Source organism: Taudactylus pleione, unplaced genomic scaffold (assembly GCF_031769625.1).
Source record: "Taudactylus pleione unplaced genomic scaffold, aTauple2 ptg000282l, whole genome shotgun sequence".
Classification (NCBI taxonomy): domain Eukaryota; kingdom Metazoa; phylum Chordata; class Amphibia; order Anura; family Myobatrachidae; genus Taudactylus; species Taudactylus pleione.
This window is the reverse complement of record NW_028284684.1, coordinates 6,059,234-6,635,949: the sequence shown is the minus strand read 5'-3', so window position 1 is coordinate 6,635,949 and position 576,716 is coordinate 6,059,234. Positions and strand designations below refer to the sequence as shown.

The following is a 576,716-nucleotide window of genomic DNA, read 5'->3' as shown; positions in this document are numbered from 1 at the left end:
GTGGGAGGCCTGACAGGTGGCGGGACCAGAGGCAAGGGGGGTTATAGGGTGGGATTCGGCTGTAAAAATGTCCCTGGGCACCTGCTAGATAAATTACAGGTAAGGGTTATGTACGGTCGAAGTGGAAAGAAACTGCTGATCACACGAAGGGTGTAGCACCTGCGGTACATAATGGCCCAGAGCATGGGGCAATTGAGGGTTAATAAATTGCTGGGAAAAGACAGGAAGGGCAGGCGGAAGTGTCCGCTGGCTAAAACCCTGACCAAAATATGCAGCGGGCGGCGCAATACCTATTGAAATTCATGGTGGGCCAAACCACTGATGGGAACGCTGGTAACAGGTGGTAAAGGGGCTAAACCTGGGTATGAGAACTGCTGAATTAACGGGGTATTGCGGTTTGAATCACCATGATGGCTGTCCACGGCAATGTGGCTCATTGGTGAATAGTTCAACCCAGCTGTGCTGGCAAGTAGCTGACCCCTGGAAAGGGGGTGCCCATTGTCAGGTGTCAGCAGCAAAAACCCTCCCCGCTCCTGGAGCAGTGGAGGGTGACATTTGAGTGCTATGGGGGCTCAGGCCATCTAAAATGGCACCCGCTACTTGTGGGGGTGGGGCTTAGTGCAGTGTCTGAGGACACCGCGCTGCTCGGCCTCATGGAAGCGGCTGGTGAGCGGGGGGGGGGCCCGATGCAGCACCCGCTCGCCCCAGCCATGCCTCCAGGCTGGATGGGGAAGGAGCGGGTGCACTAACAAACGTTCCGGGCGCGGCGGGTGTCACCGGCCCGGAGGCGACGTGCGGGTGCAGTGCACGCGCCCGCGGGGACATACTGGCTATGGGGGCTCAGGGCACCTAAAATGGCGCCCGCTACTTGTGGGGGCGGGGCTTAGCGCAGTGTCTGAGGACACCGCGCTGCCCGGCCTCATGAAAGCGGCTGGTGAGCGGGGGGGGGCGATGCAGCACCCGCTCGCACCAGCCATGCCTGCAGGCTGGATGGGGGAGGAGCGGGTGCACTAGCCAACGCTCCGGGCGCGGCGGGTGTCGCCGGCCCGGAGGTCACGCGCGCGGGTGCAGTGCACGCGCCCCGCGGTGACATTTGTGTCTATGGGGGCTGAGGCACCTAAAATGGTGCCCGCTACTTGTGGGGGCGGGGCTTAGCGCAATGTCTGAGGACACCGCGCTGCCCGGCCTCATTGAAGCGGTTGGTGAGCGGGGGGGGGTCCCGATGCAGCACCCGCTCGCACCAGCCATGCCTGCCGGCTGGATGGGGGGGAGCGGGTGCACTAACAAACGCTCCGGGCGCGGCGGGGGCCGCCGGCCCGGAGGACACGCGCGGGTGCAGTGCACGCGCCCCGCGCGTGTGAGGAGAGATGGCCGCCAAAGCTAGAGGCCAGACCGCCTACAGCAATCGACGGAGAGGGGGGCATCTCAGCGGAGATGGGGCATGGCAGCAGAATGAATGTGCCCAGTGGGGAGAAGCAGAATGGAGGGGGGGTTGAATAAAATGGGGCTGCACACAAAAAAGGACAGTGGGAAGAGAGGAGGGGGGACTGTAAAAGAGCAGGGGGGGAATGTAAAATAGAGAAAAGAGGGGAGGGGGAAAATTAATAAATATATGAGGATGGGATGAAAAGACAGAGTAAAAGGGATATACTGCTGAATAAGCAAGGAAATATGATAGGAAGACAAAATATATGGCTTCAGTGACACTGAGGTACTTATCCAGACGATCACAACTGGAAAAGAGGAAGCTGACTCCTCCCAGTGCACTGATAACTCTAAACAGAGCCCGCCTAAACAGGTCCCTGATAGGCTGTCAAACTCTGATTGACTCAATACAAATACCAATAACATGACTGCGACCAAAAACCCAGTTCTAACCAGTACTGCTACAATAAAAAGCAGGGTGCTTATCTCCTCTCATGCTTATGCTAGCATTCGCGTGCTTCAATATTGATATCCCTATAAATACAAAGCAACACAATTTGTCCTGTGCTAAAATATATCCTATACTAGACATACATGCATTACAGAAAATATTAGTTTTAGACATTATGAATTTGTTACAAAACTAGAATTTTAGAAACAAACCCCCAATTAATATAATAATAAATGAAAACCAAAGTTGTAAATTGTACCCTTTAATAAATAATTCAAATAAATAAGCTTTGATCAGTTTGATCCAATTTAAAATCTTTACAGCAACTGTTTGATAGTTACTGACTATAGCAAATGTGTTTAGTCAATAAATGTGGTTATGTGTGTGTTCCACTAACATTAGAAGTACATCTTTGGGTCCATGCACGATGTGGACCATGATGGGGGCTTCTTGAGGTTCTTACACATCCCTCAGGCAGCAATCTCATTTTACTGGCACAGACCCTGACAGCCATGTCCCTAAAGTGTATTCATCAAAGAGAGACTGATCCTAGGAGCAGTTTGATGCCATGGGCAACCCTAATAAGAACATGAATTAAACAAAAAACATATTAAATGGGATGACCCAGGTGGCATCCAGCTGTTCCCCTGCAGAGGAGACCACAAAGTTTTCCTTACAAGACTCAGATAATTAATCTCAAACTTGCTACAATTTTCTTAACATCACTTATCGCTACAGCAAAACAATGAATCAGTACTATGGTTGAAATCTAAGCACATGCTAAAGCAGGAGTCTTAAATTACATTGGACTAAATGAAGAGATCTAATGTCCCAAAGTCTGTTTCTGAAATAAGAATGGATGATGCCATTATGGTTTGGACACATATGAAATAAATTTAGCGATACAAAGAAATGAAGCCTGGAAGTTTTTTTTCTCTGTAAAACACTGCTTAACAATGTAGACACTATATAATAGGGGTGTGCACCGGCCACTTTTCGTGTTTTGGTTTTGGATCTGGATCTTTATTCGTGTTTTGGATCTGGATTGGTTTTGCCAAAACCACCCTTCCGTGTTTTGGTTTCTGGGTTTTGTGTTTTGGATCTGTATTTTTTTTTAAAAAGCATAAAAACAGCTAAAATCACAGAATGTGTTGGTTTTTCTGCTCCTATGCTATTATTAACCTCAATAACCTTAATTTCCACTCATTTCGAGTCTATTCTCAACACCTCACACCTCACAATATTGTTTTTAGTCCAAAAGGTTGCACCGATGTAGCTGGATGACTATGCTAAGCGACACGAGTGGGCGGCACAAACACGTGGCCCATCTAGGAGTGACACTGCAGTGGCAGACAGGATGGCAGTTTGAAAACGTCATCATCCCGCCTTCCGAGTCTCGCGGGTTTTGGATCCTATATAAGGTACCCACGTCGGCGCCATTTTCTCACTCGGCTGTGGACAGTGAAGAGGGAGGGTGGGAGTTAGGGCTGTGTAGTGTAGTGCTGCTGTTGTCCACTACTTCAAAGTCCATAGGGGCTGGCTGTGTTGTGCTGTGCTGCTGTTGTTAATAGGGGCTGTGTCCACTACTTCAAAGTCCATAGGGGCTGGCTGGACTGTGTTCTGCAGTCAGTTCTCCATAGGGGCTGTGTCCACTCCAAAGTCCTGTGCAGTGTCCCAGTCCTAAAGGAGTGCTGCAGTGTTGTCCAGGGGGTGCTCTGTCCATCAGGGGTGCTCCCCCCAAGTGCTAAAAAAATAATATATTTTCTGTGTTTGTGAATTGTGTGCGCAGTAGCCGCACGTGCATCAACAAAGTAGTGCCAAGCGTGCGCCTGTGTCATAAGTAAAGGGCCGGCTGGCTTGACCGTTAAGGGTGCTGTAACCCCCGAAAGTACACTCCAGTCCAAACCAAAAAAAAAATTATTTTCTGTGTTTGTGAATTGTGTGCGCAGTAGCCGCACGTGCATCAACAAAGTAGTGCCAAGCGTGCGCCTGTGTCATAAGTAAAGGGCCGGCTGGCTTGACCGTTAAGGGTGCTGTAACCCCCGAAAGTACACTCCAGTCCAAACCAAAAAAAAAATTATTTTCTGTGTTTGTGAATTGTGTGCGCAGTAGCCGCACGTGCATCAACAAAGTAGTGCCAAGCGTGCGCCTGTGTCATAAGTAAAGGGCCGGCTGGCTTGACCGTTAAGGGTGCTGTAACCCCCGAAAGTACACTCCAGTCCAAACCAAAAAAAAAATTATTTTCTGTGTTTGTGAATTGTGTGCGCAGTAGCCGCACGTGCATCAACAAAGTAGTGCCAAGCGTGCGCCTGTGTCATAAGTAAAGGGCCGGCTGGCTTGACCGTTAAGGGTGCTGTAACCCCCGAAAGTACACTCCAGTCCAAATCAAAAAAAAAATTATTTTCTGTGTTTGTGAATTGTGTGCGCAGTAGCCGCACGTGCATCAACAAAGTAGTGCCAAGCGTGCGCCTGTGTCATAAGTAAAGGGCCGGCTGGCTTGACCGTTAAGGGTGCTGTAACCCCCGAAAGTACACTCCAGTCCAAACCAAAAAAAAAATTATTTTCTGTGTTTGTGAATTGTGTGCGCAGTAGCCGCACGTGCATCAACAAAGTAGTGCCAAGCGTGCGCCTGTGTCATAAGTAAAGAGCCGGCTGGCTTGACCGTTAAGGGTGCTGTAACCCCCGAAAGTACACTCCAGTCCAAACCAAAAAAAAAATTATTTTCTGTGTTTGTGAATTGTGTGCGCAGTAGCCGCACGTGCATCAACAAAGTAGTGCCAAGCGTGCGCCTGTGTCATAAGTAAAGGGCCGGCTGGCTTGACCGTTAAGGGTGCTGTAACCCCCGAAAGTACACTCCAGTCCAAACCAAAAAAAAAATTATTTTCTGTGTTTGTGAATTGTGTGCGCAGTAGCCGCACGTGCATCAACAAAGTAGTGCCAAGCGTGCGCCTGTGTCATAAGTAAAGGGCCAGCTGGCTTGACCGTTAAGGGTGCTGTAACCCCCGAAAGTACACTCCAGTCCAAACCAAAAAAAAAATTATTTTCTGTGTTTGTGAATTGTGTGCGCAGTAGCCGCACGTGCATCAACAAAGTAGTGCCAAGCGTGCGCCTGTGTCATAAGTAAAGGGCCGGCTGGCTTGACCGTTAAGGGTGCTGTAACCCCCGAAAGTACACTCCAGTCCAAACCAAAAAAAAAATTATTTTCTGTGTTTGTGAATTGTGTGCGCAGTAGCCGCACGTGCATCAACAAAGTAGTGCCAAGCGTGCGCCTGTGTCATAAGTAAAGGGCCGGCTGGCTTGACCGTTAAGGGTGCTGTAACCCCCGAAAGTACACTCCAGTCCAAACCAAAAAAAAAATTATTTTCTGTGTTTGTGAATTGTGTGCACTGTGGCTGCACGTGCATCAACAAAGGAGCAGCGCCAAGCGTGCGCCTGTGTCCCATAAGTAAAGAGCCGGCTGGCTCATTTCTTAAAGGGTGGTGTAACCCACAAAGTGTACTACTCTCCAGCAAAAATAAAATAATATTTTCTGTGTTTGTGTGCGCTTTAGCCGCACGTATATATATCAATATAACATAAATGGAGGACCAAACTTTCTCCGATAAAAATAAAATAGGGAAAGATCAAGAACCACTTCCTCCTAGTGCTGTTGCTGCTGCTGGGAGTTGTTCATCATCCCAGAGAGGAAGTAGGAACATCACTACTTTTACTAAACAATTGACCCTCCAACAGTCCCTAGCGATGAGGATGAAGTACGACAGCAGTCATCCTGAAGCAAAACGTATAACTGAGGCCTTGACTGCTATGTTGGTGTTAGACGTGCGTCCGGTATCCGACATTAGTGCAGTGGGATTTAGACAATTGATGGAGGTAGTGTGTCCTCGGTTCCAAATCCCGTCTAGATTCCACCTGCATCCTCAAAGCAGCAGCGACAAGCGTGCGTCTGTCTGTTAAAGGGTGGTGACACCCTCAAAGTGTGCTAGACAAACAATTAAAATATTGTTCTTTTTTTTTGGTCTTTGTGAAATGTGTGGGCTGTAGCCGCACCTGCATCCTTAAAGCAGCAGCGACAAGCGTGCGTCTGTCTGTTAAAGGGTGGTGACACCCTCAAAGTGTGCTACACAAACAATTAAAATATTGTTCTTTTTTTTTCTGTCTTTGTGAATTGTGTGGGCTGTAGCCGCACCTGCATCCTTAAAGCAGCAGCGACAAGCGTGCGTCTGTCTGTTAAAGGGTGGTGACACCCTCAAAGTGTGCTACACAAACAATTACAATATTGTTCTTTTTTTTTTGGTCTTTGTGAAATGTGTGGGCTGTAGCCGCACCTGCATCCTTAAAGCAGCAGCGACAAGCATGCGTCTGTCTGTTAAAGGGTGGTGACACCCTCAAAGTGTGCTACACAAACAATTAAAATATTGTTCTTTTTTTTTTGGTCTTTGTGAAATGTGTGGGCTGTAGCCGCACCTGCATCCTTAAAGCAGCAGCGACAAGCGTGCGTCTGTCTGTTAAAGGGTGGTGACACCCTCAAAGTGTTCTACACAAACAATTAAAATATTGTTCTTTTTTTTTCGGTCTTTGTGAAATGTGTGGGCTGTAGCCGCACCTGCATCCTTAAAGCAGCAGCGACAAGCGTGCGTCTGTCTGTTAAAGGGTGGTGACACCCTCAAAGTGTTCTACACAAACAATTAAAATATTGTTCTTTTTTTTTCGGTCTTTGTGAAATGTGTGGGCTGTAGCCGCACCTGCATCCTTAAAGCAGCAGCGACAAGCGTGCGTCTGTCTGTTAAAGGGTGGTGTAACTCTCAAAGTGCTCCAAAAAATAAAAAACTATTTTTTTAATGTGTTTGTGACTTGTGTGCGATGTAGCCGCACCTGCATCCTTAAAGCAGCAGCGACAAGCGTGCGTCTGTCTGTTAAAGGGTGGTGACACCCTCAAAGTGTGCTACACAAACAATAAAAATATTCTTCTTTTTTCTGTCTATGTGAATTGTGTGGGGTGTAGCCGCACCTGCATCCTTAAAGCAGCAGCAACAAGCGTGCGTCTGTCTGTTAAAGGGTGGTGACACCCTCAAAGTGTTCTACACAAACAATTAAAATATTGTTCTTTTTTTTTCGGTCTTTGTGAATTGTGTGGGCTGTAGCCGCACCTGCATCCTTAAAGCAGCAGCAACAAGCGTGCGTCTGTCTGTTAAAGGGTGGTGTAACTCACAAAGTGTTCCAAAAAATAAAAAACTATTTTTTTAATGTGTTTGTGACTTGTGTGCGATGTAGCCACACTTGCATCCTCAAAGCAGCAGCGACAAGCGTGCGTCTGTCTGTTAAAGGGTGGTGACACCCTCAAAGTGTGCTACACAAACAATTAAAATATTGTTCTTTTTTTTTCTGTCTATGTGAATTGTGTGGGCTGTAGCCGCACCTGCATCCTTAAAGCAGCAGCGACAAGCGTGCGTCTGTCTGTTAAACGGTGGTGACACCTCAAAGTGTTCTACACAAACAATTACAATATTGTTCTTTTTTTTTTGGTCTTTGTGAAATGTGTGGGCTGTAGCCGCACCTGCATCCTTAAAGCAGCAGCGACAAGCGTGCGTCTGTCTGTTAAAGGGTGGTGACACCTCAAAGTGTTCTACACAAACAATTAAAATATTCTTCTTTTTTCTGTCTTTGTGAATTGTGTGGGCTGTAGCCGCACTTGCATCCTCAAAGCAGCAGCGACAAGCGTGCGTCTGTCTGTTAAAGGGTGGTGTAACCCTCAAAGTGTGCTCCACAAACAATAAAAATATTCTTTTTTTTTCTGTCTTTGTGAATTGTGTGGGCTGTAGCCGCACTTGAATCCTCAAAGCAGCAGCGACAAGCGTGCGTCTGTCTGTTAAAGGATTACATCGGTGACAGCATCCAAGTAGGCATGTCAGACAGTCCGTACCTGTACTGGCAGGAAAAAGAAGCAATTTGGAGGTCCCTGTACAAACTGGCTCTATTTTACCTGAGTTGCCCCCCCTCCAGTGTGTACTCCGAAAGAGTGTTTAGTGCAGCCGGGAACCTTGTCAGCGAAAGGCGTAGGAGGTTGCTTCCACAAAATGTGGAGAAGATGATGTTCATAAAATGAATTATCAACTCTTCCAGGGAGACCAGCCTCCAGAACGTACAGAGGGACCTGTGGTTCCAGCAGGGACGAATTAATACTCTGTGAGGATGAGGATGTACACACTGAAGAGGGTGAGGAATCGGTGGATGAGGAGGATGAGGATGACATCTTGCCTCCGTAGAGCCAGTTTGTGCAGGGACAGATAAATTGCCAGCTTGTTTTGTGGGGGCCCAAACGAACCAATCATTTCAGCCACAGTTGTGTGGCAGACCCTGGCGCTGAAATGATTGGTTTGTTAAAGTGTGCATGTCCTGTTTATACAACATAAGGGTGGGTGGGAGGGCCCAAGGACAATTCCATCTTGCACCTCTTTTTTTTCTTTGCATTATGTACAGTTTGGGGCCTAGTTTTTCAATGCCATCCTGTCTGCCACTGCAGTTTCACGCCTAGATGGGTCACGTGTTTGTGTCGCTTAGCATAGTCATCCAGCTACCTCGGTGCAACCTTTTGGACATAAAAACACTATTGTGAGGTGTGAGGTATTCAGAATAGACTGGAAATGAGTGGAAATTAAGGTTATTGAGGTTAATAATAGCATAGGAGCAGAAAAACCTACAAATTCTGTGATTTTAGCTGTTTTTATGCTTTTTTTCAAAAAAATACAGATCCAAAACACAAAACCCAGAACCCAAAACACGCAAGGGTGGTTTTGGCAAAACCAATCCAGATCCAAAACACGAAGAAAGATCCAGATCCAAAACCAAAACACAAAACACGAAAAGTGGCCGGTGCACACCCCTACTAGAAACTTGATATTTTAAGGTATCAATATCTAGTGTCAAACTAAGGCATTGTGCCTATAAGGGGGATGCAATGGTCGGGGTCTGCTGGAGGGGCATAACCAGGGCCGTTTCTAGGGGCAGGCGACCCATGCAATCGCACGGGGCGCGCCGCCTCCGACCTCTGCAGCAGAAACAAAATATTAACTGCCGGGCGCCCGCTGAGATTCAGTTACCAGCGGGCGCCCGGCAGAGCAGAGCAGCCGGAGAGACGGAGGCTCCGGCTCCCGGCTCCCCCAGTGTGCACTATGGGAGGACGTCATGGCGTCTTTCCCATAGTGCAGAGGAGCAGCCGAGCGGAGCGGACGCCGGAGCGGGGCTGAAGGTAAGTGTTACTGTTTTTTTTTTTTATGTGCAGGCAGCCTGGGGACATTACTCTGGGGGCACTTCCGCGGGGGGAGACACCACTACTGGGGGCACCCGGGCACTACTACTAGGGACATTACTCGGGGGGCACTTCTACTGGGGGCATTGCTTAGGAGGTACCACTACTGGGGGCATTACTCAGGGCCCAGGGGCACTACTACTTGGGGCTTTACTACTTTGGGCACTAGTACAAAGGGAGCATTACTATTGGGGGGGACTAATACAGGGGCATTAATACTGGGGACACTATTACAGGGGGCATTACTATTTCGGGCAATACAACTGGGGACACTACTACTGGGGCACTACAGCAGGGACCATTACTATTGGGGGCATTACTGATGGGGGCATGACTACAGGGGGCACTACTAATGGTGGCATGGCATAGGGGGCACCACTCCTGGGGGCACTACTACTGGGTGCACTGTATAAAGGGCACCACTACTGTGGGCTCTGCATAAGTTGCACTACCACTGTGGGCACTGCATAAGGGGCATAAATACAGGGGAAACAGCATATGGGGACAACTACAGGGGGCACTGCATAATGGGCACTTTTGCCTGAGAGCCAGTGGGGGGGAAGCCTAAGACCTGTCGGGATGGAATGGCAAGGGAGGGGGCTGGAATGAAGTGTATTATGTGAATCTTGTTTTTTCAATGTGTTTTATGTGGTTCTGGATTTAATAATGTATTTGAGGTGGATGTGGTTTTAAAACGTAGTTTATGTGCCTCTGGCTTTTCCAATATATTTTATGTGGAAGTGGTTTGTTGCAGTGTATTTTATGTGGATCTGGCTTTTATTTTCAATGTGCTGAGTTCGCTCCCAACGCGACTAAAAACGGGTGTGATGCAAGGTCATACTTCTGCAAATGTCACACCAAAGGCATGCACACAGAAATGCGGCATGGGGCTTGTGACAGCTAGGCCACACCCCATTTTTTGAGCGCGCGCCTTAGGCGCGCGCATGCTGTCTGTCTCTTATTTTAACTGCATATATTTTTCATCGCTTTGCCCCTGACAGGTTAGCCAACCCAGTACTCAGTAGTCACGGTGGCTGTCATTCTGTGGTCTTTCGAGATCACACTCCCTTACTGTGATATCACACCCGCTCACGATGAGGCCACGCCCACTCCACAGTATTACTGCTTCGAGGGGGGGGCGCATTGGGAGCCTCAAACCCTAGAAACTGCCCTGGGCATAACCATCCACTTTGTGGGTGTGGTCATCCACTTGACGGGCCTGGCCATCTCACACAAGACACGCCATATATTTTGCAGTCTCATATGCAGACACTGAAGTAATATGCACTGGTGGTCTGTGTACTCAAGACCCACTGCACCACACAGCATGAAACACAAACCAAGATAAACACACAGTACAAACAGTAGACACAGAAGATATCATATTCTGAAGCTTATCTGTGATTATGGTGTAAGAAATATGTAATACATATGGCATATTCTATTGGCAGAGTTTGACAGTAGTGCATGTTGGAGGTCAGACCTCTGGGGAGAGAGCCGCTGGGTCCTAGTGCCCAGAGGGTGCAGGACTGAGGACATAGGATCTCATTCAGACCTGCTCGCAAGTGCTGAGCGCTCACAAGCAGGTCGATGATTAGGCCCTGCACATGTGCAGCGGCCGCACTGCACGTGCGCAAGCCCCAGAGCGAGAGAGAAATTCTCTCGCTCCGGAGCTCACTACAAAAGGGGCGGCTGTCGATGGTGATCGACAGCTCGCCCCGTTTTGTAGGCGTGGAACGCTTGCCATTTTGTGGGCGGCCGCACTGACATCAGCAGTGATGTCAGTGTGGAGCTTCCTGCTTGATCAGAGCAGGAAGCTCCCTGGGGCTTGCGGTTGCCGAGACCCAACCTTAGGGTCTCGTCGCAAGCCCCGATGGTCGCACTTTGCGAGCGCCTCTGAATGAGGGCCTTAGTCTGCGCAGAGCGATCCTCTATAACATATTTAACTAGTTACTTATGGCAGCCGGTTTGCAATGATATCTAAACATTTATCATGCTTTATTGCGTAACTGAAAAATATAATTATTCATAGATATATTTACCAGTATCAGTGGTCTAGAATTATCCTTTCTGTAATACCCCTTTCACATCGCCAAAATAACCTGGGTTATTCCCGGGTTGTTGCCGGGTCGACCCATTTAAAATGCACCAAAATGAACAACCCGGGTCGACCGACCCGGTATTTCAACCCGGGTTAAAAGAAGGGTTAAACACGGTCGGACCCGGGTTATTTGGCTCTTAAATGGTACAGACCCGGGATATTCGACCCGGGTCTGAGAAAATAGTGCTGATTGGCTTTTTCCAGTCAGCTGACCAGCCTGCACACAGAGGGGGTCATTCAGACCCGCTCGCGAGCGCAGGACCCTTGCAAGCGGGTCGATGTTGCCCTACTGCGCATGCGCACGACGGAGGGAGCTCCGTCGTGCGCATGCGCGAGACCCGGCGAGCGACGGGCTCTCCGTCGCTCCGGGTCACGCACCAAAGGGGACGTGCTGTCGATGTTGAGTGACAGCACGCCCCCTTTGGTGGGCGTGCCGGGGGCGTGGCTGCCAGATGGAGACGTTCCCATGGGAACACCTACCGTCTGAAGCCGGCCCCACTGACATCACTAGTGATGTCAGTGGGAGTGATTTTGGCTCTGATAGAGCCAAAATCACTCCAGGGCTTGCGGCAGCGAGACCCTACCGCAGGGTCTCCATAGCAAGCCCGATGGTCGCGATGGTCAAGACCATCGCGACCATCATCATGGACGCTCGCTATAGCTGTGGGTGGTAACCCACAGCTATGCGAGCATCCATAAGGCCGCTCCATTTTCATGTAGGAGGGCCCTGATTCAGAGCGAGCGCTCTGGTCAGAGCGTCCGGCTCTGAATCAGGCCCTTAGCACATGTCTCTGTATTTACATTACTGTCCTGCACTGCACACTTTGGGCCTGATTCAGACCCGGTCGCAAGGGCGAGCGCAGGACCCTTGCAAGCGGGTCGATGTTGCCCTACTGCGCATGCGCGAGACCCGGCGAGCGACAGGCTCTCCGTCGCTCCGGGTCACGCACCAAAGGGGGCGTGCTGTCGATGTTGAGTGACAGCACGCCTCCTTTGGTGGGCGTGCCGGGGGCGTGGCTGCCAGATGGAGACGTTCCCATGGGAACACCTACCGTCTGAAGCCGGCCCCACTGACATCACTAGTGATGTCAGTGGGAGTGATTTTGGCTCTGATAGAGCCAAAATCACTCCAGGGCTTGCGGCAGCGAGACCCTACCGCAGGGTCTCCGTCGCAAGCCCGATGGTCGCGATGGTAACCCACAGCTATGCGAGCGTCCATAAGGCCGCTCCATTTTCATGTAGGAGGGCCCTGATTCAGAGCGAGCGCTCTGGTCAGAGCGTCCGGCTCTGAATCAGGCCCAGAGCACATGTCTCTGTATTTACATTACTGTCCTGCACTGCACACTTTGGGCCTGATTCAGACCCGGTCGCAAGCGCTGAGCGCTCACAACCGGGTCAATGTTTGCCCACTGGGCATGCGCATGACGGAGCCGGCTCCATCGTGCGCATGCGTGAGACCTGGCTAGCGACGGGTCTCGCACCAAAGGGGGCGAGCTGTCGATGGTGATTGACAGCTCGCCCCGTTTGGTAGGCGGGCAGAGGGGGTGGCTGGCCAAACGGAGGCATTCCCGAAGGAATGCCTGCCATTTGGGGTCGGCCCCACTGACATCACTATTGATGTCAGTGGTGAGCTTCCGGCTCTATTTAGAGCCGGAAGCTCACTGGGGCTTGCGGCCAACGAGACCCTACCGCAAGGGTCTCGTCGCAAGCCCGATGGTCACGATGGTCTTGACCATCGCGACCATCAACCTGGCCACTCGCAATAGCTGTGGGTGGTCACCCACAGCTATGCGAGCGGCCAGGAGGCCGAACAAAAAAAAAAATGCCCTGATTCAGAGCGAGAGCTCGTTCAGAGCATCTGTCTCTGAATCGGGTTCCTTTGCACACTTTGCATCTGTGACATGTGCTCTGTCGGCCATGATTGCTGCACTGCAAGCATTCCCCAGCCCCTCCTTTTTCTTTACTGAAAACGTCATCATAATTGTGAGCTAATAAAATCCTTTAAAAATTACATCACACTGTTTTAACATGGGCAACCCGGGTTAAGTTAAAAGGCACCAAATCTGCAATAACCCGGGAATAACCCGGGTTATTATGGCGATGTGAAAGGCCCTGACCCGGATCTGACCCGGGTTGGACCCTGGTTCAAAACCTGGGTCCGAACCGGGTTTGCGATGTGAAAGGTGTAAAGATCTACAGTAAAAAGGTAGACAATTTTCTAGATAGACACCAGATGTTAGACAGTCAATAGGTCGAAAGGGACAAAAGTTCGACAGGGACAAAAGGTTGACAGGGACAAAAGGTTGACATGCAAGAAGGTCGACAGGTACAAATGGTCGACATGGTCAAAAGGTCGACATGAAAAAGGTATACACAAAAATGGTCGACACATTTTTTTTTGTTTTTTTTAGGGTTAGGGATAGGTTTAGGGTTAGGTTTAGAGTTAGGCACTTACCAGGGGGTTAGGTTTAGGCACTTACCCTGACGGTTAGGGTTAGGCACCAGGAGGGAGGGTTAGTGTTAGGCACTTACCGGAGGGTTAGGATTAGGCACTAGAAGGGATGGTTAGGTTCAGGCACCTACCCCGACCGTTAGGGACCAGAAGGGAGGGTTAGGGTTAGGCACCTAGTGGAGGGTTAGGGTTAAGATTAGGGTTAGAAAAACAAAACAAAACATGTGTCGACCATTTTTTGTCTACCTTTTTCATGTCAACATTTTGACCCTGTCGACCATTTGTACCTGACGACCTTCTTACATGTTGACCTTTAGTGTGTCAACCTTTTGTCCCTGTCGACCTTTTGTCCCTGTCGACCTATTGACTGTCTAACATTTGGTGTCTATCTAGACATTGTCTACCATTTTACTGTAGTTCTTTCAATCCACACCCCCAAGGCCTGATTTGTAGCAGTAACAGGATCTCTTATGATAATTGATCCTCAGCCACTTTTTTTGAGTGGAGTTTTAGGTGTTGTGAGCACTCTGGCTGGAAAGAGCACAAACACCTGCATACTTGCAAGGTAGAGTGGACTTTATTTTTCTTACAGCAGTTTATAACAGACAAGTTGTTGGTATCTTCATATACACCGCTGCTACAGGTCCTGTTGTTCACCCTGCTTGGCAGGGCCCCCTAACGCTAGCTTTCTCACACTATCGCCTGGCCACTTGTTGGTGTCAGGAGCACTGGTTACAATACCTACTCCAACTAAATAGGGAAGTCACTTCCTGGAACAGCTGAGGCAAAGTCCATCCCAGCTCCCAAGAAAATCCGGTCTCCGGACTAAAACCCAGGTTGTAAGCCTGAAACAGGTCTCCCAGGTCCCGGAGCACCTTTTATCTGCTTGAACCTGTGGCACCTGTGTCTCTCTGCCACAGTGTATATCTACTAAGATCGACTGTAGTACATTTTTGATAGATTTTATAAATCATTCATTTAATAACAGATGATTTTTTTACATCGTTTAAAAATAAGATTAAAAAAATCATGTCAGTAAATGTATGATTTAGACCCTGAAACACAAAATCAACCAAAAATCGACCCAACATTGACCAAAAATCTACCAAAATCGACTTTTAGTAAATATACCCCCAAAAACCTAAAAACCTTTTCATGCAGTGGCCCACACTTCAATTTAGCGGCTCTACTCAGTTGTCTGCATCACAGACCTGTGACTATAACTGCGATTTGCAGACTAGAGGGTCCTGAGTGTTTTACTGACCAAAATTGGGTCATAAAAGGGAATTATACACACTTAGTGGCAATTGGACCTTATTACCCTTTGAACCACAGATCAGTAAAGTTTGCAGTTTGGGGCAGTAAACCACTGGCAATGTGTTGTAATTTTCAAACGAAAATATAATGTATCTCCTAGTACATTTTTCCACCCTGTATCATAGGGGTGGCCAACCAGTCAGAGGCAAAGAGCTAAAAAATATCTGTAGTCAAATGAAAGAGCTGATAGAATGCACGTGCCTTAGGCGAGTGCGCAAAAAAATGGGGCGTGGCCTACCTGTCACAAGTTCAATCCCCATTTTTGTGCGCACGCCTTTGGTATGACATTTTTAGGAGTGTGTCACACACCCTTTTTTAGTCACACTGGGGGCGAGCCCAGCACATTGAAAATACACATTTTACGTAATCTTCCCAATATAAATTTTTCACCATTGAAGTGAAAGAAAAAGCCAGAGCAATATAGAAAACATTGAAATAGCCACGTTCACATAAAATACACAGAAAAAAAACAGATCCACATAAAATACATTTAAAATACACATCCACATAAAATACATATTGAAATCCAGAACCACATAAAATACATCAGTAACGCCCCCTGTAGCTGTGCTCATTATGCAATGCCCCCAGTAGTTATGCCCCTTCTGCAAAGCCCCCTGTAGTTGTGCCCATTAAGCAATGCTCCATTAGTTGTGGCCCTTATGCAATGTCCCCTGTAGCTGTGCCCATTATGCAATGCCCCCTGTAGCTTTACCCATTATGCAATGCCCTCTGTAGTTGTGCCCCTTCTGCAATGCCCCCTGTAGCTGTGCCCATTAAGCAATGACTCCAGTAGTTGTGGCCATTATGCAATGCCCCTATAGCTGTGCCCATTATGCAATGCCCTCTTTAGTTGTGCCCCTTCTGCAATGCCCCTTGTAGCTGTGCCCATTAAGCAATGCCCCCATTAGTTGTGGCCCTTATGCAATGCCCCCTGTAGCTCTGCCCATTATGCAATGCCCCCCAGTAGTTGTCTCCCTTCTGCAATGCCCCTGTAGCTGTGCCCATTAAGCAATGACCCCAGTAGTTGTGCCCCTTCTGCAATGCTCCCTGTAGTCGTGCCCCCTAAGGTAGTGCCCCCAGTACTAGTGCACCCTCCCCACCCACACCCCTATGAAGAAACTTACCTTCATACTGGCACCGCTCCATTCCATCAGGGCTCCCGAGTCCCGCCATCGCTGCTGCTGCTTCTGCCACCTGCTGGATCTAACTGGATCCAGCAGGCGCACGGGCTCCTCACATCGCGGGTGACGTCATGACATCACCCGCGCATTGCATTACTGGGAACGCTGGCCAGAGTTCTCAGTACTAATAGGGGTCTGCCGAGCCGGGATCAGCATTAGAAACTCAAAAGAGCCTCAAGCGGCTCGAGAACCGCGGGTTGGCCAACACTGCTGTATCATATCAGTTAAATAATTGTTTCTGAAAGCTCCTATCAATTATGTATGTTATTTATTACTTTCTTACCATCATAGGGGTAAAGGGGTTGGACAATTTCATAAAGTTACAGATATAACAAATGATCCCTTTCTGTTGCTTAGCTTCTCTGGGCCTGTTACTGAGTTGAATGTATGCTGTTTGCAAAGCATTCCTTGCGTGTTTTTGCACTGTGCGCGCTCTGAAACTGAGCATGTACAAGTATGAGTGATGCTGAGTCATACGCATTGCAAGAGCACACAATAATGTAACAGGACATTCTCATAAGGCAAAGGTCAGAGTGTTGGGTGGGGAGCACTCTGCGCTGCCTCAGATCTATAAAGCAGCAGACAAGGCGGTCTCTAGGACCGTCACGGCTCAGCAGGAGGCTACTGTGCATGCGCTCCTTGTTGGCACGTCTTTCCTCTTCAGCGTTTCAAGCAACTGGATGTGCCCTCTGAGACTCCCAGCCATAAGAGCCACATAGAAGCCTACAGAGCACCGCAATTACCCTATACTCTATACCAACTCCATTATTACTAAGGAGCAGGGTGCCGCTAACCACAAGGGCACACAATATCCTGTGGCATAGTGCACTACAATGCCCAGCAATTCCATTACATTTCAGGCTGTACCAGCATTGTTGTTATACGTGTACATGCCTGTGTCTCTATGCCACCTTGTTGTTCTACCTGGTTAAATGAACATGAAGCCTGGTTAAACTGTACCACATGTGGACTAACTACCACCAGCACCTTTGTTGCGAACCTCACTTATTCTGTACACCCAGAACCCAGTGTACTGTCTGTTTTACATAACACCATCTATCAAGTTACGGACCCCAGTGTCCTACCCTGGTAATCTGCCAATAGTTCACATGCCCAGGCACACTCCCCTATACTCTGCTAATCCAGAGAGAGTTTGTTGATGGAACTTCTGACTATGCAAAGTTGGGCAGAAGCATAAATATCTCTGTTTACAAATTTGCCCTGATAATGATGGCTACAGATAGAAGATGGGAGCACCGCCAATATGTGTACGACTCTGGATGAGATCAAATATATACATTTAGTTCTGGGCAGTGTGGGAGCAATTATGGCTGAACTGATTCAACTCTGCATCAGGTCATCTGTGTCAAAATCCATGGAACAGAAAAGGGCTAACATTGCTTTTGTTTCTTAAACCTGTTACTGGCTTTGCTAACCCTTAAACCTTTCAGTTGTCAGAAAGTACAGTATATAGAAGCTACTCTGCCTTCAGTAAAAAGCTGCAACAAATGTTCAGTATCAGTACAAGTTACCTTGGCATACTGTGAGGAAATGTCAACATAACTACTTTGAGATAACAAGTAAAGGTCAAAATTGTAACAGGCAAATGGACAAAAAGATAACAACACTTAAAGCAAAATAACAGACCCTGATAGATGGTAATTAATAATAGCCATTATTGTTGAAATGTAAGGGTGCATACACACCTGTACGATATCGGCCCGATTTGGCCGATTTAGCCAAATCGGAATGACAAATCGGGCATATCGTGCAGTGTGTATGCCCAAGTTGCGCTTACCTGCAGTCGCATGCAATATCGTGCGATTGACTGTGCTGCACAGTCAATCATACCATATCGCATGTGAGCCTGTACAAGTTAATGAAGGACGGAACAGTGATTGTTCTGTCTTTCATTACATCTTTCAAGTGTGTACCGGAAATCATACAATGTCCAGGGTGAAGACAAATCACCCTGAACATCGGCACGATTGCCGGTCGTTTAGGTGTGTGCCCAGCCTAACAATTACCTATTTAAAATTAGGGGTTATCACCCTTTCAATACTATAGTGCAGTTGTTACTATCAATTAACATTTTCTTATGCAATCATACATATAAGATAACTACTGTATATCATATTTGTTTTTTGCTGTTTATTTTTATTTACTTTTTAAAACAATTTGTATCCTCCTTTTCCTGCTTGTCTTTTGGTGAAACCTGCTTAGTCATTGCTTGAAATCGCATTGGCTGAAATGGTAATTCTTCCATTTGTTAGAAGGGGTGTACGCTTTGCACTCTCTTACACACTGCGAGTCTGTGCCTAGATGGAGGTGCGCTGACATCACAATATGACCTCTGACCCAAGTGCGCTTCTGCTTTTATCAGAATATGTGCTTACCTGTATTGACCCAATGTTAGCCTGCATACTGTTGTCTGCCAGTTAATACACCAATAAGCCTGGTTAAGCACTATACCATGTGGTGTGACCTCCATCACACACCACTGATACCTATCAACACCATAGGTTCTGCCAATAGGTTATGGGCCCAGCATGTGAAGAATACCAACACCAGAATACCTATTAGAAAACAGTTGCAGGAACATGGAATAGAAGGATCTGTGTGAGTAACATAAAAAAAGTCCTCTATTCAAGGATGAAAAAGTACAGTGCAAGTGCTAGTATGGGCTTCACCAAGTTAACAGGCTCAGAGAACTATGACACTTTGCCATGCAGATTCAGTTAAAATGGGATAAATTATGGAAGGTCACCAGTGAGCACCCCAACCAAAATTATGTAGATAAGGCCATGGCAACCGTAGATCTAGCTGTAGCCCAGCAGGTGTTCTATTATTCACGGGAAGGTGACAGCACACAAAATGTGGATGGCTTTCCAGACATCTAATGAAGATAAAGGATTAATGACAAGAATCAACCAGAGGCTCGCTCTGTATGGCACTGAGCTAAGTGCGTGCAAGATTAGGAAACAATATATATAAAGTATGCTGTCTATCTCTCAGCAATTTACATCAGTAGGCGTTCAAGTAAATAGTGAGGAGGTTGCATTGGCAATGCTGCAAAACCTTATGCCAGAGTATGATTCCCTAGTAGTATCCTTGGAGTCATGTGCTGCTGAACTATCAGAGATTTTATGGACCAAGCTACTGCAGTTTCAAGCGTGCATATCTGTTGAGACCAATGCTAAGAATTCAATTGTGCTATCAAAGAGCATAAAACCCAAGAAGCCCAAGTACAAGTGCTTCAAGTGTCACAAGATAGGATATAAATAGGACATAAGGCATATGGCCTAAGCATGTAGAGGCAAGTGAACCAAGTGATATTTTATCATGCTAGCTTGATATAAAGAATGAGTCAGCATTAATGAAGCTGACAGTCACCACAAAGATTGCTGGTACATGGATTTAGGAGGCACGAGGCACTTCAGCTGTAATGAAGGTTGGTTCAAGTCACTAAAGTCATATGATCCTGTAAATGTCAGGGGAAACAGAGATAAGGTCCTAAATTCCACGAAAGAAAGGACAATTGCTGTGTGTTTCAGGATCAGGGGCAAAACAGTTTTTAAATTGGTAAGTGTGCAAATCAACAAAGGACTCTGGAGAGCTGCAGAAGTATGCATTTACTATCTGCAGTCATGCTGAACAATGGCTGCAGAGGCACTTCCTGAATAAAAAGTGGATGGTAGTGATTGCCATCCACATTACAGCAACACAGCATATTTCTAAATCCCCTTTTAAAATATAAAGAAATAATAAACACGTGTCTGGGTGTAAGACCTGGTCACAAAGACAGGTGCTAGTGGTGTGATCGATGTCTGAATGGGTTTACTATTGAGCAAAGGCATAGGATTGCCCTACACCACAATAAGTGCTTCTTCAGGGGACACATTGTTGATGATTATGGGTGTTCTGACACCCTCAATCGGTTTCAGGTGAGGTACAGGTACGTAAAGCATTGCAGGATGCATAGGTAGATACTATCTGCTCAATGTCAGCAGCCATATAGTGTAAAAACAGGACATCCTTAGCTCACTATATGGTGGCCTCATGCCCAGGGTGCCCCTGGTGGGCCCGCTGAGCATGGAAATCTTGAGAAGCAAAAACACTGACTACACAGGAGGATGCCATATGAGTGGCTCTATTCATTACAGAAGGCAAAGAAAGACTTGAAGTCACAAGACAGTTCCCTGTAGTAAGAAGGCCAGCCATGCAGGACAACATGAGACAACCGTTGACATGAGTGTGGCATCACGTATCTCCTCACTGCCCCTGGAGGAGAGGACATCAAACTCCATGACATTCTGGTCATAATCAGCATCAGGGACACCTGAGTGTGGGAGGAGAGCACATCATAAGGCATCAGCAATATAGAGGTCCTTGCCACATTTGTACACCACATCCCAATGGAACTTGAGCATGAAACACTGAATTTGTGCTGAGACAGTATTCAGTGGTTTGCAGAGAATTATAATCAGGGATTGGTGGTCTGTATCAACCAGCACTGAACATCCATATATGAACATGTGAAACTTTTGACAAGTAAATAACTAGACAGTTACTTTTTAATTTGAGCGTAATACAATTCAGTCCAGAAGGGCCCTGGAAACAAAATAATGGAGCACAGGGCTGGAAGTGAGCATAGCCTTGATGCAACAAATAGCAGCAGCATGGCAGTCCAACCAATACCATTCAACATCATTTTGCCAAAGTTTGAAAAGTAGTTGGTCATATCCAAAAAGCACTGCAGACTCCACTTGTCTGTGGGGGTAACCAGTGTCTTAACAGGACCTGGCTTAACACCCTATGAAGAAGATGGGATTTAACTGCATGTTGATTAAATGCAGTGGCTCCCAAACTGGGTGCCGTGGCACTTGCAGGGGTGCCTCAGGGCACTTGCAGGGGTGCCTCGGGATGGTGATCCAGCACCAAATAAAATTACTTTTAGTCAGTGTGACTGGCAGTCATTAGCACTGACTTTGCCTATCAAAAAATAGGTGGACAAAAAGAAGCACCGCCCTGTCAACCACCACATAACTGAAGCTAAGTATGACATACTTATAAGCACAATTTGTTTCATTTCATTTTTGCTGAATTTCTCAATAAGAAACTTTTGGCCCAAGGGTGCCATGGAAAAAATGCTGATACTCTAGGGTGCCATCATTCAAAAAAGTTTGTGAACCGCAGATTTAATGGATTCTTTCAACGAGCTTGCGTAGGCACATGTTGTGTTCTTCCATGGTGCAGCCCCAAACAAAGATGTCATCCACAATTATCTCACTACGGTATCCCTCGAAAAGCTGCTCCATGCAACATTGGAATACTTCACTGCCAGTGCATATTTCATAGGGCATTCAGAAGAAGGAATACCTGGCCACAAGTCTGATGAACTTGGTGAACATGGATGATTCCTTGTCCAATATGATTTTTTTATTATTATCCTTTATTTCTATGGTGCCTCAAGGGTTCTGCAGCGCTGAAAAAAGTACATAAACAATTGAGCAGAACAAAAAAACAGCGACTTACAGTACTAGACAATGCAGGAAAAGTAAATGGTATATAAACATTGCTGCAACAGCAGTCATAACCTCAAATAACTAGTACGGTGGCCGAAGTTAAGGGTAAGCCAAAAGTAATAGTAAGGGAAGGAAAAGCACATGGGGGAAAAGGGTCCTGCTTGTGAGAGCTTATATTCTAAAGATTAAGGGTAGACAGACATGGGTTACACAGATGGCGTACAGTAGATAGTGGCATGGGACAGAGTGTTAAGATGAGAGATGGAAGGTTTTGATTGATAAAGAAGTGGGTCTTGAGAGCTCATTTGAAGTTTTTCAGAGAGGTGGAAAGTCTGACAGGGAGAGGTAGAGAATTCCAGAGGTAGGCAGCAGCACATGCAAAATCTTGGAGGTAGTCATGGGAAGAAGTAATCAGTTGGCAGGAGAGGCTGCATTAATTAGCGGAGTGATTTACAGTTAGATTTACAGTGTGAGGACTGTCAATAGCTTTTTAGGGTTTGTGCGTAGGAGACAGTTCAACTAAAATCAAGCTGGATATTACAATACCACAAAAATGTGTGATGCTAGATATGCCAATAACTGGAAGCATGTCTGAAACTCAAACCACAGATACACAGAGCAGGAGCTCTATGAAGACCAACAACGATATACCTCCTAGGAGAGTGAACATTGCTGCTGTGAACCTCAAACTATTCAAGAAACAAAGTTAAGCAGCAACTGGAAAAAATAGAAATCAACAATAGACAAAGAGCTTACAGCCTTAACTGACAATGACACATGGACCATTGTAGATATGCCAAGCAACCGCAAAACAGTTCAAAACAAGTGGTTTTTTGGCAAGACACTAACCACCTATGGAAATCTTGCTCGCTGCAAAGCCCGACTTGTTGCCAAGGGTTACACCCAGAACTCCAGCATTGACTATGAAGAGACCTGCTTGCCTTTTTGTCAGTACATTACATATGGTCATTGCTATATCTGCTATGCTTGATTTACTGCTGTATAAACTGTTCATTGAATCAGTCGTATTAAATGATGAGCTAGTGGAAGAGATTTACATGGAGCCACTGGAATATTACAATTTTAACGTATAGTATTATAAAATAGTGGCTGCTCAGATCAACCTAACGGTCTTTTTTAATGTATTTTTACTGTGTCTTCTAAAGAAATCATTGTACAGGCCGAAATAAGTGGCCATTGCTGGTATATCAAGCTTGAGAATGTACTGCTGGAAATTTACTTTGTATGTTCTAAAACTGATTACTGTTTGTACTACAATTGTAACCCCTGTAATGCTAGGGGTTAGGTGTATTAAACAGCAATAGCTACTTATATACTATATATTATTATAGGGAAAATGGTTAATTAACAATAGAGATAATGTAGGTGGTATTGTGATTAAATATTTGTTATGATATATTATTGTACCACAAATATGTATAAATATATTTACTTATACATAATTGGTGGTGTGGGCCAGAATCTGCACACTGAGAGGAAAAGTGACAGTTAGAGTGAGGTATCTCATAGTAAGCGCGCGAGAGAGAGGGACTGAGCCCGTGCTCTCCAAGGAGGAGGTCAGTAAGGTACCTGAAATGAGCGGTACCTTAGAGTGGAGAAATGGAAGGAGCTGTTATCTGTGAGTAGGTCCCATAGAGGAAAGGACGGAGCTGCCAGGAGCTGCAGGGTGGAGAGAGAGACCCTGTGCCCAATTGTTAGAGGAGATGGGGGAGTGGCTAGAGCTATCCAAGGCTGAGGTACTGACTGAGGGTTTCCAATAGAGCTCACAACCATGACTAAAACTATAATTTATCCACAAGGCAAATAACCAGACCATAAATGTATAAATTACATATTAACTATCCGATTCCACATTTACACTATTGGTGGAAATCTAATAATCCTCAGCCTCTTCTCCGCTGACAATCAATTAGTCGGCTGTCTATCTGAGCAGTACTGTAATGGTCTTTATGAGACTATACTACTCTGGGACTAGTGCAAGTGATTATTTACATGCAGCAGGACAAATAGCCCTTGTAACTACATTGGAGTTCACACAGGGCCTGATTCAGAGTTGGGAATAGAGTAATGCCGCATACAGATTTGCCGATATTTTGAACGATTGAACAATAACAATATCGTTATCGTTCAGTCGTTCACACTATCGACCAGTGTGTATGCGATAAATGACCAACGATGCGTGTTTCCGCTTGTCATTTTCAATATCCCCAGTCAACTGTACATGCAGCCCAATCTGGGGATAATGTGGGCGATGCCATGCTGCTGAATGCTGAATTGGACTTATGTAAAATGAATACTCATTGGATATAAAGTTAGATCTTTCATGTATAGATTTAAGTGCTGACTCCTGTATAGTATTGGGAACAACTCATTAATGTTCCTACTTTGGCAGGAATAGTTATTTAAGAGATAGCGAGAACGCAATTTCACCTATAGGAGCCAAATACACTAGTTAGTGTGTAAGAGCATAGTAGTTATTTGCAGCAGTAAGTGTAGTAGCATAATGTTAGTGTTGTTACTTAACTTTTGATGACTTTGTAAAAAAGGTATCTTTTATTAACTTGTGTATGGTAATGTAACTGCTATTGTTATTGCTTGAACTTCTATTACAATAACTTCCTTTCAGGAGTTATCAATAAGTATTCCAGTGTAATAAAATATGTATTTCTGCATTCTGTAACACATTGTCAGTGTATGTTCAGCTTTGAGTATTTAAAAGGGTGTAGTAGGTATTACCGCCAGCCGCATTCAAATCCCGACAGCGGCAGCCCGGCAAGGGTGAAGATCCCGATCGTCCCTAAGGTAAGTATCGCTAACCTAATTCTACCCCCTAACCCTAACCTTCCCTTAGGGATACATAACCCTAACCTTCGCACCAAGTGCCTAACCCTAATTACATCTCTAAGAGCCTAAACCTAACCCCCCCCCCTTCCCCACTGCCTAGACCTAACCCTCCCGGGGGGGTGCCTAACCCTAAATCCCCCCGGGAGTCCTAAACCTAACCATCCCCCCCGCTGTTGTCGTGCCCGGCGCCTGGCTTACCTTTGTTCAGTATCCCGGGCGTCGGTCTTACGGCATATGGTTAATGACAGACGTTGAGTTTTCAACGTCTGTCATTAGTACCACGCCGGGATTAGAGAGTCTGGAAGTCGGCAGTCGGCATTTAGACCGTCGGCTTCCCAACTACATCCCCTTTAAAGGTATTGTCTTTCTCTAAAGAACTTTCACCAGAGTTTGGGATTTTCCCATGCCAGCCCCTGGTGGAAGGTTAATACAGGCTTGGGTGGAGACACTTCTGCAGAAACTGTTGCATCTGGCTACTACCCGAAAAGAAGATAATATCGTTCTGGTAAAGGTGAACCACGGTTACATAAGTGGAAGAAGAAATGCCTATTCATCATAGTTGTGTATGTAGATTATCTATTCCTTGCAGGCCAAGAAAGCCAGATAGCAGAGGTAAAATTGTTGCTGAGTGACAGATTCAGACTCAAAGACGTTGGGCCAGCACCCCAACTGCTAGGTCTGAGGATCATACAAAATTCAATTGCTGGGACTGTTACTACAGACCAACAAGGATAAACCTGTCCGCACACCAACTGACAAAAATAACAAAAGCTATGTGTCCAACAACACAGAGGCAGAGATCACAGAAATTAGAGGAGTTCCTTATCAAAGTGCCATTGGAACTTTAATGTATGTAAGTGTTGGCACACGTCCAGACATAATGCATACAGTCAGTTATGTGAGACAATTTGCAATTAATCCAGGAAGAGAGCATTGTATTGCTGTTTAAATCGTGTTTATTTTTGGAAGTTTTACAAATTTACACCCAACATAACAGAATACACTTGAGACAAAACAAACATGCAGTTTCAGGATAAACAGTACAAAAGGACTGGCATAAATTAAGGGAGCAATAAAAGAGGGAACATTAAATATGCAATATCAGATACAGTACAAAAAACAATCTATAAAATTTAGCATATTCAGTGGCCTAGTATGCAACAGGATAGATAGAGAATGTATCAAAGGAAACAAAATGATAAAGGAGAGTCCAAGGTCAAAATCGAGCAGGTAATAACTTTATAATTTGCTGTTCAGGTAGTCCACAGTACAAAAAAACCCTAATAGGATAATAGCAAAAAGCCTGAAGGTGCCATTCAGGCTCCCACAACAAAATATAAATAATAGTAGAGGTAAGTACCAACAAAGTGTAGAAAGATTCCAGCCTATAGAGAGGATCAATATAGCTCTTTATGAAAAAATAATAATAATCTAAATAGGAAAGACCTCAGTACCCAATACTATACCAGGTCACACAGACTTGCCTCAAATAAACATTTGTAGAGAAAAAAGTACCAGACCAATAAGAAGAAAACAAAATTAATTAAAACACACACATCAGCCAATGCCTCTACAGCTTGGACAACAACTTTAAGAACACCCACCCCCCATTTCCCTCCACCCTATATGGCCAAACCTTCAACTTATGCCATATCTGGATCCCCAAACTAACCCCTCCCCAACTACCATCTACACTTAGCATTGAATTGCCGTTTAACATATCCTGAGATACCGGAAGCATAACGGTGGGTTTCGTTCTGATCTAAATGAATAGTTACACACACGTGACCATTTGAGTGGGTACAAATGAACACACTTTATTTACAAGTAACAAACAAACAATTAACATACAAAGTATGCAGTATACTCAACTTTGGTCTGTGTATTCAGATGACACCAGTAATTTATCCTCTTCAGCATAAGATGTTCTTCATCTTCATCTTGGGAGCCCTCATTTCAATAATTCCCAGGTAGTTCAATATACATTGCAGGCACCCTACTGCAGTCTCAGGTCCATGCACGAGCCAAAAAGCTTTTGTCTATGTCCTTGATTTTTATACCATAGTATGGGTGGTGGCTTTCCGGATATTAAGCCCATATTAGTTACAAACTGGGTACCAAGCACTGATTGGTACAACATAGCATGGACTATTCTTATGTCTTGCACATGCTCTGTAAGCACTAACATATACTACCAGACAAAGAAATACAGTAATGACGTGTCCTAATGTCTGAAGATAAACTCTGTTTCAAAGCCCCTTTGTCTAGAGCAGGGGTGGGGAACCTTTTTTCTGCAGAGGGCCATTTTGATATATATAACATTATTCGGGAGCCCAATGCAGGCCATGCCCACTCCGTGTGATGACACACAGGGACGGGGGCCACAATCACCAGTGATTACAGCAATGCCTGGAGCATCCTTAGGACTCTTCAGACAGTCACACTGCTGCCCTGTTAGGGCAGCAGTGTGACTGAAGAATCCTAAGGATGCCCCAGGCGGCACTGCTGCATAGATTCTGGCTGCAGGGTGCCATTATAGGCACCCTGCTATGCAGATGAGGCTAGCAGAAAAAAGCTCAGAGGGCCAGACCAAATTATTCCGGGGGCCTTATAATGCCCCCGGGCCTGAGATTCCCCATCCCTGGTCTAGAGAAAATGGGCATCACTGTCAGCCCATAATGCTTAGCGTGTCTACACACAATGGTCACCCCACTGGAATGTGGCTAACTGTCTACTGATAACACCATATAAGCTATGGATGGCTCATTATACATCTCTAATAACGACAGGTACAAGTTGGCCCCTCAATTTATGCCTTGTTTGACCTCAAAAGGTTATCTGACCAGTATGTGAATAGACTGGTTGAATACAATCTCTTTTCAAGCCTCAATGGGGCCTAGCACAGGTTGCGTGTTACAACTTATATGCTTATGTAGAAATTAATTATTTAACCCACTGGTTACACCTGAGGAGTACAAGTTCCTTAAAACTACATTTTACAAAAAATTGAAGTTTGGAATTATGTCTTCTGTGATTCCGATTGGGGATTAGTTGTGGACGACAGACTTTCCTACACCAGATACCTATTCACTGTGATGGTCACAGTCAGCTGGGCTAGCATGCAACAGCCTACTGTTGCCTTATACGCTAGGTGGAGTATATTGCACTCATGGAAACAGCGAAAAAGGCTTTGTGTCTGATGGAGACTTTGGGGTATATACAGTATAATAGGCTGCAGACTGCAGGCACCGGCGAGTCTCACACAAGACTGCCTGATATTTACAGTAGCAGTCAAATTAAAAGGTAAAACCAGGTTGATTTTACCTTTTAAATTACTGCTACTTTAAAACACCAGGCAGTCCACAGGTTATTACATATACCCCTTTGTGTGAATTGAGTCTTTCACAGCCCAAAAAACATTGGGCCTGATTCAGAGATGGATGTAAAGGCCATCACAGCTGCAATCTCTCACAGATCACAATTGTGAAAATATGCTAAAGATTCACTCAACATCCAGTGCTTAGAGACGCCCACTGAAAGCATCTCACCTCCGCCACTCACACACAAAACCGGAAACATCAAACTCAGATCAGGCAGCCATCAGCCGCCTGAGTAAGTCTAAGCTGTCGCAGACACTTCGGGTCTCCAGACACACAGAGAGCTCTCCTGGTGCGAGCAAGGATGCAGTGGCTAATTTATGCACGCCCAGAAAACAGTGTTTAAATGGACTGACACCCCTGCATTTTTCTAACCACCCCCTTTATCTCTCCCAAACGCTGACTACCTGTCACTCACTTTGCAAGTGACTGTACTCACAATTCGATGGCTGCGCGTGCACAGTGTGGCTTACACGCATGCGCAATGGCTAATAATCGCTCAATCTGCATAAGTATCGGCATTGTGCCCATCTCTGAATCAGGCTCATTATCAACACTGCATGTGACGAGAAAGGTGCAATGGATTTGTCTTCCAGCTCAAAACATCATGGTCGGTCTAAGCACCTTGCATCATGGTCGGTCTAAGCACCTTGCATCATGGTCGGTCTAAGCACATTGCATCATGGTCGGTCTAAGCACCTTGCATCATGGTCGGTCTAAGCACATTGCATCATGGTCGGTCTAAGCACATAGCATCATGGTCGGTCTAAGCACATTGCATCATGGTCGGTCTAAGCACCTTGCATCATGGTCGGTCTAAGCACATTGCATCATGGTCGGTCTAAGAACATTGCATCATGGTCGGTCTAAGCACATTGGGCTCTATTTATTAACATTATTTTTACTAAAATAAAGTGAAAAAGGGTGTTTTCACACCCTTTTCACATTATTTTAGTTTCACCTGTAGTTACTATAGGGCAATTGGAGTAGAATTAGTAAAATTCTACTCCAACCCCTAGTATCACTTATTTTTAGTAAAGCAGATCGCATTTCCCATAATTGTAATGGGAAATGTGATCCGACCATAGTTACTAAAAATAAATTGTAAAAAAATACTGGGGGAAGCCCTGTGATAATAACGCCCCCGGGTTACCGGGCTCCCACTCTGCTCTAACGGGGAGAGCAGAGCCGGTACCAGTACTCAGCTATGTGGTCTAAATAGACCGCAAGCTGATTGCTGTAAAAAAAGAAAAAAAAAATGAAACATTTTTTTTTTACTTACCTGAATCCAGGGACCGGTGATCGGGCCTCCGGTGATGGCTCCTCTCCGGTCAGCTGGTCTCCCATAGTGCCCTGCTGCCCGGTCATCAGTTGATCGGGTCCCAGTGCAGTATGGGAGATCACCTGATCGGGAAGCCCGGAGAAGATCACCGGAGGCCAGGAGGATGCAGGTAAGTGTAATGAAGGGAGGGGGGGTCGCGGGGGTCCGCAATCACGGAGGCGGGGCTTAGCACCGGGGGCAGGGCTTAGCGCCGTGGGGGGGTAGCAGCGACGGTGGGTTGGCGCATGCGCGGGTTCTTAGTCGCGGTATTTTTTCCGAAAATACCGCTACTAGAGTGCGGATGGGATCCGCAGGGACAGAGCTTTATCGCAAGCTCTGTCCCTGCAAGGGATTTATAGTAAATCCCTGTGATATTGCCTGAATTCGCAATGCGAATTCACTCGGTAATATCACACTACAATCCGCATTCAATATGCGGATTGTAGTAAATAGAGCCCATAGCCATTTTAGAAGAGAGCTGGTAGATTGTAAATTGGTTAGTATTAAATATGTAACAAGTGAAGTGTTCCTCTGCAGAAATGTGTATTAGAATACAATTGAAATGTTGATTCGGTTACAGATTAGACATCCTACATGTAGAATGTTGTCTTACAGAGTGTAACCGGAGGCAGCCTTGAGCAGTGAGGGGTGTTAGGAAGGTAGTGTGCTCTGCGTTGTCTCTCCCTCACTGCCAGGCCCGGGACTCCATGCCTAGACAGAGGTGCGCTGCCATCATGGCGCAACCTCTGACCCAAGTGCAATACTGTGCATGTGTGGCCAATTCATGTGTCTTCTCTCTCTGTCCTCCAGTAAAACAAAACATGCCCCTGAGTCTCGCTGCACCGGAGACTGGTTTTCACAGTGGAGGCCCTACAGATAAGACTGATCCAACACCGCCCACAGTAAAAGTAGACAAACTATTTGGATAAAGAAATAAATAGCAGACACACTATCATCCACCTTTGCTGGATCAGTAGGATGAAATCACCTTGTGTACAGGTTCAGTCACTGGTGTAAGCCATATACAGAGATTATTCCTCACATCTTTATATATGTACTTAAGTCCATATTGCAGTAAATATAATGTAAATATGCAAGGGGGCCAGATTGAAGGTTGTGACAAGATGAAAACAGGTCTGCGTATCTGTAAAGAATACAATAAAGACCAATGAAGGATATATATGTATGAGCACTCACATAAAAGTACTTTCCTTCATTCATCCAATTAAAGTGATTTCCATTTGAATAATATAGTCCTATGATTTGTTTTGCTTAGGTCAGTGGTTCCCAAACTGTGCACCGCGGCACCCTGGGGTGACTCGGGACACTTGCAGGGCACTCAACCTGAGGCACTCAGGTTGTTGGTCCAGCACCAAATCAAATTCTTTATGGTCAATGTAATGTAAATATGTACATAAACAGAAGCACAAACCTGTCCACCACTATATAACCAAACCTAAGGATGACAGGCCAGCACAACTTACTTCACTCTACTACATTTTTTTCTGAATTTCTCAATAACAAACTTTTGACTTAGGGGTGCCGTGAAAACAATGCCGATACACTAGAGTGCCGTGATTCAAAAAAGTTTGGGAACCACTGGCTTAGGTATTCAAAATATTGTAATAACATTGTTATCTACTTTTAAATCTATTATACACATTTTAAACTGAAAAGTTAAATATTATGCAAAAAATATAGGTAAACTTTTCTGCTATTGTATTTCTCATAGACTTTGTGGGTTAGAAACAACACTGTATTTGACAATTATAGCCATAGTACACCACCATGGTGATCTTACTGGTGATGTAAGTGCCTTTTTTCTGTATGTGTTCTGCTGGGATAAAATAAGGTAGATCACTACATTGGTGTTCAGCAGCTGTATTATGTTTCTGGTGCTTTGAAGCTTTTAGGTGCTCTCAGAACTGAATAAAGATCCCACGGGGCCATAGGCTAGATACCGGTTTGGGGCTTCCCTCCGCTAATCAATTCATACCTAACTATTTACATATCTGGAATATATTAGTAAAGTGTTATACACACAAAAATCAGCAGATGCAAACACCAAATGATACAGTATACATGCAGGGTACAAGGGATTCTGCATCTCTTATAAACTAAAGAGAAAAGAGGAGAATAGTATGCGGGCAGCATGTCAACAGTTACTAGGATCACAACGCGGGAGTAATGCTATCTAGAGAATTGTACCGTGCAGGTACTATAATTTTAAACTTACCGATAAGTTTGGTTTAGGTATGCAACCACCGACAAAGGTCTATGGACGATGGCAAGGGTTTTTTAAGTTTTTTCTATCGATAGTGCAGCACTGATAGTACGCCATTAATGGTGGTGCCCACAGTCTGATGGTCGAGAACAGCTATCGATGACTATACCATCTATGGTTTTCTACCAATAGTTTAAAACCATCAATGGTAAAGCTGTATGGCCATAACTACTCTGGATCCTGGTGTTAACATTGTGATGTTGACATACTGCAGGTGCTGATTCAGAAGTGGACGCTATCGCACAGCCGCTGCTGTGCGAAATTCTGGTACAGCAGAAGCATTTTATGTGGTGTCCGCAGGTCAGCTTATGAGAGCATGCCCGAACCCCTGGCTGCTTCTTTGCAAGCGCACAATATAACCATAGTATGGTTATGATCAGCCACGGCTTCTACCCTCTTGGATGAGTGGGGCTGCCACTTGCAAAGGAGAGAAGAAGACAGTCCCAGCCGGCCAGGTCCAGGTGCCTGCATAATGTATCTGGCAGGCGCAGTGACCAGAGCATGCACACAAGCGGCAGTGGCATCGCACATGCGCAAAACGACTACATATATGGAAGGCATCAACTGTAGCACCTACAAGCTGGGTAGGGATGCTTGAAAGGCAGAGGAGCAGCTTCCCACTGGAAGCATGCTCTCTGCTAATTGCAGAGACTGGGACTGCTTGTCCTCTTTGTGACTGGCAGGTAAGACTTCAAATGGGAAGTCACTGCAAGTCATATTGTAGCCGATGCAGCCACGGACTGCAACTTGCTCCCGGAAGTTTTTAATTTTACTTTGGGCGGGCTGCAGCCCTTAATCCGCCACTGGTTTATGATGCACTATCACATTGCATGTTTTGATGTTGTATGCCCGGCAACCATTCATTGTTGGGTTTTTGATGTCCATTCCTTTTCTGAATGTTGCAGACCCAGTCCCTGCTCAGGACAGAGAAGCATGTGCTAGACTCCACCAATCAAGGATGGAGCACACACTCCTCTGACCCACGGTGGGGTCTCACAACCATAGGGCAGCAGGAAGGAACTGCTGTAATTACCTCTTTCCTAATGTGGTTCTCCCAAAATCGGGGGGCACCACATGCCCCAGGAGACTTGGCTAATGGAAATGGAATAGGAGACTCGTTTAATGGAAAACAAAATCTCAAAAAAATAATAATGGGCAGGTGTAGCTGGGCCCCGAGCATCCGCCAGCACCGTTTTATGGATAATCCATCCCTGGTTTTGCTTCATCTGAAATTATCACCTGATTATGCACCATAATTTACTAAGATATTGATCTCTGTTTTATATATAAAATAAATAATAAGAGTTGTCTTTAACAAGTTAATATAACAAAAATCCTTAAAATGGCAAAATATGGCAAATGATGACAATGGACAACTCATTTTGTGCCTGTTTAGAAGTCACCTGCTGCTTGTTTTTAATATATCCATTCATAGAGGTAAATTTGTGAAGATTCGTTTTGGTCCCGATTTGTCCCATTTTTCAACTCAGGAGGTGGTGCATTTGACATTTCTATTGACTCCCCGACTTGACCGTAAAACAGGCGAATATAGCAAAACGAATAATGGAAAATTCCCGATTTAGGCAGAAATTAATGAAAAGTACTTCTGATTTGAGCCGATGGTGAATTCATTTCTATTGCAAAAAAACAGCCGAATTTGCGGCATTAACTCACCCGATTTCAATCCCAAAAGATGAACAAATTATCCGACTTTAATGATAGTAAATTCCCGATTAGTACATATGTAACCAAAATGTGTACATATACAATATGTCCGAATGTACATTACACTTATGACTCCTAGTGGTTAAAGAAGGGAAGGGACAAATACAATAAGGGAATGTTCATGTAATTGTGAGCAAGCTAGACCTGTACACATATACCTGCCACGAAGCTTACATGAAAGGAATACAATGATACTATTGGCAGCACTAGCTAGTCGCTTCACATTGCTGACTGCATCTTAACCCTTCACACCCATAGTACGTAATTAATTAGTGTGGCTGCTATATTATATGAAGTTGCAGGTGTCTAGTCACATTACTTATTTGATATTTCCATTTGGACTGCAGCAGGAAAGAAGATTCTGTTTGATGTTTAAAGAGGCAAACAATAAATGTTTGTATTTAATAAAATCTGTGCTTGTATTCAATTAGATTTTATATGATAAATGCAACTTCCACATTTATTAATAACACTGATAAGACACTTTTCTTCCTTGTGTGTGTGACACTTCATGAAATTATTATATTGTCTGCAAATAGGGTAATGCGATATTCTTATTATCTCTATGCTACATATTGTGGTGCGTTAGTATACACTCTTGTTACTCCTGATGTAAGCAGAGCGCATATACTGGTTCTGTATACAGTAGATGGATGCATTTTGAGATACATCCAATTGACCCTGGGTATGTAAATGTTATTTCTTGCTCACGTTCAGGGTACAATATATGACAGCAACAGTGATAAACTTACAAATTATTTTCAGAGTAATTAGACCACTATTACAAATAAAAAACATAATATTAATTAATACGTATATTTAATCGCCAACGATTTGGCCCTGATTTTATTCATATATTTAAAACGCTGTATCAAGATCCGAAAGTCTTTTTTACAATAAATTCTTTAAAGACCCGATCATTTTGTTTAGCTCGAGGCACGAGACAGGGTTGCCCGCTGTCACCCCTGCTTTTTGATTTAGCCTTAGGTCCCCTATTACGCCATTTTGAAAAAGCAAGGGGATGGTGGGGCATTTTCTTGGCAAAGCACGAGATACAATTTTCAATCTTTGCTGATGACCTCTTATTATATTTCGCTAACCCCAAGGAAGCTATACCACTCCTTCTGCAAATCCTCCAAGTATTTGAGGAGATAGCGGGCTTTAAAATTAATTATGCTAAAACAGAGGTCTTGGCCTTTTTGGGGAGTTCAAGGCAGCATGGGGAAACTCCTTTCCATTTAAGTGGGCAGATAGGTACTTCACTAACTTAGGTGACAATATTCCTCCACACCCTTCTCAATTATATACCGTTAGCTACACTCCACTGTTGTAAAACATACACTGATTTAAAAATTTTAAATAAATGGGCCCATCTTCCGCTGTCTTACATACTGTAGGCAGATGCCACCTTTATAAAATGATTAGCTTCCCCAGATTTCTTTATATTCTCCAAATGTTACCAATTACACCAGTTAAGAGAGGCCTTAGACTTCTTAATCAAGCCCTGCATAAATTCATATGGGCAGCAAAAGAATTTCACTGTTTAAGTTGCAACAGCAGACATATTTGGGTGGTGTAAACCTACCATGCCTCAGGCAATATGCCCTGGCAGCTAATTATCGAATAGCCATGGATTGGAATGGGGGTCATAACAATTATACCACTCTGTGGAGCAGGCTTTTACTTCTCACTATAACTTGGTGTTTCTCCTACACACCACCCTCTTTCTCTACCTCCCACAGCAGGGGCAAATGCAAGATTTTTACACGGGGCTTTCCACACACACACACACATATATACTGTATATATATATATATTTTACATACACACACAAACATACACATGTCACATATAATTACACACACACTTACCTTGCAGCAGCTGCAGGTTATAGACCTGATAAGGATGGGACCTGGCAGGCTGGCACAATGTCATTAGGCCCCTCGCCCTAGTGACAAAAAGCAGCGATTCACGGGTCACTCGTGAGGGTGCAGAGCCAAACGATGCGATTCTAATGGAATCACCTCATATTGGCTCAGCCTCCTCCCGGTTGACCCACGAATCGCACCATTTTGCCATGAGGGGGCAGGGCTTAAGAAGATGGTGTATGCTCTCCAGTCTGTCAGGGGGGGTTCTGGGTACTCAGAAACCCCTCCTGCGTGCGCTAGTGCATTATTGGTGATACACCTAATACCAACTGTTATAAATGCTCAGCTCCCTATGCAGAGCCGGATTTAGACCTCGTGGGGCCCTAGGCAAGATACTAGTTTGGGGCCCCCTCCCTCAAACAATCCATAGCACTATATGTGAGTTCCTGATTCATGCCCTTACATAATTTTTTTGTTTTTCCTCCTTATAGTCAACTTTTTAAAGCTTTAAACATTACGGACATTAAAACATTAAAATTGAAAATGAAAACACAGTGCAAAAATAATGTGCATATATAATACAAAATAATTTATTTAAACTTTTAATGCCTGATGTCATAGATAGTGCAAACAATGTAGTACAAAATAATTTATATTAACTTTGATTACCTGATATCAGAGAAAATGCAAACAGTGGGGGGAATTCAATTCAGTGCGATGTTGAATAGCGACGGGAGGGAGCTCCCGAAGCTATTCAATACACAGCACTGTTTGGGCGGGAAAAGGATTTCATCTTGCACCCCCCTGGGGATACGAGGAGAAATCCGACAAAAGTGACGGGCGCGCTGCTGTTTTACTGCTTAGCCTGGCGCTAATAAAAACGCGCTCGGCACTTTAGTCAGAGAATGCTGGCTCTTGCGCCTTAACACCCTTGTTAAGTTGCAAGAACTGGGATTCTCCGGCATATCAGCGCACTGAATTGAATAGCTCCTGGAGCTCCCTCCTGGCGCTATTCAATTTGCGTTGAATTGAATTCCCCCCAGTGTTTATAATACAAAATAATGTATTATTAACGTTTAGCGCCTACTCGAAAAAATCAAGGTTATACCAAATAAATAAATTTTTTAACTCCTTATATAAAAAAAAGTGCAAATGGCTTTCAATGCCTTATATCAGAAAGTGCAAACAATGTTAACCAAATCTTTTTTTTTACTTTTAACACTTGACATAAAACACTCTTCAAACAATCTTTTGACAATTTAGTTATATTACCTTTTAATACCTGATATCAAAGTGCAAACAATGTAACTAAAAAAAAAAAATCCCTGATCACTATACAGTTATACTTTCTTTTCGCAAATTTAGTATCACTTTAACTTTACAAATATTGCTACAGTTTTACTCTGCGTGTTGTTTTTTTTTGCAAAAGCATCCACTTGGTCATTGAAGTCCAGTTGTTTAATAAGACCTGATTCCACCGCCATCAAAGATAGTGCTGATAGACGATCTTGGCCCATGGTGATTCTTCTTTCATTTTTAATTCGTTTTAGACAGGAAAATGACCTCTCTCCACTGGCATTAGCAATAGGCATACATAAAAATATACGTAACATGGTTTCTGTATTGGGAAATGTATTCTGGAGATCATGGTCAATTATATACTGCCTCATTGCCAATGGGTTATCCTCCTGAGGTAACATTGAAGAAAATTGGATAAATTCTTCAGTAAAACTTTCTTCAAGATCATCTGGGTAACTGCTTTGCAGATTATCTGCCACACTGCGCAGCTCATTTATGGGTATTCCAGCTGATGGTTTAAGAATCGCAAATCGCCTATTGATGTTTTTGTAGGACTTGTTTCGTTTCTTCAGCTCCACAAGAAGACGATCTATTATTATATTGATGGTATCGAAAATGAATTTTTCTCTTGCTGAAATATGCGGTTCATCATCATTCTTTTCCTCATCATGAAAAGGTTTCCGTTTTTTTGAGCGCTTTCCTTCACCTGGATAAGAATGGTTGGGTGTCATTTCTTTAGCTTCAATTTCAAAACTGTCAAAAGAATCTCAAATTTTTTGAACATATTCCTCCAGTGAACTGTAGAGATTCACAACTTCGTCGATACAAACATTTATTTTTTGCAAAGTTGCATCCAACCTTTCAAGAATGTTTCCCCATACAACAAGCAAGATAGCTGTTTCAAAAGCATGAAGTTGCTTTTCCAGAGCTTTTGCTTCTCCTCGAGCATTCGCAGGTTGTTGTTCTGAGTCCTTCAATTCATTGAGTGCATCACCAACATACTTGTAGCCTCTTCTTAATGCTTTTGTAGCATCAGCACGAGCTGACCATCTTGTGCTTGACAATCTTTTAGGGAAAGGTGTCCAGATGCTTTGCTGAGATGTTTAGTGAGTATTTCCCATCGATGAGTTGATGAAGAAAAAAAGGTATAAAGGCACTCCAAAAGATACAGCTGTTACACAAGAATCAGCAGCACATGCTCCCACTAGATTGAGTGAGTGAGCAGAACAAGGTACATACAGTGCTAAAGGATTGATTGCACAGATTCTTGCTTGCAATCCATTGTATTTGCCAGACATATTGCTGGCATTGTCATAGCTTTGTCCTCGACAGTTGCAAATGTCAATATTTTTATCAGAAAGCACTGATAGTAAAGTGCTTTCAAGGTGCTCTCCAGTATGGGAATGTATTGCCACAAATCCTAAAAATCGTTCTACTGGTCCATCTTTTTCACATATCTCACAACTATTGCTAGTTGATCAACATGACTAAGATCCGGAGTGGAGTCCACAATAACAGAATAATATTTGGCCCTTTTGAGCTCTTTGACTATTGTATCCAAAACTTTAGCTCCCATAAGGTCAATAAATTCCTCCACTGTGGTTGAGGACATGTAATTACTTACTCCACTTCCTGCTCCTCCATATTGCTTGATATGATTTTCAAGAAACGGATCAAATTGGGCAATCAGTTCTAGGCACCCAAGAAAACATCCATTCTGTGGAGAACCAAATAACTCATCATTCCCACGAAAGGGTAAACCACGTTCACCTAGGAACTTGATAACGGCAACAGCTCTCTTTAAAACTTCTCTCCAGTAGTTCTGTACTTTATCCATTTGTAAAGCAAGGGCTTGGTCTATCCGGCAACTATGTTTGGCTCTTTGTGTGAACTTCATTACACAATTGCGATGATCACTTGATGTTTCATGCTCCTTAAAGCGTGATCCAGCATTTTTCCAATCATTAAATCCAGCTGTTGCAAGGGCATGTGATGTACTGCTGTACAGTTTACAAGGGATGCAAAATACAGTGCCTTTTGATTCGGAGTATATAAGCCAATCGCGGTGAACACTTTCACCATTAATCTTTTTTCTCCAAAAAAGATCTGGATTCAGAAGTCGTGTACCATCAGAATAGTTTCTCCTGGATGCTGAAAAATCTGACAAAGTATCTTTTAATGGGTTGCGGGTAAAATATTCTCTCATGGGTTCTGTAATGTTATTACCCAGTCCCCAGTCGGCGGGATCATGAGAATAACTTACAATTATATCATCCGCCGTAGATTTTTTGGTTGTATCTTGTGATCCTGACAAGGTGGTAGATGATTTCTGAATGCTCACGGTCTGAACATCTGTAATTTCTTCAATGAAAGCAAAAGAGGTCTGTTGTACATCTGCTGCTTCTATGTCATGGGATGTTCCAGACTGAAGGCTTGTGGTATTGGAGGTTTCCTCTGAGTAGGGAGAGCAAACATCCTGCTGCACACCTGCATCCATGTCTGCAGTGATACTGCACTGAGAAGTTCCTGGTGCATCAAGTTCAGGTTCAAGTTCAGGATCCTTAGAAGAGACTGTAGGAATCTTCGGACTTATGAAACACTGCATAAATTTTTGTTGTTTCAGTGCTTCCTTCTCCACCTCTTTCTTCTTCTTTCGTTTAGCAGATTCAGATGCATGCTTATACATCCTGACTTGATGGAGAAATCAAAGCAATATTTCAATAGGAAAGGGTAATAGCAATCAAATTACACATTCCATTTCCCTACTGAAAATGCCATCATGATGGATTAATCAAAATTCAAACAGAACATGAAAGTTACTAATCCTGCACAATATATAATGTACATTTACCTCTCACATTGTACCCAGCTCAATAAATTGCCATTGTTACAGCCATTCATAAATAAAGAAGAAATTACATACTGATGGTTCCTGGACAACACTGATCAACTCTGCTAAATATTTTACAATACAGGCTCTCAAACTCGGTCCTCAGGAAACCAAACAATTTATGTTTTCCGGCTTTCCTCACAGGATCACAAGTGAAATAATTAGCTCCACCTATGGCTCTTTTAAAATAAGTCTATGAGTAATGACTACACCTGTGCACCTGCTAGGTGACCTGGAAAGTGTGACTTGTTTTGGGTCCTGAAGACTGAGTTTGATAACCACTGTCTTACAATTTCCAAACAGAGTACAGCACTTTCCCTACCAGGAAAAGCTGTTGTCTAATGGTGCGTACACATGGGACGAACAGTCGGCGATTACATTATAGCTGACTGATCTCCATGCCTTCCTGGTGTGCTGGATGATTGATATCGCTCATCCAGCACACCATCAACGACGGCCCAGCGACCCGCTCCCTATGTAACCTGGATGATATCGTCCAGGTTGGCCTGCATGCATGGCCGATGGACAATATTGTTATCGTCCATACGTGCCCGCACATCACTGCTTGTTTGAGGGTTGGAAGGTACAAAAAAATTAACAATCTGAACGATAACAATATGAACTATATCGTTATCATTCATATTGTTCATTAAAATCGGACCGTGTGTACACACCATAACTACAAGCCCCTGCAAAGTCAAACACCATGTATAAACATAAATACATTTTTGTTCTTTCACATAAAGAATTCTCTACACATACAGAAATACATATAACAGTAACAGACTATGGGGTCTATGTACTAATAATCACGGTACTTCTGTGATTATTATGTACCCAACTCACAAGGGATTTTTTATATTTTAATGAAAATATACCCACTATGTACAAAGAACACGCAGGGACAGTGGTTGCGGTAACCGCTGTCCCTGCGAGTTATATACCCGGCAAATTGCAGAAGTTTTTCACAGAAGTGACAAGTGCAGTGCCAACTTCCGGGACCGGCTGGGGACTGCGGGGGAGAGATCTAAAGATCTCCCTCCTGCCCCTCGTGCCTCCATAGGCTTACAGTAGTTTACACCATCTGAAGTTAGTGTAAACTACTGGGGCTAAACACCAAAAAGCTTAGCTATTTGGAGTTTAGTACATAGGGGTCAGATCGTAGTTCCCATTGATAATAATGGGGACTGCCATCTGCAGCGCTAATTAGCACTTTGCCAGATATTAATGTGAAATCTCCTGCATTGTGCTTTTATTACATAGGTACTTTACATAAAATTATGCAGAAATTGCCATTTCTGTATAATTTTATATAACAGAATGATACATAGGCCCCATGTGTTTTGTGCTTCAGTTAGGTATGTTAAGATGCATCTGGGACAGGATAAGATGTAAGCTCTCAAAAGCAGGGCCCTGTTCCCTCATGTGCTTTTCCTTCATTTACTTATACTATCATATACGCCACACCCCCTTGGTCTCTGCTACCCTGATGCAGGTACATTTATAAAGTTTTTCCTTGTCCTGCTACAGTATGTGTTCTTGTAAGGGTGCTGCAGAACCCTTGTGGCACCACACAAATAAATAAAGGTATATATATATATATATATATATATATATAATCCAATGACCAGCGGCACTCTCCTGACCAGGCCAGCGGCACTCTACTCACACATAAATAATTACCGATGCCCTCCGTAGGCATATATATATATATCACAGTTAAGGAAATGAGGCGACACTCCTGCGGTTAATATCCAAAATACTTGTATTTAAGTGTGCAAATCCTTCAAAGACATGGATATTAACCCCAGGAGTGCCGCCTCATTTCCTTAACTGTGTGGGGCTGTTATGCTTTTGCTATAGGAATCTGCTGTATGTTTACATGTAGGAGGGCACCTTATCTTTTCCCCTTCACCCTGAGTGCCGAACAATTGTGTGTATATATGTATATATGTATATATATATATATATATATATATATATATAGTGTGTGAGAATATATCTCAATTATGTGAATGATCCATTTCCTGTGTGTGTGTATATATATATATATATATATATATATAATTATGTACTGTATATGTATGTATGTATGTATTGTATATATATATACACCCACACACACACACATATAAAGTGTATATATTTGTGTGTGTGTTTATATATATATAATATATATATATACACACACACGTAAATACAGCATATATATATATTTATATATACTGTATTTCTATGTGTGTATGTATATATATATATATATATATATACACATATATATATATACACACATATATACTGTATTTCTATGTGTGTATGTATATATATATATATATATATATACATATATATATGCACACACACACACATATATATAGTTTATATATATATATATATATGTGTGTGATGTGTATATATATATATATATATATATATATATACACAGATACACAATATATATATAGAGAGCTATATATATATATATATATATCTATATCTATACTGTTTATGTGTGTATATATATATATATATATATAGTGTGTATCTGGGCATGGATGGACCATGGTAATTAATTCAGGTACTGCTACTTGTTGTTGCTGTCTGCTGATGGGCGGTGGCCGCGGAGGGCTTTGAAAATTAAGGTTGGAGTTGGCAGTGAGTGACACTGTCAGTATGGAATGGCTGCTGGCTGGCTGGGGTGGGTCGCGGCAGGGCTTGCTGGCCTGCCCTGGATGATCATGGATCAGCTGCCTGGGACAGTGGGACTGGGACGAACAGAGCGGCGGTGAGTTAAACACTTACTTACTTGAGACGGAGTCTGGTAACTTGTCCGCAGTCAGTGTATGTGCCGCGCGCAGGCTGACACGCCGGGCCGCATACACAGTCTCTCTCAGCCGCGGGACTCTGTGGGATTTGGAGGCGGGAACGCGTGACGTCATGACGTCACGCGGTACTCGCGCAGTGCTCATCTGGGAGCACTGTGAAGTTGTAGAAGCCGGGTGGTAGTGATTACTTCGGGTAAAGGGGCCCGTCCACAGGCCCCTTGGGTCCCGCCGGGCCCTAGGCGACCGCCTAGAATGCCTAGCGGGAAATCCGGCCCTGTCCCTATGCAGATACTGTGCATTGCCTGTGGGATTGTCCAAGTGTACTTAATAGCTGTATTGAAGAGGTTCTAAAAATTCCTTTTGTAAAAAATTCCTTTTGTAATCTATAAAGATTGGGCTTTCTGGAACATATATATGCAAATGCACACTCACCGGGGGTTGACGAAGGGAAATAGGCTAATTCTGACCAAACTGGCTGCAGCCGCAAAAAAAAACATTCTCTCACAATGGATTGACTCTAACCCACCTACTCTTACATTACTACATCCTAGAATTACATTTCTGTTTGTAATGGACTGGACATAGACGTCCTCAAATAAGGAAGACCTTACTGAAAAGTTTTTTGGCACCTGGTTGCCTTATATTCATACTTTATCCCCATCACGTAAAGATTCTCTACGGAGATGCTTCCAACTTACTTCATGGTTCAATTTGGAAGTTCTCGATAATGGCCCTCCCTTTTGACCCCCACTCTAACTGTAGCCAGCCCACTAACTGTATATGTAACTATATATGTGATTGATTTTTGTGTGTACAATTGCAATCTAAGGGCCCGATTCAGAGCCGCTAGCAAGCGCAGAGCGCTCGCACGTGGCTCGATGTTATAGCCCTGCGCATGCGCCGCTTCCGGCGTGCGCATGCGTGAGCCCTGCAGAGCGACTGAAGTTCAGTCGCTCCGGGGCTCACAACAAGACGGGGTGGCTGTCGATGTTGATTGACAGCTCGCCCCATTTTGTGGGCCGGAGAAACGCAGGCATTCCCATAGGAACGCCTGGCGTTTGTAGGACGGCTATAGTAGATATATAGTAGTGGACATATATAGTAGTGGACTTCCTGCTCTATTAGAGCAGGATGTCCACTCAGGCTTGCGGCAGCTAGACCCTGCCCCAGGGTCTCGTCGCAAGCCCAATGGTCGCAATAATCGCAACGGTCTCCAGCCCGCTCGCACAAGCTGTGGGTGATCACCCACAGCTTTGCGAGCGACCTGGAGACAAAAAAAAAAATGCCCGCAGACCCAGCGAGCGGGTCTGAATCAGGGCCTATATGTAGATTTATTTACTGCAAAAAATATATGAATATCTTGTTATATGTATTACACTATGCTGTTTTCCTAACAATAAAATATATATTTAAAAAAAAAACATATTACAGGTTAAATCCTCTTTAAAATATTTGATGAAGTACAAGATCCTCTTGGTTGCGTCTTCCTCAATAACATTTGAGATTAGGATTGAAACGTGAAATCAATAAAAAAAATTGTGGAAGTATAAACTTTGGTAAATATACTTACTGTTATACATTAGAATGTGATTCAAATTTTTGCAAGAAATTATACCATTTGATAGTTGTATTGCATCGAATTGTGAAATAGAAAAACATTTTTCTGGGCTCAGAATGCTCCTTTGTAGATTAAGTACAGAGAGTGCATATAGTTAGTGCTGCAGTGATGTTTGCTCAGCGAGATTCATATTATTTTTACCATAACTGTGACCAGCAAGAATACTTTATCGTTTGGCTAAATTACCAGGGTGCAGCTGGCAGCGTCACAACCATATTGTTTGTGCTTGCTGATCTGAAGCATGTGAGGATAAAAGAGGTTAAGTTCACATTATACATTAATTATATGAAAATGAAAGACATACATGGGAATATAAGAAAACTACCAACAGAAAGTTTTCAAATGACTGCACATTTATTTCTGTGATATCTTAACTTAAAAACCTAAAAAAAACATTTCCTCTTGTTACAGCTGAAAGGTCTCTCATTATGGCTGATGAAGACAGATTCTCTCTTCCTCTTATTAATAACTAACATGGGTTCTCTTCTCTGCTGTGTTACAGACATATTTTAGAAAGACCAGTTAGTGACAAATCACTTCCAGCTTCAGTGGGACCTGTTAATGTACTGAGAATATGACATAGAAGCCAATAGCAGTAATTTTCAGACCACATTTTTCAACATCCCCGTTGACAATTTTATTGATATTGATAAAACACTGGTCACAATAGTACTTTTGTAGCCACACGTGCACCAGTGTCAGGCTAATTGCATGAAATAGGCTACAATAAGAGTGACATTGTACAGTGCTTACCAACTAATGCACGATATAGTATATATATATATATATATATATATATATATATATATGTATATATATACAAACAATAAATGACCTCAGCGCCAGAACCAGTAATATACCTACTGCCAAGACGCAACAAACCACGTTGTGTATAAAGCACCCCCAAAAAAACAACAACAGTGTCAGCTCAATGCAAAATAAATAAAGCAGTGGAAAATCGGCTCTATCCAATCAGAGTATAACAGAGGAGTTGGATCAGAGCACCTAATGGTGACAAATAATGATTTATTTCATGTGCTTTGATGTGTAAACTGCATATAGTGAGTGTAATCATATGTCGTTTACCATAAATTTATCAAGCAGAGTGGAAAAAATTAATACAGGTATTTATTACAATATTAGACACAGACAAAGAGTAAGAATACATTGAAAAAAATTGGTAAAATCGATATTTAAAACAGAAATAAAGAATGAAGTAGATATAAGAGTATAACATTTAAAAAATCCTTTAAAAATCAAATTTATTCTTATCTCATTCTGAGTAAAAGAGGTCCTTGGTATAACAGAGAGGTGAAGGCTACCAACGCATTTCATTTAGCTCAGAGTTCTTCAAGAGCATATATTCCAAGTGGGGTATCACAATATTTATAACCCACTGATAGGGACAATTGGCCGCAGCTTGAGTCAATTGTGATGTCATTTCCTTGATAGCACTTGTAACAAGTTTCTCCACAAAGTCCTGTCTAAACATTGGCTTTAATATATTGGAGCACGCCTGTCACAGTGTGCCAGACACTGGCAGTCACTTACCGGGTCCGGCAACATTGGAGTCCCATGCTGCTGCGGACAGGAAGTCCCCGGTCCCCACTTCTGGAGTTCCTGCTTCCGGCTTCATCCCGGGCTGTGCTGTAGCTGCAGAGTGCGGGTACCCTTGAGGAGCACAAGCCGACCTGCAGAAGAATTTAATGAGATAGGTGCACCAAACATGACATCACGTTTGGTACGAGATTCGAACTCCTCCCTATAAGAGGGAGTCTCTGGACACTAATAAGTGCCGGAGTATAGGCTCCCAAACCATACTGCAGCATCCCAGTAAATTCTGCTGCTTGTTCTTGACCTTGGCTTAGTTTGTAACCTGATTCCGTCTCCTCCCTGGTACTGCAATTGGTATTCCAGTTTCGACCATTGGCTTTCTTCCGTGACCTGTTTTACGTCTGCTCCCTGGTACCGTTTTTTCCGTTCGGTTCTGACCTGGCTTGTCGCTTGTCGCCTACATGGTACACCTGCATTGTACTCTTTGCTAATCCAGAGAACACCAGCACCTGTAATAGGGAACCAAGTCTGAGGGGCCGTGACCTGCATGTCAGAAACCTCCTTGCAGGGGTCCCTGGTGATTACTGCCAGCTTGTTAGACCATGCATCAGTATTAGGTCTTGCCAATCCCAAAGTACGGGGTAGCATTCATTATGCATCTGTGAGTTTTGACAGAATACTCTGGCCCTCAAAACATGGATGCTGCTGGTAATCTTTCACCTCGATATCTGCTGGAGAACCCCCTAGCCAGAGTCGGGAAACAAGAACAAGTCCCAGGTCCAAATTATTGAGTACCTACAGACACTTATGCAAGAAGTTGGTGTAGCTCAGCCACCTCCAGTACAACTAGCACCACCTCCTGTGGCATGTGTTCAAGCTACAGCACAGGTGTGTCCACATCATTACCGATTCTGAATCCCTCGAAGTATGATGGGGATCCCAAAGGCTGTCGAGGGTTTCTGAATCAGAGCTTATTTCAGTTTAAGATCCAGACAGCGAATTTTCTTTCCAAGAGGCTTATGTTATCTTGCTGTTGTCCGAACAGGCATTGGCATGGGCTTCTCCGTTCTGAGCGAGGAATGACCCTCTAGTCAATAGCAGTGCTGATTTCCTAGCAACCTTCTGGAAGATCTTTGATGAGCCCGGGTGAATAGCCTCCACAGGGTCGGCTATTCTGCAGTTGAAGCAAGGCAACCAATCTGCTAGGCAATATGTTAGGCAATTCTGAACCCTTGCCTCCGAGTTAGGGTGGAACAATAAAGTCTTCATTGCCGCATGTATGCAAGGTCTGTCGGAGCAAATCAAGGATGTACTGGTGTCCATAGAATTGGCAGCATCCCTGGATGATCTGAAATCTTTGTGCATCCAGGTGGATCTTCGCCACAGAAAGAGGTCACAAGAGAAGGAACCGTCTTGGCGCTTCAGCTTCAAGCTCGCCTTGCATTTCACAGCTCAGTTGGGTCTCCAGAAGAGCCCATGTTGTGGAAAGGGAGAGGAGATTCAATAATAAGCTATGTCTATACAATGGTGAACTGGATCACCTCCTTGCCAGCTGTTCCAAGGAACCAGGAAGGCCTAAATCAATGGACTCCAACCTGTAGCTCGCGAGCTACCGGTAGCCCGCGGTCTTAATTTTGGTAGCTCGCCTAGCTGTAGTACTGCCGAGTCAACTAGGAGGAAGTGACCTCTGATGTGTGCTCCCCCGTGGCGTCAACGCCATGGATGGAGCCACAGCGAAGCACATCAGGTGATTGCGGCAGCTTCTACAGCAATCACCTGACATGTTTCCTCGTGGTTCCACCCACAGCATCTACACCACAGCGGAATAAGTGACTCCATTCCAGCCCTGCCAGAAAATCACACAGCAGCCTTGCCTATATCTTTTGCTCCTCTACTGCACCTACCTCCTTGGAACCAGTAAGTAACAGTGAAATGTGCCTGTGCTTAAATTTTATTTACAAACTACAACAATATCACTGTAATAATTAAATGCATTGTTATTTTCTATTAAACATTTTTTCATTTTCATCAAATGACCTTCAATTGTTCGGTAGCCAGATTTTTTTTTCTACAATTTTAGTAGCTCACACCTCAATTAAGGTTGGCGACCACAGGCCTAAATGATCGAGGGGTGGTCAGGTTAGGTGCATTTAATCACACCCCAAAAGATGGCAGATTTTCCCAGTTTTCAATTGATGTGACCCTGTTATTAGAAATGACCCTGGAGATTCTCAAGGCCTTCTTGGACTCCAGTGCTGAAGGCAACTTCATTACAGCGAAGAAGGTTCAGGAGTTAGGAATTCCTAGTGTGCTACTACAGATGCCACTCTGTATCATTGAAGTAGACGGGAACAAACTTCCCACAGCTACAATCCACTCCCGGACGACAGAAGTTACCATGCAAATGGGCGCTCTCCATTGAGAGTCAATATCCTTTTACAGTACATACTCCCATCAGCTGAAAGTCCTATCATCCCATCCATGGCAATGCAAGCATGCTCCCACATTAGATTGAAATAAGCCCCAACTCCTGTTGTGGGGAGTTCAGTGTTGTCAGATGTGCTTGCCAACTATTAGGCGGGGAGCGCACACAATCTGGAAAGCAATATTTTATAGTCGTGTTTCCACTTGAACATACATTAAAATGATGAAAATTACAACACAATTAAATAAATGATAAATATATAACCATTATTTATTAACCATATATTGTCATAAAATAATTAAATAAATCCAGCGTCGCTGGATGGTGTATTGGTGCAGGTATGCGGGCTTGAATATTATCCGTTGTGCTGCCGCAATGGTTTGACCGTGGTTCATGGGAATAAATGTTAGCTCCTGACAGCGACGCTGTACCAACACGCTGTGAAGCTCATTCATTTACTGGTGAGAGGTTTACGACTATATCTGAGAATATCCTCACCAATTACTGCTTTACGATTGGAAATCTGTGGACGACGCAGGTATGTCTAACAGGGAACCGGCATGCTAAGGTGCAGACAGTGCCGTAGGTTTTAAACACACCTAGGTCCTTATTCGGTTGCTGCAGAAATTCTACTTTACTTAATACACACCTGCTTCTAAACTAAATAATCAAACATCAATATCGATAACATTTTGGTGCATTTAGCACAATATAATAACTACACGGTAGTTACAAAGATCCATTGGACATACTACTATGGAGTTTGAACAAAGGTCATATGGACCACGTTTGCCACGATTGAAAAGAACATTTTTACCTTTGTTTTTGAACTACCCTATTGAGAGACACCTATTTATATTTTAATATTCCTCCTTGCTTTTTTTCATATAAGCTTATATGGTTGACCGTTTTTAGTGTTATCAGGGGATTGTGTTTTATATCTCGTATTTATTTAATTATTTTATGACAATATATGGTTAATAAATAATGGTTATATATTATCATTTATTTAATTGTGTTGTAATTTTCATCATTTTAATGTACGTTCAAGTGGAAACACGACTATAAAATATTGCTTTCTAGCTTGTGTGCGCTCCCCGCCTTGTTTTCTTATTTTACTATACACTCCATAGAGGGACTGACTACCCCTCATGAGGGAGCAGCATCAAGCTATGAACATATATGCAGAGTGGTTGGTGCCCATTTTTATATTTTTTTCTTCTTGCCAACTATTAGATCTCCACATTGTGTCATCCAGAGTTCACCAATCTACCCAAAGGACCCTCTACCAGCTCCATACAAGTCCTTCCGGGATGTATTCAGAAAGAAGGCCGCTGAAACACTCCCAGCTCATTGGGAGTGGGACTGCTGTATAGAGTTACTGCCTGGGAAAATGTGTTTTCTCTCTCGCTTTCTGAGGTCCAAGCAGTATCTGAATACATCAAGGAGAACATTGAGCATGGGTTCATCAGGGAGTCTAAATCACCAGAAGAGCTGGACTATTTTTTGTTAGGAAGAAATATGGAAGGGCGAGACCATGTATTGATTATCGGAGTCTGACCGCCATCACCGTCAAGGATCGGTATCCACTTCCACTAATCTCGGAACTCTTTGTCCATATAAATGGGGTGAAGGTTTTTTCCAAATTAGATCTCTGTGGGGCTTATGACCTAATTAGGATCCGAAAAGGGGATGAATGGAAGACAGACACGCAAAATGGTCATTACGAGTACTTGGCTATGCCGTTTGGTTTAAGCAATGCACCTGCTGTTTTCCAAAAGTAAATGAATAACATCTTTCGAGACCTGTTATACAAGTCAAGTATGTAGTTGTGTATCTGGATGGCATTTTGATCTTCTCCGAGGACATAGCAAGTCATTGTAAGCACGTATACGAAGTGCTGTGCGAAGTGCTGTCGTGACTTCAGGATAACCAGCTCTTCTGCAAGTTGGAGAAGTGCTCTTTTGAACAAAAGTAGCTGGCATTCTTGGGGTACATCATTTTGGGCTCTAGTTTCCAAATGGATCCTGAGAAGCTTTCTGCCATTGTCAACTGGCCCCATCCGGTGGGCTTAAAAGTGATATGTTTCCTGGGCTTCTGTAACTTTTACCGGAAGTTTATAAGGAACTATTTGTCTGTTACAGCTTCATCACCACTCTCACCAAGAAGGGCCAAGAAACCTGGGTGTGGTCTACTGATGCAGATGAGGTATTTGACTGCTTAAAGCAGTGTTTCACGTCAGCTCCCATCCTGAGGTAACCCGATTGTGGCCAACCTTTTTTTCTAGAGGTGGACGGCTCTTCAGTTGGGGCTGGGGCGGTGCTTTTGCAGAAGGTCAAGGAGGGAAAGTGGTCCTCTTGGGGTTTCTATTCCAGCAAGTTTTCAGCTCAAGAGAAAAACTACTCTTTTGGGGTTAAAGAATTATTAACCATCAAGCTGGCCCTGCAGGAATGGCAACTTCTGTTGGAGGGGGCAAAATTCCCTGTGACAGTTTACACTGACCACAAGAACCTTACATCAAAAGTACTGTCTTGTCCGTTTGGTTCTGACCCGGCTTGTCGTCTACATGGTACACCTGCATTGTACTCTGTGCTGATCCAGGGAACACCAGCACCTGTACAAGGTAACCAAGTTTAAGGGCCGTGACCTGCGTATCTGAAGCAGCTAATCCAAATCATCTTGCGGGGGTCCCTAGTGAATACCACCAGCACGATAGACTCTGCGCCTCAGTACTAGGTCTCGGCAATCCCGTAGTACGGGCTACCATCCATTATCCATCCGTGAGTCAAAAGTGTACTTAAAGTTGTAAAGTGTTCTTAAGGGTTTCACACCCACACATGTAGACATTAAACAAACACATGATTTATCTGTCTTTACCCAAATCATTTATTGCTGACATTGAGATATTTTAATCTCTAAGTTTATTTTCGCTGTTCTGTACCTTTTCCTGAGTGTGTTTTAATCCATATGATTTAATTTTAGTTTTTGTGTAATTTAAAAAAGTAGAAAATGAAAGAATCCTAGAGTCATGCTCTGCATTATTATGTGGCGATGAGCACCAATTGGTGTAAATATGGTACCAAAGAAGGAATGAGCAACATATGATGGCACGGATGCAGCCTGGAACACAAGTCTGCGTGAATTGTTCCAGCATTGTGTGCATGGAACAAAATACATATGCAGAGTTGTACACATCTCTGCATGTAAAGCGCCCCTATCCGTATGCTACACATCGTCATCATGAGTGAGCACTTACACCAGCTTTATCCCTGGCACAAACGATACATCATCTAGCCAACTCTGCATAGCCTGTAATTCCATCAACATGGCCTCACTGCACATTGCCTATGTGAGAACGCCTCGTTATAGCAAATTACACCCCTTCAGTACAAGTAGAGATATGTAAATTGTGCAGACCTCTGCATCACCTGTATTTACGCACAATTAATTCCAGAGCAAGCACTGTTCTAATACACACAAGATAGGCTCTGCAAACGCGTTCAACCCTACATCAGCCCCAATGGGAGAACAAAAACAGAATAGTGCATAATCTATGGAATGCACAATATGCCCACAAAATATGTTAAGAAATGAATGGCTGGGATCAGAGAATGTACATTTTGCAGACCACATTCAGCAGGGGCATGCAGTACATCTGACACCATAAATAATTATCACCAATCAGATACTGAGATGTGTAACAAGATAAGGGTCCATCAGCCTGTTATTAAGCCCTGAATCTCATTTCATCCAGTGTAGGGACACAGACAATGTACTTCCCTGCTCCTCTGAATATAAGTGCTCAGAGAAGGAACTGCACAACAAGTGAATGTTTTTATAACTTGTAGAGTTAAAGACTGGAGATATTGCAATGTCAATTGTAATATTGTGTAATGATGTTACAAGGTTTGCTACTGGGTATTGCCTGCTATTATGTCAGGGTAGTTTCTTTTGTTCCTTATATTGTGACTGCATGATTTTAAAATGCAGGACATGGAGTCTCTCCTTGTCACCTAACTTCCTCCAAAACCCAACCTTTACAAGTCCCCACAACTGGTTGTAACTAAAAGCCCAGTGGTGTGGCTTCAATTTGACTTGAAAAGTACATTTTGTGCTCAGTAATGACATCACCAGACTTGAGGGCGCCTTACCCTCACGTGGGGGATGACTGTACATTTGACCTATCCAATGACCATACTGGAAGCTTGTAGTGACTCCCACTGGGAGGAGGGGAGAGACCCAGGACATGAGCTAGAACTTGAAGTTATGGCTTCTGCCAGGTGCAGTGGGGTCTTATGGCATTTATGTACGAGAATAAAATGGACCAGAGCTGCATAGCGGTAACCTGCTACTATTCCATGGCAGACCATCGGCTACATGTAAAATAGCTTACTCCATCAGCAGACTTGGTAGAGTGAGTGTAGCCCATGGATGGGGGGCTGACTGACAACTGGGTCTCTACCACGGTGTTAAAGGACAAGCAGGCTAAGCAGCAAGGACCATCAAAATTGTGCGAAAAACCAGCAGCACTCATGCAATGCAAATGAAGCGAGAGATCTCAAAGCGGGACATCGCTCAGTGGGACAACTATCACTGACTTCTCCTTCAGCAGTAATTTCCATGCAAATGTGGATAAGCAAGAGACTGTCACATGCTTAATTCCATGCCAACGGCTAAACTGTTAGGGGGTGAACGGCAGTCTGGGTTAAACGAAACTCGATAGTATCTCATTGTATAGTGTTTGTAAATATTGTTTATAGTTAAAGTTACTGTTTTTACTTTGTTACATTGCATGCTGTGTAAAATAAAGATATCACTTTACCTTTTCTATAGTCCCTTTCCCCTAGGCTGCTGGGGTACAGTGCTTCTATAAACATTCTGTCTTTTTTAAAACTTGTCTAACCTCACAGCAGACAAAGGGCCTGATTCAGCATGGATCACAATTGCAACAGCGTACTCAGATCAGACGATTGCTGTGTACTGTGCATGCGATTATGGACGCACTGTGGAATCCATCGCAGAGTGAGTGACAGGACGTGAGCGTATGGGGGTGGTGACGGGGTAGTGGTTGCAGAAATGCAGTCGTGCCTGTCCATTTGAACGTCGTTGCATGGGCGAGCATAACTTAGTCACTGTGATTGCCTATGCAGATTGAGTACTCACTGCGTGTAACAAGACTTGCAAATTCTGAGACAGGGCAGACTTGCTGTAAATGTGCGTGAGGGGCTTATGTTCTCCGATGGTACCGATGTATACGCAGGTCTGCGAGGTATTACGGATATGAGAAGACAGTAGTGGGCATCTCTATGCTGGCTAAGCGGTGGCAGACATTAGCATATTTTCGCAGTTACAATCCGTGCTGAATCAGACCCAAAGAGCAGATATAAACCTGGTAATCCTTACAATCAGTATTTGGCCATTACTTTTATTTGGATGGGTTTTATATAATAAATGTGCAGTTTGTTAGAGGAATCACATTAATACGTGATACAATTTTTATAGTTTTACACATTTCAGGAGACATTGTGGGCGGGATGTATCAAGCCTTGGACAGATATAAAGTGGAGTAGTTGCCCAAAACAACCAATCAGCTTCTATATGTCATTTTAAAGCCTGTGCTAGATAAATGACAGAAGCTGATTGGCTGCTACTTCTCTCTCCAAGGCTTGATACATCTGCCCAGTTGTACGCATCAACATGACATGGGCCACACCCACATGCCACTGGCCACACCCACACAGTACGGACACAGATCCCCCACTTCTCGCAATTGGCCCTTGATGATTTTAAACCTGAGTCTTAGCCATAGAACTTTTTTGCCCTGTGGTAAATATGCTGTATGTCCTGCATATTCAGGCCTTCAGTCTGTCACTCCTTTCTCTGTTTATAAGGGATTCTTGGGGGCATGCTCAATTGTGTGAAAGAATTGCAAAAAACCCAGGTTTTTCCTGCAGGTGCGGGTTTTTTGCTATTCTATTAGGTGAGTGGTTTTTTAACAAACACGCAACGGGAGTTTTTTTTTCACGCACCTCATGAGCAAGCTTGATTTTTCCTAAAATCGATGGTTTTAGGAAAAATCACCGGGACTTGCTCCGACACCCCCGCGGCAGTGTGTGCATGAGTCTGTGACCCCCCCCGGTGCAGTGTGTGTGGCCCCCCCGGAATGGGCGCTGGGAGAACTACATCTTGCTCCTTGCTCCTCCCATCAGCGCCCGGGACTCCCAGCAGCCCCCTCTCCAGTAAGAAGAGAGAGGGGAAGCCACTGGGAGCCTCGGAGGCCCCCTTGCCATGTAGGTGTTTTTTCTTTTTTTTTTTTCTTTTTACGCGGTGCAGGGTATTCAGAGCTGAAAACCCAGCGACCACTATTTTTTTGTGTGAATACCACGGGTAGCGGGAGCGTGCATACCCACGGTATTCTGGAATTGGGCGCGAAGTGCGCAAGGTTTTTAACTCGCTAAACCCCGCGCCCAATTGTATATGCCCCTTAATGTATATATTTACATAAAACTTTGTTTTGGCACAAGATCACATTGTATAAAGTAGCAGTTAATCAAATTTGAATATACAGTCTATATAAACAGCAAATAGAGAAAATATGGTAATACATGCTGATACAGGTAATACATATATTTTACAATCTGTATCATGCTACTTAAGCATGTTGTAGTAATTATCATTAAAAAAAATGTACCAGTTAATACTGCCTGTATGCAGAAATTGGACAGTTTAATAAAGGCATCAGGAAATGATTCACAATTATTATAGACACATTACATGTTACATATATGAGATCTGACAAGTATATTATTACACATGTGAAATGATAAATGAATGCAATGCTGCTTATTGCTACATTTTGTTTTAAGGGCAAACAGAATGTTTATATTTTGCAGTCAAAAAGGAGAAACATTACTTATTCTAAACAAATTAATTGCAAACTGTGGAGAAACTGTTATGAAATGGCTCAGTATTGCCATGCAATTGCCAATGTACAGAGCCAAGCACCTGCACATAGGCATCTCTACAGGACTGCGAAGATAAATAAAGAACTTTTCAGACCTTTTACAGCACAGGCTGTGCTTTATCCTGATTTAAGAATCCCCCCTGCTGGTCTGTGAACAAACTGTCTTTATATCCGTATGATTCCCTTTTTAAACTCAGTGAGCAGCACAGAACCACAGCCCTCAAAGCATGCTCCAGACAGAAAGCTGGGAATGAGGAAAAAAACAGAAATCAGCTAAATGAAGCTCATTCCCATACAGACTCAGCTATCAAGTCTCATCTTACAAGTTTTCAAAGAATAAACCAAACTACAGTATAATATTAGCACAACAATAGACTTATACAACGATGTTCTAAAATAGTTTCTCAAAAGTTGATGCGTACGTGTAATTACACAGATGAAAGATGACAAATATTTAGCTGATATACACGAACACGCTGTGCGTCCTCACAACAGATAACAACACAGTCTACATTACTTTATGAAAAACACATTGGGAGTGATTCAACAGAGGAAGGAATAGCAAAGCGGCACACAAGCAGCTTTGCAATTCTGTCATTGCTAAAATGCAAATGTAGCAGGAGGTGTCTGTCTACGAACCCAGCTCTGCGACCAAAGTCGCAGACTGGGATCACCATCATGGATGGCGCCGGCCAGCTGAGTAAGCCTCAGCTTATACAGGCTGGCAGGGCCGGTTTATAGGCAGGGCGAACGGGGCGGTCGTCCAGGGGCCCCCACACACTGAGGGCCCCCACACACTGCCCCATCCCGGCCCACTCTGCCATCTCCCTTGCCCGTCCGGCTTCCTCAAGCACAGCTGACTCGCACATTGCAAAGTCAAACCCTTCCCCTACTCACCTTCCAGTCCGGGATCCAGTTCGGCTTTCCCTCAGGCGGAGTGGATGTGCTTCTTGGCACTGGGCTCGCTTGCCTGGCTCCCCGCTCTACCAGCCCAGGCTGCTTACTGCTCCTCTGTGAAAGCTGGGCCAGTGACAGCACCTCCATCAGAAGGAAGATGGCAGCCGATGGAGCGATGCGCACCACTCGCGGTCACTGTGGTCCTGACAGCTAACTCACCTGTTCCTGGCCCCCTCCTTGTATGTGTGTGTGTGCGTTCTGCCCTCCACTGTCCATTGTGGCTGTGATGGGGGGCTCCAGCCGGCAACCTTGCATTGCAAGTTAGCACCTAGCTGCCCAGAGACCACCCTCCCTGCCAGCTCTACTGCCCCCAAATCTCCTTACAAATGCCACCTGCCATGTGTCGTACTATCATAGGAGTGGCAACAGGCGATTAGCATCAATTTGATTGGTTGGGGCCCCCACAACTTAGTAGCCCCAGGGGCCCCACAAGTCTTAATCCGGCCCTGCAGGCTGGCCAGCATGCGAGGTCAGGAACCTGCGTCCATGGATGTAGTTCCTAGCCTTGTCACTCCCGGAAAAGGGGGGCGGCATGTTCCATAAACGCCTTAGTCAGACACAGGTATACTGGGGCACATGCGCAGAAGGAGTCCTGCACGTGCTCGCAAATTCCCGGTAATCAAGAATCTGTGATCAGCAGTGCACGCAAGGTCTATTGTAAACAGTGCAAACCAATACAATATGATTTTAGAACAACCTAGACCAGTTGTTGAAAACTTGATTAACATTTTGACTCAGGGGAGCACCACCAACTCATAATTATTGTCCCTCACAATTTGTGTATTAATATTTTTATAAGTTGGTTTCTATTACCTTCATTCTACAGTCCCATTCATAATAGGGACCATGTACTATACTTGATTTTATCCTGTGCGGGCCCCAAATAGATTGTATTCTACTTTAACATTTTGTTTGCCAGAATGATGTTCCAACTTTGAAGGCAACAATCAAAGGCAGTATACACATTAAATTAAATTGTATATGATAACCTTACTTTTAGAACATATTCATGTTATCGTTATAGTGCCACAACTACCCACTTCATTACTGTCCTTCTTAAAAATGATTGGTAGCAACTGTGTGGTTCTTTCCTCTTAACCTTCTTCCCCAGTAGCCCTATGCTGTCAGTAAATCAATATTGGGGAGGGGTGTCATGCAAATGCAATGCCTGTACTTCTTCATGTAACCCAAAGTAAACCGTAATTCCGGTTCTTGGAAAAAAATTATTTCAGTAAAAGCTAACAATTTTTAAAAGTGAAAATATCAAATATGTTTTTCTTATATTCCAAGTACCTCTCACTTGATCTGGCATGGCTTCAACAGTTCTAACTTTCTTGTCAAATGTATCTACTGGCTGTTTCAAGCAACCAGAGAAGGTGTCAATACCACTCCCCAAGAAATGTCTGCAGCAGAACAAAGGGAGGTTCACATTGAAAGGGATTGACAAAGCTATTAGGGACCATGATGACCATATGAGCATGCAGGGAAGGCAAACACGATTATAATTTTGGCCATTTTATCTCCTCTAACTTCACTCAATACTGAAAATATCCATTAAATTAATCTCTAATTAAAGTTTCTACTATAAAACAAATGGTATTCTATGGAGAAATTCTGCTGTTTTAGAAACACATGAATTTATACAGAGTGTGATATACATTAGAGATGAACGGTTCGGTTTTGCAGAAAGCCGAACACATCCGATCTTTGGGGTTTCGAGTCGAAGAGAGTCCCGGCTCGGATCACTTTAGGGTTACGAGTAGAACTGGGTCATGACTCGGGTCTTCTTGCCACGTTCGGAACTCAGATCAAAAACAGGATCTTGCGTGTTTTGGATTGCCTTTAAGTCCCTCCCTCAGGTGCTGTGAGGTTGTCAAAATTAACTGGAAATTACTGGAAATTATGTTACTGATATTAATAATACTGTAGGAACATAAACAGGTCCAAGTTACATGATTTTAGCTGTTTTTATCAAGTCTTAAACCAATTCCAAAACCAATACCAAAATCAAACCTGAACCAATACACGTAATAGTGGTTTTGCCAAAACCAAAACATGACAATGATTGGAACCAAAACCAGAATAAAAACACTGGGGTCTGCGCACATCTTTAATATACATACAATTCACATGTTTAGTATACATATGGTATGTAAAAAAGCACCCTAAGTATCTAGATTTCATGGCACAAATGCAAAATCATTAGAAGTCGTTTACTTAGAAATAAAAAATTACAGACACTGGATGAAAAAACCAAAATGGATTCAGAAATAAATAAAATATGTGCATCCATAAGAAAGCCTTTTATTCCTATGGGAAAACTCTTTAAATATGTCTTTTTAGAACGGTCAAAATTCACAAGCTGCTATAAATTATTCTATTTCATTACTGCTGGGTGAAGTTGGCTGTTTGGCGTAATGGTTGAAACAGATTATGTTTAAATTTTACTATACCCCACTGCTGTGATCTTTTTAAAGTAATAATACTGAAATATCAAAAGAGAAACTAAACTCTTATGTAAAGTGTAAAAGCGTGTAATATGATAAGACAGGTAAGATGACTTTCATAATAAATCTGTGTTACAGGTGTATGACTGTATCATTTATATACATATTCCATATTTATAGAGATGTTTGTAATATAAGTTTTAATATGCTGAGGTTTTAAATCAGACTATGACATTTGTACTTATTACAATAGGATGTTTGACTAGAGCCGGAAAACTTTTATCAGTCTTTATCTCACGCTTGTCTGAGGACAGGGGGAGAACAATCTTTTGCCAATCACATGCAGTAGAATGGGCAATGCAGCAGAGATCATAGCAAGTGTCAGAGAGGGGATGTTGAACACCACAATGTACTTAACAGAAAAATCTTGGTGTTCCAACATGATGATACACCCAAGCATATCATGAAAGCGAAAGGAAAGTGCTGTACACATCACACAAAATGAATTTCTGAATTGGACTCAAAACCTTCGGAAGATGTTTTTGAGCAAAAGCAGTCAGCTGAGTAGATTTGTTCTGTAACTGTTAGGTATCCTCCTAGTATCAGCCAAATCTCCTTCTACAGTCAGCAGTTCAATTGGCATATTTATCAAGCTCCTTTCTCATAAAATTATGCATAACTATTCATTGCTATGCAACAATAGCCTAATGCAGATTTCACAGAAATCTCCTGCAAAAGGCTAAGACCACTGCAGCCAGGGGCGTATTAAGAGAGGAGGAGGCATGTGTGCATTCCCCTCCGGGGCCCCCTCCTCACTCCCTATGGCCACAAGCAGACTGAAGGCTAACCGTCGGCAGCTGCAGCATCAGTAGGCTCTGGGCACTAGTCTGTGCCCAGAGTCTACTGCGCATGTACAGGACGCCAGGGAAATGGTGCAGCCGCCATTTTATCAGCGATTTCCTCACAGCGCATGCGGGAAACACCAGTCATTTTAAGCCGGGCTGAGTCACCTGATACAACTCAGGAATTTACCAAGATTCGAGATTACAATCTTGGGTGTAATTGTAGCAAACTCGCAGCTAAATTGAAGTTTCAAATAGACGACCTCCTGAGCTGCAAGTTTTGGCAGAAACATACACAGATCAGTGTTGTTTGTGTTTGTTTCTGCATGTAAGCACTATCTATAGGGTTAATATATTTAAAAAAATTACTTAGGGTCCCTCCCCAAAAAGCATAACCAGCCAATAAACCTAAAAATATGGGGAAAAAACAAGTAGGGTTACCCCGTATTTTAGGAACCAGCACTGGGCTGCTGAGCCTATCCTGGTTTTAAAAATAAAGGGAAAAAAATACGTAGGGGTCCCCCTATTTTTAAAACCAGCACCGGACTCAAAGCCGGCCGGTGTAATGCCACAGCAAGGGGACCCGGGTCACCCCAGCCCAAGCATTATCAGAAGCCAGAGCCGCCAGCCATGTGGCGGCCGCTCTACAGTTAGCGGCAATTGATTGGCTGACTTCTTCGGCTCCTGACAGTTCACGTGGGGGTCTCCAGTCACTAGCCAGTTAGCGGTGCATGTGTTCACACATGCATCACTACAGTCCATTTGTTATTTTGCCAAGAACCGGGGATGCTATGGAGACCAGTGCAAGGTACACCCATTAGATTACTACTTGGAGAAGGGGACCGACCAGCTGGCAGCAGGTAAGTATGTGTGGGGTGGTGGATGTGTAATAAAACTGTGCTTACTATGGTGTGTGTGCCTTGTGTTTTTTCACAGTTTTTTTTACAGCCGGGGTATGGGTGCCAAATGCCTGCTGGCACTTGTAGTGCCACAAGTGCCAAAGGGCAGGCATGCTGGCACCTGTAGTTCCACTGTAAAAAACAATAGTTACTATCTATTACCACCACTATTACCCCTGTACCCACAGCCCAGGAGTGTGCGGGGAACATTGGATCTCACCCATCCCCATCAACCTGTTACTATTATTCTACACACTGGCTCACACAAGCTCTGATCATTCACACTGATCAAGTTAGTGCATGTGCATATTTTCAGTCCATCAACGTTTGAGCACGCATCATGTGCAGGTTTTCCAGTTGTTCTATGGTTTAGCATTTTTTACATACCAATAAATGTTTTCTTTACCTTTACTTCTGTTTATGTTTTAGTACAATTCACACATGGTTACCATTGGCAATTATCATTTGGTACAAGGTTTTCTGTTTGCTATATTTTACTATTTTTTATGTTATATTTTGTTATATCTACCATTTAGATCCCATTTGTAGACCACCTTTTCCTTCCCCCCAGGTGTATTCTTAATCATGCAATACTCACACCATTTGTAATTAATTTATCTGGTCTTAAACGGTACACATATCAGCGGAGTGCAGTATAATTTATTCCTTTGTTGCATTTCATGCAGCATCACTGGGCACGCACACACATATATTTTTTCACTCTCTTTGTCCTCTTTTGAACTAAACACAGCGGTTCAGCACATACAGAGAGTGAGTTTTAACCGCAGACCTTCTGCATATGTTTAAGTGTGCGGGGAAGAGTCCTGCTTCATCCTAAGCCTGGGGTGCTTGGGAGAGGGGGGAACTCTTTATTTGAGGTTCCCCACATCGAAAGATCCCCGGCTTGGGCTGACCGGCTTGGGGTGATAATGCTTTGTCTGACCCTGTGAAAGGGTCCCCCGGCTGTGACATTACACCCCGGCAGGATTTGAGTCCGGTTCTGTTTTTAAAAATATGGGGACCCCTATGCATTTCCGCTGCATATTTTTAAAACCAGGACAAGCTCAGCAGCCCAGTTCTGGTTCCTAAAATACGGAGTAACCCTAGTCATTTTTTCCCCCCTATTTTAAGGTACCAGGACTTGCTGAGCAGTCCAGGGATGGTTATGTTGTTTGGGGGCAGGGGAACCTACGTCATTATTTTTAATGTTAACCCTTTTTTACAGGTAGAACACACAAGTAGCCTTCACATATCTCAAAAGAAAACAAACTCGATCAGACGCGATTCTTAGTAAATTTACCCCTAAGTGAGGTTCTTAGCACTTTTGCCAAACATGTGATCCACTATGTGATCAGATGGGTCCTTAAACCAGCTAATGCTAACATATTATCAGGGAGATTTAAGGTGCGTACACACAGACAGATATATCATTACGATATGAACAATAATGATATCATTCAACGATATATCGTTCATATTGTTCATTTTTATTCAGTGAACAACCAATGATGCACGTTCCCGCATGAACGATAACGATATCTATGATCGTCCGTACATGCAGGCCAATCTGGATGATATCATCAACTTTGTATGTTCAGAGATGTGGCAGGATGACTCTGACAGAGATCATTGAAAGATATCTTTCATGTCGTCAGTGGTACAGATCGTCCCGTGTGTATGCACCTTTATTTACTAAAGCTTCTAAACAGACAGGTGGAGGTATTGTCCATAGCAACCAATCAGATTCTGTCTATTATTTTCTAGAATGCAGTAGAGAAATGATAGCCATAATCTGATTGGTTGCTACTATGGGCAACACCTTAACACTTTTCCTTTTTAACAGCTTTAGTAAATCTACCCCCAGATCATTTTATCAAGGACTTACCATAATAATGCCCCCTAATCTGTAGACAGCATTGATTAAAATTGATTGATTCTGTGCTGATTAAAATCACCTAAGGGCAGATGGGTGGGGTGCTAGTGTAATATCCTGCACTAAGTGTCTCTGGGGGCGAGGTATGAAGGGACTATAAGGAGGAAAACGGTTACTGCGCACGTTAAGTGCTGCAGTTACAGCTTACCTGCATGTACTAATGCAGGGAAGCGAGTAAAATGACAGGGGTGCTATACTGAACAGCACTGTACCTGGCTGTCAGTTCCGACAGCCAGGGATTGCATATACAAAAGAAACAACGGATGCCGCTGAGAGTTTATGACTGGCGCATGCCCGGCTCACTGTAAGCGCCGGTCAGTAGCTGAAAGATGGATAGTCCAAATCACCAGCCAGGTGATTTGGCGCTCTCCCTCTTCGGCAAAAGAGAAGATTATACATGCGGGATGTGTCTGGACCTGCTTCACCGCACAAAATAGGTGAAGCAAGTCCAGGCATTTAACAATCGTTAGCCGCCACATCATACTTCTCCCCCTCTATACCTTATTAGAAATATATCCCCCTTTTGTTTGTCAAATACATGAAAGAAAATGTATTTTTATTATAGCATTACTTTGTGCACATAGGGCCTGATTCAGAGCCGGACGCTCTGAACGAGCGCCCGCTCTGAATCAGGGCGTGTTTTTTTTTTTTTGCGAGGCGGCCTCTTGGACGCTCGCATAGCTGTGGGTGACCACCCACAGCTTATGCGAGCATCCATGATGATGGTCGCGATGGTCAAGACCATCACGACCATCGGGCTTGCGACGAGACCCTTGCGGTAGGGTCTCGTTGCCGCAAGCCCTGGAGTGATTTTGGCTCTATCAGAGCCAAAATCACTCCCACTGACATCAGTGGGGCCGGACCCAGACGGTAGGCGTTCCCATGGGAATGCCTCCGTCTGGGCAGCCATGCCCCTAGCACGGCCACCAAAGGGGGCGTGCTGTCAATAACCAAAACTTGCTACTCGGGGGAGACATCTCGATCTTCTTCACCATTGGCCAACTCACTCTCAGCTAAACTCACTTCTTTGTAAATTTGTGAGTTTCAGGAGCCTCAAAACACCCGGGTTTCGACGATGCTAATTGAGTTTAACAAAAAAAAAAACTCGATCAGAATCGAAACTTAGTAAATTTACCCCCAGGTTTCCATCCAATATTTAAATTTCTTAGTAGTCACCAGTCACATAAGGTCACCAAGGGCATAGCTATAAGGGGTGCAGGGTAAACGGTGGACATGGGCCCACACCGCATACCCTGCACCCATATATACTCATACAGACCTCTCCACAGTTTCTAGAGAGCTACTTTGCAGTGCTGGGTTGGCGCTGCAAAAATCACAGGGAAAATGGCAGCACAGTATAGATTTCCCAGGGAATAAGGCACAGGCGCCATTTTCTTGGAGAACCGCGCATGCGTACTAGGGCCCTGATTCAGACCCACATCCGCAATTGGGCGTACGTACGTTCGGCGTACGTAAAAAAATATTTAAATTCAAGCACTCGCTCGTATTTTCGTACGCAGCTAAAAATCCGCCCCAAACTCAGCCGACCCCTCCTCTAACTAACGAGCGTGCCAAATAGCGAGCGTACATCCCCGAAATGGCTTGAAGGGAACGCACGCACAAGTACAAACCGGAAGTGGGACTGTCAGATTCCGATTACCTGCTCGTTTTTTCTGCCTACCTCCCTCAATCGTATCATGCCAATCAATGTATCAATTAGCTTAATTGGGGTTTTTTTTCAACACAATGCAATAAACTTTAATCTTGTCCGTGTTTGTGTTTACTCGCAGAATACGTACGGCTGAAACCTTTGCTTTTATTGTTCAAAAGACATGTTAGCCCCAATTAAACAATTGTTCTATTTGTTTGTATCCCCACAAATTTTCTGTGGTTCATTTCTGTATTTAAATTTGCTTACGCATGTCACTGCATCAAGCCTATCATAACTCTCAAGAGATTTGTGGCCCTGTCGAATACATGACTCATACACTAACCAATAGAATTTGTCCTGTTAATTTCCCAAATACATTAGCCAATCAAATTTTTTTTGGGTGCTTTATTAAAAATATTTTTCCAAAAAAACACCATTGCCATCATGAGATCCGCCGCATTCACCAGGCGCGAACTGCTGGTGCTGACGGAGGTGATGGACAGGCGGATCACCAGTCAGCCTCCACCCATCTCAAATAGCCGAAAGCGTTCCGCATATGCGGAGGTACGTCGCCGCCTGCGCTCCTTCGGCTCACGCCGACATATTGGCCAGCTGGAGCGCAGGTGGTCGGACCTGCACCGGCGTACGCCCCGCTTGCTGGCATGCTTTCGCATGCAGATCGCGGAAAGTAAGTTTTATGGACTGTGGTTTTCAAGTTTATCTTGTGGGCCCTAACTGCCTGTGCATGTTTTCATTTCTGTCCTATTGAGTCATTGTAGTCATATCTGCATGTGCATGTTTTCATGTCTGTCCTATTGAGTCATTGTAGTCATATCTGCATGTGCATGTTTTCATGACTGTCCTATTGAGTCATTGTAGTCATATCTGCATGTGCATGTTTTCATGTCTGTCCTATTTAGTCATTGTACATTTTTTATTTTTTATTTTTTTTATTTTGGATTCCTGTTGAAACTAACCACAATATTTTTTTCATTTTTTAGGGGCACAGCAAAGACTACGGCGTCATCGCCAGACAAGACGCCGGTCCCGGCCCCTCTCTCCAACCCCCAATTCCTCAATTACCCCCTCCTCCCCAGACCCTGTGGCCGAGATTTCAGGTCTACTTCCCCTCCAGCCCAATTCCCCCTCTCCTCCATCCGTCCCTCCTCCAAATACCCCCTCCCAGGATTCTTCAAACACCCTGCCCCTAGGTTTGGGGAATGTAGCCACCTCCGAGGTGGTCCAGGTAGTGGCTTCTGGCTCTGGCGTTTTGGCGAACGGTATGTTTCTTAATTTTATTTTGGGCACCACAAACTGTTTGTATGTAATCATGTGTCGTCCCCATTTTTGTTGGCTTTCTGTCGCCTTAGGGTATTTTTGGGGGTTGTCTTTACCTGTTCCTGCTGATTTCACCATACACATATCACACCTGTGTGCATTTTTTTAGGGCCCTTGTATTTTTGGCCTAGGACATTTTGGGGTGCTGGGTTTTATCCGTGTAATGTTTTTTTTGGCCACAAGCTTTTAAGTTTTGGTTTGCTTGTTTTGTGTTTTTTTAGAATGTTGCTTCATTATAGATTTATTAATCCCCAAACTTTTGTCACCCACAGAGGAACAGAGGCGTCGGGCAGAAATCTGTCATTGTGTGGCACGTATGCGGGAGCAGGTCACCGGGCTTCTGCAGGGCCTTGACCATCTGTTGGTCCTCCTTAGGAATTAGGTTTTTTTTGTTTTTTTTTTCTAATTGTTTCCTAATAAATCAGTTTTAATTCAAGCTCTGTCTCATGCGTTTTTAGTAAATCCAAGATTCTTTACACTGACATAAGTAGACTCTTCAAGCAAGGATTGCCACAGAATCTCACTACAGATTGTGTGTTGTATTTTGAATGCAAACAGGCACAAGAAACACCTCCCAGTACCAATGTCATTTTCCTTTTTTGGGGTGGCCAACATGATAGTTTACAACATTTTTCAGGTTCCTATTTGGTGGCCAATCTGCTTAGGACAATCTTACGAAGGCAACTGATTGTACAGGATTCCTTGGTGTGTTGGTTAGTACCCCGAAAACATATTACATTTTAACTCCATTTGCTTCATTACTGGGTTACCCCTTAGGTAAAATTAACATTTGGGAGTTTGTTTACACTTGCTTCTAACGTGCCCAAAAAGGAAACAAATTACACTCTCCAAATATTTATTCACAACAGAAATCAAAATACAAAGTGGTCACTCACAAACAAAACACACAGTGATAATCAGAAATACACCACATACCAAAAACAGGAAACAAACACACAACAAATCAAGAACTGGTTGACGAAGGTCCATGCCCACATGATTTCAAAAATATGGCGTTGCAATATGGGTGTCATAATATATTCCAGAAGTTTCCACATAAAGGTTTTTGTAGGGTAGCAGGAAGTAGTCATCGTGGGAGTGCCAAAGATTATGCAAACAAACAGAAGATAGTGCAAGAATTAATATCAAAAAAGATGAATGCCAAAAAACCGTAACACATTGGGTATACACACTGTTGTTTGGTCAATAATTACCTAAAATATCGGGCCACCACATCATCGCGTATGGCCCCCCCACATACTGACCTCCGACCAACCTCGGGGGGGCCATCCTCAGGCAAGGCATCCTCTGGCTGCATTGGAACACCACTCCTTATGGCAATGTTGTGAAAGATCCCACACAGAACCACAATTTTCGAAACCATATCCGGCAAATACATGAGCTCGCCACCAGAGCGGTGGAGGCATCTGAATCGGCCTTTTAAAAGGCCGAAACAGCACTCCACCACTTGCCTGGTGGCTGTAAGTGCGGTATTAAGCTCACTTTGTGGACCTGGTGTGGGAGCCAAATAAGGAGTGAGCAGCCAGGGCATGCAAGGGTATCCACTGTCTCCTGTGAAAAAGAATAGACAACATCAGGATCACTGTGTATCAAGCTTAACATTGTTATGTACTAAAGGTCTCCACTTACCCAGAAGCCACGCATCACCAGCTTGTAGGTTGTTTAATTTGTGCCATATCCCTGATTGCCGGATGACGAAGGAGTCATGTGCACTTCCTGGTAATTTTGCATTCAGGGACAGGATCTGGAGGGAGGCATCACATACCACCATTACATTCAGGGAGTGATAGTGTTTACGGTTGCGAAATATTGCCTCCAGCCGTGCTGGAGGCTGAAGTGGTATGTGAGTACCATCCACAACCCCTATGATGTGTGGGAAGCCAGCTATTTGGTAAAAATTGGCCTTGGCCACACTAAGGGCACCCATATCCAAAGGCATTTTAATAAAATGATGGAGGTGCTTGAAAAGTGCCTCCATCACTGCCCTCAGGATCCTGGAAAAGGAGGATTGTGAGATGCCCGCCACTATTCCCACCGTTGTTTGAAACGATCCTGAGGCACAGAAATGTAACACCGCCATAAATTGCGTAAGTGGTGGTATTGCTGTTGGACTGTCAATTTGCCGCTCAAGATCACTCTCTATTAATGAGAGAGTGTCTATGATGATTTTGGGAGGAAGACGGTAGCGTCTTAAAACCTCATCATCGGGCATTCCAAAAAGTGTGACACGTGTTCTAAATATCTGGGGCCTACGATGCCTACGCCTGGGACGAGATTGAGGTTGGTCGGCTTCCGGGAGCATGGCCAGAACAATCCGCCCAAGATCAACCTGAAATGGCAAGACTTGAATGTAAGGCTTTGGACCCACCCCAGAAGAAAATTAAGAACAACTTAGCTTGATGATACCATCCATTGCTGCTTACATGCCGGGGTATTGTCATGATACGTCCAAACTGGAAATAATCCCAAAATTAATTTGTAAAAGTTTAGTCTGTGCATTTATGTTTCTAAATTTTGTGCTAGACAAAACATAAAATAGGCGAAACACACATTTGGCCAAAGAGCAAAACGACATTGCACACAGTACATCAAAATGGGTTGAAATGTAAGCCAAAAAAGCGAAAGGGCAACCACAAACAATTTTACAGGATTAATAAGCATTTAAAAATGCGCTAATTAGTTCGCAAATACAAGTCACTATACAAACAGAGAAAAATGCGCTAATTATTTCGCCAATACAAGTCACTATACAAACAGAGAAAAATGCGCTAATTAGTTCGTCAATACAAGTCACTATACAAACAGAGAAAAATGCGCTAATTAGTTCGCCAATACAAGTCACTATACAAACAGAGAAAAATGCGCTAATTAGTTCGCCAATACAAGTCAAAAAACAAACAGAGAAAAATGCGCAAATTTTTTCGCCAATACAAGTCAAAAAACAAACAGAGAAAAATGCGCTAATTAGTTCGCAAATACAAGTTAAAAAATGGACTTACCAAGAGCAAATATATAAGATTCCAAATCAAAAGGTCTTTGGGTCCGAAATAAAAAAAAACCTAAAAGAGATGAAATTATGGAACAAAAAATTAAAAACAAGAACAAACACAATGAGACACCAATTGAACCAAAGTTAGACTTCACAAAACTTACCAAATCAAGAAACGAGGCCAAAAAAAAAAAAAAAAGCGAACGGAAAATAAAAACGCAAATCTAGCAAACAAAAAAAACTCCAAACGCCAATTCCTTAATCCGCAAACAAGAAACTCCAACCAAGGTAACCTCCAACAATCCAAAAACGCCACCTCGACTCGAGACACACCAAGCCATAAATAGTGTTTCGTTTCCCGCACAAATTAAGGAGGGATCATAGGAACGCACAATCAATGATGCGGCCGCAAAATAAGGACGCATGTATAAATACGTCACGAAAACACATTTAAATTCTGGTGTATTTCTTGTTTGGACCTCAGACATGGCTACAGACCAGGGAAACAATGGACAAGAGTCAGGCGGTAAGTCTTTCATGCATTTTGTCTCAATGATTAATTTGAAACATAAGATTGGGCAAGTTGTGAATTTGAGAAATCTGAATATTTACACAAATAGGTGAGGAGGATGACATGGAAGAGGCTGCTGGGCCCAGTATTCCGGCCAAAGCCGCCAAAAAAAAAAGGCAGCCACATTTCACAAGAAAGGAGATGGAGGTTTTGATTCAGAAGTGTGTGGACATCCTGCCACAGGCAGACAGGAATATGAGTACAAGCCAGAAGTGGAGAATGTGGGAAGAGGTAGCCGTTGCTGTCAATAGGGTGGGTGATTATGTCCGTCTAGCCCGGGATGTCAAACGGCGGTAAGTAAACACTTGCCCCCCCTAAAAACAAACCCCATTTTAAACAAAGGATAATGGTTTCCATTTTATCCCACAGATGGGCCGACTTCAAATATTGCCTAAAGCAAAAACTCGCGGACAGGGCTAGGCATGCAAGGGGGACAGGTGGGGGTCCCACCCCTGTGTCATTGGAGTTGACGGATTTAGAAGAGCTGGCACAGGGGTGTGTGCAGCCTGTGGAGGTGTTTGGCGTGTCCAACATGGATACGGACATGCCAGACTTTGCGGCTCCTCATGTTGTCCCAGGTAAATCTTGTGATGTCACCAACTCTGAAATGTTAGTGGGCCAATATGTAGATTCTAATGTGAGTCTTTTCTCATTTTTCCAAACAGAGACACAGGCAGATGAGTCTGCTCCAGAGGGGAGCCTTGGCCGCCGAATTTCTGCTGGCTCTGCAGGGGAGGAACCAGTACATCCGGCTGAGGACCCTGCAGAAGCCAGTCCAGGGCAATCCCCCTCGCAGGCAGTGGCCCTCCTCACAGAACTCAATTTCAAATCGGATTTCCATACGGAGATTCTGCAGAGGATGGACGCCAGTCTGCTACGGGTGGCTGAGGCCCTGGAGCAAAATGCTGCGGCCAATGTGACCATTGGTCAGGCCCTGGCGGAAAATACCAGGGCCAACATCCGCATCGCCAATGCCCTGGAGCAGGTCGTTCGCCAGCACATGGTGGAGCCGACCTCCCTTCCTGCCGGAACATCAGGATCCTCCACCTCTGGCACAACATCAGCCAATCCTCCAAATGTGCCTAGCCCTGTGCCTAGTCCAGAGGCCACAACATCTGCCTCTGGACAGGCAAGCCCGATGACATCCCGGACCCGGTCTGGCGCCCTCCCTCCCCCAGCCAAACGGGTGAAAAAACGGTGAAAGCAATGGTGACTTTTCCCACACTCCTTCTGTGCTTGGCTCATATTCCTTTCTGGTCAAAACTTCCCTCTCCTTTCTTGTGAATTGTTTTTAATTTTGTGTTCTACATTTCAAAAATCTTTTATGTTGGCCCAATTATTGTAACTTTGGAAATGAACCCTGCAAAAAAACTTTGCCCAAAATTGATTTTTTTGTGATTTTTTGTTTGAGCAATAAAAAAAAAAAGAAAAACTGACATTGTATTCTCACATTATTGTCAAAATGGATTACATTTAATCCTGGGCCAAAAGGCACAAACTGGCAAGAACCACATTTTACATGCCCCCCCAAAAAAGGGCTCTTTAAGGAACGTTTCAAATTTAACATAACGAGGCAAATTCAACAGGCCAAAAGAAAAAGGTAAAAACCAAAAAAACATGCTGACATTATTGTTACAATAGGCCCTAACCAACAAATTGAGCCCCAAAGAAACTACCACAAATGTACGTAAATTGATTGTGTAATCATCACATTAGCAGCTATGATTTCCACCTGCGTACGCTTTTGTGCTAACACAAAAAACTACTTTCAAAACACATACCAAGCCGGTTTTCAATCCACCACTAATTGCTGTTCAGACCACCCGCGATTAATCGCAGCAACATCGAGGAGTGCCGGGATGGGCGAGAAGGCCATCGCCAATGTGGTAGAGTAAGCCAGACAGTAAGCTGTGCGAGCATTTTGAAGGGAAAGAGGATCAACCTGTGACGTATGAGTCGGTCCGTACACATTTTACGCTCGCATCTGCTAATGTATGTACGCCCCAAAAACGCCTCGCCACGCCTGCGTTTTTCCATCTCCACCCCCGTCAACACCCAAAAACGCCCTGTTCTGTCAATCACATTTGACATGTCACTTCCTGTACGCTATTTGATGAACGAGACCAAAAAAACTCGCAATCTGCCGTACGCACATGCGCAGTGTTACACCGACGCAGACGCGGTTAGTCAACATCGGAACGCAACGAGCGTACTGCTGTTTGCGAGTGGCTCTGAATGAGGGCCTAGATTCTGGCACTAAGCCAGAATCTACTGCACTGCTAAAGTGGAGGGAGCCCGCACTGAGTTTGCACATGGGCCCTCTCCTCTCTTAAACCACCCTTGCTCACAGCACAGAGACCCTCTCGCCACCTCACAGCACAGATCCCCTCTCCCCACCACGCCAATTCCAGCAAACTTACGTGCCGGGGATGTTGGTGTTATTGTGCCATGGACCTGCCAACGGCTCTTGAAGTGGCTCCACCTCCCAATCAGGGAAGTGATGTCATGAAGTCACATCCCCCTTACGTGGCTCTGGGAAGCAGAGCGGTGTCAAGGCTCCTGTGAATCCGGGGGGCGAAGTGAGTGACAGTGATTTACATTCACTGACGATGATGGTGCATTCCTCAGTGCGGCACTCTATGCATCAGCGTACCATCCTGGCCAAAGGGTAGATATGCCCCTGCCACAGGGTTTACACAAGGCATACATCACATATAGCTTCAAATACTGCATTGCAGCTTCAAATACTGTCATATTGTACTAATATACAGTATATTAATAAGAGTCTAGACAATTTGGCCCTAATCGGAGGCCCAAATCTTTTTCCAGTCTGAAATATGATTTGAGACTGTCTGCGACTAGAGGGTTGAGACTGGGACTGGAATGGACATAGAGCTATAGGAAGCGGATGTACATTCACAGGAGTAGACTTGCAGTCACAGTGAGAGCACACTAAGAACTGGATTCAGAGATGGACGCAATGCTGATATTTACGCAGAACGAGCAATTGTTTGCTAATGCGCAAACGCAGCTCTGTGCACTTGCGGTTGTTTTACGATTACGTTCATATAGAGAAACCATTTGCAAAGTGAGTGACGGGCAGTTAGCATTTGGGGGTGGTAACGTGGTGGTGGTTAGAAGAATGCAGGGATATTTATTTATTTTATTTATTAACAGTTTCTTATATAGCGCAGCATATTCCGTTGCGCTTTACAATTGGAAACATTGATAGAACAAAACAGGGTAATAACAGACAGACATAGAGGTAAGAGAGCCCTGCTTGCAAGCTTACAATCTATAGGATATCTAATCGTTTAAACGCCATTACATGGGCGTGCATAAATTAGTAATTGTGATCTCTTGCGCAGCATGAGAGCCCTCTGCTTGCCAGGAGAGCTGCAGTGTTTGTGTCAGACTTGCGCACATGCAGCATGGCTGCCCGATGTGCGAAGATGGTACCAATGTTTATGCTGTTGCACATCGTCATATGGATATAAGAAGGTAGCAGTGGGCGTCCCTTTGCTCGGCTATGCTTTGGAAGGCATTAGCAAATTTTAGCAACTGCGATCTGTGAGAGAATGCAGTTGTGATTGCATTACCATCCATCTCTGAATCAGGCCCTAAGGGCGTGATAGGGAGTGTCTTCAAAGAGTGCGATAAAAATGACTTCCAAAAAGTCTAAAATGCAGCCTAGGAGGGGTCTGAGTTGTGTGTGTTCTAACTCGGGATAAGTGTGAAGTTTATAATGAAACTGTGTGTGATTGGACAAAACAGTGTAAACACACCCACTTATGCAAAACCTGTAAAACTGATCCAACCAGTAGCAGCTCCAGAGGTGGGGCTGCAGTGCAGACCAAAATTTAAATAGGGGAGTCACACCAACTGCCAGTGAGTTTCGGCCGGCGATGTCTGGCAGTGTTTGGAAGGGCAGTTGGTGTGGCTTCCCTATTTGAATTTTGGACTGCTCTGCAGCCCCACCTCTGGAGCCGTCACTGGACCCAACAGTGTTTTAAAAGTGATTTCGCAATTCACTTCATACTCGTTTTACACAAAAAAAGACTATATTTGCCTATTTTTTTCATCTCCTCTCCGGGAGAAGCCCGGAGAGGAGATGCAGATGGCTAAAACATGGGGCAGGGCCGATTTTCATGACATTTTAGCCCCGCCCCCTCCATACGTTCTGTGATTCCCGTTTTTATCTACCCCATTCCAACCACTTCACAATGAATTTGGCGGGATGCTGGAGATACGGCAACTCTTCCAGTGTTTCCAGGGACTACCTGAAAAATGTGATGCCTCCTGCAACTTCCGGGAGCGTAGGTACTAGGTAAGTATGATAAAGACTGATTCAAACTCATTTGGCGATAGAGAAGAATGCACATTGGTTCTTATTATCTGCTCTATGCGACCATTATTACCTATGGTTGATATGTGCATTATACCTTACAGACTTAACACAACTAAATATAAATACTTATCTAAAATAAACATACGGACAACAGAAGTTGGATTTAAAATTAAAGGTCAAAATTATTTGACATCAGATTATTAATAATGAATTAATAATTAATAAAAATATTGAATTTGGGCTATCGAATTAGATAATTAGATGTTGCCCATTGAAATTGATTGTGAGCTTAAAGTTAGTATGGTGGCGGACAACAAAGAACAGACATTCCCACAAAACACACGCAGACCAAACACATCACCGTTGGTGTTCAACTCTCCAGCAAAAAGCACGCCCGGATGGGCTGTGTCATTCCCTGTAGGGACTTTTCTGGCCTATCATTGAACAAGGAGAGTGCACCCATCTAATTTGTATAACTAAAAGCACACTACCGTTCTTTCCGCCAAAGCAAGGCGACTCAAGCCGCAGCCCGCCACCAAACAAACTCAACCAACTCCACCATCACCTTAAACAACGCCTCCACAAACAGAAGCAAAACTACCTCCGACAAATGGTCCCTGTCAGACCTAAACAAATGCACGTCTTTGATCCTGAGTGCACGATGAACCACAACTCCGCCATCATCTCCTTCCAAGTGCACAATCAACACCTTAGGCCAACCAAACATTCACACCGTAGACATCAGACCCTCTTCAATTTATGCCACAGCATTCCTCTAAAACTCAACCACCTAAACCATTAAATCATGTGCAGCGACCAGACTTAGCGGCCCAAAAAATGAATGAATGGCCAATAATCCAGACTGGCCTGTCATCGTGCAATCCAGTAAGAAAATAATGTAATTTATTTAAGAAAGGTATCGAAGAAAACATTACATTCAAAACACACCATGCACACCTGCAATCCGCAAACATGGTAACATAAAACAACAATAACGATGTTAGTGACAAACACAAGCATGCCAACCAGGATGGAGGTAAAAACAAAAATCTACTAGGATCTTTTTTACTTATATGGGGAAACTATTTGTTGCCTCTATAGGAAAAAATAAAAATCCCTCCAAACCCCTGAAAGCGAGTAGTCTAAACCCGTGGTAACCATACCAAATAAGCACTAGCAAGCACCCTGACCGGACGCACATAACGACGGAATGCTCCGGATTTCCACCAACCCAGAGCCTGAATCTCTGACAGCGATAAACCGGAAGTGGCAACAGACGTGGCAGCCCCAATTCGGGACGAATGAGTGCCATATTCGTGCGAAGGGAGACCGAGAGCTACAATACACCGCTGAAAAAACTGACCAAATTGGTATTTACTAACTGGAACCCCATTCTAATGCACCAACCACGCTTCCACACACTCTGGACGCTGCCGCAAATATTCATGCTCCAAAAAACACCGGGCAGATCCCGGTGTCCTGACACTTCTGTAAAGCTAGCCAGCGACCCCGCCCAATTTGGTCAGTTTTAGAGCGACGCATCTTGCGCAACAGAGAATCCTCGCCACACAATACGTCCCGACGAAGCATCACAGACACCGAAGCGCGCGCTTGCACCACCAACTCACTAACCCGAAATGCGGCGTGAAACGCCATTGCAAATGTCGATTTGAGCAAATGAACTTCAAACTGCGATAAGAACACACCTACGACTGCCATCAATAGATGTGGCAATAGATCAAGCATGCAAATCCCTGGGGGCCATGGAGGGAGTCCTACTCCCTCTCACCTGCCCAGTGCCCTGTAAGCCAGAGAAGCAGCGTGCATAAGCCCCGCCCCCCAACTGGAACACGGCTGACTCTGGGCCTGATTCAGAGCCGAACGCTCTGACCAGAGCGCTCGCTCTGAATCAGGGCCCTCCTCCATGAAAATGGAGCGTCCTCCTGGACGCTCGCATAGCTGTGGGTGACCACCCACAGCTTATGCGAGCGTCCATGATGATGGTCGCGATGGTCAAGACCATCGCGACCATCGGGTTTGCGATGGAGACCCTGCGGTAGGGTCTCGCTGCCGCAAGCCCTGGAGTGGTTTTGGCTCTATCAGAGCCAAAATCTCTCCCACTGACATCACTAGAACCCTCCATCTGGGAACGCCTTCGTCTGGCAGCCACGCCCCCGGCATGCCCACCAAAGGGGGCGTGCTGTCAATCAACATCGACAGCACGCCCCCTTTGGTGCAAGACCCGGAGCGACGGAGAGCCCGTCGCTATCCGGGTCTCGCGCATGCGCACGACGGAGTTCCCTCAATCGTGCGCATGCGCAGTGGGGCAACATCGACCCACTTGCGAGCGTCCTGCGCTCGTGAACGGGTCTGAATGACCCCCTCTGTCCAGAGCCAGCAGCGACCAGGGGCCTATCCAACATTCCCGCACCAGCAGTGGGGGGAAGCAGAGGCACCGCTGACCCTGCCGCCGCCGTGCCAGGTGAGGCCCCCAGAGACGCGCCCCCAGCAGGCGGGCGGGCCGCGTCTCTCAGAATTATGCGCTGCAACGGAGCCCGTCGATGGTGTAAACAGCCGCCGAGAGACAGGGCTGTTGCAGCAGGCTCCAACTCAGGCGTTGTCGGCACCGGCGATGACCTGCGCCACGTGCCACGTGACCGCCAGTCCCCGTCTGGCCCCGGTTTGGCAACAGAAGCCGACCGGGCAGACCTTTTGATCGGGCGGTGGGGCATGGCAGCAATCAAATAAGGTAACTAAAGAAGAAAGGAGCAGTCAGGCCAAAAGAAAAAGAGGGGGGGCAAAGAAAAAGGGGGTTGGGGGAAAGATCAGAGCAAGGAATAAGTCAGGACACTAAGGAAGAATAAAGGAAAAGATGACGAGACAAAAGGGGGAGAAAGAAAAAAAAATGACAAAAGCTTGAAGAGAATATAAAGTGTAAGAAAATAAAGAGTAGGAGAAGACAGCAAGACTCCTTTTGCTGGAAATTTCCAAAAACAAAGAGGCTGAGTCTTTGGATAACAAGCCTAATATACCAACAAGGCCAAACCCCCAAGGAACCCTATAGGCTAACACTAATGATTGACACCAATATCAAAGTTCTTAAAGGTATACTGCTACCACAACTACAGGGTTAAACTTGGCTCAGTCAGATTGCATCTGACTTAAGCTGTCCTTATTTTGTGTGCTATTTTCAATATTTGCTGAAACACTCCTCCAGTCGCAATCCAGTCTCATCTCACCCAGGTACGATAGGCAAGGGGAATGAGTCACAGCTTGGGATTTGCTTATGCGACTAACTATGAATAAGGTACTGTATATACAGTACACAAAATACTGAAATTTGGATTTAAAAAAGAAGTTAATCTAATAGCCTACCTTCAAATTAGGAGATTACTCTAATTGACTCTGTGGGATAAATTTATTCGTGTTGGTCCGAGAATGCAATCTCGGGTGAAAATATCACTTTTTTGCTTATCAGGAATTTACTTTTATTAAACTCGGGTGATTTTTCATCTTTTGGGGGCAAAATTGGTTGTGTTAATGCCTCAAATTTGGCAGTTTTTATCACTAGAAATGAATACACCATCAGCTCAAATTGGAAGTACTTTTCATTCACTTCAGCATAAATCAGGAATTTACCATTATTCGTTTAGTTACAAATGCACCACCTCCTGAGCTGCAAGTTTCCATCAAACATACACAAATCCATGTGATTTGTGTATGTTTAATAATGAAAAGTGTGTTTTAAGGGTTAATTTATAAAAAAAAATGATGTGGGGTCCCCCCTCAAAAGATATAACCAGCCCCGGACTGGTCACCCAGTCCTGGTTCCTAAAATTACTGGGAACAAAATGTGTAGGGTTCTCCCGTAATTTAGGAATCAGCACATGGCTGCAGGGACAGTCCTGGTTTTAAATATAGGGGGAAAAAATGCGTAGGGGTCCCCCTATATTTAAAACCAGTACCAGACCCAAACCGACCGAGGTGTAATGCCACAGCCAGGAGACCCTATCACCGGCTCTCCATAGCCAAAGCATTGCACCCCAATCCAGTCAGCCCAAGCCGGGGATCTCAGGGGAGGTGGGGACCCCCCGAAGAAGGGGTGTCCCCCCTCTCTCGAAACCCCAGGCTTAGTCTGAAGCCCAGGGCTCTTCCCCGCACCCCTGAAGCGGTGGGTACGAGGGTAATAATGTGTTAAATAGTTCCAAACTATTGTATTTTACAGTGGAACTACAGGTGCCAGCATGCCTGCCTTTTGGCACTTGTGGAGCTACAAGTGCCAGCAGGCGGCTAGCACCTGTACCCCCAATGTAAAATAAATAGTTAAAAAAAGACAGAATAGAGACATCTTAAATAGTACAGCTTTATTACATACCTACCTATCCCATTCACGCATACTGTACTTACCTACTGCCAGCTGGCCTGTCCCCTTGTCCCATGTAGAATCCAATGGGTGTACCTGAAAAAAATATCTGTTACCTCCATCCTCGCGCTGCTCTCCGTAGCATCCCCATACTTGGCAACATAACAAACCGAGTAAGCATACCCATACAGACAAGTATTGGTATGTGTTACAAGTGGGTGCCGGCCAATGAGCGGCCGCTATATGTAAAGCAGTCTCTGATTGGCTCGTGGGATTTCACAAAGAGGCCCGTCAGCTGTCATTCGCGAAGTATTGGTATGTGTGACAACACATACCAATACTTGTCCGTATGGTTTTGGTTACTCTGTTTGTTGAACTTGGGATGAACTTACACCACTGCATCCACCGTTTCAAGGTTCTCTATGGATGGTACTTTGTGAATGACGCTCCAGCTGCGACATTTCCTTTGGAAATACATTGGCCGAACGTTAATTGGCTGATAGAGGTGATCCTCCGCCTCTCTGCCAATGAGAGGTTCCCCCATTGACTTCGATGGTGGGAATGCACTTTAGAAACCTGCGGTTCCCGCCACTGAAGTCAATGGGGGGAACCGCTGAGAGGCGGAAGCTCACCTCTATCAGCCAATGAACATTCAGCCAATGCATTTCTATGGGAAATGCAGCAGCTGGGGTGTCATTCGTAAAGTACCGTCCTTAGATGGTCCGAGATTTTAATTTTTTTATTTTCAGAAGATCGTGGATGCCTACAGGAACGAAGACGACCGGGACCAAGGGTAGGTGAGTATGGTAATTGTTTTACAGGTACTGATGTGGATTCTACTGGAGAAGGGGACAGACCAGTGCTAGGGACAAGGTAAGTATGTAGTGTGAGTGCAGGTGAGTGCTAGTGAGTGTGTGAACGAGTGAGTGTATGTGTAATAAAATATTACAACTTTCAGTGTATGAGCCTTGTCTTTTTTAATGTTTCATTTGCAGGTGAACTAGAGGTACTAGCGGGCCCTTAATGCTCCTCATGCTGGTACTTGTGGTTCTCCAAGTACCAGCATCCAGGGGAGCATTGCAGGGTCCTCTAGTTCTCCTGTAAAGGACAATATTAGAGGTCCTATGTAGTTCTTCTGTTTGGACGGGTTTGTACTTCTAATTGCTGACGGTTTTGAACTGACAGATCAAAACAGACGGCATTTAGAGCAGCAAAAATGTCTGACATCGCTGTCAGGTTTCAAATGAAGCTGATACCCAACAGTTCGTACATTTATATTTTTTTAGACATCAAAACAACACTGATGTCCGTTGATTTTGGTCGCTTTTGGCTTGGAAACAAAACCGACCTATAGTATATTTACCCCACAATGTAACTGATAGAGCAGTTGCCACTGCCACACAATAGAAGCATATATTCTGTGGACTGAACAATACTAATAATAAGAATGCAGATTATTAAAACTGACATTTTATATAAAAAAAAGTGGAGAAGGGAAGTAAAAAGTTATTTAGATGACTGAATGTCAACAAGTTGGTGATAAGCTGTGTTGTAGCTGCTCATATCACCTCAAGTGCAGCGGCATCAGCCTGCGGCCCTGCCGCTCATATCCCTTTAGTGCAGCGACTATAACCTGCGGCCCTGCTGCTCATATCACTTCAGTGCACTGACATCAGCCTGCAGCCTTGCCGCTCATTGTATTTAGGTGCTGCACCATCAGCTCGCGGCTGTGCCGCTCATATCCCTTTAGTGCAGCGACTATAGCATGCGGCCCTGCCGCTCATATCCCTTTAGTGCAGCGACATCAGCCTGTGGCCTTGCCGCTCATTGTATTTAGGTGCTGCACCATCAGCTCGCGGCTCTGCCACGCAGACTACCTAAGCGTAGCAGTCCTGCCTGCTACTCCAGCCAAAGTTGCCCAGTCACTCCTATAAGCACCAGAGTTCACTGTCTCTGCCCTAGTCATAAGCCTCTACTGTACCGAGCATAAGACCAGGCGGCAACCTAAGTATCAGTGAGCGTGTTTAGCACTAAGGGAACAACGGGGGGTTGTTATTGGCTTGAGGACCTTGCAAGTGTGACTCTATAGATTTTACACAAAGTAGTTCAGGTGATCATGACAGTACCTAACTTAGTTTGTTTACAAAGTGTCAGGTTGTAAAACCTGGTGCTTTTGATCATGTTTATTATGCCCTCTATTTAAAAGGGCAATGTTTTTACAAGCAAGACATGGCTAGTAAAAGCATTTCCCTTTTAAATATCAGGTATACACATAATTATAAAGATGCAGATAGGAAACAAATTATTCTTTTGGTGACAGTAACTGTTATGTTTTACTATATGATGTCGATAACTGGTTCACTGTAACCTGTATCAGCACTGTAATACTGCCAGTAGCGCAAAGTGAAATACTGTATATACTGTACAATATGATCTTTGCATTTTTATTTTAAAAGACATGGATAAAGTCAATATACATTTTCTTATAAAGCTATAAGGTGCTTAGAATTTTTTTTTTTTATGAAAATATTTATTTTTATGGATGTGTCATAAAGTCACAAGCAACATCTCAACATACATGTGGGTTTTGTCTACTGCAGTTTAATAAGCTACTATTAATAAGCATAAAAAAGCATTGTATGTCTCATTCATCTATAAAAACCAATCCAGAAAATGTTTCTCTGATTAGAATAATATCTACAGTGTGAGTGGGAAAATGATTTGTTTTACTTTTCACTTTAGCTAAACAAGCAACTCAAAAATACAAATCTATTAATCTTTTATTATGCTAAAGGGATGAAAAGGAATCACTTATAGTATCATTCTTTCGTTGCACCACAAGCCAGCATGCCCCCTACTAACTTCAAAAGCATTGAAGAGAAGTTGATTAACTTTCCTGGCAGCGAACCAAAAGAGGTTTACTTAAGTTCTGTAATGTATTCAAAACTACGTTATGAGCATCAAATTGCACCACAACAGGCACAGTGCCTTGGATATATTACTGTAAACATGGCATATTGGCAATCTGTGATTGTGGGCCTGATTTAGAGGTGGACGCAGTGCCGATGTTTGTGCGGTTGTCTGATGGTTTTTGTACTGCACATGGGTCCGAGTCGCACTGTGCATGTGTTCCGATGGTTACTGCTGGGAGACACAGAGCTTATTTCGATGTGCGTTCCTAGGAGGTAACAGTGGGGTGGCTAGTCAGATGCAGGCGAGTAGTGGCCATGAATTAGCACTGGCGGCCATGATCTGATGGACATTCTGAGCCACCATAGGCAGTGCCAGATTAATGTCCACATGGGCCTGGAGCTGAAGTTCATGAAGGGCCTATTGTGTGCCGCTGCAGGGAGTGTGATGAGTGCTGTGGGGGCATGACCACTATTGTGTGGGTGTGATCTATGTAGGGGTGTGTCCTGTGCCTATCTCCATGGAGGGCATAGCTAGTGCCTACCTTCATCCCTTTATATTGGAGCTATAGGTCTGATTCAGAGTTGTAAGCAATACTGATATTTTTGCAGTCTAAGTCGCACTGCACACAGTATATTACCGTAGTGGCTTGCAGTGACTTTTTACTCACAGTGTGATTGACAGTCGAGGAGTATTTGGGGGAGGTAACAGAGAATGGAGGCAAATAACACAGGAGTGAGGCAACCATTTCAGGGGTATGTCACATCCTGCACCTGCGATCCCTTACACAAGAAATGTGTCTCTTGCTTCTAAGTTCCCACATCCATTCTGCGTGACCAAAACTCCAGCACATGTACTATGTGCAATTCTAATATTTGTCACAGCATGTAGTGGTGCAAGTAAGGTGGTATGGCGTGCCATTAATAAGCAGTCGGTATACGGTACACCCTACAACATTACTGCCGGCGCCATCAGCTGCACTGCTGAGTCATAGCACTCTGCGGTGAAGTGGACCCCAGACAGTCAGTGACAAGGAGCAGCCCACCAGCTCCAGGAGAGCTGGACATGCTCCCAGAGTGACTAGAAAAAGGGGCATATCGTGCAGATACAGCCATGTTTTGAGTGACCACATCCCTCATGATGTGTGGCCAAGACGCACACACAGAGTACAATAAATTGAAACTACTTGAACATCTATCTTTCCAAAAGTTCTGCACTCTCATCTCAGTTCAGGGACTAACGCTGGGGTGCACCTCCAAGGTGTATTCAAAGACAACCCATACATATAGTAATAGTTCCAAGATGAGGATGGAAAGCCCTCACCAGGCCTGAAATAAATCAGTGTATCAGGATTTATTATAACCAATCCATACCATCTCTGGTCATAGACATTTTGGGTCCTTCAAAAACCTTTGTCAAGAATCTATGGGCTCTATTTATTAACATTATTTTTACTAAAATAATGTGAAAAATTGTGTTTTCACACCCTTTTCACATTATTTTAGTATCACCTACAGTTACTAAAGGCAACCCCTAAGTATCACTTATTTTTAGTAAGCAGATCGCATTTCCCATAATTGTAATGGGAAATGTGATCTGACCAAAGTTACTAAAAATACAATGTGAAAAAATACAGGGGAAAGCCCTGTGATAATAACGCCACCTGGAAGTGGCGTTATCTAGGGTCTTCCCCGGTTACCGGACTCCTGCTCCGCTATAACGGGAAGAGCAGAGCCCGGAGCAGTTGTGTGGTGTAAACAGACCACACGCTGATTCCCTTTAAAAAAAAAGTAAAAAAAAAAGTAAAAAAGAAACAAACTTACCTGACTCCAGGGACTGGTGATCGGGGCTCTGGTGATGTCCTCTCTCCGGTCAGCTGGTTTCCTATGATGCACTGCGGCCTGGTCATCACCTGACAGGGTCCCAGTGCAGTATGGGATGTTAGCTGACCGGAGAACATGGAGGACATCACCGGAGCCTGGATCATGCAGGTAAGTGTAATTAAGGGAGAGGGGGGGTCGTGGGGGGGAGGAGGGGGGGTCGTGGGGGTCCGTGATCGCGGGGGCAGGACTTGGTGACAGGGACGGGGTTTAGCGCCGGGGGTGTAGCAGCGGCTGCCGGTTGGCGCATGTGCGGGGCACTTGTCATGGTATTTTTTTGCGAAAATACCGTGACTAGTGTGCTGAGGGGATTCACAGGGACAGAGCATTCTCGAAAGCTCTGTCCCTGCAAGGGATTTGTAGTAAATCCCTGTGATATTGCCTGAATTTGCTAAGCGACTTCACTCGGTAATATCACACTACAATCTGCGTTACCAATGCGGATTGTAGTAAATAGAGCCCTATAGGTGCAGTATGACAACAAATAAACAGAGATTACATCACTGTCTCCCTGGGCCCCATATTTATATCCATGATGATGTATTAAAAAATAGCACCTATCGCACACATCCTCGCAGCGGCAAAATCCCTTATAGCTCTAAATTGGGAAAAAAACTCCCCACCATTCCTTTCTGTACTTAGGGACCAGATTTGGTATGTTGCGACCATGGAGGAGATAACTTATTACCTCCATGATCGAGGACATGTTTTTTCTCAAGTTTGGGCTCCTTGGTTGACTGCTGAGTACAGTCCCCCTCTTTCTTCCGCACACTCTGTACGGGGACCCATGGGCAACGACTGATGGTTACCATCAAGAAGATGTTTGATATGTACTGGCTCTTTGGAAGATGTGTCGTCTTCTCTCTCCACCCCCCTACTTCCTCCTCTCTTACCCACTGTTTACCCCTCTCTTTTCTACCAAGTATTTTGAGTAGCTTTTATCTTTCTTTGTTTCTTTAGTATTGTTTATAAAATTTGGTCTGTATTGGGTCTTTCTGACCCTTTTTTTTGTATACTAAATTGTATTTTGATTGGTCATCTAAAATAAAGAATTATAAAAAAAAAATAGCACCTATCAAGTTGTGTTGCATCGTGGTACGCATACCAGAAATTACGTCACAACCTCCGTTTTATTCATATAAAGTCTGCATATAAGCTATCAAATATGGCAGTGTGTTAACATGTGAATGTATGCATAACACCATTAGATACTAAAGGTGTGCGCATGCCCGATCTGCATTTCACTGTGGGATGCAATGACGGGTGCATGCGTGGTAACCATCTTGGATTGAGCTTTGTCTAGTGCACGTACTTGGAGTGAGCAAGCCCAGCCTTGCATTACAAGCTGGAATGCAAGGGTCTGCGCAGGTGCAGCCATTTGTGTACGTTTTGTCAATTGTGGCTTGATGTTTGGTCTATAGTGACCTTTAGTGGTATTATGTATACATTGAAATGTTAACACACTGCCATGTTTGATAGCCTATTTGCAGACTTTATACAAATAAAATGGAGGAATGAAACCTGGTATGCATTCTATGCTGGAACGCACTTTGGCGCTATGTTTTGAATACTTATTTTCAAATATTTTTTCTATGGGGACCGGTGGGAGTTGTATATGAAATTCCGACACAGAAGCCCGATATATGATATAGTATATATATATATATATATATATATATATATATATACACACACATACACTCTATATATACATTATACATTTTCTATCATCAGTCTCCCTTCCAACCCTTTGCTTTTTTCCCCCACCTTTCCTGTTCCTCCACTCTCAACCACCTCCCTCCCTCCCTCCATGGCCTTGTTACCCCACCACTATGCCCACGTGGTTATGCCTGTCACCTCCAGGGCTGCCAAGAGAAATTCTGGGCCTGGGTATTGCAACATCCTGTGGGACCACAGCATGTAGGGCATGGCTGCACCCATTTGTGGGTGGGTCTAGTATGTGAGATGCACCCACTCACAGGAGCATGGCATAGCACCCGGCAGCTGGGACTATTCACTACTGTATCAGGATGGCGGGACAGTCCCATAATAGCTGCATTTTTATCAGGATGTATTTAGATGCTAAACTGTAACACAATAATTAAAGCGCTACTACTTTATTTTGTACATCTCTCATGTAAATAACACATAATTAAAATCTATTTTCTGTCATAGAGATAGATGAATGAAGGACTTAATTTTGACATAACATCAGGTCAGTGGCGGGCTGTGTCACTGTGACACAGACTGCACCGCGTGTGTAGCGCTGACCAGACAGACTCTCATCGGCTGCTGCTCCCACTGCCAGAGCCGGACATCTTCTGGCTCCCGCAGTGGGTAATGGGAGTGATGCGTCACTCCCATGACGCGTCACTCCCATAATGCAAAGCGGTGTACGGAGGAGCTGATCTCGGCGGCGGGACCAGGAGCAGGAGCGGGTGTCAGGTAAGTGGTTTTTTTTTTTTTTATATTATGTGTGTCTACTGCGGGGGGCCTGGCACTATAAGGAGGAGACCACTACTGGGGGCACTACAAAGGGGGGGACTACTACTACTGGGGGCGCTACAAGGGGGGGGAACTACCACTACTGGGGGCACTACAAGGGGGGGGACTACTACTACTGGGGGCACTACGAGGGGGGTACTACTACTACAGGGGGCACTACAAGGGGGGGGACTACTACTGGGGCACTACAAGGGGGGGACTACTACTACTGGGGGCACTACAAGGGGGGGACTACTACTACTGGGGGCACTACAAGGGGGGGACTACTACTACTGGGGCACTACAAGGGGGGGACTACTACTAGGGGCACTACAAGGGGGGTACTACTACTGGGGGGGACTACTACTAGGGGCACTACAAGGGGACTACTACTAGGGGCATTTCATAGGGGGGAGGGGACTACCACTGGGGGCACTGCATCGAGGGACCACTGCTGGGGGCTCTATATAAAGGGCAATAGTGGGGGTACTGCATAGGGGGAAGACTACAACTGGGGCCACTATTTAAGGGGCACTGCATAAGGGTTACCACTACTGGGGGCACTATATAAGGGGCTTACTACTGGGGGCACAAGGGGCACTGCATAGGGGGGATCACTACTGGGGGCACTACTCAAGGCCTGCATAAGGGTGTCCTCTCCTGAGGGAGTGGGGTGCCGTAGCACGCACGTTCTTTCAGGCACCCTGGCTACACGCTACTCCTCTGCCAGGGCCGCCTGCATGCATTTGCCCCCCAGGCTAAAAGTTGCCAGCCAGCCCCTGCATCAGGTCATCTTATACACACACATTCCGCAGCACATATCCTAACACACTGCTCCATGCTCCTTCCTCACTATCTACCCCATCTGTGTCGCCCCTGTCTGTCTGCCCCTCCCCTTTAGAATGTAAGCTCTCACGAGCAGGGCCCTCATCCCTCATGTGCTTCTCCTCCACCTACTTATAGTGCAATTTACTTATAACTCCCCACAACGGCACCTAACACATGGTTGCTCATGTCCTACTGCTTGTGTTATGCAGCTATGTTTATAAACCATGTCCTTGTCCTGTATTGTTTTGTATTACTTTTAACTGTTTCTCTTGTGTGCTCATTTATGTACTGCGTAAGGCGCTGCGGAACCTTTGTGGCGCCATATAAATAAAGGATAATAATAATAATAATAACCACATTAGCGCACAAGATCCAGCGACTCCAGTCGTGTTCAATACAAAAAAAAAAAACAATACACGTGTCTTATATAGTTATATTTTTTTCTTCTGTGTGTGCATGGGTGTTAGGCTAAACCACATTAGTGCACAAGATCCAGCAACTCCAGTCGTGTTCTATCAAAAAAAAAAATAAGTGTCTTATATAGTTATATTTTTTTCTTCTGTGTGTGCGTGGGTGTTAGGCTGAACCGCAGTAGCGCACAAGATCCAGCGGCTCCAGTCGCTATCAATCAAAAAAAATAAAATAAAAGTGACATATTTTATTCTTCTGTGTGCCTGGGTGTTAGGCTTAACCGCAGTAGCGCACAAGAGCCAGCCAGCAACGCAAGTTGCAACCTTGTGCTGCCCGACTACAGTCATGCCAAGTTCTTCTGGAGCTGACAAAAAATAAAAATCATCATTTGTCTTTTTTCTAATATTTTTGTGTGTGCGCACGACTGCACGTGTGTGAATTTTGTAACCACACTTTGGCTACACTATTGGTGATTGTGACACTGCTTCTAGACTGCAGAAAAAATATGGAGGGCTGTCACATGACATCAGCGTAAGGCCAAGAACCACATGTTGTAGCTGCCGCCAGCAGTGCAAAGCCGTCAACTTCCTCGACCTCTAGGAAGGCCCATGCCCCAGGGCTTAAGTCACGCCATCGATATGGTAAAGCAAGTTTTACTGAAATTAAGTTAAAAAAAAATGTAAAGGATATTTGCCTTTAGATAAACAAAAAATTGGCAATATGCCATTCACTACAAGTGGAAAGGAAAGGATAAGGCCTTTCTTTATGAAGACTGCTGATAGCCCTTCTGCTTGTAGTAGTAGTGGTGGTGGTGGTGGTCCAATTAAAAATTTGAAAGTTGTTAAGACAGCTCTGGAAAAACCAACTGTGTGCCCTGAGAAATCAAAATCACAAATCCCAGAGGAGAGTGCAAGTGTGTCCGTGGTTGCCATGTGTGAGCCCGACCTAAATACTAGTGTACTGGAGGATCCTCCAAGTTCCAACATTTGTGTGCCCTCTGTAAATGTGGGGAAGGGCAGTCAACATCTTGCACACATAGTCATTGAGGATGCTTCTGTGGAATTGCACATGGAGGAGGAGGATATTTTGGTAGTTGAAGGCGCTAAGGATGATGAGGATGTTGATGATGAAGATGTTGGTGATGAGGATGTTGATGCCGAGGATGTCCTTTGTGTAAGTAAGGCAACAGCTGTTGCCCACGGTTTGAAAAAGCCAAAGCCCAATGTTGTCATGCTGGGACAAAAGACAAAAAAAATCTACTTCTCACGTGTAGAATTATTTCCATCCCAATCCGGACAACAGTTGTCAAGCCATATGCGCCCGTTGCCATGCAAGAGTGAGTAGAAGGAGGGACCTAAACCACTTAGGAACCTCCTCCTTGTTACATCACTTGGAGCGCATTCATCAAATATCAAAGTGTACATCGCCAAGTTCCAAAACTCAAAACATAACATGTCAAGTGTCACCTACCTGATCCCTCTCTGTGAGATCCAAGCGCCTTCGATCTCCAACACCAATATCTGCATCATTAACATCCTCATTTGTCATCGGAAGTAGTCCTGCTGCATCAAATGTTGGTATTCAAAGTATGATTGACCTCTCCTATCCATGATTCCTCAGAAGGTTCCTTGATGACTACGCCTGTTGCTGCTGCTTTTGCTGTCAGCGGATCTTCATCCCAGAAGGGGACCAGGAAGAAGACTACTGGTAGCGTATCCTCCAAAAAACAATTAACTGTCAAATAATCGTTTGCAAGCTCAAACAAGTATGACAGCAATCACCCATTTGCACAGCAGATTACTGACGTCATAACAGCTATGCTGGTATTAGATGTGCGTCCAGTATCCGCCATTACTGCAGTGGGTTTTCAACAGTTAATTAAGGTCCTGTGTCCTCGCTACCAGATCCCTTCTAGATTCCACTTCGCTAGAACAGCAATTCCAAGTCTGTACAAGGACATTAAAAAAAAACATTATTGTCCTCAGAAATGCTGTTTTACCCACTGTTCACTTGACCACTGATATGTGGACAAGTGGGACAGGACAAACTAAGGATTACATGACTGTGACAGCCCACTGGGTAGGTGTATTGCTTACAACAGCAACAGCAACATCTCCCAAAAGACAGCTGATAAAGAGGCAGGCAAATCTTTGTTTAACTGGTTTCACTAAGAGGCATACCGCTGAGAACATCTTAGTTATATACTGTAGTGCAACTTTGGTTCATTTTTGGGGCGTGGTCCTCCCTGGATTACTTTGGTTGATCTGTTTCAGGGCACCGCCTTATAACACATTTTTCTTTTATAACACATTTTAACCCTTCACTGTTTGTTATACATGTACTTCACTTTTTTTATTTTCATTCTTTATATGCAGCTGTGACTGCTCTTAACTATCTCTTTCATACTGAATTTTTCTTACTATGGCGGTGTCCTGGGGTGACTTAGCTGGGCCAGTTTGGGAGTGTCCTGCGCTCTGGATTTGAATCCTAGTATGTTAGGGACCTACCCTAAAGAGGTTACCTGGATATGGTGGATAGGCCCATAACCTTGGCCAAGATTATGCCTAAAACATCTATTGATTGCAAAATTTTTTTGCATTTATATATTATCAATAATTTGGAGTTGTGCACCTGAGATTTGTCTGTATTTGTGCCTGCAATTAGTCTCATCAGGTAGCACCTCCCATTATATATATAGTCAGGGTGTGCAGTCCAGGAATCTTTCCCATATACAACATCTTAGAAAAACTCAGGGAAATCATTGCTAAATGGCTTACCCCACTTGGACTCTCCTCTGGATTTGTGATTTTGGACAATGCCACCAATATTGTTAGAGCGTTACATGTGGGTGAATTCCAACACGTCCCATGTTTTGCTCACACAATTTGGTGGTGCAACGTTTTTTAAAAAGTGACGCGGTCGTGCAGGAGATGCTCTCGGTGGCCCGCAAAATATCCGGACATTTTAGACATTCAGCGACCACTTGTCGAAGTTTGCATGACCAGCAGGTACAGTAAAATGTGCCCTTCCATCAGCAGAAACAAGAGGTAGTAACTCTGTGGAATTCTACCCTCTATATGCTTCAGCGGATGGAGGAACAGCAAAAGGCCATCCAGGCCTATACAATGGACTATGACATAGGCCGTGGAGGGTGAATGCACACTACTCAAGAGCAGTGGAGAATAATTTCCGTGTTGTGCAAGGTTCGCAAGCCCTTTGAACTTGCCACACGTGAAGTTGGTTCAGACACTGCCAGCTTGAGTCAGGTCATTCACGTCATCAGACTTTTGCAAAAACAGCTGGAGAAACTGAAGGAGGAGCTGAAACGGAGAGATTGCGCAAAGTATGTCAGACTGGTGGATCAATCCCTTGATTCACTTCACCAGGATCCAAGAGTCATCAATCTATTGAAACCTGAAAAATATAGTTTGGCCACCATTCTGGATCCTAGGTTTAAGTCCTACCTTGTGAGTTTTTTTCCAACAGACCAAAATCTAAAACTATGCAAAGAGTTGTTGGTTAAAAATTTGTCAGCTGCAGCTGCATGTGAAACGCCATCATCTCCTCATTCAGTTTCAACAGCTGCCAGGAAAAAACTCAATTTTCCTTACAGAATACCTGCTGGTCATGCAGATTGTTCACCAAAAAATGACATCTGGTCGGGCCTGAGAGAACTGCCTACTAGTGACATATCTTCTACCGTGACTATGTGTTATATGGTTTCCATTCACAGAATGGTGGAGGACTATTTCAGAGATAGCATCCTAATAGTCATGTCAGACAGTCCCTTTCAGTACTGGCAGGAAAAAGAGGAAATTTGGAGTCCCATACACAAACTGACTTTGCATTACTTAAGTTGCCCACCCTCCAGTGTGTACTCTGAAAGAGTTTTCAGTGCAGCTGGCAACCTTGTCAGTGACCGGTGAAGGAGGTTACTTCCTCAAAATGTGGAAAATATGATGTTCATTAAAATGAATTACTAATTCCACGAGGAAGACCTCTACCAACAATTACATCAAAAAATTATAGAGGCGCCTATGGTGGATTCCAGTGGGGACAAATTAATATTGTGTGAAGGAGAGGATGTACACACTGATGGAGGTGACAAGGACGAGGACAACTTGTAATGTAAAGCCAGTTTGAGTATGGGATCAGCTTGTTTTATGGGGGGTCCAAACAAAACAATAATTTCAGCCACAATTGGCAGTCCTTGTCGCTGAAATGATTGGTTTGTTAAACTGTCCTGTTTTGTATACAACATAAGGGTGGGAGGGACTATTCCATCTTGCACCTTTTCCTTTCCATTATGTGCTGGTTGGGGCATTGCTGCCTGACATTTTAAATTAATGTTATGGTTGGTTTAGGAACCAATGATTTATTTTTAAATTAATTTATGATCAATTTAACAGCCAGGGGTTGCACCCAATGACTTGTTTTTTAATTAATTTATTATCAATTTTACACCTGGCTATCACTGTCACTGTCACTAACTAACTATATATATTTTTTTAAGTCCCTCTACAGGTTGGGAAATGCCTTTATAGAAGATTTGCAAAGCATTATTTAAGTTAATTGTTTATTTATTTTTGGAAAGCATGCTTCCTGGTCCCCTTGTGAGCTGTGAGGTGGTCAAAGTTGACTGGAAACGAGTGGAAATAAATGTTATTGAGGTTATTAATACTGTAGGAACAAAAAAATCCAGATCCAAAACCAAAACATGAAAACAAAACACAGAGGTGAGGTTTTGGCAAAACCAATCCAGATCCAAAACCAGGGGAGATCCAGATCCAAAACCAAAACACGAGGGTCGGCACACATCTCTAGTGTTAAGTCTTATTAATGAATACCAAAAAAACAGTAATTAAGGAAAATGTCTTTAAAATTATTAGTTTGGTGTTGATGAATAGGCCCCTGAATCTTACTCTATTCCCAAAGCTGAATCAGGCCCTATCACGCATCAGAACCTATCAGGAGGTTTTTCTCTCAAGGTACATGACCCTTACTGCAAAATATGTACGATCATCAGCTGCTTTTGATTGACTGAAGCCACAACTCTCTTTTCACATTACCTAATTGAAATCTGCTTTTGCTCCATAGTGGTTAATATTCTCATCTTTAAATGGGAAGAAAAAACTTGTTAATTTTTAATTGAATTTAATTTACACTTTTTCTTTGTATTTCATTTTATTTTACATGGTAAATACAGGGCCGGTGCAAGGTATCACAACACCTTAGGCAGGGCTTCAGCCCCCACCCCCTACCTCCGACCATACCTTTTCCTAAGCCATCCCGGGGTGCTGCGGATGTCAGTGGTCCTGCAACTCTGGCTCTGTGGATCAAGCTCCCTCCATTCTTCCAGTGGTGATGGTAAAGGAAGGGAATGGGGAGAGGGGGTGATCAGCTGTTGTACATTTGCGCTATGGCCGTGTGGGTCCCCAGCAGCCGTAAGCAGTACACGGCTTATACACGGCGCTTGGAGCACAAGCTACAGTTGCTCCGCCCTCCCTACACCCCTGCTCTAGGTTGGCTGGTCACAACTCACAACAGCACTGACTCATATATACAGTCAGGTCCATAAATATTGGGACATTGACAGAATTTTCAGATTTTGGCCTCTATTCACCACCACAATGGTTTTGAAATGAAACAAACAAGATGTGCTTTAACTGCAGACTTTCAGATTTAATTTGAGGGTAATTACATCCAAATCGGGTGAACGGTGTAGGAATTACAACAGTTTCAATATGTGCCTCCCACTTTTTAAGGGGCCAAAAGTAATGGGACTATCAACTCAAAAGCTATTTCATGGACAGGTGTGGGCTATTCCCTCGTTATTTCATTATCAATTAAGCAGGTAAAAGGTCTGGAGTTGATTCTAGGTGTGACATTTGCATTTGGAATCAGTTGCTGTCGACTCTCAATATGAGATCCAAAGAGCTATCACCATCAGTGAAGCAAGCCATCATTAGGCTGAAAAATCAAAACAAACCCATCAGAGAGATAACAAAAACATTAGGTGTGGCCAAATCAACTGTTTGGAACAGTCTTAAAAAGAAAGAATGCACCGGAGAGCTCAGCAACACCAAAAGACCCGGAAGACCACGAAAAACAACTGTGGTGGATCACAAAAGAATTATTTCCCTGGTGAAGAAAAACCCCTTCACAACAGTTGGCCAAATCAAGAACACTCTCCAGGAGGTAGATGTATACGTGTCAAAGTCAACAATCAAGAGAAGACTTCACAAGAGTGAATATAGAGGGTTCACCACAAGATGCAAACCATTGGTGAGCCACAAAAACAGGAAGGCCAGATTAGAGTTTGCCAAACAACATCTAAAAAAGCCATTACAGTTCTGGAACAACATCCTATTGACAGATGAGACAAAGATCAACTTGTACCAGAGTGATGGGAAGAGAAGAGAAGGAAAGGAACTGCTCATGATCCAAAACATACCACCTCATCAGTGAAGCATGGTGGTGCCAATGGAACTGGTTCCCTTGTATTTATTGATGATGTGACTGCTGACAAAAACAGCAGAATGATTTCTGAAGTGTTTCAGGCAATATTATATGCTCATATTCAGTCAAATGCTTCAGAACTCATTGGACAGCGCTTCACAGTGCAGATGGACAATGACCCAAAGCATACTGCAAAAGCAACCAAAGAGTTTTTTAAGGCTAAAAAGTGGAATGTTATGCAATGGCCAAGTCAATCCCCTGACCTGAATCTGATTGAGCATGCATTTCACTTGATGAAGACAAAACTGAAGGGAAAATGCCCCAAGAACAAGCAGGAACTGAAGACATTTGCAGTAGAGGCCTGGCAGAGCATCACCAGGGATAAAACCCAGCGTCTGGTGATGTCTATGCGTTCCAGACTTCAGGCTGTAATTGCCTGCAAAGGATTTGCAACAAAGTATTAAAAAGTGAAAGTTAGATTTAGGATTGTTTAGTTTGTCCCATTACTTTTGGCCCCTTAAAAAGTGGGAGGCACATATAGAAACCATTGTAATTCCTACACCGTTCACCTGATTTGGATGTAATTACCCTCAAATAAATCTGAAACTCTGCAGTTAAATCACATCTTGTTTGTTTCATTTCAAAGCCATTGTGGTGGTGAATAGAGGACAAAATATGAATATTCTGTCAATGTCCCAATATTTATGGACCTGACTGTTTATATATATATATATATATATATATATATTTACACAGAGCAGAGGTACAGTATATCAACATTTCAGTGTTTTATCACTATCGTCACTATCATCAGGGTGACGACAGTGATGATAGTGGTAAAACACTGAAATGTTGATATACTGATTGGACTTGTGAATTCTTTATTGCTGAGTGCAGCACCTCTGCTCCATTTGTTTATGTTTTTGTGAGGGCACCTGCGTCAGTAAGATTAAAAAAAGTACATTATAATTAAAATGAGTATAAGACATGTTGTGTCAATGATATCACACGTGCAGCAAAGTAGAGCACGCCAAATATATTTTAAAATGTTACATGGTGCAGAGGTGGGCAGTTACAGGGTGCAGGGGTGGAAGATACAGTGTTCAGAGGTGGAAGGTGCATATTGCAGAGGTGGGCAGTTACAGGGTGCAGGGGTGGAAGATATAGGCATCAGAGGTGGAAGGTGCATATTGCAGGGGTGGGCAGTTACAAGATGCAGGAGTAGAAGATATAGGGATCAGAGGTGGAAGGTACATATTGCAGGGGTGGGCAGTTACAGGGGGGATGTAGTTATGAGACCGGCGGCCAGTCTCAATCCCGACAGCGGAATCCCGGCAAGTATTTAACATAGGCGTCAAAATACCAATGCCTATGTTAATCCCAATGCCAGAATACCGAGGATGCCACCCAAAACGAAGGAAAGTCTGGGGTGCCCTTAGCTTTAATCATGAGGGGGGGGAAGGTTAGGATTAGGCACTCTAGCAGGGTTAGGGTTAGGTTTTTTTGGGGGGAGATTAGGGTTAGGCACCCCTAGGGGGGAGGGTTAGGGTTTGGCACCACCGGGGAGAGGTTAGGTTCAGGCACCCCCCCCGGGAGGGTTAGGTTTAGGGTGCAGGTAGGGGGGGTTATGTTTAGGCACCCCAGGGGGGGTTAGGGTTAGGCACTAGGGGGGAGGTTAGGGATAGGCACCACTAAAGGAGGGTTAGGGTTAGGGGGGGGACAGGGGAGGGTTACTTAGCTGCCCCAGTCGGGATCTCCTCCTGTCGGGCATCCGCTTACCCCAAACAGTGCATGTTTTCCAGGTCTCCTCACAGAATCTCAAGTGAGATAATTATCTCCACCTGTGGATCTTTTAAAATGTGTCAGTGAGTAATGAAAGCACCTGTGCACCGGCTGGTTGACCAGGAAAATGTGACTTGTGTGGGGTCTTAAGTACCGAGTTTGAGAACCACTGTACTTGGGAATAGGGATTCCCTTTCACAGTCAGTAGCTTCCTGTTACTGTCTTCTCTCTCTGAGTCGTGGATAGGCATATCGCTACCAGGGCTTTAAGCAGGGCCGGCCCGGTACACTGATATCAATGGGGCCCCCCCTCCCACGGCCCTTGGATTTACCGATACATGAATCACCAAATATAAGACACTTATTTATACACACACACATAATACATATATAAATGTATATTTTTATATATATATATATATATATATATATATATATATATAGTGCATCCAGAAAGTATTCACAATGCTTCACATATTCCACAGTTAGTTATGTTACAGCCTTATTCCAAAATAGAATAAATTAATTTTTGTCCTCAAAATTCTACACACAATACCCCATAATGACAATGTGTACAAAGGCCCTGATTTAGAGCCGGAAGCTCTGACCAGAGCGCTCTTTCTGAATCTGGGCCCTCCTCCATTAATATGGAGCATCCTCCTGGACGCTCGTATAGCTGTGGGTGACCACCCACAGCATATACGAGCGTCCAACAAGATGGTCGCGATGGTCTTGACCATCGCGACCATCGGACTTGCGAGTGAAACCCTGTGGTCGGGTTTCTCAACCACAAGCCCAGGAGTGATTTTGGCTCTATCAGAGCCAAAATCAGTCCCACTGACATCACTAGTGATGTCAGTGGGGCCGGCTTCAGACGGTAGGCGTTCCCATGGGAACACCTCCGTCTGGCAGGCACGCCCACCAAAGGGGGCGTGCTGTCAATCAACATCGACAGCACGCCCCCTTTGGTGCGAGACCCAGAGCGATGGAAAGTCCTTCGCTCGCCGGGTCTCGCGCATGCGCACGACGGAGCTCCTTCCGTCGTGCGCATGCGCAGTGGGGACCATCGACCCACTTGCGAGCGTACTGCAGCTCGTGAGTGGGTCTGAATGACCCCCAAAGTCTTTTTGCGATTTTTGCTAATTTAATTTAAAAAAAAAACTAAGAAATCACATGTACATAAGTATTCACAACCTTTACTCAATACTTTGTTGATGCACCTTTGGCAGCAATTACAGCCTCAAGTCTTTTTGAATATGATGCCACAAGCTTGGCACACCTATCTTTGGCCAGTTTCGCCCATTCCTCTTTGCAGCACCTCTCAAGCTCCATCAGGTTGGATGGGAAGCGTCGGTGCACAGCCATTTTCAGATCTCTCCAGAGATGTTCAATCGGATTCAAGTCTGGGCTCTGGCTAGGCCACTCAAGGACATTCACAGAGTTGTCCTGAAGCCACTCCTTTGATATGTTGGCTGTGTGCTTAGGGTCATTGTCCTGCTGAAAGATGAACCGTCACCCCAGTCTGAGGTCAAGAGCGCTCTGGAGCAGGTTTTTATCCAGGATGTCTCTGTACATTACTGCACTCATCTTTCCCTCTATCCTGACTAGTCTCTCAGTTCCTGCCGCTGAAAAAACATCCCCACATGCTGCCACCACCATGCTTCACTGTAGGGATGGTATTGGCCTGGTGATGAGCGGTGCCTGGTTTCCTCCAAATATAACGTCTGGCATTCACACCAAAGAGTTCAATCTATGTCTCATCATGATCTGAGAGTCCTTCAGGTGCATTTTGGCAAACTCCAGATGGGCTGCCATGTGCTTTTTACTAAGGACTGGCTTCCGTCTGGCCACTCTACCATGCAGGCCTGATTGGTGGATTGCTGCAGAGATGATTGTCCTTCTGGAAGGTTCTCCTCTCTCCACAGAGGAATGCTGTAGCTCTGAAAGAGTGACTATAGGGTTCTTGGTCACCTCCCCGACTAGGGACTTTCTCCCCCGATCGCTCAGTTTAGATGGCCGGCCAACTCTAGGAAAAGTCCTGGTGGTTCCGAACTTCTTCCATTTACGGATGATGGAGGCCACTGTGCTCATTGGGACCTTCAAAGCAGCAGATATTTTTCTGTACCCTTCCCCAGATTTGTGCCTCGAGACAATCCTGTCTCGGGGGTCTACACACAATTCCTTGGACTTCATGCTTGGTTTGTGCTCTGACATGTACTGTCAAGTGTGGGACCTTTATATAGACAGGTGTATGCCTTTCAAAATCATGTCCAATCAACTGAATTTACTACAGATGGACTGAAATTAAGCTGTAGGAACATCTCAAGGATGATCAGTGGAAACAGGATGCACCTGAGCTCAATTTTGAGCTTCATGGCAAAGGCCGTGAATACTTATCTACATGTGATTTCTTAGTGGGTTTTTTTTTATTAATTTTCAAAAATCTCAAAAAACTTTTTACACGTTGTCATTATGGGGTATTGTGTGTAGAATTTTGAGGACAAAAATGAATTTATTCCATTTTGGAATAAGGCTGTAACATAACAAAATGTGGAAAAGGAGAAACGTTGTGATGCACTGTATACACATATACCCATTAACAAAATTAAATAAAGTAAAAATAGGCTGTCACTTGACTTACCACACAGTCTGCTGTGCAGGCTCAGGCGGGAAGCAATCGGTAAGCCGACTGCCTAAATACAGGCAGCCGGCTTTCCGACTGTCATATCCCGGCAAGGGTGAAATGCCGGGCGTCTAGATGTAGACGCCCGCATTTCCCCGATGCCGGGAGACTGGCGCCCGGCATCCTGATCGTAGTGAGGCCGGGCGCCGGGAGCGGACAGCCGCTGGGTGGGGTTAGGTTTAGGGCTCCCGGGGGGGACTTAGGGTTAGGCCCCCCTCCGGGAGGGTTAGGGTTAGGCTAGGGGGAGGGAGGGTTAGGCACCCCCGGGGGGGACTTAGGGTTAGGCACCCCCCCGGGGGACTTAGGTTTAGGCAGCGGGGAAGGGGGTGGTTAGGGTTAGGCACTTAGAGGGGGGATTAGGGTTAGGCACTTGGGGGGGAAGTTAGGGTTAGGCATCCCTAAGGAGGGATAGGGTTAGGGGGGTAGGTTAGGTTAGTAGATACTCACCTATCCACGATCGGGATTTCCAGCGCTGTCGGCCTTCCACTGCTCGGAACTCTGCTGATGTCGGGCTGCCACTGACGGGAATCGAACCGCCATACCCATTCCGGCTCAGGCTGCTACACTGCCCAGTCAGTGTCAGACAGTCACTCTGGGCTGGCTCAAGGGTGAGACTGCCAGCCAGGGAGGATGTCTGTAGAGGGACTCGGGGTGCTAAAGTTGATGTTGTTGTGCTGTGCGGTCACTGTTCTCGGCGGGCGGAATTACTACCTGCTCGCCTGCAGTGCCACTGCTTCTCATAAGCATCCTGGACCACTGCGACAGAGAGGGGCCGACAACAGCATCATGCATAATGGCATTGTGTGTTGAGGTGTCATCATTATCCACATCAGGGCCGGACTGGCCATCTGGCAATTGTGGCAAATGCCAGAAGGGCCGATGGCCAGATGGGCCAGTCCAGCCAGCAGTGGAGTAACAAGGGCAGGCCAAGGGAGCACGTGTGCACCGGAACAGAGCGGCCACCTGAGCCGGGTGCAGAGCCATATTAAGAGCCCCCCGGATGCAGGTATGTATTTCCTAGCGGCTCTACACTGTGCTGCCTGCGCTTCCCCTTCTCTGCAATTGAAGAAAAGTTGCCCAGAGCACCTTTCTGCAGGCCACTCTGGACCGAGGCCAGCATGGATTTGTGTGTCACACTCACGCGGGATTCGGCTCATGATTAACTGCTCTGCATGTCCCCACCTCCCCCTCTTCCTGCAATGCAGCCGGACACGTAGCTGTGAAAAGAATCACAGGTCTTTTGACACGGTTCAGTGACAGGGGCTGCTTTTGCTTGTGCAGGAGTGTGTAAGAAGTGTCTGTGTGCTGTGTTATGGCAGGACGCAGTCCTGCTCTCATGAAACTGAGGAACGGTGAGCCCATGGCTGTATCTTGACTAGATCCTGTGTAAAATAATTATATTTTTTAAAGTGAAGTGCATGCCTAAAATTTTTTTGTGCTCCCCTGCAATGTACATGATGCCTGTGGGCCTAATTCAGAGCCGCTCGTAAGCGGCCGCACGTAAGCGGCCGCTCGTTCGTTCCGAGCGATGTTTGCCCAACTGCGCATGCGTACGGATCGTAATACGCATGCGCGAACCAGTCAGTGCGGCCGAAAATCGTTTGTTCGCTAAATAGCGAATGCCTGCTATTTTGAGTGACAGGAGGAGGCGTATGTGGGTGGTAACAGGGGAAGGTGCTTGAAAACGGGGAGTGGATATCCGAACGCAGGCGTGCTTAAAGGTCAAAATGGGTGTTTTATGGGTGTGCATAATTAAAACAGCAGCGTCATTGACCACGTCAGTGGGTTATTTTATAGTCAGAACTGCTCGCAAGATTGCAGTAGGAAAAACCAACCACAAGAATAGCGAGCAGTTCATACCCTGGTCGATGTACTCGATTAATCTAATAAATAGCGGACATGACGTAGGATGCAAGCGACCAGGGGGCGTAGTTTTCAAAAAAACGACCGCAAGTTTTTGCTCGTTCAGACCTAGAGGCGTGAACAGACCGCAAAAAGCGAACGGTTCATTTGAATAGCCACCCCTTTTTACTGAACGAGCGAGCGCAAATAGCGTCCGGCTCTGAATGAGGTCCAGTATCTTGTCTATCTGGATCATTTCTCCTGTCACATTCCTGCAGCCTCCATTGGATATAATGGGGCTGTGCAGGAACGGCAGTTATGTAGATAAGAAATGTAACACCATCTCTAGAGATGGTGTTAAGGGGCCTATCCACTACGCGGCATGAAAGTCTGAACGGCCAGCGTTCAGACCTTCATGTCGCCGAGGTGCGAGCACCGCACTGAACTGCGTTCACTGAACGTCATTCAGTGAAGGAGCCTGACCTCCTATCTCAGAACATGCCGAACCTGATGAGCGTCTTCAGGTTGACTGGCATGTTCCGTAGATAGTTGGGGTCGGCAACGACCCAGCGTGCACGCACATCGCTGGTCCTTGCCGGCTATCCATTAGCCGACTTTGTGAACAATGCGACCAAAACCTCCTGGTTTTGGTCGCATCATGCAGAAAGTCTGCTAATGGATAGACCCCTTTACAGATGTGTCCTTGCTCATCGAGCCTCAATACGCCATGCAGCGCAATATGCCTGGCGTGAGTGAGCTGTCAGGTCACGTGCAACTGTGCTAGTGTTGGGCATCTTTTTTGCTAAAAATGTGTCTAAAGGTGCGTATCCACTACAAGACGGAGAAATGAGAGCACGATTACAACATTGTAATCGTGCTGTCGTTTCTCCGTCTGTGATGTGCCTAAATTGAACGTTCAGTGTAGGCACATCCATCATCCCCGTACATGCTGAACCTGACGTGATCGTCAGGTTGACCAGCATGTACTGGCGATGATAGATGTCAGAAACGACCAGCGGGCCGTTTCCGACCTAAATGTGCCCAATACATGGGTTGTCGTTATGATACAATCGCCTGCACTCATTGCTAAATGGATACACACCTTAATTCGCAATGCGGTATGACTAGGACATACCAGGAGACTGTGCTGATTAATATGATATGTGACACTTGTATATCTGTGTGAGTCTGACACTGTACATGGAACCTTGCGTGGAAGAAAACTTTGGCCGCTGCATTGTAGCACTTCGCATGCTGATTTAGAGACACACACATATATAAAGGTCACATATCAATTTAATCAGCACAGTTTTAGACACACTTTCGTCAACAATGACCTAATAAAGACGCCCGGCGCTAGCACAGGACCAGGTGCGCCAAGAGAGGCTGTTTGAAGCAACTGCAGCAAAGCCTAGTGAGGACACATTTGTTTGTGCTTTCTTACCTGCACAAACGAAGAAAATCAGGGAAGAGGCGTTCTCTTCCTCCTTTCCTTTGTCGTCTCTGCTTCCCGCTACACTGGCTGGCTTCCTCTTTTCTGCTCCCCACAGGCATTTTTCTGATCAGCGCCGGTCTGATGTTATCGACGTTGATCGGCACATTTGTACACTATGCAAACAGCTTTTACAAATTCAAAAAATGTTTGAAATCTCCTGGCTAGCACAGCCCGTTACCGCAAGGGCTGGGTCGGCTGTAAAAAATATAAATAAATCTGAAAATGTAAAAGCGATAAGCAGCGATTATTTTTTACCACTTTTCACTTAGTTTCTAAAATAGATCCCATTGTCACTTAAGCTAGTTTGCACCAGTTGGTCATATGGATGATGACTACATGGTTATAAAGTTTTACTTACATAATTTGCTAGTTACTAATTCTTGACTCTGGCTTTTAACAGCCTTATAAATATGTCTAGACATACTGTATATTTACTTTTTACAATATTAGGTGCAGTTATGGGGACCAGAAGAGAAGTTTGCCTTTATTTATAATTAAATCACTTGGTGCTGCCTTTAGGATTGTGGCAACATGGATTCTGTGATATTCATACACTCTTGCATGGGACTTGTGCAAAAATGCACCATCGTCTCAAAGAATGTTGGTCAAAGTCCTATTGGTTGGCTATGCTGCAGCCTTACCTATCATAAGGACCTCTATTTTATCAGGCTTCAGTCGCAGCCAACTGGCATCATCCACTTTACTTTCTTGTTCGGGTGCCGTCTGTCTTACTGGTCATGTGCGGTCATCAGACCATGCTAGCGCATAGGATCCCTCTCCTGGTAGCTTTTGCAGCAAATAGCTCATAGGCTACAATGGCTAATGCTATCTAAAGATGGCATTAGCTACTGTGCCAAGCTCTGGAATGCTTCATATTCCAGAACTTGGTAAATCTCAGAAATAGCAGCTCCGATTTAAACCTATGGGGGCTGCTATTGCTATAGAAAATGGGGAGTCACAGCAGATATCTCCAGCAAAATTTGTTTGGTAAATAGGCCCCTTAATGATGCATCACAGCCAAAATTTTACCCTTCGAAATTAACTTGCCCTCCTCAGTGGTTTTTCACCCTTCCCAAATAAATCCTACAGTGAACACTACATTAGTATATTTCAGTGGTGCACAACCTGGGAGATATTTGTTGCCCAAGACCACCTTATATGTGGCCCACGCAAGGTATCTGCCCATATAGCAAAATGTGTTATAAGGGGCATTACTGTGTGTGGCATAATGTGTTATAAGGGGCACTGCTACTCTGTGGCATAATGTGTTATAAGTGGCACTGCTACTCTGTGGCATTATAAGGATAAGGAGTACATCTGTGTGGCATAACATGAATGGGCTCTGTGTGGAATAACGTGAATGGGCTCTGGGCTCTGTGTGGCATAACGTGAATGGGCTCTGGGTGGCATAATGTGAATGGGCTATGGGCTCTGTGTGGCATAATGTGAATGGGCTCTGTGTGGCATAACGTGAATGGGCTCTGTGTGGCATAATGTGAATGGGCTCGGGGATCTGTGTGGCATAACGTGAATAGGCTCGGGGATCTGTGCGGCATAACGTGAATGGGCTCTGGGCTCTGTGTGGCATAACGTGAATGGGCTCTGTGTGGCATAACGTGAATAGGCTCTGGGCTCTGTGTAGCATAACTTGAATGGGCTCAGGGATCTGTGTGGCATAACGTGAATGGGCTCTGTGTGGTATAACTTGAATGGGCTCTGGGATCTGTGTGGCATAATGTGAATGGGCTCTACTGTGTGTTGTAGATGGAGTAAAGGGCACTTCTGTGTGGTTTAATATTACTAAGGGACACTACTGTGAGGCATAATTTGCTCTTCCTGCTTCACTTGTGGATGATGGCACCAATGCTCTTTATGTACATAGGGCACCAAAATGTGTAGTAACGGCTCAGCTTTGGGTGCACAAATGTGTCATCCTCTGAGTTCAGCACCGCTGAACACAGAGGATGATAAAAATTGCTACAGTGAGCACTATCCAATCCTTTACAACTGCTGAGCTACGGCTTGGTCATTTGGAAAATGCCTTGTCTTTTCTTTGTGTGTTACCTACACCAATGTAGTGCCAGCTTTACCTAACAGAACCAACCAAATACCAAATGTCTGACTATGGCACATGTATGAATCCCCTGCAATATGTGTGTTTTGTGTATTTTAATACAGAGAATGATGTATAACTTGTACGTTGTTCTAATATTAATTAGATTTGTAAGAACATTTACTAAAAAGTGGGAGGAGTCATGGACAGTAAGGGGAGGTGTCTATGCCAAGAGCTAGATACGAGGTGGGCCTGTGTGCTTTAAATGCCAGGGCCTATTTTTAGTCCCAGTCCGGCCCTGATCCACATTATGCACAGTACGGACCAAGGGGAATAACCGGGGGGTGTTGGGACTACGACATCATTTTTATTTTGCATACTTGCGCTGGACAGGCAGTGGGCCTGGACCACTCAGTTTATAAATTACTATTAGGCGCCATGGCCCACTTTTATGCCCCTGAACCTCGGGGTTCCTCCGAACCTCGTGGCCCAGGACAGGGGTACCCTTTGTACCCCCCTGTCACCGGGCCTGGCTGTAAGGAGGGCGGTGCGGTCATAGCTGTCTCACAGGGGGCATAGCCCTGTGGGCGGCACCTTCACAACCCCTCAGCCTATGTTTCTGTATAACAGGATGCCTGCAATGGCACCCTGCAACCAGTATCGGTACTGCAGTGCCAGCTGAAGTGTCCTTCAGACGCTCAGGCCACGCACCCTGCAGCCTGTACAGCTGGACGCAGCATCCTCAGGACCCTCCAGCTAGTTAGGTGGTGCTCCGCCGGCCCACTCACCCCCTAGGGTGCAGCCTTATGATGGCATGCACTCAGGGGGTGGAGAGGCAGCACACAGGATGCTCTGAAGCCCTGTTATGAGGCTAATTGTTACCACCACCAGGCTGTACTTGGAACTGTTTGTTCCAAGAGGATATACTGGCACATGTAAATGCTTCTCCCAGGCTCCTACTACTGGCACCTGAAACCACTTACTTCTTTAACACCTCGTGGTTGTCAGCTAATGCCCACTGCCCCATTGGCATATCTATGAGTGCAGGCCCTGCGCCCAGATGGGCCCACACCACACATCCTGCACCCATATAATTATACATACCTCTCCGGAATCTCACGAAGGCTGGTGTTACAGACAGAAATCACTGGGAAATCAGAATGATTTGCACATGTGCAGTAGAGAAGTCTCCAGGGACATAGCGCAGATGCCATGTTCCTGGAGACCTGCAATGAGTATGCGCAGTAGACTGTGTCACAAATCCAGAGTCTACTGCGCTGCTGGAGAGGAGGGGGCCTGCATGTAGGCTGCACATGGGCCCTCTCCACTTTTAGACTGCCCCTGCAATGCCCACTTACTATGGACCCGCAGTATGCTTTGGCAGCAGGCAGAGGTCAGAGCTTGGAGACACTGGGTTGAACTGCACAACAGCTGAAGAAAGAATGGAGTAGCATTTTGCGATATTCTGGTGGTCACAGGCAAGGCCGTTGAGACAGCCTTGGGGACCAGGTACTAAAGAGGGCGTGGCATAATCTGGAAGGCATAGCCATGCCCCCTCTGAAAAAAACAACTATGGAAAATATCATGCGCTGCACCAAGAAGGGGCGCTGCATGCTGCAAAGGACATTTGTCACTCTCAGCAGCTGGCCCAGACTACTCCGACAGGGCCAGTTCCGGATAATTAGTACCCACTCCCGAGGTCATTTCAGTGTAGCTGCTAAATGAGTGAACCACCCCATAGGAGGCGCAGTGGTACCACCGCCAGACCCTAGACCAATGAAGACCAGCTACACCGCCAGTGCTAACTTCAAGCCTGTGCAGACCTGGGCCAATCCGACATCATAGACCTATGGCGACACGGCAGCGTGACATCATAAGGAGCTCCTTATGTGACTAACAGGTGAGGTCAGACTTCTATGGGGCGGTGGGGGGGCTGTGTTTGATTTTTTTGCCTGTACTTTTTACCTGTACTGGCCAATGTGTTTTATTTTTATTTTTTTCCTATATTGGCTAATGTTTTTTTTCTGTGGGTTACAATTAAAGATGAGCGGTTCCAGTTCTCAGAGGACTGAACCCACCCGAACTTGCAGATCCGAGGCGAGATCCGAGTCCAGCTTGGGTTTTCCCATCTGACTCGGATCTCAAAGTGAGTCAAAACATTATCATCCCACTGTGTTGGATTCTCGCGGGTTTTGGATTGTATAAAAGTCCCTCCCCCACTGAGATCGGCGCCATTTGCTTTCTGAGTCCTGGGCTGTCAGGGCAGTGCTTCATCCAAGAGGGGCTGCTGTGTCCATCCAGGGGTTGCTGTGTCCAGGGGTTGCCGTGTCTGTCTAGGGTCTGCTGTGTCCATCTCTGCTGTGTCCATCCAGGGGCAGTGGCTGCTGTGTCCATCCAGAGGTTGCTGTTGCTGAGTCTATCCAGGGGCAGTGGCTGCTGTGTAGATCCAGGGGTTGCTGTGTCCATCCAGGGGCAGTGGCTGCTGTGTCCATCCAGGAGTTTCTGACTGTGTCCATCCAGGGGCAGGGGCTGCAGGGGTGTATTCATAAAAAATATTGACACTGTTAGTGGAAAGTAAACGCAATGTATTCATAAAAAATATTGTCACATTATAAGTGGAAAAAGCAGTGTATTCAATTAAAATATTGTCACACTGTAAGTTGAAAACGCAGTGTATTCGTAAAAAATATTGACACTGTTAGTGGAAACGCAGTGTATTCATAAAAAAATTGTCACACCGTAAGTGGAAAAAACTGTGTATTCTTAAAAAATATTGTCACACTGTAAGTGGAAAAGGCAGTGTATTTGTAAAAAATATTGACACTTAGTGAAAACGCAGTGTATTCATTAAAAAATTGCCACACTGTAAGTGGAAAAGGCAATGTATTCGTAAAAAACATTGTCACACTGTAAGTGGAAAAAGCAGTGTATTCATTAAAAATATTGACACTGTTAGTGGAAATGCAGTGTATTCATAAAAAAAATTGTCACACTGTAAGTGGAAAAGGCAGTGTATTCATAAAAAATATTGTCACACTGTAAGTGGAAAAAGCAGTGTGTTCTTACAAAATATTGTCACACTGTAAGTGGAAAAGGCAGTGTATTTGTAAAAAATATTGACACTGTTAGTGGAAACGCAGTGTACTCATTAAAAAATTGTCACACTGTAAGTGGAAAAGGCAATGTATTTGTAAAAAATATTGTCACACTGTAAGTGGAAAAAGCAGTGTATTCATTAAAAATATTGACACTGTTAGTGGAAACGCAGTGTATTCATTAAAAAAATTGTCACACTGTAAGTGGAAAAAGCAGTGTGTTCTTACAAAATATTGTCACACTGTAAGTGGAAAAGGCAGTGTATTTGTAAAAAATATTGACACTGTTAGTGGAAACGCAGTGTATTCATTAAAAAATTGTCACACCGTAAGTGGAAAAGGCAATGTATTCGTAAAAAATATTGTCACACTGTAAGTGGAAAAAGCAGTGTATTCATAAAAAAATTGTCACACCGTAAGTGGAAAAAACTGTGTATTTTTAAAAAATATTGTCAGACTGTAAGTGGAAAAGGCAGTGTATTTGTAAAAAATATTGACACTGTTAGTGGAAACGCAGTGTATTCATTAAAAAATTGTCACACCGTAAGTGGAAAAAACAGTGTATTCGTAAAAAATATTGTCACTGTTAGTGGAAACGCAGTGTATTCATTAAAAAATTGTCACACCGTAAGTGGAAAAGGCAATGTATTCGTAAAAAATATTGTCACACTGTAAGTGGAAAAAGCAGTGTGTTCTTACAAAATATTGTCACACTGTAAGTGGAAAAGGCAGTGTATTTGTAAAAAATATTGTCACACTGTAAGTTGAAAACGCAGTGTATTCATTAAAAATATTGACAGTTAGTGGAAACGCAGTGTATTCATAAAAAAAATTGTCACACTGTAAGTGGAAAAGGCAGTGTATTTGTAAAAAATATTGACAGTTAGTGGAAACGCAGTGTATTGGTAATAAATATTGTCACACTGTAAGTGGAAAAGGCAATGTATTCGTAAAAAATATTGTCACACTGTAAGTGGAAAACGCAGTGTATTCATAAAAATATTATGACACTAAGTGGAAACGCAGTGTATTTGTAAAAAATATTGTCACACTGTAAGTGGAAAAGGCAGTGTATTTGTAAAAAATATTGTCACACTGTAAGTGGAAAAGGCAGTGTATTCGTAAAAAATATTCTCACACTGTAAGTGGAAAAGGCAGTGTATTCGTAAAAAATATTGTCACACGGTAAGTGGAAAAGGCAGTGTATTCGTAAAAAATATTGTCACACTGTAAGTGGAAAATGCAGAGTATTCGTAAAAAATATTGACACTGTTAGTGGAAACACAGTGTATTCGTAAAAAATATTGTCACACTGTAGGTCATTGATACCACAGTGTAATATTTAAAATTTATACAAATTGACGTGTGTGCTGTACCCCACTTCATTCGCGTTTGTTATAGAGAATGATCAGTTGACACTGCAGTAACCACATACTAGTGGTGGAGCTGCTGTTAGTGCCACCAGTCATGACGATACTAGTCCATCTACATCATCTACTAAAGTCGATGCCCAAGGGCAAACAGGGATTAAGTTAAGGCATCTAAAATCAAGCAAGCAATGTTTTACAGTGTTAAAGAAAACATAATTGAAAGCAAAGTTAGCTGCAGAGAAAGAAAAAATTGGCAATATGCCATTTACTACATGAAGTGGCAAGAAAAGGATAAGGTCTTGACCTTTATTTATGACTGGTGGTTCTGCATCTTATGATGATGTAAGCCCTTCTCCCTGTAGAAGTGTCAAAAAATTTAAAATCACTAAGGCACATGAAAAAACTGTGTGTTCAGAAAAGTCACAGATCTCCGAGGAGAATCCAAGTGTGTCCGCAGTTGCCATGTGTGAGCCTGACCTTTCTAATACTGTACTTGAAAAGGATCCTCCTTCCACCATTTGTGTGCCCTCTGCAAATGTGGGGATGAACAGCACAAGTCAACATGCTGACGTAGAAATCGAGGAAGCTTCTGTGGATTGCACCAAGAGGATGAGGAGGATATTTCTGTAGTTGGCGTTAACAAGAATGATGAGGATGTCATCTGTAACCATTGCCAAGTAACAGTGAATAGAGGTAAGTATCTTAACCATCTAGAAACCTCCTCCCTGTTACATCACTTGCATCGCATTCATCAAATTGAAAATGGTTTTTCAAATTCAGAAACTTTGGCAAAAGAAAAACGTAACAACCATCTGTCCAGTGTCACCTAGCTGCTCCCATCTCTCTGGATCCAAGCACCCGCAATCTCCACCACCAATACCTGCATCATCATCAACATCCTCAGTCGTGATCAGTAGTAGTCCTGCATCCAATTTCATAAGAATGACTGACTCCTCTCCTATCCGTGGTCCTCAGAAGGATCCTTGAGAGCTATGCCTGTTGCTGCTGCTACTGCTGCTGCTGTGAGTGGATCTTCATCCCAGAAGGGAACCAGGAAGAAGACTACTTTTAGTTTAACCAAACAAATGTCTGTCAAACAATCCTTTGCAATGGGGAACAAGTATGTCAGCAGTCACCCAGTTGCACAGCGGATTACTGGCGCCATAACAGCTATGCCGGTATTAGGTGTGCATTCAGTATCCGCCATTAATGCAGTGGGATTTAGACAGTTAATTGAGGTCCTGTGTCCCCGCTACCATGTCCCTTCTAGATTCCACTTCTCTAGAATAGCAATTCTCAATCTGTACAAGGACATTAAAAAAACATATTAATGTCCTCCGAAAAGCCGTTGTGCCCACTGTCCACTTAACCACAGATATGTGGACAAGTGGGACAAGGCAAACTAAAGATTACATGACTGTGACAGCCCACTGGGTAGGTGTATTGCCTCCAACAGTGCAAACAGCAGCAGCATCTAACAAATGCCAGCTCATTCAGAGGCAGGCTACTCTGTGTATCACCCATTTCACTAATACCCCGTTCAGATATACAACCCGGGAAATTTCCTGCTCAGACCCGGGAATTTCTCCTGTGCAAATTCCCAGATATTTGGTTGAGACCGCCCTTTCACACTACAGTGTCTACCCGGGAAATTCCCAGGTAGACCCCTTTCAGACAAGAGCAGGGTTTTTCTGCTTACCTGCCTCTTCTCTGCTGTCTGCTCCTCCTAGCCTATCCCCTCTCTGGCTGATGATGATGTCATCATTCAACTGCCGGAAGCCGGCCAATCATAATGCAGATTTTTTTTTTTATTATTATTATTTTTTCATTTCTTTTAATTCCCTGATGGTCCAGCGAGAGTACGGGTGGCCCGCTATGGCTGGGACCAGTCGGCGGTCTCCAGCGCGGGTGTCCATGGCGTCTGGCTGGGGTCCTGTGTCGCTGACACAGCGACCGGTGTGGCAGGTGGCCCGCTGTGGCAGAGACCCGCCGGCGGGTGTCCACACCGTCTGGCTGGGGTTCTCTGTACACAACCAGCCAACGCTGGGGGTGGTGAGCAGCAGCCAACTCAAAGCAGCAGCGCTGAGCATCCTATAGGATGCTCTGCGCTGTCAACTCAAAGCAGCAGCGCTGAGCATCCTATAGGACGCTCTGCGCTGTCAACTCCATGTCAAAGCTGCTTGGTGCTGCCCGGGAGTAGTAAATTCCCGAGTAGCACCATTCATACAGAATGAGGGTAATTTCCCAGGACTTAAGTCCCAGGAAAAACCCTGGTCGATTGAAGGGGTGGCTACCCGGGAACATGTTCCCGAGTAGATACCTTTCAGACAGACACGGCTACCCGGGAATTTGGCTGATGCAGGCCAAATTCCCAGGAATTTCGAGATGTCTGAAAGGGGTAAAAGAGGCATACCGCTGAGAACCTCTTAGAAAAACTCAGGGAAATCATTGCAAAATGGCTTACCCCACTTGGACTCTCCTCGGGATTTGTGATTTCTGACAATGCCAGCAATATTGTGCGAGCATTACATGTGGGCGTATTCGAACACATCCCATGTTTTGCTCACACAATTAATTTGGTGGAGCAACATTTTTTTTAAATGACAGGGGTGTGCAGGAAATGCTCTCGGTGGCCCGAAAAATTTCGGGACATTTTCGACATTCAGCAACTGCATGTCGAAGATTGCAGAACCAGAAAGTACTTTTGAATTTGCCCTGCCATCAGCTGAAGCAAGAGGTAGTAACTAGGTTAAATTCTATCCTCTATATGCTTCAGCGGATGGAGGAGCAGCAAAAGGCCATCCAAGGCTACACTACAGCCTATGACATATGGACAGGAGCAGGAATGCACCTTAGTCAAGCGGAGTGGAGAATAATTTCCATGTTATGCAAGGTTCTCAAACCCTTTGAACTTTCCACATGTGAAGTTAGTTCAGACACTGCCAGATTGAGCCAGGTCATTCCCCTAATCAGACTTTTGCAAAAGCAGCTGGAGAAACTGAAGGAGGAGCTGAAACAGAGTGATTCCACTAAGTATGTTGGACTTGTAGATCAAGCCCTTCATTCGCTTCACCAGGATCCAAGGGTCGTCAATCTCTTGAAATTAGATAGCTATATTTTGGCGACCATACTTGATCCTAGGTTTAAGTCATACCTCGTGTCGCTCTTTCCGACGGACATAAATCTGAAAAGATGCAAAGAGCTGGTGGTGAAAAAATTGTCAGCTCAAGCAGAACATGACACGGCAGCATCTCCTCCCTCAGTTACTGCGGCTGCAGTAAAAACCAAAATTTTCCTAAGAGACCCACTGCTGGTTATGATGCAGATCAGTCAGCAAAACCTAATAACATCTGGTTGGGTCTGAAAGAGCTGCCTACAATGAGTGACATGTCTACTGTGACTTTGTCTGATACGGTCACCATTCAGAGAATGGTGGATGAGTATTTTAGGGATAGCATCCAAATAGGCATGTCACACAGTCCATTTCACTGCTGGCAGGAAAATGAGGCAATTTAGAGTCCCTTACACAAACTGGCTTTGCTTTACTTAAGTTGCCCACCCTCCAGTGTGTACTCTAAAAGAGTTTTCAGCGCAGCGGGAACCTTGTCAGTGATTGGCGTAGTAGGTTACTTCCCCAAAATGTGGAAAAGATGATGTTCAACAAAATGAATTACAAATTCCACAATAAAGACCTTTACAAGCAATTAAGTAATAGTTAATTGCTTTCCAATCTAATTGTGGTTCCAAAGCACAAAAAGTTATATTATTCAATGAACAGTATAACGCACTGTGATCTAGACAATTAGCGCATAAAGCAAGTAAATACAAAGGTACAAGCCGATACATATGGTCCAGTACGCAGTATTTCAATCCTGAATCTGTGGTCACCGTCACCCAAGGATATGGAGAAATGACTGACTACTACCCCAGCTCACAAGCCTATATTCGGTACAGGTTTCAGAGACAACAAAGGCACAGAATAACAGATGCTCATTGGTTCTTGCTTCAGGTCATTCTGGTACTATGCAGGTCATAGGTCAGTTCATACACTGTCGCGAGGGGTATGTCCCAGCTCCTCAGGACTTTCTTTGTGTGGTTTTCCCACCAAAGAACTTGTTTAAACTAGCCAAATGACACTACATACAGAGGTATACATTCTAATCCCTAATTCCCTATAATTCATAACTTGCAAACGCATGATGCGATCTCCTTGCCGATAGAACCGGAGATCTGCGAATAAACAGGGATTTAGAATGGTACCAAACATGATTTGTCTACTAGTTTCTGCACCTTAAATATTATATACACATTGCATTTCACAACATAAGCATTTGCTAATAAAACCTGTAATATGAAGCTTAATATGAAGGAACCTTTTTATAAGTGCGTGCATGTGTGAGTGTGAGAATATTGTGTACTTTCGCTAGTATGCTTTGTGTGTCTTGTATATTTTATATGTATTATCTAATGTGCGTATAGGTTTTGATTGGACTTTCAACAGTAGTTAAGCAGACACACGACGCTAATAACCAAGTATAGCATCATACCCGATGGTATTGTGCTGATGACGCAAAATGGCATAGGCAGAGGCGATGCAAAATGGCGTCACCAGACATTAGTTTAAAAGATTTGGTATCAGCCAATCATCCGGCTACGACAGTCCACCCTTTGATAGCAACCAAAGCGTTATCACACTCTAAAGCTGGCCACACACTAGACCAACTTACATCCAACCAGCCAACTTGTTGATTGGTTGGAATGAAAATCTGGTAACAGATGGGAGTAACTGATGATCAGCAATTTGCTCCTAAATGCAAGAAAACAGATGAAAATGGTCATTCAGACAAGTTTGTTAAATGTTTGATCTAAACTATTTGTTCAAACAACATGTTTCGTCCATTTTACGGCGTTTGGGAGCAAATTGCTGATTGTCATTTGCTTTCATTCCTTACCAGATTTTCATTCCAACCAATCAACTAGTTGGCTGGTTGGACAGATAATCTTTAGATGTGTGGCCAGCTTAAGTCTTAATCTATTCAGTCATACACTATAAAATATTATTATATGTTATCTTATGGGATGGCACAATTCGGTCATTAAACCATCAGTAATGCGCCCCTGGGAGGGACATAAAACTACCCTTATACGCATACCGCGGATCTCTGAAGATCATGGGAAAGATGTGGGGATGCACCAAACCTATAAAAGAAGTCTTGAAGGGGATAGGGACTTCATTTTTTAAGATGTGTAAAGTAACATTTTAATAATACATTTCATGCATGGCTAAATCTATCCACCTTTCATCATCTGATGGTACATTCTAGTTCAGGATTGTAATGCAGGTCTTCATTTACCTTGGTATCCATACTATTACTACTAACCACCATAATAATTTAATTCTCCCAGTTTACCTTAGCATTACATTTTCCACACTTCAACACAGCAGGAACACATCTGACACATAAGCCAATTACTAAGATGACAACCAATGTGAGGAGCAGGAGTTTACCTACACTAGCAACCATTTCCTGGACCCACTCTCCTAGGCCGGAGAACCATTTTACAGGGTTCAACCACGAGAACCACTCTTCTACCTTTTTCTCCACCTCAGTCAATGAGGCATATGGTTCTTTCGAATTTCCCATTTCAGCTGCAGAATCTCATCCATCTTCCGGTCTATCACCTCCTTGGGATCACTAGTATTATTTATGATGTAAGTGCAACACTTGACACCAATTTGGGTGGCCAGAGTCACACAGTATCCACCAGTTACAGCTGTTAAATAATTTAACACTAGTCTATGTTGCACAAGTTCTTTCTTATAGGCCTGTAGCTCTTTACCTGTGTACCTGAGCATGTCATCATACATCTCGGTGATATTATCTATTAATTTAGCAAGGTCTGGGATGTATCTAAAATGTAAAGTACCCCAAGTGATCCTGGTGGGATCTAATGCTACCAAAATTTGGAAGTCTGTTGTTTTGCTAATCAACTGTGTGGCTGTATGTACTTCACCAGGTATCATGTTTCTTTTGTCTCTGTGTTCATACTGTGTATTGAAGATATGGTGATGGTGTGTTTTTATGAATACCCAGCATTTCACCATGTGTAAGGGTCATAACCTCTGGAAGTACCCTTCCCAGATAACATAAACCTTCAGAACTCAGAGTGAGCCACTTGTACGCTTTCCTTCCACATATAAAATACACATCGTCTGGGAGTACATAAGGAATAGAATGCATCATTACCATTAAACACATTTCCCTGACAAAGGATCCTATCCCAGGTTCTCCCATTTGACTGATACATGTCTCCGGTTGTATAATATCTGCACGGTACACTTCTGGTACTCTGCCAACCATTTCCTTGATGGGACTACGCGTATACCTATATTGGAAATGTCTCCCACTGGTAGTAATGTTGCGTACAAGTTTACCATCTAGTGGTTCATTATCAGCTCTGTATGAGAAGGTCATTGTCTGATTGCTCCCGGTCACCTCCCAATTCCTGGTTTATTGAAATTGATGATGTTTTCCCTGAGGCACATGAGTGCAAACCAAACATTCAGTCTGGTTTAAGACCTTACTCACTAAGGAATGGTAATCCTCTACAGGATGCTCGCCCAAATACAGATTACTATTGGACTGGCACCGTTGGATGCACTTTTCATCAATTAGAGATCCAGAGGTCGCACACATACAGTATTCCTCAGACAATAGCCCTTCACACTGACTCTGAGGGCCTGATTCAGAGCCGGACACTCTGACAGAGCGCTCGCTCTGAATCAGGGCCGGGGTATTTTTTTTATTAACGGCCTCCTGCCCGCTCGCATAGCTGTGGGTGACCACCCACAGCTATAGCGAGCGGGCATGAAGATGGTCGCGATGGTCAAGACCATCGCGACCATCGGGCTTGCGACGAGACCCTTGTGGTAGGGTCTCGATGCCGCAAGCCCTAGAGTGCTTTCGGCTCAAACAGAGCCGAAAGCACTCCCACTGACATCACTTGTGATGTCAGTGGGGCCGGCCCCAGACGGTAGGCGTTCCCATGGGAACGCCTCCATCTAGGCAACCACGCCCCCGGCACGCCCACCAAAGGGGGCGTGCTGTCACTCACCATCGACGGCACGCCTCCTTCGGTTCGAGACCCGGAGCAACGGCTTGCCCGTCGCTATCCGGGTCTTGCTGATGCGCACGACAGAGCCGGCTCCTTCGTGCACATGCACACTGGGCCACCATCGACCCGCTTGCTAGCGCTCGCGAGCGGGTCTGAATCAGGCCCTGAGTTTCTAGGATAACAGATCTCTTAACAAACACTGTACTGAGTTTTGCCATATACCGCCCTGATTGTTTTATCACTCCTTCTCCTGACCCCACTCCATCGATATCACCATCAATCTCCCTTTCCGTCATCTGTCCTCTGTCACAGAAACAGAAAATCCTGAAACAAATGAGTATGATGAGAACCCTGGAAGGAAACACAAACACAACCCCAGCCCACCACTCCATTGCTGGAATAGTGGTCTGCAAATTTCCCTAGCTCAGGTATTCCACTCCAATCTCTAACTCTCTCAGAACAGGCTCGCAATCGACAGGTCCATGTTATCTGTCTTGACTCCACCTTGTATCTCCTCCGGGTGATTGACCTTTCTGCAGTGAGTGGAATGGACCCAAGTATCTTTCTCTGCTACTTTCAACGATGTCGTACTTGTCAGTAACACTAGATATGGACCTTCCCACCGATCTGTCAAACAACCTGAACGTAAGAAATTTCGGATCATAACATATTCTCCAGGTTCAACATCATGACAGTTTGTTTCAGGCATATCTGGTAACAACATTTTTAATTTCTGTTGCTGCTGTTTCAACTGTTTACTGATTGTTATAAGATATTTTACAGTAACCTCATTATTGCTCTTCAAATCATCCTGTGGACTTATAATCAAGTGAGGTTGTCTCCCAAACAGTATCTCAAAGCGGGACAGATTAAGAGGAGGTCTAGGAGTGATCCTGATGCTATGGAGGACTAACGGTAAGGCTTCTGGCCTTCCTAATCCAGTTTCAGCCATGATCTTGCTCAGTTTGTTCTTAATAGTACCGTTCACTCTCTCCACCTTCGTGCTGGCTTGCGGTCGGTAGGGGGTGTGAAGTCTACTATTAATACCCATTAACTTACACATGTTCTGGAAAACATCTCCAGTGAAATGAGTACCCCTATCACTTTCTGTGATTCTAGGGATACCATATCTGCATACAAATTCCTGAACAATCTTCTTAGCAGTAAAAACAACAGTATTAGTGGCAGCTGGATATGCCTCAACCCAATTAGTAAACACATCGGTACAAACTAATACATACTTGAGATTCCTGCAGGGTGGTAATTGGATGAAATCAATTTGTATTACCTGAAAAGGTCCGTCTGTCGGAGGGATATGGGATGGCTCTGTAGGGATCGTCTTCACGACATTTTTCCTCAACCAAGTCAAACAGGACATAGCCCTCTTTTCAGCTTGAGAAGAAAATCCAGGTGCACACCAGTATGCTCTGACTAACTTGCACATACCTCCTTTTCCTAGGTGAGTCAAACCATGCGCTGCCTCAGCCAGGGTTCGGTAATATGCCTTGGGAGCAACCGGCCTACCTTGTCCATCTCTCCAGAGTCCAGAGGTCTCCTGACCACATCCATTTGATCTCCAGACTGCCTTTTCCTGTATGGAACACAAAATTTTGCATCTCAATTAATTTCTGGGTGTCAATCATTTGAAAAATCATCATTTTATCAATTTGCATGTTTACTTTTAACCCTGCTGCCCATTTGGCAGCTTCATCTGCTCTGTTATTGCCCAGTGACACCAGGTCTTCTCCACATGAATGGGCTTTACATTTGATGACAGCTACTGCCTTTGGTAGCTGGATCGCTGTCAAGAGCCCTTTTATGTGGTGTGAGTGTGCAACTGGTGTGCCTGCTGCTGTCATAAAATTTCTCAGACACCAAAGAGCCCCAAAATCGTGTACTACCCCGAAGGTATACCTAGAGTCAGTGTAGATATTAGCTGACTTACCTTCTGCCAGCTCACACGCTCTCCTTAATGCCACCAGTTCAGCCACCTGTGCTGAGTGAGGTGTACAAGTGGTTCGGCTTCTACAACATCCTCGTCATCTACAACAGCATAACCTGTGCATAATTCTCCTGTGTCCGTTTGTCTATGACAACTCCCATCCATGTAAAACGTCACATCTACATTTTCTAATGGTGTTTCGCGTACGTCAGGTCTTGCAGTAAAAATCTGATTCAAATACTCCATACAATCATGTGTATCAGTATACCTGCAAAACTCACCTTCAACGAGCGACTCACCTCTCTCCACCCTTTGTGCATCCTGAGGCACATATGGTAAATACATTGCTGGGTTTAACGTACTGCACCGTTTAATGGTGATATTTGCAGGTGCCATTAGAGCTAGTTCCCATTTTGTGAAACTAACTGAGGAAACATGTCTGGTTTGGGCAGAATTCAGCAAAGCAGATACAGCATGTGGTGCATAAACAATCATATCATGACATAATACTACATCCTTACTGACCAGAAGAACGGTTGCTGCTACACTTCTTAAACACATTGGGAGTGATCTTGCCACAGTGTCCAATTGTGCACTGTAGTATGCTACAGGTCTAATAGCGTCACCATGTTTTTGTGTGAGGACACCTGCCACGCAGCCATCAGCCTCCGTACAATATAAATCAAAAGGTTTTTCATAATCTGGTATTCCCATGCAGGTGCTCTTGTCAGACTGTCCTTAAGGTTAAGGAAAGCCTGCTCTGTTTCCTCAGTGTGTGTGACACAGGTTTTGAGGATGACACCAATTCCTGCAAAGGTAATGCCAAAATAGAAAATCCTGGGATCCACGTCCTGCAGTATCCACACATGCCCAAGAAAGTACAGAATTGCTGCTGGTTTTGTGGCAGTGTCATGGTCTGTATGGCCTGTATCCTGTCAGTTGTCAAGTGTCGTAGCCCCTGGGTTAGACAGTGTCCCAAGTGTTTAATTTTAGTCTGGCATGGCTGTAATTTGTGCTTTTCGACCTTGTGCCCTGTCAGTGGGAGATGAAGCAACAATTAATATAATTTAAACATGACATAAATGAATTAGAGCACAACACATATTCAGCAAACCTTCAAATCATACTCAGTTATAACTGCAATATTATACATGGCTTACATGCAATCTAATACACAGACAATACAGTATAATACACCGCATGTTACCCTACTCAGAAGTGAATTCCTTAACTGCTGTATTGCAAAGATTTTTCAGAAGTACATACAAATGAGCACATACAAAACTCCACAGAGAAAATTCTCATATGCAGCATGTACAAACTATACATATAGAACTTTCATATTTGGGTTTGCTGTGATTAATTATGAATTCTCCAGTACTTTTACAACATGCACTGTACATGTACCTTAATGCATAAGTTTCACTGCAGATAATGGATCTGTTGTCTAGACTTCCAAGTAGTTCAAAGAAAAATTAACATATACAGTAGCTATTCTGACCTCAGTTCTCAAACTCAATATTTACTGTAAACAAGGACACCTGATTTTTTTTTCACACTGTACAATGACTAAAACTTGCACAGACTTACAATTTCTAGAGGTGTAATTCCTAAAGGTGAATTAAACACTTTTTTTTTTTTAGTTATGTTTTTCCTAGAGGTGAATTAAACAGGGTATTAGGTTACATGTTACGATTTTTATCATTTTTGGTATTGGCTGTACCATCACCTTCAACCGCATAAGGAGGTGACAGTGCGCATGCGCGATCCCCTTTACCTTTGGAATCGCTACCTTGCGTCGCGTGCGCGCTCTTTTGCGTCGCATGCGCAATGCTATTTTGCGCTGTGTGCACATCACGCAACCACGTGTTCCCCTCGTGCTGCCATAATTTCAAACAATCATTATACTTTACTCGTTTCTTTAGAGATTTCACCACACAGATGCTATCTCTAACATTATTCAACACCCTCCACATCAAAACTGCCAATTTTAGGAACAGGTTTCACACATCTCCCGGTCATCTTAACCCATATATCACAATACGCAGTTGCATACGCACCATACTTTGCATACATTATATGTCTTGCCGAACCTGTCGGTCCTCTCACAAGCAACGCATCGTCAACCATTCCCAGCATCTGCTTAGTACCCATTGGTTTCACAACACTAGATGGTACAGGTTTTGAACACAGTGCGTTCTTTCCTGCATATGGTGCCTTATTCCATGCTTTGTTGAGAAATCGAGATCCGTACGCTATCGTGAGAATCTTGGTAGCGTGACCTCCAAAACTACGAGCCCCCAACTATTGATACACCTTAATCGCTATACCTAAATGTCACTATTAAGCGCTACAAGTCGCATAAGAAATAATTACTTTCCAATCTAATTGTGGTTCCAAAGCACAAAAAGTTATATTATTCAATGAAAAGTATAACACGCTGTGATCTAGACAATTAGCGCAAAAAGCAAGTAAATACAAAAGGTACAAGCTGATACATACACGTGCACACTGGTCCAGTATGCAGTATTTCAATCCTGAATCTGCGGTCACCGTCACCCAAGGATATGGAGAAATGACTGACTACTGCCCCAGCTCACAAGCCTATATTCGATACAGGTTTCAGAGACAACAAAGGCACAGAATAACAGATGCTCATTGGTTCTTGCTTCAGGTCATTCTGGTATTATGCAGGTCATAGGTCAGTTCATACAGTGTCACTAGGGGTTTGTCCCAGCTCCTCAGAAGTTTCTTTGTGTGGTTTTCCCACCGAATAACTTGTTTAAACTAGCCAAAAGACACTACATACAGAGGTATACATTCTAATCCCTAATTCCCTATAATTCATAACTTGCGGACACATGATGTGATCTCCTTGCCGATAGAACCGGAGATCTGCGAATAAACAGGGATTTAGAATGGTACCAAACATGATTTGTCTACTAGTTTCTGCACCTTAAATATCATATACATTACATTTCACAACATAAGCATTTGTTAATAAAACCTCTAATATTAAGCTTAATATGAAGGAACCTTTTTATAAGTGCGTGCATGTGTGAGTGTGAGAAAATTGTGTACTTTCGCTAGTATTCGTTGTGCATCTTGTATATTTTATATGTATTATCTAATGTCCGTATAGGTTTTGATTGAACTGTCATCAATGTGTAGTAGTTAAGCAGATGCACGACGCTAATAACCAAGTATAGCATCGTACCTGATGGTATTGTGCTGACGGTGTAAAAAACCATCGCGACCATCGGGGCATGCGACGAGACCCTTGTGGTAGGGTCTCGTGGCCACAAGCCCCAGAGAGCTTCTGGCTCTAATAGAGCCGGAAGCTCTCCCACTGACATCGCTTGGGAACGCCTCCGTCTGTGAAGCCACCCCCCGCCACGCCTACAAAACGGGGCGAGCTGTCGATTAACATTGACAGCCGCCCCTTTTGTAGTGAGCCACGGAGCGAGAGAATTTCTCTCTCACTCCGGGGCTTTGGCATGCGCAGTGCGGCCGGCGGTAATTATTAGTGCATCCCGCCCCAGAACTTTTGTTACCGTGACTGTTTTCCACCATCTCATGACCATTACATAGGTAAAGTTTTTTCTAGCTTCAACTCTAGTCCCTGCGATGTGTTATGCTGGGCATACACTATGCAATTATCGGGGCGATCCACCCAATACCAGCAGATTGTCCTGATAATTGCACTGTATGTGCCCGTGATCGAGGGTAAAATATCGATTGGTCGGACATGGGCCCCTGTCATTATCGCTGCAGCTATCGCTATCGACAGCTGCAGCCTAGCGATGCCCTAATCCTATAGCAGGGACAGCGCTGTCCTTGCTGCAGGGGCTGCCGGCTCCAGGGCTGCACCCGGTATCTCGCGATGCTTGTGGGATCACGCCATGCTCAGTGGAGCCGGCCGGGACTGAGACACAACGCATCATCGCTAGGCTGATGTGGTGTGGTCTCTAGGGCTTTCTGCTTCACCTTGGTAAAGAGATGAAGCAGGAAGCGTTATAGCAACACGATAAGTGCCGCTATAATACATCTCCCCACCATTCTGTACCAGAGACACGCTCCATACGTTGCATAGACCAACCAATTATACTTGAAAGTAGACAAGATTTAGCAGTCCTTTAATATTTAATAATATTTATTAACATAAACAAAAGGAAAGACAAACCGTTACCAAAAAAAGAGACCATATTATGAAGGAAATTAAAAGATTAAATTAATTGCATGGCCTGCAGGGAATACATATCAGGTAAGTCACCCTCTGCAGCACAGTTACAGAGGGAACAGAACACTTAATGGCTGCATATGTTGTGCTGGGAACCTGCACACAGAGGGCCTGATTCAGAGCCGCTCGTAAGCGGCCGCTCGTTCGCTCCGAGCGATGTTCGCACAACTGCGCATACGTATAGGTCGTAATGCGCATGCACCAACCAGTCAGTGCGATTGGAAATCGAACGCTCGCCAAATAGCGAGTGCCTGCTAATTTGAGTGACAGGATGAGGCGTTTGTGGGTGGTAACGGGGGAAGGTGCTTGAAAACGGGGAGTGGAGATCTGAACGCAGGCGTGCCAAACAGTCAAAACGGGCGTTTTAAGGGTGTGCATAATTAACAAAGCAGCGTCATCGACCACCTCACTTGGTTGTCTCTTAGCCTGAACTGTTCGCATGATTGCAGTAGGAAAATCCTACCACAAGCACTGCGAGCAGTTCAGACGCCTTTCGATGTACTCGATTAATCAAATAAATAGCGGAGATGATGTAGGATGCGAGCGGCCAGGGGGCGTCTTTACAAAATAGCGAGCGCATGTTTCGTTCGCTCGCTCAGACATAGAGGCGTCAACAGACCGTAAAGAGCGAGCGCTCAATTTAAATAGCCGGCCTCTTTTTCTGGACGAGCGAGCGCAAATAGCGTCCGGCTCTGAATCAGGCCCAGAGGCCCTGATTCAGAGCCGGACGCTCTGACAGAGCAATCGCTCTGAATCAGGGCCGGCCCTGCTCCTTTTTGGAGCGGCCTCTTGGCCGCTCGCATAGCTGTGGGTGACCACCCACAGCTATAGCGAGCGGCCAAAATGATGGTCGCGATGGTCAAGACGATCGCGACCATCGGGCTTGCGACGAGACCCTGCGGTAGGGTCTCGCTTCCGCAAGCCCAGGAATGCTTTTGGCTCTATCAGAGCCAAAAGCACTCCCACTGACATCACTAGTGATGTCAGTGGGGCTAGACCCAGACGGTAGGCGTTCCCATGGGAACACCTCCGTCTGGGCAGCTACGCCCCCGGAACGCCCTCCAAAGGGGGCATGCTGTCAATCACCATCGACAGCACGCCCCCTTTGGTGCGAGACCCATAATGACGGCTTGGCCGTCGTTATTGGGGTCTCGCGCATGCGCACGACGGAGCCGCCTCAATCGTGCGCATGCGCCCTTGGGCACCATCGACCCGCTCGCGAGCTGGTCTGAATCAGGCCCAGAGGACACTATATACAAATGCTGTGCTGGGAACCCACTACACACACCACTGAAACCTGCCTAGGGAGAGGCTATGCCAGGCCTCACCTGCCCAGTTATGTTCACCCTCTGCACGGCTATGAGAACCCTGAGCGCCGTCATTGTGGACAGCAAGCTTCACCTTTCCCCCTGCACTGTGGGGGCGTGGTATAATGACAAGCAGCCAATGGCGCTGCGCAGAACACTGCTGACCACAGCTGGGCTGGCCTGGCACCTTGGGTGCAGGAGGCGGCCCAGGCCCCATAGCAGCCGCACCCCTGCAACCTACGGTAGTTACGCCGGTGATCATAGCCAAATCAAACTTTTCCACAGGACGAAGGCAGATGGTCCATAGGGATGGGTGTACTAAAAAAAAGTCCATTATTGTTCAGCCTTCAGTGGACCCTTAACTAATGTGTGATTACCTCCTCTCATACACAAGGTATGATAAAAATGCACGATATGAACCACAACGATATCGATCATATCGTTATCATTCATATCGTGCATTTTTTGGCCCCTTCCAACCCCGTAACGACCTACAATGCGTGGGCACGTGTGGACGATAGCAATATCGACCATCGCCGTGCATGCAGGCCAACCTGGTCAATATCGACCAGGTTACATAGGGACCTGCGAGTCAAAAAGACCCATGACCCACCTACCCCTAAAGCCAATTTATATAGCCATGTCAATTAGTGTGACACCTCCCACATCACAAACCAGGAAGTGTATCGGTATATGAGAGGGGATGCCTATGGTCCCTGCACAATGGTGCAGACTACAACAGTAGATTAAATTTACTAGTGTCACCAATAATCAATCTCCCCAAAGGGAATTAAAGAGACAAGCCTATAGCAAAATAGAGGGGTTGAAAACCTCAGCTCCGCCACCTGGAAGTGCCATGTATTACCGCCGAAAGTGGCAAGGCAGACCTAGCTAAGAAAACAAAGTAGGACATTGCCATGGCAACAGGCTAGCGACACAGCGCTAGAGCCAGGGACGCCCGACAACTGCTGTAATACTGCACAACCTCAGCAGAGACGCCGGAAGTCACTGTTGCTAGGCAAGGCAACCAATGCAACAGAGAATTATATACATAACTCTGGAGCCTATCATATCAACAATAGGATAGACAATATAAAGAATATATGTAACACAAAGGCCCATCATCCACCATAGGCCCGTATTCAATTTAAAGCGAAAACCCGGAATCTGCAAAAAAAAAAAGTTAAAAACTAGCGAACTAGACTGCAGGGGCGTCCATAAGTATGCCCCAGGTGTTTTTTTTCATTGCAGGGGCTTGCGGCAGGTGGATTTTTCACAATTTTTTAAACTTTAATTTAGCAACTTTAAATATGCTGGCCCCCATTTTCAAATACCCCAAATTTGCTGGGATAAGTTATTTTATGCAAATACTATTCTTCACCACTTATATAAAAACGCAATTTAGCAGCTATTGAGCCCGTTTAAAAACACCAAATACCTTCAGCAAGCCAAATCGGGGGGTACCATAGTGAACCCCCATGTCAGAGCATCTTTTGGGGGGGTCTCATGCTGATTTCCCCAAATCAGACATGACTTTCCACTTGTTTCAGTTTCGCCGGGTCCCGTTTTCGCGTACTTTCAAATTGTATACGGGGATATGCGGGGACGCGCGCAATACTTTTCCACTTGCAAAACAGGCGAAGTAGGCAAAAAGTCTGGGAGGCGGAAAAGTATCGCGGGTCCGCTCAAATTGAATACGGCTCATAATGGGAACCAAATCGCAATTCACACAGTTGCAACATTAAAAATAGGTGTCTAACCATTACAAATTATGATAAAAAGGCTAATCAAATCGGCTCAAAGTAAAGGGACACACCCACCGTAATACCATATGTAGAAGCCATTATTTATACAAAAACACATATAGATAAAAAATAAACAAATAAAGAAACTATATATTACTAATAACAAATTGTGGAAAAATAAACAAAATGACAATAAGAAAATCTAATAGAAAAAATGAAAAACAACATCAAAAGATGAATCAAATGTATACAAATTAAATATATATATATATATGTATATAGATAATATAATCCCTAAATTTGTGCCAACATTGTTATTGTTACTGCAAAAAATATTATACGGATGGTACTCATTCAGGCCCCTTGGGGCCACTGTGTCCAACTTAAAAATGGGCCTGAATGAGTACCATCCTTATAATATACGCACACACACATTATATATATATATATATATATACAGACACATGTATACAGTTATATATACATACATATATAGCGTTCCCGCTAGGCTGTTTCAGCGGGGCGCCATGCGCCCCTCCCTATTTCTAAAGGGCAGAAAGCACCATGCCCTCCGGCACGGTGCCCCTCTGAAACAGCCTGCGGGTTTTGTCCCCACCCGTGGGTAGGGAAAATGGTGGTGCAGAGGTACACACACATATATATATATATACATAAATACACATACACACACACATACATACATATACACACACATATATATATATATATATATGTATATATATATATATATATATACATATGCATATATATATATATATATATATACATATGCATACAATACATATATACATATATATGTACCGTATATACATATATATATATATATTTATACAAAACTGAGCAGTGCAAGAGGGTTCTTACCTGCAGGTTGGTGCTCCTGTGATCGTGGGAGAGGCACTCACGGAGAGAGGGACTGTTGTGATCCCGGGAGGGGGGGATACCCGCGGAGGGAGGAAGCTGTTGTGATCACGGGAGGGGGGGCACCCGCGGGGGGAGGGGCTGTTGTGATCGGAGGGGGAGGTGGCACCTGCGGGGGAGAGACTGTTGGGACTGAGAGAGGGGGGGCACCCGTGGGGGGAGGGGCTGTTGTGACCGTGGGAGGGGGGTACCCACCGGTTGAGGGGATAGTGTGATCACGGGAGGATGGGGGCATGGGCTGTTGTGATCGTGGGAGGGGAGATATTGGTGCTCTTGTGACCCCTAGGGGGTGGATGCACCAGTGATGAGCAGCAATAGCTCTGTCTCCAGCCGGGCAGTCACTAGAGCCCACCTCTGTCTCTGGCGGCCATTTTGGGAGGGATTATTCTATGTTATTTTTTTCACTTGAGCAGGGAGATATGCGACGGCCGGGCATCTCAGCAGCCGGACTGGCCCATCCTGGCATCAGCCCTTCTGGCATTTGCCAGAACTGCCAGATGGCCAGTCCGGCCCTGATGTACACTGCCCCCAGTAGTAGTCCCTGCTATGTGCAGTGCCCCCAGTAGTAGTCCCCCCTATGTGCAGTGCCCCCAGTAGTAGTCCACCTATAGAACAAACACACAAAAAAAACCCCAAAAAAAACCACTTACCTGAATCCCCGCTCCTGCGCCCGCCGCTGTCTGCTCCTCTGTCCTCCCGACCCGCTCTCGCTCTGCACTATGGAAGAGACGTCATGACGCCTATCCCATCACCCACTGCGGGAGCCGGAAGGCTGAGCTCATGAGTGAGCTTCAGCCCGGCTCCCTCCGTGGACACAGTAGCCAATGAGAGTCTGTCTGACTCTCATTGGCTGCCAAAACAAACACACCGCTGCCGGGTAGTACGAGTGTACTACCCGGGGGACGGCGGTGGTGTTTGTTGTGTAGTACAGACCGCACTCACTGCGGTCTGCACTACACTGTGGGGCCCGGGGGACACTGGCGGCGGGTGCAGCGGCACTGTTGGCTGCAGCGGCTATGGGCCCCTGCACCACCGGCTGCACCGTCGCTAGTTCCACTACTGTGTCCGTGAATTCCTTACATTTCTACTTCCGCCACTAGCATTAACAACATATGACCTGGAGCCAATTGACATAAAGCAAATCAAATGTACAACAGTGCATAAAGCAAGAAGTTGCCTATCATTACTGTAGAAAATGTTACATAATTAGTGACTGATAATGAAGCACTTGAAGACTATTAAACAAATTAGAAGTCACTCAGAATTAGGTATTAAAGTTGCATTGTTAATAGTTCTAACTTTCAACCAGAAAACCGTAATGCTAGATTCATGTGCAAATCATATAGCCAAAACAGAATCTCCACTATAATTAGGCTTACCATACTATCCCTTTAAACAGGACACATAAATTACACAGGTTCTGTACCTGATTAATACCAGATGAAAAGCAGGCTTGAAGTGAGCCAGCCACAGAACCTGTGTAATTCATGAGTGTCCCGGTTTAAAGGAATAGTATGGTAAGCCTAACTATAATGATATATTTTAAATATAACAAAACACAATTTTTTTTACCATAGTGTCTATTAAGAAAATTTATTGTACAGAGGATTGGAAAAATTCTTTCAACTTCATAAAATCATGTGGCAACTGCTGATGCCACCTCTGTGAGTCTCCGCTGGACATCTGATATTATGCTACAGAAAGGACTTCTCTTTAATCAGCTGAAACACATTGCGAACAAAAACTCATATTTAAAAGTTAAACTTTACTTTCATCAATTTATAATCAGAGTTCCTCTGGTATGTTTGATTCCTAACAAACAAGGATAAAAGTCTTGTGCCCCCATTGCTAATGAGATGATAAAACAGCAGGGATCAAGTTTTTAATTACTACAGGCTATGCACTAGAGAGGTACCAGTGGTATTTTCCATTGCATGTCTAAGTTGTAACTTCAGGCTTATGACAGTCATGCTGTGTAGCTCTTCCTTTGATGATCTCTCATCTTTGTCTCCTGAGAACATAAGAAAATTTTGGAGTTGGTTTCCTTGGGGCTCAAGCAATTATTGTTGCAACCTGGCGCAGGTTCTGCAGTAAAATTACCACTTGTTGAGAGATGAGTGTTGTTATAGAAGGCATTGTGTTGAATTAGGACAAAAATGTGCACTAAACAGCTGTTATGAAACAGTGCAGCTACTATAAATGATTAATTTAACATTAGTCATTATGGGGATGATGCTCAGTTGAAAATATGCCTGTTTGTGGTACGTACAGTATCTTGCGTGTTTTCACACTGCCCATGCTATGGCATTATGGGGCATACACACTAAACGATGTGCTGAAAGATATTGGTGAAAGATATTGGATGTACACACCGAACGATATCGCTAATGATATCGTTCAGTGACGTCACTGAAAAAACACAACTTGCAAGGAAAAAGAGGGCCAAAACATCATGGCATCTGAACCCAGGTATCTGTTACTACTGGACCCTCCACAGAGAGATATGTCTAAAGAAAAGGAAAGCCCCACCACCCTTCCAGCAAAGGGGAGAATGTCTCAATAAAATCTCACCCAATAAGCAAAAGAGACATTCCAAGCAGTAGGGCATCTAAAAATTATCTAAAATATATCCTGAAAATGTATTTACTGGGCCACTGCAGTGGCTGAATTGTGGGGATGACCTACTGTCCCCCTTCCATAGGAGAGGCAATGTTGTTAAAGAATGTGCTAGGGAAGCGTGGTGGACAACTACCCAGATGACATGGATAAGTTCTCCTCTTGTACTGAACATTGCTATAGCATGCTGAGAAGGCCCCCAACAAGTACGTTGAGGTAACACTGGTCACGCCTCATCTGTGGCCATTAGGTTCCCTGTGGGTATTGGATTCACACCTGCATATAAAGAAGGTAAATTCACAATGAAAGACAGACCCTGACATAAGACACTGCATCACCTGTAAAAAAAAACCTCTGTAATGGACAGAACTCTAACCAAAACGAATGGCTATACCCTCACTAAGTAGGAATAGCACAGGCCCAGCTTAAGCTGGGTACACACTGTACAATTATCTGTAAGATAATTTTATGATGACAAAGGATTATATACTAATGTTTACGTACGTACAATCTCCCATTTATTCCAGATAAATTGGTCTGATCGCTTGACTGCATTTTCTATGATGCTCTTTAGAGAGGCAGGACTTTGTGTCACACCTGTATACACTAATAAGATCACTAGTCATTTCTTTCACGCTACTGTACATGTGCAGCAATTGGTTTGCAATTACGCTCGCACATAGGATTCACTCGCAAAGTGAGTGACAGGTAGACAGCGTTTGGAGGAAGTAAAGGGTGGTGGTTAAGGAAACGCAGGTATGTTTGACCATTTAAACGCTATTTCATGGGCATGCATAAATTAGCCATTGCAATCTCCTTTGCAGCATAAAAGCTATCGGTGTGTCAGGAGAGGCGCAGTGTTGAGACAGGTCAGACTTCACTCAGAAACTGCGTGGCTGCCCGATGTGCGTCAATGTTCTCAATGTTTATGCCGTTGTACGTCGTTGGACGTATATTAGAAGGCAGCAGTGGACGTCCCTATGTTTGGGTAAGCTTTGGATGACATTAGCATATTTTCGCTATTGCGGTCGCTTGGATTAGTGTAAATCTCTGAATCAGGACCTAGGTTCGCTTGTGTGCAGACGGTGTACAGAGTCATACTAAAGGTGCAAAGAAATAAACGACACCAGACTACGTAGGATGACCATAAAATATTTATCTGTCAGGAGTGAGACCAGACTCTAGTGTTTGATTACCTATACGATTTATAGAAACCTATAATATACAGTCAGGTGCATAAATATTGGGACATTGACAGAATTTTCATACTTTGGCCTGTATTCACCACCACAATGGCTTTGAAATGAAACAAACAAGATGTGCTTTAACTGCAGACTTTCAGATTTAATTTGAGGGTAATTACATCCAAATTAGGTGAACGGTGTAGGAATTACAACGGTTTCTATATGTGCCTTCCACTTTTTAAGGGGCCAAAAGTAATGGGACAAACGAAACAATCCTAAATCTAACTTTCACTTTTTAATACTTTGTTGCAAATCCTTTGCAGCAATTACAGCCTGAAGTCTGGAACGCATAGACATCACCAGACGCTGGGTTTGAGCCCTGGTGATGCTCTGCCAGGCCTCTACTGCAAATGTCTTCAGTTCCTGCTTGTTCTTGGGGCATTTTCCCTTCAGTTTCGTCTTCATCAAGTGAAATGCATGCTCAATCAGATTCAGGTCAGGGGATTGACTTGGCCATTGCATAACATTCCACTTTTTAGCCTTAAAAAACTGCTTTTGCAGTATGCTACCGGTCATTGTCCATCTGCACTGTGAAGCGCCGTCCAATGAGTTCTGAAGCATTTGACTGAATATGAGCATATAATATTGCCCGAAACACTTCAGAATTCATTCTGCTGCTTTTGTCAGCAGTCACATCATCAATAAATGCAAGGGAACCATACATGCCCACGCCATGACACTACCACCACCATGCTTCACTGATGAGGTGGTATGTTTTGGATCATGAGCAATTCCTTCTCCATACTCTTCTCTTCCCATCACTCTGGTACAAGTTGATCTTTGTCTCATCTGTCCATAGGATGTTGTTCCAGAACTGTAATGGCTTTTTTAGATGTTGTTTGGCAAACTCTAACCTGGTCTTCCTCACCAATGGTTTACATCTTGTGGTGAACCCTCTATATTCACTCTTGTGAAGTCTTCTCTTGATAGTTGACTTTGACACATATACACCTACCTCCTGCAGAGTATTCTTGATTTGGCCAACTGTTGTGAAGGGGTTTTTCTTCACCAGGGAAATAATTCTTCTGTCATGCACCACAGTTGTTTTCCGTGGTCTTCCGGGTCTTTTGGTGTTGATGAGCTCTCCGGTGCTTTCTTTCTTTTCAAGAATGTTCCAAACAGTTGATTTAGCCACACCTAATGTTTTTGCTATCTCTCTGATGGGTTTGTTTTGATTTTTCAGCCTAATGATGGCTTGCTTCACTGATAGTGACAGCTCTTTGGATCTTTTTCTATGGGGTCCAAAAAGTTCTAGTTACACCCCTGGGAGAGAGCTTGCATTTTAACTCCACCTCCTCCTCCCTTGATCTGGTAGGAGCAGGGCTCTGGACATGCTGCTGCTGTGTCTCCTCTCGCCGGCCGGTGCCAGCAGCAGCAGCATGTCTAGAGCCCTGCTCCTATAAGGTGGAAGGAGGAGGAGGTGGTGTTTCAGGACAGGGCCAGTGAACGTAGGATAAGCAAGCTTCCGATCACTTCAGAGCCAGCGTTCCCAGTGATGCACTGTGCGGTTGACGTCACCCGCGACGTGAGGAGCCTGAGCGGCCGCGCCTGCTGACTCAGTATGGCAGTGGGAGTGTCAGCCCAGATGACGGCCGCGTGGAGTCAGGTAAGTAGGGGGCCGGGGGTGGGGGATTACTACTACAGGGGCACTACTTTAAAGGGCACAACTGCAGGGGCACTACTACTACAGGGGCACTACTTTTAAGGGGCACTGCATATGGGCACCACTACGGGGGGCACTGCATATTGGCACAACTACAGGGGGCAATGCATATGGGCTCAACTACAGGGGGCACTGCATAATGGCACAACTACAGGGGGCATTACATAAGGGGCACTGCTACAGGGGGCCCTGCATAATGGGCATTGCAACAGGAGGCATTACATAATGGGCACTGCTACAGGGGGCCCTGCTTAATGTGCACTGCTACAGGGGGCATTGCATAAGGGGCGCTGCCTAATGGGCACTGCTACAGGGGGCATTGCATAAGGGTCACTGCTACAGGGGGCATTGCATAATGAGCAGTACTACAGGGGGCTTTGCATAATTGGCAGTGCTACAGGGGGCATTGCATAAGAGGCCCTGCATAATGGGCACTACTATAGGGGGCATTGCATAAGGGGCACTGCTACAGGGGGCACTGCATAAGGGGCACTGCAACAGGGGGCTTTGCATAAGGGGCCCTGCATAATGGGCACTGCTACAGGGGGCATTGCATAAGGGGCACTAGTACAGGGGGCACTGCATGAGGGGAAGGGGATCTATGCTGAGACGGGAGAGGGGTCAGTGAAAGAGCGGGGAGGATGGGGGTTCTGTGCTGAGAGGGGTCAGTGATGTGAGGAAAGAGGGGGTCTGTGCTGTGAGGGGAGGGGGGTTCTGTGCTGAGAGGGGTTAGGGCTAGGCTGCTGCTGGTGGAAGGTTAGGGGTAGGCTGGAAGGGTTAGGTTTAGGCTGCGGGGAGGGAGTGTTAGGTTCAGGGGTAGGGTTAGGATACTTACCAGCAGGTATTGGTATCCTAACCTTGTCAGGATGCCGGCGTCTGGATTCTGAGTGCCAGCATCCCGTACCCAACCCATACATACAGTACATAGCCGACGTTTCAAGGCCGCAGCAGACCTTTTCTTAAGGGTGCTGTACAGGGGAATGAATCAGAAATTAAAATATAGTGCTATGGAATGTTTGAGGGAGGAGGGCCCCAAAACATGTATGTTGCCTAGGGCCCCATGATGTCTAAATCCAGCTCTGCCCAGTCCCCCCTCTCCCTCCAGCCCAGTGCTTCCCCCATCTCATTGACCTTCCCCATCTGTCTCCCACCAGACTCAGAGAGCAGCACATGTGTACCTCACTAAAAAGAAAAGGAAATGTTAATAAATCAAAGATAAAAGTAAACTAACCTAACCGTGCTGCAACAGCAATCGCAGGAAAATAAGCCAGAAGTTGCAAAGGGGAGGAGCTTCTGACTTAAAGCTATAGTTTGTATTAAGTGCCAGCCCCTTCGGTCCCCTCAAGCAATCCATGTTAAGCAGCGTCTCCCAGATTTGATCAATGAGAAATAAAATTTTTCATAGTCATATCTCAAGGGGAAGATCTAAATTTCCAATAATTCTTATAGAATATATAGATTTTCTGCCTAAAATGAAAAGAACCTTTCTGGTATATTTGCCCTTCACTGCAATGTGGAAATGCAATATCTGTTTTTTTTTCTTTTTTCATTTCACTTACCATTGTTATTCCAATATATCACCAGCCAATATTTACAAAAAATCAATATTAATGTCATGTGTTTAAAAAAAATAATATCTAACATTGCGTTGGATAAGTCTTAAATAGATGTTCTAGACCTAATTCAATCATAAAAAAAAATATTTTTTGAAAAAAAATATTATCCAGTTACTGTAAGTGGTTAAGCCCTTCTTTGTGAAAGTCAGTGCATGTTCACTGAACACTTATCTTTTAATTTCACAATTCTTTGTAGTTTTAAGATAGATAATACCTAACTCATGACATAAAAATAATAAATAGAATATTTGGGCATTTATTTCTCCCTCCCAGTCTGAACACTCCCTCATAAGTCCTTCATTTACTCTTTAGCTTCTTTATGAAAGGCTCACTCCTACCTCCCCATCTCATTTGTGTTTCAAATGGATGTTTTATACATGTTGATTGGTTTTGGTATGGGGCATCAGTGGATGCGAGTCCAGCACTCAGCTTGAGGCCTGCAGATTATTCATCAACAATACCAGGCAAGGGAGATTATATAACTCCGATATTGAATAAAGAAGTATTCAGCAGGGTTCCCCCACATTTCACTTTCCTTTCTCACAAAGTATTTTTATGAACGGAATACATGATTACTTATAACTTTGGATCACATTGAAATAATGGCAAATTTCTCATAAATATTACCTGCTGCCATATAAAACCAGAATATGACTTTATAAATCGGGCCCCTGGCCCATCTACACAAAGGTGTAAACTTACCACTGCAATGAAAATCAATGGATCAAGTGTCCAGAAATGTACTAAATATTTATACTACCAAATAGGGAAAGAAGCAACATACACAGAATATTGGCAGCAAGAAAAATGGATTTCAGACAACCACACTGAAGTTGGACGGTAGACTGTAAACTCTAGCCAGGGGAGCCGAGAGGGGGGGGGGGGGTACAAAGTACCCGGGCCTGGGCTTGTTGGAGGGGCCCGGCGGCGGTCCGGGTCCGGCACCGCTCCCCCCCTCTTACATCACAGCTGCACTGGGAGACTGCTCGCGGCTGCTAAGAAGCAGCCACAGCAGTCTCCTATGCCTGTGGGGGGAGCGAACCAACTGGTTATGCGCCGGGCTGAGGGGGCTCACTGCGCCCTCCTTTTTTACCAGCCCGGCGCAGCTCTTGACGGGCCTGACTCTAGCATGTGTGGCTCTCTTGCATTCTGTCTCACTGTTAGGGGTATATTTATCAAACTTCGATTTTACTTTCATTTTGAAGTTCTATTTAGCACGAATCAAATCGAAAGTACAAATCAGTCTTCAAATCCCTCATTTACTAAAATTAGATTTTAGAAGCATTTTCTAAATCAAATTTGATTTGGTTCGGTTTTGAAGGGTCCGGTGCTGGTTCTGATAAATACAGGGGGACCCTACGCATTTTTTCCCCCTGTATTTCCAGAACCAGGGCCGGCTCAGAGCCCAATGCTGGTTGCACTGAATACAGGAGACCCCTACATCATTTGACCCCCGTATTTTGGCAACCAGTACTGGTTCTGAAAAGTCTGGTGCTGGTTGTGCTTAATACGGGGGACCCCTACGTCATTTGTCTTCTGTATTTATCACAGCCAGTACTGGATCTCTAAAGCCCGGTACTGGTTGTTTTTTTGAGGGGCGGGGTCACGCCTTTTTTTTTTTTTAAATTAAACACAGAAGCAGGTATCACAGATCTTCCAGATCCGAGCCTGCATTTGTGTGCTGCTACCTCCCCCGGGTCTTAATGCCTGCCCCACCGCCAACCACACTGTCGCCCGCACTGCTGCCGCTAAGGCCCGCTTCCGTCCCCGGGTTCTGGCAGCATCTATTGCCTGCTACCCCCCACGCCTTTCCCCCAGGTCCCGCTGCAGCTAATGGCCGCTTCTTTCCCCCGAGCCCACCACCACTAAAGCCCGCAAATTACGGCCATCTTTGTGCACCAAAGTGAAGCCACAGTGAGTGGTGAAGGCTCCTACTGCGGCTGCACAACAAGTTGAAATTTCCTATCTATTCAATGGCGCATTCTTGAGGTAATAGTTTAAAAACTGTAACTTTCTTAATTACATGAACCCCAAAAGGCCCTACCCTGGCACAATAGCTACCTAATAAAATAAACCCCAAGTCTAAATTCGCCCCCTACCCTGAGTTATGCCTTCCCAAAAAAAACCCCATAGAGAACAGCAGAAAAGTGGTCCTAATTGAGAATGTCAGAAAAAGTGACAGTTGGAATTTTAAATTAATCCCAAATCCTCCTTCTTTATGTTTATGACTTGAAATTTGGCATGCAGCATTGAGTGACAGTTCTAACCGTCCGTGCCAAATTTCAGCTCAGTACCTCCAATAGCTTTTGAGGTGTAGCCCCTTAAACACCATTACCCCCCCCCGGAAATTCTCTATGGGAGAATTGCAGTTTTTTAGATGCAACCGTAATATAAGAGCACAACTGTGCCCTTATAAAATATATATATATATATATATATATATATATATATATATATGCATACCACTGTTACACCTGTGACATCCCTGTGTCTTATGCTACTAGTTTTTCTACCTGATTCAATAAATCTAAGAACTGCTTACACTGTGCCATGTGTTGACTAACCAACACCAGCAACAACTGCATTGCATATTCAACACCACTTGTACCTTGGTCAAGTATATTGTAACCTATCATAGCAATTTGTTTGGCGGACTACTGTACCCAGCATGTCTGCTGACAAGTCAGTGCTCAGATCTCCAGCAACATTGTTAATTCTATTGTCTGAGTCATATTGTATGACCAGGGGCGTTTCTAGAGAGGAGGAGGCCCGTGTGCAGTCTCCAACACGGGCCACCCTCCTCTCCTCTCCGAGCTGTGAGCGGCCAGCGCCGGAGTTATAGACTCTGGGCACTAGAGTGTGCCCAGAGTCTATTTTGAATGCACGGGTCACCGGGAAAATGGCAGCGGCGGCCATTTTCCCTGTACTTTTTACAGTACTTTTTACACCCCCTCGCCGACGTGGGACTCCGGAGAGGTAAGTAATATTATGGGTGCAGGATGTGTACTAGCAATATAAAATGATGGTATCTACTCCACCCAATATGTGTATTACTTTATTACCTGGTGGTCCCGTTTCCTTCTTGTGCCCAGGCTTATTACATCGGCTGGTAGTGAACCACTTATGATATGCTATTACCTGTGAACCATCCAGGGTCATTATCAAAAAGTAATTGTTCGAGTGTGATTTTTCAAGACATCTGAGTTGTTCACCTCGCTAATCGATGAAGAAGTAATACGCCATTGGGTTAAGGAACAATAAGTAGTAGTAATTTTTTCCTGAAAGGTGACATTTAGTTTACATTCGAGTAGTGCCTTGGAAAGGACTTACCATATATTATTATATGTGTTTCATTGTGGGTGCTTGGTGATACCCTGGTTAAAGTCCCATCCGGGCTGCTGTGCACAGGTCATTCAGATATACATCTATTATTCCATTGCATGCCTCCAATGGTGTTTTGTCTTTAACTGCCACTGTACTGTAGATGCTTGATTCTTGAGGTACACTGCAGTATCACTGCAGATTCTGCCCAGAATCTCTTGTCCAAGCTGCATCACTAAGCATAGTCTTTTAATGATTATTCTGTTTGCCCTTTCACTCACGCCATTTTGTTCAGGTCTATAAGCAATCATTAGTTGATGTACAATTTTCCTCTTTAGAAATATAGAAAGATCACTGTTTTCATATATTCCATCCACCATTATCAGACCTCAGCACTCTTATTTTCAGGGCTAGTTGAATTTCCACTAGATTCTTGTATTTTGCAATCTTACTTGTTACTTCACTTTTGGCTTTAAAAGAAGTATACCAGCGTCATCCTTGTAGCATGATCTATGAGGGTCATAAAGTAGCGGCTCCCACTCATTGACTCCACCTACAATTGGTCCACATACATCTGCATGCACTATCTCCAATGGTGCTCTCGCAGTCTCCTATGCCATATTCCATAGACTGCTTGTAATCCGAAGCTGCCATCGCACAACACTCCTCAGTGTCTAGGATATACAGTTGTTGGTATCGGGTTCCTGTTGCTATTACAGTCCATCTTTATTGTACACAATACACTGTCCCTCTATGTATTGGACCATGCATCACTTCTTTTCATGTACAGTGAAGGCCATCAGATTAGTTCCTAGATCAAACAATACTTTCTTCTCTGTCTGTGACAACTGTTTCGCCCTTGATCCTCACAATATTTGTCCCAACTTTTGTGGTATTTAGGACTGTATCTTTGAATTTTGCTAACATTTACAGGATCACGTGACTTTAGTGAATTGAACCAACTTTCATTACAGCTGAAGTGCCTTGTGGCTCCTGTGCCCATGTACCAGCAATCTTTGCAGTTACTGTCAGCTACTGTACATGTAATGCTGACTCGTTCTTTCCATCATACTTGCATCATTTGCCCTGAATTCTGTAGGATTATATCCCATTTTGTGGCACTTGAGGCACATGTATTTGGGCTTTTTGTGTTTTGTGCCCTTGGACAGTAGAAAATAGAAAGAGCATTAGTCTCGACATGTATGCACTTAAAAAACTGCAGTGGCTTGGCCTCTACAAACTCTGTTGATAGCTTGGCAGCGCATGATTCCAAAGATACTACTAGAAAGTTACAATCGGGTGTAAGGTTTTGCAGCATCACCATATCTATATATTCACTCATATTCTTGCACATATTCAGCATAGTGCCATACAGAATGCTACTCAGGTTAATTCTTCACATTTGTCATCATAAGACATCTGTAATGCTACCCTCATTTCATGTGCTGACACCTTCGCATGATTAATGAATACACATGCTGCTCTACAGTTAAGCCTTTGATTCCCATGGCTCTATCTACATTGTCAGGGCTGGGGTTGTCAACAGAATCACTTCTGACTCCACCATGTTTCCCTCTTTAACTGCATCTGCATGGCAGATATCCATGTAGTATATTTCTATAAAGTTGTTAGCTAGGCTAATTCCATACTTACACTGTGCGTTTTCACCCATGGTATGAATGAAGGTCTATTCTGTACTCAGATCCTTTTATTCTGTGTTGTTACAGCTGGGTCCTTGGTATCATTATTCTGCACTTGCTGGTGGCCTGAGCCCATAAACTATTGGCAGAATGTATGTAGATAAATGCCAGTAGTGTGTGATGTAGGTTAGTCCACACAATGAAACCAGGGATTGGTTTATTAACCAGGTAGAACAGCAAAATGTGAGACAACACAAGTTTAATGCACCACAATGCATTAAGACAGATTCAGCCAGGAGTGGATTAATGAAGGTGGCATACAGTGGGATGGAGCACAAATCTGCAGATGCATGTAGTGGTGGTAGTGCTTCACACTGGGTGGTAAGCGGTGGTGATACATTGGCTTCTGGTGTACCCAGCGGTGTCTATGAGGATGGTAGAGGAAGATGCGTGTTAATGGCCTGCATGCACAGAAGGCAAATTGGGTCGGAGGTTGCGCACACCAACTACATGCGCAATAACAATGATTGATTGATTGACAGGGGACAAGGAGACCTGCCGCTCCTAACACCCACCCACTTGTTTAATAAAGGTTTTGTTGTGCACCGCTGGAAGAGAGAAGAAGGAGCCTCCTTCAATGAGGTAAGTCATGAGCAGGGTTGGATTTATAATGGGCCTCTAGGTCCAGGGGGGCCCACACCGCACACCCTACACCCATATTTTTTAATGCTTACCATTCTGAAGTCCCGTGATGGCTGTAGCGCTGCACTAAACACCTGGAATATGCCCATCCTTATTTTCCCGGCGTTTTGCACATGCGCAGTAGAAAAATCGACGGGAAAATGACTGCCGTGACCTGTGCATGGGCATTAGAATCTGGGCACAGACTAGTTCCTAGAGTTCACTGCTGCGGTGAAGCGGCCGGCCACCGGGGAGGGGGCCCCGGACACGGAATGCACATGGGCCCCCTCCTCTCTTAATATGCCTCTGGTCATGAAACTTGCAGGCTTGCAGCAGCAGCCAGCATGTTATGCGGATGCAGGGAGTGGGGACTGCCTGGCTAGGGCTGGATAGGGAGAGTATAGAGGGACACGAGTTGGATAGAGCTGGGCCAGCTGTATTACTTATATATGCACAGCCAGGCACACGGTGAGAGAAAGTGGGTAAATAATAGAGAAAGGGAGAGAAAGCTAGGGGGAGCTTGGGGGCCCTGCCTATTTTGGCAGCCCTCATCGCGCATGCCTTGTAGCGCACCTCTGTTACTATGGGGACGCAAGATCTACCAGGAGACAGCGCAGAGTGCTCTCTGAAATAAAATGTTCTGTCAAAATGAATAACCATGCAGTTACCATGCAACTGTTGACCTAAAAACACAATGATACTTTTCAGAAAATGCATGTAGCCATAGGGATCATTGGCCTTCATTCAGAGGCGGCCGTACGGTCTACGACCGCACGGCCGCCTCGATGTTTGTCTAGTGCGCATGCGCACGAGGGAGCCGGCTCCTTCGTGCGCATGCGTGAGACCCACTACGACCAACAGCGCCGGTCGTAGCGGGTCTCTTTCCAAAGGGGGCGAGCTGTCGATGTTGATTGACAGCTCGCCCCGTTTGGAAGGCGGGCCGGGGGGTGGCAGCCCAAACGGAGGCGTTCCCATGGGAGGCCCCACTGACATCACTAGTGATGTCAGTGGAGAGCTTCCGGGGCTTATGACAAGTGAGACCCTACCCTAGGGTCTTGTCGTAAGCCCCGATGGTCGCGATGGTCAATGACCATCGCGACCATCACCCTAGCGGTCGTTAGAGCTGTGGGTGTTAACCCACAGCCTAACAACCGAAACAGAGGCGGGCGGTCAGGATGCAAGCGGCCGCCCAGTTTCTGAGCGACCGCTTGCATCCTCCGACCGCCTCTGAATGAGGCCCATTGTGCCTGATTCAGTACGGATTGCAACTGTGATAGTGGTCTCACTGCGATGATATGCTAATCCACTGCGACCACTCTGTAATCGCAGCACAACATAAGGACGCCCACTTAACCTTACACACATCCGTAATACTTACCAAAACTGCGAAATTGGTAACATCGAGTACCATTGCAGCCTCACGCACACTTGCACAAGGTCAGACCTTACTCAGAAATTGCTAACCTTCCGGTACGCAGTGAGAGCTCAATCTGCATATGGCATCGTAGTGGCTAATTTATGCACGCCCCTGTAACGGCGTTCAAACGCCCTGGTATGCCTGCGTTTTGCTGACAACCGCCCGCCACCACCCCCAAATGGTACTTCATGTCAATCACTCTGCGATGGGTCTGCGTAGTCACTGCGATCACAGTCCCGATCGCAGTGGCTGCTTCACACACGTGCACTGTGGAGCATGCGCAGAACACAACAATCAGCCTATTGCGTGCATAATCGCAGTTGCGATCTTTGCTGAATCAGGCCCATTGTGCCTTATAACCAATTCAGGGAAATTATACTAATGATCACATCTAAATGTATATATCTCTGTTTTTTTATTATTTAACAGCTTCATAATAGGATAAAGTACAATCAGGTAGATTGGCAGACTCTGCAGGGAGTCAGGGAGATTGTCAGGGAGACTCCCTGAAATAGAAGCAATCAGGGAGAGTTGGCAAGTATGGTCCAGAAGTGTCTGATTCCTTATAACCCCACTTGCTGACTTCGGTCTGCAGATGGAGGACTATTAGCAGTACTTAGAATCTCACATAATTAATTTGGGGGTACAGTTTTTAGTTTTGCAGCTCAAACTCTATGGAATTTGCTTCCTCACACAGGGCCTTATTCAGCGTTGGATGGAGAAACAGTAGTAGCTGTGGCTTTTATCGCAACCGCTACTGCAGATGAATGTTATTGAATACTGAGATGCCCATTGGCTGTGGATCTAATCTGCTGCGATTCGGTGAAAGCCGCACCATCGAGTAGCATCGGCTGCACCATCTGACATTAGAGCAAGCCTATGGTTGTTAGAATGTCCAAACGGTACATGGTCTTTCCACTCAGTCCCTAACACCAGATGATTTGGACAATAGAGGTCGCAGAAACAACCTTCGTATTCGTGGCCTCCCAGAAGATATTCCTCCTTCGAGTCTTATGGATGTCCTTAATAAAATTTTCGGGGAGATTCTGGCTCTGGAACCAAATGACTCTATTGAATTTGACCGAGCTCATAGAGCCCTATGTCCAAAGGGCTCGGTGTCTGCCTGCCCACATGATGTGATCAGCCGCGTCCACTACTTCTCGCAAAAGGAAGATATTCTCCGCAAGGTCCTCAATTTGGAGGGTGTGGACTTTAACGGCACCCGTTTACAGATTTTCCAGGACCTTTCGTGGCATACGCTACAGCAGCGAAGGATGTTGAAACCCCTCACGGAAGCTCTCCATAAGAAGGAAATCAAATATAGATGGGGGTTTCCACTGTCCCTCCAGGTTTCGTATGAAGGCAGATCCCTTACTCTCTTAGCTCCCACAGATCTCCCTGATTTTTTCTCAACCTTAGGTCTGGACGCTATATTCATTCCTGATTGGCAGGCTCTCTCTCCCAAACACATTACCTCCTAGCCCCCCGAGAAGACCCCGCTGGGAACACGTCCAGAACTCCAAGAAGAAATCTAGAGGAGACGATTCCCCTCGTGGGGCTGACCCTCCATTACTTCCACATGATCTTTCTAAGAGCTTCATTCTCTGACTCCATTATATATATGTGAATGTATACTTATACATATATGTCTTCCTTATTGTATTTTACTTTTTTGTGAGTTCACTATCTGGTCTAGTTAATTGGTTAGTACCTTGTTTCCCATATTGACCTTTGTCAGAAGGTGGTCCCCCTTTTTGTCCAGATGCGGATTTTTTCACACTTTTCTTGCCATTTTGCATTTTTCAAATTGTGTATTTTATTTGTTCTGTGTGTTGTTGCTTTTTTTTTCCTTTTTTGTTTTGTTTTATGTGTTTTATTCACTTTTTTTTGTTTTTCTTTAATTCAGCGCTGGTGTTTTGAAGATTTTTTTTGCTCTCCTTCCTTACCTATGGCTGCCTCTCTTAGAATTATGTCTATCAATGCTAGAGGGCTTAATGTCCCCGAGAAGACAGTTACGGCACTCCGTTCCTTTCATGCTGAGGAAGCCGATATCGTTCTAGTACAGGAAACCCACTTCCGGCACCCTGATTCCTCTCCTTGTTTTGGTAATCGATTCTACCCCACGGTTTATTATTGTAATTACACTCATTCTAAATCTAGAGAGTGGCAATTTTGTTTGCCAAGCATTTACCTATATCCAATGTGGTGGTTCATAGGTTGGAGGAGGGGAGGTACCTACTTATTAACTGTACTATATTTACCCAAGTCTTCACCATTGTTAATATTTATGTCACGAATCAGGGTCAACCAATTTTCCTCGAAAAGGTGTTTGATAAGATTGCCTCTCTTTAGGAAGGGATCTTAGTGGTTGGAGGAGATCTGAATTGGGCTCTAGATCACCAGCTAGACGTGCCTTCTGGTTCCTCTTCCATTCCTGAATGTACATCTCGCAAGGTAAGGCGTCTCCTCCACAATCATCAGCTGTCCGAAGTATGGCACATTCTTCATCCTACGATAGAGATTTTACTAATTTCTCAAACCCACATCAGTCCTAATCCAGAATAGACTATATATTGTTAGGCCATAGACATTTACATTTGGTGCGTACTGCATCTATTGGCCTGACGACCTGGTCAGACCTTGCCCCAGTCGTAGGTATACAAGATAATATTCAAAACCAATGGCGCTGCACTTGGAGCAGCAAAGGTCGCAAAATAATAAGTCACCAAACTTATGACAGATAAATGTAAACAAGAAACAAAACAACCTCACTTGCGCTCCAAAATTATTCAGTTTAGATCCTCAACGATAGGTCCATTTTCATATATGAAAAAAACACAAAAAAACAAGAGTCCACATAGTGTAATATTGTCAATTTCCTTTCCCAGCATCACTATAGGGATGGAACTTTCATTTAATTGACAATATTACACTATGTGGACTCTTGTTTTTTTGTGTTTTTTTCATATATGAAAATGGACCTATCATTGAGGATCTAAACTGAATAATTTTGGAGCGCAAGTGAGGTTGTTTTGTTTCTTGTTTACATGCCCCAGTCGTGTTGGATCTATCTATGGAAATAGCTGACTCCTTATACCGATCTTGGCTCTTTAATTAATCCCTACTGACTGACCCCTACTGTAGATCCCAACTTGCCAAGACTATTGATGTAACCCCTGACGTATCAAAGTTTACTATATGGGAGGCACATAAATGCGTACTTAGAGGGAAGTGTATCCAGTTGGGTGCTTATTTGACAAAACAAAGGATTGCCCAAATTGAGAGTTTGTTGCAGACGATACAGAACTTGGAGTCTTCTCTTAAAGCTTCCCTTTCTTCTGATATTTACGTTAAATTGGTTGCTGCACTTGCGGCATTGAATAAGCTCCTTCTTGATAAAGTTAAACATTGTTTTAGAAAATATCATAGCAGATATTATAAATCGGGTAACAAACCTGGGAAAATGTTAGCTCAAGCACTACATGCGCAGAGAGCTCTTTCCTTTATACCCTCTATTAAGGATGGAGGGGTCTGACTCTCCACGACCCCAGTGGAATTGCAAAGTCATTTTATACCTTTTATTTTTTTCTTTATAATGTCCCTCCCTCTGCCGCTTACCCTGATGCTTTGGGAAAGCAACGGGCCATTAGCGATTACCTGGTTAGAGTTGGATTTCCTAGGCTCTCGATATCTGATTGTTCGGAGCTGGAGAGACCTTTTACTATGCTTGAATTGGATGAGGCTATTAAAGAGAAGAGGCCCAGCCCAGATGGTTTTACTATCAATTACTACAAGACCTTTAAGAGTAAGCTAAATCCATTACTTCAAGAAGCCTTTAACTCAATCTCAGATCGATCTCATTTCTCTGTCCAATCCCTGGAGGCCCATATCACAGTCATCCCCAAGGAAGGCAAGGACCCTTCCCTCTGTCCTAGCTACTGACCTATCTCCCTCCTTAATGTTGACGTCAAATTATTTGCAAAACTTCTTGCGAATAGATTGAAAGTTTTTCTCCCATCAATTATACATAGAGATCAGGTTGGATTTGTTCCCGGACACGAGGCTAAGGATAATACTTCTAAGATACTAGCCCTTATTCACCATATTTCCATGACAAAGACCACGGCAATTTTATTATCTACAGATGCCGAGAAGGCATTTGATAGGATTGACTGGGGCTTTATGACCGGTGTGTTGCGGCATTTGGGATTGGGTCCTGTCTTCCTCCAGCGCATTCTTTTCCTCTACCGCTCCCCTTCAGCCAAGGTTAGAGTTAATGGCTCCCTTTCCAGCTCCTTCGCGATTCATAATGGCACTCGACAAGGTTGCCCACTGTCACCATTTTTATTCTCTGTATGGCGGCCTTGGCGCAGTCTATTCGCCTAAACCCTAATATTTCTGGTTATGTCCTCCAAGATAAGGACCTGTACCGATGATTTACTGGCTACTATTACTTCTCCGATTATCTCCTTACCTAATTTACTTGATGAGTTTAGGCTATTTGGAGACCTTTCCAACTTCAAGATTAATTATACCAAATCAGTTGCCCTCAATATCACTGCACCACCCCTAATGTTAGCAGCAGGACTCAAAACTGCTTTTCCCTTTGCCTGGCATGTTTCCCAATTAAAATACCTTGGAGTGGTCATTACCAGAGACCTAGGCCACTTGTTTAAAACTAACTTTCCCCCCTTTTGGCCAAAATACGTTCAGACCTACACTCTTGGAGAGCCCGTCCCTTTTCATGGTTTGGGAGGTTAGGTGTACTGAAAATGAATTCTCTCGCCAAGATTCTGTATCTTCTGCAAACTCTACCCATTACGATTCCCCAGCGATGGTTTTTGGATATTCAGGCCATCTTTAGAGATTTTGTGTGGGGAGGTAAGAGACCACACCTGAAATTTGACTTGATGTACAGGACAACACATAGAGGCTACGCTCGTGGATTCTGATATCAGGCGGAAGAGTCAGTTTGGGAGAAGTGGGCAAAAAAGAAGAGCTTCGGCGGCTGCAGAAGAGACCAGAAGACACCGGGTTCAAGAGAGAAGAACTCTGACGCAACCGCCACTGAGCAGGACGGGCCAGCAGCAGAATAATAGTGCTGAGGACCGGAAAGTGCTGCAGTGGTGGGGAAGTCAAAGAGCAAATGAAGCTTCCCATTGCAGCCTCCCCACTGGACAGGTAGGCCCTCTATGAGACCTTACCATCATTAACCTCTCCCTAGACCACCAGGTTGTCGGGTAATAGGCGCATGGGGGTAATCAGGCCTTAGGCTTGTGGCACTGATAGGCAGGCATTAGGTCCGTGCTCCTGAGGCAATAGGCCCAGGTCACATAAATAAAGGGGAGGGGTGCAGTTTTCTCAACTTGCCCTGGGCATCCAAACAATCTAGTTACGCCTCTGGACCCTATTCACTGCTACCTGAGTGAGGACTGCTGTGGCAGTGGGAGTTGGCCAGCTCAAGGTGAAGACTACAGGCAGCCCTGAGATGGTGGGAGTCGGCCCACCTCGGGTGAAGAACACATACTGTAGTGCTTGTGGCTGCATTAGGCTTGGTTCAGCCGAAAGGCTACTGGACTGGTAAGTCTAATTGCATTGTATTTTCATTCAATTGCATGCTATTTTAATTGTCAGGCATTAGTCCTATGGCCACCGTGGGCGTTAAGCTCTATTCAGCAGGGATGGCCTTTGTTAGGCGGACAATAGGCCCGAGCCAGAGAGGACACTAGTCCCAGAAGGCATAAAGGGCACTAGGCCCTATAGGATTGATTTGGGTTCCACATCATTAACCCATTGTTAGGTGGGCAATAGGCCCTATATAGTGTCATTGACCCCCTAGCATCCAGGCTCTAACCCTGAGACAGCAGATGGGCATTAGGCCCTGCAGTACTGTTGTTCTGGCCCAGTAGGTGGACAGTAGATCTGAGTCGCTAAAGGCACCAGGCACTACATAGTTCTGCATCATTGTGCGAATAAGACGCATTTGAAGGTAAAAAGATGCACGAAAAGAAGCTTGGCGCTACCGAGTCACACTGAGCTCCCGCGTTATGTTTGGTGCGACTTGTAGTGCATGGCATACTTGCCTACTTTTGAAAAAGCATTTCAGGGAGAATGTGAAAGCAGCACTTGTGAGCGTGGCGGTAAAGTGGGCGTGTACTGCTACATCTGGGAGGCATGTCAGAAATATCACTTACATTCAAATGTAAATTAGCCCCAAAGCAGTTAGTAATAGTAGTCAATGTTTACTGTTTGAATAAATGTGCACAGAGGGGTCAGCTGTATTTCTAGAGCTCCCTTATTTTGATATATCCAGTCAGTCACAGGCATTAACTGCACTCTGAAAGGGCACTCACTGACAGCCATCCATTTATTGTATATATATGACGCAGTTCTGTTTGGATCACCATTTGAGTGAGGTCACCGTGGGGGAGAGAAAAGGCCACCATACACCACTCACTGATGTCCACCGCTGTCTCAAACAGTGCAGTGCAGCTGATCAGTGCAGCGCTGCTGTTACCAGGCTCCGCTCCGCCCGATGCCGCCGTTGCTGTACACAAGCACACTCCGTGTGCAGTGTGCACCCTGCTGACTAGCGCCGGCCACCACTACCCACCACAACCCCGCGGTGGCCGGCTTTTAAGTAACATGGCGTCATGTGACATAACGTCAGGACGTCCCCTCCCGCTGGCCCCGCCCCGACATTCCAAAATCGCGCATGCGCAGTCCCATTGGTTCTAAAATACGGGAGTTGAAGTAAACTTTGCAGGGTAGCGGGAGGCTTCATTAAAAACCGGGAGCCTCCCGCTAAAATCGGGAGAGTAGGCAACTTTGGTGCATGGAGGATAGATGTATGTGGGCACATCTGTAATCAGGTGTAGGCCCCATTGAATGTATTGTGGTTTGTAACCTTATCACCTCAACATCTCAGCTACTGCAATCAGACCCTCATAAAAGGTAGGCTGTAGTAAGGTACCTGATTGTAATTACTGTATTGTTCTGTATCTGCATTATTACCTTGCCCTGTAACTATTAATGCATTGTTGCTGTAGATGCATTGCTGGGAAGCATAGGAGTAGCATGGGGATAGGAAGTGCACTACTTCCAGCCTGTATTGTAGTTGTTCACTGCATCATCTAGAGCGGTGATTTTCAACCTTTTTCAACTCGAAGCACACTACGCAAGATTTCAAAATTTCCAAGGCACACCATCTGGCAATGCGGCGTGCGCGACCCATGAACAAACATACATATTGGCTCCCACATAAAAAAAACACACTACATTTGCTTCCACAGGCATAAAACACACTCACTGGCCCCCGCAGGAATAAAACGCAGTACATTGGCCTCCATGGGAATAAAACACACTACATTGGCCCCAGATAAATAAAACACACTACATTGGCCCTCACAGGAACAAAACACACTACATTGGCCCCCACAGGAACAAAACACACTACACTGGCCTCCGCAGGAATAAGACGCAGTACATTGGCCTCCATGGGAATAAAACACACTACATTGGCCCCAGATAAATAAAACACACTACATTGGCCCTCGCAGGAACAAAACACACTACATTGGCCCCCACAGGAACAAAACACACTACATTGGCCTCCACAGGAATTAAACACACTACATTGGCCCCCACAGCAATAAAATGCACATACAGTACATTGGCCCCCACAGAAAAAAATAACAATGGCACCCACAGAAACCTAAAAAAAACCCACATTGCTCCCCTCAGGAAAAACAATTACATTGATAGGCCCCACAGGATGAATCTAAACCACATTCCCACAAAAAAATTAAAACATTGGCTGCCCCCACAGAAAAATATCAATCACATTGATAACCGCATACCTGTCAGTGCAGAGCTGCCAGCAGCGTGAGAGGCGGGAGATCAGTCTGTCTGTATGTCTCGCGCTCCGCAAAACAGACAGACTGTCTCATCTCCCACCTGCATGCTTGCATGCTCTCATGCTGCGGGCATGGTGGGCGGGTGAGTGGGCTATCTTGCGGAGCACGTATGGCGGGCAGGCTTTCTTGTGAGACTCTTGCGGTGCGGACATGGCAGGCGGGCTGGCAATGCGGCGTGCGTGACCTGTGACGTCATGCCGCCGCGTCTAGGCAGGTCATGACACGGGCGCGCCTGAATCTCCCAGAGGAGCTCAGCGACAGCGCTGCCCAGTTTGCAGATCTGCAATGTGACCGGGGGCCTGACTGCCGATCCTGACAGCGCAGCGGCACACCTCACAACCGGCTGATCTAGAGGCAGGGCGCTGATGTATGTATGAGTAGTCAGGGTTGTTGTGGGTGGTACACGCTAAAGAAAGAAGTCAGTATAGTGCAGCCATGTGGGTGGGCTGATTTTTTATGTTTATTTGGAGGTATCGAGATCGGGACCATTTGTCCGTTGCCCAATTTATTTATGCCCAAAACCTTGTTGGTCAAGGCAAATGGCAAGTGGGTCATATGTAAGTGACCACCCTCTGTGGGTTCCAATTGTGAAATTTGTTGACCAAGGCTATTTAACCTTTGCACAACTACTTCTCGTACCTGTGCCCGCTTTACCACCCTCCTAATGCCTAAATCCTTGTTGGTCAAGGCAAATGGCAAGTGGGTCATATGTAAGTGACCAGCCTCTGTGGGTTCCAATTGTGAAATCTGTTGACCAAGGCTATTTAACCCTTGCACAACTACTTATTCAAAATGACAAAATCTGGTGTCTATGCCCGCTTTACTACCCTATTTCATGCCCAAAACCTTGTTATGTCAGGTAAAATACAATTTAAATTTTAGTTTGACCAGGATTAGGTTATTCGTCAAGGCCACACACTGTCACACAATCCCATAAAACCGAGACATTCTTAAATTACACAGGTTCTGGGGCTGTGGGGCTGGCTTCATACACACACTGGGGTCGATTCAGACCCGGATGCTAAGCTGCGCTCTCTCGCAGCCAAAAGGGTCCGGGTATGCAAATTCCACGATGGCACTGTCTGTTGTAAGGACGCCCTCTATGTCTTAGAGAGCGATGGCAGAGAGAACGCATGCCGGTCTAAAGATGCCCACTTTTCTTTCTTAACACACGTCATCTCCAGGAAGTGTATGATTAATCAGAACCATCGAGAGCCATTGGAGCAGCACGCAGCACTTGAGGTAGACCCTACCCTGCCCCAAGCACTGTGATCACTGCAGGCTGAAATACAACCAACTGACGTGTACTATGACTTATCTTTGCTAATTATGCACACCCATAAAACTCTGTTTTGACGCCCAGACATGCCTGCGATCGCAGCACCACTCCCCAGTTCACCAGCACCTTCCCGTTACCACTCACAAACAGCACATTCTGTGACTCAAAGTAGTGTCCAGTCTGTGTACTATGAGCGCACAATTCCCGAGCGCAGTGAGTGACTCGCGCATGCGCATATTGACGCATACGCAAACGTACGATTATCGGCCGTAGCATGCGTTCACGGCTTAGCGTCCGGGTCTGAATCAGGCCCACTGTCTCACTCTCATCTCTTCCAAAGTGCTGTGTTATATCACTTTTTCAACAGTCACATACATGAAATACGGAGTTAGTCAGACCTCTGTGTTTGCATGATAAACTTTTACATTGAACAGTGTGCATTCAGTGCCAGATTAATGTCCACATGGGCCTGGAGCTGAAGTTCATGAAGGGCCTATTGTGTGCCGCTGCAGGGAGTGTGACGAGTGCTGTGGGGGCATGACCAGTGTTGTGTGGGTGTGGTCTATGTAGGGGTGTGTCCTGTGCCTATCTCCATGGAGGGCATAGCTAGCTCCTACCTTCATCCCTTTATAGTGGAGCTATAGGTCTGATTCAGAGTTGTAAGCAATACTGATATTTTTGCAGTCTAAGTCGCACTGCGCACAGTATATTACCGTAGTCGCTTGCAGTGACTTTTTACTCACAGTGTGATTGACAGTCGAGGAGTATTTGGGGGAGGTAACAGAATGGAGGCAAATAACACAGGAGTGGGGCAACCATTTCAGGGGAATGGCACATCCTGCACCTGCGATCCCTTACACAAGAAATGTGTCTCTTGCTTCTAAGTTCCCACATCCATTCTGCTTGACCAAAACTCCAGCACATGTACTATGTGCAATTCTAATATTTGTCACAGCATGTAGTGTTGCAAGTAAAGTGTCGGTATACGGTACCCCCTACAACATTACTGCCGGCGCTATTAGCTGCACTGCTGAGTCATAGCACTCTGCGGTGAAGTGGACCCCAGACAGTCAGTGACAAGGAGCAGCCCACCAGCTCCAGGAGAGCTGGACATGCTCCCAGAGTGACTAGAAAAAGGGGCATATCATGTGTGGACACAGCCATGTTTTCAGTGACCACATCCCTCATGATGTGTGGCCAAGACCATAATTTGTAGACGCACACACAGAGTACAATAAATTGAAACTACTTGAACATCTATCTATCTTTCCAAAAGTTCTGCACTCTCATCTCAGTTCAGGGACTAACGCTGGGGTTCACCTCCAAGGTGTATTCAAAGACAACCCATACATATAGTAATAGTTCCAAGATGAGGATGGAAAGCCCTCACCAGGCCTGAAATAAATCAGTGTATCAGGATTTATTATAACCAATCCATACCATCTCTGGTCATAGACATTTTGGGTCCTTCAAAAACCTTTGTCAAGAATCTATGGGCTCTATTTATTAACATTATTTTTACTAAAATAATGTGAAAAATTATGTTTTCACACCCTTTTCACATTATTTTAGTATCACCTACAGTTACTAAAGGGCAACCCCTAAGTATCACTTATTTTTAGTAAGCAGATCGCATTTTCCATAATTGTAATGGGAAATGTGATGTGAACAAAGTTACTAAAAATACAATGTGAAAAAATTCCCGGGGAAAGCCCTGTGATAATAACGCCACCTGGAAGTGGCGTTATCCAGGGTCCTCCCCGGTTACTGGACTCCTGCTCCGCTATAACGGGCAGACCAGAGCCCGGAGCTGGCCCCAGTAATCAGTTGTGTGGTCTAAACAGACCACACGCTGATTCCCTTTAAAAAAAAGTAAAAAAAAAAGTTAAAAAGAAACAAACTTACGTGACTCCAGGGACTGGTGATCGGGGCTCCGGTGATGTCCTCTCTCCGGTCAGCTGGTTTCCTATTCTGCACTGCGGCCCGGTCATCACCTGACAGGGTCCCAGTGCAGTATGGGATGTTAGCTGACCGGAGGACATGGAGGACATCACCGGAGCCTGGATCATGCAGGTAATTGTAATTAAGGGAGAGGGGGGGTCATGGAGGGGAGGAGGGTGGGTCGCGGGGGTCCGTGATTGTGGGGGCGGGGCTTGGTGACGGGGGTGGGGTTTAGCGACGGGGGGTAGCAGTGGCGGCCGGTCGGCGTATGCGCGGGGCACTTGTCACGGTATTTTTTTGCGAAAATACCGTGACTAGTGTGCAGAGGGGATTCGCAGGGACAGAGCATTCTCGAAAGCTCTGTCCCTGCAAGGGATTTGTAGTAAATCCCTGCGATATTGCTTTAATTTGCTATGCGAATTCACTCGGTAATATCACACTACAATCTGCGTTACCAATGCGGATTGTAGTAAATAGAGCCCTATAGTTGCAGTATGACAACAAATAAACAGAGATTGCATCACTATCTCCCTGGGCCCCATATTTATATCCATGATGATGTATTACAAAATAGCACCTATCGCACACATCCTCGCAGCGGCAAAATCCCTCATCGCTCTAAATTGGAAAAACCTCCCCACCACTCCTTTCTGTACTTAGGGACCAGATTTGGCATGTTGCGACCATGGAGGAGATAACTTATTACCTCCATGATCGAGGACAGGTTTTTTTCTCAAGTTTGGGCTCCTTGGTTGACTGCTGAGTACAGTCCCCCTCTTTCTTCCGCACACTCTGTACGGGGACCCATGGGTAACGACTGATGGTTACCATCCAGAAGATGTTTGATATGTACTGGCTCTTTGGAAGATGTGTCGTCTTCTCTCTCCCCCCCCCTACTTCCTCCTCTCTTACCCACTGTTTACCCCTCTCTTTTCTACCAAGTATTTTGAGTAGCTTCTATCTTTCTTTCTTTGTTTAGTGTTGTTTATAAAATTTGGTCTGTATTGGGTCTTTCTGACCCTTTTTTTTGTATACTAAATTGTAAGAAAAAAAAGAATTATAAGAAAAAAAAGCACCTATCAAGTTGTGTTGCATCGTGGAATGCATACCAGAAATTACGTCACAACCTCCGTTTTATTCATATAAAGTCTGCATATAAGCTATCAAATATGGCAGTGTGTTAACATGTGAATGTATGCATAACACCATTAGATACTAAAGGTGTGCGCATGCCCGATCTGCATTTCACTGTGGGATGCAATGACGGGTGCATGCGTGGTAACTATCTTGGATTGAGTTTTGTCTAGTGCACGTACTTGGAGTGAGCAAGCCCAGCCTTGCATTACAAGCTGGAATGCAAGGGTCTGCGCAGGTGCAGCCATTTGTGTACGTTTTGTCAATTGTGGCTTGATGTTTGGTCTATAGTGACCTTTAGTGGTATTATGTATACATTGAAATGTTAACACACTGCCATGTTTGATAGCCTATTTGCAGACTTTATACGAATAAAATGGAGGAATTAAACCTTACTTCTGGTATGCATTCTATGCTGGAACGCACTTTGGCGCTATGTTTTGAATACTTATTTTGAAATATTTTTTCTGTGGGGGCCGGGGTAGTTGTATATCAAATTCCGACACGGAAGCCCGATATGTGATATAGTATATATACACATACACACTATATATACATTATAAGTATATATATATATATAATGTATCTATATACACACACGCACACAGGGAACAGACATTACACCGACCTGTGAGAAGGAAGGTCCTCTGGTTATGCATGCTGGCCGGGTAGGGGGCTTCAGTTAACCCTAGGTACTTCAGGAGATAATCCAGGAGCTGTGCTTTGGAAGACAGGGGAAGTAACACAGTAACAGCGGTGTGTGATCCAGGGGGCGGAGCCTCGGTCGGCATGTGGGAGCGGCTTAAACCCGAAGGGGGCGGAGCTTTGAGCAACCCGGCCCGCAGTTGTCATGGCAGGGCTTCAAAGTGAGTCACACTCAGTTGGGGAACGAAGAGACTGGATGAATGAGCTGGGCTGTAGGTAATTGCAGGAAATAAATATTTTTCCTGTCAACGCTGCACTGCAGTAAATCTTATTGGGCCTATTTTCATGGGTGGCCTGGAGCTGTAGCTCCATCCGCCCCATGGTTAATCCGGCCCTGTGTGCATTATTAGCATCACTCACTGTCTCATTTTATAGCAGCTTCCCCGGGGGTCTTAGCAGATAGTTACTAGCAGGCTTATAAGCAGCTCAGCACTCAATACATTCAGACTGTGGCAAACAGCATAATCAATCCACAATCTTTAAACTTTGCAAAGCTTAGCATATGGAGATCACAAACAGCAGGGGAGATTGATCGCAGCCACACACTACCTCTGCGGGCGGGGGGCCCCCCTTCTGTCTGGGAATGGGACTCCTGTCCCGGCTGCTAGACATGGTCTTCAATGTTGGTCTGCAGAGTGATTTCAAGGGGTGATTCAGCGGCGGACGCAGTGACAGGGACCACGCAGATTCCCGATTATTGGGAATCTGTGCATGCGCCTAACCCATACTGCACATGTGCAGTACGGGTCTGCAATCCCTCACACAGTCCAGTCCAGCAGCAGACTGTCAGTGATTGACAGTCTGCTACCGTTTCGGGGTGGGAAGGGGGCGGCGCCGTTTCACAAAACAGAGGTGTGTCGCCGCCGTTGGAGGGGAGTGGAGAGGCCAGGATCTTCGTCTGCTGATGGAGAATTCCTGGCCTGTTTTACTCATCTGCGGTGGCCGGCTTGCATGACTCAGGGGTGTTTTAAGAGAAGAGGGGGCCCGTGTGCAGACTCAGTGCGGGTCCCCTCCTCTGCAGAGCAGCACTAGGACAGGTAAGCAGTCCTCGAAGTGGGAATTTAGAGGTGGGGGTATGGAAATGTAAATCCCCCCTCCCCCAGGACACTACAGTCCCTTCCTGACCTGAGCACTGTCCTTTAGGGTCTCCTCGATGGGCACAGCAGCGTCTGCATTATTCTGCATCCCAGCCCTAAACCAGCTTATTGGGTGAGCCGAGCTGTCAGACAGGGATCAGCAGCTTTTATTGTTTTCACACCAGTAGCTTTAGGTGAAGGGGCAGCTTTTTAATTCTGGCGCCGCAAGCTAATGAGAAACTGCCACTGAGCAGTTTCTCATTGGCTAGCGCACCGCAAGCCGAGATTGGCTCGCAGCCGGCACTAGATTCAGAAGACTGCCCCTTTACTTGATCGGCAGCCGGGACTTTATGCTCCTGGTTCCGTCCCAGCACTGTGGCCGATTGACATGTGGAGATGTGTCCCCAGCGGGAAACATCTCTACACAATGCAGCTACTGTTCCAGCGCCCGGATCCCATACTGGATCCCAGTGCTGATACATGCTCTACAGCAGCAAAATTTAAGTGGTGGAATGTCATACCGCTGTAAACCGCCCCACTTCGAGCACTGCAGGTAAGTATAAGAGTAATGCGTGCAGGGCACTCATTATAGATACGCCCGTCATTACCACTCAATCGTCTGAAAGCTTCGCAGACGATTCGATGCTGCATCCTTGGATGCAACTCAGATCAGTAATACTTGCAGGAGGCGTGACGCCTCCTGCTGCATTACCATGTGACAACTATAGCAGCTGTTAACATTTTAGCAGCTGAGATAACATAACTGTCCGCAACTGAATCACACCCCCCCTCCCCCCCTGTTCTAAAGGGATTTTTCTGAAACTCAAGTGATTTTGGAAGCTTTACTGATTTCTGATCTGTAAGTCAGGCTGTGCTCCTTATATACCCCATTCCAAACAGTATGAGAATACGCCTGCCTGCACTGTCATTTTCTCCTAATTTGCATAATTATCCAGGTATTAGGCAAGGACAATGTAAAAAAAATGAAGGCTGCAGGTGTACTTCAGGGTCCAGTCTTCAACCCGGGCAAAGCAGGGTATCCCAGCTAGTGTAATATAAGAATAAATAAATACAACTTTTATGAGAGACCAGAATTATTATCATTGGCCCTCATTCAGAGCTGTACGCTCTGAGCAGAGCGCACGCTCTGAATGAGGGCCGGGCTCCATTTTCATGGAGCGTCCTCCTGGACGCTCGTATAGCTGTGGGTCACCACCCACAGGCTATACGAGCGTGCATTGTGATGGTCGCGATGGTCGAGACCATCGCGACCATCGAATTTGCGAGCCGGAGCCTTGAGGTTGAGGTTTTCAACCGCAAGCTCCGGAGTGATTTTGGCTCTATCAGAGCCAAAATCACTCCCACTGACATCACTAGTGATGTCAGTGGGCCGGCTTCTGACGGGAGGCGTTCCCGTGGGAACGCCCCCGTCAGGGAGGCACGCCCCCGGCACGCCCACCAAAGGGGGCGTGCTGTCAATCAACATTGACAGCACGCCCCCTTTGATCGGACACAACGAGCGAAGGACTTTCCTTCGCTCGTCGCGTCTGGCGCATGCGCACGACGGAGCTCCCTCCGTCGTGCGCATGCTCAGTCCATAACATCGACCCACTTGCGAGCGGACAGCCGCTCGCGAGTGGGTCTGAATCAGGCCCATTGATCCCAGTGCCACCACTGCAGTATCCTGCTCCCAAACTGCATGCACAGAAAAAACACCTACTTTCTTCCTTAATCAAAGATGTGGCATTTTGAGATGTACGCATGTATAAGGGCGCAAAGATGCGCCAAGAGTAGAAACAGATGTATTTATGCTTACTTCTATAGCCCGCAGTGGATGTAGCCACTATCCGGGCGGACAAGATGCCGGCCGTAGATATACTGACACCAGCGTCCCATCATCGGGCAAAATGCTGACGCCGTTATCTTATCTCTCTTCCAATCTATATACCGGTGTTGGGAAGCCGTATTTCAATCCCATTCTTACAGCAGTTGCATTAATACGCCCTCACTGAACTATGCCTAATTGAGGGTGCCTCAATACATACCAGTATTGTTACTTCCAACGTAAATGTTATCGTAATGTGTACGACTCTGCCTCGCCCATACTTGTGTGTGCTTTGCTCTGAAGCCCCACAGTATTAACACCACATACACAGGCTCACAAGGAACCAGAAAGCGCTGAGCGAAAGGTGTGTTGTCTCCTTCTCTCGTAGGAGAAACAACTTAAGAGGACAGAGAGAGCCTTTCCTTTATCCCTTCCCAGGTAATTCATTATAGGACCAGCCTGGGAAGGTATATGCCACTATGCCCCCTGGCCCAAGCACCTCTGCTGCACATTCTTGGCCCGTCCCCAAAACAATGTGGAGTGCCCCTTTTTATGCAGGGCTGGAGATGTTTGCACAGCCCATTTCCTCTGGCAAGATGCACTTTTTAGGTCACCCAATGCTTTACATAGAATGTCTTTGTGCAACTACAGCTTCTTATTCAAAATGACAAAATGTGGTGCCTGTGCCCGCTTTACTGCCCAATTCATGCCAAAATCCTTGTTGGTCAAGGCAAATGGCAAGTGGGTCATATATACCTGACCACCCTGTGGGTTTCAAGTGTAAAATGTTATGACCGAAGCTAATTAACCCCTGCACAACTACAGCTTCTTAATCTAAATGTGGTGTCTATGCCCGCTTTACTGCCCTATTTATGCCCAAATCCTTATTGTGCCAGGAAACAATTGATAGATGTGTAAGGGACATAATTCTTTGTTTACATAGTGTTTAGGTTTAGTGATCTAACTTTATTTAAATGTTTTAATATAACATTTTCTGAATAAGAAGCTGGAAAATGAATAAGAAGCCAACTTTAGCCTTGTGTCAGTCACAGACTGTCAGTCTGCATAACAACTTCAGTTGCAAGCTTTTTTTAACTGAGCAGCCTCAGCTCTGCCGTCTCTCCTGATGACTTTCCATTGGTAGGAAACAATCTCTTTAGTAGCCATTTGTTTGGCGAGACACGGACTTGGGCTACCAATCAGCTGCAGGCGCGCGAAGGTAGCTACAGCTATATTAGTCAGCCTTCTCGGGCTCCTCCCCAAACGAAAAATGTAGTGCGTTACTACACGACATTTGTGACACTTCCGCGCATAAAAAAATAAAAAATAATAATAAAAAAAAATCCCTACTGTTTCTAACTATATAAAGCCAGTCTCGGGTTCATGAGAGTGAGAGTGGACAGTGGCGCAAGACTTCGTCATTGTCTCGGTGAATTTTAAATAGGTGTAAGCCTATGTACACCACGGGTGACTCTTGGCGCGGAGAGATCTGATGTTGATTTGTACCTTGTAGACAGGCCGGCGGCTGCGCGCAGACAGACATAAGATTTGGCAGAGGCGGAGCTGCGATCTTGCAGCGGAAACGAAATCAGCGGATATCTCGTCGTCTGCGGTGTGGGGGTAGTACGCGCTGTGCAGCACACTGGGCTGGAGACGGTAATGGGGACCTACATCACTGGACTTTAAAATATATTCTGATATGACTAGATGAACCGTGAGGGTCTTCCTAAGGGCTGCACTACATACGCAGGCTGAGATTTTCTGTTCCCGCCATTACACTGACACATGTCCGCGCTATCCCTTCACAGCAGGCTTACCTTGGCGTTCGGGAATCCTTGTACCTAGGGGCATCATATCCCCGACAGTGGTGCCAAGGGAGTCATTGGTGTAGCAAGAGAAAAGGTTGTACTGTACTATACAGGCAGAGGACAAACGGAGGGAGCGTTAGGTGCCAGGGCGTATCCCATAACCCCTGAAGTTGGAACAGGCTTTGTCTAAAACTGTTATTCCACATAATCCATCACTGTATATTGGGATGACTGTGCTAACTTCAAATAATCCATCACTGTATATTGGGGTGACTGTGCTAACTTCAAATAATCCATCACTGTATTGGGGTGACTGCTATCTCCAATACCAATTGATTAAGGGAGACTTATAATGAATTCATATTTCCACACTCTTAATTCAAAAATGAATTTCTATCAATAAAGGCAATGTAATGGGGCGTTGTAGGTAACAAATGGGGATCCTGCTCGTACAATAACAATATGACACCTATGTAGAAAAAAATTACTTGGAGTTGGCTTATTTTAAGTTGTATAATATTAAATTTTTTTTTATTTTTCCAGTTTAGTGATCCCTGAATTAGTGCTCACTGTAAAGGTGCCCACACATATAGCGACATTTTACACGATTTGGCCGATTTCGACGAATCGTGACGACGAATCGGGTAAAAAAAGTACACACATATACCGATGTGCTCACGATACGATTTTATGGCCAATTTCCTCATGAACTTTCACGGGAGCTCCCTTGCCGTCGTGATCACGATTTGGAGTTAAAAATGTCCAATTTGACTAAAGATCTATCTTGCAGCCAATGCATTGTATCCCAGATTGGCTAATCTGCCCTGCAGCACGGCAGATCAGAAGATGCGATGTACGACGAGCGGGGACGCGCATCGGCATCATGCTCGTGAGTATAAACTCACGATTTGTATTTTTTTTTTACCCGATTCGTCGTCACGATTCGTCGAAATCGGCCAAATTGTGTAAAATGTCGCTAGATGTGTGGGCACCTTAACAGTCAGTGTTGCTTACAATTTGTGTTAGTGCTTTACAGTATGTGTTAGTGTGCTACAGTATATAGTGTAAGTATTTGTCCGTGCACTTGAATTTGCTGTGTAAAATAGTAAACCCATTACCTGGCCAAGAGGAAGTGTAGAACCTGCACAAGTGGTCAGAGAAGTAATGTAAAAATGAGGTGGGTAAGGTGTTTTTATTCGTATTTAGTCATTTTTAATAGCCTGCTATAATTATAATTAGCAGCCACAATTTGACATACTTATAAGAAAGCTCTGTATTACTGTGCTGATATAAACTTATCTACCATTAGATGACATGTTAATTTATATTCAATAGTCAACACTTTTTAAAGCAAGACCTGTCTAATGCATAGAGAACTCCTGATCAGTCTTCAATTTTAAGTTCCTGGTTTTCTTGGTTTTTTAATCAAAATTCCTAGTAAAAAAAAATAAAATTTAAATCCCATATTATTTCAGTTAAATAGCTGGGGTATATACATGAAAATATAAATTCAACATGAAAGTGAACAAAATTATCTTGTTTCTTCAGTCTACAATTTGTTTAAAAACTATTGTAAAGATCCCTTTCAGTGAATGTACGTGACGTGGAGTGAGGGCGGAAGTGCAGTTCCATGCCCTTACAGCACTGTTATTTTGTGTCCACTGTAGTATCTGCCCACCAATAGTAGATATTTGTACCCTGCTTGCTTCGCACGCCACGCTTGAAGCACAGTGGCTCGCTTTGCTCGCTACAGGTTAGTATTCCCACTCTGTCCACGTGGATAGTGCCTGATGACGTCTACTGAAGTGGATCTACCCGCAACTGTTTAAGTGTGTCACATCAGTCCATTTTAAAGTCAGTATGGACAAGGACTGGTGAGCACACAGAAGCTGCCTACGGATCTTTTGGTGTGGATGTGTCACCCTAAACATTTCCCAAAAACAACATACAATATCACCAAAAAGAGGATCCACGGGCGTTAGTACCAAACAAAAAATTTATAGTGTCGTTCTCCACACTTTGGACCTCATTCAGAGTCGGTCGTTGCGGCCGCACGGTCGTACGCCACCGATGTTCGCTAAACTGCGCATGCATAAAGTTCGCAATGCGCGTGCGCAAACTAGCTGTTACGATCAGAAATATCTCTCCTTGAACACAGCCAGGTCGGTAGTTTGAGTGACAGAATGAGGCGTTTGTGGGTGGTAACGGGAAGGTGCTTGAAAACGGGGGAGTGGAGATCCGAACGCAGGCGTGCCTAATTATGCGAACGTCGTTTTATGGGAGTGCATAATTAACAAAGTAGTGTCATGGCACACGTGACATGGGTGGTTTGTACACTGACCTGATCGTAGTGCTTAAGAGAGGGTATGGTGAACCTTAAGCACTACGACCAGTTCCGATGGTTTCGATTAATCCTTATATGCCCAGAGAAGATTTGTAATGCGTATGAGAAGGGGGTGTATTTTTTGTCTTACGGCCACATCCTCCCCTTGGTCGGCCAGCTAACGATCCGATCTTAAGGACGCAACTTGCGAGTGCATCATTTGCATATCCGGACCCTTTTCCCTTACGACCGTGCGGCCGCAACGACCGACTCTGAATGAGGTCCTTTGTTCTGTAGGGGTTAAATTACTCAAAAAGAAAAAGAACATATACCATATAGGGTAATAAAGTCTAATTCAAAGTGACAATTTATAAGGTAATTGTGGCTCCCTACAAGAGAGAATGTTCTACAAGACAAGTAGACACATGAGCTTTGGGGGGGGGGGGGGGTATGGAATACCTCGTCCCAGACTGATCCTTATCCTTTGTTTATTTTTTTCTCCTTCTTGCTTTAATCACTCCCGATTATTTATGAGAATGAATAAGAAGGATCCAAATAGTGCAATACAGTACTTTTATTTGGTAAAAATGAACAACATATAAAATCATCTACAGGGAATAGGGTAGCTGCTCACCAGTTCCCGCACAGTCCTCTCCACAAACGCGTTTCGATAGATCATTTATCTTTTTCAAGGCATCTTGAAAAAGATAAATTAAATATCTAAACGCTTTGGAGGAGAGGACTGTGTGGGAACTGGTCAGCTGACTCATCTAAGATCTTGGTGGTGGTATCCGGGGACGCCTGAAGGACTACACCTTTGCTCTTTTTGTCTACTTTTTGCGAAGTGGACTATAAAATCTGGTGAGTGGCTACCCTATTCCCTGTAGATGATTTTATATGTTGTTTATTTTTACCAAATAAAAGTACTGTACTACACTATTTGGATCCTTCTTATCCATTCTCATATATCGGAGTGATTAAGGCAAGTAGGAGAAATAAGAAGGAAGGCTAAGGATCAGTTTGGGACGAGATCATCCATAAACCCCCCCAAAGCTCATGTACCTACTTGTCTTTTAGACCATTATCTCTGGTAGGGAGCCATGATTACCTTATAAATTGTCACTTTGAATTAGACTTTATTACCCTATATGGTATATGTTCTCTATTTCTACTTCAGGGTCCATAGGGTATCCACAGGATACCTTGGGGTATAGGTGTGACGTCAGTCATCGGGCACCATAGAGTTAAGCTTTCAGCCTCCCAGAATGCACTAGGGTCCCCCTCCTATACCCCGCCCCCGAGCCAAGGCACCTCAGTTTAGTTTGGTGCCCGGCCGGAGTCGGGTGCACCTGTTGGAGTGGGGGCTAAGAAGAGCCCCTGAAGCTTTCCTGTATGCAGCTGTGGCTGCACATCTGGATGGACAGTCAATCCTGACGTCCATGCTGTCTTCCCTACACCCCCGCCGGTACCAGAACGCCGGTACCGATCCGGGGATGCTGGTGAGCATCTGGGGTCACAGCTAGCGGTGACCCCAGATGTTCCGGACCATGGCCGGATTCAAGGGGGACAGCAAGGTAAGCAGCGGGGTCCCGCGGTGGGTCCCCGCTGTTACATGGTCCAGAGTCCCCAGGCAGGGGGCTCCCTGGGGACTGGCTGCAGCGTGGAGCCAGGTAAGAACCTGCGCTTCCACTACCCCCCTGGGACAGCGGACCGCAGCAGAGCGGTAGCGCTGCGGCTTCCCGGGGGTTAAATGCATGCCAGGGGAGCGCGCCTTCCCTGTCGCACAGCCGGCGCCTCCCCCGCTGCACACAGCCCTCTCTGCACTCTGCCAACTGGCCCTGTGGCAGCGCTCCTCCCCCAGGCCAGCCTCCTCTCTGCTCCTCGGCGGCCATCTTCCTGAACGCATGGTGAACGCTGCTGGAAGCCTGGAAGGAAGCATCTTGTTCTGGGTCCCCCCGCATACCTCTCCTCCGCTGTGGTCAGGTCTGTCTATGCAGCGCTGTGTCCTACCAGACCCTGTGCCTGCGTAGTTGAGTGATCAGCGCTGGTTAGTGCAGGAATTGATTTTCTTTGCATTGTATGTGACTGTGCTAGCGCTGCTGCCTGTATCTTCTATTCTGACTGTCAGCTTTATTACTGTCCCTGTTCTTTCTGCTAAGCCCTTGCGGTGCGGTGCTGCAGGGTGGTCTCTCACCTCTTTAAAATACAATTGGTGAGAGGGGTCACATACTTAGTACCATCATGTCTGAAAGTGATTTTCCTCTCCGGCTACAGTGTACTACGTGTAAAGTACCTTTAGCGGAGGGGGAGGGTAGCGCGGAGGGCCTCTGCCGGCAATGTTTGTCAATGGCGCGGCCTATTACGGTTACAGCACCGGTACAGGAGCCGCCCTGGGCTTGTTTCGCTCAGGCGCTTACAACCTTAGTGGGCCAGTTAGCTCCGCAGCCCGCGTTTCCACAGATGGGTTTGTCCCAGCAGTCAGTGGTGTCGTCACCCATGCAGGGTTTCCCAAGACAATTGGTGGTACCCCGCAGTCTCCCTATTTCCCCTCTCCCGGTTTCTCAGGAGCCGGCGTGGGTTAACTCCCTGACGAGTTCTGTACAGCACTTGTCGGATGTGTTGCAGGGGGAGACTATGATGCGGCCACATAAACGGCCGGTGGAGTCTCTGTCGGCTCCTTATGAGGATGACGAAGGGACGTCTGATGATGGGGAGATTCTGGATCCTTACGATCAGGAACCTCTCCATACTAAGGACGCTGACGCTAGGTCCAAGGTATATATTCCTGGACTTATTCGGGCAGTCTGCACAGCCTTGGTGATTGAGAACGAAGTTCCCCCAGCTGCTAAATCCAAGTATGCCTTTTCTACTTCAGGGTCCATAGGGTATCCACAGGATACCTTGGGGTATAGGTGTGACGTCAGTCGCAGGGCACCAAAGAGTTAAGCTTTCAGCCTCCCAGGATGCACTAGGTCCCCCTCCTATACCCCGCCCCCGGGCCAAGGCACCTCAGTTTAGTTTGGTGCCCGGCCGGAGTCGGGTGCACCTGTTGGAGTGGGGGCTAGAAGAGCCCCTGAAGCTTTTTCTTCATGCAGCTGTGGCTGCACATCTGGATGAACAGCATGGACAGTCAGTCCTGACGTCCATGCTGTCTTCCCTACACCCCGCCGGTACCAGAACGCCGGTACTGATCCGGGGATGCTGATGGGCGTCTGGGGTCACAGCTAGCGGTGACCCCAGATGCTCCGGACCATGGCCGGATTCAAGGGGGACAGAGGTAAGCAGCGGGGTCCCGCGGTGGGTCCCCGCTGATCACATGGTCCTAAGTCCCCAGGCAGGGGGCTCCCTGGGGACTGGCTGCAGCGTGGAGCCAGGCGACCAACCTGCGCTTCCACTACCCCCTGGGACAGCGGACCGCAGCAGAGCGGTAGCGCTGCGGCGTCCCAGGGGTTAAATGCATGCCAGGGGAGCGCGCCTTCCCTGTCTCACAGCCGGCGCCTCCCCCGCTGCACACAGCCCTCTCTGCACTGTGCTGACTGGTCCTGTGTCAGCGCTCCTCCCCCAGGCCAGCTTCTCTCTGCTCCTCGGCGGCCATCTTCTCTGCAACGCATGGTGAACGCTGCTGGAAGTCTGGAAGGAAGCATCGTGGTCTGGGTCCCCCCGCATACCTCTCCTCCGCTGTGGCTCAGGTCTGTGTATGCAGCGCTGTGTCCTACCAGGCCCTGTGTCTGTGTAGTTGAGTGATCAGCGCTGTTAGTGCAGGAATTGTTATTTCTCTGCATTGTATGTGACTGTGCTAGCGCTGCCTGTAACTTTTCTTCTCTAAACTGTCAGCTTTATTACTGTCCCTGTTCTTTCTGCTAAAGCCCTTGCGGTGCGGTGCTGCAGGGTGGTCTCTCGCCTATTTAATACTTAATTGGTGAGAGAGGTCACATACGTGGTGCCATCATGTCTGAAAGTGATTTTCCCCTCCGGCTACAGTGTACCACGTGCAAAGTACCGTTAGCGGAGGGGGAGGGTAGCGCGGAGGGCCTTTGCCGGCAGTGTTTGTCCATGGCGCGGCCTATTACGGTTACAGCACCGGTACAGGAGCCGCCCTGGGCTTGTTTCGCTCAGGCGTTAACAGCTTTAGTGGGCCAGTTAGCTCCGCAGCCCGCGTTTACTCCGATGGGTTTGTCCCAGCAGTCTGTGGTGTCGTCACCCATGCAGGGGTTCCCACGACAATTGGTGGTACCCCACAGTCTCCCTATTTCCCCGCTCCCGGGTTCTCAGGAGCCAGCGTGGGTTAACTCCCTGACGAGTTCTGTACAGCACTTGTCGGATGTGTTACAAGGGGAGTCTGTGATGCGGCCTCATAAAAGGCCGGTGGCGTCTCTGTCCGCTCCTTATGAGGATGACGAAGGGACGTCTGATGATGGGGAGATTCTGGATCCTTACGATCAGGAACCTTTCCATACTAAGGACGCTGATGCTAAGTCCAAAGTATATATTCCTGGACTTATTCGGGCGGTCCGCACAGCCTTGGTGATTGAGGACGAAGTTCCCCCAGCGGCTAAATCTAAGTATGCCTTTTTCAAAGATGTGAAGGGCGATGCCACAGTCTTTCCTCTTTCGGGTCAGTTGGTGGACCATTTAGGGGAGGCGTGGAAACAACCTGGCAAAAGATACCAGCCGCAGAGACGCCTGGCGGTGGCTTATCCGTTCGCGGATAATTATTTTGCTAAGTGTGAATCCCCTCCACAGGTGGATTCTCACGTGACCCGTCTTGTCCGTAATGCCACATTGCCGATGCCATCCATGTCCTCCCTTAAGGATGCTACGGACCGCAAGGTAGAAATCTGCCTGAAGTCCGCTTATTCCCTTGCAGGGGGGGCAGCACGGCCGGCTATGGCCATTTGCTGGGTTGCCAGAGCGATGGAGCGCTGGGCGGATTCATTAGAGGCTTCTTTTGAATCCGACTGTCCGGCCGAACAGGCGGAGTTGATTGGCAATCTCCGTGATTCGGCCACCTACATCAACGAGGCGGCTCTAGACATTAGTACTCTGGTGTCTAGAATTTCTTCAGCAGCGGTAGCTGCTCGTCGCACCTTGTGGCTGCGATCCTGGAAGGCGGACGCAGATCCAAGAAAGGTCTGGAAGCGTTGCCGTTTACCGGAGAAGTTCTCTTCGGTCCGGATCTGGATAAGATTGTGGCCACGCTGGCGGCAGCCAAATCTGCTTGTCTCCCGTCGGCCGCTGCTCCTTCTGGTTCTGGACCATCGTCCTTTCGGTCATCTAGGGCCCAGGGCAGGCCCAAACCACAGTCGTTTCCTCGACAGGCTGGCCCTAAGAAATCGGTCAAGCCCCGGAAACAGGCATGGAGTACCAGACGTCCGGCCCCCAAGCCAGATGACAAGCCTGCGGCCTGACGGTCCGGGTCTCCCCTTGGGGGATCCCAGGGTGGGAGGCCGCCTGCTGCAGTTCTCCCGGTGTTGGTCGTTCACTACGACAGACACTTGGGTTCTGGAGGTTGTCTCTCACGGGTACGCCCTCTCCTTCCGGCACAGACCCCCGGCTCAATTCTTCACCACGGGTCTACCATCAGACCGGAACAAGGCTACGGAGCTGCGGAAGGTATTGCACACTATGCTCCAGGTTGGAGTTATAGTGGCGGTTCCATTCTCCCAGAGGGGCCAGGGTTTCTATTCAAATCTATTTTTGGTACAGAAACCCAATGGGTCATATCGTCCGATTCTCAACCTCAAAGCACTCAACAAGTCTTTGCGGGTCCCGAAGTTTCGGATGGAGACCCTACGGTCCATCATTCTGGCGCTGGAACCTGGGGACTACTTGGTGTCATTGGACATACAGGACGCTTACCTGCATGTCCCTATTCTTTGGCGCCATCAACAGTTCCTCAGGTTTGCAATCAGCAGCGACCACTTCCAGTTTCGGGCGTTACCTTTTGGCCTGGCAACAGCACCACGTGTTTTCACCAAGGTGATGGCGGTCATGGCGGCTTCTCTGCGGCTGCAGGGAGTCCGCATGTTGCCGTATTTGGACGACCTGTTATTGGTGGCAGGATCTCCAGAGCTCCTGTTACGCCACTTGGACCTGACCATTGCACTGCTGCAACGGCACGGCTGGCTAATCAACTGGCAGAAGTCCACTCTAATCCCGTCTCGGAGGATTCTGCATCTTGGAGCCTTATTGGACTCGGGACAGCAAAGGATCTTCGTGACGGAGGACAAGATCTCTGCTTTACAGTCAAGGGTGCGCAGTTGTCTGCACAGCCGCCGGGTGTCCTTACACTCGGCGATGAGGTTACTGGGCTCCATGGTGTCGGTGTTCGACATGGTGGAATACGCCCAGTTTCACTCCAGACCTCTGCAGCACCTGATCCTGTCCAAGTGGAACGGGCTGACTCAGTCTCTGAAGTCCCAGACGATTGTGCTCACCCAGGAGGTTCGCCTGTCCCTTACGTGGTGGTTACAGACGACCCACCTCAACAAGGGACGTCCGTTCTGGGTTCCAAATTGGGTCCTGTTGACAACGGACGCCAGTCTTCGGGGCTGGGGAGCAGTTTCGGGTCCACACTTGTTCCAGGGCAGGTGGACGCCGACAGAAGCGGAGCTTCCAATAAATATCTTGGAACTCCGTGCGGTCTTCAATGCTCTCCAGCAGGCACAGCGGTTTCTCCAGGGTCGCCCGGTGCAGGTCCAGTCGGACAACGCTACCACCGTGGCCTACATAAACAGGCAAGGAGGAACTCGCAGTCGGGCGGCTCTCGTAGAGGTCTCTCGGATCCTGGTTTGGGCGGAGCGCAATCTTCCGGCCATATCAGCGGTCTTCATCCCGGGAGTGCTCAATTGGGAGGCGGACTTTCTAAGTCGCCAGGACGTTCATCCGGGGGAATGGTCCCTGCACCCGGACGTTTTTCAACTACTGGTGGACAGGTGGGGTCTTCCAGAAATCGACCTCATGGCGTCCCGGCACAACAACAAGTTGCCGGTGTACGGGTCTCGCACAAGAGACGAAGGGGCGTCTCTGGTGGATGCTCTGTCCGTCCGGTGGACGTTCCGGTTCGCATACCTGTTCCCTCCGGTCTCCCTTCTTCCACGGGTAATCCGGAAATTCAAACAGGAAGGAGGGACGCTCCTGTTGATAGCTCCCGCGTGGCCCAGACGGCACTGGTTCTCAGACCTTCAGGGTCTGTCCGTGGACATTCCTCTGCGGTTGCCGCTACGACCGGACCTTCTGTCTCAGGGTCCTTGCCTTCACCCGGACCTGACTCGGCTGTCTTTGACGGCGTGGCTGTTGAGACGGCCATGCTGAGGTCCCGGGGGTTTTCCAGCTCTGTGGTGCGTACCATGTTACGAGCTCGGAAACCATCTTCCGCGAGGATATACCATCGCGTGTGGCATACGTTCTTCCAGTGGTGTCGACCGAGAGGTTATGCACCGCGGGAGTTTCGTCTGTCTCGGATTCTCGCCTTCCTGCAAGCGGGACTAGATCATGGGCTTCGCCTTGCTTCTTTGAAGGTACAGGTTTCGGCCCTATCTGTCTGGTTTCACCGTAGGATTGCTACAATCCCGGATGTGCGCACCTTTATGCAGGGTGTTCTCCGCATTCAGCCGCCCTTTGTTCCACCTGTGGCGCCTTGGGATTTGGCTGTGGTCCTGAGGGCTCTCCAAGGACCGCCGTTTGAACCACTGGGCTCAGTGGATCTTAAATGGCTAACAGCTAAGACTGTTTTCCTTCTGGCCATTGCTTCGGCCAGACGTGTTTCTGAGTTAGGGGCTCTTTCTTGTAGACCCCCTTTCTTGGTTTTTTATGGGAACAGGGCAGTGCTCCGCACTCGGCCCGAGTTTCTTCCCAAAGTTATTTCCCAGTTTCATATTAACGAGGAAATAGTTGTTCCGGCCTTTAACTCACCGGGTCTTTCCGTGGGTGAGGCCTCTTTGGATGTTGTGCGGGCCTTAAGGACTTATGTTGACCGCACTTCTTCGTTTAGGAAGTCGGACGCTTTGTTTGTCCTCTTTGGCTTCCGTAAAAAGGGTTGGCCTGCTTCAAAGCAAACTTTGGCAGCCTGGATCCGTATGGCTATTTCTGAAGCTTATCTTCATGAAGGCCTACCGGTCCCTCCTTCTCTGAAGGCTCATTCCACTAGGTCTGTGGGTCCTTCGTGGGCAGCTCGACGTGGTGCCTCGGCAGTTCAGATCTGCAAGGCTGCTACGTGGTCTTCTGTCCATACCTTCGTGAGGTATTACAGGTTTGACACCTTCGCCTCTCAGGATGCTTCCTTCGGGCGGCGGATTCTCCTTTCTGCACAGGAGCGTCCCCACCCTTAAAGGATACTGCTTTGGGACATCCCCAAGGTATCCTGTGGATACCCTATGGACCCTGAAGTAGAAAATATGAGATATGGTAAGAACTTACCCTTGTTATCTCTATTTCTACGAAGTCCATAGGGTTCCACAGGACTCCCGCCCTGTCGCACCTGTGCTGCAGATGGGCTTTGCTCTGGTCACCGGTTTTCCGTCTCCCTCTGGTGAGAATGTGATTCTTGTATGTGTCCAGATCTTTGTTCTCTCTCTTCCTTCTCCTCCTCCGGCCTATGGCTTGGTAACTAACTGAGGTGCCTTGGCCCGGGGGCGGGGTATAGGAGGGGGACCTAGTGCATCCTGGGAGGCTGAAAGCTTAACTCTTTGGTGCCCTGCGACTGACGTCACACCTATACCCCAAGGTATCCTGTGGAACCCTATGGACTTCGTAGAAATAGAGATAACAAGGGTAAGTTCTTACCATATCTCATATTTTTTAAGGATGTGAAGGGTGACGCCACAGTCTTTCCTCTTTCGGGTCAGTTAATGGACCATTTAGAGGAGGCGTGGAAACTGCCTGGCAAGCGATACCAGCCGCAGAGGCGCCTGGCAGTGGCTTATCCGTTCGCGTATAATTATTTTGCTAAGTGGGAATCCCCTCCACAGGTGGATTCTCATGTGACACGTCTTGTCCGTAGTGCCACATTGCCGATGCCATCCATGTCCTGCTACGGACCGCAAGGTGGAGATCTGCCTGAAGTCTGCTTATTCCCTCGCGGGGGTGCAGCGCGGCCGGCTATGGCCATTTGCTGGGTTGCCAGAGCGATGGATGGAGCGCTGGGCGGATTCATTGGAGGCGTCCTTTGATTCCGACTGTCCGGCCGAACAAACGGAGTTGATTGGTAATCTCCGTGATTCGGCCACATATATCAACGAGGCTGCCTTAGACATTAGTACACTGGTGTCTCGAATTTCTTCAGCAGCGGTGGCTGCTCGTCGCACCTTGTTGTTGCGATCCTGGAAGGCAGACGCTGACTCCAAAAAGGGTTTGGAGACGTTGCCCTTTAACGGAGAAGTTCTCTTCGGTCCGGATCTGGACAAGATTGTGGCCACGCTGGCGGCAGCCAAATCGGCATGTCTCCCGTCGGCCGCGGCTCCTTCTGGTTCAGGACCATCGTCCTTTCGGTCTTATAGGGCCCAGGGCAGGCCCAAACCACAGTCTTTTCCCCCGACAGGCTGATCCCAAAAAATCGGCCAAGCCCCGGAAGCAGGCATGGAGTTCCAGACGTCCGGCCCCTAAGCCTGATGACAAGCCTGCGGCCTGACTGTCCGGGCCTCCCGTTGGGGGATCCCAAAGTGGGAGGCCGCCTGCTGCAGTTCGCCCGGTGTTGGTCGGTCACCACGACAGACACTTGGGTTCTCGAGGTGGTCTCCCACGGGTACGCCCTCTCTTTCCGGCACAGACCCCCTGCTCGATTCTTCACCACGGGTCTACCATCAGACCGGAACAAGGCCACGGAGCTGCGGAAGGTTTTGCACACTATGCTCCAGGCTGGAGTTATAGTGCCTGTTCCATTCTCCCAGAGGGGCCAGGGTTTCTATTGAAATCTTTTTTTTGGTGCAGAAACCCAATGGGTCGTATCGTCCGATTCTCAACCTCAAAGCTCTCAACAAGTCTTTGCGGGTGCCGAAGTTTTGGATGGAGACCCTGCGGTCCATCATTCTGGCGCTGGAACCTGGGGACTACATGGTGTCATTGGACATACAGGACGCTAACCTGCATGTCCCTATTCTTTTGCGCCATCAACAGTTCCTCAGGTTTGCAATCCGCATCGATCTCTTTCAGTTTCAGGCGTTACCTTTTTATCCTGGCGACAGCACCGCGTGTGTTCACCAAGGTGATGGCGGTCATGGCGGCTTCTCTGTGGCTGCAGGGGGTCCGCATGTTGCCGTACTTGGACGACCTATTATTAGTGGCAGGATCTCCAGAGCTCCTTCTACGCCACTTGGACCTGACCATTGCGCTGCTGCAACGGCACGGCTGGTTAATCAACTGGCAGAAGTCCACTCTAATCCCGTCTCGGCGGATTCTGCACCTCGGAGCCTTATTAGACTCGGGACAGCAAAGGATCTTTGTGACGGAGGAAAAGATCTCTGCTTTACAGTCGAGGGTGCGCAGTTGTCTGCACAGCCGCCGGGTGTCTCTACACTCGGCGATGAGGTTACTGGGCTCCATGGTGTCGGTGTTCGACATGGTGGAATATGCCCAGTTTCACTCCAGACCTCTGCAGCACCTGATCCTGTCCAAGTGGAACGGGCTGCCTCAGTCTCTAAAGTCCCAGACAATAGTGCTCACCCCGTAGGTTCGCCTGTCCCTTGCCTGGTGGTTGCAGACGACCCATCTCAGCAAGGGACATCCGTTCTGGGTACCAAATTGGGTCCTGTTGACAATGGACGCCAGTCTTCGGGGCTGGGGAGCAGTTTAGGGTCCACACTTGTTCCAGGGCAGGTGGACGCCGACAGAAGCGGAGCTTCCAATAAATATCTTGGAACTCCGTGCGGTCTTCAATGCTCTCCTGCAGGCACATCGGGTTCTCCAGGGTCATCCGGTGCAGGTCCAGTCGGACAACGCTACCACCGTGGCCTACATAAACAGGCAAGGAGGAACCAGAAGTCGGGCAGCTCTCGTAGAGGTCTCTCGGATCCTGGTATGGGCTGAGCACAATCTTCCGGTCATATCAGCGGTCTTCATCCCGGGAGTGCTAAATTGGGAGGCGGAGTTTCTAAGTCGCCAGGACGTTCATCCGGGAATGGTCCCTGCACCCGGACGTTTTTCAACTGCTGGTGGACAGGTGGGGTCTTCCAGAGATCAACCTCATGGCGTCCCGGCACAACAACAAGTTGCCGGTGTACGGGTCTCGCACAAGAGACGAAGAGGCGTCTCTGGTGGATGCTCTGTCCGTCCGGTGGACGTTCCGGTTCGCATACCTGTTTCCTCCGGTTTCCCTTCTTCCACGGGTAATCCGGAAATTCAAACAGGAAGGAGGGACGCTCCTGTTGATAGCTCCCGCGTGGCCCAGACGGCACTGGTTCTCAGACCTTCAGGGTCTGTCCGTGGACATTCCTCTGCGGTTGCCGCTACGACCGGACTTTCTGTCGCAGGGTCCTTGTCTTCACCCGGACCTGGCTCGGCTGTCTTTGACGGCGTGGCTGTTGAGACAGCCATGTTGAGGTCCAGGGGTTTTTCCAGCTCTGTGGTGCGTACCATGTTGCGAGCTCGGAAACCGTCGTCCGCGAGGATATACCATCGCGTGTGGCACACGTTCTTCCAATGGTGTCGACCGAGAGGTTATGCACCGCGGGAGTTTCGTCTGTCTAGGATACTTGCCTTCCTACAAGCGGGACTAGATCATGGGCTTCGCCTTGCTTCTTTGAAGGTACAGGTTTCGGCCCTGTCTGTCTGGTTTCACCGTAGGATTGCTACAATCCCGGATGTGCACACCTTTATGCAAGGTGTTCTCCGCATTCAGCCGCCCTTTGTTCCACCTGTGGCGCCTTGGGATTTGGCTGTGGTCCTGAGGGCTCTCCAGGGACCGCCGTTTGAACCACTGGGCTCAGTGGATCTTAAATGGCTAACAGCTAAGTCTGTTTTCCTTCTGGCCATAGCTTCGGCCAGACGTGTTTCTGATTTAGGGGCTCTCTCTTGTAGACCCCCTTTCTTGATTTTTCATGGGAACAGGGCAGTGCTCCGCACTCGGCCTGAATTTCTTCCCAAAGTTGTTTCCCAGCTTCATGTTAACGAGGAAATTGTTGTTCCGGCCTTTAACTCGCCTTGTCTTTCAGTGGGTGAGGCCACTTTGGATGTTGTGCGGGCCTTGAGGACTTATGTTGACCGCACTTCTTCGTTTAGGAAGTCGGACGCCGTGTTTGTCCTCTATGGCTTCCGTAAAAAGGGTTGGCCTGCTTCAAAGCAAACTTTGGCAGCCTGGATCCGTATGGCTATTTCTGAAGCTTCTCTTCATGAAGGTCTGCCGGTTCCTCCTTCTTTGAAGGCTCATTCCACTAAGTCTGTGGGTCCTTCGTGGGCAGCTCGACGTGGTGCCTCTGCAGTCCAGATCTGCAAGGCTGCTACGTGGTCCTCTGTCCATACCTTCGTGAGGTATTACAGGTTTGACACCTTCGCCTCTCAGGATGCTTCCTTCGGGCGGCGGATTCTCCTTTCAGCACAGGAGCGTCCCCACCCTTAAAGGATACTGCTTTGGGACATCCCCAAGGTATCCTGTGAATACACTATGGACCCTGATGTAGAAAATATGAGATATGGTAAGAACTTACCTTTGTTATCTCTATTTCTACGAAGTCCATAGGGTTCCACAGGACTCCCGCCCTGTCGCACCTGTGCTGCAGATGTGCTTTGGTCTGGTCACCGGTTTTCCCGTCTCCCTCTGGTGAGAGTGTGATTCTTGTGTGTATCCAGATCTTCTTTCTCTTCCTTCTCCTCCTCCGGCCTATGGCTTGGTAACTAACTGAGGCCCTCATTCAGAGCCGTACGCTCTGAATGAGGGCCGCCCTCCATAAAAATGGAGAGTCCTCCTGGACGCTCGTATAGCTGTGGGTCACCACCCACAGCCTATACGAGCGTGCAGTTTGATGGCCGCGATGGTCGTGACCATCGCGACCATCGAAACTGCGAGCCGGAGCCTGCGGTTGAGGTTTTCAACCGCAAGCCCCGGAGTGATTTTGGCTCTATCAGAGCCAAAATCACTCCCACTGACATCACTAGTGATGTCAGTGGGCCGGCTTCTGACGGGAGGCGTTCCCGTGGGAACGCCCCCGTCAGGGAGGCACGCCCCCGGCACGCTCACCAAAGGGGGCATGCTGTCAATCAACATCGACAGCACGCCCCCTTTGATCAGACACAACGAGCGAAGGAAAGTCCTTTGCTCGTCGCGTCTGGCGCATGCGCACGACGGAGTTCCCGCCGTCGTGCGCATGCGCAGAGCACAACATCGACCCACTTGCGAGCGGACAGCCGCTTGCGAGTGGGTCTGAATCAGGCCCTGAGGTGCCTTGGCTCGGGGGCGGGGTATAGGAGGGGGACCCTAGTGCATCCTGGGAGGCTGAAAGCTTAACTCTATGGTGCCCGATGACTGATGTCACACCTATACCCCAAGGTATCCTGTGGAACCCTATGGACTTCGTAGAAATAGAGATAACAAAGGTAAGTTCTTACCATATCTCATATTTTTTGAGAAATTGAACCCCTACAGATCAAAGTGTGGAGAACATCAACACTCCAAAAGTTTTGTTTGCTACTTGCTCTCGTGGATCCACTTTTTGGTGATATTGTACATTTTAATATAGTTACCAGGTTACTTCTTCACTAGCTCCCCTTTCACATACCACTTTTGGTTATTTTTTAATATAGTCATCCTTTTCCCTTTTTGTAAGACTTTGTAGATGCTGTTTTTCCGGTGCAATTTAATTTTGAATAATTTGTGCACACTTTGCTATCAACTCGTTATTGTCCTCAATATATATTCTACATTGCTTTGATTCAGACATCTATTATCTTAAAAATGTCAATAGCCTTGCTGGCTACAAATGTACAGTTATGATTTATCTGGACAATGTTGAAGAATAGTTGTCTAATAAAAATCCTCATTGCACATGTACAAACACAGCCATGTTTTGTTCCTGGTTTGTGTCAGTACAGTAATAGAAAAAAAAAATAATGATTTAATATGGTTCACAGCTTTGCCAAGTACTATTTTAAAAGGGAATATTGCTATACTGTTACTACCATTACTTAATAATTTTCCGCGTGTTTGTAGCGTCTCCAAAACTAAGTAAACTGTCCGATGTAAGCGGGGCATACACTGTGCGATAGGCACCGTGGGACGCGACTGGGGATCCGATGTCCGACAAATTGGGCGGTCCCCACACACGGTGCGATCGGGTGGCTGACCGCCCAATATGCCGGTTCCCCCTACCCGCATAGCGCTGCATGGGCTCGCACATCGCATCCCCTGATCATCTGAACCTGCAGTAAGATCAGCGGGTGCGATGCACGACCCCACGGGTGTGCACTCGGTCCGACATCAAGCCCATACACGGTGCGATATAGCAGCCAAATCGTACCAATCCGTCGGATCGGCTGCTTTATCGCACCGTGTATGGCCTTCTTTATACCGACCACAGATTACAATTTCTCCTAGTGTCCAATTTATGTAACCAGTCCATTCACTGACCAAATAGTCAATTTCAGCAAAATGGAACTTAAACTTGGGGTTTATGTGGATCATGCATTACCCAATCTGTGATTTGATTAGCAGATCGGGTGCCATCGATGATCGGCGAGCCGGTGGCGGATTGGGGAAAAATAGCATGTTCAAAATACTCAACTTCCCGATAAATTTTTGGTCGGGAGGGGCGAATCAAGGATTTCCAACATGTTGGATTTACCTTAACACCCCGGCGTCGACAGAACAGGCAATTGGGGCAATCCATCACAGATGTATGGGCCCTAAAACTGTAGAAACCCAGCTGGCTCAAGTATAATAGCATGCGAGTTGATTTGTCATAGGGGCCTGTGCATGTGGTCACTGATTCTATATAATAATCATGTAAGGTTTGTCCATTCACCTCATTGAGTGCACAGTGGAAGCCAGGGTGTGCGCCCCAACAGATGGGACAGATCTTGAAAAGTAGGACCAGCAGCCAGAGTAAGTATGGGGGAGGCAGCTATGACGGAGCCATGGGGCGTGTTTGTGGTTTTGGGAAGCAACTGTGATCGGGGGAGGGGGGGAAAGCAAGGTTGTGTAGAGATCCCCTTCAGTTACTGTACCCAGATGTGACGTCGAGTGAGGGCGGAAGTGCGGTTCCATACCCTTAAAGTTCAGTTATTATTGTCCGAAATGTAGTAAGAGTAGAAACTTGTACCCTCGTGGGCTCGCTTCACTTGCCACGTTTCAGGCATGGTGGCTCACTTCACTCTGCTTTGGTTACTATTCACATTAGATGGTCACATGGATAGTAAATGATGACGTCGGAGTACATTTACTGAAGGAGATTTTTCCCCAACTGGGGGAGCAAAACAGTGGGGGTAGAGATTGAGGTGACCTGGCATATACTAGTCTACAGTCATGAAAATACCAGTGCTCACTCTCTGCTGCTTGCAATCTACTAGTGTACAGTCATGAAAATAGCAGCGCTCACTCTCGGCTGCTTGCCGTCTTTGCTTGTCTGCATGCTTAACATCTGTGTTTTGCCCTATGCTTTGTGAAAACTAAATACAGCTTAAGAGGCATTAAGGGCCACCCCCTCAACACACACATGGCCTATGAATTGTAGTTTTAACTGCAGCTTTCTTTGCAAAAGTTGGTACTTCTTCAGGGTCCATAGGCTCCACAGGGAGACCTTGGGGTGTAGGTTGGATATGGATCCCAGGCACCACGCAGTTAAAGCTTTGCTCTCATAATGCATTGGTCCATTATCCCCTATATCCCGCCCCCGGGCTAAGAGGCACCACAGTTTACGTTGGTGCCCAGCCAGAGCCGGGTCACTGTTATGTAAGGGGGGCTGCTTAGCAGCCTCAAAGCTCATTTTATTTTTATGATTTAGATAGTTTGTCTATCAGAGCGCGCAGAAGCAGACTGTCAATAGGACGTCTGCGCTGCCACTTCGTCACCCAGCCGGCGCCAGTACAGATCTGGGGATCGCTGTGCTAGACGGGCCCCGCGGGACATCCCATACTGCGGCTGGACGTACAGGGACAGGTAAGAGCGGATCGGAGGTGCTTGCTGTGGAAGCAGGCACACAATACCCTGCGGTCGACTAGACCACCAGGGACTTGTAGTTGGCAAAGAAGCCAGTGTTCTGGGGGTTAATTGCCAGCCAGGGGAGGCAGCCTTCCCTGTTTAGCGGCTCCTCAGCTCAGTGCGCCTTTCCGCTGAGGTCTAGCTTTGCTGAGCCGCCTCCTCCTGCGACCATTTTCTCTGGATGGTGCATCGCATATCTCTCAGGACAGTGTGTGGCCCAGTCCTCCTGTATACCTCTCCCTTGGGTTAGTGTATACAGCACTTTAGCCTTCCCAGACACTGAATCTGGGCGGTTGATTGTAGTGCCAATTTGCAGTATGTGATATTTTTACTTCAGGGTCCATAGGGGGTCCACAGGGTTGACCTTGGGGTATAGCTGGATCTGGATCCATGGGCACCACGCAGTTAAAGCTTTAGCTGCTCCCAGGATGCACTTGGGTCCGTCCTCCTCTATACCCCGCCCCCGGCCACAGCACCTCAGTTTGAGTTGGTGCCCGGCCGGAGTCGGGTCACCTGCGCAGGGGGGCTGCAGGAGCAGCCCCCAAAAGCTTTCTATTTTTATTTAAAAAAAAAAAAAAAAAAAGAGCCTGTTAGATTTTTATTTTACAACAGAGGCTCTAGTGTGGCAGCGACGGGCTGTCTATGCAGACGCCCACGCTGCCGCTCTCCTTCCCCGCTGGCGCCGCGACGCCAGTACTGCACTGGGGATCGCGGCGGGAGGCCAGAGTCCGTACTAGCCGGACTCTGGGTCCCTCCCTGGACTGCTGCCGGAGTCGCCGGGGACAAGGTAAGCCGCGAGTCGCCGATTAGCGGCGGCTCGCGGGTTTTGCCTGCACATGCAGTCCTTTGCCCCCGGTCCTAGGGGACAGACCGGGGGCCGCTAGCGGTGGCGGCGGGCTCCCCCTCTGAGGAGGAATAACCCGTGGGACCACTAGACCACCAGGGATATATGGCAAGCGGGAAGCCTGCAGCCCTGGGGTTAATATGCTAGCCAGGGGAGGAAGCCTTCCCTGTCAGCGGCTCCTCCCCTCAGCTCAGCGCGCCTTTCAGCACGGAGTCTGGCGTCGCTGAGCTGCAGATTCCTCGGCCACTCCTCCTCTGAGGTCTCCAGCAGCCATTTTCTCACAGTGGCAACGCAGATCTTCAGGGAGCACGCGGACCGGTCCCCCTGTGTACCTCTCCCCTGATTAAGGACAGCGTACACAGCACTATAGCCCTCCCAGACACTGAATCTGGGCAGGTTGATTGTAGTGTAAAGGTGCAGTGAGTATATCTTCCTGCATGGTATGTGACTTTTGCTAGTGCTGCCTGTCTGTGCTTATTTTCTACTTACTGTCAGCTTATACCTATCCCTTTACTTCTCCTACAAGCCCTACAGGTGTGTGGGGGAGGGGCGTTTCTACTGACCTCACTTATATAGATCACGTATTTGTGAGGTCCGTCACATACAGTTGTGTGCTACTCAGTGCCATATTGTGGGCTGTTGTTCAGCACACCGGTGAGTGCGTTTTACTTCCCCTGGTGCCAGATATATAATATATTCTGTCATGTCAGACGAGGAGGTTGAGCGCTCAGTGGCTCCGGTGTTGGCCTCCTGCGGACGCTGTTCTGCAGGAGTAGATAGGGAGGATTTGTCACAGGATGGCCTGTGTAGTCGATGCCAGGTGGCTCCTGGCCCATCCAGACCTTCTCTGGCGCAGGAACCACCGTGGGCGATGTTTTCTCAAGTGCTGGTGTCTATTGCGGACCGTCTGTCGGTCCCGACTGCTCTCCCTACTAGGGCGTTGCCCCAGCCGACCATCCCCCATTCCCCGGGTGTCCCGCAGTTATTGCGGAGTCCTCCTGGGTCTCAGTCGGTGGGTCCCTATGCGGGGTTGCCTATGTATATACAGGCTTCCCCTGTTCCGCAGCAGACTGTGGTATCTTTTCAGGCCCCTATGGTGACTCCTCCACCCTGGGTGGATGTGCTCTCCAACTCTGTGCAAAATTTGGCGGCCGCTTCCTCGGCTTTTCAGTCAATGTTGCAGACTGACATGCCTTCTAGGATTTCAAAACGCCCACTCATGACACGGGCTGCTCAGGTATCGGACTCAGAGGGTTCCTCAGATGATGGGGAGGTCCCTGATGACACTGACTCGGACGCCTCGGTCCAGGAAATGGATACCAAGTCGTCCATTAATGTGCGAGCACTAGTTAGGGCGGTGCGAGCTATTCTTCTTATAGAGGATGAGGCACCGCTTCCTAAGTCGAAGTTTCCTAGTTTCAAAAAAACTAAGGTGGCTTCTGCGGTGTTTCCCCTGTCGGATCAGTTGACGGATCATATGGCGGTAGCTTGGCAGGCGCCCAGTAAGAGATTCCTTCCTCAGAAGCGGTTGGCTTCTAATTACCCCTTCCCTGAGGCACATTGTAAAAAATGGGAAACTCCACCGGCGGTGGATTCCCATGTCACCCGTTTAACTCGGGGCGCCACCTTACCATTACCGTCGATATCCTCGCTGAAGGATCCCACGGACAGGAAAGTTGAGACTTGCTTAAAGTCTATTTACTCCCTCTCCGGGGCGGTGGCCCGACCGTCCATGGCCATCTCCTGGGTGGCCAAGGCCATTGAGGGGTGGGCCAATGCATTGGAAGATACCTTCCCGGACGACGCTCCGGATGTCCAGCGGGCGTTGTTGGGACAAATGAGGGACGCTGCTTCTTTCATTGGAGAAGCTTCTTTAGATGCTAGTCTGCTGACCTCGCGGGTATCGGCTGCAGCGGTGTCTGCCCGCCGATCCTTATGGTTGCGGTCCTGGAGAGCGGACTCTGATTCAAAGAAAGGTCTGGAGGCCTTACCTTTCAATGGGGAATTACTATTTGGTCCGGACTTGGACAAAATAGTGGACACCCTGGCTAAATCCAAGTCGGCCTTCCTCCCTTCGGCGGCACTGCCTGCTAAGGTTCGGAGTTCGGCTTTTCGTTCCTTTCGGGTTCAGGGTAAGGCGAAAGGTCAGTCCTTCCCGAGACAGTCTGCGAGTAAGACGGCCTCTAAACCCAAGAACTAGTTGATTGATTGGTTGGAATGAAAATCTTATTCCAACCAATCAACTAGTTGGCTGGTTGGAGACATAATCTTCAGATGTTTGGTCAGCTTTAAACAGGACCAATGTAGCGCTTCCTGATTTTCCCCCCAAAAATATATATATAAAATTATTTTGTCAGACATGTCTGACAAGGAGGTCAAGCGCAGCGCTGCACCCGCTCTGCTCTCCTGCAGGCTATGTGCTGCAGGGGTGAGTGAGGAGGATTTAACTCAGGATTGGTTTTGTGTGAGGTGCTATCAGTTGCCTGGCTCTCTCAAACCCCCCCCAACAACGGGACTGTCAACTAGTATTTGAACTAGTATTTGTTTGTGAGCCCGGTGTCTGGAGGCGTGTACAGAAAGCTGCAGGCCTAAGGAGACCTCCTGCCATGTAGTGAAGAACACTTCCCTGCCTGGGAATCGAACCTAGGTCTCGGCGGAGATGCCGGCTAGTACCCACTAGACCACCAGGGACGTCGGTGTTGAAGACAAGTTATGTGGAATCAGAGGAGAGTGTGGCAGTAGATTGACCAGGCTGATACTGGATTAATACTGTAGATATACAGTATAATAAAACACTCTTCTTACTGTAACCGGAATGCTGGAGTGGTAGATCTTGGCACCGTATTCACCAGGCTGAAACGGTTGTATCTGCAGTCCAGGAACCAGGAACACTCACCATGTAGTGAGAATGGTATACACAGGCGAGTTGTAGGTTCGGATAACTGGAACAGGTAGGTATTCTCTGTGGAACTAGTGGGATAGCTGCTTCAGGCATAGACGGAACAGGATGCCGACCGGCCACGGGAATGGATAGTGGATGCTGATACCAGTAGTGGCATCAACGGTGCAGGAACCAGGAACACTCACCATGCAATGAGAATGGTATACACAGGCGAGTTGCAGGTTTGGATAGCTGGAACAGGTTGAAATATTCTGTGCAGCCAGTGGAATAGCTGCCCCAGTTGTAGATCGATCATTTGCAGGAATCCATATAGCAGAAGGAAGCAAAACTGCACAAACTGGATACAAGTAAGTAACAGGAGCTCAGTATAGCTCACTCAGTAGGAACTGAGGTTAGACATTGTCCTGGCAATTAGGTAGAGTCAGCAGCTGGGATATATACCCCTGGGTTACCTGGGATAGGTCGAGCAGAGACAGGCTGGCACGGTGAGGCTCAGGCTATCACTTGATTGGCTGTTGCAGACAGGTGATCGGGACTTGTCACTGCAGTACTCTGTAGCAGGCTTAGATCTTCCTTGAGGCCTAGCAGGCCGAGAAACGCTGAATCCTGTACGTCTGGGATGTGATAGAGAATGCTAGTAGAATCGGTAAGAGGCAGGGGAAACAGACCCGGGTTGTGACAGGGACAGGATCCCCCTGGGGCGTTTTTTTCTCAGGTCCTGGCCTCTATTGCGGGTTGCCTGGCGGTCCTGGCTGTTTTACCCCATATGGTATTACCTCAACAAACCATTCTTCCCTCTCAGGGTATCCCGCATTGTTTGCAGTCTAATCCTGTTCCACAGTCTGTTACTCCCTACTAGGGATTGCCGCAGTATATGCAATCCCCTTCGGTATCGCAACAGTCTGTCATTCCCTTCCAGGCTAACACAAGCTTTCTCTAGTTCAGTTCAGAGTTTAGCAGCTTCCTCTTCGGCATTTCAGACCATATTGCGGAATGAAAGACCCCTAAAAGGCATCTAAATGCCCTGTATTGTCGCATTCACTCTGCTGCTCACATTAAATCCTCCATCTTGTGCAATTACCATATTTACTATAATGGACACCCCCACAGCATGTCATTGTGGTACATCCCACAACAATCATCTCACCTGCACTCCATGGGACTTCATTATCACAGTCTACACAGCTATCGGACACAGAAGTGTCGGATGATGAGGAAGTGGATGAGGTGTCTGATTCTGATTCCTCTTCACAGGAGGTGGAGCCTAAGTCAAGTATTAATGTTTTGGCTTTGGTGCGTGTGGTCCGATCCATACTAGATATAGAGGATGACGTTGTTGCCCCTAAATCCCAAGTATCCTCAGTTTTAACAGGTAACGGTGACTTCGGCAGTTTTTCCACTCTGACCAGCTGGTAGATCATATGGCGGAGGCTTGGCAAGCACCTGGTAAGAGGTATCAGCCGCAAAAGGGTTTGGCCTTATGTTATCCATTCCCTGAGGGACACTAAGAAGTGGGAATCACCTCCCGGTGGATTCTCATGTTACTCGCTTAATAAAAAGTGCCACGCTGCATATACCTTTCATTTCTTCCTTGAAGGATCCTATGGATAGGAAGGTGGAGACGTGCCTGAAATCAATTTACACTCTCTCAGGAGCGGTTGCCCCACCGTCCATGGCTATCTCATGGGTGACTAGAAGGTTGGGCAAATGTTCTGGAGGACACTTTGCCCGAGGAGGCTCTTGAAACTCAGGTCATTGGTGAGCCACATTAGAGATGTGGTTGCTAATATTGGTGAGGCTTTTTTGGATAACAGTCTACTGACCTCCAAAGTATCGGCCGCGGCTGTGTCTGCTCGCCGCTTCCTGTGGCTGCACTCCTGGAGGGCGGACGCTGACTCTAAAAAGGGCCTGGAGGCCTTGCCATACAATGGGGAGATAATGTTTGGCCGGGACCTGGACAAAATCGTAGACACACTGGCGAAATATAGATCAGCATTTCTGCCATCAGCATCTGCACCTTCCAAGGCTAGAACCTCTTCCTTTCGTCCTCAAGGAAAGCCCATAGGACAGTCTTTCCCTAGACAATCTGCGACCAAAACTACCACCAAGTCTCAAACGGGCCTGGAGCGCAAGATACCCTCAGCCTGATGGGACGAACCTCCTTTTGGGGGATCCCAGAGCGGAATGTGACTTCTTCAGTATGCCCAGTGCTGGTGTCAAATCACTTGAGATGCTTGGGTAAAAGAAGTGGTGTCTGAGGGGTACGCTCTCTCATTCCGACGGGGGGGGGGGGGGGTCCTCCCCTCCAGTTTTTCTGTACAAGCCCTCCTTCCGACAAGAACAAGGCTTTGCAGATCCAGTAAGCCATAGAGTCCTTGCTTAAAGCAGAGGTAATTGTACCAGTCCCACTATCTCCTAGAGGGACTTGTTGTTGTTCTACCCTCTTTCTGGTTCAGAAGCCGAATGGGTCTCATCGGCCTATCCTCAACCTGAAATCTCTGAACAAGTTCCTCAGGGTGCCCAAGATCAGGATGGAAACTCTACGTTCTATCATACTGGCTATGGAACCTGGGGATTACATGGTATCCATGGACATTCAGGATGCTTACCTACATATCCCCATATCATCTTCTCACCAGTGTTATCTACGGTTTGCTATTCTACACCAACACTAACAGTTTTGGGTGCTGCCCTTTGGCCTATCCACGGCTTCAAGGGTCTTTACAAAAGTTATGGCTATCATGGCAGCCCATCTGTGGAGTCAGGGTGTACGACTCCTGACATACCTGGACGACCTCCTCTTGCTGGTGGGTTCTCCAGAGGTGCTTCACCACCACCTACACCTGACGTTCGCTTGTCTACAAGCGCACGGGTGGCTGATCAATTGGAAGAAGTCCTACCTAATTCCCTCACAAAGGATGGTTCATTTGGGAGCCTTTCTGGATTCTCACCAGCAGAGAATCTTACTAACTCCAGAAAAGATCTCTCTGCAACTGCGAAGATTTCTCCGCAGTCATCAGTTGTCCATACACTGCAATGTAGTTTCTAAGGTCCATGCTGTCCACATTCGACATGGTGGAATATGCTCCGTTCTATTCAAGGCCCCTGTAGGGGCTGATCCTCTCCAGATGGAATGGCTCAGCAAACCAGATCAAGGCTCAGACGATGGTGCTCTCTCCGGAGGTGTGCCTGTCTCTGTCTTGGTGGCTACTGACACCTCATCTCTCCAACGGTCGTCCCTTTTGGTTCCTGGACTGGGTACTCCTCACAACGGACGCCTGTCTCCGGGGCTGGAAAGCAGTAACCGTTCCGCACTCCTTTCAGGGCCGTTGGACAGCAGTCGAAGCAGCCCTGCCCATCAACATAATAGAACTTCAGGCTGTGTACAGGGCCCTCAGGATGGCTAGTCACATTCTACACGGAAAGCCCGTGCAGGTTGTCGGACAACGCTACCTCAATGGCTTACATCAATCATCAAGGAGGCATTCTTAAGTCGGGCAGCAGTGACAGAAGTGTCATGCATTCTGACATGGACTGAGTGTCACCTCCCGGCAATTTCGGCAGTGTTCATTCCAGGAGTTCTCAATTGGGAAACGGACTTCCTCAACCGTAACGACGTGCATCCAGGGGAATGGTCTCTTCACCAAGAGCTGTTTCAACTCCTAGTGGACAAATGGGGTCTCCCGGAGGTGGATGTCATGGCCTCCCGCCACAATCACAAGTTACCAGGTACTGGTCCAGAACAAGGGATGCAGGAGCAAGCTTGGTGGACGCTCTGTCAGTAAGGTGGAATTTTCAGTTTAGTACCTCTTTCCTCTGATATCCCTGCTTCCTTGGGTTCTTTGGAAGTTCAAGCAAGACTGAGGCACTGTCCTGCTGGTGGCTCCAGCTTGGCCCAGACATCATTGGTACTCAGATCTACGGAGTCTCTCCATCGACACTCCGTTCCTGCTGCCTCAATGTCTGGGCCTGTTGTCTCGGGGTCCTTGCCTTTACCCGGACCTGTATCGTCTGTCTTTGACGGCGTGGCTCTTGAGACATCCATCCTAAGGTCCAAGGGATTCTCTAGCTCAGTCATCGGCATGATGCTCCGAGCACGTAAACCTGCCTCGGCCAGGATATACCACAGAGTGTGGCATAGATATTTCCAGTGGTGCCGCTCTCGAGATTATGACCCTCAGGTGTTTCGTATTTCCAGAATTCTGGTATTCCTTCAAGCAGGATTGGACCTCGGCCTTCGCCTGGCCTCGTTGAAAGCACATGTCTTCCCACTGTCAGTGTGGTTCCAACAAAGGCTAGCTCCACTCCCGGATATCCACACCTTTCTACAGGGTGTTCTCCGGATTCAACCTCCCTTTGTCACCCCTGTGGCTCCTTGGGATTTGGCGGTTGTTCTTCAGGCCCTCCAGGGTCCTCCATTTGAACCACTAGATTCGGTGGATCTCAAGTGGTTAACAGCTAAGACTCTTTTCTCCTGGCGATTGCTTCTGCCAGGAGGGTGTCAGAATTGGTGGCGCTCTCCTGTCGTCCTCCCTTTCTGATATTTCACCTGGACAGGGCTGTGCTTCAAACTCACCCTGAATTCCTTCCTAAAGTGGTTTCTAATTTCCATTTTAATCAGGAAATTATTGTACAGTCACCTGACTTCTCGGCAGGCGTGGCCTCATTGGATGTGGTCCTTGCTCTCCAGACCAGTTCCCTTCGGATATCTATGGATTTCACAAGAAAGGATGGCCAGCCAATAAACAAACATTGGCTAGATGGCTTCGTATGACTATCTCAGAGGCTTACACACAGGCAGGCTTGCCTGTTCCGGCTTCTGTTACTGCTCATTCTACTCGGTCTGTGGGCCCCTCTTGGGCAGCTCGTCATGGCGCTTTGGCTGTTCAGCTTTGTAAGGCGGCCACGTGGTCTTCCATTCAGACCTTTCTAAAGCTGGCCATCCACTATACAATTTTCTGTCAGATATCTGTCCAATCTGGCTGGTTGGAATGAAAACCTGGTAATGTATGGGAGCAAATGACAGTCGATCATATGGTTTTAAACAATTGTTCAAATTGGTTACATTTGTGTTTTAACCAATTTGCCTGAACAACCATTTTTTGGCTATTTTCCAGTGTTTGTGAGCAAATGGACGATTGTCATTTGCTCCCATACATTACCAGGTTTTCATTCCAACCAGCCAGGTTGGACAGATCTCTGACAGAAAATTGTATAGTGGATGCCCAGCTTAAGGTTCTATGCATTTGATACCTTTGCTTTTCAGGATTCTTCCTTTGGGCGCCGGATTCTCCTCTCAGCGCAGGAGCGTCCCCACCCTTAAAAGTACTACTTTGGGACATCCCCAAGGTCTCCCTGTGGAGCCTATGGACCCATAGAAGCAAATTTGTTATGGTAAGAACTTGCCTTGATTAACTCTTTCTTCGAAGTCTATAGGGTCCACAGGGCACCCGCCCTGACGCACCTGGCTTCATATGGGCAATGTTGCTGGTCACCGGTTTCCCGTCTCCTTCTCTGTGAGTGTGATTCTTGAGTATTCCAGTCCAATTTCTTTTTCCTCCTTTGGCTACTTACCAACTGAGGTGCCTCTACGCTCGGGGGCGGGGTATAGGGAGGATGGACCAGTGCATCCTGGGAGCAAAGCTTTAACTGCGTGGTGCCCGGGATCCAGATCCAACCTACACTCCATGGTCTCCCTGTGGACCCTATGGACTTCGAAGAAAGAGCGTTAACCAAGATAAGTTCTTACCATAACTCTTTTTTTTTAAAGTCATTACATAGTTATCTCCCTTTTGTCTGGTGAAAACATTTGAATATATTAGTAAAGGTTATAAAGGTCATTTACAAGTATTTTGACCACACAATATTGGTTTCAACCATGATGTGGCCAATGACAACTTATTTGATTCTATATTGCAGGACTAAAACATGACTGGAAGAGCCAGAGCAAGGGCACGTGGGAGAGCACGTGGTCAGGAGTCCACAACACCTGGCCAGGTTGAGATTTTTTTTTTTTTTGTAATTTAAAAATAACACTGTATAAGAAATTGACTTTCTGTTGTGAAAATGGCTGTGATAATGTAATTTGATAATCTCTGAGGTGCAATGAAAAACAAGGGCACATAGCGTCGATGTCAGTTACTGAATTCCGCCCTATGTCTACTTTAAGGGTGATTCTATTGTTTAGCCAGCAGCTATTTTTTTTAAGGCGTCCGATGGAGCAATTTAATTGTTGTTCCATCTGTGCTGGATAGCCGCCGGCGCGGCATTTCTGCTCGCACCCTCAGAAGGGTATTAATAATTAATGAGCACCCAGAATAATTGCAAAACTGGGCGCTCATTAATTATCACTACCCATGCAACAATTAAATTGCCCCCGAAGAGACCTCAAAGATCCTCCGCAGGTGATTACTCCAGTTCTGCATCGGTTTTTTTTTTTTATCCATAGAGTAGATCATGTTTAAATTGAATCTAGTAAGTGGCTCAGAAGAGTTGTACAAAGGTAACTAGCAGTGTATACTGTACATTTCTCAAAGTCACAACATTCTGCTCCCGACTGAGTGATTAATGCCCCGGCCCTGGCTACAGGCTATAGAAAGGGTAGGAGGAGCCATTGCAAGGAGTGATATGCGGCTCCGTAACCCGGAGTGAAGAGGGCCACTGTAGCCGGCTTGGATGAAGTAAGTGTAAGTGGGTGGGTGTTTGGTGCTGCGGAGGTGACTGGTGCTGTAGCGGGTGGGGTGAGCTGTGAGCGGGTTAGCGGATGGCGCTGTGGCAGGTGGAGGTGCTTTGATGGTGAACGAGTACTGTGCTGTGGCGGGTGGCGTCTGATGTGTGGGGGTGATTTGTGCTGTGGGTGGGGTCAATACTTCAGGGGTGGGTACTGTAGCGGGTGGCTGAAACATACATAGGGGGGTGTCTGAGTTACTTATAAACTCCCCTGCTCAGTGATCCATCGCCGCAGGTGACCGAGCGGTTAGATGGAGGAGCTCAGGCAGCTGTACCAGTAACGCGATCTAATAATAATGTCCACCACATCATGGCTGAATCTCAGGGGAGCTGCAGTGGCAGCATACAACTCCTCCGTTCCCATGGAGCTTTGATGGACCTGCTGACGCACTGACTTACCGCCTTCCAATGTGTACTGATAGCCGCAAGTGTGCATCTGGGTGCCGGGGGTGGGTGATCTGTGTGTGTCCCGGAGGGGGGCTGGATAATAAGTGTAGAGATGTGGGAACTTGTAAAGAAAAGAGGGAGAGGTCAGGGTCTGAGGACGGGATAGAGGGGGGCATGATAAACGGTATAATAAATATTAAATGCAGTGGGGACTGTCAGGATGGAGGGGGGCTGGGATCCATGACTGTGTGATAAATATTACATACTGAGAATGTCAGGATAGAGGGGGCTGGGGACTATGACAGGGTGTGATAAATATTACATACAGAGAATGTCAAGATAGAGGGGGCTGGGGAGCATGACTGGGTGTAATAAATATTACATACAGAGAATGTCAGGATTGAGCATGGCTGGGGAGCATGACAGTGTGATAAGTAGTACATATCGAGAATGTCAGGTTGGAGGGGGGGCTGGGGACTATGAAAGGGTGTGATTATTACATACAGAGAATGTCAGGGTAGAGGACTGGCGAGCATGACGGTGTGATAAATATTACATCCAAAGAATGCCAGGATAGAGAGGGGCTGGGAAGCATGACACGATGTGATAAATATTGCATACAGAGAATGTCAGTATAGAGAGGGGCTGGGGAGCACTTTTGGAGCTTTTAATCTGTAGAGTGCAGTTTTTATTTTTTTTGCTAAACTGTGTCTAGACACCTTATAACACACTTACTGTACATGATGCTCGATTCAATTCAACGCGAATTGAATCGCTCTGGGAGGGAGCTCCTGGAGCTATTCAATTCAGTGCGCTGTATTGTCGGAGAATGCCAGTTCTCGCGCCTTATGGTGTTTAGTCGCGAGAACCGGCATTCTCTGACTAAACCTTAGCGATGCTGTTTCCCCGGCGCAAAGGGCAGAAAACAGCATCGCGCCAGGAGTTTTGTCGGGTTTCTGCTCGCACCCCAGGAGGGATGCGAAAAGAAATTCTTAGTCGGGGCTAACAGCGCACTGAATTGAATAGTTCCGGGAGTTCCCTCCTGGCGCTATTCAATTTGCGTTGAATTGAATCGAGCCCATTATCTGGTCTGTGATTGAGCATGATCTTCATGGGCTGTACCAGACAAGATGCACACAGGCGGGATCCGTGTAATTTACCACGTGTTGTCTGCAGGGTGCTGAGTGATGCAAACTAGGGGATGTTTCTGGTAGCTGAAGTACCGAGAAAATTGTGTGTGGAGCTGGCTGTGCAGCAAGACAAACTGAGGGGAAAGGGACTGCTAAAAAAGCAAACACTACGAGACTATTGTTATTACTTTCTACTTCAGGTCCTTATGGTCCACAGGCCATTACCTTGGGGATATAGGTGGTTGGGGACCAATCCGGACACCACACAGTTAAATTCTTAGAGCCTCCCAGGATGCATCGGGCTCCCTTCCTATACACTGCCCCTCCCCGGCCAAGGCACCTTCACTTTCGTAGGTGCCGGAGTCGAGTGTTCCATGCTAGGGAGGCTTATTACAGCCCCAGAAGATCTTTGTCCACATCACCGCTCCACCACCCCGCTGGCGCCGATACCCCAGTACTGATCTGGGGATCTCGGCGGGCCTCCGGGGTTCTTACTAGCAGGGACCCCGGAGGATCTCTGACTGTGTGCCGGACTTACGGGGGAACGCGGTAAGTCGTGGACGCCCGCGGTGGGCGTCCGCCATTACACAGTCTTTTCCCCAGGGCTGGGGGCTCCCTGGAGAAGTGGCCTGGTAGGAGTCCTGCGCTGCCACTTGACTACCAGGGACCGGAGTATAGCAGCGGTACCGCTCTGGCGTCCCTGGGGTTAATTGCAGGCCGGGGGAGGACGCCTTCCCTGTTTCAACCGGCGTCTCCGCCGCTGCTTAGCGCGCTCTGTGCGGCTCCTCCTCTCTTCTGTGCTCGGGCGGCCATGTTTGGAGTCTCAGCCAGCGGTGGAGCCGGGTCCCCTCCTGCATACCTCTCCCTCACAGGCGGAAAGGTGCAGGTAAAGCGCTTGTCCTACCAGGTGCAGAGCCTGTGTAGTTGACAAGAAGCGCTATTAGAACAGGTTGTTCTCAGTTGTATGCGATTTATGCTAGTGCTGTCTGCCTGTGTTCTGTTTCGCTGTCAGCCATTTTAACTGTCCCTGTTTTTTTTTTTTTCACTGAAAAAAGAACCTTACAGTACAGGTGCTGTTTGGGGGAGGGTTATATTGTGCACAGATCGCGGTCTGTGCCTAAGTGTCACACTGTATATGTCAAATCTGTGGAGCTTGCTACACCTGTCCTGATTTCCTGCATACTGTATGTTGAAAGGCAGAAATTGGGGAGGAAGAGGCTGATTCGGGAGGCTTATGCGCAACATGTACGCTCCCAGGCCCTTCTCAGGTTCCCTGTGCTCCTCAGGATCCCCCTTGGGCGTCTTTGGCACAGGCTATTACAGTCCTGGCAGGATGTCTATCGGCCCCACATGTGTACCCTCCCATAGGATTTGCACAGTAGCCGATGGTACCGCCCCCCTTACGGGGGGGACCGGGGCAGTTGGTGGTGGCACAGGACCACCCTCAACCTGCGTCTCTAGTGTCCCCTGAGCTTGGCTGGGTGAACCCTTTGCCTAACAGGGTTAATATCCTTGCAGAGAGTTCGCAGGAATCACCGCTTAGGCCCGCAAAGCGGCCATTATTGTCGTCCCAGTCTACTCATTACGACGATGATGACATGACGTCAGATGACGGGGAAATTCTAGATCTTTCTACTTCAGGGTCCATAGGGTATCCACAGGATACCTTGGGGTATAGGCGATGGCGGCAGACATCCAGGCACCACAGAGTTACATTTTCAGCCTCCCAGGATGCACTGGGGTCCCTCTCCTATACCCCGCCCCCGAGCCTCAGGCCACTCAGTTTTCGTAGGTGCCTGGCCGGACCAGTCGCACCGTACAGAGGGGGGTCTTTTTAAGGCCCCTGAATATTTCTTCGCAGCTGTGGCTGCACAACTAGAGTGCTCCAGCATAGGACAGTCAGTATTGACGTCCATGCTGTCACTCCTACACCCCGCCGGTACCAGAACGCCGGTACCGATCCGGGGATGCTGGTAGGTAGCTGGGGTCACAGCTAGCGGTGATCCCCGGCTACCTGGACTGTGGCCGGATGCACGGGGAACAAGGTAAGCGGCGGGGTCCCGCGGTGGGCACCCGCCGGTAACACAGTCCTGTTTGGTCCCCAGGCAGGGGGTTCCCTGGGGACCGGCTGCGCGTGGGGCCAGGTACTGATCCTGCGCCTTCCACTAGACCACCAGGGACAGCGGGCCGCAGCATGTGCGGTACAGCGCGGCGTCCCAGGGGTTGATAGCACGCCAGGGGAGAACGCCTTCCCTGTCTCACAGCCGGCGTCTCCCCCGCTGCACAGTGCCATTCCACAGTGGTCTGAGCGGGCTGTGTCAGCGCTCCTCCCCCGGGCCCTGCCTTCTCTCTGCTCCTCGGTGGCCATTTTCTCACTACATGTGCTGGGGATGGCAAACGCTGCTGGAAGCTGATATAGATGCCATTGCGGTCCGGGTCCCCCGCATACCTCTCCTTCAATTAAGGTCAGTGTATGCAGCACTGTTTCCTACCAGGCTCTGGTCTGTGTAGTTGTTCGTAGTGCTTGTAATGCAGGATGTTATCTGTGCATTGTATGTGACTTAAATGCTAGCGCTGTTTGCCTGTACTTTCATTTCTGACTGTCAGCCTTTTCCTATCCCTGTTCTTCTGCTACAGCCCTTGTGGTGCGGTGTCGCAGGGTGTTTATTACCTCACAGTAAACGTGGTTTTTCTGTGTGGGAGGTCACATACGCTCTGTTCACACTCCTCATGTCGGAAAGTGAACGAGGATATCCTCTTCCAGCTATAATGTAGTGATATCATGTGCAGTTAGCGGAGGGATATGTAGACGCTGAGGGTTTATGGAGGGCATGTTGTATTATATATCACGCCCCATTTCTGTCACTGTGCCTGCACAAAAAAAGGGGACCGCCTTCGGCTGGCTAAGATGCTTACAGCCTTTGTGGGCAACGCTCCCTGCGTTTCCCCATAGGGGTTATCGCAGCCTGTGGTGGTCTCATCACATGCAGGGGTCCCTGGACAGTTGATGGTACCCCAGTGTATCCTGTTTTTCGCCCCCCCAGGTCTCGCAGGAGCCTGTGTGGGTGAATTTATTGTCCAAATGGTATAGCACCTGATGGACGTTTTACAGGGGGAGTCACCATTTCGGCCTTCTAAACGGCCTTTCGGGTCTCAGACGGGTAAAGACATGACGTCTGATGACGGTGACATTATTGACTTTTTCAGACACGAGCCCCTTAGTGCAAAGGAGGCGTAGTCTAGGTCTAAAGTCTATATACCTGGCCTTCTACGGGCAGTCCGTGCGGCTTTGGTTATTACATATCCCCCGTGGCTAAATCCAAATATGCCTTCTTTAAGGATAAGGGTGTTGCCACTGTAATTCCTCTATCTGGTCAGGTGGATCATTTAGAGGAGGCGTGGAAAATCCGGGTAAGCGGTTCCAGCCTCAAAAAAAAACAAACGGTTGACCTTTTGCATACCCCTTTTGCGGATAATTGCATTTCCGAATGGGAGTTACCTTTACGGGTAGATTCTCATGTTACACGCCTAGTGAGGAGTGCTACGTTGCCCATGCCCTCCAGGTCCTCTTTGAAGGTGAAGGAGGTTCCAGATAGCAAGGTGCAAATATATCTAAAATCTAATATTCCCTTGCTGGAGGGGCTTCCAGGCCGGCTATGGCCGTGTGCTGGGGGGCCAGAGCCATGGAACACTGAGTAGGTAACTGGATCTCTGCACACTGTCTCTCCAGCAGAGCAGGTGGATAGTGGCAGATTCTCAGAGACTTTGCCACGTTCATAATGAGACGGTCTTACATATAGCCTACTCCTTTCCAGAATCTCCTCGGCAGCAGTAGCGGCTTGCTGCTCCCTGTGGTTGCGCTCTTGGAAAGCGGACGCAGATTCCATTTGGAATGCTTTGCCTTTTACGGGACAAGTCCTGTTTGGCCCTCGTCTGGACGCAATTGTGGCCCTGCAGGCAGCAGCTACGTCTGCGTGTCTGCCATCGGCTGCAGTCCCATCAGGGTCTGGGACTGTCTTTTCGGCCCTGTGAGGCCAGGGTAAGTCTAAAATACAGCTTTCCAAGACAGTCAGTAGCCAGGAAATCTGCTCAGCCATAAGAACAGGCTTGGAGTACAAGACGTCCTACTCCCAAGTTGGACTGTAAGCCTTCAGCCTCACGGGACGGGCCTCCTCTCGGGAGCCCCCAGAGTTGGAGGCCGGCTTCTCCAGTTCGCCCAGTGCTGGTGTCTGACCACCACGGACACTGGGGTAAGAGAAGTATTTTCTTGAAGGTATGTCCTTTCCTCCCGGTAAAAGCCTCCCAGACGGTTTTTCGTTACAGGTCTTCTGTCAATTCAGGACAAGGCCCTGTAATTTTTGAGGGTGTTACTCTATGCTCCAGGCAGGAGTTATAGTACCTATTCCGTTGCCCCAAAGGGGAACGAGGTATTACTCCATCCTCTTTCTGGTACAGACACCCAATGGGTCTTACCAGGACATTCTCAACCTCGAATCCTTCAACAAATTCTTAAGGGTTCCTCGGTTCGGGAGGGGGACCCTGCATTCCATCATTCAATGGAGCCTGGGAATTTGGTGGTGTCGTTGGATATATTCAGGGTGACTACCTGAGTATCCCTCTTTTCTTAGCACACCAGTGTTTTCCTCAGGTTTGCAGTGGTCGATAAGCATTTCCAGTTTCTGGCATTGCCCCTTGGTCTGGCCTCCGTGCCTCACGGTTACCAGGGTCATGGTAGTTATGGCAGCCCACCTGCGGATGCAGGGGGTCCGCTTGTTACCCTATCCGAGTGACCTCCTGTTGTTACCACGGTCTCCAGAGATACTTCAGTGCCATATGCAACGGACAATATCTGTGTTGCTACGTTAGGGCTGACTGATAAACTGGAAATGGTCCTCTCTGATTCTTCACAGAGGATGCTCCATATCCCAATATCTGAGGATCTTTGTGATTGAGGAAAAGATCTCTGCATTACAGGCAAAGGTACGCAGTTGCCTGCAGAGTCGCCGAGTGTCTATTCACTTGGCAATGTGGTTCCTGGGTTCCAGGATGTCGCTGTTCGACATGGTGGAGAGTACCCAGCTTCACTCTAAAGAACTTGATCCTCTCCAGATGGGATGGGTTGCCCCATAGGATAAAGTCAATAGGCTTTCCCCGGAGGTTTGTCTCTCTCTGGCCTGGTGGCTGCAGAAAGCTCACCTAAACAAGGGGCACCCCCTTTGGGATTGCGGACAGGGTCCTTCTGACGACGGACGCCAGTATCCGTGGCTGGGAAGCAGTGACGGGTCCACACTTGTTCCAGGGCAGGTGGACACCAGTAGTTTTTGCGCTTCCCATAAACATCTGAGAACTCTGAGCAGTATTCAGGGTTCTCCAGCATGCAGGACAGGTCCTCCACGGAAATACTGTGCAGGTACAGTCTGACAACGCCATCATGATGGCTTATGTAAACCACCTAGGAGGTTCCCGAAGTCAGGCGACACTAACAGTGGTGTCCCGAATTCTGGCTTGGGTGAAAGGCTATATCCCTGCCGTCATCGGCAGTGTTCATTCAGGAATCCTCAGATGGAAAGCAGGCTTTCTCAGCCGTCAAGACGTGCATTCAGGGAAATGTCCTCTTTATCAGGAGGTGTTCAATCTTCTGGTGAACATGTGGAGCCTTTCAGAGATGAGACTCTTCTGATAGACGTAGGTAGGTCCAGTGGACCTTCCAAGTTGTGTACCTCGTCCCTCCGTTATCCCTTCTTCCTCCAGTAATAGCAAGAAGGAGGCACGCTCCTGCTGATAGCTCCAGCGTAGGCCAGATGGCACTATTACTCAGATCTTCGGAGCCTCTCAGTTAACACTCCGAAGCTGTTGCCTCTACGCCCGGACCTGTTGTCTCAGGATCCTGGCTGATACCCAGACCTAGGTTGTCTGTCCTTGACGGTGTGGCGGTGGAGACTGCCCTCTTAAGGTCTAGGAGTTTTTCCAGCTCTATAGTTAACAGGGGCTCTGTCCATGCTAAGAGCTCGGAAGTTTTTATCTGCAAGAATTTACCATTAGGTATGGTATACTTTCTTTCAGGTGTCGCCCTAGAGGCTAGGCTCCTCGGGTATTCCGGATATCCAGAGGTTGGCTTTCCTACAGGTGGGCTTAGATAACGGTCTTCGCCTTGCTACCTCAAGGTGCAGGTTTCTGCCCTGTTAGTATGGTTTCAGTGTAGGATTGCTACTCTTCCTGATGTCCGCACCTTTGTGCAGGGTGTACGTTATATTCAGCATCCCTTTGTTCCACCTGTGGCTCCTTGGGATTTGGCTGTGGTCCTTAGGGCTCTCGGAGGACCGCCATTTGATCCACTGGGCTCAGTGGATTTCAAATGGCTTACGGCTAGGACTGTATTCCTTCTGGTTCTTAATTTGGCCAGTAGGATCTCAGAATGGGAGGCTCTGTCATGTAGACCTCCCTTTTTCTCATCTTTCCTAGGAACAGGGCAGTGCTTGCCTTTACTTCCCCAGTCCTGTCTGCTGGTGAGGCCTATTTGGCTGTGGTACGGGTGCTAAGAATTTAAGTTGACCGTACCAGTCCATTTAGGAAATCAGACTCTCGGTTTTGTCCTTTCTGGTTTCCATAAAAAGGGTTGGCCTGCCACTTCGCTAACTTTGGCAGGATGGATTCACAGGTCTTCCTGTTCCATCCTCTATTAAAGCTCTTCCACTAGGTCTGTGGGTCCTTTGTGGGCAGCTCGACGTGGCGCCTCAGCGGTGATTGGCAGCCACGTGGTCATCTGTCCATATTTTTGTAAGGTATTATGCTTTTGATACCTTCGCCTCTCAGGATGCTTCCTTTCGGCGGCGGATTCTCCTTACAGCACAGGAGCGTCCCCACCCTTAAAGGATACTGCTTTGGGACATCCCCAAGGTATCCTGTGGATACCCTATGGACCCTGAAGTAGAAAATATGAGATATGGTAAGAACTTACCCTTGTTATCTCTTTCTACGAAGTCCATAGGGTTCCACAGGACTCCCACCCTGTCGCACCTGTACTGCAGATGGGCTTTGATCTGGTCACCGGTTTCTCCGTCTCCTTCTGGTGAGAATGTGATTCTTGTGTGTTCCAGACTGTCTTCTCTCTCTTTTTTGCTCCTGCTCCGGCCTATGGCTTGTTACGAAACTGAGTGGCCTGAGGCTCGGGGGCGGGGTATAGGAGGGGGACCCCAGTGCATCCTGGGAGGCTGAAAATTTAACTCTGTGGTGCCTGGATGTCTGCCGCCATCGCCTATACCCCAAGGTATCCTGTGGAACCCTATGGACTTCGTAGAAATAGAGATAACAAGGGTAAGTTCTTACCATATCTCATATTTATCTGATACTGATCTTCCTACCAAGGAGACGGAGGCTAAGGGGTAAATTTACTAAAGTGAGAGATTTTAGAAGTGAGTTTTAAAAGTGATGTTGCCCATAGCAACCAATTAGATTCTAGTTAACATTTAACTAGCACCTTCTAGAAGATAATAGCTAGAATCTGATTGGTTGCTATGGGCAACATCACTTTTAAAACTCACTTCTAAAAACTCTCACTTTAGTAAATTTACCCCTAAGTCTTCTATATATATCCCGGGTGGTGCGCAAGATCATGGTGATTGAAAACAAAGCTTCTGATGAAAATAAGCTCACATATGCTTATTTTTAAAAATGTTAAAAGCACTAATGCAGTGCTTCCTTTATCTGGTCAGTTGGTAGATCATCTGGAGGAGGCGTGAAAAGCTCCTGGGAAGAGATTTCAACCTCGGAAGCATTTGGCTTATGCCTACCCTTTGCGGTGAATTAATTTTCTAAGTGGGAATCTCCTCCTTCAGTGGATTCTCATGTGACATGCCTAGTGAAGAGTGTGCCCCTTCCTATGCCGTCCATGTCCTCTCTGAAAGATCCTATGGACCGCAAGGTGGAAGTATGTCTGAAATCCATTTACTCTCTCGCTGGAGGGGTCACCAGACCTGCTATTGCTGTGTGCTGGGGGCCAGAGCGGACCGCAAGGTGGAAGTATGTCTGAAATCCATTTACTCTCTCGCTGGAGGGGTCACCAGACCTGCTATGGCTGTGTGCTGGGGGCCAGAGCCAGGTAAAAATGGGCCAATGCCTTGGAAGAATCACTGTCTTCCGGGGTTACCAGTGAGCACATTGTACTGATAGGCAATCTCTGAGATTCGGCTGCTTACGTCAATGAGGCAGCGTTGGATGTAAGCCTACTTCCAGGATTTCTACGGCAGCGGTGTCCGCTCGCCGTTCCTTGTGGCTACGTTCTTGGAGAGCAGATGCGGATTCTAAGAAAGGCCTGGAATGTCTTCCGTATAATGGTCAGGTCCTGTTTGGCCCGGCTTTGAATAAAATTGTGGATACGCTAGCGGCAGCAAAGTCTGCGTGCTTTTACTTCAGCTCCATCCGCCTCTGGGTCAGGAACGTCGTCCTTTCGATCCTATCGGCCTCAGGGTAAGTCAAAGGCTCAGTCCTTTCCGAGGTCTTCTGCAAACAAGAAGACTACTAAGCCTAGGAAACAAGCTTGGAGCACCAGACGTCCAGCTGCCAAGCCTAACGACAAGCCTGCAGCCTGACTGGAAGGGCCTTCTCTTGGGGGACCCCAAGGTGAGTGGCCGACTTCTTCAATTTGCCCAGTGTTGGTGTCAGACCACCACGGACACTTGGGTAAGAGAAGTGGTTTCCCATGGGTATGCCCTCTCCTTTCGCAGAAGGCCTCCCTGTCAGTTCTTTACCACGGACCTTCATTCAAATCCAGTGAAGACTCTGGAAATTCACAAGGTAGCACGCTCTATGCTCCAGGAAGGGGTTATAGTAGCGGTCCCGTTACCCAAAAGGGGGACGGGTTATTACTCAAACCTCTTTCTGGTGCAAAAGCCAAATGGCTCGTACCGGCCTATCCTCAACCTGAAGTCCCTAAACAGATATTTGAGGATGCCGCGTCAGAACGGACGGAAACCCTGCATTCCTTTGTTTTGGCTATGGAACCTGGGGATTTTATGGTGTCTCTGGATATCCAGGATGCATACCTGCATGTCCCGATAGCTACATCTCATCAGCGATTCCTCAGGTTTGCGGTAGCAAAACACCACTATCAGTTTCAGGCATTACCCTTTGACCTCTCTACAGCCCTGAGGATGTTTATCAAGGTCATGGCGGCACATCTGCACCTGCAGGGGGTCCGTCTCCTGCCTTACCTAGACGACATGCTACTCCTAGCAGGGTCTCCAGAGGTACTTCACCACCGCCTGCAACTGACTATATCTGTATTGCAGAATCGCGGCTGGCTGGTAAATTGGAAGAGCACTGCTGGATACTCAGCAACAGCAGATCTTTTTGACGGAGGAACAGATCTCCGTGTTGCAGACATGGATTCATACTTGTCTACGGGACCGCAGAGTGTTCAGCCTCTCTGCAATGAGGTTACTGGGGTCCAGGGTGTCGACGTTCGACAGGTTGGAGTATGCCCAGTTTCACTCGAGGCACTAGTGCTATCTCCGGAGGTACGTCTGTCTCTGACATGGTGGCTACAGACGTCTCATCTAAACAAGGGATGCCCCTTCTGGATCTTGGATTGGGTCCTTATGACGACGGACGCCTGTCTCCGGGGGTGGGGCGCTGTGACTGGTACACAGGCTTTTCAGGGCCGGTGGACTCTGGCGGAATCTGCTCTTCCGATCAATGTATTGGAACTTCGAGCAGTCTTCCGAGCCTTACAACAAGCAAGACTCTTTCTCCAGGGGCTCCCTGTGCAGATTCAGTCCGACAGCGCCATGACGGTGGCTTATATAACTCATCAAGGAGGAACTCGAAGTCAGGCGGTTCTAAAAGAGGTATCTCGCATTCTGAATTTGGGCGGAAGGCAATCTACCAGCCATGTCGGCAGTGTTCAGTCCAGGAGTGCTCAACTGGGAAGCGGACTTCCTCAGCCGTCATGACGTGCATCCAGGGGAATGGTCCCTTCACCAGGAAGTATTTCAGCTCCTAATGGACAGGTGGGGCCTTGCGGAAATAGATCTCATGGACTTCAGACACAACCGCAAGTTGCGGGCGTACGGATCCCGAACAAGAGACGCAGAGGCTCTTCTTGTAGACGCTCTGTCGGTACGGTGAACCTTCCAGTTCGCGTACCTGTTTCCTCCGTCCTCAATTCTGCCTCGGTTGCTTCGGAAGTTCAAGAAGGAATGAGGCACGATACTGCTGGTGGCTCCAGCGTGGCCCAGACGTCACTGGTACTCTTATCTTCGGAGTCTCTCCATCGACGCTCCGTCGTTGCTACCTCAGTGCCCGGACCTGTTGTCTCAGGGTCCGTGTCTTTATCTGGATCTGTGTCGTCTGTCTTTGACGGCGTGGCTCTTGAGACATCCCTCTTGAGCTCGAAAGGTTTTTCTAGCTTGGTAGTGAACACCATGCTCAGGGCTAGCAAGCTGGCTTCGGCCAGGATTTACCACAGGGTATGGCAAACCTATTTTGAATGGTGCCGACCTAGGGGGTATGATCCTCTGGTGTTTCGGGTTTCCAGAGTCCTAGCCTTTCTTCAGGTGGGCTTGGATCATGGTCTGCGCCTTGCCTCCTTTGAAGGTGCAGGTTTCTGCTTTATCGGTGTGGTTTCAGCGTCGGATTGCTCCGCTTGCTGATGTCCGCACCTTTATGCAAAGGGTCCTTCGCATACAGCCTCCCTTTGTCCCTCCGGTGGCTCCTTTGGGATTTGGCTGTGGTCCTGAAGGCCCTACAAGGTCCCCCTTTTGAACCACTGAGCTCAGTGGACCTCAAATGGCTTACAGCTAAGGTTGTTTTTCTTTTGGCTATTGCATCTGCCAGAAGAATGTCTGATCTGGGGGCTCTTTCCTGTCGTCCCCCCTTTTTGATTTTTCATGAGGATAGGGCGGTTCTTCGGACTCGCCCTGGTTTTCTCCCTAAGGTGGTATCAAGTTTCCACATGAGGAGATCATTGTTCCGGCCTTTCACTCCAGGTTTGTCGGTGGATGAGGCCACGTTGGATGTAGTTCATTTATGTGGAGCGCACTTGTTCTTTCCAGAATTCGGACTGTTTGTTTTGTACGGTTTCCGCAAAAAGGGTTGGCCGGCCAATAAGCAAACTTTGGCCTGTTGGATTCAATTGGCGATTTCTGAGGCCTATCTTCAGGAAGGCATTCCTGTTCCACCCTCTGTCACTGCTCATTCTACGAAGTCTGTGGGCAGCTCGATGTGGCACCTCGGCTGTTCAGCTGTGTAAGGCGGCCACATGGTCTTAGGTTCAGACCTTTATGAGGTATTATTATTCTTTCGATACCTTAGTCTCTCTGGATGCTTCCTTCGGGCGACGGATTCTCCTTTCTGCACAGGAGCGTCCCCGCCCTTGAAGGATACTGCTTTGGGACATCCCCAAGGTAATGGCCGGTGGACCCTAAGGACCCTGAAGTAGAAAACAGGAGATATGGTAAGAACTTACCTTGGTTATTTGTTTCTACGAGGTCCTTAGGGTCCACAGGGCACCAGCCCAGACGCCCTGTGCTTCACAAGGGTCTTGTTCTGGTTGCCAGTTTTTCTGTCTCCTTTCTGTGAGTATGAGATTCTTATAAGTGCAGGACTTTCTCCTTTCTTTTTCTCCTCCTCTGGCCTCTGGCTTTGTACGTAACTGAAGGTGCCTTGGCCGGGGGGCGGGGTATAGGAAGGGAGCCTGGTGCCTCCTGGGAGGCTCTAAGAATTTAACTGCATGGTGCCCGGATTGGTCCCCAACCACCTATACCCCAAGGCAATGGCCTGTGGACCCTAAGGACCTCGTAGAAACAGAGGTAACCAAGGTAAGTTCTTACCATATCTCCTGTTTTTGTGTCCAAATCACTGTGGCTCCTTAGATCAATAGCGGCAACTTTAAAAATATAATATATACAATTCTTTAATTAAATATATACTTTTTTTATCTTTTTATTTTTTAAAAATCATAATCATTATGTTTCTACTTCAGGGTACATAGGGGGTCCATAGGGTGACCTTGGGGGTATAGGTGATGTTGAGTCATCCAGGCACCCTACGCAGTAAATTTTTCTTCCCAGGATGCACTTGGGTCTCCCTCTATACCCCGGGCCAGAGGCACCTCAGTTTCGTTGGGTGCCCGGCCGGAGTCGGGTCATTGACGCGCAAGGGGGGCTGTTGACGGAGCCCACCTGAAGATTGTTTTATTTTAAAAAGTTTGCTTCTACATGGCGACAACAAGGACAGTCCAGGGGACGTCCGTGCGGTTGCTCCGTCACCCTGCCAGTGCGGAGACGCCGGTACCGATCCGAGGATCTCGGCGGGTCTCTGGGGTGTTGGCTAGCAGGGACCCCGGAGGATCCCTGGACTGCTGCCGGATGCTACGGGGATGCAGGTAAGCGGCGTGTCACAGCGGTGGTGCGTGCCGAGTCGCAGTCTTTTCCCTCAGGACGGGAGACTCCCTGGGGATGACAGCAAGTGAGGCCAGGCACTAAGTCCTGCGTCCCCACTAAGCCACCTGGGACTTTGGGCTGGAGTTCTGCGGAACGCTCCAGCGTCCCAGGGTTAAACGCTGGCCAGGAGAGGCAGCCTTCCCTGACTAACTAAAACCTGACGGAGATGTTGCAGAGCGAATCTCCTCTGCGACCTGCTAAGAAAAATCTATTGTCGTCTCAGTCAACACTTTATGAGGATGATGACGTGACGTCGGACGATGTGGAGATACATGACTTCTCGGACTCTGAGCCCCCTCGGAGGGATACTGAGCCTAAGTTGAGGATCTATGTACATGGCCTTATACATGCGGTGCGTGTGGCCATGGAAATCGGGGATGAGGACCCCCCGGCCACCAAATCTAGACATGCCTATTTCAAGGAGGTTAAAAGTACTGCTACAGTTTTTCCTCTGTCGGATCAATTGGTGGAGTATTTGGAGGAGGCTTGGAAAGCTCCAGGCAAAAGGTTTCAGGTTGACTTACGCTTATCCATTTCAAGATAATTATTTCTGTAAATGGGAAACTTCTCCTCAGGTGGATTCTCACATTACACGCCTGGTAAAAAAGTGCGACTCTACCTATGCCGTCCATGTCATCCTTAAAGGATGTTACGGATAGAAAGGTGGAGGTATGTTTAAAGTCAATTTATTCTCTTTCAGGAGGGGCTTCCAGGCCAGCTATGGCCATCTGCTGGGTGGCCAGGGCCATGGAACGATGGGTGAACTGTCTGGAAGCGTCCTTACCTTTGGAGGCTACCAGTGAGCAGATTGAACTGGTAGGTTATCTCAGGGATTCAGCCACATATCAGTGTTCGCAAATACGTGCTATAGAGCGTATTTTACCCTATAATTGCAGTGGGGACTCAAAAAAAATAAACCGATTGGACCCTCAGGACGCGCTCTGACCAATCAGCAGCGCTTTCCTGTAATAACCCGATACATGCTTCAAATGCAGAGGAAGGGGAGGAGAATATAGACAGTGTGATCTCCCGCCCTCCTCTCACTCTCTGCTCCGTGCTGCATCCGGATCATCCAGCCTGCTGTGTGTGGTTGGGGGCTGTTACTGCCGGGCAGGGGGTGAGGCCGGTAAGATTACTGTAAAAAGCTGCGGTGCCCCGATGGTGCTCTACAGGAGCCAGAGGACAGGAAGCTGATCATCCAGCCTGCTGTGTGTGTGGCCGGGGGCTGTCACCACCGGGCAGGGGATGAGGCCAGTTACTTGCTGGGGAAAGCCGCGGTGCCCCGTCTGTGATCAACAGGAGCCAGATGACTGACTGCGGAGGAAGCATGCGGAGGATGTGTGATTCATACCCGCGGAAGATGACTGCGGTAAGTGGCAGAACAGCAGAACAGGAGGTAGGGTTGGTACAGGATGAGACTACCATGGGGGGGGGGAATAAAAAAATATTAAGAGTACACAGAGAATCGGAGGTGAAGTGCACGTAGCTGCTGCTGGGAGAATACGAAGGACACAGACAAAATGTGTGTCAGGAATAGGAAAGGGGCACAGCCCTTATACACACACAGTGGGCAGTGAGTGAGCAGGTAGTAATGTCTGTACACACAATGGGGCGGTATGCAGTCGGGAAACCGGCTGCCTTAATACCGACAGCCGACTGCTTTATCCCGGCGTGGGATAAATGACCGGCGTCTATATCTAGACGTCTGTTTTTTACCCGACGCCGGGAGACCGGCGCCCGGCATCCCGATCGAAGGGATGCCGGGCGCCGCGAGCGGACAGCTGCGGGGGAGGGAGGGTTAGGTTTAGGGCACCCGGGGGGGACTTAGGGTTAGGGTTAGGCTAGGGGAAGGGGGGGTTAGGCACCCCCGGGGGGAGGTTAGGGTTAGACACCCCCCCGGTGGACTAAGGTTTAGGCAGCGGGGAAGGAGGGGTTAGGGTTAGGCACTTAGAGGGGGGATTAGGGTTAGGCACTTGGGGGGGAGGTTATGGTTAGGCACCCCTAAGGAGGGTTAGGGGGTTAGGTTAGTTTATACTTACCTTAGGGACGAACGGTATTTCCAGCGCTGTCGGGCTTCCGCTGCTGGGCTCTACTGATCTGTCGGGCTGCCGCTGCCGGGAATCGAACTGCCGGCCATGCGGCAGCCGGGTTTCCATACTGATCCCCAATGGGGCAAGCAGAGAATGACATACACAGGGCAGTGTGAGATCAGTGGGGCATAGCCAAAGCTGGGGTATTATGTGTATATAATGACACTGGGGGTAATACAGGTCAGTGGAAAGCAGCTGTGGAGTAGAGATGGTGCACTATATATGTTTTATTGTTGTGTTAATGGGGATAATACAGAGTGGGCTAGTGCTGGGGCATTATCTGTCTAGGTCAGGGGTGGGGAACCTTTTTTCTGCAGAGGGCCATTTTGATATATATTATATTATTCACGGGCCCGGTGCAGGCCACGATCCTACGTGTGACATCACATGGGGGCGGGGCCACAATCGCCGGTGATTACAGCAATACCTGGATCACCCTGAGGATGCTTCGGGGAGCTGTAAGGGCAGCAGTGTGATCGTCTGAAGCGTCCTAAGGATGCTCCAGGCAGCACTGCTGCATAGATTCTGGCTGTAGGGTGCCATTCTATGCACCCTGCTAGCAAGATGAGGCTAGCAGAAAAAAGCTGAGGGCCATTCCAAATGATTCCGGGGGCCTTATACGGCCCCCGGGCTTGAGGTTCCCCATCCCTGGTCTAGGTAATACAGCAGCAAAAGAGGAGTAGAGCTGGGGTAGTGTGTATGTAAGTATGTATGTATGTGTGTATGTACACACGCACATACATACATACCGGCTTCGGCCAGGATTTACCATAGGGTATGGCATACCTATTTTGATTGGTGTCGGCCTAAGGGTTACGACCCCCAGGTTTTCCAGATATCCAGAGTGTTGACTTTTTTGCAGGCGGGTTTGGACCTTGCTCTCCTCCTGGCTATGCTGAAGGTGCATGTTTCTGCCCTTTCTGTTCAGGCGCAGGATTGCTCCTCTTCCCGTTGTCTGCACTATTATGCAAGGTGTTCTTTGTATCCAGCCTCCCTTCGTTCCTCCAGTGGCTCCTTGGGATCTGACTGTGGTCCTGAGGGCTCTCCAAGGACCTTCATTTGAACCTCTGGGCACAGTGGATTTTAAATGGCTTTCGGCTAAGACTGTATCCTTTCTGGCTATTGTCTCAGCTAGGAGGGTGTCAGATTTGGGGGCTCTCTCCTGTCGCCCTCTGTTTCTGATCTTTCACCAGGATAGGGCGGTACTTCGGACTCGCCCTGGGTTCCTTCGTGGTTTCTACTTTCCACATTAATGAGGAAATTATAGTACCGGCCTTTAATTCCCCTGACCTCTCAGCAGGTGAGGCTTCATTGGATGTGTTACGGGCTCTCGGGATTTATGTGGACCGTACCAGCTCCATTCGGAAGTCGGACTCTGTTCGTTCTTTATGGGTTCCACAAGAAGGGTTGGCCAGCCATCAAGCAGACTTTGGCTCGGTGGATTTCTTTGACTATTTCAGAGGCCTATGCTCATGAGGTTCTTCCAGCACCGCCCTCTAATTTGGCTCATTCTACTCTGTCTGTGGGTCCTACGTGGGCAGCTCGCCGTGGTGCCTCGGCTATTCAGCTTTGTAAGGCAGCCACGTGGTCCTCTGTCCATACTTTGTGCGGCATTACACATTTGACACCTTTGTCTCTCAGGATGCTTCCTTCGTGCAGCGGATTCTCCTTTCTGCACAGGAGCGTCCCCACCCTTGAAGGGACTGCTTTGGGACATCCCCAAGGTCTCCTGTGGAGCCCTATGGACCCTGCAGTTGAAAATAAGAGATATGGTAAGAACTTACCTTTGTTATCTCTATTTCTACGAAGTCCATAGGGTCCACAGGACTCCCACCCTGACGCCTCTGTGCTTCAGCTAGGTTGTGTTCTGGTCACCCGTTTTCCGTCTCGCTCTGTGTGAGTATGTGATCCTTGTGTGTTCCAGACTGTCGCTCTTTCTCGCTCTCTCTCTCTCTCTGTTTCTCCTCCTCCGGCCATGGGCTTGTTACGTAACTGAAGGTGCCTTGGCCTGGGGGCGGGGTATAGGAGGGGGACCAAGATGTATCCTCAGAGGCAGAAATTTTAACTATGTGGTGCCCGACGGCAGGGCCACCGCCTATACCCCCAAGGTCTTCTGGGGACCCTATGGACTTCGTTGAAATAGAGATAACCAAAGTAAGTTCTTACCATATCTCTTATTTTCTACTTCGGGGTCCATAGGGGTTCCACAGGGTTGACCTTGGGGTATAGCTGGATCTGGATCCACGGGCACCACGCAGTTAAAGCTTTAGCTGCTCCCAGGATGCTCTTGGGTCCATCCTCCTCTATACCACGCCCCCGAGCCCAGGCACCTCAGTTTGAGTTGGTGCCCGGCCAGAGCCTGTTAGTTTTTTATTTTTAACAGGGCTCTTCAGTGTGGCAGCGAAGGGCTGTCTGTACAGATGCCCACGCTGCCGCTCTTCTTCCCCGCTGGCACCGCGACGCCAGTATCGCACTGGGCATCGCGGCGGGAGGCCACAGAGTCCGTACTAGCCGGACTCTGGGGACCTCCCTGGACTGCTGCCGGAGTCGCCGGGGAGAAGGTAAGCCGCGAGTCGCCGATTAGCGGCGGCTCGCGGGTCTTACTCTAAATGCAGTTCTTTGCCCCCGGTTCTAGGGGATAGACCGGGGGCTGCTAGCATGGCGGCGGGCTCCCCATCCATCGGAGGAATACCCCGTCAGTCCACTAGACCACCATGGTTATTTAGTGGCAAGCGGGATGCCGGCAACTCGGGGGTTAATAGCTAGCCAGGGGAGGAAGCCTTCCCTGTTTAGCGGCTGCTCCCCTCAGCTCAGCGCGCCTTTCAGCACGTAGGCTGGCGTCGCTGAGCTGCAGTTACTCGGCCACTCCTCCTCTGAGGTCTGTGGCGGGCATTTTCTCTGGCAGCGCAGATCTCTCAGGGAGCACGCGGACCGGTCCCCCTGTGTACCTCTCCCCCGATCAAGGACAGTGTACACAGCGCTATAGCCCTCCCACACACTGAATCTGGGAGGTTGATTGTAGTGGAAAGGTGCAGATAGTATATCTTCTCTGCATGGTTTGTGATTTTTGCTAGTGCTGCCTGTCTGTGCTTATTTCTAATTACTGTCAGCTTATACCTATCCCTTTCCTTCTCCTACGGCCCGCAGGTGTGTGGGGGAGGGGCGTTTCTACAGACCTCGCCTATATAAATCACGTATTTACGAGGTCCGTCACATACAGTTGTGTGCTACACAGTACCATATTGTGGGCTGTTGTTCAGCACACTGGTGACTGCGCTTGATTCTGCTCTGTTGCCAGATATATTTATTTAAATAATATATTTTGTCATGTTGGACGAGGAGATTGAGCACTCCGTGGCTCCGGTGTTGGTCTCCTGCGGACGCTGTTCTGCAGGAGTGGATAGGGAGGATTTGTCACAGGATGGTCTGTGTAGACGGTGCCAGGTGGTTCCTGGCCCATCAAAACCTCCTATGATGCAGGAACCACCATGGGCGATGTTTTCTCAGGTGCTGGTGTCTATTGCGGACTGTCTGTCGGTCTCGACTGCTGTCCCTACTAGGGCGTTGTCCCAGCCGGCCTTCCCCCATTCCCCGGGTGTCCCGCAATTTTGCGGAGCCCCCCCGGGTCGCAGTCTGTTGGTCCTTATGCGGGGTTACCTATGTATATACAGGCTTCCCCTGTGACGCAACAGTCTGGTGCCCTTCCAGGCCCCTGTGGCGGCTCCTCCACCCTGGGTGGAAGTGCTCTCCAACTCAGTACAAAATTTGGCGGCCGCATCTTCGGCTTTTCAGTCAATGTTGCAGAATGACATACCTTCAAGGGCGTCAAAATGCACACTAATGGCGCAGGCGGCACATTTATTGGACTTCGAGGGGTCCTCAGATGATGGGGAGGTGCATGAAGACACTGACTCGGACACATCGGTCCAGGAGGTGGGTACCAAGTGGTCCATTAATGTGCGAGCACTGGTTACGGCGGTGCGAGCCATTCTCCTAATAGAGGATGAGGCACCAGCTCCTAAGTCGAAGTATCCTAGTTTCAAAAAAACTACGGTGGCTTGGCAGGCGCCCAGTAAGAGGTTCCAGCCACAGAAGCGGTTGGTGTCTAATTATCCATTTCCTGAGTCGCATTGTAAAAAATGCGAAACCCCACCGGCGGTGGATTCCCATGTCACTCGCTTAATCAGGAGCGCTACGCTGCCATTACCGTCTAAATCCTCGCTAAAGGATCCCACGGACAGGAAGGTTGAAACTTGCCTAAAGTCCATTTACTCCCTCTCAGGGGCAGTGGCCTGACCGTCCATGGCTATCTCCTGGGTGGCCAAGGCCGTTGAGGGTTGGGCCAACACATTAGAGGATACCTTTCCGGACGATGCTCCGGATGTCCAGAGGGCATTGTTAGGACAGATGAGAGACGCTGCTTCCTACATTGGAGAAGCCTCTTTGGATGCTAGTCTGCTGACCTCTCGAGTATCGGCTACAGCAGTGTCTGCCCGCCGATCCTTATGGCTGAGGTCCTGGAGAGCGGACTCCGATTCAAAGAAAGGCCTGGAGGCCTTAACTTTCAATGGAGAATTGCTATTTGGTCCGGACTTGGACAAAATAGTGGATACCCTGGCTAAATCCAAGTCAGCTTTCCTTCCTTCAGCAGCAACGCCTGCCAACGTCCGGATCTCGGCCTTTCGTTCCTTTCAGGTTTAGGGTAAGGCAAAATGTCAGTCCTTCCCGAGGCAGTCGGCGGCTAAAACCGCCTCTAAACCCAAGAAGCAAGCCTGGAGTGCTTGGTGCCCTTCTTTCAAGCAGGAGGATAAACCTGCTGCCTGATGGGACGGGCCTCCCTCTGGGGGACCTCAGAGTGGGAGGCCGACTTCTCCAATTCGCCCAGTGTTGGCACAATACCACCACGGATGCCTGGGTTAAAGAAGTAGTCTCTCAGGGGTACGCCCTGTCTTTTCGGGTCAGGCCTCCCAACCAGTTTTTTTGCACGAGTCCTCCTTTGGACAAGACCAAGGCTTCCCAGATTCAGGGGGCTATACAATCCTTGCTACAAGCAGGGGTCAATGTTCCCGTTCCGCAGTCTCAACGCGCAACGGGGTACTATTCTACTCTGTTTCTGGTACAGAAGCCCAATGGTTCTCATCGCCCTATCCTGAATTTGAAGTCTCTGAACAAATACCTCAGAGTTCCCAAGTTCAGGATGGAAACGTTACGTTCCATCATTCTGGCAATGGAACCCGGGGATTACATGGTCTCCCTGGATATCCAGGACACCTATCTCCACGTGCCCATAGCACCGGCACACCAGCGGTATCTGAGGTTTGCTATCCTGCAACATCACTACCAGTTTCGGGCGTTGCCTATTGGCCTTTCCACGGCTCCGAGGGTATTCACCAAGGTGATGGCAGTTATAGCCGCCCACCTTCGGGGCCAGGGTGTACGGCTGCTGCCGTATCTGGACGATCTTCTTCTGCTGGCGAGCTCCCCGGGAGGACTTCTTCGATGTCTCCACCTGACCATTGCTTGTCTTCAGGCACACGGGTGGTTGATAAATTGGAACAAGTCTTCTCTGATCCCATCACAACGGATGGTTCATTTGGGAGCCCTTCTGGATTCTCGTCAGCAAAGGATTTTCCCGATTCCAGAAAAGGTATCCTCCCTACAACTGCGGATACGCAGTTGTCTGAGCAGTGCTAGGGTGTCGGTACACTCGGCCATGAGAGTCCTAGGGTCTATGGTGTCGGCATTGGACATGGTGGAATTTCCCCAGTTCCATTCCAGGCCCCTGAGGGGCAGATTCTATCGGAATGGAACGGGTTACCTTGCCGGATCCGATCCCAGACACTAGTCTTGTCCTCGGAAGTGCGCCAGTCTCTAGCTTGGTGGCTTCAGCCAGCTCATCTCATCGAGGGTCGCCCCTTTTGGATCCCGGACTGGGTTCTGCTCACGACAGATGCCAGTCTCCGGGGTTGGGGGGCATTGACCGGCTCGTTGTCTCTTCAGGGCCGTTGGTCAGCGGAGGAAGCAGTTCTTCCCATAAACGTGCTGGAACTGCGGGCCGTGTACAGGGCTCTGCTGTCGTCAGGCACCGCTCTTCACGGAAGGGCAGTTCAGGTGCAATCCGACAACGCCACCACGTGGCGTACATCAATCACCAGGGAGGAACTTGCAGTCGGGCTGCGATGTCGGAGGTGTCTCGGATCCTGGCTTGGGCGGAGAGCCACCTTCCTGCAATCTCGGCAGTCTTCATCCCGGGAGTCCTCAATTGGGAGGCAGACTTCCTCAGCCGTCACGACATGCTTCCCGGGGAATGGTCGCTTCACCCAGAGGTGTTTCAAGTTCTCGTGGACAAATGGGGACTGCCGGAGTTGGACCTGATGGCCTCCCGTCACAATTACAAGTTACCCGTGTACGGCTCAAGGACAAGGGACGCAGGCGCAAGCCTGGTGGACGCGCTGTCGGTGAAATGGACATTTCACCTAGCGTACCTGTTCCCTCCGATCTCCCTGCTACCTCGGGTAATAAAAAAAATCAAACAGGAAGGGGGCACGTTTCTGCTGGTGGCTCCAGCATGGCCCAGACGTCCTTGGTACTCCGATCTCAAGAGCTTGTCTGTAGATGCCCCGTTCCTTCTGCCTCAGCGTCGGGACCTGCTGTCTCAGGGGCCTTGCCTTCACCCAGATCTCTGTCGGCTGTCTTTGGCGGCGTGGCTCTTGAGACAGCCGTCTTAAGGTCCCGGGGCTTTTCAAGCTCTGTCATCAGTACCATGCTGAGGGCGCGTAATCCTGCCTCTGCACGGATTTTCCACAGAGTGTGGCACACTTACTTTCAGTGGTGTGAGTCCAGAAACTTTGATCCTCAGGTGTTCAGGGTATCTAGGATTTTGGCATTTCTGCAGTCAGTCTTGACCTGGGCTTATGTCTTGCTTCCCTGAAGGTTCACGTATCGGCTCAGTCTGTGTGATTCCAACGTAGAATCGCTACACTGCCTGACGTTCACACCTTTTTCCAGGGTGCTCTTAGAATCCAGCCTCCCTTTGTGCCTCCAGTGGCTCCGTGGGTCTTGGCGGTAGTTCTTCGGGTCGTGCAGGGACCTCCTTTTGAACCTCTTGAGCCGGTTGACCTCAAGTGGTTAACACTTAAGACTGTGTTTCTCCTGGCATTTGCTTCGGCCGGAGGGTATCCGAGTTGGGTTACTTTCCTGTAGTCCCCCCTTCTTAATTTTTCACCAGGACAGAGCAGTGCTTCGCACTCGTCCTGAGTTTTTGCCTAAAGTTGTCTCTTAAGTTCCACATCAATCAGGAATTGGTGGTGCCAGCTTTTCAGTCCCCTGATCTTACAGCTGGCGAGGCTTCGTTGGACGTTGTCCGTGCTCTCAGAATTTGTTGATCGGACTGCTTCTATTAGGAGGTCCGATTCTTTGTTTGTCCTCTTTGGTTTTCATAAGAAGGGTTGGCCTGCCAACAAACAAATCTTAGCCCGTTGGCTTTGTTCTGTTATTAGGGAGGCTTATGTATAGGAAGGTTTACCTGTTCCAGCCTCTGTTAAGGCTCATTCCACTCGGTCTGTGGGTCCTTCTTGGGCTGCTAGACGTGGTGCCTCCGCTGTTCAGCTGTGCAAGGCAGGCACTTGGTCTTCCATTCAGACGTTTTTGAGGTTTTATGCGTTTGGCACCTTTGCCTCTCAGTTTGCATCCTTTGGGCGCAGGATTCTCTTTTCTGCTCAGGAGCGTCCCCGCCCTTAGTTGAACTGCTTTGGGACATCCCCAAGGTCAACCCTGTGGACCCCCTATGGACCCTGAAGTAGAAAACAAGAGATATGGGGGGGTCATTCAGACCCACTCGCGAGCGGCAGTACGCTCGCAAGTGGGTCGATGTTCCCCACTGCGCATGCGCACGACGGAGGGAGTTCCGTCGTGCGCATGCGCGAGACCCGGCGAGCAAAGGACTTTCCTTCGCTCAGAGTCTCGCATCAAAGGGGGCGTGCTGTCGATGTTGATTGACAGCACGCCCCCTTTGGTGGGCGTGTCGGGGGCGTGCCTGCCAGGCGGAGACGTTCCCATGGGAACGGCTACCGTCTGAAGCCGGCCCCACTGACATCACTAGTGATGTCAGTGGGAGTGATTTTGGCTCTGATAGAGCCAAAATCACTCCAGGGCTTGCGGTTGAGAAACCCGACCACAGGGTTTCACTCGCAAGTCCGATGGTCGCGATGGTCAAGACCATCGCGACCATCTTGTTGGACGCTCGTATATGCTGTCGGTGGTGACCCACAGCTATATGAGCGCCCAGGAGGACGCTCCATTTTAATGGAGATGGGCCCTGATTCAGAGCAAACGCTCTGGTCAGAGCGTCCGGCTCTGAATCAGGGCCATGGTAAGAACTTACCTTTGTTATCTCTGTTTCTACGAAGTCCATAGGGTCCACAGGACGCCCGCCCTGACGCACCTGGCTTCAAAAGGGCTGTGTTGCTGGTCACCGGTTTTCCGTCTCCCTTTTCTGTGAGTATGGTTTTCTTGTGTGTTCCAGTCTTCCTTCTCTCTGTTTAGTCTCCTCCTCCGGCCTGGGCTGCTTACCAACTGAGGTGCCTGTGGCTCGGGGCGGGGTATAGAGGAGGATGGACCCAAGAGCATCCTGGGAGCAGCTAAAGCTTTAACTACATGGTGCCCGTGGATCCAGATTCAGCTATACCCCAAGGTCAACCCTGTGGACCCTATGGATTTCGTAGAAACAGAGATAACAAAGGTAAGTTCTTACCTTATCTCTTGTTTTTTCTGGCCACTCTTACATAAAGCCCTGCTCTATGGAGTGTACGGCTTATTGTGGTCACATGCACAGATACACCAGTCTCTGCTGTGGAGCTCTGCAGCTCTTTCAGGGTTACCTTTGGGCTCTGCCTCTCTGATTAATGCCCTACTTGTCCGGACTGTGAGTTTAGGTGGGCTGCCCTCTCTTGGCAGGTTTGTTGTTCTTTCGATTTGGTGATGATGGATTTGATGGTGCTTCGGGGGATAATCAAAGATTTGGATATTTTTTCTATAACCCAACCCAGAATTGTACTTCTTAACAACTTTGTCCCTGACTTGTGTGGAGAGCTCCTTTGTCTTCATGGTGTGATGCCTCTTGCATTGTGGTGGTGCAGCCTCTGGGGCCCTTCAGAAAAGGTGTGTTTATACTGACAGATCTTGTGACACCTAAGCTGGCCGTACACGTTACAATTATCTGGGCGATCCGCCCGATATCCGCGGGTCGCCCGCGATAATTGTAGCGTGTGTTAAATAATTGGGCGACAGAGTTAAATATTGCTTGGTCAGGCATGCCGGATTGTCCAGCATGCCCGTCTGATGCGATATTTAAGGGTAAGCTATCTGACAGACAGACATTTCCTGTGTTCCTTCCCATGGAAGGAACGGGGAAATGTCCCCTCCCCCGGGGGCGGCCTGATACACTGTGAGTAATCTCACTGTATGCCGCAGACATCTCTAAATGGGAAACTTCACTGGCAGTGGATTCCCTCACGTTACGCGCTTGGTTAAAAGCGCGACTCTCCCTGTGCTTCCAAATAGTCCCTGAACGATACTACTGATAGGAAGGTGGAGGTTTGCCTGAAATCCATTTATTCCCTTTCAGGTACCGTGTGCAGACCAGCTAGGGCTATGGAATGCTGGGCAAACACCCTCGATGGGTCCTTGTCGTCAGATGCGACAAGGGAGCAGTTGAAACTTGTGGGCAACCTGCGAGATTCGGCTACTTATATAAATGAAGCGGCCTTGGATGTGAGCTTATCGAATTCCAGGATCTCCGCGGCGGCTATTGCGGCTCGCCGCTCCCTGTGGCTTATTTCTTGGAGGGCAGATGCGGACTCCAAAAAGGGCTTGGAGTGTTTATCTTATAATGATAAGGTCCTGTTCGGCCGGGATTTGACAAAATTGTGGATACACTGGCAGCAGCTAAGTCAGCTAGTCTGCTATCTGCTCCTGCTCCCTAGGGGTCTCGGACTTCGTCTTATCGGGCCCCAGGTAAGGCCAAAACTCAGTCCTTTCCTAGACCGTCCTCCACCAAAATATCTACCAAGCCTAAGAAGCAAGCCTGGAGTGTTAGACGTCCAGCTGCCAAGCCTGACGACAAACTCTCAGCCTGACAGGGCGGGCCTCCCCCTGGGGGATCGCAGGGTAGGAGGCCGACTTCTTCAATTTGCTCAGTGCTGGTGTCAGACTACCACAGACACCTGGGTGAGAGAAGTGGTCTCTCGGGGGTACACCCTCTCCTTCCACAGTCGGCCTCCCCATCACTTTTTCTGCACAGGCCTCCTGTCCAACAAGGACAAAGGCAGTATGCTCCAAGCTGGGGTCATTGTGCCATTCCAGTTATCCCAGAGGGGTTATTCAAAAACAGAATGGATCTCACCGACCTATCCTCAATCTCAAGTCCCTGAACAAGTTCCTCAGGGTACCTCGGTTCAGGTTGGAAACGCTACGTTCCATTATACTAGCTATGGAACATGGGGATTTTATGGTGACTCTGGATATTCAGGATGCATACCTGCATATTCCGATTGCTTCGGCTCACCAGCATTTTCTCAGGTTTGCTGTGTTGCAACAGCATTTCCAGTTTCAGGCCCTGCGGTTTGGCCTTTCTACTGCACCTCAGGTGTGTACAAACGTTACGGCGGTAATGGAAGCCCTTCTGCGTTTCCAGGGGGTTCCACCTATTGCCGTACCTGGACGACCTCTTTCTGTTGGCAGGGTCTCCAGAGGTACTTCACCACCACCTACAGCTGACAATATCTGTCCTACAGATACACGGATGGTTGATCAATTGGAAGAAGTCCTCCCTGATACCATCTCAAAGGATTCTCCATCTGGGAGCTCTGTTGGATTTCCAACAGCAGAGGATTTTTCTGACAGCAGACAAAGGCCCTGATTCAGAGCCGGACGCTCTGACAAGAGCGCTCGCTCTGAATCAGGGCCCACCTCCATTAATATGGAGCGTCCTCCTGGACGCTCGTATAGCTGTGGGTCACCACCCACAGCATATACGAGCGTGCAGGATGATGGTCGCGATGGTCTTGACCTTCGCGACCATCGAAACTGCGAGCAAAAGCCTGCGGTTGGGTTTTTCAACCGCAAGGCCAGGAGTGATTTTGGCTCTTATCAGAGCCAAAATCACTCCCACTGACATCACTAGTGATGTCAGTGGGGCCGGTTTCAGACGGTAGGCGTTCCCTTGGGAACGCCTCCGTCTGGCAGGCACGCCCCCAGAACGCCCACCAAAGGGGGCGTGCTGTCAGTCACCATCGACAGCACGCCCCCTTTGATGAGACACTCCGAGCGAAGGAAAGTCCTTCGCTCGTCAGGTCTCGCGCATGCGCACGACGGAGCTCCCTCCGTCGTGCGCATGCGCAGTGGGGACCATCGACCCACTTGCGAGCGGACAGCCGCTCGCGAGTGGGTCTGAATGAGGGCCAAAATCTCTACTTTGCAGACGCGAGTGCCCAGATGCCTCCAAAGTCACCGAGTGTCCATACACTCAGCCATGCAGTTACTGGGATCCATGGTGTCGACATTCGACATGGTGGAATATGCCCAGTTTCATTCCCGGCCTCTGCAGAAATTGATCCTCTCCCGGTGGGATGAATTATCACATCGGATAAGGACAAACGATGGTCCTCTCTCCGAAGGTGCGTCTAGCTCTGACTTGGTGGCTGCGGTCGGTCCACCTCACCAAGGGGTGCCCCTTTTGGATTCCGGTCTGGGTCCTTCTAACAACTGATTCCAGTCTCCGGGGTTGAGACACAGTGACAGGTCCACACTCCTTTCAGGGGAGGTGGACACCAGAAGAGTCGGCTCTACCGATCAACATATTGGAACTTCAGGCAGTCTTCAGGGCCCTACAACAAGCAAGAATCATGCTTCACGGAAAATCCGTGCAAGTTCTGTCGGACAATGCCACAACCGTGGCTTACATAAACAATCAGGGAGGAACGCGAAGTCCGGTGGCTATGTCAGAGGTATCGCGCATCCTCACAACGGCGGAAGGCCATTTACCAGCCATATCGTCAGTGTTCATTCCAGGAGTTCTCAATTGGGAAGCGGACTTCCTCAGCCGTCACAACGTGCATCCCGGGGAATGGTCCCTTCTCCAAGAGGTGTTTCAGCTTGGACGTGGACCTCATGGCCACTCGACAAAATCACAAACTGCCTCTGTACGGGTCCAGGACAAGAGACGCCAAGGCTCTCTAGGTAGACGCTCTGTCGGTCAAGTGGACCTCCCATTTCCCTCCTTTTTCGAGTAATTCGGAAGTTCAAACAAGAGGGAGGCACTGCCCTGCTGGTGACTCCAGCGTGGCCCAGACATCACTGGTACTCAGATCTCCAGAGTCTCTCCATCGATGCTCCGTTGCTGTTGCCTCAATGTCCGGACCTGTTGTCTCAGGGTCCTTGCCTTAATCCGGACCTGGATCGTCTGTCTTTGACCGCGTGGCTCTTTGAGACATCCCTCCTAAGGTCCAATGGGTTTTCTGGCTGTGTGGTTAATACCATGCTCAGGGCGCGGAAACCAGCCTCTGCTAGGATTTACCACAGGGTGTGGCATACCTACTTTGATTGGTGTTGTCCCAGAGGTTATGACCCCGAAAGTGTTTAGAGTATCCAGAGTTTTGGGTTTCCTTCAGGCGGGTTTTGACCTTGGTCTCCGCCTTGCTTCCCTGAAGGTGCATGTCTCTGCCCTTTCAGTGTGATTCCAGTGGAGGATTGCTCCTTTTTCTGATATCCGCACTTTCCTACAAAGGGTCTTTTGCATTCAGCCCACCTTTGTCCCTCCTGTGGCACCTTGGGATTTGGCTGTTCTAAAGGCCCTCCAGGGCCCTCAATTTGAACCCCTGGACTCAGTGGATCTCAAATGGCTTACTGCTAAGACCTTTTTTCTTCTGGCTATTGCTTCTGCCAGAAGAGTGTCTGATTTGGGGGCTCTCTTGTTGTTCCCCATTTCTGTTTTTTCACCTGGACAGGGTGGTGCTTCGGACTCGCACTGGTTTCCTTCCTAAGGTGGGCTCTAGTTTCCACATTAATGAGGAAATGATTGTGCCGGCCTTTAATTCCCCAGACCTCTAGGCAGGTGAGGCCTCATTGGATGTGGTACGTGCCCTCAGGATATTTGTGGACCGTACCAGGGCCTGATACAGAGCCGCTCGTAAGCGGCCGCTCGTTCGCTCCGAGCGATGTTCGCACATCTGCGCATGCGTATGGGTCGTAATGCGCATGCGCCAACCAGTCAGTGCGGTTGGGAATCGAGCGCTCGCAAAATAGCGAGTGCCTGCTAATTTGAGTGACAGGATGAGGCGTTTGTGGGTGGTAACAGGGGAAGGTGCTTGAAAACGGGGAGTGGTGATCCGAACGCAGGCGTGCCAAACGGTCAAAACGGGTGTTTTAAGGGTGTGCATAATTAACAAAGCAGCGTCATCGACCACGTCACTTGGTTGTTTCTTAGCCTGAACTGTTCGCATGATTGCGGTAGGAAAATCCTACCACAAGCACTGCGAGCAGTTCAGACTCCTTTCAATGTACTCGATTAATCAAATAAATAGCGGAGATTACGTATGATGCGAGCGGCCAGGGGGCGTCTTTACAAAATAGCGAGCGCATGTTTTGTTCGTTCGCTCAGACATAGAGGCGTCAACAGACCGCAAAGACCGAATGTTCTATTTAAATATCCGGCCCCTTTTTCTGAACGAGCGAGCGCAAATAGCGTCCAGCTCTGAATCAGGCCCCAGTTCCCTTTGGAAGTCAGACTCCTTGTTTGTCCTTTATGTTTTCCACAAGAAGGGTTGGCCAGCCAATAAGCAAACTTTGGCTAGATGGCTTCGCATGACGATCTCTGAGGCTTACACTTATGAGGGCTTCCTGTGTCGCCCTCTGTTACTGCTCATTCTACTCGGTCTGTGGGTCCTTCTTGGGTAGTTTGCCGTGGCGCCTCGACTGTTCAGCTTTGTAAGGCGGCCACGTGGTCTTCTGGCTAGACCTTTCTATGGTATTATGCATTTGATACCTTTGCCTCTCAGGATGCTTCCTTCGGGTGGCAGATTCTCCTTTCAGCACAGGAGCGTCCCCACCCTTGAGGGTACTGCTTTGAGACATCCCCAAGGTCACCCTGTGGAACCCCTATGGACCCTGAAGTAGAAAATGAGATATAAGAACTTACCTTTGTCTCTCTTACTACAAAGTCCATAGGTTCCACAGGGCACCCCACCCTGACGCATCTGTGCTTCAGATGGGCTTCGCTCTGGTAACCGGATTTCCGTCTCCTTCTGTGTGAGAATGTGATTCTAGTGTGTTCCAGACTTCTCTCTTTTATCCTCCTCCGGCTTGCTATGAAACTGAGGTGCCTTTGGCACGTGAGTGGGGTATAGAGGGAGACCCAAGTGCTTCCTGGGAAGAAAAATTTACTGCGTAAGGTGCTCGGATGACTCTAAATCACCTATACCCCAAGGTCACCCTGTGGACCATATGGACTTGGTAGAAAGAGATATAACAAAGGTAAGTTCTTACCATATCTCTCAATTATTTTTTTTTAGCATAGTTATTAATTTGGTGATTTGATTTGAGTCCTGTGTATTTTTTTTTTCCCCCAAGATATTTGCTAAAATATGTTTTTATTTTGTATGCACAGACACCACAGCCTGGGCTTAAACCCACCCCACCACCAGCAACTGACACAGAGCTTGTGGGCCGTGGACGTCAGAGAGGCACGCCTACAGCTCCCAGACCACAAGCAGGAGGTAATTATTCTACCTTTATGTGTACAGTATGTGTACCACCTGACAACAAGTTAATCAGTTTAAACTATTTAGGGAGTTTACTTTGTTAATGTTTCTTCTGAATCTTTCTGGATTTAAAAAAATAAAAGATAATTAGTTGCACAACTTAAATCAACTTCCAATGCAGAAACTTTAGCATGATATGCTTTGAGAAGCCTAGCAGGAGAGGGAAGATCAGTAAACTGAGCGAAGTAAGGGAGTGTTCATGTAATTGAGGTAAATCTGCAAACAGACATATATGGGGTTGTATATATTTTTTTCTTCAGGGTCCATAGGGCTGCACAGGGAGATATTGGGGTGTAGGTGGTACCTGGAGGACTGGACACCAACAGGAAAGCTTTTCAATCCCAGGATGCTCCGGTCCTTCCACCTATACTCCGCCCGCAGCCTGAGGGCACTTCAGTTTTGTTGGTGTCTGGCAGGAGCTAGGATTACCATTAAAACGGGGCTGCACTAAGCAGCCCAAGCTTTTATTTTATGAATTATTTTCTACTTTTACTATAACGGACGCGCAGCAACAGACTGTCCTCTGGACATCTGTGCTGCCGTCCCATCACCCCTCCGCGGTGTCGTGAAACCAAACCTGTGCTAGGTTCTCCCGGCGTGGCTCCGACGGGGGCCAGCTAGCAGGCTTCCCGACCCCAGACTTCAGCCCAGAATCCAGGGGTCAGATAAGGCTGAAACTCTGTTCACGTGGACCCACGGTTTAGTGTATTCTTGCCTCCAGTCTCAGGAGACAGACCGGAGGCGCTAATGTGGACACTGGCTCGCCCACTACTCCACTAGACCATTAGGACAAAATTATAACATTATTATGGCCAGGGGACCCGGTGATTAAAGTCTGCCGGGGAACAGGCTCTCTCCCTGCAACCCCTCCCCCAGCTCAGGGTGCCTTTCCACTGCGGTCTTGGTGATCCCCAGGGCTGCTCCTCCCTCCCCCTCTGCCCCCTCAGAATCGAGCGGCAGCCATTTTCTGCAAGCAGGTCTCCAGGAAACGCTGGGTCTAGTCTCCCTGTATACCTCTCCCACGGGCCAGGTTATACAGCGCTATATCATATTAGCCAATTCGGTCTGTGTAGTTGATTTTAGTGCCCATTGCAGACATGTAATGTTTATCTGCATTTGTATATGACTTGCGCTAGCGCTGATCTCTGTTTTCTATCCTGACAGTTTATAGCTTTCCCTTTAGTCTACTATTCCCTGACATACTAAGGTATAGGGGTTTCATTGTACCTCACTTTTTCTATACAAGTGTGAGGACTATCACATACTATATAGCGTGGTTGCACACTATATTTTGCCATATATAGTGCTGTTGCACACTGCACTGTATTATACTTTGTATAAGTCTGGGAATATAATTGGATCAGCAGGCGAAGTGTATATCTAACAGATACACAAGTCTCCGAATTCTCAAGAATAGGATTCCAGTCTACAAACGAACATTGTATTTATTCACAGAAAGGATACTTTTTTCATATGCATATGCTACAATTTTTGCTCAAAGATACACAAGACACAGCACAAATATAAGAGATTAAAGCACACAGCTGGTGCTTTTTACTGAGAATTTTACTAAATATATGTGTGCCTGAATCTTTTCCCATGTTTATAGATTAAATGATACTAGTTGCATTGCTACAAATTTATTATGCTAGTTTTATTATGTGTTACTTGATTGTATATTTCGTACAATAAATTGTCTTTATACATATACTTGAGTGTGTGTCTCTTGGGTCCGGTATAGAAACTGTGGCGCTATCCTATATTTATTTTTCTACTTCAGGGTGCTTAGGGGGTCCACAGGGTTGACCTTGGGATATAGCTAGATCTGGTCCACGGGCACCACGCAGTTAAAGCTTTAGCTGCTCCCAGGATGCACTTTGGTCCACCCTCCTCTATACCCCGCCCCCGAGCCACAGGCACCCCAAGTTTTAGTTGGTGCCTGGCCAGAGTCTGGTCACCTTGCGCAGGGGGCTGCAGGAGCAGCCCCCAAAAGCTTTTTCTTTTTCTTTTTAGAACTAGTTTAATTTAACTATTTTACTAGGCTCTTTAGAGCGGCAGCGACGGACTGTCTATACAGACGTCCAAGCTGCCGCTCCTACTCCCCGCTGGCGCCGCGACACCAGTGTCTATCTGGTTATCGCGGTGGGACCCCAGAGCCTGTACTACTGGGGCTTTCCCTGGACTGCTGCCGCAGACCCTGAGGAGAATAATGTAAGCTGCGTGTCGCTGATTAGCGGCGGCTCGCGGGTTCCTCTAAATGCATGCCGATGCCCCCTGGTTCTGGGGGACAGACCGGGGGTGCTAGCGGTGGCGGCGGGCTCCTACTCGGAGGCATACCCCGTGAGACCACAAGACCACCAGGGTAAAATACGCGGCAAGCGGGAAGCCGGCAACCCTGGGGTTAATAGCTAGCCAGGGGAGAGGAAGCCTACCCTGTTTAGCGGCTCCTCCCCTCAGCTCAGCGCGCCTTTCAGCACGCAGTCTGGCGTCCCTGAGCTGCAGATTACTCGGCCACTCCTCCTCTGAGGTCTCTGGCGGCCATTTTCTCTAGGTGGCAGCGCTGATCTCTCAGGGACCATGCGGACCGGTCCCCCTGTGTACCTCTCCCCTCCTAAAGGACAGTGTACACAGCGCTATAGCCCTCCCAGACCCTGAATCTGGGCGGTTGAGTGTAGTGAAAGGTGCAGTGAGTATTATATTCCTGCATGGTATGTGACTTTTGCTTGTGCTGCCTGTCTGTGCTTATTCCACACTGTCAGCTTATACCTATCCCTTTCCTTCTCCTATAAGGCCCTACAGGTGTGTGGGGGAAGGGTGTTTTTCTACAAACCTCACCTATATAAATTAGGGATGTGCAGGCTCGGTTCTACTCGGTTCCGTTCGTTTTTTTTTACCGAATCTTATTGGCTATCCAAAACTCGTGACAGCTGAAACCCAATAAGATTCGGGAAAAAAAACCGAACGGAACCGAGTAGAACCGAGCCTGCACATCCCTAATATAAATCAAGTATAGGTGTGGTCAGTCACATACAGTTGTGTGCGACACAGTGCAATATTGTGGGCTGTTGTTTAGCACACAGGTGAGTGCGCCAGTGTGGCACTATTCTTCTCTATTGCCAGATATATATATTTTTACAATATATTTTGTCATGTCTGAGGAGGAGATTGAGCACTCCGTGGCTCCGGTGTTGTTCTCCTGCAGACGCTGTTCTGCGGGAGTGGATAGGGAGGGTTTATCACAGGATGGCCTGTGCGGACGGTGCCAGTTGATACCTGGCCCCTCAAAACCCCCTATGTCGCAGGAACCACCATGGGCGATGTTTTCTCAAGTGCTGGTGTCTATTGCGGACCGTCTGTCGGTACCGACTGCTATCCCTACCAGAGCGTTGCCACAGCCTACCATCCCCCATTCCCCAGGTGTCCCGCAATTATTGCAGAGTCCCCCTGGGTCTCAACCTGTTGGTCATTATGTGGGGTTACCTATGTTTCCTCCGATATCCCTGCTACCTCTGGTCCTGCGCAAGTTCAAGCAGATCGGAGGCACACTGATTCTGGTGGCCCCTGCGTGGCCAAGACGTCCATGGTACTCCGACCTGCGGAGCCTATCCATCGACGCTCCATACCTTCTTCCTCAGCAGCGGGACCTGTTATCTCAAGGGTCTTGTCTTTACCCGGATCTGGGTAGGCTGTCTTTGACGGCGTGGCTCTTGAGGCAGCCGTCCTAAGGTCCCGGGGCTTTTGGAGCTCAGTTGTAACTACCATGCTGAGGGCTCGCAAGCCTGCTTCCGCACTGATCTACCACAGAGTGTGGCACACTTACTTTCAGTGGTGTGAGTCTAGAAGCTATGATCCCCAGATATTCAGGGTTTCAAGGATTCTGGCTTTTCTTCAGTCGGGCCTGGACTTAGGCTTACGTCTTGCCTCACTGAAGGTGCATGTGTCGGCTTTGTTGGTGTGATTTCAACGCAGGTTTGCTACCTTACCGGACGTACACACCTTTTTCCAAGGTGTTCTGAGAATTCAGCCACCCTTCGTGCCTCCTGTGGACCCCTAGGATTTGGCGTTTGGTTCTTCGGGCTCTGCAGGGTCCTCCTTTTGAGCCCTTGGAGTCGGTGGAGCTCAAGTGGCTGACGTTTAAAACAGTTTTCCTCCTGGCAATTGCTTCAGCCAGGAGGGTGTCAGAATTGGGGCGCTTTTTTGTCGTCCCCCTTTTCTGGTATTTCACCAGGACAGAGCAGTGCTTCGCACTCGTCCGGAATTTCTACCTAAAATGGTTTCCAAGTTCCACATAAATCAAGAAATTGTTGTTCCAGCTTTTCAGGCACCTGATCTCTCGGCTGGGGAGACTTCCTTAGACGTTGTCCGTGCACTCCAGGTTTATGTGGACCGGACTAGTTCTGTGAGGAAGTCGGATTCTTTGTTTATCCTCTTTGGTTTTCACAAGAGGGGTTGGCCTGCCAACAAACAGACTCTAGCCCGTTAGCTTCGTTCTGTTATCATTGAGGCTTATATGCAGGAGGGTTTACCTGTTCCAGCCTCTGTTAAGGCTCATTCCACTCGGTCCTTGGGACTTTTTGGGCTGCTAGCCGTGGCGCCTCTGCTGTTCAGCTATGTAAGGCGGCCACCTGGTCTTCCTTTCAGACCTTTTTTAGGTTCTATGCGTTTGACACCTTTGCCTCTCAGGATGCATCCTTTGGGCACCGGGTTCTCCTATCAACACAGGAGCGTCCCCGCCCTTAGTTGGACTGCTTTGGGACATCCCCAAGGTCACCCTGTGGACCCCTATGGACCCTGAAGTAGAAAACAAGAGATATGGTAAGAACTTACCTTTGTTATCTCTGTTTCTACGAAGTCCATAGGGTCCACAGGGCACCCGCCCTGACGCACCTGGCTTCATATGGGCTCTGTGACTGGTCACCGGTTTTCCGTCTCCCATTTCTGTAAGTATGGTTCTTGTGTGTTCCAGTCTTCCTTCTCTCTGTTTCGTCTCCTCCTCCCGCCTGGGCTGCTTACCAACTGAGGTACCTGTGGCTCGGGGGCGGGGTATAGGGGAGGATGGACCCAAGTGCATCCTGGGAGCAGCTAAAAGCTTTAACTCCGTGGTGCCCGAGGATCCAGGATCCAGCTATACCCCAAGGTCACCCTGTGGACCCTAAGGACTTCGTAGAAACAGAGATAACAAAGGTAAGTTCTTAGCATATCTCTTGTTTTAAAGAAAACAATAAGTAATTAATTCAGCCGCCATGGCCTGTATGCACGCTCACCACGCAAGACTCCATTGCTGAAGAAAAAGCATGTTGAAGCTCGTTTAAAGGTTGCTGCACAACATTGGACAATTCTGTGAAATACTGGGAGAATATAGTCTGGTCAGATGAGACTAAAATGTAACTCTTTGGATGCCATAATACACACCATGTTTGGAAGAGAAATGGCACTGCACATTACCCCAAAAACACCATAGAAACAGTGAAGTTTGGAGGTAGGGACATCATGATGTGGGGCTGTTTTTCAGCATACGGTACTGGCATACTTAATATGCTAGAAGGAAGGATGAATGGAAAGATGTACCAAGACATTCTTTATAAAAATCTGCCATGTACCAGGATGTTGAAAATGAAACTAGGGTCAACATTTCAGCAAGACAATGATCCCAAACACACAGCTAAGGATACTCTCAATTGTTTTCAGAGAAAGAAAATACAGCTGCTAGAATGGCCCAGCCAATTGCCTGACTTGAATCCAATTGAAAATCTATGAAAAGAACTAAAGATCAGAGGGCCTGATACAGAGCCGGACGCTCTTTCAGAGCGTTCGCTCTGAATCAGTGCCCGCGCCGCTCGCATAGCTGTGGGTAACCACCCACAGCTAGTGCGAGCGGCCAGGATGATGGTCGCTATGGTCAAGACCATCACGACCATTGGACTTGCGACGAGACCCTTGTGGTAGGGTCTCGTTGCTGCAAGTCCCAGTGGACTTCTTGCTCTTACAGCAAGAAGTCCACCCACTGACATCACTTGTGATGTCAATAGGGCGGGAACGCCTCCGTCTGGGCAGCCCCGGCCCGCCCACCAAAGGGGACGTGCTGTCAGTCAACATCGACAGCACGCCCCCTTTGTAGCGAGACCCGAAGCGACGGTTTGCCCGTCGCTATCCGGGTCTCACGCATGCGCACGTCTTGAAGCTGTCATTACCAACAAAGGCCTTTGTATGAAGTATAAATCATTAAGCGTATCCAATACTTTATCCCTGTGTCATTTCACATTATTACACATAACTTAATTTATGGACATCTATGGTTTGATTACTTTGCATGTGTGGATTACATGGGTTGTTGCTAACATTTGGTGAAAATGTCATTACAAATATATTTACTGAGAAAAATGTTGATGTGTTCAATACTTATTTGACCCGTGTGTATATTTTTTTTCTATTTTTTTTTATCCAACACTTGCGTTGGCTTTAAAGGATTTAACATGTCACTAGTTCATGCATTTTACCCTTTGCTTCCCCTAATTTTAGAATCTTGCAACACCATTGGGGAAAGGGTGCTGCTATAGGTAAAAAACTTGGCCTGTGAGTTCTAACCATTTACCTTGGAAGTCTGATGGCTGATCTTACATTATAACAGGCAATGTACTGTATAGCTGGCAGCATTATAGGTTTAGGCAAGCAATGAACAGTTCTTAACCACTTAACTGACAATTTCCCCACCCCAAATTTAATTACATTTAGAATTTTTTTTAGAAGATGCATTTAAAATATTTTATGTAAAAAAAATGTCCTTAGACCCCTATTGTAAATTCAGTTTCTATCCTCCAGTGGATATAGATTTGTGGCAAAAGATCCCCATTTGTATCACCCCCCCAGATCCCTAATGGTAATAGATCCCAGTCGGGTCCATGGGCCCCCTCTATTTTTGTAACCTCCTTCCCATGTGCCACTTTATATATAGTTGTTTATTTTTAATATATTCCTCCTCCCATGGCCAAAAATTATTTTTGTTGGGCATCACCAATCACTTAATTTGGCACTGTGCCAAATGAAGCCCTCCCAATTTCCCCCTCCTCTTTCTGAGGCATAACTACGCCCCCTAGCTTTTGGAATACTCCTTGTACTTCTGGAATACAGAGCTTGCGCCCCAGAATGTAGTTCTCACAACATTCTGGCTCACGATTTCAGGAGTGATGTCGACCGCAACATCACTCCCAGGGTGCCTGAACAGCAGAAATAGATCTGTTCTGCACATGTGTATAACGAATATCCTCCATAAAAGATGGGGGACGAGGGGTGGGCAGAGAAGATAGTTGTTAGTGGCAGAAAGACAAATGGGTTTGGTGGATATGGTGTATACATATTAGTGATCTAAAGTAGTTTTTCTGTATGAGAGTGCAATTGGTGTGTTCAAATTAGATTTTCTCCATTGGCATTCTGCTCTACAGCAGCAGTAATGCAGGCGGATGGTCTGTGTGGAGTGCTATCGTTGGAGTTTGGATTGTCAGACGAGATACATTGGCTTTACTTGCCTTCATTAGTGCTGCTGTGAGTGTTGTAGAAGATACTGCAGCATTAGGTCAGGGTAGAAAAGTGACTGAAGAGGGTCTGTATTCTGCAATGTGTTAGTTAGTTTATAATGGACTACTGCAATTTAATTTGTACAGTAGCTGATTATTTTTGATGTCAAATTATAGATTTGGCTATCTCAGCTGGATTTCAGGACATTTCAATTGGAGAACGTGGCGGTCGAAGACGGGACTTCCATGATCTTGGTATATGTACACGCCAAACACTAGAGCACGTCAGAGTATCTAAAACAGGTAACGATTTAATAATACTTGCTTCATAATGCAATGTTCAGTATGATTTTGATATATGGAATGGACCTATGGAGATCAATTGCTCTCTACTTGTGTTTAATTCAAAGCTGTGATGTATTTTTTTTCTGCAAAAGAGATATTGTATAATTGTAAAACATTTAATTAATTTGTGTATAAAGCTGGTTTCATTCATCTTGTTCTAGGTGCTACTGGAAAAAGCATTCAAATATCTGCCAACCATATCAAATTGGTTGCACGACCGCAGTGGGTCTTGTATCAGTATCACATTGATTACAATCCACAGATGGAATCTAAACGCCTAAGGACTGCTTTACTGTATCAGCACGATGAGTTGATCGGAAAAGCACATGCTTTTGATGGAACAATATTATTCTTGCCCAAGAGACTGAACAAGGTAAATAATGACTTTTCATTAAAATATGTCCAATACTTGTTTTCCAATTTTAATATTACATGCTTGTAAATGAGTCATTTGGAGTGACATGCCTCCTTATTCTTCCTCCACTATAAGACTAATGTGGGGTACATATTTGAATGACAAATCGTTAGATCGGCCGACCGGTCTACAGATTTGGCAAGGTTATGCACAAACTTGTGCATACACACTTAGCAATCAACTGGCTGATATGTCTTGGCAGAAAAACCAACTATGATGTAATTATTGCTGGTTTCCGTGGCCAACAAATGGGTCGGTTGGTCGGTCGTGTGTACACACAAGCTATTGTAAAAGATACCGTGTATTGCACATATATTGTCTATACACATGGTCAGATGAACAGAATGATATCCCCGTTCATCAGCTGTATGAATGATATATTGCCTAGTGTGTACAGAACAGGTGATAACAGGTTCTCTAGTGAAAACAAAAAAACACTTAACTATTGCTCATTATAATGTTCAGACTTGTGTCCCTAAGCTCACAAATGATAATTATTCTAATTATAATTTTATATTAAACAAAAAAGGAGAGTTATGGTGAAACTTTACCCTTGTTAACTCTTTCTTCGAAGTCCATAGGGTCCACAGGAAGACATTGGGGTGTAGGTGGGACTTGGAGGACCGGACACCAACAGCAAAGCTTTTCAATCCAAGGATGCTCCGGTCCTTCCCTCTATACCACGCTCACAGCCTCGAGGCAACTCAGTTTTGTTAACAACCCCAAGGCAGGAGCAGGATAGGAGAGAAGGAAGACTGGTTTACTGAAGAATCACACTCTCACACAGAGAAAGAAACAAGTGACCAAGAGATGAAACCCATAGAAGCTGTCCTACATATCTCACATTAGAGATGCAGCCTCGTACTTGGGTGAAGCAGCTATGGATACGGCTCTTCTAGCCTCCCAGGTATCTGCTACTTCAGTAGTGGCCCGCCGTATTGTTTGGCTCCGTTCCTGGAAAGCAGATTCGGACTCTTAAGAAGGCTCTGGAATCTCTCCCTTATTTCTACTTCAGGGTCCATGGTGGGTCCACAGGAGGGAGTAAATGGACTTTAAGCAAGTCTCAACTTTTCTGTCCGTGGGATCCTTCAGCGAGGCTATAGACGGTAATGGCAAAGTAGCGCTCCTTATTAAACGGGTGACATGGGAATCCACCGCCGGTGGAGTTTCCCATTTTTTACAATGTGCCTCAGGAAAAGGATAATTAGAAGCCAACTGCTTCTGTGGCAGGAATCTCTTACTGGGCGCCTGCCAAGCCACCGCCATATGATCCGTCAACTGATCAGACAGGGGACACACCGCAGAAGCCACCTTAGTTTTTTTTAAACTAGGATACTTCAACTTAGGAGCTGGTGCCTCATCCTCAATTAGGAGAATGGCTCGCACCGCCCTAACCAGTGCTCGCACATTAATGGACGACTTGGTATCTACCTCCTGGACCGATGTGTCCGAGTCAGTGTCTTCATGAACCTCCCCATCATCTGAGGACCCCTAGGAGTCTGATAAATGCTCCGCATGCGCCATTAGTGTGCGTTTTGACGCCTTTGAAGGCATGTCATTCTGCAACATTGACTGAAAAGCAGAAGACGCGGCCGCCAAATTTTGCACTGAGTTGGAGAGCACATCCACCCTGCTCCTGCCGGCCGGGCACCAACTCAAACTGAGGTGCCTGTGGTTCGGGGGCGGGGTATAGAGGAGGATGGACCCAAGAGCATCCTGGGAGCAGCTAAAGCTTTAACTGCGTGGTGCCCGTGGATCCAGATCCAGCTATACCCCAAGGTCAACCCTGTGGAGCCTATGGACTTCGTAGAAACAGAGATAACAAAGGTAAGTTCTTACCATATCTCTTGTTAGCCCGTTTGGCTCGGAATTAGATACAATTGTGACTACCTTGGCAGCTTCCAAGAAGGTGTTCCTGCCCTCTGCATATAGTGCAAAGCCTTGGACGTCATACTTTCGGTTCTTTCGCCCTCAAGGAAAAGCCAAAGATCGGTCCTTTCCAGGCATCAGGCATTAATTAAGACCTCCAAGCTTAGGACTAAGCAGACCTGGGTTACTAGACATCCTCCTACCAAATCTGAGGACAAGCTTACAGCCTGATGAGCCGGTCCTCTCCTTCTTCAATTCGCCCAGTTTTGGCATCAAACCAAGTCAGATGCCTTACGTAAGGGAAGTCTCTCACGGATACGCCCTCTTATTCCTGAGGTGACTCCCCCTAGCATCTCTTTTGCACAGGACCTTCATGGGACCCAACCAAAGCCCTGCTGCTCCCAAAAGCCATTCAGTCCTTATTGAATTCAGGAGTAATAATTCACAAGGGGGAAGGGCTTTTACTCTACCCTTAGTTCAGAAGCCCAATGGGTCTCATCGACCTAGCCTCATCCTCAAATCTCTGAACAAGTTTATCAGGGTGCCCAGGTTTCGTATGGAAACACTCAACTCTTTTATATCTCTAGACATTCAAGACGCTTACCTACATGTACTTATAGCGCCTTCTCATCAACAATATCTCCGGTTTGTTATACTATAGTAACATTACCAATTTCAGGCTCTGCCATTCGGCATTTCAACTGCCCCTTGGGTCTTTACCAAGATCATGGCAGTTATGGCGGCCTCTCTTCATCGTCAAGGGAACCAGACTACTCCCATACTTGTATGGTCTCTTGCTGTTGGAGAGCTCCCCAGAGATTGCATCTGCAGGTAACCATTGCCTTTCTTCAAAGGCACGGTTGGCTGATCAAGTGGAAAAAGTCTTCCCTGACACGTTCTCAATGGATGGTCCATTTGGGAGCCCTCCTGGACTCCCGGATTCAGAGAATCTTCCTAACAGCAGACAAGATTTCAGCAATACAGCACAGGGTGCGCAGACTGCTACGCAATCGTTGAGTGTCAATTCACTCTGCAGTGCAGGCCTTGGGATCAGTAGTGTCAACCTTCGACACGGTGGAGTCCACCCAGTTTCACTCCAGGCCCCTACAACAACTGATACTCTCCCCATCTGTTCAAATCCCAGACAATGAGCCTCCTCTCAGAGGTTCGCCAGTCTCTAGCCTGGTGGCTACAGACATCCCATTCGGACAAGGGTCACCCCTTTTGGATCCCGAACTGGGCTCTCCTCACCACAGTCCTGTTAATATCTCTGGCTTGGCCCAGATGCCATTGGTACTCCGATCTTCACAGTCTCTCCATAGACGTTCCTCTTCAACTTCCTCTACGAGTATACCTGTTGTCTCAGGATCCATATCTACATCCAGACTTAGCCCGTCTGTCTTTAATGGCTTGGCTCTTGAGACATCCCTCCTAACGGCTAAGAGTTTCTCCAGCTCTGTTGTCCAGACCATGCTCAGAGCACGAATACCGGCCTCAGCTAGAATTTACCACAGAATATGCCATGCATTTTTCCATTGGTGTGCTCCCAGAAACTGACTCTCAAGTTATTTAAGTTTGTAGAATTCTTGCCTTTCTCCAGGCTGGATTGGATCTAGGCCTTCGCCTAGCATCTCTGAAAATGCAGGTCTCTGCTTTGTCTATCAGTTTCCAGCGCAGAATTGCTGCTATAACCGTGGTACACACCTTCTTGCAAGGTGTTCTACGTATACAACCTCCCTTTGTTCCTCCTGTGGCTCCATGAGATTTGTCAGTGGTGCTCCAAGCACTTCAGGTACCTCCATTCGAACCCCTGGAATCAGTGGATGTCAAATGGCTCACTGCGAAGACAGTTTTTTTCTGGCTATAGCATCCACCCGTAGTGCATCGGATTTAGGGGAGTTTTCATGTCGCTCCTCCTTTTTAATCTTTCATCAGGATAGGGCTGTTCTTCGAAACACTCCCAGGCTTCCTTCCCAAGGTGGTTTCATGTTTCGACCTAAATGAGGAAATTGTTGTTCCAGCCTTTCAATCACTAGACCTCTTGGCAGGTGAGGCCTCGTTTTATGTGGTCCGTGCTTTAAAGTTTTACGTGGACCGTCCTACTCCCATCAGGAAATCGGACTCCCTCTTTAAGGCGGTATTCAATTGTATCACCGTTTTACGCCGACAGGAGCTATTCAATTGTTGCTCCTGTCGGACGCGATCAGCTGCCTGCACTCCATTTCAGGTCGCAGCCCAAGGGAGGTGCGAGCTGAAATGGGCAAAGTGTGACCTGTTTGGGGACCCAAAGTGCACTTTTCATGATCGTGCCTAGCACTTTGGTCGGGGGTAGCCAATTTACGCGGCTAAACCCTACCACTTTGGGCGCAAAAAGCAGTAACAACTGAATTGCGCCCCGCTATCTCCCATAATTTTAGGCGGGAGATCTGGACCGGAAAAACAATTGAATACCGCCCTTTGTCCTGTATGGATTCCACAAGAAGGGATGGCCAGCTAACAAACAGAGCCTGGCCTTCCTGTGCCGACTACAGTATTTATTCATTCTACTCGCTCTGTGGGTCCCTCTTGAGCAGCCTGGCGTGGCGCCTCTGCTGAATAGCTATGTAAGGCGTCCACGTGATCTTCTGTCCTCATCTTTCTTGTTATTTATGCCTTTGATACATTTGCCTCTCAGGATGCTTCCTTTGGGCGTAGGGTTCTCCTCTCAGCTCAGGAGCGTTTCTGCCCTTGAGCAACTGCTTTGGGAGAACCACATTGTCTCCCTGTTGAGCCCTATGGATCCTGAAGTAGAATACTAGGGTTACTGTAAAACTTACCCTTGTTAGCTCTCTTTCTTCAAAGTCCATAGGGTCCACAGGGCACCCGCCCTGACTTACCTGGCTTCTATGGGTTTCTTCTCTTGGTCACTTGTTTCTTTCTCTGTTTGAGAGTGTGATTCTTCAGTATACCAGTCTTCCTTCTCTCCTATCCTGCTCCTGCTTTGGGCTTGTTAACAAAACTGAGTTGCCCTTTGGTTGTGGGTGGGGTATAAGGGGAAGGACCGGAGCTTCCTGGGATTGAAAAGATTTGCTGTTGGTGTCCGGTCCCCCAGGTCCCCACCTACACCCCCATTGTCTTCCTGTGGACCCTATGGATTTCGAATAAAGAGAATTAACAATGGTAAGTTTTACCCTCTCTTTTTTTAATGTGTATTTATATCTAATGAAGAATAGGGCATTATATTGGCTACACAAAATAAATCTATTGCATGTTGTATATTTATTAGGGGTGAGCGGGTTCGGTTTTACTCGGATTTACTCGAATCTTTAAACGGCATTTTATTGGCTATCGCCTTTCATGTGTTTTGGGTAGCCAATATAATAAATCCGAATTTGCGGTAAAGTGGCGATAACCGAGTAAATCCGAGTAAAACCGAGCCTGCACATCCCTAATATTTATAGAGTATATAAAGAAAAGAAAAAAAAATAATATAAACAAAAGAAAAGTTTAACTAAACTCCAAATGATATCTGACCACACTTAAGCACCAAATGAATGTCATGCAATAGCATTGAGTGAAATTGCACTTGCATGTATAAATTGAATCCTGGTCCAAGACCCATATCGTACTTTTTCCATTCACATACAGTACCATAAGGGTACATTTATAAAAGTGGAGAGGTAGGCCATAGCTCTCACCAATTGACAGTTTTTAAAGCATTAATGCTGTATACTAAAAAAAACGATTCAATAACTTTTGAGTCAATTAAGTATCTACAAATCATTCAGAAGAACACATAAGATACAACTAATGCTAAAACAAGTAAAAACATGTAAATAAATTATATATATTATTACTATCTTGCAATATCGTGTCTGGCACTCCAAACAAAAAGCAACTTAGCTGCAGACGGTGCCTTCACATAAATTCTTATTTATGTGAACATTACTATCTTGTATATGTTCAATAGAAATAATCAGTATGTCCAACTGGGAGCAGTGATTGCGCAGAGCGAAAAAAATTGTGAGTCCCAGGGACCCCTCGCTTTCAAAAATTGGGGTCCTATTCCATGATTTCTGGGTCCCATTACATATTATGAGTGCAAGCAGCCTTTGGGACAGGGCTGGGGGCAGGTTGCAGTTGGGGTAGAGATGATTAAGGGCAAGCAGCAGATGGGGTAGAGCTTGGGGGTAAAGATGGAGAAGTTGGGGTAGAGCTGGGGGTATAGGGGAGTAAGGGCAAACTGCTGGGGTTAGGGACGGGGTGACTGTATACAGAAGTTACAACACTGCTGGAGAGCACGGAGGGGCTATGGGCAGGTAGTTTTTTGGGTTATGAGAGGGAAAGTGTAAATAGCTGCGGAAGTACTGGGTACAGGGAGGAGGTTAGGGGTAGACAGTGCTGGCGGTAGGGAGGGGGTGAGGGTAGATAGCAGCTGGGGCAGTACTGGGGGAAGGAGGTGGTTAGGGGCAGGCAGTTCTTGGGGTAGGTTGGGAGTAAGAGATAGCAGCTGGTGCAGTACTGAGGGGCAAGAAGGGGTTGGGGCAGACAGTGCTGAGGGCAAGGAGGTGGTAAAGGTAGATAGCAGCTTCTGCAGTACTGGGGGCCAAGGAGAGATTAAGGGCAGACAGTGCTGGGGGTAGTTATGGGGTCAGGGTAGATAAAAAGGTAGTATTAGTAGCAGCAGCAGCTGACCCCCACCCCACCCCTACATTGTTTGCTAAATGTACCCCCTTTTGGCTGCCCGCCTGCCATTCTTCACTGTTAGCAGCAGCAGTGCCAGCAACCGCAGAAAGTTATGCTCAGCCCCCTCACCTGCCACAGTACAGCCACATAACCCGTAGCACAAAACCAACCCCCACCTGCTTATTAAGAGTCCTCCCACCAGTTGCCAGGGCCGTCTTTCCACCAGGGCGGTCATCCTGCTGGGTGCCGGGGCCGCCCTCCCGGTGGGGCGGGGTCGCCATCTCTTGCCGGGGGCCGGGGCCATCATCATGCTAGATCAATCTTCCCGCCGGGTGCCACGGCCGTCCATTATGCTGGGGTTGTCCTCCCGCCAGGTTCTGGGGCCGTCCTCCCGCCGGGGGTGGCGGCCCTCACCGTGCCGGAGCCATCTTCCTGCCGGGCTCCACGGCCGTCATCATACTCTGGCTGTCCTCCCACCGGGTACTGCAGCATCAAGGTAAGGCGCTGAAGAGTGCTTGCTCCACCTCCACTTTCTATATTCATCCCTGGCCGGGCCAGGGAGACATGAGTCATGTGATCAGGACGGCAAATAGAAAGTATGGTGGTCGCTCACATCTGCTTAATGACATTGCTCAGGTACTTGTAAAGGGCGGGGTTTACACTGAACCACAGAAAAAAGATTCCCTCCAGCACACTGCAGCAATATTAGCAAAAATACTTGAATCCTACATGATAATAGAAATTCAGAGGTATTGGTTGCATACATTTGTAAATATGTATGCATGAAGGGAGCCAGCATTGGGAGGATGTGCTGGTCCGTATAGTGCCATTTGGAGGTTTTTGGGGTACCTCCTAGGTGAGTCATCTCTCAGCTTATACATGTGCTGTTATTATGCAGTACATTAATTGTAATTGTATGACCCATAGTGGGTGCTACTATTTTGTAGCAATAATTATTTTGGGGTGAGCGTTTGGGCGTGGGGCCCCCAGAGTGGCTCTGGCTGGGCCTTTTCCAGGGCATCACCACATAATTCACATAGATATTTTTTCATCACCTTTCCATGTGTTTGTTTATTATTTATGTAATTTGAATTCTTATTATATTAACACTTATTGATTATCTTGACACATCTATACTTTACACTTCACTATCACCTTTCTTCCATTTTTCGTGTGATATCCTAGGAGTGGTCTATGGCTGGATTCTTTTGGGCTGCTCTGCGCCTCGGACGTGAACCCCTTAATGTTAGGTACGCCGGTATAGAGGAGCCTTGACGTTGGCCCGACGCTTAATAATATATTTGCAAATGTATGCAATTAATACCTCTAAATTTCTATTATCATGTAGGATTCAAGTATTTTTGCTAATATTGCTGCAGTGTGCTGGAGGGAATCTTTTTTTTTTTTTCTGTGGTTCATATGATCAGGAGCCAGGGAAGGGCTCAGCGGAGAGCGTCCCTGGGTACTCACCCATTCTGCAAAAGTGTGTCCCCAGTCCTCATTATCGGGTAAAAGGGAGGCATAGCAAATGAGTAAATCGTCTGTATACATGTCCTGGATGGATGGAAAAAAGTTTTCCAGTGTCTGTGCACACTGATTAAAAGGTATCCATGTACAATGCCAGCAATTTACCTGCATTTCGTTTGCAGTACAGGTTAACAAGCCTCCTTAGGGTCGAATTCAATTAGGTGCGAAATGTCGCGATCGGCAAAAAGCATTCCCTCAGTTTTGATGCAATCTTTTTGTGTACTTTCTCGATGTGTGCTCCCTCTTTTCACCCTATTCAATTGCAAAACACGTGAAAACGCATGTGTGCTAAAACTGTGAATAGTGAAACTAGCAAAGTATAGTATCTTTTGAGGAACTCGGGGCCTAATTCAGAGCCGGACGCTCTGACAGAGCGCTCGCTCTGAATCAGGGCCAACCTTCTGCTTTTTAGAGCGGCCTCCTGGCCGCTCGCATAGCTGTGGGTTACCACCCACAGCTATAGTGAGCGGCCAGGAAGATGGTCGCGATGGTCTTGACCATCGGGCTTGCGACGAGACCCTTGTGGTAGGGTCTCGTCTGCCGCAAGCACTCCCACTGACATCACTCGTGATGTCAGTGGGGCCGGCCCCAGACGGTAGGCGTTCCCGTGGGAACGCCTCCGTCTGGGCAGCCACGTCCCCGGGCCGCCCACCAAAGGGGGCGTGCTGTCACTCAACATCGACAGCACGCCCCCTTTGGTACGAGATCCGGAGTGACGGATTGCCCGTCGCTATCTGGGTCTCGCGCATGCGCACGACAGAGCCGGCTCCGCTGTGCGCTTGCGCACTGGGCCACCATCGACCCGCTTGCGAGCACATAGCGCTTGCGAGCGGGTCTGAATCAGGCCCTCAGTCTGTACCTCATAAAAAGCCTAACTCACACTGGAGATCAATATAGAAGTATTTTTAATAGCTCTAATAAAAGTATTTTGGGTTCTTAAATTGAGTCAAATGGCTGTTGTATGCATATTTGCGTAAGTGTTGAAAAATTATATAAAGCAATTTCTTTTGGAAAAAAATTATAGTTGTAGTTAAATTGGGGGTACTTTAAAATGGGTGTTAGTATATTTTTGTGACTATAAAGTGCAGTTTTAAAAATTTTTAAAAGTACACCTGCAAACCTGTCCGATCCATACAGCCCCCCAAAATACTTGACACAGTACTTTAAAACCATTTTCCAACACTTTTCCATTTTCACCCCAAAATTACATGTCATTATTATGGGGAATTAAGCTAATTTTTTTTTGCCTATTTAATCATTACAGGGGTGTCCAAAGGGTTCTGAACCAAGTCCCCACATTTTTTGCAGAAAATAGGGATTTTTCTAATTTTTTTCACCTACTCTGAAGTGGTGAAAACTTTTTGCCGGTTTCTGCCTATGGAGTTTTCGCAAGTGCTCATACACCTGAATTTGAATTGCGTGATACCCTGGTATGCGTGAAAAGATTGCATCGGCGAACGCTTTTCGCCAAACGCAACTTTTTGCACCTAATTGAGTTCAGCCCATAATAAGGTAACATCAGTGCTGTGAGCCAGAGCGGTAATCCCCTGTTTATGCAACCGAATGTTTGTTCGCTGTCGAGCGGTCTCCTTGCAGCTTACTCTCACCGCTGGGTCCCTCTGGCTTTATTGAAAAGGCGGCTGAAGAGGGTTGTTTGTAAGTTACAGCTGTGATCCGCGTTATATGAGGAGTCAGGAGTAGATGTGATACTGCAGTGTCCTCATATGAGCTTGAAAAAGTCCAAAGATTTGGACGAAACGCGTTGCTGCCCTATTGCTTTCTTAATTTGTCCAACGGAGTGAAGGAGGCATAACACCACTAACAGCCGGAGTGAGGGACTTGTGATCAGCGAGGATGCTTAGTCTCGCTGCTGGGTCCCGCCGGCTTTATTGATGAGGTTTTTTCAATGTGTCAGTGCAAACTGATTTAAAGGTATCCATGTACAGCCATGGCCAAAAATTTTGAGAATGATACAAGTATTGGTTTTCACAAAGTCTGCTGCTTCAGTTTTTATGATGGCAGTTTGCATATACTCCAGAATGTCATGAAGAGTAATCAGATGAATTGCTATTACTTGCAAAGTCCCTCTTTGCTATGACAATGAACTTAATCCTAAAATTTCCACTGCATTTGAGCCCTGACACAAAAGGACCAGCTGACATAATTTCAGTGATTCTCTTGTTAACACAGGTGAGAGTGTTGGCGAGGACAAGGCTGGAGATCACTCTGTCATTTTGATTGAGTTAGAACAACAGACTGTAAGCTTCAAAAGGAGGGTGGAGCTTGAAATCATTGTTCTTCATCTGTTAACCATGGTTACCTGCAAGGAACATTTGCAGTCATCATTGTTTTGCTCAAAAAGGGTTTCACAGGCAAGGATATTGCTGCTAGTAAGATTGCAGCAAGATCAACCAATCATCGGATCATCAAGAACTTTCAATAGTTGTGAAGAAGGCTTCAGGGCTCCCAAGAACATCCAGCTAGCGACAGAACCGTCTACTAAAGTTGATTCAGCTGCGAGATCAGGGCCCCACCAGTGCAGAGCTGGCACAGGAATGGCAACAGGCAGGTGTGAGTGCATCTTCATGAACAGTGAGGCGAAGACTTTTGGAGGATTGCCTGGTGTAAAGAAGGACAGCAAAGAAGCCATTTCTCTCCAGGAAAAACATCAGAGACAGACTGATATTCTCCAAAAGGTACATTGATTGGACTGCTGAGGACTGGGGTAAAGTTATTTTCTCTAATGAATTCCCTTTCAGACTGTTTGGGGAATCTAGAAAAATGCTTGTCCGGAGAAGGAAAGGTGAGCGCTACCATCAGTCCTGTGCCATGCCAACAGTAAAGCGTCCTGAGACCATGTGTGGGGTTGCTTCTCAGCCAAGGGAGTGGGCTCACTCACAATTTTGCCTAAGAACACAGCCATGAATAAAGAATGGTACCAAAACATCCTCCAAGAACAACTTCTCCAAACAATCCAAGAAAAGTTTGGTGACAAACAATGCCTTTTCCAGCAGGTTGGAGTACCTTGTCATAAGGCAAAAGTGATAATTAAGTGGCTCAGGGAACAAAATTTTGGGTCCATGGGCAGGAAACTCCCCAGACCTTAATCCCATTAAGAACTTGTGGTCAATTTTCAAGAGGCAGGTGGACAAACAAAAACCCACAAATTCTGACAAACTCCAAGCATTGATTAGGCAAGAATGGGCAGCCATCAGTCAGTATGTGGCCCAGAAGTTGATTGACAGCATACCAGGGCATATTGCAGAGGTCTTGAAAAAGAACGGTCAACACTGTAAATTTCTACTTCAGGGTCCATAGGGGATCCACGGGGTTGACCTTGGGGGTATAGCTGGGTCTGGATCCATGGGCACCACGCAGTTAAAACTTTAGCTGCTCCCAGGATACACTTGGGTCCATCCTCCTCTATACCCCGCCCCTGAGCCACAGGCACCTCCGTTTTAGTTGGTGCCAGAGTTAGTTTAATTTAACTATTTTACTCGGCAGCGACGGACTGTCTATACAGACGTCCAAGCTGCTGCTCCTTCTCCCCGCTGGCGCCGCGACGCCAGTGCCTATCTGGGGATCGCGGTGGGACCCCAGAGCCTGTACTAGCAGGGCTCAGGGGCTTTCCCTGGACTGCTGCCGGAGACGCCGGGGAGAATAAGGTAAGCCGCGAGTCGCTGATTAGCGGCGGCTCGCGGGTTCCTCTAAATGCAGTCCGATGCCCCCGGTTCCTAGGGACAGACCGGGGGTGCTAGCGGTGGCGGCGGGCTCCCCCTCCTCGGAGGCATACCCTGTGAGACCACTAGACCACCAGGGTAAAATACGCGGCAAGCCGGCAACCCTGGGGTTAATAGCTAGCGAGGGGAGGAAGCCTTCCCTGTTTAGCGGCTCCTCCCCTCAGCTCAGCGCGCCTTTCAACACGCAGTCTTTCGTCCCTGAGCTGCAGATTACTCGGCCCCTCCTCCTCTGAGGTCTCTGGCGGCCATTTTCTCTAGGTGGCAGTGCTGATCTCTCAGGGAGCATGCGGACCGGTCCCCCTGTGTACCTCTCCCCCGCTAAAGGACAGTATACACAGCGCTATAGCCCTCCCAGACACGGAATCTATGCGGTTGAGTGTAGTGAAAGGTGCAGTGAGTATTATCTTCCTGCATGGTATGTGACTTTTGCTAGTGCTGCCTGTCTGTGCTTATTCCACTTGCTGTCAGCTTATATCTATCCCTTTCCTTCTCCTATAAGGCCCTACAGGTATGTGGGGGTGTTTTTCTACAAACCTCACCTATATAAATCAAGTATTGGTGTGGTCAGTCACATACAGTTGTATACCATCCCCCATTCCCCAGGTGTCCCGCAATTATTGCAGAGTCCCCCCGGGTCCCAGCCTGTTGGTCATTATGCGGGGTTACCTATGTATGTACAGTCTACCCCTGTGACGCAGCAGTCTGTGGTGCCTTTTCAGGACCCTAGGGCGGCTCCCCCTCCATGGGTGGATATGCTCTCCAACTCTGTCCAGAGTTTGGCGGCCACGTCTTCGGCTTTTCAGTCGATGCTGCAGAGTGACATACCTTCAAGGAAGTCTGAACGCACTATAATGGCACAAGCCACGCATTTCACGGACACTGAGGTGTCCTCAGATGATGGGGAGATGCATGACGACATCAACTCGGACATATCGGTCCAGGAGGTGGATACTAAGTCCTCCATCAATGTGCGGGCTCTGGTTAGGGCGGTGTGAGCCATTCTTCAAATAGAGGATGAGGCACCAGCCCCTAAGTCTACGTACCCTATTTTTAAAAAGGCTAAGGTGACTTCTGTGGTGTTCCCCCTGTCTGATCAATTGACGGATCATATGGCGGTGGCTTGGCAGGCGCCCAGTAAGAGATTCCAGCCACAGAATTGGTTGGCGTCTAATTATCCATTTCCTGAGGTGCATTGTAAAAAATGGGAAATTCCACCGGCGGTGGATTCCCATGTCACTCGCTTAATCAGGAGCGCTACTTTGCCATTACCGTCTATATCCTCGCTGAAGGATCCCACAGACAGGAAGATTGAGACTTGCCTAAAGTCCGTTTACTCTCTCTCAGGGGCAGTAGCCCGGCCGTCCATGGCCATCTCCTGGGTGTCAAAGGCCATTGAGGGTTGGGCCAATGCATTAGAGGATACTTTTCCAGACGATGCTCCGGATGTCCAGAGAGCGATGTTCGGACAGATGAGAGATGCTGCTTCCTACATTGGAGAAGCAACTTTTGATGCTAGTCTGCTGACTTCTAGGGTTTCGGCGGCAGCAGTGTCTGCTCGCTGATCCTTGTGGTTGAGGTCCTGGAGAGCAGACGCTGATTCAAAGAAAGGCCTGGAGGCCTTACCCTTTAATGGAGAATTACTATTTGGTCCGGACTTGGACAAGATAGTAGATACCCTGGCGAAATCTAAGTCCGCTTTCCTCCCTTCAGCTACAACACCGGCTAGAGTTCGGAGCTCGGCCTTTCGCTCTTTTCGGGTTCAGGGCAAGGCAAAAGGTCAGTCCTTCCCGAGGCAGTCTGCAGCTAAGACCGCCTCTAAACCCAAGAAGCAAGCCTGGAGTGCTAGGCGCCCTTCTTCCAAGCAAGAAGATAAGCCTTCTGCCCCCCTCAGAGTGGGAGGCCGACTTCTTCAATTCGCCCAGTGCTGGCACAATACCACCACAGATGCCTGGGTTCGAGAACTGGTCTCCCAGGGGTACGCCCTGTCTTTTCGGCACAGACCACCCCACCAGTTTTTCTGCACAAGTCCTTCGTAGGACACCACCAAGACTTTACAGATTCAGGTAGCTATAGAGTCTTTGCTGACGGCAGGGGTCATTGTGCCCGTACTACAGTCTCAACGTGGGATGGGATACTACTCTACGCTGTTTCTGTCTCATCGCCCCATCCTCAGTTTGAAGTCTCTGAACAAGTTCCTCAGAGTTCCCAAGTTCAGGATGGAAACTTTACGTTCCATCATTCTGTCGATGGAACCAGGGGATTACATGGTCTCCCTGGACATCCAGGACTCCTACCTCCATGTTTCTATAGCAACTTCACACCAGCGGTATCTGAGGTTCGCTATATTACACCATCTTTACCAGTTAAGAGCTCTACCTTTTGGCCTCTCCACGGCCCCAAGGGTATTCACCAAAGTGATTGCGGTTATGGCTGAACATCCTTCGGAGCCAGGGTATACGGCTGCTACCATATCTGGACGACCTCCTCTTGCTGGCGAGCTCCCCGGAGGTACTGCTCCATCATCTCCACCTGACGATCGCTTGTCTACAAACGCACGGGTGGTTGATAAATTGGGGAAAGTCCTCCCTGATTCTATCTTAGCGGATGGTTCATTTGGGGGCCCTGCTAGACTCTCGTCAGCAAAGGATCTTTCTGACTCCGGAAAAGGTCTCCTCCCTACAGCTGCGGAGACACAGTTGCCTGAGCAGCGGTCAAGTGTCGGTACACTCAGCGATGAGAGTTCTGGGGTCCATAGTGTCGGAATTCGACATGGTGCAATTCGCCCAGTTCCATTCCAGGTTCTATCGGAATGGAACAGGTTACCACACAGGATCCGGTCTCAGATGCTGGTGTTGTCCCCGGAAGTACGTCTGTCCTTAGCATGGTGGCTTCAGACAGCTCATCTTCTCGAAGGGCGCCCCTTTTGGATCCCGGACTGGGTTCTGCTCACGACAGATGCCAGTCTTCGGGGTTTGGGGGCGGTAACAGGCTCCTTGTCACTTCAGGGCCGCTGGTCTGTGGAGGAAGCGTCTCTCCCCATCAATATTCTGGAGCTGAGGGCTGTGTACAGGGCCCTTCAGTCGTCCGGCACCGCTCTTCAAGGAAGGGCAGTACAGGTGCAATGCGACAACGCCACCACGGTGGCGTACATCAATCACCAGGGAGGAGCTAGCAGCAGACTTGCGATGGTGGAAGTGTCCCGCATCCTAACTTGGGTGGAGTGCTACCTTCCAGCGATCTCGGCAGTCTTCATTCCCGGAGTCCTCAATCTGGAAGCGGACTACCTCAGCCGTTACGACGTGCATCCCGGGGAATGGTCGCTTCATGTAGAGGTATTCCAACTACTCGTGGATAAATTTGGATTGCCGGAGCTGGACCTGATGGCCTCCCGTCACAATTGCAAGTTTGCCGTGTACGGGTCCAGGACAAGGGACGCCGGCGCCATTTTTTTGAACGCACTGTCGGTGAAGTGGACGTTTCAGCTGGCATATCTATTTCCTCCGATATCCCTGCTACCTCTGGTCCTGCGCAAGTTCAAGCAGGGCGGAGGCACACTGATTCTGGTGGCCACTGCGTGGTCAAGACGTCCTTGGTACTCCAACCTGCGGAGCCTGTCCACCGACGCTCCATACCTTCTTCCTCAGCGGCGGGACCTGTTATCTCAAGGGCCTTGCCTTTACCTGGACCTTGGTCGGCTGTCTTTGTTGGCTGTACAGTGTCATAAATATACCTGGCTTTTGTTTGCAGTACAGGTTAACAAGCCGCCTTAGGGTCCCATCAGTGTTGTGAGCCAGAGTGGTAATTCCGTGTTTATACAACCTGCAACGGCCGTCAGTTGTTTGTCCGCTATGGAGCTCAGGGCCTGATTCAGAGCCGCTCGTTCTGAATCAGGGCCGGGCTTTTTTTTTTCTTGGCCGCTCGTCTAGCTGTGGGTAACCACCATGATGGTCAAGAACATCACGACCATCGTGCTTGCGACGACACCCTTGTTGTAGGGTCTCGTTCGCCGCAAGCCCCAGAGAGCTTTCGGCTCTAAAAAAGCCGGAAGCTCTCCACTGACATCACTTGTGATGTCAGTGGGGCCGCCCCCAAACTGCAGGCGTTCACATGGGAATGCCTCCGTTTGGGCAGCCACCCCCTCGGCCCGCTCCCCAAAGGGGGCGAGCTGTCACTCAACATCGACAGCTCGCCCCCTTTGGTGCAAGACCCGGAGCGACGGAGTGCCCATCGCTAGCCGGGTTTCACGCATGCGCATGACGGAGCCGGTTCCGTCGTGCGCATGCGCTGTGGGCCACCATTGACCCGGTTGCGAGCTCTCAGCGCTTGCGACTGGGTCTGAATCAGGCCCTCAGTCTCCTTGCAGCTTACTCTCGACCCGCTGGTTCCTGCTGGCTTTATTGATAAGGTGGCTGAAGAGGGTTGTTTTTTTAGTTACCACTGTGATCCACATTATATCAGGAGTCGGCAGTAGATATATCAGGAGTTTAGCATTAGTTTATTGATGTGAGGTTTATTGGATCTAGCATTCATTGTGTATCTTGTGTATCCTTTTGAATGATTTGTAGATACAATTACTGTTGAGTCAATTAAGTATTGTTTTTTTTTAGTATATAGTATACGGCATTAATGCTTTATCTAATAAACTATATAGACTGTCAATTGGTGGCTGTTTTTATATCCAGCGCAGTTTTTTTTTTTTCAGATTTTTTTTTATTTCTGTGGAATTAGAAATTTTCTCCTTAATTTTACTGCATCAGAATTGTTTTGGAGTATTGGTGGTTTCAGGCGCTGGAGGGATTTGTTTGAGTTACAGGGAAGGCCATAGCAGCTAACCAGATTTAAGCTATCAATTCTCTGGTATATTCTATTTTGATTAATTGTTATGGGCAACACCTCCACTTTTGTTAACCTGCACTTTAGTAAATTTGCTCTATAGTTTGTTTACTGTAACACCTTTTTTTATTCAGTCACTGATCAGGGTGCACAATAAAGGACTCATTTAGAGTTTGCTATGTGTTTACTTGCACTTGGGGGCATATTCAGTTAGGAGCGGGGTACACCGTACAGGGATAAGCTCCAGGTTTGATACCTGGAGCTAATTAATTATTCAGAATTTTCCTTTTGCAGTAAACCCTGGGGTAACGTGCGGTAACCTCCCTAACCATGTCACCATGTAATCTACCTCACTCCACAATTCTCACTTTTGCTACCTGCCCCTAGCTCGCTTTACACTGACCCACTCCTGCTGATGTCCATTTGTCTCTCCCCTCCCTTTATTTCTCATTACCTATTTCTCTTGCACACCAGCTACATTGTACACCTCCTCCTTGAGCTCTCCGCGAGCGCTCGCAAGCGGGTCGATAGTGGCCCAGTGCGCAGTCGCACGATGGAGCCGGCTCCGTCGTGCGCATGCGTGAGACCCAGATAGCGACGTGGAAACCGTCACTCTGGGTCTCGTACCAAAGGGGGCGTGCTGTCGATGTTGAGTAAGAGCACGCCCCCTTTGGTGGGCGTGCCGGGGCGTGGCTGCCCAGACGGAGGCATTCCCATGGGAACGCCTAACGTCTGGGGCCGGCCCCACTGACATCACAAATGGTGTAAGTGGGAGTGCTTTCGGCTCTGTTTGAACCGAAAGCCCTCCAGGGCTTGCGGCAATGAGACCCTACCACAAGGGTATCCTCGCAAGCCTGATGGTCGCGATGGTCTTGACCATCGCGACCATCTTCCTGGCCGCTCGCTATAGCTGTGGGTGGTCACCCACAGCTTAACGAGCGGCCAGGAGGCGGCTCTAAAGATCAAGAAGGACTGCCCTGATTCAGAGCGAGTGCTCTGTCAGAGCGTCCGGCTCTGAATCCAGGGCCTCTGGGCCTGATTCAGACCCACTCGCGAGCACTGAGCGCTCGCAAGCGGGTCGATGGTGCCCTAGTGCGCATGTGCACGACGGAGGGAGCTCCGTTGTGCGCATGTGCGAGACCCGGGGAGCGACGGGGAAGCCGTCGCTCCAGGTCTCGCACCAAAGGGGGCGTGCTGTCGATGTTGATTGACAGCACGCCCCCTTTGATGGGCGTGCCGGGGCGTGGCTGCCAGATAGAGCCAAAATCACTCCAGGGCTTGCGGTCACCGAGATCCTACCGCAGGGTCTCGTCCCAAGCCCGATGGTCGCGATGGTTGTAACCCACAGCTATGTGAGCTTCCAAGAGGCCGCTCCAAGTTTAGGTAGGAGGGCCCTGATTCAGAGCGAGCGCTCTGGTCAGAGCGTCTGGCTCTTAATCAGGCCCTCTGTCCCCAAGCTCCACTAATTTGTTTTTGTAGTTTCTTCAGATTTCCTAGGCCTGTTATCTGCAGCCACATGTAATAGCTGCAGGTTTCAGCTTACTCTTAATATTTCCATTGCACCCCTTGCATCAGTGGCTGTATTGAGATTTGTAGTGCTATGTTACTTGTCTACTGTACTGTTTTACTCTGTATTGTCTTATTATTTTACCCTCTGTACAGTGCTGCGGACCACTTGTGGCGCTTTACAAATAAAGTTTAATAATCTATTAATTCCATGCAAAATGCTGGAATCTATGGGTTTCTCCACATATTAAAACCCAGAGGCTGCATTTAACATAGATTTTTCCTTGTAGCTTATGAGACTGCAAGGAATAACTCAGCATTACGCACGGGGATGCGGGACCTAAATGAATAGGTCCAGACTGACTAATTGGATATGCCCCTTGGTAACTTTACATAAAATTTTTAACACTGCACATGTGCGTGCACAACTTGTGCCTGTATTTTTGGTTGCACTTTTGGCCCTTGTGCTTAGAAAGGCAGATTAGAGGCTATCACATACAAGTGCAACACAACTTTGAATTGCCTCCTATTTTGGACTACATGCATATTTTTTGCTTGTACTTAATCTGGGTGCAAGGTTACAATTTGATGATGACTGACATAATTTTACTTTAGACACACCTATTCTTTATAATTATTACTTGTATTTTAGGATGCTGCTAAACCACAAGTGTTCATATGCCACTCTGCTTATATTAAAAAGACACTTTCTTCTTCCTGCACTAGGGAGCACAGGGAGCACAGGGATGACTCTGAGTATATCCTGGAGAGGAGAGTCTGGGCACCAATCGGTTAATGAAATTTACCTACAAGCCCAGACTTCTCTCTATACCCCAGCCAGTGGAACCTCAGTTTTTAGTTTGGTGCCAAGGCAGGAGCTGGGCACCATTTCAGGAGGGATTTGTTATGTCTCGCCATATTTTATTTCATTTTATTTAAAAAACTAAAAGACGCCCCTACTGCCGACCCAGCGTGGTGGCCGCAGCACTGGCGACTGGGTCAGTGACACCGACCGCGGTATCCTTCACACCCAGTGCCGCAAGCCGCAGCCGGCGCTCACCGGGGAGAACCTAAGGCGGCTGCTCCCTGCATGCAGCTTTCAACGCCGGAGTAGTGGAAATCTGCAATGTAATTGTAATTAATATGCAAAGCATACTGTATCGAGCCCGATGTGATTGCATGTAACATGAAATGAGAAACCACAGTAAAATCGTAATAATATGTAAAATATGCAATATAATGCGTAATGTGATTCTAAGCTTCCTCCACTAACATTTTCTAATTTTCTCAACCAAGATAAAAGGGGGGAGCCACAGCTTTCGCCGTAAACTACTCCCAAAAAATTATCCAGTTCACTATGCTGTATACTAAAAAGTGTACTAAGTGATATCAACTCAGAGATAATGACCAGAATCAGAAAGTTGTAAAAATTTATAAAACTGAGCACGAGGATTGAAAATAACCTGATAAATTCTTCCATTAATTATCATCAAGCCCAGTTAAGTAACCCAACATAATAAATAACATTGGAGCCCTTGGTTAATTAAAACAGCATGTACGGTGCAAAAATTAGTAATATGAAAGTGTCAGTTGGCTAATATAAATGGAAGACTATTAAACATTTAAATGTCCTCTTAGCGGATTATAGCATAATACTAACACATTACGTTAAATTTACCAGGATTTAACTGTAATAGTGCCCATTCTAACATGTAGACAGATATGCTGGAACCTGGGCAGGTGATTAAAAACACCTGAGGGCAGATGGGTGGGGTACAAATTCCAAATAGGAGTCTCAACCTTCAAGTGTACAAAATATACACAAATATAGTAGTAATGTTTTAGTGTTAGGGACCAATTTTATGGGGTTCACCTTGATGCAGTGGATGGGCAAACATTTTTGGCCAAACATGTAAGAAGAACCTCACTTATACTACATGTTAATTGTACAGTTTTCGAGGATAATTTTGTCTATCATTGCTCTTAGTATCTAGACTGTGCGCCTGCATTCTATGTCCCCTGCATTGCACTACAAATCTCAGCATGGCAGCACCTCCTAATATGTTTAAAATTAGGGTGTGCAGTCCAAGCCCCCCTACCATCAGGTAAGATACAGCTTGTAGACCGCCTCCTATCATTTAATATTACAGTTTGCAGACCGCATGTCTGTTCCAGTGCCATCTGTTGCTGTGCCATAGTTTCCCATGGCGGAGCCACCCTCTTCCAGGGATTGGCACAGGTGTCCTCGTCCATTCAGGCTTCACTACGTTATCTGACGGAGATTCAGAGATGTCTTCAGAATACCAGACTAGGGCTTCCATTACCTGTATGGAGACGTCTTCTGTCCCAAAGGAGTCTATGGCTCTCATTCAGAGGTACTGGACGGCCGCTTGGGTTTTGAAGTTCAGTCTCCTGGTCGCTAGCTAAGCTGTGGGTTACCATCCACAGCTTTAGCGACCGACCAGGTTGATGGTCACGATGGTCAAGACCATAGCGACCATCGGGGCTTGCGACGAGACCCTAAGGTTGGGTCTCGGCAGCCGCAAGCCCCAGGGAGCTTCCTGCTCTGATCGAGCAGGAAGCTCCCCACTGACATCACTGCTGATGTCAGTGCGGCCACCCACAAAACAGCAGGCGTTTTGAAACGCCTCCGTTTGTGAAACCCGCCACGCCTACAAAACTGGGCAAGCTGTCGATCAACATCGACAGCCGCCCCTTTTGTAGTGAGCTCCGGAGCGAGAGAATTTTTCTCTCGCTCCGGGGCTTGTGCACGTGCAGTGCGGCCGCTGCGCGTGTGCGCAGGTCCTAAACATCGACCCGCTTATGAGCGGGTCTGAATGAGGTCCTATGTCCCCAGTAGTTGTTGCGGCTCTTATCAGAGCAGTAAAGTCCATTCTACTATTGGAGGACTCGGAATCTCGGCCAATAGCTAGCGAGCTGGTGCACAGTAGTGGTGAGAGCTGAGCCCCAGGTTCAATTCCTCTCTGGGATGCAAGCTTTGAAACCTCCTAGATCCAATACATCTGTGTTTTTTTTTTTTTCAAAAGAAGACAGTTGCAGAATTTCCGTCTTCAGCACAGGTAGATAGGGCAAAGTGGGAATCTCCTCCACCAGGGATGCCAATTTTACACATCTTATTAGGTCATCCCTCCTGCTTATCCCTAACACGGCATCTCTGAAAGATCCAACGGATAGGAAGCTGAAACTTTTTAAAGTCACTTTATATCAAATGCAGGTTTTCTGGGTCGTCCCGCCCTTGCAGAAGCTGTCGGCCTCTGGGCAGATGCTATAGTGGATGGACCTACCTCTGGCATGCACATAGGTGTCCTGGCTTCCATGGGTGCGCATGTAAGAGAGGCAGCTTCTTATCTCACTGAAGCAGCCATAGTTTCAGGAATTTTAACTTATAAAAATTTGGCTTCTGCAATTGTAGCCAGAAGATCACTTTGGCTGCGCATTGGGACGGCGAACATGGAATCCAAACAGGCGCTGGAAGTTCTTCCCTATTGGGCGTCGTCCTGTTTGGTCTGGAATTGGTCCAAGTTGCCACACGACTTCTGCCTCTCGTTCTTTTCGTCCACAAGCCAAAGCCAGAGGTCAGTCTTTTCACAAAAGCCAGGGTTTGGCCCTAAAATTTCCAAATCCATAAGTAAGCAACCCTGGTCCACTAGGCGTCCTGCTGCCAAGCCAGTGCACAAGCTGCCACATGTTGGGGTGGTCCTCCTACCGAGAGTCCTCGGAGTTAGAAGCAGGCTTCTTCGCTTTTCGGCAGTATGGATGCAGCACAGACGCTTGGGTCAGAGGTTTCGTCTCTCAACGCACTCACTTTTCGACTGCGTCTGCCTTCCAGGTTTGTTCCACTGTCATTCCTACTCAGATAGAAAAGGTGGAATCTCTCGAAGGTATCTCTTCGCTTTCTCTTGGCCTCAGGGGTTGTAATTTCAGTTCCCCTGTTCCAGAGAGGGTTAGGTTTTTACGCCAGTCTATTTCTGGTTCAGAAGCCAGACAGCTCGTTTCTACCCATTCTCAATTTGAAACCCCTAAACAGATTTTTTTCCCACATGGAGTCCCTTCAGTCCTTCATTCTAACATTGGAACCGGGGGACTTTATGGCATTGTTGGATATACAGGATGCTTATTTGCATATCCATATATGAGACAATTACCAGCATTTTCTCAGGTTTGCTATAAAAACCAACCACTACCAATTTCAACTTTACCTGTTTGGTCACCAAAGCCCCCTCGTGTGTTCATGAAGGTCACGACAGTCATGGCATCTGCGCCGCAAGGGCATCAGAATTTTACTATACCTGGACAACTTGCTTCTTTTAGCACTATCTCCAGTATTTCTCATATATCACATCCATCTGACGCTAGAGCTTTTCAGTCATTCTGATGGATAGTCAGTTGGAAGAAATCCACGCTATCTCCATCCCAGGAGATGCTCCACCTTGGAGCCTTGTTGGATACTAGTGCTCAGTCTTCCTGTGTACAAGATCTTATCATTTCAAGACAGAATTCGCACCTTTGTACTTCAGGGTCCATAGGGGGTCCACAGGGTTGACCTTGGGGTATAGTTGGATCTGGATCCATGGGCACCATGCAGTTAAAGCTTTTGCTGCTCCCAGGATGCACTTGGGTTCATCCTCCTCTATACCCCACCCCCGAGCAACAGGCACCTCAGTTTTAGTTGGTGCCCGGCCGGAGTCAGGTCACCCTAGCGCAGTGGGGCTGCATTAGCAGCCCCTAAGCTGATTTTTAATTTTTGGAGTCGTTGGATTTTATTTATTTTTGACACTCTTCAGAGCGTCAGCATCAGACTGTCCATTAGGACGTCCACGCTGCCGCTCCTACACCCCGCTGGCGCTGTGACGCCAGTACAGCTCTGGGGATCGCAGCTGTACCCCGGAGTCTGTACTAGCAGGGCTCCGGAATCTCCCAAAACTGCTGCCGGATCGCCAGGGACAGGTAAGCCGCAGGCAGCGCCAACTTGCGTTGCCCGCAGGGAAATGCAGTTTTCAGCCTCCGGTCTCTGGGGACAGACCGGCGGCGCTGGTTAGCGGTGACTGGCTCCCCCTATTCAGGCATACCCCGCGCGTCCGCTAGACCACCAGGGAGTAATTGCTGGAAGCGGGACCTGGGGTTAATGACTAGCCAGGGGAGAGAGCCTTCCATGTTTAGCGGCTCCTCCCCTCAGCTCAGCGCGCCTTTTCTCATTTGTACTGGTGACGCTGAGCTCCTCTGAGGTCTCCAGCGCCCATCTTCTCTGGCACAACGCAGATCTCTCAGGCAGCGCGTGGACCGGTCCCCCTGTGTACCTCTCCCCTGCTAAAGGACAGTGTACACAGCACTATAGCCCTCACCGACACTGAATATGGGCGGTTGATTGCAGTGACAAAGGTGCAGTGAGCATTGCTTTCTGCATTGTATGTGACTTTTGCTAGTGCTGCCTGTCTGTGCTAATTTCTGCTTACTGTCATCTTATACATATCCCTTTCCTTCTCCTACGGCCCGGCAGGTGCGTGGGGGAAGGGTGTTTTCTGTGGACCTCACATGTATAAGTCACGTATTTGTGAGGTCAGTCACATACAGTTGAGTGCTACACAGTTCCTTATTGTGGGCTGTTGTGTTGCATACTTGTGAGTGTGCAGGTGTTAAACACCATACTTCTCTATTGTGATACATATATAGTTTTTTATAATATATATATATATAGAATATATATTTTGTCATGTCTGATGAGGAGATTGAGCGCTCTGTGGCTCCTGTGTTGTTCTCCTGCAGACGCTGTTCTGCGGTAGTGGATTGGGAGGATTTATCACAGGATGGTCTGTGCGGGCAGTGCCAGCTATTGGCTGGTTACTCTTAACCCCTATGTCGCAGGACCCTCCTTGGGCGATGTTTTCACAGGTGCTGGTGTCAATCGCGGACCGTCTAGCGGTCCCGACTGCTGTCCCTACTAGCGCGTTGCCCCAGCCGACCATCCCCCATTCCCCAGGTATTCCGCAGTTATTGCAGTCTCCCCCCGGGTCTCACACTGTTGGTCAGTATACGGGGTTGCCTGTGTATGTTCAGTCTATCCCAGTGACGCAACACTCTGTGGTGCCCTTTCAGGGTTTTCCTCAGGCGGCTCCTCCACCCTGGGTGGATGTACTCTCTAGCTCTGTCCAGAGTTTGGCGTCCTCGTTTTTTCGGCTTTTCAGTCGATGTTACAGGGTGACGTGCCTCCAAAGGTGTCTAAGCGCCCAGTGCAGGCTGCGCATTTAAAGGACACTGACGTGTCTTCAGATGACTGGGAGGTACATGAGGACAGTGACTCTGACGCCACGGCTCAAGAGGTAGAGACTAATTCCTCTATTAATGTGACTGCATTGGTTAGGGCGGTGCGGGCCATCCTTCACATAGAGGATGATGCACTGGCCCGGCCCCTAGGTCGAAGTATCCTAATTTTAAGAAGGCTAAGGCGACTTCGACTGTTTTTCCCCTGTCTGACCAGCTGACTGATCATATGGCAGTGGCCTGGCAGTTGCCCAGTAAGAGATTCCAGCCACAGAAACGGCTGGCATCCAATTATCCTTTTCCTGAGGCTCATTGCAGGAAATGGGAAACCCCATCGGCAGTGGATTCCCATGTAACCCCTTTAATCAAAAGCGCTACATTGCCCTTACCGTCTATCTCCTCCTTGAAGGATTCCACGGACAGGAAGGTGGAGACTTGTTTAAAGTCCATTTACTCTCTCTCAGGGGCAGTGGCCCGTCCGTCCATGGACCAACGCAGTAGAGGATACCTTTCCAGACGATGCTCCGGATGTCCAGAGAGCGTTAATTGGACAGACGAGAGGTGCTGCTTCTTATATTGGGGAAGCGCCTTTAGATGCAAGTCTACTCACCTCTAGGGTTTTGGCGGCAGCAGTGTCTGCTCGCCGGTCCTTGTGGCTGAGGTCCTGGAGAGCAGACGCAGATTCTAAGAAGGGCCTGGAGGCCTTACCCTTTAATGGGTTGTTGTTATTTGGTCCAGACTTGGACAAAATAGTGGATACTCTGGCTAAAACCAAGTCAGCTTTCCTCCCTTCGACTACAACGCATGCTAAGGTCAGGAGCTCTGCCTTTCGGGTTCTTTGTAAGGCCAAAGGTCAGTCCTTCCCGAGACAGTCGGCGACCAAGGCCGCCTCTAAGCCCAAAAAGCAAGCCTGGAGTGCTAGGAGCCCTACTTCCAAGCAGGAAGATAAACCTTCTGCCTGATGGGGCGGGCCTCCCTCTGGGGGACCCCAGAGTGGGAGGCCGACTTCTTCAATTTGCCCAGTGCTGGCACAATACCACCACGGATGCCCGGGTTCGAGAAGTGGTCTCCCAGGGGTACGCCCTGTCTTTTCGGCACAGACCGCCCCACCAGATTTTCTGCACGAGTCCTTCCCAGGACAAAACCAAAGCTTTGCAGATTCAGATAGCTATAGAGTCCTTACTGACAGCTGGGTGATTGTTCCCGTTCCAGTCTCAACGTGGGACGGGGTACTACTCTAGTCTGTTTCTGGTGCAGAAACCCAATGGTTCTCATCGCCCTATCCTCAATTTGAAGTCTCTGAACAGGTTCCTCAGAGTTCCCAGGTTCAGGATGGAAACGTTACGTTCCATCATTATGGCGATGGAACCGGGGGATTATATTGTCTCCCTTGATATCCAGGACGCCTACCTCCATGTTCCTATAGCACCTTCACACCAGCGGTTTCTGAGTTTTGCTATACTACAACATCACTACCAGTTTCTGGCGCTACCCTTTGGCCTCTCCACGGCACCGAGGGAATTCACCAAAGTGATGGCGATTATGGCTGCCCATCTTCGGAGCCAGGGTATACGGCTGTTGCCGTTTCTAGACGACCTCCTCCTGCTGGCAAGCTCCCCGGATGTACTGCTTCAACATCCCCACCTGACGATCACTTGTCTGCAAGCACACGGGTGGTTGATATATTGGGAAAAAGTCCTCCCTGATCCCATCACAAAGGATGGTTCATTTGGGAGCCCTGCTAGATTCTCGTCAGCAAAGGATCTTCCTAACTCGGAAAAGGTCTCCTCCCTACAGCTGCAAATACACAGTTGCCTGAGCAGTTGCCGAATGTCGGTCCACTCTGCAATGAGAGTTCTGGGGTCTATGGTGTCGGCATTCGACATGGTGGAATTTGCCCAGTTCCATTCCAGGCCCCTGCAGGGGCCGATTCTATCGGAATGGAACGGGTTACCTCACCGAATCCGATCTCCAATGCTGGTGTTGTCCCCGGAAGTTCGCCTGTCTTTAGCTTGGTGACTTCAGACAGCTCATCTCATCAAAGGGCGCCCCTTTTGGATCCCAGACTGGGTTCTGCTCACAACAGATGCCAGTCGGTGGGCAGTGACCGGTTTATTGTCTCTTCAGGGCCGTTGGACTGCGGAGGAAGCGGTTTTCCCCATCAACATTCTGGAACTGCAGGCTGTACAGCGCTCTGCAGTCCTCCGGCACCGCTCTTCAAGGAAGGGCAGTTCAGGTGCAGTACGACAACGCCACCACGGTGGCGTACATCAATTACCATGGAGGAAATCGCAGTCGAGCTGCAATGTCGGAGGTGTCTCGTATCCTAGCTTGGGCGGAGTGCCACCTTCCAGCAATCTCTGCAGTCTTCATCCCGGGAGCCCTCAATTGGGAGGCGGACTTCCTCTGCCGTCACGACGTGCATCCGGGGGAATGTTCGCTTCACCCAGAGGTATTTCAGCTGCTCGTGGACAAATGGGGACTGCCGGAGTTCGAACTGATGGCCTCACGTCACAATCACAAGTTGCCTGTGTACGGATCAAGGACAAGAGATGCCGGCGTAAGTCTGGTGGACGCGCTGTCGGTGAAATGGACGTTTCAATTGGCGTATATTTCCTCCAATATTCTTGCTGCCTCGAGTTCTGCGAAAATTCAAGCAAGACGGTGGCACGCTTCTGCTGGTGGCTCCAGCTTGGCCCAGAAGTCCTTGGTACTCCGATCTGCGGAGCCTATCCATTGATGCTCCGTACCTTCTACCTCAGCCGCGGGAGCTGTTGTCTCAGGGGCCCTGCCTTTACCCGGATCTGGGTCGGCTGTCTTTGACGGCGTGGCTATTGAGACTGCCGTCTTAAGGTCTCGAGGGTTTTCAAGCTCTATTATTAGTACAATGCTGAGGGCACACAAGCCTGCTTCCGCACAGATATACCACAGAGTGTGGCACACTTACTTTTGGTGGTGTGAGTCCATAAACTATGATCCTCAAGTGTTCTGGGTTTCTAGGATTTTGGCTTTTCTTCAGTCAAGTTTGGACCTAGGCTTACGTCTTGCCTCTCTGAAGGTTCATGTGTCTGCACTGTCTGTGTGGTTCCAACGTAGGATCGCTACACTGCCAGATGTTCACACCTTTTTCCAAGGTGTTCTTCGAATCCAGCCTCCCTTTGTGCCTCCAGTGGCGCCGTGGGACTTGGCTGTGGTTCTTCAGGCCCTGCAGGGTCCTCCTTTTGAGCCTCTTGAGTCAGTGGAACTCAAGTGATTGACATTTAAGAATGTTTTTCTCCTGGACATTGCTTCAGCCAGGAAGGTGTCAGAATTGGGGGCGCTTTCCTGTCGTCCCCCTTTTCTGATTTTTCACCAGGACAGAGCGGTGTTTCGCACTCGTCCTGAGTTTCTGCCTAAAGTGGTTTCTAAGTTCCACATTAATTAGGAAATTGTTGTGCCAGCTTTTCGGTCACCTGATCTTTCAGCTGGTGAGGCTTCCTTAAATGTAGTCCTTGCTCTCAGAATTTATGTGGACCGGACTGATTCCATTAGGAAGTCTGATTCCTTGTTTGTTCTCTTTGGTTTTCACAAGATGGGTTGGCCTGCCAACAAACAAACTGTGGTCCGCTGGCTTTGTTCTGTTATTTGTGAAGCTTATACGCAGGAGGGTTTACCTGTTCCAACCTCCGTTAAGGCTCATTCCACTCTGTCTGTGGGTCCTTCTTGGGCTGCTAGCCGTGGCGCCTCTGCTGTTCAGCTATGTAAGGCGGCTACTTGATCTTCCTTTCAGACATTTTTGAGGTTCTATGCATTTGACACCTTTGCCTCTCAGGATGCATCCTTAGGGCACCGGATTCTACTTTCTGCACAGGAGCGTCCCCACCCTTAGTTGAACTGCTTTGGGACATCCCCAAGGTCAACCCTGTGGACATTGAAGTAGAAAACAAGAGATATGGTAAGAACTTACCTTTGTTATCTCTTTCTACGAAGTCCATAGGGTCCACAATGCACTCGCCCTGACGCACCTTTCTGCATATTGGCTGTGTGGCTAGTCACCGGTTTTCCGTCTACCATTTCTCTGAGTATGGTTTCTTGTGTGTTCCAGTCTTCCTTCTCTCTGTTTGGTCTCCTCCTCCGGCTTTGGCTGCTTACCAACTGTGGTACCTGTGGCTCGGGGGTGGGGTATAGAGGAGGATGGACTCAAGTGCATCCTGAGAGCAGCAAAAGCTTTAACTGCGTGGTTCGCGTGGATCCAGATCCAGCTATACCCCAAGGTCAACCCTGTGGACCCTATGGACTTCGTAGAAACCGAGATAACAAAGGTAAATTCTTACCGTATCTCTTGTTTTCTCAGTCAGCAGCAAGTGTCGAGTCTCTCGTGCATGCATATTCTGGGGTTGTTATTTTCAACATTTGACATGGTGGAGTACGGTCAGTTTCACTGCCGGCCCCTCCAGGAAATCATTTTGAAGCGTTGGATCGAGTCACGCCCGAACCTCAGGGTCCAATTCTTCACCCAGGAGGTACGTCTCTCCCTACTATTGTGGCTCCAGCGTTCTTATCTGGACAAGGGCCTCCCCTTTTTGGATACAGGACTGGATCTTACTCATCACAGATGCAAGCCTTCGGGGGTAAGGGGGGCTGTAACTTGTCAGCCAACCTTTCAGGGCCATTGGACATATCAAAAGAGCCAGCTTTTAACATCCTGGATCTTCGTGCCAGCTACTCTGAGTCAGGCACAGCACTTCCTCTGAGATGTTCAGTGAACATCCAGTCTGACGGTGCTACCACGGTGGCCTAAATAAATCACCAGGGCGGCACTCGCAGTCAAGAAGCCATCCAAGAAGGTGGCAGAATTCTTCGCTGGGCACAGCAGCATCTTCCAGACCTTAATACAGCTCTGTGTAAAGGGAACACAAGAAATGGGGAACGACACTATATGGGCGCTATAATCCGACACCCTCCGGGCTGACACGATGGCCAGAATAAACCGTGTTCCACGTAAGCCATCGCAATAACACCGTCTGTAACGGTTCAATTAGAGCCGGCTGGTGGGCTTGTAGAACTAAAGAAAGATCCCAGGGAACCACAGGAGAAATAAATAGTGGCTGAACATGATGAACTGCCATGAAGTCCCTACTGAGGTCAGTGGGGACTTCTTGGGCACCACGCTGTGGGTATTCTGCTGATCAGCCACATGGTCATCTGCTCATACCTTTATCAGGTTTAATGCATTTGATACTTTTGCGTCCTCGGACGCAGCCTTTGGTCGTTCTATGCTCACTGCAACTCAGGTGCATCCCTGCCCATAGGGACAGATTTAGCATGTCCCAGAGTCATCCCTTTGCTCCCTAGTGGAAGAAGCTGAAAAGGAGACTCGTGTCTTACCTGTTTAGTCTTTTTTTTTCGCCTCCATAGGGGGCACAGGGCGTCTGCCCTGGCACAGCTTTCTGCCGGGGGGAGTTTCCTTGGTGACCTTTCCGGCTGTACTTTCCATGGCATGTATGTTTCTGTATGTATGCTGGTCTTCCTGCTCCTTCAATCTGCCTCGCTCCTTCCATGGGCTTGCAAACAAAAATGAGGTCCCAGTGGCTAGGGATGGGGTATTGAGGAGAGGAGTCTGGTCTTGTGGGTAAGTTTAATTAACCGTTTGGTGCCCAGACTTTCCAGGCTATACCCAGAGTCATCCCTGCGCCCCCTATGGAGTCAAAGAAAAAGACTTAACAGGTAACAGGTAGTCTCCTTGTTTTAATGTAGAACTCTAAAAAAAAATTATCACTTCCCATAGCTTCATACATATGCCCTAATGTTTATGGATTTTTAAAGTGCAGAGTGATAATCAATCAACCAATTAGCTCCCAACTGTCATTTTTCAAACACACCCTGTAACATGACAGTTGGGAGCTGAGTGGCTGGTGGTTTATCACTCTCCACTTTATCACTTCCCAGAGCTTCATACATCTGCCCCAATGTCCCTTTTACTCTGTATTTTTTCTGTTTACTCTGGTGCCATTGCTCTAAATCTGCAGGGTACATCTTCAGAGCCACTCTCTTTTGCTAGTCTGTTCCTTACCTGTTTCATTCCTGTATATAGGAAATTGTTTCAATAAAGACATTTTACATTTCTTCTTAAAACACTTTGAGGGGTATTCAATATGAAACGTTAATTTCACTGTCGAAGTTTAAGTTTCATATCAGAGATTTTACCTGCGTTAAAGTATCGGGCGCGCTCCTGCTTATCCCCGTATTCAATTTGAAATCGTCGAAAACGGGAGCCGGCGATACTTGGATCGGCAAAAAAAAATGGAATTTTCTAGAAATAATTGTAGGAGCCCCCTAAAGATGTCAAGACCTCAGGGATCACTGTGGATACCCCCGTTTTTGCCTGCAGAAGAAAGTCGGGGTTTTTAAATAGCCGCCCAGGTGTTTTTTTTCCCGACATTGAAGAAGTAATGCAGAAGAGCACTTAGGTTTTTTTTTCGTTTTTTTAAGTGGTCCCATCAAATTTGGGGTACATGAAAATGGGTACTAGCATATTTTTAAGTCCCTAAAGGTAATTTTTAAAAATTCTGCAAAATTGCACCTGCCGCTACTTTGCGCAATGAATAAAACACCTGCCCCATACTTGGGGACCCCACCAGAAATAATTTCGTTAGTTTGGTAATTTTTTGTACCTAATTTTTTTTTTTTTTAATGGTGTCCCGATTTTTTTTGGGACATTTTTTTTTAAACATTTCCTTTTAAGGGGACATTCCCAAAACTACAGGCTATTTTTTATAAGCCTACACCCCCAAACCCCTATTCTGCATTTTTTTCACTTGCTATAGTGATTTGAAAAATTATCCCTGTTTTTTTTAAAAATGACCCTTGACCCCATTTAAGGAAAAAAACAGGAATTTTAGGGAAATATGCCTGGGACCCCCCTAAAGATGTCCAGACATGGGGGATCACTATGGGTAACCCCGTTTTTGCCTGCAAAAGAAAGTCGGGCTTTTAAATAGCTTTGCCAGGTGTTTTCTCCTGCCGCGGCTATTAGAAACCCTGACTTCCTTCAGTAGTTAAAAATGGGGGTACCCATAGTGATCCCCCATATGTAGATATCATTAGGGGGGTCCCTAGAATATTTCCCAAAATTTCCCGTTTTTGTTAAACTGTAAAAAAAACTGTAAAAATGTAGAAAAAAAATGACATAAGGGCCCCCCCCCAAAAAAAAGCCAAACCAGCCCTACGCTTGCCAGCCAGTGGTGGTTTCTAAAAATACGGGGCAACAAAATGTGTAGGGTTCCACCGTATTTTTTGTGGCCCCCAAATTCAAAGTGCTTTTTTTGGGGTGTCCCGATTTTTTTTTTTTTTTGACAGATCGTTTCAAGGGGTCATTCTGAAGGGTGCAGGCTATTTTTTTTAATCCTGTACCCCTGAACCCCAATTCTGCACTTTTTTTCGCCACCTGAAAAGTGGTGAAAAGTTATCCCCGTTTTTTATCAAAGACTTTTCAAAACTGCGATAAGTCTCTGAAATTGAATACGGTGTAAAAGTAAAACCTGCGATAATGACGTCATACCTCCGATATTAACGCAAAAACGGACTTATCGCTCCCATATTGAATACCCCTGTTTGACTGCTAAGAGCAAATTGGACTTGCTCTGCAAATGCATAAATTACTGTAAACGGCAAGACACTCTCACCATGTCTAATGCACAGGGTTTTGAGAAGAATGGATTGTAAAGTATTTGTATCCTACAATGTTTTAGGAAGTAGTGGAGACAATTATGTTGTCAACAATTAATCTACCAGTATATATTATATCCAGTGGATGAAAATGGAAAACCTGCACGATACCCACACAAACATACAATGGGGCCCTGATCGGAATCATAGCCCAATTGCTGAGATGCATTTTTGCTTATCACGGTGCTACCCTTAGTATTCATTACTGATGTGTAGTCTTAAGGCGCATACACACGCAAAGATTTTCTGTCTAACCATCCAACTAGTTGAGTGGTTGGAATGAAAATCTGGTAAGGTATGAAAGCAAATGACAATCAGCAATTTGCTCCCAAATGCCGGAAAATGGACCAAAACTGTTGTTTGAACAAATTGTTTAGATCAGTGGTTCTCAAACTCGGTCCTCAGGACCCCGCACAGTTCACTTTTTGCAGGTCACCCAGCAGGTGCACAGGTGTACTCATTACTCACTGACACATTTTAAAAGATCTACACGTGCAGCTAACTATTTCACTAGTAATTATGTGAGGAGACCTGCAAAACATGCACTGTTTGGGGTCCTGAGGACCGAGTTTGAGAACCTGTGGTTTAGATCAAACATTTAACAAACTTGTCTGAACGACCATTTTCATCTGTTTTCTGGTATTTAGGAGCAAATTGCTGATCATCAGTTACTCCCATACGTTAACAGATTTTCATTCCAACCAATCAGCTAGTTGGATGGTTGGATAGAACATTTTTACGTGTGTATGTAGCATTAAAGTGTAGTGGTCATAATGTAGTAGCTTTGCTTATAGTTTAATAATAGTGTTGTATTATATTTGTAGAAAGAGTTTACACATACAGTATATGGGGGTATCCAATTACGGGCGGGTTATTTAAAAAACCTCGCAGTGCATGGTTATTCCCGCAGCCGCAGGGTTTTGCTATTCAATTAGGGTACTGAAAATGGGATGCTGTGATTTCTATAGATAGTGTTCACTCTAGCTCCGGCGGCAGGCAGGGTGCCGGAGCTAGAGAGGGCAACTTTGTGCGCGCGGGCGAAAAGGGGGCGTGGTCATAAAAGGGGGCGTGTCTACAAGACGCGTCCCCTTTTTCATCATACCTGGGGGCATGCCCGGCACTTACGGACATGCCGGGCAGCCCCCAAGCGCTGCAGACAGGGAGAACAGATGCCGGGCGCATGCACATTTCTCCACCCGCGGGACACTGCGTCCCGCGGGTGAAGACTGCACCCGCAGCCTGTGAGGGCAGGGTGCTTTTTGCCCTCCTTCTGGAGGGCAGGGTGCTTTTTGCCCTCCAGAAGGAGGGCAGGGTGCCGCACCCTGCTAAAACAGCCTAGCGGGAACGCTATATAGAAATCACCACCTTTTTTTTCTTGCACCTCCAGAGCAAGTCTGGTTTTTCCTAAAATCGATAATCAAGGGGTGAGAGGTTGTTTACTTCGCTAAACCTCCCACTCAATTGGATCACCCCCATAGAGCTACTCCAGTCTCCCAAGTACAGATGTGTCCTCATACATCTAGCCTCCTTGTGCGTTAAAAGTCCTAGTCGCGCCATGCTGTGGTATGACTCTATAGCACATGAGCGTCAGCAATGTTAGGACGCACAAGCACCTTGTGCTGATTAAAATTATATATATACTGAGTGCAACTGCGGGTGCATCTGCATGCAAAACGCTTCGTTAGTGTAACCGTCGTTGACACTGTAACGTAGCATTTTGCATGCAAATAAAGCCGCAGTTGCACACAGTTGATAGACATGCCGCATATCATTTTCTACTTGAGATTCCATAGGGGGTCCACAGGGTTGACCTCGGGGAATAGCTGTATCTGGATCCACGGGCACCACGCAGTTAAAGGTTTGCTGTTCCCAGGATGCACTGGGTCCATCCTCCTATATACCCCGCCACAGGCACCTCAGTTTTAGTTGGTGCCCGGCCAGAGTCTAGTCACCCTAGGCAGGGGGGCTGCTGGGTAGCCCCTAAGCTTTTATTTAGTTTAATAAAATTTTTACACTTTATATGAGCGGCAGCTTCAGACTGTCCGTTGGACGTCTAAGCTGCCGCCCCGTTGGCGCCGCGACGCCAGTACTGATCTGGAGATCGCGGCGGGACCTCAGCCTGCACTGCTGCCGGACGCGACGGGGTTAAGGTAAGCCGCGGTTCGCTGCTTGCGGTGACCCGTGTGTATGCCCCTTTTATGCAGTATTTAGCCTCTGGTCTGTGGGGATAGACCGGAGGCGCTAGTACAGTGGCGGTGGGCTCCCCCATTAAGGCATACCCCGCCGGCCCACGAGACCACCAGGGACCAACTGTCGGTAAGCGGGAGCCGGCGTCCCAGGGGTTAATCACTAGCCAGGGGAGCGAGCCTTCCCTGTTTAGCGGCTCCTCAGCTCAGCGCGCCTTTCCTCATGTGTACTGGCGACGCTGAGCTGCTTCCTCCTGCGGCCACTCCTTCTCTAAGGTCTCCGGCGGCCATCTTTGTAAGGGTGGGAAGCGCAGTTCTCGCCGATGCTGTGTGGTCGATCCCCCTGTGTACCTCTCCCCTTCTAAAGGTTAGTGTACACAGTGCTATAGCCCTTCCAGACACTGAATCTGGGTGGTTGATTGTAGTGACAAAGTGCAGGCTGTTTTTACTTTCTGCATGGTATGTGACTTTTTGCTAGTGCTGACTGTATCTGCTGTATTTCTACTGTCAGTCTTTACCTATCCCTTTCCTTCTCTTCCAGACCTGGCAGGTGTGTGTGGGATGGGCTTATCAAGGCATATATAAATTCACGTATTTGTGAGGTCGGTCACATACTGTTGTGTGCTACACGTTGCCATATTTGTGGACTTGTGTGCTGCACACTTGAGAGTGCTAGCTTCCCGGATTGTTTTGCTATATATCTTTGGTTATATATCGTTATATCTATTGTTTAGCATGTCTGATGAGGAAGTTGAGCGCTCGGTGGCTCCCAGTCTGCTCACTTGTAGACGCTGCGCTGCAGTGGCGAGTATGGAGGATTTAGCACAGGGTGGTGTGTGTGCCAGGTGCCGTCTATTACCGGGTCCCTCTATCGATTCCTACCTATCGATACATACCTATACACTCCAAAATAATTGTCGCTGTTCAGCGTTATGAGTCACACAAGAAATGATTGCTTTCAGACTTTGATTGTGGTTCCAAAACACAAAAAGTTATTATTCAACATAAAACAGTTACACGCTGTGATCTAAATACAATTAGCGCAAATAAATTATACAGACCCAAGGTACAGTCGTTACATACGCATGCGCTCTGGATCCAGATCCCGGCATCAAAGAAGAAACCTCCGTCAACAGTAAAGCAAGAAGACTGAGATCTAGTTTCAGAGAGCTCACATAGGGGGTCATTCAGACCGACTCGCGAGCAGCAGTACGCTCGCAAGCGGGTCGATGTTCCCCACTGCGCATGCGCACGACGGAGGGAGCTCCGTCGTGCGCATGCGCGAGACCCGGGGAGCGACGGGCTTTCCATCGCTCCGGGTCTCGCCCCAAAGGGGGCGTGCTGTCGATGTTAATTGACAGCACGCCCCCTTTGGTGGGCGTGCCTGCCAGACGAAGGCGTTCCAATGGGAACGCCTACCGTCTGAAGCCGGCCCCACTGACATCACTAGTGATGTCAGTGGGAGTGATTTTGGCTCTGATAGAGCCAAAATCACTCCAGGGCTTGTGGCATGGAGACCCTACCGCAGGGTCTCCGTCGCAAGTCCGATGGTCGCGATGGTCAAGACCATCGCGACCATCTTTTTGGCCGCTCGCATATGCTGTGGGTGGTTACCCACAGCTATACGAGCAGCCAGGAGGCCGCTCCATTATCATGGAGGAGGGCCCTGATTCAGAGCGAGCGCTCTGGTCAGATCGTCCGGCTCTGAATCAGGCCCATAGAGAGCTCACATATATACCCTTACAGAGATAAGCAATACAATAGAACAGGTTGGCATGATTCCATTGGTTCTTCTTCCTGGTTCTTTTGTTACTGTATAGTTCATAGGTCAGTTCGTATGGTCACAATCCAGCCTCCAACAGCCCTTTGTGTCCATTTTCCCGCTGCATAATAAATCTAAGCTTACTACATTACAGAGTACATTTTAATGTTTAACTCTCTATGGTCCATAGTTTGCCCACACATGTTGCGATCTTCTCACCGATGATACCGGAAATCTGCAAAGACACAGTGGATCAGAACGACACCAAACACGGTCTGCTTACCATGTACTAAACCTTAGATATCAAATAACATTTATTTCACAACATCACTAATACTGAATAAACCTTGAATTTCTACATCAGGGTCCATAGGGTATCCACAGGATACCTTGGGGTATAGGTGATGACGTCAGGCATCGGGCACCATAGAGTTAAGTTTCAGCCTCCCAGGATGCACTAGGGTCCCCCTTCTATACCCCGCCCCCGAGCCAAGTCATCTCAGTTTCGTTTGGTGCCCGGCCGGAGTCGGATGCACCTGTTGGATGGGGGCTAAGAAGAGCCCCTGAAGTTTTCTACATTGCAGCTGTGGCTGCCCATCTGGAAGTACAGCGTGGACAGTCAGTACTGACGTCCATGCTGACTTCCCTACCCCCCCGCCGGTACCAGAACGCCGGTACTGATCCGGGGATGCTGCCAAGCATCTGGGGTCACAGCTAGCGGTGGCCCCAGATGTTTGGGACCATGGCCGGATCTAAAGGGGACAACGAGGTAAGCAGCGAGGTTCCGCGGTGGGACCCTGCTGAACATGGTCCAGAGTCCCCAGGGGCTCCCTGGGGACTGGCTGCAGTGTGGAGCCAGGTAGTAACCTGCGCTTCAACTACTCCCATGGGACAGCGGACCGCGGCAGAGTGGTAGCGCTGCGGCGTCCCAGGGGTTAAATGCATTCCCTGTCTCACAGCCGGCGCCTCCCCCGCTGCACACAGCCCTCTCTGCACACGCTGACTGGCCCTGTGGCAGCGCTCCTCCCCCAGGCCAGCCTCCTCTATGCTCCTCGGTGGCCATCTTTCACAATGCATGGTGAACGCTGCTGGAAGCTTAAAACGGAGGCATCGTGATCTGGGTCCCTCGGCATACCTCTCCTCCGCTTGGTCAGGTCTGTGTATGCAGCGCTGTGTCCTACCAGGCTCTGTGTCTTGAGTAGTTGAGTATCAGCGCTGATAGTGTAGGATTTGATTTTCTGTGCATTGTATATGACTGTGTTAGCTCTGCTGCCTGTACTTTTAATTTCTTACTGTCAGCCTTTTAACTGTCCCTGTTCTTTCTGCTAAAGCTCTTCGGTGCGGTGCTTGCAGGGTGGTCTCTCGCTATACTAACAAGTATTGGTGAGAGGGGTCACATACTTACCATCATGTCTGAAAGTGACTTTCCTCTCCAGCTTCTGTGTACTACGTGTAAGGTACCAATAGCGGAGGGGGAGGGTAGCACGGAGGGGCTATGTCGGCAGTGTTATTTATTGGCGCGGACAATTACTGACACGGCACTGGTGCAGGAGCCGCCCTGGGCTTGTTTCGCCAAAGCGCTTACAACCCTGGTGGGCCAGTTAGCTCCGCAGCCTGCGTTCTCACAGATGGGATTGTCCCTGCAGTCAGTGGTGTCGTCACCCATGCAGGGTTTCCCGAGGCAATTGATGGTTCCCCACAGTCTCCCTATTTCCCCTCCCCAGGCCTCTCAGGATCCTGCGTGGGTTAATTCGCTGACAAGTTCGGTACAGCACTTGTCGGATGTGTTACAAGGGGAGTCTGTGTTGTGGCCACATAAACGGCTGGTGGCGTCTCTGTCTGCTCCTTATGAGGATGACGACGTGACGTCTGATGATGGGGAGATTCTGGATCTTTCGGACCAGGAACCTCTCCGTACTAAAGAGTCGGACGCTAGGTCCAAGGTATATATTCCTGGACTTATTCGGACAGTCCGCACAGCTTTGGTGATTGAGGACGAAGATCCTCCGGTGTCCAAATCTAAATATGCCTTTTTTAAGGATATTAAGGGTGACGCCACAGTGTTTCCTCTTTCGGGTCAGTTGGTGGACCATTTAGAGGAGGCGTGGAAACAGCCTGGCAAACGGTACCAGCCACAGAGGCGTTTGGCGGTGGCTTATCCGTTTGCGGATAATTATTTTTCTAAGTGGGAATCCCCTCCACAGGTGGATTCTCATGTGACACGCCTAGTCTGTAGTGCCACAGTGCCCATGCCCTCCATGTCTTCCCTGAAGGATGCTACGGACTGTAAGGTGGAGATCTGCCCAAAGTCCGTTTATTCCCTTACGGGGGGGGGGGGGGGTAGCTAGGCCGGCGATGGCCATTTTTTGGGTTGCCAGAGCTATGGAGCGCTGGGCTGATACTTTGGAGGCGTCTTTCGATTCCAACTTTTCGGCTGAACAGACCGAGTTGATTGGCAATCTCCGGGATTCGGCCACTTATATCAATGAAGCGGCCTTGGATATCAGTACCCTGGCGTCTCGGATTTCTTCGGCAGCAAACCTACTGTTTGCGATCTTGGAAGGCGGACGTTGATTCCAAAAAGGGCTTGGAAGCTTTGCCTTTTAATGGAGAAGTACTATTTGGTCCGGACCTGGACAAAATTGTAGCCACGCTGTTGGCAGCCAAATCTGCATGTCTCCCGTCTGCTGCAGTTCCTTCCAGTTCAGGTACGTCGGCCTTTCGGCCTTATAGGGCCCAGAGTAGGCCTAAAGCACAGTCCTTTCCCCGACAGGCTGGCCCCAAAAAATCAGCCAAGCCCCGGAAGCAGGCCTGGAGTACCAGACGTCCGGCCCCTAAACCAGATGACAAGCCTGCGGCCTGACGGTCCGGGCATCCCTTTGGGGGATCCCAAAGTGGGAGGCCGCCTGCTGCAGTTCGCCCGGTGTTGGTCAGTCACCACAACAGACACTTTGCTTCTCGAGATGGTTTCTCACGGGTACGCCGTCTCCTTTCGGCACAGGCCCCCATCTCGGGTCTTCACCACGTGTATTCCATCAGACAGGAACAAAGCCTTGGAACTGCGGAAGGTTTTGCACACTATGCTCCAGGCTGGAGTTATAGTGCCTGTTCCATTCTCCCAGAGGGACCAGGGTTTCTATTCCGATCTGTTTTTGGTGCAGAAACCCAATGGGTCGTATCGTTTGATCCTCAACCTCAAAGCACTCAACAAGTCTTTGCGGGTGCCGAAGTTTCAGATGGAGACCCTACGGTCCATCATTCTGGCGCTGGAACATGGGGATTACATGGTGTCGTTGGACATACAGGACGCTTACCTGCATGTCCCTATTCTTTTACGCCATCAACAGTTCCTCAGGTTTGCAATCCGCAACGACCATTTTCAGTTCCGGGCGTTACCTTTTGGGCTGGCGACAGCACCACGTGTTTTCTCCAAGGTGATGGCGGTCATGGCAGCTTCCCTGCGGCTGCAGGAAGTCCGCATGTTACCATACTTGGACGACCTTCTCTTGGTGGCAGGATCTCCAGAGCTCCTTCTACGCCACTTGGACCTGACCATTGCGGTACTGCAACGGCACGGCTGGTTGATAAACTGGCAGAAGTCCACCCTAATCCTGTCTCAGCGGATTCTGCACCTCTGGGCCTTATTGGACTCCGGACAGCAAAGGATCTTTGTGACGGAGGGAAAGATCTCTGCCTTGCAGTTGAGGGTGCGCAGTTGTCTGCAGAACCGCCGGGTGTCTCTGCACTCGGCAATGAGGTTACTGGGCTCCATGGTGTCGGTATTCGACATGGTGGAATATGCCCAGTTTCACTCCAGACCTCTGCAGCACCTGATCCTGTCCAAATGGAATGGACTACCTCAGAGTCTACGGTCCCAGACGATGGTACTCACGCCGGAGGTTCGCCTGTCACTAGCCTGGTGGTTGCAGACGACCCATCTCAACAAGGGTCGTCCGTTCTGGGTGGCGAATTGGGTCCTGTTGACAACGGACGCCAGTCACGGCTCCACACTTGTTCCAGGGCAGGTGGACTCGGACGGAAACGGAGCTTCTGATAAACATCTTAGAGCTCTGCGCGGTGTTCAATGCTCCCCAGCAGGCACATCAGGTTCTCCAAGGTCACCCAGTGCAGGTCCAGTCGGACAACGCTACCACCGTGGCCTACATAAATCGGCAAGGAGGAACCCGAAGTCGGGCGGCTCTCGTAGAGGTGTCCCGATTCCTGGTTTGGGCGGAGCGCAATCTCCCGGCCATATCAGCGGTATTCATCCCGGGAGTCCTCAACTGGGAGGCCGACTTTCTCAGTCGTCAGGACGTTCATCCGGGGTAATGGTCTCTGCACCAGGACGTCTTTCAACTGCTGGTGGACAGGTGGGGTCTTCCAGAGATCGACCTCATGGCGTCACGGCACAACAACAAGTTGCCGGTGTACGGGTCTCGCACAAGAGACAAAAAGGCGTCTCTGGTGGATGCTCTGTCCGTCCGGTGGACGTTCCGGTTTGCTTATCTGTTTCCACCGTTTTCCCTTCATCGAGTAATCCGGAAATTCAAACAGGAAGGAGGGACGCTCCTGTTGATAGCTCCCGCATGGCCCAGACGGCACTAGTTCTCAGACCTTCAGGGTCTGTCCATGGATAGTCCTCTGCAGTTGCCGCTTCGACCGGACCTTCTGTCACAGGGTCCTTGTCTTCACCCGGACCTGACTCGGCTGTCTTTGACGGTGTGGCTGTTGAGACGGCCATGTTAAGGTCCAGGGGGTTTTCCAGCTCTGTGGTACGAACTATGCTAAGAGCTCGGAAACCATCTTCTACAAGAATATACATTCGTGTGTGGCATACGTTCTTTCAGTGGTGTCGACCGAGAGGTTATGCACCTCGGGAGTTCCGTCTGTCTAGAATGCTGGCCTTCCTGCAAGCGGGACTAGACCATGGGCTTCGCCATGCTTCTTTGAAGGTGGAGGTTTCTGCCTTGTCTGTCTGGTTTCATAGTAGGATTGCTACAATCCCTGATGTGCGCACCTTTATGCAAGGTGTTCTTCGAATTCAGCCGCCATTTGTTCCACCGGTGGCGCCTTGGGACTTGGCTGTGGTCCTGAGGGCTCTCCAGGGACCGCCGTTTGAACCATTGGGCTCAGTGGATCTTAAATGGCTAACAGCTAAAACTGTTTTCCTCCTGGCCATAGCTTCGGCCAGACGTGTTTCTGATTTAGGGGCTCTCTCTTGTAGACCCCCTTTCTTGATTTTTCATGGGAACAGGGCAGTGCTGCGCACTCGTCCTGATTTTCTTCCCAAAGTTGTTTCCCGTTTTCATATCAACGAGGAAATCGTTGTGCCGGCTTTTAACTCACCTGGCCTTTCAGTGGGTGAGGCCACTTTGGATGTTGTGCGGGCCTTAAGAACTTATGTTGACCGCACTTCTTCGTTAAGGAAGTCGGACGCCTTGTTTATCCTCTATGGCTTCCGTAAAAAGGGTTGGCCTGCTTCATAGCAGACTTTGGCAGGCTGGATTCGTATGGCCATTTCAGAAGCATATCTTCATGAAGGCCTTCCGGTTCCTTCCTCTGTGAGGGCTCATTCCACTAGGTCTGTGGGTCCTTCGTGGGCAGCCCGATGTGGTGCCTCTGCTGTCCAGATCTGCAAGGCTGCCACGTGGTCCTCTGTCCATACCTTTGTGAGGTATTATGCGTTTGACACCTTTGCCTCTCTGGATGCTTCCTTCGGGCGGCGGATTCTCCTTTCAGCACAGGAGCGTCCCCACCCTTGAAGGATACTGCTTTGGGACATCCCCAAGGTATCCTGTGGATACCCTATGGACCCTGATGTAGAAAATATGAGATATGGTAAGAACTTACCTTTGTTATCTCTATTTCTACGAAGTCCATTGGGTTCCACAGGACTCCCGCCCTGTCGCACCTGTGCTGCAGATGGGCTTTGCTCTGGTCACCGTTTTTTCCGTCTCCCTTTGGTGAGAATGTGATTCTTGTGTGTGTCCAGATCTTTCTTCTCTCTCTTCCTTCTCCTCCTCCTGCCCTATGGCTTGGTACGTAACTGAGATGCCTTGGCTCGGGGGCGGGGTATTGGATGGGGACCCTAGTGCATCCTGGGAGGCTGAAAACTTAACTCTATGGTGCCCGATGCCTGACGTCATCACCTATACCCCAAGGTATCCTGTGGAACCCTATGGACTTCGTAGAAATAGAGATAACAAAGGTAAGTTCTTACCATATCTCATATTATTACACTTTACTGCTAGGGAACCTTTTTATGTAAGTGTGTAAGTATTGGGGTAGTGAGAAAAGACGCTAGTTAGCGTTGTGCGACTACGTGTTTGTGGAGTACACCATGGTATGTGTTTTGCAGGGTTGATCATTTTATATGTTTTTTTAATGACGGTCTGTATTTATATAATGAGGACTTTTAACATCTTTCTGTTGCGTGGGAATCGCACAACGCTACATAATAGCATCGCCGTATGTACTTATAATGGGCGAGATTCGGTAAAATGGCGCTGGGCGGCCAGTCGCAAAATGGCGTCTCATTGCCATTCGCAAAATGGCGTTGTACAGATTTAATTTTAAACCGATTCTGTCTCAGCCAATTATCCGGCTTCGACACCTCTCATCCTGCAACGTCTGGAGCAGATCCACCTTGGGCGATGTTTTCCCAAGTGCTGGTTTCCATCGCGGACCGTCTGGCGTTTCCGACCTCCCTCCCCCATAGGGGGTTAGCTCAACCCGCCATCCCTTCTCCAGGTGTACCACAATTGTTGCAGTCTCCCCCTGGGCCACAGATAGTTCATCCATATGCGGGGTTCAATATGTATGTGCAGTCTCCTCCTATGACATAGCAGTCCGTCATCCCTTTTCAAAGTGTCCCGCAAGCTAATCCCCCCCGTGGGACGATGTGTTCTCCAATTCTTTACAGAGTTTGGTGGCCTCCTCTTTAGCTTTTCAATCCATGCTGCGTAGTGACAAGCCTCACAAGGCGTCCAAACGCACTGTTCCGTCATCCCAGTCTGCGCAGTTATCATACTCAGATGCGTCCTCAGATGAGGACGAGTTGAAGGAGGATTCTGATTCAGATTCTCCTGCTTCCGGAAGTAGAGACAAAGTCTACCATTAATGTCCCAGCGTTATTGCGGGCGGTGCGGTCCATTTTAGATATTGAGGATGATGTTCCGCCCCCTAAGTCCAAATATCCAAACCTTAAACAGGCGAAAATGACGTCAGCTGTTTTTCGTTTATCTTACCAACTGACTGATCATATGGCGGTGGCCTGGCAGTCACCTAGTAAGAGGTTTTAGCCGCAGAAACGTTTAAGCAGTAGTTATCTGTTTCGTGCTAGTCATTGCAAGAAGTGGGAAATTCTACCCGCGGTGGATACTCTCGTCACTCACCTAATCTAGAATGCTACCTTGCCAATGCCGTCTATTTCGTCTTTAAAGGACCCCATGTACTGGAAAGTAGAGACTTGTTTAAAGTCCATTTATTCTCTCTCAGGGGCGGTGGCCCTTATGTCCATGGCCATCTCTTGGGTGGCTATAGCCATTGAGAGTTGGGCCAATGTACTAGAGGATACTCGGGAAGTGCAAAGAGCTTTAATTGGTCAAATAAGGGATGCCGCTTCGTATATTGGGGAAGTATCTTTAGATGCTGGTCGCCTCACTTCTAGGGTGTCTGCGGCAGCTGTTTCTGCTCGCAGGTCTTTGTGGCTTCGATCTTGGTGGGCGGATGTGTATACCAAGAAAGGCTTAAAGGCATTACCCTTTAATGGTGAAATTTTGTTCGGGCCGGACCTTGACAAAATTGTTGAGACCTTAGAAAAGTCTGTCTGCATTCTTACCTTCATCTTCTGCACCTTCTAAACCTCGGACATCAGCCTTTCGGTCCTTTCGGACTCAGGGTAAGTCCAAGGGTCAATCTTTTCCGAGACAGTCATCAAACAAGACTGCCTCTAAACCAAAAATGCAAGCCTGGAGCACTAGACGTACGATTCCAAACCCGAGGATAAGCCTTGAACCTGATGGGACGGGACTCTCTTTGGGGGATCCCAGAGTGGGAGGCCGACTTCTTCGCTTCGCCCAATGCTGGTGCAATACACCACAGATGCTTGGGAACAAGAAGTGGTCTCCCAGGGGTATGCCCTGTCCTACCGGTACAGACTCCCTCAGCATTTCTTGAGCCTTTCCCTAGACAAGACCAAGGCGTTGTTGATCCAGGGAGCCATAGAGTCCTTGCTGAAAGCAGGAATAGTTGTTCCAATTCCGCCATCTCAACGCGGGACGGTTTACTATTCTTCTCTATTTCTGGTTCCGAAACCAAATGGGTGTCATCAGCCCATTTTCAACCTGAAATCATTAAACAAGTACCTCAAAGTGCCTATTTTCAGGATGGAAACTTTGCATTCCAACATTCTGGCTATGGAACCGGGGGATTATATGGTCTCCCTGGATATAAAGGATCCCTACCACCATGTTCCTATAGCCCCTTCACACCAGCGGTATCTGAGGTTTGCTATACAACATCTTCACTACCAGTTCCAGGCTCTACCCCTTGGTCTTTCCACGGCTCCGAGGGTGTTCCCAATAGTAATGGCTGTCATGGCGGCACATCTGCGCAACCAAGGTATACGGCTTCTGGCGTATGTAGACGACCCCCTATTGCTGGGCGGCTTTCCGGAGGTCCTTTTACAACATCTGCACCTGTCGATTGCTTGTCTCAAAGCTCACGGGTGGCTAATAAACTGGAAGAAGTCCTCTCATTCCATCACAGAGGATGGTTCATTTGGGAGCCCTTCTAGACTACCGTCAGCAACGGATCTTCCTGACTCCTGAGAAGGTTGCCTCTCTACAACTGCGAGTGAGCAGTTGTCTAAAGAGTTCCCATGTGTCAGTTCACTCGGCAATGAGAGTTCTAGGGTCCATGGTGTTGACATTCGACATGGTGGAGTATGCTCAATTCCATTCCAGGCCCCTGCAAGGGCTGATTCTATCCAAGTGGAACGGGTTGCCTAACAGATTCAGGACACAAATGCTTGTATTGCCTCTGGAAGTGCGCCTATCATTGACCTTGTGGCTTCAGACAACTCATCTAACCAAGGGCCGCCCCTTTTGGTTCCCGGACTGGGTCCTTCTCACGACGGATGCCGGTCTGCGGGGTTGGGGGGCGGTGTCAGGTCCTCTTTCTCTTCAGGGACGTTGGACAGCGGAGGAAGCGGTTCTTCCAATCAATATTCTCGGAACTTCGGGCCGTGTACAGAGCCTTCCAGTTGTCCAGTCACACTCTTCACGGAAGAGCAGTACAAATTCAGTCCGACAACGCCCCACCACAGTGGCGTACATAAACCGTCAAGGAGGGACTCGCAGTGGAGCAGCGATGTCGGAGGTGTCACACAACCTGTCCTGGGCGGAGTGTCACCTTACAGCCATCTCGGCAGTCTTCATTTCAGGAGTTCTGAACTGGTAAGCAGACTTTCTCAGCTTTCACACGTACTTCCCGGGGAATGGACCCTTCATCCAGAGGTCTTTCAACTGCTCGTGGACAAGTGGGGACTGCCGGAGGTGGACCTCATGGCTTCCCGTCACAAATACAAATTGCCAGTGTACGGGTCCAGAACAAAAGACGCCGGCGCAACCCTAGTGGACGCGCTGTCAGTGAAATGGACATTTGAACTAGCGTATCTCTTCCCTCCGAAGCCTTGTTGCCTTTGGTCCTTCGGAAATTCAAAGAAGACGGCGGCACGCTTCTGCTGGTGGCACCAGCTTGGCCCAGACGTTCCTGGTACTCCGCTCTACGGAGTCTTATCAATCGACGTTCCGTTTCTTCTACCTCAACATCGGGACCTGTTGTCTCAGGGGCTCTGCCTACACCCGGACCTGGGTCTGTCTTTGACGGCGTGGCTATTGAGACATCAGTCTTGAGAGCCCGGGGCTTTTCCAGCTCAGTCATCGGCACAATGCTACAGGCACGTAAGCCAGCTTCCGCCAAAAACTACCACAGGGTGTGGCATACTTATTTTCAATGGTGTGAGTCCAGGAAGTACGATCCTCAAGCGTTTCGTGTTTCTAGGATTTTGGCATTTCTTCAGTCTGGTTTGGACTTGGGTTTACGCCTCGCTTCATTGAAGGTTCATGTGTCCGCATTTTCTGTATGGTTCCAGCATAGAATCGCTACTCTGCCTGATGTCCGTACCTTTTTCCAAGGTGTCCTCCGGATTCAACCTCCCTTTGTTCCACCAGTGGCTCCTTGGGATTTGGCTGTGGTCCTTCGGGCCTTGCAGGGTCCTCCGTTTGAGCCTCTAGAGTCGGTGGAGCTAAAGTGGATGACACTTTTTTTCTCATGGCAATTGCTTCAGCCAGAAGGGTGTCAGAACTAGGCGCACTCTCTTGCCGTTCGCCTTTTCTGATTTTACACCAGGACAGGGCGGTTCTTCGCACCTATCCTGGTTTTCTTCCTAAGGTCGTCTCCAAGTTCCACGTTAATCAAGAAATTGTGGTGCCGGCATTTCAGTCTCCTGATCTCTCGGCAGGTGTGGCTTCCTTAGATGTTGTCCATGCTCTCAAGGTTTATATTGATCTCACTAGTATCGTTCGCAGGTCTGATTCTTTGTTTGTCCTCTTTGGTTTTCCTAAGAGGGGTTGGCCTGCCAACAAGCAGACTTTATCCCGTTAGTTTCGTTTAGTTATTTGTGAGGGTTATTCCCAGGCGGGGTTACCCCAGCCTCTGTTAAGGCTCATTGCACTCGGTCTGTGGGTCCCTCGTGGGCTGCTGGCTGTGGCGCCTCAGCTGTTAACTGTGTAAGGCGGCCACTTGGTCTTCCATACAGACTTTGCTACGATTCTATAAGTTTGACACGTTCGTCTCTCAGGATGCATCCTTCGGGCGCTGGATTCTCCTTTCAGCACAGGAGCGTCCCTGCTCTTAGTTGAACTGCTTTGGGACATCCCCAAGGTCAACCCTGTGGACCCCCTATGGAACCTGAATTAGAAAACTAGAGATATGGCAAGAACTTGCCTTTGATATCTGTTTCTACGAGGTCCATAGGGTCCACAGGGCGCCCGTTCTGACGCACCTGGCTTCAAATGGGCTCTGTGGCTGGTCACCGGTTTTCAGTCTCCCTTTCTGTGAGTATGGTTCTTGTGTGTTCCAGTCTTCCTTCTCTATGTTTTTTTTATCTCCTCCGGCCTTGGCTTCTTAGCAACTGAGGTGACTGTGGCTGGGGCGGGGTATATAGGAGGATGGACCCAGTGCGTCCTGGGAGCAGCAAAGCTTTAACTGCGTGGTGCCCGTGGATCCAGATCCAGCTATACCCCCAAGGTCAACCCTGTGGACCCTATGGACCTCGTAGAAACAGAGATAACAAAGGTAAGTTCTTACCATATCTCTTTTAATCCGCATTCTATTCACAACGCTGTACGAATAAGATACATTGGAAGGTAAAAAGTAATCCGAAAGACGCTCAGCTCTACCGAGTCACGTGGAGCTGCCGCGTTGTGTTGTGCGACAGCGCACGAAGGATAGATGTATGTGGACACATCTGTACCACCAACAGGTCATGTTTTGTGAATTTCTTTAGTAATGCACATGTGATTTAGTGTCCTTACTCAGCTTTGCTCTCCGTACGACACATTCACCAAAGTGATGCCAGATATGCGTTTTAGTACAGTATGTGCGCACTGCCACAACTACTGTACTATTCTTAACATGGCACTTTCAGTTGCACAAAATGTGCACAAATATTTGCGTTAAAGTAGCATAATAGCAAAAAAGTAGCATATTATTACAGGTGAAAAAGTAGCAAAGAGCTTGAAGACTAATCAACATTGCTGACTATACAGAAGACTGACAATGCGTCTAAAAGTGGAAAAATCCAGTATGACAACATGATTTTTCACTTTTACCCGCATTGTCAGTGTTCTGTATAGACAGCAATATTGATTAGTCTTCTTGCTTTTTGCTGCACTTTTATTAGAGCAGGCCATCTCTCAAGAGTTCAGCGGTTTTGGGCAGACCATTAGGATTTACTCTGTGAGGTCGGTCCAATTAGGAGCAAGTAATCTGTCCCCAGTAGTACTTGAGGCCAAATGCCTCATTTATAGTATCTCCAAATTAGGAGATATTTGTTAGCAGCCCCATAGGAAAGGGCCTGATTCAGACCTGCTCGCTAGGCTGTGTTCGCACATAGCCTGCTGATGTTTACATAGTACACGTCACATGGTTGAATTACACAATGATGCCCTCGCAGTGCTCGTGGTAGTGTATGGTCAGCCACTGCGTACTCTTCAGATGGTACTCGATGTTACCGATTGTTGCATATAAGTGGGCGTCTTATGACAGGCGGTGGGCATCTACATACACACCGCGATCGCACGCCAAGACATAGTGGAAGTGCTAATGCCTTGCCATGCAATCGTGGGATTTGCATACTTTGGCTGCGTGCGAATGCATCTAGCGAACTGGTCTGAATCAGGCCCTTAGTACTTAATTCCGTGTCAAGGGGACAAGGTGATGTGCATTGTCAGTGTTTTCATGCCGTTGCACAACAATTCGCTCCTTCCCGCTCCTAATTGAATCCCCTATATGTCCAAGTTTAAATTGCTTGCCAGGTTGTTTACCCACACTTGTGATAATTCCTGCTTCGAGATCTGCAATTCACTCTGATGATTCATAATATAACCCATACATAACCCTCAGCTGTAATATATTTTACATTTTGGAAAAAACATTCTTGGTTATGGAGACATTAAATGAAATGTAGTATGGAGACATTTAATGGAACCAATAAAAAATAGTGTCAATATTGAAAAAGTATCAAGTCCCAAGAAAAGTAAAAAAAAAAAATCAACTGCAATTTTACAGTACTAGAGCTGAATTCATGGGACATCTGAGGAGCAGTAAGCATGTTGAGGTTTAATGGGAATATAGAAAAATTCCAGGCTCTAATGTATATCTGTGTCCAACTCTAATTATATTTGTGATAAATTGTCCTGCAACTTGCCTCAATAATGGAGTGCTAACCCCTAAAATTACCAATAAACCAGAAAAAAGAAAAGGGGGAGTGCTGGTGATATATTTACGGTCATAAAACAAATACAAATATTTGCAATAATACAAGCCATGTAACCAGGACAGTGGTAAATAAATGTTGTAAAGAAATCTGTGTACACACAGGCATACAAAGAGTTAAAAAGGGTATATAAAGTATGCTTAAATAAAAAAAGCCAGTCTAATATAGCTCCTAAAAGTGGTATTGTGCAGCACCAATGGAAAAATATATAAGTATCTATAGATATTAGAAGGCATAAGTAGCCTGTTAGTGCTGTGCTACTCATATCAGCCAGTGTTAGTACAGAAGGGTCCACATCTAGCCTCCTTGCGCGGTAAACAGCCCTTCTAGTCGCGCCATGCCGTGGCGTGACTTTGTAGCACTGAGCATCTTTTTGTGAGTCTTTTTACCTTCAAATGCGTCTTATTTGCACAAGTATGTGACTAGATAGCACAAGCATCTTCTGATTAAAATGATGTGTAGCATGCCTGTGTTCTGTGAGCGGGTGTATCTGCTGTAACACTGTAACGTAGCATTTAGTATGCAGATACACCCGCAGTCACACACAGAACATAGGCATGCTGTTTATCATTTTGTTCAGCATAAGCTGATTGTGCTATCTAGTCACATCGTTGTGTGAATAAGACGCAGTTGAAGGTAAAAAGACGCACAAAAAGACGCTCTGTGCTACTGAGTCGCATTGAGCTCCCGTGTTATGTGTGGAACGACTTGTAGTGCACGGTGGAGAGATGTCTGTGGATACATCTGTATAATTTCACTTTAGCAGCAAATCAAAAGCCTCTAGTATTCATTAGCAGTACTGATGATAGACAGAGGTATCCTTATTGATGGTATGTGGGCTGCGGTGAAGATATAAGAACCAATTGACGGGCCCACAACGGAGTAGACTGGCCCCAACTAACAGGCGAGTGCTTGCAGGATGCGAGGTGTACTGACAGCGGCAGGATACTTTGAACCCCAGCTTTTTAGTAGGAACAGGGGGGGTCACAGGAGCTAGACTAAAAGGACTGCTGGATAACGGGCAGGTGAGCTTTTTATGTTACGCTGCCTGTTAGCGCTGGTATTTGTGGTGTCTCCCAGCTGGAGCAAAGCAATGAAGCATATGTTAACAATCCCTGGCTGGGACACCCGACGCTATTCTCGACCAAACACCGGTCGTTTTGATTAAATTAAAAATCTAATAAACGCTGTCCTGCAAAATATGTAAGTAGAAGCTGCTTACACCTTCACTGTGCCCCCAGAACTTCATGCTAAGTTGTTACTAGAATTTCATTCTCCAAAGGGTAAATTTATTAAGCGTTGATTTTTTTTGTCTATTTCAAAACCGGCTATCAGTGACTGGTATCGACGTCGGATTGCAGTCTAAAAAACAACTTTACTATACATTGGTTTTGATTGTCATTTCAAATAAGACGTTGATACCCTGTCGGATTTCAAACTCCTATACTGCAGCAGATCCGATGGCAAACCCACTGTCAATCACTTCCATTAGGGATTCCAGCCCTGGGCTGACAAGTTTTGGGCTGGTTACCTTTTTTGCAGATGATCTCCACACTGTGACCCCTGGGTATGTAGTCAGGAAGCCAACGGTCGAAATGCCAACCGCCGGCTTCCCGGCTGTCAAATCTCGGCAGAGGTCTAATGATAGGCGTCAAAATCCCTACGCCGAGAGTCTGACGCCCAGCATACCGAACAAAGGTAAGGGGGGGGGGGGGGTTAGGTTATGGGCTCCCGGGGGGAGGACATAGGGCTAGGCTAGGGGAAGGGGGGGTTAGGGTTAGGCACCCCCTCAGGAGGGTTAGGTTTAGGCTGTGGAGCGGGGGTTTGGTTTAGGCACTTACAGGGGGAGGTTTAGGGTTGGGCACTAGGGGGGAGGTTAGGGTTAGGCACCCCTAAAGGATGGTCGGTGGTGGGGGAGGGTTAGGGTTAGTTACTTTACTTACCCCATCGGGATCTTCACTTCCGGCGTTGGAATTTGAACCGCCGGACCCAAGTCATACTGATTCAGTCCCCTGCTTTAGCATCAATCCAAACTCCCCTGCAACAGGCAGATATATTGTTTGGGCGAGTTTGCCTTCGTCTTAGGTTTGGCTTTTGTTCGGTTTGCAAACCAGCGCCTAGTAAATCTGTGGCTGCTATACTTTGTCTATGTTAAAAAAAAATCGATAGTTGGTCTGATGTTCTAAAGTCTGTATTTTATTTGCTTTTCCTTTGGTTTTGCCTTTAGTAAATGGTCGGTTTGCAAAGACGACGGAAAAATTACCAAATTTGCAAAATACCAAGCTCGACCTTTAATAAATTTTCCCCCAAATCTCCTAATTCTCTATTTTGAAAAATGAAAAGCAGCACTGAAAAAAACCACAAGGAGGCAGAGATAGACTGCGATAAGGAGCGAGTGAGTGAGACACAGGTGCAGAAGGATGATGATAGAAATAGATTCAAAATGATTAGTGAATTAAATACCACACAGGGTAAATGAGAGACAAATCCACAAGTTGTAAGCAAGAGAAACACAGATCCCTGAGATGAGTGAGATACTGTACAAGAGGGGTACTCAACCTGCTGCCCTTCCTGCTGTGGAACTACACATTCTAGCTTGCATTGCCACAGTTTTAGCATACTCTAATGGCAAAACTCAGGGTATACTGGGATGTGTAGTTCCACAGCAGCTGAAGGTCTGCATGTGGAATATCCCTGCTGTGCAGTTCCACAAGGTGTGTGAGAGATCCTAGTAGGGTTAGTAGGGGATAGAGCAAGAGACGTAGACACTTAGGGCCGTATACAATTATGTGCGAAAAGTTTACCAAACGTGACTTTTTGCACCTAAGTGCGTATCGTGTGACAAGAGCATGTTTGAATGATGAGGGAAAGATGAGGTGGAGAGAGAGAAGTTGAAAAGGTGAGCAAGGTGGGAGCAGGCGGTGGAGGAAAGGGAGCGTAGAAGCCAAGAAGGGAGGGGGTCAAGGGGGCAGGTGGAAGGGGTAGAGGACAAGATGAGGGAGTGGACCTCATCACCTCTGGTGGGGCACAAGATGGGGTGGCCGGGAGGTGTGGATGGTGGGCGAGGTGGGGTTGCAGCAGGGAGATTGGAGGATATACTGTGACGAATTGCGTCAAATTTTGGAAGAGAAGAAGGAGGCAAAGTCAAATGCAGTGAGGGAGGATGGAAGGGGTGGAGGTGGGGGGCGGCGGAGAGTTTTGAAAGTACCAAAGAGGCGGTGGGGATTGGAGGACTGAGAGGAGATGAGCGACTGGAAGAAGTATTGCTTTGCGAGGGAGAGGGCCGAGCTGTAGGAAGAGAGGACAAATTTGAAGTGATGGAAGTCCGCCAGAGAGCGAGGTTTCCTCCAATGGCTCTCGGCTGTGCGCGTGCATTTTTGGAGAAACCGGGTCAGTTTGGAGTGCCAGAGCTGGGGATTGGACTGACGGAGGGGGACAGGAGGAGGGGTGCAGTCAAGTGCAGAAGTGAGGGTGATGTTGTAGAAGGAGGCCTCCTGGTTAGGGCAGGCCATGGTTAATAGAAGACAAAGGAGAGTATCAAGTGAGGAAGACAGAACAGCAGGGTCGAGACTCTCAAAACTGAGTCTGGTGATGGTGGCTTTGGGTGAGGGTAGGAGTGGAGGACTTGAGAGTGAAGGAGAGTAGATGGTGGTCAGCGAGGGGGAAGGGAGAGTTGGAGATGTCAGAGAGAGCACACAGGTTGGTGAAGACGAGGTCAAGGGAGTGGCCGAGACAGTGGGTAGCAGCGGAGGTACCTTGAGAAAGTCCAAAGGAGGAGGAGAGGGGAAGAAGATTGGTGGATGCAGGATTTGTTTTGTCAATAGGGATGTTAATGTCACCAAGGATTATAGAGGGGAGGTCAGCAGAGAGGAAGTGGGGAAGCCAGGCGGCAAAGTTGTCAAGGAATTGGGTGGGGGATCATAGGGACGGTAGATGACTGCAACACGGAGATGAATGGGGTAGAAGAGACGGATAGAGTGGACATCAAAGGTGGAGAAAGAAAGGGAGGGCTCAGGTGGAATAATGCGAAAGGTGCAGTTGGGGCATAAGAGGATGCCAACTCTGCCACCTTGACGGTTGTCAGGTCTGACAGAGTGGGTGAAGGAGAGGCCCCCACAGGTGAGCGCAGCAGGGGAGGCGGTGTCAGAGGAGGAGAGCCAGGTTTCAGTGATAGCGAGAAGATATAAAGAGTGGGAAATAAAAGAGGTCATGGTTAGCGGGCAGTTTATTGCAGACATATCTGTTATTCCAGAGAGCACAGGAAAATGGGAGGGAGGGGACGGGGGATATGTGGATGAGATTGTCTGGGTTGTGTGTGAGTGGGTGTGGGTTAGATCTAAGGGGAAGGTGTAAGCCAGTGGAGATGGTTGGTTTGGGACAGGTGCGAAGAGGCATGGTGGCTGACCCAGGGTTGAGGGAGAGCAAAGGATGACAAGTGAGCAAATAGGAGGTAGGCAGGGAAGCACAGCAGAGGATGCAGGTATTAGAGGGGATGTAGACAATTAGGCAGTGTATTACGGCGGTGAGGTAGTGGAAGAGAGTAGTTAAATAGTGTAGGTGAAATAAAAGTCAAATGAAGAGTAGGAAATAATACACTGGTAAGAGGTACATTTAGACAGGACAATCGTGTGTATATAAAGCAAATTACATTGTTTGGGATGTGCATTCAGATGTTTCTCAGAAACAGAAATTTCAATGCAAGAAGCTGCAGCTGTGGTCAAAAGTTTTGCAGATTCCAAACCAAGGAGATCAGTGTAGAGAGCGCAGGTTATGCAGACTGCAGGAGTTAGTTTTGATGTTTTTGTTGTCTCACTGTATAGCTTGATTGTAGTCCATCGGTGTTTGGGCTTTCTTGTAGTTTGTTTTCCATTCGGTTTCCTTTGGTTTAACTCTGGTTTAAAGCTAATTTTGATTTTAAATGCTCAATACACTTGAGAACTAAACACTTCAGAAACTAAACACCCTTGCAGCCTAAACAGCCTAGCAGCCTACTCTGTACCCCCTTTCAGATTGTTTGGGGCATCTGGAAAAACGCTTGTCCGGAGAAGGAAAGGTGAGCGCTACCATCAGTCCTGTGTCATGCCAATAGTAAAGCATCCTGAGACCATTCATGTGTGGGGTTGCTTCTCAGCCTAAGAACATAGCAATGAATAAAGAATGCTACTAAAACATCCTCCAAGAGCAATTTCTCCCAACCATCCAAGAATAGTTTGGTGATGACCAATCCCTTTTCTAGCACTAAGTGGCTCAGGGAATGAAACTTCAAAGTTTTGGCTCCATGTCCAGGAAACTCCCCAGACCTTAATGCCATTGAAAACTTGTGGTCAATCTTCAAGAGGCGGGTGGACTAACAAAACCTACAAATTCTGACAAACTCCAAGCATTGATTAGGCAAGAATGGGCGGCCATCAGTCAGCATGTGGCCCAGAAGTTGATTGTCAGCATGCCAGGGCGAATTGCAGAGGTCTTGTAAAAGAAGGGTCAACACTGCAAATATTGTCTCTTTGCATAAACTTAATGAAATAGTCAATAAAAGCCTTTGACACATGAAATGCTTGTAATTTTGCTTCAGTATACCATAGTAACATCTGACAAAAAGGTCTTAAAACACTGAAGCAGAAAACTTTGTGAAAACCAATACATGTGTCATTCTCAACTTTTGGGGGTTCATTGTACCTCACGTCTCTCTATGTTTGTGAGGGCTATCACATAATATATATTGCGGTTGCGCACTACACTGTGCCATATTACACATACATCTGGATTGCCCACTGCACTGTGCCAGATTTGTGTGTTGCATTATTCTTCCAGCTATTTCTCTGGTGTCTTGAAAGTCCTGCTCAGCACACTTAGCTTCAGAGGACTTCCTTAAGGATGGTCTTTGTGCAATTTGTTATACTGCCTCGGGCCCATCAGCCCCGGTGTCCTCTCCTCAGGACCCAACCTGGGCTACTTTTTGACAGGTGCTGGCAAAAATTGCAGCCCATCTAGCGGGTCTCTGGTAGCTCCCCCTATGGGATGGCCAGAACAGGAACTTCCTGCAAATCCTTTGCCTCCCCCATGGGTAGACATGTTTTCTACCTTAGTGCAGTCTGGTTAATACCTCTACAGCTTTTCAACAAATTCTGCAAAAGGAGAGACCCTTACCTAGTAAACCTACTAAACGTGCTGTGTTATCTTCCCAGTCCACCCAGTTATCAGACTCCGATTAATCAGCTGGGGAGGCCGAAGACACAGATCTCTCTCACTGACTCCCCCTACAAGTTCAATATACCTGCACTTGTAAGAGCTGTAAAATGTGCCTTTTGGCCTTTCTACGGCTCCTCGGGCTATCTACACATGACCATTGCCTTTGTACAAACACACGGCTGATCAACTGGAAAAAGTCTTACCTGATGCCTTCTCACCATCTGGGAGCCCTCCTGGACTCTTAGGTGCAGAGAATGTTCCTTACAGCAGACAAAATCTCGGTATTACAGCATCGGATGCGCAGACTCCTACACAGTCTCTGAGTATCCATTCACTCAGCGATGCAGTTACTGGGCTCCATGGTGTCGACTTTCGACATGGTGGAATATGCCCGGTTTCATTCCCAGCCTCTACAGAAATGAATCCTCTCAATGTGGGATCGATTTCCCCATCGGATAATTCTCAATCTGAATCGGATTTCCTCAGTCGTCACAATGTGCATTCCGGGGAGTGGTCTCTACATCCAGAAGTCTTTCAGCTCCTGGTGGACTAATGGGGTCACCAGATGTGGACCTCATGGCCTCACGAAACAAACACAAACTTCCAGAGTATGGAGCCAGGAGAAAGGACCCCAACGCTGACTTAGTGGATGCATTATCTGTGAGGTGGACCTTCCATTTGGCATACCTCTTCCCTCCAGTCTCCTTTCTTCCTTCAAACAGAAAGGGGGCACAGTCCTGTTGGTAGCTCCGTCTTGGCCCAGACGCCATTGGTACTCCGATCTTCAAAGTGTCTCCATAGATGTTCCTTTTCAACTTCCTCTACGACCAGACCTGTCGTCTCAGGGTTCCTGTCTACATCCGGACCTGGCCCACCTTTCTTTAACGTCTTGGCTCTTCAGACATCCCTCCTAAGATCTAAAGGATTTTCTAGCTCTGTGGTCCAGACCATGCTATGTAAACCGGCCTCTGCCAGAATTTATCACCGGGTATAGCATACATAATTCGAGTGGTGTGTGCCTAGAAACTATGACTCAAGTTTTTAAGGTTTCTGGAATACTTGCCTTTCTTCATGCTGGATTGGATCTTAGAGTCCACCTAGCATCTCTGAAAGTGCACGTCCCTGCTCTGTCCATCTGGTTCCAGCGCAGAATTGCTCATCTACCGGATGTTCAGGTGTTCTACTTATACAACCCCCCTTTGTCCCTCCTGTGGCTTTGTGGGATTTGTCAGTGGTTCTCCACGCACTGCAGGAATCTCCATTCAAAACCCTGGAATCAGTGGATATCAAGTGGCTCACTGCGAAGACTTTATTTCTGGCTATAGCATCTGCCCATAGGGTATTGGATTTAAGGGTGCTTTCAAGTCGCACCCCCCTATTAATCTTTCATTAGGACAGGGCTGTTCTTCGAACACGCCCAGGCTTCCTTCCAAGGTGGTTTCTCGTTTCCACCTTAATGAGGAAATTGAGGTTCCGAACTTCTAATCACCAGACCTCTCGGAAGGTGAGGCTACTTTGCATGTGGTCCGTGCTCTGAAGATCTACTTGGGCCGTACTAGTTCCATCAGGAAATCGGACTCCCTCTTCATCTTATATGGATTCCATAAGAAGGGATGGCCAGCTAACAAATGCTGTCCAGATGGCTTTGCATGACTATTTCACAGGCTTATACTCAGATGGGCCTTTCTGTGCCAGCTACGGTATCTGCTCATTCCACTCGCTCCTTGGGTCCCTCATGGGCAGCCCGGCGTGGCGCCTCTAACAACTATGCAAGGCGGCCACGTGGTCTTCTATCCACACCTTTCTTAGGTTTATGCCTTTGAAACAATTGCCTCTCAGGATGCTTCCTTCAGGTGCCGTGTTCTCCTATCAGCTCAGGAGCTGCTTTGGGATATCTCCATTGTCTCCCCTGTAGAGCCCTATGGACCCTGAAGAAGAAAAGTAGAGTTATAGTAAAACTTGCCCTTATTAACTCTTTCTTCGAAGTCTATACGGTCCACAGGGCACTCGCCCTGACGCACCTGGCCTCTATGAGTTTCTTCTGTTGGTCACTTGTTTTCTTCTCTGTGTGTGAGAGTGATTCTTCAGTGTACAGTCTTCCTTCTCTCCTATCCTGCTCCTGCCTTGGGCTTGTTATCAAAACTGAGTTGTTATCAGGCTGTGGACGGGGTATAGGGGAAAGGACCGGAGCATCCTTAGAATGAAAAAGCTTTGCCGTTGGGAGTCCGGTCCTCCATGTCCCACCTACAGCCCATTGTCTCCCCTGTGGACCATATGGACTTCGAAGAAAGAGAGGTAACAAGGGTAAGTTTTACCATAACTTGTTTGGCTAAAAATGTGGGGACTTGGGGCCTGATTCAGAGCCGGACGCTATTTGCGGTCGTTCGTTCAGAAAAAAGGGGTGGCTATTCAAATGAACCGTTCGCTCTTTGCGGTCTGTTCACGCCTCTATGTCTGAACGAGCGAACAAAACTTTTGGTCGTTTTTTGGATAACTACGCCCCCTGGCCGCTCGCATCCTATGTCATGTCCGCTATTTATTAGATTAATCGAGTACATCGACCAGCGAATGAACTGCTCGCTATTCTTGTGGTTGGTTTTTCCTACCACAAATTTGCGAGCAGTTCTGACTATAAAATAACCCAGTGACGTGGTCAGTGACGCTGCTGTATTAAAATGCACACCCATAAAACGCCCGTTTTGACCTTTAAGCACGCCTGCGTTCTGATCTCCACTCCCCGTTTTCAAGCACCTTCCCCTGTTACCACCCACATACGCCTCCTCCTGTCACTCATATTAGCAGGCATTCGCTATTTAGCGAACAAACGATTTTCGGACGCACTGACTGGTTCGCGCATGCGTATTACGATCCTTACGCATGCGCAGTTGGGCAAACATCGCTCGGAACGAACGAGCGGCCGCTTTCGAGCGGCTCTGAATCAGGCCCTTGGTTCAGAACCCTTTGGACCCCACCCCCCAATGACAAATTTGGAAAAAAATAATTTTTAAATTAGCTTAATTCCCCCTTATGACATGTCATTTTTGGGATGAAAATTTAAAAAGTGTCAGACAATGGGTTTAAAGTACTGGGTCAGGTATTTTGGGGGCTGTATGGATGAGACAGGCGTTTTTAGGATTGCAGGTGGCTAGAGCAGGTGTATTTTTAACCTTTTTATATATATATATATATATATATATATATATATATATATATATATATAGAACCACTTACACACATTTTATTGTACCCCCCAATTTAACTACAGAAATAGTTTTTTTTTCCCCAAAAAAATTACTTTATAATTTTTCCACACTTTTAATAGGGCTATTAATACACTTCTATATTGATTTCCAGTGTCAGGCTTTTTATGGGGTACATACTGATTTCCCTAAAATGTGCTGTACTTTTCGCCATGCTCAATTATCGCATATATACGTTTCTAGGTGCTTTGTAATTGGATACGGCGATAAACCGGAGTGCGCATTGCGAGAAAACTGGCGAATAACGCAAAAACTTCTCCGGTGAGAAGTTTGTTTTATCACGGCTAATTGAATATCGCCCATAATGGGGAGGAGGAATCAAGTCTAGAGACTGCTAAATGCAGTAATCAATTTCATGCACCATATTCAGAAACTTGAAGAATAGTTAGTAACTATTTGTTTTTGTTTCAGGTCAGTGAGGTGTTCAGCCAAACCCGCAATGGAGAAAACGTGAAAATCACAATTACGTTGACAAATGAGTTGCCACCTACTTCACCTACTTGTTTTCAGTTCTACAACGTTATGTTTCGAAGGTTAGTTTTTTATTATTATTTTTTTTTATTTTTTTTTAATGTTAATAAACGGTGCAGTATGTTTAAAAGGGAACAACCAAGATCATTCTTTGATGTGTAACTTATTATTGTTTCTAGTATGAACTGCAAAATATGCAGGTTAATTATGTGAAAATGCACGTGAGAGAATAGGCTAACTCCTACACTTTTGGCAGGGTTGGTTTTGCAGATGTCGAATACATCCAAATGGGGGATGAAGATGTGGCTGGCATTTCCGTTGTGCAGAAAAGGATGTTGTCAATAGTGAGGAGAGAAAATGTTAAGTTTACGTAGTTTGTGTCTTAACCTTTGGTGGGTTGTTAGTGATGAGTGGCTAGTGACAAGATGGAGAAAACTAATTATTATCCTTGAATGGAGTATTTCTCAGAACAAGGACATTTTGTACAATGGTAATTGATACAATTTTTTCCGCCTTGAAACAAGCCACTCATCACTTCTTAAACCCACCTACGGCAAGGTTGAGAACAAACACGAACATAAGTAATGAGCTTATCCCTTTCTTTTCTACAGAAATCAATTACTGTCAGGTTGTGGGCTAATAACGGCCGTTACTCACCTTAACCCCCGGCTTCCCCTGACCTCTCGGGGGGTCAGACGCCAGGTGCGGCGGAGAGTGACGCGCTGAGCATTATTCCTGGGGTCTGCTAGGACATCCATGTATCGCTCTGTGTTTGGTTTCTGCAGTTACCGTCATGGATGTAGCCATGACAGTCTACATCACTTAATTAGCTTTTAACCAATGGTAGCGCTGGTTGCTGTCAGCTCACTCCATCCTACAGTGGACCTTAGGGTATTTAGCTGGGCTCTGGATAACAGGAAGTTGCCTGTAAAACGTTGCTACTTCCAGTGATTGCTTGCTGTTGCAGCATTCCAGGCTCCACTCTTTTCTCCTAGTGTAATCCACAGTGTGTGTACTCAGTACGTCATCCGAGTACTATCTCCTAAGTATCATTTTCCTGTTCCAGTTCTGCGTCTGGCTCCACAGTGTGTGTACTGAGTACAACATCCGAGTACTATCTCCTAAGTGTCATTTTCTTGTGCCAGTCCTGCGTCTGGATATACTGTGCGTGTACTCAGGGCCTTATTCAGCAGTCCACTCCTGAATGCAGATTCCCAATGTGCAGAACGGGGCTGCGAGCCCGCATGGAGACCAGTTTGTCACCGCCGTTGCGGAGGAGAGAAGAAGCCAGGATCTCCGTCGTGTGACGGAGATTTCCTGGCCTCTTCCTCTAAACTGCGGCGGCCGGCTGCAAGACCCCATGGGTCACCACACCCGGCTGATGGTTCGCAGATTATCCGATGCTGCGCTGAATAACGCAGCTCAGAGAAGTAATGCGCAGGAGGTGTAATGCCTCTTGCTGCATTAACATATCTGTAAGGATCGCAATTGCAAAGCTGCCTGCTGTTTGGAACGCCTGCCGTTTGTGGGCGGCCCTACTGACATCACTCGTGATATCAGTAGTGGACTTCCTGCTCTATTAGAGGAGGAAGTCCACTCGGCTTTGCGAGTGCTGAGACTCTACTATAGGGTCTCCTCGCAATGCCGATGGTCGCGATAATCGTGACCATCGCCAGGCCGCCCTCTAAAGCTGTGGGTGGTCACCCACAGCTTAGCGAGCGGCCTGGACGCTGGAATTAAAAAAAAAATAATAAATACCCCGCCCTGATTCGGAGCGAGCGCTCACAAATAACGAGTGCCTCTGAATCAGGCCCTCTGGGCCTGATTCAGACCCGCTCGCAAGCGAGTCGATAGCCGGGCAGTACGCATGCGCGAGCCCTGGAGCAAGTGAGAAATAACTCGCTCCGGCGCTTGCATCCAAAAGGGGCGGCTGCCGAAGTTGATCGACAGCTCGCCCAGTTTGGTAGGCGGGTCAGGAGGGGGCTGGCCAAACGGAGGCTTTCCCGAAGGATGTCAATGGTGAGCTTCCGGCTCTATTGGAGCCGGAAGCTCACGGGCTTGCGGAAGACGAGACCCTACCACATGGGTCTTGTCGCAAGCCCCGATGGTCGCGACCATCACCTGGCCGCTCGCTTAAGCTGTGGGTGATCACCCACAGCTTAGCAAGTGGCCAGGAGGCCGGACTGAAAAAAAAAAAAAAAAACGCCCTTCAGACCAGCAAGCGGGTCTGAATCAGGGCCTCTGTTCTCGAATCTCAGTATAACTCCATCTCTGTACTTCCACTACCTTTCTGAAGTATCCCTGTGTTTTCAGTCTAAAGATGTGTGCCGACCCTCGTGTTTTGGATCTGGATCTCCCCTGGTTTTGGATCTGAATCTGGTTTTGGATTCTTTTTGCTTGGTTTTTTGGTTTTAGATCTGGATTTTTTTTCTTAAAATAACATAAAAACTGCAAAAATCACAGAAAATGGGCCTGTTTTTGTTACTACAGTATTATTAAACTCAATAACATTTATTTCTAATCATTTCCAATCAATTTTGACCACCTCACAATATAATTTTTTTCATCTAGTTAAGGCCAAAAGGTTGCATCCAGCTAGCTGGCTGACTAAGCTAAGTGACACAGTTGGCGGCACTGAGAACCGAGGGCCTGATTCAGAGCCGCTCGTAAGCGGCCGTTCGTTCGCTCTGAGCGATGTTCGCACAACTGCGCATGCGTATGGGTCGTAGTGCGCATGCGCAAACCAGTCATTGCGGTCGGAAATCGTGTTCTCGCAAAACAGCGAGGTTCTGCTAATTTGATTGATAGAATGTACCATTTGTGGGTGGTAACAGGGGAAGGTGCATGAAAACGGGGGAGTGGAAATCCGAACGCAGGCGTGCCAAACGGTCAAAAGGGCGTTTAATGGGAGTGCATAATTAGTAAAGGCACGTCATCGACCACGTCACTTGGTTGTCTTTTAGCCTGTACTGCTCGCAGTGATTGCAGTTGGAAAAACATACCACAAGCACTGCGAGCAGTTCAGATGCCTTTCGATGTTCCCGATTAATCTTATAAATACCGGAGATGATGTGTGGTGCGAACGGCAAAGGGGCGTCTTTACAAAATAGCAAGCGCATTTTTCATTCGCTTGCTCAGACATAGTGGCGTCAACAAACCGCAAAGAGCGAGCGCTCAATTAAAATAGCCGGCCCCTTTTTTGGAACGACAGTCCGCAAATAGCGTCCGGCTCTGAATCAGGCCCCGAACCCGCTCATCCCTAATTCAGTCCTTGTGTTTCAGTGCAAGCCATTCCTCCGTGTTATTCACAGTGATCCCTGTGTTAGTCGTGTTTAGTTTATTATCCTAGTCTTCTGTCACTCCCAGGTACCTGTCCATAGGGCCTCGACCTGCTCACTTGATGCGGCGAAAATCATATCCCAATTGGAGGGGTCACTGGAGAAAACCACCAAGTGAGTTAGACTCTGCGCCTCTGAGCAGGTCTCGCCAAACCTGGGTTTGACCTCAATAGGGAGACTTAGTCTGTCACCCCCGTCATTCCTCTACAAATATCCTAAACCACTCGGTTCTTAACCTCAATAGAGGTAGTCTCAGTGCCTGGTTGTGACAGCAAGGCCAGTCCGCTTTGGCCTCTTCAGACCTACTACGAGTTCGACAAGGGACCCGTACTGTGGGAGTGTACGTGGTTCAATTTCAAACAATTGCTTCCGAATTAAAATGGAATGACGAGGCGTTTAAGGCAGCATTTCTTCATGGGTTGTCAGACAAAATTAAGTATGAACTAGCCTCTCCGTGTTCCTGAGTCTTTCTGAAGTAAATGTAAAAATGTAAAAAGATTGATCTGCGCTACAGAGAGCGAGCGGCTGGCTAGTAAAAGGCGTGAAAATCGCTTTAAGGACCGATTTTTGCCATTTGTGCCTTCTTCCTCCTCTGTGCCGTCCAAAGAGGAGCCTATGCAGGTCAACAGTTCACGCTTAACCTCGGCTGAGCAGACTCGCCAATTCCAGAACTTTACTGCGCTGCCCCTTGACATGTTCTTAAAAATTGTCCTCTTCTCTCGTGAAACGAGAAACCCTAACTGGTTCCGGGAGCGTTCGGTGGGGGTGTTTAATAAACCTTTCCATGTAATAGATAGCTTACTACCGGTGGACATTCGTTTCAAGACTCGAGTCAAAAGTATTAAAGCCTTGGTGGACTCGGGAGCCGCCGGAAATTTAATTATGAATCTTTGACTTAAGAATTGGAAATTCCGGTACTACCTCTCCCAAGCATATTGACTCTCTCTGGAGTAGATGGCAATATTGTCCTTTGAGACGTCATTTATTCATTTACCCTACTATTTTGTCTTCGTGTAGGATGCTTACATCAAGAGGAGACTGAATTATTAGTTCTACCTTAAACTTCCCATGCATTGGTGTTATGTCTACCTTGGCTTCAGACTCTAACCCTATACTGAACTGGTCCAGCATGCACATACTGGCTTGGGGATCCAAATGGTTTCACCGGTGTCTTCCTCTTGTTGTTCCAGTGCGATTCCCAACATGTCTCTACCAATTCTTCTTTCATCTGATAAATCAATTCCCAAACCGGACTCTTGTTTACCAGAACCATATCAAGATTTTTCTAACTTTTTTTGTGAATAGGCTGCTGATAAATTGCCTCCCCATCGCCCTTGGGACAGTGGCATCGACCTAGTTCTGGAACAGTACCACCCCGTGGCCGTATCTATCTGCTGTAGGTTCCGGAACCGCTGCCATGTCGACTATATAAAGGAGAATCTTGCCAAGGGTTTTTGTAAGACCATCTTCCTCCACGGCTTGGGCTGGATTCCTCTTTGTGGAAAAAAAAAGACGGGTCTCAGCTGTATAGACTCGCGTGGGCTGAATAAAATCACAGTAAAAAATAGATATCCTTTGCCTCTCATTTCGGAGCTTTTTGACAAGGTTCGTGGAGCATCCCTCTTCACTGAATTGGACCTCCGTGGAGCCTACAATGTGATTCTTATTAGGACAGGAGATGAGTGGAAAACAGCTTTTAATACTCGTGACGGCCATTATGAGTGCTTGGTGATGCCTTTTGGGTTGTGTAATGCGCCAGCGGTTTTTCAGAGTTATGTAAATGAAATATTTCCAGACGTCCTTTATAAATTTGTTGTGGTCTATCTGGACGACATTTAAATTTTTTCTGAAAGTTTACAGTCCCATCACCTACACATTAGAGAAGTGCTATCCCGTCTTCGAAGCCATCACCTGTACGGGAAAATCTCCAAATGTCTCTTTGAACAGTCTTCTGTGCCATTGCTGGGGCACATCATCTCTGGAAAATCTCCACAAATGGACCTGGACAAGCCAAGTGCAATACTAGACTGGCCTGAACCGAATTCCTTGAAAGCCATTTAACGGTTTCTTGGCTGCTCCAATTATTATTGGAGGTTCATTTTAAACTTTTCTACCATTGTTGCCCCCATCACAGCTCTTACCCAGAAAGGAGCTAACCCATCTCATTGGCCTCCTGCAGCCGTAACTGCCTTCCAAACTCTTAAGACAGCTTTCTCCACGTCTTCAATTCTTCGTCAACCACAACTCAAGAAACCATTTATTTTAGAGGTTGATGCCTCTTCTGTAGGAGCAGTACTTTCCCAGGTGGCTGAAAATTAAAGGAATCGCCCTTGTGGTGTTTTCTCTAGCAAATTTTCCCGGAAAAGAAGAATTACGCCATAGGAGACCAGGGGGTATATTTACTAAAGTGAGAGTTTTTAGAAGTGGAGATGTTGCCCATAGCAACCAATCAGATTCTACTTAACATTTAATTAGCACCTTCTAAAAGATAATAGATACTGTAGAATCTGTTGGTTGCTATGGGCAACATCTCCACTTCTATTAACTCACTTTAGTAAATTTACCCCCAGGAGTTATTAGCTATGAGATTGGCACGGAGATATCTTATGGAAGGCGCAAAGTTTCCTATTACAATCATCATGGATAATAAGAACCTTCTATAGCTTAATCCCATCGTCTGAATGCCAGACAAGCTCGTTGGTCTCTCTTTTTCTCTATATTTGATTTCAAGGTCCAATTTTGTCCTGGTGTTCAAAATAAAAAAGTTGATGCTCTTTCTCGGTCCTTTCTGCCTCCGCAAGAGGAAGATCAACCTTCACTTCATCCAATTCTCGATCCCCTTGACTTCGCTCACACCCAACTTCTGACTCCACCTCCTCGCAATTTTTTTGTTGCTCCTCAGTTACGTAATAACTTACTAACCTGGGCTCATGCCTCTTTGTTTGCTGGTCACTCAGGAATCCTCAAGACCTTTAAGTTCTTACAGCGCTCCTACTGGTGGCCCTCTATGAAGGAAGCGTATACAATCTGGAAGCCGGCTGCCTTAATACTGGTAGCCGGCTTCCCGACTGTTATATCCCGGCGAGGGATGAGATGTAGACGCCCGGCATTTCCCCGACGCCGGGAGACCGGCGCCCGGCATCCCGATCGAAGGGATGCCGGGCACCGAGAGCGGACAGCCGCGGGGGATTTAGGTTTAGGCCACCCGGGGGGGACTTAGGGTTTGGCAACCCCCCGGGAGGGTTAGGCTAGGGGGAGGGAGGGTTAGGGTTAGGCACCCCCAGGGGGGACTTAGGGTTAGCACTCCCCCGGGGGACTTAGGTTTAGGCAGCGGGGAAGGGGGGTGGTTAGGGTTAGGCACCTAGAAGGGGGATTAGGGTTAGGTACTTGGGGAGGTTAGGGTTAGACACCCCTAAGGAGGTTTAGGGTTAGGTTAGAGAATACTATCCACGATCGGGATTTCCAGCGGTGTCGGGCTTCCGCTGCCGGGAACTCTGCTGATGTCGGGCAGGCGCTGACGGGAATCGAACCACTGGCCATGCGGCCGGCGGTATTTCATACCGATTCCGAAGGAAGACGTCAGGAATTTTATTGTTTCTTGTGCTAAGTGTGCCTGGCACAAGTTGAGTTGCCACCTTCTAAAGGATATAACACGTTCTGGGTGGTAGATCGATTTTCAAAGAGGATCTACTTGATCCCGTTGGTTGGACTTTCTTCTGTACCACAGCTGGTCAAAATTTTTATCCGGGACATCTTTCGTCTCTATGGATAACCTAAGGAAATAGTGTACGATCAGGGTGTGCAATTTGTGGCCACATTTTGGAGGGCTTTGAGTTCTTTGTGTGGAATTGAATTAAAGTTTTCATACACCTATCACCCGCAAACAAATGGCCAAACACAGGGTGAATCAAGAATTGGAGACGTTTGTTAGACTCTTCGTATCTTAGTCTCAAGACGACTGGGTCGATTTGTTACCTTGGGCAGAGTTTGCCCATAACTTTAGGTTCCGGACTTTCAAGAATTACCTCCAATCTGCCTGCCGTAACAAATTAGTTGAATCATTTTCTGAAATTTGGAAGAATATTCATTCCTTGTTAAAGAAAACTTCTAGTAACTACAAGAAGTTTGCGGATTGAAAACCTCTTGCCGTACCTCTTCTGAGAACTGAGGACAGGGTATGGCTGTCAACCAAGAAAATTTGGTTGAAGGTTCCCAGCATGAGATTTGCTCCATGCTTCATCGGACCGTTTTGCATTCTTTGGGTCCAGTGGTGTATAAATTGGGGCTACCCCTTGAAAGTATCCAACACATTTCATGTTTCTTTACTTGAACCATTAATTCTTAATCAATTCCAGCTTTCTCCACCCAGGACGCCTCAAGTTCATATTCAATTGGGAGTTGAGTTCGAAATAGAGAAATTACTTATTTCCCAGCTTTGGTTGAATTGTCTTCAGTATCTGATCGACTGGAAGGGCATGGATCAAGGCGTCTGATGTCCACGCTACTTTCTGAAGACATTTCCCGATGAGCGTTTTAGGTGTACGGAATCCACCCTGAAAGGTCAGGTTGCGGCCTAGGATCGGCTGTTCACTTCAGCGTCGTCTTCCCCTGACCTCTCAGGCGGTCAGACGCCATGACGCTCTGAGCATTATTCTTGGGGTCTGCTAGGACGTGATTTGGTTTCTTTGGTTACCGTCATAGATGCAGCCATGACAGTCTACATCACCCGATTAGCCTGTACCCAATGGTAGTGCTGGTTGCTGTCAGCTGACACCATTCTCCAATTGACCTTAGGGTATTTAGCCGGGCTCTGGACAACAGGAACTTCGCTACTTCCAGTAATTGCTTGCTGTTGCAGTGTTCCAAGCTCCACTCCTTTCTTCTAGTGAACACTCCTAGTGTAATCCAGTGTGTGTACTCAGTACGTCATCCAAGTACTATCTCCTATGTGTCATTCTCCTGTTCCAGTTCTGCGTCTGTATCCAGTGTGTGTACTCTGTACATCATCCAATTGCTGTCTGCTTAGTGTCATTCTCCTGTGCTTTTGTGTCCTTCTGTTTCCCACTTGTGTTGGATACCTGACCAAGGGCCACGACCTGCTTGCTGGGTGCAGCTTAAACTCAAATCCTGCTTGGAGGGGTCACTGGTGAACACCTCCCAGTAAGTTAGACTCTGTGCCTTTGGTCAGGTCTAGCCAACAACCTGCACTTGTGGATGAGGAAGACATACATCCAGGTCCCTCGCCTTTGGTTCTTTCCCCAACCTGGGTCCTCTAATTCCAATCCCTCAGCGGAAGATTTCCATTGCCCGAACGTGACAATAACCTTTACCACCAACAACACCAAATTTCTCAGCACCATAGATACAACACCCACATCTTGAGTTATCCTGAACAGCGAAAGATGTAAACTGCCTCTAGCCTGGAAATCATGTGCCATACGCATGTTTCAAGGGGTACTGCAACTGAGGTGACCAAAAAAGCCTGGTCTATGGCTCCTTTGCTCTTTTCGTTCAGCTTGTGCCTAGCTCATGGGAGTTATGTAATTGTCTCTTCCCCTAGATGCGGGCTTCTGTGTTGGACACCCAGCCAGGTTCAACAGCAGTCACTATGGAGGATGTGGCTTGAGTTACAGATTTTATTACTTATGTGCAGGGGCACCCTTGTTTCCATGTTGGGATGAGTCAGGATATGACTCTTCATCTCATGAGTAGGGCATAGTAGTAGGGCATTGTGGTGCCCGATATAGATTTGAAGATGTATAGATGAGAACACAGGTTGGCATTGCATAGATGTCTTAGTTTAGGCAGACTTTCTATGGATGATAGAGCTCCCAAAATATTCTGTCCAAAAGGTTAAGAGTGCATCTGTTTAATTTGTTGAAAATTTCTTGTGATGTCAGTCATGTTGAGGTGAGAATTTTTTTGTGTCAACAATTTCAGTGCATCGGAATCTGTATGTTAAATCTTCAGATTTAGATGTAGAACCTACTGGGACAGCTTTCTTTCTCTGGTGGGGTCTTATATAAACCACATCTGGGTAAATTCGTTTTGCAAGCCAATGTGGTCAAGTGTTCCCTTTTGTTGATTTTCCCTAAATCTAAAAGTCTACTGTTTTGGTTCTTTCGCACCTTTTGTGGTCAGGTCTCTGTTCATCAATGGACAGCAGAGAGGCAGGCAAGCTTCAACAGCCTTCTTCAGGTTCCATAGGGCTCCACAGGGAGACAATGGGGTGTAGGTGGTACTTGGAGGACCGGACACCAACAGCAAAGCTTTTTCATATCCCAGGATGCTCCGTCCTTCTCCCTATACCCAGCCCACACCCTGAAGGCAAATAAGTTTCGTTGGTGTCCGGCAGGAGCTCGATCACCGTTAGACAGTAGCAGCCCAAGCGTTATTTTTATGATTTACTTTTATTTTAATTTTTTTACTTCAAGAGCAGCAGCACTAGATAGTCCCCTGGACGTCTGCACTGCAGCTCCTGCCCTCCGCGGCACCGTGACACCAGCCCTTGGCTAGGTTCTCTCGACGGGGCTCCGTAGGGAGCTAGCTAGCAAGGCTTCTCTGAGCAGACCGGAGACGCTGATTTGGACACCGGTTTGTCCAGGACTGCACTAGACCACCAAGGAATTAAAAGCACCAGTGATCGCGGTGTGCCAAAAAAAATTGTGGGTCCCTTCAACCCCTCACTTTACTAAATTGGGGTCCTACCTGACCTTTTCTGGGTCCTATCGGAATGAATATCTAAGAAATTAAACAGAATTAAATAATGAATGCTAAACTGTTTTGTAAAGCATTAGTTACGTAGTAAAACATTTTGTTAATTTTTATTGCACAATGAGACATTTTTCCATAATAGACTCAGGTGCTGGTAATCTACATTAGAGCTGCCAGTGTTAGCCAACTAAAGTTTTAGGGGCCCATTTATCATCGAATATTTGAGGTAAAATCCCCGAAAACACGTTTTCGGAGGTTTACCTCAAATATTACGTTTCCCCTGGATGTATCAAGGAGGGACCGCAGCAGGTATCTCCGATACCCACTGCGATCCCTCCATTCCCGCTGGCAGCCGCCTCCCCCATGAGTTTCTATGGGGGATGCAAGATTTACCAATTTCCGGAATGCGATGCATTCCCGACACTGTCCCTCTCAGCTAACGCCATTAATAATATTTATTTTGCCATCAGCAGGCTTATCATGCTGGCCCATGATATACAAAGATCCCATCAATAGGAAGCAGAGGCTACACATCAATTGGGAGAAGTCCTGGGACTTCCCTGACTACTGCCAGCACCAGTAACAACCCCCCCTTCTCCACTACTCCTAGGATCACTAACAACCCCCCCACTACTCCCAGCATCACTAACAACCCCCCCCCACTACTTCCAGCATCACTAACAACTCCCCCACTACTCCCAGGATCATTTACAACACCCCCACTACTCGCTGCATCAATAACAACCCCCTATCCACTACTCTCAGCATCACTAACAACCTCCCCACTACTCCCAGCATCATTAACAACCTCCCCACTACTCCCAACATCATTAACAACCCTCCCACTACTCGCTGCATCAATAACCCCCATCCACTGCTCCCAGCATCACTAACAACCCCCCCAGTATTCCCAGCATCTCTAACAACCTCCTATCCACTACTCCCTGCACCACTGACCCCCCCCACCCACACACTACTCCCAGCATCACTGACTCCCCCCCCCCACACACACACACACACACACACACTACTCCTTGCATCACTGACACCCCCCCCCCACACACACACACACACTACTCTCACTACTGATAAAACCAGGTATACACTTTTGTTAGTTGGGCCACACACACTGTGATGATGTACAGTCAGTTTAGGATACATTACAACTCCCTGGGGTGCAGCACTCACCTCCTCACTTGGGGAGATTGGGCACCGCTTCTTCAGATGGCCCCAGTTCATGAGGTTGCCGGTGTGCAGGGTGAGAGTGTGGGCTTTGCCCAGCAGAGTCATGGCCGCGCCGCTGTCGGTGGTGTTCATGCCCTGGCAGATGATTGGGTTACACCTCCTCGCTCCAAGAACGAGGAGCAGCTTCTGAAGCGGCAGCATGATGACTCTGCACAAGCCCAGCGCTACACACACAGCAGTAACTGAGTAACGACTCATCACCGGCCAACGCACACCGCTAGTACTACCACTGTTGCTGGGACTGCCACCGGCGCCAGGTACCGCAACATGTGCAATGCCCAGCAAGGTGACGCTACTACCACGTTATTGTTGTTTTGGGATCCTGGGGGAGCGCGTGTGAAATCCTTCTTTAAATCTCTCTACGGCTGTTGGCGCCAAGTGGACGCACCTGGCGTATGGCGATACGCAAATGAGGAAGAAAAGTGTACGCAACGTGTGAAGAATACGCAATACCTTCCTATATTGTAACAGTATGCATAATAATTGCTATCTTCATATCAAAATACAATGTGTATTACAGTGCAATATATATATATATATATATCACAGTATAGTAACCTTATGTGAAAGCAAGTGAACACACACACCAGTTTCTGTGGTCCAACGCACAAAAGTAATATTGTATTTAAAGTATATATGACATTATTATTAAAAGTTATACAATGGTACAATATAGTTCAAGAAAAAAGGTCAGAGTTACAAACCAGTATACATACGTTTGCATGCGCTCCTTGGATCTAGAGTACAGTCGTCACCAGATGACTGGTAGAATACAGCTACTGCTGTCTGGATCAGGGGAGCCTAATTTATACAGTTAAATTATGGGTGTGTATAATAGCAGGCTGTGTCATCTTCCATTGGTCCAGGGGTGGGACGTTTCCAGTTCACTGGGGATCATTGGTTGGTTCAAACAGTGGGCGATGCCTAGGCTCAGAATGCTATTACAGGACTTCATCTCTGGGTTCCCTCCAAAAAACTAGCTCAAATCAACAATTGTTATATGCTATTATTAAACCGGCATTGCTAAATCTGCTTGCCACAATGTGCGACAATCTATTCGCAACCACCGGATTTATGCTAACACAAGTCTGTACATTATGACCCTAAACACGATGTTAATGTGTGGTTCCATCCCTGGACTATATGTATTGTGTGAGCCACGAAAGCTGGGATATATATAATACATTGGACATGTAATATAAATGTCCAATTCGTTCTTTATAAATTGTTATTTTGGATAGACTGTATAACTATATATGAGAAATAGATTAAATAGATTTGAACATACTGTATAAGCCAAATGTTTTATAGCATGCATGTAGATGTATTTGTTTTACAATGAGACTATGGGTCATTGTATAAGAGACAATTTTTTTTTTTTCCTGCTGAGATCACTTAAAATGCACACAGATAGTGATATGCGCAGGGAAGTAGCGCGGCCAGCCAATGAGAGTCATACAGACTGATTGGCTGCTGTGCCATGGAGGGAGCCGGCTAGAGGTCACTCATGAGCTCCCATTCCGGCTCCCCCTGCAGCGGTTGATGGGAGAGACGTCAGCAGCGCAGCCCCGCAGTGGTTGATGGGAGGCCGGGAGCAGCGGTCGTCGGCTGGAGCGGGGATCAGGTAAGTTGTCTATTTTTTTTTTCTTTTGTGAGTATGCGTTCCTGTATAAAGGGGGCTGCTACTGGGGGCACTGTATAGGGGGCTGCTTCTGGAGGCACTGTATCATGGGGCTGCTACTGGAGGCACTGTATCATGGGGCTGCTACTGGGGGCACTGTATCATGGGGCTGCTACTGGGGCACTGTATCATGGGGCTGCTACTGGGGGCACTGTATAGGGGGGCTACTACTGGGGACACTGTATAGGGGGGCTGCTACTGGGGGCACTTTATAATGGGGCTAGTACTGGGGGCACTGTATCATGGGGCTGCTTCGGGGGGCATTGTATCATGGGGCTGCTAATGGAGGCACTGTATAGGGGCAATCGGTATGAAATGCCTCCATCCCTCTGGCCGGCAGTTCGAATCCCGTTCGCGGCAGTCCGACAGAAGCAGAGATCTCGGCAGCGGAAGCCCGACAGCAATGGAAATCCCGATCGTCCGTAGGTAAGTAAAAACTAACCTAACCCCCTAAACCTCCTTAGGGGTGCCTAACTCAAACCTAATCCCCCTGTAAGGGCCTAACCGTAACCCCCCCTTCCCCGCTGCCTAAACCTAAGTCCCCCCCGGGGGTGCCTAAACCTAACCCTCCCTCCCCCTAGCCTAACCGTCCCGGGGGGGTGGGGGGGGTGCCTAACCCTAAGTCCCCCCGGGTGCCCTAAACCTAACCCTCCCCCCGCAGCTGTCCGCTCGCGGCGCCTGGCATCCCTTCGGTTGGGGAAATGACAGGTGTTTAGATATAGACGCCTGTCATTTAACCCTCGGCGGGATAAAGCAGTCGGGAAGCTGGCTGTCGGGATTAAGACAGCCGGTTTCCCGATTGCATCCCGTATAGGGGGCTGCTACTGGGGACACTGGCCCTGATTCAGAGCTGGACACTCTAACAGAGCGCTCGCTCTGAATCAGGGCCGTCCTCTTTTTTTAGAGCTGCCTCTAGAGCTGCATAGCTATAGCGAGCGGCCAAAAAGATGGTCGCGATGGTCAAGACCATCGCGACCACCGGGCTTGCGACGAGACCCTTGTGGTAGGGTCTCGTTGCCGCAAGCCGTGGAGTGCTTTCGGCTCTATCAGAGCCGAGAGCACTCCGGCCCCAGACGGTAGGCATTCCCATGGGAACGCCTCCGTCTGGGCAGGCTCGCCCACCAAAGGGGGCGTGCTGTCACTCACCATCGACAGCACGCCCCCTTTGTAGTGCATGCGCACTGGGCCAACATCGACACGCTTGCGAGCGGGTCTGAATTAGGCCCACTGTATAGGGGGCTGCTACTGGGGACACTGTATAAGGGGCTGCTACTGGGGGCACTGCATAAGGGATACTATTTAAGCCTGGGGGTACTGCATAAGGGGCCAGTCTGGGTGCACTATTTAAGCTTGGGGGCACTACTTCAGCCTGGGGTCACTGCATAAGGGCAAAGCTAAACTACAGGGGGCACTGTATAAAGGGCACAAATACAGGGGGCACTGCATAATGGGGACTTTTGACTGAGAGCCAGTGGGGGAGCAGCCTGAGACCTGACGGGCTGGATTGGTAAGGGAGATACCCCTTTTCCCGTCGTGCATAATTGCGAAGGCCCCCACCCGGGTACTTTTTGATGCCACCCGGCTGGAAAAAAATTCTGGGGAGAACACTGGATCTGATTCAAAGATTAACACTATAGCAACAGCCACTTTTTCTCTGTGGCAGTGCTAAATTATGCAGATGCTGCAAGAGTCGTCTTGTGTAAAAAGACATCCATTGCTGGCTTCTTTAAACCACTGCTGCATCCGAAGAGGTAGCATCAGATTAACAGTAAATCTGTACCCAAGGAGGCACCCACTGTCTTCATCACACCCAGAAACTATTGCCGATGCGCCCCCTCTTTCTGCCATGCATGCTTTTGCGTAAAACATCGCAGAAACCGAGCTACACATTTGCAATGTGGTTCCTGCATTTTTGCAAATCTTCAAACATTGGAGATGTCCATAAAAATCAATTTACGTAAATCTCTGAAGAGGCCCAATATTACCTGTGCTATTAAAAGCACACATTTTCCGTTTATAGATAGGGCATTACGTGCCCTTTATCCACCTAATGACAATGGCTTTGTTTGGTATTCTTGTCTTTCAAATGATCCGGCACATAACTAGCTATTGTCTGGTGTCTCCTGTGACTTTCAGACAATATCACCCAGCACTACAGAAAAAGTTTGTTTCCCATACATGGGGTAGGGCACATTGTGCCATGTCACCCCCATACTGATGCATGTATAGGTGGGGGCACCTGTGTTTGAAATTATATTCCCCCTTAGCAGATATTAGAACTAATTCAGAAGTGCATATAGTACATATGCCGCACGCAAACAGCCAATGTTTTCAGTGTGCGCATGCGTCCCGATGGTTACCACACTAAGCTGCAGAACTAATTAAACTTGAGCTGGAGATTTCAGTGGGTGACCCTGGGAGGTATCATGGGGGTGTCTAATCGAATATCGGCCTGTCGCAGTCAGAGATTTGCGTCTAAAGACACAGTTGCACTGACACAGACGCCATGTTCAGCCGGAGATTCTGAGCCTCTATCGGGCTGGTGCAATCTGCAATGGTCCTGATAAGCACAGCAACGGATTAGCACCGCAACCAGTGTGCATCTCAGTAGGAAAACCATCAGCCACAGCATTCGAATTAAGACACAGCAGTGATTGCAATTACGCACTATAGTGCATGTTTTACCCGAAAATGAGGACCAAGAACTCACTTTTGCAGTATGGGTAGGTACCCAGGGGCACGCTGCGCTGCCTCCATTACCCTGTCTCCTGATTAAATGTCTCCCTGGCCCGACAAAGGATGACTATAAAAAGTGTATTTGAAGCCAGCCCTTTCGCTCCTTTTCCGGATGCTGCATTACCCGACACTGCAGGGACAGCAGCCCCAGCACCTGGTGGGAGGATGACCCTGGCACCTAGTGGGAGGATGGCCCAGCATGACCACAGCTTATTTATGGCTGCTGAAAAATATGCAGTTGTGTCTGCAACTGCATCCACCTCAGAATAAGGCCCATTGTGTGGTGATCATCCGACAATGGGCCTGATTATCAAGGTCCCCCATACACGTTGCGATATGCACCTTGCGATGTGACTTGCGATATTACGGCAAACATATCGGGCGGTCCCAACATGCTGAGCGATCGAGTGGCCTACCGCCGGATATGCCGGCACCCCCTCCCCCACCCGCATAGCGCTGCATGGGATTGTACATCGCATCCCCAGATCAAAGTGATCATGCAGTAAAATGTGGAGGTGTGATGTATGACCCCACGAGAGCACACACTGGCCGATATCATGCCCAAACAAGGTACGATATGACATCGAAATCATACCAATCCATGGGATCGGCTGCTATATCGCACCCTGTATGGGTGCCTTTTAATTGGGAATAAAGCAAGAAAGAGTAAGACAATGTTGCACTGCAGGTGAGGCAGATTTAAAATGTGCACATAATTTATATTTGAGAGAGGCGTGTCCAAACTAAAATCTAACTTTGTCCAGCATTTGTGGGCTACATGCAACAGCAGCCAGTATTTACCGCATATGCAAAAAAAAATAAATAAATATGTATTTGCTTTCCTTGCAATGCTACATGGTTTGTCGAGGTACAGTTACTTGCTCTACTGCTTTATTGCCAACTCACAATGGCTAAAATAGCACACAAAGAAAAAAATTCCACCCGTGGGAGATCTAAAGACGCACCAGTCGGTATTACACTGTGTACGGATGCTGAGGGCGTCTCAGTCCTTTCATATTGGGGTGCAGGGATTTACAGGGGGATGATCTTTGTAACAGCTATTGCATATAGTTGCAACTGCCAATTGACATAGCTGCTGGTGCGTCCACCTCTGAAACAGGCCCTTAATATGCATTAGGTTTCCTAATTTAAAAAATAGTATGCCTTTGTTGGGCTATAATACTATGCTTGCACATAGTGTACATTTAAATCGGGACAGTAAAAACTTACAAAAAAATTAATTTAAAAAATTGTATTTTGAAAAGTATTTTTTTTATTTAATTTTTCGTGTGAAAAGAACTACACAAAGAATCCTGTTGGTTGCAATTTAGGAACAATTAATTCGTGCCACAAGTATTTATTTGAAAGTTTAGGTTTGCTTTTTAGTTACGCTTTATTTAACGTTTTTTATTCAAAAAGACAATTGGTATTTTCAGAAAATATAAAGTCTTCTAAAAAAAATATAATGTATAATTTGTGTGGATAAAAATGTTGTTGGAATGTGACGAGCGCTAACGGAAAATGACCTCAGCACAAAAGTAAGAAAAGTATCCAAGTACCTCAATGGTTAGATATAAGGATTTAATGTAAGTATTGCATTCCCACAAGCATTTTTTTGTTGATTTATTTTACACTGTGTACATACTTAGAGATTTTCTATAGTCCCTCTCTTATTGACACCTGATTAGTGTATGTAATGAAATGAATACATTTTAGTACACTTTTAGCTGTGCAAATATTCAATAGCATGCAACTGAGTGTTATAAAGACCGGAGTATGGTATTTGTTTTTGTTTTTTTAATTAAGTGTTGGCGTTTTTTATTTTTTTTTGTATTAGGAATTAGATCAAAATATAAAGATCAAGAACATAATAGGGCTTATGCAAAATGTGACTTAAGTTCATTAATTTTAGTTGCATTTGATTATTTTTTTCTTTTGGAGTAAAATAAATGTCAGTAAAAAAAAATTGCAGATTTGTGAAAATTGTTATGCTTCGAGAGACAGAAGCACGCAATCAGTTTTGCAATTCCGTCCTTGCAATTATGGTAATGCCTTTTGCATGCATACTTACCAAGGACACATCATCAAATAATCTGCGATAACATCGGTAACCCATGGGGTCACGGAAGCCGGCCGCTGCAGATACGACAAAGAGGCCAGGATATGTCAGCCGCCGAAGATCCTGTCCCTTACCCCAACAACCACGACACGCCTCAGTTTCGGGAAACGCAGGCTGTGGCTGGCCTCTCCTACCCTCACAAATGGCAGCAGATTGTCAATCATTGACATTCTGCAGCAGGAATCTGCGTTCAGCTGAATAGAGCCCTTTAAGCTCTGTTACTGGCACCACATTTGGTAAGTAAGGTAATCGCCATATTTGTTTAAATTTATGTTTTTATTTCTCTTATTATTCAGATTTAAAGCTGGGTACACACTGGAGCGATGGGCATTCGTTCCGACATGGGAACAAATGCCCTTGAACGGGGATTACCTGTACACACTGAAAAGAGTTAATGAACTTTCCATCCTTCGTTAACTTACTACAGTTCGCTAGCGATATCGCTAGGTTTGATGTGCAGCACATTAAACTTTGCGACCGCTGGAGCGTGCAATCGCCCGTACACACTGAGCGATGTAGGCAGTTTATCGCTATGAAGTGGCAAATCGGCCCGACATCGCTCCTATGCGTTTCCAGCTTATAATGCCAGACATAATCATAAATTTGTTGAAGACAACTAGTTTGTGTACCATTTAATGGTAGCTAAAGCATAACGTAGGCTTAATGTATTTGATACGTTTTAAATGTGTCTTTATACAGCACCTGCATTAAACACAGTAACCCAATTCAAAGTATCTAAAACTGGGTACACATTAAACAATGTGTACCCAGGGATGCGACGGGCGAGCCTTCCCATGGGCCCTCCTAACACACATGGACACATTATGTTGGCCCCTGCCACGCTCTGCTTCATCGGGTCGTCAATCTCATAGTCAGATTGAGCAGCATGTACGGAGGACCTGATGACATTGAGAGAACACGCAATGGGCAACATAGAGGGTACACACTAGACGACTTGAACGATTTGTCATTCCGATGCGTCAGAATCTGTCAAATCGTTCAAATTATCATTAAGTGTGTACCCAGCTTAGAGATGTGTGCGGCTCAGCAGTCACAGACTTAATTTTTGTTAAGCATTTTACTTGCGTGTTTTATAACCAATGCATCCAACTTGAGCCCCAAGCTATACAGTATATTCTGTAATTAAAAAGTAATCTTGTAAACTAATTTGATACCCATAATAATATGAACACTGCTGTTAGTAATTTTTTTTACAGCTATATTGAAATCTATTTCGCTTTAAAAAAACTTGAATCCATTTTTCTACATTTTGGTTAAATCTCACCTCGCTGCAAATTAATGGAGTAATTTGTGAAGCTTTCCATGTAGGATTCTTCTTCACCCTGGTGCACACTTATTCAATGCATATTTTTTTGTAAATGAACTGTGTTGTTTTCTTAATACAAGAGTGAATATGCTTCTACATTTTGAGGCTTGTCTAGTTTCCCATTCAAAATTAATTTAACAAATTAGCTGTATACAAGTAGGTAATATAAGTCTGTTTTGAACTACCAGTTTTTCATGTCTTTTTACACAGAGAGATATAGGTGGAACGTCTGTACACAAAATTATTGATTTATATGATGAAATACTTTCATGGTCAAAAATTGGCTGGGGAAGACCTCTGTTCAAGAGTTGCGGGTTTTATTATAGGGATAAATTATATTGTTCAATCAAAATAAATTATCTTAGAAGTTTATGATCAATACCACTTGCGCACTTACCGTTAAAATAATAATAAAAAAAAGCATTTCTAATATGAGAAAGTAACTTGAGTATCATCAAATGTTCACTTACCATTAGAATAAAAAAAGCTTCTCTAATATGACAAAAATCAAACATCACGGCGAATATACAAATAGCATATCTCTAAATATACTACCTGCTTCACTAGTGTAGACAAAATGGAATATGCATGCTTATACTAACTAGTTTAAGAATTGACGTCTGTATTTTCTTTTTCGGGTTCCATAGGTTCTACAGGAATTAACATAAAGTATGTGGTTGGAATGATCCAGGCACCAAACAGTTACAAGCTTTATCTCCCAGGATGCACTGGTTCCTCTTCCATATATACCCCACCCCTGGCTACAGGCACTTAGATTTTTGTTTGGTGTGCAGGATCAGTGCACCTTGTAGACAGGGGACTGCCCGGGCAGTCCCAAGCTTTGTTTTTTGTTTTTTTTCAATTTTATTTCTTATTACAATGAGTAAGCAGTACTAGGCGTCCGGATGGATGCCCATACTGCTGCTCCATTTTCCCCCACCGGCGCCGCAACACCAGTGTGGGAACTGGTGATGTCGGCGGGTGCCAGAGGAGTTTGACTGGACGCTGAGCCCAGGACTGCAGCCGGAAGACACGGGGGCACAGGTAAGGTAGCTCCCCGCTTGTGTGGAACCACGTGGCAGTCCGTGCCTCCGGCAGTGGAGGAGACCTGCCAGAGGTTGCTGTTGTGGGGTACCGGGGACGACTGCTGCTTCTTCCTCTAGACCACCAGGGCATATAAATCTGGTGGCGGCAGCCATGTAAAAAGCTAGTGCGCCCGGTGGATTATAACAGCCTAGGGGAGGTAGGCTCTCCCCCAGCCCAGGGATTTTATGGTGTCCCTGGGCATTCAGGATAGGTATCTGCATGTTCCAGTTACGCCATCTCACCAAAGGGTTCTGCGGTTTGCTGTTCTGCAGCAACATTTACAATTTCAGGTGCTGCCTTTTGGTTTGTCAACGGCCCGCGGGTCTTTACAAAAATAATGGCAGTAATGACGGCCTAGCTCAGGAGTTAGGGAGTCAGAATACTGCCATACTTGGACGACCTCCTGATACTGGCGCGGTTTCCAGCTATGTTACAGCATTGATGATTGCCTGCCTACACAGGCATGGTTGGATCATAAATTGGATAAAGTCATCTTTCTCCAGTACAGCTTGGTGCATTTAGGTGCACTCCTGTATTCTCTGGCGCAGAAGGCAAGATTTTGGCCCATCAATTACGGGTTTGCAGATTTCTCCACAATCAGACGGTGTCTTTCCACTCAGCGATGCAGGTTCTGGGGTCCATGGTGTCCACCTTCGACATGATGGAATATACTCAGTTCCACTCCAGACCACTGCAACAGCTAATTCTCTCCCGGTGGAGAGGGAACTACCAGTTAATAAGGTCACAGACGATCCGACTTTTTCCAGAGGTTCGGCTTTCCCTCTCATTGTGGCTGCAGACGTTTCGTTTGAACAAGGGTCGCCCATTCTGGATTCCAGATTGGGTACTCCTCACCACGGATGCCAGCCCTTCGCGGATGGGGCACAGAGACTGGTCGTCACACTTTTCAGGGAAGATGGATGACCAAAGAGGGTCACCTATCCTTAAACATCCTGGAACTTCGTGCAGGATAAAGAGCACTCGTACAGGCACAGGATATACTAAAGACAGACCTGTCCAGATACAGTCCAACGCGACCGCAGTAGCCTACCTCAACCATCAGGGAGGCACTCGAAGTCTGGCAGCCGTGGCGGAAGTGACAAACATTCTGGTCTGGGCAGAATGTCATCTTCCACCAATCTCTGCAGTATTCATACCAGGAGTCCTCAACTGGGAAGCGGACTAACACGCCAGGGAATGAGCTCTTCATCCGGATGTCTTTCAGATCCTAGTGGATTAATGGGGACTACCAGAGGTAGACCTCATTGCCTTAGGCTACAACCACAAGGTCCCCAGGTACGGGACCCGAACCAGGGATCCCTCAGCCGATTTTGTGGACGGTCTAGCAGTGAAGTGGGACCTCAAGCTAGCATATCTCTTTCATCCGATCTCCCTCCCAAGGGTCAAAGGGAAATTCAAGCAGGAGGGCGGCACAGTAATACTGATAAGCCCCTGCTTGGCCCACGAAAGAGCTGTTCTTCGTACTAAAGTGAAAAAAAATGCAAAATCCCTATTTTTGGCTAAAAATGTAAGGATTTCTTTCAGAACTCTTTGGATACCCCCTAATGATAAATTACTGGAAAAAAAATTGTAAGTTGCATACTTTGGTGAAAAACGACTGTGCAAATTTTGGGCGTAAAAGAAAAAAAGTTGAAGAAAGATAGAATGCAATATTTTCCAGAAAATTACTGTTCCAAGTAAATTGAGGGTACATTAAAATGGGTGCAAGTATATTTTCGTGTCGTAATAACACAATTTTAAAAGCCGTTAGAAAAACCTCGCCTGCTGCGACCGCGTGCGATATTTAAAACTCTTGAGGCTTCCATACTGCCCATCGAAAAATCAGACCCAATACGTTAAAACCATTTTCAACAGGTTTTTTTCCGCCCAAAATTTGCGCAGTCGGGATGGAGAAAACTTTTCTCCATTTTTTTTTTTGCCTTTTGCTGTTTTCGCCTGTTTTTGGTAAAAATGTTGCAGTTTTTTTTTTTTCGAATATTAGTTTTCGCTGCTAATTGAATACGGCCCACAAAGCTTGTAACTGTTTGGTGCCTGGATCACTCCAACCACATACCCCAAGGTAATTCCTGTGGGCCTCGAAGAATAAGAATTAACAAATACCACAACTCTTATTTTACCACTGATAAGGACTGTCTTTGTGTCACTGCTTACTTGCATTAATCAATCAGTCTCAGAGTGACAATTTTACAAATATATTGGTTCTACTGTGCTTTTCCAAGGATCTGGTTCATATATATATATATATATATATATATATATAATCCACAGCAAACAAAGCGGCACTCAGGAGACTTTGCACTGGGGTGAAACACACAGAAGACGGGTTCTCTGCATCCCGAAACATTGAAGTAAAACACGTTGTTTCACCCCAGTGCAAAGTCTCCTGAGTGCCGCTTTGTTTGCTGTGGATTGGATAGAGGGGAGTGATCTCCGCCTCATTGGGGGCACCTGGAGCAAGGTATTTGCCCAGCTTGGGGCTTATGGAGTGCCGGGACTTTCTCATGAAAATATATATATATATATATATATATATATACAGATCCTTCCTTTAGAGCGATGTAGCCCACAGGGAAGAATGAATAGGCCGCACTCCTCCGTGATGAGCAAAAGCAAATTGTATTAATTACATAGTTACATAGTGCACAATAGTAGGGTCGACGTTTCAAGACCGCGCAGGACACTTTCATCAGGACACGGAGGAGTGCCGCCTATTCCTTTCATCCCTGCGGGCTACATTGCTCTAAAGGAAGGATCTGTATGTGTGTGTATGTATATATGCTTATTTTGGGAAGGCACCCTTCATTCCTTGCACAAGAACTTTGAATGCCGAACTGGACTAATAAAATATGTGTATATATATATATATATATATATATATATATATATATATATATATATATAATAAGATTTTTTTATTGATATAACATTTTTTATTTTTTGCTTTTTATTAATCAAATTATTTTAAAGTTTGGAATATATGTGCCCTGTATTAGCATACATTTCTTTAACTTGTTTTATTCAGTCAATATTTTATTGAATTGTCATCTGTATTGAACTCATTAATCACTTATGTCCTACATGCCTATGAAATGGTGTAGGGAGTTCTTGAAAGGTAATTTGATGCATTTTAAAGATGCATCATTCTGCATTTGACTTAAACTACAGTATACTTCCCTATGTTAATTGCGCAAGCACTTTAGCAGGAAACATTGAATATGCTTTATTTGACTTGTGAACACAGAATAATTGTTTTTGTCTACTGAACTGTTTTTGGCTGTTTTTAATTTCACTTTTGCAGGCTACTCAAGATGATGAACATGAAACAAATTGGACGTAATTACTACAACCCTAATGATCCTATAGAAATCAGAAATCATAAGTAAGTTAATAATAATTAAATTTACATTTGGTATACGGTATTGGATTTTCTGTGTTCTATTCACATTAGAATGCCACATCCTTTTGCTTAGAAAACCTTTTACCCAAAGCAGTTATTGTGTCTGGTATATTTAAAAAACAAAAGGTTGGTGGGTTAGCTTAACGCCTGGGGAAAAATAGAGGAAAAACTAAAAGAAAAAGAAATGTGATTATTCGAACCATAGTTTTTACAGTTTATTAATTTTATATTTTGCAGTTCCGATGTTTTCCTTTCTTTGGTGTTTTTGAAATATCCTTTCAAAACTAATAATGACTTAATGGCATAGTGGTTAACGTTGGCGTCTCATAGTACTGTGGCCACATAAGTATGGTCTAGAGCAGGGGTATTCAACATGCGGCCCTCCAGCTGCTGTGAAACACATCTCCGCATTCCCTGCTACAGTTTTGCTTTTAGGGCAAGGTAAAACTGGCAGGGCATATTGGCATGTGTAGTTACACAGCAGCTGGAAGGCAGCATTCTGAATAAGCCTGATTTAGAGCTGGTATGTTTCCTTTGTGTTTAAAGATGCATCTTTCTGCATAACCTCCCTCCCAGTCTCTCCATATTCCCAAAAACATACTGGTATGTTAATGCTAGTGTTTGTAGAGAACTTAGACTGATTAAAATTTCTACATCAGGGTCCATAGGGTATCCACAGGATACCTTGGGGTATAGGTGATGACGTCAGGCATCGGGCACCATAGAGTTAAGTTTTCCGCCTCCCAGGATGCACTAGGGTCCCCCTCCTATACCCCGCCCCCGAGCAAAGGCATCTCAGTTTCGTTGGTGCCCGGCTCGGAGTCGGAGCACCTGTTTAGAGGGGGGCTAAGGATTAGCCCCTGAAGTTTTCTTCAAGGCAGCTGTGGCTGCCCATCTGGAAGTACAGCATGGACAGTCACTACTGACGTCCATGCTGTCTTCCCTACACCCCCACCGGTACCAGAACGCCGGTACTGATCCGCGGATGCTGGTAAGCATCTGGGGTCACAGCTAGCGGTGACCCCAGATGTTTTGTACCATGGCCGGATTCAAGGGGGGCAGCAGGTAAGCAGCGGGGTCCCACGGTGGATCCCCGCTGAAACATGGTCCTGAGTCCCCAGGCAGGGGGCTCCCTGGGGACTGGCTGCAGTGTGGAGCCAGGTAACAAACCTGTGCTTCCCCTACCCCCCTGGGATAGCGGACCGCAGCTGAGCGGTAGCGCTGCGGCGTCCCAGGGGTCAATTGCATGCCAGGGGAGCGCGCCTTCCCTGTACACAGCCAGCGCCTCCCCCGCTGCACACAGCCCTCTCTGCACCTGCCAATTGGCCCTGTGGCAGCGCTCCTCCCCCAGGCCGGCCTTCTCTCTGCTCCTCGGTGGCCATCTTTATGGAAGCATGGTGAACGCTGCTGGAAGCTGCTGATCGGTGGCATCGTGGTCTGGGTCCCCCGGCATACCTCTCCTCCGTTGGAACAGGTCTGTGTATGCAGCACTGTGTCCTACCAGTGTTTCCTCTTTCGGGGTCAGTTAGTAGACCATTTAGAGGAGGCGTGGAAACATCCTGGCAAATGGTATCAGCCTCAAAGATGTTTAGCGGTGGCTTATCCGTTTGCGGACAATTATTTCTCAAGTGGGAAACCCCTCTTCAGGTGGATTCTCATGTGACACGCCTAGTCCGAAGTGCCACCTTGCCCATGCCCTCCCTGTCCTCCTTAAAGGATGCTACGGACCGTAAGGTGGAGATCTGCCTGAAGTCCATTTATTCCCTTGCGGGGGGGGCATCCAGACTGGCTATGGCCGTATGTTGGGTAGCCAGAGCTATGGTACGCTGGGCCGATAGTTTGGAGGCGTCTTTGGATTCCGACTGTTCGGCTGAACTGTCCGAATTGATAGGCAATCTCCGGGATTCGGCCACTTACATCAATGAAGCGGCTTTGGATATTAGTACCCTCACTTCTCGCATTTCCTTGGCAGCTGTGGCTGCTCGTCGCACCTTATGGTTGCAATCCTGGAAGGCGGATGCTGATTCCAAAAGGGGATTGGAAGCTTTGCCATTTAATGGAGAACTCCTCTTTGGTCCGGATCTGGACAAAATTGTGGCCACGCTGGCGGCAGCCAAATCTGCATGTCTCCCGTCTGCTGCGGTCCCTTCCAGTTCGGGTACGTCATCCTTTCGGCCTTATAGTGCCCAGGGTAGGCCTAAGGCACAGTCATTTCCCAGACAGGCTGGGCCCAAGAAATCGGCCAAGCCCAGGAAACAGGCCTGGAGTACCAGACGTCCGGCCCCTAAGTCTGATGACAAGCCTGCGGCCTGATGGTCCAGGCCTCCCTTTGGGGGTTCCCAAAGTGGGAGGCTGCCTGCTGCAGTTCGCCCAGTGTTGGTCGGCAACTACGACAGACACTTGGGTTCTAGAGGTGGTTTCTCACGGGTACGCCCTCTCCTTTCGGCACAGGCCCCCATCCCGATTCTTCACCACGTGTCTTCCCTTAGACCAGACCAAAGCCATGGAACTGCGGAAGGTTTTGCACACTATGCTCCAGGCTGGAGTTATAGTGCCTGTTCCATTCTCCCAGAGGGGCCAGAGTTTCTATTCCAATCTATTTTTGGTGCAGAAACCCAATGGGTCGTACCGTCCGATTCTCAACCTCAAGGCCCTCAACAAGTCCTTGCGGGTGCCGCGGTTTCGGATGGAGACCCTACGGTCCATTATTCTGGCGCTGGAGCCTGGGGATTACATGGTGTCGTTGGACATACAGGACGCTTACCTGCATGTCCCTATTCTTTTGCGTCACCAACAGTTCCTCAGGTTTGCAATCCGCATCGATCACTTTCAGTTTCAGGCGTTACCTTTTGGCCTGGCGACAGCACCACGTGTATTCACCAAGGTCATGGCGGCGTCCCTGCGGCTGCAGGGAGTCCGCTTGTTGCCGTACCTAGACGACCTTTTGTTGGTAGCAGGGTCTCCAGAGCTCCTTCTACGCCACTTGGATCTGACAATTGCAGTACTGCATCGCCACGTGGTTGATAAACTGGCAAAAGTCCACCCTGATCCCGTCGCAGAGGATTCTGCACCTCGGAGCCTTATTGGACTCCAGTTAGCAGAGGATCTTTGTGAAGGGGGAAAAGATCTCTGCCTTGCAGTTGAGGGTGCTCAGTTGTCTGCAGAGTCGCCGTGTGTCTCTACACTCGGCGATGATGTTACTGGGCTCCATGGTGTCAGTATTCGACATGGTGGAATATGCCCAGTTTCACTCCAGACCTCTGCAGTAATTGATCCTGTCCAAATGGAATGGACTGCCTCAGAGTCTAAAATCCCAGACGATGCTGCTCACTCCGGAGGTTCGCCTGTCCCTTGCCTGGTGGTTGCAGACGACCCATCTCAACAAGGGTCGTCCGTTTTGGGTGGAGAACTGGGTCCTACTGACAACGGACGCCAGCCTTCGGGGCTGGGGAGCGGTGACGGGTCCACACTTGTTCCAGGGAAGATGGAAACATCTTGGAACTCCGCGCCGTTTTCAATGCTCTCCAGCAGGCACAGCGGGTTCTCCAAGGTCACCCCGTGCAGGTCCAGTTGGACAACGACACCACCGTGGCCTACATAAATCGTCAAGGAGGAACCCGAAGTCGGGCGGCACTCGTAGAGGTGTCCCGCATTCTGGTCTGGGCGGAGCGCAATCTCCCGGCCATATCAGCAGTATTCACCCGGGAGTTCTCAACTGGGAGGCGGACTTTCTCATCCGGGGGAGTGGTCCCTGCACCAGGACGTCTTTCAACTTCTGGTGGTCAGGTGGGGTCTTCCAGAGATCGACCTCATGGCGTCACGGCACAAGAACAAGTTGCAGATGTACGGGTCTCGCACAAGAGACGAAAAGGCGTCTCTGGTGGATGCTCTGTCCGTCCAGTGGACGTCCCGGTTTGCTTTTCTATTTCCTCCATTTTCCCTTCTTCCTCGGCTAATCCGGAAATTCAAACAGGAAGGAGGAACACCCCAGTTGAGAGCTCCCGCGTGGCCCAGGAGGCACTGGTTCTCAGACCTTCAGGGTTCTGTACGTGGACAGTCCTCTGTGGCTGCCGCTGCGACCTGGCCTACTGTCACAGGGTCCTTGTCTTCACCCTGACCTTACTCGGCTGTCTTTGACGGCGTGGCTGTTGAGACGGCCATGTTAAGGTCCAGGGGGTGTTCCAGCTCTATAGTACGAACTATACTAAGATCTCGGAAGCCTTCTTCTGCAAGAATTTACCATCGTGTGTGGCATACGTTCTTCCAGTGGTGTCGGTCGAGAGGTTATGCACTTCAGGAGTTCCGTCTGTCTAGAGTTGGCTTTCCTACAGGCGGGACTAGACCATGGGCTTCGCCTTGCTTCTCTGAAGGTGCAGCTGTCTGCCCTGTCCGTCTGGTTCCATCGTAGGATTGCTACAATCCCTGATGTGCGCACCTTTATGCAAGGTGTTCTTCGAATTCAGCCGCCTTTTGTTCCACCGGTGGCGCCTGGGATTTAGCTGTGGTCCTGAGGGCTCTCCAGGGACCGCCGTTTGAACCACTGGGCTCAGTGGACCTGAAATGGCTGACAGCTAAAACAATTTTCCTTCTGGCCATCGCTTCGGCCAGACGTGTTTCTAACTTAGGGGCTCTATCCTGTAGACCCCCTTTCCTGATTTTTCATGGGAACAGGGCAGTGCTGCGCACTCGTCCTGAATTTCTTCCCAAAGTTGTTTCACCCCTCCATATCAACGAGGAAATCATTGTGCCGGCTTTTAACTCACCCGACCTTTCAGTGGGTGAGGCCACTTTGGACGTTGTGCGGGCCTTAAGGATTTATGTTGACCGCGCTTCTTCGTTTAGGAAGTCGGACGCCTTGTTTGTCCTCTATGGCTTCCGTAAAAAGGGTTGGCCTGCTTCAAAGCAGACTTTGGCAGGTTGGATTCGTATGGCCATTTCAGAAGCTTATCTTCATGAAGGCCTTCCGGTTCCTTCCTCTGTGAGGGCTCATTCCACTAGGTCTGTGGGTCCTTCGTGGGCAGCTCGACGTGGTGCCTCGGCAGTCGAGATCTGCAAGGCTGCCATGTGGTACTCTCTCCATACCTTTGTGAGGTATTACGCGTTTGACACCTTTGCCTCTCAGGATGCTTCCTTCGGGCGGCGGATTCTCCTTTCAGCACAGGAGCGTCCCCACCCTTGAAGGATACTGCTTTGGGACATCCCCAAGGTATCCTGTGGATACCCTATGGACCCTGATGTAGAAAATATGAGATATAGTAAGAACTTACCTTTGTTATCTCTATTTCTACGAAGTCCATAGGGTTCCACAGGACTCCCGCCCTGTCGCACCTGTGTTGCAGATGGACTTTACTCTGGTCACCGGTTTTTCCGTCTCCCTCTGGAGAGAATGTGATTCTTGTGTGTGTCCAGATCTTTTTTCTCTCTCTTCCTTCTCCTAATCCGGCCTATGGCTTGGTACGTAACAGAGATGCCTTGGCTCGGGGGCGGGGTATAGGAGGGGGACCCTAGTGCATCCAGGGAGGCTGAAAACTTAACTCTATGGTGCCCGATGCATGACGTCATCACCTATACCCCAAGGTCTCCTGTGGAACCCTATGGACTTCGTAGAAATAGCGATAGCAAAGGTAAGTTCTTACCATATCTCATATTATTATCCATATAAATAACTTAATATCTTTGCTCGCTGCTTCGGATGACTTGAAAGTTTCTCACATTACTTTTCTAATGAATTTTTCAGTAGTGAACTATTTTTTTTTTTTTTTACCTTAATCTGATTCTGAGCTTGAAACCCCCCATGGTATAAGGCATAATGTTTTACTTCACAGTCCATAGGAGACACAGGCAGAGACCATGGGTATAGGGTGGACCAGGTGGAGTCCGTGCACCAACTAGTTAAGCTTCTTCTCCCAGCAGCCCCGCCCCCCCCCCCCCTCCCAGCCTCAGGCAGACCATTTTTAGTTTGGTGTCCTGAGCAGGGCACATGTTAGAGACTGCTCTGCTGTCTATGCTTTAATTTATTTATTTTTTCGTCTGAGTGGGCAGCGCTAGGCATGATATAGGACGCCCGCATGCTGCTCCCTCAACCCCCTGCACTGGCGTCAGCAACTCTGTCGAGTGGGTCAGTGATATCGGCTGGTCCCCCAGCACACACCAGAGACACGCAGCCGGACGCTGGGGGAGGGAGCACAGACGGTGCTCCAATGGTAAGAGCAGATCCCTGCTTACTAAGAGCCGCTCTGCAGCTGCTTTTTCCACCTGTGGGAGACCACAGGTGGCGCTGAGAGTGGTCGCCCAGGCCGCCTGGCGCCTGCGCTAAACCACCAGGGCACAAGCAATGGTGTGCTTCATTAGATGCAGCCACTGCCCTGGAGGATCTGGTTCAGCTAGGGGAAGGTAGGCTCTCCCCATTCAGCCATTCCCCCCGCTTCCTTGGCGCGCTCCCTCACTGCGACAGCCATTCCACATGGATTCTCCCTCCACTCCCAACTACGACACTGAGCAGCCATTTTAACCTGGGTCTTCTAGTCTGTCTCTGGAGAGCAGTGAAGGTCTTCTGTCTCCCTGTATACCTGCCCCTCTTAGGTCGGGTTATACTTTAATCTCCTTTCTACCGTGGGATTTGGATTGTTGAGCATAATCTTCCCATTGATACAGCATTAAAAATTTCTGTGTGCATGTATTTTTGTTCAGGAGTACATTTTATTTGTAATTTTCTTCTGACAGTTTTGTAAGTCCCTCGTCTATAAAGCTTATTGTGTGGTGAGGTCACATTCATTGCACTCCCCCTTTGATTGCACACAGTACTTTAGCTAACTGGTGTATGGGGACTGCCCTGGATTGCGGTACCAGGTTTTCCAAGGGCAAAGCACCACGGGATGGGGGTGCTTCAGTGTTGTTTAACTGCAGGACTTGTACCTCTGTACTTTCTCCTAAGGCGCCATACCACGATGGGCTCTGTGTACGGTGTTTCGCAGTGAGTGTCAGTCGGGCATGATTTCCACCTGGAACCGGCCTGGACTACCTCTCTTATAGGTATGGTTGCAGTTGACTAAGGGCCAGTGCACATATTTTGCAGTGTCAGTGTATCCGTCACACAGACTGGCGATCCCAGGACCTTCTTCCCCTACTAGTATCCCTGCTGGGGCCTAACTGAGTACCTTATAGCATTCTGCTTTAGGAGCCATGGATGCAGCCCTTCTCACTTTAAGTGCAGGTATCTGCATCTTTCCAGCAGAGGCTGGACAGGAACCGCACTTTAGGTCACAGTCTAGATAATGCTGCGTCCCTGTCCGGTATTCTGAAGTTCCTCAGCTCATTGGGACATTATGTCTAATATTTGAGGCGTGACCGTTGTCTCAGTAGATGTAGCCTTCCGGTTTAACAGGATAATAGCTGTTCTTTGCTTCTAATATGCTGAGGCCTATGGTCATACCACCCTGAACACGCCCGATGTTGTCTGGTCTCGGAAGCTAAAGTTGGTCAGTACTTGAATCGCCTGGGAATACCAGGTGCTGTGGCTACAGAACACTAAGACTAGCGCTTCGGATATGCAGAATTCCCGTCTTTCTACTTCAGGTACCATAGGGGGTCCACAGGGTTGACCTTGGGGTATAGCTGGATCTGGATCCATGGGCACCACGCAGTTAAAGCTTTTGCTGCTCCCAGGATGCACTGGGTCCATCCTCCTCTGTACTCTGCCCCCGAGCCACAGGCACCTCAGTTTTAGTTGGTGCCCGGCCGGAGTCGGGTCACCCTGTGCGCAGGGGGGGCTCCATAGCAGCTCCTAAGCTTATTTTATTTTTGGCGTTTTTTTGTTTTATTTGATTTTGAAACTCTTCAGAGTGGCAGTATTGAACGTCCAAGTTGCCGCTCCTGCATCCCGCCGCCGCTGCGACGCCAGTACAGATCTGGGGATCGCAGCGGGACCCCAGAGTCTGTACTAGCAGTACTCTGGAGGAATCCCATCGACGGGGAACAGGTAAGTCGCGGGTCACTGCTTGCGTTAAATGCTAGCCAGGGAGGCAGCCTTTCCTGTTTAGCAGCTCCTATTCTCAGCGCGTCTTTCCGCTCGGGTCTGGCGACACTGAGCTGCACTCCTCCTCTGAGGTCCCCAGGGCCCCAGGGGCCATCTTCCCTACAGTGGCAGCGCAGATCTCTCAGGCAGCATGCGGACCAGTCCTCCTGTGTACCTCTCTCATGCTAGGACAGCGTACACCGCACTATAGCCATCCCAGACACTGAATCTGGGCAGGTTGATTGTAATGACAAGATGCAGTGAATATTAACTTTCTGCATTGTATGTGACTTTTGCTAGTGCTGACTGTCTGTGCTTTATTTCTAAATACTGTCAGTCTATACCTATCCCTTTCCTTCTCCTTCGGACCTGCCAGGTGTGTGTGGGATGGGATTTTCTTGGATCTCACTTACATAAACTCATGTATTTGTGAGGTCGGTCACATACTGTTTGTGTGCTACACGGTGCCATATCAATGGGCTTGTGTGCTGCATGCTTGTGGGTGCGCCAGGAGTAAATCACTGAACTTCCCTATTGTGTTGATATATATCTGTATATATTTATTTTGTCATGTCTAACGAGGAAGTTGAGCACTCCGCCGCTCCTACTCTGTTCTCCTGCAGACGCTGTGTCGCAGGTGTTAATAAGGAGGATTTGTCTCAGGATGGGCTGTGTGTGCGGTGCCAGCAGTTACCTTGTCCCTCTAACCCCCCAATTTCGGGACAGAACTCCCCTTGGGCAGTGTTTTCTCAGGTGCTGGCTTACATCGCGGACCGTCTGGCGGTCCCGACTGCCCTCCCCCCTAGGGGATTACCCCAACCAGCCATCCCCCCTTCTCAGGCTATACCGCATCTATTGCAGTCTTCCTCTGGGCCTCAGGCTGTTAGTCCATATGCGGGGTTAACTATGTATTTTCAGTCCCCTCCAGTGACACAGCAGTCCGTCATTTCCTCTCAGGGTCTTCCCCAGGCGGGTCAACCACCATGGGTGGATGTGTTCTCCAGTTCAGTCCAGAGTTTGGCGGCCTCATCTTTGGCCTTTAAAACTATGCTACGAAGTGACAGGTCTCAGAAGGTGCCTAAACGCCCTGTTATGTCATCCCTGTTATGTCATCCCTGTCTGCGCAATGTATCAGACTCGGAGGCGTCCTCGGATGATGGGGAATTACCTGAGGACTCTGACTTGGATTCCCCTGACTGGGAGGTGGAATCTAAATCTTCCATTAATGTGCCGTCACTGGTAAGGGTGGTGCGGTCTATTCTTGAAATTGAGGATGACGGAAGTATCCGAATTTCAAACAGACAAAAGTGACTTTGGCTGTTTTTCCCCTATCTTACCAGCTGACTGATAATATGGCGGAGGCCTGGCAGTCGTCTAGTAAGAGGTTCCAGCTGCAGAAACGTTTAGTGTCTACTTATCAGTTTCCTGCAGGTTATTGCAAAAAGTGGGAAACCCCGCCTGCGGTGGATTCTCATGTTACTCGCTTAATCAAGAGTGCTACCTTGCCTATGCCGTCCATTTAATCCCTAAAGGATCCCACAGACAGGAAAGTGGAGACTTGTTTAAAATCAATTTATTCTCTCTCAGTGGCAGTGGCCTGTCCGTCCATGGCCATCTCTTGGGTGGCTAAAGCCATCGAGAGCTGGGCCAATATACTGGAAGATACTTTTTCTGAGGATGCTTCGGAGATGCAGAGAGCTTTGGTGGGACAGATGAGGGATGCCACTTCCTATATTGGAGAAGCGTCTTTGGATGCCAGTCTTCTGACTTCCAGTGTATCGGCTGCAGCTGTGTCTGCTCTCCGGTCTATTTGGCTGCGTTCTTGGAGAGCGGATACGGATTCCAAGAAAGGCCTGGAGGCCTTACCCTTTAATAGGGAGATATTATTTTGCCCAGACCTGGAAAAAATTGTGGATACCCTGGCTAAGTCTAAGTCAGTTTTGCTACCATCGTCAGCTGCACCTTCTAAGACTAGGACCTCTGCATTTGAGTCCTTTCGTTCTCAGGGAAAGTCCAAGGGACAGTCCGTCCCGAGACCAAGTCGGCCCCTAAACCAAAGAGGCAAGCGTGGAGTGCTAGACGCCCTACTTTCAAGCCGGAGGATAAACCTTCTGCCTGATGTGACGGGCCTCCCTCTGGGGTATCCCAAAGTGGGAGGCCAACTTCTTCAATTTGCCCAGTGCTGGTACAACACCACCACAGATGCCTGGGTTCGAGAAGTGGTCTCTCTGGGGTACGCCCTCTCCTTTCGTCACAGACATCCACAATTCTTCTTCACGAGTCCTTCTCAGCATCAGACCAAGGCCTTGCATATTCAGGAAGCTATAGAGTCCGTGCTGAAAGCAGGGGTAATTTTTCCCGTTCCGCCTTCTCAAAGTGGGACGTGTTACTATTCTTCTCTGTTTCTGGTCCAGACACCCAATGGGTCTCATCGGCCTGTCCTCAATTTAAAGTCACAGAACAAGTTCCTCAGAGTGCCCAAATTCAGGACGGAAACTTTGCATTCCATCATTCTGGCTATGGAACCTTGCGGTTACATGGTCTTCCTGGACATCCAGGACGTCTACCTTCATGTTCCTATAGCGCCTTCACACCAAAGATATCTGAGGTTTGCTATACGACAACACCACTACCAGTTTCAGGCTGTGCCCTTTGGCCTCTCCACGGCTCCAAGGGTATTCACCAAAATTATGGCGGTCATGGCCGCCCTTCTTCGGAGCCAGGGTATACTGCTTCTGCTGTATCTGGATGACCTCCTATTGCTGGCAAGCTCTCCACAGGTACTTATACAACATCTACACCTGACTATCGCTTGTCTGCAAGTGCACGTATGGCTGATGAATTGGAAAAAGTCCACCCTGATTCCTTCACAATGGATGTTTCATTTGGGAGCCCTACTGGATTCTCATCAGCAAAGGTTCACAACTGCGGGTGCGCAGTTGCCTGACGAGTTGCCGAGTATCTGTTCACTCGGCAATGAGGGTTCTAGGGTCCATGGTGTCGGCATTTGACATGGTGCAGTATGCCCAGTTTCATTCCAGGCCCCTGCAGGGCTGATTCTTTCCAAATGGAACGGGTTACCACTCCGGATCAGGTCTCAGATGCTGGCTTTGTCTCCGGAGGTGCGCCTGTCACTTGCTTGGTGGCTTCAGACGTCACATCTCACCAAGGGTCGCCCCTTTTGGATCCCGGACTGGATTCTGCTCACGACAGATGCCAGTCACCGGGGTTGGGGTGCAGTGACGGGTCCACTTTCCCTTCAGGGCCGTTGGACTGCAGAAGTAGCGGTTCTTCCCATCAACATTCTGGAACTTTGGGTCGTGTACAGAGCCATCCAGTTGTGCGGTCACGCTCTTCAAGGAAGGGCCGTCCAAATTCAGTCCGACAACGTCACTACGGTGGCGTACATCACTATCAAGGGGGCACTCGCAGTCGAACAGTGATGTCAGAGGTGTCACGCATACTGTCTTGGGCGGAGTGCCACCTTCCGGCCGTCTCGGCAGTCTTCATTCCAGGAGTCCTCATTTGGGAGGCTGACTTCCTCAGCCCTCATGACGTGCATCCCGGGGAATGGTCGCTACACCAAGAGGTATTTCAACTACTCGTGGACTGGTGGGGACTGCCGGAGGTGGACCTTATGGCCTCCCTCCCGTCACAATCACAAGCTGCCCTTGTTACGGGTCCAAGACAAGGGACACTGGCGCAAGCCTGGTGGACGCGCTGTCTGTGAAATTCACATTTCAGCTGGTGTATCTATTCCCTCAGATATCCCTGCTGCCTCGGGTCCTTCGGAAATTCAAGCAGGACGGCGGCACGCTTCTGCTGGTGGCTCCGGCTTGGCCTAGACGTCCTTTGTACTCCGATCTTCGGAGACTCTCCATCGATGCTCCGTTCCCTCTGCCTCAACATCGGGACCTGTTGTCTCAGGGGATCTGGGTCGTCTGTCTTTGACAGCGTGGCTCTTGAGACATCTGTCTTAAGGTCCCGGGGTTTTTCCAGCACGATGCTACAGGTGCGCAAGCCTGCTTCTGCCAGGATTTACCACAGAGTGTGGCATACCTATTTTCAGTGGTGTGAGTCCAGAAACTACGATCCTCAGGCGTTTCGTGTTTCTAGGGTTTTGGCGTTCCTTCAGTCTGGTTTGGACCTAGGCTTACGCCTAGCTTCTTTGAAAGTTCATGTGTCTGCACTATCTGTGTGGTTCCAGCGCAGGGTTGCTACTATGCCTGATGTCCGGACCTTTTTCCAGTGTGTCCTCAGAATTCAGCCTCCCTTTGTTCCCCCAGTGGCTCCTTGGGATTTGGCGGTGGCGCTTCAGGCCCTACAGGGTCCTCCATTTGAATCTTGGGTCGGTGGAACACAAGTGGTTGACGGTTAAGACTGTATTTCATGGCTTTACTATAGGGATTATTTCCCTTCATTTATCCCTGTCACAATTTTTTATTGTTTATACAATATTGTCTAATATACAGTCCCAGAAGTATTGGGACATTGACAGAATTTTCATATTTTGGCCTCTATTCACCACCACAATGGCTTTGAAATGAAACAAACAAGATGTGCTTTAACTGCAGGCTTTCACATTTAATTTGAGGGTAATTACATCCAAATCAGGTGAACGGTGTAGGAATTACAACGGTTTCTATATGTGCCTCCCACTTTTTAAGGGGCCAAAAGTAATGGGACAAACTAAACAATCCTAAATCTAACTTTCACTTTTTAATACTTTGTTGCATATCCTTTGCAGGCAATTACAGCCTGAAGTCTCGAACGCGAACTCATAGACATCACCAGACGCTGGGTTTCATCCCTGATGATGATCTGCCAGGCCTCTACTGCAAATGTCTTCAGTTCCTACTTGTTCTTGGGGCATTTTCCCTTCAGTTTTGTCTTCATCAAGTGAAATGCATGCTCAATCGGATTCAGGTCAGGGGATTGACTTGGCCATTGCATAACATTCCACTTTTTAGCCTTAAAAAACTCTTTGGTTGCTTTTGCAGTATGCTTCGGGTCATTGTCCATCTGTACTGTGAAGCGCCGTCCAATGAGTTCTGAAGCATTTGACTGAATATGAGCATAAAATACAAGGGAACCATTGGCAGCCATACATGCCCACGCCATGACACTACCACCACCATGCTTCACTGATGTGGTATGCTTTGGATCATGAGCAGTTCCTTCTCCATACTCTTCTCTTCCCATCACTCTGGTACAAGTTGATCTTTGTCTCATCTGTCCATAGGATGTTGTTCCAGAACTGTAATGGCTTTTTTAGATGATGTTTGGCAAACTCTAATCTGGTTTTCCTGTTTTTGTGGCTCACCAATGGTTTACATCTTGTGGTGAACCCTCTATATTCACTCTTGTGAAGTCTTCTCTTGATTGTTGACTTTGACACATATACATCTACCTCCTGAAGGGGTTTTTTCTTCACCATGGAAATAATTCTTCTGTCATCCTCCACAGTTGTTTTCCGTGGTCTTCCGGGTTTTTTGGTGTTGCTGAGCTCTCCGGTGCGTTCTTTCTTTTTAATAATGTTCCAAACAGTTGATTTGGCCACACCTAATGTTTTTGCTATCTCTCTGATGGGTTTGTTTTGTTTTTTCAGCCTAATGATGGCTTGCTTCACTGATAGTGACAGCTCTTTGGATCTCATATTGAGAGTCGACAGCTACTGATTCCAAATGCAAATGTCACACCTAGAATCAACTCCAGACCTTTTACCTGCTTAATTGATAATGAAATAACGAGGGAATAACCCACACCTGTCCATGAAATAGCTTTTGAGTTGATAGTCCCATTACTTTTGGCCCCTTAAAAAGTGGGAGGCACATATAGAATCCATTGTAATTCCTACACCGTTCACCTGATTTGGATACCCTCAAATTAAATCTGAAAGTCTGCAGTTAAAGCACATCTTGTATGTTTCATTTTAAAGCCATTGTGGTGGTGAATAGAGGCCAAAATATGAAAATTCTGTCAATGTCCCAATATTAATGCACCTGACTGTGTGTGTGTGTATGTATATATATATATATATATATATATATATATATATTAGTATTATGCAAAGCCTTAATAAATATATATTTTTTTTTAATTAAAAAAGGCTGTTTCTACTTCAGGGTCCATAGGGGTCCACAGGGTGACCTTGGGGTATAGCTGGATCCTGGATCCTCGGGCACCACGGAGTTAAAGCTTTCAGCTGCTCCCAGGATGCACTTGGGTCCAACCTCCCCTATACCCCGCCCCCGAACCACAGGCACCTCAGTTTTAGATGGTGCCCGGCCGGAGTCGGGTCACCCTGCGGGGTGGGCTGCTGGAGCAGCCCCCTAAAGCTTTTAATTTTTTATTTAACTTAGTTAAATTTATTTATTTATTTTTTACTAACAGTTTTTCTCCAGAGCGGCAGCGCTGGGCTGTCTGTACAGACGCCCACGCTGGCGCTCCTTCTCCCTGCTGGCGCCGCGACGCCAGCACTGAACTGGGGATCGCGGTGGGGGAAGCCAGAGTCTGTACTAGCCGGACTCTGGTTTCCCCCGGGACTGCTGCCGGAAGACGCCGGGGAGATCAGGTAAGCCGCGCACCGCTGATTAGCGGCGGTGCACGGGTTCCTTTCAAATGCAGTCCCATGCCCCCGGTCTAGGGGACAGACCGGGGGCGCTAGCGGTGGCGGCGGGCCCCCCCTCCAGCGGAGGCATACCCCGCCAGACCACTAGACCACCAGGGTAAATTAAGCGGCAAGCGGGATGCCGGCAAGCCCTGGGGTTAGTATGCTAGCCAGGGGAGGAAGCCTTCCCTGTCTAGCGGCTCCTCCCCTCAGCTCAGCGCGCCTTTCAGCTCGGAGTCTGGCGTCGCTGAGCTGCAGCTACACGGCCACTCCTCCTCTGAGGTCTCCAGCGGCCATTTTCTCTGTGGCAGCGTGGATACTCTCAGGGAGCACGCGGACCGGTCCCCCTGTGTACCTCTCCCCTGCAGAAGGACAGTGTACACAGCACTATAGCCCTCCCAGACACTGAATCTGGGAGGTTGATTGTAGTGGAAAGGTGCAGTGAGTATATCTTCCTGCATGGTATGTGACTTTTGCTAGTGCTGCCTGTCTGTGTCTTTTTTCTACTTACTGTCAGCCTGTACCTATCCCTTTCCTTCTCCTACAAGCCCTACAGGTGTGCGGGGGAAGGGTGTTTCTACTGACCTCACCTATATAGATCACGTATTTGTGAGGTCCGTCACATACAGTTGTGTGCTACACGGTGCCATATTGTGGGCTGTTGTTCAGCACACTGGTGAGTGCGCACGTTTTCTTCCTAAGTCATGTCTGAGGAGGAGATTGAGCACTCCGGGGCTCCAGCATTGTTCTCCTGCAGGCGCTGTTCTGCAGGAGTGGATAGGGAGGATTTGTCACAGGACGGCCTGTGCGGACGGTGCCAGGCGGTCCCTGGTACGTCTAAACCTCCCATTTCGCAGGAGCCACCATGGGCGATGTTTTCCCAGGTGCTGGTGTCTATCGCGGACCGTCTGTCGGTCCCGACTGCCGCCCCTACTAGGGCGTTGCCCCAGCCTGCCATCCCCCATTCCCCGGGTGTCCCACAATTATTGCAGACTCCCCCGGGGTCTCAGCCTGTTGGTCCCTATGCGGGGTTGCCAATGTATATTCAGTCCACCCCTGTGGCACAGCCGGCTGTGGTGCCGTTTCAGGCTCCTGTGACAGCTCTTCCACCCTGGGTGGATGCGCTTTCCCACACTGTCCAAGATTTGGCGGCAGCATCTTCGGCTTTTCAGTCGATGTTGCGCAGTGACGTGCCCTCCAGGGCGTCTAAACGCTCAGTCATGGCACAGGCTGCGCATCTTTCGGATTCTGAGGGGTTCTCGGATGATGGTGAGGTACAGGATGACTCAGCCTCAGATGCCTCAGTCCAGGAGGTAGACACTAAGTCTTCCATCAATGTGCGGGCTCTGGTTAAGGCGGTGCGGGCTATTCTTCTGATTGAGGATGAGGCACCCACTCCCAAGTCAAGGTATCCTAGTTTTAAAAAAGCTAAGGTTACTTCTACAGCGTTGATCAGTTGACTGATCACATGGCGGTGGCCTGGCAGACGCCCAGTAAGCGTTTCCTGCCACAGAAACGCTTGGCGTCCAATTATCCATTCCCGGAAGCGCATTGTAAGAAATGGGAAACTCCGCCTGCAGTCGATTCCCATGTAACACGCCTCATCAGGAGTGCTACTTTGCCATTGCCGTCTATATCCTCGCTGAAGGATCCTACGGACAGGAAGGTGGAGACTTGTCTAAAGTCTATTTATTCTCTCTCAGGGGCTGTAGCCCGGCCGTCCATGGCCATCTCCTGGGTGGCCAAGGCCATTGAGGGGTGGGCCAACGCCTTGGAGGACACGTTTACGGATGAATCTCCGGACGTCCAGAGGGCGTTGTTAGGACAGATGAGAGATGCCGCCTCCTACATTGGAGAAGCATCTTTGGATGCTAGCCTGTTGACCTCTAGGGTTTCGGCGGCAGCAGTGTCTGCTCGTAGATCCTTGTGGTTGCGGTCTTGGAGAGCAGACGCGGATTCAAAGAAAGGCTCGGAGGCCTTACCTTTTAATGAGGAATTACTATTTGGTCCGGACCTGGACAAAATAGTAGATACCCTTGCAAAATCCAAGTCAGCCTTCCTCCCTTCAGCTACTACACCTGCTAAGGTCCGGAGCTCGGCGTTTCGTTCCTTTCGGGTTCAGGGCAAGGCAAAGGGTCAGTCCTTCCCGAGGCAGTCCGCACCCAAGACCGCCTCAAAGCCAAAGAAGCAAGCCTGGAGTGCTAGGCGCCCTTCTTCCAAGCCAGAAGATAAGCCTTCCGCGTGATGGGACGGGCCTCCCTCTGGGGGACCCCAGAGTGGGAGGCCGACTTCTTCAATTCGCCCAGTGCTGGCACAATACCACCACGGATGCCTGGGTGCGAGAAGTGGTCTCCCAGGGGTACGCCCTGTCTTTTCGGCACAGGCCGCCTTGCCAGTTTTTTTGCACAAGTCCTTCTCAGGACAAAACCAAGGCCTTGCAGGTTCAGGAAGCCATAGAGGCCTTGCTGACGGCGGGGGTCATTATACCCGTACCACAGTCTCAACGTGGGATGGGGTATTACTCTACGCTGTTTCTGGTGCAGAAACCCAATGGCTCTCATCGCCCCATCCTCAATTTGAAGTCCCTGAACAGGTTTCTCAGGGTTCCCAAATTCAGGATGGAAACTTTGCGTTCCATCATACTGGCGATGGAACCGGGGGATTATATGGTCTCCCTGGATATCCAGGACGCCTACCTCCATGTGCCTATAGCAACATCGCACCAACGGTTTCTGCGGTTTGCTATTCTCCACAGCCACTACCAATTCAGGGCTCTACCCTTTGGTCTCTCCACGGCACCAAGGGTATTTACCAAGGTGATGGCGGTCATGGCGGCTCACCTTCGGAGCCAGGGGATACGGTTGCTACCGTATCTAGACGACCTCCTCTTGCTGGCAAGCTCCCCGGAGGTACTGATCCAGCATCTCCACCTGACGGTCGCTTGTCTACAGGCGCACGGCTGGTTGATCAACTGGAAGAAATCCTCCCTCATCCCATCACAACGGATGGTTAATTTGGGGGCCCTGCTGGACTCTCGTCAGCAACGGACTTTTCTGACTCCAGAGAAGGTCTCCTCCTTACAGCTGCGGATTCACAGTTGTCTGAGCAGTGGCAGAGTGTCGGTGCACTCAGCGATGAGAGTTTTGGGGTCCATGGTGTCGGCATTCGACATGGTGGAGTTTGCCCAGTTCCATTCCAGGCCCCTGCAGGGGCTGATTCTTTCAGAATGGAACGGATTGCCACACAGGATCCGCTCTCAGATGCTGGTGTTGTCCTCGGAGGTGCGTCTGTCCCTAGCCTGGTGGCTGCAGACAGCGCATCTCCTGGAGGGGCGCCCCTTTTGGATCCCGGAATGGGTTCTGCTCACGACAGATGCCAGTCTCCGAGGTTGGGGGGCGGTGACAGGCTCCTTGTCACTTCAGGGTCGTTGGTCGGCGGAGGAAGCGATTCTTCCCATCAACATCCTGGAACTGCGGGCAGTATACAGAGCCCTGCAGTCGTCCGGCACCGCTCTTCACGGAAGGGCCGTTCAGGTGCAGTCGGACAACGCCACCACGGTGGCGTACATCAATCACCAGGGAGGGACTCGCAGTCGAGCTGCGATGTCGGAGGTGTCCCGCGTCCTGGCTTGGGCGGAGCGCTATCTTCCAGCTCTCTCGGCAGTTTTCATCCCAGGAGTCCTCAATTGAGAGGCAGACTTCTTCAGCCGTTACGATGTGCATCCCGGGGAATGGTTGCTTCATCCAGAGGTATTCCAACTACTCGTGGACAAGTGGGGGCTGCCAGAGCTGGACCTGATGGCGTCCCGTTACAATCACAAGCTGCCTGTGTACGGGTCAAGGACAAGGGACGCAGGCGCAAGTCTGATAGACGCGCTGTCGGTGAAATGGCTGTTTCAACTGGCTTACTTGTTCCCTCCGATATCTCTGCTGCCTCGGGTCCTGCGCAAGTTCAAACAGGACGGAGGCACACTGATCCTGGTGGCCCCAGCGTGGCCCAGAAGGCCGTGGTACTCCGATCTGCGGAGCCTGTCCATCGACGCTCCGTACCTCCTACCTCAACGGCGGGACCTGTTGTCTCAGGGGCCCTGTCTTCACCCGGATCTGGGTCGACTATCTTTGACGGCGTGGCTCTTGAGACAGCCGTCCTGAGGTCTCGGGGCTTTTCTAGCTCCGTTATTACCACCATGCTGAGGGCGCGCAAGCCTGCTTCCGCGAGGATCTATCACAGAGTGTGGCACACTTACTTTCAGTGGTGCGAGGCCAGAAACTATGATCCCCAGGTGTTCCGAGTTTCGCGTATTCTGGCTTTCCTTCAGTCCGGTTTGGACTTAGGATTACGTCTTTCTTCACTGAAGGTACACGTGTCTGGTCTGTCGGTGTGGTTCCAGCGCAGGATCGCTGCTATGCCGGACGTACACACCTTTTTCCAGGGTGTTTTGAGAATCCAGCCTCCCTTTGTGCCACCTGTGGCCCCGTGGGATTTGGCGGTGGTTCTTAGGGCCTTACAGGGTCCTCCTTTTGAGCCCTTGGAGTCAGTGGAGCTCAAGTGGCTAACTTTTAAAACTGTTTTCCTCTTGGCAATTGCTTCTGCCAGGAGGGTTTCAAATTTGGGGGCGCTTTCTTGTCGTCCCCCTTTTCTGATTTTTCATCAGGACAGAGCGGTGCTTCGCACTCGTCCTGATTTCCTGCCTAAGGTGGTTTCCAGGTTCCACATTAATCAGGAAATTGTTGTACCAGCCTTTCAGTCACCTGATGTTTCGGCTGGGGAGACTTCCTTAGACGTTGTAAGGGCACTCCAGGTTTATGTGGACCGGACTAGTTCTGTGAGGAAGTCGGATTCTTTGTTTATCCTCTTTGGTTTTCACAAGAGGGGTTGGCCTGCCAACAAACAGAGTCTAGCCCGTTGGCTTCGTTCTGTTATTATTGAGGCTTATATGCAGGAGGGTTTACCTGTTCCAGCCTCTGTTAAGGCTCATTCCACTCGGTCCGTGGGGCCTTCTTGGGCTGCTAGCCGTGGCGCCTCTGCTGTTCAGCTCTGTAAGGCGGCCACCTGGTCTTCCATTCAGACCTTTTTGAGGTTCTATGCGTTTGACACCTTTGCCTCTCAGGATGCATCCTTTGGGCGCCGGGTTCTCCTATCAGCACAGGAGCGTCCCCGCCCTTAGTTGGACTGCTTTGGGACATCCCCAAGGTCACCCTGTGGACCCCTATGGACCCTGAAGTAGAAAACAAGAGATATGGTAAGAACTTACCTTTGTTATCTCTGTTTCTACGAAGTCCATAGGGTCCACAGGGCACCCGCCCTGACACACCTGGCTTCATATGGGCTCTGTGACTGGTCACCGGTTTTCCGTCTCCCATTTCTGTGAGTATGGTTCTTGTGTGTTCCAGTCTTCCTTCTCTCTGTTTCGTCTCCTCCTCCGGCCTGGGCTGCTTACCAACTGAGGTGCCTGTGGCTCGGGGGCGGGGTATAGGGGAGGTTGGACCCAAGTGCATCCTGGGAGCAGCTGAAAGCTTTAACTCCGTGGTGCCCGAGGATCCAGGATCCAGCTATACCCCAAGGTCACCCTGTGGACCCTATGGACTTCGTAGAAACAGAGATAACAAAGGTAAGTTCTTACCATATCTCTTGTTTTTTCTCCTGGCGAATGCTTCGGCCAGGAGGGTGTCAGAATTGGGGGCGCTTTCCTGACGTCCTCCTTTTCTGATTTCTCACCAGGACAGGGGGGTGCTTCGCACTCGCCCGGGGTTTCTACCTAAAGTGGTTTCTAAGTTCCACAATAATTAGGGAATTGTTGTGCCGGCGTTTCTGTCACCTGATCTCTCGGCTGTGGATGCTTCCTTAGATGTGGTCCGTGCCCTCAAAGTTTATGTGGACCGGAATAGTTCCATTCGGAAGTCTGATTCCTTGTTCGTCTTCTTTGGTTTTCACAAGAGGGGTTGGTCTGCCGGCAATCAACTTTAGCCCGTTGGCTTCGTTTGGTTATTTGTGAGGCTTATGGGCAGGAGGGTTTGCCTGTTCCTTACTCTGTTGAGACTCATTCTACTCGGTCTGTGGGTCCCTCGTGGGCTGCTAGCCGTGGCGTCTCGGTCTTGCATCCAGACCTTTCTGAGGTTCTACGCTTTTGACACCTTCGCCTCTTAGGATGCATCCTTCGGGCGCTGGATTCTCCTTTCTGCACAGGAGCGTCCCCGCCCTTAGTTGAAGTGCTTTGGGACATCCCCAAGGTCAACCCTGTGGACCCCCTATGGACCCTGAAGTAGAAAACGAGATATGGTAAGAACTTACCTTTGTTATATCTGTTTCTACGAAGTCCATAGGGTCCACAGGGCGCCCACCCTGACGCACCTGGCTTCATATGGGCTATGTGGCTGGTCACCGGTTTTCCGTCTCCCTTTCTGTGAGTATGGTTCTTGTGTGCTACTTACTAACTGAGGTGCATATGGCTCGGGGGCGGGGTATAGAGGACGATGGACCCAGTGCATCCTGGGAGTAGCAAAAGCTTTAACTGTGTGATACCCGTGGATCCAGCTATACCCCAAGGTGGACCCTATGGACTTCGCAGAAATAATGATGATAAAGGTAAGTTCTTACCATATCTCTTGTTTTTGTGAAGCATGTTGACCTACTCCGGAGGGGACACCCTAATAGGCATCTCTAGGTTTCTAAATGCATTGCCTCCTTCATTTCTCTACCTGTTGCGGACTGGGCATAATGAGCCTCCTCAGCGAATGCTCACATGGCCAGTCTAATCAAAAACACTACCCTTCCTAGTTTAAATATGGCATCCATCGGACAGGACAATGGAAATTCTCTCGAAAGGGACTTATATTCTGCAGACGCTATCGCGTGTCCAGCTCTGACTTCTGCTTGGGAGTCTCAGCGTGGGAGGCCGACTTTTGCTGTTTCCATGGATGGCGCCTACGTAGGATGCCTGAGGGTGATGTTTTCTCTCCTGGGGCTATGCCGCAGCCTTTAAGGAAAGGCCTCAGCTCCTAGTTTTTTCAACTGGGGGACTCTGTTCACACCCTCTGGCCTTCTGAGTGCGTGTTTCAGTTCCTCTTAGAGAAGCAAGGACTTTTTGCCAGTTTTTTCTTTGTTCACCTGGAAATCCTCAACAGGCTTTTTGGTGAGTCTGTATGGAGTTTCTCGCTCCATCATTCTGGCCCTGGGGGATCTCAGTGCTTCCATGGACTACCAGGAGGCCAATTTTGCAGTTTCCTATCCGGCCCAGTCACCAGAGTTTCATCTAGCCTGTAGTCCGAGAGGAGAATTTTCTTTTTTTAGACATGTCTATTTGGTCTTTTCAGGGAAACCGAAAGTCATGCTAAATCATTTACACCGCAGGGGCATCAGGTTTCTACCTTCTCTAAACAACCTTCTGACCCTTGGCCGGTCTCCGGACGTTCTCAAGGAACATATTGATCTCTCAATAGGTCTCCTCCATTCCCACTGAAAGCTCATGAATGGTATGTATTCCACCGGGACTCCATCACAAGAGATGTACCATTTGGGCGCCTTGCTTGATTACAGAGTTCAGCGGGTCTTCCTCTCTCCAGAAAAGCTTGGAACCTATAGGCCAGGATTCACAAAGTTTTTAGTCATCGCTATCAATACACTATTGCATTCAAATCCTGGGCTCCTTTGTCTCCACATTCATCATGGCGGAGTATGTAAAGTTTCACTCCTGGCTTCTTCAGATGCAGGATGGTCCCTGGGGAATAGGTCCCACCGATAGCTCACACCTTCCTGGGAGGTTCGGCTCTTCCGAGCATCCCACTTAGACAGGGGCCTTCCCGTTTGGAATTCCCCATTTGGTAAAACCTTCTTCGGCCACCTGGGCATCTACCCAGGCAAATGGAGGCTTCGTCCAGGCGCCTTTCAGATCCTAGTTCTTTGGTGGTGGCCAGACATCGCCTTGATGGCATCTCGGCACGAACACAGGCTACCGAGGATGTGGCAGAACCATAGATGAATGACAAAGCTGTAGCAGCTGCATGATGCTATCATGTCAACAAGGACTAGAGTCTCTAAAGAATGTCCCAGCACCTTGCTGAATCATAACAAACTAATTTAGAGTTTATTAATAAATAATGAATGATTTAGGCATATAATTGGTCACTATCAAGGCCAAGCAAACCACACAACACTCTCCTCCCTTATAAACAGTAGTCAATTAAAAATTACACACCAAACAGTTGCAAGCCGTCTGTTTGGCGTTACTGTCAACTGGTGGCGCTAAATAAATAAAGATTAAAAATAGTATTCAGGTCCTGATCAGCCACAATCTGTGACATTTCTGAAGTTTTCTTGAAATGTATTTGTTTTTTGAAGCAATTATCACTTTTCTATAACTGTATATTTTTGTTTGAGTTTCTGTCCTGTTTTTATTTTCACTATGCTTCTATCTGTTGTTGTCATTTCTTCTGGATTGTTTAGTATGTTGATTATGTATTTATTGATTAATAAAGTTAAAGTTTTTCAAACTGTCTTCGTATATTCTGAAATTGAATCGGAAAACAAACATATTTATGTATTTATTGATTAATAAAGCTTAAGTTATTCGAACTATCTTGTGCTGGGTACACACTGGCAGATATATTGGCTGATCAATTGATCGGCCAATAAATCTTGTGTACGTCAGCGAGTGTGTACCAGCGATATGTCTGTGAACGACATCGTTCACAGACAGATCGCGCCGACTGTGCTGCACAGCCAATGCCCAGTTTATCTGCAGTTACTGTATATTGGGGCATCGTGCTGTGTGTATGGCAGTCACATTTGCAGCGGCAGCCGCACAAGGAGGGTGACGCAAGACGCCCCCCTGCCAATGTGACCCACGGCCAGAAGAGAGATGATGGTTGTTGATGTGTATGAACAACCATCATCTGCAGATCACTCGATTTGCAGATTTATCTATTAGGTGTGTACCCAGCATTAGTGTGTATTGAAATTGAAGCGGATAACTAACAACTAAAGAAATCAAAGGACGGAATTCAATTGTTTTCACGACCCGGATCTCCCGTCTAAAGTGACGGGAGATCGCGGGCCGCTATTTAATTGTTCCAGCTTTTCACGCTGATTGTGCCCAAAGTGGTAGGGTTTAGCCGCGTAATTCGCCTAACCCCGACCAAAGTGCTGGGCTCGATCGCGAAAAGTGCCGTTTGGTCCACTTGACCACCAGGGACAGCGGGCCGCAGCATGTGCGGTACAGCGCGGCGTCCCAGGGGTTAATAGCATGCCAGGGGAGCGCGCCTTCCCTGTCTATCAGCCGGCGCCTCCCACGCTGCACAGTGCCTCTCCACAACGGGCTGTGTCAGCGTTTTTCCCTCGGGCTCTGCTCTTCGGCGGCCATTTTCTCATGAAGGTTTCAAATGTTGCTGGACGCTGATTACAAGTTGCATCGCGGTCCGGGTCCCCCCTCATACCTCTCCTCCAGAGTAAGGTCAGAGTATGCTGCACTGTTTCCTACCAGGCTCTGTGTCTGCGTAGTTGATCTCAGTGCTGATAGTGCAGGGATTTATTTCTGCATTGTATGTGACTTAATGCTAGCGCTCTGCCTGTACTTTCATTTCTGACTGTCAGCCATTTTACTATCCCTGTTCATTCTTCTGCAAAAGCCTTTACGGTGCGGTGTTGCAGGGTATTCATTGCCTCACAGTAACAATATTGTCTGTGAGGGGAGTCACATACACTCCGTTACACTCATCATGTTTGAGAATGAATGTGAATTTCCTCTCCAGATAAAGTGTGCCGCACACTGAAGGTTTATGTCGGGCATGTTATATAATTTCACGCCCGATTTCTGTAACGGCGCCTGTGCAGGAACCGCCCTAGGCTTGTTTTGCTAAGGCACTTATAACCCTTGTGGGCTAGCTGGGGACGCCCCTGCGTTTCCCCAGATGGGGTTATCGCAGCAGTCGAGTCATCACCCATGCAGGGCTTCCCTAGACAGCTGATGGTACCCCAGTGTCTCCCACTTTCGCCCCCCCCCCCCCCAGGTTTCCCAGGAACCTGCGTGGGTAAACTCATTGTCCAATGCGGTACAGCACCTGACGGACGATTTACAGGGGGAGTCATTATTGCGGCCTTTAATGTCTAAGACTGCTCATTATGATTATAATGAGATGACATAACGACTGATGACGGGGAGAATTTTGACCTCTCAGACCAGGAGCTCCCTCGTACTTAGGAGGTGGAGTCCAAGTCTAAAATATATATACCTGGCCTTATACGTGCAGTCCGTGCGGCATTGGTTATTACAGATGACGATCCCCCCGTTGCTAAATCTAAATATGCCTTATTTAATGATATTAAGGGTGATGCCACTGTATTCCCTCTACTGGTCAGTTAGTGGATCATTTAGAGGAGGCGTGGAAAAATCCAGGTAGGTGGTACCAGCCTCAAAAACGTTTGGCTTTTGCATACCCCTTTGCGAATAATTATTTTTCCAAATGGGAAACCCCTCCACAGGTGGATTCTCATGTCACACCTAGTGAGGAGTGCTACATTGCCCATGTCCTCCTTAAAGGTTGCTACGGATAGCAAGGTGACAATATGCCTGAAATCCATTTATTCCCTTGCGGGGGGGCGTCCAGACCAGCAATGGCCGTGTGCTGGGTTGCCAGAGCCATGGAGTGTTGGGCTGATAGCTTGGAGATGTTTCTAGACGCTGACTCGTCACCTGAGCAGGTGGAGTTAGTGGGTAACCTCAGAGACTCCGCTATGTACATTAATGAGGCTGCCTTATATATAGGGCTCCTCGCTTCCAGAATCTCCTCAGCAGCAGTGGCTGCGCGCCGCTCCCTCTGGTTACGTTGTTGGAAAGCAGACACAGATTCCAAAAAGGGATTGGAATGCTTGCCCTTTAATGGACAGGACCTGTTTGGCCCTGATCTGGAAAATGTGGCCACTCTAGGAGCAGCTAAGTCTGCATGTCTGCCATTGGCGACAGTCCCATCAGGGTCTGGTACTGCGTCCTTTCGGCCCTATAGGGCCCAGGGTAATTTCAAAGTGCATTCCTTTCCTAGACAGGCAGGGGCCAAGAAATCTGCCAAGCCAAAGAAGCAGGCTTGGAGTACAAGACGTTCAACTCCCAAGTCGGACGATAAGCCCTCAGCCTGAGTGGACGGGCCTCCCCTTGGGGGACCCCAAAGTGGGAGGCCGGCTTCTTCAGTTCGCCCAGTGCTGGTGTCTCACAACCGTAGACACTTGGGTAAGAGAAGTGGTCTCTCAGGGGTAAGCCCTCTCCTTTCGGCAGAGGCCTCCAGACGGTTTTTCACCACGGGCCTTCAGTCAGACCAAGACAAGGCCCGGGAATTCCGTAAGGTGATCCACTCTGTGCTCCAGGCTGGAGTTATAGTGTCGATCCCGTTGTTCCAGAGAGGATCGGGGTATTACTCCAATCTTTTTCTGGTGCAGAAACCCAATGGGTCTTACAGGCCCATCCTCGACCTCAAATCACTAAACAAATTAATGAGGGTTCCTTGGTTCAGGATGGAGACCCTGCGTTCCATCATTTTGGCGATGGAGCCGGGGGATTTTATGGTGTCTCTAGATATTCAGAATGCTTACCTGCATATTTCTATTGTCTCAGCCCACCAGCGTTTCCTCAGGTTTGCAGTAGGAGACCAACACTTCCAATTTCAGGCATTACCCATTGGTCTGGCCACAGCGCCTTGAGTCTTTACCAATGCCATGGCAGCCCACCTGCGGATGCAGGGGGTCCGCTTGTTGCCCTATCTGGACGACCTTCTGCTGTTGGCACTGTCTCCAGAAATCCTTCAGCGCAATCTGTGTTGCAGGTTCACGGCTGGCTGATAAACTGGAAGAAGTATTCCCTGGTGCCATCACAGAGGATGTTCCATCTCGGAGCCCTATTGGACTCACAACATCAGAGGATCTTTGTGACTGGGGAAACTATCTCTGCATTCCAGGCAAAAGTACGCAGTTGCCTGCAGAGTCGCCGGGTGTCTATTCACTCGGCAATGAGGTTACTGGGGACCTCATTCAGAGCCGGTCGCACAGAGCGTGCAGTCGGTCTGAATGAGGGGAGGACCTCTTGAATTTTCAAGACGTCCTCCTTTGCGGTGGTAAGGCTGTGGGTTAACACCCACAGCCTTACGACCGCCTAAGGTGATGGTCGCGATGGTCAAGACCATCGCGACCATCGGGGCTTACGACGAGACCCTAGGGTAGGGTCTCCCTTGTCGTAAGCCCCGGAGAGCTTTCGGCTCTGCCTGATGCCTGAGCCGGAAGCTCTCCACTGACATCACTAGTGATGTCACTGGGTCCGCCCCCAAACGGTAGGCGTTCCCATGGGAACGCCCCCGTTTGGGCTGCCAACCCCCCGGCCCGCCTTCCAAACGGGGCGAGCTGTCAATCAACATCGACAGCTCGCCCCCTTTGGATCGAGACCCGCTACGACCGGCGCTGTCGGTCGTAGCGGGTCTCGCGCATGCGTACGCCGGCGCCGTCGTGCGCATGCTCTGTGGGGGGCCATCGACCCGGTCCGAGCGCATCGGCGTTAACGACCATGTCTGAATGACCCCCTGGGTTTCATGGTGTTGATGTTCAACATGGAGGAGTTTGCCCAGTTTCACTCCAGACCTCTGCAGAAGTTGATCCTCTCCAGATGGAATGGGTTGCCCCACTAGATAAAGACACAGACAATGGTGCTGTCGGAGGTACGTCTGTCATTAGCCTGGTGGGTGCAGACTACTCACCTGAACAGTGGGTGCCCCTTTTGGATTGCGGACTGGGTCCTTCTGACGACGGACGCCAGTCTTCCAGGTTGGGGAGCAGTGTCTGGTCCACACTTCTTCCAGGGAAGGTGGACGCCAGCAGAATCTTCGCTTCCAACCAACATCTTGGAACTAAGGGCAGTATTCAAAGCTCTCCAAGAAGCAAAACATATCCTCCACGGAAAGCCCGTGCAGGTGCAGTCGGACAATGCCACCACGGTGGTTTACGTAAACCGCCAAGGAGGTACCCGCAGTCAGGCGGCCCTGACAGAGGTGTCCCGCATTCTAGCGTGGGTGGTAGGCAATCTTCCTGCCATCTCGGCAGTGTTCATACCAGGAGTCCTCAACTGGGAAGCAGACGTTCTCAGCCATTAATACGTGCATCCAGTAGAGTGGTCTCCTCACCAGGAGGTGTTTCAGCTACTGGTGAACAAGTGGGGCCTTCCAGAGATAGACCTCATGGCCTCCCAACACAACAACAAGTTTCCTGTGTACGGGTCAAGAACAAGAGACACAGAGGCATTTCAGGTAGATGCTCTGTCAGTCCGGTGGATCTTCTAGTTTGCGGACCTCTTCCCTCCGTTCTCCCTTCTTCCTCAAGTGATTTGCAAATTCAAACAAGAAGGCGTCACGCTCCTGCTGATAGCTCCAGCGTGGCCCAGATGGTACTCAGATCTCATGAGCCTATCCATAGACGCTCCGATGCGGTTGCTGGGCCGTCTGTCTTTGACGGCGTGGCTGTTGAGACTGCCCTCTTGAGGTCCAGGGATTTTTCCAGCACTGTGGTTAACATCATTCTCAGAGCTCGGAAGCCCGCTTCTGCAGGAATTAATTTACCACCGAGTGTGGCATACTTTCTTTGAATGGTGTCGACCTAGAGGCTATGATCTTCAGCTTTTTAGGATATCCAGGATTTTGGCTTTCCTACAAGCAGGCTTAGATCACGGTCTTCGCCTTGCTTCACTGAAGGTGCAGGTTTCCGCCCTCTCAGTGTAGTTTCAGTGTAGGATTGCTACACTTCCTGATGTCCACACTTTTATATAAGGTATAATTCGCATACAGCCTTCCTTTGTTCCACCTGTGGCTCCTTGGGACTTGGCTGTGATCCTTAGGGCTCTCCAAGGACCGCCATTTGAACCACTGGGCTCAGTGGATTTAAAATGGCTCACAGCTAAGACTGTTTCTTTTGGCCATTGCCTCGGCCAGAAGAGTGTCAGATTTGGGGGCTCTTTCATGTCGCCCCCCATTCCAAATTTTTCATAGGGACAGGGCAGTGCTGTGCACTCGCCCTGGGTTCCTATCTAAGGTGGTATCTAGTTTCCACATCAATGAGGAAATTATAGTACCGGCCTTTAATTCCCTAGACTTATCTGCTGGTGAGGTCTTTTTGGATGTGGTATGGGCTCTTAGGATTTCTGTTGACCGTACCAGTTCATTTAGGAAATCGGACTCTCTGTTTGTCCTCTGTAAGAAGGGTTGGCCTGCCACTAAGCAAACCTTGGTAGGATGGATTTGCATGGCGATTTCTGAGGCTTACATTCATGAGGGCCTGTCTGTACCATCCTCTCTTAAAGCTCACGCTACTCGGTCTGTGGGTCCTCATGGGCAGCTCGCCGTGGTGCCTCTGCAATTCAGCTGTGCAAGGCAGCCACGTGGTCTTCTGTCCATACCTTTGTGAGGTATTATGTATTTGATACCTTCGCCTCTCCGGATGCTTCCTTCGGGCAGCGGATTCTCCTTCCAGCACAGGAGCGTCCACACCCTTAAAGTATACTGCTTTGGGACATCCCCAAGGTATCCTGTGTACACCCTATGGACCCTGATGTAGAAAATAAGAGATATGGTAAGAACTTACCCTTGTTATCTCTATTTCTACGAAGTCCATAGGGTTACTCCCGCCCTGTCGCACCTGTACTGCAGATGGACTTTGCTCTGGTCACCAGTTTTTCCGTCTCCTTCTGGTGAGAATGTGATTCTTGTGTGTTCCAGACTTTCTTCTCTCTCTTTCTTCTCCTCCTCCGGCCTATGGCTTGTTACGAAACTGAGATGCCTTGGCTCGGGGGCGGGGTATAGGAGAGGGACCCCAGTACATCCTGGGACGATGAAAATTTAACTCTGTGGTGTCCGATGCCTGACCTCATCACCAATACCCCAAGGTATCCTGTGGAATTCGTAGAAATAGAGATAGCAAGGGTAAGTTCTTACCATATCTCTTATTTTTGCGGTTAGTTTTTTTTTCCAGAGAAATGAGTTGTACAGATGCGATAATCCACTTCCTGAGACTGCACTGATTAATTTGATATGCGACATTTGTATATCTATGTGCGACTGAATCTGTATACAAAGCACAATGTACCTTGGAGTGGAAAAAAAAATGTGGCCGCTGTATCATGGCACAGTTCAGACTCTGTCGCACACAGATATACAAATGTCACATATCGAATTAATCAGTGCAGTCATAGAAAGTGGATCATCGTTTCCGTTTGTGAATAAGTCACATATAAGGGTAATAAAAAGGCCATCTGAAAAGGTGTTTTTTTTTTCATATGTAACCCTGAAGATTACATTATTTTTCAGATGTTGTGAACGTCAATTTAAAAAAAAAAAAAATTAACAGTTTACCGCTTACTGTGCAATTTCAGGTTATTCACTGGACATGAATTGCTTACATTTCAATAAAAACAGTAAGCATGGTGGTGGTCTAAAACACGTATGTGACAAGGGCCCTCATTCAGAGCCGTACGCTCTGAGCAGAGCGCACGCTCTGAATGAGGGCCGGGCTCCATTTTCATGGAGCGTCCTCCTGGACGCTCGTATAGCTGTGGGTCACCACCCACAGGCTATACGAGCGTGCTTTGTGAAATTGCGAGCCGGAGCCTGCGGTTGAGGTTTTCAACCGCAAGCTCCGGAGTGATTTTGGCTCTATCAGAGCCAAAATCACTCCCACTGACATCACTAGTGATGTCAGTGGGCCGGCTTCTGACGGGAGGCGTTCCCGTGGGAACGCCCCCGTCAGGGAGGCACGCCCCCGGCACGCCCACCAAAGGGGGCGTGCTGTCAATCAACATTGACAGCACGCCCCCTTTGATCGGACACAACGAGCGAAGGACTTTCCTTCGCTCGTCGCGTCTGGCGCATGCGCACGACGGAGCTCCCTCCGTCGTGCGCATGCTCAGTGCATAACATCGACCCACTTGCGAGCGGACAGCCGCTCGCGAGCGGGTCTGAATCAGGCCCAAGGTGCGCACATATCAAGTTAATAATAAAAGCACCTTAGAAAGTGGTTTTCAAATTCCGAGAGTTTCTAACTTGGAAGGTCTCTGGGAATGGCATCATATATTCACCAGGGACATGGGACCTCATTCAGAGTCTGTCGTAAGCGGCCGCTCGGTTGTACGCATCCGATGTTTCCAAACCATGCATGCGTACAGTTAGTTGTGCGCATGTCCGTATGAGACCTTGCGATCCAAAATGCTGTCGATCGTTCGGCTTACGAGCAGGAAGTGGCTTCCGAGAGTTGATTGACATGAAAGGCCGTTTGTGGGTGTTGACGGGGGTGGTGGTCTAAAAACGCAGGCGTTCCTCACTGTTTTCAGGGCGTTTCAGGTGCGTACATAAATTTACTGCTACGACCGACATAGAAGGCTGGAAGTAGTAAAACGTCACTCTGCGAGCAGGTAATAGGCCTGGCTGATCGTACAGCTTGAGGTTGGGTATGTGCTCTCTCAAGCCCCAGAGTACAATCGATACTATCGAATGTGACTGATGTTATGATTGATGTTTCTATTTTGTGCCACACAATGCAAGCAGCTAATAATCGATTGTTGAAGCTAATAACACTGCTAATTGGCTTGTAATTGATTCAGTTGCGTTAGCATTAGCGAATAATAAGAATAAATAAATTTCATGGGGATGGCTTATTATGTGTTTTTTTGTTAATTTTTTATGTAATTTGCACACAACACAAGCGGCCGCAACCATCAGAAGAAAATTAACATACAGCGACTGACAACGATTGACTCGATCGCTAGCTGCTATTACTCGTTAGCTAGAGGAGGTGCTTTGTTCATGTATGGGCGTCACTTTGGTTGCGATCGCCCGGCCGTGCGATTGTTTTTTTTTCTGATTCTCGATCGTTAGGCGTACGACCGAGCGGCCGCTTACGACCGACTCTGAATGAGGTCCATGGTCTTTACTCAGTTAATCAGTTTGTCATGTCTTGAAAACAACAAATCTATAAAATATTAGACCGTTAAAGAGATTAACTACATAACGGTATGACTATTTTTCATAACATTCTTTAACATGCATGTTTTTTTTTGTTTGTTTTTTGTAGTTTTAGCTTAAATATTACTTTACATGTAAAGGACATTTTATCTTGATCATTCTTAATTATCATTGTTGTCTTTTTTTTCTGTACAGTTTAACAATTTGGCCAGGCTTCAGTACTTCCATCTTGCAGTATGAGACTAGTATTATGCTTTGCATTGATGTCAGCCATAAAGTTCTTCGTAGTGAAACTGTTCTGGATGTAATGTACAACTTATATTCAAGAGTTGGGGCACATAACTTCCATGATGCCTGCAGCAAAGAACTGATTGGACAAATAGTTCTTACCAAGTAAGCTTCAGATATTTCCAAATGTATCTAAATATCTTGTTGATGTATTTTTCGAGATCACTAATGAAGCATACAGTATTTTTACATTCTCTATCTCAGTGGTTGCCAAACTGGGTACACTTGCAGGGGTGCCACGGGTTAGTGGACCAGGACCAAATCAAATTATTTATGGTCAGTGTGTTGGCAAAACCAGTACTGGTGGCTGCCAATCATAAAATATGTGGACAAACAGAAGCCAAATCCTGTCCACCACCACATTCCTGCCCATAAGGGTCACAGCTAAGCACAATTTACTTAATTTAATAAAAAACTTTAAACCTAGGAGTGCCATAACAAAATTGCTTATACCAGTGGTCACCAACGTTTACTGAGGTGTGAGCTACTTTAGTATTTATTATTATCCTTTATATGGCGCCACAAGTGTTCCGCAATGCCTTACAATGTACATAAGCAAATAATTTGACAAATGACTTACTGTACAATATACTACAAGGGCATGGATAATATACATTGCCACATTAGTGACCATAACACCTAGATATGCAACAGAGCGTAAGCAACCAAGTGTTAGGTGCCTTGGTGGGGGGTAAGAAGTAGATGAAAGTAAAGTAAGAAGAAGCACAAGAGGGTAGAGGCCCTGCTCGTAAGAGCTCACATTCTAAATGGGAAGGGCAGACAAACAGGTGTGACACAGGTGGGTTAAACAGGGAGGAAGTAGCATGTTGCAGCAAGTTAGGATGGGAGCTGGAAGGCTTTGATGAAGTAGTGGTTCTTGAGAGCCCGTTTGAAGGATTTTAAAGAGGTGGAGAGTCTGATAGAGAGAGCGTTCCAAAGGTCAGGAGCAGCACGGGCAAAATCTTGGAGGCGGGAGTGGAAGGAAGTAATCAGTTGGCATGAGAGGCGACATGCATTAGTTGAGCGAAGGGAGCGGACAGGAGAGTGGAGGGAGATGAGGTCAGAGATGTAAATGGGAGAGGAATGGGTGAGGGCTTTGTAAGCGAGTGTGAGGACCTTGAATTGGGTTCTAAAAGGGAAGGGGAGCCAGTGGAGGGCTTGTAGGAGAGGGGAGTCAGATGTAGAGCGTTTGGAGAGGAAGATGAGTCGAGCAGCAGCATTGAGGACAGAGTGGAGAGGAGAGAGATGGGAGTTGGGGAGGCCATATAGGAGAAGTTTACAGTAGTCCAATCTGGATATGACCAGTGAGTGTATGAGGGTTTTGGTGGCATCTTGGGTGAGAAAGGTTCTAATCTTAGAAATATTTTTGAGATGGAAATGACAGGACTGTGAGAGGCTCTGGATATGTTGTTTGCAGGATATCTCCAAGACAGCACACTTTGGGGCTAGAAGAGATAGTTGTGCCATCTATTGTTAAAGAAATAGTGGGACGTGAAGTTATGTTGGAGGGTGGGAAAATGATCAGCTCAGTCTTAGTCATATTAAGTTTAAGAAATCACTGTAACATACAGGAAGATATAGCAGAGAGACAGTTGGAGATATGAGTGAGGAGAGAGGGGAGAGGTCAGGGGTGGAAAGGTAGATCTGAGTATCATCAGCATAGAGATGATAATGGAGGTCAAAATGATGAGTTCACCTAGAGAGGACATATAGAGGGAGAATAGTAGAGGTCCAAGAATGGAACCTTGGGGAACACCTACTATAAGAGACTGAGGTGGGGAAGAGGAGAGTCGTGAGAAGAGGCAGAGAAGGACCAGTCTGAGAGGTAGGAGCACAGCCAGGATAGAGCAGTGTCACGTAGACCAAGGGAGTGAAGGATTTGCAGCAGGAGAGGGTGGTCAACAGTGTCGAAGGTAGCAGAGAGGTCAAGGAGAATAAGCAGAGAGTAGTGGCCCTTGGATTTGGCAGCAAGAAGGTGACTTTTGTGAGGGCAGTTTCAGTGGAGTGGAATAGTAAAATGAAACCTCCTGAAGAGCTGCTAAGATTGTAGAAAAAAAATCTGGCTAATCGAACAATTAGGTAATTTAATGAAAATTAAAAAAGAAAATGTTTTATTGAAAACAACAATGCATTTAATTATTACAGTGATATTGTTGCAGTTTGTCAATGAAATTTAAGCACAGGCACATTTCACTGTTAATTACCGGCTCCAATGAAGTACGTGCAGTAGAGGAGCAAAAGATACTGTATAGGCAGGCTGCTGTGTGATTTTTCCAGCAGGGTTGGGTGGGAGTCACTTGCTCTGCTGTAGTGTAGACACCGTGGGTGGAACCACAGGGAAGCATGTCAGATGATTGCTGTAGAGGCTGCGGAAATCACCTGACATGTTTCCCTGTGGCGTCGATGCCACGAGGGAGCACACGTCAGAGGTCACTTCATATTAGTTGACTCGGCAGTACTGCAGCTAGGTGAGCTACCAAAATTAAGACTATTAGCTCGCGAGTTACAGTTTGGAGACCACTGGCTTATACTCTAGGGTACTGTGATTCAAGAAAGTTTGGGAGCCACTGCTATAACTCATTGAGGTGCTCTATCATCCCTGGTGTTTTAAGAATAATTTAAGAAGAGCTGAAAATGATCAACACAAGTCCCAGCTTATATGTAAGAGCAGCTTTTCTGCTGAATACAGCCAAAGTTTTAATATTGAGAAAGGTGGTTATTTAGTAGATAAATAGGTGAAATTCCCTTGCTTCTTATACAAATAGGGGCCTATCCACATTCATTATGTTGAAAATGTGGAAATTAGCCTGTACCCTATGAAACACATATATTGCATAACATACATCTCTATTACAGGCCAAAGCTAAATATTCGGGACTCTTCAAAGGTTTCAAACAACTGATATTTCCATTTGTAACAACAGTGAAAAAATTATAGTAAGGAAGGTTTTTTTTTTAAACAAATACCTTCTGTAGCTAAATGTGGGGTGCATAAAAATGCCTGTAAACTGATTTTGTTTTAGCTACTTTTAAAAATTTTTAAAAAACATATGTAACTCACACCTTCAATATACCTGTCCCACATCTGTTAACCTGTTATTCTGCAACTTTGGAGTCCAAATAAGAATGAAGTACAGATGGACACTCTTGTTCTTAAAAAATAAGTTTCTACTTCAGGGTCCATAGGGGTCCACAGGGTGACCTTATGGTATAGGTGATGATAGGAGTCATCCTGGCACCACGCACTTAATTTTTCTTCCCAGGATGCACTGGGTCCCTCTCCTATACCCCGGGCCAGAGGCACCTCAGTTACGTTTGGTGCCCGGCCGGTGTCAGGGCACTGCTACGCGGGGGGGCTGTTTGAAACCCCTGAAGAGTTTATTGTTTTTTTTTTTTGCAAGTTTGTTTTCAAGAGCGGACAGCACGGGTAGTCCAGGGGACGTCCGCGCTGCTGCTCCGTCACCCCTCCGGCGCCGGTACGGATCCAGGGACCTCGACTGGCCTACAGGGTCTTGGCTAGCAGGGACCCCGCAGGATCCCTGGACTGCGGCTGGGTCCTACGGGGACTCGGGTAAGCGGCGCGTCACCGCGGTGGTGGTGTGTCGAGTCGCAGTCTTTCGTGGCTGGGGGCTTCCTGGGGATGAGAGCAAGTGGAGCCAGGCACTGAGTCCTGCGCTTCCACTAGGGACAGCGGTCTTCAGCTATAAGGAATGTGCTCCAACGTCCTGGGGGTTAAACGCTGGCCAGGGAAGGCTGCCTTCCCTGTTCCAACAGCCATCTCCTCCCCGATGCACAGCGCGCCTTTCCACCGCGGTCTGGCTGGGCTGTGGCACCTCTCCTCCGGATCTGCCACCTCAGAGGTCTCCGGCGGCCATTTTCTCTTAGCTGATCGCATATCACAACAGATGGGGCGGAGCCTGGGTACCACTACATACCTCTCCTCCTGGAAGTGTTCAGTGTATATAGCACTATCCTGCCAGACACTTTGTCTGGGTAGTTGATTAAGTAGTGCCATTAAGTGCAGGATGGTATTATTCTGCCTTGTATGTGACTGTATGCTAGCGCTGTCTGTCTTGAGTTTCACTTTCTAAATCTGTCAGCCATTTTGCTTTCCCTGTGCCTGTTCTTCCTCACTAAGCCCTAATACAAAGTATTGTCACGGTGCAACCTCACAGTCTGTTAAATTCTGTGTGTTGGGTCGCATACAGTTTATTGGTAAGAGTGAAATGCCAAATTTGGCTCCCACCCGGCTGTTATGTAAAAATGTACAGCAGAATTGGGGGTGGGAGACATGGTCCTTGAGGGATTATGTTTGAGGTGTTTTACTCCTCCATGTCCCTCTACGGTGTCTTCCACGCCGTAGAAGCGCTTACGGCCATTGCGGGACGTTTAGCTGTCCCTACTGTGTTTTCCCCCGCTACGGTTCACACAGCAACAGCTTATGCCCTCTGAAAACCTAGTTTAGCCGGCTGCACCCATGCATGTGTTCTCCCCCCTGTGGGTTAATACGATTCCCACTGCGTTGCAGCGGGAGGCACCCCAAAGTAGACCGGCTAAAAGATTTTTGCCGTCGTCTCAAACTATATGTGATGATGACGAGGTCTCATCTGATGATCGGGTGCTCCCGGATGAATCTGACTCCGAGTCCTCTACACGTGAGGTGGAGTCAAAGTCAAAAATATATATACTGGGTCTGATACAAGTTGTCCGAGCAGCCCTGGTCATAGAGGAGGACAAACCTCCTGCATATTTCAAGGACATAAAGGTGACTGCTGCTATATTTCCTTTGTCCAACCAGCTGTTGGACCATCTAGAGGTGGCATGGAAAACATCTGGAAAGCGGTACCAGCCGTAGATGCGTCTGGCCTTTGCTTATCCTTTTGCTGAGGACTATTTTACTAAATGGGAAACTTCACCGGCGGTTGATTCCCATGCAACGCGCTTGGTTAAAAGCGCTACTCTCCGTATGCCTTCCATGTCGTCCCTGAAGGATACTACGCATAGGAAGGTGGAAGTTTGCCTGAAGTCTATTTATTCCCTTTCAGGTGTCGTGTGCAGACTAGCCATGGCTATCTGCTGGGTGGCTCGGGCTATGGAATGTTGGGCGAACACCATGGAAAAGTCCTTGTCTCCGGAGGCTACCAGGGAGCAATTGAATTTGGTGGGCAACCTCCGTGATTTGGCTACCTATATTAACGAGGCTGCCTTAGATGTCAGCTTATTGAATGGCAGGATTTCCACGGTGGCCATTGCGGCTCTCTGCTCCCTATGGCTTCACTCTTGGAGGGCAGATGCGGACTCCAAGAAGGCCTGGAGTGTTTACCCAATAATAGTAAGGTCTTGTTCGGCCCTGATTTGGCCAAAATTGTGGATACACTGGCTGCTGTTAAGTCGGCTTGTCTGGCTTCTGCTCCTGCTCCGTCGAGGTCTCGGACTATCGGGCCCCAGGTAAGTCAGAACCCAGTCCTTTCCTAGGCCGTCAACCTCCCAAGCCTAAGAAACAAGCTTGGAGTGCGAGACGTCCAGCTGCCGATCCTGACGACAAGCCCTCAGCCTGACGGGGCAGGCCTCCCCCTGGGGGATCTCAGGGTGGGTCCAACTTCTTCAATTCGCCCAGCGCTGGTGTCAGACTACCACAGAGAGCTGGGTGAGAGAAGTGGTCTCTCGGGGGTACGCCTTCTCCTTCCGCAGACGGCCTCCCCATTAGTTCTTCTGCACAGGCCACCTGTCAAACATGGACAAGGCCTTGGCTATTTGTACATTCCATGCTTCAGACAGGGGTCATTGTACCGGTTCCGTTATCCCAGAGGGGAACGGGTTATTATTCCAGCCTTTTTCTGGTTCAAAACCCGAAAGGACCCCACCAACCTATCCTTAATCTATCCTTAATCTAAAATCCCTGAACAAATTCCTCAGGGTACCTCGGTTCAGGATGGAAAGTCTATGTTCCATCATACTAGCTATGCAACCTGGGGATTTTATGGTGTCTCTGGATATTCAGGATGCATACCTGCATATTCCAATTGCTTCGGCTCACCAGCGTTTTCTCAAGTTTGCTGTATCACAACAACATTTCCAATTTCACGCTCTGCTGTCTGGCCTTTCTACTGCACCTCGGGTGTTAACAAAATTTATGACGGTAATGGCAACCCATCTGCGGGTGCAGGGGGTCCGCCTGTTACCATACCTGGTCGACCTCTTGCTATTAGCAGAGTCTCCAGAGGTACTTCACCACCACCTACAGCTGACAATATCTGTGCTACAGATGCACGGGTGGTTGATCAATTGGAAGAAGTCCTCCCTGTCCCATCTCAAAGGTTGCTCCATCTTAGAGCTCTGTTGGATTCACAACAGCAGAGGATTTTTCTGACCACAGACAAGATCTCCACTTGCAGACGCGAGTGCACAGATGCCTCCACAGTCGCCGAGTGTCCATTCACTCAGCCATGCAGTTACTGGGATCCATGGTGTCGACGTTCGACATGGTAGAGTATGCCCAGTTTCATTCCCGGCCTCTGCAGAAATGGATCCTCTCCCGGTGAGACGGAGTACCCCGTTGGATAAAGTCACAAATGATGATACTCTCTCTGGAGGTGCGTCTATCTCTGACTTGGTGGCTGCAGTCTGTCCACCTCAACAGGGGGCGCCCCTTTTGGATTCCGGACTTTGTCCTTCTGACGACGGACGCCAGTCTCCGGGGTTGGGGCGCAGTGACCGGTCCACACTCCTTTCAGTGACGGTGGACAGCAGAGGAGTCTGCTCTACCAAGCAACATATTGGAACTTTGGGCAGTCTTCAGGGCCCGGCAACAAGCCAGACTCATTCTTCACTGAAAACCAGTGCAATTTCAGTCAGACAAAGCCACGACCGTGGCTTACATAATCCGTCAAGGAGGGACTCGAAGTCAGGTGGCAATGTCAGAGTTGTCACGCATCCTGACATGTGCAGAAGGCCATCTACCAGCCATATCGGCAGTGTTCAGGAGTTCTCAATTGGGATGCAGACTTCCTCAGCCGTCACGACGTGCATCTCGGGAAATGGTCTCTTCACCAAGAAGTGTTTCAGCTCCTAGTGGACAGGTGGGGCCTTCCGGACCTGGACCTCAGGGTCTCTCAACAAAATCACAAACTGCCACTGTACGGGTCCAGGACAAGGGACGCCAAGGCTCTCTTGTTAGACGCTTTGTCAGTCAAGTGGACCTACCAGTTTGCGTACCTGTTCCCTGCAATTTCCCTTTTTCCTCGAGTGCTTCGGAAATTCAAACAAGCAGGCGGCACTGTCCTGCTGGTGGCTCCAGCGTGGCCCAGACGTCACTGGTACTCAGATCTTCAGAGTCTCTTCATCGACACTCTGTTGCTGTTTCCTCAACGTCCGGTCCTGTTGTCTCAATGTCCTTTCCTTTACCCGGACCTGGGTCGTCTGTCTTTGACGGCGTGGCTCTTGAGATATCCCTCCTAAGGTCCAAGGATTTTTCCGGCTCTGTGGTTAACACCATGCTCAGTGCATGTAAACCTGCCTCTGCCAGGATATACCACAGGGTGTGGCATACCTACTTTGAATGGTGTCATCCCAGAGGTTACCATCCCAAGGCTGTTGTTCTTCGGGCCCTCCATTTGAACCCCTGGACTCGGTGGATCTCAAATGGCTTACTGCTAAGACCTTTTTTCTTCTGGCTATTGCTCCTGCCAGAAGAATGTCTGATTTGGGTGCTCTCTCTTGTCATTAACCGTTTCTAGTTTTTCACCAGGACAGGGCGGTGCTTCGGAGTCGCCCTGGTTTCCTTCCTAAGGTGGTCTCTAGTTTCTACATTAATGAGGAAATTATTGTACCGACTTTTAATTCCCCAGACCTCTCGGCAGGTGAGGGCTCATTGGATGTGGTGCGTGCCCTTGGGATTTATGTGGCCCGTACTAGTTCTCTTCGGAAGTCAGACTCCTTGTTTGTACTCTATGGATTCCACAAGACAGGATGGTCAGCCAATAAGCAAACTTTGACTAGGTGGCTTCGCATGGCGATCTCTGAGGCTTACATTCATGAGGGCCTTCCAGTGCCGCCCTCTGTTACTGCTCATTCTACTTGGTCTGTGGGTCCTTCGTGGGCAGCTCGCCGTGGCGTCTCGGCTGTTCAGCTTTGTAAGGAGGCCATGTGGTCTTCTGTTCAGACCTTTCTGAAGTATTATGCATTTGATACTTTGCCTCTCAGGCTGCATCCTTCAGGCGGTGGATTCTCCTGTCTGCACAGGAGCGTTTCCACCCTTGAGGGTACTGCTTTGGGACATCCCCAAGGTCACCCTGTTTACCCCTATGGACCCTGAAGTAGAAAATGAGATATATGGTAAGAACTTACCATTGTTATATCTTTCTACGAAGTCAATAGGGTCCACAGGGCACCCACCCTGACGCACATGTGCTTCTGTTAAGCTTCGCTCTGGTCTCCGTTTTCCGTCTCCTTCTGTGTGAGAATGTGATTCTTGAGTGTTCTAGACTTTCTTCTCTCTCTTTTATCCTACTCCGGCCTTTGGCTTGCTACGAAACTGAGGTGCCTCTGGCCTGGGGGCGGGGTATAGGAGAGGGACCCAGTGCATCATTGGAAGAAAAATTAACTGCGTGGTGCCCGGACTCCCATCATCACCTATACCCCAAGGTCACCCTGTGGACCCTATGGACTTCGTAGAAAGAGAGATAACAAAGGTAAGTTCTTACCATATCTCTCATTTTTAAATCACTATTTCTAACTAAAAGCACTACAAACTCTTTCTTTTACAATATTTTGCTGTTACTAATAAACAATATATTTTAGGATAATTAATGAATAAAAGTTAAGTTTTAACTGGGACAAATAATACAGAAAATATATTATTATTGTATGTTAATTTGGGTAAGCGCACTGTGTAAATAAGCCCCTTCCTCCTCTTATTTTTAAATCTGTATGATATAAGGGGAGTCAGTGGCACTCCTGTCTAATTGACAGGATTTGATTGAAGAACAACTTATATTAGAAATACCAGATAGATATAAAATACAAATTCCCCATAATATACCACTTATGTAAACAAGCAATAATAAGTGGTTAGCTAGTGCAGGAATACCTTCCTCTCTTTTTTTGAGAGAATTTCACCCCATTAATGCAATGTAATTATTAGACAAATTAAGCTAATTAATAACTTCAAATTGCCTAATTAATCTTTAGGGTAGTGTCCCAAGGGTTCTGAACCAAGTCCTGACATTTTTCCAGATAGTGCACCTGCTCTGGGAGAAAGAAGCTACATTAAATTATATTGAAAATTACAGATGCTGAATTTCCGCGGTTAACTGGATCCTGAAAACCTTGTGGCTGGCTGCATCAACTTACAAATTGAATGAACACGTTAATTTCATATGCCCTATAGTCCCTAAATATTTCTATTTAGAACTTGAGGTGTTTCTGTTATGTCTGGACTGAATCCTTAGATTGCTTGCTGACTTGTTCACCTGTTATGATGATGTCAGTCTGGGCGTTGGCCTGGTCGACTGTTATTGGTTTGCCAGCAGTTTTCATCAGGTGCTGGCTCTTGAGCCTCTGTGGGCTCTGCTCTGGCTGAGTCTCCCACAGGATTCCATGACTTGCCTGGTCCCTGGTTCTAGCTGTTTGCAAGCTGCCTAGTAAGAATTGCTTGTTTCATTTATCTGCCAAGTATCCTGGATACATTCTATTACATATTATTGCTAGCAGATGTACACCTGGCTGATATACTATTCTTGATAGTCCATATGTTTTGAAATATCTTATCCTGCAGTTTGCTGTATATCTAAAGAAATTACTAATGTTTCTTGAAATATCATTCTGGAATTTATTATGATTTGTAAATATGTATGTATTGTAAATATAACTGCATGCCCTTTGTATTAGTTGCTTAATTATAAGTAGCTAAATTGAACCCTTGTTTGTTACTATCTTGCAGTGACGTTAACTGCAGAAAAGTATTCTGGTAATCACTGATTAAGAGGGCTGTTTCTATTACTACATCAATTAGCTTTAGACACTTTTTGTCTAGTTTGGAAAGCCTAGCAGTAAGGGTTTGGGTGGGTTTGGGTTTATTCCTGGATGGGAAACCTCCTGAGAATCTAGGTGTAGTTCATTATATGAGTTTATAGAGTGTCACATTTCTTTGTCTACATTTTGATACCTTTGCTTCCTGCACTATTACTTTAAGTGCGATATCCCGGTGGTATCAGAGTATCTATGAACAAGTGTGTGTTCTGGAAAAAGGGGTTCTTATTGGCGATGGACACTTAGTTTAGGTTTTGACAGTGCAGGAGTTCATCAGATATCATAAACGTTTCACATTGTATTTACAGTTTTTGTATTAAATAGCTCAACATATTGGTGCTAATGCAGACAAATTGACAGAGCGAAGGGGAGAGAGAGATGGACGCAGATACAGGATACAGAGAGGAGAGCATGTGTGGGTGTCAGGATAGAGTAGAGATGTAACGAATACAATAGAAAGACTGTGAGTTCTCAGGACTAGTGATATGAGAGAGACGAAGACAAAATATAAAACCCAGGCAATGGCAGGCACAACAGCTAATATATTTTCATATATACGTATACGAATATATAAATATATATATATATATATATATATATATATTTCTTCTGGGTCCATATGGCTCCACAGGGGAGACAGTAGGGTATAGGAGGTGGTTAGGACTGGGCACCAACAGCAAAAGATTTACATGTCCTACGATGCTTCGTTCCTTCCCCCCCTATACCCCGCCCACAGCCTGAGGCAATTCTGTTTGATCCTCTGAAGAAACCGCCACGTCATTGGGCGGAGAAACGCATCTGTTGACCCGTGAAACGCAGGTGGAACGCAGAACCAGAAGCCAGAAGTACCAAAACTGGATACAGCGGACCACGTGTGGACAGCGTTCCACATGCCATCATCACACTACCAACAGCCGGGAGTGTTAGTGTACAGGAGCGGAGGTTACTCTGCTGCAGGACTTACACTTATTCCCGGACTGTAAGGTAACTATAGCGGACTATTGAAACCTACTGTGTAGACAGTGACATATAGAGTGCCATATACAGGGACCAGGCACTCTGTCCATCCTCCCCAGGATTGGGTAGAGGTAAAGATTGCCGTATTTTAAAGGACACAAAACGGATACACTGTTGGAAACTGCTTTAAATTGCTCAAGCATTATTAATTCTCCAAATCAACTTCCTTTTGCTGTGGCTCACTATCTTGCCTGAAGTGCAAATTTCTGCACTAATACCGACTGTTGACTGATATTTGAAACTTATGCTATGCTGCTGCTGTTTTCTACTAACACTTCCTAAACAATTCATCTATTTCTGAGTAAATGTACCATATATACTCGAGTATAAGCCGAGTTTTTCAGCACAAAAAATGTGCTGAAAAGTACCCCCTCGGCTTATACTCGAGTCAAGTGTAGCACTGACCGGACGGAGTTCGGTCAGCGCTACACACTGCCAAACACAGAGCCGCCGGAGCCGGCAGCTGCGTGTTTGGTGTAATCAGCAGCCGCTGAGAGTCTGTCAGACTCTCAGCGGCTGCTGCTGCTCCCACTGCGGGAGCCATCTTCCGGCTCCCGCAGTGGGTGATGGGAGACACGTCGTCATGACGACGTCTCTCCCATGCAAAGCGGCCGGAGGAGCGGACAGCGGCGGGACCAGGAGCGGGAGTTTAAGGTAAGTGTTTATTTTTTTTTTTTATTCTTTTCACGTTTCTCTCTACTAGGGGGGGGGGGACTACAGGGGGCACTACCAGGGGGCGATGACTACAGGGGGCACTACCAGGGGGCATTATCAGGAAGCACTACCAGGGGGCGATTACTACAGGGGGCACTACCAAGGGGCATTATCAGGGGGCGATTACTACAAGGGGCACTAAAAGGGGGGATTACCACTGGGGGAACTACAAGGGGGAGATTACTACAGGGGGCACTACCAGGGGGGGATTACTACAGGGGGCACTAAAAGGGGGGATTACTACTGGGGGTACTACCAGGGGGGGATTACTACTGGAGGCACTGAAAGGGGGGATTACCACTGGGGGCACTACCAGGAGGGATTACTACTGGGGGCACAACCAGGGGGAATTACTACTGGGGGCACTACCAGCTGCTGCCATTTCCCACACTAGGCTTATACTCGAGTCAGTAAGTTTTCCCAGTTTTTTGGGGTAAAAGTAGGTACCTCGGCTTAAATTCGGGTCGACTTATACTCGAGTATATACGGTATATTTGTTTATATGTATATTATTTAGTAGTTTATTGCTACTTGGTCAATATTTCCATCTGCTTACCATGGTAATGCTTAATTGTTTTTAAAATATTTGTGATTGCTTTATGATAATAAATATTGAAATAATTTTCAAACCAGCAGTTTAGCGCTCCCATTTTTTTATATTGGTTAATTCTGTTTGTCGTTGGTGTCGCCAGGAGCTGGTTCACCATTAAACAGTGGGGCTGCTTTTAAGCAGCTCAAGCTTTCTGTTATGTTTTCTTTAGTTTATTCTTTACTGACAGGGCAAGCAGCGCCAGACAGTCCTCTGGACGCCAGCGCTGTTGCTCCATCACCCCTCCTCGGCGCCGCAACTCATGCCTTCGGGCCTAGCTGGCGTGGCTCCACGGGAGGAACCCAAACTGTAGCTGGGACACAGGGGGACACTATGATGTGACCAAGTTACTCTAAGAGCGAAACGTACGTCATCATGACAGCAACCGCTGCATGCGAGCGAGGCTAGCAGACGGAGCGGCCAGGCACCATCCTGTACAGCAGCGTGGAAGAAATCTCCCGCTGCTCTTACCACTCCGACCTGACCCTCGCCGCGATACACACACAGACCCCCGCCTGCTGAGATTATACTGATAAGCAGCATTTCTGGTGATCGTGTGAAGCTAAGTATATGATATAGTATATATCATTGCTTCCAATTGATACAATAGGTTCCTTATCTGACAAGCACTATAGTTTTATTGTCTTCACGCGTATACATAACAGCTTTCAGAATTTAATACTATTATTCTCAGTTTCTTTCACATTTGGACAGTGGAAATAATTTTTATGACACTGTTGCATTTTCCTGATAAAGGCTTGGGAACTTGCTTTATTGTATCTAATTGTAAGAATCTTGCAACATCTCTGGAGGACACAATTATATGTCTTCTGACAGCTCAGTGTCTGCTACATTTTAAATTGAACATATTGTTGTTTGCTATGCTCAAATCAATATATATACTGGTTGATAATTATTCTGTTTTGAATTAATAATCCATGTACTCAGCATTTGCATTGGGATCTGTTCCAGCAAATAAGGGCCTTTTTCCCAGAAGTATTCATGCCATATTTGGTAAAGATTGTCTTGCTGTAAGATCTTTAAAGTACTATATTACATCTATCTTCTAGCAATCTAAGGGCCTGATTCAGACCCGGACGCTATTTGCGCTCGCTCGTCCAGAAAATAGGGGTGGCTATTCAAATGAACCGTTCGCTGTTTGCCTCTAGGTCTGAACGAGCGAACAAAACTTGCGGTCGTTTTTTGGGAAACTACGCACCCTGTCCGCTCGCATCCTACGTCATGTCCGCTATTTATTAGATTAATCGAGTACATCGACCAGGGTATGAACTGCTCGCTATTCTTGGGGTTGGTTTTTCCTACCACAATTTTGCGAGCAGTTCTTGGTAAAAAATAACCCAGTGACGTGGTCAATGACGCTGCTGTTTTAAATATGCACACCCATAAAACGCCCGTTTTGACCTTTAAGCACGCCTGCGATTGGATCTCCACTCCCCGTTTTCAAGCACCTTCCCTTGTTACCATCACATACGCCTCATCCTGTCACTCAAATTAGCAGGCATTCGCTATTTTGCGAGCACATGAATTTCGTCCGCACTGACTGGTTCGCGCATGCGTATAACAATCCGTACGCATGTGCAGTTGGGCAAACATCGCTCGGAGCGAACGAGCTGCCGCTTACGAGTGGCTCTGAATCAGGCCCTAAGAGCAGTTATTCAGCATTAATAGTACTTATTATACCATATTATGCTGTATTCTTGCTGATGGTTTCAAACATTCACCTCTCATATAATGAATTATCATTGTTCACAGAGGTATGATTTTATATACGGAGATGTGTTTCAGCAATAAATACTCTCTGCTGTACTACATCTGTTACATGTGCTGAGATGGTATTATAACTTGTGGATATATAACCAGATTTTGAGCTAAGTAGTGAGAATTTTTACTACGGACTGTTCAATATTTAAGTATTCAAGATCACCTTAAAATTAATATAGGGGTGGAGCTACCATAATTGGATGTATTTTGTCCAGATAGAATGTGAACTATCTGTGGAATTCGGGATAGAGTGTTAACTATCTGTGAAACCCGGTGTGTGTATCATTGTTATAGCCCAATTAGTGCTTTAATTGTAATTGCTACTACAATTCGCTATGAGATATGGTAACTATACGCAATATATGATTGTCACTTATATGTTATATGTGTTTGATGTCTGTTTTGTGCGTATACATCTTTTATCTTTAAATTCATTAAAAGTTAAATTTTAATTATTTTTTCATAGTAGTGCCCCCAAAAGGAGTCTTCTTTTTTTTCTCTCTTTGTTCTCAACACAGGGGGACAGGTAAGGTGGCTTTAACGCAGTACTGTCTCTGGAGAAGATGATGTGGACATCGGTCCATCCGGGTCTCCACTAGACCACCAGGGCTAACTTTACTGGTGGAGATTATAAAAGGCCAGGGAACCGGCGGTAGATGTCAGCATAGGGGAGGTCAGCTATCTTCCTGCGGCCCCTCCCCCAGCTCCTGGCCCCATTCCACTGCGGTCTTGCCGCCTCTGAGCTGCTCCTCCTTCACCCTCCGCCTATTCAGAGACCCACTGCAGCCATTTTCTTCAGCAGCCACAGGTCTCCAGGACGCTGGGTCCAGTCTCCATATATACCTCTCCTAGGAGCCAGGTTATACAGCGCTATTTCCTACCAGTCACTGTAGTCTGTGTTGTTCAATCTAGTGCCCATTGCAATGATAGTTTATACTATGCAATGTATGTGACTTGTGCTAGCTCTGCTGTCTGTTTTTCTTTCTACTGTACTGGTGTATAAGGGGTTCACTGTACTTCACATCTATCTGAATTTGTGAAGGCTGTTACATACTGTTTGTTGTACTTTACTACAGTGCCATATTGTGTGTTATACACTTGCACCTAGGTCTAGCAAAGGCAAGGGTAACAAACAGGCTACTCTCTTGCAATTTCTGTACAGCAGGATTAAGCCAGGAGGATTTGATTCAAGATGGTCTTTGTGTATCTTTTTATACTACACCAGGCCATTCTGCCCCTCCAGCCTCTGCTCAGGACCGTACACCCGGCGATATCAGTAACTACTATGCCTCCTCCATGGATAGACATGCTCTCTACCTAAGTGCAGAGTCTAGCGGCTACTTCTACAGCCTTTCATCAACTTGCAAAGTGAGAGCTTCAGTCTAAATTGAATGTACCTGCACTAGTGAGGGCTGTCAAATCAATTCTTCAAATAGAAGATGGATCCCATTCCTAAGGCAATAGAGCCACTCTTTAAACGACAAAAAGTTATTTTGGGCGGAATTTTCTCACTCTGATCAGCTTTCTGACCTCATGAGCGAGTCATGGAATACGCCAGGCAAGAGATTTCTTTTTATTCTATTCCAGCAGCTGATGACGCTAAATTGGAAGTTCCCCCAGCGGTAGATTCCCACGTAACACGTCTAGTTAATGGCTCTACTTTACCTGTCCCAATGGCACCCTCATAAAGGAGACGATGGGTAGAAGGATTGAAGCTTGGCTCAGATCTGTGTATTCTCTTACAGGAGCTATTACTCGTTCAGCCATGGCTACTGCCTGGGTGGCCAAAACCATTGAGAGCTGGGAAGGTGCTCTACAGAACACAATTCCCTCTGATGCTTCTCTGGAACAGCTGTCCTACATCTCGCACATCAGGGATGCAGCCGCCTGTTTAAGAGAAGCGGCTTTGGATACTGGTCTCCTCGTTTCCAAGGCATATGATACTTCAGTGGTAGCCCGACGTATCATTTGGCTTCAATTATGAAAGGCCGACACAGACTCTAAGGGGTAAATTTACTAAAGTGAGAGTTTTTAGAAGTGAGTTTTAGAAGAGATGTTGCCCATAGTAACCGATTAGATTCTAGCTATTATCTTCTAGAAGGTGCTAGTTAAATGTTAAGTAGAATCTGATTGGTTGCTACATCTCTACTAAAACTCACTTTTAAAAACTCTCACTTTAGTAAATTTACCCCTAAGAAGTCCTCGGAATTACTGCTTTATACTGGGGGATCCTGTTTTCCAAGGTAGCCAAAATCTTGGCCAACTCTGGACCAGCTTCTAAGACTGCGTTCCTGCCTCAGCATCTTTTAGACCAAGGCCTCTTATCTCATCCTTTAGGTCCTCTCTTCCCCAGGGAAAAGCTAAAGGTCAGTCCTTTCCACAGCAGTCGGCTTCCGCAAAGGCCTCCAAGCCCAGGACCAGGCCTGGGCTACTAGACGTCCAGGTGCCAAATCCGAGGACAAGCCTGACGGAGCAGGCCTCCCTCTGGGGTATCCCAGGGTGGGAGGCCGACTTCTTCAGTACTGGCCTCAAACCACCACAGATGCCTGGGTACAAGAAGTGGTCTCTCACGGGTACACCCTCTCATTCCTGAGACGGCCCCCCCAGCAGTTCTTTTACATAAGTCCTCCATGAGACCTGAGCAAAGCTCTGCTCTTCCAGACGGCTATTCAGTCCTTGCTGCACTCGGGGGTAATAATTCTGGTCCCGTCGTCACAGCGAGGTAAGGGTTATTACTCTACCCATTTCGAGGTTCAGAAGCCCAGTGGGTCTCATCTGCTTATCCTCAATCTCAAGTCTCTGAACAAGCTTATCAGGGTGCCCAGGTTTCGTATAGAAATCCTCCGCTCTATTGTCCTAGCTATGGAACCTAGGGACTTTATAGTGTCTCTGGACATTCAGGACGTTTACCTATATCTATCTTTTGCGCCCTCTCAGTGATATCTCTGTTTTGCTGCGCTATAGCAACATTTCCAATTTCAAGCACTGCCTTTTGGGATTTCCACGGCTCCGCCGGTCTTTATCAAAATCATGGCAGTGATGGCGACCCACCTTCGTCGTCAGGGGGGTCAGACTACTCTCATACTTGGATGACCTCTTGATGTTAGCACGCACTCCAGAGGTCCTTCACTGCCATCTTCAGATAACCATTTCCTTTGTACAAACACACGGCTGGTTAATCTACTGGAAAAAGTCTTCCCTGACCCCTTCTCAAAGGATGGTACTTCTGGGAACCCTTCTAGATTTTCAATTTCAGAAAATCTTCCTGGCAGCAGACAAAATCTCCGTACTGCAGCAACGAGTGCACATGTTACTCCACAGTCGCCAAGTGTCAATTCACTCGACAATGCAGACCTTTGGGTCCATGGTATCCATCTTGACATGGTCTAGTTCGCTCAGTTCCACTCCAGGTCCCTACAACACCTAATCCTCTACAGGTGGAATGGGCTGTCCCATCTGATCAGATCCCAGAGGATGGTCCTCTCTCCGGAAGTTCGCCTATACCTCTCCTGGTGGTTACAGACGTCCCACTGAAACAAGTGTCACCCCTTCTGGATCCCGGATTTGGTGCTCCTCACCACAGACGCAAGCCTCTGTGGGTGGGGCGCAGTGACTGGCCCACACTCCTTCAATGGCTGTTGGAATCCTACCGAGGGGGTCTTACCAATCAACATCCTGGAGCTCAGAGCCATCTACAGAGCCCTCACTGTGGCTCAGCACATCCTTCAGGGCAGGCCAGTACAAATACAGCCTACTTCAATCACCAGGGAGGCACTCTCAGTCGGTCGGCAATGGTAGAAGTGGCACGCATTCTCACATGGGCCGAACGTCATCTCCCGCCCATTTCTGCGGTGTTCATCCCGAGGATTCTCAATTGGGAAGCAGATTTCTTCAGCCGTCACGATGTGCATTCCGGGGAGTGGTGTCTACATCTAGAAGTCTTTCAGCTTCTAGCGGAAAAATGTGGTATCTACCAGACGTAGACCTCATGGCCTCACGACACAACCACAAGCTTAGGGTGTACGGGTCCAGGGCAAGGGACCCCGAAGCAACCTTCGTAGATGCCTTGTCAGTGAAGTGGACCTTCCATCTGGCGAACTTCTTTCCTCCCGTCTCCCTTCTTCCTCAGGTCCTTCGGAAATTCAAGCATGGCGGGGGCACTGTCCTGTTGGTAGCTCAGGCTTGGCTGAAGACGCCATTGGTGCTCTAATCTTCAGCGTCCCTCAATATCCGCTCCTTACCGACTTCCTCAACGACCAGAACTGTTCTCTTGGGGTCCCTTCTACATCCGGATCTTACCCATTTGTCTTTGACAGTATGGCTCTTGAGACATCCCTCCTAAGGTCCAAAGGTTTCTCTTGGTCTGTGGTCCAGACCATGCTCCGAGCGCGTAAGCCGGCCTCCGCCCTGATATATCACCGGGTGTGGCATACATACTTCTGCTGGTGTGCCACCGGAAGCTATGACCCTCCTTGCCTTTCTTCAAGCTGGATTGGATCTCTGACTGCGTTTCGCCTCTCTGAAAGTACACGTCTCTGCTCTGTCCATCTGGTTACAGCGCAGAATTGCTCCACTGCCGGATGTTCGCACCTTCCTTCAGGGTGTTCTCTGTATTCATTCTCCATTTGTCCCTCCTGTGGCTCCGTGGGATTTGTCAGTGGTTCTCCACGCACTTCAGGGGTCTCCATTTGAACCCCTGGAATCAGTAGACATCAAAAGGCTCACTGCAAAGACTTTTTCTTCTGGTTATTGCGTCTGCCCGTAGGGTGTCAGATTTGGGGGCGCTCTCCTGTCGTTCTCCATTTCTGATCTTTCATCAGGACAGGGCTGTTCTTTGAACTCGTCCTGGCTTCCTTCCCAAGGTGGTCTCGTTTCCACCTTAATGAGGAAATAGTAGTTCCAGGTTTCTAATTGCCAGACCTCTCGGCAGGTGAGGCCTCCTTGGATGTGGTCTGTGCTCTTAGGATCTACATGAACCGTACTAGTTCCATCAAGAAAACTGATACCCTTTGTCCTACATGGATTTCATAAGATTTAACAAACAGACTGTGGCCAGATGGCTTTGCATAACTATCTCACAGGTTTACACGCAGGCTGGCCTTCCTATGCCTTAAACCGTCTCTGTTCATACTAGTCGCTCTGTGGGTCCCTCGTGGGTCGCCCGCTGTGCACAGCTTAAAGAAGAGACTGGCATTACATGATAGCAAAAATTTAACCAACATGTTTTCATCGATTTTGGAAAATCCATGCATTTGAAAATATGAGACAGTTTCCAAAGCCATGCACTTTGAAAGTGGAGGGAGCAAGACTAGGCATTTAAAGGAAAACTTTTTTAAAAGAATCTTTTAAACAAATTGTTTTCACTATTGTAGTCAACAATGGTTATGGAATAATTAAATGGAAAACTAAATAATTAATTCAACACTGACTGTACTGTAAAATGCAGTCTGATTTTTAACTTGTGATACTGTGTTTTTAAATTATTTGTATTTTTAACTATTCCTTTAACCATTGTTGTCTACAATAGTGATAACAATTTTATTAAAAAAAAATTTATCTATGACAATAGAGAGTTGTAATATGATGCCATTAATCTAACTAATAAATAATTTGATTATGTTTTAATTATCGTTTATCAATTTATTTGTTGAATCATCCTTTATTTGCCAATTGCAGCCCTATATTGGGTAAGATGGTGTTTGACCACTTACATCTTAATTGCTGATACTAACTTTAACAGTACTATATTGCTAGGCTCCCATTTATGGAGAGTAAGGGACTAGTTTTACACAACTGAAGTGTCAAAATGAAGTTTTAATCTATAAAGTACCTTTCTCAGTGTCGGAGATGCTGTCCTTTTTTTAATACACTGAGTATTGTAGACTTGCCGAATTAAAACACCCATTCACAGCCTATGTTTACCCATTTGCTACTTGTATAAAGAAGAGATTTACGCTCTCTTTGGTCCATATAGCATCTCTGAATCTTAGCAAAACAAAAACCGCCACTAGTGCTCCAGGAGCCACATCACAATTGAGAGGTCACTCAGGGACACTCCCCATAGGATTAAATGGGGAAACCCTAATTTGACAGTACCTGGGAACATCCGCAAATGACCACGATTAGTAAATCTACCCCAGTAGAATTTTAATCTACTTTTTAAAATGTAAGCTCTAATCAGCAGGGCTCTCTTTATTCATGTGCTTTTCCTTCCCTTACTTATATGATCATTTATTCTATACTCCCTACGATGGTATCAAACCCAAGGTTTCTTTCGCCCTGTTGCTTATTTGAGGGTATGTAGTTATGAGACCGGTCTGAACCCCGACGGGGAAGCCCGACAAGGGGCTTAAAATAGGCGTCTAAATACCGAAACCTATCTTAATCCCGATGCCGGAATCCAGGAGGACGACAGACCAAACTAAGGTAAGCCGGGGCTCCCTTAGTGTAAGCCGTGGGAGGGGGGGTTAGCTAGCATTAGTATTGAACAATAATAAAATGTGTATCCCGCGCTTCAAAGAATGGATGCTGCACAAAAAACCAATGGGGTGGTCACACCACACCTAATATACATACAATAAGAAGAAAATATAGGTATTGATGCGCTCCCTTCTAGGGAACCAGGTGAAGTTCAATAGAATTAATTTATCAACTTATTCCTTAATAGTTCCAAAGAGACATTCAGCATATAAGAAAAATACTTGTTTCATTCCACTTTTAAAGGTTCAAAGTCCCAAACTTCCTGGACTATGACTAGTTGTACAATTTTCCAACCGGTGTTCTCCACATTTGGATCATATAGAGGAGAAAACAAATCCAGGAAATTGTGTAATATTGCTTTTTAATGGTACTATAAGAGATAAAAAACACAACTTACATTAATCCATCAAAATCTGTGTACCGGATAGGGCCTTTTTTCATGCACACCATGTCTCACATACAGTAAGTAGATTATTCCACATAGCTTCCCGGGAACAGGACATGGAATCTCCATTCCTTACCATGCAATCCTCGCCCAAATGTTACAGCCACCGGTTAATGCAGTCCTCCACCAACGCGTTTCAACTCGAATAGAGTCTTTTTCAAGGTGTGCTGCGTTGGTGGTGACAGTGTCCTTTTATCCCCCTTGCCTGGGAGCATCAAAGCTGTCATATGATCCAACCGTGTAGTGTCTAAACTGCTTGGCTTTGTCAATGCGTCTCTCTCCGGCACCAGTAACAGCCCATTCCCCTAAGACTCCACACACTGACCTACCCTTCCAGCAGGTTCACTTTGCCCGGGGTGTCCACGTAAGCCTGCGAAGTTTGTTTGTTGTGGCTGTAAGGGGACTGGCCACCTTTCTAGGGCTGTCTCTCTCCTGTCAGTCGCTTCTGTGCAGAGCGATGTATGCTTAACGCTTAGTATAAGCGCCACTGGTTTCACCTGGCCAGGTCCCTCTGTATTGAAGGAGTAGAGTGGGACCAAATAAATATACACAGGACAGCCTTGCCACTCCTGTGTAGTATGCACGGCCGCCATTTTGTGGGAGGGTTATTACCCGAACTCAGTAGCTGCTGCTACAACACAGCCATCTTCAGTGTTTCTAGTCACCTGACAAAATGGGTAAAAAAAACCATTTCTGCTGCAGCTGCCAAACTAGAAAGATTTTCAAGGCCCTCTAGTTCCCAGCCTCCACTTACTGATGATCCGGGCAGTGGGACGCCCCCTGCATCTCCACCAGCTACTTTGTAATCTGGGGACTCCCCTGTTGTTGCATTACAACATGTGCTGGATGCTGTCGCAGCTAATGAAAAGAGGCTCACTGATAAAATTGATGAGGTACAATCTGATTTATCCATCATTCACAATGATCTTCATCGTGAGCGTGTGGGTGAGGTGGAAACGCGCGCTTTTACGTTGGAGGATACAGTGTCCCCTCTGAAAGTGAGAGCAAATACATCGGATTCTCAGATGGCTGCGTTGCACAGAAAACTGTCTGATATGGAAGGGCATCTTCGGTGTAATAATATCAGATTTGTAGGCTTTCCGGAAAAGGAGGAAGGTGCCAACCCTGAGGAATTTCTTAAGTAGCTTCTGGGGGTGTTTGGCAGAGAGGCCTTTTCATCTCATTTTGCTGTGGAGCGGGCCCACCATGTTCCTACACGAGCGTTGTCTCCAGGCCGCGTACCCTCATCGCCAAGTTTTGCATTATATGGACCGTGATGCGGTGGTGCGTATGGCTCCTACTAAAGTACCTCTGGAACATAATGGTTCTCAGATTTTGTCATTTCCTGATTTCTCCATAGAGGTCCAGAAGGAGCAGGCTCAATTTCTCCCGATAAAGAGACTGCTCTGTGAGCTTAATCTCCCCTACACTATGCTGTTTTTCTCATGGCTGCGAGTTGTTGCGGATGGAGAGACTATTTAGGAGTATTTTCTACTCCTAAAGATGCTGCGTTGTGGTTAGATCGTCACATGCCGGCCAGGAGACCTTTGTCGAATGACTGATTTATTGAGGTCCTTTTACTACTTATTGCTGCATTTACAAATGTTATAGTAATGTATTTTTGCTGATTATTTGTCAGTTTTTGGCGCAATTCTATATTTTAGTAGTGCTGATATACCTATATGTACAGTACATACACATATGTACCTTTATTTAGTATCTCATTATGCATGTACAGGTTGAGTATCCCATATCCAAATATTCCGAAATACGGAATATTCCAAAATACGGAATATTTTTAGCATGACTGAGATAGTGAAACCTTTGATTGTTGATGGTTCAATGTACACAAACTTTGTTTAAGGCACAACATTATTAAAAATAAAGTATAAAATGACCTATTGGCTGTGTGTATAAGGTGTATATGACATAAATTAATTTCATGCATCTACAGAAACTTTGTTTGAGCCACAAAATTATTGAAAATATTGTATAAAATGACCTTCAGGCTGTGTGTATAAGGTGTATATGAATCATAAATGCATTCTGTGTTTAGATTTAAGCCCTATTCCTAACACATTTCAATATGGTATTCAATTATTCCAAAATACGGAATATTCCGATATCCAAAATACCCCTGGTCCCAAGCATTTTGGATATGGGAGACTCAACCATATTATAGTTGAGTTTTTTAGAAGTGCCGTGCACTAAGTTTGTTTTTATAGATTGCATCATTGTTATGTAGTATTGTATATTTTATGCATATATTTTTGTGTATGCAGTTGCTTTTCTTATGCAACACTATTTTATTTGATTTGCTTTTTAGTAAGAATGTGGAATTGATAGCTCTGTGCCTTTCTTAGTGTATATTGTTTTTCTGTTTTGCCCCGGGGGTATATGGTACTGGAGGGCCTCCTGTGTTCAGGGGGTCATCACATACTTTGCCCCCCCCCCCCCTCCCCAGGTAGGTAGTTAGGAGGGTGGGCACCTTGTGTTATTAAATTCCCTTCTTTTTTTTCCTTCTTTCGTGGGTTGGTTCAGATCTAGGTATGCCAAGGTTGGGGTTAGGTATACAGGGTGGGGGGTTTTTTTTGGGGGGGGGAGGGGGGGTACTGGTGTTATGTGGTCTGGTCTCTCTTTACAATTTCTGGGGTACATGTGCATTGTTGGATATGTGTTTTTCCTTATTAAGTAATGGTAACAGCTATAATTAATATCCTTGCTTGGAACGTGAGAGGTAGTAATAATAAATGTAAGCACTAAGGGGGCGTGGCCAAAGAAAAGGGGCATGTCCTTATGACGTGCCCTCTTTCCGTCACTCCTGGGGGCGTGCCTGGCACTTACGGACATGCCGTGCAGCCCCTATACGCTGCGGTCACAATGAATGGACTGAAACTATTTGGGGTACTTAAGTGCTGTCAATTGCCTCTAATTAGCGTCTTTGCACAAGTGGTGAAGAATAGCATTAAGCAGTAGTCCAGTCAAATTTGGGGTACTTTAAAAATGGATGCAAGCATGGCTTAAAATCTCAAAAGTGAAGTTTTAAAAAACGCACCTTCAGCAAGCACCTGCAATCAAACAAAAAAAACTCCCCCATACTTGCAGAACCCCCAAAAGTCTATTTTGCTAGTTTACAGTTTGTACCCCCAATTTTACACTTTTTTGCTCCCAGTTGCAAAGTCATTTTTTGGGGGTGTTCCTCTTTTTTCTTTAGTTTTTTTTTTACGCAGTTTTGCTTTGGGGGGGCTGACGTTTGCACCCCAAAACCGCAATTCTACACTTTTTATCACCACCTATTCATAGGCGAATCTTTTTCGCCAATTACATTGCATTGCGTTTTCGCGTACGCGAAATTGAATGCGGCAAAATTACGTCATCCGCGATACTTTTTTGTGGAAAACGGCTTTTTTTTACCCATTTTGTCAGGTGACTAGAAACACAGTTTAATAAAGGCATTAATAAAAATCCAAACGTATTAAAACATAAAGATCTAAACTTATATGCAGGTCTTGTTTTTCTACTTCAGGGTCCATAGGGGTCCACAGGGTGACCTTGGGGTATAGTTGGATCCTGGATCCTCGGGCACCACGGAGTTAAAGCTTTCAGCTGCTCCCAGGATGCACTTGGGTCCAACCTCCCCTATACCCCGCCCCCGAGCCACAGGCACCTCAGTTTTAGATGGTGCCCGGCCGGAGTCGGGTCACCCTGCGGGGTGGGCTGCTGGAGCAGCCCCCTAAAGCTTTTAATTTTTTATTTAACTTAGTTAAATTTATTTATTTATTTTTTACTACAGTTTTTCTACAGAGCGGCAGCGCTGGGCTGTCTGTACAGACGCCCACGCTGCCGCTCCTTCTCCCTGCTGGCGCCGCGACGCCAGCACTGAACTGGGGATCGCGGCGGGGGAAGCCAGAGTCTGTACTAGCCGGACTCTGGTTTCCCCCGGGACTGCTGCCGGAAGACGCCGGGGAGATCAGGTAAGCCGCGCACCGCTGATTAGCGGCGGTGCGCGGGTTCCTTTCAAATGCAGTCCCATGCCCCCGGTTCTAGGGGACAGACCGGGGGCGCTAGCGGTGGCGGCGGGCCCCCCCTCCAGCGGAGGCATACCCCGCCAGACCACTAGACCACCAGGGTAAATTAAGCGGCAAGCGGGATGCCGGCAAGCCCTGGGGTTAATATGCTAGCCAGGGGAGGAAGCCTTCCGTGTCTAGCGGCTCCTCCCCTCAGCTCAGCGCGCCTTTCAGCTCGTAGTCTGGCGTCGCTGAGCTGCAGCTACACGGCCACTCCTCCTCTGAGGTCTCCAGCGGCCATTTTCTCTGTGGCAGTGTGGATACTCTCAGGGAGCACGCGGACCGGTCCCCCTGTGTACCTCTCCCCTGCAGAAGGACAGTGTACACAGCACTATAGCCCTCCCAGACACTGAATCTGGGCAGGTTGATTGTAGTGGAAAGGTGCAGTGAGTATATCTTCCTGCATGGTATGTGACTTTTGCTAGTGCTGCCTGTCTGTGTCTTTTTTCTACTTACTGTCAGCCTATACCTATCCCTTTCCTTCTCCTACAAGCCCTACAGGTGTGCGGGGGAAGGGTGTTTCTACAGACCTCACCTATATAAATCACGTATTTGTGAGGTCCGTCACATACAGTTGTGTGCTACACGGTGCCATATTGTGGGCTGTTGTCCAGCACACGGGTGAGTGCGCACGTTTTCTTCCAACGTCATGTCCGAGGAGGAGATTGAGCACTCCGGGGCTACGGTATTGTTCTCCTGCAGGCGCTGTTCTGCAGGAGTTGATAGGGAGGATTTGTCACAGGACGGCCTGTGCGGACAGTGCCAGGCGCTCCCTGGTATGTCTAAACCTCCCATGTCGCAGGAGCCACCGTGGGCGATGTTTACCCAGGTGCTGGTGTCCATCGCGGACCGTCTGTCGGTCCCGACTGCCACCCCTACTAGGGCGTTGCCCCAGCCTGCCATCCCCCATTCCCCGGGTGTCCCACAATTATTGCAGACTCCCCCGGGGTCTCAGCCTGTTGGTCCCTATGCAGGGTTGCCAATGTATATTCAGTCCACCCCTGTGGCACAGCAGGCTGTGGTGCCGTTTCAGGCTCCTGTGGCAACTCCTCCACCCTGGGTGGATGCGCTTTCCCACACTGTCCAAGATTTGGCGGCAACATCTTCGGGCTTTCAGTCGATGTTGCGCAGTGACGTGCCCTCCAGGGCGTCTAAACGCTCAGTCATGGCGCAGGCTGCGCATCTTCCGGATTCTGAGGGGTCCTCGGACGATGGTGAGGTGCAGGATGACTCAGATGCCTCAGTCCAGGAGGTAGACAGTAAGTCTTCCATCAATGTGCGGGCTCTGGTTAAGGCGGTGCGGGCCATTCTTCTGATTGAGGATGAGGCACCCGCTCCCAAGTCGAGGTATCCTAGTTTTAAAAGAGCTAAGGTTACTTCTGCAGTGTTCCCCTTGTCTGATCAGTTGACTGATCACATGGCGGTGGCCTGGCAGACACCCAGTAAGCGTTTCCTGCCACAGAAACGCTTGGCGTCCAATTATCCATTCCCGGAGGCGCATTGTAAGAAATGGGAAACTCCGCCTGCAGTCGATTCCCATGTAACACGCCTCATCAGGAGTGCTACTTTGCCATTGCCGTCTATATCCTCGCTGAAGGATCCTACGGACAGGAAGGTGGAGACTTGTTTAAAGTCTATTTATTCTCTCTCAGGGGCGGTAGCCCGGCCGTCCATGGCCATCTCCTGGGTGGCCAAGGCCATTGAGGGGTGGGCCAACGCCTTGGAGGACGCGTTTACGGATGAAGCTCCGGACGTCCAGAGGGCATTGTTAGGACAGATGAGAGATGCAGCCTCCTACATTGGAGAAGCATCTTTGGATGCTAGCCTGTTGACCTCTAGGGTTTCGGCGGCAGCAGTGTCTGCTCGTAGATCCTTGTGGTTGCGGTCTTGGAGAGCAGACGCGGATTCAAAGAAAGGCTTGGAGGCCTTACCTTTTAATGGAGAATTACTATTTGGTCCGGACCTGGACAAAATAGTAGATACCCTGGCGAAATCCAAGTCAGCCTTCCTCCCTTCAGCTACTACACCTGCTAAGGTCCGGAGCTCGGCCTTTCGTTCCTTTCGGGTTCAGGGCAGGGCAAAGGGTCAGTCTTTCCCGAGGCAGTCCGCACCCAAGACCGCCTCAAAGCCAAAGAAGCAAGCCTGGAGTGCTAGGCGCCCTTCTTCCAAGCCAGAAGATAAGCCTTCTGCGTGATGGGACGGGCCTCCCTCTGGGGGACCCCAGAGTGGGAGGCCGACTTCTTCAATTCGCCCAGTGCTGGCACAATACCACCACGGATGCCTGGGTGCGAGAAGTGGTCTCCCAGGGGTACGCACTGTCTTTTCGGCACAGGCCGCCTTGCCAGTTTTTTTGCACAAGTCCTTCTCAGGACAAAACCAAGGCCTTGCAGGTTCAGGAAGCCATAGAGGCCTTGCTGACGGCGGGGGTCATTATACCCGTACCACAGTCTCAACGTGGGATGGAGTATTACTCTACGCTGTTTCTGGTGCAGAAACCCAATGGCTCTCATCGCCCCATACTCAATTTGAAGTCCCTGAACAGGTTTCTCAGGGTTCCCAAATTCAGGATGGAAACTTTGCGTTCCATCATTCTGGCGATGGAACCGGGGGATTATATGGTCTCCCTGGATATCCAGGACGCCTACCTCCATGTGCCTATAGCAACATCGCACCAACAGTTTCTGCAGTTTGCTATTCTACACAACCACTACCAATTCAGGGCTCTACCCTTTGGTCTCTCCACGGCACCAAGGGTATTTACCAAGGTGATGGCGGTCATGGCGGCTCACCTTCGGAGCCAGGGGATACGGTTGCTACCGTATCTAGATGACCTCCTCTTGCTGGCAAGCTCCCCGGAGGTACTGATCCAGCATCTCCACCTGACGGTCACTTGTCTACAGGCGCACGGCTGGTTGATCAACTGGAAGAAGTCCTCCCTCATCCCATCACAGCGGATGGTTCATTTGGGGGCCCTGCTGGACTCTCGTCAGCAACGGATTTTTCTGACTCCAGAGAAGGTCTCCTCCTTACAGCTGCGGATTCACGGCTGTCTGAGCAGTGGCAGAGTGTCGGTGCACTCAGCGATGAGAGTTTTGGGGTCCATGGTGTCGGCATTCGACATGGTGGAGTTTGCCCAGTTCCATTCCAGGCCCCTGCAGGGGCTGATTCTTTCGGAATGGAATGGATTGCCACACAGGATCCGCTCTCAGATGCTGATGTTGTCCTCGGAGGTGCGTCTGTCTCTAGCCTGGTGGCTGCAGACAGCTCATCTCCTAGAAGGGCGCCCCTTTTGGATCCCGGAATGGGTTCTGCTCACGACAGATGCCAGTCTCCGGGGTTGGGGGGCGGTGACAGGCTCCTTGTCACTTCAGGGTCGTTGGTCGGCGGAGGAAGCGATTCTTCCCATCAACATCCTGGAACTGAGGGCAGTATACAGAGCCCTGCAGTCGTCCGGCACCGCTCTTCACGGAAGGGCTGTTCAGGTGCAGTCAGACAACGCCACCACAGTGGCGTACATCAATCACCAGGGAGGGACTCGCAGTCGAGCTGCGATGTCGGAGGTGTCCCGCGTCCTGGCTTGGGCGGAGCGCTATCTTCCAGCTCTCTCGGCAGTTTTCATCCCAGGAGTCCTCAATTGGGAGGCAGACTTCCTCAGCCGTTACGACGTGCATCCCGGGGAATGGTCGCTTCATCCAGAGGTATTCCAACTACTCGTGGAGAAGTGGGGGCTGCCAGAGCTGGACCTGATGGCGTCCCGTCACAATCACAGGCTGCCCATGTACGGGTCAAGGACAAGGGACGCAGGCGCAAGTCTGATAGACGCGCTGTCGGTGAGATGGCTGTTTCAACTGGCTTACTTGTTCCCTCCGATATCTCTGCTGCCTCGGGTCCTGCGCAAATTCAAACAGGACGGAGGCACACTGATCCTGGTGGCCCCAGCGTGGCCCAGAAGGCCGTGGTACTCCGATCTGCGGAGCTTGTCCATCGACGCTCCGTTCCTCCTACCTCAACGGCGGGACCTGTTGTCTCAGGGGCCCTGTCTTCACCCGGATCTGGGTCGACTATCTTTGACGGCGTGGCTCTTGAGACAGCCGTCCTGAGGTCTCGGGGCTTTTCTAGCTCCGTTATTACCACCATGCTGAGGGCGCGCAAGCCTGCTTCCGCGAGGATCTATCACAGAGTGTGGCACACTTACTTTCAGTGGTGTGAGGCCAGAAAATATGATCCCCAGGTGTTCCGGGTTTCGCGTATTTTGGCTTTCCTTCAGTCGCGTTTCGACTTAGGATTACGTCTTTCCTCACTGAAGGTGCACGTGTCTGCTCTGTCGGTGTGGTTCCAGCGCAGGATCGCTGCTATGCCGGACGTACACACCTTTTTCCAGGGAGTTTTAAGAATCCAGCCTCCCTTTGTGCCACCTGTGGCCCCGTGGGATTTGGCGGTGCTTCTTCGGGCCTTACAGGGTCCGCCTTTTGAGCCCTTGGAGTCAGTGGAGCTCAAGTGGCTAACTTTTAAGACTGTTTTCCTCTTGGCAATTGCTTCTGCCAGGAGGGTTTCAGATTTGGGGGCGCTTTCTTGTCGTCCCCCTTTTCTGATTTTTCATCAGGACAGAGCGGTGCTTCGCACTCGTCCTGATTTCCTGCCTAAGGTGGTTTCCAGGTTCCACATTAATCAGGAAATTGTTGTCCCAGCCTTTCAGTCGCCTGATCTTTCGGCTGGGGAGACTTCCTTAGACGTTGTCCGTGCACTCCAGGTTTATGTGGACCGGACTAGTTCTGTGAGGAAGTTTGATTCTTTGTTTATCCTCTTTGGTTTTCACAAGAGGGGTTGGCCTGCCAACAAACAGACTCTAGCCCGTTGGCTTCGTTCTGTTATTATTGAGGCTTATATGCAGGAGGGTTTACCTGTTCCAGCCTCTGTTAAGGCTCATTCCACTCGGTCTGTGCGTCCCTCTTGGGCTGCTAGACGTGGCGCCTCTGCTGTTCAGCTCTGTAAGGCGGCCACCTGGTCTTCCATTCAGACCTTTTTGAGGTTCTATGCGTTTGACACCTTTGCCTCTCAGGATGCATCCTTTGGGCGCCGGGTTCTCCTATCAGCACAGGAGCGTCCCCGCCCTTAGTTGGACTGCTTTGGGACATCCCCAAGGTCACCCTGTGGACCCCTATGGACCCTGAAGTAGAAAACAAGAGATATGGTAAGAACTTACCTTTGTTATCTCTGTTTCTACGAAGTCCATAGGGTCCACAGGGCGCCCGCCCTGACGCACCTGGCTTCATATGGGCTCTGTGACTGGTCACCGGTTTTCCGTCTCCCATTTCTGTGAGTATGGTTCTTGTGTGTTCCAGTCTTCCTTCTCTCTGTTTCGTCTCCTCCGGCCTGGGCTGCTTACCAACTGAGGTGCCTGTGGCTCGGGGGCGGGGTATAGGGGAGGTTGGACCCAAGTGCATCCTGGGAGCAGCTGAAAGCTTTAACTCCGTGGTGCCCGAGGATCCAGGATCCAGCTATACCCCAAGGTCACCCTGTGGACCCTATGGACTTCGTAGAAACAGAGATAACAAAGGTAAGTTCTTACCATATCTCTTGTTATTCCGATCCAATAATTAGCTCCACTTATAGAAACCATTTTGTTTCAAAATCTGAGTTAAGGTCCCATGGTATTAGGGTTCGTAGCTCATAAATTGTCTGCATATCTGGTTTGGGGGGGGCCTTAGAAGAATATGATGAAGAGGCCAACACAGACCACTGTAGAGCATTCAATTTAACAATATCTGGCGGCAAGAGATGCGTTTCTTGTAGGAAAGCTATGTCATATTTTCTTCCTTTTAATAAGAGAGTTAATGCCGCCAACGTTTCATATGCCAAATGTGATACTAGTCATATTTACCACCTTTGAAAAAGTAATCCATGTCATAGAATAATATAATTGCTTGGTTCAGCCGGCATAATAATTAGTACTGTACCATATGTATACGTACAAAGGGAAGACCAGATAGCACACATCAGGAAGAAAAAGGGAGGGGGACAATTCCAACAATGTAAAATAAAAACATAACTAGGTATATACCCCGATACCGGTGTAATTTCAAACTTTTAGTGTGGAAATAATGATATACCATAATAAAGAAAAATATAGTGTTTTTGCTCGTAGCATGACCCGGCTATTAATAACACTCTATCATAAGATACCCAGAGATACAAAAGCAAACATTGAAGGACCCTTATATAATCTGATTAAGCAACCAAGGCTCCAGCAGTGAACACATATTTAAAAGAAACACATGAACAACATGAAATTCTGGGTCAAGATCCATAGAGCATAAATTGTGCTGATCAATATCACAAAGTTATAAAGGTGTCCATCTTTCCTGAATGGAGAAGATTGGAAAGAAGCCCCGTCAATACGTAAACGTGCAGGATATAGCAAAGCAAACTTTCTATTCTCCTTGATCAGGCGAGTACAAACCGGTGTAAATTCTTTCCGTGCCCTCGTTATCTCTGCAGAATAGTCTTGATAAATGTGAATCTTTGATCCATTCCACCGAAGATCATGATTTCTCCTGGAAGCAGACCATATGGCGTCTTTATGTAGAAAATTCAGACAGTGAAATATCACCACCTGGGTGCTATCTGTTGCAGTACGTATCTGACCAAGACGGTGGGCTCTTTCTACTACAGTATTAGAGCAGGCTTCCTGGATATTCAGTAATTTAGGCAAGGAGACTTGCAGAAAACGATACAAGTCTACCCCTTTAAGGGATTCAGAAAGCCCTATAATTCGTAAATTGTTTATTTTGAATCTATTTTCCAGGTCATCCAGTTTTTTTATCAATTGGTACTGAGTCTTTTGAAGTGATTTTGTAATAGTTTTAAGATCACCTACATCATGGAATATCTCTCTCAAATGAGCTTCTGTGGTCTGTACTCTGTAAGCCAATTGTTTTATCTGGGATTTAATATCATGTGCAACCTGTGTCAGTTTTGCTGAATGAGATTCCATAAGGGAGCCCATAGTCTCCTGAATCTCTTTTATCACATCTTCATATGTTACAGGATTGTCTGGTGTAGTGGAGGCTGGCTTCTGCAGTGTCAGGCGCGGTGGCCATATTGGCCTTAGCATGCCGTTTCTCTGACCTGACTCTTTGCTGTTTCGCCAGCATCTGAGGGGAGAAAAATCTCTCCATATGGTGTCTCCAGGTTTCCGATCCCCTTATTTGCCAATTTGGCCGGGTATGGAGCCGCTGCTGTGGCTGTGAATAAAAAGAAGCCGGGGGTGCAAAGGAGATCACGCTTAGCACCCAGTCACATGGGAGCCAGCTAAATTTCTTCATTTACATTTTGCTAAGTACTGTATCTTACCTTTTGAACACAGTGAAAAATTTGTAAATTTGCTGTGTGGGTGATCACATATTTTCAAGTGATTAGTGTTTTTAATGTATAGTGTCTGTTTAAAAATATATACAATAGCTAAGGACAGTGGTTTCTAAACTGGGTGCCGCGGCCCCCTGGGGTACTTGCAAGGGAGCCTCAGGTTGGTTGTCCAGAATCTAAATATTGTCAATGTGATAGGAAAAACCAGTTTTGGTGGCCGCCAATAATATAAATGTGAACAAACAGAGCACAACCCTGTCCACCGCCATATAACTGAGCCTAAGAATAACAGGTAAACACAATTTACTGAATTGAATATTTTTTTCTATATTATTCAACAAGAAACTTTTGGCCTTGTGGTGCCATGGAAAAAAAACGCTGATACTCAAGGGAGCTGTGATTCAAGAAAGTTTGGGTACCACTGGCTTAGGAGTTTATTTATTTTTTTATTTAATCATGTTTGTCCTAATGATTTTACAGCACTTAATTACTTTTAATACATTTGTAAATATTTTACCATATAATGCATTCTGATTTTTTTTTAATTTAATTATAGGTACAATAATCGCACATATCGCATTGATGATATCAACTGGGATTTTACTCCAGAGCAAACATTTAAGAAATCAGACGGCAGTGAAATCAGCTTCATGGACTACTACAGATCAGTATGATTTTTCATTAATTATTGGCAGAAAATTTCAAATATATACTGACAAATATTGCATATTACTAGAAACCTGGTATAATAATCCATATCGTATATTGGAAAATGCAGATGATTGTGAATCACCAGGGCATGGGGGATTTAATGATATTAATTTTGTAGTCCTTTTTCTAAATAAATGACAACTCTTTCCTATGTTTCAACTGTTGGCGGTAGTCCAACTGGAATTTTAGTCACTCACCTGAATCCCTCCAAAAAACTGGTCTAGTATTACCTTCATTTGACTACTTGAATATGACGCAGATACTTCTACCTCCGCTGATGCCGAAACTCCAGTATCGCTATATGTCCTGGTGATTTCGGCGGGCCTTAGTGAGGCTTAGCTAGCGACGTCGCTGGGGTCCGGACTGCGATCGGAATCGGGGAAATGGCAGGTAAGTGATTCCTCATGAGGGGAATCGTGCGCGACGCAGTCCAGGCCTTCAGTGTAGTAGATGCACCAGAGGCGGCTGCGGGTGAAGGCCTCGTGTAACGTGTTCTCACTAAGGTGGCCGGGGCCATATCCTCTGTCGCCGGGGATGGGTAATAGACGTATTACTTAGTGTCTACTACTGCTCCCCCGGCCGCTCCGACGTAACTTCGGTTACGGATTCCCACCTCTGGGTTGCTACTTTTGACCACCTCGTGTGTGAGACATTCGCAGTTGTGCATACTTCTGCAGGCTGGTTATCTCAGAGGTCTGGTCTGTCTCCCTGTGTACCCCGGCGTGGCTGGTCAGTTGATTCAGAGTCAATTTGCAATAGCAATTTTTGTATTTATGCATTGTATGTTACTTTCATGCTAGCTGCTGTATATACAATGTCTTTGTTTTCAAACTGTCAGTGATATCCATCACTGTTTCTCCTCATCCTTCAGAAAAAGTGTGTGGGGTTTTTCATATGTGAAGTGGGTCACATTGCATTTATACTGTACACCGTATGGGATCAGTATGATTTACTGCCGGCCGGTGTCGGGCTCCCTGTGTAGGTGTAATGACAGGCGTCGGGATTTCGACGCCTGTCATTAGACACTTGCCGGGATTAAACAGTCGGGATGCCGACGGTCGTCATTGAAACCATATGCATCCATACCTTTTATCTATCACACATTAGTCATGTCTGAGGCTAATGGTGAGAAGGGTGAGCCTCCGGTGCTCAAGTCATGTAAATCCTATTTTGCAGGCTTGTCTGAACAGGATTTTTTGCAAGATGGATTGTGTATCTGGTACACCTGCACCTACTGTACACAAGAGCCATCTTGGGTGGCGTCGTGGTTGCAGGTTTTGTCGCATATGGTGGATAAGGTCGCAGCGTTGCGTGCTCCTACCATGATATTACCTCCTACTGCAGTTGCATCCTTCTTTGTACATGTCCCCTATGAATCCCTGTTGGTTTGATTCTTCTGCTCACTCTAGTCAGAGTATGCTGCCATCTATATATAGCCCCCTCAGCAGGTGGTACAGGCGAATAGACCAGTGGCAGTAAAGAAGCAGGAGCATAAGAGAGGTTCTCTTCAGACATTGCCTCAGGATTTCTGACTCCACCTCCTCATCACACTCTGATACTCAGACTTCTGGGTCTTACTCAGCGGAAGAAGACCATCAATCCTCTGTGAATGTCCCCTCTCTAGTGAGAGCGGATTGATCTGTCCTCAGTGTAGAGCAGTGTTGGCTAACCTTGACACTCCAGCTGTTGTGGAACTATATATCCCAGCATGCCCTGCCACAGTTTTAGCATGCCCTAATAGCAAAACTGTAGCAGTGCATGCTGGGTTATGTAGTTCCATAACAGCTGGAGTGTCAAGGTTAGCCAACACTGGTGTAGAGAAAGAGGAGGTGCCGCCGAAAGCAAAGACTCCGGCTTTAAGACGCCAGAAGGTGGCAACTGACGAATCTCATGTCTGAAGCATGGTGTACTCCAAATAAGCATTTCCATACTACAAGGAATTTAACCTCTCAATATCCACTTGCTCAGGTGAATGTAACAAATGGAAAGTTCCTCCATCAGTAGATTCTCATGTGACTAGATTAATCAAGAGCTCTAAGTTACCCTATTCCTGCAGCATCCTCTTTGAAGGAGGTTACAGATAGAAAACTTGATAACTTTTTAAAATCAGTGTTTTCATTATCTGGAGCTATTACCAGGCCAGCTATGGCTGTAGCCTGGGTTGCCAAGGCTATGGAAGAATGGACGAAGTCTCTGGGGGATAGCATGCCTAATGTTACCAGAGAACAGCTGTCTTCCCTCTATCAGATGCGGGAAGCAGTTTATATATATATATATATATATATATATATATATATATGGGGGAAGTGGTCATTGACGCAGGTATCTTAGCTTCTAGGAGCTAGAAGAACCCTTTGGCTAACAACCTGGACGGCGGATACAGGTTCCGAGAAAGCCCTGGAATCCTTGCCTTTTGTGGGGAAGGTAGTGTTTGGACCAGAGCTGGATAACATAGTGTCTTCTCTGGCGACATCTAAATCTGCGGGGTTGCCATCTACGACTACCCCTAAGTATAGGCAGTTGTCAGCTTGGTCCTTTCGCCCACAGGGTAGGGCAAAGGGACAGTCTTCCTCTAGACAGGATAGTTCCCACAGGAGACAGAAGACCAAGAAATCCTGGTCAGCCAAGCGTCCTGCTTCCAAGCCGGACGGAGCCCATTGCCTGATGGGGCGGGCCTCCCTCTGGGGGGTCTCAGGGTTGGAGGTTGACTCCTACAGTTTACTCAGGCCTGGCATCAGACCACGACAGATGCGTGGGTTCGAGAGGTGGTCTCTCAGTGTTACGCCATCACGTTCCTGAGGCATCCCCCTCAAAGGGTTGTTGGTACAACCCTGCCTTTAGACCCGGTCAGGTCTTCGGCCTTCCTTGAGTCTATTGGGGCCCTTCTGAGGTCAGGAGTCATAATTCACGTTCCTTTGACGCAACAGGGAAGGAGTTATTATTCAAATGTTGTTTTTGGTACAGAAACCAAATGGGTCACATCGCCCTATCCTGAATCTGAAGTCTCTCAACAGATTCATCAATGTGCCCAAATTCGGTATGGAGACTCTACAGTCAATTATGCTGGCAATGGAGCCTGGAGATATTATGGTCTCCCTGGACGTACAGGATGCATATCTGCATGTTCCGCTTGCACAATCCCACCAAAAATTACTAAGATTGGTGGTAGATCAGTAGCATTACCAATTTCAGGCTCTACTCTTCGGGCTGGCCACAGCCCCTCGGGTATTTACCAAGATAATGGCAGTGATGACTGCTCATCTCAGACGACAATGGGTCAGGATACTGCCATATTTGGACAACCTCCTGATATTAGCACAATCGCAAGAGTTGTTGCAATGTTATCTGCAGATAACCATTGTCTGCTTACAAGAGCATGGCTGGATAATAAATTGGAAAAAGTTCTATCTTTCTCCAACTCAGCGGATAGTGCACTTGAGGGCGCTGCTGGACTCTCTGGACCAGAGGATTCTCTTACCAGAGGACAAGATTGCGGCACTACAGTCTTGTGTGCGCGGTCTACTTTGCAAACAAAGTGTGTGTTAGTTCACCTGGCAATGCAGGTGCTGGGCTCCATGGTATCCACATTGGTTGGTGGCATATGCCCAGGTCCATGCAGCAATGGATTGTGTCTCATTGGTATTGTCAGTAACATTGGATAAAGTCTCAGATGATCTGCATCTTGCCAGAAGTTCGGCTCTCCCTCGCTTGGTGGCTGGAGATGACTCATTTAGACAAGGATCGTCCGTTATAGGTCCCAGATTGGGTACTCCTCACCACAGATGCAAGTCTGCGAGGATGGGGAGTGGTGACAGAGCGTCACACCTGTCAGGGAAGGTGGATGACTCAGGAAACTCACCTACCGATGAATGTCTTGGAGCTTTGTGTAGTGCACAGAGCGCTCAGTCTGGCGCAGGACTTTCTTCATGGCAGGCCTGTCCAGATTCAGTCCGACAACGCGACCACAGTGGCCTACATAAACCATCAGGGAGGCACACGAAGTCCGGCAGCCATGAAGGAAGTGGCGAACACTCTGTTGTAGGCCGAATGCCATCTTCAAGCAATCTCTGCAATATTCATCCCAGGAGTCCTCAACTGGGAAGCGGACTTCCTAAGGGCTAATTCACTCATACCAGTTTTGGCCGGGCGGCAAGAAGCCCGCCCGGTTTTTAGCCGGGTGTGAAAACTGGTAAATGTAGGGAATCAGCGGGTCCTTTCGCACAGCCACGGTACGGTCGCCGTCCAACAGCCGGAAATATCTGCTGTGCAGGACGGTGCCGTGCCGTCCCTGCACGCCAGTAGTGTGAAGGAAACAATGTTTCCTTTCACACACACTGGCTTCTGCCGCCCAGGCTTGTGCAGCAGTAGCTGCTGGTGCGCATGCCTAATAGGGGAAAAAAAAACCTCACGTAAAAAGCGTCTCAAAGCCGCTGCTTGTGAAAGGCACTGAGTGCCTGAAAAAAGCCGCCCGGCTACCCCCCGGTTCTTGCCTGACTGGCCAAAACCAGCATGTGTGAAATTGGCCAAAGTCGTCAGAACGTACACGCCGAAAAATGGGCTCTTTATCCGGACGTTTTTCAACTCCTGGTGGATAGGTGGTGTCACGCCACATCCACAAGGTCCCCAGGTACAGCTCCAGAACAAGGGATCCCTCAGCCGACCTTCGTGGACTCTGGTGGTGAGGTGGAACTTCATGTAGGCATACCTGTTTCCTCCGATACCCTCCTTGAAAGAGTTGTCTTAAAGTTCAAGCAGGAAGGCGGCAGGTTAATACTAATAGCTCCAGCCAGGCCCAGGAGACATTGGTTCACCGATCTGACAAGTCTATCCATAGACAGGCCATTTCCACTGCCTCTACGACCGGATTTGCAAGTGCAGGTTCCCTGCCTATATCTGGATTTACCTCGGCTGGCTTGACGGCGTGGCTATTGAGGCTTCCGTCTTAAAGGCCAGAGGTTTCTCTGCTTCTGTGATCCAAACGATGATGAGGGCATGGAATTCAGCCCGCATCTACCACAGGATTTGGCATTCATATTTTCAATGGTGTTCCCAAACATAATATGACCCTAAGGTTTCAAGTATTCAAGAGTACTTGCTTCTCTGCAGGCTAGGTTAGACTTAGGTCTGCGCCTGGCTACCTTGAGGGTTCAAGTTTCTGCTTTGTGAGTTTTGTTCCACCGTAGAATTACGCCCCTGGCAGATGTAAGAACATTTTTGCAGGAGGTTCTCGGACTGCATCCTCCGTTTGTCCCTCCGGTAACACCATGGGATTTATCCTTCGTTTTCAGGGCGCTGCAAGCTCCCCCTTTTGAACCCTTGGATAAGGTGGACTTAAGATGGTTGACAGCGAAGAAACTTTTTCTCCTCGCTATCTCCTCAGCTCGTAGAGTTTCTGACTTTGCAGAACTGTCATGTCGCTCTCCATATTTGAGTTTTCATCAAAATAGAGCTGTCCTTCGTACTAAGGCGGTTTACCGTCCGAAGGTAGTCTCCCGTTTCCATATAAATGAGGAAATTGCAGTCCCGGCTTTTCAGTCTTCAAACCTGTCTACAGGTGAAGCTTCCTGGATGTGGTTCGAGCCCTTCGTATCTATGTGGATTGCACCAGCTCCATCAGGAAATCAGATTTGCTCTGTGTTATATGGGTTTCACAAACAAGGATGGCCAGCTAACAAAAAGTCTTTGGCTCGCTGGCTGCGTACGACTATTGCTCAAGTCTATATACAGGCTGATCTCTCTGTTCCTAACAAGGTGACAGCACATTCTACTTCCGTCCATACCTTTATCAAATTCTATGATTTGATACTTTTGCCTCCCAGGATGCTTCCTTTGGGCGGCGGATTCTCTTCTTCTTAGGAGCATCCCCACCCTTAAGGGAACTGCTATAGGATATCCTTAAGGTTGATTCTGTGTACCCTATGGACCCTGAAGAAGAAAATCAGAGTTATGGTATAATATACCTTACAGAACTCTTTTTCTTAGAGGTCCATAGAGTCTACAGAGCACCCACCCTGACACACCTGGCCTCAGTTGGGATCTGTTCTTTGCTTTTTTTTTTTTTTTTGCTCTTCGTATTTTGAGAGTGTTTCTTGGGTACATTGTACTTCCTTCTCCATTTTTCGTCTCTTGCTTTTAGGCTTGTTTACAAACTGAATGCCTGTGGCTGGAGGCGGGGTATATAGGGAGGAGGATCAGTGCATGCTGGGAGCATTAAAGTTGTAGCTGTTTGGTGCAATGAATCTCTCCAACTACATACCCCCAAGGTAGATTCTGTGGACCCTATGGACCTCGAAGAAAATGAGTTACAGTATATTGTATCTTATCCACAAGCCATACTCTTATTTACTTATCTTTTAATGAATACCTTATTTAGTGCTGTTTATTGTATTTTATTGTATTTCTCTATCCTGTGAGGCTTGGTTAGTAAATTACTGATTCCTGGAAGAAATGTAGAGAGAAGTGATTTCTGTCAGATTCTGAAAATGCCCAACATTTTGTTTGACCTCCTTTATCTATTCCCAGTGTCATCATCCCCTTGTATTTAACGTAAATACAAATAGTTAATAATTATTTTTTTTACAACAAATACATTATTTGTTTAAAATATGCCTGTTAACCAATCAAAGCTAATTGGATGATATAAATTAAGCACCATTATATCATATATTGAACAGTTGAGATGACTGTCAGTCTGAAATGTTCTGGTGTTTGCTGGCTATTTCTTTTGTAAATAATCTATATACTAATACCTTTCTCTCCATATTCTGCATCTCCTGGGATTAAATGTTTTGTCAGAGCGGTGAAGTCTCAGCTTGGGGAAAGTAATTGCTGACAGCATCCCTTTCCATAACTTCATTAAGTTTTAAACTAAAACATTAGGCCTGGACAAATCATTCTGCGTTCAATCTTTAATGCTTGAATAAAAAGTAGAATTGGTATTGGCATTTTTGAGATGTTTTTGTCATGTAAATATTGTTGAATTAAGTTTTAAACTGCATACACACACAACGATTTTTTGAACTATTGTCGTTAAACGATAATCGTTTGAAAGAATCGTTCACTTTCTGAGTCAAATGATGAACGATTATCGTTCATGTGCGTTCACTTTTGTAGTTCAGTCAGACTTGTCAACTCAACGATTTTCATTAAGGGAATATGCAAAAATCGTTTGTAGTTAAAAAAAAATCGTTCATTACACTTTAAAAAATCTGACAGATAATCGTTCATAAAATCGTTGGTAACAAAATCGTTGAGTGTATGCAGCTTTAGACTTGTATTAAATTTGCTTATTTCTACTTCAGGGTCCATAGGGGGTCCACAGGGTTGACCTTGGGGTATAGGTTGGGAACCAAATCCGGGCACCACGCAGTTAAAGCTTTTAGCTCCCAGGATGCACTTGGGTCCACTCTCCCTATAACCCCTCCCCCCAGCCAGAGGCACCTCAGTTTAAGTTGGTGCCCGGCCGGAGTCGGGTCACCGTTACTGCAGGGGGGCTGCTTAGCAGCCCCTAAGCTTATAATTTATTTTAAAGAGTTTTATTTTATTATTTTTTACTACTCTTCAGAGCGGCAGCATCAGACTGTCGAATGGACGTCTAAGCTGCCGCTCCTACACCCCGCCGGCGCTGCGATGCCAGTACAGATCTGGGGATTGCAGCGGGACCCCAGAGTCTGTACTAGCCGGGCTCTGGAGGACTCCCTGGGCTGCTGCCGGATCGACGGGGACAGGTAAGTCGCCTGGTCACCGCTTGCGTGGTGGACCCGCGTGTACATGCAGCCTTATGCCTCCGGTCTCTGGGGACAGACCGGAGGCGCTAGCGGTGGTGGCGGGCTCCCCCTCCATGGAGGCATACCCCGCGTGTCCACAGCCCACCAGGGTTTATAGCGGCAGCGGGAGCCGGCATCCCGGGGGGTTAATTGCTAGCCAGGGGAGGAAGCCTTCCCTGTCTAGCGGCTCCTCCCCTCAGCTCAGCGCGCCTTTCAATACTACAATCTGGCGTCGCTGAGCTGCTTCCTCCCTTTTCTTTATCTGCCCTAATACAGGTGTACCTGGGGTGGTTCTGAGACCTCACATATATATACTTGTTAATATTTGTGAGGTTTGTCACATACTGTTGCGTGCTGCACGTTGCAATATTTTAGATGGAACTGTGTGTTGCATACGCTGATAATGGGTCCCTGCAGCTACTCTTAGCGTTAGTCAGGACCGGTATGGCTCTGCTTAATATTTCCATCAAGATAGTCAAATATATCTGACTAGGAGATTGCACACGATACTGCACCCATTATTGCTATCCTGCAAGTCATAGCCTGCAGGAATTAGTGCAGAGGATTTTAACTCAGAAAGGTTTATGTATGCGGCGCCATCTGGTGCCGGGCCCCTTGCACAACCCCCTTAAAGGGTGGTTTATTTCTCAGGATCCTCTCCTTTGAGGATCGCCGGGCGGGCCCCATTGTCGTCGCTCGCTTGGAGTTACTTCACCATACTGCCCTTTTCAACTCGGGGTATCTCGCAATTTCTTGCAGTTTACCCCTGTGTCACAGACTATCGCTCCCTGCCGGGGTTTTTCACAGTACATGAATTACCTCCGATACCACATCGGTCTGTCATTCCCCTTGCAGGGATTACCACAACGGCCACCCTGGTGGATGTCGTTTTCTACGAAATACTAAATGGCGTGATATACGCCCTGTGGTTACTTCCCAGTGGCTCTGCCGTGAACTGGATGGTGTATTTGGCTCTTTCCCTCTCACATGGGGGGAGCCGATTTCAAGTATTATTATCCCTGCTTTGGGGCTGGTAGCCAGGTTCATTCTGGATATAGAGAATGTCGATCCTGCACCTGTATCATACATTTCCCGTTTCTGCCCAGCGGGTGGATCTCATGGCGGGAGTCTGGCTGTCGCCAGATACGAGGAGTCACAAAGGCCTCCTGTTTCCCATTCCCTGAGGGTCCTCACAAGTAATGGAATCTCCTTCTGGGGTGGATTTGTATGTTCATCATCGGATTACAGGCATTAATACGCCTCCCATCCCAGCCTGGACGGATTTTACGGATCCGTAGGTGGTAGCTTTGCCTGAAATCAATGTACTCGTTTTCAGGGCCTGTTGCCCGTCCTACCATGGCCATCGCATGGTGATGCTTTTGTAATGTTTTTCCCCTCCAACACGTCTGGGGTTCAAATGTCTTTTGCCGCTTACATAAAATATGCAGTGGTCGTGTGGGATTACCTACATGGGAGGCCGGTCTTCTAACTTTCAGGGTTTCGGCTGCGACTGTATCCGCCGCAATACCCTATGGCTACGTTATGGGAAAGCAGAGGTGCAGACTCCTTCCATGGGGAAGATCTTGTTTGGTCCTGACCTTGACAAGATTGTTGCATCTTTGGCAGTATCACTAATGGAGAGATACTGTCTTTAGCTACTCCCACTACATTCGGACTAACTCTGTTAAGTCTTTTTGTCCTCAGGGTCAGCCTAAAGGCCTGTTTTTTCCTAGGCTGTCGGCCTCCACGGGGGCCACCATATCCAGTACTGAGCAGTCCTGGACTTACGGACGACCCTGTTTCTACGCCTGAGGATAAACCTTCAGCCTGACGGGACAGGTCTACATCTGGGGAATTCCAGAGTGAGGTACTGATTCTCAACGGCCTCTCATTGCTCAGGCGGCCTCCTCACAGGCGTTGTTCCATGGGCTCTTCTTCAGACGATCAGGGCCTTACATTCCCAGAAAGCTATACAGTCTTGGCGGTAAGCAGAGCTATTTCGGCCAGCCTCACTATCTCAGCGAGGGACTGGTTGTTCTACTTTCTTTCTGGGTCAGTGACCGACTGGTCCTCATTTGCCTATACTCTGTCTCAAATCCCTGAATCAGATTCCAAGGGTGCCTGGACTCAGGTGGAATCCTTCATGCTCCATCATCCGACATTTGGAACCTGGGGATTTTATGGTATATCTGAGTATTCAGGATACGTACCTACGGGTACATACAGAGCCCTCTCATCAGCATGGGTTCAGGTTTGCTGTGCCACAGCAACATTTGCAAGTTTCGGGCTCTGCCTGTTGGGACTGTCCTCAACTCCACCGGGGTTTACAAGCTTTATGGATTTTCTGGCAGTTCACCTGTTCAGTGTATCCGAATGCTCCTTTATCTGGGCGGCCTCCTGCTTTTAGCAGGATCACCGAGGTACTTTACCGCTAGGTCAGGCTAACCGTGGCTTCTTCTCGGCACAGATAAGTAGTCAACGGAGAAAAAGTCCTCCCTGCATCCCTCACAGGGTATTCTTCATCTGGGAGCACTGCTGGATTCTCAGAATCTTAGAATTTTTCTGGCGTAAGACAAGATCTCAGCTCTTCAACTTGGAGTGTGCGGATGTCTACGCAGTCGACATATGTCATTACTCTTGGTGATGCGCGGTCTACCAGAGTGTCTACCTTTTGGTAGGGTGGAATGTGCTCAATTACATTCCAGGCCTTGCCATAATTGACTCCTCCATAATTGGCCATCTCGTCCAGGGTATTCTTTGCTACAGACGGTGTCTGGTCCGCATTCGTTTCGAGGCAGCTGGACGTCTGTCGCTTCCGCCCTGCCACTTAACTTGTTGGAACTTTAGGCTGTCTTGGGCCTTCACTCTGGCCTAACCCATATGTCACGGTGACCCTGAATAGGTTCAGTCCGACAGTGTCACAACAGTGGCTTCCATCTAGGCAACACTGGTAGTTGGGTGGCAATGACAGGAATGTCATACATTCTGACATAGTCCAAGGGTCTTCTCCTGGCCAACTCTGCAGTGTTCATTCCGGGAGCTCTCCGTTGGGAAGCGGGCTTCCTCAGCCGTCACGACGTGCATTACGGGGACTAGTCTCTTCTCCAAGACAGGTTTCAACTCCTGGTGAGCAGAGAGGGCCTCCCTGAGGTGATTGATCCTTATGGCCTTCTGATCACACATTGCCGGTGTTACAGTCCAGCTCTAGGAGTACTGAAGCTACCTTCAGTGACTCTTTGTCAGTGAAGTGGTCCTTCCACTTTGTGTACCTGTGTCCTCCGGTCTCCCTTCTTCCTCGAGGTCTTCGGAAGTTTAATTAGAGACGGAAGGGCTTTCCTTCTGGGGGCTCCAGTTTGTCCCAGACATCACTGGTACTAAGATTTTCGGAGTCTCCTCATCGATGCTCCGTTCCTACTGCTTCACTATCTGGACCTGTTGTCTCAGGGTCCTTGTTTTTCCCTAGACCTGGATCGTTTGTCTTTGACTGCGCCCCTACTGTGGTCCTAGGGCTTCCCTGGCTCTGTCTTTATTGAGATGTTAGAGCAGATAGGCCAGACTTTGCTGGCATCTGCCACGGACTGTGTCATACATAATTCTTATGGTATCGTACTTGTCGATACGATCCTCCGGTGTCCAGGATTTCCAGATATTCTGGCATTCCTTCCGGCTGGCTTGGGTTTCACCCTCGGAATGGCCTTCCTGACAGTGCGGATCTCTACACTGTCAGTATGGTTAAGATGTGGAATTGCTCCACTCTGGTATCCAGTTCATCCTTTGGAGTGTTTTTCTGGATTATGCTTCCATTTATCCTCCCTAGGGGCTCCTTGGGAGTTAGTAGTGGTTCTTCGTTCCCTCCGGGGACAGTCAATGGAACCGCTGGTTGTGATAGCCATTACATGGTCTATTGCTTTGGCTCTCTCTTTCTCTCAGGGTATTTATATCGACCAGGTGAGTGTTGGAATTGGGAGCGTTCTCATGTGGCTCCCTCTTCTGGAGGGCATCATGTCAGGGTGTGAGTTTCTCTCGCCCTGTGTTTCTTCTTAGTGATTTTTAGGTTCCATATTATTCTGGAACTTATGGTACGGCCATTCAGTCCCCAGTCCTCTCAGCTGGTGTGGCCTCATTGACTGTAGTCCGGCCTCTGTGGGTTTATGTGATCCGTTCAAGTTCCTTACGGAAATCGAACTCCTTATTGGTGGTCTGATATTTCTGGTTTTAACAGGAAAGGATGGCCGGCCTATGGCCAAATGTTGGCTGGATGGCCTCGTATGTCTTCTTCAGGGGCCTACACATGGGTAGGCCTTTCTGTTGTTGATGCTTGTTTTTTCTCGGGCCATGTTACCCTTGTGGGCGGCTCGCTGTGGCGCCTTGGCTGTTTTGCCTTGCTAGGTGGCCACGTGGTCTTCTGTCCACACCTTTTTTTAAGGTTCTAGGCATTGGTTTCCTTTGCCTCTCAGGATGCTTCCTTTTTGGCGGCGGAGTCTCCTCTCAGCACAGGAGCGTCCCCACCCTTGGTTGAACTGCTTTGGGACATCCCCAAGGTCAACCCTGTGGACCCCCTATGGACCCTGAAGTAGAAAACAAGAGATATTGTAAGAACTTACATTTGTTATCTCTGTTTCTACGAAGTCCATAGGGTCCACAGGGCTCCCGCCCTGACGCACCTGGCTTCATATGGGCTATGTGACTGGTCACCGGTTTCCCGTCTCCTTTTCTGTGAGAATGGTTCTTGAGTGTTCCAGTTTTCTCTCTCTTTTTCTCTCCTCCTCCGGCCTTTGGCTACTTACAAACTGAGGTGCCTCTGGCTGGGGGGAGGGGTTATAGGGAGAGTGGACCCAAGTGCATCCTGGGAGCTAAAAGCTTTAACTGCGTGGTGCCCGGATTTGGTTCCCAACCTATACCCCAAGGTCAACCCTGTGGACCCTATGGACTTCGTAGAAACAGAGATAACAAAGGTAAGTTCTTACCATATCTCTTGTTTTTTTTGTTTATGTATATTATAGCAATATAACAAACAAATCACGGATTTAAAGCAGCCTGCTGTTATCCACAACCCCAAGAAGATAAAAGCAGGATTACCATCTGGACCTGTTTTCTTGATTCCGGAATTTTGCAGTCTAACAGGTATAAGACATGTTTTAAATGCAATTGTGGTTTGTAGTTATTTAGTGGTAGATTTACTAAAGCTTTCAAAACAGATAAGTGGTGGTGTTGCCCCTAGCAAGCAATCAAATTCTGTCTTATTTTTTTTCAATGATGTAATAGAAATGGCAGTTAGAATCTGATTGCTATGGGTAACACCACCAGTTTTAATTTTTTTGAATCTTTAGTAACTCTATCCCATGAAGTTTAGCAAATAACTTTTACCTCATGTGTTAATTAGAAATGTGTGCTGACCCCCATGTTTTATTTTTGGATCTGGAAATGATAAATTAAAAAAGAAAAGCTAAAATCATGTAATTTTGCAATCCAAAACCCGAATTTCGGATTTAGAAATCAGTATTCCTAACCGCTGGAAGATCAGGACCGAGACTCTGATTTATCAGGATCACATTAGAAATTTGTGTGGATTCGGATTTCTGGAGAATCAAACCGCACATCTCTATTGTTAATATAAAGAAGCCCTTTGAGGGTTGAATGCAGTATATATTTCAAAGACAGTCATCTGTAGCATTTTCTTTCACTTCATTTGTTAATAAGTACATGCATTTCATCCCCTTCTGCTTCCTTCTGTGTTCAGTAGTGGTTTCAAAAGGATGCATTTAGACAGGGGAGGAACAAGTGTCACTGTAACATTAATGAAACCAGTTAATACTGGCAACCTCAACAATGGATAGCTTAAGAAGCTATCTGCAAAGCTGAAAGGTAATTGCACAACCCACCTTAAGGTAATTGTTCCCAAACTTTCTTCAATCACAGAGCCGTAGAGTACCAGCATTTTTTTCAGGGCACGCCTAGACCAAATGTTTCTTATTGAGAAATTCAGCAAAATAAACAATTTTACTTACCTGTCATCCTTAAGGTGCATACACACTAGACTATATTTACACGATTTGCCGGATTCCGACGCATCGAAACGACATATCGTGTGAAATATGTCCAAATCGTGAGTGTCCACTCACGATGCTGATGCGCGTAAACCTCTGGTCGTACATCGCATCTTCAGAACTTGCCTACTGCAGGTAAGATCTGCCAATCTCGTACACGATCCGGTGGCATATTGTACAGTGTTTATGCCTGTACGATATGTCGTTCGGAACCGCAGGGAGATCCGTGCTGCAAGCTAGAAGACACAGATGCATGGACTGATCTCTGTCCGTGCATCTGTGTCTAAATAATGAATTAACCTGTGTAAAAAAACAAACAAAAAAAAAAACATGTTACTTTTGCGGTTCTCTCCATTGAAATCAATGGTGGGAACCGTTCATTGCTGAGAGGCGGAAGGCTTGCCTCTTTCAGCCAACCAATGAGCGTTCAGCGGCGGGGTTACCAGAGTGAAATTCCGCTGCTAATCTCTCATTAAGGAAGTTCTGTCCATAGAGGATGGTACTGTGTCCGGTGGCTCTCGTATTTGCATTTTTTTTGTTTTGCCAAGACCCCATGGATTACCTACATGGAACGAAGAGGAGCCAAACTTCGCATAGGAGACGGTGAGTATGGATATTTTTTTTTACAGGTACCCTATGGATTCTATTGGATAAGGGGAACGACAGTCTACGGGGATACATAGGTGAGTATGTGAGATAGTGTATGCATGTGTGTGCACGTGTGTATGCATGTATGTTTAATAAACTTTCTTCAGGATCCATAGGGAGACCTTGGGGTGTAGGTTGGATTTGGATCCTGGGCACCACACAGTAAAAGCTTTGCTCCCAGGATGCACTGGTCCATCCTCCTTTTACCCCTTCCCCGAGCCAGAGTCACCTTATAGTTGGTGCCCGGCCGGAGTCGGGTCACTGTTAACACAGAGGGGCTATTTAGCAGCCCCAAAGCTATTTTTTTTTTATGTTTTGGATAGGAAAAAAACTATCTTAAGAGTGTGCAGCAGCAGACTGTCTATACGACGTCTGCGCTGCCGCTCTGTCACCCCGCCGGTCTGGGGATCTCGCCGGGCCCCCCGGGTCTGTGCTAGCCATGCCCCGTGGTACATCCTGGGCTGCGGCCGGACATACGGGAACAGGTAAGAGCAGGTCACCACTTGCGGTGACCCGCGTATCAGCAATCCTACCTCCGGTCTCAGGGGACAGACCAGAGGTGCTGGCGTTGGAAGCAGGCACACAATACCCTACGCTCCACTAGACCACCAGGCACTTGTAGTTGGTAAGGGAGCCAGCGTCCCAGGGGTTAACTGTCGACCAGGGGAGGGGCCTTCCCTGTTTACGGCTCCTCCCCTCAACTCAGAGCACCTTTCCGCTGAGGTCTGGCTTGCTGAGCTGTTTCCTTCTGCCGCCACGCCCCCTCTTGAGGTCTCCCGCGGCCATTTTCTCCTGGTGCATCGCAGATCTCAAGACAGTGTGTTGTCCAGTCCCCCTGTGTACCTCTCCACTGGGTCAGTGTTTGCAGCACTATAACCTTCCCAGACACTGAATCTTGGCAGTTGATGGTAGTGCCAATTTGCAGTATGTAATATAATTCTGCATTGTATGTGACATATGTTTGCGCAAACTATGGCCCTCATTCAGAGCCGTACGCTCTGAGCAGAGCGCACGCTCTGAATGAGGGCCGCCCTGCATGAAAATGGAGCGTCCTCCTGGACGCTCGTATAGCTGTGGGTCACCACCCACAGCCTATACGAGCGTGCATTTTGATGGCCGCGATGGTCGTGACCATCGCGACCATCGAAACTGCGAGCCGGAACCTGCGGTTGAGGTTTTCAACCGCAAGCTCCGGAGTGATTTTGGCTCTATCAGAGCCAAAATCATTCCCACTGACATCACTAGTGATGTCAGTGGGCCGGCTTCTGACAGGAGGCGTTCCCGTGGGAACGCCCCCGTCAGGGAGGCACGCCCCCGGCACGCCCACCAAAGGGGGCGTGCTGTCAATCAACATCGACAGCACGCCCCCTTTGATCAGACACAACGAGCGAAGGACTTTCCTTCGCTCGTCGTGTCTGGCGCATGCGCACGACGGAGCTCCCTCCGTCGTGCGCTTGCTCAGTGCATAACATCGACCCACTTGCGAGCGGACAGCCGCTCGCGATGGGGTCTGAATCAGGCCCTATGTCTTTTCTCTCAATATGTCAGTTTATATCTATCCCTTTCCTTTACTACCAGCCCTAACAGGTGTAGTTAGGGTGGTTCTTTCACCTCGCCTATATAGATTACAATATTTGTGAAGTCTGTCACATATGGTTATGTGCTGCACGGTGCTATATTTCTGGACTAGTGAGTTGCATACGTTGTGAGTGGGGCCTGACAGCTATTTTTAGCGTTAGTCAGGTCCAGTATAGCGCTTCCTGATTTTCCAAATATGTTGTCAGACATGTCTGACAAGGAGGTCGTGCACAATGCTGCACCCTCTCTGCACGCCTGCATGCTATGTGCTGCAGGGGTGAGTAAGGAGGATTTAACTCAGGCGCTAATACTTTCTTTGTTCTGCACAAAGACAGTCTGTTTGCGCCGTCAGAAGGTCGTTATGAGAGGAGATTAATTCCTGCATTTTGTTTTCCAAATGCTCCGTATGACCACCAACCAGGCCCGGGAGTTAAAGATACTGTTATATACGTGGAGCACTCTGACTGATGTAAGCATTGATGTGAGCATCATTCTGTATACTTATATGATACGCACTTGAGGGTGAATCTTCAATTAAGATCAGAGCACCATCAACAGTGGCCATATTGAGGAGGATTTGGACTATTTCTTTTCTTTTTGAGATCCTACTATACTTTTGAACTTATTACACTATAAGATCTGTATTTGTTCATCTATTTTTCATGTCTTTGGAGAAAAATTTCTGACCGAACGGGAAAATCAACATAGAGACGGAAAAGGAGGGTAACTGTGTGTATAAAAACTTATATATAATCCCTCCACTCTATAAGTTATGTGTAATTTTTTGTATTATCTGTCAGTGATCGCACTGAGCGACAAAATATGTGGGTCCCAGGGACTCGCCACTTTAAAAAAAATGGGGTCCTACCTGATCATTTCTGTATCCCATCATAGTTTATTCTTTAGAGCTCCCCATTGGGCCTTCAGACCTCCCCACATGCCCATATACCCCTAGAATGCCCCTCTGATACTCCATTCCTGTGAATCTTCTGCATTAGACTATTCTTACATAGCGGTGATGCATAAAATTCTACAGAAACTGTAGTTTCAGCATAATTTTATGATTCACCACGGACCAATAAATACATTTTAAAAATATACTAAAAAAATGTTGTCTGCGTCTAGCTGTGCACTCTTCTGTCCTTTTAATTCTGTGTTAGCTGGATGGGGGGCGCTGCGCTCATGCTGTAGGTTCTTTTGGCTCCTTATCTTGACGTATGGGAGGTAGAGGTGGGGACAGGTGTAGGAGATGGGGAGCCGGCACAGGAGAAGTAGGTGGGGAGCCGGGCTCAGGAGTAGGAGGTGGGGAGCCGGGCTCAGGAGTAGGTGGTGGGGAGCCGGCGACAGGAGTAGAAGGTGGGGAGCCGGCGATAGGAGTAGGAGGTGGGGAGCCGGGGACAGGAATAGGAGGTGGAGAGCCACTGACGGGAGGATTTTGGGAGGGGATTTAGGGGTAGGCAGGGACAGGAGAAGGAGTTGGGTGCGCTCAGGTATTAGAGGGGAATGGGAGCCACATACAGGAAATGATAGAAGTGAGCTGGGGATAAGTGAAGTAAACAGGGGAAGGGGCTGGGTTCCTGGTATCAGATGTGGAGCGGAGCAGGGACAGGAGAAGGGGCTGGATGACACTGGGTATTAGAGGGGGTGGGGAGCCACATACAGGAGCAGGTGGAAGGGAGCTGGTGACAAGAAGAACAGGTATGGACAGCAGAAGGGGCTGGGTGACCCCGGGTATTAGAGGGGTTGGGGAGCCACATACAGGAGCAGGTGGAGAGGAGCTGGTGACAAAAGGAACAGGCAGGAGCAGCAGAAGGGGCTGGGTGACACCGGGTATTAGGGGTGGAGGGGAAGCGCGGATTAGAGCCAGAAAGTGGGGGACTGCTGGGACCAGGTGCGCTACTTTACTGTCGTCCTCATTTGCAGCAGGCACCTGGCTGGTTATTCCAAACATGCTGCTTTGGCCACGCTGTCCACAGGCAGAGGAGACGAGAGACTGGGGGCGGGGCCTTGTGTCTCCACAGTGCTTCTGGCAGCACATAGTGAGGGGGCGGGGCCACGGGTCTGCACTGTACTGCTGGCAATAGACAGCACACGCAGCCCAGCAGATAACAGCGGCCGCCCCGAGGTATTAAATTAGGACCGGCCACTCTGTACAGCGGCCCAGCCCTTCTGTCTTCTGCTCTTGACACTGAGCTTGGTCTCCAACTCCTGCTCCAAATAGCAGGAGGGGCGGCAGCGAATTAAATTTCTTACCGCTTCTGAAGGGATGGACAGGGTAGCTCTATTGGCTGCAGCGCACAGCATCTTAAACGACTCGGGAGCCAGGGATTGGCCGCAGTGGAGCGCATCCCCGGGACCCACCCATTCTACAAATGTGAGGCCCCGGTTCTCAATGCCAGGTAAAATACGCACTATAGCGCGTATTTGCGAACACTGTTGTGGCCAGTCCTTGATAACACTGGTATTAAATTTTAGCTGCTTCATTCCAGCGCTGAATTTGACTTATTTCTGTAGGTGCTATCAGTTGCCTGGCCCCTCAAAACACCCAAAAATGGGACAGGAGCCCCCTTGGGCGGTTTTGTTCTTTGGTCCTATCCTCTTATTGCGGGTCGCTTAGCGGTCCCAGCTTTTTTTACCCCATATGGAGTTACCTCAACAAACCATCCTTCCCTCTCAGGATATCCCGCATTGTTTGCAGTCTACTCCTGTACCCCAGTCTCACTCCCTACCAGGGATTACCGCAGTATATGCAATCCCCTTCGGTATCACAACAGTCTGTCATTCCCTTCCAGGGACTACCACAAGCCGTACAGCCACCCTGGGTGGATGTTTTATATAGTTCAGAGTTTGGCAGCTTCCTCTACAGCCTTTCAGACCATGTTGCGGAATGAAAGACCTTAGGCCTCTAAACGCCCTGTATTGTCATCCCAGTCTACACAACTATCAGACACAGAAGTGTCATCGGATGATGGGAGATTGGAGGATGCGGCCGATTCCCCTACTCTGGAGGTGGAGCCTAAATCAAGTATTAATGTTCCGGCTTTAGTGCGGGCGGTCCTATCCTTACTAGAGATAGTGGATGACGTTCCTGCCCCTAAATCCAAATACCCTCCGTTTAAACAGGTAAAGGAGTCTTCGGCAGTTTTTCCTCTTTCTAACCAGCTGGTAGACCATATGGTTGAGGCTTGGCAAGCACCTGCTAAGAGGTTTCAGCCACAAAAGTGTTTGACCTCACGTTATCCATTCTCTGAGGGGCACTGTAAGAAGTGGGAATCGCCTCCTGCGGTGGATTCTCATGTTACTCGCTTAATAAAAAGTGCCACGCTACCCATGCCATCCATTTCTTCCTTGAAGGATTCTACGGATAACAAGGTGGAGACGTGCCTGAAATCATTTTACACTCTCGGGAGTGGTTGCCCATCCGTCCATGGCTATCTCATGGGTGGCTAAGGCAGCAGAAGGTTGGGCAAATGTTCTGGAGTACACTTTACCCGAGTAGGCTCCTGAGACTCAGAGGTCTTTGGTGGGCCACATTAGAGATGCTGCTGCATTGGTGAGGCTTCTTTAGATGACAATCTGCTGACCTCCAGAGTCTTGGCCGCAGCTGTGTCTGCTCGCCGCTCTCTGTGGCTATGCTCCTGGAGGGTGGACGCTGACTCTAAAAAGGTCCAGGAGGCTTTGCCCTACAATGGGGAGATTTTGTTTGGCCCGGACCTGGACAAAATTGTAGACACACTAGCAAAATCTAAATCAGCATTTCTGAGATCAGCATCTGCATCTTCCAAGGCTGGAACCTCTTCCTTTCGGTCCTTTTGTTCTCAAGGAAAGCCCAAAGGACAGTCATTCCCTAGACAATCAACAACCACCAAGCCTAAGAAACAGGCCTGGAGCGCAAGATGCCCTTATTCCAAGTCAGAGTATAAACCTTCTGCCTGAAGGGACGGGCCTCCCTCTGGGAGATCCCAGAGTGGAAGGCCGACTTCTTCAGTTCGCCCAGTGCTGGTGTCAAACCACCAAGGATGCTTGGGTAAAAGAAGTGGTCTCTCGGGTAGGCTCTCTCATTCCGGCGAAGACCTCCCCACCAGATTTTCTGTAAGAGCCCTCCTTCCCACAGGTACAAGGCCTTGTAGATCCAGGAAGCCATTGGGTCCTTTCTGAAAGCAGGGGTAATTGTGCCAGTTCAACTTTCTCAAAGAGAGACTGGTTATTGTACTACTCTGTTTCTGGTTCAGAAGCCGAATGGGTCTCATCTGCCTATCCTCAACCTCAAATCTCTCAACAAGTTTCTCAGGGTACCCAGGTTCAGGATGGAAACTTTGCGTTCCATTATACTGTCTATGAAACCTGGGGATTACATGGTATCCCTGGACATTCAGGATGCTTAACTGCATATCCCCATATTGTCTTCTCACCAGCGTTATTTTCGGTTTGCTATTCTGCACCAATACTTCCAGTTTCGGTCTCTCCTTTGGCCTATCCACGGCTCCAAGGGTCTTTAGAAAAGTTATGGCTGTCGTGGCAGCTCATCTGCGGAGTCAGGGTATACGACTCCTGCCATACCAGTAAGACCTCCTCTTGCTGGCGTGTTATCCAGAGGTGCTTCAATACCACCTACGCCTGACAATCGCTTGTCTAATAGAGCACGGCTGGCTGATCAATTGGAAAAAGTCCTCCCTAATTCCCTCACAAAGGTTGGTTCATTTGGGAGCCTTTCTGGATTCTCACCAGCAGAGAATCTGCCTAGCTCCAGAAAAGATCTTCTCGCTGCGAGTGCGCAGATTCCTCCGCAGTCGTCGGGTATCAATATACTCGGTGATGCCTGTCTCTGTCTTGGTGGTTACTGACACCTCATGTCACCAACGGTCGCCCCTTTTGGATTGAGGACTGGGTACTCCTCACGACTGATGCCAGTCTCCGGGGTTGGGGCGCAGTGACTGGTAAGCACTCATTTCAGGGCCGTTGGACAGCAGTTGAAGCAGCCCTGCCCTTCAACATATTGGAACTTCGGGCCGTGTACAATGCCCTCAGGATGGCAAGTCACATTCTTCACGGAAAGCCCATGCAGGTTCAGTCCGACAAAGCCACCACAGTGGCATACATCAACCATCAAGGAGGCACTCGAAGTCAGGCAGCAGTGTAAGAAGTGTCACGCATTCTGACGTGGGTGGAGTGCCACCTCCCAGCATTTTTGGCAGTGTTCATTCCAGGAGTTCTCAATTGGGAAGCGGACTTCCTCAGCCGTCACGACGTGCATCCAGGGGAATGGTCTCTTCACCTGGAGGTGTTTCAACTTTTAGTGGACAAATGGGGCCTTCTGGAGGTGGAACTCGTGTCCTCCCGCCACATTCACAAATTGCCAGTGTACGGGACCAGAACAAGGAATGTCAAAGCAAGCTTGGTGGATGTTCTGTCAGTAAAGTGGACCTTCCCGTTTGCATACCTCTTTCCTCCGATATCCCTGCTTCTTCGGAAGTTCAAGCAAAACGGGTGCACTGTCCTACTGGTTGCTCCAGCTTGGCCCAGACTTCATTGGTACTCAGATCTTCGGAGTCTCTCCATCGACACTCTGTTCCTGCTGCCTCAACATCCGGACCTGTTGTCTCAGGGTCCTTGCCTTTACCCGGACCTGGATCATCTGTCTTTGACGGCGTGGCTCTTGAGGCATCCATCCTAAGGTCCAAGGGATTCTCTAGCTCAGTCATCAGCACGATGCTCCAAGCATGTAAACCTGCTTCAGCCAGGATATACCACAGGGTGTGGCATATATATTTCCAGTGGTGTCGCTCTCAGGATTACGACCCTCAGGTGTTTTGAATTTCCAGGATTCTGGCATTCCTTCAAGCAGGATTGGACCTCAGCCTTTGCCTGGCCTCATTGAAAGTGCATGTCTTTGCACTGTCAGTGTGGTTCCAACGAAGGATAGCTCCGCTCCCGGATATCCACACCTTTCTACAAGGTGTTCTCCGGATTCAACCTCCCTTTGTTCCCCCTGTGGCTCCTTGGGATTTTGCTTTTGTTCTTCAGACCCTCCAGGGTCCTCCATTTGAACCACTAGATTCGATGGATCTCAAGTGGTTAACCGCCAAGACTGTTTCTCCTGGAAATTGCTTTGGCCAGGAGGGTGTCAGAATTGGGGGCACTCTCCTGTCGTCCTCCATTTCTGATATTCCACCTGGACAAGGCTATGCTTCGCACTCGCCCTGAATTTCTTCCTAAAGTGGTTTCTAATTTCCATATTAATCAGGAAATTAAGTTTGCCCCAAGTTACGCTAACTTATTTATGGCTCATTGGGAAGAAGAAACTATTCATCAAGAACTTTCTCTGGGGGTAAACTTGGTATCATGGCACCGCTACATAGACAACATTCTCTTTCTATGGGAAGGCACGAGAGATGATTTAACCTCCTTCTGTGAAAATCTTAATAAAAATTATAAGAAAATCAACCTCATTTTCCATCAGAGTCAAGAAGGTCTTCAATTTTTGGATTTGGAAATCTATAACAAAAATGAGACCCTTAAAGCTAAAATTTTTAGTAAGCCTACAGATTCAAAAACCTACATCAATACAAAGAGTGAACATCACAAGAATTGGTTGAACGGAATTCCACGTAACCAATTTTTAACACTACGTAGGAACTGCACAGAAGATTCTACCTTTAAAGAACAGTCAGGGGAAATGAAACACAGATTTCTCCAAAGTGGATATAACCAAAGATTAATGGAAGAGGCGGAAAAGAAGGCTACAGAGACAGCACAAGACACTTTACTAATTCCCAATTCCAAACAGGATTGTCAAACAAAAACATGGAATGGGCCTTTATATCCCAATATAGTCATCAACATGAAGTAGAGCAAGTTGTGAAAAAACATTGGAATATTTTGAAGGGTGACCCCATTTTAAGAAATATTGTTCCCAAGGTACCCACTTTTATTTATAGAAAGGCACCAAACCTGAAAAATCATTTGATGAGGAGTGCACTTTAAGATAAAGAAAATCAAAATAACAGAACCAAGGGATTCCACAGATATGGTCTATGCTTAGCCTGTAAAACCATAAAAAGCATCTCCAGTAAAATAAAAGATTTTGAAGACAAAGGGAAGAAGTACCGCATTAAACACTTTATAACCTGCCACACAATGAAAGTCATTTATTTGATCGAATGTGAGTGTGGTCTGAAATACATTGGGAAGACACTAGGGCACTTAAAGTGAGACTTATCGACCATATTCGCAATTTTGGGAAAGTTCCTATATCCCACTCGATACCAGATCATTTTAAATCTAAACATCAATGCTCCACTGGTACGATAAAACAATTCATTGGCATAGAGAGCATGAAAAGTAACTGGGGACAAAAAAATTTGGAAATCCAACTTGCAAGGACGGAGATGAGATGGATTCACAAGTTACAAACTTTCTCCCCCTCTGGACTAAACAGCAATTTCGAATTGAAATGGTTCCTTTAAAAAATCCCTCTTTCTACATCAGAGTCCATAGGGTATCCACAGGATACCTTGGTGTATAGGTGATGACGTCAGGCATCGGGCACCATAGAGTTAAGTTTTCAGCCTCCCAGGATGCACTAGGGTCCCCCTCCTATACCCCACCCCCGAGCCAAGGCATCCCAGTTTCGTTGGTGCCCGGCTCGAAGTCGGAGCACCTGTTTGGAGGGGGGCTAAGGATAGCCCCTGAAGTTTTCTTCAAGGCAGCTGTGGCTGCCCATCTGGAAGCACAGCATGGACAGTCACTACTGACGTCCATGCTGTCTTCCCTACACCCCCGCCGGTACTGATCCAGGGATGCTGGTAAGCATCTGGCTGTGACCCCAGATGTTTTGGACCATGGCCTTATTCAAGGGGGCAGCAGGTAAGCAGCAGGGTCCCACGGTGGGTCACCGCTGAAACATGGTCCAGAGTCCCCAGGCAGAGGGCTCCCTGGGGACTGACAGCAGCAGCGTTGAGCCAGATAACCAACCTGCGCTTCCACTACCCCCCTGGGACAGCGAACCGCAGCTGAGCGGCAGCGCTGCGGCGTCCCAGGGGTTAATTGCATGCCAGGGAGCGCGCCTTCCCTGTACACAGCCGGCGCCTCCCCCGCTGCACACAGCCCTCTCTGCACCTGCTGATTGGCCCTGTGGCAGCGCTCCTCCCCCATGCCGGCCTCCTCTCTGCTCCTCGGTGGCCATCTTTGCAGAAGCATGGTGAACGTTGCTGGAAGCTGCTGATCGGTGGCATCGTGGTCTGGGTCCCCCGGCATACCTCTCCTCCGTTGGAACAGGTCTGTGTATGCAGCGCTGTGTCCTACCAGGCTCTGTGTCTGCGTAGTTGAGGATCAGCGCTGATAGTGCAGGGATTAATTTCTTTGCATTGTATGTGACTTCTGCTAGCGTCTGCTCCCTGTACTTTCACTTTCTACTGTCAGCCATTTCACTGTCCCTGCTCTTCTTCTGCTAAAGCCTTTGCGGTGCGGTGATTGCAGGGTGGTTCTCCCACTATACTAACTAGTATCAGTGAGAGGGGTCACATACTTACCATCATGTCTGAGAGTGATTTTCCTCTCCAGCTTCTGTGTACTACGTGCAAGGTACCTATAGCGGAGGGGGAGGGTAACGTGGAGGGGCTATGTCGGCAGTGTTTTTTATTGGCACGACCAATTACTGTCACGGCTCCGGTACAGGAACCGCCCTGGGCTTGTTTCGCCAAAGCGCTTACAACACTAGTGGGCCAGTTAGCTCCGCAACCTGCGTTCTCACAGATGGGATTGTCCCAGCAGTCAGTGGTGTCGTCACCCTTGCATGGTTTCCCGAGACAACTGATGGTACCCCACAGTCTCCCTATTTCCCCTCCTCACGTCTCTCAGGAGCCTGCGTGGGTTAATTCACTGACAAGTTCTGTACAGCATTTGTCGGAGGTGTTACAAGGGGAGTCTGTGTTGCGGCCGGTGGCGTCTCTGTCTGCTCCTTATGAGGATGACGACGTGACGTCCGATGGGGAGATTCTGGATCTTTCTGACCAAGAACCTCCCCGTACTAAAGAGTCGGACGCTAAGTCTAAGGTTTATATTCCTGGCCTTATTCGTGCAGTCCGCACAGCTTTAGTTATTGAGGATAATGATCCTCCGGTGTCAAAGTCCAAATATGCCTTTTTCAAGGATATTAAGGGTGACACCACAGTGTTTCCTCTTTCGGGTCAGTTAGTAGACCATTTAGAGGAGGCATGGAAACACCCTGGTAAACGGTATCAGCCTCAAAGACGTTTAGCGTTGGCTTATCCGTTTGCGGACAATTATTTTTCTAAGTGGGAATCCCCTCCACAGGTGGATTCTCATGTGACACGCCTAGTCCGAAGTGTCACATTGCCCATGCCCTCCATGTCCTCCTTGAAGGATGCTACGGACCGTAAGGTGGAGATCTGCCTAAAGTCCATTTATTCCCTCGCCGGGGGGGGGGGGCATCCAGACCGGCTATGGCCGTATGCCAGAGCTATGGAGCGCTGGGCTGATAGTTTGGAGGCGTCTTTGGATTCCGACTATTCGGCTGAACAGGCCAAGTTGATAGGCAACCTCCGGGATTCGGCCACTTACATCAATGAAGCGGCCTTGGATATTAGTACCCTGACATCTTTGATTTCTTCGGCAGCTGTTGCTGCTCGTCGCACCTTATGGTTGCGATCCTGGAAGGCGGACGCTGATTCCAAAAAGGGATTGCAAGCTTTGCCCTTTAATGGAGAAGTCCTCTTTGGTCCGGATCTGGACAAAATTGTGGCCACGCTGGCGGCAGCCAAGTCTGCATGTCTCCCGTCTGCTGCGGTCCCTTCCAGTTCGGGTACGTCGGCCTTTCGGCCTTATAGGGCCCAGGGTAGGCCTAAGGCACAGTCCTTTCCCCGACAGGCTGGCCCCAAGAAATCGGCTAAGCCCCGGAAACAGGCCTGGAGTACCAGACGTCCGGCCCCTAAGTCTGATGACAGCCTGCGGCCTGATGGTCTGGGCCTCCCTTTTGGGGATCCCAAAGTGGGAGGCCGCCTGCTGCAGTTCGCCCAGTATTGGTCGGCAACTACGACAGACACTTGGGTTCACGAGGTGGTTTCTCATGGGTATGCCCTCTCCTTTCGGCACAGGCCCCCATCCCGATTCTTCACCAGGGGTCTGCCCTTAGACCAGAACAAAGCCATGGAACTGCGGAAGGTTTTGCACACTATGCTCCAGGCTGGAGTTATAGTACCTGTTCCATTCTCCCAGAGGGGCCAGGGTTTCTATTCCAATCTTTTTTTGGTGCAGAAACCCAATGGGTCCGTACCGTTCGATTCTCAACCTCAAGGCCCTCAACAAGTCCTTGCGGGTGCCGCGGTTTCGGATGGAGACCCTACGGTCCATCATTCTGGCTCTGGAACCTGGGGATTACATGGTGTCGTTGGACATACAGGGGCTTACCTGCATGTCCCTATTCTTTTGCGTCACCAACAGTTCCTCAGGGCGTTACCTTTTGGCCTGGCGACAGCACCACGTGTGTTCACCAAGGTTATGGCGGCGTTGCTGCGGCTCCTTCTACGCCACTTGGATCTGACGATTGCAGTACTGCAACGGCACGGCTGGTTGATAAATTGGCAAAAGTCCACCCTGATCCCGTCGCCTGTCCCTTTCCTGGTGGTTGCAGACGACCCATCTCAATAAGGGTCATCCGTTTTGGGTGGCGAACTGGGTCCTATTGACAACGGAAGCCAGCCTTCGGGGCTGGGGAGCGGTCACGGGTCCACACTTGTTCCAGGGCAGATGGACTCAGGCGGAAAAGCAGCTTCCGATAAACATCTTGGAACTCTGCGCCGTTTTCAATGCTCTCCAGCAGGCACATCGAGTTCTCCATGGTCAGCCCGTGCAGGTCTAGTCGGACAACGCCACCACCGTGGCCTACATAAATCGGCAAGGAGGAACCCGAAGTCGGGCGGCACTCATAGAGGTGTCCCGCATCCTGGTCTGGGCGGAGCGCAATCTCCTGGCCATATCAGCAGTATTCATCCCGGGATTCCTCAACTGGGAGGCGGACTTTCTCAGTCGCCAGGACGAAAAGGCGTCTCTGGTGGATGTTCTGTCCGTCCAGTGGACGTTCCAGTTTGCTTATCTCTTTCCTCCGTTTTCCCTTCTTCCATGGGTAATCCGGAAATTCAAACAGGAAGGAGGGACGCTCCTGTTGATAGCTCCTGCGTGGCCCAGGAGGCACTGGTTCTCAGACCTTCAGGGTCTGTCCGTGGACATTCCTCTGCGGTTGCCGCTACGACCGGACCTACTGTCACAGGGTCCTTGTCTTCAACCGGACCTGACTCGGCTGTCTTTGACGGTGTGGCTGTTGAGACGGCCATGTTAAGGTCCAGGGGGTTTTCCAGCTCTGTGGTACGAACTATGCTAAGAGCTCGGAAACCATCTTCTACAAGAATATACCATCGTGTGTGGCATACGTTCTTCCAGTGGTGTCGGCCGAGAGGTTATGCACCTCGGGAGTTCCGTCTGTCTAGAGTGTTAGCTGTCCTACAGGCGGGACTAGACCATGGGCTTCGCCTTGCTTCTCTGAAGGTGCAGGTGTCTGCCCTGTCCGTCTGGTTCCATCGTAGGATTGCTACAATCCCTGATGTGCGCACCTTTATGCAAGGCGTTCTTCTAATTCAGCCGCCATTTGTTCCACCGGTGGCGCCTTGGGATTTAGCTGTGGTCCTGAGGGCTCTCCAGGGACCGCCGTTTGAACCACTGCGCTCAGTGGACCTTAAATGGCTGACAGCTTTTCCTTCTGGCCATCGCTTCGGCCAGGCGTGTTTCTGACTTAGGGGCTCTATCCTGTAGATCCCCTTTCCTGATTTTTCATGGGAACAGGGCAGTGCTGCGTACTCGTCCTGAATTTCTTCCCAAAGTTTTTTCACGTTCCCATATCAACGAGAAAATCGTTGTGCCGGCTTTTAACTCACCCGACCTTTCAGTGGGTGAGGCCACTTTGGACGTTGTGCGGGCCTTAAGGATTTATGTTGACCGCACTTCTTCGTTTAGGAAGTCGGACACCTTGTTTGTCCTCTATGGCTTCCGTAAAAAGGGTTGGCCTGCTTTAAAGCAAACTTTGGCAGGTTGGATTCGTATGGCAATTTCAGAAGCTTATCTTCATGAAGGCCTTCCGGTTCCATCCTCTGTGAGGGCTCATTTCACTAGGTCTGTGGGTCCTTCGTGGGCAGCTCGACATGGTGCCTCTGCAGTCCAGATCTGCAAGGCTGCCACGTGGTCCTCTGTCCATACCTTTGTGAGGTATTACGCTTTTGACACCTTTGCCTTTCAGGATGCTTCCTTCGGGCGGCGGATTCTCCTTTCAGCACAGGAGCGTACCCACCCTTGAAGGATACTGCTTTGGGTCATCCCCAAGGTATCCTGTGGATAACCTATGGACCCTGATGTAGAAAATATGAGATATGGTAAGAACTTACCTTTGTTATCTCTATTTCTACGAAGTCCATAGGGTTCCACAGGACTCCCACCCTGTCGCACCTGTGCTGCAGATGGGCTTTACTCTGGTCACTGGTTTTTCCGTCTCCCTCTGGTGAGAATGTGATTCTTGTGTGTGTCCAGATCTTTCTTCTCTCTCTTCCTTCTCCTCCTCCAGCCTATGGTTTGGTACTTAACTGAGATGGCTTGGCTCGGGGGCGGGGTATAGGAGGGGGATCCTAGTGCATCCTGGGAGGCTGAAAACTTAACTCTATGGTGCCCGATGCCTGACATCATCACCTATACCCCAACTTATCCTGTGGAACCCTATGGACTTCGTAGAAATGGAGATAACAAACGTAAGTTCATACCATATCTCATATTTTTATGTTTTTTACGCCTTTTATAGTTGATTTTTAACATTGTCCCCTCTGCGGTTTTCCGTATTTTTAGTGTGACATGATTATCTAGTTTGTATGAATGTTATTGTTCACTATTTAGAGATATGGGGAATGTTTGCCAACATCTAAGATGGTCACTTAGAAGAATGGGGGAAACTTTTAAGATACAACATAGTTGCTATGAAGTCCGCAACAACTTCCGGTCGCGGCAAGGGAGAAAATAGAATGGAATTAGCTCCACTCCCCTAGTGGACAGCGAACTTCAGTCCCCCTACTCAATCTAAGCTATTAGAAACCAATTCCAGTATTATCTTCACTAGGGGAATATGCCAACACCTAAAATGGCCGCTACACAACTTCCGGGACTTCAAACTATACCTGAGAAATTGTTGACTGTAACACAGCATCTAACCGGAAGTGAAGTAAGTGACCACTTCCGGTTGCGGCGAAATTATCCACATTGCCATTTTTATATGGTAGGACCAGTCTGTTCCACGGTAGCCCGGCCTACTGGATTTGTCACTTGAGGCTTTTTTTATCACGCTGACTTGCATTTAGCGATAATTCTATTTTACTGGTAAACATACCCCACTTCCGGAATCATACAGGACGTACTTGCCAATTCTCTTATTTATGGCCACACATCCCACACACCAGCCATGCCTTGATAAAGAACGGTGGGTCGAAACGCGTCGGTGGCAGGTGTGTGGACCACTAAGGAAACTCCCCAGGACGTCTGTAAATATTTGGGACTCCCTAGAAATAACCGGAATTTTAAGGGAACCGGTGACCTAGGAGTCCCATTGCACACTACTTGGTGTTCCCTTCCCTTTGAAGAATGGTATGTTTATGCTTTTACTGAGTCTGTCACAGATCTTATTTGTATTTTAATCATTTTGGAGTACCACATTCTGCACATTGTGGATTGATATGCTTTATATGTTGTTTTATTAACGAATGTGATCATTAAATTACCATTGTCCTTTGAACAGAAATATTTTTTTATTTATCCTAGCGCTAAGAGCTATCGGCCTCACATTTTCTATTTTGTCTATCTCACCTCTCGGCAGGTGAGGCCTAATTGGATATGGTCTGGGCTCTCCGGATTTATGTGGACCGGACCAGTTCCCTTCGGAAATCAGACTCCTTATTTGTGCTCTATGGATTTCACAAGAAAAGATGGACAGCCAGTAAACAAACATTGGCCAGATGGCTTCGTTTGACTATCTCAAAGGCTTACACACAGGCAGGCTTACTTGTTCCGGCTTCTGTTACTTGTCATTCTACTCGGTCTCTGGGCAGCTCGTCATGGCGCCTTTGCTGTTCAGCTTTGTAAGGTGGCCACGTGGTTTTCTGTCCAGACCTTGCTAAGGCTCTATGCATTTGATACCTTCGCCTCTCAGGATGCTTCCTTTGAACGCCGGATTCTCCTCTCAGCGCAGAAGCGTCCCCACCCTTAAAAGGACTGCTTTGGGACATCTCCCTGTGGAGCCTATGGGCCCTGAAGAAGAAAATTTGAGTTATGGTAACTACTTAACTTGGTTAACTCTCTTTCTACTAAGTCCATAGATTCCACAGGGCACTTGTCCTGATGCACCTGGCTTCATATGGACTATGTTGCTGGTCGCCAGTTTCCCATCTCCTTCTCTGTGAGTGTGATTCTCGAGTGTTCCAGTCTTCCTTCTCTCTTTTTCCTCCTCCGGCCTTTGGCTACTTACCAACTGAGGTGCCTCTGGCTTGGGGGCGGGGTATAGGGAGGATGGACCAGTGCATCCTGGGAGCAAAGCTTTAACTGCGTGGTGCCTGGATCCAGATCCAACCTACACCCCAAGGTCTCTCTGTGGACCCTATGGACTTCGAAGAAAGAGAGTTAACCAAGGTAAGTTCTTATCATAACTCTCATTTTTACTTTGTACAGTGTGTGTTCTGTGTTTATTATAATATTGCTTTTGCTACAGAACTACAGGTACCAGTGGGCCCGTAATGCCCCGCATGCTGGTACTTGTAGTTCTTCAAGTACCAGCATGCGGGGGATGCTTTCTGGGATCTGCAGTTCCACAGCAAAAGACTATTTTCAACCCTTTTTAAATGTACTATGTGGTATCCCGAATAAATTTATAATGGATGTTAACGTGTTGCAGTATCACAGGCCCAATGTTACTGTTCTGGTGTTGGCAGGAATACAGTCTCGCTACGACACGTTGTCCTCGGCAGCACTGTGGCTTCTTCCCTTCCTTACACCAAAGCAGAGAGGCAAGGAAAACTTACCCTTTCTCAGACACAGACAAAATGGCAAATAGAATGAATACAAAAGGATTCTTTTACATTTATTTCTAAGGACCCAGATGGCAAACACTTCTAAAATCACATCAAATACAAGGTTCACTAATGCCTACTTACCAATTCTAAATCGTTTGTACTTAGTTGCAATTATCTGTTTGCCAGTTCAAAATTAAATCTACATATCAGTTTGCAAGGATATCTACATAGTGGTTCACAATCATATTGACTTGGCACTTCACGATCATATGTACTTAGCAGTTCACAATCATATCTACTTAGCAGTTCACAATCATATCTACTTAGCAGTTCACAATTAAAGTCACATAGATTCCTATGCCCTCTCAATATGGTTTGGTTCAATGAAAGTTCTCCTTACATAGATTTATGTTCCTTTATCAGTCTGCCAAAGTCCAGGACACAATATAATGGAACGGAATTAATAAAGTAGCTTCACTAGTTCCAATCCAGATTGTTTGGGGAGCGTTGTGTGCACAGATGGGGCCCTTACTTGGATGTATGCATACAATTAGATCTGTATTTAAATGGTACTGTTGCAGCGCTGTTATACGTATTAGGCACAATGTCAATCACATAAAGCAAGGCTGGTGAACTCCTATAAGACATGGGTTTATCTCACCAAACCAGTGAAACTTTCAGGCATCGGCTTTCCTTCCTGTTCGAGGCAATCTGGGATGACTGAAGTTTTCCTTTCTACTGGGATATTGGATCACTGGGGCTGCTGTTTCTGGAAGATTCTCTGCAGGGCACTCTGCTTCTGGATCACTGGAGCTGATGTTTTTGTGGGTCCTCTGCACGGCACTCTGCTTTTGGATCACTGGAGCTGCTATTGCTATTAGGCTTTCTGTGTCCAGGCTGCTGTGTCTCCCTGCTGCTCAACCCAGACCACCCCTCCAGCAGCCGTTTTTCTCTCTTGTCCCCCCCTTCTTCCTCACCCTTCTCTGGGGTCTCCAGCCCCTGCTGTTTTCCTTTGTTTAATTTTGTGGGTCATTCGTGGCTCCGCCCCCTTTTGTGGGTCACATGTGGCTCCACCCCCTTCCTGGCCTTATGACCACAAGGCAGTCTGGGGAATGTAGTTTTACTTGTAGAGGCACTGTTCCTGGGCATCACTGACTGTGCTGTCTAGCACGAAGAATGAGTGTTGCCTCGCAGCCGCTGGGTACCACATTCTACACTACATAATCAACCTGGCACCAACTGGCCAGGGGTTCCGGGCATAGCCCCGGGCTATCAGCCTTGGCCTGGGGTGTTCTGGAGAGGGGTATCCCTTTTATTGGGGGGGATCCCCAGCCTGGGCTGACTAACGGTCAGGGTTAATGCTTCGGCCTGGGGACCCGGTGATAGGGATCCCCTGGCTGTTGCATTAGCCCCCTTCTACAAAAAGTTTGGTGCTGGTCCTGCTAAATACAGTGAGACCCTACTAATTTTTTCCCTTGTATTTCCAGGACCGGATCAGAGCTTAGTGCTGGTTGCGCAAAATACGTGGGACCACTACATCGTTTTTCCCCTGTATTTTGGCAACCATGGCTGGTTTTGACTAGCCCGGTGCTGGTACACGGGGACCCCTATGTCGTTTGTCCCCTGCATTTTGCACAACCAGCACTGGCCCTCCTAGACCTGGGGCTGGTTGCTCTTTTTTTGGGGGGGGACTGAGGGGTGTTGTATTTCTTTTTGTACAGACAGATGCATGCATCACAGATATCCCTGATCCGTGCAAGCATCTGTCTGCTATCCTGCACGATCTAAAGATCAGCATTAGCCCCACGCTAGTAAAAGTTTGGTGCTGGTCCTGCTAAACACAGGGGGACCCTACTAATTTTTTTCCCTTGTATTTCCAGGACCGGATCAGAGCTCAGTGCTGGTTGCGCAAAACACGTGGGACCACTGCATCGTTATTCCCCTGTATTTTCGCAACCATGGCTGGTTTTGACTAGCCCGGTGCTGGTACAGGGGGACCCCTATGTCGTTTGTTCCCTGTATTTTGCACAACCAGCACTGGGCCTCCAAGACCCGGGGCTGGTTGCTCTTTTTTTGGGGGGGGGGAGGGGGGGGGGGTTCTTTTTTACTGACATATGCATGCATCACAGATATCCCTGATCTGTGCAAGCATCTGTCTGCTATCCTGCACGATCTAAAGATCAGCAAATCTTTAGATCGTGCACAATAGATCTTGTGATACATCGTGCAACTTTTGCTGCACATAGTGGACCTTATTCAGAGGCGGCCGTACGGTCTACGACCGCACGGCCGCCTCAATGTTTTGCCAGTGCGCATGCGCACGAGGGAGCCGGCTCCCTCGTGCGCATGCATGAGACCCGCTACGACCGACAGCGCTGGTCGTAGCGGGTCTCTTTCCAAAGGGGGCGAGCTGTCGATGTTGATTGACAGCTCGCTCCGTTTGGAAGGCGGGCCGGGGGGGTGGCAGCCCAAACGTAGGCGTTCCTATGGGAACGCCTGCCGTTTGGGGGAGGCCCCACTGACATCACTAGTGTCAGAGCCGGAACCCACAGCCTAACGACCGCAACAGAGGCGGGCGGTCAGGATGCAAGTGGCCGCCCAGTTTCTGAGCGACCGCTTGCATCCTCCGACCGCCTCTGAATGAGGCCCAGTGTCCTGGAGGAGTGCCGGGGAGCTGCAAGGGACATTGCTCACGATATCGCATCGTGAGCACATAGTCTAGTACATAGGTTTCTCAAACTCTGTCCTCTGGACCCCAAACAATGCATGTTTTCCAGGTCTCCTCACAGAATCACAAGTAAAATAATTATCCCCAGCTGTGGCTATTTTAAAATGTGAGTGAGTAATGAATCACCTGTGCATCTGCTAGGTGACCTGCAAAAAGTGAACTGTGTGGGGTCCTGTGGACCGAGTTTGAGAACCACTGGTCTAGTGTGTAGGCATCTTTGGGTTCATTATGTGGTTATGGACACTGTTGCATTTCTGTCCACATATTTTATTATTGACAGCCACTAGCATTAGTTTGGCTTTATCACAGAAAATAGTTTTAGTATGTCACCTAGTTTGGGAACCACTACGTTATGGGGTTCTGCAGGGAACTCTACTGTACATCACCTATAGAAGTGAGAGGTACAGTATGGATAAAACCAAAAGTTCTATAAGATTTTGGCTGATTTATTTGTAGTAGGTAACTGTGTTGGACCATCTTTAGCTGCTGTGATGGGTTCTCTCCATTCACATTTGTGAATTGTTGGTTCTTCTATTTACCTTTTACCTGCAGTTTTCCTTTGTTTTATTATGCATTTTCTTTAGGATATTGATTTTTCAGGATATGTTATGGATTTGCTTTACTTTGTCTCTCTTACTTTATTGAAAGGTTTAACTGATAGAATGCGAACTGATTTTAATGTAATGAAAGATCTAGCAATTCACACCAGGATAGCACCAGAGCAAAGAGAACAACAACTGGGGAGGTTTTTGAACTATATTCACAAGTAAGTAATATTTTCTTGAATTTCTATTATGTGCAAGTTTTTTTTTTTCTCCATTACTATATGAAATTCACTTTAAGAGATCACTTACATGCTATGTCTTTTCATGACTTAAGTGAATTGATAGAATTCCTTGACAATGAAGTGATGTTTGTACTTGCTTGTTTTATTTGTGTGTGTATGTGCATTTCTGTAGCTAGGTACACACTGGAGCGACGGACATTATGGCCACCAACAGGGATAGTGCGTCCACACTGGACAACTTTAATGAACGGTGTAACTATCACCGTTACGTCATTCATTAACAATGCATTGGTCGCTAGCGTTATTGCTAGGTGTGATGTGCAGCACATCAAACCTAGGGCCTGATTCAGAGCCGCTCGTGAGCGGCCGCTCGTTCGCTCCGAGCGATGTTTGTCCAACTGCACATGCGTACGGATCGCTATACGCATGCGCGAACCAGTTAGTGCGGCCGAAATTCGTTTGTTCGCTAGCGAATGCCTGCTATTTTGAGTGACAAGAGGAGGCGTATGTGGGTGGTAACAGGGGAAGATGCTTGAAAACGGGGAGTGGAGATCCGAACGCAGGCGTGCTTAAAGGTCAAAACGGGCGTTTTAAGGGTGTGCATAATTAATACAGGAGCGTCATTGACCACGTCACTGGGTTATTTTATAGCCAGAACTGCTCACAAGATTGTGGTAGCAAAAACCAACCACAAGAATAGCGAGCAGTTCATACGCTGGTCGATGTACTCGATTAATCTAATAAATAGCGGACATGACGTAGGATGCGAGCGGCCAGGGGGCGTATTTTTCAAAAAAACGACCGCAAGTTTTGTTTGCTCGTTCAGACCCAGAGGCGTGAACAGACCGCAAAGAGCGAACGGTTCATTTGAATAGCCACCCCTATTTTCTGGACGAGCGAGCGCTAATTGCGTCCGGCTCTGAATCAGGCCCCTAGTGACTAGAGCATGCAAACATGTGAACACACTGAGTGTTGTAGGCGATACGTCATTCTGAAACGGCATATTGGCCCAACATCGCTGCAGTGTGTACCCACTTCTTAAACACTATTGAAATGTTTTCTTTATTTCCAAAACCATGTAATGCATACTAATCACACGTTTGGTGGATTTAAGTTAATCCGTTTGTATTTGTGGTTTTTATAACACTTACTCCATTTTAGTGCAACTCAAAAATGGTTGATAACTTACATCTTTCAATTGGAACACATTATAAACGCAATGTTGTTAAGACGGGACTCGACAAAGCCCAGACTACAGTAGTTCAACATTGTTTTTTAAAAATGGATCAATTGCACTTTAACTACAGGGGAATCCTGTGTCCCCTTCTGCACTCAGGGGCCAGGCTTGGTGTAAAAGGCAGCACATAACTCTTTCTTTCTGGCAATTGATGCATGATCATTTCTTCTTTGAGTAAATGTCCAGGAGCAGGATGGAAAGGGGAGGAGTTAATAGTGGAAGAGATAATAAAGTATGGAGTTAGTTACGGAGGGAGTTTATGATAGGGACAGTAGGTTAATCAGGGAGCTTAGATATTATGCAGAATGGAGTTGATGCATGGGTTTTTGTCACAGGTTAGATGTTAATAATGATGGAGGAAAGCGGGGTTAATGACTGAGGAAGAGGGTTAATGATAATTATGTTAATGGAGGTGAATACTATTTCTTCAGGGTCCATAGGCTCCACAGGGAGACCTTGGGGTGTGGGTGATGGGAATCAATCCGGGGACCACGCAGTTAAAGCTTTCAGCTCCCATGATGGGTCCACACCGCCCCCGAGCCAGAGGCACCTCAGTTTCGTTGGCTGGAGTCGGGTCACCATTTTGCAGGGGGCTATTCAACAGCCCCTAAAGCTTATTTTCTTTTTTTTCTTTGTTTTACTTTTACAAAGACTAGAGCGTGCAGCAGCAGACTGTTCGTAAGACATCTGCGCTGCCGCCCCGTCACCCGTCCGGTGCCGCGATACTGATCTGGGAATCTCGGCGGGCGTTCCAGGGGTCATCGCTAACCAGGACCCCCGAAGAGGACCCAGACTTCACCCGGACATCAGGGGACTGGTAAGGCAGGTCGCCACTTGGGATGACTCGCACGTTATGGCAGTCGATACCTTCGGTCTCAGGTAACAGACTGGACGTGCTGAGTGTGGACACAGGCTCCGGCCATCGCACTCCACTGGACGACAAGGGACAAATTGGTGCGGGAAACCAGCGTCCCATGGTGCAGTTCCAGTTCTCCCAGGACAACATGTGGTCCGGTCCCCCTGCATACCTCTCCTCAGGGTCAGCGTATGTAGCGCAATTTCCTACCAGGCGCTGCGTCTGTGTAGTTGAGTATATTGCCGCTTTGCAGCGTCTTTCCTGCATTGTATGTGATTTGTGCTAGCGCTAACTTTCTGCGCCTTCTTTTTCTGTCAGCTTATGGCTATACCCTTTAGCTCATTCTGCCCTAATACAGGTGTTAGGCAACCGGTTCCTGCAGCTTACCTAAGCATAAGACAGGACCAGTATATTGCTCCCTGTTAGTATTTATATATTCTCGTGGTTGCTTTGTACTCAATACCATATTGTGCGTCATTTTATCCTGCAGACATGTCTGACAAGGGTAATGAACACATTCCTGTTCACATGCCGCAATCTTGTAGATTATGTACTACAGTTTCTACTTCAGGGTCCATAGGGGGTCCACAGGGCACCACGCAGTTAAAGCTTTTGCTGCTCCCAGGATGCACCTGGGTCCATCCTCTTCTATATCCCACCCCCGAGCCACAGGCACCTCAGTTTTAGTTGGTGCCCGACCGGAGTCGGGTCACCCTTGCGCAGTCGGGCTGCAGGAGCAGCCCCTAAGCTTTTTTTTAAAGAAGAAGTTTGTTTCATTTATTTTTATATTTTTATACACTCTTCAGAGCGGCACCATCAGACTGTCCATTAGGACCTCCACGCCGCCGCTCCTATACCCCGTTGGCGCTGCGACGCCAGTACACCTCTGGGGATCGCAGCAGGACCCCGGAGTCTGTACTAGCAGGGCTCTGGGACTTCCCAAGACTGCTGCCGGATCGCCAGGCACAGGTAAGCAGCGGGCAGCGCAATCTTGCGTTGCTCGCGGGGAAATGCAGTCTTCAGCCTCCGGTCTCTGGGGACAGACCAGTGGCGCTAGATAGCGGCGGCGGTCTCCCCCTATCCAGGCATACCCCGCGCGTTCACTAGACCCCCAAGAAGTAATGGCTGGCAGCGGGAACCGGCGTCCCTGGAGTTAATGACTAGCCAGGGGAGAGAGCCTTCCCTGTTTAGCGGCTCCTCCCCTCAGCCGTTCCTCATGCGGCCACTCCTCCTCTGAGGTCTCCGGCGGCCATCTTCTCTGGCACAATGCAGAGCTCTCAGGCAGCGCGTTGACCCGGTCCCCCTGTGTACCTCTCCCCTGCTAAAGGACAGTGTACACAGCACTATTACCCTCCCAGACACTGAATCTGAGCGGTTGATTGTAGTGGAAAGGTTCAGTGAGTATTACTTTCTGCATTGTATGTGACTTTTGCTAGTGCTGCCTGTCTGTGCTAATTTCTACTTACTGTCAGCTTATACCTATCCGTTTCCTTCTCCTACGGCCCGGCAGGTGTGTGGGGGAAGGGTGTTTTCTGTGGACCTCACATGTATAAATCACGTATTTGTGGAGTCAGTCACATTCAGTTGAGTGCTATACAGTTCCATATTGTGGGCTGTTGTGTTGCATACTTGTGTGTGCGCAGATGTTAAACACCTTACTTCTCTATTGTGATACATATATATATACACTGAATATATATTTTGTCATGTCTGATGAGGAGATTGAGCGCTCTGTGGGTCCTGTGTTGTTCTCCTGCAGACGCTGTTCTGCGGGAGTGGAGAGGGAGGATTTATCACAGGATGGTGTGTGCTGGCGGTGCCAGCTATTGCCTGGTCCCTCTCAACCCCCTATGTCACAGGACCCTCCTTGGGCGATGTTTTCACAGGTGCTGGTGTCAATGGCGGTCCCGACTTCTGTCCCTACTAGGGCTTTGCCCCAGCCGAGCATTCCCTGGGTATTCCGCAGTCATTGCAGTCTCCCCCCGGGTCTCACACTGTTGGTCAGTATACGGGGTTGCCTATGTATGTTCAGTCTACCCCAGTGACGCAGCAGTCTGTGGTGCCCTTTCAGGGTTTTCCACAGGCGGCTCCTACACCCTGGGTGGATGTACTCTCCAGCTCTGTCCAGAGTTTGGCGGCCTCGTCTTTGGCTTTTCAGTCGATGTTATAAGGTGACATGCCTCCAAAGGCGTCTAAGCGTCCAGTGCTGGCTGCCCAGGCTGCGCATTTAATGGACACTGACGTGTCTTCAGATGACGGGGAGGTACATGAGGACACTGATTCGGACACCACGGCTCAAGAGGTAGAGACTAAGTCCTTCATTAATGTGCTGGCATTGGTTAGGGCGGTGCGGGCCATCCTTCACATAGAGGATGATGCACCGGCCCCTAGGTCGAAGTATCCTAATTTTAAGAAGGCTATGGTGACTTTGACTGTTTTTCCCCTGTCTGACCAGCTGACGGATCATATGGCGGGGGCCTAGCAGTTGCTCAGGAAGAGATTCCAGCCACAGAAACTGCTGGCATCCAACTATCCATTTCCTGAGCTCATTGCAGGAAATGGGAAACCCCATCGGCGGTGGATTCCCATGTCACCCGCTTAATCAAAAGCGCTACATTGCCCTTACCGTCTATCTCCTCTCTGAAGGATCCCACGGACAGGAAGGTGGAGACTTGTTTAAAGTCCATTTACTCTCTCTCAGGGGCAGTGGCCCGTCCGTCCATGGCCATCCCCTGGGCGGCTAAAGCCATTGAGAGCTGGACCAATGCATTAGAGGATACCTTTCCAGACGATGCTCCGGATGTCCAGAGAGCGTTAATTGGACAGATGAGAGATGCTGCGTCCTATATTGGGGAAGCGTCTTTAGATGCAAGTCTACTGACCTCTAGGGTTTCGGTTGCGGCAGTGTCTGCTCGTCAGTCCTTGTGGCTGAGGTCCTGGAGAGGAGAAGGGCTTGGAGGCCTTACCCTTTAATGGGGAGTTGTTATTTGGTCCAGACTTGGACAAAATAGTGGATACTCTGGTTAAATCCATGTCAGCTTTCCTCCCTTCGACTACAACGCATGCTAAGGTCAGGAGCTCTGCCTCTCGGTCCTTTCGGCTTCAGGGTAAGGCCAAAAGTCAGTCCTTCCCGAGGCAGTTGGTGACCAAGGCTGCCTCTAAGCCCAAGAAGCAGGCCTGGCGTGCTAGACGCCCTTCTTCCAAACAGGAAGTTAAACCTTCTGCCTGATGGGACGGGCCTCCCTCTGGGGGACCCCACAGTGGGAGGTCGACTTCTTTAATTTTTCCCAGTGCTGGCACAATAGCACCACGGATGCCTGGGTTCGAAAAGTGGTCTTCCAGGGGTACGACCTGTCTTTTCGGCACAGACCGCCCCACCAGTTTTTCTGTACGAGTCCTTCTCAGGACAAAACCAAAGCTTTGCAGATTCAGGTAGCTTTAGAGTCCTTGCTGAAAGTAGAGGTCATTGCTCCCGTTCCTCAGTCACAACGGGGGACGGGGTACTACTCTGCTCTGTTTCTGGTGCAGAAACCCAATGGTTCTCCTCGCCCTATCCTCAATTTGAAGTCTCTGAACAAGTTCCTCAGAGTTCTCTAGTTCAGGATTTAAACGTTACGTTCCATCATTCCGGCGATGGAACCTGGGGATTACATGGTCTCCCTGGATATCCAGGACGCCTACCTCCATGTTCCTATAGCACCTTCACACCAGCGGTATCTGCGGTTTTCTATACTGCAACATCACTACCAGTTTCGGGCGCTACCCTTTGGCCTCTCCACGCCACCAAGGGTATTCACTAAAGTTATGGCGGTCATGGCCGCCCACCTTCGGAGCCAGGATATACGGCTGCTACCATATCTACACGACCTCCTCTTGCTGGCGAGCTCTCCGGATTTACTGCTTCAACATCTCCACCTGACAATCGCTTGTCTGCAAGCGCACGTGTTTTTGATAAATTGGAAAAAGTCCTCCCTGATTCCATCACAATGGATGGTTCATTTGGGAGCCCTGCTAGATTCTCATCAGCAAAGGATCTTCCTGACTCCGGAAAAGGTCTCCTCCCTGTAGCTGCGGATGCACATTTGCCTGAGCAGTTGCCGAGTGTCTGTCCACTCGGCAATGAGAGTTCTGGGGTCCATGGTGTCGGCAATTGACATGGTGGAATTTGCCCAGTTCCTTTCCAGGGGCTGATTCTATCCGAATGGAACGGTCTACCTCACCGGATCTGGTCTCAGATGCTGGTGTTGTCCCCGGAGGTTCGGCTGTCTGTAGCTTGGTGCCTTCAGACAGCTCATCTCGTCGAGGGGCGCCCCTTTTGGATCCCCCACTGGGTTTTGCTCACAACAGATGCCAGTCTACGGGGTTGGGGGGCAGTGACAGGCTCGTTGTCTCTTCAGGGTCACTTCAAGGCCGTTGGACTGCGAAAGAAGCGGTTCTTCCCATCAACATTCTGGAACTGCGGGCCGTGTACAGGGCCCTGCAGTTGTCCGGCACCGCTCTTCAAGAAAGGGCAGTACAAGTTGAATCCGACAACGCCACCACGGTGGCATACATCAACCACCAGGGAGGAACTCGCAGTCGTGCTGCGATGTCGGAGGTGTCTCGCATCCTAGCTTGGGCGGAGTGCCACCTTTCAGCAATCTTGGCAGTCTTCATCCCTGGAGTGCTCATTTGGGAGGTGGACTTCCTCAGCCATCACGACGTGCATCCCGGGGAATGGTCGCTTCACCCAGAGGTATTTCAACTACTCGTGGACAAATGGGGGCTGCCCGAGCTGGACCTGATGGCCTCCCGTCACAATCACAAGTTGCCCGTGTACGGGTCAAGGACAAGAGACGCAGGCACAAGTCTGGTGGACACACTGTCGGTGAACTGGACGTTTCAACTGGAGTATCTATTTCCCCCGATATGGTGGCTCCAGCGTGGCCCAGACATCCTTGGTACTCCGATCTGCGGAGCCTCTCCATCGATGTTCCGTACCTTCCTCAGCGTCGGGACCTGTTGTCTCAGGGGCCCTGTCTTTACTCGGATCTGGATCGGCTGTCTTTGACGGTGTGGCTCTTGAGACATCCGTCTTAAGGTCTCGGGGCTTCTCAAGCTCTGTTATTAGCACCATGCTTCGGGCACGCAAGCCTGCTTCCACTAGGATTTACCTTTCTGCACAGGAGCGTCCCCGCCCTTAGTTGAACTGCTTTGGGACATCCCCAAGCTCAACCCTGTGGACCCCCTATGGACCCTGAGGTAGAAAACAAGAGATATGGTAAAACTTACCTTTGTTATCTCTGTTTCTACGAAGACCATAGGGTCCACAGGGCACCCGCCCTGACGCACCTGGCTTCATAGGGGCTGTGTGGCTGGTCACCGGTTTTCCGTCTCCCATTCTGTGAGTATGGTTTCTTGTGTGTTCCAGTCTTCCTTCTCTCTGTTTCGTCTTGGCCTTGGCTGCTTACCAACGGAGGTGCCTATTGCTCGGGGGCGGGGTATAGAGGAGGATGGACCCAGGTGCATCCTGGGAGCAGCAAAAGCTTTAACTGCGTGGTGCCCGTGGATCCAGATCCAGCTATACACCAAGGTCAACCCTGTGGAGCCTATGGACTTCGTAGAGGTAAGTTCTTACCATATCTCTTGTTTTTCAGTGAGCAGGATGTGGTTCGCGATGGGTTTTGTGTGAGGTGTTATAACCCGCCAGGACCCTCAAACCCCCCGACATCAGTACAGGAGCCACCTTGGGTGACTTTTTTGCAGATGCTGGCCTCCATTGTGAACCGCCTGGCGGTCCTGGCTGTTTTTCCTCGTATGGGTGTACCACAGCAGCTCGTTCCTTCCTCACAACGACTACCACTGGTTATGCAGACCTCTCCTGTACCACAGCAGGCAATCATTACCTCAATGGGATTACCACAGGGTGAGCCTCCACCATGGGTTGATGTTTTCTCTAACTCAGTACAGAGTCTGCCAGTGACCTCTACTGCTCTTCAGACCATGTTGAGGAGTGAGAAGTCCGTTAGACCAGCTAAACGTCCTGTGTTGTCATCTCAATCCACACAGCTATCAGAGTGTGAGATGTCTTCTGATGACGGAGAGGTGGCTGATGCCTCTAACCCTGACTCCCCTCGGCAAGAGGCGGAGCCTGAATCAAGGATTTATATTCCTGCCTTGGTGCAGTCAGATCCGTATTGGTTATAGAGGATGACGAACCAGCCCTTAAATCCAAACACCCCCTGTTTAAACAGTTGAAGGTGACTTCGGCAGTATTACTTCTGTCAGATCAGCTGGTGGATCACGTGGCTGATGCCTGCAATCGCCTGGTAAGAGGTACCTCAGAAACGTTTGACCTCCTGTTACCTGTTTCCGAAGGCCCATTGGAAGAAGTGGGAATCTCCCCCTGCAGTGGATTCACATGTTATACAGTTAATTAAAAGTGCAATGTTACCTATGCCTTCCATTTCTTCCTTAAAGGATCTTATGGATGGGAAGGTGGAAACTTGCCTAAACACTATACTCTTTCAGGAGCTGTTACCCGTCCGCCCATAGCTATCTTCTGGGTAGCTAAGGCTATAGAGAGTTGAACCGATACACATGAGGACTCCTTGGAAGTTCCAGAGGATCAAGTGTCACTGGTCGGCTATATTAGGGATAAGGCTGCATATATCGGTGAGGCCGCTCTGGATGCTAGTTTACTGACTTCCAGGGTCTCGGCCGTTGCCGTATCTGCTAGCCGTTCTCTGTGGTTACGCTATTGGAGCACATATGCCGATTCTAAGAAAGGCCTGGAGGCCTTACCCTATAATGGGGAGATTTTGTTTGGTCCAGACCTGGACAAGATTGTTGATACGTTGGCCAAGTCTGCATTTCGGCCTTCAGCATCTGCTCCTGCAAAGTCTTGAAGCTGCTCCTTTAGGTCTTTTCGTCCTCAAGGAAAAGCCAAAGGGCAGTACTTTACTGCGCTGTCCGCTGCCAAGAAAACTGCCAAGCCCAAGAACCAGGCCTGGAGCACAAGACGCCCGGCCTCCAAACAGGAGGATAAACCCGCAGCCTAACGGGGCGGGCCTCCCTTTGGGGGACCCCAGAGTGGGGGGTCGACTTCTTCAGTTCGCCCAGTGCTGGTGTCAAACCACCAAGGATGTTTGGGTATGAGAAGTGGTCTCTAAGGGTTACGCCCTCTCATTCCATCGAAGGCCTCCCCACCAGTTTTTCTGCACAGGCCCTTCTTCAGACAAAACCAAGGCCTTGCAGATCCAGAGAGCCATACAGTCCTTGCTGCAAGCGGGTTAATTTTACCAGTTCCACTATCGCATCGAGGGACTGGTTATTATTCTACTCTCTTTCTGGTTCAGAAACTGAATGGGTCTCATCGGCCTAACCAACCTCAAATCTCTGAACAAGTTCCTTAGGGTACCCAGGTTCTGGATGGAAACCTTACGATCCATCATACTGGCTATGGAACCTGGGGATTACATGGTATCACTGGACATTCAGGATGCATACCTACATGTTTCCATAGTTCCTTCTCACTAGCGTTATCTGCGGTTAGCTATACTGCAACAACACTTCCAGTTTCGGGCGCTGCCCTTTGGCCTATCCACGGCTCCAAGGGTATTTACCAACATTATGGCTGTCATGGTAGCCACCTGCGGAGTAAGGGTATCCGGATCCTATCATATCTGGACGACTTCCTCTTAATGACTATTTCTCCAGAAGTGCTTCACCACCACCTGCAACTGACAGTTTCTTGTCTACAAGCGCACAGGTGGTTAATCAATTGGAAAAAATCCTCCCTAATTCCCTCACAGAGGATGGTTCATTTGGGAGCCATTGTGGACTCACCAGCAGAGAATCTTTCTAACTCCAGAGAAGATCTCCACGCTGCAGCTGCGAGTACGCAGATGTCTCCGCAGTCGCCGGTTGTTAGTCCACTCGGCGATGCAGGTTCTGGGATCCATGGTGGCCACATTCGACATAGTGGAATATGCTCTGTTCCATTACAGGCCCCTGCAGAGGCTGATCCTCTCAAGTTGGAACGGATTACTCCACCTGATCAGGGCTCAGACAATTGTACTCTCTCCGGAGGTGTGCCTGGCTCTGCCTTGGTGGCTATTGGCGTCTCATCTAACCAGGGGTCGCCTCTTTTGGATCCTGGACTGGATAATCCTAATAACAGACGCCAGTCTCCGTTGATGGTGCGCAGTGACCGGTCCACACTCCTTTCAGGGCCGGTGGACAACGGTAGAGGCATCCCTGCCCATCAACATTTTGGAACTTCTGGTTGTGTACAGGGTCCTCATGATGGCAAAGCACATTCTTCTCGGAAAGCCTGTACAGGTTCAGACCGATAACACCTCCACAGTGGCTTACATCAACCATCAAGGAGGCACTCAAAGTCAGGCAGCAGTGACAGAAGTGTCACGCACTCTGACATGGGCAGAATCTCATCTCCCGCCCATTTCGGCAGTGTTCATTCCGGGAGTTCTCAATTGGGAAGCGGATTTTCTCGGCCGTCACGACGTGCATCCAGGGGAATGGTCTCTTCACCAAGAGGTGTTCCAAATGGGGTCTCCGAGAGGTGGAACTCGTGGCATCCCAACACAATCACAAGTTACCAGTGTATGGGTCCAGAACAAGAGATGCTGAAGCAAGCCTGGTGGATGCTCTGTCAGTGAAATGGACCTACTGGTTTGCGTACCTATTTCCTCCAGTCTCCCTGCATCCTCGAGTTGTTCGGAAGTTCAAGCAAGACTGAGGCACTGTCCTGCTGGTGGCTCCGGCTTGACCCAGACATCATTGGTACTCAGATCTTCGGAGTCTCTCCATCGACACTCAGTTTCTCCTGCCTCAACATCCGGAACTGTTGTCTCAGGGTCCTTTCCTTTACCCGGACCTGGATCGTCTGTCTTTGACGGCGTGGCTCTTGAGACATCCTTCCTAAGGACCAAGGGATTCTCTAGCTTGGTCATCAACACGATGCTTAGAGCGCGTATACCTTCCTCCGCCAGGATCTACCACAGGGCATGTCATACATATTTCCAGTGGTGTTGTACAAGAGATTACGATCCTCAGGTGTTTTGAATTTCCAGAATACTGCCATTCCTTCAAGCTGGATTGGACCACGGCCTAAGCCTGGCCTCGTTGAAAATGTGCATGTCTCTGCACTGTCAGTGTGGTTCCAACATAGAATTGCTCCTCTTTCGGATATCCACACCTTCCTCAAGGGTGTCCTCCAGATTCAACCTCCTTTGTCCCACCAGTGGCTCCTTGGGATTTGGCAGTAGTTCTTCGGGCCCTCCAGGGTCCTCCATTTGAACAACTAGATTCAGTGGAACTTAAGTGGTTAACAGCTAAGACTCTTTTTCTTCTGGCTATTGCATCTGCCAGGATGGTGTCCGAATTGGGAACGCTGTCCTGTCGTCCTCCTTTTCTAATATTTCACCAGGACAGGGCGGTGCTTCCTACTCGCCCTGAGGAGCTCATTCAGACCCACTCGCTAGCAAGCGTTCGCTCGTTGCAGACGATGTTCGCTAATGTGCGCATGCGTGTAGTTCGCAGTGTGCAAACTAGTACGAGCGATCGTAATGTGCTCGCTGGTACTAGTGTTTACACATAGTTTCTGGGGCGTCCATAATAGGCTGCGTCACATTACGCGTCATCTGTTTGAATAATACACTGAAGTGCTTGCAGTAGGGTACAGTCAACCACAAGCGCTGCGGTCAGATACGATGGAACCCGTTGTATATTCTTCCTGGAGATAACGTACGCTAGTGGGCGTCAAAAGACAGGCTGTTGGGCGTCAGTAAAGACAAAGAGATCACTCGCCAAGACATAAAAGGCATGCTTATGCCTTGCCGTGCGAGTGGCTGCCTTGATGTCACTTAGCTGACTTTCCATATGCTGGGAGCGAGCGGACGCATCTAGGCGAGTGTGTCTGAATGAGCTCTTGAGTTCTTTCCTAAGGTTGTTTCTAGTTTCCATATTAATCAGGAAATTGTTGTACCGGCCTTACAATCACCAGACCTTTTGGCAGGTGAGGCCTCCTTGGATGTGGTTCGCTCCCTCAGGATTTGTGTGGATCGTACCAGTTCTCTTCGAAGATCAGACTCCTCGTTTGTGCTCTATGGATTTCACATGAAGGGATGGCCAGCCAATAAACAATCATTAGCTGGATGGCTTACACGCAGGCAGGCCTGCCTGTTTCGACTTCTATTATGGCTCATTCTACTCGGTCTGTGGGTCCCTCGTGGGCAGCTCGCCGTGGCGCCTCAGCTGTACAGCTTTGTAAGGCGGCCACATGGTCTTCTGTCCAGACTTTTCTAAGGTTCTATGCATTTGATGCCTTCGCCTCTCAGGATGCTTCCTTTGGGCGCCGGATTCTCCTCTCAGCACAGAGAGTCCCCACCATTAAAAGGACTGCTTTGGGACATCCCCAAGGTCTCCCTGTGGAGCCTGAAGAAGAAAATTAGAGTTGTGGTAAGAACTTAACTTGGTTAACTAAGTTGATAGTGACGCACATGGCTTCATATGGGCTATCGTACTGGTCACCAGTTTCCCGTCTCCTTCTCTGTGAGTGTGATTCTTGAGTGTTCCAGTTTTATTCTCCTCCATCCTTTGGCTTTTTACCAACTGAGGTGCCTCTGGCTCCGGGGCGGGGTATAGGGAGAGTAGACCCAGGGCCGCCATCAGGGGGGGACTGCCGGGCCTCCTGTCCCGGGCCCGGAGAGAGAGGGGGCCCGGCTGCTCCTGATTGGCTGCTGTTCCATGATATGTGATTGGCACAGGACCGGCTCCATAGTTCAAATGCCGCAACGAAGATGCTCTTTTTCTACGCCTGCGGCCCGGTGCACTACTCGCCGCTGCCACCCTGGCCCCTTTCTCAGGTACTTCTGTTGACCCTGTCTTGTGCCCCCACTCGAGGCCAGATAGCCTTCCTTGCACTGCCCCCCCAGTCCAGCCAGCCTGCCCTCCCCCCCAGTTTATCCAGCCATACTGCCTTCCCTGCCCCTCCCCAAGTCCAGCCAGCCTTCCTTCCCTGCCCACCCCCAGTGCAGCCAGCCTTCCATCCTTGCCCACCGCCCCAGTGCAGCCATCCTACCTTCCCTGCACACCCCCCTAGTGCAGCCAGCCTTCCTTCTCTACCCACCCCCCAGTCCAGCCAGCATTGCTTCCCTGCCCACCCCCCCAGTCTAGCAAGCCATCCTTCCCTGCCTATCCCTCCAGTCCAGCAAGCCATCCTTCCCTGCTTATCCCCCCAGTCCAGTCAGCCTTCCTTCCCTGCCTATCCCCCCAGTCCAGCAAGCCATCCTTCCCTGCCTATCCCCCCAGTCCAGCAAACCATCCTTCCCTGCCCCCCCACCAGTGCAGCCAGCCTACCTTCCCTGCCCACCCCCCCCACCAGTGCAGCTAGCCTTCCTTCCCTGCCCTCCCCCCACCAGTGCAGCCAGAATTCCTTCCCTGCCCCCCCAGTCTAGCAAGCCATCCTTCCCTGCCTACTCCACCAGTACAACCTTCCCTGCCTACCCCACCAGTACAGCCTCCCCTGCCTACCCCACCAGTTCAGCCTTCCCTGCTTACCCCACCAGTTCAGCCAGCCTTCCATGCACTCCCTTCTGGTCCAGCCAGCCTGTCTTCCCTGTCCTAGTCCTGCCAGTCTTTCTTGTGGCACCCCTATGTCTAGCCAGCCTGCCTGCCATCTCTGCCCGGCCTCTCCCCTAGTCCAGCCGGTCGTCCCTGCCCTTGCTCTCCTCAGACCAAGCCAGCCTTCCCTGCTCTTTGCCACCCCTATCCACTCTTCCCAGCCTAGTGCCCTCGCTTTTTTAGCCTTCCCTGCCTTGTGCCCCCCATTAATATCCAGCCTTCTCTACCCTGTGCCCCCCCATCCACCATGTCTAGCCATCCCTGATTTACATACCAATTGATGCGCCACCCCCGAAATAGCTCCACCCACATTATCCACAACTCCACCCAAATCTGCCCTATATCCCGGGGGGCCCTGCCTATTTTGTCAGTACCGGGCCCCAAAATTTCTGATGGCAGCCCTGAGTAGATCCAATGCATCCTGGGAGCTGAAAGCTTTAACTGCGTGGTGCCCGGATTGGTTCCCATCACCTACACCCCAAGGTCTCCCTGTGGACCCTATGGACTGCGAAAAAAGAGTGTTAACAACGGTAAGTTCTTACCATAACTCTCATTTTATGGAGGATAGTATATTAAAAAGGATAGAAAAAGAGATTATGCAGTGATGATGCTGATTAGTTGTGTGAATGACTTTTGGAGAGAGTAAGCATAGTATTTGTAATTGTGAAAGAACTGTTATGAATCAAATAAGAGCACTGGATAACTTTTTGACTTCACCAACAGCTGCCTTTAGCCTTTATCTTCAAGCTTTAATTGCTTACCGTTACTTCTAGGCCACTAGGACTTCCCAGTGGACAGTAAGAACTTATTAAAGGCTAATATATATTTTATTGGCGGTAACAGGACACCCAAGAGTTGATTGTACTGCTTTACTTGTATCAGTGTTCGCGCTGAGACACAAATCATTTTTTTTTTTAAGTTTAGGGTCCTACGTCATGGTTTCTGGGTCCTATTTTTATTTATTGTCATTTCATCTATTAAATCGCCATCAGACCCCTTAAATACACCAAGACATCTCCATGTGTCTTTTAAGGTTCCTCAGACCACCCCACATGACATAAGATCATCTTACATAAAATGCTCATCAGATCCCCCCACATGCCCAGAGACGTACTCATATGTCCCTCTCAAATCACTGACACTTGCCATCTCACCATCCCATATGGTTAATATGGCCATCATATCTGCCACATGCTCTCAGACTTAATATATATTTGTACACACACACTACCCCGACTACCTCCTCTGACATATACTTTATTGTTCTACCCCCAATGATATTATACATGTATATATGTACATGTATACAAAGACATCCCTTTAACACAACCATATATATAGTTTCCCAGCTCTTCTCCGCTGCTGCCCACTGACCTGTATTACCCCCAGTAACACGTGGTATTACACTGCCCCGTGCATGTTATTGTCTCTGCTTGCACCATTGTGTGTACAGACATTACACTGTGCCCACTTACACACTACCCACACTGAGTAATGTTCTTATTCCACTCCTGTAGCCTAGCTCCGATCACTAAGCCACAAGAAGAAAAACCCGGGTACAGTTTTAACAACAAAGGAGGTTTGCAAAACGACCAAGGTGCACAAACATTTAAGAATCATTGCAGACAAGCAGGACACCACTGTTTACATTTACTTTGACTACAACTTCATTCACAAATTTCCACCAGGCTACGCCAATAACGGGACATTGCCCATCATTTGGATTGAACTGTGCATACATGAAAAATTGACATTCTCTGCCAAACTGTTTAAGAACTGACAAACACCTTAATTATCTTAGGAGATTCATTAATAGTTATCCACAGCAGGAGCCATTATCTGATCATTGGACAGATTCTTCTGGACCACCACATGATTGATGTCATTTGCCATTTTAATATTATACATTTAGAGGCCTATGTATCGTTCCTATGTACTAATGGCACAATGCAGGAGATTTCACAGAAATCTCCGGCAGAGTGCTAATATGCACTGCATATTGCAATCCCCATTATTATCAATGGGGACTACGAACTGAACCCTATGTACTGTACTAAACTCCAAAAAACTAAGCTTTTCGGAGTTTAGCCCTGATAGATTACATGATCTTCAGATGGTGTAAACAACTGTATGCCTATTAGGATTACAGGTGCAGGAGAGAGATCTTTCAATCTCTCTCCCGCAGCCCCCGACCTGCTCCGGACGCTGACGCTATGCGCAGTGTCAGCTTCCCTCGGGGAAGTCTTTTACTTCTGTGAAAGACTTGTACTAAATGCCGCGGATAGGTAACCGCAACCAGTGTATCTGCGAGTTCCCCTTTGTACATAGCGGGGATATTTTCATTAAAGATTAAAATTTCCTCAACGATACAGCTGGTCCACGATTATTAGTACATAGACCCCTTAACCATCTTTAGTAAAATATATTGCTTTTTCAACATACTATTCGACATTGATTATTCCTCACTGGTTACAAACTCACTTGATATTGTTAAGGGGACACATTGGTTTGAGATGTAACTGACCTTAGCACAACACCCAAGAAGCTGTACGCAGCATATTTTCTACTTTTTTGCATCTTTTATAGGTGGGGTCACCTATTATCGAGCATACACATGGTCAGATTTGTCACATGAACGATTTTACCAAAGATTTGAACGATTTTTGACTGCATTAAAATGAATGGAATCGTCCAAATCTGACTGCAAACACATAGATGTCAGATATCGTTATCTGACCATCGGGAACGCGCATCGTTCATCTGACAGATATGTCAGATTTTCCTTCAGATATGAACGATTGAACGATTTTTTCAATCGTTATCGTTCAGATCTGAAGAAAAATCTGTCCGTGTGTATGCACCATTAGTGCGGCAGCACGCTCAAACAACAGAATCTATATCTCAGTGCACAGGGAACAAAACTTCTGTACCTTTTATCTCTATGTACGTATAGGAACTGTGGGCCTGATTCAGACCCACTCGCGAGCGGCTGTCCGCTCGCAAGTGGGTCGATGGTCTGCACTGAGCATGCGCACGACGGAGGGAGCTCCGTCGTGCGCATGCGCCAGACACGACGAGCGAAGGATTTTCCTTCGCTCGTTGTGTCCGATCAAAGGGGGCGTGCTGTCAATGTTGATTGACAGCACGCCCCCTTTGGTGGGCGTGCCGGGGGCGTGCCTCCCTGACGGGGGCGTTCCCACGGGAACGCCTCCCGTCAGAAGCCGGCCCACTGACATCACTAGTGATGTCAGTGGGAGTGATTTTGGCTCTGATAGAGCCAAAATCACTCCGGAGCTTGCGGTTGAAAACCTCAACCGCAGGCTCCGGCTCGCAATTTCGATGGTCGCGATGGTCACGACCATCGCGGCCATCAAAATGCACGCTCGTATAGCCTGTGGGTGGTGACCCACAGCTATACGAGCGTCCAGGAGGACGCTCCATGAAAATGGAGCCCGGCCCTCATGCAGAGCGTGCGCTCTGCTCAGAGCGTACGGCTCTGAATGAGGGCCTGTGCTCCTTACTTCCTTTCTTAAGTCTGACACATTTACTTTCTACTTCAGGGTCCATAGGGGGTCCACAGGGTTGACCTTGGGGTATAGCTGGATCTGGATCCATGGGCACCACGCAGTTAAAGCTTTAGCTGCTCCCAGGATGCACTTGGGTCCGTCCTCCTCTATACCCCGCCCCCGGCCACAGCACCCCAGTTTGAGTTGGTGCCCGGCCGGAGTCGGGTCACCTGCGCAGGGGGGCTGCAGGAGCAGCCCCCAAAAGCTTTCTATTTTTATTTAAAAAAAAAAAACTTTAGATTTTTATTTTACAACAGAGGCTCTAGTGTGGCAGCGACGGGCTGTCTATGCAGACGCCCACGCTGCCGCTCTCCTTCCCCGCTGGCGCCGCGACGCCAGTACTGCACTGGGGATCGCGGCGGGAGGCCAGAGTCCGTACTAGCCGGACTCTGGGTCCCTCCCTGGACTGCTGCCGGAGTCGCCGGGGACAAGGTAAGCCGCGAGTCGCCGATTAGCGGCGGCTCGCGGGTTTTGCCTGCACATGCAGTCCTTTGCCCCCGGTCCTAGGGGACAGACCGGGGGCCGCTAGCGGTGGCGGCGGGCTCCCCCTCTGAGGAGGAATAACCCGTGGGACCACTAGACCACCAGGGATATATGGCAAGCGGGAAGCCTGCAGCCCTGGGGTTAATATGCTAGCCAGGGGAGGAAGCCTTCCCTGTCAGCGGCTCCTCCCCTCAGCTCAGCGCGCCTTTCAGCACGGAGTCTGGCGTCGCTGAGCTGCAGATTCCTCGGCCACTCCTCCTCTGAGGTCTCCAGCGGCCATTTTCTCACAGTGGCAGCGCAAGGAAGTCTGATTCCTTGTTTATCCTCTTTGGTTTTCACAAGAGGGGTTGGCCTGCCAACAAACAAACGTTAGCCCGTTGGCTTCGTTCCGTTATTTGTGAGGCTTATGCACAGGAGGGCTTACCTGTGCCAGCCTCTGTTAAGGCTCATTCCACTCGTTCTGTGGGTCCCTCTTGGGCTGCTAGACGTGGCGCTTCTGTTCAGCTGTGTAAGGCGGCCACTTGGTCTTCAATTCAAACGTTTTTGAGGTTCTATGCGTTTGACACCTTTGCCTCTCAGGATGCATCCTTTGGGCGCCGGGTACTCCTTTCAGCACAGGAGCGTCCCCGCCCTTAGTTGTACTGCTTTGGGACATCCCCCCCTATGGACCCTGAAGTAGAAAACAAGAGATATGGTAAGAACTTACCTTTGTTATCTCTGTTTCTACGAAGTCCATAGGGTCCACAGGGCGCCCGCCCTGACGCACCTGGCTTCAAATGGGCTGTGTGGCTGGTCACCGGTTTTCCGTCTCCCATTTCTGTGAGTATGGTTTCTTGTGTGTTCCAGTCTTCCTTCTCTCTGTTTAGTCTCCTCCTCCGGCCTTGGCTGCTTACCAACTGAGGTGCTGTGGCCGGGGGCGGGGTATAGAGGAGGACGGACCCAAGTGCATCCTGGGAGCAGCTAAAGCTTTAACTGCGTGGTGCCCATGGATCCAGATCCAGCTATACCCCAAGGTCAACCCTGTGGACCCTATGGACTTCGTAGAAACAGAGATAACAAAGGTAAGTTCTTACCATATCTCTTGTTTTCTGTGTCCCCTGTGAATCCACTTCTTGCCCATGGCACGTTGCAGACTTATCCTGTACCATCCCCAGCCACCTCCTGTCCCGTCACCTACCACTAGCATCTACCGTGGGCATGATTCCCGCATATGGCTTCCTCTGCAGTCATTCCCCTGGCTTCTTTAGATTACCGACAGCGCACTGCATCTTTCCCCAGTAATGTAACTGCCTCATTCCCCGCTGGCGGTGACAGTCCCCGGCCACACACAGTAGGCTGTATCGATCTGGATCTTATGCGGAGCAGAGGGTGAGGTGAGGGCGGGAGAGCACACTCGCACACTCCTCCTTTTCCTCTGCCGTTGGAGCATGAGTTATTGACAGTCACAGGCAGCACAGGACAGCACTGCAGTACTGACTGGTCACAGGCTAACAGTGCGTCCTGCTGGACCCCGCAGGTTTTTGTCCCACCTTCAATTTCTGGGTAAAATACGCGCTATAGTGCGGATTTGCAATCACTGCTTGTATATACAGCCAAGATCATTTCAAATGTAAATGTCATAGATAGTGTGTTAGATCTCAAAATAGTCAACGCGTCTGTAATAACAACTAGATAATATTGACATACTTAAAATTAGAAGTAAAATACAACAAAGTATTATTAGAACAATCTGATCATTTACAATATGCAGGACACTAACTCATGTAGAAATGTTTACGATAACTATACAGAGGTCGAGCTAACTTGGTGAAGGTGATATTATTTTCAAGAATCCTCTACCCTCTTCAGTCTCTTCCCATATTATGGTCTAGACATGATACCATGGAGACTGAAAGAATAATACGTACTTTTATTTGGAATGGTAAGATGGCTAGAATTTGTCTTGTAAAGCAGGGATGGGGAACCTCCGGCCTGGGGGCCGTATAAGGCCCCCGGAATCATTTTGTCTGGCCCTCAGAGCTTTTTTCTGCAAGCCTCATTTGGCTAGCAGGGTGCCTAGAATAGCACCCTGCAACCAAAATCTATGCAGCAGTCACACCGCTGCCCTTACAGCTCCCGGAGCATCCTCATGATACGCCGGGCATTGCTGTAATCACCGGTGATTGTGGCCCCGCCCCTGTGTGACATCACACGGAGGGGGCGTGGCCTGCACCTGGCACACAAATAATGTTATATATATATCAAAATGGCCTTCGGCAGAAAAAAGGTTCCTCACCCCTGTTGTAAAGCTACAGCAAAGTAGATCAAATGGAGGTATTATGGCATATTTTGCGTCATAAACGCTCGTTGACCCCATATGTATTTCCATTTCTTTCGTTAATAAATAATCAGAATTTTCAAAATGGGACTGTACGTTGTGGCACAGACAGGGCATAACTTGTGTTCGACAGATTATGAATGGTGTAACCGGAAACCAATCTTGTTTACACAGGCAGTGGAACAATATCTGATACTTAGACCCTTTCCCCTAGCTTATTTACAAGCTCAGCATTATGTGGCTGGCCCATCCAAGGTATTCTCACCAGATGACTGTAATAATTTATTAGATGATTTATTGATGAAGGAAAATCCCTCCTACAAGCCATCACTTTACATTATTCTATCCTTCGCACTCCTTTACAATATGATACACAGAATAAAGGGCTCGCAAAATGACCAATTTACATCTCTAAACACAGATAAGATGCTGCGAACACTTGAGACATCTATCAAATTATCCTGCAGCATCATTTGCAGAATTATTCCTAAATATATTTCATAGGACATACCTTTTCCCTTATCGTAGACACCTCATGGAGACCACGGATGACCATTCATGCCCTAGATGCGGATCTCAAAGGGCTGAATTATTACACAGTTTATGGCAGTGTCGTGTTATGTCAATCGACATTTAATTAATCGCCTACTCTTAACTCCCGAATGGGCAGTTTTCGGCATACTACCCGAAAGCACCAGAGTGACGAGGGGGGTTACGGAAATTACCGTTAGCCATATCAGCCATAGCCCAAAAAGTATTCTACAAATGTGAATACAATCTGCTCCCCCTCCATTCTCCCTCTTTTTAGAAAAACTTTTTCATGTTCTCAGAATCGAGTGGTTAGAGGCCTCATTACAAAAGGAGAGGTTTACTGAAAGATTTTTCGAAACATGGGAAAGTTACATAGAAACCCTCTCCCACTCACTTAAGGTTTAGAAGTGTTTCAGAAACACCCTATGGTATGAAATGCGTGTGTTTTCAAGACCCTCCGATTTCCCTCACTGCTGATTAGACTATGGCTGATTTTATTCATAGTGAAAATTTAGTTTAGATTCGTTGCACAGGTATGGATAGGGGAAGACTGGACAACATGGATTTGGGTTCTCACCATAATTATGTTTATTTTTTTTTATTTAACATTTATCTGGAATGTAATGATCGATTCATTTAAAAGTATAATGGTTATGTTTTCCAGAAATGTATAATGCTGTATTTCTATTGACTGTACTGTAATTGATATTTCTTCTTCAGGGTCCGTAGGGCTCCACAGGGAGACATTTGGGTGTAGGTGGGACCTGGAGGACCGGACACCATCAGCAAAGCATTTCAGTCCCAGGATGCTTCGGTCCTTGCCCTTATACCCTGCCCACAGCCTGAGCGCACTTCAGTTTCGTTGGTGTCCGGCAGGAGCTGGACCACCATTATAACAGAGGGCTGCATTAAGCAGGGCAAGCTTTAATTTTATGATTTAATTTACTTTTTATTATTTACCAAACTGGCGAGCAGCACCAGTCTGTCCTCAGGACGTCTATGCTGCCGCCACGTCACCCCTCCGCGGTGCTAGTCCCGAGGGGGACTAGCTAGCTGGCTCCCCGGACCCCAGACTACAGCCCGGAATCCAGGGAATAGGTAAGGCGGAACCTCGTTCGCGGGGACCCACGTCTTAGTGCAGTCTTGCCTCCTGTCTCGAGAGACAAACCGGAGGCACTGATGTGGACACTGCCTCGCCCACTACTCCACTAGACTACCGAGGCATAACGATACTGGTGCAGAGGCCAGGGGACCCGGTGGTTAACGTCAGCCATAGGATAATTTCCCTGCAGCCCCTCCCACAGCTTAGGGCGCCATTCCACTGCTTTCTTGGTGTTCCCTGAGCTGCTCCTCCCTCACCCTCTGTCCCCTCAGAGACGCTCAGCAGCCATTTTAGACAAGCAGATCTCCGGGAACGCTGGGTCCAGTCTCCCTGTATACCTATCCCGCGGGCCAGGTTATACAGTGCTATATCCTACCAACCACTGTGTTCTGTGTAGTTGATTTTAGTGTCCATTTTAGACATTTAATGTTTTTTTCTGCGTTTGTATGTGACTTGTGCTAGCGCTAATCTCTATTTTCTATACTGTCAGTTTATTCCTGTCCCTTTTTTCTACTATACCGTGACATACTAAGGTATAGGGGGTTCATTTTACCTCACATTTCTTAGATACTTGTGAGGGCTATCACATACTTTATTACGTGGTTGCACGCTACACTGTGCCATATTATCCAGGTTGTTCACTACACTGTATCATACTATGTAGTTTGTTATTCTTATGGCTATAGCTGGCAGAGGAAAGAATAACAAGCAGCCTGATGCTGCTCCTCCTACTCTGGTGTCTTGTAAGTCCTGTTCTGCGGGCTTAGCCACAGAGGACTTCATTCAGGATGGTCTCTGTATTAATTGTTACACAGCCCCAGGCCCATCAGCCCCGGTGTCTCTCCCTCAGGACCCACCCTGGGCTGCCTTTTCACAAATGCTGGCAAAACTTGTGGACCAAGTAGCAGTACCTGTGGTAGCTCCACCTTTGGGATGGCCACAGCAGGTACCCCATGCAAATCCTTTGCCTCCCCCATGAACAGACGTACTGTCTACCTCAGTACAGACTTAGACTTTGGCTAATACCTCTATGGTTTTTCAGCAAATGCTGCAAAAAGATAAACCTTTACCTACTAAGCCTACTAAACGTACTATGATATGACAAAGAGACCAGCAGTGTCTCGAAACGCGTCGGCGGACTCCCTGTGCCATCCGGAAACGCTGGCTAGCCACCTCCGCCACCGCAACTGGTAAAAGCCCTCTGGAGCCTTATGCAGGGTAAACCGGTTACTCTGCATGCTGTTTATGTCATCACCTGCGGTTCCCTCTCAGCCAGGCGGTAGGACTCTTTTATTTGTTTATGTGGACATTTTCATTGCCTGATTTATGGAGTTGTTCCATCTACAATTTTGTCTGGGAAACCAGTTAATTTTATTATCCACTGATGTACTTGCCTTCATATTTTTTTATTTTTCATCTCTCTCACCAGTGAGAGCATACATGAGTTCTCTCATGTGAATATGTATTTTAATTGCTGTTGCTGCATTCACTCTGCAACATTCTAGTTTACTATTTCATTTTCTAGCTGTTTTATTATGACTGTCTAATCACACTTGTGATTTCTATAATATGTTTTATTTGTCTGTTGCTGCATTCTCTCTATAGCAGTAAAAATATCCTTTTTACTTCTTAAGCTGCTACATATAACTAACCTATCACCTCTGTGATATCTATGCACTGACATATCACGTGACAGTTCAGTATTAATTTTATTGATTCAGATCTAATTGTGAATTTTGTGTATTAAACCTATATTTTTTATGCTTCAGTATTTAGTAATTTGGTTTACTGGGTAGTGCCAAATATTATTCATTGTACCTTGTTTCATTAGGGAAACATTTGTCACAAAGGCCTGCTATACCCAGAGAAGCGCCCTACTTCCCTATACCTTTTACACATCCTATGATATCTTCCCAATCCACACAGTTATCTGATTCTGATATATCATTAGGGGAGGCAGAAGAAGCAGATCTCTCTCTCTGACTCTGATTCAGGAGAAGAGGAGCGACCCTCTAAACTAAATATACCTGCTCTTGTGAATGCTGTTAAAACTATTCTACAAATAGAAGAGGATGAACCCGCTGCTAAGAAAAAACATACTCTTTAAGCGACAAAAGGTTGTTTTACCAGAGTTTCCTCAATTGGCCAGCTATCTGATCACATAAGTGAAGCTTGGAATATGCCCGGTAAAAGTTTTCAAATTCCATAACGGTTTAGTTCCTTTTTACCCGCTTCCAGCTACTGATTGTAATAAATGGGAAGTTCCCCCAACAGGGGATTCTGCTGTAATACTTTTGGTTAAAAATGCCACCTTACCCATTCATACTGCAACCTCCTTGAAGGAGACCACAGATAGACGTATAGAAGCTTGTCATAAATCTATATACTCACAGGAACTATTACTCGTCCGGCTAGGGCTACGGCCTTGGTGGCAAAAGCCATTTAGAGTTGGGCAGAGGCCCTTGAAGAGGATGCATCCAGGGAACAGCTGTCCTACATATCTCACATTAGAGGTGCAGCCTCCTACTTAGGTGAAGCCGCTATGTATACGGCTCTCCTGGCCTCCAGAATATCTGCCACTTCGATAGTGGCCCACTGTATTCTTTGGCTACGTTCCTAGAAAGCAGATTCAGAATCAAAAGGCTCTAGAGTCTCTGCCTTATGTTGGAGACCTCCTATTTGGTCCAGAATTGGATAAAATTGTGACTACTTTGGCGACTAACAAGACTGCATTCCTGCCCTCTGCATATAATACTAAGCCGCAGACACCATTCTTTTGGTCCTTTCACTTTCAAGGCAAAGCCAAGGGCCAGTCCTTTCCACAGCAATAGACTTCAGCCAAAGCCTCCAGGCATAGGGCCAAATAAGCCTGGGCTACTAGAAGTCCTCCGGCTAAGTCTGAGGACAAGGCTGACGGGGCGGGCCTCTCCCAGGGGGAGGTTGACTTCTTCAATTAACCCAAGTTTGGCATCAAACCATTTCAGATGTCTGGGTAAGAGAAGTGGTCTCCCACGGAATACGCCTTCTCCTTCCTGAGACGAACCCCCCAACAGTTCTTTTTCACAGGATCTCCATCGGACTCTACCAACGCCCTGCTGCTCCAAAAAACCATTCAGTCCTTATTGAAATCAGGAGCAATAATTCGGGCACCCTCCTCACAACGGGGCAAGAGCTATTATTCTACCCTTTCTTCTTCAGGGTCCATAGGCTCCACAGGGGCACCTTGGGGTGTAGGTGGTGGATCTGGAATCCGGATACCAAGCAGTTAAAAGCTTTCAGCTCCCAGGATGCACCTGTTCACTCTCCCTATACCCTGCCCCCCAGCCAGAGACACCTCAGTTTTGTTGGTGCCCGGGTGGAGTCGGTCACCATTACGCAGGGGGCTGCTTAGGCAGCCCTTGTGCTTTTTATTTTTATGATGTCTTTATTTTACTACTTAGGGCGCATAGCAGCAGTCTGTCCGTGGGACGTCTGCGCTGCCACTCCGTCACCCCTCCGGTGCCGTGATGCCAGTACATAGCTGGGGATCTCAGCGGGCATCCCGGGGTCAGTGCTAGCCAAGGTCCCGTAGGAGGACCCAAACTGCAGCCGGACGCTAAGGGAACAGGCAAGGTGGTGACCCGCGCTGTAGCAGTCATACCGCCGGTCTCAGGGGACAGACTGGAGGGGGTCTCAGGGGACAGACTGGAGGTGCCAAGTGTGGATGCAGGCTTCAGCCACCGCGATCCACTAGACCACCAGGGAACACATGTTGCGGGAACCAGCATCCCGGTGGCTAAATAATCGGCAAGGTGATGTCAGCTTCCCAGTTAAGCGGCCCCTCAGCTCAGGGCGCCATTCCACTGAGGTCTCGCTTCCCTGAGCTGCTCTCCTCCTCCTACCACGCCCTCTGAGGTCTCCGGTGGCCATTTTCTCTAAGGCACAGCCACATCTCTCAGATATATGCAGGGTCCGGTCCCCCTACATACCTCTCCCTGGTATCAGCGTATGTAGCTCTATAGCCTACCAGACACTGAGTCTGTGTAGTTGATTGTAGTGCCAGTCTGCAGTTATGTTATTTCTGCATTATATGTGACTGATGCTAGCACTGCCTGTCTGTTATCTATTCTACTGTCAGCATATATCTTTCCCTTTTTTTCTGACTTTACCCTAACATACAGGTGTATTAAGGGGTTTTCCTGTACCTCATATATAAGTATTTGTGAAGTTTGTCACATACAGTTGGTCGTTGCACTGTGCCATATTTGGGCTGCGTGCTCCTGCAGTTTACCCAAGCATAAGACAGGACCAGTATATTGCATCCTACTAGTATACTACATACACGGTGGTTGCATTATACCCAGTGCTATATTGTGGGCAAGAGCAACAAACAAGCATCTGCACCCACACTGCTATCATGCAGATTATGTGCTACAGGCTTAAGTGAGGAGGATTTGATACAAGATGGACCGGGCCCATCAGACAACTCAGCGCCTGTACCAGAGCCCCCCATGGGCTTAATTTTTTCAGGTTCTTGCCACTATTATGGACCGCCTGGTAGTTTCGGCTGTCATTCCCCCTTTGGGGTTGCCACAACAGGTTCAGGCGATACAGGTTACTCCTGTGCCCCCACCATGTGTAGACGTACTCTCTAAGGCTGGGTACACACGTAAAGATTTTCTGTCCAACCATCCAACTAGTTGATTGGTTGGAATGAAAATTTGTTAACGTATGGGAGTAAATGATGATCAGCAATTTGCTCCTAAATACCAGAAAACAGGTGAAAATGGTCGTTCAGACAAGTTTGTTAAATGTTTGATCTAAACAATTTGCTCAAACAACAGTTTTTGTACATTTTCCGGCGTTTGGGAGCAAATTGCAGATTGTCATTTGCTTTCATACGTTACCAGATTTTCTTTCCAACCATTCAACTAGTTGGATGGTTAGACAGAAAATCTTTACGTGTGTACCCAGCTTTACTCTGTGCAGAGTCGAATGGCTACATCTAATGCCTTTCAAACCATGTTGCAAGGTGAGAAGCCCTTGCCCACTAAGCATACTGTGTTATCATCACAGTCCACGCAAATCTCAGATTCTGAATATCATCTGAGGAGGCAGTAGTTGCTGCTCTCTCTAACCCTGAACTCCCCTCTGGAGGAGGATGAGAGTCTGTCAAAAATTAATATTCCTGCCTTGCTGTCACCAGTGAAGTGGACCTTCCAGTTTGCATAACTATTCCCTCCAGTCCCCCTTCTTCCTCGAGTTCTTCAGAAGTTCAAACAAGACGGAGGCACTGTACTGCAGGTGACTCCAGCTTGGCCCAGACGCTATCTCCAAGTTTAATACAATCACACATCTCTGATGTAATCTCACAGACATGCCTTCCTCATCCGCTATGACGAAACATAAGAAGATCTTCTCGCTGTGACCAAAGAAAGAAGACTACGGCATTCCAACCGCAGGTTAATTCAAATCGGTGTATGAGCTTCACAATAACTAGCATAGTGTTGCCATGTCTACCTATGGGACAGAAAAACAGGCAGGAATGGTAAAAATGTAAGAATGTTTTGAAAAATAGAGTTGTTAATAGTTTATTTTTATCAATTAACAAAATGCAAAGTGAATGAACAGAAGAGAAATCCTAAATAAAATCAATATTTGGTGTGACCACCCTTTGCTTCAAAACGGCATCAATTCTTCCTGGTACACTTGCACAAAGTCAAAGATTTTGTAGGATTATTGTTAGGTGTGTGATTAACCAATCATACCAAACAGGTGATAATGATCTTCATTTTCATATGTAGGTTGAAACAGTCAGTAACTGAAACAGAAACTGCTGTGTAGGAGGCTTAAAAGGTGAGGTTGTGGAAGACAGTCTTGCCATGGTGTATGACCTGTGACATGAAACTGAGTACAGCAGCAAGACACTTTTCTCTTTTTCTGCCAGTCAGTCTTTTTGTCCGTTTTAACGCTATACAGTCTCTTTGTGTACCTTTGGCAGTTAGCCCTTGTATTAACAGGGTGAGGGGTTCACTGTGCCCCAATTACGCCCCACTTATTATCCTTTGGTGTGGCTTTACATTCATTGCACTTTCACCTTATTGCACACATCTGTTGCTACAGCTTCATGTGTGGGAATTGCCTTGGTTTCTACCATGTCCTCCAAGAGCAAGGCACCTGTGGTGGTGGCCAAGCAGGTGGAAGCTCCTGTGTTACGCACATATCTTTTGGTCTCTCCCCGCAGGATCCAGTCCATGCGTGTCTCTGTATCTTGTACTGCACAGATGTGTGCAGCAAGAGGTCCCATTCACAGCTTTCAGCCGGGAGCTGGCTTTGGGTGGCCTCCTTTTTGCAGATTAGGTTATAGCACCCACGCTCCTCCCCTCCCTCCTACGAGGACCCACCTTGCTGATGTTCTGCAGTCTACTCTGCAGCTGTCCACTTTGGAGCAGCTATGGATTAGTCCTCTTTTCCCGTCAGTTCAGGATTTGGCGCCGGTGACCCCTTCCTTCCAGCATCTGCTAGACAAGGACGAACACGGACCATCCAGACGGAAAAGCAGTACCCCCCAGTCTCCTTATGCCTCGGACTAGTAGTTTCCTCAGACCTCTAGGGTCCGTTATTTGAGTTGTGGAGACCTCCGCTATGCGGGATGAAGCCTTGTCTCAAGTGGTTGTAGCCTCTAGATCCAGGGCGTCGGTTTTACAAGTGGCAGAAGTGGGTTCCGGTGATTTATCAGCAAAGTCAGAGCAGTTTGAGGACGTGCTTCTCCCTTCTGCAGCGGACACTGTTACGAGCATCTAATTTTGGCTTCTTTTTGCCGTTCATGAAAAGGTCTAGGACCAGTTTTTCTCCAGGTTCCAGAGTTCTCCCGCCAAGTGCTCTAGGCCCGCAACAAACAACTCTGGGGTGCTAGACAGCCCACCACCAAGCCTGCCTCCTGACAGAGCGGACCTCCACCTTGTACTGTACGTGGGGTGGTTTCTCAGGGCTACCCTATACCCTTTCTAGCGCGTCCTTCAACTCAGTTCTTTCCCACAGGCCTTCCAGTGGTTTCTGGAAAAGCAAGAGCCCTGCTTGAGCACATTATCTCCCTTCTGGTCTCCAGGGTAATTATCTCAATTCATTGAATTCAGAGAAGCATGGGATTCTCAGCCAACTTCTTTTTAGTTCAGAAGCCGGATGGGTCCTTTCGACCAATATTCTCTACCACTCCTTTCGGATTTGCATGGAATCTCTGCGTTCCATCATTCTGGCACTGTAATCGGTGGATTTCATGCCCTCCTGGGGCGTCCAAGATGCCTACTTGTTCCTTTCTGGATCAGTCTCCAGCGCTTCCATTTGGGGTGACCGTTAACAATTTTGGTGCTTGTCATTTGGTTTTACATGGCTCCTCGTGTCTTTATGATAGTCATGGCAGCTCTTTAGCAGAGATGGGGTGTTAGGATTTTCCCCTACCTGGACGATCTCCAGATGTTCTCTGGGAACATAGGGCCTGATTCAGAGCTGAGTGCTCTGACCAGAGCGCTCGCTCTGAATCAGGGCCCTCCTACCTGTTTTTGGAGCGTTCTCATGGACGCTCGCATAGCTGTGGGTTACCACCCACAGCTTGTGCGAGCGTCCATGATGATGGTCGCGATGGTCAAAGACCATCGCGACCATCAGGCTTGCGACGAGACCCTGCGGTAGGGTCTCGCTGCCGCAAGCCCAGGAGTGATTTTGGCTCTATCAGAGCCAAAGTCACTCCCACTGACATCATTACTGATGTCAGTGGGGCCGGACTCAGACGGTAGGCCGGCACGCCCACCAAAGGGGGCGTGCTATCAGTCACCATCGACAGCACGCCCCCTTTGGTGCGAGACCCCGAGCGACGTATTTCTCGTCGTTCGCCGGGTCTCGCGCATGCGCCAAACATCGACCCGCTTGCGAGCAAACTTTCCTCGCGAGCGGGTCTGAATGACCCCCATATTCCTTTGGAAATAGATCCTCTCTAGTCTATCATCAATTGGAGAAATTTAATTCTGTCTCAGCAGATGCTCTGCCTGGGGTCCTTCCTGGCCTCCACTGTTCAGAGGGTCTTCCTTCAGGCGGGCAGGCTTCAAGACGAGGCGTTAGATGCACTTTTTCTTGCATCGTCGCCGAGTGTACATTCACTCCTACATGCGGATCCCGGGCTCACTTGTCTCAACCTTTAACTGGGTAGAGTATGCTCAGTTTTCCTCCCTGCCACTTGAGAGGGTTTTGACACGATGAAACAGATTCTATCTGCAGATCAGAACGCAGACCATCATCCTCTCTCGGGAGGTCTTGCTCTCCCTCTATTTGTGCCCCTTCAAGAAGCATGGGTAATCCCCCCCACCCCCCTTCCTAGCCCTTCTCGGCATCCCTCCTTATCGGGCATTTCTTTTCAGGAGTTAAGCAGGCTCCGAAGAAAAAAAAAATCTTTTCTACTTCAGGGTCCATAGGGGGTCCACAGGGTTGACCTTGGGGTATAGCTGGATCTGGATCCACGGGCACCACGCAGTTAAAGCTTTGCTGCTCCCAGGATGCACTTGGGTCCGTCCTCCTCTTTACCCCGCTCCCGAGCCACAGCACCTCAGTTTTAGCTGGTGCCCGGCCGGAGTCGGGTCACCCTGGAGCAGTGGGGCTGCATAAGCAGCCCCTAAGCTTTATTTTAATTTTTTTTAAAGAAGATTTTATTATTTTATTTTTTTACTATCTTCAGGGCGGCAGCATAAGACTGTCCATCTGGACGTCCATGCTGCCGCTCCAACAAGCCCCGCTGGCACTGCGACGCCGGTACTGATCCGGGGATCGCAGCGGGACCCCGGAGTCAGTGCTAGCGTGGCTCTGGGACCTCCCACAGACTGCTGCCGGACTCAAGGGGCCAGGTAAGCCGCGTGCAGCGCTGTCAGCGCTGCACGCGGGGGAAGTTATGCAGTCTTTATGCCGCCGGTCTCTGGGGACAGACCGGCAGGGCTAGTAGCGGCGGCGGGCTCCCCCCTCTGTGGATTACCCCGCGTGTCCGCTGGACCACCAGGGTGTAAGGCCGGCAGGGAACGGCGTCCTGGGGTTCCATACAAGCAGGGGAGGCAGACTTCCATGCTTGAGCGGCTCCTCCCCTCAGCCCAGCGCGCCTTCTCTCAAGCGTGTTGGCGTCGCTGGGCTGTGCTCTCTCGGCCACTCCTCCTCAGAGCTCTCCGGCGGCCATCTTCCCAGGCAGCAACGCAGAGCTCCCAGGCAGGCTTCCAGTGGACCGGTCCCCCTGCATACCTCTCCCCTGATCAGGACAGTGTTCGCAGCACTATAGCCCTCCCAGACACTGTATCTGGGAGGTTGATTGTAGCTGAAGGTGCAGTGAATATATCTTCCTGCATGGTATGTGACTATTGCTAGTGCTGCTGTCTGTGCTTTTTCTACTTACTGTCAGCGTTTTACCTATCCCTTTCCTTCTCCTACGGCCCGCAGGTGCGTGGGGGAGGGGTGTTCTTTCTGTGTACCTCACTTATATAGATCTACGTATTTGTGAGGTCCGTCACATACAGCGGTGTGCTACTCTGTACCAGATTGTGGGCTGTTTGTGTTGCATACTTGGGAGTGCGTGGGTGTTATACGCCTTACCTCGTTTCGGTGAGACACTTTTATTGCAAAAAAGTTTGTGTCATGTCTGATGAGGAGAATGAGCGCTCCGTGGCTCCTGTGTTGGTTTCCTGCCAACGCTGTTCGGCAGGAGTTGACGGGGCGGATTTGTCTCAGGACGGTCTGTGTGGACGGTGCCAGTTGGTACCTGGACCTTCTAAACCCCCGGTGGCGCAGGATCCTCCGTGGGCGATGTTTACGCAAGTGCTGGCGTCGATCGCGGACCGACTTGCGGTCCCAACTGTGGCCCCTTATAGGGCGTTGCCCCAGCCTACCATCCCCCGTTCCCCGGGTGTGACGCGTCTGGTACAGTCTCCTCCCGGGTCTCAGACTGTGGGTCCTTATGCGGGTTTGCCGGTCTACGTGCAATCCCCCACGGTGCCGCAGCAGTCGATGGTACCTTTTCAGGGCTATCCTCAGGCAGTACCCCCGCCTTGGGTGGACGTCCTCTCCAGCTCTGTTCAGAGCCTGGCGGCTTCGTCATCGGCTTTTCAATCTATGTTGCACAGTGATTTGCCCCCTCGGGCGTCCAAGCGTTCCGTTCCGGCTTCGCTGGCGGCTCAGTTCACGGACACGGGGAGATCCATGAAGACTCTGACTCGGATGCCGGGGCCCAGGAGGTGGAGGCTAAGTCTTCCATTAATGTGCCGGCATTGGTTAGGGCGGTGTGGGCCATCCTTCACATTGAGGAGGATGTGCCGGCCCCTAGGTCAAAGTACCCAAATTTTAAAAAGGCCAAAGTAGCTTCGACGGTTTTTCCCCTGTCCGATCAGTTGACGGATCATATGGCAGGGGCCTGGCAGTTGCCCAGCAAGAGGTTCCAACCGCAGAAGCGGTTGGCTTCGAACTATCCGTTTCCGGAGGCTCATTGCAGGAAGTGGGAAACTCCTCCCGCGGTGGATTCCCACGTTACCCGCTTAATTAAAAGCGCTACGCTGCCTTTGCCGTCAATCTCCTCCCTGAAAGATCCCACGGACAGGAAGGTGGAGACTTGTTTGAAGTCTATCTACTCTCTCTCGGGGGCGGTGGCCCGTCCGTCCATGGCCATCTCTTGGGTGGCTAAGGCCATCGAGAGCTGGGCCAATGCTTTGGAGGATACCTTTCCGGAAGATGCTCCGGAGATCCAGAGAGCGTTGATAGGTCAAATGAGGGATGCGGCTTCCTACATTGGGGAAGCATCGTTAGATGCATGCCTGCTGACCTCTCGGGTGTGGGCTGCAGCTGTGTCGGCGCGTTGGTACTTGTGGCTGAGGTCTTGGAGAGCTGACGCTGACTCCTAAAAGGGGCTGGAGGCCTTACCTTTTAATGGGGAGTTGCTTTTTGGTCCAGACTTGGACAAAATTGTGGACACTCTGGCTAAATCTAAATCAGCCTTCCTCCCTTCGGCTTCTGCACCTACCAAGGTTCGGAGCTCTGCTTTTCAGTCCTTTCGGGTTCAGGGCAAGGTCAAAGGTCAGTCCTTCCCGAGGCAGTCGACGACCAAGGCCGCTTCTAAGCCCAAGAAACAGGCCTGGAGTGCCAGGCGCCCTTCTTCCAAGCAGGAAGGTAAACCTTCTGCCTGATGGGATGGGCCTCCCTCTGGGGGACCCCAGAGTGGGAGGCCGACTTCTTCTATTTGCCCAGTGCTGGCACAATACCACCACGGATGCCTGGGTTCGAGAAGGGGTCTCCCAGGGGTACACCCTGTCTTTTCGGCACAGACTGCCCCACCAGTTTTTCTGCACAAGTCCTTCTCAGGATACGACCAAGTCCTTACAGATTCAGGAAGCTATAGAGTCCTTGCTGACAGCAGGGGTCATTGTTCCCGTTCCTCAATTACAACGAGGGACGGGGTACTATTCTTCTCTGTTTCTGGTGCGGAAACCCAATGGTTCTCATCGCCCTATCCTCAACTTGAAGTCTCTGAACAAATTCCTCAGAGTTCCCAAGTTCAGGATGGAAACGTTACATTCCATCATTCTGGCGATGGAACCCGGGGATTACATGGTGTCCCTTGATATCCAGGACGCCTACCTCCATGTTCCGATAGCACCTTCGCACCAGCGGTATCTGAGGTTCGCTATCCTTCAACACCATTATCAGTTCCGGGCGCTACCCTTTGGTCTCTCCACGGCACCGAGGGTGTTCACGAAGATTATGGCAGTCATGGCTGCACATCTTCGGAACCAGAATGTACGGCTGCTGCCATATCTGGACGACCTCCTGTTGCTGGCGAGCTCCCCGGAGGTACTGCTTCAACATCTCCACCTGACGATCGCTTGCCTGCAAGCGCACGGGTGGCTAATAAATTGGAAAAAGTCCTCCCTGATTCCATCTCAGCGGATGGTTCATTTGGGAGCCCTGTTGGATTCTCGTCAGCAAAGGATCTTCCTGACCCCGGAGAAGGTCTCCTCCCTGCAGCTGAGGATACACAGTTGCCTGAGCAGTTGCCGCCTGTCGGTCCATTCGGCTATGAGAGTTCTGGGCTCCATGGTGTCAACATTCGACATGGTGGAATTTGCCCAGTTCCATTCCCGGCCCCTGCAGTGGCTGATTCTATCGGAATGGAACGGGTTACCTCACCGGATCCGCTCTCAGTTGCTGGTGTTGTCCCCGGAGGTTCGGCAGTCTTTGGCTTGGTGGCTTCAAACAGCTCATCTGGTCGAGGGGCGCCCCTTTTGGATCCCGGACTGGGTCCTGCTCATGACGGATGCCAGTCTTCGGGGTTTGGGGGCAGTGACCGGCTCGTTGTCTCTTCAGGGTCGTTGGTCTGCGGAAGAAGCTCTTCTTCCCATCAACATTCTGGAACTGCGGGCAGTATACCGGGCCCTGCAGTCATCCGGTCACGCTCTTCACGGAAGGGCGGTTCAGGTGCAGTCCGACAACGCCACCACAGTGGCGTATATCAACCACCAAGGAGGAACTCGCAGTCGGGCTGCGATGTCGGAGGTGTCTCGCATCCTTGCTTGGGCGGAGTGTCACATTCCACTGATCTCGGCAGTCTTCATTCCCGGATTCCTCAATTGGGAGGCTGACTTCCTCAGCCGTCACGACGTGCAACCCGGGGAATGGTCGCTTCACCCAGAGGTGTTTCAGCTACTCGTGGACAGGTGGGGGCTGCCGGAGCTGGACTTGATGGCCTCCCGTCACAATCACAAGTTGCCCGTTTACGGGTCAAGGACAAGAGACGCAGGCGCCTGTCTGGTAGACGCGCTGTCGGTGAAATGGACGTTTCACCTGGCGTATCTGTTTCCTCCGATATCCTTACTTCCTCGGGTTCTGCGGAAATTCAAGCAGGACGGCGGCACGCTCGTGCTGGTGGCTCCGGCGTGGCCCAGACGTCCTTGGTACTCCGATCTGAGGTGTCTCTCCATCGACGCTCCGTACCTTCTTCCTCAGCGTCGGGACCTGTTGTCTCAAGGGCCCTGCCTTTACCCGGATCTGGGTCGGCTGTCTTTGACGGCGTGGCTCTTGAGACAGCCGTCTTGAGGTCTCGGGGCTTCTCCAGTTCGGTTATTGGTACCATGCTCAGGGCACGCAAGCCTGCTTCAGCACGGATTTATCACAGGGTGTGGCACACTTACTTTCAGTGGTGTGAGTCCAGACATTATGATCCTCAGGTGTTCCGAGTTTCTAGGATCTTGGAATTTCTTCAATCAGGATTGGACCTCGGCTTACGCCTTGCATCTCTGAAGGTTCATGTGTCCGCATTGTCCGTGTGGTTTCAACGGCGGATTGCAATGCTGCCGGATGTTCACACCTTTTTCCAGGGTGTTCTCAGGATCCAGCCTCCCTTTGTGCCTCCTGTGGCTCCTTGGGACTTGGCGGTGGTTCTGCGGGTCCTGCAGGGCCCTCCTTTTGAGCCTCTTGAGTCAGTGGAGCTCAAGTGGCTGACGTTCAAGACCGTTTTTCTCCTGGCAATTGCTTCTGCCAGGAGGGTGTCAGAGTTGGGGGCACTTTCCTGTCGCCCCCCTTTTCTGATTTTTCACCAGGACAGAGCGGTGCTCCGCACTCGTACTGAGTTTTTGCCCAAAGTGGTTTCCAAGTTCCACATTAATCAGGAGCTTGTCGTGCCAGCTTTTCAGTCACTTGATCTTTCCGCTGGTGAGGCTTCCTTAGATGTAGTCCGTGCACTTAGAATCTACTTGGACCGGACTGCTTCGATAAGGAAGTCGGATTCTTTGTTTGTCCTCTTTGGTTTTCACAAGAGGGGTTGGCCTGCCAACAAACAGACTCTAGCCCGTTGGCTTTGTTCTGTTATTATTGAGGCTTATATGCAGGAGGGTTTACCTGTTCCAGCCTCTGTTAAGGCTCATTCCACTCGTTCTTGGGCTGCTAGACGTGGCGCCTCAGCTGTGTAAGGCGGCCACTTGGTCTTCCATTCAAACGCCGGGTACTCCTTTCAGCACAGGAGCGTCCCCGCCCTTAGTTGAACTGCTTTGGGACATCCCCAAGGTCAACCCTGTGGACCCTGAGGTAGAAAATAAGAGATATGGTAAGAACTTACCTTTGTTATCTCTGTTTCTACGAAGTCCATAGGGTCCACAGGGCGCCCGCCCTGACGCACCTGGCTTCCTATGGGCTGTGTGGCTGGTCACCGGTTTTCTGTCTCCCATATCTGTGAGTATGGTTTCTTGTGTGTTCCAGTCTTCCTTCTCTCTGTTTAGTCTCCTCCTCCGGCCTTGGCTGCTTACCAACTGAGGTGCTGTTGCTCGGGGGTGGGGTATAGAGGAGGATGGACCCAAGTGTATCCTGGGAGCAGCAAAGCTTTAACTGCGTGGTGCCTGTGGATCCAGATCCAGCTATACCCCAAGGTCAACCCTGTGGACCCTATGGACTTCGTAGAAACAGAGATAACAAAGGTAAGTTCTTACCATATCTCTTGTTATCATGTATCCTATGTGTATTTGCCTGAAAACAGAGATTTTTTTTCGGGCAAATGAGACTTCCATACAGCAGCTGTATGGAAGACAGTATAGCTAGCACTGGGTCAATATACATTTTATTAACTTGTACATGACTTTTAATAATATAGATGAAACTCGTAAATGCGAGAAGAGTGGGAAGTAGGTACAATTTCCCACTCTTCCTGCCTGCTGCACGATAAACCCACCAAAGTGTGTCCACCCCCTGAAGTTTTTACGGTTCACAGGTGCAAGAGGTCGTGTATACAACTATTGTATTATATAATGCTCCAACAACAGTACATTGTTTTTATTTAAGAACCAGTTCAAATAATACTGTATCTCTTTCCTGATTTTTGTTTTGTGGGGTTTTTTTAGGGATGAAAATGTTCAGAAAGAACTTCGGGACTGGGGTCTAAACTTTGACACTAAACTCCTATCTTTTGGTGCAAGAGTTGCTCCTCCAGAAAAAATTTTGCTATCAAATAGAACAGTATGTACTACATTTTTTATATGTGTTCTTAATGTACCTGTATTTCATATTATATGCAATTAAAAATGTGTGCATTATATTTAAACTTGAATTTCAAAATTCTAGCCAGTTCATGTTAAATTAATGCACTTCATATACACCATAATGCAAATACATATTATCATGGTCTTCAAGCGGAAGCAAAAGTTATACACTTTCATATCTTCTAAAACAATAGATGAGACAGATTTTGTTTAAAATAGCAAGACAGCATTACAGTATACTGGAATTTTCCTCTTTGAGCACAATTTTATATGTTTGTGGTTCTGTTTCTAGACAAGGTTCAAAACAAAAAGCATGTTAGTGCTCCAGGTACAAAACAAACAGACAATACCTAATTATGCATCTTTTTACCATATCAATGTAATAAATTGTATAGGGGAATGGGATTTTTAACATCCTCTTGAAATGGAAAAGATTCAGACCTCATTCAGAGTCGGTCGTAAGCGGCTGCTCGGTTGTACGCATCCGATGTTTCCAAACGAGACCTTGCGATCCAAAATGCTGTCGATCGTATGGCTTACGAGCAGGAAGTGGCTTCCGAGAGTTGATTGACATGAAAGGCAGTTTGTGGGTGTTAACGGGGGGGGGTGGTCTAAAAATGCAGGTGTTCCTCACCGTTTTAAGGGCGTTTTAGGGGCGTACATAATTTACCTGCTACAACCGACATAGAAGGCTGGAAGTAGTAAAACGTCACTCTGCGAGCAGGTTAGAGGCCTGGCTGATCGTACAGCTTGAGGTTGGGTATGTGCTCTCTCAAGCCCCCAGAGTACAATCGATACTATCGAATGTTACTGATGTTAGGAGTGATGTTTCTATTTTGAGCCACACAATGCAAGCAGCTAATAATCGTTTGTTGTAGCTAAAAACACCGCTAATTGGCATGTAATTGATTCAGCTGCGTTTGCATTAGCGAATAATAAGAATAAATACATTTCATGGGGATAGCTTATTCTATGCGGTTTTTTGTTAATTTTTGGTGTAATTTGCACACAACACAAGCGGCCGCAACCATCAGAAGAAAATTAACATACAGCGACTGACAATGACTGACTCGATCGCTAGCTGCTATCACTCGCTAGCTAGTGGAGGTGCATTGTTCACGTATGGGCGTCACTTTGATTGCGACCGACCGGCCGTGCGATCGCTTCCTTTTTCAGTTTTGCGGTCGTTAGGCGTACGAACGAGCGGCCGCTTACGACCGACTCTGAATTAGGTCCTCTATGTATTCGTCAGAATAGGGGCAACTTCGTCTTTGTGAAGACTCTTATCCACAGAGCGCTGTGTATTAGGTTACATATTGCTGGCCATACATTTATGCTGTATCAATCTATAATATTTATGTTAAGAAGTTAGTTCTTCAAGTTCTTGTCTTTCAAAAACCTAGAGCTGCCAAATCTTTCCCATATTAATATAAAGTTTGGCAGTCTGAAAGCAAGTCATTTCCAATGAATCATGCTTTGAAAAGTTTTAATATGAGCCATCCCACTTTGTAATTCAACGTTTAAACAGTAAATGCAGTGTTCCTTTTTGTTGAATTAAAGGCTGTGAGGGTAGCTGTTCATGCTTTCATTTTATAATCTTTGTTTTTGTAGGCTGACTACAATCCACAATTTGCAGATTGGTCTAGAGAAATAAAAGGACCTAGCCTAATCCATGTGAAACATCTGGATAATTGGTTGTTGATATACACACGAAGGAACTACGATGCTGCCAATGCTCTTACACAGAACCTTTTTAAGGTGTCACAGCAAATGGGGATTAGAATGAACAAGGCAGTTATGTAAGTAAAATATATTTATATTGTTGTTGTTTAAAACCTATTTTTCATTAAAGTCTTTCAAGGAGTACTGTGGATTTTTTTTATATCCTGTCATAAAACTTATTTGTTTCTTTTCAACTTTCTTTTGGGAGCACTGCTATCACAGGGTGTAATGACTGGTACATGAGCTGTACTCGCTAATGACTAAACAAAACTGAATTAGTTGTGCACTCTGGCATTAGGCTGCCATTGTGAGCGATACTTAAGGACAGGTATTATACTTTTATTTTTCTCTTATGTATATTTACTATTCTGAGCTGTCAATGTATACTCAGGGAGGAGATCGAGCCTGCAGACTTCTCGCCTCTTTCCTGATCAATTTGGGATCCGTAGAGGGAAGATGCATCAGTTTTGTTTAATTGTTAATAATGAAGTTTCCATTTCCCTTAAATAGTATGTCGTAGTGTATAGAGACCAATTTGCTCCCTACACACTTCACCCTACTAGTTTCTATTTCGATGTACGTGTGTCTCTATAAGTCCGTCTTGGTGTTTTAATAGAGCCCTGTCCCAAGACTTTTCTTTCCTCTTTTTCACATCTACGTATACAGTAGTCACCTGAAGAAAATGATTTACTTAACACGTATTTATGTTTAGAACTACAGATGTGTCCACATACATCTATTCTCCATGCGCTACAAGTTGCGTTACACATAGTACATGAGCGCCGTGCGACCCTGTAGCGCCGAGCATAATCTTGTGCAACCTTTTCCCTTAACATGCATCTTTTCTACTTCAGGGTCCATAGGGTATCCACAGGATACCTTGGGGTATAGGCGATGGCAGCAGACATCGGGCACCTCAGAGTTTTCAGCCTCCCAGGATGCACTGGGGTCCCTCTCAAATACCCCGCCCCCCGAGCCAAGGCATCTCGGTTTCATAGGTTTCCCTGCTCGGAGTCGAATCACCTTTTCAGAGGGGGGCTATAGAACAGCCCCAGAAGTTTTTTGACAAGGCAGCTTTGCTGCGCTGCTATGAGCGGACAGCAGGACAAGCTAATTAGAGGTCCCTGTTGCCGCTCCATCACCTCGCCTGGCCAGGACGCAGGTACTGAGCCGGGGATCCTGGCGGATACTTGGGGTTAGTGCAGGTAATGTATTTCTGCATTGTGTGTGACTGGAGCTTATTCAGACCCAGTCGTTAGTGCAACATTGCCCATGTCCTCCTTGAAGGATGTTACAGATCGCAAGGTGGAAATATGCCTAAAATCCATTTATTCTCTTGCTGGATAGGCTTCCAGACTGCTATGGCCGTGTGCTGGGTAGCAGGAGCCATGGAGCGCTGGGCAGATAACTTCGAGACGTCTCTGGACATTGACTCTTCAGCTGAGCAGGTGGAAGTTAGTAGGCAATCTCAGAGGCTCAGCCACTTACATTAATGAGGCAGCCTTAGATATAGGTCTCCTCACTTCCAGAATCTCCTCAGCAGCAGTAGCGGCTCGCCACTCCCTGTGGTTGCGCTCTTGGAAAGCGGATGCAGATTCCAAGAAGGGATTGTAATGCTTGCCTTTTAATTGACAGGTCCTGTTTGGCCCTGATCTGGACAAAATTGTGGCCACGCTGGCAGCAGCTAAATCTGCGTGTCTGCCATCGGCTGCAGTCCCATCAGATTCTGGTACTTCGTCCTTTCGGCCCTATAGGGCCCAGGGTAAGTCCAAGATACCATCCTTTCCAATACAGTCAGGGACCAAGAAATCTGCCAAGCCAAAGAAGCAGGCTTGGAGTACAAGACGTCCTTCTCCCAAGTCGGACGCTAAGCCTTCAGCCTGACGGGATGGGCCACCCCTTGGGGGACCCCAGAGTGGGAGGCTTACTTCTTCAGTTCGCCCATCGCTGGTTTCTGACTACCACGGACACTTGGGTAAGAGAAGTGGTCTCTCGGGGGTACGCCCTCCCAGCCGGTTTTTCACCACAGGCCTTCAGTCAGATCAGGACAAGGCCCTGGAACTCCAGAAAGTGTTACACTTTATGCTCCAGGCTGGAGTTACAGTGCCTGTTCCGTTACCCCAGAGGGGAACGGGATATTACTCCAATCTCTTTCTGGTACAGAAACCCAATGGGTCTTACTGGTCCATCCTCAAGTCCCTCAACAAGTCTTTGAGGGTTCCTCGGTTCAGGATGGAGACCCTGCGTTCCATTATAGTGGCAATGGAGCCTGGGGATTTTATGGTGTCGTTGGACATTCAGGATGCCTACCTGCATATCCCTATTATCTCAGCACACCAGTGATTCCTCGGGTTTGGTGTTCAATCAACATTTCCAGTTTCAGGCACTGCCCTTTGGTCTGGCCACAGTGCCTCGAGTGTTAACCAAAGTCATGGCGGCCCACCTGCGGATGCAGGGAGTCCGCTTGTTACCCTCTGTGGACAACCTTCTGTTGTTAGCAGGGTCTCCAGAGATACTTCAGTGCCATCTACAACTGACAATATCTGTGTTGCAGAATCACAGCTGGTTGATAAACTGGAAGAAGTCCTCCCTGGTTCCCTCACAGAGGATGCTCCATCTCGGCGCCCGGTTGGACTCCCAACAACAGAGGATCTTTGTGACGGAGGAATAGATCTCTGCATTACAGGCAAAGGTACGCAGTTGCCTTCAAAGTCGCCGAGTGGTCTGTGTGTCAGCAATGAGGTTACTGGGCTCCATGGTGTCGATATTCAACATGGTGGAATATGCCCAGTTTCACTCCAGACCTCTGCAGAAATTGATCCTCTCCAGATGGAATGGGTTGCCCCATCGGATAAAGACACAGACAGAAGCCCCTTTTGGGTTGCGGACTGGGTCCTTCTGACAACGGACGCCATTCTCCGGGGCTGGGGAGCAATAACAGGTCCACACTTGTTCCATGGAAGGTGGACACCAGCAGAATCTGCGCTTCCAATCAACATATTGGAACTTGAGCTCTCCAGCAGGCAAGACATGTTCTCCACAGAAATCATGTGCAGGTACAGTCGGACAAAGCCACCACGGTGGCTTACATAAACCGCCAAGGAGGAATCCGAAGTCAGGCGGAACTGACTGAGGTGTCCCGCATTCTGGCCTGTGCGGAGGGCAATCTCCCAGCCATCTCGGCAGTGTTCATACCAGGAGTCCTCAACTGGGAAGCAGACTTCCTCAGCCATCAAGACGTGCATCCAGGGGAATGGTCTATTCACCAGGAGGTGTTTCAACTCCTAGTGAACAGGTGGGGCCTTCCAGAGATGGTCCTCATGGCCTCCCGACACAACAACAAGCTGCCTGTGTACGGGTCAAGAACAAGAGACAAGGAGGCTCTTCTGGTAGGCGCTTTGTCGGTCCGGTGGACATTCCAGTTTGCATACCTCTTCCCTCCCTTCTTCATCGAGTGCTTCGAAAATTCAAGTAAGAAGGAGGCACGCTCCTGTTGATAGCTCCAGCGTGGCCCAGACATCACTGGTACTCAGATCTTCTGAGTCTCTCCATTGACACTCCGATGCTGTTGCCTCAACGTCCGGATCTGTTGTCTCAAGGTCCTTACCATTACCCGGACCTGGGTCGTCTGTCTTTGACAGCGTGGCTGTTGAGACAGCCCTTTTAAGGTCCAGGGGGTTTTCCAGCTTTGTAGTTAACACCATTCTCAGAGCTCGGAAGCCTGCATCATCAAGAATTTACCACAGAGTGTAGCATACTTGCTTTGAGTGGTGTCACCCTAGAGGCTATGATCCCCAGGTGTTTAGGATATCCAGGGTTTTGGCTTTCCTACAGGCAGGCTTAGATCACGATCTTCGCCTTGCTTCCTTGAAGGTGCAAGTTTCTGCCCTGTCAGTGTGGTTTCAGGGTAGGATTGCTACTTTTCCTGATGTCCGCACCTTTATGCAAGGTGTACTTCGCATTCAGCCTCCCTTTGTCCCTCCAGAGGCTCCTTGGGATTTGGCTGTGGTCCTGAGGGCTCTCCAAGGACCACCATTTGAACCACTTGGCTCAGTGGATTTAAAATGGCTTACAGCTAAGACTGTGCTTCTTCTGGTCATTGCTTCGGCCAGAAGGGTGTCCGATATGGGGGCTCTCATGTCGCCCTCCCTTTCTGATTTTTCATAGAGACAGGGCGGTGCTTTGCACTCGCCCTGGTTTCCTACCTAAGGTGGTATCTAGTTTCCACATCAATTAGGAAATTATAGTGCCGGCCTTAATTCCCCAGACCTCAGCTGGTGAGGCCTCCTTGGATGTGGTACGTGCTCTAAGGCAGTGGTTCCCAAACTGTGTGCCGCGGCACCCTGGGGTGCTTTGGGACACTTGCAGGGGTGCCTCAAGTTGGTGGTCCAGCACCAAATCAAATTTTTTTATGGTCAATGTAATGTAAATATGTGGACAAACAAAAATGCAAACCTGTCCACCACCACATAACTGACCCTAAGGATGACAGGCAAGCACCGTTTACTTCACTTTACTACTTCACTGAATTTTTAAAAAAAATTCTCAATAACAAACATTTGGCTTGGGGGTGCCGTGCATACAATGCTGATGCACTAGAGCGCCGTGATTCAAAAAAGTTTCGGAACCACTGGTCTAAGGATTTATGTAGACTGTACCAATTAATTTCGGAAGTCGGACTCCTTGTTTGTCCTCTATGGTTCCCGTAAGAAGGGTTGGCCTGCCACTACGCAAACTTTGGCAGGATGGATTCGCATGGCGATTTCTGAGGCTTACATTCATGAGGGCCTGTCTGTACCATCCTCTCTTAAAGCTCACTCTACTCGGTCTGTGGGTCCTTCATGGGCAGCTCGCCGTGGTGCCTCTGCAGTTCAGCTGTGCAAGGCAGCCATACCTTTGTGAGGTATTATATATTTGATACCTTCGCCTCTCAGGATGCTTCCTTAGGGCGGCGGATTCTCCTTTCTGCACAGGAGCGTCCCCACCCTTAAAGGATACTGCTTTGGGATATCCCCAAGGTATCCTGTGGATACCCTATGGACTCTGAAGTAGAAAATATGAGATATGGTAAGAACTTACCCTTGTTATTTATTTATTATTTATTTATTAACAGTTTCTTATATAGCGCAGCAAATTCCATTGCGCTTTACAATTTGAATCAGCATTAACATTATACTGGGTTGTAAAAGACATACATACATAACATACATAAGGGTAAGAGGGCCCTGCTCGCAAGCTTACAATCTATATCTGTTATCTCTATTTCTACGAAGTCCATAGGGTTCCACAGGACTCCCGCCCTGTCGCACCTGTACTGCAGATGGGCTTTGATCTTATCACCAGTTTTTCCTTCTCCTGGTGAGAATGTGATTCTTTTGTGTTCCAGACTTTCTTCTCTCTTTCTTCTCTTCCGGCCTATGGCTTGTAACTGAGATGCCTTGGCTCGGGGGCGGGGTATAGGAGAGGGACCCCAGTGCATCCTGGGAGGCTGAAAACTTAACTCTGAGGTGCCCGATGTCTGCCGCCATAGCCTATACCCCAAGGTATCCTGTGGAACCCTATGGTCTTCATAGAAATAGAGATTACAAGGGTAAGTACTTACCATATCTCATATTTATTTGCAAAATGCAAATAGGACGCAGAACCAGCTTATGCTGATCACAATATGCGGCATGCCTATATTCTGTGTGCGTCTGTTATATCTACATGCGAAATGCTACGTACATTGCCAGTTTTTGTGACACTAACGTAGCATTTCGCATGCAGATACAGCAGCAGTCGCGGACAGAATATAGTCATGCTGCATATCATTTTAATCAGCATAAACTGCATTTAAGACGCATAATCAGCTAATAAGACACATTTTAAGGGAAAATGTTGCACAAAAATACGCTCAGCGCTACAGAGTCGTGGTATGAACACGCAAGGAGGCTAGATGTATGTGGCCACTTCTGTATATTATTAATAATTGGCCTATGTTTATTTTTTTAGGATTGAAGTAGATGACAGCACTGATGCATATATAAAAGTGCTACAGCAAAAGGTTCAATCTGATACACAGATGGTATGTATGAATAAGAAAATATAAATTTTATTGTAATGTAAAGAAAGAAAGGCCTATATAGAAGCAAAGGGTCAGGTCTTTATTTCTACCCATTTCTTTTTGACCACTTAACTGGCTAATATTTTTTTTAAAAACGCCCCCTAAATTGTCGGGGGGTTTTTTTATTAGCAAATTATGGATATTAGAGCTATTTAAACATTATTCAATATAATTCTTTTAACAAACATGTTAAATCACGTTTAAATAGCGATTAATGACATAATGTGAAAATAAGTAAAATTACCATTTTAGGGACGTTATGTGAAAAAAAAAAAAATACTGTAGTCCATATGTATGTATATACATATAGCTATATATGTATTATATATATAATATATATATATTGTGGTAGAAGCACTGGAGAAGTCTGGGATGGCATATATGTGTGTCCCATATTCCTATCATATGTGTTTTAAAAACCCCAGGAAAAGTCTGTTATACCAGACAGACCAGAAGTGTCGGCTTTTGGTAAAAGCCGGATAATGGGTTCTAGGGGTGTGGATGTGAGAAGAGACGGGAGGGCTCCATCCACAGGCCATTCCAGGTGTTGGGTCTTTCAGTCTGAGAGCAGGCTGATTAGTAGTTGCACCTGGAAGTGGCTCAGATAAGCTGTGTAAAGGTGCATACACACACAACGATTTTTTGAACGATTATCGTTAAACAATATCGTTTAACGATAATCGTTTGAAAAAAATCGTTCACTTTCTGAGTCAAACAATGAACGATTATTGTTCATGTGCGTTCACGTTTGTAGTTTGTAGTTCAGTCAGACTTGTCAACTCAACGATTTTCATCAAGTTAATATGCAAAAATCGTTTGTAGTTCATAAAAATCGTTCATTACATTTAAATGAACATAGTAAATTAACAACTTTAGTAAACGATTTTAGTTAATTTTTTCAAGGGAGAAAATCGTTTACTAAAATCGTTCATTAACTCAATCGTTGTGTGTGTATGCAGCTTTAGGTTTTGGTTGAGTGTCTCACATACCCTGGGGAAGAACAGACACTGAGGTTTGTTCAGAGACACTGTTATTGTGCTGTGTTTGTGGTAAGGCAGTAGGCCCTGTCACTTGTAGAGAGGGAATAACCTGTCTAGTTCGTGCCCAGACGGGCTAGGATTTATTTTTATGTTTTGTTTATTTTGTTGTTTATTTTGCACAATAAAACTGGTTCCGACCAGCTTGCACGAAAATCCTGGACTGGTGTGCTGTTTCCTGGCTGCTGTGTGTAAGGAGGTGTCCATCTACTCCAGGAGAGAGACCCCCCTACCCCGACTATATCACAATAAATATATATATATATACACACACACGCTGCATATATACAGAGTGTGTGTTTGTATATATATATATATATATGTGTGTGTGTGTGTGTGTGTGTGTGTGTATATATGTCTCTCACATAGACTTCCCGATCACTGTGTCCAGCAGTGATTGTTACAGAGGCAGAGCTAAAGCTGGAAGAAGGTGGTAAGGTGCCTATGGCTGATGCCATGCCTGGAGGAGGGGGGGGGGGGGACACAAGCGTGCGCGCTGGTAGGTGGGGGCGGGGGGTGGCCGAGAACAAAGCAGCTGTGTCAGGTGGAGGGGGCCGAGGACAGTAGCAGCAGGGAGGGGGGCTAAGGACAAAGCAGCAGCCACGGCAATCCTGTGGCCAGCAGGTCCCTTGATGTAGACGGCTGCTGGAAGATTAGCTTTCTGCAGCTGCCTACTGGGTATTTCTGACTGGTCGCATCAGATGCGACCATGTCAGGGAAAGCCCAGTTTGGTGTGGTCGCATCTGATGTGACCATGCCAGGCAAGTGGTTAAATACTGAAACATGATTGGCTAAAATGAATTTCTTCTTCAGGGTCCATAGGACTCCACAGGAGAGACAATGGGGTGTAGGTGGTACCTAGAGGACCGGACAAAGCTTTTCAATTCCAGGATGCTCCGTTCCTTCCCCCTATACTCCGCACACAGCCTGAGGGCAACTCAGTTTCGTTGGTGTCCGGCAGGAGCTGGATCACCATTTTTAACAGCCCGAGCTTATTTTTATGATTTATTTTTTTTACTTCTGAGCAGCAGCACCAGACAGTCTCTTGGACGTCTGCACTGCTGCTCCATCACCCCTCCGCGGCACCGTGACACCAGCCCTTGGCTAGGTACTCGCGGCGGGGCTCTGAGGGGACTAGCTAGCTGGCTCCCCGTACCCCAGACTGCAGTCCAGAATCCAGGGGACAGGTATGGCGGATCCCCGCGTCTTTGTACAGTCTTGTCTCCGGTCTCAAGAGACAGACAGGAAACGCTGATGTGGACACTGGTTCGCCCCCGACTCAACTAGACCACCGGGACACATATATTACTGGAGCAGAGGCATATTTTACATGCCATGGGACTCTGTGGTTAACGTCATCAAGGGGAAAAGGCGCTCTCCCTGCAGCCCCTCCCCCAGTCCAGGGCGCCATTCCACTGCGGTCTTGGTGTTCCCTGGGCTGCTCCTCCTTCACCTTCCGCCCCCCCCAGAGACGCGCGACAGCCATTTTCTGCAAGCAGGTCTCCGAGGACGCTGGGTACAGTCTCCCTGTATACCAATCCCACGGTCCAGGTCAGTATATCCTACTAGCCACTGTGGTTTATGTAGTTTATTTTAGTGCCCAGTGTAAACATGTAATGTTTTTCTGCGTTTGTATGTGACTTGTGCTAGCGCACAGCTTATACCTTTCCGTTTATTCTACTATACCCTGATATACTAAGGTATAGGGGGTTAATTGTACCTCACATTTCCCAGAAACTTGTGAGGGCTATCAGATACTTTATTACGTGGTTGCATGCTACACTGTGCCATATTATCCAGAGTGTTCACTGCACTGTATCATACTGTGTATTTTGTTATTCTTGTGGCTATGGCTGGCAGACTAAAGAATAACAAGCAGCCTGATGCTGCTCCTCCTACTCTGGTGTCTTGTAAGTCCTGCTTTGCGGGCTTGTCCACAGAGGACCTCATTCAGGATGGTCTCTGTAATAATTGTTACACAGGCCCATCAGCCTCACTCAAAACCCAACCCGGGCTGCCTTTTCACAAATGCTGGCAAAATTTGCGGACCAACTAGCCGTCCCCTTGGTAGCTCCCCCTATGGGATGGCCACAGCAGGTACTCCCTGCAAATCCTTTGCCTCCCCCAAACGGGTGGAAGTATTGTCTACCTCAGTACAGAGTTTGGCTAATACCTCTACGGTTTTTCAGCAAATGCTGCAGAAAGAAAAGCCTTTACCTGCTAAGCCTACTAAACGTACTATGATATCTTCCCAAACTACACAGTTATCTGATTCTGAGATATCATCTGGGGAGGCAGAAGAAGCAGATCTCTCTTTCTGACTACGTCTCAGGAATAGAGGAGCCACCCTCTAAACTAAATATACCTGCTGTTTATTTATTAACATTATTTTATTTATTAACAGTTTCTTATATAGCGCAGCATATTCCGTTGCGCTTTACAATTGGAAACATTGATAGAACAAAACAGGGTAATAACAGACAGACATAGAGGTAAGAGGGCCCTGCTTGCAAGCTTACAATCTATAGGGAAACAGGCATTGATACACAAGGATAGGTGCTATATATATTGCAATTTGGTCTGGCCAGAACTGCTGTTAAAACTATTCTACAAATGGAAGAGGATGAACCTGCTCCTAAGAAAAAGCACGCACTTTTTAAGCAACAAAAGGTTGTTTTACCAGAGTTTCCTCACTCTGACCAGCTATATGATCACATGAGTGAAGCTTGGACTATGCCGGTAAAAGGTTTCAAATTCCATAACGGTTCAGTTCCTTTTACCCTCTTCCAGCTACTGATTGTACTAAATGGGAAGTTCCCCCAGCAATGGATTCACGTGTAACACGTCTGGTTAAAAATGCCACCTTACCCATTCATACTGCAACCTCCTTGAAGGAGACTACAGATAGAGTATTAGATTTATGACAACCTTCTATACTTCTATTACATGAGCTATTACTCTTCCTGCTAGGGCTACGGCCAGGGTGGCAATAGCCATTGAGAGTTGGGCAGAGGTCCTAGAAGAGACGTTTCCCCCTGATGCTTCGAGAGAACAGCTGTCCTACATATCTCACATTAGAGAAGCAGCCTCCTACTTAGGTGAAGCAGCTATGGATACGACTCTCCTGGCCTCCAGGATATCTGCCACTTCGATAGTGGCCCACTGTATTTTTGGCTACGTTCCTGGAAAGCAGATTCAGAATCAAAACTGGCTCTGGAGTCTTTCCCTTATGCAGGAGACATCCTATTTGGTGTAGAATTAGGTAACAAGACGGCGTTCCTGCCTTCTGCATATAATACAAAGCCGCGTACATCATTCTTTCGCTCCTTTTGCCCTCAAGGAAAAGCCAAGGGTCAGTCTTTTCCATGGCAGCAGACCACAACCAAGGCCTCCAAGCCTAGGGCCAAACAGGTCTGGGCTACTAGACGTCCACCTGCCAAGTCTGAGGACAAGCCTACAGCTTGACAGGGCGGGGTGGGAGATCGACTTTTTCAGACCTTGTCAGATGACTGGGTGAGGGAAGTGGTCTCCCACGGGTATACCATCTCACTCCTGGGACAACCCCCCCCCCCAGCAATTCTTTTGCACAGGACCTCCATTGAACCCAACCAAGGCCCTGTTGCTCAAAAAAGCCATTCAGTGTTTACAGAATTCAGGAGTAATAATTCGGGTTCCCTCCTCACAACAAGGCTAGTGATATTATTCTACCCTTTTCTTAGTTAAGAAGCCCAATCGGCCTATCCTCAAATCTCCGGTTCTTTACCAAGCTCAGGGCAGTTATGGCGGCCTCTCTTCGTCGTCAAGGGATCAGACTGCTCCCATACTTGGATGATCTCTTGCTGTTTGCTAGCTCCTCAGAGATTCTTCATCGCCATCTACAAGTGACCATTGCCTTTCTTGAAATATACGGTTGGCTGATCGACTGGTAAAAATCTTCCCTGACACCCTCTCAAAGGATGGTACATTTGGGAGCCCTCCTGGACTCTTGAGTTCAGAAAATCTTCCTAACGGCAGACAAAATTTCAGCAATCCGGCACAGACTATGCAGACTCCTCCACAATCGCCGAGTGTCAATGCACTCTGCAATGCACGCCTTGGGAACAATGGTGTTTCACTCCAGGCTCCTACAACACCTGATCCTCTCCAGGTGGAACGGGCTACCCCATCTGCTCAAATCCCAGACAATGAGCCTCCCCCCAGAGGTTCGCCTGTCCCTAGCCTGGTGGCTACAGTCTTCCCATTTGAACAAGGGTCGTCCCTTTTGAACCCCGGACTAGGCTCTCCTCACCACGGACGCAAGCCTCCAAGGGTGGGGCGCAGTAACAAGCCAGCACTACTTCCAGGGCCGATGGTCCCCAGTTGAGGCAGTGTTACCAATCAACATCCTGGAACTTCGAGCCTTCTACAGAGCTCTCACTCTGGCTCAGAATATTCTGAAAAACAGGACAGTACAAGTACAGTCCGACATCGCCACGGCTTTGGGCTACCTCAATCACCAAGGGGGCACTCAAAGTCAGTCAGCAATGACAGTAAGTGTTCCGCATTCTCACATGGGCCGAACACAATCTCCCAGCCATTAGTGTTCATCCCAGGGATTCTCAATTGGGAAGCGGATTTCCTCAGTTGTCACGACGTGCATACAGGAGAATGGTCTCTACATCCAGAAGTCTTTCAGCTTCTAGTGGACAAATGGGGTCTTCCAGAAGTGGATCTCATGGCCTCAAGACACAACCACTAGCTTCCTATTTATGGAGCCAGAACACAGGACCCCGATGCGGCCTTCATAGACGCATTGTCGGTGAAATGGAACTTCCATTTGGCATATCTCTTCCCTCCAATATCCCTACTTCCTCGAGTGCTTCGAAAGTTCAGACAGAAGGGGGGCACAGTCCTTGTCATAGCTCCGGCTTGGCCCAGATGTCATTGGTAATCTGATCTTCAAAGGCTCTCCATAGAAGTTCCTCCTCAACTTCATCTACAAATAGACCTGTTGTCTCAGGGTCCATGTCTACATCCGGACCTAGCCCGTCTGTCTTTAACGGTTTGACTCTTGAGACATCCCTCCTAACTGCTAAGAGTTTCTCCAGCTCTGTGGTCCAGACCATGCTCAGAGCACCTATACCGGCCTCAGCCAGGATTTACCACAGAATATGGCATACATATTTCTAATGGTGTGCACCAAGAAACTATGACCCGCAAGTCTTTAAGTTTTCTCGAATTCTTGCCTTTCTTCAGACTGGACTGGATCTAGGCCCCCTGCCTAGCATCTCTGAAAGTGCAGGTCTCTGCTTTGTCTATCTGGTTTCAGCGCAGAATTGCTACTATACACCTTCATGCAAGGTGTTCTATTTTTACAACCTCCCTTTTTCCCTCCTATGGCCCCATGGGATTTGTCAATGGTGCTCCAAGCACTTCAAGAACCTCCATTCAAACCCCTGAAATCAGTGGATGTCAAAGTGGCTTACTGCAAAGACTGTTTCATCGGATTTAGGGGCGCTTTCATGTCGCTCCCCCTTTATAATATTTTTCAGGACAGGGCTGTTCTTTGTACATGCCCAGGTTTCCTTCCCAAGGTGGTTTCTCGCTTTCACCTGAACGAGGAAATTCACACAAATATTGGCACTGCGTCCATCTCTAAATCAGGCTCATAGTCACTGTCGTCCTCCCATACCCAGCCCATATCATTAGGTGGGGAAAATAAGAATTAGCAAACCAATAAAGTAATAATGGAATTCAAAAATGAGGAGACAGAATTAGTAGGGATTAAATAGCACAGAAGGCACAGTTATTAAAAATGCACAAGTAAGGTTGTATAAATGGCAAAACAATAATACAGAGGTAAATATAGAGAATAAACATGTTTGAAGAGGTGGCAATATTGATGGTTTTAGGCGATACAATTCTAGTTAATATATTTAGTTAATATGACAGAGCAATCAGTATGTTGGGTAAATATGTCAAACAAGTTCTAAGGAATTACAGGCAACAAAAAATACAAATCAGTGAGTAAAAAAAGCAGGGGTTAGTTCAGCAGCTAATAGGTATAACCAACGCACACAATTTCAAACTGTAGTCGTATTTATATAGTAATAGTGAAATACACATACTGTACTAAGCATGGACAGCCTTGGAACTAGCAAGTTGCATACTTTTGGTTAGTTTACCTCATATTTATTGTTTAAAAAAAAGAACAGTTTATAGTTTTGGGGAGTTTGCTTCTAGAGTTTAGGGAATATTATTTATGTCTTTTTGTTTATTTTTTTCAGGTTGTTTGCATTTTATCCAGTAATAGAAAGGATCGATATGATGCTATCAAGAAATATTTGTGCGTCGATTGCCCAGTTCCAAGTCAGTGTGTAATTGCAAGGACTTTAAGCAAACCACAAACTCTACTTTCTGTTGCTACTAAAATTGCTTTACAAATGAACTGTAAAATGGGCGGAGAACTTTGGAGCTTGGAAATTCCTGTAAGTATGTTTTTAAGACTTTGGAGCAGCCATCTTTTCCAATTTTTCTTTTTCTGTGAGATCTAGTTTTTATCATTAATCTGTATTGTATAATATACTTTGCTGCTCTCTTCAGTTACAACCTTATGCAGGTAAATCCGTTTGTGCCACTGGTTACAATGACAGCAAGGCCACAGTACTGCTGATCTACTTGCATTCTCAGGATGAAGTGCTTGTGATTCACACCTGCTATTTCAATCTAGGCACATATTGCATTCATTATGAGAGAGTAGAGCATATAAAACTTGACCACAGAATATGTAGTCATTATGTCAACACCATTACATGGTCTGGGTGTCCACATGTTCAGAAAGTTCGCAAGGGGGACAAATTGTAAGCCGTTACAACGGCAATTCGCCCCTTTCGCTACATTGGATCGAGCCCATAGTTTCTTAGGAACCCTACATTTTAACAGCACTGTTTTAGACGATGGACATTCCTATCTAGATGTATTTAGGCAATTAACGGGAAAGTTCGGCTGTAATACATCCTACATACTAACTGGACGCAAATAGTGTTCTGTGGTTAGCTCACATTCACTCACTGCTGAGGAGTCCCTTCATCAATTGTTTGTGACTTAGTCAAGTGTTATAATCAACTTATGTAGATGCTGCTATGGAGCACCTTCTTCGATTATGTGATACAGGCATGTGTGATGCAGAGGAAAAAAATATCAGAAGTGGTCAGGAAAATCAGCTTTAAGACACCTGTTGAGAAGGTGAATTTAACACAAACAGAGGTCCCAGAGGCATGTGGGGTATACCTCTTCCATTTTTTGAGCTTTGGTGGTAAAATGTGACCCAATCAGGAGCCTACGGTGGTGTCTAATACTTTTTTAAGTTGGCCTCATGTTACAAACTGATAAATATTATTAAATTTATTTGGGTATGACCATAGATCACAGGTTCTCAAACTCTGTCCTCAGGACCCCAAAGAATGGATGTTTTGCAGGTCTACCATAATCGCAAGTGAAATAATTAGATGCACTTGTGGATCTTTTAAAATGTGTCAGTGAGTAAAGGTGCATACACACGTTCAGATATGTCAGATGAACGATTGAACGTTTTTTGACTGCATTAAAATGAATGGAAATCGTCCAAAACTGACTGCAAACATATCAGATGTCAGATATCGTTATCTGACAAACGGAAACGCGCATCGTTCATCCTTGCACACATGTCAGATTATTCTTTCAGATATGAACGATTGAACGATTTTTAAAATCGTTATCGTTCAGATCTGAAGAAAAATATGACCATGTGTATGCACCATAACAAATACACCTGTGGACCTGCTAGGTGACCTGGAAAACATGAGCTGTGTGGGGTCCTGAGGACCGAGTTTGAGAACCACTCCCATAGATACAATTTAATCAAATGCACATAGTCACATTGTTAGATTTTCCATTAGGATTAAATGAAAGGTTTTCATCTGAAAGAATGGCAATAATGCCAAATTTATTGAAAATATTTTTCTACTTTGTCAGATCAGAATTGTACTCCTAAACTGTATATCAAATCTGAATGCATTGTTTCTCCTTTCAGAAGAATCAGCTAAATGACAGCAGCCTTTAATCTGCCACTGAGCTGAACTGAGCAGACTTCAGGGGGGTGGGGTTGGAGAGTTTACCAGTAAATTAACTCAGTAAACAGAACTGTCCTTTTATAATTGGTACACAATTGAAAAGCATACTACTTGGCTATGGTGGTTCTTGTTTTCTACTTCAGGATCCATAGGGTATCCACAGGATACCTTGGGGTATAGGTGATGACGTCAGGCATCGGGCACCATAGAGTTAAGTTTTCAGCCTCCCAGGATGCACTAGGGTCCCCCTCCTATACCCCGCCCCCGTGCCAAGGCATCTCAGTTTCGTTGGTGCCCGGCTCGGAGTCGGAGCACCTGTTTAGAGGGGGGCTAAGGATTAGCCCCTGAAGTTTTATTCAAGGCAGCTGTGGCTGCCCATCAGGAAGTACAGCATGGACAGTCACTACTGACGTCCATGCTGTCTTCCCTACACCCCCGCCGGTACCAGAACGCCGGTACTGATCCGGGGATGCTGGTAAGCATCTGGGGTCACAGCTAGCGGTGACCCCAGATGTTTTGGACCATGGCCGGATTCAAGGGGGGCAGCAGGTAAGCAGCGGGGTCCCGCGGTGGGTCACCGCTGAAACATGGTCCTGAGTCCCCAGGCAGGGGGCTCCCTGCGGACTGGCTGCAGTGTGGAGCCAGGTAACAACCTGCACTTCCACTACCCCCCTGGGACAGCAGACCGCAGCTGAGCGGTAGCGCTGCGGCGTCCCAGGGGTTAATTGCATGGCAGGGGAGCGCGCCTTCCCTCTATACAGCCAGCGCCTCCCCCGCTGCACACAGCCCTCTGCACTGCCGATTGGCCCTGTGGCAGCGCTCCTCCCCCAGGCCGTCCTCCTCTCTGCTCCTCGGTGGCCATCTTTATGGAAGCACGGTGAACGCTGCTGATCGGTGGCATCGTGGTCTGGGTCCCCCGGCATACCTCTCCTCCTTTGGAACAGGTCTGTGTATGCAGCGCTGTGTCCTACCAGGCCCTGTGTTTGCGTAGTTGAGGATCAGCGCTGATAGTGCAGGGATTGATTTCTTTGCACTGTATGTGACTTCTGCTAGCGTCTGCTGCCTGTACTTTCACTTTCTACTGTCAGCTTTTTCACTGGCCCTGCTCTTCTTCTGCTAAAGCCCTTGCGGTGCGGTGATTGCAGGGCGGTTCTCCCATTATACTAACGAGTATCAGTGAGAGGGGTCACATACTTGCCATCATGTCTGAGAGTGATTTTCCTCTCCAGCTTCTGTGTACTACGTGCAAGGTACCTATAGCGGAGGGGGAGGGTAACGCAGAGGGGCTATGTCGGCAGTGTTTTTTATTGGCACGACCAATTACTGTCACGGCTCCGGTACAGGAACCGCCCTGGGCTTGTTTCGCCAAAGCGCTTACAACCCTAGTGGGCCAGTTAGCTCCGCAACCCGCGTTCTCTCAGATGGGATTGGCCCAGCAGTCAGTGGTGTCGTCACCCATGCAGGGGTTCCCGAGACAACTGATGGTACCCCACAGTCTCCCTGTTTCCCCTCCTCATGTCTCTCAGGAGCCTGCGTGGGTTAATTCGCTGACATGCTATGTACAGCATTTGTCGGACGTGTTACAAGGGGAGTCTGTGTTGCAGCCTCACAAGCGGCCGGTGGCGTCTCTGTCTGCTCCTTATGAGGATGACGACGGGATGTCCGATGATGGGGAGATTCTGGATCTTTCTGACCAAGAACCTCCCCGTACTAAAGAGTCGGACGCTAAGTCTAAGGTTTATATTCCTGGCCTTATTCGTGCAGTCCGCACAGCTTTAGTTATTGAGGATAATGATCCTCCGGTGTCAAAGTCCAAATATGTCTTTTTCAAGGATATTAAGGGTGACGCCACAGTGTTTCCTCTTTCGGGTCAGTTAGTAGACCATTTAGAGGAGGCGTGGAAACATCCTGGCAAACGGTATCAGCCTCAAAGGCGTTTAGCGGTGGCTTATCCGTTTGCGGACAATTATTCTCTAAGTGGGAATCCCCTCCTCAGGTGGATTCTCATGTGACACGCCTAGTCCGAAGTGCCACATTGCCCATGCCCTCCATGTCCTCCTTGAAGGATGCTTCGGACCGTAAGGTGGAGATCTGCCTGAAGTCCATTTATTCCCTTGCGAGGGGGGGGGCATCCAGACCGGCTGTGGCCGTATGTTGGGTAGCCAGAGCTATGGAGCGCTGGGCCGATAGTTTGGAGGCAATTTGGATTCCGATTGTTCGGCTGAACAGTCCGAGTTGATAGGCAGTCTCCGGGATTCGGCCACTTACATCAATGAAGCGGCATTGGATATTAGTACCCTCGCTTCTGGCATTTCCTCGGCAGCTGTGGCTGCTCGTCGCACCTTATGGTTGCGATCCTGGAAGGTGGATGCTGATTCCAAAAAGGGATTGGAAGCTTTACCATTTAATGTAGAAGACCTCTTTGGTCCGGACCTGGACAAAATTGTGGCCACGCTGGCGGCAGCCAAGTCTGCATGTCTCCCATCTACTGCGGTCCCTTCCAGTTCCGGTACGTCGGCCTTATAGGGCCCAGGGTAGGCCTAAGTCACAGTCCTTTCCCAGACAGGCTGGGCCCAACAAATTGTCCAAGCCCAGGAAACAGGCTTGGAGTACCAGACGTCCTGCCCCTAAGTCTGATGACAAGTCTGCGGCCTGACGGTCCGGGCCTCCCTTTGGGGGATCCCAAAGTGGGAGGCCGCCTACGACAGACACTTGGGTTCACGAGGTGGTTTCTCACGGGTACGCCCTCTCCTTTCGGCACAGGCCCCCATCCTGATTCTTCACCACGGGTCTTCCTTTAGACCAGACCAAGGCCATGGAACTGCGGAAGGTTTTGCACACTATGCTCCAGGCTGGAGTTATAGTGCCTGTTCCATTCTCCCAGAGTGGCCAGGGTTTCTATTCCAATCTATTTTTTGGTGCAGAAACCCAATGGGTCGTGCCGTCCGATTCTCAACCTCAAGGCCCTCAACAAGTTCTTGCGGGTGCCCCGGTTTCGGATGGAGACCCTACGGTCCATTATTCTGGCGCTGGAACCTGGGGATTACATGGTGTCGTTGGACATACAGGACGCTTACCTGCATGTCCCTATTCTTTTGCATCACCAACAGTTCCTCAGGTTTGCAATCCGCAACGATTACTTTCAGTTCGGGCGTTACCTTTTGGCCTGGCGACAGCACCACGTGTATTCACCAAGGTTATGGCGGTCATGGCGGCGTCCCTGCTGCTGCAGGGAGTCCGCTTGTTGCCGTACCTAGACGACCTTTTATTGGTAGCAGGGTCTCCTGAGCTCCTTCTACGCCACTTGGATCTGACGATTGCAGTACTGCAACGCCACGGCTGGTTAATAAACTGGCAAAAGTCCACCCTGATCCCGTCTCAGAGGATTCTGCACCTCGGAGCCTTATTGGACTCCAGTCAGCAGAGGATCTTTGTGATCTCTGCCTTGCAGTTGAGGGTACGCAGTTGTCTGCAGAGTCGCCGTGTGTCTCTACACTCGGCGATGAGGTAACTGGGCTCCATGGTGTTTGTATTCGACATGGTGGAATATGCCCAGTTTCACTCCAGACCTCTACAGCAATTGATTCTGTCCAAATGGAATGGACTGCCTCAGAGTCTAAAATCCCAGACGATGCTGCTCACTCCGGAGGTTCGCCTGTCCCTTGCCTGGTGGTTGCAGACGACCCATCTCAACAAGGGTCGTCCGTTTTGGGTGGAGAACTGGGTCCTATTGACAACAGACGCCAGCCTGCGGGGCTGGGGAGCGGTCACGGGTCCACACTTGTTCCAGGGAAGATGGACTCAGGCGGAAACGGAGCTTCCAATAAACATCTTGGAACTCCGCACCGTTTTCAATGCTCTCCAGCAGGCACAGCGGGTTCTCCAAGGTCACCCCGTGCAGGTCCAGTCGGACAACGCCACCACCGTTGCCTAAATAAATCGACAAGGAGGAACCCGAAGTCGGGCGGCACTCGTAGAGGTGTCCCGCATTCTAGTCTGGGCGGAGCGCAATCTCCCGGCCATATCAGCAGTATTCATCCCGGGAGTTCTCAACTGGGAGACGGACTTTCTCAGTCGCCAGGACGTTCATCCCGGGGAGTGGTCCCTGCACCAGGACGTCTTTCAACTTCTGGTGGACAGATGGGGTCTTCCAGAGATCGACCTCATGGCATCACGGCACAACAACAAGTTGCCGGTGTACGGGTCTGACAGCTAAACAATTTTCCTTCTGGCTATTGCTTCGGCCAGACGTGTTTCTGACTTAGGGGCTCTATCCTGTAGACCCCCTTTTCTGATTTTTCATGGGAACAGGGCAGTGCTGCGCACTCGTCCTGAATTTCTTCCCAAAGTTTTTTCACGTTTCCATATCAACGCGGAAATCGTTGTGCCGGCTTTTAACTCACCCGACCTGTCAGTGGGTGAGGCCACTTTGGACGTTGTGCAGGTCTTAAGGTTTTATGTTGACTGCACTTCCTCGTTTCGGAAGTCGGACGCCTTGTTTGTCTTCTATGGCTTCCGTAAAAAGGGTTGTCTGCTTCAAAGCAAACTTTGGCAGGTTGGATTCGGATGGCAATTTCAGAGGCTTATCTTCATGAGGGCCTTCCGGTTCTATCCTCTGTGAGGGCTCATTCCACTAGGTCTGTGGGTCCTTCGTGGGCAGCTCGACGTGGTGCCTCTGCAGTCCAGATCTGCAAGGCTGCCACGTGGTCCTTTGTCCTTTGACCGGCTGTGGCCGTATGTTGGGTAGCCAGAGCTATGGAGCGCTGGGCCGATAGTTTGGAGGCAATTTGGATTCCGATTGTTCGGCTGAACAGTCCGAGTTGATAGGCAGTCTCCGGGATTCGGCCACTTACATCAATGAAGCGGCATTGGATATTAGTACCCTCGCTTCTCGCATTTCCTCGGCAGCTGTGGCTGCTCGTCGCACCTTATGGTTGCGATCCTGGAAGGCGGATGCTGATTCCAAAAAGGGATTGGAAGCTTTACCATTTAATGTAGAAGACCTCTTTGGTCCGGACCTGGACAAAATTGTGGCCACGCTGGCGGCAGCCAAGTCTGCATGTCTCCCGTCTACTGCGGTCCCTTCCAGTTCCGGTACGTCGGCCTTATAGGGCCCAGGGTAGGCCTAAGTCACAGTCCTTTCCCAGACAGGCTGGGCCCAACAAATTGTCCAAGCCCAGGAAACAGGCTTGGAGTACCAGACGTCCTGCCCCTAAGTCTGATGACAAGTCTGCGGCCTGACGGTCCGGGCCTCCCTTTGGGGGATCCCAAAGTGGGAGGCCGCCTACGACAGACACTTGGGTTCACGAGGTGGTTTCTCACGGGTACGCCCTCTCCTTTCGGCACAGGCCCCCATCCTGATTCTTCACCACGGGTCTTCCTTTAGACCAGACCAAGGCCATGGAACTGCGGAAGGTTTTGCACACTATGCTCCAGGCTGGAGTTATAGTGCCTGTTCCATTCTCCCAGAGTGGCCAGGGTTTCTATTCCAATCTATTTTTGGTGCAGAAACCCAATGGGTCGTACCGTCCGATTCTCAACCTCAAGGCCCTCAACAAGTTCTTGCGGGTGCCCCGGTTTCGGATGGAGACCCTACGGTCCATTATTCTGGCGCTGGAACCTGGGGATTACATGGTGTCGTTGGACATACAGGACGCTTACCTGCATGTCCCTATTCTTTTGCATCACCAACAGTTCCTCAGGTTTGCAATCCGCAACGATTACTTTCAGTTCGGGCGTTACCTTTTGGCCTGGCGACAGCACCACGTGTATTCACCAAGGTTATGGCGGTCATGGCGGCGTCCCTGCTGCTGCAGGGAGTCCGCTTGTTGCCGTACCTAGACGACCTTTTATTGGTAGCAGGGTCTCCTGAGCTCCTTCTACGCCACTTGGATCTGACGATTGCAGTACTGCAACGCCGCGGCTGGTTGATAAACTGGCAAAAGTCCACCCTGATCCCGTCTCAGAGGATTCTGCACCTCGGAGCCTTATTGGACTCCAGTCAGCAGAGGATCTTTGTGATCTCTGCCTTGCAGTTGAGGGTACGCAGTTGTCTGCAGAGTCGCCAGTGTGTCTCTACACTCGGCGATGAGGTAACTGGGCTCGATGGTGTTTGTATTCGACATGGTGGAATATGCCCAGTTTCACTCCAGACCTCTACAGCAATTGATTCTGTCCAAATGGAATGGACTGCCTCAGAGTCTAAAATCCCAGACGATGCTGCTCACTCCGGAGGTTCGCCTGTCCCTTGCCTGGTGGTTGCAGACGACCCATCTCAACAAGGGTCGTCCGTTTTGGGTGGAGAACTGGGTCCTATTGACAACAGACGCCAGCCTGCGGGGCTGGGGAGCGGTCACGGGTCCACACTTGTTCCAGGGAAGATGGACTCAGGCGGAAACGGAGCTTCCAATAAACATCTTGGAACTCCGCACCGTTTTCAATGCTCTCCAGCAGGCACAGCGGGTTCTCCAAGGTCACCCCGTGCAGGTCCAGTCGGACAACGCCACCACCGTTGCCTAAATAAATCGACAAGGAGGAACCCGAAGTCGGGCGGCACTCGTAGAGGTGTCCCGCATTCTAGTCTGGGCGGAGCGCAATCTCCCGGCCATATCAGCAGTATTCATCCCGGGAGTTCTCAACTGGGAGACGGACTTTCTCAGTCGCCAGGACGTTCATCCCGGGGAGTGGTCCCTGCACCAGGACGTCTTTCAACTTCTGGTGGACAGATGGGGTCTTCCAGAGATCGACCTCATGGCATCACGGCACAACAACAAGTTGCCGGTGTACGGGTCTCGCACAAGAGACGAAAAGGCGTCTCTGGTGGATGCTCTGTCCGTCCAGTGGAAGTTCTGGTTTGCTTATCTATTTTCTCCGTTTTCCCTTCTTCCTCGGGTAATCCGGAAATTCAAACAGGAAGGAGGAACGCTCCTGTTGATAGCTCCCGCATGGCCCAGGAGGCACTGGTTCTCAGACCTTCAGGGTTCTGTCCATGGACAGTCCTCTGCGGTTGCCGCTGCGACTTGATCTGCTGTCTCAGGGTCCTTGTCCTCACCCGAACCTGACTCGGCTGTCTTTGACGGCGTGGCTGTTGAGACGGCCATGTTAAGGTCCAGGGGGTTCTCCAGCTCTGTAGTACGGACTATGCTAAGAGCTCGGAAGCCTTCTGCAAGAATATACCATCGTGTGTGGCATACGTTCTTCCAGTGGTGTCGGCCGAGAGGTTATGCACCTCGGGAGTTCCGTCTGTCTAGAGTGTTGGCTTTCCTACAGGCGGGACTAGACCATGGGATTCGCCTTGCTTCTCTGAAGGTGCAGGTGTCTGCCCTGTCCGTCTGGTTCCATGGTAGGATTGCTACAATCCCTGATGTGCGCACCTTTATGCAAGGTGTTCTTCGAATTCAGCCGCCATTTGTTCCACCGGTGGCACCTTGGGATTTAGCTGTGGTCCTGAGAGCTCTCCAGGGACCGCCGTTTGAACCACTGGGCTCAGTGGACCTTAAATGGCTGACAGCTAAACAATTTTCCTTCTGGCTATTGCTTCGGCCAGACGTGTTTCTGACTTAGGGGCTCTATCCTGTAGACCCCCTTTTCTGATTTTTCATGGGAACAGGGCAGTGCTGCGCACTCGTCCTGAATTTCTTCCCAAAGTTTTTTCACGTTTCCATATCAACGCGGAAATCGTTGTGCCGGCTTTTAACTCACCCGACCTGTCAGTGGGTGAGGCCACTTTGGACGTTGTGCAGGTCTTAAGGTTTTATGTTGACCGCACTTCCTCGTTTCGGAAGTCGGACGCCTTGTTTGTCTTCTATGGCTTCCGTAAAAAGGGTTGTCTGCTTCAAAGCAAACTTTGGCAGGTTGGATTCGGATGGCAATTTCAGAGGCTTATCTTCATGAGGGCCTTCCGGTTCTATCCTCTGTGAGGGCTCATTCCACTAGGTCTGTGGGTCCTTCGTGGGCAGCTCGACGTGGTGCCTCTGCAGTCCAGATCTGCAAGGCTGCCACGTGGTCCTTTGTCCACACCTTTGTGAGGTATTACGCGTTTGACACCTTTGCCTCTCAGGATGCTTCCTTCGGGTGGCGGATTCTCCTTTCAGCACAGGAGCGTCCCCACCCTTGAAGGATACTGCTTTGGGACATCCCCATGGTATCCTGTGGATACCCTATGGACCCTGAAGTAGAAAATATGAGATATGGTAAGAACTTACCTTTGTTATCTCTATTTCTACGAAGTCCATAGGGTTCCACAGGACTCCCGCCCTTTCGCACCTGTCCTGCAGATGGGCTTTACTCTGGTCACCTGGTTTTCCGTCTCCCTCTGGTGAGAATGTGATTCTTGTGTCCAGATCTTTTTTCTCTCTCTTCCTTCTCCTCCTCCGGCCTATGGCTGAGTACGTAACTGAGATGCCTTGGCTCGGGGGCGGGTTATAGGAGGGGGATCCTAGTGCATCCTGGGAGGCTGAAAACTTAACTCTATGGTGCCCGATGCCTGACGTCATCACCTATACCCCAAGGTATCCTTTGGAACCCTATGGACTTCGTAGAAATAGAGATAACAAAGGTAAGTTCTTACCATATCTCATATTTTTCATCTGTATTGATTGGTTCAGAGACCCGAACCTTAAGCCAGTCACACATTTGACTTTATTGGAAAAAATTCTGACATACTGTTGGATAACTTCCAGGGGCATATTTAGTAAGATGATTGGCGACTTTGACAAACTGTACCTTTTATACCTCCTGTTGTCAGTGCATATGAACATGCCTGATAATGATTTTATTGGTTACAATGGGGTTTATTTTTAGACTTTGCTGTAGCTTTTGGACCCTTATACACTGTGATATTGGGCCAATTTTCCAATAATTATTGCAACTTTTCACCAATTACCCAATTTTTTCTGCAATGTCATAATTTCTATAGTTGGCATTAACTAGTACATTTGTTTGTTTTAAAGCTGAAAGAGATGATGATTGTTGGCATTGATTGTTATCATGACACCTTGGCTGGGAAAAGATCTATTGCTGGATTTGTTGCCAGTTTGAACCAAGGAATGACTCGGTAAGGGAAAACTACATTTTGAATTGTATATCTGCTTGAGAAAATAAAACAGTATATACCTGTTACAAAAGTCAATAAATTGATTAAAAGAAAATGTTGGATATTAGTGTAATATTGCACTTAAAAAGACAGTACTTAATATATCTAAGCTGATTTGACAGTCTTTCCATCTAACCTTTTAATAGCATGATGGAGCTCTACATTTCAATTCTTCGTACTATTGTGTAAAGTTCCTATTAAATGTATAAGAGATAGGAATCAGCCCTTCTATGCAATGCATTACAATATCCAAAATATATATAACTGACAATCTAATAATTTTTAAAGGGCCCATACATCTGCGACTGATTGCCACAATTCCTCATTCTGTCGAGGAATCTGGGATGTTCAACATGTTTAATAATTTCGATTACCCAATCCTGATCCGAAAATAGTTTGAATTGGCAAGACAGGGATTTTTTAACATTTTGAATTTCCCCTGTTCCGTTAATGGATCGCCGATCTTTGGATGTCGGAACTACAGTCAGGGAAGTAGATGTATGGCCCGCATTAGGTTAAGTTTACGTTGTGGCAAAATTGTAAGCTCATGTACTGGGCCCTCTCTATCCTATGTCTGCACCTTAGCCATCAACCTCATACTTTTTTTTAGTGACACTTCAGTGATAGAGAGTATCTATTGCTGCTGGTACTGAATATGGGCAAGTTTCAGTTGACTCATCAACAGAGGCGTCACTGGGTCTGGGGGCACCTGGTGCACACTCCATAGTGACGCGTGCACGAAAAGGGGCGTGGCCTATCGGAGATGCTAGGCTGCCCCCGGAGACTAGTGCCTTCACTGTCGGCTACTCCTCTTTGACAGAAGCTGAGTGCTGCAGTATAATGTCACACTGCAGCACTCACTGAGAAGTAGCCGGCATTTTGGTGTCATCCTCTCTGAGGGGGACACACGTTGCGGTCCGCACCCCCATAGTGACGCCACTGCTCATCAATGTCTTTCCTTGTTTAACAAAAGAAAATAAACCATACAATTGATTGCTTCTGTCCCTATAATTATATTGTTTTTCCGAAATAGATGTATGTATTTCAGAGAACAAAAGGTAAAGGTGAAGAAGTAACTTTGGGAAGAATTGAGATTTTTTATTTTGTGATTTTGCACATCTAATCCTAAAAATACAAAAATATTGCATATTTTTTGATACTAAAGGCATATCTCAATATACAGTTAACATTAGCTTGATATAAAATTAAGTTTTTACTGTATCAATAAATCCAATACAGAGCAACTTCAAACATTGTCCTGGTCCTTAAGGTGCACACTACTGTGTGTAATATAGCGTTTAATTTATAGTGAATTGTTGAATCCGATATAGAATGTGATACTAGCATATATATCTTAGTATTAAGTTTTAGGACATTTGTTTATATAATTGTATTTACATACAGATGTGTCCACATACATCTGTCCTTCGTATGCTACAAGTTGCGTTACGCATTACGTGTGAGCGCCGTGACTTGGTTGCACTGAGCATCTTTTCAGGTGACTTTTCACCTTTACTGCGTCCTATTCGCACAGCGATGCACATAGAACACATGATATGCGGCATGCCTATATTCTGTATGCGGCTGCGGGTGTGCATTCATGCTATGTTACAGTGTCAGCGCTGTGACATGATGCACCCGCAGTCGCATACAGAATATAGGCATGCCAAATATAATTTTAAACAGCAGAAGCTGCTTGTGCGTTCTATGTGCGCTGTATGAATAAGACTCATTTGAAGCGATAAGACACTCAGCGATACAGAGTCACGCCACAGGCAAGATGTATGCATCTGTATATTTGATTGTTATTTACAGTACCTATACCTACTTCTAAATATATTAGCACTTAGAGCCTGATTCATTAAGGAACTCTATTGCTAAAGCGTACACAGACGGCCAATTGTTGCCACTGCGCATGCATCGCAGTACGCGAAGGCACCACTGCGATCACATAGCCATCTCTGAGTGATTGACAGGCAGGGAGCGTTTAGTGATGGTGACGGAGTGGTTGGAGAACGCAGGCATGTCTGTCCATTTGAACGCCGTTGCATGGACGTGGATAAATTAGCCAGTGCGATTGCATACGCAGCATTGCGTGCAACCAGGTTAGCAATTTCTAAGTAAGGTCAGGGCTGCTGTAAATCTGCATGAGGGGCCGACAGTATTCGATGTTACCAATGTTTATGGAGGTTTGCAAAGTATTACGGATGTGAGATAGCGGTAGTGGGAGGCAGTGGGCGTCTATGCTGGCAGTGTGATGGCATTGCGATAGCATTCATTAGCATATTTTCACAGCAGACCTGCATGCAATTACAGAGCTGCGATCGCAATAGCGAGCCTTAATGAATAAGACCCTTAGTTTTGTTCGAAAATAGTGTTAAGACACTATTTCCCTTTGTAGAAGTCCTCAGTAACTGTTTTTTTCTGTTTACGTACTTTGGGAGAGCGTTTTTTATTACTGAGAACGATATGTTTCAGAGAAGTGGAGAGATAGCAACTACATCCACCTTTCACTTGTAAAGAGCTGGCCAATGATTATTTCAATAAACACACTTAATTTCATAGATGTAAGTTTGTGGGTTTATTTTTAAACTAAGTTTATTGAAAAGATAAGAAATACATATAGAGTCACAGCAGATTCCAGAACTTACAGAGTGCAAACAAGTGGGAGACAAGGAAGAGAAAGAAAAACAATCTGCAAAATAGATAGGTAGGTTATACACTGTAACTAAAGGAAAAACATTGAAAATGAGAACTCGTTTTTAAATTGGGAATGAGAAATAAAGAGTATAAAAAGAACTAGAAATATTGGGAATGATGGTCGTCACAGGAAGAGGAAGGAGTTCCTCAACAATTTCCAAAGGCTGCCGAAAGGAATGAGATGGGAGGGAGCTTAACTCATTAATTGAGGACATTAAGGAACTATTGAGGAGGATTATGCAGTAATGAATCAGATGGGGGATAAGGTGAGGCTACAAATAAAGCCAGGGGTCCAATATCTGATTATGTTTATCTTTGCCGTAGAGATGAGGGGTCATTTTTTCCATGCTCGCAATGAACCAAATGAAAGACTTCAGATCAGAAAGCCAAAGGGAGATCAGTTTTCTTCTAGTTTTATCAAGCAACGGGCAGTGGCCACTACAAGGGAGGCAAATTTAGCAGAGTGGAGGTCAGTGCTTGGGAGGCGATAACAAAGAAGAAACAACCATGAATCCTTCTGGACAGGGCATTGAAGGAGTGTGGAGAGGACAGCAAAAACTGTCCCAAAAAGAGGAAACTTTAGGGCACGTCCACAAAATATGCAGAAGGTACGCACATTTCCACAGCCCTGCCACCAGGAGGAGGGAGCCGAGGGATACATTTTATCAAGCTTTTTGGGGAAAAAGGTTCTATCAGTAATACACCTTGTATACACTTTCTTTAATTATGGTGGATGTTGAACTGGAGACTCCTTTTCTGTTTCACGTTCCATAGGGGACACAGTGAGTACGCTGGGTATAGGCCCCAGACAGGCCAGTTTGTCGTTTGGTGTCAAGGCAGGAGCTAGGCCAGGCTACAAACAAGGGACTGTGAGGTTCTGGTTTTATTGTGGACCCGGTGGTATTAGGAGCAGACACTGAAGCAGACTTAAAGGAAAATGTGGAACTTTTATTGAGTGGTTTAGTAGACATGAATATGGCAACACAAAAGTCCAGATAGTACTAAGGTGCTCTTGGAACTGTAGTGAGGCAATGGGAAAAGTCCAGGTAGTGACACACAGGAGACAGTCCAGTATTCCAGGTTTTGTGAGGCTGAAGTGAAGTGCAGGCTGAAGAAATATTATCCAGTGGTAATGCAAGTGGAGGCAAGGTGCAGGGTACAGGAGACTCAGATACTCAGGCAAGGGAGAGGTAAATGGAGGAGGCAGGGGAATCCGGCGGGGTTGGCGCAGGCAAGGTGAAGCAGCCTTAGGCAGAGATTCCAACGACAGGTGTACGAGCACAGGAACTCTCTCTCAGCTTCCGCTGAGAAACACGTTGCACTGGCAATGAAGGGAAGCGCTGAACTTCCTTAAATACCAAGTGCCCTGCCGTGACAGGTCAGAGAGAGAGCACATGACACACCAGGATAGGGCGATTAGGTCACATGGCCAGAGGCAAGATGGGCAGCGCCCATGCCGACACAGGAACGGAAGCACCGCCAGGCCTAACCAGCCCAGAATGACAACATGACCGCATAGGACTAAGCACAGCCAATGCTCTCCGCCAGACGCCGCTCGCCATAGCGTCCTCACAGGTATTACCCGCCGACCGTCTCTGAAGTCCTATAGGATGCTCAGCACTGCCGCTCCACCGAGTCAGCAACCTCAGCCGGGTCCTCCACAGACACAGAGGGCCGGACACCGGGGTGCGGCTTTACTCACCGGCGCTGGAGACCGCCGGCGGGTCTCTGACGCAGCTGGTGACCGGGGCCCTCAATCCTGCTGAACCACCAGGGCACTATTATAGTAGCGGCCACTGCCCTGGGGGATGTATGTCAGAAGGGGGAGGTACAGTAGGCTCTCAATCGGCTACTGGTGGGTTCCCCCACGGAACCTTCCCCCCAATTGGTTTATTATCCTCCTCTCCCTCCCACAGAGACTCTAAGCGGCCATTTTAATACAGCCAGCTACAGCTAGTCTCCGAGTAGCTGGGTTCATGTCTCCCTGTATACCTCATTCCTAAAGTCAGGTTATACAGTTAAGCGCCTTCCAGACAACTGGGGCTTGGACTGTTGAGCACTTTCTGCCCATTATATGTATTTTTTTCATTCAATGTACTATGTGCTTGTTTTTCATTAAAAACTGTTTTCTTTTCTCTCTGTGTACCATGGCAGTTAGCCCCTGTGTTACCAAGGTGAGGAGGTTCACTGTGCTCCCCTTTATTTACGCCGCGCTTATTATCAATAATGCAGCATTACATTCATTGCACTGTCCCCTTATTACACACATCTTTGGCTACAGCTTCGTGTGTGGGGATTGCCTTGGATTTTAATATGTCATCCAAGAGCAATACATTTGAGGAGGTGACCTAGGAGGTGGGAGTTCCTGCGTTACGCACATGCATAGGAGATTTCGCTCGGTGGTAGAGCACATGCTTTGCATGTATGAGGCCCCAGGTTCAATCCGCAGCATCTCTATGTTTATCTGTTGGTCTCTCCCAGCAGGATCCAGTCCAGGCTAGTCTCTGCATCTGGTACTGCACAGATGCACAGCGAGAGATCACAGTCTGCATCCTGGAGTCGTCTTGGGCTGTCTTTCTGTTGCAAGTAAGGTTAAAGCTGCTTAACCGTTCAAGTGCCCTCGTGTGGGTCGGTGTGTTATCCCCCTTCTTCCAACTGGGGCCCACCCTGCCGCATTTCTGCAGTCTAATCTGCAGTCACCCGCTATGGCTTAAAACCCTCTTCTAATCAATTTGTAGTTGGTCACTGGTGTCCCCCTCCTTCCAACAGCTGCTGGATAATTACTAACATGGACCGTCCAGGCAGACAAGCACTTCCCTTTGATCTGCTTATGCCTCGGAAGCGATGGTTTCCTCAGATCTTGATGAGGATGGGTCAGTTGTTTCAAAAGTGGGGTGTTCCGCTCTCATGGAGGAATATTTGTCTCTAGTAGTCCGGTTTTTCAAGCAGCATCCCAACTAAGTCAGTACGGCTTGAGGACCTCTCAGCGGAGGCTTACACCATTCCTGACAGCAGTTGTCAGGTCTCCCAGCAATTGGCCTTTAGTGGTGGTGTGCTCCTTGCCTCCACTTCCTTCTGAGCGGCATAACTATAGGAAGTCTGCCCCCCGGGCGACGCACATATTGCTGGCCTAGTTAGGAACTCTTCACTTCTATTCCCTACTCCGGCTTCCCTTACGGATCCAAGAATTAAAAATTTGGAAACTTTACCTAGGGTTTATTTCCAAAAAGGTGATATTACTCATCCGGCTATAGCTCCTGCTTGTTTGGCTAGGGCCATCGGCAGTGGACAGAAGCCCTAGAGGAGGGACTCTCCTCTGGCACTCCCAGGAACCAGTATTAGTGACACTAGCATCCTAATTCTATGGTGACAACTTCCTTTGAGGTAGGAGAATCCTCTGGCTTTGTTCCTGACAGCCCGGTTCAGACGAACCCCAGCAGGCAACAAGCACAGAAGGCTCTGGAAGCTCTTCTTTATTCTGGGGGCATTCTCTTGGTCCTGCTTGGGACAAAATTATTGCTTCAGCGGCTCAATCTAGAAAGGCGTTTCTCCCTTCCACACAAAAAAAACCATAGGTTCTGAGCGGCTAATTGTTGCTCCGTTTTTACGCAACAAGGCCTAAGGCCAGTTTTTCTCCAGGTTCCAGGGGTTCTAAGCACCTCAGCAAGTATTCTGGGCTGCCAGACAACACACCACCAAGCCTGCTGGGACAGATTTCCACCTGGTTATAGGCCCTCCATTGAGCCCGGGAAAAGCAGGAGCCCTACTGGAGTGCATGCTCTTCCTTCTGGTCTCCAGAGTACTTTTCCCGGTCCCCCAGATCCTGAAAGGCACGGGATTGGTTCAAAAGCTGAGCAGGTCTTTTCAACCAATGCTCTTCTTAAAGGCTCTCATGGAGGGTCCCCTAGTTCCACGTGGAATCTTTATGTTCTATCAATCTGGTGCTGGAACAAGGGGATTTTATAGTTTCCCTGAATATTCAGGACCGTCAACAGTTTCCACTGGTTGCTGTCGGGGAGGGAGGTTGACCTTACCAGTTCCAGGCTGGGCCATTTGGTCTCTCCGCGATTACTCGTGTCTTCACGTGAGTCATGACGGTTATGGTTCCTCTGTTAGGGCGCTCAGGCGTCTGAATTACCTGGACGATCCTTTTATCCTGACCCAGTCTCTGGTGGTCCTCAAGGACAACTTCACCTGGTTATAAGATCTGCTCCAGTCACGAGTGGATCAGCTTTTGGAGATGGTCTCCCTTAGCTCCTTCTTAGTAGATACACCATCTGGGTGTTTTACTTGACACCACTGTTTAGAGAGTCTCCCTTCATGTGGGCAAGATTCCGGTCCTTCAGTACAGGATGTGCGAAGTCTTACACCTCCGCCGAATTTCCATTCACTCCTGCATGCCAGTTCTGGGCTCGCCGGTCTCCACCTGCAACGTGGTGTAATTGCCCAGTTTCACTCCGGGCCGTTTCAGTGGGAAGTTCTAACTATTTGAACTGTTTCTATCTCCTCATCAGGTCGCAGCCATCATCCTCTCTCGATAGGTCCACCTATCCCTCTTTTGTAGGCTCCATGTGTCCCACTTGGACTAGGCATTCCCCTTTGGATTCAAGTTTGGATCCTTGCCGCAGGCCTGCGCGGGTGGGTGGCCGAGGACTGCCCACAGTTTTTCCAGGGTCGGTGTACAGTTCAGGGTAGCGATCTTCCAGTGAGCATTCTAGGACTCCGCAGGGTCTCTTGGGCTTTGTGACCAGCGCACTCCCTGCATCGTTCGGTCCAGGTTCAACCCAACAGCGCAGCCTCCGTTGCCTACATCAACCGTCAGGGAGGCACTTTCCATCGCGGTGCCATGTAGGAGATTAGTCGCATTCTCTGCTGGGCAGAGGCTCTTCTTCTGGCTATTTCTGCGATCTTCATCCAGAGTTGGGCAGCGGACTTCCTAAGCCACCAGGACGATCGCTCGGGTGTGTAGTATTTTCATCCAGATGTCTTTTAGCCTCTGGTTCATTGATGGGACCTTCAGGACATCTGCTATGATGTATTGACAAAACCACAGGCTGCTGAGGTAAGGCTCTCGCACCAGGGATCCGGGAACTTTTCTGGAGCAAACTTGGGCACTTTGTGGGTCTTTAGACCCAGGTACATATTCCCATATCTCGTTCATTCTGTAGGTCATCTGCAGATTTACTCAGGAATGTGGCACCGTGCTCCTAGTGGAGGCAACATGATCTTGGTGGTTCCCAATTGGCTGCGGAGCGCTTGACACATGGCTCTTCTGGGTCTTTATATAGACTCTTCTTTATGTCTTCCACTACACCCGGGGGGCCTGTGCTTCCATCCGGTTTGCGCCCATCTCCATTTGACGGGATGGCTCTTGAGACGTCCATCCCGAGGGCCGGGTTTTTTTTTAGGTCAGTACCATGCCCCGTACCCACAAATCCACTTCAGCTAGGATTTATCTTTGGGTTTGGCAGAGTTCTTTATCTTGATTTTTATCAGGGGCCTTGACATTTGGGTATTTTCATCTTCCCTGGGTTCTCTTCCTTCCTGCAGGCGAGCCTGGATTGGGGTTTTTGGCCTTTTGTTCCTGGAGGTTCAGATTTTTCGCCCTCTCTGTATTCTTTCAGAGATGGATTGCGTTGTTACCTGACGTCATGTCTTTCCATCAGGGAGTCCTCCGTGTACAGCCCCCCTTTGTTCCTCCAGTGGCTCCTTCGGATTTATCCTTTGTGCTGAGGGTCTTTAGTCTCCTCCCTTTGAGTTTTTGGTGTCGGCCGTTTCTCTGTTCCACATCAACTGGGTGTTTGTGATTCTGGCCTTTCAGTATCCTGATTCTTCGCTGGTTGTTGTGAGGGCCCTCTGAGTCTAGGTGGACCATGCTAAAGATCTCAATACGTCTGATTCCCTTCTTCGTACTCTATGGGTTTCCCAAACTGGCTGGCCGGCTGGAAAATACTTGGCCCGCTGGTTTCTTGGTCCATCCGCTACGTATTCGTGGCGGCAGACGTGGTGACTACACCAGGTCGGTAGGTATTTTGTAGGCAGCTCGCCATAGGTGCCTCGGTGGAGCAGCTCTGTAGAGCTGTGATGTGGTTTTCTGTCCACATGGTGTTTCCGCTTCTATCCATGTGCCGCCTCCATGGACGCAGGTTTTGGGCGGGAAGTTCTCAGTGCAGCTCAGGCGCATCCCCTCGCTTGGGAGAATTGCTTTAGGACGTCCCTGCGTAGTCCTTGTGTCCCCTATGGAGCGCGAAGAGGAAAAGGAGACTTATGTCTTACCTGGTTAAGTCCTTTTCTTTGAACTCCATAGGGCACACGGCGCCCACCCTGACTCACCTGATTTTTGGGGGTTTTCTGTTCTGGTTTACCTGTGATGTGTTTGGATCGGTGGTTATGCGAGTCCTCCTCCTTTCTCGCTCCTACCTTGGGCTTGCTAACTTAACTGGCCTGACTGGGGCTGGAGTCGGGGTATAGGGGAGGAGGCTGGGCTTCTTGGAAGTCAAAGACTTTAACTGCTTGGTGCCCAGTCCTCCTTCTGCACAGCCTATACCCTGTGTAGTCCCTGTGTCCCCTATGGAGTTCGAAGAAAAGGACCTGGTAAGTCTCCTTTTCTACTTCAGGGTCCATAGGGGTCCACAGGGTGACCTTGGGGTATAGCTGGATCCTCGGGCACCACGGAGTTAAAGCTTTTAGCTGCTCCCAGGATGCACTTGGGTCCAACCTCCCCTATACCCCGCCCCCGAGCCACAGGCACCTCAGTTTTAGATGGTGCCCGGCCGGAGTCGGGTCACCCTGCGGGGTGGGCTGCAGGAGCAGCCCCCTAAAGCTTTTAATTTTTTATTTAACTTAGTTAAATTTATTTATTTTTTACTAACAGTTTTTCTACAGAGCGGCAGCGCTGGGCTGTCTGTACAGACGGCCACGCTGCCGCTCCTTCTCCCTGCTGGCGCCGCGACGCCAGCACTGAACTGGGGATCGCGGCGGGGGAAGCCAGAGTCTGTACTAGCCGGACTCTGGTTTCCCCCGGGACTGCTGCCGGAAGACGCCGGGGAGATCAAGGTAAGCCGCGCACAGCTGATTAGCGGCGGTGCGCGGGTTCCTTTCAAATGCAGTCCCATGCCCCCGGTCTAGGGGACAGACCGGGGGTGCTAGCGGTGGCGGCGGGCCCCCCCTCCAGCGGAGGCATACCCCGCCAGACCACTAGACCACCAGGGTTAATATCGCGGCAAGCGGGATGCCGGCAACCCGGGGGTTAATATGCTAGCCAGGGGAGGAAGCCTTCCCTGTCAGCGGCTCCTCCCCTCAGCTCAGCGCGCCTTTCAGCACGGAGTCTGGCGTCGCTGAGCTGCAGATACTCGGGCCACTCCTCCTCTGAGGTCTCCAGCGGCCATTTTCTCTGTGGCAGCGTGGATACTCTCAGGGAGCACGCGGACCGGTCCCCCTGTGTACCTCTCCCCTGCAGAAGGACAGTGTACACAGCGCTATAGCCCTCCCAGACACTGAATCTGGGAGGTTGATTGTAGTGGAAAGGTGCAGTGAGTATATCTTCCTGCATGGTATGTGACTTTTGCTAGTGCTGCCTGTCTGTGTCTTTTTTCTACTTACTGCCAGCCTGTACCTATCCCTTTCCTTCTCCTACAAGCCCTACAGGTGTGCGGGGGAAGGGTGTTTCTACTGACCTCACCTATATAGATCACGTATTTGTGAGGTCCGTCACATACAGTTGTGTGCTACACGGTGCCATATTGTGGGCTGTTGTTCAGCACACTGGTGAGTGCGCACGTTTTCTTCCTAAGTCATGTCTGAGGAGGAGATTGAGCACTCCGGGGCTCCAGCATTGTTCTCCTGCAGGCGCTGTTCTGCAGGAGTGGATAGGGAGGATTTGTCACAGGACGGCCTGTGCGGACGGTGCCAGGCGGTCCCTGGTACGTCTAAACCTCCCATTTCGCAGGAGCCACCATGGGCGATGTTTTCCCAGGTGCTGGTGTCCATCGCGGACCATCTGTCGGTCCCGACTGCCGCCCCTACTAGGGCGTTGCCCCAGCCTGCCATCCCCCATTCCCCGGGTGTCCCACAATTATTGCAGACTCCCCCGGGGTCTCAGCCTGTTGGTCCCTATGCGGGGTTGCCAATGTATATTCAGTCCACCCCTGTGGCACAGCCGGCTGTGGTGCCGTTTCAGGCTCCTGTGACAGCTCCTCCACCCTGGGTGGATGCGCTTTCCCACACTGTCCAAGATTTGGCGGCAGCATCTTCGGCTTTTCAGTCGATGTTGCGCAGTGACGTGCCCTCCAGGGCGTCTAAACGCTCAGTCATGGCACAGGCTGCGCATCTTTCGGATTCTGAGGGGTTCTCGGATGATGGTGAGGTACAGGATGACTCAGCCTCAGATGCCTCAGTCCAGGAGGTAGACACTAAGTCTTCCATCAATGTTAAGGCGGTGCGGGCTATTCTTCTGATTGAGGATGAGGCACCCGCTCCCAAGTCAAGGTATCCTAGTTTTAAAAAAGCTAAGGTTACTTCTACAGCGTTCCCCTTGTCTGATCAGTTGACTGATCACATGGCGGTGGCCTGGCAGACGCCCAGTAAGCGTTTCCTGCCACAGAAACGCTTGGCGTCCAATTATCCATTCCCGGAAGCGCATTGTAAGAAATGGGAAACTCCGCCTGCAGTCGATTCCCATGTAACACGCCTCATCAGGAGTGCTACTTTGCCATTGCCGTCTATATCCTCGCTGAAGGATCCTACGGACAGGAAGGTGGAGACTTGTCTAAAGTCTATTTATTCTCTCTCAGGGGCTGTAGCCCGGCTGTCCATGGCCATCTCCTGGGTGGCCAAGGCCATTGAGGGGTGGGCCAACGCCTTGGAGGACACGTTTACGGATGAATCTCCGGACGTCCAGGGGGCGTTGTTAGGACAGATGAGAGATGCCGCCTCCTACATTGGAGAAGCATCTTTGGATGCTAGCCTGTTGACCTCTAGGGTTTCGGCGGCAGCAGTGTCTGCTCGTAGATCCTTGTGGTTGCGGTCTTGGAGAGCAGACGCGGATTCAAAGAAAGGCTTGGAGGCCTTACCTTTTAATGGGGAATTACTATTTGGTCCGGACCTGGACAAAATAGTAGATACCCTGGCAAAATCCAAGTCAGCCTTCCTCCCTTCAGCTACTACACCTGCTAAGGTCCGGAGCTCGGCGTTTCGTTCCTTTCGGGTTCAGGGCAAGGCAAAGGGTCAGTCCTTCCCGAGGCAGTCCGCACCCAAGACCGCCTCAAAGCCAAAGAAGCAAGCCTGGCGCCCTTCTTCCAAGCCAGAAGATAAGCCTTCTGCGTGATGGGACGGGCCTCCCTCTGGGGGACCCCAGAGTGGGAGGCCGACTTCTTCAATTTGCCCAGTGCTGGCACAATACCACCACGGATGCCTGGGTGCGAGAAGTGGTCTCCCAGGGGTACGCCCTGTCTTTTCGGCACAGGCCGCCTTGCCAGTTTTTTTGCACAAGTCCTTCTCAGGACAAAACCAAGGCCTTGCAGGTTCAGGAAGCCATAGAGGCCTTGCTGACGGCGGGGGTCATTATACCCGTACCACAGTCTCAACGTGGGATGGGGTATTACTCTACGCTGTTTCTGGTGCAGAAACCCAATGGCTCTCATCGCCCCATCCTCAATTTGAAGTCCCTGAACAGGTTTCTCAGGGTTCCCAAATTCAGGATGGAAACTTTGCGTTCCATCATACTGGCGATGGAACCGGGGGATTATATGGTCTCCCTGGATATCCAGGACGCCTACCTCCATGTGCCTATAGCAACATCGCACCAACGGTTTCTGCGGTTTGCTATTCTCCACAACCACTACCAATTCAGGGCTCTACCCTTTGGTCTCTCCACGGCACCAAGGGTATTTACCAAGGTGATGGCGGTCATGGCGGCTCACCTTCGGAGCCAGGGGATACGGTTGCTACCGTATCTAGACAACCTCCTCTTGCTGGCAAGCTCCCCGGAGGTACTGATCCAGCATCTCCACCTGACGGTCGCTTGTCTACAGGCGCACGGCTGGTTGATCAACTGGAAGAAATCCTCCCTCATCCCATCACAACGGATGGTTCATTTGGGGGCCCTGCTGGACTCTCGTCAGCAACGGATTTTTCTGACTCCAGAGAAGGTCTCCTCCTTACAGTTGCGGATTCACAGTTGTCTGAGCAGTGGCAGAGTGTCGGTGCACTCAGCGATGAGAGTTTTGGGGTCCATGGTGTCGGCATTCGACATGGTGGAGTTTGCCCAGTTCCATTCCAGGCCCCTGCAGGGGCTGATTCTTTCAGAATGGAACGGATTGCCACACAGGATCCGCTCTCAGATGCTGGTGTTGTCCTCGGAGGTGCGTCTGTCCCTAGCCTGGTGGCTGCAGACAGCGCATCTCTTGGAGGGGCGCCCCTTTTGGATCCCGGAATGGGTTCTGCTCACGACAGATGCCAGTCTCCGGGGTTGGGGGGCGGTGACAGGCTCCTTGTCACTTCAGGGTCGTTGGTCGGCGGAGGAAGCGATTCTTCCCATCAACATCCTGGAACTGCGGGCAGTATACAGAGCCCTGCAGTCGTCCGGCACCGCTCTTCACGGAAGGGCCGTTCAGGTGCAGTCAGACAACGCCACCACGGTGGCGTACATCAATCACCAGGGAGGGACTCGCAGTCGAGCTGCGATGTCGGAGGTGTCCCGCGTCCTGGCTTGGGCGGAGCGCTATCTTCCAGCTCTCTCGGCAGTTTTCATCCCAGGAGTCCTCAATTGGGAGGCAGACTTCCTCAGCCGTTACGATGTGCATCCCGGGGAATGGTCGCTTCATCCAGAGGTATTCCAACTACTCGTGGACAAGTGGGGGCTGCCAGAGCTGGACCTGATGGCGTCCCGTTACAATCACAAGCTGCCTGTGTACGGGTCAAGGACAAGGGACGCAGGCGCAAGTCTGATAGACGCGCTGTCGGTGAAATGGCTGTTTCAACTGGCTTACTTGTTCCCTCCGATATCTCTGCTGCCTCGGGTCCTGCGCAAGTTCAAACAGGACGGAGGCACACTGATCCTGGTGGCCCCAGCGTGGCCCAGAAGGCCGTGGTACTCCGATCTGCGGAGCCTGTCCATCGACGCTCCGTACCTCCTACCTCAACGGCGGGACCTGTTGTCTCAGGGGCCCTGTCTTCACCCGGATCTGGGTCGACTATCTTTGACGGCGTGGCTCTTGAGACAGCCGTCCTGAGGTCTCGGGGCTTTTCTAGCTCCGTTATTACCACCATGCTGAGGGCGCGCAAGCCTGCTTCCGCGAGGATCTATCACAGAGTGTGGCACACTTACTTTCAGTGGTGCGAGGCCAGAAAATATGATCCCCAGGTGTTCCGAGTTTCGTGTATTCTGGCTTTCCTTCAGTCCGGTTTGGACTTAGGATTACGTCTTTCTTCACTGAAGGTACACGTGTCTGGTCTGTCGGTGTGGTTCCAGCGCAGGATCGCTGCTATGCCGGACGTACACACCTTTTTCCAGGGTGTTTTGAGAATCCAGCCTCCCTTTGTGCCACCTGTGGCCCCGTGGGATTTGGCGGTGGTTCTTAGGGCCTTACAGGGTCCTCCTTTTGAGCCCTTGGAGTCAGTGGAGCTCAAGTGGCTAACTTTTAAAACTGTTTTCCTCTTGGCAATTGCTTCTGCCAGGAGGGTTTCAGATTTGGGGGCGCTTTCTTGTCGTCCCCCTTTTCTGATTTTTCATCAGGACAGAGCGGTGCTTCGCACTCGTCCTGATATCCTGCCTAAGGTGGTTTCCAGGTTCCACATTAATCAGGAAATTGTTGTACCAGCCTTTCAGTCACCTGATCTTTCGGCTGGGGAGACTTCCTTAGACGTTGTAAGGGCACTCCAGGTTTATGTGGACCGGACTAGTTCTGTGAGGAAGTCGGATTCTTTGTTTATCCTCTTTGGTTTTCACAAGAGGGGTTGGCCTGCCAACAAACAGACTCTAGCCCGTTGGCTTCGTTCTGTTATTATTGAGGCTTATATGCAGGAGGGTTTACCTGTTCCAGCCTCTGTTAAGGCTCATTCCACTCGGTCCGTGGGCCCTTCTTGGGCTGCTAGCCGTGGCGCCTCTGCTGTTCAGCTCTGTAAGGCGGCCACCTGGTCTTCCATTCAGACCTTTTTGAGGTTCTATGCGTTTGACACCTTTGCCTCTCAGGATGCATCCTTTGGGCGCCGGGTTCTCCTATCAGCACAGGAGCGTCCCCGCCCTTAGTTGGACTGCTTTGGGACGTCCCCAAGGTCACCCTGTGGACCCCTATGGATCCTGAAGTAGAAAACAAGAGATATGGTAAGAACTTGCCTTTGTTATCTCTGTTTCTACGAAGTCCATAGGGTCCACAGGGCACCCGCCCTGACGCACCTGGCTTCATATGGGCTCTGTGACTGGTCACCGGTTTTCCGTCTCCCATTTCTGTGAGTATGGTTCTTGTGTGTTCCAGTCTTCCTTCTCTCTGTTTCGTCTCCTCCTCCGGCCTGGGCTGCTTACCAACTGAGGTGCCTGTGGCTCGGGGGCGGGGTATAGGGGAGGTTGGACCCAAGTGCATCCTGGGAGCAGCTAAAAGCTTTAACTCCGTGGTGCCTGAGGATCCAGGATCCAGCTATACCCCAAGGTCACCCTGTGAACCCTATGGACTTTGTAGAAACAGAGATAACAAAGGTAAGTTCTTACCATATCTCTTGTTTTTTTCTCTATTAGAATTCCAATAATCCTCTTCTGGTGGTGAGCCCAAGTCTCCATAATACTTCATCTCATGCCTACCCCCAGAGTCTAGGGTGGTGTCCGTGGAGACGTTACATAGCATAGAAATAATGCCTTTTTTGAAAGGTGAGGATTGGCAGAACTCCTCAAACCGGTACATAAGGGAAAGGAGCCTGGTCGACAGGAAAGTCCCTATCAAATACCTTAATGTTAGATGAAAACTTTCAGGTTAAGTTCTGGATGAAGAAATCTTCAGCTCTCCAAACGATAAGAGATCCATTGTTCAAAAGATCACCAGCAATTGTCATTCCTTAAAGGAACACAAATGTCAATCTCTAAACCACAAAGGGGGAACACCCCTAGCGAACCGCAAGGTGAGGTCACGGTTAGGCACCCCAGGCGGAGATTATGGTTAGGCACTTTGGAGGGAGGTTAGGATTAGGCACCACTAAGGATGAGTGGGGGGGGGGAGGGTATGGGTAGGGATAGAGTACTTACCTACCCTGTCAGGATCTTCTCCCTTCGGCTGCCGGCATCAGGATATGATCCGGCGGCTCTTCAGCCGCCAGGACTTCATACCCATTCCTTTTAAAAGTACAACTTCTGATTTTGATACAGATATGTCCATATACATCTTACCTCCGTGAGCTACAAATCACATTCAGCATAACTCTTTGCAACTCTGTAATGCCGAGCCTCTTTTCATGCAACAATGTGTCGAACTCGCGATGCAATTAGGATGCACAAGCAACTTCTGCTGATTAAAATCATAAACATCATACCTATATTCTGTGTGCGGGTGTATCTGCATGCAAAATGCTACGTTACGGGGTCAGTGGCTGTGACACTGTAACGTAGCATTTTGTTTGTGCGTCCTATTTGCATCGCTTTGCGAATAAGTTGCATTTGAAGGTAAAAAGTTGCACTAAAAGACACTCAGCGCTACCTCGTCATGGCATGGCGCGACTAGAAGGGCTCTTTAACACACAAGGAAGTCAGATGTATGTGGACACATCTGTATTTCTTCAGTGTCCATAGGGGGTCCACACGGTTGACCTTGGGGTATAGGTTGGGAACCAAATCCGGGCACCACGCAGTTAAAGCTTTCAGCTCCCAGGATGCACTGGGTCCACTCTCCCTTTAGCCCCGCCCCCAAGCCAGAGGTACCTCAGTTTGAGTTGGTGCCCGGCCGGAGTTGGGTCACAGTTATTGCAGGGGGTGCTGATTAGCAGCCCCTAAGCTAAATTTAAAAAAAAAAATTTGAGTTCACAGTTTAATTTACTTTTGGACTCTTCAGAGCGGCAGCGGCAGACTGTCCATAGGACGTCCAAGCTGCCGCTCCATCACCCCGCCGGCGCCGAGACGCCAGTAGAGATCTGGGGATCTCGGCGGGACCCCAGAATCTGTGCTAGCGGGACTCTGCGGGCGTCCGGGGCTGCTGCCGGGTCGACGGGGACAGACCGGCAGCAGCCCCCCCCCCCCACCCCGCATGTTCACTAGACCACCAGGAACTTCAAGTTCGGCAGCGAGAGCCGGCGTCCCGGAGGTTAATAACCGGCCAGGGGAGGCAGACTTCCCTGTTACAGCGGCTCTTTCCCTCAGCACAGCGTGCCTTTCAGTGCTACAGTCTGGCGTCCCTGAGCTGCTTCCTCTGAGGTCTCCAGCGGCCATGTTCCCCCTGGTGCAGCAGATCTCCTTGGATGCCATCTGGTCCAGTCCCCCTGCGTACCTGGCCACTTGGGTGAGTGTACACAGCGCTATAGCCTCCCCAGACACTGAATCTGGGAATTTGATTGTAGTGCCATTTGCAGTATATTATATGTCATGTTTATGGCTATATATATATATATATCTGCATTGTATGTGACTTATGCTAGCGCTGACTGTCTGTGCTTTATTCTCTAACCTGTCAGTATATATCTATCCGTTTTCTTTACAATCTGCCCTAATACAGGTCTACTTAGGGTGGTTCTCAGACCTCACATGTGCTGACAATGGGTCCCTGCAGCTAATCTTAGCGTCAGTCAGGACCAGTATAGCACTGCTTAATATTTCCACAATGATTGTTAGTCAGATATGTCTAACCAGGAAATAGAGCACGATACTGCAACCATTTTTGCTATCCTGCAATTCATGGACTGCAGGTGTGAACGGAGGATTTAACTCAGAAAGGGTTACGTATACGGCGCCATCAGGTGCTGGGCCCCCTTACAGGACCCCCTTGGGCGCTTTGTTTTCTCAAGACCCTGGCCTCCATTGCGGAACTACAGGCGACCCCCAAAGTTGTAACCCACTTGGGGTTACTTCAACATTCTACCCTTCTCTCACAGTTCTTGCGGTTACTATCGCAAGACTATCTCTCCCTACCGGGGTTTTTCACAGTACATGCAATTTCCTCCGGTACCACAACAGTCTGTCATTTCCCTGGCAGGGTTTACCACAAAAGAATCGAGGGACGCCTCTACTACCAATACTAATATATTACTGTGGTTATCTGTGGTGTATAGCAATTTTAATTGTGTGTATTTTTTTCACTTGATTTATTCTATTTATTATTTCACCCTTTTTTGCACTCTTAGAGTGCTTATTTCACTTTAATATGCATGTGTTCTATTGCTGTTACCACACTTAGGAAGATTCACTGTTTATTCTTCTATTGAGAATAGATGCATGGCAGAAATCTGCTCAGAGGCAATCCTGAATACCTGCATTGTTAAATGCTATATATATATATATATATATATAAGAAACAACTGTGATCACCAATTGTTATATATATTTCAATATACACAGGAAACAATTGTGATTGCCGATTACATCCAAATTGTATATTTGAATACCAAAAGTCCTGCCTTGTGGTTTTTGAAAGATATGAACATGATATATTTTTTCCATAGGTATTGACAAAAAATATACAACACAAATTGCAGTAACATTGCAGTGTATCTCCTACGATTGGAGAATTGTTTGTTTATTTGTATTGTTAAAACCTGATAGGTGTTTTTGGCCATTTTTTTCTTTTTTCCTCCTTTTTTTAATGAATATCAATAAAATTTATTTTTTATAGCTTGTTAATTCTATAGGAGTGTGTCCCACATACAGAGTCCTTTTTCTCTCCTCTCTGATATTTCTCAACATGAACTAGAAGGTAAGAGGGGGGAGGCAGATTGTACAATGCTTCATAATATTTCAAGAAAATATTATTGATATGTTTGGGGTCATAGGTTGGTTTATCTGAGGAGTCTCTAATAAAAGATAAAAATATAGCTTGGGAAGCCCATTTGGCACAAAGTTTTTTTGCAAGTAAAGTGTGAGCTTTATTACCTTTGTCAAAAAACTTCTGGTTAGCCCAGCGTAAGGAGTGTTCAACCCTCTCAGCTTGAAGGGATTGCAATTCAGCACGGGCCTGAGAAAGTTGACAGAACTTTTTTAGAAAGGTGCGTTTATATACCCTATCCAAATTTGCAATAGAAGTTTTTATAGAGTTAATACGTTGTTCCTGTTCTTTTTTTCTACGTGAGGCGTACTGAATCATGTCTCCCCTTATAACTGCCTTATAGGCTTCCCATATCGTAGACATGTTACATTCGCTGGGGAGGTTTAAATCAAAATAATCCTGGAGTTTGGTTTTAACAGTTTCCTGGAAATGTCGATTCCAGGAGGTCAAAAACTGCTACTAAAATAGAGTGGTCAGACCATGTGTTCGGGATGATAGAGGAACGATGAGCAGTTTGTGATAAAGCGGAGGAGTTGAGGGATGAGGAGGAGTTGAGGGACTCAATGTGGAATCCCTTTGAAATTAAATTACAATAATCCCTAGTAATGGGGGTGGAGTGGTCGGTGGAGAACCTGCCAGAACCCACCTAGAGCTGAAACCATAATAACAGAAAATACTACCTGGAGACACATAACATCAGATCAGGTGGAAGGAGAGGCGTCGGGTCTGTCAGTGGAGGAACCCGACTGTGAGGTAAGGCGTCTTCTACTGATCGTATGGTATGGAAACGACCTTCAATGTCCACTGAGAGGCGAAAGAGGAATCCCCAACAGTATTTGTAACCATTTTCTCAGAGAACAGTGGTGACCTTTACGAAAGTCCCGTCTTTTAGCAATGGTGGAAGGTGCCATGTCTTGAAATATCTATCTGGGAGCCCTCATAGAAAGTCGAGGTAGTCATTCTGGTAGCCATTGTAATCCGATCTTTAGTCTTGAAAGATAGAAATTTAAGGATCACGACGCGTGGAGGGTCGGAATCTTTGGGTTTGGGTTATAAACCACGATGGGCTCGTTCTATTTGAATGGAATCCATTGTTAATGATGGTACTAGCAAAATTAATAGTTTCTTGAGATATATGAGTCCAAATCACGTGCAGTTATAGATTCGGGGACATTGCGAATGCGCAGATTATTCCTCCTCTCACGATTCTCTAGATCTTCTGCTTTATCTCTAAGGAAATTCAATTCCCCATGCAGATAGTCCATATTACGACCAACCATCTCTTGAAATTCCTGATATTTATCTACACAAGATTCCAAGGATGAGGTGCGTGTGTCCAGGGCTGCTAGATCAGACTTGAGTTCTCCAATAGCCGATTGGAGAACCGTTGTAAAGGAGGATTTTAAATCTAAGATCATGGCTTGTAGAGAATGGATATCGTCCTTGGTGGACGGAGCTGATCCAGAATCATTGTAGGCGGAGTGTGCAAATTGGGTGGGGAAGCAGAAGATTGCTTGTCACGTCGAGTGAAATGATGAGTAATATCTTGTGCTCCTCCTTTGTTGGCTCTGGTACCCGCTCTGCTCACAATATCTTGATAAAAAAATGCCAGGTTAGGATAAGAAAATAGAGTATCCAAGTGGTCATGCTATTCGCTCCAGGTGAGGAGGGAGGTAGTGAGTCACATCACATAAAAAGGACCATGAGGCGGTATACGAGCCAGAAAGGAGCTAACAACTCTTCAGTGACTCTGAGCCCCAACAGTAATGAGAACTATCACACCGGATTAAAAATTCCAAACTCACTCCGGAGGTCTAAACCAGATAATAGAGCTTCCAGGGTGGTAGGTCTGCAGCCAGACCGCAACGTGGAACGACCACCCTATAAAAAACTTGTCACACTGCCCAAGTCACAGGAGGAACCGTGGGCCACCGGCAGTATATGATATGTTGAATGGAGTAACAAATAACCGGGATTTGTATGTAAGTGAGTTGGGGAGCAAACATGCACTTGAGGTCAGCGATCAGGAACCCCTGTTAGGCCCCAGAGTGAAGCTTATGGAATTTTTCCTATTCCACAGCACCCACAAGTTGGGTGCCAGTGGGGTGCCTGCTACTTTTATAATTATAAATTGTGGCGTCTGCTGGAGTCAGGATGTGCAGGCAGCAAACCAAGTGGTCAGGTGACCACACCCGCCCGGGGGTTTGGGGCTGGTACAGAGTGGGCTGTATACACGAGGTCCACAAGAAGAGATCCCCAGGAGGGACCTGGCACAGCGCGGCACCCGCTGGAGCTGGGACGTGCAGGAAGTAGACCAGGAAGCCAGGAGCCCACATGAATACAGCGATCGGGAGGCCCTGAGGCAGAGCAGGCCTCACTCTCGCCAACCACAGGAGGTGAGTGCCAGGAGGGAGCCGGCTGCTGTTTTGAGTGCAGTATAGCGTGGAGTCCACAGGAGCCGGGACACGTGGGAAGGAGTCCGGGGGGCCAGGTATCCACTCGAGTCCAGACTGAGGCCAAATGTACGTAGACAGGTAAGGCAGGTCACAGCTTGCGGTGACCCACGTATTAGCAGTCATTGCCTCCGGTCTCAGGGTACAGACCAGAGGCGTTGAGGTGGACGCATACACTGCTTCCACTAGACCACCAGGGACAGTATCGGCGCGGGAAGCCCGCGTCCTAGGGGTTAATATTCAGCCAGGGGAGTCAGCCTTCCCTGTTGTAGCGGCTCCTCAGCTCAGCGCGCCTTTCCACTGCGGTCTGGCTTTGCTGAGCTGCTCCCTCTTACGGCCATGCCCCCTCTGAGGTCTCCGGCGCCCATTTTCTTGTATGGTGCATCGCAGATCTCATGGGACACTGTTTGGGCCAGTCCCCCTACGTACCTCTCCTTTGGTTTAGTGTACACAGTGCTATAGCCTTCCCAGACACTGAATCTGGGCAGTTGATTGTAGTGGCAATTTGCAGTATATTATATGTAATATATTTTTCTGCATTGCATGTGGCAGGTATAGTTAGGGTGGTTCTTAGACCTCACATATATATATATATATATATATGTGTGTGAAGTCGGTCACATACTGTTGTGTGCTGCACGGTGCCATATTATAGGTGGACCGGTAATGTTGCATACGTTGATAGTGGGTTCCCTGCAGCTAATCCTAGTGTCATTCAAGACCAGTGCAGCGCTATTTGAGATTTCCTCATTATATATCTATATATATTGTCAGTCAGACACGTCTGACCAGGATGCCGAGCGTAATGCTGCACCTACTCTGCAGGCTATGTGCTACAGGTGTGAGTAAGGAGGTTTAAACTCGGGATGGGTTATATGTGACAGGCTATGTGCTACAGGTGTGAGTAAGGAGGTTTGGTTATATGTGAGGTGCTATAAGTTACCTGGTCTCTCAAACCCCCCAACAACGGGACAGGGTCCCCCTTGGGCGTTTTTTTTCTCAGGTAGTGGTCTCCATTGCGGATCACTTGGCAGTCCCGGACGTTTTTCCCCATAGGGGTCACCTCAACAAGCCATCCCTCCCTCTTCGGGTATCCCGCAATTTTTGCAGTCTACTCCTGTGCCACAGACTGTCACTCCCTACCAGGGATTACAGCAGTGCATGTAATCCCCTCCGGTACCACAACAGTCTGTCATTCCCTTTCAGGGACTGCCACAAGCTATACAGCCACCCTGGGTGGATGTTTTAGCAGATTCAGTTCAGAGTTTGGCAGCTTTCTCTACGGCCTTTCAGTCGATGTTGCAGAATGATAGGCCTAAAAAGGCATCTAACTGCCCTGTGTTGGCGTCCCAGTCTACACAACTCTCAGACACAGATATATCATCAGATAATGGACAGGTGGACGATGCTTCTGATTCCGATTCCCCTCCAAAGGAGGTGGAGCCTAAATCAAGTATTAATGTTCCTGCCTTGGTTCGGGCGGTCCGATCCATACTAGTATAAGAGGATGACGTATCTGCCCTTAAATCTAAACACCCTCAGTTTAAACAGGTTAAGGTGACCTCTGCAGTTTTCCTGGTAAGAGATATCTGCCGCAAAAACGTTTGGCCTCATGCTACCCATTCCCTGAGGGCCACTGTAAGAAGTGGGAATCGCCGCCTGTGGTAGATTCTCATGTTACTCGCTTGATAAAAAGTGCTACACTACCAATGCCTTCCATTTCTTCCCTGAAAGATTCTACGGATTAGAAGGTGAAGATGTCCCTGAAATCAATTTACTCTCTCAGGAGTTGTTGCCCGTCCATCAATCTCATGGGTGGCCAAGGCGGTAAAGAGCTGGGCAAATGTTCTGGAGTACACCTTCCCTGAGGAGGCTCCTGAAGCTCAGAGGTCTTTGGCAGGCCACATTAGAGATGCGGCTGCTTATATTGGTGAGGCTGCTTTGGATACCAGCCTATTGACCTCCAGAGTCGCGGCCGTGTCTGCTCTCCGCTCCCTATGGCTACGTTCCTGGAGGGCGGATGCTGATTTAAAAAAGGGCCTGGAGGCCTTGCCCTACAATGGGGAGATATTGTTTGGCCCGGACTGGACAAAATTGTAGACACTCTGGCAAAATCTAATTCAGCTTTTCTACCATCAGCTTCTGTGCCTTCAAAGGCTAGAACCTCTTCCTTTCGGTCCTTTCGTTCTCAGGAAAAGCCTAAAGGACAGTCTATTCCTAGACAATCAACTACCAAGTCGACCACCAAGCCTAAGACACAGGCCTGGTGGGCCAGACGCCCTACTTCCAGGATAAAATCTCAGCCTGATGGGACGGGCCTCTCTCTGGAGGATCCCAGGGTGGGAGGCCGACTTCTTCAGTTCGCCCAGTGCTGGTGTCACACCACCAAGGTTGCCTGGGTAAAAGAAGTGGTCTCTTAGGGGTACGCCCTCTCATTCTGTCGAAGACCTCCCCACCAGTTTTTCTCCATGAGCCCTTCTTTAGGTCCAAGGCCTTGCAGATCCAGGAGGCCATAGAGTCCTTGCTGAAAGCAGGGGTAATTGTACCAGTTCCACTATCTCAACGCGGGACTGGTTACTATTCTACTCTGTTTCTGGTTCAGAAGCCGAATGGGTCTCATCGGCCTATCCTCAACCTCAAATTTCTCAACAAGTTTCTCAGGGTGCCAAGATTCAGGATGGAAACTTTGCGATCCATCATACTGAACCTGGGGATTGCATGTTATCCCTGGACATTCAGGATACATACCTACATGTCCCCATAACGCCTTCTCACCAGTGTTATTTGCGGTTTGCTATTCTGCAACGACACTTCCAGTTTTGGGCGCTGCCCTTTGACCTATCCACGGCTCCAAGGGTGTTTACCAAAATTATGGCTGTCATGACAGCCCATCTACGGAGTCAGGGTATACGACTCCTGCCATACCTGGACGACCTCCTTCTGTTGGCGGGTTCTCCGAAGGTGCTTCAGCAACATCTGCACCTGACAAACGCTTGTCTACAAGCGCACGGGTGGTTTATCAATTGGAGAAAGTTCTCCCGAATTCCCTCGCTGAGGAAGGTTTATTTGGGAGCCTTTCCAGATTCTCATCAGCAGAGAATCTTACTAACTCCAGAAAAGATCTTCTCACCGCAACTGCGAGTGCGCAAGTGTCTCCGCAGTCGCCGGGTGTCAGTACACTTGGCGATGCAGGTTCTAGGATCCATGGTGTCCACATTCGACATGGTGGAATATGCTCAGTTCTATTCAAGGCCCCTGCAAGGGCTGATCCTCTCCAGTTGGAACGGATTACCCCACCGGATCGAGGCTCAGATGATTGTGCTTTCTCCGGAGGTGCGCCTGTCTCTGTCTTGGTGGCTACTAACAGCTCATCTCAACAAGGGTCGCCCCTTTTGGATCTTGGGCTGGGTACTCCTAACAACGGACGCCAGTCTCCGGGGCTGGGGAGCAGTGACTGGCCCTCACTCCTTTCAGGGCCATTGGACAACAGTCGAAGCAATTCTTCCAATCAACATATTGGAACTTCGGGCCCTCATGATGGCAAGACACATTCTTTACGGAAAACCTGTGCAGGTTCATTCTGACAACGCCACCGCAGTGGCTTACTTCAACCATCAAGGAGGCTCTCGAAGTCAGGCAGCAATGACAGAAGTGTCCCGCATTCTAACATAGGCGGAGTGTCACCTCCCGGCCATTTCTGCAGTGTTTATTCCAGGAGTTCTCAATTGAGAAGCGGACTTCCTCAGCCGTCACGACGTGCTTCCAGGGGGAATAGTCTCTTCACCAAGAGGTGTTTCAACACGTAGTGGACAGATGGGGCCTCCCAGAGGTGGTCCTCATGGCCTCCCATCACAATCACAAGTTACCAATGTACAAGTCCAGAACAAGAGATGTCTAAGCAAGCTTGGTGGACGCTCTGTCAGTAAAATGGACCTTCCCGTTTGCGTACCTATTTTTTCCAGTATCCCTGCTTCCTTGGGTTCTTCGTAAGTTCAAACAGGATGGAAGCGCGGTCCTGCTGGTGGCTCCAACTTGGCCCAGACGTCATTGGTACTCAGATCTTCGGAGTCTCTCCATCGACACTCCGTTCCTGCTACATCACCGTCCGGACCTGACCTGTCTTTGACAGCGTTGCTCTTGAGACATCCATCCTAAGGTGGATTCTCTAGCTCAGTCATCAGTACACTGCTTACCTGCCTCAGGGCCTGATTCAGAGCCGGACGCTCTGACCAGAGCGCTCGCTCTGAAACAGGGCCCTCCTACATGAAAATGGAGCGGCCTTATGGACGCTCGCATAGCTGTGGGTTACGACCCACAGCTTATGCAAGCGTCCATGATGATGGTCGCGATGGTCAAGACCATCGCGACCATCGGGCTTGCGACGGAGACCCTGCGGTAGGGTCTCGCTGCCGCAAGCCCTGGTGTGGTTTTGGCTCTATCAGAGCCAAAATCACTCCCACTGACATCACTAGTGATGTCAGTGGGGCCGGCTTCAGACGGTAGGCGTTCCCATGGGAGCGCCTCCGTCTGGCAGCCACGCCCCCGGCACGCCCACCAAAGGGGGCGTGCTGTCAATCAACATCGACAGCACGCCCCCTTTGGTGCGAGACCCGGAGCGACGGAGAGCCCGTCGCTATCCGGGTCTCGCGCATGCGCACAACGGAGCTCCCTCCGTCGTGCGCATGCGCAGTGGGGCAACATCGACCCGCTTGCGAGCGTCCTGCGCTCGCAAGCGGGTCTGAATGGCCCCCTTAGCCAGGATCTACCACAGAGTGTGGAATACTTAATTGCAGTGGTGTTGCTCTCGGGATTCCGACCCTCATGTGTTTCGTATTTTCAGAATATTGGCATTCCTTCAAGCTGGAATGGACCTCGGTCTACGCCTTGCCTCGTTGAAAGTACATGACTCTGCACTGTCAGTGTGGTTCCAACGAAGGATAGCTCCACTCCCGGATATCCACACCTTTCTACAAGGTGTTCTCCGGATTCAACCTCCCTTTGTCCCTCCTGTGGCTCCTTGGGATTTGGCGGTACTTCTTCGGGCCCTCCAGGGTCCTCCATTTGAACCACTAGATTCTGTGGACCTCAAGTGGTTAACAGCTAAGACTCTGTCTCCTGGTACTTGCTTCGGCCAGGAGGGTATTAGAACTGGGAGCACTCTCCTGTCTTCCTCCCTTTCTGATATTTCACCAGGATAGGTTAGTTTCTTCCTATAGTGGTTTCTAATTTCTACAGTCAGGTGCATAAATATTGGGACATTGACAGAATTTTCATATTTTGGCCTCTATTCACCACAACAATGGCTTTGAAATGAAACAAACAAGATGTGCTTTAAGTGCAGACTTTCAGATTTAATTTGAGGGTAATTACATCCAAATCAGGTGAACGGTGTAGGAATCACAACGGTTTCTATATGTGCCTCCCACTTTTTAAGGGGCCAAAAGTAATGGGACTATCAACTCAAAAGCTATTTCATGGATAGGTGTGGGCTATTCCCTCGTTATTTCATTATCAATTAAGCAGGTAAAAGGTCTGGAGTTGATTCTAGGTGTGACATTTGCATTTGGAATCAGTTGCTGTCGACTCTCAAAATGAGATCCAAAGAGCTATCACTATCAGTGAAGCAAGCCATCATTAGGCTGAAAAATCAAAACAAACCCATCAGAGAGATAGCAAAAACATTAGGTGTGGCCAAATCAACTGTTTGGAACATTCTTAAAAAGAAAGAACGCACCGGAGAGCTCAGCAACACCAAAAGACCCGGAAGACCACGGAAAACAACTGTGGTGGATGACAGAAGTATTATTTCCCTGGTGAAGAAAAACCCCTTCACAACAGTTGGCCAAATCAAGAACACTCTCCAGGAGGTAGGTGTATATGTGTCAAAGTCAATAATCAATAGAAGACTTCACAAGAGTGAATATAGAGGGTTCACCACAAGATGTAAACCATTGGTGAGCCACAAAAACAGGAAGACCAGATTAGAGTTTGCCAAACAACATCTAAAAAAGCCATTACAGTTCTGGAACAACATTCTATGGACAGATGAGACAAAGATCAACTTGTACCAGAGTGATGGGAAGAGAAGAGTATGTTGAAGGAAAGGAACTGCTCATGATCCAAAATATACCACCTCATCAGTTAAGCATGGTGGTGGTAGTGTCATGGCGTGGGCATGTATGGCTGCCAATGGAACTGGTTCCCTTGTATTTATTGATGATGTGACTGCTGACAAAAGCAGCAGAATGAATTCTGAAGTGTTTTGGGCAATATTATATGCTCATATTCAGTCAAATGCTTCAGAACTCATTGGACGGCGCTTCACAGTGCAGATGGACAATGACCCGAAGCATACTACAAAAGCAACAAAATAGTTTTTTAAGGCTAAAAAGTGAAATGTTATGCAATGGCCAAGTCAATCCCCTGACCTGAATCCGATTGAGCATGCATTTCACTTTGAAGACAAAACTGAAGGGAAAATGCCCCAAGAACAAGCAGGAACTGAAGATATTTGCAGTAGAGGCCTGGCATAGCATCACCAGGGATGAAACCCAGCGTCTGGTGATGTCTATGATGTTCCAGAATTCAGGCTGTAATTGCCTGCAAAGGATTTGCAACAAAGTATTAAAAAGTGAAAGTTAGATTTAGGATTGTTTAGTTTGTCCCATTACTTTTGGCCCCTTAAAAAGTGGGAGGCACATATAGAAACCGTTGTAATTCCTACACCGTTCACCTGATTTGGATGTAATTACCCTCTAATTAAATCTGAAAGTCTGCAGTTAAAGCACATCTTGTTTGTTTCATTTCAAAGCCATTGTGGTGGTGAATAGAGGCCAAAATATGAAAATTCTGTCAATGGCCCAATATTTATGCACCTGACCGTATATTAGGAAATTGTTGTACCGGAAATTGTTGTATAGGAAATTGTTGTACCGGCCCATCAGTCACCAGACCTCTCGGCAGGTGAGGCCTCATTGGATGTGGTCCGTGCTTTTCAGGATTTCACAAGAAGGGTTTTCTAGCCAATAAACAAACATTCGCTAGATGACTTTGTATGACAATCTCAGAGGCTTACACACAGGCAGACTTGGCTGTTCCGGCTTCTGCTAATGCTCATTCTACTCGGTCTGGGGCCCCTCGTGGGTAGCTTGCCGTGGCGCCTCGGCTGTTCAGCTTTGTAAGGCGGCCACGTGGTCTTCCATCCAGACTTTTCCTAGGTTCTATGCATTTGATACCTTTGCCTCTCAGAATGCTTCCTTTGGGTGCCAGATTCTCCTCTCAGCGCAGGAGCGTCCCCACCCTTAAAAGGACTGCTTTGGGACATCCCCAAGGTCTCCCTGTGGAGCCTATGGACCCTGAAGAAGAAAATGAGTTATAGTAAGAACTTTGTTAACTCTTTCTTCGAAGTCCACAGGGCTCCCGCCCCGACGCACCTAGCTTCGTGTGGGCGATATTGCTGGTCACCGGTTTCCCGTCTCCTTCTATGTGAGTGTGAGTGTTCCAGTCTCTTTTCCTCCTCTGGCTTTTTACCAACTGAGGTGCCTCTGGCTCGGGGGCAGGGTATTTGAGAGTTGACCCAGTGCATCCTGGGAGCTAAAGCTTTAACTGCGTGGTGCCTGGGATCCAGATCCAACCTATACCTCAAGGTCTTCCTGTGGACCCTATGGACTTCGAAGAAAGAGTTAACAAAGGTAAGTTCTTACCATAACTCTTATTTTTTTTTTTTCACCACATGAGAGTGCGAGCATAAATCCGCTAGTCGTCGTATTACAGTGTGGACAATTGAATAGCTCCGGGAGCTACATCCGATCACTTCTATTTGAATTCCGCCCATTGTCGCTTCTGCAAAAATGTGCTCTCAGATTTTGAGAATCCAATTCAGCTGTAAGAAAAGTCAGTTTGTTTAATTGAAATATTTTGATCTGAGTTTTGAAAAGCCCACTTTTTATTGTAACAAAGAACGTTTTTATCAATAATTTTTTTGGTTGTACATATTTTTGTTCAATTTAAAATACCATATAATTTGTAAATTTAATATTCTGACATATAGTACTGTTATCAGTTTATTTGATTACTTAGTGGTGTACTGTTTATAGAATAGCTAGAGCGTATTTTATCTGCACTGTATTTAAAGTTTTCATTATTTTTAGGTGGTTTTCCCGATGTATTATGCAAGACCAAAAGCAAGAGATTGTCGACGGACTCAAAGTCTGTATGCAAGGTATGATTACATTGTAGTTAATGTATAAAATAATTATTTTTGATTTCAGAGAGTTTATGCGGCTAATAGTCTTATACGCACACTCAGATAAATTTTACAGTTAAAATTACTATCGTCTTTCTTTCTGGAAGCCCTGCAGATTCTGCCAACTGTTCCTCATATTGTTTGTATTATGTGTAAAATTGTGTGGATGTATCACAAACCACTAGACACAGCAGAACTTTGTATCAGGTAATGGCTGTAGATATACAGCTTATTGAAAGCTATACCACGCAATGAAAAGTAATCACAAATATACCTTGGCGCCTTTTGGGAACTCATAGTGAGAATAGCTCAGAGGATGTAGCTGCCAATATGCAGGATTGGAGGTTGCCTAACTCCATTAAAAAGAAACTCAAACAGGGATATACTGCAAAGGCGCTTATAACTTCATGAACACTATCAGCCAAAAATGTAATAAAATATATTTATTCAATAATATACATATAAAAGAAAAACTTGATGCTCCCGGGAGTTCAAATACTAACACATAACAATCAATAAATCAGTAGTATAAGAGCATGAGGACTTGGTATCCAATTTGTATAAAACAGAAAGGTATATAAAATCAATATTGCTGGTTCCAAAAGATCACAGTGAAAAAACACTCAATAGGAAACTAAGTAGCAAGTCCCTTATTGATGTGATGTACACAAATTTTCCACAAATGTAAGAGGATCATTTCCAAATGGAATAGTATCCTTTTAGAAGTAAATAGGATACAATAAACAGCACATATGGGGCCCTTATTACTCAGCATCACAGTTATCTTTATCATACTCCGGTCTGAGATGCCGCTTGATAATGCCAGCGTCTATGGCAAGTAATGAAGTGTGCTGGGCTGTCGGAAAATGGCGATGGGAGCTACCTCAGAATGTTCACTCCTGGATAGGTGCCGGTTTCCCTTAATTATCTTAGGCCACACCGGGCCTCCGTATGCGGGGTTTACATCGGGCTGTGTAAGCTTGCTCCAGCAAGCTAAGTGGTGGGACAGTCTGACTGTGAGTGGAATGGATAATAGGTGCTCCAATGTGGACGACACCTGTGACTTCAACGCGTTTCTCCGTATTGCACTGCTTTTTCAAGAAGCAGGTGTCTAATTATTGTATCCTATTTACTTCTAAAAGGATACTATTCCATCCCATTTGGAACTTGTCCTCTTACATTTGTGGAAAATTTGCGTACTTCGCATCAATTTCATATAAGAGACTTACTACTTAGTTTCCTATTGACACTTTTTTCACCGTGATCTTTTGAAACCAGCAATATTGATTTTATATACCTTTCTTTTTGATACAAATTGGATACCTGTCCTCATGCTCTTATACCAGGGCTCAACAAATCTCGGGGACCAGGTTGCCATGGCTACCAGATTTTGTTGCCTGGCTACTAGATTTTGCAGTGAGGGAGGAAGCAGATCCTCATCAGCTCCGGCGGAGATTCGTGCCTATAGTATTGCGGTGTTCATATCATGCACAGGAGTGCATGTGCTGAGTGTCGCCTGCAGTGACTCTGTCCATCCAGGCCTGCACTGACGCCTCCTCTCCATCCTGGCCTGCTCTGATCCCTGCTGTCTGTCTTAGTCTACGCTGATCCTCCTGTACGTCCCGGCTGTCTACTGTGTCCTATCTCCGGCTGCATAGAGCTCTCCGGTAGTAGGGTCTATGCGTGGCCAGGGATTGCGGAGCGGCTTCAAAGGGATAGTGGTGTGACCACGAGGGGAGGGGGGTTTTGTTGTACTGTCTGGCACCATTATTTTATATGAAATGTGGTCCGTTATTGCTGGAGGTTGGGGGGTGGAGCAGGGGAGCTGTGCAGAGCAGTGAGGGGGCCTCCATTTTACTGTATCCATTCAACTGTGATCATTTTGTGGACTAGTATAGTGTGTATAACAGTTGCATAATACACAGAGCTGTGCTCCTCACTCACTCCTGTAATTTTTTTTGGGGGGGACGCTGGTCTGGCTCCTACACTGTCATCCTGGCTCCTAGAGTTTGGGAAAATTTGTCAAGCCCTGTCTTATACTACTAATTTATTGATTGTTATGTGTTAGTATTTTAACTCCTGGGAGCATCAAGTTTTTCTTTTTTATATATACCATACAAGGTGGCTGATTCTAAGTTGGGAGCAAAGCAAAAAATAAATGAAAGCGAGTAACTTTGTATCTGGAACAAATCATGTTGCAATGCAAGGGGTTCAAAAACATGAATTTTCTGCATGCAGTGTAAATGCTGTTTCCTTTGCATGTAACCCACAAACATTGAACAGCTTTATTTTTCCACTGAAATATAGAGTTGAGTTTAGACAAGTCCCACCCAAATCTAAATTCCTCCGCACATTTTAAATCTGCCCCACTTGCAGTGTTACATGGTTTTGCCAAGATGCACAGTTACTTACCTTTTTTTTTCTTTTTGCTTTGCTCTCAACTCAGAATCAGCCACTTTATATCTGCTACCAGCAGAGAATCAGCCCCAATACCAGCATGTTAGATAGTAAATATTTAACTTTGTGTCAAGGATAAAATCAGTTTATAGAAATAATAACCAGCAGTACTAGTCAGTATTTGTAAATTCACATAACTCAATTTGTCATATTTTAAATATATAATGTAATTAAATACAAAAATTTTATTGTCCCCCTTTAAAAATCAAATGGTAGTTTCTTTCCTGCAGAAGTACTAATAGAAAGGACAGATAAGTAATGTGAATATATGGATGAGTCTTTTTATATAATAGTGTAATGGTAATTAACTACTAACAGCTGGAGGGCCCAGTAGTAGTGAAGTGTTAGCTAAGTGTTAATTGTGTCGTAATAACGTGAACATAATATGCAAAAATGTACAAACATGCGTGTACACATTTTGGATGTTGAGTACCAAAATGCATATCCTATGTAAAAGAAGACGTTCATCTCTTCATGAGCCCCTTGTTGTCCACTGACGAAGTTCCACGAACTCTTGGACTCCCTTACATTTTATGCGTGTTATCTCACCATGACAAAATAGGGTTGGGTATGGGATGCCGGCGCTCGGGATCCCAAACTGTCAGAATCCCAATGCTGGCATCCTGATAGGGTCAGGATACCAACACCTGTGAGTTAGTATCCTAATTTTTCTCCTATCCCTCCCTCCTCGTTGGCTGATCCTAATCTCCCCCCTTAGTGCCTAACCCTTCCCCTGGTGCCTAACCTCAGTACTTACCATTGGGATGCTGGTGAGGGGATCCTGACAGGTGTCCGGATTCCGGCGACGGCACTCTCACTGCCGGCATCCTGAATGTCGGGATTCTGACCGCATCCTGCCAAAATAATATTCATTACTAATGACAGTAAGATATTTAGTGCTTGACGTGTAATATTTATTCTGATCAGATAATAAGCAATTATCTAACAAGGAGGAATCACATTGGACACAATATTAGGAATGACGTTGTTTACCTTGGCGTAGAATGTGTACATTTCTAGACATACAAACACGCCACATTAAGCACAGATATCTCTTTTACTCCTGTCACACTCTGTGAAGCATTTCAAGGTTTACTTAGCATAAAAGAATGTTACCTAATTCAGAGGTGGATGCTATGTTGATGTTGGACATAGTGGAGCGATTTTTTGCTACTGCTCATGCACCAAAGCCACACTGCGGACAAGTGGCAAAGGATTAGTGATGAAGGACACAGTGAGGATTTATTTGCAAAGTAAGTGACAGGTAGCCAGTGTTTGGGGTGTGGCTACCATTTTCTGGGAGTGCCCTAGTGAATTTGTACGCAGCTTAAGAGGCCCCCAGTGTCTTAGGTGAGATGGACATTCTGAGACTGCATATGGTTTTATTTCAAGAGAGGTTAGGGATGTCACTGCACAGCTATAAAATGCTATATATATATATATACACACATATATAGTGCCTTGCAAAAGTATTCACCCCCATTTGTATTTTCATGTTTTGTTGCCTTACAATCTGGAATTAAAATGGATTGTTTGAAGGTATGCATCATTTCATTCAAAGTATATGCCTACAACTGTGAATTTGTTGTTTTTTTTATTGTGAATCAAAAAACATTTAGGACAACATAACAGAAAACTTCAGCGTGCATAACTATTCACCCCCCTAAAGTCAGTACTTGTAGAGCCACCTTTTGCGGCAATTACATCTGCAAGTATCTTTGGATAAGTCTCTATGAGCTTGCCACATCTTGCCCCTGCTATTTTTGCCCATTCCTCAAGGCAAAACTGCTCCAGCGCCTTCATGTTGGATGGTTTCTGCTTGTGATCAGCAATCTTATTATTTTATTTATTATTTATTACCAGTTATTTATATAGCGCACACATATTCTGCAGCGCTTTACAGTGGAGCTTACAATCTATATTCCCTACCACATACTCACAAACAGGCACACATAGCGTTAATATTTGTTGGGGCAAATTAACCTACCAGTATATTTTTGGAGTGTGGGAGGAAACCGGATTACCCGGTAGAAACCCACGCAAGCACAGGGAGATTATACAAACTCCATACAGTTGGGTCAGTGGGAATTGAACCCACAACCTCAGTGCTGTGAGGCAGTAATGCTAACCATTACACCGTCTGTGCTGCCAAACAAAGAGTATTAAAATAGCGCTTACGTTCGCCAGACACTTAAATCTCACTTAAACTTAGTGATTACACAAATATAGCGTGGGCCTCTCCAGGCACGTGAATTCATTAGAGCATAGAGATAACGACGATAAAGTTTTAGGATTTATTGAGAAATATCTCCAGGGATAAATTACAGGAAAAATAGGTAAATAAAAAATCTTCAAGTCTGACCACAGATTCTCAATTGGATTGAGATCTGGGCTTTGACTAGGCCATTCCAACACATTTAAATGTTTTCCTTTAAACCACTCGAGTGTTGCTTTAGCAGTATGCTTCGGGTCATTGTCCTGCTGGAAGGTGAACCTCCGTCCCAATCTCAACTCACCGGCAGGCTGGAACAGGTTTTGCTCAAGTATATCCCTGTATTTAGCACCATCCATCTTTCCCTCGACTCAAATCAGTTTCCCAGTCCCTGTTGCTGAAAAACATCCCCACAGCATGATGCTGCCACCACCATGTTTCACTGTGGGGATGGTGTTCTTGGGGTGATGGGATGTGTTGGGTTTCCGCCAGACATAACGTTTTCCTTGGTGGCCGAAAAGTTAAATTTTAGTCTCATCTGACCAGAGCACCTCCCTCCATACATTTGGGGAGTTGCCCACATTCCTTTTGGCAAACTCAAATCCTGTCTTCTTATTTTTGTCACTAAGTAATGGCTTTTTTCTGGCCACTGTTCACTCCTCTATGGAGTGTACGGCTTATTGTGGTCACATGCACAGATACACCAGTCTCTGCTGTGGAACTCTGCAGCTCCTTCATGGTTACCTTTGGTCTCTGTGCTGCCTCTTTGTTTAATGCCCTCCTTGCCCGGTCTGTGAGTTTTGGTGGGCGGCCCTCTCTTGGCTGGTTTGTTGTGGTACCATGTTCTTTCCATTTGATGATGATGGATTTGATGATGCTCCGGGGGATCATCAAAGATTTGGATTTTTTTTGTAACCCAACCCAGAATTATACTTCCTCAACAACTTTCTCCCTGACTTGTTTGGAGAGCTCCTTGGTCTTCATGGTGTGATGCCTCTTGCTTAGTGGTGTTGCAGCCTCTGGGGCCTTTCAGAAAAGGTGTGTTTATACTGACAGATCATGTGACACTTAGATTTCACACAGGGGGGACTTCATTTCACTAATTATGTGACCTATGAAGGTAATTGGTTGCATAAGAACTTTTGAGGGGCTTCATAGCATAGGGGGTGTTTACATATACACATGCACATTTTCAGAATTTTACTCACAAAGATTCTTCTTTATAAATATTTTTCTCATTTCACTTCACCAAATTAGACTATTTTGTGCAGATCCATCACGTAAAATTCAGATTAGAAAAAATAAATAAATTACAGGTTGTAATGTAAAAAAAAAAAGGTTAAAAAGCCAAGGGAGTGAATACTTTTGCAAGGTACTGTGTATGCAGCCGGTAAAATAAGTATTGAACACATCAACATTTTTCTTATAAATATATTTGTAATGGGGCTATTGTAATGAAATATTCACCAAATGTCAGCAACAACCCATGCAATCCACACATGCAAAGAAATCAATCCATAGATGTCCATAAATTAAGTTATGTGTAATAATGTGAAATTACACAGGGAAAAAGTATTGAACACGCTTACTGAACTGTTTTTAATACTTTGTATAAAAGCCTTTGGCCCTCATTCAGAGCCGTACTCTCTGAGCAGAGCGCACGCTCTGAATGAGGGCCGGCCTCCATAACTATGGAGCGTCCTCCTGGACGCTCGTATAGCTGTGGGTCACCACCCACAGCCTATACGAGCGTGCAGTTTGATGGCCGCGATGGTCTTGACCATCGCGACCATCGAAACTGCGAGCCGCACCTGCGGTTGAGGTTTTCAACCGCAAGGCCCGGAGTGATTTTGGCTCTATCAGAGCCAAAATCACTCCCACTGACATCACTAGTGATGTCAGTGGGCCGGCTTCTGACTGGAGGCGTTCCCTTAGGAACGCCCCCGTCAGGGAGGCACGCCCACCAAAGGGGGCGTGCTGTCAATCAACATCAACAGCACGCCCCCTTTGATCAGACACAACGAGCGAAGGAAAGTCCTTCGCTCGTCGCGTCTGGCGTATGCGCACGACGGAGCTCCCTCCGTCGTGCGCATGCTCAGTGCAGAACATCGACCCACTTGCGAGCGGACAGCCGCTCGCGAGTGGGTCTGAATCAGGGCCTTTGTTGGCAATGACAGCTTCAAGATGTCTCCTGAATGGAGAAACTACATTGGTCAGGTGTGATTTTGTCCCATTCTTCCACACAAACAGTCTTCAAATCTTTAAGGTTCTGTGGGCCTCTTCTATGAACTCTGATCTTTAGATCTTTCCGTGGATTTTCAATTGGATTCAAGTCAGGTGATTGGCTGGGCCATTCTAGCAGCTTTATTTTCTGAAACCAATTGAGTGTGTCCTTGGCTGTGTGTTTGGGATCATTGTCTTGGTGAAATGTCCACCCTCGTTTCATCTTCAGCATCCTGGTAGATGGCAGCAGGTTTTTATCAAGAATGTCTCGGTACGTTTTTACATTCATCCTTCAATCATATGAAGTATGCCGGTACCGTATGCTGAAAAACAGCCCCACACCATGATGTTCCCACCTCCAAACTTCACTGTTGGTATGGTGTGTATTATGGCATTCAATGAGTTCAATTTTGGTCTCATCTGACCAGACTATATTCTCCCAGTATTTCACAGGCTTGTCCAAATGTTGAGCAGCAAACTTTAAACGAGCTTCAACATGAACTGAACCAGCTTATATTAAGTTGCACTGACAAGGGGCAGGATTGCTTTCTAATTACTGATAGATTTCAGCTGGTGTTTTGGCTTTCCATGCCTTTTTGCACCTCCATTTCTTCAAATGTTCAATAATTTTTCCCTGTGTCATTTCACACTATTACACATATTTGTGATGTGCGCTCCTGCAGCTTGCCCAAGCATAAGACAGGATCAGTATATTGCATTCCTACTTGTGTTCTACATACCTAGTGCTTGCATAATACGCAGTGCCATATTGTGTGCTATACTACTCTGCAGCTATGTCTAGCAAGTGCAAGAGTAGCAATCAAGCATCTGCACCCATACTGCTATCATGCAAATTATGTGCTGCATACTTAAGTGAGGAGGATTTGATACAAGATGGGTTATGTGCTAGCTGTTATACTCCACCAGCTCAATCAGACCCACCAGCTCCTGCACAAGACCCCCTCTGGGCTTTCTTTTCTCAGGTTCTAGCTACTATTGCAGACCGCCTAACGGTCCCGTCTGTAATTCCCCCTATGGGGTTGCCACAACAGGATGTGATTCCCCCCCTGGGGTTGCCACAAAAGGTTCAGGCTATACAGGTACCCCATTTGCCCTCTCCATGGGTAGATGTACTCTCTAGCTCAGTACCGAGTCTGGTGGCTACCTCTACAGCCTTTCAAACTATGTTGCAAGGTGAGAAGCCCCTACCCAGTAAAACTTCTAAGCGTCCTGTGTTATCCTCACAGTCCACGCAGCTCTCAGATTCTGAGGAGGAAGAAGATGTTGTTCTCTCTAATACTGACTCCCCTCCGGGGAAGGAAGAGAGTCAGTCAAAAATGAATGTTCCTGCTTTGGTGCAAGCTGTTAAATCCATCTTACTAATAGAAGATGAAGAACCAGCCACTAAATCAAAGCACCCACTGTTTAAACAACAGAAAGTGGCTTCAGCAGAGTTCCCTCTATCGGATCAACTAGCTGAACACATGGCTGCAGCCTGGTAAGAGGTTTCAACCCCAAAAATATCTGACCCCCTGTTATCCATTTCCTGCGGCTCATTGTTCAAAATGGGAGACTCCCCCTGTGGTGGATTCCCATGTTACGCGATTAATTAAGAGCGCTACATTGCCTATCCCTACAGTATCCTCGCTGAGGGACCGTACGGATAGAAAGGTTGAAACTTGCCTTAAATCGATGTACTCTTTCAGGGGCTGTTGCTCATCCGACCATGGCTATTGCATGGGTGGCTAAAGGAATAGAGAGCTGGGCTGATGCACTTGAAGACTCTTTTTCCCTCAGATGTATCTAGGGATCAGATGTCTTTCACACCTCACATACGAGATGCAGCTTCCTATATTGTTGAAGCGACATTAGATGCCAGTCTACTAACTTCTAGAGTCTCAGCCACGGCGATGTCTACCCGCCGTACCCTGTGGCTACGCTCATGGAAGGCCGATGCGGATTCTAAGAAGGGCTTAGAAGTATTGCCCTACAATGGTGAGATCTTGTTTGGCCCAGAACTTGACAAAATTGTAACCACATTTTCGGCATCAAAAACTGCATTTCTGCTTGCAGTGACTACTACTGCAAAGCCTCAGACTACATCTTTTAGGTCCTTTCGTCTTCAAAGAAAGCCTAAAGGTCAGTCCTTTCCTAGGCAGTCGGCTTCCATTAGGGCTGCCAACTCCAGGACCAAGCAGGCCTGGACCACCAGATGCCCTGCTTCAAAATCCGAGGACAAGTCCTCAGCCTGACGCGACGGGCCTCCCCCTGGGGAACCCCAGAGAAGAAGGCCGACTTCTTCAATTTGCCCAGTGCAATCCACCACGGACACTTGGGTAAGAGAATTGTTCTCTCCTGGGTACGCCCTCTTATTTCTAAGATGGCCACCCCACCAATTTTTCTACACAGACCCTCTTTCAGACCCAAAGAAGGCCCTACATATCCAGAAAGCCATACAGTCCTTGCTGCAAGCAGGGGTAATTGTGCCAGTCCCGCTGTCTCAGCGAGGGACCGGTTATAATTCTACTCTCTTTCTGGTTCAGAAGCCGAATGGGTATCATCGGCCTATCCTCAAACTCAAATTCCTCAGGGTACCCAGGTTCAGGATGGAACCCTAAGCTCTGTCATCCTAGCTATGGAGCCTGGGGACTTTATGGTATTTCTGGATATTCAGGATGCTTACCTACATGTACCTATAGCGCCATCTCATCAGCGATATCTCCAGTTTTCTATACTATAGCAACACTTCCAATTTCAGCCTCTGCCCTTTGGATTATCCACAGGCATTTACGAAAATTATGGCTATCATGGTGGCCCACCTGCATGGTCAGGGTGTCCAATTGCTACCATATCTGGATGACCTCCTGCTTTTAGCAGGATCCTCAGAGGTGCTTCAATGCCATCTGCAGCTAACCATCGCTTTCCTTCAAAAGCACTGATGGTTAATCAACTGGAAAAAGTCCTCCCTGAATCCTTCACAAACAATGGTACATCTGGGAGCCCTGCTAGATTCTCAGAATCAGAGAATTTTTCTGACATCAGACAAGATCTCCACACTTTAACTACGAATGCGCAAATTCCTCCACAGTCGCTGACTGTCAGTCCACTCAGCAATGCAGGTTCTGGGATCCATGGTGTCCACCTACGACATGGTGGAATATGCTCAGTTCCACTCCAGGCCTCAGCAAAGGCTAATCCTTTCCAGGTGGAACTTGTTGCCCCATCGGATCAGAGCTCAGACGATGGTGCTCTCTCCAGGGGTTCGTCTGTTCCTATCTTGGTGGCTACAGACATCTCATCTAACCAAGGGTTGCCCCTTTTGGATCCCAGACTGGGTACTCCTAACAACAGATGCCAGTCTCTGGGGCGCAGTGACTGGTCAAAACTCCTTCCAGGGCCGTTGGGCATTGGTCGAATCAACCCTGCCAATCAACATATTGGAACATTTGAGCTGTCTACAGGGCCCTAATACTGGCCCAGAACATACTTCAGGGAAAACCTGTACAGGTACAGTCTGAGAATGCCACAATAGTGGCTTACATCAACCATCAAGGAGGCACTCGAAGTCGGGCAGCAATGACAGAAGTGGCATGCATTCTGACATAGGCCGAGAGTCATCTCCTGGCCATCTCTGCGATGTTCATTCCCGGAGTTCTCAATTGGGAAGCAGATTTCCTCAGCAGTCACGACGTGCAAACCGGGGAATAGTCTCTTCATCCAGAGGTTTTTCAACTCTTAGTGAACAGATGGTACCTACAAGAGGTAGACCTCATGGCCTCCCGACACAATCACAAATTTCCGGTGTATGGTTCCAGAACAAGGGATGCCGAGGCAACCTTCGTAGACGCATTGTCATTGAAGTGGACCTTCCAGTTAGCATACCTATTCCCTCCAGTCTCCCTTCCTCGAGTTCTTTGGAAGTTCAAACAAGACTGAGGCACTGTCCTGCTGGTGGCTACAGCTTGGCCCACACATCATTGGTACTCAGATCTTTGGCCCAGACATCATTGGTATTCAGATCTTCAGAGTTTCTTCATGGACACTCCGTTCCTGCTGCTTCAATATCCAGACGTGTTGTTCCCAGGGTCCTTGTCTTTACCCGGACCTGGGTCGTCTGTCTTTGACGGCGTGGCTCTTGAGACATCCCTTCTGAGGTCCAAAAGATTCTCTAGCTCTGTGGTCCAAACTATGCTCAGGGCACCTAAGCCAGCCTCTAATCGGATCTACCATAGAGTGTGGCATACATATTTCCAATGGTCTTGTACCAGACGCTACGACCCTCAAGTGTTTAGAATTTCCAGAGTCCTGGCCTTCCTTCAAGCTGCATTGGACCTTGGACTCCGCCTGGACTCGGTGAAAGTGCATGTCTGCTCTATCCATTTGGTTCCAGCGTAGACTCGCTCCACTACCAGATGTCCACACCTTCCTCCAGGGTGTCCTCCGTATACAACCTCCCTTTGTCCCTCCAGTGGCTCCATGGGATTTGTTTGTAGTTCTCCATGCCCTCCAGGGTCCTCCATTTGAACCCCTGGAATCTGGAACTCAAGTGGCTCAAAGCGAAGACTCTTTCTTATGGCTATGGCATCCACCAGAAGGGTGTCAGATTTAGGGGCGCTCTCCTGTCACTCCCCATTTCTGATATTCCATCAGGACGGGTCTGTGCTTCGGACTCGCCCTGGTTTCCTTCCAAAAGTTGTTACTCGTTTCCACATTAATGAGGAAATTGTACTCCCGGCCTTTCAGTCACCGGACCTATCGGCAGGTGAGGCTTCCATGGATGTGGTCCGTGCCCTCAGGATCTACGTGGGCCATACCAGTTCTTTTCAGAAATCAGACTCCTTATTTGTGCTCTATGGATTTCACAAGAATGGATGGCCAGCCAACAAACAGACATTGGCTAGATGGCTTCGCATGACTATATCACTGGCTCACACACAGGCAGGCCTTCCTGGACTGGCTACTGTTACTGCTCATTCTACTCGCTATGTGGGTCCCTCGTGGGCAGCTCTCTGTGGCTCCACAGTTGAACAGCTTTGTAAGGCAGCCACGTGGTCCTCTGTCCATACCTTTCTGAGGTTCTATGTCTTCGATACATTTGTTTTTCAGGATGCTTCATTTGGACATCGGATTCTCCTCTCGGTGCAGGAGCGTCCCAACCCTTGAATAACTGCTTTGGGACATCCCCAAGGTCTACCTGTGGAGCCCTTATGGACCCTGAAGAAGAAAATGAGAGTTATGGTAAAACTTACCTTTGTTAACTCTTTCTTTGCACTGACGCACCTGGCTTCACATGGGCTATGTTTCTGGTCACCGGGTTCCCGTCTCCTCCTACATGAGTGTGGTTCTTGTGTGTACTAGTCTTCTCTCTTCTCCTCCTCCGGCCTTTGGCTTGTCACGAACTGAGGTGCCTCGGTGCGGAGATGGACCGATGCATACTGGGAGTTGAAAGCTTTAACTACGTGGTGCCCAGTCCTCAACCACCACCTACACCCCAAGTCTCATTGTGGACCCTATGGAATTCGAAGAAAGACAGTCAACAAAGGTAAGTTTTACCATTAGTCTCATTTTTTTCCACAAGATATCTCACCCACTATTCAAATCTTTATGGAAATGGTATCGAAGGACATCGAGTAGAAAAGTAGTGGGATTTGCCAAACACAACATCACCTGGCTAGAAAGAGCAGCATTTGATGGGAACACATTGTTGTAAAACCCTCTGACAAAGGGGGCAACATAGTATTGTGACATAAGGAATTCTACATTAAAGAAGTAATGAGACAATTACAGGACACTACCTGTTACCAACTGTTGATGTTTCACCCAACTGAGAACTTTTTGTTGGTCTATAATAGACTCAACGATGGACTACGAAAAGGAACCATCACTAAACAGGAATTCGATTTCCTTCAGGTTGTCAACCCTAGGGTACCAACCTTCTATGTACTTCCTAAGGTCCACAAAGATGAAAAAAAAAAAAAACCTTGTAGACCCATTGTCTACAGTATTGGTAGCCTGACTCAACAAGCAAGCCGTTTTGTTGACCTTCATCTTAGGGAGTTTGTACTTACACTCCCATCGTATCTAAAAGATACCACATATGTTCGCCAGAAGTTGAATGGCATTAAAATTTAGTGCCATCGTCTATTTCAGTAGATGCGAAGTCCTGATATACATCTATGCAACATAAAGATGGTTTCTACTTCAGGGTCCATAGGGAGTCCACAGGTTTGACCTTGGGGTATAGCTAGATCTGGATCCACGGGCACCACGCAGTTAAAGCTTTCACTGCTCCCAGGATGCACTTGGGTCCATCCTCCTTTATACCCCGCCGCCAAGCCACAGGCACCTCAGTTTTAGTTGGTGCCCGGCCGGAGTCGGGTCGCAGTGGGGCTGCAGGAGCAGCCCCTAAGCTTTTCTTTAAAGAAACGCCGTGGATCAAGAGAAGCCGCTTGTCTTTCTCGGATGTGTCTTCAGATGACAGAGAGATTCATGAGGACTCTGACTCTGATGCCATGGGCCAGCAGGTAGAGACTAAGGGCTTCATTCAGAGGCAGCCGTACGGTCTATGACCGCAGGGCCGCCTCTATGTTTGTCTAGTGCGCATGCGCACGAGGGAGCCGGCTCCTTCGTGCGCATGCGTGAGACCCGCTATGACCGACAGCGCTGGACGTAGCGGGTCTCTTTCCAAAGGGGGCGAGCTGTCGATGTTGATTGACAGCACGCCCCGTTTGGAAGGCGGGCCGGGGGGTGGCAGCCCAAACGGAGGCGTTCCCATGGTAACGCCTGCCGTTTGGGGGAGGCCCCACTGACATCACTAGTGATGTCAGTGGAGAGCTTCCGGCTCTGACAGAGCCAGAAGCTCTCCGGGGCTTACGACAAGTGAGACCCTACCCTAGGGTCTCGTCGTAAGCCCCGATGGTCTATGACCATCGCGACCATCACCCTAGCGGTCGTTAGAGCTGTGGGTGTAAACCCACAGCCTAACAACCGAAACAGAGGTGGCAGGTCAGGATGCAAGCGGCTGCCCAGTTTCTGAGCGACCGCTTGCATCCTCCTACCGCCTCTGAATGAGGGCCTAAGTCCTCCATTAATGTGCCGGCATTGGTTAGGGCGGTGCGGGCTATCCTCCATATAGAGGACGATGCGCTGGCTCCTAGGTCGAAGTATCCTAATTTTAAAAAAGCTAAGTTAACTTCGAATGTTTTTCCCCTGTCTGACCAATTGACGGATCATATGGCGGTGGCCTGGCAGTTGCCCAGTAAGAGATTCCAACCACAGAAAACGTTGGCGTCTAATTATCCTTTTCCTGAAGCTCGTTGCAGGAAATGGGAAACCCCACTGGCGGTGGTTTCCCATGTCACCGGCTTGATTAAAAGCGCTACACTGCCATTGCCATCTATCTCCTCTTTGAAGGATCCCACGGACAGGAAGGTGGAGACTTGTTTGAAGTCCATTTACTCTCTCTCAGGGGCGGTCGCTTGCCCGTCCATGGCCATCTCCTGGGTGGCTAAAGCCATCGAGAGCTGGGCCAACGCTTTGGAGGATACCTTTTCTGAGGATGCTCCGGATATCCAGAGAGCGTTAATAGGACAGATGAGGGATGCGGCTTCCTATATTGGGGAAGCGTCGTTGGATGCCAGTCTGCTGACCTCTAGAGTTTCGGCTGCAGCTGTGTCTGCTCGTTGGTCCTTGTGGCTGAGGTCCTGGAGGGCTGACGCAGACTCTAAAAAGGGCCTGGAGGTTTTGCCTTTTAATGGAGAGTTGCTATTTGGTCCAGACTTGGACAAAATAGTAGATACCCTGGCTAAATCCAAGTCGGCCTTCCTCCCTTCGGCGCCGGCTAAGGTGAGGAGCTCTGCTTTTCGGTCCTTTCCGGTTCACGGTAAGGCCAAGGTTAAGTCCTTCCCGAGGCATTCGGCGCCCAAGGCCGTCTCGAAGCCAAAGAAGCAAGCATGGATTGCTAGGCGCCCTTTTTCCAAGCAGGAGGATAAACCTGATGCCTGATGGGACTGGCCTCCCTCTAGGGGACCTCAGAGTGGGAGGCCGACTTCTTCAATTCGCCCAGTGCTGGCATAATACCATCACAATTACAAGTTGCCCGTGTACGCCTCAAGGACAAGAGACGCAGGCGCGAGTCTGGTGGAAGCGCTGTCCGTGAAATGGACATTTCACCTAGCGTACCTGTTTCCTCCGATCTCCCTGCTGCCTCGGGTACTACGAAAAATCAGACAAGACTGAGGCACGTTTCTTCTGGTGGCTCCAGCTTGACCCAGACGTCCTTGGTACTCCGATCTCAGGAGCTTGTCCATAGACGTTCCGTATCTTCTGCCTCAGCGTCGGGACCTGCTGTCTCAGGGGCCCTGTCTTTACCCGGATCTGGGTCGGCTGTCTTTGAAGCTCTGTCATCAGTAACATGCTGAGGGCACGTAAACCCGCTTCAGCACAGATTTACCATAGAGTGTGGCACACTTACTTTCAGTGGTGTTAGTCCAGAAATTTTGATCCTTAGGTGTTCAGGGTTTCTTGGATTCTGGCATTTCTTCAGTCAGGACTGGACCTGGGCTTACGTCTTGCTTCCCTGAAGGTTCATGTGTCGGCTTTGTCAGTGTGGTTTCAACATAGAATCTCTACACTGCCTGATGTACACACCTTTTTCCAGGGGGTTCTTAGAATCCAGCCTCCCTTTGTGGCTTCGTGGGATTTGGCGGTGGTTCTTTGGGTCCTGCAGGGCCCTCCTTTTGAGCCCCTTGAGTCGGTTGACCTCAAATGGTTAACACTTAAGACTGTTTTTCTCCTGGCGATTGCTTCAGCCAGGAGGGTGTCAGAGTTGGGGGCACTCTCCTGTAGTCCCCCCTTCTTGATTTTTCACCAGGACAGAGCGGTGCTTCGCACTCGTCCTGAGTTTTTGCCTAAAGTGGTCTCTAAGTTTCACATCAATCAGGAACTTGTGGTGCCAGCTTTTCAGTCACCTGATCTTACAGCTGGTGAGGCTTCGTTGGACGTTGCCCGTGCTCTCAGAATTTATGTGGACCGGACTACTTCTATTAGGAGGTCCAATTCTTTGTTTGTCCTCTTTGGTTTTCACAGGAGGGGTTGGCCTGCCAACAAACAAACTGTTGCCTGTTGGCTTTGTTCTGTTATTCGTAAGGCTTATATACAGGAAGGTTTACCTGTTCCAGCCTCTGTTAAGGCTCATTCCACTCGGTTTGTAGGTCCTTCTTGGGCTGCTAGACGTGGTGCCTCCGCTGTTCATCTGTGTAAGGCGGCCACTTGGTCTTCCATTCAGACATTTTTGAGGTTTTATGCGTTTGAACCTTTGCCTCTCAGGATGCATCCTTCGGGCGCAAGATTCTCCTTTCTGCACAGGAGCATCCCCGCCCTTAGTTGAACTTCTTTGGGACATCCCCAAGGTCAACCCTGTGGACCCCTATGGACCCTGAAGTAGAAAACAAGAGATATGGTAAGAACTTACCTTTGTTATCTCTGTTTCTTTGAAATCCATAGGGTCAACAGGGCCCCCGTCCTGACGCACCTGGCTTCATATGGGCTGTGTGGCTGGTCACCGGTTTTTCCGTCTCCCAATTCTGTGAGTATGGTTTCTTGTGTGTTTCAGTCTTCATTTTCTCTGTTTAGTCTCCTCCTCCGGCCTTGGCTGCTTACCAACTGAGGTGCCTGTGGCTCGGGGGCGGGGTATAGAGGAGGATGGACCCAAGTGCATCCTGGGAGCAGCGAAAGCTTTTAACTGCGTAGTGCCTGTGGATCCAGATCCAGCTATACCCCAAGGTCAACCCTGTGGACCCTGTGGACTTCGTAGAAACAGAGATAACAAAGGTAAGTTCTTACCATATCTCTTGTTATATCAGCTGTAAGGTTCTTTCTGGAGATGAGAGACAAAGGCCACTTCTCTACTCTTCTGATTGAACTCTTAAAGTTTATCCTGCATAGGAACTACTTCACTTTCCATAACAAATTTTACCTGCAGACTAGGGGCACAGCGATGGGTTCCACATGTGCTCCCACATGCGCCATCCTGTTTGCTGGTTGGTGGGAGACGGAGATAGTCTTCGCAGAGGAAAATGAAATCCACATACAGTACATTTAACAATGGTTACAATACATCGATGATGTATTCATAATCTGGAATGGCAGTGAAGAGAATTTCTTAGAGTTCATAAATGTTTTGAATAAAAATAATTAGAACTTAAGAGACATGTCACAGGTGCTACTTTTCTAAATCTCAAGATCATCAAAAACTCCAAAGGTGAGATTTTTACTGACCTACACAGAACGTAAACAGCTACTAACAGCTTACTATATCAAACAAGCTGTCATTTTCCACCAACTATCTCCAACCTGCCTAAGGGTGAATTTTTGCGTCTTAAACGGAATTGCTCAGATGATCATACCTTTCTGAAACAAGTCAAGCAACCGCTCTATTAACCACTTAACTGACAATTTTGTTTTCTAAAATCAGCTAAGAAATTGTCTTTTTTTTTCTTATTTTTTTTTGTAAATATTTGTTAAAAAAATAGTTCTTTAAACATCGGAACACCACCATCAGAAACATCGCGACCATCACAACTTTCATTTTGACACCGGTTTCAGGCACCAAGTACACTAAGGGGGTGAGGTTAATTTATTTTTTCCCAGCGGCTGATAATCTATGCCGCCGCAGGGTTGGAGGGTCCTGCTTTGCTGCCCGATCAGCAGTGATCGGCAGCACAACAGACACTGGGGGAGGGTGCAGGGAAGCAGAGGGACTGGAAGGTCCCTCTGAGAGCAGCAGCTGTGGGAAGTTTCTCTTCCTGCAGCCGCCCTCTAAATTTTGCGACCAGATCAGATAAAAAGCTGCCTGATGTGGTCAGAAAGTTGTGACAATGCCAGGCAAGTGGTTAAAAGAGCGACACTTGCAGCACAAAGGATCAAAAGAGAGGATCTGATGTTCCCTCAGAGAGAGACTACTGTTGACTCCAATGAACTAACTACTGTAGGGCATGGCGAGAATTAAAAAAGATCCTACAAAACTATTGACCAATTGTTCACGCAAACCCCGATTTAAAACAACATCTGGGCACACAGGTGTCTATGAGCTGGAGACGAGCTAAAAACTTTAAGCTACAGTAGTTCACAGCCATTTTGAAAGTAACACCAAAAAGATCCCCAAACCCACAGGAATATATCCATGTGGAGAATGTAAACCCTGTACATGTGTGTGTGTATATATATATATATATCCAATGTTCAGCACTCACATCTTTTACTTGTACATCAGTGGGGTCTCCTGGGTCCAGGGTACACCAGCAAAGATATATGTTTAGGAAAGATGGCACTCACCAGTAGAATTGCAACTTATTTTATTTCATCAAACAGACAGTAGGCTTACATACAAGCGACGTTTCGGCCCCCAAACGGAACTTTTTCAAGCAGTCAAGCCTTAAGTTTCAGAGTGACAACCAGATACAGAAACTCTGAAAATTAAGGCTTGACTGCTTGAAAAAGGTCCGCTTGTGGACCGAAACATCGCCTGTATGTAAGCCTACTGTCTGTTTGATGAAATAAAATAAGCTGCAACTCTACTGGTGAGTGCCATCTTTCCTAAACATTATATATATATATATATATATATATATATATATATATCAGGCTAAGGGCCGCACTCACATGATAAAATTCGCAAAATATCCTGGGGTGTCACCCATGACGTCCAAATGGAAAGTCCAAAAATATAGAAAAAGTAAGGGGCACTCACCAGATTAGCACATAAAGTGAAAAAAAGTTTATTCCTCACATATTGAGCAGACGGATAAAACAATGTGGTCTCGACGTTTCGGTCCCATCAGAACCATTTTCAAGAGGCACAACCGTACATCATGCACATCAGGAAATCAATCAATCCCTGCAGATCCCGTGTATACTGGACATCCCCCCACCAGGTCACTAAATACCCCAGGTAATCAGCAAAAGAGTGCCAACACACCATCAACATTAAACAACCATCAATGTAAGTCACATAGCACCTACCCCATAGCGTCCACACGTGTAGCAAGGCACAAACACACCTCTCCTTCCGGTGTGTGAGCCGCATGCACGGACCAGCGGGGAGAGCGCAGCAGTGCTTCCGGTGAAGTGGAACGCACACGTCACCAGCAGCTGCCAAACGACAGCACAGTACGGAGGGATTTCACCCTCTGCAGCGCGCTACCATCATCTACATCCGCCCGGCGGCCATAACCATGGCAACCCGGTTTTAACAATGTGTATATAGTCACCATAGTGACCAAATAGTAACACATAAAGAAATATAGCTGGATCAAAGAAAGTATCCAATCATAAACTATTGATGATCCATAATTAGGAGCAAAACCACTAAACTGCTCCAAAATAAAGGCACAATTCCACTGATCACCTGGGGCACCCAGTGAAACATGTCAGAGAGAACTTATTATAAGTCCCCTAATCAATATCACATATTTATAAACTAATTATGTATTAGCAGAAAACCTAACCACTAATCACAAAATTAAAAACACATATAACCAAAACCAATTAAGTATAAACAAAAACAAATAACAAACAAAAACATTTTCTATATAATTATATATATGAGAGTGTATTTGAGCAAAAAATAATTAAACAAAAATGAAAATAAAAAATAATTACAAGTATAGAGCTATAGCACCACTGTCAGAGATATTGCCAATGTTTAAGGCATATCATGCTAACGTAAAAAGATGTTTAACGGATTGCCCTCATTGAGACCGTTAGGCGATATAGTCCCAAGGCGAAAAGTCCATCTTGCTTCAAGTTTTTTTAGCATGAGGGCACGACCGCCACCACGTTTAGGGGGCGGCACCCAATCAATGATACGGCATCTTAAGGAGGTAAGCTGGTGTCCAAATGATAAAAAATGTTGAGCTACCGGTTTATCCGTCATACCACTTGATAAGGCCTGGCGTATTGATGTACGGTGATTTGCCATTCTTTCCCGAAATTTACACGTGGTCATCCCCACGTAGGACAATCCACATGGACATGTCAATAATACACCACATGATCCATCTGGCAGTGTAATTTATACCGTATTCGAATTGTATTTCCATTCTGTGGGTGCGGAAAGCTGGCACCCGGAATCAAAGACCGGCAGGTAGTACACCCCGTACACTTGATACATCCAGGCTTTTGGGTCATAAGCCAGGTGCGATCATCTGGAGCAGGAGCTCTTTTTGGGTGCATCAGTAGTTGGTTTAAGTTCCTACCACGTCTATAGGCCATCATAAATAAAAACAATGAGGTGGATGCTAGATACGGCAGGACAATCGCCACACGCAGCTTTATGAAATGCGAAGCAATCTGAGTGGTCTATTGCCTTCAATGTGTGTGAATCTGTATGGGCATAAGGCGGGGAGATCTCGACAACACTTTTCTCAAAAAGGAGACGGAATGGATTTTCAGATTAGGAACGAATGAGTATATCCATTCCTATACTCATATTACACTATTTCATCTTCTGTAGGAATATTTCCCCCTTTAACACACATATACAGTATATATATTTATATTTTCTTTCTCTTGTTTTTTTCCCCCCATATACGGTGAATACCTGATTCTTCCTCTAGTAATGTTTATCATTTGACTTTTAAATTAACATAAGTAATCGGTTTTTAATTGAGATCATTTCTATCTGTGTAGGTTTGTTACATAAGTTTCTATCAACGTACAATTTTTAATTAGTTCTGCACTTTATAGCACTTCCCACTTCTTGAATGAATCACCTATGTTACCTTATGTGACACTAGAAGATTTTCCTATCAATTTTTAGATTACACCTACTGTATATTTGTAGTTTTATATGTTACCTATTAGATTCCTTTATTCCCTTTCCATCTACAGTACATTTACCTTCCTTACATCAGTGTCACCAGGCTATCATTTATTTTCTATCGGTTATCTCATTTCACCCTTTACACGATGTCTAGTTATTTTTCTATACACTATTATCAAAGGCGTAGGTAGGAGCCATGGTGCTCGGAGCAGCGGTATGTTGTGGCACCCCCCCCCCCCCTCACCTGTGACCCATAATATCATCAGTAATTTTGGTAATTTTTTAGTAAATAATGTGAAATAAGATCAGCATATTGTGGGTTTCATACTATACATTATTGGCCTGATTCAGAGGGGGAGGCACGCACCTCTCTGATTTTTTTCTTTTCTTTCTTTTTATTCATTGTGGTGCACATTCGCGGCTTCTCTGTGTGTGCAGTACCCGAAAGATCTGGCCTTAAGCTCTGCCCAAAGATTTAATCCCCGCCTCCGTTGCCGCTGGACCTAAGCCCCGCCTCCCGATTGACGTCTGCCGTCCAGAGTGCAAATATAGAGGGCTGGATAGGCAGCGTCACTTGAAGGGGCTGTAGCGCAATCTGTTGGGACCCGGGCCAGGAGAATTAAATAGTGTGTTCCCGGCATGGCATCTGTCAGCAAATATCTGCCGGACTCATCACCCTCTGACTTTTCCAGCGCCTGGAGCTTGTGTTCCGCCGGAGCCGCCCTTCTTACGCCCCTGACCATTATTAACATATTTGCACTTTACACAATACACATGATTATCATAATTTTACTAAAATTTTATTTTTATACTATGCTAATTGAGTCACCTGATTACAATTTTTTTGTGATAAAAACACTACTATAGTTTTCCTTTTTAATCTAACCCATTAATAATTTATACATCACACCATATTTTATTTGATATGCGAATTATCTTATTGTTATTATCTTATATTATGACACTGTCTCACACCACTGATCTTGATTTAATAATATATTTTTATGAAAGTACAATAACTCATTCATTCATTTATATTTTATTATACACTACATTTAATATACACATTTTTATGCATACTACTACCTGATTACTATGCTAATTTATTTTCTGCACCATTTAGACTCCCCAAATGTAACTTCTCAGAGATGCTATTTGTTATTAACCAATTAACAACACATTTGACTCTCCCTTGTGAGACTAATGACCTGATATGTTATGTAACTAGATGAGAAGGAATTGTGCTACCTCTCCCTGTTATTGTTCTGTAATTAGACTGTTTTATTCGCCAATATCTAGTAGTGATTTCCTAACACTGAATGCTGTGATTTTACAACCAGCACTTCAGGACATCTAATTGGAAGCAGTAGATGTCTATCATGACTTTCAGTTCACTCCCCCCTTCGTTTCATTGGTCTAATAGTCCGTGATTTTACAACTTACGCCTATTGGGTGATTGATATGCCACTCCACTATAGGTGGTTCCTGATTGGTTCATACCTACTAGATAGATCACGGGAACTAGGAAACCTAACTCGTTTCTGATCCCCGTGATCAAGCCACATAGGCAAAACGCACGTCGGACCCAGACTTAAGGCTGCCCCACAGCTGCGCAGTGCTGGGACACCCCTACACCCAGGTTGTATGAGGATAAACTGTATGTTGTCAAGTGAACCGCTAATATGAGGCAGTTATTTTTTTTGCACAAGCATCTTATACAATAACCCATAGATATGTGATGTTCCGTTTGTGACTGAACGAGAGACTGAGAAGCCGTCGTTAATATAGCTGTCATACACCGATACTAGTCAGTCTACATCTGGATACAGGTGACTAAATACTGGGTGTGTTTTTCTGACATTGATAGTGATTGTCTTTTGTGAGCCTCTGTGTGATCTAATTTGTATATGAATGCTGACATATTAATTTTTGTCTTGATCATATTGCACAGGCACTTTTCTGCACCTTGCACTTTATTGGGGATACTCTTTTCTCTAATGGTTAGAAATTGCTGCTATTATTATTATTAAAAGTTTTTTATATAGCACAGCATATTCCGTTGCGCTTTACAAATGGAAATAATATTAATAGAACCAACTACTACTACTGGGTAGTAACAGACAGACAAAAGGTAAGAGGGCCCTGCCCGCAAGTTTACAATCTAAAGGGAAATAGGTGATACACAAGGCTAGGTGCTACATATTGCAAATTGGTCCAGCCAGATTACAGATGTTTTTGGTGAGCTGTATGATCCAGTCACATAGTAAAGTTGACCTAGGGTCAGGAGGATGTGAAATTGAAGAAAGAAAAAATATGTGAGGGTATGTGTAGACTGTAAGAAGAGATGTAATTAGGGCAGTTCTGGAATCTGATAAGCTTGTCTGAAGAAGTGTGTTTTCAGGGAACGCTTGAATGTTTGGAGACTAGCGGAAAGTCTTATTGTTTGTGGGAGGGCATTGAACAGGGTGGGTGCAGCCCGAAAAAAGTCCTGTAACTGTGAATGGGAACAAGTAATGCGTGTGGATGAGAGGTGCAGAGCTTGTGCAGAGCGGAGATGTCGAATCTGGAAGATATTTTGAGATAAGTGAAGAGATGTATGTTGGTGTGGTTTGGTTAATAGCTTTATGTGTAAGTGTAAGTATTTTATATTGAATATGGTAGAAGACTGGTAACCAATGGAGGGACTGACAGAGTGGATCAGCAGACAATGAATGTTTGGCGAGGAAGATCAACCTCGCAACTGCATTAATTATGGATTGTAGTGGTGAGAGCCTGTTTTTGAGAAGACTAGTAATAGTCAATGCGGGAAATAATGAGTGGATGGATTATCGTTTTAGCAGTGTCTTGTGTAAGATGAGGTCGAATTTCAGCTATGTTTTTTAGATGTATGTAACATGATTTTGAGACATGGAATGTGGGGAACAAAGGATAGTTCAGAGTCAAGGATGACACCTAGGCAGCGAGCTTGTGGGGCGGGGTTGATTGTCGAGTTGTCAACAGTGATAGAGATATCAGGTTGGTACCTACAATTGGCCGATGGAAATATGATTAATTCTGTCTTGGATATATTATGTTTGAGGTGGCAAGATGCCATCCAAGATGAAATGACAGAGAGACATACAGTGACACGGATCAGCACAGATGGTGAAAAATCTGGGGAGGATAGGTAGACTTGAGTATTGTCAGCATACAGATGATACTGAAAACCAAAAGAGCTGATTAGTTTGCCAAGAGAGGTGGTATAGATTAAGAAAAGCAGAGGGCATAAGACTGAGCCTTGTGGTACTCCAACTGATAGAGGTAGCGAAGAGGGGGTAGAATCGGAAAAGTTAAAGCGATCAGATAAGTAGGATGAGAACCAAGAAAGGGCTGTTTCTTGAAGAACTAGGGATTGTAGTCTTTGTATGAGAAGAGAGTGGTCAGCAGTGTAAAAGGCAGTAGAGAGATATACAGTAGAAGAATAAGAAGTGAGTAATGGCCTATAGCCTTGGCTGTGACCAAATAATTTACTATTTTAGTCAGTGCGGTCTATGGAGTGTTGGGAATGAAAGCCTGACTGAAGTGAATTCAATAAGTTGAGCGAGTTAAAGTGTGTGAGGTGAGTGTAAGCAAGCCTCTCCAGTAGCTTGGAAGGGCATGGGAGCTGGGAGATAGGATGGTAATTTGAGAGAGTTAAGGTCAGAATTTTGTTTTTTCAAAATGGGAGTAATTACTTCATGCTTGTACAGTAATGGAAAGATACCAGTAGAGAAAGAGAGATTACCGATTTCTCTTTCATCCACTAGGGGACACTGGAGGTGCTTACGCTGGGGAATAGAGGCGTGGATAACTGGAGCTGGCACTTTAAAATAATCTAGAAGTGTGAAGCTCCTCCCCCTCTATGCCCCATCAGTTTAGAAAATGTGCCTCATGGAGCTGGTCACATTATGCTGTGCTCCAGCAAATACATTTTTAATTTTTTTTTATTTAAAAGCATCTTTTACACTCCTATAGGTACCCTTCGCCACCTATCTAAAAGGTGGGGTCCGGGTACCTGGCGCCCTGGTGTTTTAGCAAACACCAGGAAGGAGTGCACAGGGCTCATTACAAGAGCTTCTGACAGCTCCTTATCGCCACAGCTAAGTCTTCACACAACAAGAGAAGACTGCTGACCTGCCAGAGAGAGACTACAGGGGACACACAGTAAGTAATAAGCTGCGCATCTCCCGGCTCCTGCCCCGCTGCCCAGCGCTAACACAGCATGCTGCGCTGTTAGTCTGTGCATAGCACAGTTAAACAGCGCTACACCTGTGCGCTGTGTAAGGGAAGCCCGCTGTTGGCGCTGCCCTGCGCTGTCTAAGGGAAGCTGTGTGTACACAGCGCTACACGCGCGGCTCCCTGCTTCTTCCCTCTCGCCGCTGTTACACGCGGCTCCCTGCTTCTCCCCGCTGATACATGCGGGTAGCGCGGAGGGGAGGGGGGGATGGACCACATAGCAGCCATAATGGAGCCCTTAGGGCATGAAGAAGGGGGCGGAGCCTAAGCAGCGCGGGCTGTCTCTCCACTATACGCGGCAAGCGGCTGTAGTAACAGCGTGGCTGCCGTTTGTTAACTGTTTCATGCCTGTATCTCTCCCTTATCCAGGAAGAGTGCAGCAGAACTGAAGGCTGGATTCTTTTGCTCCCCATTCCTGGCTACAAAGCTACAAGTTAAGCACAGAAGGCTCTGGTACAGAGGCTGTGCATAATACACTGGGGCTGCAGGGAATCTGATCTGTGGGAAGGGAGTGGGGTGTATCTCTTCCTCTGTGTCCCAAGCCAGCCTTCTGTTTTTCTTTACTTCTGTATATACTCTGTCCCTCTGTGTGTGGTGACTGTGTGTATCCATGTCAAACAGAACAAAGGCATCTCAAAGGATGTTTGTTTGTTCTAGGTGTAACAATAAACTAACCAAGCCGCATGCTGCTGGGTCCACGTTATGTGATGCTTGTATAGCAATTGATCCACCTATGGCTATTATTGTCTCACCTGCGCCTCCATGGGCCGCTGACATGGTAGGAGTAATGACGGATTTAACGTCTGAGTTAGCTGAGGCATGTAAGTCTCAGCCTCCCTGGGTTGCTGGGCTAACCAAGTCTCTTGACACCCTGGTACAGGTTATGGGTACAGCTGTGTCCGCTCCCTCCACTTCCTTACAAGGACCGACACAAAAGCGTCCTTTATCGACTGTTCTCCAGTCAGAAGAGTCTGACAAGGAATTCCTCGCTACAGAAGAGGAAGGGGAATTGGAGGAAGCGTTACAGGACGATACCCCTCTAGAGTTAGAGTCCACCTCTCCCGGGGTGGAATCTCTAATTTTGGCGGTCAGAAAAATCCTTAAATTACCTGAAGATGTTATTCCTGCATCCCAGGAGTATGAATTATTTCATAAACAACCAAATCGGCGGTTTTTCCGTTCTCACTGCATCTTCAACAGCAGCTCTCAGTGGCCTGGAAACAACTGGATAAACGGTTCCAAATTCCGCGCCGGTTTCCTTCTAGCTACCCTTTTCCATCATCCATGAAGGAGAAGTGGGAAACGCTCCCTCCAGTTGATGCGTCCATCTCTCTAAGGCACTCCCAGTACCGGGAGCCACAGTACTAAAAGATCCTTCGGATCGTAAATTGGAGACAACGCTAAGATCTATTTATACTGCAGCGGGTGCTCAGCTTAGGCCCACCCTTGTTACTGCTTGGGTTAACAAGGCTGTGGTTTGCTGGGCTGACCAGTTGATTACAGGTTTGGACTCTGGTACTTCCAGAGCAGGTTACGCATACTAGCAGAACACATCCGTGAGTCTGCAGTTTTCCTGGGAGAAGCGTCAAAAGATATTAGTCAGATTAGTGCTCGCATATCTGCTTCTGCTATTTCGGGCCGCAGAGCCCTCTGGTTGCGCGCCTGGCATGCGGACGCAGAATCCAAGCGTGCGGTGGAGGGTTTACCATTCAATGGCGATATGCTGTTTGGCCCGGAATTAGACAAATGGATATCCCAGGCCACGGGGGGGGGGGGGGGGGGTAAGTCTTCCTTCCTCCCGTCAACTGCACCGGCTCCCAGAAAAGCTTACGCTGGACCTCGTTTCATTCCTTTCGTGCGCCACTTTCCTTTCGTGGGAGAGCCAGAGGGGCTCCCTCCCAAGCAAGAGGCGACAGAGTAGAGGCCGCCCACACACGGTTGCACGTAGACAGGAGCCTAAGCCAGCTGAGAAACAGGTGGCATAACGGTCTTCCGTCCCACCTGGGACCACCTACAGTGGGAGCCCGCCTGCAAAGATTTCAACAAGTTTGGAACCAGACGTCTCCAGAACCGTGGATCCGCAGACTAATTTCCTTGGGGTACCGAATAGACTTCGAGGTCCCCCCTCCACCTCGGTTCTTCACTACAAGTCTGCCAATACCTGCAGACAAGGCCAGGGTTCTACAGGAGGCTATCTAGTCTCTAGTAGTATCATGTGTGCTAGTTCCGGTTCCAGAACATCAACGAGGTATGGGGTTTTACTCTAACCTGTTTGTAGTACCCAAACCGGATGGATCGGTCAGGCCCATCTTGAACCCCAAGTCATTGAACCTGTATCTGAAGATGTATCTGTTCCAAATGGAGTCTCTGCAGTCAGTTATTGCGAGCTTGGAACCAGGAGAGTTCCTATTATCCCTGGATATCACGGATGCCTATCTCCACGTTCTCATCTGGGAACCACATTCCAACACGGTTGGATAATAAACTTCAAGAAATCAAATCTCTATCCGTCCCAGAAGCTACTGTTTCTGGGCATGATCTTAGATACGGCATCACAGAGGATCTTCCTTCCAATAGACAAAGCGCAGGATATCCGGTGGTTGGTTCAGCTGCTCCTCAGACCAAAGAAGGTGTCCCTCCTTCTTTGTCTGCGTCTCCTGGGGAAGATGGTAGCGGCCTTCGAGGCACTACAGTTCGGGCGATTCCACTCCAGGGTGTTTCAGCTGGACCTACTAACACAGGGGTCAGGATTTCATCTGCTTCTACATTGACAGATCCGTCTGAGCCCAGCTACCAGAGTGACCCTTCTCTGGTGGACACAATCCAACAATCTTTTAGCGGGCCGGAGATTCAGAGTGTGGGACTGGATCATCGTAACAACGGATGCCACCCTTAGAGGATGGGAAGCAGTAGTAAGTAACTCGGTTCTCAGGTGGGCCGAGAGCCAGTCAGTAATCCTGTCGGCGGTATTCATCCCGGGTGTGGACAACTGGGAAGCAGATTACCTAAGCCACCAGGATATCCATCCTGGGGAATGGAAGCTTCATCCAGACGTGTCCAACGCGCTGATACGTCGATGGGGATGTCCTCAGGTGGACCTCATGGCATCACGATTGAATCGTCAGCTCCCGGTATACGTGTCAAGAACTTGAGATCCGCAGGCAGTGGCAGTAGACGCTCTGACAGTTCCGTGGATCTAAGACTTCGTTGACCTTTTTCCTCCGATTCCACTTCTTCCTCGACTGCTAAAAAGGATAAAACACAAGTCAGCCTCTGTTATTCTCGTGGCTCCGCACTGGCCTTGGAGAAGTTGGTTCTCGGACCTTCGGTCCCTATTGGCAGACTATCAGTGGCCCCTTCCTCTGCGCCCGGATCTGCTGCAGCAGGGTCCTTTCATACACTCCAACCTAGCGCAACTGCGTTTAACGGGGTGGCTCTTGAAGCCGATGTCCTAAGATAAAGAGGAATCCCAGACTCTGTTATTCCCACCATGCTACGTGCCAGGAAACCAGTTTCGGCTGCGCATTATCATCGCCTCTGGCGTTCTTATATCTTGTGATGTTCCAGTAGGGATCTTCCCTCTAGGACTTTTCGGTGTCCCGGTTTCTGTTTTTTTTCTTCAGACTGGTCTGGATTCTGGTCTTCGTCTTGGAACTTTAAAGGTGCAGGTTTCTGCCCTTTCCATTTTCTTTCAACGGAAATTGGCCCTCATTCCTGAGGTGCAGACGTTTCTTCAGGGAGTCTTGCGTTAGCAGCCTCCTTTTTTGTACCTCCGATAGCTCCCTGGGTCTTGAACTTGGTGCTTCTGTTTCTTCAGTCGTCCATGTTTGAACCTTTGGAAGAGGTTGATATTCAGTACTTGTCTTGGAAGACAGTCCTCCTCCTGGCTCTAGCATCGGCTCGTAGAGTTTCTGAATTGAGTGCTCTGTCCTATAAGCCACCTTACCTTCTGTTTCATGCTGATAGGGTGGAACTCCGGACGGTAGCCGCCTTCCTTCCCAAGGTAGTGTCAGCTTTTCATATTAATCAGCCTATTGTGGTACCATCTTGGGTGGAGGACTCTGGTGGTTCTTCTACCTTGGATGTGGTTGAAGCTCTCCGCATCTGTGTTGACAGGACTGCTTCCCTCCGTAAGTCTGAGTCGGTTTTTGTCCTCTATGATGCGGTTCGGAGGGGTTGGCTAGGGTCTAAGCAGACTTTGGCACGTTGGATCCGGCTGACATTCATCAGGCTTAGGTTAATGCCGACTGCCGGCCTCCTTCGTCCATTTCGCTCATCCCACACGTTGTGTGGGTGCATCATGGGCGGCCGGTAGGGGAGCCTCCACATCACAATTGTGCCGTGCGGCCACTTGGTCTTCAGTTCACACGATTGTCAAGTTTTACAAATTTGATACGTTCACTGTTTCGGCATACCGTTTTGGCCGCCTAGTTCTGCAGGTGCCGCAGAGCGTTCCCGTCCGTGGGGAAAACTTTGGGTCGTCCCCAGCGTAAGCACCTCCAGTGTCCCCTAGTGGATGAAAGAGAAAATGGGATTTTGGTACCTACCGGTAATCCTTTTCTCTGATTCCACAGGGGACACTGGACACCCACCTCAGCGCTCTTCGCCTGCCTTTTCGGTTTGTTCCGTATGTTGTATGTTTTGATTATTGTGTGTTCTTCTCTCTCTTTTACTCCACTTGTTCTCCATCTCCTCTCGGTCTTCATTTTCTAAACTGAGGGCTGATGGGGCATAGAGGGGGAGGAGCTTCACACTTCTAGATTATTTTAAAGTGCCAGCTCCAGTTATCCATGCCTCTTAACCCCAGCGTAAGCACCTCCAGTGTCCCCTGTGGAATCAGAGAAAAGGATTTACCGGTAGGTACCAAAATCCCATTTTTTGTTAAGGTTGGGATGAGCACAGTAGACAGAGCTTTACTGATTTGTGAGGGTATAGGATCCAGATGAGAGGTAGTAAAGTAGGAGGATGAGAAGAGTGTAGATACTTCATATTCATTTGGGGTCAAATGAAGAGAATGTGCCAGCAGGTTCCCGTAGGTAATTGAGCAGATCACTTGCTGGGGAAGAGCCCATCATTTCACTTCGCATCTTATCAATCTTGTCCTTGAAATAGGAAGCAATATCTTGTGCACTGATGGTAGCAGGTGGGTTGAGTGAGGGAGGGATAACAAGTAATTTAAATGTATTAAAAAGTTGCTTGGGCAGAGCTGAATGATTGGAAATATGTTTGTTTTGCAGTGTCCAGAACCTTACGATAAGAGTGGTAGATATTCTTATATGTGAGGAAGTTACTTGTATTACGAGATTTACGCCACTGACGTTCTACTTTACGTGAGAGTATTTGTAGGTGTTTTGTTAATTTGGGAAGCCATGGTTGACGTCTACGTGGAGTGTGATGGGTAGCTGGAGCCACTTCATCAAGGGCTATTTCTAGGGTCTGGTTCAGGTGTGATACAGTAGTCTCAGGAGAAGTGAACTTAGAAATTGGTGAGAGTGATTGTTGCAGAGAGGTGGCTAGTTTAATTAATAGAAGGCTAGTTTAATTAATAGAATTAATATCTCTGTGGGTTTGAGGAGGCTTGGTTGATTTGATTGGTATAGAGGTTGACGTAATGGAGGAGAGTGTGCAGGTGATCAAGTTGTGATCTTAGAGAGGGAAAGGAGAGTTAGTGAATTCAGAAACTGAGCATACTCTGGTGAATGCAAGATCAAGGCAGTGGCCCTCCTGATGAGTAGAAGAGCCAGTCCATTGGGAGAGGCCAAGAGAGGAGGTTAGAGAGAGCAGTTTGGAGGCATGAGAAGATTGTGGACTGTCAATCTGCATATTGAAATCACCCCCGATGATGGTGGAGATGTCAGAGGATAGGAAGTGAGGGAGCCAGACAGAAAAGTGTTCCAGAAATTGTTGGGGTGACCCAAGTGGACGATAGATAGCAGCAACCCGCAGAGAGAAAGGGGTGAAAGTCCTAATAGAATGTAATTCAAATTATGTAAATGTGAGTGATGGTACCTGTGGGAAAACTGTGTACTGTATGTAAAAGATTGGGACAGTAATATTCCTACTCCACCTCCTTTACTATGTCCATGTCTTGAGGTGTGGGTAAAGTGTAGGCCGCCGTGTGTGAGTGCTGCAGGGCAGTCAGTGTCTGATTGTGTGAGCCATGTTTCTGTTATTGCCGAAGGTTGATTTTATTTGAAATAAAGAGGTAATGGATGGATGTTAAGGCCCCCATACACGGCACGATATGCGTGCCGATACGACGGATCGGCGCTATATAGGTGCTATATCGTGCTGTGTATGGGCAGACAGAGCGTGCATTCCATAAGGCACATTTTAGTGGCTTGGAGGATGTTGGTATGCATGTGATGTGTCTGAGGTTTGCTGGATTTATATTGCGTTGTGAGTGGGGCATGCGGGTAGGGCCTGGATTGGGTGATATGTCACCAGCTAATAGGATTAGAAGGAGAGAGATATACAGTAAATATAGTTGTGAGAGGTGTATGAAGGTTTTTATGGTGACAGGTTGAGTGTGTTATGAGTAAAAAGCTTGTGTGTTCACAAGAGGGGAGTAGATTATTGAGGCTGCATTGTGTGCAGAGGGGTGAGCTGCAGGGAGAGTGAAGGATGTGATTGATTGCCTTAGAGAAGATACCATGGATTGAAATAAGAAAGAACAATATTTGGTACATGGTGATTTTGATTATAAAGATAAATACTTATGCTGGCCATACACGCTGCAATTATCGGGATGATCCGCCCGATATCGGCGGATCGCCGCGATAATTGCAGCGTGTATGCAGGCGACCGAGGGTTAAATATTGCTCGGTCGGGCATGCTGGATTGTCCAGCATGCCCGTCCGATGCGATATTTACCGGGGAAACTGTCGGCCGCATCGGGCAGTGTATGCCCAGCGCAGCCGACAGACAGACATTTCCTATGTTCCTTCCTACGGAAGGAACAGGGAAATGTCTCCTCCCCCGGGGGCGGAGCGCGGATGTCGGGCTATACACTGTGAGATTTCTCTCACAGTGTATGCCGGCGACATCTGTGGCTGGCAGGCAGCCAGATAAAATGTCTGTCGGTCTGACAGACATTTTATCTGGCAGTGTATGCCCAGCATTAGAAAAGTACATAAACAAATATAAAGTTTGATTTAGAAATCACCTGCTATTTATAAATACATTTGCTCCCAATTCACACATTGTGTATGGCTTGATGTATCCTCACAATTAATTGCTCTCCAGAAATTTTATGTAGCAAGTATTTAGTATTGCATATATTACTTTATTGTGGGTCAATTATCTGAAACCTTGTTATTTATTCTCAGTAAATTCCATTTACTCCCCATCCATAGGCTTTGTAAGAAACCATTAAATTGTGTTTAACGAATTGTACTTTTTACTTCTATTATTTTTTGTGTGTTACCATCAGGATGTTTTTCACAACAGCAACAACTCTAATGAGAAATTACACGCATGAGAGAATATTCTCTATTTAAATGACATTTATGATGTGAATCTTGTAAGATTTGAATCTTTACTTCATTATTTGCAATAATTCTATTAGATCTTTCTCTTCCTCTCTTGTTCTATATGGGCACGACAGTCAAAAGCAGAAGTGAACAGTTGTATAGTTATTGATACTAGCTGTTGTTTCTAGGGGTTGCTGTATAACAGTGGTCTCTCACCTCTTCTCCAATACCTATGGTAAGATGCAGAACCTTCTGTACAACAGTTCTCCACATCCCTGACTTTATTCTGATCTTACAATCAATTGGAGTTGAATCTCTACTAGTATACATAGTATTTCTAATCAATGAGCTTGATATTAATCTGACCCCCGTTTCCGGATCCAAGGTGTATTTTATTTTTATTATGTGAACCATTGTTTTGTCAATATAATATTATAGTTCTGTAATATTTCACTGAACCTATTTCTATGGTCCTTTTACCTTTGTATCACATCTCTATTTTTGTTTGGTATTTGTGAGTCTATTTTAATTGCATTGTAGTCGACAATAAAGGGTAATGTTTTAATTATCTCCATACTGTATATGCTATTAGAGTGCTCTCATAGAGTTCTTGGTGGTTTTTTTAGACCTCCCTTTGTTTTATTTCTAGATAGCATAGGGTTGCTCAGATGTTCGATGTGTGACGAATGTCTCGTCTTTTGTACACAATCAGTGGATGTGAGACGCTGGAGGTGGTAGTCAAGACATTAGCGTATTTTTGCATGCCAGCTGCGTCCACCTCTGAATCAGGCCCATTATCATCAATTAAAAGAGTAAGGGTGATATATATTTTTGTGTGAGTGCATACTGCTATGCTGTAAATCTTGACTTAGATCACTAAATTTGACAGGTATTGTTCCAACTTGTGCTTGTTAAGGCTGGATTCTCATCACTTAATTTGCATGGCTACCCATATGTTTTCTTTAAACTCCATAACTTTATGTAACAAATGCTGATATTGCAGGGGAATATCTAGCTAGTAGTTTTATTGGCTAATAGAGTTGGACACAGTGAGGTCATTCTTTGCTAGATAGAGATGAAGCACCTTAGTGCACTTAATTTACCCAACACTGTAGAAAAAAATCATATTTTACAGAGCAAGATAATAATGTGAAAGGGTAGGAGATGGAGCTTTTTCAAAGGCATTCCTGGCTATGAGAAGGGGCACACAGCTACTGTATTTCCACTCTGCAAAAATATCTGATTTTTGAACTGGCAGAGATTGGAACTCTTCCTACACTGACGTGACTGCTTTTGTGTCTTTTGCCCTAGTCACATCTACGATTTTATGCTATTGCTAGTATCAGCCCTTCCCGTGGTGTACAAGTGTGCGTCTAAATGTGCAAAGACTGAGTTGCCCACTTTGAGCATCTTCAGACTCTTTAATATCACTTAATGCATCATGCAACCATTGTAACCAACATCGGAATCTGCACCAGCCCCATTCCACTGTAGTTGCAGATTCTCCTCAAGAGTATGGCAGCCAGTGTGAGTGATTTACTGTCTGATTTTGCAACCTGTACAGCGACACACCCAGAGGTGTCACCAGGTCTAGTGACACTCGGTCCGCACGTTATAACCCACCTGCTCGGCTTTTCCGCCTGTGCCTGAAAAAGGGACGCAGTCTAACATAAAGGGGGTGTGACCTCATGATAAATCCCTATCGCATCACTCCAGGGGCGTGCCCAGCATCCCAGAGATGTTGTGCTGCCTACGGAGACTAATACCTGCACTGTCTGCTAATCCTCTGTGACAGGAGCAGAGTGCTGCAGGAGAATGTCAACTGCAGCACTTGGCTTCTGTCATTGAGGAGGAGCCAACATTTTGGTGTCACCCCCTCCAAGGTTGACACTCAGTTGCGGGCTGCACCCCCATAGTGATGCCACTAGACACAACCATGAGAGACCATCTTCCTGCTTCTGAATAGCCACCATCCAGGAACACACTGCACATTTCAAATATATTTCTGATACTGTGCGTCTCAATTGCAACTGCTCCTCTGTGTGTACGCACTTTGGGAAGAATGCGCTATATGAGTTATTAGGGCAAAAAGTTGCTCAATTCCATGAACATTGGCATTGCAGCGACTTAGAATCGGGCCCTTAATGGGTTGCTCCTTCTACTTCCATTTTGCCCAATTTACAAAAGTTGTTATAAAAATAAGCCCTTGAAATGCACAAAAAGCCAAAATTAAAACGTCCTTCCTTTCCATGATTTATCGAATTTAATCCATACATGAGGCAAATCAAGCAGCATATTAGAATATAAATAAGGAAAAATTTGATATCAAGGGTGGTTCTAAATATTTATATTTGCATTTACAGTGTGCCCCATAATAAAGTCCAGGATGTCTGCCAGTATTGTCATTTGTATTTTGTACATTACATTTTTTCTAGTGCATATCACATATTATGGGTTTCAGTCAGAATGTCAACATGTTCATAATATCGACATTTTTTTTTATGTCAACACTGTTCTTTTTAGTGCTAGGTTAAAATATGCAAAAAGCTGTGGACATTAAATGTCAACATAATGAACATGTCTAAACTTGTGAATGACAACATCTTTCCTGTCGACCTAATGGTCAGACTGTCAACATTCAGAACATTTCCACATTCTGAATGTCGACTTTTCATATCACATCCCATATTATTACTGTGATCTAATCATATACATACATTTAAAAGTTGTTACATATTTTTCTCCTTCACACTGTAACTCTTGAGGTTGTCCAGAATTAACTATTGTATTCTTTATAGCTGCTTTAAATGCCTGGTATGCTTGCAACAAAGTTCTTCCATCACGTATCATGATCTATCGAGATGGAGTTGGAGATGGTCAGCTCAAAACAATTGTCGACTATGAAATTGCCCAGTTGCTAAGTTGCATAAAAGCTGCAGGAAGTGACTACAGGTACATTTTAAACTATTTACTGTAGTAGATGTGTACTCAATCCATATTGAAGAATTTGTCTAAGTGTTTATAGAAAACTCCCCATTTGAGCTAAATATGTATTTCTATTTCTCTTTCAGCAATAGTGAGGTTATAGGTTGTAGCACCTGTTGATTGTACAAAATTAGCAAAACTGAAATTAACCTGATATTTATATAGTTATACAAATGAATCAAACTAAAAAGTGAAAGACTTCCCCGAGGGAAGCTCACATTGCGCTCAGTGTCAGCTTGCGGGGGAGAGATCGAAAGAGACCCCATAGGCTTACAGTAGTTTACGCCATCTGGAGATGGTGTAAACTACCTGGACCAAACTCTGAAAAGCTTTGCTTTTTGAAGTTTAGTACATAAGTGTTAGATCGTAGTTCCCATTGATAGTAATGGGGACTGCGATCTGCAGTGCTAATTACCACTTTGTCAGAGATTTCTGTGAAAATCTCTTGCATTGTGCTTTTAGTGCATAGGTTCACTACATAAAATTATGCAGCAACTGCAGTTTCGGCATAATTTTATGTAAAAAACTGCTTGATACATAGGCCCCTTAGAAAGTAAAGGTTATGGATGGGGTACAGAAATGAAGAAAGGAAGGGGAAGGGAACAGGGATGGTCCACATAGTCATAGTTTACATGAATACATATAGGCAACAGTGATTGAGCGGACAGCTCTCTGAAACTAGTCCATAAGGATTAGAAGAAAATTTACCATTGAATAGTGAATATACAAATACAAAACAATAGCTTATAAAACAGAGGACTATTGTAATAACAATATCATTTACAGACAGTGAAATTACCAAGGTTAAACTCGAGTTTTTGCTTCCCATTATTCGCTCCAGCCAAACCACCGTATCGGGGAGAAATAAGAAACTCCCGCGGTCTCAAATTCATAATGGGGCTGGACATTTTTTTCAAAGGTTTCCAAACGGGATATGAGGGGACCGCCAATGTTGTGCTAACAAAAGTTTAGTGGCAATGAGAATATGGCCCATTATGTAACTATCATTATTGGATAACTCTCCATGATATAGATGGAATAGAGTTAATAATGGATGGGGGGGGTAATACGAATATTCCGAACTTTAGAAATAAGAGCAAATACAGAGGACCATAAGTTGGATATATTTGGGCAGGGAGGGAGCCTACATTACTACAATTATACCAGCATAAATTAGATTGGGATGACTAGAGCATATGCATCAAAACTGGTGTAAAATATAATCAATGGAGTAGTTTGTAAAATTGCTTCGAATGGGAAATGCACCTAGAGAAACGGAAGTAAGTCCAATATACCAGCCGCCAATCCTCTTCGGACACAGAGCAAGATAAATCTGCTTCCCATTTTAGTGAGGATGTTGATTTGGCAAAATCAGGGGGATTAATCATAGGGGAATACCACCATGTAATACTCCCTCTACTGTCTGCCTTGTTGTCATAAAGAAATTTAAGGAATGTCTTCACTATATATGGAGAGGAAGTTATACTAAATAACCAATGTCTAAGTTGCAAATACTTATAAAAATTCTTAGAAGAGAGAGAATATAATAAAATTGAATCTGAGAGTATGATATAAGATTAACTGAGGTCACGGCTTCAGGCAAAGTATGGACACCCCGAGCACCCCATGTTACAAAAGATAGATTCGGAATCAGGGAGGCCAGTCCTTCAAGGGAAAGATGCATAGTAAGAAAAAGAATGTATGATGTTCTAGAGGCCAATTGTCGCCAAGTTTTAAGGGAATTGAAAATAGAAACTGACAGAGTTAATAACTGTAAAGTGACGGATGGAGGCAGTCAGTAAGTGGGAATGGGGATACCATACTTCCAAAAGGAACCACGATTTAAGGTTTTATTTTACAAACCGCTCACCCAGTTGAGAAAATAAGGTGGCAAGTCGGTAACAACATAGGTCAGGGAATGCTAAGCCTCCCTCCAGTTTCAGTAAGGACATGAATTTCCTCGCTAATCTTGGTTTCTTACCTTTCCAAATATATTTGAGGAAAACCGCATGAAATTTTATTTAGAATAGAATTGGGAACGAATATGGGAATTGTTCAAAATAAGTATAACACTTTGGGTAAAATTACTGAAATACGTCCCAGCCAGGAAACATTCCGCATCATCCAATCAGACATCAGTAAAGAGATTTTACGTAAAAAGGGGAAAATAATTAGCCAATATTAAGCCTTCTACAGTAGGGGTTAAATGAATCCCTAAATATTTAGGACGACTATCCTGCCAATCATAGGGATATTCTGATTTTAGAGATTATAAGAGGGCCGATGGGAAATTAATAGGAAGGACTTCTGTTTTAGAACCGTTGAATTTGTATTATGAGATCCTAGAATAATCCTCCAAAATAGAGTGTAAGTGTGGCAGAGACTAACTGGGATCTGTAAGAGTTAAAAGAACGTAATCTTCAAACAAACAGATTTTATACGTCTGTCCATAAGGAACAGGTCCTTGTATCGAATTACTAGATCTAATGACCTCAGCTAAGAGCTTAATTGTGGGCGCGAAGACCAGCAGGGATAAGGGGCATCCCTGACGTGTGCCATTGGTTATTGGGAAAGTAGGGGACAGCATGCCAGTAACAAATACTCTGGCTGATGACGTCGAATACAGTGCAAAAATTGAGGATAGTTCTCAACCTCTAATTCCAAACCTATGCAGGACAGCATGAAGATATCCACAGTGCAGCCTGTCAAATGCCTTCTCAGTGCCCAGCGACAGCAAAAGGGGCCCTTCGGACACCAAGAAGGCATTATTAATGTCAACAACTCTCCTTGTGTTATCAGGAGATTGACGACCCTGAACGAACCCCACTTGGTCCTTACGGATAAATGAAGGGAGTAAGGGGTTGAGCCTATTCGCTATAAGTGTTGCATACATTTTAACATCTGTGTTAAGGAGGGCGATAGTTGGGTAGTAAAGCAGGGTTTTTCCCCAGCTTAAATAATGCAACAATTCTTGCCTGAAGTATTTGCTAAGGAAAAGACCCAGAGGATGAAGCTTCATTCAAAACCTGAACCAATATTGGGGTCAAGGTATCCTTGAAGCATTTTTAAAATGTATTAATATAATCAGGACCAGGGGCCTTGTCTTTTGGAAGGGAGTCAATAATGGTCTCAATTTCTTCACTAGACCAGGTATGCTCGAGAGAGTGAAGTCTGTCAATATCTAGTGATGGACGTTGATGTCTTTTAAAAATCTTTCTATCTCAGCCATCGTTGGTTGTGGAACCAGAGGGTTTACATTTAAATGATAGAATGTAGAATAGTAGGTTGCAAAGGCATCAGTTATATCAGAGGGATCTGAAACCTAAATAAAACTGGTGTTCTCCAGGGCAATAATGTGGGCTTGAGTTTAGCAAAATATCGCAAGGACAATATTCTCTTGTTTGTAGAGTTTAGGCTTTTAACATTAAAAGAGAGTACATTAACCATTCTTTAGATATAGTATTGTGCTGATAATAGCAGTAAACAAGAGTGTCATGGAGATAAAAATACTAGTTTACCAGAGAGAAGGGAAAATACTAAATAACACTAAAGGACTGGTCCTATGACTCAGATCAGTGTGGCAAAAATAAAAACAAACAGTAGGAAGGGTATAAGAGTATAAAAGGAACAGAAATGGCACCATAAAGGAGCATTTTTTATGGGCCACATCCAAGGCAGCACATTTGGGTATGTGGAGGAAGCACTGAACCTCCATCACTCAGTTTAGCACAAAACAAACCGTACTAATAACTAAGTAAACTGTGTCCCGATATATTTAGGGGAAACTTCCCTGCTTAGACGTACCTTAAAGTTACAACATAAGATTATGAAGTATAGTGGAAAACTATTTAATAGGAAGTAAAGACCTGGGATGAAGCAATTAGCTACAATGAAGCAAAAAAAGAAAACGAATGGACAGGTCATTTAACTGCTGGAGAACAGTACCTATCAGTAAATATAAACATAGTTGAATCAAAACCGTATACCTTTAAAAGGATGTAGAAATAACCAATTGAGGGATTTCTTAATGTTTCCCCCTAATAACATAAAACACTTAAATTGACCGTATAATAAAAAAGATTACACACAAATCTATAAAACTAGAGGAAGCAGACATATAGGGCCAAATGTAATAGGTAGTCTGTTTTGGTAAATTGCGAGTTTGGTGCTAAACTCGCAATTTTTCACAACTCTCCAATGTAATAGGGTGTCTGTTCACTAAAACTCGCATTTTTCAGAGTTACTAAAACTCTCCATTCTCAAACTCGCATCCAGATGTTTTCACATTGAAAACAATCAACTCGCCCAATGTAATAGAGTGTCTGTTTCAGACTCGCAAAAAAAAGATTACCAAAAGTCCCCAAATAATAGACCTGCTTCAGGCTAGCGAGTACATCCTGAGCAGGTCAGATTAACACAGAAACATGCACATATCCATGAGATATGTACATGTTTCTGTGTGTACTTATGTTAAATGTTATAAAATAAAAAAAAATGACGTGCACCCCCTCCCCAAAAGCATAACCAGCCCCGGGCTTTATAAAGCCTGTTCTGGTTCTAAAAATACAGGGGCCAAAATGCGTAGGGGGTCCCTGTATATTAAGAACCAGCACCGAACTCTTTCTAGCAGGGGGATAATGCCACAGCCAGGGAAAACCTTTCACCGGTTTCCCCGGCCAAAGCATTATCCCTGACTGCTAGTCAGTCCAGGCCGGGGATCCCTGGGGAGTTGGGTACCCCACCAATAAAGGGGTACCCCTCTCCAGGGCACCCCAGGCCTAGACTGATAGCCCGGGGCTATCCCCAACACCCTAGGGCGCGACATTGTATCATTGATGTAACCACAAGATTAACATCAATTAATCTTGCGGTTACTATGTAGCGGCTCCCACCATAGACGGCTATGGGGATTTCTCACCATAGACGTCTATGGGAGACAGAGGCTGGCCGCATTCAACTAATCAGGGAGCTGCTCCGACGGAGATGCTCCCTGATTGGCTGGCGGCCCCTGCACTGACGGGGCACACGTGTGCCCCGGTCATTTACGCGGAGCAAAGGTATGTGTACACACATACCTTTGCTCAGCCGCATGGATCGGGTTTTTAGCGTTTTTTTATTTTAACCCCTGGATTGCCTACTTGGAGAAGAGGACGTGATCTACGCATAGGAGAGGTGAGTATGGATTTTTTTTTTCAGGTACACCCCTATGGATTACTTCGGATACTAGGTGAGTATGTGTGAGTGTATGTTTTATTAAAATTATACTTTCACGGTGTATGTTTTTTTTATTTACGTATTTCTTTAGTTGTGGAACTACAAGTGCCAGCGGGCCCGTAATGCCCCGCATGCTGGTATTTGTGGTTCTCCAAATACCAGCATGCAGGGGAGGCTTGCTGGTACTTGTGGTTCTACAAATAAAGACAATATGGAAAATTTTATTTTACACTTTACACTATCAACCCGGCACCCACCGCCCTAGGGTGCCGGGGATAGCCCCAGGCTATCAGTCTATGCCTGGGGTGCCCTGGAGAGGGGTACCCCTTTATTGGGGGGGTACCCAACTCCCCAGGGATCCCTGGCCTGGACTGACTAGCAATCAGGGATAATGCTTTGGCCGGGGAAACCGGTGAAAGGTTTTCCCTGGCTGTGGCATTATCCCCCTGCTAGAAAGAGTTCGGTGCTGGTTCTGGAATTTTCAGGGGACCCCTACTCGTTTTGGCCCCTGATTTTCCAGAACCAGGACCAGCTCAACAAAGCCCTGTGCTGGTTCTTAATATACAGGGGCCCCCTACGCATTTTGGCCCCTGTATGTTTCGAACCAGAACAGGCTTTATAAAGCCCGGGGCTGGTTATGCTTTTGGGGAGGGGGTGCACGTTTTTTTTTTTTTTTTTACACACACAGAAGCCATCACGGATCTCACTGATCTGTGATGGCTTCTCTAAAACTCGCACCTTTTAATGCTACTCGCATTAAAAGGTGTCAGTTTACATAGTCCTAAACTCGCCTGCACTCGCAAATGCAGTAGCCTCGAGCTGAAAAGTTCGCAGGCTATTGAATTTGCGAGTTTCAGTACAAACTCGCACTTTTTAAAAGTGCGAGTTTGTACTTTTACTAAAACTGACTACCTATTACATTTGGCCCATAATGTCGGTAACAGGAGAAACAAGAAAAACACAGTAATAATTTATACATTATGAATATAAAGAAACTGTGGAGTATGAGTTATAGGATTTTAAGATGAAGTGCCAGCTGTAGACCATTGTGGTGCAATCCGCGGGCTGCCTGGAACATTTAGCAAATTGTCCTCCAAGTTCCAAGACACCAAGGGCTGAATGCCGTCAACGGGGCAAGAAATCACGGAGGTGGAGCTGTTTTTTTCTGATTAATAGCTCGGAAAAACCCCAACGGTAGGGGATATCAGCTTTCCGGAGTGCCCAAGTGGAGGGAGAAAAGATCTACGGAGTCCAGAGTAGCTGCTGAGAGATCACCATATACTTGGAGGTCCCCAAGGATCGGGATAGAGGACTCAGACGGTTTGGCAGCACGTAGTATCGATTCCTAGGCATAGAAGTAGTGAAGACGCATTTAAGTGCCCCTAGGGGCACAAGACGGAGCATTCCGTGCCTTGGGTAAACAGTGGATACAATTCAGGAAGTAGTCAGTGATCGGGGTCGTAGGGAGAAGTTTCATAAAAAGATTTGTATTAGATTCATCCATTTTAGAAACTGACTCCGGAATGCCACAAATTTTAATGTTATTGCTCCTTGACCTATCTTCAAGGTCACCCACTGTACTTTGCAGAGCCGTGACCTCCACTTGGAGTTCTTCTGGAAGGGAAATTAGCTCATTGTGGGCTTTGACCACAAGTTTGTTTTCGAGGTGATCAGTGTGGCTGCCCAAAACGTCAACTGACATGTCTGTGGGGCGGCCTTGAATTCCACGGAGATATCTGCTTTAAAGGATGCCAATAGTTGTTTCATGGAACCTACGGTCAGCGGGGCATCATCGCCTATAGTACTTGGCTGCGATGAAATTGAAGGGGAGCATTCAAAGGGTGCACTAAGCGCATATAGTTGTTTAGTGTTTAGGGCCCTTGTCCTGCACTGAACCATTTTTGGTACCTTGTGATGATGGGGAGGGTTTAAAAAAGCGAACATCAGGGTCAATGCAATTCGTGGTATAACTTGTACATTAATAAAATATCATGAAGGCGTGATGGAGGTCAGCAACACATTTAAAGTGAGGGTATCATCCAGTTTCCCTGGCGAGGGGTAGATCTACATATATGAAGTTATAGAGGAATAAGCTGTGTAGCTTGCGAAGGATGGTCATGCCTGCACTGACCGCGTCACACAATACTTGCCACTGAGCACTAATGTCCCAAATAAAGGATATGTAGAATCCCTCCAGGGAAGGTATTAAAATAATAACTAAGTATATTCACCAGCCCAGAACAGTGTATGTGTAGAATCAATATCTGAGGAGTGGGGATATCAAGCCTACTGAACAGCCTGGGGCCTGGCTACTCACTCAGACAAAACCGCAGGCCACCGCATTGCATTAGCTCCCTGGCCACTGAAGAGGATATAGTAGAGCACTACTAGAGCAAGGCTAACACTGGGTCCCTCCGGATGGTTAAGCTGCTGAAATTACCATACTCCGCGCCGGCCGCGACTCCCCTCTAGGCTTCTTACAAAAATTGAAGCCGCTGCTGCATTCGGACGTACAGGCCACAACCTGCAAGGGTACCTAAAGTATCCCCCGGCTTCACTGACCACCTCGACCCAATGCAGGGGCACTCTAGACACCCCAGAATGTGAGTAGGTATCAGGAGTGGCGAGTCCTCTTACCTAAAATAACTTATTTAAGGGCGGCAAGCCGGGAACTCCCAATGGACGCATCCACATCGCTTGCCAGCCCCTGCACAGATTCTTAAGATTGGTACAGGCTGGTATAGTGTTAAAAACCAGCCCAGGGTTATTTAGCCTAGGCAGGTGGTGAAAAATAGCAGGGACAAACTGCGTGGGGTCCCCTCTTTTTCTCTGTCCAGTACTAGGCTGAAATAATCAGGGCTTTTGACACTGTAGCAGGGAGACATGCAGCGTATGATCCTACTGCCATAATGCCAACCAGCCCTAGACTGCTCAGGGAAGTGGAGACCCCCAAAAATGGGATTCCTCCTCCCTTGTTAACCCAAAAACAAAGGTGCTGTCTGTCAGTAAATTTAATATGAATTAGACATAAATTACATCCCAATATTATCACTCTCCCGGTGAAATCACTCAAATGGCTAAAAGTGGTTACATAAAACACATCTTCAAATAAAAGCAATTAAAATAGCTATATTATCACTTATGGTTATTAATTCAGATGCTCGGTTAGTCTGTTAGTAAACAAACTCCTCTGATTTGGAGCAATTGTAACTGTCCCACCTTATATTAAGGTTAGTACTTTCTGATGGTGGCCTTATAACAATCCACTTATCCCATCATAACCGTTGCAGTTTTTTTTGTTGAACATGTTAGTGGTTAGTATTCCCCTATCCCCAGGAGAAGATAGATTCTTTTAAAGCAGTTCCCACGTGCGCTTTGTTAATTTTATAGTATACCGGTATATGGAGCAGAAAGCCAGTCCTCCCAACTGCCAGAGTGTGAGAGGTAGAGAAACACGTTAAGTGACCCCTCTGGCTCGGTGGTAAATGCTCTTTGGACCTATTTTCAACATTTCTATTTTAAGCCCATCATCCTGGACAGTAGCAGCCCTCCTATTGACTGCAAAACAGGAACTAACAGCAGTCGGGAGGTACAAGACTGGCTTTCTGCTTCTTATACCGCTATGCTATAATAGAGAATTGTGTACTTCCAACTTTGTGACAACAGTTTGTAGAAGTCCCTTTTCTTTTTCGGCATCACCGTACTCCTGTGACACAAAGTAAAGTATATCAATAAATGTTATGCTGAGTTAGTGTAGAAGATCGTGACGCACCTGCGAGCCAGGACTTTTTGTACATTATAAGTGCCCATCCTCACTAATGCTCTAGTGAATGAATGTATGTGAATCCCCACAATTACAGATGTGTCCACACTTACGGGGTTTCCGTATGCCTTGTGGCGCGATAAGCCTGATGTGACTAAGGCGCTCCAAGTGGAGTATTGTACCATATTTTCTTTAAAATCACAGACACTGCAAAAAGCTGCTCACACTGTACCAGAGATGCTAGACCGCACGGGAAATGGTTTTACACTTGCATAAAGTCGCAGATGAAGCACAAAGGAACTTGACGTGGCCACTCGCATTGAAGACCTCTTATACACAGATTGAGGGCAAAATTTACTAAACCGCGGGTTCTAAACCCCAGCGTTGTGGTGGCGGTTTGACGGTGGGTTCTAAACCCCGGGGGTTTGGTGGTGGTTTCTAAATGACAGCCCTATTCTATCATAATATTTGTTTTGACAGCGGTTTTGCAGCGGTTTTGGTCTTAGTAAATCTTTGGATAACAAAACCGGTGCTTAGTAAATTTTGTTTTAAGACTCGGTTACACACAGATGTACAAATGTTGCACACTAAATTGACCAGTGTACATTATTAGTTTTGTTGCTTCTGTGTGTTTCAATTATGCAAATAGAACTCAAGTTTTGAGTGAAGAAGACGCTCGGTGCATCTTAGTCACACGGGACATTGGGTGCCGAGAGAGGCTATTTGTTGCAACTGAAGCAACAGTAAGAAAGGTCATATCTGTATGTTTAAAAATATTGTGGAAAGCCTTCCCAGAATAGTGACACTGTTAAAGCAGCAAAGAGGGACCAACCCAATATTAATGCCCATGGTTTTAGAATGAGATGTTCAACAAGCACATACTGTATGTGAATGATGTTCGGTATATAGCAGTGAGAATTGTCGTCATATGTAGCCTAATGCCATTTTCTTTTTACGAAGTCCTAAGCTTTCTGTTATTGTGGTGAAGAAACGGGTTAATGCAAGATTCTTTGCTCATTTGGGTGGCAAACTTCAGAATCCGCCTCCCGGGACAATCATTGACGTAGAGGTCACACGTCCTGAATGGTATGTGCTTGTGACATTTTAAGATGCTTTAGTTTTTTTTTTACATTATAATTTAAGGGTATTTTATGTATAACAATGATGGCTGCAAATACATGTAATCAATGTCCAGGCTGCCTTTACCATCTGACCTCCCTCTCCCTATTAGCATGTTTCATATTTTGACCCTTCAGTTGATATCTCTATTCAGTTGAACGGTAATTTAAAGATACGTACTAGTAAAAGCTGAATTGTTTGGATGATAAAATCGTTATTGCCCTTGTAAATATAAGAAAAAAGCTGTAGGGAAGTATTGAGACGATTAGTATTATACTAACGTATGTGTGCATGAAGAAGATTCTTTTGTCATGACAATGTTCTCCCAGAATATCATACATAACAAGCGCTTTCATCTCAAAAATATACATGCAGCTGAAAACAAGTGCCAATCCTGGACCCAGGTAAGAATAACCTAGCTAAACCATGCTGTTACTTCTCCTTTCAGTGCTCCTTCATGTCCTTCCTGAAACTTCCCACCTCCTACAGCCTTTCTCTATCCCTACTTTTCCAAGATAATGTTTGTCCCACGGCAGTTTTTTCTAATTTACATAACATGACCAATTTGTTACAAGAGGGCACAATTTATGACCTGAATAAAGCCGGCCATACACGGTGCGATTTGCGACGCGCCCAGGGATCTGACGGCCGACATATCGGGTGGTCCCCACACACTATGCGATCGGGTGACCAACCGCCCGATATGCCAGCACACCTGCATAGCGCTGCATGGGATCGGACATCGCAGACCCAGATCAAGTGAACATGCAGTAAGATCTGGAGATGCGATGTACGACCCCACAAGTGGAGGCACTATCCCGATATCATTATTATTATCCTTTATTTATATGGCGCCACAAGTGTTCCGCAGCGCCTTACAAAGTACAAATAATTTCACAAGTGACTTACAGTACAATATAGGACAAGGACATGGATAATATACATTGCTACATTAGTGACCTATGCAACAGCATAAGCAACCAAGTGTTAGATGCCCTGGTGGGGGGTAAGAAGTAGATGAAAGTAAAGTAAGGAGAAGCACAAGAGGGTAGAGGCCCTGCTCGTAAGCTTACATTCTAAAGGAGAGGGGCAGACAAACAGGTGTGACACAGATGGGGTAAACAGGGAAGAAGGAGCATGTTGCAGCAAGTTAGGATGGAAGCTGGAAGGCTTTGATGAAGTCATATCATGCCCATACACGGTACGGTATAGCAGCGATATAGTACCAATTTGTCGGATTGGCAGCTTTATCGCACCTTGTATGGGCACCTTTAGAAATGCAACTCATCTGCAGGACGAGCATATTTACATTTTAGCCAGGAAACCTGCAAGGTCCCTTTTTTCTCTTCATACTGAATCTCAGACGAAGACGCAGCATCAGATCCCCTGCGTAAACATCGCCGGCCCATCTGACATCTGAGTTACCTTCAGGTTACCCAGGATGTTCAGCAAAACTACGCAGCAGGGGCCAGCGAAACTGCGTCCAAGGACGCAGCCACTGGCTTCACCGCCCCTGTTTTCTGCATCTGTCCCCTTTCCCGTCCCTAGCATCGTTTTCTGCATCAGTCCCCTTTCACGTCCCTAGCATCGTTTTCTGCATCAGTCCCCTTTCACGTCCCTAGCATCTTTTTCTGCATCAGTCCCCTTTCACGTCCCTAGCATCGTTTTCTGCATCGGTCCCCTTTCCCGTCCCTAACATAGTTTTCTGTATCTGTCCCCTTTCCTGCCCGACATCCCAGGACAATATCTGTACATGCGCAGTGCAGCTCCTGCGCATGCACAGATCATAAAACATCAGAAATCTTATGCTGGGTACACACTAGCCAACAATTAGTAAGTGTATATACACTTATCATAAGTCGAGCCTGACGTTACAACAGGGCGGGCATTTAAATTTGTCCGCCCAGTTGAGCTGACTCTCACCGCCAGGTCCCTGCAGCATGTGTACGAGTGACCAGTGTAGTTAGCTATCAGTTAACCACTTAACTGACAATTTTTTTTTTCCAAAGACCGCTCCGAAATTGTCGTTTTTTTTTTTATGAATGAATTAGATCAAGAACATCTTTTTAAAACTATTCCAACGCAATCTTTTTTATTTTTAAATACCATAAAAATAAACATTTTTGTGGTATAATGTAGTTCTTTTCATTGACCATCGATGGCTGATTGGTTCAACCATCGATAAAAACAATTGATTGTTTGACATCGGTTGGGTGGCTGCACACACAATCTATATACATATATGGTGTGTATGTATATATATATATATATATATATATATACATATACACACATACACATAGTATGTGTGTGTGTATATATATATATTTCTACTTCAGGGTCCATAGGGTATCCACAGGATACCTTGGGGGTATAGGCGATGGCGGCAGACATCCAGGCACCACAGAGTTAAATTTTCAGCCTCCCAGGATGCACTGGGGTCCCTCTCCTATACCACGCCCCCGAGCCTCAGGCCACTCAGTTTTCGTAGGTGCCTGGCCGGACCAGTCGCACCGTACAGAGGGGGGTCTTTTTAAGGCCCCTGAATATTTCTTCGCAGCTGTGGCTGCACAACTAGAGTGCTCCAGCATAGGACAGTCAGTATTGACGTCCATGCTGTCACTCCTACACCCCGCCGGTACCAGAACGCCGGTACCGATCCGATATGTAGCTGGGGTCACAGCTAGCGGTGATCCCCGGCTACCTGGACTGTTGCCGGATGCACGGGGAACAAGGTAAGCGGCGGGGTCCCGCGGTGGGCACCCGCCGGTAACACAGTCCTGTTTGGTCCCCAGGCAGGGGGCTTCCTGGGGACCGGCTGCGCGTGGGGCCAGGTACTGATCCTGCGCCTTCCACTAGACCACCAGGGACAGCGGGCCGCAGCATGTGCGGTACAGCGCGGCGTCCCAGGGATTAATAGCACGCCAGGGGAGAACGCCTTCCCTGTCTCACAGCCGGCGTCTCCCCCGCTGCACAGTGCCATTCCACAGCGGTCTGAGCGGGCTGTGTCAGCGTTCCTCCCCCGGGCCCTGCCTTCTCTCTGCTCCTCGGTGGCCATTTTCTCACTACATGTGCTGGGGATGGCAAACGCTGCTGGAAGCTGATAAAGATGCCATTGCGGTCCGGGTCCCCCGCATACCTCTCCTTCAATTAAGGTCAGTGTATGCAGCACTGTTTCCTACCAGGCTCTGGTCTGTGTAGTTGATTGCAGTGCTTGTAATGCAGGATGTTATCTATGTATTGTATGTGACTTAAATGCTAGTGCTGTTTGCCTGTACTTTCATTTCTGACTGTCAGCCTTTTCCTATCCCTGTTCTTCTGCTACAGCCCTTGCGGTGCGGTGTCGCAGGGTGTTTATTACCTCACAGTAAACGTGGTTTTTCTGTGTGGGAGGTCACATACGCTCCGTTCACACTCCTCATGTCGGAAAGTGAACGAGGATATCCTCTTCCAGCTATAATGTACTGATATCATGTGCAGTTAGCGGAGGGATATGTAGACGCTGAGGGTTTATGGAGGGCATGTTGTATTATATATCACGCCCCATTTCTGTCACTGTGCCTGCACAAAAAAAGGGGACCGCCCTCGGCTGGCTAAGATGCTTACAGCCTTTGTGGGCAACGCCCCCTGCGTTTCCCCATAGGGGTTATCACAGCCTGTGGTGGTCTCATCACATGCAGGGGTCCCTGGACAGTTGATGGTACCCCAGTGTATCCTGCTTTTCGCCCCCCCAGGTCTCGCAGGAGCCTGTGTGGGTGAATTTATTGTCCAAATGGTATAGCACCTGATGGACGTTTTACAGGGGGAGTCACCATTTCGGCCTTCTAAACGGCCTTTCGGGTCTCAGACGGGTAAAGACATGACGTCTGATGACGGTAACATTATTGACTTTTTCAGACACGAGCCCCTTAGTGCAAAGGAGGCGTAGTCTGGGTCTAAAGTCTATATACCTGGCCTTCTACGGGCAGTCCGTGCGGCTTTGGTTATTACATATCCCCCGTGGCTAAATCCAAATATGCCTTCTTTAAGGATAAGGGTGTTGCCACTGTAATTCCTCTATCTGGTCAGGTGGATCATTTAGAGGAGGCGTGGAAATTCCGGGTAAGCGGTTCCAGCCTCAAAAACGGTTGACCTTTTGCATACCCTTTTTGCGGATAATTACATTTCCGAATGGGAGTTACCTTTACGGGTAGATTCTCATGTTACACGCCTAGTGAGGAGTGCTACGTTGCCCATGCCCTCCAGGTCCTCTTTGAAAGAGGTTCCAGATTGCAAGGTGCAAATATATCTAAAATCCAATATTCCCTTGCTGGAGGGGCTTCCAGGCCGGCTATGGCCGTGTGCTGGGGGGCCAGAGCCATGGAACACTGAGTAGGTAACTGGATCTCTGCACACTGACTCTCCAGCAGAGCAGGTGGATAGTGGCAAATTCTCAGAGACTTTGCCACGTTCATAATGAGACGGTCTTACATATAGCCTACTCCTTTCCAGAATCTCCTCGGCAGCAGTAGCGGCTTGCCGCTCCCTGTGGTTGCGCTCTTGGAAAGCGGACGCAGATTCCATTTGGAATGCTTTGCCTTTTACGGGACAAGTCCTGTTTGGCCCTCGTCTGGACGCAATTGTGGCCCTGCAGGCAGCAGCTACGTCTGCGTGTCTGCCATCGGCTACAGTCCCATCAGGGTCTGGGACTTTGTCTTTTCGGCCCTGTGAGGCCAGGGTAAGTCTAAAATACAGCTTTCCAAGACAGTCAGTAGCCAGGAAATCTGCTCAGCCATAAGAACAGGCTTAGAGTACGAGACGTCCTACTCCCAAGTTGGACTATAAGCCTTCAGCCTCACGGGACGGGCCTCCTCTCGGGAGCCCCCAGAGTTGGAGGCCGGCTTCTCCAGTTCGCCCAGTGCTGGTGTCTGACCACCACGGACACTGGGGTAAGAGAAGTATTTTCTTGAAGGTATGTCCTCTCTTCCCGGTAAAAGCCTCCCATACGGTTTTTCGTTACAGGTCTTCTGTCAATTCAGGACAAGGCCCTGTAATTTTTGAGGGTGTTACACTCTATGCTCCAGGCAGGAGTTATAGTAAGGGGAACGAGGTATTACTCCATCCTCTTTCTGGTACAGACACCCAATGGGGCTTACCAGGACATTCTCAACCTCGAATCCTTCAACAAATTCTTAAGGGTTCCTCGGTTCGGGAGAAGGACCCTGCATTCCATCATTCAATGGAGCCTGGGAATTTTGTGGTGTCGTTGGATATATTCAGGGTGACTACCTGAATATCCCTCTTATCTTAGCACACCAGTGTTTTCCTCAGGTTTGCAGTGGTCGATAAGCGTTTCCAGTTTCTGGCATTGCCCCTTGGTCTGGCCTCCGCGCCTCACGGTTTACCAGGGTCATGGTAGTTATGGCAGCCCACCTGCGGATGCAGGGGGTCCGCTTGTTACCCTATCCGAGTGACCTCCTGTTGTTACCACGGTCTCCAGAGATACTTCAGTGCCATATGCAACGGACAATATCTGTGTTGCTACGTTAGGGCTGACTGATAAGCTGGAAATGGTCCTCTCTGATTCTTCACAGAGGATGCTCCATATCCCAACATCTGAGGATCTTTGTGATTGAGGAAAAGATCTCTGCAGGCAACTGCGTACCTTTGCCTGTAATGCAGAGTCGCCGAGTGTCTATTCACTTGGCAATGTGGTTCCTGGGTTCCAGGATGTCGCTGTTCGACATGGTGGAGTACCCAGCTTCACTCTAAAGAACTTGATCCTCTCCGGATGGGATAGGTTGCCCCATAGGATAAAGTCAATAGGCTTTCCCCGGAGGTTTGTCTCTCTCTGGCCTGGTGGCTGCAGAAAGCTCACCTAAACAAGGGGCACCCCCTTTGGGATTGCGGACAGGGTCCTTCTGACGACGGACGCCAGTATCCGTGGCTTGGAAGCAGTGACGGGTCCACACTTGTTCCAGGGCAGGTGGACACCAGTAGTTTTTGCGCTTCCCATAAACATCTGAGAACTCTGAGCAGTATTCAAGGTTCTCCAGCATGCAGGACAGGTCCTCCACGGAAATACCGTGCAGGTACAGTCTGACAACGCCATCATGATGGCTTATGTAAGCCACCTAGGAGGTTCCCGAAGTCAGGCGACACTAACAGTGGTGTCCCGAATTCTGGCTTGGGTGGAAGGCTATATCCCTGCCGTCATCGGCAGTGTTCATTCAGGAATCCTCAGATGGAAAGCAGGCTTTCTCAGCCGTCAAGACGTGCATTCAGGGAAATGTCCTCTTTATCAGGAGGTGTTCAATCTTCTGGTGAACAAGTGGAGCCTTTCAGAGATGAGACTCTTCTGATAGACGTAGGTAGGTCCAGTGGACCTTCCAAGTTGTGTACCTCGTCCCTCCGTTATCCCTTCTTCCTCCAGTAATAGCAAGAAGGAGGCACGCTCCTGCTGATAGCTCCAGCGTAGGCCAGATGGCACTATTACTCAGATCTTCGGAGCCTCTCAGTTAACACTCCGAAGCTGTAGCCTCTACGCCCGGACCTGTTGTCTCAGGATCCTGGCTGATACCCAGACCTGGGTTGTCTGTCCTTGACGGTGTGGCGGTGGAGACTGCCCTCTTAAGGTCTAGGAGTTTTTCCAGCTCTATAGTTAACAGGGGCTCTGTCCATGCTAAGAGCTCGGAAGTTTTTATCTGCAAGAATTTACCATTAGGTATGGTATACTTTCTTTCAGGTGTCGCCCTAGAGGCTAGACTCCTCGGGTATTCCGGATATCCACAGGTTGGCTTTCCTACAGGTGGGCTTAGATAACGGTCTTCGCCTTGCTTACCTGAAGGTGCAGATTTCTGCCCTGTTAGTATGGTTTCAGTGTAGGATTGCTACTCTTCCTGATGTCCGCACCTTTGTGCAGGGTGTACGATATATTCAGCATCCCTTTGTTCCACCTGTGGCTCCTTGGGATTTGGCTGTGGTCCTTAGGGCTCTCTGAGGACCGCCATTTGATCCACTGGGCTCAGTGGATTTCAAATGGCTTACGGCTAGGACTGTATTCCTTCTGGCTCTTAATTTGGCCAGTAGGATCTCAGAATGGGAGGCTCTGTCATGTAGACCTCCCTTTTTCTCATCTTTCCTAGGAACAGGGCAGTGCTTGCCTTTACTTCCCCAGTCCTGTCTGCTGGTGAGGCCTATTTGGCTGTGGTACGGGCGCTAAGAATTTAAGTTGACCGTACCAGTCCATTTAGGAAATCAGACTCTCGGCTTTGTCCTTTCTGTTTTCCATAAAAAGGGTTGGCCTGCCACTACGCTAACTTTGGCAGGATGGATTCACAGGTCTTCCTGTTCCATCCTCTATTAAAGCTCTTCCACTAGGTCTGTGGGTCCTTCGTGGGAAGCTCGACGTGGCGCCTCAGCGGTGATTGGCAGCCACGTGGTCATCTGTCCATATTTTTGTAAGGTATTATGCTTTTGATACCTTCGCCTCTCAGGATGCTTCCTTTCGGCGGCGGATTCTCCTTACAGCACAGGAGCGTCCCCACCCTTAAAGGATACTGCTTTGGGACATCCTCAAGGTATCCTGTGGATACCCTATGGACCCTGAAGTAGAAAATATGAGATATGGTATCTCTATATCTACGAAGTCCATAGGGTTCCACAGGACTCCCGCCCTGTCGCACCTGTACTGCAGATGGGCTTTGATTTGGTCACCGGTTTCTCCGTCTCCTTCTGGTGAGAATGTGATTCTTGTGTGTTCCAGATTGTCTTCTCTCTCTTTTTTGCTCCTGCTCCGGCCTATGGCTTGTTACGAAACTGAGTGGCCTGAGGCTCGGGGGCGGGGTATAGGAGAGGGACCCCAGTGCATCCTGGGAGGCTGAAAATTTAACTCTGTGGTGCCTGGATGTCTGCCGCCATCGCATATACCCCCAAGGTATCCTGTGGAACCCTATGGACTTCGTAGAAATAGAGATAACAAGGGTAAGTTCTTACCATATCTCATATTATATATATATATATATATATAGCCAGGGCTCTGTTGTTTATTCATGAGGGGTGCGGCTTGCAAAAATGTAGGAGGGGATTACTGTTTGGCCAGCGGCTGCTCCGTTTGCAGATGCTGGGGAGCCACTAACAGGGCGGGGGGGACGCAGAATCAGTATCTGATACGACTGTGCCAGGTAAGTGGTTAATAAACGGACACCCTAATATAAAAGCAAGGTATATTCCCCAGCTGTCATGGAGCTATATGTAGCAATACAATTACGCAAGTTATGTGTACACACACAGGGAAATGATTGTCCCCTCTGTGGAATAATTGTCTCTTCACAAAATTCTCTATGGTATAAAAGAGTTTTACTTCCATAGAGATAGTCAACTCCACTCTCTTATTCATGGTGTGGTGGTTGAGCACCAGAGTGCTTCGTGGTAAGTTGTTAGGTATGTTAACAGGAAATTAGGGGTAAATTTACTAAAGTGAGAGTTTTTAGAAGTGGAGATGTTGCTCATAGCAACCAATCAAATACTAGCTATTATCATCTAGAACAGTGGTATCAAACTTTGGCCCTCCAGCTGCAGTGGAACTACACATCCCAGGATGCAGTGCCACAGTTTTGCTATTAGGACATGCTTAAATTGTGGCAGGACATGCTGGGATATGTAGTCCCACAAAGGCTGAAGGGCCCGAGTTTGACACCACTGTTCTAGACGGTACTAGTTATATGTTAAGTAGAATCTGGTTGCTATGGGCAACATCTCCACTTCTAAAAATTCTCACTTTAGTAAATATACCCCTTAGAGTAGAAGGGAAAACATGTTAGTATGTCCCTTTACTATAGTGTGTAATATTGTATGTGTAAAGCTGAGTACACCCTATATGATAATTGGAGGAACCAGCGTTCAGAGTTGCCCATACAATCATACAATATGAATATATACTCTTAGAGGACAAATGAGTTGCTAATGTAATTAAACATTTATTAAAACATAAATATTCTGAAAGAAGAACAATCAATAAATGGTCATATTTTAAAGAGTCTTGTATAGATAAGAAGCGACTAGATCTCTACTGAAAAAATATAGCTAAAATTAGGACTTGCTTAAAATGTCGAGTTCTAGGTCCAATGTGTGCGAGATAGTTACCAAGTGGTGAATTAGCAGATCCAGACAGTCCCTTAGCTTAGCGTTAATTCCGCAGATGATGGGTTGTGTCGCCTTCCACTTTCAGCAGCACCTGTTTGATTCCAATGGAGCATATAAAGTCCAAAAATGAAAAGAAGGTTGTTGAATCCAATCAGGAGTAGGTCAAATATGTGGCGAAAGTGACAAGGTTCAGCTTTATGCAAAAGTGACAAGGTTCAGCTTTTTGCTGGGCAATGGAATAGACACCCAGCTTCCTCAGAAGCATGTATTGTATTGAATGGACATTCTACATATAGTAGGAGAATTGAGGCCATAAATATATAGAGGGGTATTCAATATGAAACGTTAACTTCACTGTCGAAGTTAACGTTTCATATCGGAGTTTTTACCTGCGTTAAAGTATCTGGCGTGCCCCCGCTTATCCCCGTATTCAATATAAAATTAACGAAAACGGGAAACTCTGAAGTTGGATTTGCGTAAAGTTACGAATTTTTCTTTTAAAAAATTGTAAGACCCCCCTAAAGTTGTAAAAACATGGGGGAACACTATGGGTACCCCCGTTTTAGCCTTTAAATGAAAGTTGGGGATTTAAATAGCCGCAGCAGGTGTTTTTTTCCCGACATTGAAGAAGTGTTGCAGAAGAGCACTTAGGTTATTTTTTTATTTTTTTTAATTGGTCCCATCAAATTTGGGGTACATGAAAATGGGTACTAGCATATTTTTAAGTCCCTAAAGTAAATTTTAAAAAATTCTGCATTTCTACTTCAGGGTCCATAGGGGGTCCACAGGGTTGACCTTGGGGTTATAGCTGGAACAGGATCCATGGGCACCACACAGTTAAGCTTTTAGCTCCCAGGATGCACTTGGGTCCTCCTCTATACCCCGCCCCCGAGCCACAGGCACCTCAGTGTAAGCTGGTGCCCGGCCGGTGTCGGTCACCGCGCAGGGGGGCTGCAGGAGCAGCCCCCAGAAGCTTTTATTTTAAGTTAGATTTTATTTATTTTAATCTCTTTTTACTACAGACGGCAGCGAAGGGCTGTCTATACAGACGCCCACGCTGCCGCTCTGATCCCCGACTGGCGCCGCGACGCCAGTACTGATCTGGGGATCGCGGCGGGAGGGCAGAGTCCGTACTAGCCGGACTCTGACTACCTCCCAGGACTGCTGCCGGAGTCTCCGGGGATGCAGGTAAGCCGCGCGTCGCTGGCTAGCGGCGGCGCGCGGAATACCTTAAATGCAGTCCTTTAGCCTCCGGTCCTAGGGACAGACCGGAGGCTGCTGGCAGTGGCGGCGGGCCCCCCCCATAACCCGTGGGACCACTAGACCACCAGGGATAAAGTGGCAAGCGGGAAGCCAGCATCCCTGGGGTTATGGCCAGCCACGGGAGGAAGCCTTCCCTGTCAGCGGCTCCTCCCCTCAGCTCAGCGCGCCTTTCAGCACGCAGTCTGGCGTCGCTGAGCTGCAGACTCTACGGCCACTCCTCCTCTGAGGTCTCCAGCGGCCATTTTCTCACAGTGGCAGCGCAGAGATCTCAGGGAGCATGCGGACTGGTCCCCCTGTGTACCTCTCCCCTGATTAAGGACAGCGTACACAGCACTATAGCCCTCCCAGACACTGAATCTGGGCAGGTTGATTGTAGTGTAAAGGTGCAGTGAGTATATCTTCCTGCATGGTATGTGACTTTTGCTAGTGCTGCCTGTCTGTGTTTATTTTCCGCTTACTGTCAGCTTATACCTATCCCTTTACTTCTCCTACAAGCCCTACAGGTGTGTGGGGGAGGGGCGTTTCTACTGACCTCACTTATATAGATCACGTATTTGTGAGGTCCGTCACATACAGTTGTGTGCTACTCAGTGCCATATTGTGGGCTGTTGTTCAGCACACCGGTGAGTGCGTTTTACTTCTACCCTGGTGCCAGATATATAATATATTCTGTCATGTCAGACGAGGAGGTTGAGCGCTCAGTGGCTCCGATGTTGGCCTCCTGCGGACGCTGTTCTGCAGGAGTGGATAGGGAGGATTTGTCACAGGAGGGTCTGTGTAGTCGGTGCCAGGTGGCGATGTTTTCTCAAGTGCTGGTGTCTATTGCGGACCGTCTATCGGTCCCGACTGCTCTCCCTACTAGGGCGTTACCCCAGCCGACCATCCCCCATTCCCCGGGTGTCCCGCAGTTATTGCGGAGTCCTCCTGGGTCTCAGTCGGTGGGTCCCTATGCGGGGTTGCCTATGTATATACAGGCTTCCCCTGTGCCGCAGCAGCCTGTGGTACCTTTTCAGGCCCCTATGGTGACTCCTCCACCCTGGGTGGATGTGCTCTCCAACTCAGTACAAAATTTGGCGGCCGCTTCCTCGGTTTTTCAGTCAATGTTGCAGACTGACATGCCTTCTAGGGTTTCAAAACGCTCACTCATGGCACGGGCTGCTCAGGTATCGGACTCAGAGGGTTCCTCAGATGATGGGGAGGTCCCTGATGACACTGACTCGGACGCCTCGGTCCAGGAAATGGATACCAAGTCGTCCATTAATGTGCGAGCACTGGTTAGGGCGGTGCGAGCTATTCTTCTTTTCTACTTCAGGGTCCATAGGGTATCCACAGGATACCTTGGGGTATAGGTGTGACGTCAGTCGCAGGGCACCAAAGAGTTAAGCTTTCAGCCTCCCAGGATGCACTAGGTCCCCCTCCTATACCCCGCCCCCGAGCCAAGGCACCTCAGTTTAGTTTGGTGCCCGGCCGGAGTCGGGTGCACCTGTTGGAGTGGGGACTAGAAGAGCCCCTGAAGCTTATTCTTCATGCAGCTGTGGCTGCACAACTGGATGAACAGCATGGACAGTCAGTCCTGACGTCCATGCTGTCTTCCCTACACCCCGCCGGTACCAGAACGCCGGTACTGATCCGGGGATGCTGGTGGGCGTCTGGGGTCACAGCTAGCGGTGACCCCAGATGCTCCGGACCATGGCCGGATTCAAGGGGGACAGAGGTAAGCAGCGGGGTCCCGCGGTGGGTCCCCGCTGATCACATGGTCCTAAGTCCCCAGGCAGGGGGCTCCCTGGGGACTGGCTGCAGCGTGGAGCCAGGCGACCAACCTGCGCTTCCACTACCCCCTGGGACAGCGGACCGCAGCAGAGCGGTAGCGCTGCGGCGTCCCAGGGGTTAAATGCATGCCAGGGGAGCGCGCCTTCCCTGTCTCACAGCCGGCGCCTCCCCCGCTGCACACAGCCCTCTCTGCACTGTGCTGACTGGTCCTGTGTCAGCGCTCCTCCCCCAGGCCAGCTTCTCTCTGCTCCTCGGCGGCCATCTTCTCTGCAACGCATGGTGAACGCTGCTGGAAGTCTGGAAGGAAGCATCGTGGTCTGGGTCCCCCCGCATACCTCTCCTCCGCTGTGGCTCAGGTCTGTGTATGCAGCGCTGTGTCCTACCAGGCCCTGTGTCTGTGTAGTTGAGTGATCAGCGCTGTTAGTGCAGGAATTGTTATTTCTCTGCATTGTATGTGACTGTGCTAGCGCTGCCTGTAACTTTTCTTCTCTAAACTGTCAGCTTTATTACTGTCCCTGTTCTTTCTGCTAAAGCCCTTGCGGTGCGGTGCGGTGCTGCAGGGTGGTCTCTCGCCTATTTAATACTTAATTGGTGAGAGAGGTCACATACGTGGTGCCATCATGTCTGAAAGTGATTTTCCCCTCCGGCTACAGTGTACCACGTGCAAAGTACCGTTAGCGGAGGGGGAGGGTAGCGCGGAGGGCCTTTGCCGGCAGTGTTTGTCCATGGCGCGGCCTATTACGGTTACAGCACCGGTACAGGAGCCGCCCTGGGCTTGTTTCGCTCAGGCGTTAACAGCTTTAGTGGGCCAGTTAGCTCCGCAGCCCGCGTTTACTCCGATGGGTTTGTCCCAGCAGTCTGTGGTGTCGTCACCCATGCAGGGGTTCCCACGACAATTGGTGGTACCCCACAGTCTCCCTATTTCCCCGCTCCCGGGTTCTCAGGAGCCAGCGTGGGTTCACTCCCTGACGAGTTCTGTACAGCACTTGTCGGATGTGTTGCAAGGGGAGTCTGTGATGCGGTCTCATAAAAGGCCGGTGGCGTCTCTGTCCGCTCCTTATGAGGATGACGAAGGGACGTCTGATGATGGGGAGATTCTAGATCCTTACGATCAGGAACCTCTCCATACTAAGGACGCTGATGCTAAGTCCAAAGTATATATTCCTGGACTTATTCGGGCGGTCCGCACAGCCTTGGTGATTGAGGACGAAGTTCCCCCAGCGGCTAAATCTAAGTATGCCTTTTTCAAAGATGTGAAGGGCGATGCCACAGTCTTTCCTCTTTCGGGTCAGTTGGTGGACCATTTAGAGGAGGCGTGGAAACAACCTGGCAAAAGATACCAGCCGCAGAGACGCCTGGCGGTGGCTTATCCGTGCGCGGATAATTATTTTGCGAAGTGGGAATCCCCTCCACAGGTGGATTCTCACGTGACCCGTCTTGTCCGTAGTGCCACATTGCCGATGCCATCCATGTCCTCCCTTAAGGATGCTACGGACCGCAAGGTAGAAATCTGCCTGAAGTCCGCTTATTCCCTTGCAGGGGGGGCAGCACGGCCGGCTATGGCCATTTGCTGGGTTGCCAGAGCGATGGAGCGCTGGGCGGATTCATTAGAGGCTTCTTTTGAATCCGACTGTCCGGCCGATCAGGCGGAGTTGATTGGCAATCTCCGTGATTCGGCCACCTACATCAACGAGGCGGCTCTAGACATTAGTACTCTGGTGTCTAGAATTTCTTCAGCAGCGGTAGCTGCTCGTCGCACCTTGTGGCTGCGATCCTGGAAGGCGGACGCAGATTCCAAGAAAGGTCTGGAAGCGTTGCCGTTTACCGGAGAAGTTCTCTTCGGTCCGGATCTGGATAAGATTGTGGCCACGCTGGCGGCAGCCAAATCTGCCTGTCTCCCGTCGGCCGCTGCTCCTTCTGGTTCGGGACCATCGTCCTTTCGGTCATCTAGGGCCCAGGGCAGGCCCAAACCACAGTCGTTTCCTCGACAGGCTGGCCCTAAGAAATCGGTCAAGCCCCGGAAGCAGGCATGGAGTACCAGACGTCCGGCCCCCAAGCCAGATGACAAGCCTGCGGCCTGACGGTCCGGGCCTCCCTTTGGGGGATCCCAGGGTGGGAGGCCGCCTGCTACAGTTCGCCCAGTGTTGGTCGACCACTACGACAGACACTTGGGTTCTGGAGGTGGTTTCCCACGGATACGCCCTCTCCTTCCGGCACAGACCCCCGGCTCGCTTCTTCACCACGGGTCTCCCATCAGACCGGAACAAGGCTACGGAGCTGCGGAAGGTATTGCACACTATGCTCCAGGCTGGAGTTATAGTGGCGGTTCCATTCTCCCAGAGGGGCCAGGGTTTCTATTCAAATCTATTTTTGGTACAGAAACCCAATGGGTCATATCGTCCGATTCTCAACCTCAAAGCACTCAACAAGTCTTTGCGGGTCCCGAAGTTTCGGATGGAGACCCTACGGTCCATCATTCTGGCGCTGGAACCTGGGGACTACTTGGTGTCATTGGACATACAGGACGCTTACCTGCATGTCCCTATTCTTTGGCGCCATCAACAGTTCCTCAGGTTTGCAATCAGCAACGACCACTTCCAGTTTCGGGCGTTACCTTTTGGCCTGGCAACAGCACCACGTGTTTTCACCAAGGTGATGGCGGTCATGGCGGCTTCTCTGCGGCTGCAGGGAGTCCGCATGTTGCCGTATTTGGACGACCTGTTATTGGTGGCAGGATCTCCAGAGCTCCTGTTACGCCACTTGGACCTGACCATTGCACTGCTGCAACGGCACGGCTGGCTAATCAACTGGCAGAAGTCCACTCTAATCCCGTCTCTGAGGATTCTGCATCTTGGAGCCTTATTGGACTCGGGACAGCAAAGGGTCTTCGTGACGGAGGACAAGATCTCTGCTTTACAGTCAAGGGTGCGCAGTTGTCTGCACAGCCGCCGGGTGTCCTTACACTCGGCGATGAGGTTACTGGGCTCCATGGTGTCGGTGTTCGACATGGTGGAATACGCCCAGTTTCACTCCAGACCTCTGCAGCACCTTATCCTGTCCAAGTGGAACGGGCTGACTCAGTCTCTGAAGTCCCAGACGATTGTGCTCACCCAGGAGGTTCGCCTGTCCCTTACGTGGTGGTTACAGACGACCCACCTCAACAAGGGACGTCCGTTCTGGGTTCCAAATTGGGTCCTGTTGACAACGGACGCCAGTCTTCGGGGCTGGGGAGCAGTTTCGGGTCCACACTTGTTCCAGGGCAGGTGGACGCCGACAGAAGCGGAGCTTCCAATAAATATCTTGGAACTCCGTGCGGTCTTCAATGCTCTCCAGCAGGCACAGCGGTTTCTCCAGGGTCGCCAGGTGCAGGTCCAGTCGGACAACGCTACCACCGTGGCCTACATAAACAGGCAAGGAGGAACTCGCAGTCGGGCGGCTCTCGTAGAGGTCTCTCGGATCCTGGTTTGGGCGGAGCGCAATCTTCCGGCCATATCAGCGGTCTTCATCCCGGGAGTGCTCAATTGGGAGGCGGACTTTCTAAGTCGCCAGGACGTTCATCCGGGGGAATGGTCCCTGCACCCGGACGTTTTTCAACTACTGGTGGACAGGTGGGGTCTTCCAGAAATCGACCTCATGGCGTCCCGGCACAACAACAAGTTGCCGGTGTACGGGTCTCGCACAAGAGACGAAGGGGCGTCTCTGGTGGATGCTCTGTCCGTCCGGTGGACGTTCCGGTTCGCATACCTGTTCCCTCCGGTCTCCCTTCTTCCACGGGTAATCCGGAAATTCAAACAGGAAGGAGGGACGCTCCTGTTGATAGCTCCCGCGTGGCCCAGACGGCACTGGTTCTCAGACCTTCAGGGTCTGTCCGTGGACATTCCTCTGCGGTTGCCGCTACGACCGGACCTTCTGTCTCAGGGTCCTTGCCTTCACCCGGACCTGACTCGGCTGTCTTTGACGGCGTGGCTGTTGAGACGGCCATGCTGAGGTCCCGGGGGTTTTCCAGCTCTGTGGTGCGGACCATGTTACGAGCTCGGAAACCGTCTTCCGCGAGGATATACCATCGCGTGTGGCATACGTTCTTCCAGTGGTGTCGACCGAGAGGTTATGCACCGCGGGAGTTTCGTCTGTCTCGGATTCTCGCCTTCCTGCAAGCGGGACTAGATCATGGGCTTCGCCTTGCTTCTTTGAAGGTACAGGTTTCGGCCCTATCTGTCTGGTTTCACCGTAGGATTGCTACAATCCCGGATGTGCGCACCTTTATGCAGGGTGTTCTCCGCATTCAGCCGCACTTTGTTCCACCTGTGGCGCCTTGGGATTTGGCTGTGGTCCTGAGGGCTCTCCAAGGACCGCCGTTTGAACCACTGGGCTCAGTGGATCTTAAATGGCTAACAGCTAAGACTGTTTTCCTTCTGGCCATTGCTTCGGCCAGACGTGTTTCTGAGTTAGGGGCTCTTTCTTGTAGACCCCCTTTCTTGGTTTTTTATGGGAACAGGGCAGTGCTCCGCACTCGGCCCGAGTTTCTTCCCAAAGTTGTTTCCCAGTTTCATATTAACAAGGAAATAGTTGTTCCGGCCTTTAACTCACCGGGTCTTTCCGTGGGTGAGGCCTCTTTGGATGTTGTGCGGGCCTTAAGGACTTATGTTGAACGCACTTCTTCGTTTAGGAAGTCGGACGCTTTGTTTGTCCTCTTTGGCTTCCGTAAAAAGGGTTGGCCTGCTTCAAAGCAAACTTTGGCAGCCTGGATCCGTATGGCTATTTCTGAAGCTTATCTTCATGAAGGCCTACCGGTCCCTCCTTCTCTGAAGGCTCATTCCACTAGGTCTGTGGGTCCTTCGTGGGCAGCTCGACGTGGTGCCTCGGCAGTTCAGATCTGCAAGGCTGCTACGTGGTCTTCTGTCCATACCTTCGTGAGGTATTACAGGTTTGACACCTTCGCCTCTCAGGATGCTTCCTTCGGGCGGCGGATTCTCCTTTCTGCACAGGAGCGTCCCCACCCTTAAAGGATACTGCTTTGGGACATCCCCAAGGTATCCTGTGGATACCCTATGGACCCTGAAGTAGAAAATATGAGATATGGTAAGAACTTACCCTTGTTATCTCTATTTCTACGAAGTCCATAGGGTTCCACAGGACTCCCGCCCTGTCGCACCTGTGCTGCAGATGGGCTTTGCTCTGGTCACCGGTTTTCCGTCTCCCTCTGGTGAGAATGTGATTCTTGTATGTGTCCAGATCTTTGTTCTCTCTCTTCCTTCTCCTCCTCCGGCCTATGGCTTGGTAACTAACTGAGGTGCCTTGGCTCGGGGGCGGGGTATAGGAGGGGGACCTAGTGCATCCTGGGAGGCTGAAAGCTTAACTCTTTGGTGCCCTGCGACTGACGTCACACCTATACCCCAAGGTATCCTGTGGAACCCTATGGACTTCGTAGAAATAGAGATAACAAGGGTAAGTTCTTACCATATCTCATATTATAGAGGATGAGGCACCGGTTCCTAAGTCGAAGTTTCCTAGTTTCAAAAAAACTAGGGTGGCTTCTGCGGTGTTTCCCCTGTCGGATCAGTTGACGGATCATATGGCGGTAGCTTGGCAGGCTCCCAGTAAGAGATTCCTTCCTCAGAAGCGGTTGGCTTCTAATTATCCCTTCCCTGAGGCACATTGTAAAAAATGGGAAACTCCACCGGCGGTGGATTCCCATGTCACCCGTTTAACTCGGGGCGCTACTTTACCATTACCGTCGATATCCTCGCTGAAGGATCCCACGGACAGGAAAGTTGAGACTTGTTTAAAGTCTATTTACTCCCTCTCCGGGGCGGTGGCCCAACCGTCCATGGCCATCTCCTGGGTGGCCACGGCCATTGAGGGGTGGGCCAATGGATTGGAAGGTACCTTCTCGGATGACGCTCCGGATGTCCAGCGGGCGTTGTTGGGACAGATGAGGGACGCTGCTTCTTACATTGGAGAAGCTTCTTTAGATGCTAGTCTGCTGACTTCGCGGGTATCGGCTGCAGCGGTGTCTGCCCGCCGATCCTTATGGTTGCGGTCCTGGAGAGCGGACTCTGATTCAAAGAAGGGCCTGGAGGCCTTACCTTTCAATGGGGAATTACTATTTGGTCCGGACTTGGACAAAATTGTGGATACCCTGGCTAAATCCAAGTCAGCCTTCCTCCCTTCGGCGGCACTGCCTGCTAAGGTTCGGAGTTCGGCTTTTCGTTCCTTTCGGGTTCAGGGGAAGGCGAAAGGTCAGTCCTTCCCGAGACAATCTGCGAGTAAGACTGCCTCTAAGCCCAAGAAGCAAGCCTGGAGTGCACGGCGCCCTTCTTCCAAGCAGGAAGATAAACCTGCGGCCTGATGGGACGGGCCTCCCTCTGGGGGACCTCAGAGTGGGAGGCCGACTTCTTCTATTTGCCCAGTGCTGGCACAATACCACCACGGATGCCTGGGTTCGAGAAGTGGTCTCCCAGGGGTACGCCCTGTCTTTTCGGTACAGACCACCCCACCAGTTTTTCTGCACGAGTCCTTCTCAGGACAAGACCAAGGCGTTACGGATTCAGGAGGCTATAGAGCCCTTGCTGAAAGCAGGGGTCATTGTTCCCGTTCCTCAATCACAACAAGGGACGGGGTATTATTCGTCTCTGTTTCTGGTGCAGAAACCCAATGGTTCTCATCGCCCTATCCTCAACTTGAAGTCTCTGAACAAATTCCTCAGGGTTCCCAAGTTCAGGATGGAGACGTTACGTTCCATCATTCTGGCGATGGAACCGGGGGATTACATGGTGTCCCTGGATATCCAGGACGCCTACCTCCATGTTCCGATAGCACCTTCGCACCAGCGGTATCTGAGGTTCGCTATCCTTCAACACCACTATCAGTTCCGGGCGCTACCCTTTGGTCTCTCCACGGCGCCGAGGGTGTTCACGAAGATTATGGCGGTCATGGCCGCAAATCTTCGGAACCAGAATGTTCGGCTGCTGCCGTATCTGGACGACCTCCTGTTGCTGGCGAGCTCCCCAGAGGTACTGCTTCAACATCTCCACCTGACGATCGCTTGCCTGCTAGCACACGGGTGGTTGATAAATTGGAAAAAGTCCTCCCTGATTCCATCACAGCGGATGGTTCATTTGGGAGCCCTGCTGGATTCGCGTCAGCAAAGGATCTTCCTGACTCCGGAGAAGGTCGCCTCCCTACAGCTGCGGATACGCAGTTGCCTGAGCAGTTGCCGCCTTTCGGTCCATTCGGCAATGAGAGTTCTGGGGTCCATGGTGTCGACATTCGACATGGTGGAATTTGCCCAGTTCCATTCCCGGCCCCTGCAGGGGCTGATTCTATCGGAATGGAACGGGTTACCTCACCGGATCCGCTCTCAGGTGCTGGTGTTGTCTCCGGACGTTCGGCAATCTTTGGCTTGGTGGCTTCAGACAGCTCATCTGGTCGAGGGGCGCCCCTTTTGGATCCCGGACTGGGTCCTGCTCACGACGGATGCCAGTCTCCGGGGTTGGGGGGCAGTGACCGGCTCATTGTCTCTCCAGGGTCGTTGGTCTGCGGAAGAAACTCTTCTTCCCATCAACGTCCTGGAACTGAGGGCTGTATACAGGGCCCTGCAGTCGTCCGGCCCCGCTCTTCACGGAAGGGCGGTACAGGTGCAGTCCGACAACGCCACCACGGTGGCGTATATCAACCACCAAGGAGGAACTCGCAGTCGGGCAGCGATGTCGGAGGTGTCTCGCATCCTGACTTGGGCGGAGGGTCACATTCCAGCGATCTCGGCGGTCTTCATCCCTGGAGTCCTCAATTGGGAAGCGGACTTCCTCAGCCGTCACGACGTGCATCCCGGGGAATGGTCGCTTCACCCAGAGGTGTTTCAGCTACTCGTGGACAGGTGGGGACTGCCGGAGCTGGACTTGATGGCCTCCCATCACAAGTTGCCCGTTTACGGGTCAAGGACAAGAGACGCAGGCGCAAGTCTGGTGGACGCGCTGTCGGTGCAATGGACGTTTCACCTGGCGTATCTGTTTCCTCCGATATCCCTACTTCCTCGGGTTCTGCGGAAATTCAAGCAGGACGGCGGCACGCTAGTGCTGGTAGCTCCGGCGTGGCCCAGACGTCCTTGGTACTCCGATCTCAGGAGCCTCTCCATCGACGCTCCGCACCTTCTTCCTCAGCGTCGGGACCTGTTGTCTCAAGGGCCCTGTCTTTACCCGGATCTGGGTCGGCTGTCTTTGACGGCGTGGCTCTTGAGACAGCCGTCTTGAGGTCTCGGGGCTTCTCCAGTTCGGTTATTGGTACCATGCTCAGGGCACGCAAGCCTGCTTCTGCACGGATTTATCACAGGGTGTGGCACACTTACTTTCAGTGGTGAGTCCAGAAATTATGATCCTCAGGTGTTCTGAGTTTCTAGGGTCTTGGAATTTCTTCAATCAGGATTGGACCTCGGCTTACGCCTTGCATCTCTGAAGGTTCAGGTTTCCGCCTTGTCTGTGTGGTTTCAACGGCGGATTGCAATGCTGCCGGATGTTCACACCTTTTTCCAAGGTGTTCTCAGGATCCAGCCTCCCTTTGTGCCTCCTGTGGCTCCTTGGGACTTGGCGGTGGTTCTACGGGTCCTGCAGGGTCCTCCGTTTGAGCCTCTTGAGTCGGTGGAGCTCAAGTGGCTGACATTTAAGACCGTTTTTCTCCTGGCAATTGCTTCGGCCAGGAGGGTGTCTGAATTGGGGGCGCTTTCCTGTCGCCCTCCTTTCCTGATTTTTCACCAGGACAGAGCGGTGCTCCGCACTCGTCCTGAGTTTTTGCCCAAAGTGGTCTCGAAGTTCCACATTAATCAGGAACTTGTTGTGCCAGCTTTTCAGTCCCCTGTTGTTTCAGCTGGTGAGACTTCCTTAGATGTGGTCCGGGCGCTTAGAATTTATGTGGACCGGACGGCTTCGGTTAGGAAGTCTGATTCCTTGTTTATCCTCTTTGGTTTTCACAAGAGGGGTTGGCCTGCCAACAAACAAACGTTAGCCCGTTGGCTTCGTTCCGTTATTTGTGAGGCTTATGCACAGGAGGGTTTACCTGTGCCAGCCTCTGTTAAGGCTCATTCCACTCGTTCTGTGGGTCCCTCTTGGGCTGCTAGACGTGGCGCTTCTGCTGTTCAGCTGTGTAAGGCGGCCACTTGGTCTTCTATTCAAACGTTTTTGAGGTTCTATGCGTTTGACACCTTCGCCTCTCAGGATGCATCCTTTGGGCGCCGGGTGCTCCTTTCAGCACAGGAGCGTCCCCGCCCTTAGTTGAACTGCTTTGGGACATCCCCAAGGTCAACCCTGTGGACCCCCTATGGACCCTGAAGTAGAAAATAAGAGATATGGTAAGAACTTACCTTTGTTATCTCTGTTTCTACGAAGTCCATAGGGTCCACAGGGCGCCCGCCCTGACGCACCTGGCTTCAAATGGGCTGTGTGGCTGGTCACCGGTTTTCCGTCTCACATTGCTGTGTGTATGGTTTCTTGTGTGTTCCAGTCTTCCTTCTCTCTGTTCCATATTCTCCTCCGGCCTAGGCTGCTTACCAACTGAGGTGCCTGTGGCTCGGGGGCGGGGTATAGAGGAGGACCCAAGTGCATCCTGGGAGCTAAAAGCTTAACTGTGTGGTGCCCATGGATCCTGTTCCAGCTATAACCCCAAGGTCAACCCTGTGGACCCTATTTACTTCGTAGAAACAGAGATAACAAAGGTAAGTTCTTACCATATCTCTTGTTTTGTGCACCTGCCGCGATAATTCTATTCTTCAAAACACCTGCCGCATACTTGCAGAATAGCCCTGAACCTATTTCCCTATTATACAATTTTTTCCCAATTTATTTTTTTCACCCCAATTTTTAAATTAATATTTTGGGGTGTCCCTATTTTTTTAAAAACTTTTTGACACAATTCTTTTTTAAATGTCATTCCCAGGGGTGCAGGCTATTTTTTTTAAGCCTGCACCCCTAAACCCCAATTCTGCACTTTTTTTCGACACCTATTCAATGGTGAAAAGTTATCCCCGTTTTTTATCAAAGAATTTTTGAAAACTGCGATAAGTCTTTGAAATTGAATACGGTGTAAAAGTAAAACCTGCGATAATGACGTCATACCTCCGATATTAACGCAAAAACGATGTTTTCGCTCCCATATTGAATACCCCTGTTAGAGTGATAACCTCAATAAGGTCTCGGTGGGTAAACCACACTGAACAGCAACTCGATGTGGCATCGATTCCACAAGTAGACGGAAGAGGTTGGGTATGAAATGCAGACGGCCGGGAAGCCGTCTGACTAAATCCCGACGCCTCAATTTCAAACAGTCGAAATCCCAACTGGGGCTACTAAGTACCGTAACCCTCCCCTCTTCCCCCTCTAACCCTCCTTTAGTGGTACCTAACCCTAACTTCCCTCTGGGGGTGCCTAAACCTAACCGCCACCCTCCCTTCATCCTAACCCTCCCAGGGTGGTGCCAAACCCTAAGTCCCCCCGGGGGTCCCAAAACCTATCCCAACACCCCCACGCGGCTAAGCGTTAACACTGCTCGGCTTACCTTCGTTCGGGAAGCCGTCCATCTACATATCGGAGTCATGATTTAGACAGACGGCATCCCGGCTGTCAGCACTTTGACTGTATCCCAGACGGAAGACCTCTGGAGACATGTTTACCCATGCCATCTGGATAGCTTCCCACAGCTCCCTGATATTTGTAGGTGCAAGATTTTGGGTGCGAATGGACACTCATCCCATGAATGCTTGATTAGGTTTTTGTTAGGTGAACGTGGTAGCCACACCATGTGACAACTGTGGTCCATGACCTCAGGGTCTTCGTCTCATTCGAACCCTACCATCAGCCTGAAGCAACTGGAACCGTGATTTATCAGACCATGCCATATGTTGCCAGTCCTCCTGGGTTCAATTAGCGATGTCACAAGCACAGGTGAGGCGCTGTGTCTAGTGCTGTAGTGTTAACAGAGGTCTTCTGCTCCCATATCCCATGGAAGCTAAAGGACACTGCACTGACCTGCTAAATATACATCTGGTACCGCCTGCATTGAATGTGGATGTGATTTGAACTATTGTTGCTTGTCTATGACCTCTGACAATTCTGACCAGGCGTTGCTGGTCACGATAATTAAGCACTCGTGGTCAAACACCGGTGCTTTCCACAGGGGGTAGTAATACCTTCCATGAGTTATTCCCAGTACACACATGACACCGTAGATCAAGGAATATTGAATGTCCGCACAACTTCGGAAATGGGCTGTCCCATACATCGGGCGTCCATTATCATGCCCCGTTCGAACTCCGATAATTCACGTTTCCTTGCCATGAGCAGCCTAACTGGTGTTCAAACCATTGACGCCACCTACAGTACCATATGTATAATATCCTCTCTACTGCTGTCACTCACCACCTCTGCAGTGACAGTTGCTGGTTCACCCGACACTGCTCACAGCTGGGAAATTGCTCATCTTCCCCAACAGTCCTCAGGTCACGCGCCAGTTACAAAACCAGCACAGCTTCATCAGTTTGACTAATATGCTATTTTATATATATTTTTTAATCTTAGTCCAGCACTACATATATAACATTTATCCAATATATACAACATGGAAAGCCTCCTTAGCATATAAATATCAATTAAACATACAAGGTACAGGTTGAGTCTCCCATATCCAAATATTCCGAAATACGGAATTCTTTTTGGCATGACTGAGAAAATGAAACCTTTCATTTTTGATGGTTCAATGTACATAAACTTTGTCTAAGGCACAAATTATTGAAAATGTGTATATGAAACATACCTAAATTTAATGTATGTACACAAACTTTGTTTGAGCCACAAAATTATTGAAAATAGTGTATAAAATTACCTGCAGGCTGTGTGTATAAGGTTTATATAACACATAAATGCATTCTGTGTGTATATTTGGGTCCCATTCCCAAGATATTTCTTTATGATATGCAAATATTCTAAAATACAGAATATTCCGTTATCCAAAATACCCCTGGTCCCAAGCATTTTGAATATCGGAAACTCAACCTGTATTAACATTTGAGGGTTGGTATTCGGAAAAGGAGTTAAAATGTACGCTTTTCTATTCATAATCAGGAGTAATATTGTTCATTTAAAGAAAATATAGTTTAACAATGTCTTAAATGCTGTTAAATATTTTGTGCCAAGACATGTGGCATTTGCTGCCAGTTAGCTGTTAAAATGCCTAATATAAAGGCACACATCCACTAGACGATTAACTTGAGCAATTGAACGATAACGATATAGTCATCGTTCAATAATCGATTGCACAACGCTAAAAAAGATTTCTAAAACGACCAGCGATGCGCGCTCCCCCTGGTCGTTTAGACATTTATCATCGGGCAAATATGTTCTACAACCTGACGATAACGTCAGATTCAGCATGTTTGCAGATGATTGATGTGCCTACACTGAACGACTGCTCGTTCAGTGTAGGCACATCACAGACTGACAAACAACTACACGATTACAATGTCGTAATCGTGGAGTCATTTTAATGTCTATTAGTGGATGTGTGCCTTATCTCGCAGCATCCACAGGTCCACGTAAGATTACATGTCCATAGCCGCATCTCCTATCCACTTTCATGTAAAAATATTTAAGGAAACACCAGGATGTTGTCCTACAGTAATGTGTTTTATTGTAATCTTTCTGTTAGGTATGACTTCTTCATTGTCAGTCAGTCCGTAAGACAAGGGACGGTTTCTCCTACTCACTACAATGTTGTGTATGACAGCGCAGCCTTGAAGCCAGATTATATGCAGAGACTAACATACAAACTCTGTCATCTTTACTATAATTGGCCTGTGAGTATCTATTTTTTAACTTTATTCGTTTTTTTTTTAATACAGAACGAGTTTTCTAAATTTGAAATTTTCTTTTCTAGGGAGTTATCAGAGTGCCTGCACCTTGCCAGTATGCCCACAAACTGGTATTTTTGGTGGGCCAGAGTGTCCACAGAGAGCCACATATGTCACTTTCTGACCGCCTTTACTACCTTTAGGCTCCAAGAATGCAACATGTATGTTTATTGTTCAGCCAATATTATGTTTTCCCCTGTAGTTTGTTAATATTGTCTAGAAAGACTTTAAAAGCCTTGGCACTGTGTATAAGTTGCTGCAAGGAATAAAGTATTTGTTGTTGGGTCTTCTCAACACCATATAAGTTAAAATATTTGTGTCATGTTAAATTGGATATTGCTGTTATTACCGTTCCTTTACACAGACACATGAACCAATAATACCTTTTGTTTATGGATGTGGCATTTTTGCTTTATAGTACATCTGCACTCGCATATATCGCTGAACAATGAGGTAAATCTAAATTCATTTTATAGTTAAAAAGAACATCATTTGATAGAGAAGCTATTTTATTACGACGATAAATTGCAGAAATGCAAAAAAAATGTTTTTGTTCTGCTTTAAAGCTGCTGAAATATGATATTGCAGTTCAAGTACGATTCATTGTCTTTTGAGATCTATGTACTTGCAATAAAGCTCAAGATTGAAAAAAATATAACAGTATTGGAATATTTTACATTGGCAGAAAAATGTGTATCAGACCGACATACATTTTATCTGGCATTCTGACACCCAGCAGTGATCAGACATACAATGTGAAATATGTCACAGTGTCTTGGCCACGAAATCTGGAGACTAAACATTTTCTCATTCCTCCCCTCTTCGAAGGAACAGAGAAAATGTCCATCGGTTTGCCAGCCGAAGTGCATGCACTTGAAAATATTGCATTGGACTGACAGTCTAACACGCTGGACGATTCAGCATGCCCAACCAATTGATATTTTCGGATCAGTCGAGCACATACAAAGTACAATTATCTGGGCGGTCTGCCGATATTAGGTGGGTCGATAAGATAATTGTATAGCATATGCCAAGCATAAGGCATGAAATCCAATTTAAAAAAAATTGTCCCAGCTGTCCCTTCTATAAGAACATGGCACTCATATGGTCAGTGGTAGTTCTCTTTTGGCTGATCACGGCTTGGTATTTGGTTTGGTTAACCTTTTATATATAATGGAAATTGCTTTGGTGCATCACATATCAAGGACCTGCTCTGAAAAGTAAAAAATATTTGGGGGGTTTTGATGCTAGGTTTTTCAATGCATTGATTTGTGGTTTGTTTGATTTACAATAAATGCAGCCATATGTAATTTGTTTGTTGGCTAGAAAGTTTACTTAAATGTTACAATTAAAGTTGGTTCATTTCATTATTGTAATCACGGTATGTTGAAAATATCAATAAAAAGCACTTTAATTGAAAAATGTTAGTTTTGCAACGTTTCTTTATTATTAAATTCTGTGTGTGTGGAATTTTCATTTGTCATTTATGCATAATTAAAACTAGGGGCTATATTTACTAAGTGTGGGTTTTTAGAAGTGGAGATGTTGTCCATAGCAACCAATCAGATTCTACTTTGATTGCTTGTTCTGGGTAACATCCCCACTTCTAAAAAACTGCACTGTAGTAAATATATCCCTAGATGTTTTGTTAGCTATGCATAACTGTAGTGCTCCACTTCGATTAGAGATTCATTTTTATGAATCACTGAAATCTCCTGAGATCGAATTGAACTTGAACAGCATAATCCCTTAGCAAATCTCAAATTTACTAAGAATGGATTTTGCTTTCGATTTTCAACTTGAATTTGATCTTGTTTCCGTTTAAGAAGGGATTTGCTGTTCGATTTTGCATGTTCATGTCCGAATCGAACAGAAAATCCCACTCCAAAACGAACTTCAAAGCCCCAAATGAATAGAACTGCTTCATGCTTTCATTTTCAGCATGAGCAGTTCGTTGTGACATAGATGCATGCATACATCAGTAAGATGCATGCATGTATCTTACTGCAAAGAGTTAATGTTTTAAAAAAAAAAAAAAAAATTAGGTGCTCCCCCCCCCAAAATACACAACCAGCCCTGGACTTTTCATAGCCAGTCCTGGTTGTGTAAGTAAAGGGAAAAAATTGTGTAGGGTTCCCCTATACTTAGCATAACCAGCACCAGGCTCAGATCCGATCCTGGTTCTGGAATTACAGGGGGGAAAATGCGTAGGGTTCCCCTGTAATTTCCACAACCGGACCCTTACTAGCGGGGGGGTAATGTCACAGCCAGGGAAACCCTATCACCGGGTTTCCAGCCAAAACATTACTCCTGACCGCTAGTCAGCCCAGGCCGGGGATCCCTGGGGAGTTGGGGACCCCCCCAATAAAGGCGTCACCCTCTCCAAGGCACCTAGGTTGATAGTCCGGGGCTATCCCCACCACCCGTGGGTTGAGGGTTGATAGTGTAAGTGTAGTGTAAAAAAATATAAGTGTAAACATTGTCTTTATGAGTAGAACTGCAGGTCCCAGCAAGTCTCCCCCGCATGCTGGTACTTGGAGAACCACAAGTACCAGCATGCGTGGCATTAAGGGCCTACTGGTACCTGTAGTTCACCTGTAAAATGTTTAAATAAACACAATACACACACCGTGACAGTATAGTTTTAATACATACACACACATACCTACATTACTTGGAATGGTGCTCTTCTCTCTGTAGGCATCCTAGGTCTTTGTAAAAAAAAAAAACGATGGTTGTTACCTCCCGAATGAAGAGCTCAGACGCGGCTGTTACCTTTGTATGGCCGTGTCTGAACGTCCATTGGCTGAGAGAGGTCAGCCCCCGCCTCTCTCAGCCAATAAACAGCTCCCACCATTGAAGTCAATGGTGGGAACCGCAGAATCACTTTAGTAATCATGCGGCTCTCCAAAATTAAGCACCCCCCCAAGGTTACTTTAGTGCAGCTAGACCAATGATGAGTCTGGACCTCCACTTGTGGCCCTGCTTTGTTGTCAAATTTGTTTGTTATAGCTTGTAACATTTGTTTATCATGATGCTGATAAGTTACAGATAGGGTTCTCTTTGTATTATTTTAACTTATTACTTAGGTTAGGGGTCATTCCATACCAAATCATCACAAAATAAGTAACTTTTCAACCCGACCATCTCAAATTTTCATGAAATGTGGTAGGATGGTAGACGGCATTAAGTAACTTTCATATATAAAATTGTAGCCCTCAGTGATACAAGGTGTTCATACTACAGGATTGTAAACACGACAAATACATTTAAAATGTATGCTTGCAAGGTCAAATAAAACGAATCATAACTTTGCTTCTAATTGTGGTAGAACTTTCTTCTTCCGGGTCCATAGGGATCCACAGGGATACCATGGGGATATTATGGTTGGAGAGACCAGGCACCAAACCGTTAAAGCTTCAGCTCCCTAGGTGCCTCAGGTCCACCTCCATATATACCTCACCCCTAGCCATAGGATTTCTGTTGTTCGTTTGGTGCGGCAGGATCAAGATGCAAGCTTTTATTTTATTTTTATGTTTTTGGGTGGCAGTACTAAGAGTCTGAATTGAGACGAATGTACTGCGACTCCATCTTCCTCTGCCTGGCTACAACACCAATAACTGGGTTGGTGATTTTGGCGGGTCACGGCTGAGCTTGCTAGCATCAATGCTGCGACCTGGACGCACAGAGATGTCAGGTAAGGCGATTCCTTGCTTACGGGGAATCGCGCGCGGCAGTCCTTCTGGTGTCAGAGATGCACCAGATGCCGCTGCAGTCAGGGCCCGGGATTGTCAGAGTCCTCACTACACCACCGGGGCCGTATCGTCTGACACCGGGGATCGGCAACAGTTGCTTCTGCTGCCATGAGGCCAGCGTAATCAGGTGGTTAACACAGCTATGGGGAGGTAGGCGCTCCCCCGGCACCTCCGACCCAGACGCAGTCCCTATGAAGGGTTTTGCGCGTCTGGGTTGCTCTGCCTACCCTCCATGTTTGTATGAGATGCTCACAGTCCACGCTCAGTGCGCCTTGTATCTGTTGGTCTCAGGAGGGTTTGGGTCAGTCTAAGGTACAGTATATAGCTCTCTATTTCTACTTCAGGTTCCATAGGGTATCCACAGGATACCTTGGGGTATAGGCAATGGCGGCAGACATCGAGGCGCAACAGAGTTAAAAATCTTCCATCCTCCCAGGATGCACTGGGGTCCCTTCCTATACCCCGCCCCCGAGCCTCAGGCACTCTGTTTTCGTCGGTGCCTGGCCGAAGTCGGATGCACTGTACAGAGTAGGGGTCTCTAAGGCCCCTGAAGTTTTTCAACGCAGCTGTGGCTGAACACTTAACGAGTGAACAACATGGACAGTCAATTCTGACGTCCATGTCGTCGCTCCTACACCCTGCTAGTACCAGGACGCTGGTACTGATCCGGGGATCCTGGTGGGTAACTGGGGTCACCGCTAGCGGTGACCCCGGTTGCCCGGACTGTGGCCGGACTCAAGGGGATTGCAGGTAAGCGGCGAGGTCCCGCGGCGAGGTCCTTGCCGAATAACACAGTCCTTAGTCCCCAGGCAGGCTGCAGTGTGGACCAGGCTACTGATCCCTGCACTTCCACTACCCCCTGGGACAGCGGGCTGTACAGAAACAGTAATGTCCAGCGTCCCAGGGGTTAAATGCATACCAGGGGAGCGCGCTTTCCCTGCTCGGCAGCCGGCGCCTCCCCCGCTGCACATGGCCTCCCCACTGTGGTTAGGCATCTGCATGCGCTCCTCCCCCGGACCAGCCTCATTTCTGCTCCTCGGTGGCCATTTTCTGAACTGCTTGGCAAGCGCTGCTGGACGCTGATAACGGCGGCATCGTGGTCTGGGTCCCCCCGCATACCTCTCCTCCGGTGCAAGGTCAGTGTATGCAGTGCTGTTTCCTACCAGACTCAGGTCTGTGTAGTTGATACAGCGCAGATAGTGCAGGGTTTTTTGTATTCTGCATTGTATGTGACTTAATGCTAGCTGCTGCCTGTTACTTTCACAACTGTCAGTCATTTTTTTTTTTAACTATCCCTTTCTTCTCTGCTAAAGCCCTTGTGGTGCGGTGTTGCAAGGGGGTTATTACCTCACTATACAGTTTATTGTGAGTGCGGTTGTCACATACAGCTCCGGGTCACACAGTATGTCTGACAGTGAGCTTGAGTTCTCCACTCAGCCTAAGTGTACTATATGCTTCGTACCACTGGCAGAGTGTGATGGTAACTGATGGGTTATGTACGGCGTGTCTTAGACAGGCACGGCCAATTTCTGTCACTGCACCTGTGCAGGAGCTACCGTGGGCTTGTTTTGCTAGGCACTTACAACCCTAGTGGGCCAGCTGGCGACACCCCCTGCGTTTCCCCAGATGGGGGTCTCACAGCAGTCTATGGTGTCGTCCCCTATTCAGGGGTTCCCCAGACAGTTGGTTGTACCTCAGAGTTTTTCCGATATCGCCCCCTCAGGTCATCCATAAACCTGTGTGGGTTAACTCATTGTCTACCTCTGTGCAGCATCTGTCGGATGTTTTACAAGGGGAGTCGTCATTGCAGCCGCAGAAGCGTCAGCTGCAACCTCAGCATGATCAGGATGATGTGACGACAAGTGACGGTGAGATGTTGGACCCAGACACTTCCCGTAATAAGGAGTCTAAGGTCTATATACCAGGCCTCATACGTGCAGTGTGCACAGCCTTGATTATTGAGGATGACGTACCTCCTGTAGCCAAATCAAAATATGCCTTTTTCAGGGATATTAAAGGTGATGCTACGGTGTTTCCCCTATCTGGTCAGCTAGTGGATCATTTAGAGGAGGCGTGGAAAACGCCCGGTAAACGTTACCAGCCCCCTAGATGTATGGCGGTGGCATACCCTTTTTGCAGAAAATGTATTTTTCAAAATGGGAGACCCCGCCACGAGTGGATTACCATGTCACACGTCTAGTAGGATTTGCTACATTGCCAATACCCTCCATGTCCTCCTTAAAGGATCCCACAGATCGCAAGGTGAAATATGTCTAAAATCTATGTATTCCCTTGCAGGACGTGTGTCCAGACCGGCTATGACCGTGTGCTGGGTGGCTAGAGCCAGTGGGCTGATACCCTGGAGGCATCCCTGGACCCAAACTTGTCACCTGAGCAGGTGAAGTTGGTGGGACTCAGCTACCTACATTAATGAGGCAGCGTTAGATATGGGCTTGCTTCCGTCTAGGATCTCCTCGGCAGGCTCGTCGTATCCTGTGGCTGCGGTCTTGGAAGGCGGATGCTGATTCCAAAAAGGGTTTGGAGGGTTTACCCTTCAATGGAGAAGTCCTATTTGGCCCTGACCTGGACAAAATTGTGGCCACTCTAGCAGCAGCTAAGTCTGCGTGCTTGCCATCAGCAACAGTCCCATCAGGGTCAGGTTCTTTCTTTCGGCCTTACAGAACGCAGAATAAGTCCAGGGTACGGTCCTTCCCAAGAAGGACTGCCGCTAAGAAACCTGCAAAGCCTAAGAAGCAGGCTTGGAGTACCAGACGTCCTCCTCCCAAGTCCGATGACAAACCTTCGGCCTGACGGGACGGGCCTCTCTTGGGGGACCCCAAAGTGGGAGACTGACTTCTGAAATTCGCCGGAGCTGGTGTCTGACCACTTCAGACACATGGGTCAGAGAAGTGGTCTCTCAGGGGTACACCCTCTCCTTCCGCAGCAGGCCTCCCAGCCGGTTTTTCACCACTGGCCTTCCGTCCAATCAGGACAAGGCCCGAGAATTCAAGAAGGTATTGCACTCGATGCTCCAGAATGGAGTTATAGTGCCAGTTCCTTTGTCTCAGAAGGGATTGGGGTATAACTCCGATCTTTTTCTGGTGCAGAAGCCCAATGGGTCCTACCGGCCAATACTCAACCTCAAATCCCTCAACAAATTTCTGAGGGTTCCTCGGTTCAGGATGGAGATCCTGCATTCCATTATTTTAGCAATGGAACCTGGGGATTTCATGGTGTCGCTGGATATTCAGGATGCTTTCCTGCATATCCCTATTGTCCCAGCACACCAGTGCTTCCTCAGATTTGCAGTGGTCAAGGACCACTTCCAGTTTCAGGCTCTGCCCTTCGGTTTGGCTACAGCACCTCGGCTGTTCACCAAAGTTATGGCCGTCAACGCAGCCCACCTGCGGTTGCAGGGAGTCCGCCTGTTACCTTATCTGGATGATCTCCTGTTACTGGCGGAGTCCTCAGAAACTTCAGTGCCATCTGCAACTAACAGTCTCTGTATTGCAGTCTCTCAGCTGGCTGATAAATTGGTCCTCCCTGGTACCATCACAGAGGATGCTCCATCTAGGAGCTTTGTTGGATTCCCAACATCAGAGGATATTGGTGACGGGAGAAAAGATCTCTGCGTTACAGACAAAGGTCCGTCTTTGCCTGCAGAGACGCTGGGTGCCTATTCACTCGGCAATGAGGTTACTGGTATCCATGTTCGACATGGTGGAGTTTGCCCAGTGTCACTCAAGACCTCTGCAGAAGCTGATCCTCTCCGGATGGAATGGGTCGCCCAAAGGATAAAGACACAGACTATGGTGCTTTCCCCGGAGGTGCGATTATCTCTGGCCTGGTGGCTACAGACGGCTCACCTGAACAAGGGGCGCCCCTTTTGGAATGCAGACTGGGCCCTTCTGACGACGGATGGAAGTCTCCGAGGCTGGGGAGCGGTGATGGGTCCACACTTCTTTCAGGGAAGGTGGACCTCGGTAGAAGCTGCTTTTCCAATAACCATATTGGAACTGCGGGCAGTATTCAAGGCTCTCCAGCAAGCAAGACAGGTCCTGCAAGGAAAACCTGTGCAGGTACAGTCGGACAACGCCACCACGATGGCATACATAAACCGCCAAGTAGGGACTCGCAGTCAGGCGGC

General features: G+C 47.6%; 1 protein-coding gene across 1 annotated transcript; it reads left to right on the top strand.

The window, feature by feature from the left end:
* The first annotated feature begins 155,359 nt into the window (after positions 1 to 155,359).
* PIWIL1 (piwi like RNA-mediated gene silencing 1) lies at positions 155,360 to 570,189 on the top strand. The gene is made up of 21 exons (XM_088482106.1): positions 155,360 to 155,445; positions 183,709 to 183,786; positions 215,228 to 215,336; positions 223,070 to 223,195; positions 223,399 to 223,610; positions 282,650 to 282,771; positions 306,275 to 306,355; positions 338,166 to 338,363; positions 371,302 to 371,413; positions 384,226 to 384,346; positions 405,982 to 406,099; positions 442,717 to 442,831; positions 444,466 to 444,653; positions 450,568 to 450,640; positions 457,983 to 458,183; positions 468,758 to 468,861; positions 498,154 to 498,224; positions 533,487 to 533,640; positions 543,611 to 543,736; positions 568,613 to 568,760; positions 568,841 to 570,189. Exons 2-21 carry the CDS (start codon positions 183,718 to 183,720, stop codon positions 568,955 to 568,957), a joined length of 2,565 nt encoding a protein of 854 aa, XP_088338232.1. The 5' UTR covers positions 155,360 to 155,445; positions 183,709 to 183,717; the 3' UTR covers positions 568,958 to 570,189.
* Positions 570,190 to 576,716: the final 6,527 nt, after the last annotated feature.

Coding starts and splice junctions, on each gene's coding strand:
- PIWIL1 (XM_088482106.1), top strand. CDS start 183,718: ATGACTGGAAGAGCCAGAGCAAGGGCACGTGGGAGAGCACGTGGTCAG. Junction 406,100..442,716: donor TTTTTGAACTATATTCACAA/GTAAGTAATATT, acceptor GGGTTTTTTTAG/GGATGAAAATGTTCAGAAAG. Junction 444,654..450,567: donor AGAATGAACAAGGCAGTTAT/GTAAGTAAAATA, acceptor TTATTTTTTTAG/GATTGAAGTAGATGACAGCA.